At 36.8% G+C, this 576716-nt stretch overlaps 17 protein-coding genes and 1 long non-coding RNA gene across 22 annotated transcripts; 11 read left to right on the forward strand and 7 right to left on the reverse strand.

Moving 5' to 3' along the window:
- Positions 1–2355: 2355 nt before the first annotated feature.
- On the reverse strand, positions 2356–5758 carry LOC134680253 (pancreatic lipase-related protein 3-like). The gene is made up of 6 exons (XM_063539346.1): positions 5729–5758; positions 5407–5645; positions 5011–5159; positions 4393–4638; positions 3235–3571; positions 2356–2607 (listed from the first exon to the last, which is right to left on the reverse strand). Exons 1-6 carry the CDS (start codon positions 5756–5758, stop codon positions 2541–2543), a joined length of 1068 nt encoding a protein of 355 aa, XP_063395416.1. The 3' UTR covers positions 2356–2540.
- A 10819-nt stretch (positions 5759–16577) lies between these two features.
- LOC134679954 (pancreatic triacylglycerol lipase-like) lies at positions 16578–19361 on the forward strand. The gene is made up of 5 exons (XM_063538906.1): positions 16578–16657; positions 17200–17386; positions 17529–17923; positions 18055–18388; positions 19271–19361. Exons 1-5 carry the CDS (start codon positions 16621–16623, stop codon positions 19314–19316), a joined length of 999 nt encoding a protein of 332 aa, XP_063394976.1. The 5' UTR covers positions 16578–16620; the 3' UTR covers positions 19317–19361.
- A 3176-nt stretch (positions 19362–22537) lies between these two features.
- Positions 22538–24986, forward strand: LOC134679996 (endothelial lipase-like). Its single transcript, XM_063538966.1, has 5 exons — positions 22538–22720; positions 22985–23065; positions 23948–24261; positions 24344–24677; positions 24910–24986. The coding sequence occupies exons 1-5, from the start codon at positions 22611–22613 to the stop codon at positions 24953–24955; spliced, it is 885 nt and encodes a 294-aa protein (XP_063395036.1). The 5' UTR covers positions 22538–22610; the 3' UTR covers positions 24956–24986.
- A 478-nt stretch (positions 24987–25464) lies between these two features.
- LOC134679990 (pancreatic triacylglycerol lipase-like) lies at positions 25465–35674 on the reverse strand. Its single transcript, XM_063538958.1, has 6 exons — positions 35581–35674; positions 30278–30329; positions 29363–29508; positions 28538–28780; positions 25781–26135; positions 25465–25554 (listed from the first exon to the last, which is right to left on the reverse strand). Exons 1-6 carry the CDS (start codon positions 35621–35623, stop codon positions 25497–25499), a joined length of 897 nt encoding a protein of 298 aa, XP_063395028.1. The 5' UTR covers positions 35624–35674; the 3' UTR covers positions 25465–25496.
- A 557-nt stretch (positions 35675–36231) lies between these two features.
- LOC134679987 (pancreatic lipase-related protein 2-like) lies at positions 36232–54032 on the forward strand. Its single transcript, XM_063538954.1, has 7 exons — positions 36232–36320; positions 36544–36712; positions 38090–38241; positions 51703–51801; positions 52410–52556; positions 53147–53480; positions 53913–54032. The coding sequence occupies exons 1-7, from the start codon at positions 36239–36241 to the stop codon at positions 53968–53970; spliced, it is 1041 nt and encodes a 346-aa protein (XP_063395024.1). The 5' UTR covers positions 36232–36238; the 3' UTR covers positions 53971–54032.
- A 147-nt stretch (positions 54033–54179) lies between these two features.
- LOC134679991 (uncharacterized) lies at positions 54180–58471 on the reverse strand. The gene is made up of 5 exons (XM_063538959.1): positions 58285–58471; positions 56167–56313; positions 55722–55814; positions 55063–55279; positions 54180–54520 (listed from the first exon to the last, which is right to left on the reverse strand). The coding sequence occupies exons 1-5, from the start codon at positions 58352–58354 to the stop codon at positions 54262–54264; spliced, it is 786 nt and encodes a 261-aa protein (XP_063395029.1). The 5' UTR covers positions 58355–58471; the 3' UTR covers positions 54180–54261.
- A 5465-nt stretch (positions 58472–63936) lies between these two features.
- Positions 63937–67845, forward strand: LOC134679955 (uncharacterized). The gene is made up of 5 exons (XM_063538908.1): positions 63937–64042; positions 64691–64846; positions 65282–65371; positions 65662–65988; positions 66375–67845. The coding sequence occupies exons 1-5, from the start codon at positions 63970–63972 to the stop codon at positions 67700–67702; spliced, it is 1974 nt and encodes a 657-aa protein (XP_063394978.1). The 5' UTR covers positions 63937–63969; the 3' UTR covers positions 67703–67845.
- Positions 67846–68899: 1054 nt separating this feature from the next.
- LOC134680254 (uncharacterized) lies at positions 68900–74117 on the forward strand. Its single transcript, XM_063539347.1, has 7 exons — positions 68900–69149; positions 69225–69737; positions 69832–70000; positions 70215–70483; positions 72217–72585; positions 72703–72871; positions 73940–74117. Exons 1-7 carry the CDS (start codon positions 69086–69088, stop codon positions 74115–74117), a joined length of 1731 nt encoding a protein of 576 aa, XP_063395417.1. The 5' UTR covers positions 68900–69085.
- Positions 74118–74829: 712 nt separating this feature from the next.
- LOC134679956 (uncharacterized) lies at positions 74830–77813 on the forward strand. Its single transcript, XM_063538909.1, has 6 exons — positions 74830–75064; positions 75387–75487; positions 75981–76128; positions 76563–76655; positions 76924–77081; positions 77596–77813. Exons 1-6 carry the CDS (start codon positions 75013–75015, stop codon positions 77800–77802), a joined length of 759 nt encoding a protein of 252 aa, XP_063394979.1. The 5' UTR covers positions 74830–75012; the 3' UTR covers positions 77803–77813.
- Positions 77814–79089: 1276 nt separating this feature from the next.
- On the forward strand, positions 79090–92429 carry LOC134679957 (N-alpha-acetyltransferase 35, NatC auxiliary subunit). Its single transcript, XM_063538910.1, has 14 exons — positions 79090–79260; positions 80427–80509; positions 80684–80835; positions 81491–81714; positions 82268–82448; positions 83537–83723; positions 84372–84553; positions 85174–85410; positions 86441–86581; positions 87097–87260; positions 88694–88877; positions 89990–90147; positions 90857–90950; positions 91539–92429. Exons 1-14 carry the CDS (start codon positions 79226–79228, stop codon positions 91677–91679), a joined length of 2163 nt encoding a protein of 720 aa, XP_063394980.1. The 5' UTR covers positions 79090–79225; the 3' UTR covers positions 91680–92429.
- A 1686-nt stretch (positions 92430–94115) lies between these two features.
- Positions 94116–99430, reverse strand: LOC134680255 (uncharacterized). The gene is made up of 7 exons (XM_063539348.1): positions 99168–99430; positions 98536–98719; positions 98387–98455; positions 98014–98091; positions 96923–97500; positions 95577–95701; positions 94116–94201 (listed from the first exon to the last, which is right to left on the reverse strand). The coding sequence occupies exons 1-7, from the start codon at positions 99242–99244 to the stop codon at positions 94116–94118; spliced, it is 1197 nt and encodes a 398-aa protein (XP_063395418.1). The 5' UTR covers positions 99245–99430.
- A 4205-nt stretch (positions 99431–103635) lies between these two features.
- Positions 103636–107410, reverse strand: LOC134680518 (uncharacterized). Its single transcript, XM_063539641.1, has 4 exons — positions 107269–107410; positions 106232–106475; positions 105231–105369; positions 103636–103871 (listed from the first exon to the last, which is right to left on the reverse strand). Exons 2-4 carry the CDS (start codon positions 106463–106465, stop codon positions 103774–103776), a joined length of 471 nt encoding a protein of 156 aa, XP_063395711.1. The 5' UTR covers positions 106466–106475; positions 107269–107410; the 3' UTR covers positions 103636–103773.
- Positions 107411–110099: 2689 nt separating this feature from the next.
- Positions 110100–111419, forward strand: LOC134679958 (general odorant-binding protein 56a-like). The gene is made up of 2 exons (XM_063538911.1): positions 110100–110204; positions 111007–111419. The coding sequence occupies exons 1-2, from the start codon at positions 110154–110156 to the stop codon at positions 111361–111363; spliced, it is 408 nt and encodes a 135-aa protein (XP_063394981.1). The 5' UTR covers positions 110100–110153; the 3' UTR covers positions 111364–111419.
- A 1345-nt stretch (positions 111420–112764) lies between these two features.
- LOC134679993 (uncharacterized) lies at positions 112765–303954 on the forward strand. 2 transcript variants are annotated; one of them, XM_063538962.1, is made up of 3 exons: positions 112765–112905; positions 113708–114068; positions 303943–303954. In XM_063538962.1, exons 1-2 carry the CDS (start codon positions 112849–112851, stop codon positions 114059–114061), a joined length of 411 nt encoding a protein of 136 aa, XP_063395032.1. In that variant the 5' UTR covers positions 112765–112848; the 3' UTR covers positions 114062–114068; positions 303943–303954. The 2 variants fall into 2 exon arrangements, with proteins under 2 accessions (XP_063395032.1, XP_063395031.1); XM_063538961.1 differs by lacking the exon at positions 303943–303954 and having other exon boundaries at positions 113708–114218.
- On the reverse strand, positions 114234–143594 carry LOC134679973 (adenylyl cyclase X E-like). Of its 4 annotated transcripts, XM_063538933.1 has the most exons (19): positions 143475–143594; positions 135582–135764; positions 132136–132282; positions 129966–130131; positions 128988–129190; positions 126116–126265; positions 125611–125729; positions 123957–124101; positions 123418–123554; positions 122764–122913; positions 122327–122471; positions 122086–122151; positions 116859–116995; positions 116610–116780; positions 116201–116525; positions 115755–116118; positions 115210–115641; positions 114975–115099; positions 114235–114884 (listed from the first exon to the last, which is right to left on the reverse strand). In XM_063538933.1, exons 1-19 carry the CDS (start codon positions 143475–143477, stop codon positions 114399–114401), a joined length of 3654 nt encoding a protein of 1217 aa, XP_063395003.1. In that variant the 5' UTR covers positions 143478–143594; the 3' UTR covers positions 114235–114398. The 4 variants fall into 4 exon arrangements, with proteins under 4 accessions (XP_063395002.1, XP_063394999.1, XP_063395000.1 ...); XM_063538932.1 differs by lacking the exons at positions 135582–135764; positions 143475–143594 and adding an exon at positions 135172–135349 and having other exon boundaries at positions 114234–114884; positions 129966–130128; XM_063538929.1 differs by lacking the exons at positions 135582–135764; positions 143475–143594 and adding an exon at positions 135172–135349 and having other exon boundaries at positions 114234–114884.
- LOC134679959 (insulin-like growth factor-binding protein complex acid labile subunit) lies at positions 149930–217364 on the forward strand. The gene is made up of 3 exons (XM_063538912.1): positions 149930–150205; positions 194117–194207; positions 214563–217364. Exon 3 carries the CDS (start codon positions 214589–214591, stop codon positions 216317–216319), a length of 1731 nt encoding a protein of 576 aa, XP_063394982.1. The 5' UTR covers positions 149930–150205; positions 194117–194207; positions 214563–214588; the 3' UTR covers positions 216320–217364.
- Positions 303955–390786: 86832 nt separating the features above from the next.
- Positions 390787–391768, forward strand: LOC134680519 (uncharacterized). Its single transcript, XR_010100458.1, has 3 exons — positions 390787–390836; positions 390923–391130; positions 391240–391768. It is a non-coding gene; the product is annotated as an uncharacterized LOC134680519 (long non-coding RNA).
- Positions 391769–412124: 20356 nt separating this feature from the next.
- Positions 412125–415315, reverse strand: LOC134679960 (uncharacterized). The gene is made up of 4 exons (XM_063538913.1): positions 415085–415315; positions 414776–414861; positions 414013–414273; positions 412125–412749 (listed from the first exon to the last, which is right to left on the reverse strand). Exons 1-4 carry the CDS (start codon positions 415097–415099, stop codon positions 412524–412526), a joined length of 588 nt encoding a protein of 195 aa, XP_063394983.1. The 5' UTR covers positions 415100–415315; the 3' UTR covers positions 412125–412523.
- Positions 415316–576716: the final 161401 nt, after the last annotated feature.

Below are 576716 nucleotides of genomic sequence, written 5' to 3' on the forward strand. Positions count from 1 at the left end.
TAATAACGAAATGAGACAAACGAATTATTGAGATTAACGAATGATAATAATGAAATTTGGAAACTTTTATTTTATACCTGGTCAAGCAATTCTTGTCAGTAAAAAAAGGCACGAAATCCAATTGTTCTATGAACGATATCCCTTCGCCTACATTTTTCAAATTTGCCGCCTTTTTCTACTGACAAGATCTGCTTGACCAGCTATACTTCGTCGATAGTTGACTTCTTATGTATATTCTGCGATCCTAATTAGCCTCATGCATGACTTTTTTTAAATTATTTTAATCATTATTTATATCCTTTGAAAACCTTCCCATAATATTATTAAAAAATAATTATAAAATAAAAAAAAATTGGCATTGTCGGGGTTTGAACCATGTATCTTAGCTACAATCTGATTTTTTTCAAAATAGAGGCTATGGGTGCCACGAGCACATGACAGTTGATGGTCGAAAACATTAGTTGCTTCTGAATGCCTTGTAATTCTTAATCGTTGCTCAAACAAGAATTTATTATTTAATTTCCAATCTTTTTTCAACAATAAACATTTCATCCGTTGCGCCCTCTAGGTTAGTTTACTGTAACATTACGAATCTGCTGACATTTGACACTGACTTTAAGGTGACTTTAAGTACGTAAGTGTGCGTGAATGCAAGAAATTGCAATATTTTGCAGTTGGATTCCGATAATAACGAAATGAGACAATGTTGAGTTGAACATGTCTCGATTTGGATGTAGTATTTTTTATAGTTTTCGCACGTATCAACACATCTTATGAAACTTTGTATTTTGGGAGAAATAGTGAAAATCCACAATTCGTGCACAGTGACGCCATCTTTTGGCTGATAATCGGCATCCCATCCCTAGACATCCACCTTAAGGTAAATCCGCCATTGGCCTTTAAGAATACTTTTCTAGCTTCTCGGTGAAAGAAAACATCGTGAGGAAACCTGTATACATCCGCGAAGGTGTATGTGAAATTCCTAGCCCGCATTGGGCCTGCTTGGAGACTATACATAGCACAAGCCCTCTCGCGCTTGAGAGGAGGCCTGTTATTTATTTGATAATTATTTTCAGCTTTTGAACAGTCTGAATGCCGACTGTATCGTGTCGTACACTAATTGAGTAGGTACCTGCGCCATTCGTTCAAAATCTAGAACTAACCGCTCGATTCTGAAAATGTATTAGATCTCTACTAGACCTCAACAAGTTACGATATAGATAATTTAAAGATATTTGTAAGATAGATATGTCAAATTTGACGTTTCCGCGATTCTGGAGGTCCTCTTGAACGATTTCGACAAGTTATGACTTAGATATCCAAGTCACATCTAGTCGATATCTAATGTAAATCTACTTGATCTCTATATCGTTTCTAGATCTTGTGATTATCTCGTTTCCCGAATACGCGTGTATGTTTGTGCAAAACTAATAAAAAATATCTTTGCTCTTACTAGAGTAGTATTTATTAATCACGTTATAATTCAATTATTAACAATGCTCTAGTCTAGGGTCATGTGAGGTAAGAGAAACATGGTTCATTTACTCGGGGCAAGACTAACAGTATGAGTATTCCATACATGTGTTACTCTTACCCCAGTGTTTGACTTACCTCATCTGACCTTCAAGCTAAGTTAGCATTACTGGTTTAATCTGTTCTATTAGTATCATCATGTAGGTATTATTATTTCAGGGATATATTGGACTTGGACGTAATTTTACTTGCTCTTAAAACGCTAGTTTATCATATTTTTTTTGGTTTTTACCGTCGTAGGTAAGTAAAAGATAAAGAAAACACCTGTTTGAGGAATACTTATCTATACGATGATGTCTAGGTTGCGGCCGCATGTTACCAAGTAAATAATTTATTTTTAAATGCGCAATTTACATGTAAAATAGACAAAGACATATTGGGAAATATTTCATTTTCTGCTATATTTTTATTACATTTCTATCGTTCTGTCCGTGAGGGACAATACCAATGATTTTAAGTCTAAACCTAAATTAGGCTGAGGCATTGATTGTTCCCAGGAGAGAGGCTGAATTATTGCGCAAAAAATGCGCCTGCTCGTCGGTCGCCACAGACCCAGACTAGTTTGGTAGAAACTTCTTTTAAGTACTAGTTTTTTGGTGTTTCTCTGTAGTATTTCTCTTTTGTAGAATGGTGTTCAGCTATTTACATACTTATATTGTGCTTGACAATTCAATTCAAGACAAGAAGGTCAAGTACGGGTTAAATACGTAGGGAAATTAAAATTAAGAGAAAATAAAGGAAGATGGAAAGCCGCATATGCTTGTATTTTTATCTAATATCTAATCTGTGTCTTTGTTATACGTTCACCAGAAGGTCAGGGTGCAGATCCACTAAGGGTGTTACCACACCAATCGGTCGATTTGTCTAGGTAGAAACTATCTATCGACGTCGACTGTTCCATGTCGACGTCTATTCTATTCTCTTCTCTCATTTTCTTCTGGAGGCGTATTGTGCGTACACAGTAGAGGATAATTATAATGATAGGCTATTTTTACTCTAATACAATTTTAATAATGAAGTTTTATATCGATGTAAGGATAATCTGCAAGTGTGTTTATTCTATAAATTCCAAATCTGTAAATAACGAACATGGAAATAATAAATTATGATGAATAATAATTTAGAAATCCTATGATACTGCTGAACGCAACAACTTAGATACCAAAATTTTTATAATTATGAAAAAAAAGGTAAATGTAGGGTTTTAATTTAAGTAGGTAACGGTAGGTTTTTTTATTCAAAACCGAAAATTTTGTGAACCATGATAACAGGAATACTACGCAGTATGATATCCCTGTCCCTACATATTTTGAGTTCGAGATCATTCTATTAAATCTTTAAAAGTTATTTAATTCGCTTGAAAATTGATGCGTGAGAGCGCCTAAGCCAAAAAGATATGAATACATAGATGAGCTATACGCGTGCCTCCGTGAGGGACAAAACACACCTACGCAAATAGCGACAATGTTAAAAACACGTTTTAACATTCCTGACAACATACCAAAAACAGTCTACGTATTTCGGTCAGGGCATACTAAATTTTTGGTGGGGAACAAACAAAAAGTGAGACTGTGACAAGGACAAGCAATAATACCGCTTTCTCTGCTACTCCTACTGAAATTTCCATAAGTGCATCTCGTTCGGTCGTTTGGCCCCTCCCCGGTCTATGTTTTCGTACCTCTATGCATGAATACTACTTACTGTATCTTTGCGATATAGCTGTTGCCCATCAACCCTTTAATGCCAGAGCACCGATTGTGAAATGCTTCCCAAACGTTTGAACATTTCTTAGCTACAAACTTATTATGCTCAATACTGGCCGCCATATATTTGTAAGATCTAGAATGATGACAAATCAAGTCCAAAGAATGACAGCCGGGCATGAACGCGCCTCCGTTGGGGTAGTGGTCGGAATGGCCACAGGGTCTGGGGAAGCCGGCCATGTAGGCGTTCGTGTGGATGACCTCGACGTAGTGTGCGTGTCTTTTGGATAGACGGCGCCTATCACAACACCATAGAGGACCGGCTGGGTCGAGGGCTGTAAAAGAGTAAATCATCATCATCTCAGCCATAAGACGTCCACTGATGAACATAGGCCTCCCCCTTTTTTGGGGGGTGAATGCCATAATCGCCACGTTTGGCAGGCGGGTTGGCGATCGCAGTCGAGTACACCGAATTTGAGGGACGCTGCTGCCCGTCCACCGGTGGTCTTGGACGTGGTTTAAGGGCATATCCGGGTCCTGAACGTAGTTTAAGGACATACCCGGGTCCGTAAAGAGTAAATACTTAATTGAAATAAGATCGATTAAAACTAAATGTTAATAAGAAAAAATGTAAAAGTATTTTTATTTCAGCTTGAATTAATTATTTGTACCTACGTAAAGGATTTTGTGCGGAGGTTATTTGCAACGCGTTGCCTCTCTGTCATACTTACATACGAATTTACTAGTGCGACAGAGAGGCAACACGTCGAAATATACTTTAGTACGTATAATGGTCCCTACTAACGAGAAAGGCTGAAACATATACTAAATGTCTCTTCTCGGAAGCATTTAGATTGTAAAAAATTAAACGTCAGAATGTCAGAAGGGGAATATGACCCATAATAGGGGATGAGATTGGCGACAAGAATAGGGGAGACCGAGGTGAGTTGTGACAGAGGAGAGTTGTGCCATTGTCGATTTTTTGGAATCTATTAACTAAAAACTACTAGGTCGCAATGTTAGTTCAAGTTGCGAGCTAACAAACGCACACTGTTGCGAGCTCACTAACAGTTATTAGATTCCAAAAAATCGACAATGTCACAACTCTCCTCTGTCACAACTCACCTCGGTCTCCCCTACGGTAAATTTTCTTAACCTGTTATTCTCTGTGCAGCCCCTTTAAGCTCTTTTCCCGCGCTGCCAACTAAGTGGCCGCCCAGACTATGACCCACTAGGTGAATCTTCTGCAAGGACATGTGAAAGTTTTTATGTAGCCAGTAAATGAACTGCCCGTACATTCGGCCCACTTTCGGGACTGACTCCTTTGCTGTCACATATCCCATCTTGGACAGTCCACTCCAATCAAGGACTATGACGTTAACATCAGCGTCGTTAAGGAAAACTAAAACAGATAAATAATTAAATGTGTATATTTTTTTACGATAAATATTCACTTGTTTTGTAAACCTTGCAAATATGTACCTACATATTTTCCAAGAAAAATGTGTTCATTTAAATTTAAAATCTAATAACTAATAATACTATGAGCTCTTAATAATAAACAATACAAAAAAACAAATCATTAAAAAAAAAGAAACCAATAACACCTAATCAAATAAGTAATAACCCATCACGAGCAATTTCAGACGCAAAAGTTCCCAGCTAAAGAAATAGGTACGTATATTATAAAAACATACATTTCTAAATACTTACAAAAAATGTTATATTTAGGTACCTATATCGACTAAACCATAACATGGATTTGAATACCAACCTTCAGTAAGAAGTTGATTCATTTCGGTGTTACCGTCACCTAGCCATCCGTGAGATGTGAAGACGGTAGGTTTGTTCGGGTCAAAATTTGATTTTTTTACACTAGATTTATTCCCCATTATCAGAATCTGTTTTTCCTTTGGATTCGACCTGTTAGAATATATTTCTTTAAGAACGAAGACTGATTATTAACTAGGTACTACAATAAGTATATATAACTGTCATTGACCAATATGATGTGAGTGGTATGAAGGTCATCTTCTTCTCTTGGGTTTTTGTGATGACTGACTAAGACCCGCCCGCTCACTAACCAAATAGGCATACGTAACTCTCTATATTTGCTTGAAAAAGAAAACCAGGTAAGTTTTTAAAAATGGCTTTACTTAAGATATAGTACCTTGTGTACAACCAATAGCCGTTATTGACCGGGCAGCAAGTATAGTTGCGTATTGCCTCTCTATCGATTGGTTCCCAAGAATCGATTTTGTATATTTTACCATTGTCTCCGGGGAAATAGAAGATCCTGTCACCAGGCTTGTAACCCTTCCAGTTTTGAAACCTTACATGTTTGTTGTTTCGTCCAGATGGGTATGTAACCGTGATAATATCTCCTTCGATTGGTGTCCCGGACGATTCCTGTGTATTCCTGTGTATTTCCTGATTTTTGTGTATTTTGTCATCGTCCCGATCGTCCCCGGGAAAATAGAAAATCCTTATACCAGGCCCCTTCTTGTTTTTAAGCCTTCCATGTTTGTTATTTCGTCCAGATGGGGGTGTAACCGTGATAAAATCTCCATCGATTGGTGCCAAGGAATCGTTTTTGTGTATTCTATCATCGTCCCGATCGTCCTCGGGAAAATAGAAGATCCTGATACCGGGCTTGTGACTCTTCCTGTTTGCAAACCTTACATGTTTGTTGTTTCGTACAGATGGGGGTGTTACCGTGATAAAATCTCTATCTAATGGTTTCCAGGAATCGATTTTGTGTATTTCGCTATCGTCCCCGGGAAAATAGATACTGTCACCAGGCTTGTAACCCCTCCAGTTTCCAAAGCTGACATCTTTGTTGTTCTTTCCAGATGCAGCTGTAACCGTAATATGATATCGGTAATATTGTTATTCATATATAGGCAATCAGTTGATAAACACGAGAAGTCTACTACTGTAAATTTTGTAAGTAAGTAGTTATATTTTTGGGTTTCTAAATATCTTGAGGCTGCTCTTCTCAGAAGTATGTCAATGTATGATTTCTAATAAATAACTATCATATTTTTTTCTTCATTTTATACGTATTATATATAGAGTCTTGGTCGTTGCGATATCGGATATCGGATTAAGGATGAAGATGAAGAACTAAAGCTGATGTAATAGTTGCCACAGTTGTCACAAAGTTGCCACAGATAAATGGTTTAGACATGTGCTTGAGTGGCAGCTACGTACCAGAAAGATGGCTTCAAACTATTTATATGTAAGTAGGAAGACCGACGGTCCGGTTGTGCATTAACGTGTGTTGTGGGGATTCTCGAGGAAGTGCCTGTCGTGCCTGATATGATGATGGCCATGATGTATTTATACCGGGTGTGGCCTGTAACATGAACAAAAAATTAAACTATAGGCTGTACTCCTCATACTGACCAACATTTGTTCAGCGACTTTAAAAAATAACTTGTAGTTTGATTTTTAATACTCTTTAAAGTTTATTCTAAAACGCAATGTATTGCGAATTTTGTTATGTTTAAGGCGTGACAAGCAACGTCAATCACAATGATATGGCGTGGCGATGGCGTCCATTGAAGATAATATTTATTTTGTATGAAAAATAGGGAGTCTAATAACTTCATAATTTTTATAATTTGTTGAACAAAAGTGTCACCGTTTGAGGAGCACAAACTACGTTTTAATTATTTGCTCGTGTTACAGGCCACACCCGGTATGTAACAAGTAATGAAACTAATGAACGTCTCCAATATATGGTAAATCTGCTCACCTGCTAAAATTACGAATACAAGAACAGATGAGTTCATTTCCGTAATAGTGGAAAGTGTGATTTTTGTGATAATGCATATGATGCGTGGATAATATGATTAGTTACTTTATAATTAACCAATCAGTTTAATTAAAATTGCCTATTAGTGGTTTTAATTACTTTTAGGTAGCGGATTTAGACGTATGGTCGATTTTTCCTCAAGAGGGACCTCTTACGATTTTTTAAAAGTACCTAATCAACATGATATGTATCTACTTGCATTGTTAAGTACTTTAAAAAAATCATCGTATCAGATTGACATACATACATTACATGACTCTGAATTGTATTCTTGTAAAATTATAGCGGGCGCATATGTTCCCTCGTGCATGGTCGATCAGCCATACATAGCTGGCCGTAGGTATTTGCCCAAATAATCGTCGTTCCCTAAATAACTACGAAGGAGTACAGGGCGTGCACCCAGTAGATGGTCAGATGTGATACAAAATACTACCCAGACTTCGCTCTAGGCAACGATGCAGATGGCCGAAGATCGAGAGGCCTGGAGAGCAGTGTGGTAGGAAGAATAACCCATAAGAGTCACGTCCCTCAGACATGAGGTCACGACCACGAAGAAGAAATAACTGCGAGTAACGATACAGCCATCCAATACGAACCACGAGGTGATTTCTTGCTGTATGAAGTACAAAGTACCTACGTGAAGCAGGTTTTTCATTTCTTATCAACAAAATGATAAAAATTATGAGGAACCCTAATCAATTTCCTTTAAACCAAATGTTGTTGCAATACCTTGCAATTATTATGAACACGGCGATTTTTTTTGTACCTAAATAACATACATGCTCCTTCCTGTCGGACGGTGGCCTACCAACTTTCAAATTATTCAAATTAAATTCACTTAAGTATAAAAACCCCCAATAGTGAGAATAATATATTATTGTTTTACGTTTATCATTGTTTTATCATTGTTTTTCGTTTTAGATTATTGTATGTATGATTAAATAATACCTTTTCATAATTTTGCAATATGTAATAGGGTATAATTTACATGCAACCATGCCAAAGATTACCACCAGCAACTAATTTTTTCAGGCAAGAATGCAATATATTATCAATATCTTTTATTTCAATGTTATCGTACAAATCCTTTTTATCATATTTTGTTCTGTAATTAGTGGGATTAAAAAGCTAGGGACACAATTAGCCCACGTACGCAACGTATGCAATTCATTATGAAATCTGAACCCTGAAATTTGTATGCTTTTGCTTAGTAACATATTTGTCATACGTACGCAACGTAACGCTTAAGGTCGTTTCTCAAAAAGTTGGCACCGCCAGGTTAAAATTTGTTTTTCAAAAATTTTGCATTTTCGCATTTTTAGTGTTCCGTACAAACCTTTGTTTACGGAACACTTATGGGATCACTTCGGTCTTGCAAATCAGTTAAATACGTTTTTCTCAGAGACCGTTTGACATAGATACTTACCTAAAATTTGGAACAGTTATAGCAATTACCACCACTCATATTGTAAATAAGTCAAAACTGCTTATTTCTTATTAAAGGGGGAAATTTGGGGGGTTGAGAGGGGTAGGCTGAAACTTTTTTCATTTGTAAGAATCGTGTGGGGTACCATTAGAAAGCTTGCAAAAAATTGAGTCGATGGACTGATTTTGACTTCATTTTAGACTGCAATAGTTTCGTCAAAAAATGCATTTAAAGTTGCAAGTTTTCATACAAAAATTTTCACCTCTGTCCTGGCGATTTTCGCGAAAACTATAGCTAACAGGCAGCTGACCAGTCAATACCCAACTTAAAGAAGCATGGAGACGGCGGGAAAATTATAAGCTTAACTTTATCTTTATTAGTTTTTCAACTGCAGCTTGACCTTTGGTTGCTTAGCGCTAGCTAACTGATGCTTACACTGGTCAATTCATATTAGGCGAGAAACATCCTTAGTTAAGACTTTGGCATTGAAATTTATGACTTATGTCTTTGACACAAAGTTTAATTCTGCTTGCTTATTTTTGTGGGATATTTAATTTTATCTCAATAGCCTACTATAAGTATGAGAGAGATCTACAAAATACGACCTTATTATATTGCAAATAAGGTTCAATTTCGAACGGGCTTTCCAACCAATGGACTCTCAAAAACCTGAAAAATTCAAATTAAGAATTCCGTTCTTGACTGTCGTTGTGTTTTTTTTTCCACAATAGGCATGTTGTCATGAATCGCGAATATATAACATGTTACGTTTTTACCATAGCAGGGAATATTAGAATGCTGAAAATCATATTTTGCAAGTGTAAATATGCGTAATAAATTAATTAAAAATAAGCAAAAGTATTTAAAATAATGCCCAGTATCACGTGACTGCAAACGCCAATCGGGGCGCGTGACGTCATGACATGAGAATCACCACAGACTAGTCGTCAAACCTGACCGTAATCCATACGACACCGCCAAAGAGTTTGGATGTTCAAAAACTGTATGTATTTTTTATTTCGACAATAGACATTTATTACGTACAAAAAATATTATTACATGATATAAAAATATATACTTATTTGTTATTAAATAAATAAAATGTCATATAATATGATATTTCACCAAAATCTTTTTAATAATTTGGCTGAATGGAACTATCATCGCCATGTTGGCTGTCGGAAACAAAAAAAATAAAATTTAAAAAGTTATATTTGCGTTTACTATATTTGCACTCACAATTTCAGTTGTATCATAATAATTCATCTTAAATTGTAACTGTAAGTGTTTTTGTGTGAAATCAGTTATTGTGATTCATTTTTGAAATGGTTTTATCATCGCTGAACGTAATATGTATACATATAGTTCGCAAGTAACAATATCATTCAAGTGAAAATCCGTAACTGCAACGCAAGTATCATTCAACAAATATTTGTTTTATACTCTAGGGTCTTGATTGTTGTTCTTTTACATATAGGCACTGCATAAGACATGTAAAACTTGTTATTCATTATTTTAGCTTATATATTTACATAATACTGATCTTTTAGAAAGAGATATAAATTAAATACTACAGCTTTTGATCTACGCTAGGACTGACATTTTGGCAGCAGTTTGTTTATTTATCTGTTCGTGACGTCACGTGACAGCTTGGAGCGTTTAGGCTCAAACTTTAAACACTAAACTAATTAAGCTCTATTTAGTATGTAAAACTAATGAATAAAAATTTTAAATATTTTTTTTGTAATAATTACGTGTCTATCTATAAAATGAATACAGTTTTAAAAATTTGTCAACATGCCTATAGGACACATAGAGTTAGTAAGGCGTATAGAGATAATAAAGTCATTTAATATTTATGAACAGCTTTGGCCTCATGTATAGATTTTATTGAGAGTATCTGATTCGTCGAAACAATATACACAATATTCCTTTTCATTAAGTACCATTACATTTCTGTATTAATTGTATAATTATAATATCTATTAATTATATTCAGTACTTATGTATATTTTTGAACGGATCGGTGAGCAACAAGATTCAGGGCTATAACCGCGAAAATAAAAGTTCGCAAATTGCGAGCATTTTTCTCTGTCACTCTAATTACGCCTTCATTGGAGTAAAAGAGAAAATCCCCGCAAATTGCGAATTTCGGTTTTCGCGGTAGCCCCTCAGTCCTGTTACGAGAAAATAATTTTGGAAGACATTAATTGTATATGACAGTTAAATATCACAGTTTTTAGAAACAAAGGTAAAATTGACGAAATATAGCTGGTCAAGCAAATCGTGTCAGTAAAAAAAGGCGCGAAATTCAAATTTTCTATGAGACGATATCCCTTCGCGCCTACATTTTTCAAATTTGCCGCCGTTTCTACTGACAAGATCTGCTTGACCAAGTATATTTAAAGTAAGCCGATCTTGTTTTTTAGCAGTTCTAAATAATATTAAAGTCTATATATATGGCATAGAACTAGAAACAAATTCAAATAAAAAATAATAATGAGTTCTAAATTCAAATTGAAGGAGTATACATTTAAGGTATTATAGGCCAAGCGCGCACCACGATATTAATTTTTGCGACACGATTTTAGAATCGCGCTGTAATATATCTCAGAAAATTCGCGCAGTGAACTGCGATGAAAAAGTCGACGATTTGCTCATTCTCAACATGGATTTCGTACCAGTCGCTTGTCATGAAACGTGTCTTTAATATGCGATTGCTGTATGACTTTGAGCATTTATAACACAAAGGTGATCCCCGTCTATTTCCATAATTAAATGGTCAACATCTAGCGTCTCATTTTGAGACTCCATTGGAGATGCAGGGTGCCGAGATGTTGGGGTTTGGAGAGCGAAATGCCGACTGAGGTCCGGCCGGGGTGCGATTTTATTATCATAGTGCGCGCGGGGCCATACAACTCCGCATGCTGCAATTCACTTTGCGACAATCGCGTCGCGAACAATCGCGGAAAAATGTGACAAATCACAATTTTAAAATCGCTGCGATTTTTTTGTCGCATATGCGCGCACTAACATATAAACACATACGTTGCATTTCTGCGACAAAATTATCGCAGGACAAAAAATCGTGGTGCGCGCTTGGCCTTACTCTAAATTATTATAATACATCAAGCATTCGCGAGATGCTCGACTTCGGTATTCAAACACAAAGCAATAGTACAAGAATCTAACTAAATGCAAAGGCCGAAGGAGCGATTCGTAGATCCGAAGCGTCCGACAGACGCGCGCCTCCCGTAACTTTTCCAAGTATTTTTAAGTACAAGTGTCTAAGTCGCAAGATCCAAAGGCTGAAGTCGCATTGGGCCGAAAGCCCGAAGCATCCAGGAGGTCAGTTCTAAACACAGGTAATTAATACAAGTGTCTAAATGCGAAGGCCGGAGGCCGAGCTCCGCGTAGGGCCGAAGGCCCGAAGCCTGCAAGATGTCAGTGGTTAAACACAGAACTGACAGCCTGGACGCTTCGGGCCTTCGGCCCTACGCGGAGCTCGGCCTTCGGCCTTCGCATTTAGATACTTATACTATTGTTCTGTGTTTAAGTACTAACATCTTGGACGCTTCGGGCCTTCGGCCCTACGCGGAGCTCGGCCTTCAGCTTTCGCATTTAGACACTTGTACTATTGTTCTGTGTTAAAGCACTGACATCCTGGACGCTTCGGGCCTTCGGGCTACGCGGAGGACGGCCTTTAGCTTTCACATTTAGACACTTGTACTATTGCTCTGTGCTAAAGCGATTACATTTTGCTAAAGCTCGGCCTTCGGCCTTCGTACTTAGACACTTTGTACTATTGTTCTGTGTGTGTAGTTGAATACGGTATCCTAAAAACAGGGAAACAACCTCTGTAAAATGTAACGATGCGAGCGGTACGGCTACCATCAGTTTGGCATTGACATAAACGCTACCGTGGGCGTGAACGTAATTTACTTTCTATGTATCTCGCTCGTACTGACATATTAGTGCGAAAGAGATATACCTATAGGAAGTAAATTACGTTCACGATATCGTTTATGTCAATGCCAAACTGATGGTAGCCGTACGGAACACTAAATGCCTCGAGCTATCTCGGACTTGGCCAAATTATTTTTATTGGGATCGTTAAAAGGCAACTTAAAGTATTAGAAAATGTGGAAGGGAAGCAATTCCTTCGATTAGTTTAGAAGATATAGGCGTTTGAAATTCAGGTGAATGATATCAAGGACAGGTGAAAGATATTTTGTCTCCAGGTTATCGATAGTAGAAGCAGGTTATCGAGAAATAAGTACAAATTCCAATGAAAATATTGACAGGTTATCGAGAGGCGTCATTAACCTGTGTCCGTTGCCGTTAACCTGGTTTCTTGTCATCATTCACCTGTAATGAGTGTCATCCACCTGTCCACCACATCATTTAATGCCCTCTAAAAATAATCGTAAAATGTGTAATTTTCGATAAAAAAGGGACAAAGGACCTTATTGTCCACCACAATGATTAAAATTTTGGATTCTAACCCACCTCACCTTCGATTCGATTCCCAATTTAACAACAAGTTTCTGTGAATAAGTAAACATTCAATCTTGCTGTCTATTCACCCTGGCAGTACCTAGTGGAACTCAGGTTTGGTGCAACGTAGACACACGCTGTTTTGGTCATCCAACACGTCTTGATGAGCACTTGGAAGTGCAGTACCCAAGATAGAGCTGATGCTGAACCCTCGCAGCACCTAGTGGAACTCAAGTTTGGTGCAACATAGACGCACGCTGTTTTAGTCATCCAACAAGTCTTGATGAGCACTTGGAAAAGTGTTACCCAAGATAGAGCTAATGCTGAACCCTTGCAGTACCTAGTGGAACTCAGGTTTGGTGCAACATAGACACACGCTGTTTTGGTCATTCGACACGTCTTGATGAGCACTTGGGAGAGCAGTACCCAAGATAGAGCTGATGCTGAACTCTCGCAGCACCTAGTGGAACTCAGGTTTGGTGCAACATAGACACACGCTGTTTTGGTCATCCAACACGTCTTGATGAGCACTTGGAAAAGTGGTTACCAAAATATAGCTGATGCTGAACCCTCGCAGTACCTAGTGGAACTCAGGTTTGGTGCAACATATACACACGCTGTTTTGGTCATTCGACACGTCTTGATGAGCACTTGGGAGAGCAGTACCCAAGATAGAGCTGATGATGAACCCTCGCAGTACCTACTGGAACTCAGGTTTGATGCAACATAGACACATGCTGTTTTGGTCATTCGACACGTCTTGATGAGCACTTGGGAGAGCAGTACCCAAGATAGAGCTGATGCTGAACCCTCGCAGTACCTAGTGGAACTCAGGTTTGATGCAACATAGACACATGCTGTTTTGGTCATTCGACACGTCTTGATGAGCACTTGGGAGAGCAGTACCCAAGATAGAGCTGATGCTGAACCCTCGCAGTGCCTAGTGGAACTCAATTTGGTGCAGGTCAGGTCAGGTCACGTCCGGGTTCAGGTTCAGATAAGAGCCGGGATCGAAGTCCAGGTCCGACTCCGGGTTTGAGTCTAGGTCCGGGTCCGAGACACAGTCCGGGTCCGAGTCCGGGCCCGAGTCTGGGTCCGGGTCCCAGCCCCAGTCCCAATCCAAGTCGAAATCTAAATCGCCAAACGTGTACTATGCGTCGTTGAAAAGTTCTGTTCTGATCATCATCAGCAGTTCCACTTCATCAAATGCGACAGTTTTTAATGAAAATGCTTGATTTTCTGATGAAAATCCAAAAGTCACTATACGCATGCCTTTAAGATTTGAGGAGTTCCCTCGATTCCTCATGGATCCCATCATCAGAACTCGAGATTGACAAAAATGTGGCTTAAAAACTTATCTTGCTTAACAAACATAACGAAGAGGACAAATCGCCAAACGTGAACCTATGCGTCGTTGAAGAGTTCCGTTCTGATCTTCATCAGCAGTTCCACTTCATCAAATGTCACTTTTGTGAATGTATATGCTTGATTTGTAAATAAAAACACAAAAATCACTATATGTATGCCTTTAAGATTTGAGGAGTTCCCTCGATTCTTCATGGATCCCATCATCAGAACTGGGTTTTGACAAGAACGGGACCAATCTGTATGCATATACATACAATCAAAAAAATTTTTATCAAAATCGGTCAGGAAAACAAACGTTAAGCATTAAGGTTTCAGACTATCATCATCATTCGCTTGCCCTTGCCCCATTCATTTGGGGTCGACGCAGCATGTCTTTTTCTTTTCATCCATACCTCTCTCTCTCTCCCGTCATCTCATCACACAATAAACAAAATGAGCAAGTTTTCGCCTTTTTACAAAACTATTTAATATATGTCTAAAACTAAAAACCCTCATAAGGTACCCTTTCTCGTGGGACGTCACAAATCTAGTTTGAGTATATGTAACGTGGATTTTAAATAGTTATCGATCACCTGTCATATGGCAAGTGAATGACGCTTCATTCACCTGCCATTGCATCAATCACCTGACTTTTTTGGACAGGTTAACGAGACTTAAGACAAAAGTACACAAATTTCAATAATATGCAGCTTTAACAGACAGGATAGTTTTTATTCCTAAATTAACACACAAAAGCGATATAACCGCTATATAATTATATAGTTACAAGTATTAGTTGTGGTATCAGTGACATTAACCTGCCGCAAAATCTCAGCCTCCTGGCAGTTTTAGCCAGGTGGACGATATGCAGGTGATGGGGAAAATGGCAGTTATATCGCGAATACACAAAATGTATTAGCTTGATGAACTCCATACTTAGGCATATAAAACTAAACTATCGTTTACGTTACATATCTTGATAGTAATGCGATAGGTTACATAATTAGCAAGATATCGACGCCAGGATAAAGAGTACTTACCCATTACAAACTCCAATTTCCGATACTTTGTCGTTTGTGTTTTATTTGCGAAGCACAATAACCACGTCTTAGTCCTACCAGGTGATAGCTGATGAGTGACGGCTTCGGCTCGTGTGGAGTGAGACGGGAAAGGTGCGGTGGGGGTTATACAATCGTCGTGAACGTGACGCGCCAGGTGACTGTTAAGAATTGCCTTGGACAAACTTTGAAGCCGAATAACTTAAAATATAAGTATAATATTGTTATGCGATAGTAATACTTTAAAAGTTAAGGATATATGTTAATAAAATACGGTAATGACGTTAAATTAAGTTAATAATTTGTGTGGTTTTCATAGCTCGGAACATCAGTACCTCGCGTTGGGACACGGCAGGTTAACGGATAAACGTAGTTACAATATTTTTTTTTGTAATCAATATTTATTAAATCTTTTTCAAAGTATTAGTCCTCTGTGTAAAAAGTCTCTCTAAATATGTGTAAATTTTTTATATATAAAAATTATACATAATGAAAAAAAAGTTCTAACATAAACCTATTTACAGGTGGCGGTGCCAACTTTTTGAGAAACGACCTTAACAAATAATCTAAGAGCCTCTTGCACCATTCCACAGACCCGGGATTAAGCGGTTAAACCTGGAGTTGCCATGGGTAACAGTACTATTTGACACAGGGTTAACGGTTTAACCGGTTAACCCCGGGTTAGTGGGATAGTGGGATGGTGTAAGTGGCGGTAAGCATACTAATTTCAGGGTTCAGATTGTCATAATGCATTGCATACGTTGCTTACGCGGAATAAGTGTGTCCCTGCCTTAAATGTATTTATGCTCAAATTAATACAAAAGTAGGTAGGCATAGGTTTTTAGAGTTCAGTGGTCAGAGAAGAAATATTATGGGGTAAATTAAATATTGAAATATTTGTAAGTGTTCATTGTTATAAGTTCTTTAGGCCCTGGTTTCTTTTTTTGCTGCGTAGGTTAGGTTATTTTTATTAAACTATTGGAATATGAAGTGTTTCTTTGTTTGCTAATACATATAACACCTTCCAACACCACTTTGAGCTGGTTATTAGATGTTTATGCCATAAAAGGTACGGAATCCTAGCCTAGAAACAATATTGCAGCTGAGAGAAGGACACGTAGCTATTATCGATTCCAAAAACACTTAATGATGATAACTGTCGTATCTTTTTATGATAATTGAATAAAACGATTGAAAATAACAAATGACACCGAAGTTGCAAATTAGCAATAACCAATGAAGGTGTTGGTGGTGTTATCCGCCCTTGTAGCGTGTTAGTAGATTTTATACTTACGTAAACTGTTGTTGTGAAAATTTTGTCTCTGATATGATTTTTTTCGCTTTCACTTATACTCGTACTTCGTTTTTTTAACATTTAAAAAAGGTAAACAATCTTGACGTGTTTTACTTATGAAACCAAATGAATGTACCTAAATCATTATTTATGCTATATAATTGTTACATATTTATGTGTAGATATAATATAATATCTGTGTGAATAGTAAATTGTAAATTAGGTATGTAACTTATTTTTGTAGCGTTTTTTAATGAATCTTAGACACGGCAATATTGTTTACCCCTTTTTGAAGGCTTAAAAGCACGAAATATAATTACGTACAACTTTAGATTAACTAAGTAAAATTAATTACTTAATAAAAAAAAATACATAGGTATTTAGAAGGACATTCTTCTTACTGTGACAACTTGCTCCGACAAAATAAACTATATCTCTCCTACCCTTGCAGCTTTACTGTAGAATTTTGTTCGTGTACTTATAACAATTTTTCTATTGTTTTTTTTCTTTCTGATTTTTAGTGTGTGCTGGAAGTGCTGTTCCTCTGGTGCCAGGGGATAACAGCCACTATGTCGAGGGCGAAAGCCGTTTTATCTGGATGCCTGATGGCGAAGGGGTACCCCATCTAGTAGACCTGCAGGAACCAGTTGATGAAGATTTCTTGCGCAACAGAAATGGTGCCAACAATCAGTACTGGCTCTACACCAGGTCCAAATGACACTTTTAAACTTCATCGATCATTATTATAATGCATCGAATAAGTAGTTAAAATATGCATGAAAATATTTCGAAATATCATTCTTTCTCATATATTAGGGTCTCAACTAATAATGTATATTTATATTTTTAGATGGAATCCCACCAACCCGCAAGTAATTGTTCATGGTAATGCTAACACTATTTGGTCTTCCAACTACGTCGCCAGTCGCCCGCTGAAGGTTATCGTCCATGGCTGGAACAGTGACGGAAACAGTGCCATCAACCCTTTAGTCAGAGATGCTTTCTTGGCCGTTTCTGATGCCAACGTCATCGTTGTGGACTGGCGTTCTCTGGCCAACGGTCTCTACGCCACTGCCGTCGCTGGTGTTCCCAGTGTTGGACAGTTCCTGGGAAATTTCTTGGTGTGGCTGATCAATACCGCTGGTGGAAACTGGAACAATGTCCACCTGGTCGGATTCAGTCTGGGAGCTCACGTCGTCGGCACCGCTGGCCGCACGGCAGGCGGGTGGCCTGTCCGAGTGACTGGTATGTTTAAATTGGAGTTACAGCAATTATTTTATATTTATTTCCCATTAGCTGTCCTCTAATTATGCTAATAATATTTTTCTTTTCGCTATTTACACGATACATGACACTACATAAACATTTTTCCGCAGGCCTAGACCCTGCTGGTCCACTGTGGAGTGGAAACGGTAACGCCATAAATGGCAACGCTGGCACCTACGTTGAATGTATTCACACCGACGGAGGTCTCCTCGGCATCTTCAACCCCAGCGGCAACGCTGATTTCTACCCCAACGGTGGCAGAAACCCCCAGCCCGGCTGCTGGCTTAGTACCTGCTCCCACAGCCGTGCCTACGAGCTGTTCGCCGCCACTGTCCATCACAACCATCTGAACGGACGTCTATGCGGCAATATCAACCAAGCTCAAAATAACCAGTGCACGGGAGGCACCTTACTAATGGGCAACGGCAATCTTGCAAAACGAGGGTAAGTTTTTTGTTTCTAAGATGAATTAATCTACACCTGTTCGTATCGTAACATCGTATTTACATTATTTTTAATGTTAAATCAATCAAAATATACTCTCACTCGTTTACTATTCTATAGTAACTCTATTCTCGTTTTAAACTTTAAGTAACTATAATTACCGTAAAAAGACAGAAAGTTCCTTTTGAAAACAATACTTTAATATCCCATTATTAATTTATCCTCAAATGTATCATGACTATTATCAACAAGCATGTCTGCCTTCTGGCCCACCTTTTTAGGAAATATTACGATAAACAATTGAATGAGTTTTAAAACCCATGGATATTTTGCAGATTGTATATTCGTGGATCTTTTTTTACAAGCTTTTATTTAGTTTCACCTGACCGTTGTCTGTGTGTAATCAAATTTAACTTGCAAGATTTGATTACACACAGACAACGGTCAGGTGAAACTAAATAAAAGCTTGTAAAAAAGATCCAATCTTGCAAGATAAAGTACGCTTGCAAGAGAATCTTGCAAGTTAAATTTGATCCATTTCCCGGTTTCCGATTGAGCTGAAATTTTGCATACATATGTATGTCGGGTGTCAATGCAATATTATGGTGTCATCGAGCTGCTCTGATGTTGGAGACCGGAGGTGGCCATAGGAACTCTGTGATAAAACAACGAAACCTAATTTTGTTTGAGGTTCTTAGAATTGTCTCGATGAGTATTAGTTGCCTGTGGAAAAAACAGTCGGCGATAAAAGCTTGTACCAAAAATGAAATTTTTGCCAAAAACTTATTCATATATCAGATGTATTAGGTGATTAATTCGTTTCAGCACAATGTATACGTTCTGTTATTCTCTTTTAATCTTACTCTATTCGCTCTGTTACAGAAATGGAATTTACGGATTAACGACCGGCGCCTCTTGGCCTTACTAAGGATCTTGATCTAACAATCACATCAATAAATATTTTTCTCTAAAACACTTTTTTCATTATAATATTTACCCCTGGTTAACTATTAAAGTAAATACGCGCGTTTTCAATAAAAATTAAACCGTTTAATTTTTTTCGAAAATCCATGAATTTTTTGGGTTATTTATACTCAGAATCACGATTCGATCGATTTAAAAAGAAAAAAAATTGTCCCAAAATAAACCCAAAAGTTGATGGTTTTTCGAAAAAAGTAATAGGTATCATTTTTTCTGAAAACCCCTATACATGGTTATATTTTTAAGCTAAGAGTGCCCTATTGCTTTGCTACCATACGGCTAGTTAAGTATTTATAATAGTGTAGTGTGCGCTAAGCCACGCACACTCTTACGTAGCCTGCTTATTATTATATGTGTCGCTTAACTTCAAAATCGGGTAAATCCATTCGACCCTCTCAGCAAATATCTACCCTATTACCTTGTCTTAGTACCAAAATCGCATAATCTGACAGATGGATTTACCCGAGTTTGAAGTTAAGCGACTCATATATACGCTAGCACTTAGGAACATGATCCAAAATAAAGACATACTTATAACCGATTGGTTGTCTTAATTAACGTCCCACACCACATGGCGATCCTGCCAGTGCGGCCTTGTGCTGCACCCCTTCCCCACCAAAAAAATAAGCATGGTTTATGGTGGGCAATTAATAACCCGACCGAATTACGTAGATTGTTTTTGGTATGTTGTCAGGAATGTTGAAACGTATTTTTAATATTGTCGCTTTGCGTATGTTTTGTCGCTCACGGAGGCACGCGTATAGCTCATCTATGTAATACTACGTCTATGCAAATACCCTATTGCTGATACTATCACGCATCAAACCACGGTCAAACCAAAGAGTGAAGTAAGCAGGTATACTTATAAGGTAAAATTTGTGGGGTGAGATTGGTGTTTTACATGCGGAATTCATAAACTAACGACCATGTCTGGTTGCTGCTGTTAGGGCTGAACCCCTGGAGCCTGGCTCCCGCGGGCCGGACGCTTTGGGTGTCGGCGGGCCGGATTTGGCCCGCGGGCCGCGGTTTGGAGAGCCCTGGTATAAATGATAATATCTACTTCAGTTTAAAATAGAATAATGATTTATTGCCACTGACATAATCGTACACACACAAGAATATAAAACAGAAAAAGTAAATAAAAAATAAACAGTATTCCCTAAAACTAAACATGAAAATAACAAATACTTAGTGTGACAAAATTGATGTGATCTCAGCATTTCCTGGTTGCTGAAGCATTAGTTTTGCATTTGCATAAAGGATGACTCACGTTAGACCGGGCCGTGTTCGAGCCGGAGCTTCCGGAGCTTATTTTCGTATGACATGGCAGGCGATCACGTGATGCTTTCCATAAATCGATGCGTCGGAGGCTCTGCCGGCCTAGCCAAGGTTACAATCGCTATCGCTTCGACAACGAAAAGCATTATTTCTCTCTATCACTCTTCCATATTAGTGCGACAGTGATATTTGCGTCTCGATCGCTACGGAGCGTAAGCGATCGGCATCTTGGCTACGCGGCCAGGCCCGGACACGGCCCGGTCTAACGTGAGTCGGATCATCCTTAAGAGAACCCATTCAATTTATGCACTACATGGACTACATCTATACCACATTCTAGCGCAATAGGTAAATTACTGAATTCCAATGCTGCCACCGTATACGGCACCTTGGCGAACGGTGATTTTTTATTATAGTTTAGGTTTAGGGATGTCTTATTTTTATTAATTTAGGTTAGTTTTAGTTTATAAGTTCTTATACAATCTTTCATGTAATTGCAAGTTATTTTTTTTCCAATGGCACTTGATTCCAATACTGTTGCTAAGCGTGTTTGGACAGAATTAATTTACGAGATTTCAGTATTATTCTGTGCTGATTGCGAAACATAATCTGTGTCCTGTGATGGCCTGTTCTGTGACACTTTCGTAACTTTCGTTACTTGATCATCATCATCATCAACATTTATTCAGCAAATAGGCCACAAGGGCACTTTTACACGTCAACATTGAATTTACATAAAAGCAAAAATAATAACATCAACAATTTTATAAAATAAAACTAACAATTCAATCTAACGTATTACAATTACTAAGAGATGTATATGGTCTCTTAATGTCGAATTACATACAAAATACAGATAAAAAAACACACACAAAAAAAATCTATAATATTTAGAGGTGTAAATGTCTCTAGGTGTCAGAACTATAAGATTATATAGTTTATCAAGTTATCCTTAGAGATGTATAAGGTCTCCAAGAGTCAATATCCTGTATAATTAATACATTCATTAAAAGAAAAGAAACATACGAGAACAGAATGAGGCGTCTCACTGTAATTAATTAATAAAAGTTACTAAGTATAGTATATATAGCTAATAGCTCGTGTTAGCTTAACATACCAGTCTCCACAAACAGCACCCGTTCACGAGTATGACGCGTATCTCAGCCATCGCCTCCCTCAACCTTCATTCGGGAAAGTGGCGACCCGATCAACAACGCCACCGTAAGCAAAGACTTTTAAGCGAGCATGACATGTTCAAGCTACCGGCCTATATTAATATTGAAATAGTAATAACATGTAGCTGTAAGACACGGCATTTTGTGCTCATATGTTACATAAAAAGACAGTAATATAGCTTCACATAATTACTATGGACTGATGGACTGGGATAACAAAAAGAAGGTGTAAGTACTTACCTAGATGCGGACTTTTCGTCATTATATTTCAGTTTCCTGATTAAAAAAGCTTTTCTAAATAAAAAAAAAAGATAGATTTGACGATTCTAACATTATGTCTTAAACTGATCTGCCAGAAGCATTTGAGTGGCATATTTGGACTCCGGGTGCAAGTACTATTATACTAACGAATATCTTTAATCATAGACGTCATAGTCATAGGACTGTTTTGTAGCAGAAATCTGATAAAGACGATTGATTGATGTTGTGGAGCATAATTAGCGCTCAATTCTACGTTTATCAAATGTTTTTTGATAACCTTTGGATAAATACCTCAGCAGAGGATTTTACAATTTAAATTACAGGAGTAGCTATGAAGCTGCTAGTGGTTTTTATTTCCGCTGTAGCATGTGAGTTCTAAGCATAAAATAAAATTAATTAGAGCTTTAGCAATCTGTTAATATTATCAGTTAATTATTTTGTGTGTTTCAGGTTGTGCCTCAGCCAATGAAATTCCTTCGCCAGGGGATAATAGCCACTATGTTGAGGGTGAAAGCCGATATATTTGGATGCCCGACGGCGATGGTAAAAATCATCTAGTAGATTTGCAGGAGCCAGTCGATTATGCCTTACTAAATTCCAGAAACGGAGCCAACAACGCGTATTGGCTGTATACACGGTAATATGTATTAAAAGCAAATTAATTCCAGACAATTACATAAATACTTACAAAACATGTACCTACTTATATAAACAAAAAGAGTCACAATTTTTCACTGTTGATGCCATTATTCGCCGGCACTATCTAACTAATATCAAATCGTCATAATTGTTAGGGGGAGTGTGACGCATGAAAATTAGACTATAAAAGTACAACGATCATATACAGGTCTTCCCAGTTTTTGAATTGTATCCTCCGTTTAAGACTTCGATTATTTTATAGATGGAATCCTACTACTCCACAAGTCATCATCCACGGCAACGCTGACTCCTTGTGGAATTCGAACTACGTAGCCAGTCGACCATTAACCCTTAATCAAACGGAACACTTTTTATGAGATTTTTGAAAACTAAGAATGGTTTTTAGGTAATTTGGGTGCGTAGATTACGAAACAATATGTAAAAATAATTTTAGTGGGGGGAAAAGGGGGGTTTTGCGGTGGGAAATAATTTCCCGTTATCCGTAACGGAATAGCAAAATTTTAATGAAGTGGGAAATAGTTTCCCATTGTCCGTTACGGTTACGAACTTTTTACTAGTTAGTAGCTCCCCCCGGCTTTGCTTGGAATTCAAGTATGATCCTTTGACATTATCTTCAAAAATCAAAGAAATAAATAAAAGAAAAAAGAAAACAAAAACAGGCACAGATTTTTTTGTGTAACAAGCAAACGGGCATGTATTTTTATTAATGGAAACCAATTAAAATTTAGGTGGAGAACAAATAATGGGAAATAATTTCCCATTTGATAAAACCTACCAATTTTTTTTGTAAATCGTACGTTCCGGAACAAACAATGGGAAATAATTACCCACTTACTAAAACCTTAAAATCTTGGCTAAATCATATCGTTATCACAATTCTTTTCAAACAAAACACAGGGAAAATAAGTCTAGTTTATGATAGTATTCAGTTTATGCACGTACAAGATTTTTTTTTTGCACTTAACCTCAAAATACTAGAAAAATTGTCGTTATTGCAAAAAAAAATCATAACAACTGATATTGACTTTGACGTATGGTCACAAATGGCGGCCATTAGAAAAGTGTTGGCATTTTTCAAATTCAAAATGTTACTAAGATTTTAAATCTGTATGGTTGGTATCGCTGAGTGCTGCCTTTAAAAAGATAAAAAATATTTCGTAAATTAGAATGAAGTGGGAAATAATTTCCCGATATTTGATTAAGGGTTAAAAGTCATCGTTCATGGCTGGAACGGTAGCGGCAACTCTGGCGTGAATAGTCTCATTACATCTGCATTCCTCGCCGTGCAAGATGCCAACGTTATTGTATTGGACTGGCGCGCGCTTGCTAGCTCAAATTACATCACCGCAGTGCTAGGTGTTCCCAGCGTTGGGCAGGCGCTTGGTGACTTTGTAGGTTGGCTCAAAATTACTGGAGGAGGAGGTTGGACAGACGTACACTTCGTTGGATTTAGTTTAGGGGCTCATATTGTTGGAGTGGCTGGGCGCCAAGCGGGTGGACTACCTGCCAGAGTGACTGGTAAGTTGCGCATTACCAAATATTGCTTTTAAATTGCCAGGAAAAGTAATAAATTTATTGAAGTGTCTGTGTCTTCTTTCAGGGTTGGATCCAGCTGGTCCTCTTTGGCAAACTAACTCCAATGCTATAAATTCTAACTCTGGTGTTTATGTAGAAGGCATCCACACTGATGGCTATATTCTTGGCATCTTCAACCCTATTGGTGACGCCGACTTTTATCCTAACGGTGGCAGGAGCTTGCAGCCAGGATGTAGTGATAGCTCCTGTTCCCATGGACGAGCGCCCTCCTTTTTTGCGGCTAGTGTTCACTTCAACCATTTAGTTGGACGGCTCTGCGATAATCTGAGCCAGGCCCTAAACAATCAGTGTACTGGTGCGCAGTTCAACATGGGGAATAGTGACGTAAATAAACGAGGGTAAGTCAAATAAAAACTCCTATCCCATTGCATACGAGTATGTGCTTCGCAATAACCAGCAACCGATTTTTATGAGCAAGTCCTTCTTGGAAGGCAACATGTAAAATATGTACATACTCCAGACAAGTTTACAACCAAGTGTTCTGAGCGTTTGTTTCGTGCGTCGGATTTTTATATAATTTATTTGCTACTGTAGCGAATTTAAATACTAATAATAACGTTTTTTTTTCAGAAGCGGTATTTACGATCTGACAACTGGTTCTTCTTGGCCTTACTGAGTCGATAATAAACCAAAGATTTGATCTGACGAGAGAGAGAGAGAGAAAAATAAATATTTTTGCAATTAAAGTTGTAATTTATTAAACGTTCTTACTTATATCTCCTTTTTACGGCTATCGAAAATGGTTGAATTATGTCTTACTGTTATCTTAAACAAAACAACTTTAACTGCAAAACAAAATGAACGAATACCGCCTTGAAACTTCACAATTAATTAAAAATCATGTGCCATATTATATTAGTAAAGTCGGGTGCTCCATAGAGTAAAGTAGTTTGGTCTACAAAGTCTTAATTCAAACATTGCAGTCAACGATTAAAAAGACCATTTTCGATAATATTGCGAAACTATTCCAATATTATGTAAATGACCAACTATGCTCAATTTTCAGCTAAGGGATTCATAATATGAAGAGAGCATTTTGTATTATAATATCAATGTAATATCATAAAACGAAATAAAAAATAAAATAAAAATACGTCTACTTGATTTTTTTTATATATTTTTATTTTTTAACAATTTTTTTAATAATAAGTAACCTTTTAACCCTGGGCAAACGGCTGAACGGCGTTGGTGTTGAAAGTGTAGATTCCAGATTCGCTGAAACAATCACAACAGGGAGTTAAAGCACTGTAGCTGTAGCTAATCTGGTTAAGAATGACTCACGCTAACGTGATTCATCCTTTATAAAGCATTAATGATCAACGATCAATGGATTTTATGTAAATTACATTAACACTTAATTCACCTTTTTAAATTTTTTAAATTCTGATAAATAAGTAGGTTTTGCTAGGATATTTTTGGATGAAGAGAGGAAGATAGATACCTGGTTTTGACAGCAGTGCCTCCGAAAGTGACATCTCTTGCGCCAGAGCAGCTATTTGCAATAGCTTGTTCGTAGCTTTCGCAAGCAGTACCCACAAACTGGTTGTTAGTGTTTGTGTTCAACTCTGCGGCAAGAGACTCAGCATAGAACGCGTATGCGTAAATTTGACCACATGAGACGTCCGCACCGCAGCCGTTCTGGTACGTTCCACCGTTGGGGTAGAAGTCGATGGTACCCAGAGGGTAGTCGTAGCCCTGGATTCCGGCGGTGGCGTGGAGGACCTCCACTGCGCCAGCGTCGTCAGCCTTGAGGATGTCGGGATGGTGAGTCCAGCCGTGGAAGGAGGGATCGATCGCTGGAAGTCAACCAATATTTATGTATTAGCCGTTAAAACAATTGAAACGTATAATTTTACAGATAAAAAAAATTATTTGTTCAGGTGAAATAAACCCTATTTGTACAGATTTTTTTCTTCTGCCAAACTGCAGGACAGTTTGTTGATATGATTTATCTATTCTGCAAGTTTGTTGATATGGCTGCTGAAAAATCTGTTGGTCAGCAAAAGACTAATCTTACCTGACCGTTTGATTTTTTTGCTAGCCAACATACATTTTTTTGGCCAACAATTTAATTTCTTCATACATTTTACTACACATTATTCAATGTGTATAAATAAACTAGCTGTTGCCCGCGACTTCGTCCGCGTGGAATCTTATCTTCAACATTTTACATCTTTAGTACCTATAATTTTCATATCCAAGCAATGTTGAAATTAAGTAGGTACTTTTGTTTTTTAGCAAGTTGTATGAAGTTTTAAGTCAAGTGGATTTTGATGTTGGTTGCTGAAATTACTTTTCTTGTATTCTCATAATAGGTACCTATGCCCTTATACAAAGATTCAAGTTCCGCATTCCGCACTCACAAAATATCTGATCTCCATACAAACTTTCAACCCCTTTCTCACCACCTTGGGGGATGATTTTCAAAAATGCTTGAATTAGTTTTCATGTTTTTTAATTTATTACCTTTTTCCAAAAAGTTAAAGTTCCTAGCTTAAAATTAAATTTACACCCCAAGACGAATTTTCATCCCCTTTTTAGCCCCCTTAGGGATTGAATTTCCAAAAACGTTGCAATTACTTTTTTTTGTAATCGGCTATTATGTCTTTCTAAGAAGTTTCAAAGCATTTGCAATGGATTCAAACTTTGAACCCCATTTTAACCGTTAGGGGATGAATTTTACAAATCGCTGAAATCACTTTTATTGTCTTCTAATAATATATCTTTTAACGAAGTTTCAAATTCGTAGCTCAAAAGAAAACTGTAACCCCATACAAACTTTCATCCCCTTTTTAACCCTGTTAGGGGATGAATTTTACAAAACGCCGAAATTACTTTTATTGTCTTCTAATAATATCCCCAAATACAAAGATTCAAGTCCCGCGCTCGAAAAATTTTTTGGTATCCATACAAACTTTCAACCCCTTTTTCACCACCTTGGGGGATGAATTTTCTAAAACGCTGAAATTAGTTTTCTAGTATTTTAATAATATATCTTTTAACGAAGTTTCAAATTCGTAGCTCAAAAGAAAACTTTAACCCCATACAAACTTTCATCCCCTTTTTAACCCTGTTAGGGGATGAATTTTACAAAACGCCGAAATTACTTTTATTGTCTTCTAATAATATCCCCAAATACAAAGATTCAAGTCCCGCGTTCGAAAAATTTTTGGATATCCATACAAACTTTCAACCCCTTTTTCACCACCTTGGGGGATGAATTTTCTAAAACGCTGAAATTAGTTTTCTTGTATTTAAATTAGATACTTTTTTAAAAAGTTTCAAGTTCCTAGCTTAAAATAAAATTTGCACCCGAAGACGAACTTTCATCCCCTTTTTAACCCCCTTAGGGGTTGAATTTCCAAAAACGTTGCAATCACTTTTTTTTGTAATCGTCTATTATGCCTTTCTAAGAAGTTTCAAAGCATTTGTAATGGATTAAAATTTTCAACCCCTTTTTAACCCTGTTAGGGGATGAATTTTACAAAACGCTGAAATTACTTTTCCTGTCTTCTAATAATATCCCTAAATACAAAGATTCAAGTCCACCACTTGAAATTTTTTTTGATATCCATACAAACTTTCAACCCCTTTTTCACCACCTTAGGGGATGAATTTTCAAAAACGCTGAAATTAGTTTTCTTGTATTTTAATAATATATCTTATTACGAAGTTTCAAATTCCTAGCTTAAAAGAAAACTTTAACCCCATACAAACTTTCATCCCCTTTTTAACCCCCTTAGGGGTTGAATTTCTCAAAATCGTTTCTTATCTCTTGTAAACTTTATAAACGCAATCTGGTGTGCAAATTTCAACTTTCTGGCTTTTGTAGTTTCGGCTCTGCGTTGATGAATCAGTCAGTCAGTCAGTCAGTCAGTCAGTCAGTCAGTCAGGACACTTGCATTTATATATATAGAAGATTTTGTAATATTTTAAAGAGAAAACAACATTTACTTGAATGATTCAAAAATAAATTAAATAAATACATGTGGTGCTATGATAGTGTCCTACTGTGTAGGTAGCTCGACTTAAAATTAGGGAGTGCCCCCGGTACTAATTTTCTATACAAATACATTTAGACCAGAACCGCGAATTCCCAGTTCTTGCCATACCGGGAGCATTCCCTTGTTAAAATCTAGTCGTAATACATATTGCTTGACCTATGAATTCGTACTATAAAAATAACGTAGTTCCTTACCAACAATATGAGCAACATCTCCGCTGATAGCTCGTGCGGTGATACCAGCGAGATGGCCCCCGAGCCCAACTCCAACGATGGTGACCATGTTGGCCGAGTAGCCAAAATTGAGAATGAGGACGTTGATGATCTCTGCGATCATTGCTCCGGCCTGGGACGCGTTGGCCAGACCTAACGTATAGAGCAGAGAGGCGCGGCTCCAGTCTACGGCGATCACGTTAACGTCCGCAGATGTCAGTAAACCTTAGAAGATATAAAAAAATACGTTTATTACCAGAACACAAAAACAGTGCAGTAGTGGAAGGAACAGAACAGTATGGTAACTTAATGTTATGAGCTTCATGGTGTGAGAGATAAGTACATGGTTAGGATAGTAAAAACTCCAGAAGGCAATTAAATGCTGGGATCTCTAGACAATAGATATGAACATATTGTTTAGAGTGAACACTGAACAGGTAATCTCTAGTCTTCGCTATCAACAAGCATTCGTACGAGAGTTACGTGAAATTATGCGGCTGAGTGTAATGTAAGCTGCAGGGATAACTTATCTCTTCTCGGGAGGTTAGTTATCTCTCCAGTACGGATATGATGGTCGTTCTTGTCTACACGACAGCGTGATAAAACGGTGTCCGTCACTTTCTATCCCACGGTGTTAACAAGTGACAGTTATTTTATCACGTGGATAAAGCTATCTATAATACGCCGGCAGCTTACTGTACATGCAGATAACTATGCTATGCGGAACCGAAGTTAACTATGACATCTTCTCTTCTCTATTTATGTTGATAGATAGTTGGCAGGTTTATAAGTATGGGCAATACTGACCTCCAACCACAAAGGCGTTGAAGTTTCCGGCAACTCCTTCCCCATTGCTATGAATTGTAAGGAAGGTGCGGCGCGAAGGCAAGAAGTTGGTCGTTAGAAAAGAATTGAGCGACGGGGTGACAGGCTGGCTCACAGTTGGGTTAGTCCTGGAAGGAAGGATTAAAATACTAAATATTCGATTTTATGGAGATTTGGTACGACAGGCGAGTGTAAGACCTAATGTTTCTTTGAGAACTTTTAACATTAACATTAACTATAATCGACTAGCTAGTGCAAAAAACTACAAAACTTTTTTTTTTTGTCTGTTCGATTACCAGGCGATACAAGCGAATTAAAAATAAAACTGTGAATGTAGTCTGTAATGTAGGTATGTATAATTAACTATAAATAAGGGGTCATCCATTAATTACGTCACACGTTTAGGGGGAGGGAGGGGGTCAAGAAAATGTGACATATTGTATTGGGGAGGGGGGAGACACAAACTTTGTGACGTCACTTTAACTTCATCAGTAACCGAAAATTTATTTAAATTATTTAGTTCGCTGTACATTTAAATAACAAGTTTTTAAAACGAAAATAGTTTTTAATCGTTTAATTTTCTTTCCTAAGCAGTTTTGGGTTATAAAATGACTAATATTTATATCGTCAAAAATATTTTGATAAAATATTAATAATACTTAGGTACTTACTTAATTCGATTTGGCGATTTCGTAGAAAAAATGTGACGTCACACTAGGGGGGGAGGGGTTTGCCACATGTGACCAAGTGTGACAAGGGGGGGGGGGGAGGGGTCAAAAAACCTAGAAATTGGTGTGACGTAATTAATGGATGACCCCTAAATAAAATAAAATGTCATTTTATTTTACGGCTTGGGTGATATAAAGCCTGTGTTTAAATATTGTTCGGTTTACACACCTGGTGTAGAGATGGAATTCAACATCCGTCGGTCCCAAGTTGAATCCGTGAGCTGAAAATGAAAAAAATGGAATGAATACCAGCAGATAAAAGTTTATTATTTAATTTGCCCACGAAATACAAATTGTACCAAGTTAGTGATAACTAGAGATCTTTATCTATTCTCATCATAGTAGCTACACTTACACTACATGCCATTACACTACACTTACGTTACATGCCATTAGTAAGCTCCTACCCTGATAGGGTATCGCAACATATTTCTTACAGCTAACAAGGGATTGTACGAGGTTTATGCCATTATTGTTTCTTCCTATTCGCGATTCAACAACAAGTCAAAGTATCTAATAGGGTATGATAATTGGTTGTAAGGAACCGGTAACAGCTAACCGACGTCCACTGTTTGACATAGCCATCCCCTAAATGCAGTTTTTTAAAATTACAATTGATAAGAGTTGGGTGAATAGGTATTTGAACATGTACATATATTACGCGGCAATCGAAAAAGGACCCCTAATATAGGCGTATATTTCTATGATACTTATTCTAATGTAATAAGTATGCCGTACGCTATGTAGGTCATTACCTATACAGGGTGATTCATGAGACGTGAGCAGGACTAATCCTGCACACTCAGTAACTGATAATTGATCGATCACCGTCGTATTTAGGTAAAACAACCACACTTTTTCCTATTTTTCAACTTTTTGGTGAGGGCAAATTTAACTCTCTACAATCATGGACACCCTACAAGACCTAATTAATAAACATAAAACCTCTTTTACGAAGAAAATAAAATGTCAAACCTGAGTGAGATACGAGTAGAGATGGGTAGTGAGTAAATACTCACGGATAAATACCGAGTAAATACTCAGTATTTACTCAATTTACCCGTATTTACTCGTTTATACCCAAATTGGTGGGTATAAACTATTTAGAGTGCTGAAAGGGGCATATAAATTTGAAATATAGGTATATTTTGTAAGCCGTTACTGGATTACGTACTCAAAATTGTAAGAAATGTATTTTTAAGAGGGGCACTCCATACATGTAACTAATTGTCACAAAAAAAAATCTCAGAAACCACCAACATTTTGCACATCATTAAATGGGTCTTTAAAAATAACTGGAATGTTTCTAAGAACATTTTTGGATAAATTGAATATTTTTGGAAAAAAACCTTTTCGAAAGGCCAAAATAATGTTTCCCTCTCTATAACTTTAGAACCAAAGTTCAGAAAAAATATGAAAACATATCGGGAGATTAGCCGCATAATAGAGTACAAAAAGCAATATTTTGAACATCATCGGTTGAGCCATTTTTGAGTTTTCTTTAAAAAACCCTTAATAAAAGGTCGTAAGTGCCGCGTAAACACGCACTTTTGCGCGACATGCACTTATCTAGAACATCGGTAGAATTTAAGTACTCATATTTTTAAAGTAAATACCTTCTTATTTAAAACATAATTGTTAACAAAATTTTCCTCTCACTAATAATTACCTTTTTTTCCTAAATTAAGCGTCCTCTATGCTTTTTATTTTATAGATATTGTTAATACACGTTAGCACTCTTCAACAAAAGACAATTTTGTTCTTTAATCTCACTTTTTGAATATTTTATAAGCAATCGTTTTTACCCACCTAAATGAGTAAATACGGGTATTTATCGGGTGCTTTGAGTAAATACCGAGTAAATACTCAGTATTTACTCACCCCTACCCATCTCTAGATACGAGTTTTAAAAAGTAACCAGACCGTGATGACAGTGATGACATTCAATTTGACACAGAATATCGGTAGTTTAGTATTCTAATGTTAGGGTGACCATCCATGTCGTAAATAAATTAATAACTTTTTTTTTCAACACGACTAGAAAATTAACGTTATACTCACTAATACTGATAGGAAACAGTTGCTTATAATTTACGAAATGCGCAGTGTTAGTCCTGCTCACGTCTCCTGAATCATCCTGTATAATAATTATGAATTACCCTCTAGAAACCGAGAATTAGAAAAAAATGTGTGAAGTATAATGCGTGCGATTAAATTCAGTTTTGTGGATTTCATATTGAGCAGAATCGCGAAAAGACAAAAATATTATTGCGTAGAAATAATGACTGTGAAGCATTACGCATGTGATCAAACTAAGTTGTGTGGAATTCATATTGTGCAGAATCGCGAATAGGCAAAAACAATAATGGCATAAACCTCGTATAATCCCTAACAAGGATAACAAGCTTAAAAGCTGTGTTTACTACCTTAGACTAACTTAGACGGACTCTAAACAAGTGCATACGATTACATATGTGATGTTTTACTTTTGGTGTTAGGTAAGTAGCTACGTCAAAATATTTCAATGTCTTTAATTTGTTAAGCTGATACGTGTTTTAATCTATATACTTAAGTAATTAATAATAAAGATAAGAAAGAATTAACATTGAATGTGAAAGATAAAATATTTAAAATCTTTGGAGATACATTACGTTTATATTATCATTACGATTTAATACGTTTACTGATAAATAAGAGTAGGATAAAAAGTGTGCGTAAAAATTACAATAAATAAAACTTCAATAAAACTGAAGTTATTATTTACCTAATCATGAGACTTCGCGGTTACTTTTTAACCGACTTCCAAATCCCAAAGGAGGAGGTTATCAATTCGGTTGTATGTTTTTTATTTTTTTTATTTTTATTTTTATTTTTTATGTTTGTTACTCCATATCTCCGTCATTACTGGACCGATTTTAAAAAAATATTTTTTTGATTGTATGTATATGCATACAGATTGGTCCCGTTTTTGTCAAAATCCAGTTCTGATGATGGGATCCATGAGGAATCGACGGAACTCCTCAAATCTTAAAGGCATACATATGGTGATTTTTGTGTTTTTATCAACAAATCAAGCATATACATTCAAAAACGTGACATTTGATGAAGTGGAACTGCTGATGGTGATCAGAACGGAACTCTTCAACGACGCATAGTTCACCTTTGGCGATTTGTCCTCTTCGTTATGTTTGTTAAGCACGTTAAGTTTTTAAGCCACAATTTTATCAAGCTTGAGTTCTGATGATGGGATCCATGAGAAATCGAGGGAACTCCTCAAATTTTAAAGGCATGCGTATAGAGATTTTTGTATTTTCATCAGAAAATCAAGCATTTTCATTAAAAACTGTTGCATTTGATGAAGTGGAACTGCTGATGATGATCAGAACGGAACTCTTCAACGACGCATAGTTCACGTTTGGCGATTTGTCCTCTTCGTTATGTTTGTTAAGCAAGTTTAGTTTTTAAGCCACATTTCTGTCAAGCTCGAGTTCTGATGATGGGATCCATAAGGAATCGAGGGAACTCCTGAAATCTTAAAGGCATACGTATAGAATTTTTTGTATTTTCATCATAAAATCAAGCATTTACATTAAAAACTGTCGCATTTGATGAAGTGGAACTGCTGATGATGATCAGAACAGAACTCTTCAACGACGCATAGTACATGTTTGGTGATTTCGAATTTCGATTTTGACTTGGACAGGGACCCGGACTCATACCCGGATCCGGTTCGGACCCGGACTCGGACTCGGACTCGGACCCGGACTCGGACCCGGACTCGGACCCGGACTCGGACCCGGACTCGGACCCGGACTCGGACCCGGACTCGGACCCGGACTCGGACTTGGACCGGGACTCAGACCCGGACTCTGACTCAGAGACCCGGACCTTGACCCGAAAAACCCCTATGATACCTAAACTAAATAAACCGCTATGATTATTTGATTACCTACCATAAAATGTAGGCATAAAGTATGATGATGCCAAACCCCTCCCGCTCAAACCCCCGTACACCGCACCGCATGCGTCGTTAAGTGGGTTAGGTTAGGTTTGAACTGCGATCCTCACAGAACCGAACAAAAGTGGGTTAGGTTTGGTTAGAACTGCGAGCCTTACAGAAACGAAATGCTACTAGAAAAATGGGTTTGATTAGGCTCGAACTGCGATCCTCACAGAACCGAACTGCTATCAGAGAAGTGGGTTAGGTTAGGCTAGAACTACGACCCTTACGGACACGAAATGCTACTAGAAAGTACTGTTTTTACCTCCTTTTCTACATAGTGCACCATCTACCATAATCTTTCACCGGGCCCCATAGAGGTCGGTTTTTTTTTCTTAAAAATTATTGTTATTATTATTACTTACCACTATCTTCCAAGCAATAGACCAACGATTTTAAATAATTTACAAAACGTTATAGGTAAATAATTATTTGACAAATTCGATCGACAGTCGGCATTTGTTTTATCGCAGCGCGACGTTACTCTGTTGCGCTGCAATTCTGCAGTAGTAATGCTGGTGCAGTCTGAATCTAAACGTCACCTTTATCGTCTTAGCAACGTAGAGACGATTGTAACGAGCTTGATAAGTTCGCTAAGTAAGCTCGTTCTTTTATAACCACCTACAGAATTTCTATAGCCATCTTCGGTCATCGTCATTAGACTAGCTTGATGGTAACATTATCACCGAAGTTACGAAGATTTGACCTACCACATAAAACTTCTGTTCCTTATTAAACAGACCTGCTACGAAACGCCTTTTTATTTGTGACCCAAGCAGGACTTGAGCTCGCAACTTTAGCTTTAATAGAATCAATTGAAGTATGTGGCATCCCGATGTTTATTTAAATTTTATTTTATACCCCTGCTGCACCTTCCGAAGCACTAATAGCGACATCTATCTCAAGAGGCATCGAACTTCAAAATCTCAGAAATAATACTTCATTTGTCTCTTGCACTCCTTCTTTAGTCGGATACTCATTAGCGAGCCGTAACCGTAACCGTTGCATGTACTGTACCAAAAAACATATTGTGTACGTGGTTCGCAAACCTGCGTTACGGCTCGCTAATGAGTATCCGGCTTTTGGCTCAGGTGAAACTAACGCTACGTCTTACGTAGGCGAACAACGCGCGAACGCGGCGCGGCGCGGCGCGGCGCGGCGCGGCGAAAGCGGCCGCCGCCGCGCCGCGCCGCGCCGCGCCGCCTGACATTCGCGTGCAAATCGCGCCGCACCGCGTTCGCAACGAGATCGCTTACGTAGGACACTTCTATGGGCATCAAAGGATTGATTTCGCCGCGCCGCGCCGCGCCGCGTTCGCGCGTTGTTCGCCTACGTAAGACGTAGCGTAAGATTACGGGGTTGAAACCTACTTGAGTAACTTGAGTCATATTTTAGATTATTCTCACTTTAATGTAAAAAAAATGAATATAAACTTTCGTGTTGTCAGAAAAATCACTGTATTGTTTCCCTACCTGCCACAGCAGCACACAAAACCAACGCGCACTTGATGTACATGTTTATCCGAAAATAACAATATCGCTCCGAAATCCACAGGTTTTAACGTCTATTTATCGATTAATTCTAAGAACACATAATCCCATTGATAATAATTGATTTACTGCAATAAAACCGTCGGAAATTGTTACGTGTTTCCCAGTCCTACTGTTTATGATAAAGATAATAATGTGTTATTTTCCGGCTTTAGACAATTAATACCTAAGTAACTAAATGTGTAATGGGATTTTTGTTACTTTAGTGAAAACTGCACGTTGTAAATTCTAATTTATAGTTACTTTACAGGCCGTAGCCTATGGGTCGCTTGCAACAACAGCGTTGCCACTTCCCCATTTGGGCTGCTTCAGATTCGGGCGAGATGATATTGACTTGTCTCAAAATTGAGGTCTTGTAGTCATTGAGCGAACTATCATATATGTATTACATACTTATTTGAATGTCTTTTATTTCCCGATTTTACTTTGTTTTTAATGCATCAACATGTACTAATTACTCGTACTTACGCAATTCTTGATAAATTTTGTAGACAAGATCATCGATAAAAGTGATTTATGATAATTATGATGGTGAAATGGCTTATAATCTGTTAAGAATGTATTAATTATAACAATTTAGATGCTTGCACGCATTCCGTGTATGAACACAATGCTGAGACGCGCTCCTATCCTTCTCGTCTGTCTATTTGGGTTAGGCGCTGGTAATTGATATATCATTATCTATTTTATAACATATTAAAATATTATAAAGTCAATACGGGTAAGTGTAAACATGCCCTAATGTGGACCTGTCTTACCCGTATTGACTCGTATAGATATTTAGCTGATCATATCGTAAGTTACATCTAACGCTATTTTATATAACGCTATTTATATGTCTATAACGATAATTGTAGGCAAAATTTCAACCTCTTTATTTTACAGCTCTGCCGCCGAAACCTATCTTGAGGAAGTTGGATGATCTCCGGTACCAGCATGCGCGGGATTCGGCAGGAAACTACCACCTTGTGGACATGTGGATGACCCTTGATGACATTATAGATGTTGCTCGATTCGATCCTTTGGCATCCAATGTGTACCATCTATTCACCAGGTCAGTAAACTGTATAATCATAATCGCTCAACAAGAAATACGATTACTTACATTGTATTTCCGGAATAAGTCCTTTTAATTTCTGTGTTAGGTAGAGTCAGGCTAAGCTATATCTGCACCGTATTTGATGCAAGTGTTATTTTATAGAAGTTTGACGTTTAAATATGATAACACTTCCACACTCTGTGTTATCGAAATCGGCCCAGAGTTAGCTTAAACTGACTCTACCTAATTTCTCGAGAGCCTCACGCAGTTTGTTTTGTGTTCATTATACAGGGTGGAAAGATAAGTCGGGCCCTGGAGGGAAACTACCTTAAATCCTTAAGCTGCCTCATTTTACTTAAAGCAGACATTCCTTTATTTTTAAAAAGAAAGAAAACTGCATTCAAAGTATTTTTCTTTTTTTCTTCAATTTAGCTTGTCTAAAAAAATCTTAAGTACTAAATATTAGATTTTATGGATATTTTGTACGACAGACGAGTGTAAGACCAAATGTTTCTTGGAGAAATGTTATCATTAACATTAACTGTATCGACTAGTAGAATAATATTGCGAGTTTTTATTTTTTTGAATTTTTAGTCAGTTCGAGTCCCGGGCGAGGCAAACGAGTTTAAAAAAATATATGAATGCAGTTTTGTTTATTTTTAAAAATAAAGGGATGTCTCCTTTAAGTAAAATGAGCCATTTTAAGGATTTAAGGTAGTTTCCCTCCAGGGCCCGACTTATCTTTCCACCCTGTATTATAATCTTTATTCTATTGCGTGGTAAGTTTAATATATGTTTATCATCAGTGCGTTGCATTACGTTCATACAGATATGAATTTGATCTATCCTACTATAAAATTACTGTTAATGCACAATTCTCACTACCTATAAATAAGTAGGTAACTTTTTAATCCTGTAAGTCCGGCTTAACTTTGATAACGGATTATCTTTTCGTTTACGTAATCCACGTCAATAATCCTTGAATTTAAAAGGAAGAACATGTAAAAATAAGAAAATATATAAATGCGAAGGAATGAAGTTGAATGCTTATGCACAGTTTGGTGGTTCATTAGTGGCACTTTAAATTCACTAGATGGCGCTGCTGAAAAATTTAGACGTCCGAGTGTTCGCTGTCCCAGTACATGTCATTATAGGGACCGTGCACGTTGGAGGGTCTGCCATCTTGTGGCCTGAATCGGAAACATATGTGCATTTATGCACATGTACATTGCCATAGCAAGTGCTACCATCTATCGTTCTTGTAGGTACGTTTTGAGCATAGCATTGTGCATAGTCTGCCATCTTGTGGGCTACATAGGAAGCAAAAACGTCATATTTACGCCTCAGGCCAAAAATTTGACGGCTAATTAAATATTCAGTAAATATTTCCAGGGACAACCCGTCAGTGAGTCAGCCCTTGCTGATGAACAACGCGGCTCTGCTGCAGCAGACTAACTTCAGCAACGCGCGGAGGACCATCATACTTATTCATGGCTGGAGGGATGGTGACGTTGCCTCGCCTTTTGTCACCAATCTTGTACCTGGTATGTAAAAAATCTACTATAAACTGTACTACGTATGTACTCCTGCTGTTTGTACTCCATATACGTAGTAGTAGGTTCCTTACCTCAAAAGGAAAAATGGAACCCCTATAGGATCACTTTGTTTTCCACTATGCTACACTAATACTCGTAGGTAGTATAAAAATGAAAGTATTATTGGTACCTATGTAACTTACGGCTGCCCGTACTCCTAGCGAGGACCGATTGACCCTCACCAAACAGCAATATGCAAGTAAGTATATAAAAAAAACCTTACATATAAATACCAATTTATACCAATAGTTTGTTAAGATTTGTATTTGCCCGTTAAAAATATTTTTCATCTCTCCTGTTCGGAAAGTTCACCTTTCCGAACAGAAAGGTGGAATAGTAGATTGTTAACCAAGGGTTGAAAGGCACCCATTTCTGTCGAGGTAGTTTGGCGCTCGAACGCAGTGAGAGCACCAATAGTCCGAGACAGAAATGGTGCCTTTCACCCGAGTTAAACACTCTACTTTTCATATCGAATGCGAGGAAACCAAACAAGACAAGGCAATTTCGCAAAATCAGTAATGGAAGTAATTACCTAATAGATCTACGGCCATGATTTATTTTCCTTAGGACTTACTTGCAATCGGAGACTTTACGTGTGTGAAGATTAATAACCCATAGCGAAAATCGATTGCAATATTTACGAAAACACACATTTTTTAACAAACTGCAGTAATTTTAAAATGATTTGGTCATTATAGTATGAAAATTAGCGGGATTGCCTCTTACTTTTTAATTTTATACTTTTTCGTTCTAAAAGCCGCAATAGACTACCGGACCGCACCGCGACCTTGGTGCGCCTCACAACGTAATAACATAATAAAAGTATTTTAAATATTAAATAACAATTTAATTAATAATATAAGTAATTTTTATCTTGTATTTTATTTTCATGATAGTGCTAAATAACTTTAAAAATCAATTTAATATCGTACAAACGTTTAACTGTGGCTGTATAAGATTCTGCCTTTGCTCATTTACGCAAGTGTAAGGTTTAAAAAATATTTTTGGTGTATTCCTTTTGGTTCCCGCCTTTTGAAATCGAGTATAGTAGTATACCCTATAATGGACGTGGAACCAGTAATGGGACAAAAAAACATACTTCCTCTAAAATAAGTATCTAAAAGTAGTTTATAAACACTGGCTGTATATTATCATAAATAGGAGTCCTAGAGCTGTTTCAGTTTGAAATTTTAGTAAATTTGGTTGCTTTTTAAGAAATTGGCGTCAACCCAAAAGTTGTCGTGTCACTGAAAAAAAAAACCACTACGAATTCTTAACAACTTCGCTAAGAGAGGTGCGTTAATTTATTAAATTTCATTCAATTAATACTTGATGAAAACTAGAATGTGTTTTGTTAATTGCATTCACCATGAGATAAGGTATACTACACACTATGTTGTGACTCCACAGATGTAAAAAAATAGTGGTATTTGGCCCAATCCCATTATAGGGGTGTACTTTCGTTTCGGCCAAATACATTTCGCCAAATTTCACTTCCCAACAAACTTATCGCAATAGTTTCATTTCCCAAAGGAACCTTTAGCAAAGTTACACTTCGCATATAATTTATTTGGTCAAATTATCATTTGGCATGATTTTACTTTGTCAAATGTTATTAGGACAAAAACTTATTTAGCAAACGTTTTTTATTGTCTAATATTATATTCCAAAAAGATGTTTGGTCAAAATTGTCACTTCGCAAATTTGACAAATAGGCATCTCTATTGAAAGTACTTTTTGTTATGTTATAATTGGTACGTTAAATTCTACGTAATTTGGGTGGGTTGGGTTAGGTTTGAACTGCGATCCTCACAAAACGGAACCGCTATCAGAAAAGTGGGTTAGGTTAGGTTAGAACTGTCACCCTCACAGAATCGAAATGCTATTAGAAAAGTGGGTTAGGTTAAGTTAGAACTGCGGTCCTTACAGAAACGAAATTCTATGTACTAAAAAAAGGTCATCGAAGTGGATTAATTAATTTAATAGAATAACGAGATGTAAAAAAATTGCATGACATTTTAAACTAAAATGTGGTTTGAATATTGGTGGTTATTTACTATTTTTGGGTTACAATGATTACTTTGGTGTTATTTGCTTTAATAGAATAGCAAGATGTAACAAATTTGGTTGTCATTTTACATTAAAATGGAGTTTTAATTTTAGTGATCATTTACTAGATATTTTTGGCAGTAAGAATGTTTTTTTTTGACGTTACATTTTACTATGTATATGTAATGATCAGTTAAATACTAGACAAATAAAATTCTGCAGCCTCCACTTTATTGGTATGTAAATTGTATGCCATGCAATATTTTGGGACATGTAAGTTATGCTTAATGATACATTTGACTAAATAATATTTGGTAAAATGAAACTTGTCCAAGTAATTATTTGCTAAACAATAACTTGCCAAAAAAGACTATTGCTAACTGAAAATTTGCGATAAGTTGTTTTGCCAAACATTTTTTTGGGAAATGATAATTTGGGAAACATAGTTTGGGATGTGATACTTTGGGAAACGATTTTGGCCCATTCGTTAGTAAACCCATTATAGGAGCTGTAAAACTGCGTACCTCCTATGATGGGACAATTGACAGAATAATGCTTGCCGTGCCATAATTTCATGTTTAAACAATACAGAAGTAAAATGTAGTTACGAAATATGTCAATCAGGAGGTATTCTCGGACTTCGGATAAATTAATATCGTTTTTCCAAACTTTTATTTAACTTGCCCTGTTAGTTAGTGTGGGTCAAATCTTGGTAGCTGAATTTGAGCCACTTTTCGATTTCCGATTCAGTTGAAATTTTGTGTAAGTAGTACGTAATTAAGTATGCAAATCAGATGATAATGCAATATTATGATAACATGGACCTAATCTGATGATGGAGACAGGAGGTGGCCATGGGAACTTTATTGCAATAAACCCTAACTAATTGTGTTTGGGTATATTAGAATTGTCTCGATGGATCTAATACAATAATAATTGGCTGTGGAAAGAAAAATACATTCAGCGATAAAAGCTTATACCAAAAATTGATTTTTTTGCCGTAACTTATTCCCCATTTCAATATTTTATACTGATAGAGCAATGTCCATTATAGGGGGCCCATTACTGGATCAACGTCCATTACCGGGGGCCCATTACTGGAGCTTTGGTGTCCATGACTGGAGAAAAAAAGCATAGTTTTAATTTGTTAAATACACATATTTAACAAATTAAAACTATGCTTTTTTCCACAGAAGTTTCCACAGAAACTAATTGCAGTATCTTTGATACAACATGCCTAAAACATGAAAGATGGATAGGACTTTCATTTTTTAACACGCTAAGCGGTAGACCATTTACATGTATACGGGAAATATCATAAATACTCCAAATTTCCTCTTAAATGTCCCATGACTGGTGCTGTTACTACTTATAAATAGAATTCAACGAAAAAAAATCAAGAATAATTTGTTTTTAACAATTCACTTACATATTTTTTTATAAAAAAAGGATCAACGTGGGATTAGTAAAATTAAACAAATACCAATTGTTCCAGGCGAGGAAATAAAGACACTATTTTTCCATTTTGTTTCCACCCAGTTGTTCGTGAGACGGGGACGCAGAGGAGTACACCACTTTTCTGCACTAGAGCATAAACGTATCACTTTCTGCGCACCTTTTAGAACAACAACGACCCACTTTCAGAGCATGAGATATGAAAAGTTTTTTTTTTTAATTTTACTTCGAGCAACAGCATATTATTCAGTTGAAAGCTCTTATATTAGCTTCCGCATGACTGAAATTGGTGACGTTTACATTTTGATCGAAAAAAAATCGAAAACCATAGACAATCCTATCTTAAATTGGGATGTATTTGAAACGGCCTTAAAAAAGTGAAACTAAATGAATGAATGTAATGTAATTGTAGCCGAGATAAATTGAGAGCGACTTACATAAATCCAGTAGCACCTTAGCAGACCGCGTGGTGGTCTATGTATGATGATTTGGAAAGTCTCTGCTTTATCGACAGCTGCATATATCCATAGGGGGCACTGGGTCACTAATAAGTCTCTGGTTGATTTTCACTTAAATCGCAGCGACGGGACTCGGGATATGAATTATTTTAATCGGAGCGCGGCGCACTCGCGGCCATTGGGTTTAACGGCAGGAGAAGTTTTTTTTATATCCTCGCTAGGTGGCGCGGTGGTAGGTCGCGCCGGAAGTAAGGGCTTTGAGATAAATGCAGTTGCCAGTTCAAAATATCTAGCTACAAAGTACACGAAAATATATTCTTTACTAATTGTGTTGCTTTGTATGTATAAGAAAAATACCTATTTAAATATGCATAGAAATTGATTAATACTAATCTGTTCCTCTACGGAACATGCCGCTCACCTTAAAAGCACGTAGTGTCTTTTAAAAGAACACGCGAAAGCTCAACAAGATAAGAAACTTATACCTAACTTAAATGCTAACATTAAGAGTCGTAACGATTGTAGGAATTATTCTAAGGGTAAGGGACAGACCTTAACTACGGGTCTTTTGAACAAGGTGTTCCCACTTTTTAAAGTTACGACGCGAATAACTTGATCAGTGCCCGGATGGACAGCATGAACGCGCGCGAGTTTCCACTGTAGCGGCGGCAAGTGGTCATCGCATACCACAACAACAGTGCCTTCACGGATGGCGGGACCGCGATCTTGAAGCCACTTTGTACTCTGTTGCAGTTGATGGAGATATTCACGACTCCATCTACGCCAGAAATGCTGGACAGCTTGTTGTACCCAGCGCCAGCGTGTAAGACGACTAGGGTTTTTGTCGATCAAAGAAACGTCCGGTAGGGCCGTTAAGGGCTCGCCGATTAAGAAATGAGCCGGCGTAAGAGGCAACGGATCGGAAGAGTCTGAACTTAACACGCAGAGAGGACGACTGTTAAGTACCGCCTCGATTTGACAGGTCAGCGTGTGCATAGAATCATATGTTTGCGTCTGTGTACCTATTACGCGATATAAATGGGTTTTGAAACTCTTAACAGCCGCTTCGAATAGTCCACCGAAATGGCTAGCATACGGTGGCTGAAAATGCCAAGTTAATCCTTGTTTTAAGGTTTGTTGGTTGAGAGCGCTCATGACCGAATCGTTACGTAAGAACGTGTATAATTCTTTAAGATAATTATTACAACCAACAAAGTTACGTCCGCAATCGGTATATATATCTGTACAATATCCTCGGCGGGACGTGAAACGACGCAACGCAGCTAAAAAACCTTCTGTGGAAAGTTCGGAAACTAACTCAAGATGTACAGCCTTAACGCTCATACATACGAAAACTGCAACATAACATTTTATTATTTTTGCATTACGAACCTTATTAGCGCGAACGTAGAATGGCCCGCAAAAATCGCACGAAGTTTTACTAAATACGCGCGCGGGGCGCAAGCGAACCGAGGGAAGCATGCCCATGCGAGGTTGCACGCGAGGGGGGCGTGCGCGAAAACATGGAATACAACGATGCACGCGTAGACGTACAATGTCGCGACCCGAAATAATCCAATATCGCTGTAAGATCGAGTTTTGCACGCACTGCGGACCGGCATGCAATTCGTGTATGTGAGCATCGTCAATAATAAGATTTGTAAGAGGATGTCGTTTAGGTAAAATTAATTGATGTTTTGACTCATAAGGTAAAATCGATTTATGAATACGTCCGCCGACGCGTAATAATCCCTCACTATCTAGAATAGGCGCGAGACGCCGCAAACGTAACGAAGGGTATTTATTTGACGAAATATTTTTAAAGTCGTCTTCAAACACTTGTTGTTGCGTAATCATTATAAGTCGCTTTAATGCAAAGTGGTACTCTGGTACGGTGATGTACTCAGGGAGCGTTTGGTTATGTTTTCTACATTTGTTGTAAAAACGAAATATTAATGCCGTGACGCGAACTAATTTACCTAGCGACGAAAATCGCGTAATAAGAGTATCATCATCCGGGGAAGTAGGCAATGTGGACACACATGCGCAATTAATATTTGTTGATTCAATTTTATTACGTTTTTCCTCCGCTGTGTTTACTACCGGTTTTTGTATAGGCCAGGAGTCGTGACTTTGTTGGAGCCATGTGGGACCATGGAACCACAAGTCATTTTGTACGAGCGCGGCGGGCAACAGACCGCGCGACGCCGGGTCAGCGCTGTTGTCAGCTGACGGGACGTGACGCCAGCAGCTCGCCGGGACACGGGACAAAATCTCACTGGTGCGATTAGAGACAAACGTTTTCCATTCGTGCGGGGGTGACTTAAGCCACGCGAGCGCGACGGAACTATCTGACCACGCGTACACTTGATCGGGGCGAATGCGATCACCGTAAATGCGCATTACTCTTTCTATCAACTTTGACAGGATCACGCATCCCATTAATTCCATTTTCGGAATTGTAAGGCGAATGGTTGCAGCAGTTTTTTGTGACTTGTCACGTGCGTTTGATTCAGTTGATCACGGATTATTATTACATAAGTTGCAAAGGTACGGTGTACAAGGTAGTCTTCTAAATTTTATTAAATCGTTTTTGAAGGGCAGGGAACAGGTTGTGTCCGTTGATGGGGGGGCAACTAAATCTGAGATGAGGACCCTTGATGACTGTTCTGTCCCTCAGGGTTCAGCGGTTGGAAATTTCCTTTTCTTGGTGATGATTAACGACCTCATTAGTTTATTTCAAGATGGCGATTTTATAATGTTTGCTGATGATGGATGTGCCATCATTACTGGTGATACCTTCGATGAACTAAAAGAGAACATTTTATATACATTAGTAAAATTGACAAGCTGGTTCCAAGTAAATGGGTTTTTGATTAACTTAAACAAGACATCTATAATGCATTTCTGGCTAAGAGGACTATATCCGACCCCCCTTGGCATAACGGTAAATAATACTACACTGCCACAGGTGCAGAACACGCGGTTTCTTGGTTTCGTATTTGACTGTGGCTTGAAATGGGACAAACATATTGATGCACTTACCAGTAGACTTACTAAAGCGTCGTTTGCACTGTCTCGGCTTGCTCCTGCACTATCATGTAAGAATCTCCGTATGGCATATTATGCGTATGTGAACTCAATATTAGCGTACGGTATTGACCTTTGGGGGCTGGCAGCCGATAGGGACAGAGTATTTTTGCTACAAAAGAGGGCTGTTAGAATGTTATCTGGGGTGCCGCCATTTACTCCGACTAAAGAATATTTCCGCGAATTAAAAATACTAACGGTGCCCTCGTTATATATTTTAGAAGTGGCAAAGTACATGTATAAACACAAAAGTGAATATGTGATGCGTCGACCTGAACAAAGGAGAACTGATAGGGACATTAAGTCTGTCTTTGTTAGGCTTGCGAAAACATCCAACTCATTGGGGGTAGTTGGAATTAAAATCTTTAACAGCCTGAGCCGTGAGATTAAAGAGGCGGCTTCTTATGACCTGTTTGTTGAGAAGTTGAAAGCCTATTTAATTGATAAGGCATTTTTTACGGTTAAGGAATTCTACAGTAAATTTAACATTAAATAATTTCGTAAATAATGACATTTGTAATGTATAAGTTTTAATGATTTCTTCTTCTTTCCTTGATCTGGTTATGTGTGTTTATTTTAGTGTTAGTGTTTTGTAATAGTTGAGTGTTTAATGTTAGTTGTATATTTTGTAGTTCTATTGTGATTTTGTTTGACATGTGTTATTTTGACATTAAAGAAATTGAATTTGAATTTGAATTTGAATCCGAAGTGGAGCTACGCGGGTTCGAGCTATGACTAAATAAGTTTGAACCTTACCGGTATTGTCCGTAAGACGTATATAAACACATGCGGCATACGCAATTTGACTTGCATCTGCAAATCCGTGAATTTCGATTGAATCGAAGTCGTCAGTATTAAAAATATGACGAGGAAATGAAACTTGAGATAAGAGCGGGAGCTCGCTAACAAAACTCGTCCACGAGTTAACTATATCAATAGGGGCTTCTGAGTCCCAAGGAACTTTTGCTAACCATAGCAATTGAATTAAATGTTTGGCAAACAATGTCACCGGAGATAATAACCCGAGTGGGTCGTAAATTTTTGCAATTTCCGAGAGAATAGCCCGCTTCGTACAGGCCCGAGAAGTACTTTGTACTTTGAAACTAAATGAGTCTGATCCCGGATTCCATTGAAGTCCAAGGACTTTGACCCCTTTGTCATTTTCCATTTCGGCAAAATGAACATTTTCGCGCCGCTCACCATGAGAATCTGGGGATCGCGTAACAGCGAGAATAGCTGGCGAGTTACTTTGCCATTTACGTAATTCGAACCCGGCCGTGGCACAAATACCTATCAGCTCCTGCTGCAGAGCGAGGGCCTCGGCTGTGGTATCTGCACCGGTTACCACATCGTCGACAAAGACGTCAGTTAGTAACACTGGTGAGGCGCGCGGGAAACGCTCAGCTTCGTCGTGAGCTAGCTGTTTAATTGTGCGCAAGGCGAGATAAGGGGAACTACTTATACCGAATGTAACGGTACGAAGCCTATAGTCGCGCAGAGGCTCCTCGGGCGATTGGCGCCAAAGGATGCGCTGAAAATCCCTATCACTTTCACGCACAAGAATATTGCGATACATCTGTTTGATGTCGGAACAAAATGCAATGTTATGCACTCGGAATTTTAGAAGAACGTCAACAATGTCTAAGTGTAACTTAGGACCTGTTAACAAAACGTCATTTAACGAGTGTCCACTTGTCGTGCGACACCCAGCGTCGTAGACTACGTGCGTGCGTGTAGTTTCGGAAATTTTTGACACACAATGGTGAGGTAGGTAATAACTCGCGCCAGCGGGGGGGTTATCGTCCGCGAGCTCCATGTGGTTGAGATCCACGTACTCCTGGAGGCAAGCGTGGTAATCCGCCTTCAACTGGGGGTTACGTTCTAGACGGTATTCCAATTTATGGAATCGTGCTAGGGCAATTTGCCGAGACTCACCTAGCGGCGGTGCATCGGGCTTGAATGGCAGAGCGACCATGTATCGCCCTGTTTCATCACGCGTATGCGTCTTTTGGAAAAAGGATTCGCATAGCTTTTCTTCGGGAGTGTAACTCCGCATCTCTGGTACTGACTCCAGCTCCCAAAACTTCTGAAGATTGTCGTTGTCAAACGACGTAAAGCAAGTATGGCGTGGAGTCGAAACATCGAAAGTAAAGTTCACTTTACCTCCTAGCAAATAACCAAATACACTGTTAATTGCGGTGGGCGTGCCAGGTTTACCTCTGACAATGCCATCGCGAACAATATCCATGAAAATGTCCTCGCCGAGTATCATGTCGACCGGCTGAGGTTTATGAAATTCAGGGTCGGCTAAAGCGAGTCCCTGCAAATGAGGCCAATCAGCGAGAGGTGCTAGTGGTACACTAGGCATTTGACGGGTTAACTTCGCCAGAATAGACGCCTCTAACGGAATGATTGGATTTTGTTTGCCCAGTATGGTGTCGTTTATTGCACTTACGACCATGGACATATATATTACTTCGTAAGGACGCGGCTAACGAGCACTAAAAAGGGGGCCGCTACATGGGTGTGATATTTGCATTTATCACACCCCGGCGCTCAGTCGTGTGGCGAATTGCGCAGTAGAAAGTTGTCACGCAGCATAACACAAAAATGCCTTATTGCGTTGTAAAAGGGTGCAAAAACCATTATAGGAAGTATAAGAAAAAAAATGGGATCTCATATCATCGGTAAGTAATTTCCAATTAGGTTTATTTATTGCTTAAAACCAATTTTAAACGATAATTTTATTTCATTCTCACGAGCAACTGATGTTCGCTCGTACGTCATAGCGCTAATGCATTAACCTTGTAAGGACGTCATTTCTCTTTGGAAGTTATTATGAAGTAGAAATGCATACTGCGTGATTTGTATAGGTAAATCTACTTAAATATGATTAGTTGATTACCTACCGGATATAATTACCGAAATTAAAGTACCTATTGTCTGTCTTACAGAGTTTGTTCCCGTTTCTTTTACATAATTATTAAAAACATTCGAAATAACAAGATCAAGTATTTGTTATTGTTTTATTCGTTGACTTAGGTACCTAGTATATTGATTCTTGTCAGGTATAAGTTTTTAATTAACTGTAGGTAAAACTCAAAAAAAATTAACAGGTGAGCGCTAGAAACAAAGCGCGCATTTTCAAACACCGATTAATTCACATCGCTGTATTTAATACTTTCCATTACCTACTTATATTTTTGCATCATATTTGTGGACAGGTGGCACGCTCTCGTTTCGGAGGCCAAGATTCTCTTTGGATCACTGAGCCAAAATAGTTAGTTTGTATTGCTGTTTCCTTCTTTTTTACTCTACCTGTTTTGCAAGCAAGAAACTAACAGAAATAGTTGTTCGCCGCATTTTACTCGCGAAAGCTCGGGAGGTACTTATCGAACTGTACTGCTGTAGCTAGTAGCTCGGCCAAATTGTCGACCTTGACAGAGCCGGCTTACACAGGACGGCACACCGTACTGCGCGAATGTTTAAAATATTGCATTGCCGCCTGAGACGATAATGACATCACGAAATAACGTAGAAGAACGGAAACTTATAAGGATAAGTTCGCCCATTTTAATACAATAAATATGTTAACTAAAGCATTTATTACGAGAATCATAAGTAATACATAGGCAAAGGGTTAGGTTAAGACATATGTAGGTAGGGTAGAAAAGGGGTTTCAGTCGATGTGTGGAAGGGCGGCACCGTCGTCGAACCCAAGCCACCTGGCGGGGGACTTAAACCGGTGGCGTGTGCCTCGGATGCACATGGTGGTGGCACGTATAACGGCGTTACTGATCCTGCATCTCAGCCAGCCCAGTACAGTACTTAGAGATCGGTTCCAACGTTGAGATATGGTTTCTGCCATATGTTTTATAACGGAGGACATTTGGGGTGCATAGACGCTGTCAACAGATGTTACAAGTGGTGTGAAAGTTGCATGTCGCATTTCACAGGCCGTGGAATATTTTCTCTGTTTTTCGTCTTCAGCTGATTTTAGTACAGATAATATGTCACGGGTCTTGAGAGGTAAGAAGGAGCGTCAGTGTCGACGACACGGATATCAAACAACGCCAACAAATACAACAAATAATTTTGATTAACCATAAACTTAATCGACGCTCTTCTGATATAAACCGCGAATAAACTTAACAAGCCTTGTACGCCCGTACAAAGTTATCGCGAGAGTCGAGCTCACGTAGTTGTACGCAGTGTGTAACAGATGGCGCTTTTTTGCTGACATGAAGATCGCAACGGGCAATTCGTATGCATGCGCTCATCCATAGTTTATATCTATGCTTACGACACTTGAAACTGGATTTACAATTCCTTAAGTCGTGCCCGGGGCATAAACAATTGTAACATACATTGTTTATTTTCACAAATGCAAATCTATCTTTCACCGATAGGTCTAAAAATTCTAAACATTTATTAAGGGAGTGCATTCCTTTACACTTCAAGCAAGACCGAACCTTATTTGTATCGTCGTAAGGTCGACTTTGGGCTGACGCCGTACTTGTTGCAAAAACACGCTTGGGTGTTATTTGATTCGAATTTATATTTGTGTTATTTTTACTACTTAAGGAATTGTTTCGAGTGGACTGTGTATTGGAAACTGAAATCATCTGTTCCGCTGAAAGTTCGCGTTCGAGGAAAGCAATTAGGCCTTGAACTTTAGGTATTTCGCCCGGGTTGGTTAAGGAACGTTCATATTCTTTTCGCGTATTCACGGGAATCTTACGTAATAATAAATTTAACAGAACGAAGTCCCATTCCTTAACCGGAAATTCCATTACTTCCAGCGCCTTTATGTTTTCGTGATAAACATTAAACAAATTTCGCATAGCAACAGCTGATCGCGCGGAACAAATATCTATATCGAACAACTTATCCAGATGTTGTGATGCGATAATGCGTTTATTGTCATAACGGGACTTTAGAATATCGAGCGCAATTGTATAATTACTTTCCGTTATGGGAATCCATTTAATTAAATTATGTGGCTCGTTTTTGACTGAAAGGAGCAAATACCTAAACTTCTCCGCATCCGTGTAGGCATTGTTATTGTGTACCAGCGATTGAAATAAATCGAAAAAGGCAGGCCAACCAGTCGGTTCGCCGTGATATTCGGGAAGCGATAATTTAGGTAAATTTCGACGATCGGTACTAAGCGTTTCGTTGGGGGTAAGCGCGCGGCTCGCGCGACGCCTTTCTACGTCTACCTCCTTTAGGTTATTTAAATGTGTAACTATCGCGTAATACAAATCGTTAAAATCGTTACGAATCTTAATATTGGCTTCTTTGTTGAAGCTTTGCAATTTAATTAACGCTTTTTCGATTTTAGTTTGAATCTTAGTAAATTTTCGCTGATGCACTGTTAAATCTGTAGTTCTTGAACGAAATTGATCTGTATTTGTCGCTGCGAACTGTAATGTTCTCTTTAATTCGTCGATAATTAGATCTCGTTCGAATATGTCTTGTGTAATACACGATGTGTCGGCTTCAGTATTGCCGTCTGTAGGGTTAGGAACCATTTTGCGAGACAAAGATGGCGGCAATGACAATACTAAATTGAACTACAAACGTGTCTAAACGAAAAACTGGGTACGAAATACCGCAAAAATAGCAAAATACAAGAGCAACACAACCAGAGAAAGAAAAATCCGGATCGAACGGATCAAAAAATTATGTAGCCGAGATAAATTGAGAGCGACTTACATAAATCCAGTAGCACCTTAGCAGACCGCGTGGTGGTCTATGTATGATGATTTGGAAAGTCTCTGCTTTATCGACAGCTGCATATATCCATAGGGGGCACTGGGTCACTAATAAGTCTCTGGTTGATTTTCACTTAAATCGCAGCGACGGGACTCGGGATATGAATTATTTTAATCGGAGCGCGGCGCACTCGCGGCCATTGGGTTTAACGGCAGGAGAAGTTTTTTTTATATCCTCGCTAGGTGGCGCGGTGGTAGGTCGCGCCGGAAGTAAGGGCTTTGAGATAAATGCAGTTGCCAGTTCAAAATATCTAGCTACAAAGTACACGAAAATATATTCTTTACTAATTGTGTTGCTTTGTATGTATAAGAAAAATACCTATTTAAATATGCATAGAAATTGATTAATACTAATCTGTTCCTCTACGGAACAGTAATGATAATATTACCAATAATCAACATACATTTATTGTGTTTGACTTTCCTCATAGTCGAAATTAAAAGTAGAGTGTTTAACTCGGGTAAAAGTAACCATCTCACCCTCGAACTATTGGCGCTCTCTCTTCGTTCGAGCGCCAAAATATCTCGGGTGAATTGGATCACTTTCCACCCTTGATTAACAATCTACTATTGTCTTTTAGCTTTCCTCACCGCCGAGGATGTGAATGTGATCGTCGTGGACTGGAGCGCTGGCACCAGCGGTCTCTTCGCATCTGCCATCGACAACGCGATTGCCTCAGGTAAGATAAGAGCAGTTTCATTTGAATTTAAAATGCTAAATTGAGCTTTCAAGTAATATTGCAGTCATATACAGAGTGGCTTCAAATTGGTAATACAAAACACTTTGATTGCGGCTAAGTTAATGCTAAATAGCATATTACATTAACCCCGTTGTTAAAATTAGCTGTATTTAATCATCGCAAATTTTCTAATAAAACAAATAATTAAAGTCCCGAAGTGTGGCTACCCGACATCCCGACATGTTAATCTTATTTTCTTTGACAAGTGACAATTACTAATCTAAACACGTTTACTTCATAAACACTGTGGCAGGTAACCAAAGAGGACAGTGTTCATTTGTAATTCTTTAAGCTTCTTTGTTAATCATAATGTTAGGATAACCACGTAAAGCTTAAAAAATGGGATAACTTAAAATAAAAATAAAAAATATTTTTGATTATTTTAAAAGCAAGACACTTAATTGAGGGGCTTAGTTTAGGGAAGATCTGTGTAAAACATTGATTTTGTATTACCAATTTGAAGTCACCCTGTATATTTTTATATCAACATAAATGTATTAAAATTAACCTTAATACCAATGAATACAAAGTAAATTTTATATGTATAGGTCGCGCTGTAGCTGCGTTTATCAACTGGCTCAACCAGGAGACGTTCTCTAGCAATGTGCAGTACCATATCGTGGGGCATGGTATGGGCGGGCACCAGGCTGGAGTTGTTGGCAGGACTTTGGGAGGAACTGTTGCCTATGTCACTGGTTAGTAAAATTATAAAGATCACCCATTTGTAGAAGACAGTCCCTGACTTTTGTGCTTACATTATTTTAACATTCCTAAAAAAATATACTGAAAACTTTTTAACTTACGTACTTACTTACTAAAGTCATATACCGTAGCGTGTATCGAATTCCTATTTTATTTTTGTGCCAGTATGACTCACGGCAGTTCAGATATAATAACTATGGAATTTTTTGAAGTTACTGTAAATTATAAATTACACATCTCTTTTTTAACAAATCATGTTTATAATCAGCAGACATAGTACATTTTATAGCATTTTTTGCGCAGCGAAGTGGTGTTAACGGAATCGGTATAGATAATTCCAACTGAAATGGTAAATTAAGGTTAATATTAACGTAATTAATTAATCATTAGAGTTGAAATTGTTTATACAAATTCCGTTAACATCACTCCCCTGCACCGAAAATGCTATAAATTTTACGATGTCTAAAATTTATAGCATTTTCGGTGCAGATCAGTGACTCTCGCACATCGATGACAGGACCAAAACTTATTTGTCCTTCCATACAAATTATATCTCGTTAAGTAATCTATTGTCCTTTGCCAGGTCTGGATCCATCTCTCGTCGGCTGGATAAACCACCCAGACCGCTTCCAAGAAACTGATGCCATCTACACAGAAGTCATCCACACTAACTGCGGAATCAACGGCTACCTATCCAGCTTAGCTCAAGTGGACTTCTACCCTAACGGCGGCGAATCCATGCCTGGCTGCAGCTCCCATGCCTGCGACCACGAGAGAGCCATACACTACTTCGCAGAGTCCGTGGTCAGTGAAGGCTTCACTGGAAGACAATGCATCAACTACTTGGCTGCACTTTTACAACAGTGTAACTTGTTGCCTCTACGTTTACAGATGGGCGGTTTGAGGCCAAAAATTGGGTAAGGCTTAATGTTCTCCATCTTATTTCCCAAAAGTGTCCGAAATAGGAAAATGGAATTGATATTGTAACCAATAAGTCTAATTTAGAGAAATGGAACCGATTGGCCATGCTTGGAAGCATTTCGCTGGCTCAATATTGTAAAGTGTAACATGGGTTACATTTTCAAGATAATTGAAATCCGACTTACCTCTAATGTCACTATGATAATGTTCATTCAGTTCGATAATAGTGAAACATGGAACCCTGTAATATTGGGCCAGCGATTTCTAAACTCACACCTACGTATTTTGATAAAATTATTGGTGTCTACATGTTAATAGTCTGGAATGAATAGAAAATAAAAATAAATCATATGCATAATACCCGAGCATAATATGTTTAAGGGATTGTACGTACTTATATGAGTGAATAATCTCATTATTTTTTTCAGATCTACGGGTGTGTACCTGCTTGAAACGAATGCTGCTCCCCCGTTTTCTCAAGGATAAAAACAAAATTGTACGGTCAATAACCTTTTCAAAACAAATACAAATAAATACGAAACCTACAACATTTATTTTATTAATAAAACTCTTAATATTAATAGTAATAATAAATAGGAAACCTTGCAGTTCGGAAGCTTTTTTCCTTGTGCGAAAAGCGAACATCAAAAATGCTGTTTTGTACTTAGTATTAAAATAAAATAGGACTGAGTTGATAATGCATTCTTAATTAATACCCGAGCGATCGTATTTTGTTTGAAATAAACAATACGATCATTCGTTTGTCATAACTGGATATCACAGTTGGTTGGGGTGTTTTAGGTTTTTGGGGGCTCTTCTTTGAGAAGCCTCAGCAGGGCTGGTTTCTTCTGGTTTTTGAGTAGTGGTGGTAGAGGTGGTGGTAGTTCTGGTGGCGTTCAGCTTGTTGGGCAGGTCTAGGATGCTGCTAAGGAAGGCGACGCCCTGCTCAGCGGTTTGATAGACACCGAGTAGGAAGGTTTCAGCATCGAAACCGCCGGTTTCTTCGGTATTCTCTTCGGTATTTTGTTCGGTGGTCCTGGAAATGAATAAATATTTCTAAGTAAATATTATAAATTTTATATTATTCACCATGTTAATGAAAAATTATATCACCACAGGTAATTAGAACACGCGACGAACATTGTTAGAACACGTGACGCTGACATCACTTAAAATGTATTGTTGAGTCTCTTATAGGGCTTTGTTTAGAATGTCCAACTTTGACAATAATTTTTGACTTTTCGTTTAATTGAACTGAACGTAGTTGGTCCCGAACAGATTCGCAAAAAAAAATTGTATACCTAGTATAAATGAGCATTTCTCAAAAAGTTTGTACATTTCGATCAAATCTTAGATTCCTATAAAAATTGGTATGCTGGTAAAGTACATGAAGCTGAACAACTTCCACCACATAATTTCCCAAAATGTCCCAAAAGTTTATAGGAAACGGTAGTGTCAATAGTGAAGGTAATGTCAATAGGTACATTAGGTACATCATAATTTCAGTAATTGTCATTGATAAAATGAAAACATGCCATTGATTAAAGAAAAATCAACGAGCAAATTTCAAAAACTTACTCTTCGGTCTCAGCTGGCGGGTCTTCCATCTCCATTCCTCCAGCAGTAGACTTGAAGCAACCGATGGGGAACTCCAGCTGCGTCTCCCCTAACAGCCGGGGCTCTAGTTCCAAGCAGCCCCGCAGACCGTCGGCCGTGGGCGCCAGGTCACTGAACTTCGCGCAGACTTGGGCGAATTTGCCGAATACTTCCAAGCAGATTGGAGCGGGGTTAGCTCCTGAGAAATAAAAAAATATAATATAATAGTGAGGTAACGCAAAAACAATGTTTAGGAATGACCTTGCTGATGATCTTTTTCTATGTTTTTTATATTATGTAATGGCTCGTTTGTTTCTGCTTACGAAATAAATAATGATATTCTATTCTATTCTTCCACGTGCCTATTCGTTCAAAAACTGTTATTCCGTATTATTTTTAACTTTTCAACTGGCGTTAAAGATTAACGATGGTCGCCATGGTTATTACGCCCCCAGGAAAATTTCTTATACTTAGTACAAAGACAAAAAGAAAATAAAAGATGTAATAAAGTCATTTAAAAATGTTTAAGGTATTTAAAGGGACAATTTGTTTTCATTTTCCACCTAATAACAAATGTCAATCTCATCAAAAGCAACAATGATCAAGAAGAAGAAACTAATTAATGTTTCATGTTTAGGTACCTTGAATTTTCGAGCTGTGGATAAGATTTTTGCCATAAGAAACGTTGACTGAAAATCCTTCCTCTGGAGACACGTACTTCATGTGGACACACCCTGAAATTCAGAAATGATGAAAGTTATTTGCTTGCTAATATTTACTCTTATTTTTATAATTATTTGTGGCTTAGAATAACAAAATGCAGTTCAGAACTTAGAGCATTTAACCTTTTAACCGCCAGCAATTTTTGATCGAGCGTGCTCGTGTCGCCACCGACAGTAATTGTACCACGCAGAGTAAGGTTGGCATAGTTACGGGAGTTATAAATGTGCTGTAAAAACCAAATCAGATCTTTGACTTGTAATGTCTTATATATCAGACTCTGGCAGTTAAAGGGTTAATAACTGGAGTCGCCTTTAAGAGCAAAGCTTTAAAAAATCGCTGCAGTCTTGGTCTAACTCTAGGTACCTGGTCCTCCCAAGTCCACGAGAGTCATGTTGAAGTCGACGCAGCACACGCACGCCGGGCCCTTGCACATGCAGTTACGGTTCGGTTGCTCGTTGCGGACCTCGGGCGTGTCGATCAGCCTTTTAGCTACGTCTTTGTCTATGAAATCTGTTTATAAATTGAGAATGAGTTTTCATACAATATATATAGGTACAGTGGTACTACTAAACGAAATTAATTACTAGCTTAAATCTAAAGTAGGCCCCTGAGGCATTGTACCAAGGATGCTGGCGGCATTTTCCCGCTGTATCGCAATGATGATACGTTGTGCGAGGTAGCCGCCAGCTCTTCGGTCACCGCAGTTACGTCAACCAGACGCTTCGCGATTTCTGCGAACAACTTATGCGCGCTGGGACCCCATGGACTTAAAGTTTCAATATATTGATATTTCAATGAGTTTTTAATATAACACTTTAAACTCTCGCGTTTTGTACACATATTTAATTACATAAATGGGTCTACCGCGATACACTTTTATTATTTCTACATTAAATTCCGACGTTTCAGTTGAGTGCAGCAGCGCCAGCAGCTGTGGTCACGGAAAGACTGACGTCCCAGTAAAAATTTAATTTAATTTAAGGTAAAATGAAAACATATCGCGGTAGGCCCATTTGTGTAATTAAATATGAGGTTTTAATAATATTCAAAGTTAAATATTTAGGCAACCTGTTCACATTTAATACTTTCCTTTTTTAAATTTTACTTTTATCTTTTGTCAGAAGCGTCGTTAAAATTTAGACGTTATATTACTAAAATTGCTTAAATAAACTAAATGAGTTAAGAGAGTTACAGGCATCCATATGGTACGGTGACCGCTTACCATCAGGCGGGCCGTGTGCATTTTTGCTACGGATGTAGTTTAATAAGATTTTCAAAATACTTAAAGTTTAGAATACGGTTAGAACACACCTGTACGGTTTCCCTTTAGCTATTCTAAAAAAAATAGCTCATAAATTGTAGTCACGTAGTAAGCACGACTCAAAGTATCTATCAATAGACTCATAAATAAAGCACCCATTACAAACTATTTCACAATTTTGTACAATCCGTAGTTCTTACACGTCCAAAATTACTTGCATATTTAGTGGTCACTTTCACGCATGCAGTTTCTACTTTCACCCGCGCTTGGGTTTCGTTTTGTGTCTATTATGAAGGTTGATGAAAGTGGCCATTGTTTTTTGTGCGTGTTGTGATGCTGGTCATGGTGTTGTTAGTTGTGTAACAACTGTAACGATTCATATAACTGTGTAACTACCTATCCTAAAATATGTATAACGTAACTGCCTGCATAATATTTGATATTAGACTACATTATACACAAGGAATATGTAATATGTTGAATAGATTTTGCCACATGAATACATTTCATATGTGTAACTTTAGATAGCCAGACTTTATGGCGATGATCTAGAATGTTTCATTTGAATTCAATAGTAGTTATTTAGGTGTATTATATATTAATATTAACATTTAATAAATATTCACGACATTAGGTAGGTATGCTAATTAATGTTACTGTAAGGTAGGTACGCATTCGATTAATACATTACCTGTGTAAACTTGGTCTGAAAGTAATGTTTATAAAGCATGAAACTTAACGCTTTCTTAATTATATCATACGTAACATATCGGTAGGTAGTCAAGGTATATTAGGTAATTTTTTGCTGTAATTAATTTACTATATATTCATTAACCAAATAATTATAGTCAGTAGGTAAGGATGCCACGAGCATCAACTAGAAAATAAACGTTATAACATTATTTATATAATACTTAAGTTAATTAGAAAGCAGACAATATTTTGTTCAATGAAAATAGAAGGAATTGATTGCCAAACATAGCATATTAAAACGTATGTTTACCAACAAGTTCATATATATTTAGATTCACGTACAAGAAATCAAAGTCATCATCAAACCATTATTCAATAGTACGAACTCCGTTAAACTACATATGTGCATACAGAATTTCACTTCACGCTTTCTCATTAAGCATCTACTTATATGTAGTTAACTCATCGCATCATTCCGCCGACGCGTCGCGAACGCTAAGTACTTACTAATCAAACAAAGTACTCACCTAAAATGCTCGCCGAGCGTGCCACTGCGGCTATCGTTAGAACCAGCGCGAGAGTAACTTTGACCGACATATCGACTAATGTACCTAATCAGGAATTATGAATACGATTTTTTCAATCTTGCGCCTGTAAGTAGGCTTCGTGAGCGGTAGGATTGAAAGAGGCGGTCGTCGCCGACGCCGAGCGAACACTGCTTTCCTCCGATCTCGCTCCAGCCCGTTTCACCTCACAATAGAAGGTGAAATTTAAATAAAGCATAAAGCAATATATAATGACATGCACCGGTGAGATGCATCGAGAAAGCGGTCGGATTATGCCTCGTTTACGTAAATGTTTGGGTTGGTTACCCACGAGTAGGTAACTTTTAAATTACGTAATTATGTAAATAATTCTATTTTGGGGTGCTATTATGTTTTACGTTCGAGTGAACAAAGAAAATATAGATTAAGTATTTAGTGAAACTTAATAATACGGCATTTAGGGCCACGCCACGCGTATCCACTGGACTTACACAAAGTTTTAAGGGCTTTAAAGTTTAGACCCTGTTTCTGATAGAACCCTTATCCGCATAAACGTATGCTCCTTTTTTAACCTAATTAATTCACTATTTAACACATCATACATACATATTATTAACGGGAGTGAAAAAAAAATCTTTGAAGATCTGTGTAATTATTCCCTAACAGCTCATTATGGTAAAATTAGTAATTAACAAAATTAATATTTTATTAGGCGGAGGTTTACTTTAACCAACCATGGATAATAATTTTTATCAGATAAAAATTGTATAATTGTTAGAGCAATTTTATGCGATTAAACCTCATACTAACATTTACTCAGTCATTCTCTATTGATTATTCCTCCCAGCTTTCTCCTGGCCCCTTAATTAGCCACGTAGATACCATTAGTTTGAAGAAGGCCCGATTGTTTCCGAGTTGCATGCCGCTGCACGTCCAGTGCAGTACGGCCCACTGCCCCACATCGAGGTCAACGTCCGATCACTGGCCACACATAGCCATAATAGCCACCTGTGCGATAGCACAGCACAGTGTGTCTAATCGCTCGTATTATTGTAGGGTACCTACAATAACACTGTTGTTAGGTGACGATGTTTTAAACATAAATCTGCCATGACTACAAAATCAAAATTATAATCTAATTATAGTTCTCATCGGCACGCAATCAGCTTACTTCGTAGAAAAAAAATGATAATTTTATTCAAGATTTTCCAATAATTAAGCTTACATCCAAAATTATACAATTATGTATACGAGTATGTCTACTACTTTTCTTAGGCGCATGGTAAATAAAGAAGTTACGCGGTGATTTCCACATACTAGAAGGTATCTGAGTTTTGGGGCTAAAACTAGTTTATGTACGTTATTACATTTTCCTCCAACCAGTCCATAGCTAATCCTCAACAGAAGACCTATAATTTATAATTTGGATGTGTTTTTTTACAGTTCCTATATCTACATATATTTTATTGGGAGAAATCCTCAAATTAATTTCTGCATTTCTAAGGATACTGAATGTTTATTCTTCATTTCAATATTTATTACCACCTCCTCTATTAGCATGGCCTGTAATATTTTGCAGCAGTAAAATTAGCATGGTACTTGTATGTAATAGTTAGCAGTATATTTACTTGCTAACAATTTCTCCAAGCCAGTGGAATCGGTAGAACAAATAAAAACAAGTCTCGGCCGATCCTGACTACTTTCTCTTGTAGAAAGTGACCGTCGCAGCGCTGGGCGCCTGTCCTATACGCGTCATTTTGACATGGTTATGGTAGTCGTTGTATAACAAGATCCGGATAGAGGTCATATTATGGTTATTGTTACCTACCTATTGTGAAAACTGACGTCAGCTTTTCATTTAAATATAATTCACGTTTCTGTAATATAAAAGCTCCTGCACATAATATAAGAGTAGAAATTAGACATACCTATCAGCAGTCCTAATATATCTTACATCGAAATTTTAATTTTGAAATACTACCTATCATTTGTTAGATTAGACCATTATTACCAACTGAATAATCAAATTCTACAAAGTTTTTCCTCTTTCTACTTTCAACATAAACAAACTTTCGTTCGTAGAGCTTCTAGAAATTACGATAAAACTATTCCATAGTCAGCTAGCTTGCTTGCCAGCTAGCTTGATCTGCTATTTCGCTCTCTCTTAGGTACGACGGTACGAGGGTGAATGTAATATTATACCTACGATCTATATTTATTATACAATGTTGAGGCAAAAGAGCCTTTCGTTTTGACGTGAAAAGCAATTTCAATGAGTTTCAGCTATAAAGATTAAAATGAAAACAAGTTTGACTTCGATTCAAATATTACATACCTATATGGGCATAAGTAGGTACTTTATATTTTTGGCGGTTTCTCCGCTCCTATAGTGTGTGGAGTGCCTCTTTCATGTTATGACACCCTCTAGTATTTCTGTCGTTTCATATTTATATTATTGAGCTAGGTCACGGGTCTCCTCAGCTAGTTTTTTTAGGACGGTGCTGAGACATGTACCTAGTTATTTCGTAGTTGTCTCGGTTGCTCGATAAAGAATGACTCACGTTAGACCGGGCCGTGTCCGGGACGGAGCTTCCGGCGCATTGTTTTCTATGGAAAACATCACGTGATCGCCTGTCATGTCATAGAAAAGTAAGCTCCGGAGCTCCGGCCCGGACACGGCCCGGTCTAACGTGAGTCATCCTTAACTATTATCAAGTTTTGCCGGATTTTTACAACGAAAGTTAGTCGCCATATATGTACGTTCTAAACAACTTTGTAAACGATGTTTCATTTCCTGCAATGATAAAAAATTGAACAGGCTAAGCGTTACAAATTTCATAGTTTCTTCAACAGAACTAACAAAAACGCGCATAATTCATTGTTACACTATGTTTGTAACAGATTGGAACGTGAATTTATAGACAGGATTGGCAAATTAATGAGGATTGATTAATTTCGAACACTATTTAATGCTAGGGCGGGAACTGCCCCTAACCGTGTCAAGGGTTGCACTCAGAGACATCACGCGCAAGCAAGGCACTTCTTAGGACTATTGAGGGTTAACGGATGGAATTCTGGGCTATTGGGTTAAATGGATAGATTAGATACAGCACGATAAACTGCTACACCGGTTAGAAACAGGGTGTAGAGAGGTGTCATTGAACTTTAAACATATATAGGCAACTCGCCATAAGAATGTTTCCAAATCTCAAGATCTCGAGAAAACAGCTCTTGAGGCTCTACTCTGGACGGTCGGCTAAGGAAAACCAGAGTCAGAAGGCCCTGTACCATCCACCCAATGTTGGGTCATTTCCCCAGGAGCACTGGGGAACGTGGGATCGCTACTCCCCAGTAACTCGTCACAAGCTGCCTTGTGTTGTCTGATTGCACTGGGAAAACCAGTGGGTGATGAGGTCGTTACATCCCCAAATTAAGAGTTATTATTTGTTGCGCGACTATTATATCTTTTTAAAGATATCTATATCTTATAACGACGTACTAATTAAAAATTAACCGTTTTTGTGCGCAGCCAATGCGTAGCAGCTGTCGGCATTGCATTGCGTGAATCGATGAACGGCTCAGACAAGGTTGCTTTTTTAGTTTCCTTACGGTTTGCTGAAATACATGTAGTAATTAAGTTTATTTTTACATGCAGATATGAAATTTAGTAACCATAGATAACTTATTCCGTGTTTTTCAATACATATTTTCCTTTTAATTAATTTAAGTAGAATATACAATACTCTACATTACATATATTAATATTGATTCTTCAATAAAAACAACCATCGCATTTGAACCATTTCACCATGTACGACATACGGGCGTCGAGATCTTTTCCTGCATTGAATCACGTCAACAACATTGACTTGACACTAAATTCTACATACGCAACCAAGTGAGTCTTCAGTATCGCCTATCCCGTTCTATTAATTGGAGAGTGAAAGGGACGCACGATTGCCAGTTTTCCTTTCTCGGCGGGTGTTATACGTCACTGCACATTTCTCTGGGCCCGAGTTGGAGGCGGTAATATCAAATCAGTGCTGGTGTCAAGCCGGTGTCTTCTGCGTTCTTAGAATAGTATTGTGATATTCGAATTATTAATTAATTGTGGACATTAACAGTGGGAAGGCGGCTGTTTTTATTAATTGGATTTGATTTCTAGCATTAATCAAAGTATTTTTGATCCGGGTGAGTTTTAAGTTTTGTATTATTTAACTTTGTTTTGATATTTATGAATTATTTCAATCAAATTATCTCAAAAAGTTTTCACGAAATATACCAGCGACGAAGGACTGACCTTCAGTGTCATAAAAACAATTTTTATACAAAACGACGTACTTATATTGCTTTTATGTTAAAAATGTGTTTGATTAGTCTAATTTTTTTTTGTTATTGGTACTTAGAATGATAGACTTCAACGCGCGATAGGGCACATTTTACAGGTTTAAAAGTCTGCATAATTTTTTTATGGACAACGTAAATATCACACGTTTAAAAACTAATGCAGGCTTGAATTTATCCTATATTATTACACGACAGCCCAAAAAAAAAGAGTGTATTGTTAGTTGACTAATTTGTTTACAATTGTAATTTTCATGATTACTTCATTCATACAGGTACTTCCTAAACATAATATATATTGAAATTGAATTTGTAACGTTCGGTTATACTAATCAATTAAGACTGGGTTTTATAAAATTTGATTCATTTAATGATGACAATTTATTGCTATTTGTTATCAAAAAGTACATTAAAATATAAATGTATCCAAACCTCAATATTTTCTATGGAACTTTTACAAAAGAAAGACAATTTTGTAGGTACATTTTATACTTAAACAAAGAAACGCGTCACTGACGTGTTAATGACCGAAAAGTTTCGTGAAAGCGCAATCTGGGTCGCGTCCCGGAGTTACCTGGGTTGCATCAGATCCTCATAATCAATGACGCATTCGGCTTTCTATCAGCTATTTAGATTACCACACTACGTGAGATATATATCTTATGCATATGCATATGCACAATCTACAAAAATAAAACGCTTAACTGGAAATATTGCTTAGGTACAAACAGCACTCCAAGGTCCACCGATGTACAGTTAATAGTGTGGGCGATGGTACCTACCTAATCCTCATCGGCCTTTACACTACCATTCATTAAGTATTTGTCTACTCAAAATTATGAAATAATAAATTAATTTTAAATCTAGAGGTGCCCAGGACATCGTCCCCAGAACACTTGTTGCATTTCCCCGATGAATCGGAGATTAATCTTAAGAGCGAAATATTCATGAAACATTCAAGAGACATCCAGACAAGTTTATGGGAGATTTATTTTACAAATTGTTTGGTGTCTTACGACCAAGGCCCAAAGGTTTCAACTGCAAGTGCTGCAAATATGTAATTGTTTTTTTAATGCATATTTGCGGTACGGTACTTAATAAGTTAAGCGTCTCCTGCGGCCATCCCCGGTTTTCGGGCCGAGCGCTGGACGTGGGACGGAACCACTCTATTAGGTACATAAATTTAGTTACTGTATAAGGTAGTCTAAATCAATTGATCCAAAATGTACCCAAAACAACATGCATACGAAATTGTATAATTTATTAAAATGAAATTGCCTAATGGTAGTATTTTTGCTTTCAGACGGGGACTGAGTCTTTACAATGAGGCTCTCCCTGGTGTTCGAGCTTCTTCTCATATTCGTGCTCTTGGCTTTCGCCGCGTCTAAGAGTATAAGTAAGTACCTATAACGCGAATACTAATAGTAATTCATTTTCGAGGGATTAATCTGTTGTTATATATTATAAAACAATTCATGTTAGGCATTATTATTTGTTAAAAAATCAAATCAATGCATTAAATTTATTACTTCTGCGTTTGCTTTAAATGTCTTATTTACTGTCTTACTACAACTACTACTTGCGCATAGTAGCAAATGTATTGAAGTCGCACTTAACAGTAATAAGTGTGTAAATCACAGGCCTCAGTGAGTGATAAACGAAATGGTTACGCTTTGAAGTGAACGTGCATGTTGCATTTCGTTTCAGTATGCATTATTAATTAAAGAGTTGTTTATACTTTATGAACACGCAACCCGTCCTAAAAAACTAGAATAATGACAAATATTTTAGTCAAATGATGAACTTGTCAAGTGTAATAAATTTTACAAGCATTGCGAAAGCATTTTAGATAATTTACGGTTATAATCGTTTAACACGTAAAATCTTATTTTAGATTAACACTTTTAAGTTAATTTAATGCGGAAATGTTAAATTTAAATAGTGGAGGATAAAAGAAGATTAAATTATTAATATCGTGATCTCTCTAAAAACTTTTTAAAGACTAGAGAAGAAAATAGATAACGTTAATATTTTTGTTTTATAGAAAAGCAGAAGAATAGCAATAAGAGTGTCCGCATCGGAAGCGATGAGAAACAGGATGACGCAAGCAATAACATCAACAAGTACTGCAAATGCTCCGAATCTTACTGCAACTGCTGCAGAGACTTTCAGCTGCCCGTTGTCAACTTAGATGGACCAGGTAATATTTCTAAACATTCACCCCCTTATTCATAAAACTTTACGGGCCTGATTTACTTAAATTATGTTTAATCCCTTTCTTACAAATACATAAGTCAAAATGACAGATAAAGACAAACGATTATCAGCTAATCGAGGTTTGTAGCGCGTTTATGAATAAGGGGGTCAGCGTTTATTTAAACATTTAAGATATTATACCTATTAACTTCAAGAAAATAAATTCACAAAAATACGCACTGGAAACCTTAAACATAATACAGATTATCTTTTAGAATCCTCTTTTATTATCCTATTCTATTACGAGTAAGTTGATAAATAAGTTCAATTTGTAAAAAGTAGGTACCAACAAATCACATTTGTATGACTCTACTAGAGCTAATGCTTAAAGTATAGCTTATTGTTTAAAGTGTTAATTGTGAATTGGTTATATTTACAGGTTGTGCAACTCTAAGGTACCTTAATGGCGATAAAATGTCGGTTTCGCTGAGCTTCGGAAAGAAGGTCATCACCAACCGGACTCTCTCTGGTATGTAACTGCATTTTACACCTCACATGCGTATCAAACGAAGTCATATAAATGATACTTAGATGGCATAGCAAAAACAAAAAATAGGCACAGATAATAAAAACATTTTTTTAAAATTTAAGACGTGATTCCTATCGTTCTCATTTGAAGTGCCATCTACTTCTGTTTCAATTCTATTCTTAGTAATATACGGAAAAATCATAGGTAGAAGGCATCGTCTAAATTTCGCAGAAGATCCATTTAGGTTTGCAGAGAGATTACTTAATAATATGTATTTTTTTGGTTATCAGGACGCAAGCCGACCCCAGTATGCATGCCATTGCCAGGGGGCATTTCAAAATTCTGCGGAAGAGTTTACAATATTGCCCGTGCTGGTGAAGAATTCAGGGCCTGTTTAGGCCTTGAACTACAAGCTAAGAGCACTGTTGAAGCAGCCGTGAGAGTTTCCTGCTTCAAGTTCGGCCCTAGAGGAGTGACGTCAGAGGCGGCTGACCCGCTACCGTTAATTCCTCAGGATGAGAAGGCTGATGATGACGACGATGACGACGACGATGACGATGATGACGATGCTTTTGGACTTGTCGGAGACGATGACGATGATGACGACGATGACGATGGTAAGTATCATTGGAATAGTTAATATACGATTTCTACAACAAATAATTCAACTACAACAGTAAGTATTGTACATCATAATTATACCTTTCAATTAGTGACTTATCGATATAAATTATACGGAAATCGTAAAAAAAATACAAGATCTGTAAGCGCTATGGCAATGGTAAATAATAATAAAAGCCTCGAAGAACCATTTTCAGAGACAGAAGAGAATTCCATTATTAGGAGAAATATTATTAGTAACACTTTCATAATACCTCTAGTTGAAATAATACGTAAGCAGAATACGTACTACCTATAATTTAATTTTATTGTCTTAATAATACATATATTCGAAAGCGTTCCACCGACGTTCTTATAGAAATGAAAAACTCTTAATTTCCAGGTCTCGACGCTGTTAATGACGTAGATGGTGCAGACTACACGGGCTTCAGCCTCCTAGGCGACGACCTATTGGGCGACTTATTCGGCGGTTCATCTGGAGGCAAAAAGACAAAAAACAAGAATAAGATTAAGAAACAAGCTCCTACATCAACGACTACAACAACTACGACCACTAGGCGCCCTCGACCATCTCGAAGACCAACCAGAAGGCCAACGAGAACTACCACCCCCAGGCCTACTACCACCACGACTGCTAGAACGACTACCGTGAGAGTTCGCCCCGCGAGCAGAAGGCCTACTCGCAAACCAGCGAGGCGTCCGTCTCGTCCATCTAGACGGCCGCCTACTTCGACTATTGAAGTCACACCGGTTACTGAACCGGTTTCATCTATTTTATCCACGGAAACGACACCTACCATTAAAATAACAACTGCAGGACTTCCATCAACAGAAAACATTCCATTAATAAGCCCCGAAAAGGAACAAACTTTCGAGCCTGTAGTAATAGTGACACAAAAACCTATGTCCACATTAGCTGATCTAGCTGCTAAAGATGAAACGCAGTTTGGCGATCCTGGGCTTGAAATGTCATTAGCACAACTAACTGGACAATTATCTGTAATGCCTGTAACTCCTATTTTACCTACTAGTGCTAAAGTATCAAGTATGATCACTACCAACAGGGAACAAACAAATTACGAGAAAATTGAAACAATCACTCCTAAAACATCAACTACTGTTGCTTTTCGTCCTTCTTCTGCGACTGATGCTGTTAACGATGATTTGGTGCAAATAGTTCACGATTTAGATTCTCACTCAGAAGAAAGTATTTCAGAGAAACCGGTTCAATCTGCTGATGAAAGTCGGTCTCAAAATGGTCATGGCGTTCCTAATGATGTATATGAAAAATTAAAATTTGTTAAAAAAAATAAGGGGAACGATTTTGACTACAAGGATTTAGATGTTATCGGATTATCTGAAATCGGCGAGACCGTCGGAAAAGAAATTGGTTTACTGGGTAAAAAGAATGGGGGGAGCAATTTTGACTACAAGGACTTAGATGTTATCGGATTATCAGAAATCGGCGAGACCGTCGGAAAGGAAATAGGTTTATTCGGAAAAAATAAGAAACATAATCGCGATAATAAGGAAAAGGAAAACCAAAAAGTAAAAGATGGCAAAAAAGGTAACAAAGACTATGTTGATATTTTTGGACTAGATGAATTGAGTCATACATTAGGCTTTACTGGAAACGATAACCAACAAAAAAAGAAAAAGCCTAGAGGAAGGCAAAATAAAATGATGCGAGGTGATTGGGATCTAGTATGACGTTAAATAAAATTAGATCTAAGTAGGTACCTAACGTATAAGGTTATTTATTTTTCTAACTTATTGAATCGCTGTAAATAGCATTAAACATGTAAGTGATTATTTATTATTTTGACTGATTTAAAAATAAAGAACATGTTGTGTAATAATGTGTGGTTTATTATTTGTTACCTTGAACTTTGCAGTGTAGCTCATAGACTTATTGAGGTTTGGATGCATTGGATGCGTTGATTGATGCACGTCAGTATTAAGAATTTAGGACCATATTTGCGTATTTATTTACTAATATCTTATATTAAGAAAGATTTCATTAAACATCAAGTGAAACCTATATCCATTGAAAACGTTTAATTTAGAAGCAATCACTAGTTAGGCATCAAGTAAAGCTCAAAATACATTTTTCGGGTAAGGGCGCAGCTTTGAGGTGTAACGAGGTTGTAAAAAGGCTTACTCCCTATAAATCATGACTGTGATCCATAAATTTGTTGAGGCTGGGCAAATATCTTCCGGGGTTAAAATAACTTAAGTAAATACATTGAGCCCATGCTATGGTCCATACATGAGCCTGCCTGCACGCTTAGTGTTATTAAGTATTAACATACCTACATCTACATATAAACCTCTAGACACAAAATAGGGTAGCATTCCTGGTCCAATATTTATTGCCTTCGCTGGATATAAAAAAAATCTCTTAGGTATCCAAACAAGGAAGCAGGGAAATACTAAGATTCAGTTTAGTGAAATAACTAACATGATCTCAGTATTGTTTATATACTACAGAATAATACTCACAAAGAATATATGAAAAAGCATGTAGCGGATTAAGTGGGTGTATTTACCTTATTCGCCCTAGGTATATTATGAATTGCTTTTTGTGAATGTGAAGTGACAAGACTTAGCAATAATTCCAGAGTCAAAAATCAACTGTTAAAATATCATTTTGATGTTGATCGCGAAATTAATAAATATTAAAGAAATAAGTACGTATTCGCAAGTATAAAGCATAACATTTTTATAAAACCACAACGTGAGGTTCCTGGCATCGTCAATCTTTAAATTTTATCTTAAACAAACATCTCCGCCTATAAAATCTGAAGATAATTACTTAAGGAAAAAGCAAACCAAACTCTAAAACATTGGACACTCAAGTTTCCATAAATATTTTTGATCACATCCAACTTTCTCCTGTTCCGGCACTAAATATTTAAAACTTGTTTCTTGTGCTTGTAGACTGTGCATTTAAATTGAGTATTGGTTCTTAGTCACACACATCACTTAAATACTTTGTGGTGTCTCGCTTCACATATAATTTAAGCCCGTAAGCCTGCCAGGACACTCATTTATAGAAAGTGAAATTGGCAAGCCGCATAGTAAAGCAAAGCCATGATAAAATTAAACTTACTCACACTTATATATATTTATAGTAACTTATACCAAACAGGAATATGTAAGTACCTACGTAAAATTTTAGTAATAACAACAAAAATGTGTCACTTATCATAATATTATTTAATATTTTTAGGCGAAATAATTTATACTAATGATAGAAACTATGAAGTAATACATTTTCAAATTCCAAAGACCATTTGGAAGCAAGCATTAAATCCTACGCCAATTTTAAGGCAACAAGCGACTGTTGTGCTACCTATACATGTAGCAGTTGACGATATAAACGATGTGGAAGGAGACGAAGAAGATTTAGAAGTAACAGAGCCAAATATAGTGCAAGAAGCAGTCAGTGAACCAGTGGTCCAAGATGTAGTAACTGCAACCCCTGCAGTTGTACCCAACATAACAGAGGCACCTATACTCGACGAAGAAGCTTCCACGACAGTGACGCCAGATAGAGTAAACGGCTCTGTATTTCGATTCCCTTGTTCATGTGTTCGGGGGCAATGCGGGTGCTGTACGGGAACTATTATGGAAAGATTTAGGATGAAGGCATGTGGCAATATAAGCTTTGTACCTGAAGATTTTGTATTTGATGTCAGAATGAGTGTTAATAATCGGACTGTTCTTCGGCGAAGAGTTTCAGGTCAGGTCATACTCGTACTTTACCTTTACTTTTATTGTAAGAAGCATGTTTATGAGTTAACATATTTATTAAATAATAAAAATCTTTTTTGCAGCTGACAACCCACCCCCAATTTGCTTCAATCCTGGTAGAGCACCTTTCGTCCGTATCTGCGCAGAAATCTCAAATATTAGGATCCGTAATAGCAACGCGTTCGCTTGTTTGGATATCACTGCGGATATTGCTGGGTTTCAAATATATTCCGCTTCGTTTAGATGTTTCGGGTAATTTATAAAAAAAAATGATTTAATCATATATTTATACAGAAATCAGATGATATGTGTTTTGAAATTTTAAAATTTGGCAAATTCGTCAAGTTTATTTTCTTAGCTTAACTAAATATTGCTAGAAAGTGCGGTTCACCTATACGCAACAGCAGGATTTTGTTGTTTGTCCCATGAGGTGTTATGTTATCTAAAGACCTTATTTTTTTTACAGATTAGGTACAAAAGGCCTTCAAACTGGATTAAATCCAAAGCCAGTATCATCAGGTCCCGCTCCCGTAAGCCTTTTTGGTAATAATGATGACGACGACGACCGCGATGGCTTCCTCTCCAATGTTGCTGGGGGCATCTTTGGCGGAGGGGATGAAGGGGGTCTATTTGGTGGGGGTGGAGGAATCTTTGGAGGTGGTTCTGATAACGATGACGACGATGGAGGACCGCTGGATGATATAGGAGATGCCGTTGGAGATTTATTTGATGGAAGAAAATTCCCTTAATTATTTGAACAATAGAAATAAGTATTTATTTATTTATTTTTAATATAAGTGCCTATTTATTTTAAATGAATATACAACATACAAATGTTAAGGATACATCCAAATATAGGTACCCAATCTATTAATTTGTATTGTAAATAAATAAATAAAACGTGACCCATTTTTAATTTATATTTATTTCCACTAGAACTCGCTTAGTAGTAAAATGAATGTATAGGCTTGTATAGGTATATCTAGAGATGGGTAGGGGTGAGTAAATACTGAGTATTTACTCGGTATTTACTCAAAGCACCCGATAAATACCCGTATTTACTCATTTAGGTGGGTAAAAACGATTGCTTATAAAATATTCAAAAAGTGAGATTAAAGAACAAAATTGTCTTTTGTTGAAGAGTGCTAACGTGTATTAACAATATCTATAAAATAAAAAGCATAGAGGACGCTTAATTTAGGAAAAAAAGGTAATTATTAGTGAGAGGAAAATTTTGTTAACAATTATGTTTTAAATAAGAAGGTATTTACTTTAAAAATATGAGTACTTAAATTCTACCGATGTTCTAGATAAGTGCATGTCGCGCAAAAGTGCGTGTTTACGCGGCACTTACGACCTTTTATTAAGGGTTTTTTAAAGAAAACTCAAAAATGGCTCAACCGATGATGTTCAAAATATTGCTTTTTGTACTCTATTATGCGGCTAATCTCCCGATATGTTTTCATATTTTTTCTGAACTTTGGTTCTAAAGTTATAGAGAGGGAAACATTATTTTGGCCTTTCGAAAAGGTTTTTTTCCAAAAATATTCAATTTATCCAAAAATGTTCTTAGAAACATTCCAGTTATTTTTAAAGACCCATTTAATGATGTGCAAAATGTTGGTGGTTTCTGAGATTTTTTTTTGTGACAATTAGTTACATGTATGGAGTGCCCCTCTTAAAAATACATTTCTTACAATTTTGAGTACGTAATCCAGTAACGGCTTACAAAATATACCTATATTTCAAATTTATATGCCCCTTTCAGCACTCTAAATAGTTTATACCCACCAATTTGGGTATAAACGAGTAAATACGGGTAAATTGAGTAAATACTGAGTATTTACTCGGTATTTATCCGTGAGTATTTACTCACTACCCATCTCTAGGTATATCCAGAGACCACTAGTAAATATTTACCTAATAGACTCTGATTTATCCTATAATAAAAAAGAAACTATTTTATACCTTAAAGATCATTAGGAATGCTTCTGTAAATCAACTACTTAAGTGCTCTAGAATAATATACATGTTAGGTATACTTTTAAGTTATTGGAGATATTTACTCGCCCCTAACCGGTTCAAATATGCAGGCGATTGAAGCGTGGATTATTACTTCGCGAACCGTCCGCGCCGCCTCGCGTCGAAAGCTTTCTGCCATGGAGAACCTCATTGTGTTTTTAGTGTCAATTGCTTGGTTTCTATCACCAGCGTACGGAAACGGTAACTTAAACTAATGTATTTTTCTTATAGTGCATATTTACTAAAAACTGGTGTTCGGAATTAAATTTTGTTTACAAGACACGAAACAAGAACAAAAGTTCGCGCCTTAGTTATGTTACAAATAAGCGTTACATTTTTAGTAATTTAATGCCGATACTTATATCTAATAAATATGGCTTATAGTTTGCTTTTATTATTCACTTGCAATATTCAGTGTACCTATTAATGTTTTACTATTTTATCAGTTACAGTCAAAGAAAAAACCAATCTAACACGAACTGCTCTACATTTCAAAGATTTGAAAGACCTGGAAGTTCCCGATAGTGCCTTGATATTCTTAGAACGATTAAAATCTAAACGCATGAATGAATTATCGTTACGATCTCGGCAGAGTCCAGAAGTCCGGAATACAACATCTACATCAGAAGAAGAAGATGATGAACCCTCAAGGAGATGCACATGTTCATTTGGCGTGTGCAAGTGTTGTACGGGATTAGTGTTGGATTTGTTTAATCAGAAAGCTTGTATGAAGATCACTTATCATCCTGGGGATTTCGCTTTCGATGTAGCCATGTCTATGAATGACAGGGTACTTTATGAAAACTCCTTGTCAGGTAAAATATTTTGAATATTACAGAATTAAAGGACCCAAAATATATAGAATGTCCATAAAATGATATGCGTTAAAAATACACTAAAGTTACAATACAACCTATACTTTTATATTGCAGGAAAAAACCCGAAACCGATATGTATAAATCCACCAAGGCTTAGAAACTTGAAAGTATGCGCCAAATTTTACAATGTATTTTTCCCTGGAAGAAACTTTCACTTTTGCCTGGCAATGACGGGCCAATGGCGGCAGCTTGAACTTTTCAACATGGCATTTGATTGTTTAAGGTGAGCATTTAACCCCTTTACGGTAAAACTTAACGGGCCTGATTTAGTTAAATTATGTTTTATTCCTTTCATAATTATGAATATATTAGTCAAATCTAATTGAGATTTGTAGCGCGTTTATGAATAAGGGGGTAAAATGACAAAGTCAGTCACATATTTGAACTTTATTACGTTGCATTGTACTAGTGTATTGTAGTATCTTGTATGTTTAAGAATGGGTCATTAAGTGTACAGGTAATATTACTTGACCACTTTAAATATGAAAATAACACCTGTAGGTAAATTCGTAATCATATATATTAAAAGTTTGTACAAAATTAAGTCGTACCCAATTAAAGTGAAAGACATATTATTAAGTTCCTGTAGGTATTGTAATCATTTTTGATGATTAATAATACTATTCTAAATATGTCACACTAGGTAGTAGCTACATATTTGCGGCGTTTGGTTTGGAAACCTTGGGGCCGTGGGGACCTAGCGCGCGTCGTCTCTATGAGGAGTTATCAAAGCGCCTCATAGAGGCCTCCGGTGACCAGAGGGCTGGCCTATATTTTGCCCAAAGGATCAGCATTGCCATCCAGCGGGGCAATGCGGCCAGCCTTTTGGGCACCCTACCTACGGACCATGACTTAGGGCAAATTTTTTATTTATAAGATTTAGTGTTTTGTTATAAAGTTGTAAAAATGTTATTAAATAAATCTATTCTTCCTAAAATCTAAATTATAAAAAAAAAACAAATATGTAATACTTTAAAATATTATAAATAAGCATAGAAAAAGGCCTAGCCTAGGCCTAGGATAAGGGCGAGGCCTATGTTCAGCAGTGGACGTCTTATGGCTGAGATGATGATGATGATGATAGAAAAAGGCAATGAAATCTGTCACTTTAATAACAACTTAATTTATATTATTTTTTATAAAAAAATCTCGATTATACACAATCATGGTCTAATCTTCAAGTGAAGAGTTAATACTTAAATAAATAGATATTTAAGATAAGGCAAACTTCATTGCTCAGTATAAAATAAATAAATGTTGCCTATGTGAATATTAAACTGTGCCGTTTCAGAATGGGCGCAAACGGCCTGGCGATGGTAAAGCCGGAAGAAAATGGGGGGCTCCCGATACCCAACCCTGGAGGGGGAGTGGATGCTGTCATCGATTCTGGCGACGATGACATTGAAGAGTACGACGAGAATAACGTCAAGTCACTGTTTGATTTCTTTGATGATGACGATCGAAAATAGTTACTTATTGGTGATCTGATCTGTAGGAACTTATTTATTTTTATATTATAAGATTAAAAAAATTGTTAAGATTGTTAACTAATAATAAATTATTTATGTCATTATACTTAAACATTTCATTATTTTAAAGAAAAATAATAGCCCTTTACTTATTCGAGTAAATAAAAATCCAATGTGGAATAACAAAATACATTTACGATGTAGGTAGGTCATGTATCTAAATTTAAGGTGTTAATACTTGATAAGAGACGTGGTTTTCATCTAAAATAGACTTTCTAAATTTTATTTCACTTACAGTTAAAATTATTTATTACAAGGTTTAGATACCTGCCTGTCTAGGTAGAGCCCAAATACATGAACGTAATAGAAGAACTTACCATATTTCTAGCAATTACATAGGTACCTACCTACGTGGAAAAGAAGATGGCAAATTTTGGTGAATATCAAAGCAATTTCGCGCAGAAATAGGTAATTATCATGCCTACGTAGGGACGCACTTTTTTCTGTGACTACTTTAATTATTTTTAATTTGCAAGTTAATTTTGAATATTCGTTAATATTTAGGCTGATTGGTAGAGAATGGCATAGCATATCGCATAAAGTTCTCCCATTGCAGCATTGTAACTGTTTTTATTGAGCAATAACTTATGTTACAAAGACTAAACTTGATCTTACTGGAAAACACGATCATAATGGGTAGGTATTATGAGAGAGCATCAGCGTGCATTTAAAGACAGCTCTTTGCGATCGGCTGTGGACGTTTTCACTAGAAAGTACCGCAAGGCGCACGCGGCGTCTCTCGCATACTAAACGCAAATCGAACCCTAGCCGATATTACACATGTGTCTAGTTATTTGAATGGTGTCCCTTGAGGCGGTTATAAGCAAGTTTTAAAATGAGAACAGTAGTGATTTTGGTTTTGGCGGGATTTGCGAGTTTAGCTGCCGGTGAGTACGTCGAGTTTTGCGTATACCTATTTCGTCTCGTATTGCATAAAAAAGTACTTATAGACAATGATTACATTACGCAACTAAATTGCAACATTTGGTAAATAAATACTACCTACGTTTAGTAAAAAGCGTGACACAAATACCACACAATTAAGACATTGTTGCACTTATTCTCTTAATATTTTTCATGTATATGTATAAATTGTAACAGTCAATTACCTAAGTGTTTATTTATTACTTATTACATTATCAAATAGCTAGAAGTATAGGTAAAGATATGTTCAAGAAAAACTTACCGTTGTGTTATGATATGTTCTAGCATCGTCATGGAAACAGAAGAAAATTGGGAAGCATTTCTTCTCTAATGATGCCATGGACGTGACAGATTTTTCCGTGTATTACGATTTAGAAACTAACAAGGTACGGAGTGAAAACATTTTAGGTTTATACTTTATTAATTAATAACAATAAAGTTACATAATTATGAATGAAATTAAATAAAGAAAAGAGTGCCGGGCGGTTAAGAAATTAGATAGGTAACGGAATGCGTTCCGCCGCGCGTGTTTTGTTTTTTTGAAAAGCATTTTTCTTTAATTTAAAAATTAAAATGTAGGTAGGTATTCAGCCAACTATTAAAAACAAAAAATCCGCATTACATGTTTTTTTCTCTTAGCCAATCAATTAAAAAAAACTCAGATAACGATTTTTTTTTGTAGGGTGCTCTACGTTTTATGTCAGAGAGTTCGTATAAATGGTCAAGCAAATCTTGTCAGTAGAAAAAGGCGCGAAATTCAAATTTTACGACGACGATATCCGCGCCCTACACTTTTCTGCCGCCTTTTTCTACTGACAAGATTTGCTTGACTATCTTATATACATATGTAGGTACTTATAAGAATACGACTGTTTTCAGACAATAACGAGGATGATGCCCCGGCCGTGGTACAAGCCTGGCTGGATGCTGCGACTCCCGTTCACAGGAGGACCCTGCTCGTGTAAGGAACTTCGATGTACATGCTGTACCGGGATCAGGATACAGAGTCTCAACTTTGATAGAAAAAGTGAGTGAAGCACCCATCGAAATTATGTTATCTTACCAAGGTTTTTAAAGAAACGATCAGGCACCTGCTAAGCTAACTGATATAATATTGCGTAAAACATTTTATTTACTTATAGCAAATTAGCTTATGTTTTACTTAATAACTGATGCAGTGGAAGATGGCTCTGAATATTTTGCAAAACACCATTATGTGTTCAAACCTTTTAAACATAAAAGGTGTGGCTACACGGTCATCAATAAAGCTTCCTTGGTCATTGTTCCCCGACCAAAGTTAAGGTGATGTGAACCGTCGGTAGCTTGGTTGATCACCGTCACCTAGCTCACCGTAGCTTGTGGTCACTCCGTTACGGATTATCGGTGATGAAATACTTGGAATCTACCAAAATATTTGTTGTTATTTCAAACACTTAATAATTAATTTTGTTTAATCGACAGCCTGTGCAGTATTGACTTTTGACCCATCGGATTCTATGATCGAAATGGACGTACAAATGAACAACGCTACTGTATACAAGACTTCATTCTCAGGTAGGTAAATAAATGGGTACCTACAATGGGTACATATGGTCAGTAGTTGAGATCTCGAATACGGTCCCATCTAAAAATCTTATTACGATTGGGGAAGCGTAGGAACTTCTTGAACAATGAGGGGAGATCTGTGCCCATCAGTGAGGCGCACGAAGCTGATGAAAATGATGTATCAACTTTTTGCCATCCACCATAGGATTTAGCAACTCACCCAGTATTCTAAATATTTGTACGTATAAATAGCTAATGCGTTTTGTTCAACTTCCAGCTGCAAATGCTCCGCCATTCTGCATTCCCATCCCAGTTCCGTACTTGCCGCCTGGCCTCGTCGACATGTGTATACGCCTATTCGACATCACCCTCATAGACCAAGGGGTACATGTTTGCATGGACATGGACACTCGTATAGACAAAGCTCCTGTCTTGGTAAGTATATAGATGGTCAAGCAAATCTTGTCAGTAGAAAAAGGCGCAAAATTAAAATTTTGTATGAGACGCTATCCCTAGCTTCGCGCCTACATTTTTCATTTGCCGCCTTTTTCTACTGACAAGATCTGCTTGACCAAGTATATTTATCAATCTGCTGCGCCATGCAGTAGTCTTCAATTATCAACTCGTCATTTAAAACCAATTTTTAAACAAGCAGATACGTCTGCGTGCGATATTCCAAATTTTATATTAAAGGAAAAAATTGAAAAAAATTACGCTTCCGGCAGGACTTGAACCCGCTACCTCCGCAATCCGTGCGATTGCTCTAACCAATTGATTGACTTCCAGATTGATTAATTGGCTTCCGTAGCTCAAATGGATAGAGCAAACGCTCGGATTGCGGAGGTTGCGGATTTAAGTCCTGCCGGAAGCGTATTTTTTTCCATTTTTACCATATTTTTACCTTTAATATCATTCGTCATTTCATTTTAAGTTTTTAATTTGTCATCAGATTCTTCATTTCGATTGCATGGACATGGGACTGAAGGGAGTAATGCTCTCCAAACCTGGCAGTGCTACTACAATTATGCCAGTGGCCTCCGACGGAGCTAACTCTACTGCGGAACCTGAACAAATAGACAGTGATGTCTTCGACACCGTGACCGAAAGGTCGCCAACGACTGAAGCACCGACTGTCAACTTTGTTAAATATATTTAAAGTTTTACAAAGCCGTTTTATTTTAATAGCGTCATGCCGGAACGAATATCGTGTGCCAACCATTGAGACTCTTATTTTCATAGCGCATGGTGAGCGTAATCTGCAGGTAGCAGAACAGAGCCAGCCCGTAGAATTCGTATACCAGGGCAAGCTGTTTTAAAAATTGAATGTCACTGTGACCTAAGTTATTAATTACAATAGAGGCCTAAGGGTAGCAAATCCTTCAAGGTGATTTGAAGAAGGCAGCAATACAGAGAGCTTACCCCAAAAAGCGATGTTAACTGCCTCTCTATCGCTCTTCTATATTTGTGTGAGAGGCAGATAACATCATTTTGATTTTCGCGGCAGGCCCACAGCTTAGCCAACATTAAAGTCGTAACAGACTACTGAACCGCACCGCGGTGGTGCGGTGGTGTGATGTGTAAGGTGGTCACCTTACGTGCGTTAAGGACGCGGCGATAAGTTGGAGCGAGAAAGAGATATTTTGATCGCACCGGGTCGCGGTGCGATGCGGTAGGTATTCTGCTAATTAAGGCCAGTCCAGGCGTGACATTTTTCGCCCAATGTGATTGAATTTTACAATTTAATCGGGTGGTGTGGATGAATTAATTCTACCATTTCTACTCACCAATTCTACTATGACATTGTGTACGTGTGGACGCTAGTAGCTAGATAGAGTTACACCATTAAAAGTCTGCAGCGGAATTGATAGCCCACGCAGTGCAAGTGTCATACATATGATACGTCATGATTTCATAGAAGTTTGACGTTTAAAATAACACGTACACTGCGTGGGCTATCAAATCCGCTGCAGACTTTTCATGGACTGACTCTAGATGAGATTGAATGGGGTTGGCAACTGTCAAAGGTTTGCATAGATGTCGCCATCATAGCTTGCCCCTTTTTCTATGAGATTTGGCTTAAAGAGCTGGCATCCAGGGTATTAAAAAAACCAAAATTTGACACAATTCTATGGACTGACAGGGCAAGCTATGATGGCGCCATCTGCTAAAAACTTTCACCGGCCAACCCCATTGACGCCAATTTTTACTGATCACGTCTGGACTGTGGCCTATTTTATAAAGCTACAAGTTACAATTTACAAGCGGAAGTCTCTTTCTAACCCTATGTGTTAGAACGAGACTTCCGCTTGTAAATTGTAACTTGTAGCTTTATAAAATAGGCCACTGGCCTCTTTACTTAAATGACTATTTAGTCTATGGATCAATTGTGACATTTCAATGACAATAATGACAAGTGCTACATTTTATAATCTGTGGTTGTATTCTATTGCGCTTGCCGTCGGTAAAAATATCTTATTTCGGCTCGGAAAACTGTAATGTATTGATTTTCCCCGCCCGGTTTTATAGAAATTGATGGTAATTTACCTTCATCATTGCTTAGTTCATGAATTTATTGTAACATGGGTGACAGTGATGATTATTTCGATGGTGTTGGGTTAGTAAGAAATGCATGAATTTAGTGTTCCTTTATTCGTGTTGGTTGTGTATGTATTGGATTTGTATATATTATATATTGTTTAAGCATAGCTACGATGCTGTTCATGGGAGACATACATCTCATTCATTATTAATCTAAGAAGCTAAGTTAACCTTCAATAACATTGTCTCAAGCACCCCTCATCTCATCAAATTTTGCACTTTGTTGGACTATTGTATTATATCTATGTGTTTTTATGGAAAATATTTTGTCTTACATACATCATTATAATTCTCTTTTAATAGTTGAAGTTGCTACTTATATTGTTTATTATATACAGGGTGATTCAGGAGACGTGAGCAGGACTAACACTGCGCATTTCGTTAATTATAAGCAACTGTTTCGTATCAGTATTAGTGAGGTTAACGTTAATTTTCTAGTCGTGTTGAAAAAAAAAAGTTATTAATTTATTTACGACATGCATGGTCACCCTACAATTAGAATACTAAACAACCGATAATCTGTGTCAAATTGAATGTCATGAAGGTCTGGTTACTTTTGAAAACTCGTATCTCACTCAAGTTTGACATTTTATTTTCTTCGTAATCATGATTACGAAGAAAATAAAATAATGCTGTCATTGCTGTCATTACGGTTAAAGAGGTTTTATGTTTATTAATTAGGTCTTGTAGGGTGACCATGATTGTAGACAATTAAATTTGCCCTAGCCAAAAAGTTAAAAAATAGGAAAAAGTGTGGTTGTTTCACCTAAATACGACGGTGATTGATCAATTATCAGTTACTGAGCGTGCAGGATTAGTCCTGCTCACGTCTCATGAATCACCCTGTATATGTTCTTTGGGTTACTGCGAGGAATCGCTAACTATAATTACAGGCATGGACGTGTATCTCAGGACGGGCCTAGAGCCTACTAGTTCAGCGGTGTCACTCACAAATTCAAGCCAATTGTGTAGTCTAATGCAAATTCCACAACCAATCGTGCGCGTGATGCGAACTCATCAACCAATCGCATTGTAGCAGTATCAGATCACTGTACTGGCCCCGTGCAAGCATTCTTATTGTCCGTAAGGCCAGTCCTGAGATATACATCAATATTACAGGTATTAAACTATCAACTAAAGACAAGACAATATATACCATAGCAATTTCTTTCTTTCCAATAGGGCCATGGAGTCTATGCCTGATGCGCCTGAAGTCACATACAACTGGGTTGATGTCACCACTGATTTCTTCAAACATATACAAGGTAATGTATTCATATTTAAGTGGCTTTTAGACGTACAACTTACATGCTCACTATAACATTTAATAGTATAGTATTTTGACCAAAATAAAGGTGCATTTCTATAGTAGCCTGAAGAAAAAATTCAGTTGTTAGCAATAGCATACTACCTACCAAAAATTTAAATCTTTGTTACAGATTTACAATTAGGTGAACTCTTACATGATGGCCATCTATTTGGCTTGTTTGAAGCCATGTCGGCAATTGAAATGATGGACCCGAAGATGGATGCTGGGATGCTCTGTAACCGAGGCAACCCAAAACCACTCAACTTTCAGCAGGCTGTTCAGGTACTTCATATGTTTTACTCTTTGATTAAATGATAAAAAAAAAATTAAATATCATTTATTTTCATTTATAATGTTGAGGTCAATATAATCTTCACCGGAACTACCTCTATAGGTCATAAAGAGATTTAGTATCCAATTTGTCCATAAAAATTAAAAATTTTGGTGAAACAAATGTGCATAGTTTTTTTAATCTATGTTGGGATCAGTTTCAGGCGACATGCATGAGTCATTCCTAGTAATTTTGCTCCACTATCTTTAACTTTAGGGACAAAACCAAACACTTTTTTTTTGTAGTGTGTATGACCCCTATGGTCACAAAAAAAAAATCTATTAGTGTGTCCCTGCCTTAGAGGATATAACCAACGGAGATGCCATGTCTATAATTTTCGATACAAAATAGTCTGCCGTTTTTGGCGGGGGAGGGGCACATCAAATGTATACGTAACGTCAATCGTCGTCGTCATGTCAGATAAACGTTAGTCCATACATGTGTTTGACATGTGGTTGACCATTGGCCGCCTTTTTTCGACAGAGGGGAACGCCTATTAATGACCACTCCGTTTGGTTATATTCTCTAAGGTCCCAGCAGTTGGACACACTAATAGGCTAAAAAAAATTATTATATTTCATTTGCAAGTGCATCCTATGTTTTCAGGCAGGGAAACTGAAGATTGACGACCTAGAGCCAAGTGAACTGATTGGCATAATAGATGCAACAATGGCCTGCATTGTCTCATGGTTGGAAGGCCATTCCCTGGCGCAGACTGTCTTCACGAACCTGTATTTGCATCAGCCTCATTCAATAAACAACAGGACACTAAAGGCGTATTGTATTGCTGTTTATAAGCTGCTGGATTGTATAAGAGATTGTATTAACAAGTAAGTATATCTGTACTTGTTGTTAATCATTTGTTTACATTATTAATGTAAAAGAAGACTACTTGAAAATATGTAAATTTGTCATTGAATTGGTGACTCTTCTTAGTTGGATGATGAATACATATAAGATAATTTTTTATTTCATATATAAATTGTATCCTGAAATAGGGTAACTTAAGTCAAATAAAATAGTTCCCGTTTTTGGCATTCCATTAGAAAAGGGTCCTTATGCAAACGAAAGACACATTTAAATTGTCCAAATGAGGGCCAAACGCAACATTTTGCTGTTCTCTACAGGTTGCATGTCTCAACTCAACTGATTCTCTTGATATTTTATGAGTAGGTTTGATGTCCAGTAGGTACTTAATGTAAAGTATTAGCTATCAGTGGGGGCGAGTCCATAAAAGCCGATTCCCACCGGCTTGCCTGTTTTTGGACGTTTGAGCAGAGTTGTAAAGGAAATATGTAAGCTAAATAAAATTAGTCCCGGCTTGCCTATGGATATGTTTGACGCGCCACCAAACGCGCTGTTAGCTATTCCTAAATTTTTCAGAGCCCAAGTCTTTGAAGAAGAGGACTTCCAACCAATGGGCTATGGTTATCGTCTGGGCTCGAACCCGCAGACTGGCAACACTTTTGATCCCAACTTGGAGGTGCCGGAGCAGAAATGTATTGCCATGCTCCGAGAACAGGAGGAGGAGCTTAATAAGAAGGCTAGAGCTTCTGGTGAGGAGGTGAGTCCTAATTTCCTATTCATTATAAAGTGATTTTTACTAGATTCTTCTTTATATATAGTTCGTTTTTTTTAGAATTAGAAAGAACTTCAAAGAAGGTAAGCGATCTTGGTATGTCTTTTAATTGAAAAACGCTTTTTAAAAATCAGTAACTATTACTTATGAAAGCAGAAGAATATAAATGATCGTATTAGATTCGTAATTGTTACATATTTGCCGTAACTTATTTTTAAAATGTGTTTTTCAATTAAAAGACACATCAAGATTGTTTACCTAATTTCTAATGCTAAAAAAAACGAAGTATAGATGTAGTGTAGGAACGTCCGGTCGGAAGCACGCGGGCTGTCGATCTCGTGGCGCGTTCATTCAGCCCTGTTCCCTGGAGTTTTCTTTATATAAGAGCGCTCTTGTCGTTGGAGCAATCCCCAACTTGTTTAGTCCTCTGCCAACTCCTTAACCTTCTAGTATGACACAACCTGAACCTTTTATTTGGTTGAAATATTTCTTTCTCGGTCTTCCTCTTCTTCTCTTTCCCTCTATTTTTCCTTCTATGATGGTCTTAAGGAACAGGTTGTGTCGTAGCAGATGTCCAATTAGTACTCCTCTTCTATTTTCTATTGTTTTTATTATATTAATTCTTTTCTTTTTAATCCTATCTAGAACTCTAACATTTAATATTTTTTCTGTCCAACTAATACCTTCCATTCCGCTCCAACACCACATTTCGAAGCTTTCCAATCTTTCTATATCTCTTCATCTACATTCTAGAATACATTTTAGAATATGATTCAATTACACTGCAGAATTTAAAAAAACCGGACAAGTGTGAGTCGGACTCGCCCACCGAGGGTTCCGTACTTTTTAGTATTTGTTGTTATAGCGGCAACAAAAATACGTCATCTGTGAAAATTTCAACTGTCTAGCTATCACGGTTCATGAGATACAGCCTAGTGACAGACGGACGGACGGCCGGACGGACAGCGGAGTCTTAGTAATAGGGTCCCGTTTTACCATTTGGGGACCCTAGAAAAGTGAAATACACAAGGTGTCCACACTCATTCGGAATTAAAGAAAACCCACATTTCCAGGACAACGTGTGGACCGCGCTAGCCGCCCGGATCCGCTTCACCAGGATGTTCTACCAGGCCCTCCTCCTGATCACCAAGAAGGACCCTCAGTCTGGTGCCGACTGCGTGGCCCTGCTCAATGGCTGCTCCGAGATGATGAAGGTCATCATCAAGACATATGGGCTGGGGACTCAGCCTGTAGAGAATTGTGAGTTTTTCGCTATGCTATTTTCGGATATAAATAGATTTGTTTAAAATATCACATCTGAAAATGTCATTACCGGACATAGATCAAAAATATAGCTTGTGTCATGCACAGTGACGCGCAGATTTGTCAAATCTAACCTTTAATCGCATAGCAATACGAGCCAAGGCACGTGTCTTCGTGAATGAAACGATCTATATTAATCTATAATGCCCTTCATAAATATTAATTTATGGTTTACTTATTAAATCTTAATTTCATCATCTTTATTTGCGGTCTACTTCTGTTGATGATTAACCTTTTAAACGCCAAACGGCGCATCCATTTGCCGTGCCACTGACGCCACGGGATTAAAATTTGGTTTTGTGAATAAATAATGCCAACCTAAAAGTGGGATGTTTTTCAGTAGATTTTCATCAAAAAAGGATCGACGTCAAATGCCGTCTTTGACGTCGTTGTCACGATTTTGTGTTGACGTCAATTGCCGTCTGTATCGTTCAAAAGGTTAATAAATATCCGACTTTTAAGTGACTTCATAAGTTTCATAACTCAGCAAGAATGAGAGATTTTTTTTAGCCTAGGTTCTTTGGTGTCCCACTGCTGGGCAAAGGCCTCCCCTCATTTTATATGAATTATATCGCCTCTTTCCAGCGGACTCTCCAAACCCGATGGGGTTCGAGCCGATGATAAACCAGCGGTTGCTCCCGCCCACGTTCCCGCGCTACACCCGCATCAAGCCGCGAGCCGAGGCCCTGGCTTACTGCGACGAGCTCGTGTCGAGGCTGCGCCGCGCCTGGAAGATCACCTCCTGTACTAACTTCCACACGGCACTGGTATGTACGCTAACGCTGCGTCTTACGTAAGCGATTAACTCGCGAACGCGACGCGGCGCGGCGAGGCGGTCCCAAGGTGTTCGCGTTCGCAACGAGATCGCCCACGTAGGACACTTCTATAGGTATCAAAGGATTCACCCCGCGCCGCATCGCTTCGCTTCGCGTGTTGTTCGCCCACTTAGTACGCTGCGTAAGTAACACTTCGTTTTACCAAGTCGAGTGTGTGTCGGGGTTTAATTCAAAGCGACTTCAATCCCAATTTTAAATACACATGTTGACTCCTCCCACTCCCGCGTACGAAAACTATTAAGTAGACGATCGAGCTACTACTGAATTTGAAAAGTTTTTCGTATTTAAAACCACCTCCTGAACATAGTGCAGAGGCCTCCACTATTGATCGCCACAGAATGCGGTCCTCTGCAGCCCGCATCCACAGGCTTTTAACTACTATTACGATATCGTCCGATTTTATTGTCAAATCCTGCTGTGCGGAGAGCTTTCCTGTCCGCTCTAGGACTTTAATGCCTTAGTTGTTCTCCTTTCTTTAGGCTATGTGGCCTCACTTTTAGCGTAGACTTAGCTAAAACTATCACGCAACATAAAAACTTTTTATCTGACAGGACTTCTTCATGGAGTTCAGCCGGCAGCGCGCCTGCATCCTCTCCCGCTCGGCACTTCAGCTGCTGTACCTCAGCCCGTCCCCCGCCAGCACGGCCAGCATGGCCCAGAGCGCCATGAACGCGCCGCCCGGCCAGCCGAGACCGCCGCACGCCTTCGTCGAGATACTGCGAGAGTCTGTTCGAAGCTTCGTCAATCCGCCGGCGTTGACGCCCAAGTCACCTATACCTACACCACAGGTGTGACTAATGTTTTATGCGGAGGACCAATAAAATATGGCCCAGAGCGCCATGAACGCGCCGCCCGGACAGTCGAGACCGCCGCACGCCTTCGTCGAGATACTGCGAGAGTCTGTTCGAAGCTTCGTCAATCCGCCGGCGTTGACGCCCAAGTCACCTATACCTACACCACAGGTGTGACTAATGTTTTATGCGGAGGACCAATAAAATATGGCCCAGAGCGCCATGAACGCGCCGCCCGGACAGCCGAGACCGCCGCACGCCTTCGTCGAGATACTGCGAGAGTCTGTTCGAAGCTTCGTCAATCCGCCGGCGTTGACGCCCAAGTCTCCTTTACCTACTCCCCAGGTATTTATTACTAATGTTTTTAAGCGGAGAAACGATGAAATATGGCCCAGAGCGCCATGAACGCGCCGCTCGGACAGCCGAGACCGCCGCACGCCTTCGTCGAGATACTGCGAGAGTCTGTTCGAAGCTTCGCCAATCCGCCGGCGTTGACGCCCAAGTCTCCTATACCTGCAGTGCAGGTATTTAAGATTAATATACGTTTTTGTGGAAATACTATCCTCGTGCCGCCCAATGTACATTAGAATGTACAATCAGTTTCGATGGAATGTCAACCTTAATAAAAAACGAATTAGGCAGCATTTCATTTGTCTTGTAAAATTTTCGAACAAATGAAATTCAACCCAATTGAATATACAATAAGATTCTAATTTCCTTGGCAATAATTTTGTATGGTGGGCGGCACGAGGCTATACGAGTCTGTTTGGAGCTTCGTCAATCTACCGGCGTTAACTCCTAAGCTGCCCTCCTAAGCTGAAAGGCGGAATTTTAAAAACAAATGAACTTGAAAATTGAACTTTCAGATGATCTAGATTTTAAGGTGTATGTTTGCATTCAATTTTCATTGAAAAAATAGTTTTTTTTTAGCTTAGCAGGGCAGTAAATGCTATCAACACCAACGCTGCAAACGTGAATTTTCTTAATGTAATTCTGAATACCAATTTCTTAATTGCTTTTTTTGCAGGCACGCGAATTCGTAGAAAACTTCCTCGCTCGCTGCGTTCGTCCGTTCGCAGTGTTACTGCAAGTCTGCGGCCATAATCGTGCGCGCCAGCGAGACAAGTTGGCTCTACTGTTAGATGAATTCGCAGCGTTGCAAGAAGAGGTTAGTATTAGAGTAACTCAACTCTTTCACTTGGCCAAAAATTTCTTTCTTAAGATAAAAAAAAAAACATTATTTACACCTAGTGGCCACAAAATCCCCGAACACTGTTTGCCTTGAAGGACCTCTTGACCTTGACTTGATCGCCACGACAATTTGATGTAACTGGTATTAGAATGTATAGAATATTTCAATTCATTGCGTCCTTCAATTTATACTATCATTTCGGTCGGCTATGGCCCACAGTGGCGATCAAAGGGTTAACAACTAACGTCATCATCAGTAACTTAAGAGTTATTCTCTTGTCGGTGGAGTATCTTCCAGCTTTCCCTATCTTGCGCCAGCTTTTTGACTTTTTGATACGACACGACCCCTACTTTTTCTTTCATTGCTCCAAAAAGCTGCGCCTGGGTTTTCCTCTTCTCCGCATGCGTCCTATCCCTCCAGCATAGTTAAAGAAGTGGTGACAACTAACTATGTGATGTTAAAGAACTTTGATACAAATGAGTAAATTGCAGGCAGAGAGCGTGGACGCAGTAGTGAGCGGAGCGGCCGGCACGGCGCCGCGGGCGTGCTTCGGCACGTGGCTGTTATACCACGTGCTGCGCGTCATGATCGCCTACCTGCTGTCCGGGCTCGAGCTGGAGCTCTACAGCGTCCACGAGTACCACTACATATTCTGGTGAGTCTATTGACCAATGACGCTGTAGTGATGCTTCGGCACGTGGCTGTTATACCACGTGCTGCGCGTCATGATCGCCTACCTGCTGTCCGGGCTTGAACTAGAGCTCTACAGCGTCCACGAGTACCACTACATATTCTGGTGAGTCTAGTGACCAATGACGCAGTAGCGATGCTTCGGCACGTGGCTGTTATACCACGTGCTGCGCGTCATGATCGCCTACCTGCTGTCCGCGCTGGAGCTAGAGCTCTACAGCGTCCACGAGTACCACTACATATTCTGGTGAGTCTAGTGACCAATGACACAGTAGTGATGCTTCGGCACGTGGCTGTTATACCACGTGCTGCGCGTCATGATCGCCTACCTGCTGTCCGCGCTGGAGCTAGAGCTCTACAGCGTCCACGAGTACCACTACATATTCTGGTGAGTCTAGTGACCAATGACACAGTAGTGATGCTTCGGCACGTGGCTGTTATACCACGTGCTGCGCGTCATGATCGCCTACCTGCTGTCCGGGCTCGAGCTGGAGCTCTACAGCGTCCACGAGTACCACTACATATTCTGGTGAGTCTAGTGACCAATGACGCAGTAGCGATGCTTCGGCACGTGGCTGTTATACCACGTGCTGCGCGTCATGATCGCCTACCTGCTGTCCGCGCTGGAGCTAGAGCTCTACAGCGTCCACGAGTACCACTACATATTCTGGTGAGTCTAGTGACCAATGACACAGTAGTGATGCTTCGGCACGTGGCTGTTATACCACGTGCTGCGCGTCATGATCGCCTACCTGCTGTCCGGGCTCGAGCTGGAGCTCTACAGCGTCCACGAGTACCACTACATATTCTGGTGAGTCTAGTGACCAATGACGCAGTAGTGATGTTTTGGCACGTGGCTGTTATACCACGTGCTGCGCGTCATGATCGCCTATCTGCTGTCCGGGCTTGAACTAGAACTCTACAGCGTCCACGAGTATCACTACTTATTCTGGTTAGTCCTTTACTTTAGTGACCTTTTCTAGAATGTCAATGTTGTCCTCCGATTATGGTCTGTTGACTAAATCAAACGTTCAGGTTGGATTACGGAACGTTTTGATGTAGAATCTGAAATGTAGCGGGCTTGATATCTATACCTTCACCACGCCCATTACATACTCGCTTTTAAGGCGACCCGGTGTCTACCCCGGGGTTTTTAGCAGAGTGTTGACCCTAGTATTTTAGGTTTTGATATTTTCACGCTAATTGAGAAGAGTTCGAGATTTTATATTCCTCGGCTTCTAGACCACAGGATGGTTATTAAAGACAATTAACCTAAATTCTAAAAATCTACAGTATTTTTTATGCCGAAGCGATTAACCCACCCTACCCACCCTACCCCTACCCACCCTAGAGTCACATATACTATGAAAAAATCTCCAATGACATATTCCCTTCCAGGTACCTATACGAGTTCTTGTACGGCTGGCTGGTGTCGGCGCTGGGGCGCGCGGAGGGGCTGGCGGGGGAGGGGGGGCGGCGCGACGCGAGGAAGGGCGCGCGCAAGAAGAAGCGCAGCCGGCCCTACGCCCGGGAGGCGCTCATGTGCCAGGTCATGCAGAACATGTGCGGGGGATATTATAAGGTTAATGCCTGCTTTACACAACTCCTAACCTAAACTACCTACTACTACTCCCGTACTTTTATTTGTCATTTATACTTTTACTTGTCATTTGTACTTTTATTTGGTTTTGGTTGGTTTTTATTTGTCATTTGTACTTTTATTTGGTAGGGTTTGTGTTTCGTGCACACACCCTACTATATAGTTGTCAAGACAAGTCTTTAGTCTATTCCCCAAAAAAGAATTTGTGCATAGACGCAGTAGCTTTTTGGCGATTTTACGATACTTCGTGTAATGACCACTTAAAAAATATTGAATGAAATAAGTACAGTGTTGCCAATCTTATTTTAAATGTCATCTCTGACTAATAAGTGAACCATAGACATGTTTTTTTTCATTCATTCATTCATTCATTCTTTTTCCGCCCGTACCCTCCATTTTTGCTACTTCTTAAATTAAAAAGTTTTGTTAAATTTTCAATTTTATTTCAAAGTAAGTGCATGGTCGTAGAAAAAGTATTGTGTGCAATGTTGTTTAACTGAGCCAAAAAATACTCGTGGCGTCTTTATTAACAATTTTCGGCTTCGCCTCAAATTGTTACTCACGCCACTGCCACTCGCCTTTTTTGACCTCTCTTAAACAACGGTTGATTAAATACTATTAAGTCCAGAAATAAGATCTGCTATGTAATGTTTCATAATGTACGATTCCCACCGACCAGCTAGAGGCGGGCCGCGCCGGAGCGAAGTTTCTTTATTATAAATTATGTGTGGCAGAAGCGATGGCGTCCGTCCGATAGGCTTGCGGCCGTACAAAATGTCAAATGGGTTATTCCCACTAGTAACCACCAAGTTGTTACCAGTGGTAACTACTGGCAATTTTTTTGCCCACTTTCTGGTAACTACTGGGAAAAATAAATCCCAGTAGTTACCACTAACTCTGGTGATAAATACATAATAATTTTTATTCCCAGTAGTTACCACTGGTAAAAGGTGGGAATTTTTTTCCCAACAACTTAGTGGTAACTAGTAGGAATAACCCTGTCAAATGCGCGTTGACTCCGCCCGTTCGGTGGGAATCGTACTGAAGTCGCCTAGCTTCTGCGTCAGATTCCTCAATTTATCTTTTTTCCACAGGCTTTAGTAGCGTTCAAACTGCAAGGCAAGATCCGGCAGCCGCAGTCGCAGTTCGACAACGAAGCCGTGCGTTACAAGCACCGCTTCGCGCCGTTGTCCGTACTCACGCCACCGCAAGTCCACTACCACGAGTTCACGGAGATGACGCAGCCGGCACAGTAAGTTGTTACATGTTACGCCGGTACACTCGTCGAGTGACCCCGAGACAGGCCGAGAACGAGTGTGTACATGCTGCTCTATGTTCGTCTCGCACTTCTCCGAGAGGTTCTCGACGAGTACCTCAACCTCAACCTCAACCGATATTAGATGACATTGAGACCAGTGTAATGATCTGTGCGTTACAAGCATCGCTTCGTACTGTTCTCCGTACTCAAGCCACCGCAAGTCCACTACCACGAGTTCACGGAGATGACGCAGCCAGCACAGTAAGTTGTTACAAGTTTAGTAGTTATAGAAATCTCAGCGTGATGTATCGTGCGTAATAATTACAACTACCGCTTTGTACCGTGGTAAGAACTCGCATGAGTTCAGAGAGAGGACCCAGCCGGCTCAGTAAGTATAAACAATCTGTGTAAATAGTATACCTCCACCCCCGCGCAGTTACAGTAATAGGCGTAAAAAATTGCAATAAAAGACACATGCGCAGGCTAAATGAGACCAAAAGTTCGCGGTCACTATTAGTGTTTAATTGTTGTTGTTGTCCTAAGGCACCCCAGAGGTGCAAAGGGCCTTCACAAGCTTGCGCCACGCCTACAAATGCAAATGAGCTACGAGCGGTCGGGTTGAGCTGGAGCGAGGCAAGAGCGGTCGCTGAAGATAGTGTTTAATGGTTGTAGTTAATTAATAATTTGTCTTTTTTTGTTTCAGGTACGAAAATCCTGTGATACTATATTTAGGGGGATGCAAACACTTTCAGCAAGCTAGATCGCTTTTAGAAACTATCACAACTCCAGATCAAGAGGTAAGCTTGTTCCTCACTCAATATTGTATTTTATTGGTTTGCTTATAACTCTATTGTAAAATTACGACAAATGAGACACATACACAATTTCACATTAGAATAATTATATTTCTATTATGAAATGATGTGGTGTAAGTCAGGTATATGAAAACTTATTTAATCCAAAGTTAGGCTCGTCATTGCTTTAAAGGACGTACTCGTAGAATTCGTATTTTTTATTAGGTATTGTGACATTTGAGAAATACATCAATCATCGTAATTTTTTCTCTGAAATCCTAATTGAAATAGCTTGAATTACCACATTACACAGTACAAATTGTGTAATATGGTGAAACAAGCATAAACCTGACTGACAATAAGTTATTTTTAGTGTTCCGTACAAAACTTTGTTCACGGAACACTTATGGGATCACATCGGTTTTGCAAATCAGTTAAATGCGTTTTTCTCAGAGACCGTTTTTTCTTATTATTTATTGTATGTAGACTGATTTGACAAAGATTAAATGAAACTAATTCTACGAGTAGCTGTTTTTCGATAAATTCGCCAAAGATAAATTTAGTAAAGAATTTCGTTTATATTTGTTACAGATAACCGATCTTCTAAAAGTAGCAAAAACAAATTTCGTAGTATTAAAGCTGCTGGCCGGCGGTCACAGGCGGGACTCGACGACGCCGCCAGAGTTCGACTTCACTGTACATAGACATTTTCCCATTATCAAACTTGTATAATAAATAGATCTTTATAATATAGACAGAGTATTGAACAACACTCTTGCCCAGTGTATATGACTGAATGTACCCTATCTGAGTAGGTACAGTCGACGTCAAAGATATGTTTACACTTTTGAACCTTACTCCTTTGTAATAAGGCGAAAAGTGTAAACATATCTTTGACGTCGACTGTGTACGTACGAGTACTTAAAGGTCATAAGGATTATGAACGTGTAATGTTTTTATTCAGACTTTCTGCCGTTTAAGTTTATTTTAAATATTAACTCTTGTTCAGTTTATTTTTTATTTTTATCAATACGTATTTCCTTTCACCGGTTCGTTAATACAATAGAACATATCCACCGGTTATAATACCTTTATCCAATATTTTGAGGTCTATTTCTTAGAAGTTTTATTATTTGAACAAAATTGCGAAAAGGGTTTACTAAAATACGCCTACCATCATGCAAGATTAGACCAAATGTTTGATCGTGATATATTTTAATATAATTATTCGAATATCCAAGAATTATGTTAAATTTTAGGTATCACAATTCTTTACTAATGGAATAAAACTAATTTTGTGTTCTTTTGCTGAGTTAAAAATTACTGGTAAAAATTAAGACCAAAATATTGTACATAACAAAAGATGTTTATACTCGTAGGTACACATCTCCATATTGTAGTTATGTAGTTATCATATTATACCTATCTTAAAAAATAAAGGATTTGTCGCTTTATAAAGTGCAATAAAATACTTATAAAATATTTCTTGGATTACTTCATTTATCTCATGCGTTATAATAATATAAGCTTTTGTCAGTTATGATTTAGTCATATTTTTATTTTATTAAAATAGTACAACGAGACTTATCGCGTATTTAACCAAGACCAAGTGCGGGTAGTTCGAAAAACTCGCGTGGCTAGAAGAGGTCGATATCAACTTTAGCCAGTTTTCTCAGAGACTACGGGGACAACGCCGTCCTCGAAACGTCAGAGGTACTCGTATATCTTAAAACTTAAATACGCGATTAAGTCCCGCTGTACAATTTTAATAATGTGTAAAAATCGTGAAAGTATTTATTTTGTTTTGAGTTTCATACAACTCAAATTATCGTAACAACGATTTGTTAGAATCTAATAAAAGCAGGACAACATGGCTCTAAAATGAATGTGGGTAAATCATAGAGTTATATATTTGACAGAGGGAATGTCACTGAAGACAAACTGTGACACTACAATGGCGGACGGTTAGAAAGTGTGCGTGTAGACGAGTGATACCATGTAACACAAATTCTCCCCGAATGGTCGAATAATTATTTAAGTATCGTCGTTGATTTTAAATTAAAAAAAATATGACAGTTTTGCGTTGGACAATAAATATCTATATGTATCTATAAATATGTATCATCTGATTTTATAGGTCTTGAAAATGCGTAGTGTTGCACAATTAGGTACTTTGTGCAAACATTATTTTCAATACTGATATTTATTATAGTTTGTCAAAGGGCTGTCTCATAAACTGAAATAAATCTGATAATAATTTAATTTATTCAAATACTTCATAGGGCTGTTTGATTTCAAACATTGACAGAGAGAATCATACTATCTTTGTCTTAAACTAGTACGAGCCCCCAAAAGAAAAGGATACTTAAGTATAGTTTCTTAGGATTCCGTAGCCAAACGGCAAAAAACGGAGCCGTTATGGATTCGTCATGTCTGTCTGTCTGTCCGTCCGTGACAGCCCCTTTTTTCCGAAACTATAAGAACTATACTATTAAATCTTGGTAAGTAGATGTATTCTGTGAACCGCATTAAGATATTCACACAAACATAGAAAAAAAAACATTAAATTTTGGGGGTTCCCCATACTTAGATAATTTTTCTTTCATCAAACCCATACGTGTGGACCGTGGGGTATCTATGCATAGGTCTTCAAAAATGATATTGAGGTTTCTAATATGTGAAGTGGTAAAATGTGTGTTCGGGGGGAACATCCATTTTACCACTTTAACTTCTATAAAACTTAAAAAAATATATGATGTACATTACCATGCGCGGAGAATTTGAGTATGATGCTCGACGACCTCAAGCCCGCTCCACATTCGTGCGCGAATCGCGGCGCGAAGCCGCGAACGCGAGTCTGGAGTCGATTTCGCATATCAGGGAACTAGACTCCACACTCGCGTTCGCGGCTTCGCCGGGATTCACGAGCATAGTCTGGAGGGCGCTTCAGAGCTTCCGAGAGAGTTGGTCTGAGGATGAACATAGACAAGACGAAGATCACGTCAAATGCCCTTGTAGAACCAACTCCTGTTACAATTGGAGACATTACACTTGAAGTTGTAGACGATTATATATACCTAAGGACAGACTGTCCAGTTAGGTAGGTCCAACTTCAAGAAAGAGGTTAATAATCGACGAATCCGACTCGGTTGGGCAGCGTTTGGGAAGCTACGGCACATCTTTTTGTCCAATATTCCACAGTATCTCAAGACGAAAGTCTTCGACCAGTGTGTGTGTGACCAGTCCATATGGAACTGAAACGTGGCCGCTTACTGTGTGCCTCATAAGAAAGCTCAAAGCCACCCAAAGGGCAATGGAGAGGGCTATGCTTGGAGTCTCTCTGCGTGATCGCATCAGAAATGAGGCCATCCGAATCGCTAAACTTAAGTGGCAGAGGGTGGGGCACATTGCCCGTAGAACCGATGGCCGTTGGGGCGGAAAGGTTCTCGAGTGGCGACCACGTACCGGAAGGCGCAGCGTGGGTAGACCCCCCACAAGGTGAACTGATGACCTGGTGAAGGTCGCGAGAGTCCGCTGGATGCGGGTGGCGTAACACCGGTTATTGTGGCACTCTTTGGGGGCGGCCAATGTCCAGCAGTGGACGTCCTCTGGCTGATATGATGATGATGATGATGATATGACATTACCATGCAAACTTCTACCGAAAATTGATTTGAACTACTTTATTTATGTATTTTTTTAATACGTCATAAATCATAAACCGCAATTTTATTATGTTACTTGCTGCTACGGAACCCGTCATGGGCGAGTACGACTCGCACTTGGCCGCTTTTTTGTTCTTATTTACTGACAAATTTGGTTTAACCAACCATAGCATCGGAATGAAATCAGTTCGTCATGTTTTTTTTTTAATTTATAAGTACAGTTAAATTGAAACATCTGACTCTAAACAAAAAATAATTCTACCGATCCGAAAACGTGATAAACAATAACCTTATCGTAACTCATAAACATTTACTTTTATACTTATACATTTACAGAAATTATAACCACTGGACTACATTGTACATATTTATTAAAAACAAACACTCGCAGTGCCCTTCACAAGGCTTCATAAATAAAACTGGGTTTTGACAAAAACAGGACCAATCTGTATCTGTACCTATACTAGTAACCAACCAAAACCGAAAATAATTAGTGTTATATAGAGTCATACACCAGTATGCTGTATTATTTTTCTAAATTGCTGTCTTTTACCCAAAAGTGTACGCTTCATGTAGTCTAATTTTGAAATGTGGTGGAAACGAATCGACATATACTTTTCAGCAATAAATTTTATAAGGCTTATTTTGTGTTCTATTCCGGCAAATACGTGTTCTCTTTCTAAATTTTTAAATACTTTGTCACTACCAATAAATTTTTCTTGAATTTTGGTAAGAATGTATTCGTACTGCTTTTCACTGTATAGTGTGATATTTTCTTTCGAAACCTTCTTGACAACAATTTCACAAATACAGCAAATTTCGTATAAGTCTGTAGAGGGATACTGCAAACCACCTCTGTTTTTCAAGTTTATGAGCTTATGAAAATGCAGTCTCCCTTCACAAGTAAGTCTTGCGTTACATTTTTGGCACTTCAGTTTTTTTAATGCGTAATGGGCAATACTACCAGCCAGGTATCCGATAATTAGCTCTCTGAAGTTGTTCAATTCATCCACGTCTAACCTTTTGGCAAGATCTCTAGCTTCGCCGGAGATTTCTTCCATAAACTCTAGAGTGTCGTCCTTATCATCACTGTGTCGATATGTTGGCGTCGTGGTATTTATAATCTGACTGGTGGAAGTGCAGTTTAATATAGCAATTTGTTCCATGGGAACACAGTTGCCTGTGGTCAAGCAGCGGATTTCCAAATGTGCGAGGAGTTTTCTATAATTACCTTTAAACTGCTGTACATTTGGATTGTCGTTAAAGCCACCTTGCATTCTTAGAGAGGAAAAAAACATTTCCAGGTGATCCTGGCTAAGTTTATATGTGGGCAGGAAATTCAGAATTTGATGATTTTGTATTAATGTTTCATATAAATAACGCAAACTTTCTATATTTAAGATTATTCCCAGAAAACCGGTTTTACATTGAGCTGATGTTATTGGCTGGTAATAACGCGTGATCAGATACTTAGTTCTACCGTTAACTTTTACTTTCCGTTTGGTCATGTGTTTTATTTTTAATTTAAGGATGTATTCTTTCAATTGATCCAAAAATGCAAAAAAAGTATCTTTGTTTTGTGGACAAAGGGGTTTTTTGTAATCGAAATCGGACAAATTCCGGGAGTTAAAAATATCAAACATGTCGTTTATTTTTTTTATGAATGTCTCTGTAGCCTCTGAATGTTGAAAGTCATTTAGTTTGAGTATTTCTCTGCAAGCTTTAATTGCCGTTGCAACACTTGTGCTGAAAACTTGAGTGGCTAATTTCACCTTCATCTTGTTATTTTGAAAGTATATATGTCTGTTAGAAATTTTATTTGCCAAGTGTAAACCTTCCTCATTTTGTAATTTTGTTAGTTTTTCCAGGAGGTACCATTTAATTTTATTTTCATTGCCGTCCACAATTATTTGTTTTGAATGCCAAGTGTTTCTTAAAAGTTTCATAACATGGCTAGGATCCAGAAAGCATGCAACCTGAGAAGTATTGCTTGGATGAGTAAATGTTGTTTGGAATTCATTTAAGTTAAAATTACACCCAAGTAATTGTAAAGCGTTTATGTTGGTTGCGTGACCATCACATGTGAGAGAGATTACGTCGATGTTGGACTCAAAACATTTAGTAAGGCATAGTTTAATCAAATTTGATTTCTGGTCCGCTGTAAATGAATTACTTAAAAAGTATCCCAGAGGAAGTTTAAATCTGTTATTAATTCCTACAATCAGAAACACTAATGCTTGAGTCGCGAGAGGAGCCCCTTCTTTTGGGCCTGTACCCATGTCCTCCAAACCAATATTTTTTTTTCCTTGCCAAATAGGTTGAGGCCTAATCGCAACCTCATCGAAGATCAAAGAGCAGAGAGGTCTGTTTTCGCTCATTTGCGATTTTGCTTTCAAGGCTTTGAAAGATTCTTCTGTAAATCCAGGGTCTCCTTTCAAATTACCATACCATTTACTTAGAGTTTTTCTATGTGGAAGACACGTATTAAATGTATCTCTTACGTAATCGTATGCTTTCGGGGAGTAATAGTTTAACGTGAGACAAAATTTTTTTATGACGGGAGAATATTTGATGTTCTTTTTTAATTTTTTTCTATTGTAATTATTAAACAAATTTACTGCAATGATGTCTTCATTCAATTTACCAAATAAATCCGTGTCTATTAAATTATTTTCCTTTAAATTTTTGAGAATGTCCTTTAAAGATTTATTCCTAGATTGTAGTCGTTTGATATTTTGGTTGGCAGTCCTCAATTTCTTTCGTAGTTTTCTAACAAGGATTTCTTTCTTGATAAGACTTTCTTTTAAATTGCGTTTCTTGGGAGAGTATAATACTATCATAGGGTTTTCTATATTTATATCTGACGCTTCTTCACAGTCGACAGGTTTCTAAAGTATATAAAAAAAGTATAATTTAGATACTAGGTATATCCTTCCTGTAGCTACCTCGGAAACTGAAGTACACTATGTACCTACACTAAAGTTAGACCAAGAAAAGTCTGCAGCGGATTTGATAGCCCTCGTAGTGTGTTATTTATACGTCGTAATTTCATAGAACCTTGACGTTTAAAATAACACGCGCACTGCGTGGGCTATCAAATCCGCTGCAGACTTATCATGGACTGACTCTACCTACACTACGTACCTATATTTATCGTAAAAAAATATACTCGTATATGACTACTTATTAAATTAATGCTCTCACTTGTTGTAAAAGAAGCGGACTATCGAAAGAATCGCACTGTTCATCTAATTCGAATGTTAAAGGTTGTTTGTTTGCAACAGGTCCCGCAAGTGTGGATGAATTCTATAAGGGATATCAAAAATATATTTGAGAACAATAGTGTTTTATTAATGATCATTGATAAGTATATTATACAAACATTTTAGACAGGTACTTACATTTTGTATATCTATATTGATCTTTGTATTGGAATTTTCCTTTTCCTCTATTAATATACTCTCTGTCTCCAGTCTTGACTAGAAATATAAAAATAATGAATATGGGTATATAAAGCTAACGTATCATCATTAAATACAATTTACATATATATATGGTAATACTTGAGGTTCATATGCCAATTTAGGCGAAGTGTGAGTGTGTTTAGAGGCGTGAGGTTGCTCTAATTCCCCGACACTTGACTTGAATTCTGTTGTCGATACCGACGCATTCTGAAACAGTAAATTTATTTTTTATTTACTACTCAGGTATCAACGTTAATTTATATCCGCAATTTAGAAAAACATTTAAAAAATAAATAATATAAAAAGAAACCTTTTGGAAAAAGTTACAGGTATTTGTCACATTTAAGTATTGTTCTTGACGATTCGAAGGCTCCAAAAACTGAAATAACCATTGAATTAAATAACTATGTGTATATTTAGGAAATACGTAAAAATGTAATTTTATCATGTTATTTATACCTTCTTTGGTATCGCATTGCTAACAAGATAAAGACGTCCACCTTTTGAGGTATAAAAATCATTTGCATCAAAATGCACACTACAAATCACGCTTGATTTGGAAGGAATCCAATCGGTTTCATGTCTGCATTTTCTTATAATATCTACAAGACGATTTGTCCAATCTTTATTTTCTTTATTAATCCTGCAATATGTAAAATAAATATATGGACTAAATTTATAAATATGTAAGTTTTGAATTACATGCACCGCGTGCAAACACTTTAAAACCATAATATTTAAAATCAGAAGAAATCAATAGTAAATAGACATTAGAAATATCTGGTTTTAAATATAAAAAAAAACATAACAAACAAACGTTAACTATCAAACATTATTCATGTAAGCTTCTTTAATTTCCTTATTATCGGGAAATTACCATACAAACCTAGTTGGAAATGCACAATCAATAATTTAGCCATTTACCTAAATGATCTCTTATATATACATAATGATTTAATAAGAAGGGCATCAATTACCCTACTTTCGGGAAATTACCCTATTCAACTTACTGGTCACACTCCTGTTCGCTGTTTATATACAAAGAAATATCGTGATTTTACGTACTATAATGTGATAATTGATAAACTTACCTATGAAAAGTTATCCCGTCCCGTTTTTTCTTGCGATCGGTATAATTTTTGCAGCATTTTATCACGCATGTCGGCATATTTTAATATTTTTCGTCGAGACGTTTACTTGAACGACGTTTCGATCCGCCTGACAGAAAATTGGTGGATGAGGGCATAGAGATAACTGTCAATGTGTGTGTGTCACGCGTAAATACTAGGAAACTGGTGGATGATGGAATCACAGTTTTTGTCTTAGCAAAACTACGTCCGTAGTATTCTAGGTCCATGATTATAATATTTAAAGTATTCATATACACGAAGAATAATACATATTTGGTAAGGGTTCACGTCTACTCTTCGCCTTCGGCGTCCGAGTCCGCGTCCGAGACGTCTGTGAGGCAGTCCTGTTCTATAGTTTTGACCTTCAGGAAGTCCGAGACTTGAGGTCCTGTAAAAGATAACGAATTGGATTTTGCCTTGACAGTTCTTAACCCTTTATAAGGCCGCAGTTACACAGATATGCTACGTGAAAGTTAAATACACTACCAAGTTTGTAATGCACTGGGGAACACATCTACGGCAAAAAAAAACCGAAATCATTAATAAAAACATGTGGTCATTATATGCACTCTGCCCGTTAGTGCACTCGAGTTTTCAGATGATCTGTTTCCAATACACCTATTCATTGACATTGACAACAAACATAATGATGCTCTTTACAGACTGGTGTTTGACTACATAATGTTAATCGTAAATCGAATATTATTGTGTATCTAGTAGAGGGTAGGATTATTATACGAATATCACTGAAAAAATTATAACCTGTGGCCCGTTTCACGATACAATTTACAAGCGGAAGTCTCTTTCTATCAAGGAGTTAGAACGAGACTTCCGGTCGTAAATTATGTACCGTCAGGTCTCAATTGATAATAAATTAAACTTGGTTCTCATTAGATATAGCTTATATTTTACATTTTCCAATACATGTTTTTAATATACTTATCGATAAACTACAATCATACAATCCCGACTGTCCATTATCTTTTCCGCCTAATCTAACTATGTATTTAATGAAATAAATGAACTGCGTGAAGTAAATAAAAAAAAAGTTTTCCACTTCTGCTGGTAGGATTAAAACTATTTTCAGTTAAAGCCTGGAATTCTGATGAATAATTCGCCGCCACATATTCTACAATATAAATCGCATAAATATGGTTCATTTACGAAATGTCTGGAATTCTGCGAGTGACAATATTCCTCACATGTCTCTATTGGCATCATGCCTTCCTCTTGCAGGCATATTGTTTCGTGGGGTAGTGTCTCAAAGAATAAATCTAGCCATATCGTTGTCGGTAGAGCCAAGCGGTGAAACATAATTTGGATATCAAGGAGCTGTAAAAAAACAAATTAATCAGAAATTTTGTATAAATTCAAAATACATACATTTCAGTTAATCCATGGTATAAGAACATCGGTTCTTACATTTTCCAATACAGAATTTCTATAATCTTGTAAATGTTGTTGTATGTTTGAGTTCATGACATGCAACACCTTTGATAAGGCAGTTCTGTATAATGTCTTAGGACTTTTGGAAAATGTTTTTCGTAAAATTAGAGAATAATCCATTTTATTGACAATATAATTTACTGTGACGTTTATGAGTCTGTATTAAAATAAATACTTTTATCAATCAGCCAGTATTTTGTAAGGTGAACAGCATGTAGGTTTTAATCATGTTTTTGATGAAACAATTCAAAGCATGGATAAATGCAAACTGGAACACCACAATATTTACATATATAACTTGTCCGTTTCGGTGTTGTTTTTGTACTGCAAAATTTACACCTTGATGATGTTGTAGGAAACGGCATATGCAGGCCCACATTTACTAAACGAATTTCGTCGGGTATTCCGAAATTTCCACCTTTTTTATTACGTGGAAAAGATGATGCTTTCCTTTTGCGGCCATTAAAACCATTTATTAAGGCTAGACCAAGTCGGTAACGAAACTCGCGATGGCTATAAATATCCTGTCTTTTTTGCAGTATGTACGAATTGATGACTGCAGCCTCAAATATATACCAAAATATTCTGTGCCAATTCTTACGAGATCTTCGTCCAATGGTATACGTGGACTTCAGATGATCAAATCTATCGACACCTCCCATTACTTTGGTGTATTGAGAAATAGCCCTCGGACAAAACATTTCCTTCTTGGTTCCATTTTTTTGAGTTCTGTAAATAATTTCGACTTTCCTTGGATCAAAAGCATTAGTCATGATGAGGACATCTTTGGAATCGTGCCATCTTATAACGGATAACGGCGGATCGTATTCATACATGAATTCTCCAGGCTTTAGTTGTGCATGTTTTCCCTTGGGCTTTTCCTTAATTGAAAGTGGAATCCCTATGCGGTTTGCACGAAATGTGCCAACACAAAATATACCCGTTTCGTACAGGTAATCTAAGAGGGGCAAGCTCGTAAAAAAGTTGTCAATTGCTATCAAGGTGCCTGCTTCAACATCTTTACATAACGATGTTACGACTTTGTAGCCTAACCCACTGGAAGCATTTTCTTCAACATCCTCCTTTCCTGTATAGATTTGAAATTCATATAAATAACCACTCTTTGAATCGCAGCGTGCCCATACCTTATAACCGCGTTTAATGGGTTTATTTGGCATGTATTGCTTAAAAGAGCAGCGTCCTTTAAATTTAATCATGCTTTCGTCTATAGTTTGATGTTTTGACTGTGTTGCGTTTTCTGAAAATGTATGGTTCAACATGTTGACCATGTCCCGCACTTTGTTTAATTTATCCGTTTTAACTTTGGGACTGTCATCGTTGTTCGACACATGCAAATTTTCTAAGATCTTTTTAAATCTTTTGCAAGTCATTGCTTTTTTAATGACCGGGTTGCCGTAGAATTCGTCAGTGGACCAGTACAAATCGATGCTAGGTAAAGGATTACTGGAGTCAGTTACGGATCGCTGCCATATATGACCCAAATTTTTTTTATTAAGCTATGAGCTTCATCACATATGATCTCTGAGTAATTCTAAGCATTTCTAGCCTCGGAGGCGATAAGAAGCGTGCGTCTAGTCGAGGAGGGCGGGGTACAAAGATGACCGAAACCCGTCATAGACTGATTTGACAAAGATTAAATGAAACTAATTCTACGAGTAGCTGTTTTTCGATAAATTCGCCAAAGATAAATTTAGTAAAGAATTTCGTTTATATTTGTTACAGATAACCGATCTTCTAAAAGTAGCAAAAACAAATTTCGTAGTATTAAAGCTGCTGGCCGGCGGTCACAGGCGGGACTCGACGACGCCGCCAGAGTTCGACTTCACTGTACATAGACATTTTCCCATTATCAAACTTGTATAATAAATAGATCTTTATAATATAGACAGAGTATTGAACAACACTCTTGCCCAGTGTATATGACTGAATGTACCCTATCTGAGTAGGTACAGTCGACGTCAAAGATATGTTTACACTTTTGAACCTTACTCCTTTGTAATAAGGCGAAAAGTGTAAACATATCTTTGACGTCGACTGTGTACGTACGAGTACTTAAAGGTCATAAGGATTATGAACGTGTAATGTTTTTATTCAGACTTTCTGCCGTTTAAGTTTATTTTAAATATTAACTCTTGTTCAGTTTATTTTTTATTTTTATCAATACGTATTTCCTTTCACCGGTTCGTTAATACAATAGAACATATCCACCGGTTATAATACCTTTATCCAATATTTTGAGGTCTATTTCTTAGAAGTTTTATTATTTGAACAAAATTGCGAAAAGGGTTTACTAACATACGCCTACCATCATGCAAGATTAGACCAAATGTTTGATCGTGATATATTTTAATATAATTATTCGAATATCCAAGAATTATGTTAAATTTTAGGTATCACAATTCTTTACTAATGGAATAAAACTAATTTTGTGTTCTTTTGCTGAGTTAAAAATTACTGGTAAAAATTAAGACCAAAATATTGTACATAACAAAAGATGTTTATACTCGTAGGTACACATCTCCATATTGTAGTTATGTAGTTATCATATTATACCTATCTTAAAAAATAAAGGATTTGTCGCTTTATAAAGTGCAATAAAATACTTATAAAATATTTCTTGGATTACTTCATTTATCTCATGCGTTATAATAATATAAGCTTTTGTCAGTTATGATTTAGTCATATTTTTATTTTATTAAAATTGTACAACGAGACTTATCGCGTATTTAACCAAGACCAAGTGCGGTTAGTTCGAAAAACTCGCGCCGCTAGAAAATGTTGATATCAACTTCAGCCAGTTTTCTCAGAGACTACGGGGACAACGCCATCCTTGACACGTCGAAGACAAATCTTACAACTTAAATACGCGATTAAGTCCCGATTTAACTTTCTTTTGAATTTCATACAACTCAAATTATAGTAGCAACGATTTGTTAGAATTCTAATAAAAGCAGGACACAACGGCTCTAAAATGAATATGGGTAAATATAAATTATCAACAACTCATTATATTTATTGCGATAAGGTCAACATACATAATTATAATATTTAAAGTATTCATATACACGAAGAATAATACATATTTGGTAAGGGTTCACGTCTACTCTTCGCCTTCGGCGTCCGAGTCCGCGTCCGAGACGTCTGTGAGGCAGTCCTGTTCTATAGTTTTGACCTTCAGGAAGTCCGAGACTTGAGGTCCTGTAAAAGATAACGAATTGGATTTTGCCTTGACAGTTCTTAATGACCGAATGGGCACCACAGATCACCCGGGGCAGGGGCAGACCAAAAATGAGATGGCGAAACGACCTGGACTCATTCTGTGGCGACTATTGTAGGGAGCATGAACAAAGCCGTGATGAGTTGCGAAAGACAGGGGAGGCCTTTGCCCAGCAGTGGGACACAATATAGGCTATAAAAATAAATAAGTTGAGTATTTTATCTAAACTTGACGTTCAGTTCATCTTGTCGCTTAAAGTAGTAGTTGAGAAACGAACTGTTGCACCCCTTTCGTGTAACTAAAATAAGCGATCAATTATTGCTCAATCAATCAGTGCTCACGGTTCAGCTCAATAAGCGAGCGATATTTCGGAGACGCTTCCTGATATCCGCGATACACAGAATAACGATGCCGCAATGCAGGTAACCTATGGTTCCTGAACACATCACATAGGACTTATAATAGTTATAATGTGTGTGTAGATAAAGCAGTGTATGTAACTGTACATAATTTAGACAATCAAAACAACAAAATGATCATATGATAAAAGTCACTTCGATATATCATGTGGGAAGGAACGCTTCGCGGGCCGGATTTGCCCCGCGGGTCGGGGTTTGGAGAGCCAGCATAGCCAGAATGTGAAAAAATGTAACCTTCGTAGTGGAACAGAAGTTTTAATGTCATGCCCTTATGTCACAGGCATTTATCGAGTTCTCTGTCATTATTGTTAATTATGCATATGACAGTGGCAATATACGTATTAAAAAACAATCAGCGACTAAAATGGTAATTTTTCGTTGAGTAAATCTAATGAGTGCTGTGAATCATAATGTCAAAACAAAAGTTCTAAAGCAATTAAGAAAGTTTCCGCGTGTACGTTTAGTGAATGTGGTTCCTTAAGTACTCTCCGGATTCAACGCCACAGAGGGCCTACTGCGAAACACGAAAATCTAAATTTTGTTATCTGCCTCTATATCATTCTCTATAACGATAGGGAGGCAAATAACGAAATTTAGATTATTGTGTTTCGTGTATCGCCTTTGAAGACTAACAGTTGAACAGCGGTAAGTTTTTAAACCTTATGTAAATAACTGGAATAGTTCAGGCGACGCACTACTTATGCATTTGCGTGTTTTCGAACATTCTGGAGTTACAATTTCAACACATTTCCAATATGAGTTTTATCATGATAGGCGTTCCGCAGTGAAACATATTCAAACAGCTTCACTCCGCGTGGGCGCTCCATAACATTGCTAACAGGCCGCTATAGGCGCGGGTGATGGTAAACTGAGGTATTTTTTATTTAGGTCTACATATATGTATAGCAATGAAAATGTTACCTTCAGTGTAAACGACGTTGGCAGCGAAGTCCTGTATCGGCGTGGGCGTCACGGCACGGTTGATCATGGGAGCTGGGGTGCCGGGCTCGGTTTCCTCGTCACTCTCTATTACTATCTCTTCCTCTTCACACTCCTCGATCTGTCAACAAAACAATTATATATATTGAAATTTACACACACCATTTAATATACGGCTCGATTCGGGAAATGAATTGGAGACTCACTAGATATGAAATAGTAAAGATATGTGACGTTCCACTGCAAAAGGTACCCTATGGCGGCTGGCGCCGCGATTCGGGAAATGAATTAGAGATTCACTAGATATGAAATAGTGAAGATATGTGACGTTCTACGGAAAAAGGTACCTTATGGTGGCCGGCGCTTACTTCGTTTAGCGCTGCAATAATATTGGAGCGGCGTTAATAATAGGTAACTCATTTCCCGAATCGCGCCGATAGTTTCTGTCATATGTTTCATAAAGGAGGACATTTGGGGTTGTGCAAAAATCACGCGAGGTGTTTTCGGCTACTTTTTGACCCCCCTCCCCCTTGGTGATATTTGGTGTGGTTTTTGGCTACCTCCCTCCCCCCACAACACAACCTCACGTGTATTTTTTTCACTCGACCTAATTTTAAGATACGAGTAAATAGTATTGTATATGGGAAATCTTGTTTATTATTCTATTTTCGTTAAATGGACCCGCTATTTTGAAGTGCAGAGTGAAGATTTATGTTTAACGTTACCGAGAAAAAGTAGGTATCTACTCATGTGGTAGGTCGATTTTTCTTAGTTTCGTTCACTGTACAAAAATACACGTGAGGTTTCCTTATACCCCCCCCCCCTCCCTCAACGTCATCTATCGTGATTTTTTCGTGACCCCTCCTCCTATCGAACCTCGCGTGATTTGTGCACAAGACCTTTGGGGTGCATAGACGCTCTCAACAATTTTATTTGGTTTAATTTGTATTTATTTTCACTTAACGTTAGTTGAAAGTACGTACCTGTATATCAAAAGACTGCTGCTTCTTCCTAAACTCTAAAAGGGCCGAAGAAGACGTGGGCGACCTCGAGCTCGGAGCAAACTTGATGCACCCAGGAGACGGAGACGGGGTGCCGTGGCTGGGCCCCCCTTCGTTCACCTGGTAGCCCACCTCGAGGTTTAGGGGCAGGTTCGGGTTGCCCGCGGAGCGGCGTCTACGGAGCTGGCAGGAAGGTTCAGCTGAGTCTTCTGCCATATTGTCGAGTCTAGAACGATATGACGGTATGGTTTTTAGAGTCCGTCTAAATGCCAGTCCAGACGGGATAGGCAGAAAAAAAGGCGTCAATATCATCTAGCGCCCACAAGGTACACAATTTCATAGTGAAATTAACTTCCTAGGCTAAACTAGGCTTCCTAATAGGTACGTCTTATCCAAAGTAATAAATTGGACTTCGTAGGTCCTGCGCGGTCACATTTCTGCATAGTTCCACACATAGGAATTGTAGATTTAATTCGAAAATATCTGAGCCCATTAGTCATCCTCATTATCACAAATAATTAAGTGTCATAGGGACCGAATTTGACTCGAAATATTGTCAGAAGGTTACGTGGCACTCTGATGGGAGCCATATCTAACATAATTCTGCATTGATTTAACACACATTCGTTAGTTTATTGTAATTTGTAATTGTAACCAGATGCAGTTTTCATTTACTTTACGAGGTCAAGTTGCGCCTTTGACTACCGCGAAAATTTGTTGGTAGCTGTTAGTAGGTAATGTAAACACTATGTATACCAAATTTAAGTTTTTGTATCTCTAATAGTCTGATCTATCTATCCTTCATATGTTAAAGGCTATTTCTAATAGGTAGGTACCCTACTATGTCTTAGGTGTCTATCTAATTTAGTTTAATTACCAAGGTCGTTATTATAATTAACAAAATGGCTAATCGAATTATAAACAGTCAGCTGATTATACAATTAACCTCCCATGTGGATGTACACTTGTTAGGGCTGCATATAGCACTCCTTTACTTGCTATATTACACACAAACTTACTAAAATTCCTGAATTCTCGCAAGCAATCCGTCTCCAGCTGATTTGTCGTTACCTAACAATGCCTTCCTTGACCGTCTTGACGTCTCAGGCCTATTATAGCTGTGGGTGGACACTGCCAGTACTGCCGATGACACTCAGGCTACCGAAGCCGTAGAACTTAATCTGCAGGGTTTTGTGCCAGCGAGGGGAAACCTTTTTTTATCCGGTTTCTGCTGAAAGTTGGGCTATATTTTTCGATCATTTTCTTTTAGTTGCATAGCCCTTATAGACACATTTTGAAATGGAATGTTTCAGCCTAAATCAAACAGTAAAGGTGTAACAATAGGAAATCCCGTTCTTCCGCTGTACACAATACTCGACTCAGTTTCACCTAATAGGTATAAACTTACATGGATTCCGATGGAAGCATCACGCTAACTGAGTAGAGTAACAAAGACAAATAGGTTGATTTTTTTTGTCTAGTTAGCGTTGGTGACTATTCCTAGAAAGTTATTCCGTTGTATTACAGTTAATTCCGATTGATTAGAGACCGTGAAGAAACCTTGTTGACACAGAAAATGTTAATGATACTAGCCTGCTTTCCACCATTCGAGACGCCCGATTGGCAAAAACCTAAATTCCAATAAATGTCATTTCATTTTGCGATCGGTACTGGCAACGAATTTACGGCGCGATTCGGAAAATGAATTAGAGATTCACCAGATATGAAATAGTAAAGATACGTGACGTTCCACGGCAAAAGGTACCATATGGCGGCTGGCGCTTACGCTATTATTAACGCCGCTCCAATATTCAGATGGGGAAATGGTACCTATTGCCCTGGGACGTTACATATCTTTACTATTTCAATCTAGTGACTCTCCAATTCATTTCCCGAATCGCGCCGTGTCTGTTTGGAAAGAGAAGAGTCATGGAATGTGTGGGGCCCAATACAACAGACTCTATCAACATCATGGTTTAGGTAACGTGCCTACGTATCTACTAGGGAAATATTTTAGGTACTTGCCTACCTATTAGGTATTAGGTACCTATACCTAATTAGAATTACTTAGGTGTACAAAATTACAGTACCTAGGTAAACATTATTACTTAACGATAATCTGTAAACTCGATGAAAATGGCAATTTATCATTCTAAAAGGAAGGTATTACTAATTGCGCGCGTAGATAACTACATATTAGTGCCAATTTTTAAAAACGAATATGTAATGTTTTAGTATTTGAATGCCTTTTAATAGTACTATTCAAAGGCGTTGTTGTACAACAATCGAATTGAACCAACAGTTATTTCACCCTGCCCGTTATAAGGTTTCACCGTTCCACTGAATTGTTATTTTAATCTACGACTAAGCGCCAATTTTTACATGAAACTTGTCTCAGTAATTAAGTATTATTTGATTTAAATGTCCACCCACAACCACAATGCCCAACTTAAAGGCAATCGGCCGCCCGTACTCCTAGCGAGGACCGATTGACCCTCACCAAAAAGCATTAAAAAAAAAAATGCCCACAACACAAGCCTTCTTGAGCTTACTGTGCGACTTAGTCAATCTGTTTAATAATGTCCTACATATAATATTTATTTATTTTTATTTAAATGTGTAAGGTTTTCTTAAAGGATAATGCAGTTTCGTGCAAGTACATGTAAATTACTTATGCGTATACACTAAAAACAGTCTAATCGCTGTGACCCAGTTGTCCGGTTACGATCTAGTCTAGAACTTGAGTCGACGTGTCACTGCCAACCGGCCACCTTCCTTTGCAAGAAATTGCTAATTTATATACGAACCTGTTACATATTTTATTAACTGGATCAGTTCACGTAGGTCGATTAAAGGCGTGTTTGTTTAAAATCACTTTAAAATACATGAAGTGATCCCGACGACTTCCCTTTATGTGTGGGATTAAGCACCTAGGTACTTACATAATATAATGTTATTCTCAAAGCAGTTGTCCCGATTCAAAAATATAATCGTTTGTTAATAGCGATAATATGAAGGCGATACTAAAATAGTCAGAGCTTGTTAAAGGCGTAGCCAAAATTATGCACAAATGGCGCAAAACCTGCCGTAACGAAACAGGAGCAGAGGCCACCATTCATTGACCTGGTTGTGCACAAAACCCTAGAATAAAATAAAATACAAAGCGAAATATTTTGATATCAGGCATATATAGATCTGATCTTTGTTCCCATACCATCTCATTTCATCAATGAGAAAAAGAAAAACCGGGCAAGTGCGAGTCGGACTCGCGCACGAAGGGTTCCGTACCATAATGCAAAAAAAAAAACAAAAAAAGAGCAAAAAAAAAAAACGGTCACCCATCCAAATACTGACCACTCCCGACGTTGCTTAACTTTGGTAAAAATCACGTTTGTTGTATGGGAGCCCCATTTAAATCTTTATTTTATTCTGTTTTTAGTATTTGTTGTTATAGCGGCAACAGAAATACATCATCTGTGAAAATTTAAACTGTCTAGCTATCACGGTTCGTGAGATACAGCCTGGTGACAGACAGACGGACGGACGGACGGACGGACGGACAGCGAAGTCTTAGTAATAGGGTCCCGTTTTACCCTTTGGGTACGGAACCTTAAAAATGGTAAAATATATTGACTATATCGGTCGATACCCACTTGTAATGGACGTGACCTAAATTAACTAAGTACCTACATTACAGATTACAGAACTAATTTTATTGAACCTCCGGAAAGATGTCAACCCTGACATAGCGGATTAATGATTTCCATAATATGTATTTCCTCGCACCTATGTACTTATAGACCCCGACTCGATTTCCTTCGTGATCTATATAAAAGGGGTTATGGTGTGTTAAGTTCATTTAGTAACTGCTTCAGCTGCTTTGGAACATCACTACTTCGCCAAGATGAAGACCCTGCTGGTATTAGCTGCGTTTGCTGCAGTGACTTATGCTAATGTAAGTTATCTCTGTCAATTTTGTTGGGATTAAATGGCTCTATGGCCCGTATCATTGGCTAGAGTAACATTAAGGGCCCCCCCACATCTAGCGTCTTTCGAGCGTCGGCGTCTACAACTCTAAGGCTGCTGCTCGACGCAACGTCGACGCAACTGCGCAGCGACTTCATTTTCCATAGCGCTGACCAGACGCCGACGCTCGAAAGACGCTAGATGTGGGGGGGCCCTAAGGCCATCACACATACCTATATATATTGTATTGTTTCACATATTCTTGCATAAAGCTTTAGGAATAACAACAGTTTTTATGAAACAAAAATACCGTATAAATCCGTTTACTTATAGCGAAAACCTGTTTTCCCATGTTAAAACTAGTTTTCCGAAACGCCTTGGTGAAAACTAGTTTTAACGGGAAATTTTCTGTCCAAACTAGTTTTCACCAAGATACTTCAAAAAATCACAGTTAAAACTAGTTTTTACCAAGAACTGTCGGAAAACGAGTTTTCACTAAAACGGGTTTTTACGGTAACAAATACAATCGCACAAACAAAATGTTACTAAGGTGTAATTAAAATATTTAGGTAAGTACCTATAGTCAGACCGTAAAAACTCTGCAGCGATTTTGATAGCCCACGCAGTGCAAGTGTCATTTTAAACGTCAAACTTCTATGAAATAATGACGTACAAATAACACTTATTACTGCGTGGGCTATCAAATCCGCTGCAGACTTTTATTGGTGCGACTATACTTAAAAAGAACCCTGTATTTATTTTGTCTGAATTACATTTTTTTATTTTGTCAGAACGTGCATCTATCACAATCACAAAAGGACAAGGTACAACAGTACACCGTAGAATGCATGAAACAATCCGGGGTCAAACCCGAAGTTTTGGCCGAAGCGAAGAAGCAGAATTTCAAGGATGACGAAGCGTTGAAGAAGTTCATGCTGTGCTTCTTCCAAAAGTCCGGGATTATGGACCGCGATGGAAGATTGAACGTCGACGTGGCTCTATCGAAGTTGCCCCAGGGCGCGGATAAGGCTGGAGTTAAGAAGGCTCTGGAAGAATGTAGGACAAAGAAAGGCAGAGACTCCGCTGATACTGCTTTTGAAGTTTTCAAGTGTTATCATCGCGCTACTCCCACTCATGTTGTGTTTTAACAAAAATAATGATCATGTTTACATCGTACGTTTATATAATTTAAAACCTACGTTTTAAATTATATAAGTCCTATGACTAATTAATTACCTACTAAGTCTTGTCTTCTAAGTAATATCTGATAAGGCATTTTGTTGTATTTAAGGGTCAAACAGATCACTGTGTTACGTTCTTTCCTGTGGACATACACAAAGTTAAGGGCTATAAAGGTTAATCTTCTTATTTAACCCTAACCCACGTAAAAAGGTCCTCCTTTTATTTACAGAACTATGATAAAATCATTACTTACATGCCCACAAGCTGTTAACTATTGCCCACAGGGGAGAAAAATGTACAGTTCGCGCGAACACGCTAGTTTTCTCTCCTGTGGGCAATAGTTAACAGCTTGTGGGCATGTAAGTAATGATTTTATCATAGTTCTGTAAATAAAAGGAGGACCTTTTTACGTGGGTTAGGGTTAAATAAGAAGATTAACCTTTATAGCCCTTAACTTTGTGTATGTCCACAGGAAAGAACGTAACACAGTGATCTGTTTGACCCTTAATTGTAATTTATCACAACCTAATGAGAATTGTTTTTGTTGTATGCATTATTTGTTACTACTTATCGATTGTTTGTAAATAAATAAATTGGATAAAAGTTTAGGTTTTTTATTAGGACGAAAGGGGACGAAGTCCTATGACTTCACTACGTCCTTATTTTCCGCTCTAAATATAAATATGTATTATTTTTTACGCAATTTGAAGTATTAAAGCACAGTTCGTTTTTTTTTTCGATTTTTCAAATTGTTATTACAGTTAGAAGATTTAAAAAAACTTGTAGATAGATTAGTACCTGTGTAACTTGTTTTTGATCCTAATCCATGAAAAAAAAATCTAAAAAAGTCAAACCATTAACCAATGCTTCTTGGTTAATATATAATAAAACGTGTAAAAATATTTTCCATAACATCAATACATGATAGTACAAATGGCGGACTTATTTGTATTAAGGCATTCTCTACCAGTCAACCAATGAGGGGACATATTAAGTAGGTTCTTTTAAGTAAATAAAATTGTAAATAAGACCGTACCTACATAGATAAATATTAAGTTATGGTTTTTTTCTTAGCGGAGTAGTGAGGTTTGCATACAAATAGCCATATAAACATACATTTTTATTTTATTTTTCCTCAGTAGGTATTGTATAACCTCTATTATCCGTTTGTCAAATTAAGGTTACATTTGGATGACGAAGTTGTTTTGAAGTTTGAACCATAAAAGTAGATTAGGCAGTTCGTTACCATATGGAAAAATAAGGAAAAATTCATTATGACATCAGTTTTCTACCTACTAGCTTTTTATATAACCTAACGAACAGCTTGACTAAAATTATCCTCAACATGTAGGCTATATAAAAAGGATTGGAATAGACTAGACCTCACTTAGGTTTCTAAGGTCGCTGCATCAACCAACCTTGCATTTCCATCTACGACCAGTGTATCTAAAATGCGTTACATAACCGCCTTGTGCCTAATATTTGCCTTGGAGTGTACTTGTGAAGTGGTAAGCATTTTTTCTTTCTTTTTGATTCGTAAAATAAGCTTTTCGTGTGTTAGTCCCCTTAGCTTCAAAATAATACTCATCCGGATGGATGAGTATTATTTTGAAGCTAAGGGGGCCCCCTTTCCTCTTATCTGAAAAAAAATCTAAACAATATATTTTCTAAGAAAAATAACCAGTTAAAAATATTTTTAAATGTACAACCTCTTAGAAAAATCTTTGAAACTTTTAAAGGTGTTTTGATCACACTTGTTCGTAAAAGGTGTTAGGCGTACGTAGGCTTTAATGTATTTTTTCATTACAATTTCTAGGCGATGCGGTCCATGAATCGTAAAATTAGGCGGAAGTATTATTTATTTCCCTTTTTTTCTCACAAGTGAAACTTATGAAAAACATTGTGTGTTAGCACACCGCCAGGCCGGGCGGTGCATGAATTACGATCTCGTGATAATTATGTCCTCGCCCTCGTCTTCGGCTTCGGGCTTCAATGAACATTAAAACACTCATTTGTGAATTCTTGTTTAACGCCCTTAATACACAATGTACTATTACAACTATTAGAAGTGTGTAGGTATGTATATAATATTAAAGTTTCACACATTTTAGTTAAAAACTGAAAACCGCATTGGATTCGGTCAAGCAGTTAGATTGCGGGAGTTTAGTTTTATTAACATAATGGTTTATCAAGTTTATAATCAGAAATCGATTCTTTTACTTGGCTTGACAAACTATAAGTAGACTAAGCACACTATATACTTACTTGAATATATATTTTTTAATTTTGATAAAATTTTATTCTTCGAAGGTAATACAACTAGAACCAGAGAAGACGGCAAAAGTAATTGAAAGTGCTATCAAATGTACTAGTAAGCATGGTCTCAATTTAGATGCACTGGAAAGATTAAGAAGTAAAGACAAAACGAAAGACGAAAAATTCTTGAGATTTTTATACTGCACCCTTGAAGACCTTAAAGTGGTGAAGAAAAATGGACACTACATTGAGGATGAAGCCCTGAAGATTGTACCGAAACAGCATCAAGCAGTTCTCAGGAAGGCTTTAGAGGAGTGCAACAAGAAAGCGGGAAAGGATCGCATTGATGTACTGTACAATGTTTCCAGGTGTTTGAGAGATGATAGCAATATACGCGTGACAATCTAAGTTTTACGTTTAAGTAAATCGTGCAATACTTTTAAGTTTGTTTAGTATTTTTATTTAAAATAGACGTAGGTAACTAAAAGTTAGGATAGTACGCTAGAATATAGCTTATTGAAGCAGATTGACCAATAATTTAATAATAAATACTTTATTTCTATAATTTCACTAATGTTACTTATTTGCTAGTCTATAACTAATCACATAAAAGGCACTATCACTGGTTACATGAGACATTCTACTTTTCTAATCGAAGACCCGTTTTTTTCCATTTGGTATGTCCTTTCGGATCATGGACTTTAGATATTAAGACAGTACGTTTTCACGAGATTACCACAAAATATCAACAACGAGTTTCCAAAACTTCATTTTCGGAGTCTGAATATGTATCACTGTGCACTGAAGACGACATCGATATGATATCATCACTAATAGAATTGCTTGATGTTACGCCAGTTAGAATTTCGGTGTCGTTTTCGTCTTCTATATCTTCGATCATCGACGATACTTCGAAGTTGCCATCGCTATTCACCGAATTCTGTTTTTCGCTATTTACTGACAGTTGCCTTCCGCTGTTACCGGACAGCTGTCTAGTGTTATAAACAGGTAAATCAGGATCGTAGTCGGACTCCGACGAGGTGATGTTGCGCGCACTGTAGTGTCGATTTCTGGAACTTACTGTACACAAGTCCCTTTTCACTAAGTCATAATTTTCGTCAAGCGGGACGAAAAACGTTTTGATGTAGCCAGCTCCCTTGACAAATGTTTCACCGCGATACATCGTTACAATTCCACACTCGTCCAGAATCATTGCTGTTTCTTCTGTCACCTGTTGAACAAAATAGTATTTGATTATTAGAATTTATTTATTTGTATACTTATAAAATATTTATTAATTTCCTTATAATTTATTTCTTACTTGGATTTTCCCAGTTAAACCCGTAGAATCCATCCGCGAAGCCATGTTGACTGCATGTCCCCAAATATCGTACAATGGTTTAATAGAACCAACTACGCCAGCTGCAACTTCTCCGTTAGAGATACCTATAAAATACATAAAGGATAGATAATTTGATCATAATAGTGGGTTCACAAGTACATTAGACTTACTTATATACCACTCTAGTTTAGCGCGGGGGATAGAAAATGCTTACCAATGCGCAGATTTAGTCCTTCGAAACACTGGAACGATCCACGGTTAAAATTCTGTAGTTGCATCATCATTGCAGCAGCAAACTCGACCATGGTGACAACTATCGCACGGTTGTAAGGAGTGTTTTGTCGACGGTCATGATAAGAGTCGGAATCTATTGATTCTCTCCTGTTAGGATCCAAACCGCAGGCGGCCATGTACGTCCAACCAGCCATTTTAATCTTTTCCACTTTGTACACTGATGTGCCCGTCAGTAGGAGTCTATCGAAATCTGATATCACTTCATCCAATATACTTAGCATTAGTTTATCGTCCGAGTTTTCTTCAATGCCCAGTTTGTAGTCTGTCAGAGACGCAAACATTACCGCCACGTTGTCATATTTTTCGTAGTAAAGTTCGTCTATAGATCTATTTAAATCCAAGTATACTTGAACTGAAAGAAAAAAAAAATACATTAAAATTAATGAATTTTTATCTCGACTATAGGTGGGTACCGTATTGTAGAATTTAAAATGTTAACATATTTAACAACTGTCAAATACAAACCCACGTGTGCCGGCAGTATGTTTTCTAGAAGCATATTGTTAACCTTTAACATAGTTTCAGCTTCGTGTTGTTCCTCTGTAAGCTGCAACTGCCACAAGTGATCCAGTCTATTCCTATACTCAGTGGTTCTATCTATGAAATACAACGTGATGGTAATAAAAACGACGGATAGTGTGTGAGATACCCGGGGATCCAATCCCACATTAAATGTAGCATCTTCTGCGAAAAATGAGGTTTTCATTTCCCACACTACCCATAGGTAAAATGTGGTCATTCCACCAGCCACGATCCATTTAAAAATGAAGAATACTCTGCTAAACAAAAAGTTTAGTAGCAAAGCTAAGCCCCAACATTGTGTCACGTGCTGAAAGACAAACATTACAATTAGAACATTTTATTGCAATACGCAACTTAGAAGAATTACCGAAAAGTATAACAAATATTACCCACGAAGAATAACAGTTTGACAAAACGGTGACTGCTTGAACATCAGGGTCATCGGTTTTAACTTCTATGCATTCGATCACACTGACCATAGAAGTTGCAGCTAAGGAGAAACTAATAAGCAAGTATATGGCTGTCCTTAGTTTCGCTGATCTGGTAATACTCTCCGATATATCGTATATCCTCCTTAGGAAGCGATTCCGAGGTTGTTCCAGTCCTTTATATTTGTTCCAGAAAAATTGAAACCAAGTTAGCGGCTGCATGATTATAAGGCCCACTATGAGAAAAAGGACGGCGACAAATGTGTACCAGAGAAAACAGCAATACCTGAAACACAATTATATTGATACATACTAGTCGATTTCAGTACGTAACCATCTTAATCGTCACTACATCAGTTGATATACGTACCAGTCGGTAGTCAATGCATTTACGAATGCTATCAGTAAAGATATGACGAGACAGCATGTGATGTAATACTTGAAAAGTGGGTCCGGTAGTAATAAAAATGTCTTTTCAAGTTTGTAGTTTTCGAACATCAACGTAAATCTGTTCAGCGTCGATTCTTTTTTGAAATGCTCCCTAAAACGTAAAGTTAATGTTTGTATGTTTGCAAATAAATTTCACATACAAGGTATATGTGTGTTCTATTTTACTTACTTGCCACTGGTCATATCTTCGATTTCTTTTGCCATTTGAGCGTCAGCTGCTTTTAACATCTGTTGATATTCCACCAAATTTTCGTCCATAAAAGTTGTGGTTCTCCGATAATTTGATTGGTTTTTATTTTCCGACCGCTACTGGAAATACAGTGTCGAGTTATTTTATTTCGCAAATTTTATTTTGTAACAACAAAATTCTAATTCTTCATTTTTTCAATACTGTTTAGTATGTGACCTATATTCGTTCGATACCCTTAACGCCATCTAGCGAGCTCAATCGATAACAACATGGTCCGGGTTGCTAGATTAAAAAATAATTTCGGTGCCTTCCTACATTTTGTTTATTTTTTTAATCGAAAGGGGTTTGTAAATTAAAATTGTCTTCAAATATTGTTTTTTCTTTCTATTTAATATTAGTCCAAATAAGTAAAGAAGATAGGTAATGTTTTCTTTTCAAAATCACCTAGGATTGCACGAATCCAGTTCGGGCTGTGGCAACTCTGCCATTTGGTCTGTCATTATTCTTCCTGTCAAAATGAAGATCGTGGACCGTTTTCTTTTGCGGTGTTTCGCCGTATGAAAGCCGTTTAATGGCTATAATACATCCCATCGGGAGACATCTCCTTTTTAAGTGAGTATTTTGGTGATTTTTGCGACGGGTTTTGTGCATAAGATTCCATTTAATAGCGTGGTGAATTTTATTTCACAGTCCCGGATTTTTATCCTATATGGAAGTCCTGTGAGACGATGGTGTGTTGGTGGAGGCCTCATCGAGTCGACATGCTGGTCAATCCCGGCCACGTATGCCGCTTCTCCTCGATGGGTAAGTTAATTACTTGTTTTTGAATTCGTAATCCTTACGCCCATGCGGGGGTCCGCTCTTTAAATCATGAACCGATTTTTCTCCTTTGTTTAGGTTCCAGCTTGTCTAAAGTCTGTGAACCCTGTCTTACTACCTGTAACTCGTTACAGGGCCTACCACTTAGTCTACAGTTTGGCTGTAAGGCAGCCCCCAGCCAGCTTGGTGTACCGGCGGTCGGGGCCTGTTCGCTATTACTACAACTACCATGGATGCAGAGGCACTGCGACATGAGTCTCCATTAGTGTGTCGGCAGTGGTACCTTCCTTCTAATGTCACTACTTAAAAGGTCAGAGACAACCAATTTATTATATTCTCCAAGGCGCCCAACTTACTTTAAATAATTTTCCTTATTTTTTATACCACGTACCCAGAGTGCCCAACCATAAGAAATGTAGCCGCCAAACCCACATTTGCTCTCATATTTTTAATTAAGTCAGTAGTAAGCTAGCCGAGGCTATTTAATATATTATAATGTCATAAGTTAACATTTGACACTTCTAAACTTAGATATTTGTCGTTTAGTCAAATAAATGTATTATAAGTAATGTACTAGTTTCCTTTATTCCATTTTAATTAGCCCCCTAAAATAATAATGGTAACAGTGGCGCCCAACGTGGGGCCCTTCTTTTGGCGAGCACCCTTTAGTCACATATAAGTTAGCTAAAGGAACTTATGGTTGGACATCCTGTTTGCTTTATTGTACCTACCTTTGTTTACTGCAATATTCAAAATAATTAACACTATTTAATTGTGGTTAGGACAGCCACATGTTGTCAAATTTCTACTTATATACTTATGTTGTACTGTAAAGGAGTTGTAGTCTAATTACTTATTCATTTGCTGGTATTTAAAAACTCCAGATGTTATTAATTTAAAGCAATTTTAGACAATTGTCGTAAACTTGACAATTTATTTTATAAATGTATTTCCTTAGTATCTCTTAATGTTAAAAGTTTTACTTCATAAAAGACGTTGTAGTTTACCGGATAGCAGACACACTATGTTTTGACTATTGTATTTTGTTTTTGTGATTTATATCATGTTTTAGAGTCACTCACAGAAGGTTAAACCCTTACCGGGTAGTGAGGTGCTTAAGTGCTTAAACTTTAATTTATTTTTCACTTTAAATTTTTTTTTGGTGACTTGTTTTCAAGCAAAAGTTTATGATTTACTGGAGGGTTAGTAGTAAAGTGTTAAAAATTTAATACCTAATTTCCATTGTTTTTTTTATATACTTGATGTGAAGGATTAGTTACTGGTAATTGTACTACTATGGTAATCTTGTTTGGAAGGATGGACCGTCTTATTATTTTTTATTACATAATGTAAAGGGAGCAAATTTGGAGGTTATAGTGAAGTACAGTCAGCAGGAGTTTACATTTATTAAGTTTATTACGGGATGTTTGGAGTTGAAGTTTAAAATAAATAAAATTAATATTAAATAGTTTCTTGACGTGGTTGGGTACAGTCAGTCACAATTATTGTTGTTGACTTACGTTTTTTTTTTAAATAACTTACCGATATTCAAATAGCGGTTTACCTTTAAGGTCGAATCTTATTGTAGTGGTTTTTGAAAGTGGTTTCGTACGGGAGTTATGTTTATTACCTACTTTTCCTTATCTATTGTCTCGACTTCAATCGAGTTTTTTCCTTATTGTTGTTATTTTAGGTGAAGTAAATATTTACTTATTAGTTAACTATCGGTGATTGCGCGTTTTTTTTTTGTTGATGTTCGGTAGGAGTTTTTTTTTATGGTTGCGTGCAGGAGTTTTGTTTACGTATTACTTTCTTTCGATCGTGTCTGAGCAAACGTAACTCAGTCACGTGGTTTGTTTGTTGTTGGTGGGCGAAGAGGACGATTTAAAGACTCTTCGCGTGTTTTACCGGGGTGCTGGCGCTTTAAACCAGCATTCCAATCGGCACTGGCTGGTCGGGTTCTGGCGGACTTTAAACCGTCAGGCTCTTAATAGCAGTGCCGTCTTCTTTTGTTAGCGCTTTGCGGTATGACTTAAACCATATGCGTGAACGTTAATGTTGATGTTAGGGGGTTGTTATGCGGTACACGCCTTAAAGCGTCGTCCGCAAACATCGGATTTTTGTGTGTCAGACTGACAGACTTGCATTGCTTGAAATGGAGCCTGTACAGTCGACTTCCTTGTGTGTCTCGTGTTGTTTCGAACGTTACCGTCTGCCTGTCGTTCAGACACAGCTGGTCAACGTATCGTTGTGTTGTGTTTTTGTCTCGTTTCCGCGTTCAGACCTGTGTCGACTTAAGGCACGGCCTGATAAATGCGCGTTACTTGAATGGTGTAAAGTAGCAGTCACCGATCTTAGTTAGTTAAATTTTACCTGGCTATAGGCCGTCTTTCCACAGTGAGTGTTGGCAGTGCAGGGCGAAATCCCTGATTTCGCACTGCAGGGCCAGTGTTCCTGTGAGGAGTGTCGACTGCTAGCTCAGTGGCTCTTTAGCCGAGCTATCGGACACTGCCCTTGACTCACTTGGGTAATTGACTGTACTCAGTCATTACCACAGATTATTGAATAATCTGTTACCTTACGCACATTCCGCCATATAACTTGGACGTGCAGCCCGCGACCCAGGTCGCTCGCTGCGCCGCCAAGATATACAGCGATGCAGTGCGTAGGTAGGGAGCTTTGCAGCTTCGCTTATTAGCGTTAGTTTCGTTAGGTTAATATACGCTTAGGGTATCATAGTGTATATTACAGTACAGTAATATTATAGTTTGTATGTGGTAATTTGTGCACAGCTCGGCTGTGCTTATTTTTTTATTATGGTTTAGTGCGTGGGTTCGAATTGGGTGGTCGTTGCTTTCCTTCATGCCTTTGGCGTCGATTTTTTTTTATGGGACTTCGTCTAGAAAATAAGAGGGTGGTTTTGCGAGCTGGGGGCCAGCTCAAAATTTTGCCGTAGTCAAAATTTTCTTCGGGTAGGGGAGCACTGTAACAACAAAATTCTAATTCTTCATTTTTTCAATACTGTTTAGTATGTGACCTATATTCGTTCGATACCCTTAACGCCATCTAGCGAGCTCAATCGATAACAACATGGTCCGGGTTGCTAGATTAAAAAATAATTTCGGTGCCTTCCTACATTTTGTTTATTTTTTTAATCGAAAGGGGTTTGTAAATTAAAATTGTCTTCAAATATTGTTTTTTCTTTCTATTTAATATTAGTCCAAATAAGTAAAGAAGATAGGTAATGTTTTCTTTTCAAAATCACCTAGGATTGCACGAATCCAGTTCGGGCTGTGGCAACTCTGCCATTTGGTCTGTCATTATTCTTCCTGTCAAAATGAAGATCGTGGACCGTTTTCTTTTGCGGTGTTTCGCCGTATGAAAGCCGTTTAATGGCTATAATACATCCCATCGGGAGACATCTCCTTTTTAAGTGAGTATTTTGGTGATTTTTGCGACGGGTTTTGTGCATAAAATTCCATTTAATAGCGTGGTGAATTTTATTTCACAGTCCCGGATTTTTATCCTATATGGAAGTCCTGTGAGACGATGGTGTGTTGGTGGAGGCCTCATCGAGTCGACATGCTGGTCAATCCCGGCCACGTATGCCGCTTCTCCTCGATGGGTAAGTTAATTACTTGTTTTTGAATTCGTAATCCTTACGCCCATGCGGGGGTCCGCTCTTTAAATCATGAACCGATTTTTCTCCTTTGTTTAGGTTCCAGCTTGTCTAAAGTCTGTGAACCCTGTCTTACTACCTGTAACTCGTTACAGGGCCTACCACTTAGTCTACAGTTTGGCTGTAAGGCAGCCCCCAGCCAGCTTGGTGTACCGGCGGTCGGGGCCTGTTCGCTATTACTACAACTACCATGGATGCAGAGGCACTGCGACATGAGTCTCCATTAGTGTGTCGGCAGTGGTACCTTCCTTCTAATGTCACTACTTAAAAGGTCAGAGACAACCAATTTATTATATTCTCCAAGGCGCCCAACTTACTTTAAATAATTTTCCTTATTTTTTATACCACGTACCCAGAGTGCCCAACCATAAGAAATGTAGCCGCCAAACCCACATTTGCTCTCATATTTTTAATTAAGTCAGTAGTAAGCTAGCCGAGGCTATTTAATATATTATAATGTCATAAGTTAACATTTGACACTTCTAAACTTAGATATTTGTCGTTTAGTCAAATAAATGTATTATAAGTAATGTACTAGTTTCCTTTATTCCATTTTAATTAGCCCCCTAAAATAATAATGGTAACAATTTTAAACAACAATTTAAAAAGCAGAAACAAATGAAGATGTATTTTAGTTTAGTTTCAACAGCCGAGTAAGTAGGTACGCAATAAAAACTTTAGGTTATTTATTAATAGATATTGACTTACTCTCTTTTTTATCATTTTGCTGAATCCAACTGATGCTCTCCGATACGGCTTGTATTCTGTAATAGTCTGCAAATAAATTAATTTCAAAAATACATCAAGGCAGTTGTACCTACTATGTAAACATCAAAATAATTGTTTAGAATGAAAGTAAAATTATCATTCATTATTGTACATGACAAATTACTATAAAAAACTTGTAAGTATATAACTGAGATTTAATTGACGAGTATGAAGAACTTACTCTGTCTGGCCTTGAGAGTAAAAATGTTTCTAATTTATTTTCTATAATAAACGGATGATTTTGAGATTCAAAGTTAGGTTCGATTATGTATTCTCTAGCGTAGTCTATCAATAATTCCAGGGTTTGTTTGGTCACGTGAACTTTTCTGAAATAAAAACCTTCCGTTAAAACGATATAAAGTATACTTGCCTAGTACATTTAGTTATTACTAGTGACCGCCTCCGCTCCGTGACATTTTTGATTCATTATTTAAGTAAGTAATTTAATTTAGACACATATATTATATATGCTGCTGTGATAATCCGTTTTAAGAGTAAACTAAGGACGTTTTCATTAACAACGGAATTTAAGGTAATACGTATTTGAGATTTGGAAGTCGGTTAAAAAGGGAGGCATGACTGGTGTGTTCTACTAGCCACAAGTAGTTATTTCCTTACCCTGCTTTTCCTGTAGATTCCATCTTATTAGCTATAGTAGCGTCTTTGGACCATATATCGAATTGCCACTTTCTCATGCCTATTAATCCACTTAGAATCCGTCCTGAGTGAACCCCGATTCTCATGTCAATGTTCAATGACCGCTTCTCTCTGAAATTAGTTATACCAATAAATGTATTTGATGCAACCACTGATGACATATATATATATAGGATTTGCAACAAATTATTTAAAAATAACAAGTCATTTGATATAAAAATATTAATGATAATGAACTTGAATCTTTGTAGAGATATAATTTCCAATAAGATAAGATAAGCTTACCTACTTTTGTTATTTTATTAGAAATATTAGTTGAATAACATAATGAGAAAAAAAAATACACAGTAGGTAGGTAATAAAACTAATAAATTTCAAAATGATAGCCTTCGATCGATAATTGTTATAAATAATAAAGGTATTCAAAAACTATGTAAATCAAACAAAATTGTGTCTCCGATTAGTACCTACTACATTCTCACATTAAAATATGCACCTACATAAGTTACACTTCAAAATCTATTAGTAGTAAATATGTAGTAAAGAATCCCCTGTCAAAATAAAATCTATAGGTTATATATGTAAGAACTAAGTTATTTAGTTCTAATTACTTACCTAACGTCCTTAATGATGTGAATCATATCGAGGCCTAAATCTACGCAGTTCTTGGCGTGTTGGGTAGTCGGCTTCGGGATGCCACTAACGCAGTAGTAGCAGTCGCCTAAGAACTTTATGCGAAGAACATCAAACTCCTGAATTGTAATAAATAAGATTGTAAATCATGCAAATCATGATTGAACGTCAATCATGCAATAACATTTTCATCTTGAAATGGAATGGAGCAAAATATACCTAAATAACAACATTGTATACAAAAGTCGTTTGATATTTAGGTGCACCTTATGCAGTCTATATTAAAGATGTAATGCATAATTGTTTTCCATCGTACTTTCTCGGAAACTGTCGTATTCGTCATGCTACTTCAGGCCACCTCAGAACTTTTTATACCAGGACTGACAGAAATAGCAAGACACGTTCGTACACCCTGAAAATACGATGGAAAATAATTATGCACTACAATTGAACGGTGTAGGCACTTAAAGTATTATTGAAATCCAACGTTGAATTGGCAATTTCAAAAAACAATATTTTACCTCAGATGCTTCATCGAATCTGCCAAATAACTCATTCAGCAGTTCCACCATCCGCATTGGTGATAGCGTGGTCGATATCATGGTGTAATTTACGACATCCGCATAAAGAATGCTCACGTTATCATGCTCTTCCACGTACAATTGGCTGAAATTTTAAAACAATTAATGGTGAAACTCTGCTCGGTGCGGGACAGGGGCTAAAGGTGACCATGTACTTTTCTACGTGCTGAGTGGTGTCTATAAAATGCTTAAAAATACCTTAAGGCAACATTTTCCAAACTATGGGTCGCGACCTACTGGTGGGCCGAATATTGAGTGGGCCCTGGAACTACCTACCCTAGTGGGCATTTGAGCGTTATGGCGTTATTATGCCCCCTTTTTAAAAAAGACAGCCAAGAGGTGGGTCGGAGCCCAGTCAACTTTGGGAACTACTGCCTTGGATTTCTTTTGTCCGTATAAATTTTTAAATAAGAATGCAAAATAAGGGGCCCATTGATTAACAGTCCGCCGGACGGTATCGGCCTGTCAGTTGTTCGGAACTGTCAAAATTTTGTTCTAACTGACAGGCCGATACCGTCCGGCGGACTGTTAATCAGTGGGCCCCTTTAGATTTGTTTTGTGCCATTAGAGGCGTTTACTTGATAATTTCATTGAAATATTAAAAGGTTTTCAGAAGCGCGATAACATATGCATAATATGTTGATGGCACTTGTTCTTCAGTCATCACGTTATAGGACATGCAGTAGTGAGTCACTTTAAGATAATCTAGGGATTTGACTTATCGGTGACCAATCAATTATTAATTCAATCATTAAAATCATCAAATTGTTTGAAACTAAAATAAATTGAAGGGGATTACACATATGTTTGGTTTACGATTTAATTGATCGTATAACTGTAAAAAGATAAAATTAATCATAACATTCATAACTATTTTTAACGTAGATCCACTGAATCAATTTAAATTAGGGATAGGTAATCTAACATTGGACTTATCGGCAATGGATTTGCAGTTTTTGCGAATGATTTAGTTATCTTTCACCTCGGATTATAGGAAGGACGTATTTAGAACTTGACTGAGCCATTTCCAGTATTGACTGATTAGTTTCTTGTAGGTTAAATATTGGTATGATTTGTTTTACTGATGAATCTGTATTTTTTTAATAATATATATTTTTATATAATATTAAGTTAATAGTCGTTAGCTAGTTGTCTGACGGTGGCTGGACTGCTGCCTCATGCTACATTTTTAGGGTTCCGTACCAAAAGGGTAAAAACGGGACCCTATTACTAAGACCCCGCTGTCTGTCTGTCCGTCCGTCCGTCTGTCTGTCACCAGGGTGTAACTCATGAACCGTGACAGTTGAAATTGTCACAGTTTATTATTTCTGTTGCCGCTATAACAACAAATACTAAAAACAAAATAAAATAAATATTTAAGTGGGGCTCCCATACAACAAACGTATTCCTGCGCGAGTCCGACTCTCACTTGGCCGGTTTTTTTAGTTTTACTTCGTTTGCATTTCTTTGAGTGTCCTTTGTTTCATTTAAAGTTTGTTTGTGATTGTGATGGTTAAATTTAATGTTTTTATTTTTTCATGTTTAGCTGATGTTACCTACTACATTACTAAATGTACGTCATAAAAATTCTTACTTGAATGATCTCATAGTGTAGCTTAGAGTATGAGACTCTATACCAAGAAACATGGCGCGAATATCTTGACGAACTCTCGATACTATGTGCTCCGGAATGATGCTTAACATGAGGCGCTCCTGAAAATATTTGAAAGCAAATTGTTATTAAAGTACCTATTGGAAACTAACGCATAACGTTACAAAATCTATCCCTTATTGTCGCAATCATCTAACTACTGTGACAAACTTATCTGCAATTTAGTTACTTCAATAAGTAGTTATTCAAAAACATTGCAAAATAGATATTTAAGTTAAATGTAAGTCCATAGTGCTTCCACTAGCTTTCATAGGTAGTTGGTACCTACCTAGGTATATTTATACATTGCTGGGTACAGTTCTCTTATTATTGTACAAGAGGGTCTAAGATATATTATAATTTCGCACTAGCTCAATGCGGATGAGCGACTTCACAATGAATATAAGATTTTCCATGCCCATTTCTACTAGACTAATTTCGTACTTACTTCCTGATCTTTGACGAATTTCAACCGTAGCGTACTCTCAACGCAAGCCCGACGGTCCAGAAACGACCGCCTCGTCACTATCTCGTTCATAAGCCTGAAGTACACGCCCATCAGGTTCACGCCGATAAGGTACAATGTATCTGAAGCCACCTAAGACGAGGGGAATCCCATTATTTATAGGCTATCTAATATCTATTAGGTATTGGTTATCGGAGTGTAATTTAATCAATTGATATCAATTGCATTAAACAATGAATCAATAAAGCGAGTGTTAACTTTCTACTAGACCTACCGTGAGCTGACTGGTAAAGGCGAGGTGTTTAATTTCTTTTTCAGAATGAAATATGACAAGAATGTACAAATGTATAAATATTCAATTTCGTCTGCAAAGGCTTTGTCACTTTGTGTATTGATTAGGTTAGATAATATTAACTAAGACGTTTTGTTTATGTTTTGTTTTGACAAAAACTTATTGTTGTCTTTCTTACTTCTACAAATGTTTGTTGGAGTTACAGAGATTTCTTTGCACAATACTATATGCTTACGCAAGGTGTAGATTTCAATAAAGAGATAGGTGGTTAATCTGGGATCGTTTACTATTTACACTGCTGGCATACTTTCTAAAAGAAATCACTTGTCCGCGAAAACTAAAACTGGCTTATCATGACTCGATGATGGTCTCCAGTCTGACTGTGGGATATCTGGCTTTAATGTAGTGGAAAGTACCTACAGATAACTATGCAAATTCAAAATATTACTAATAGGTACATATGAAGTCAATGATCGCTACAGATTCCAGTGGATTATATAAGTAAATTAATAATATTATGTTTCATTGGTTGTTATCGATTCATGATTGATCGTGGTGTATAAAAAACTTTGTATTTAAAATTTTATCGGATTAATCAACAAATTAAGTAAATCTGTGATTGTTTTGTATGTTAGGTAACCAAAATATTTGTGACAAAGATCAACAGTGACACCCAATGTTAAAACATAAACTTATAAGATGCCCCAAGCATGCTGCTATTTAACAAAGTGTCTACGAATGTGCATCTAGAAAACATTGGTTGATGAATTCCGCTTTGAATAATAAAATATGAAACATTTTCTGTATTTTGCTAAAGTTATCGTCATGTCTCTGCACTATGTTTCTCATATAGAGGACAAATTATTACTTACAAAATTGTATAAATTAATAAATAATGTATCTAAAAAGCCTGAGGTGCGTCATTAGTAAAAAACGAAAACAATAACAGGATTACTATTTATGTAGGTACTGTCTCCTAGTCCTAAGGTTAACTAGAAGTCACGGGTGCTGAGAATAGGTGTATTACGTGTGTATATATAGCTACTTAGTTACTTTTTAGGGTTCCGTACCTCAAAAGGACAAAACGGAACCCTTATAGGATCACTCGTGCGTCTGTCTGTCCGTCCGTCTGTCACAGCCAATTTGCTCCGAAACTACTGGACCAATTAGGTTGAAATTTGGTACACATATGTAAGTCTGTGACCCAAAGACGGATATGTAACGTCAACAAATGAATTTTAAACATAAGGGCTACTTTTAGGGGGTTAAAGATAAAATTTAAAAACCTAGTTTTGCAAACTATATCGTGTTACATATCAAATGAAAGAGCTCATTGTGAGAATCTCAAATATATTTTTTTTATAAATTTATGATAAAAAGTTTAGAAGTTATTCAAGAAAATAGACAAAAAATGACCATTCCCCCCCCTCTATCTCCGAAACTACAGGGTCTAAAATTTGGAAAAAAATACACAAAATAGTCCTTTACCTAAAGATGACAGGAAAACCTATTAGAAATCTACAGTCAAGCGTGAGTCGGATTTAAGAACAAAAATGCGGTTTAGGTTTTTTAGGGACACAGCCGCAATGGTTTAAGTGAAACGTGATGTAGACAGCTATTGCGAAGGCCCTAGGCCGATATCCGCATAAGGCCGAATGCCCGAAGCGTCCCGAAGAAGCGTGCTTTTAGCTTCAAGCGTGAGTCGGAATGACGACAAGAAATGCGACTATAGGCTGTATCTGGCACACAGCCGCATTGGTACTTGTAGTACTGATTGATTAGGCTACTATTGTTACGTGTTTTAAAAAAAGCACTATACACGGTGGCCAAAAAATTAACTAAGTATATTCCCGTTGCCAACGTGCAACTCCGAAATCGCGAGGAAAAATTTGGCTGTTTCATACATTTTGGCTGGTCTGTTTTCTATGGGAAGATACACTTTTTTTTTCGCTATTTCGGGGTTGGTCCCATAGTAAAAGTTGTATAGCTCAGTATAATCCTAAAACCGCCCCGGCTACGGGAATGTACTTATTTTTTGGCCATCCTGTAGGTATTATCTCTCTTCGACCCGTCGGACGCTCTGAGCTATAGCTCCTAGGCGGAGCTCGGTCTTCAGTCTTCGCATTTGGACACTTGTACTTTGTACTACTGTTCGGCATTTAATCTTCCTGTCTAAGCTACTTTAAATCTTCTCGGGGCAGAGGTGTACGGTTGGAGCCGGTAAAGGTTTATTTGATGTTCATAAGCGCATTGTAATATGCCTACTTGAATAAACTATTTTTTATCTTTTCATCTTTATCTGTTTACTTTGCATAGTTGCAGAGATTGCCACCACGCCAGAAAACTTCATGTTACATCTGGTTTTTGATTGAGCCATTCGGGTTATTCAAGACGTTTCACTCACGTCACGTTTCATATACTTACAAAAAAAAAGTTGAAAATTGTGTGATGTACCCTTGAAACCCCGTGGAACCCTTGAAACGCGAGTCCGAACTCGCACTTGACCAGTTTTATAGTGTAGGTAACTAATAAAATAATGACTTGTAATGATAATAAACTTACCACTACCTGTATCCGTGGATCTTCAATATAAGTGATAAAGGCGAAGATAAGTATATATATCACGCTGACTAGAACGCCGAGGAGGATGGCAAGGAAGTTGTTCCTCATGGGCAGAAAGATGTATATCGAGAGGAGGGCCATAGTGGAGTAGGCAGGTCGTAGCGACATCCCTTCATAGTGGCTAAATATTGGTACTGCAATGTCTGTGAAATTAAAACGACGGTACTGTTACAGTTACGTTCCGCATCACTATTAAAATTAGTCATATTTTATGTGGCTTAAGGGGATTTATTGCAGGGGTCCTTTATTTATATTACATTTCCACTCATGTGTTACTAAGTAAGCAAATATAAAATACATTACGGTATTTTTCACAAGACGATGAAACAACAAGGCGAGATAAACAGTTTTACCTTAAGCGCGGAAAGAAAAACAAAAGAGTTTTTGTGTTTCTGCAGAATATATGAGACCTAGAGGGAGGGTGCGTCTCTATGATTAATGGTTTAGCGTTATTGGAAACGCCACAAATAAGCACCATCTTTAGTTTTTCTCACAACTGCCACGTTCGGAGATAAAATGGATTTTCAGACGAGCTCACATCCAAGCGATATGAAAGTAATTTCCACACTTCCTCATACTATGCTTATCCTGAATAAAACTACGTTATCGTGACTGACGGCGCGATTCGGGAAATTAATTAGACATTCACTAGATATGAAATAGTAACGATATGTTACGTTCCACGGTAAAAGGAACCTTATGGCCGCAATAATATTGGAGCGGCTTTAATAATAGCGTTTAAGCGCCGACCGTCATAGGGTACCTTTTTTTGGAACGTCACATATCGTTACTATTTCATATCTAGTGAATGTCTATTCCATTTCCCGGATTGCGCCGTGATTCACGATTGATTTTTGCTTTCATCTGTATCAAGTCTTAAAATGTCATATAATGACTACAATTAATCACATTCCTTACCGGTGAACACGAGGTCGAGCGTGATGACAAACGTTACAAAAATGGGTATCCAGAACCACCTTTGCTTCAACGGGTTGTAGAAGCATTTGCACAAAAACAACATTGGCACCGCAATCCGTAATATGTACATTGCAAAAGATAAATACGTCGATTTCCATAACACCTGCTAAACAAACGAAGAAAACTTTATTAATTATATCATTAACTTGTATTGTTTCATTGGAAGCACTATCGTCAAAACAACAGGAGCTTATTTTGTTAAAGACATATTGTGATGGTATCGTGACATAACGCATAGAGTCTGTGCGAAATGTCGGGGAGCCCATATATTCTGTGACGCTTCTCTTTCCGCACAGACCCCTTTGTATGTCTACTTAACACATTTTAAGTTGGTACATTACATCTTTAAAGTACAAAGAGTCAAATGAAATCTCTGGCTAACTTTGAATATCTTTAATTTGCTTTTATTTAGGTAATATTTGTAGTCTTAATAACAAAACTTCCGTGAGACACAGACATATTTTATATTTTTTTTCGACTTAAAATACGTGAGTGACCCGTTCTTAATATATTTAATATATTTTCTCAAACATGCAATGAAATATTGATGTTATGTTCCTTATAATAGGCTGCGAAGTATGACGTTTCAGGTGCGGCTAGGACAAAAGGTATTTAATGGAATTTCATACAAATCTTGCAGGCCTAGGCCGGCAAAGTCCTCTTTTTTAATTTTCATTTCACAGATATTTGTGACACAGCATCGTGGCATTCATCCATTAAAAAAAACTAGAGGCAGTATTGGCTTTATGGTTCGTAATGACACTGCCACTACGCCTATAAAAAAAAAAACAAAAAACAATGTTTGCTATAATTTGCAGTTTTATTTGTATAAAACCAACATGAACTTAATAAATAATACATTATTAACCAAATTTTATAATTTTAAATTATAAATTTAACTACACAAATAAAAACATTTAAAATATTTCATCTAACGTTAGCGGTAAAAAGGTCTACTCAAACACGCGTAGTTATTTTTTTAAAATTGTTATGGAGGTAAAGTTGAAAAATTTTCAATCTGTTTTATTGGATTTATGGTGCGTTGTTGATTTTTTTACTTTAATATGAGTTCCGACGAAATAATGAAATTAATTGTAATCGTAGGTGTTGGAATTGGCAGCGTAAGCAGAATTGATTTTAAATAACTTGCTGCCTCTGCCGCCAAGTCAAAGACGAAGTATGTATATGGTTGCTTATGGCAATTTTATTATTTGAGAAACTAAGAAAAATGGCTTACAGTTTATTAGAAACATGTTTCTGAAACTGTGGCATATTTTAAAATGAATGTAACTACAAATTCGTCAACACTGTGGAAATTATACTTATTTACTCCATGCATAAAGCAACGATGTATGTGAAACATGATATCAACATGAAAGGCTATGTAAACTTATGTGACGAAAACGACAGTCAGACGGATACAAGGCGAAAAAATCAAAGATACATGAAAATATACGGGTACCTAGTAAAAATATACGACTCGTGTAAAACATACGCGTGATAATGATATAGGTACGTGTTGGTTATATTTTGGGTGTAACTACACTTTTAGTTTTTTCTATAAATAAAACTTGGGTTTCGTGGATTTTTTATTTTATTTATTTCATTGCATGTTTGAGAAAAGCACTATACATACCTCGGCGGGAAATGGGGTTGCCCGCGCTCAGACCTATCCGGCCTCGCTTCGCTCGGCCGTCTATATGTCTTCGGCCGGCAACCCCTTTCGTCCCGGCCTCTGTAGTAATGTACTATTGTAGTCTTGTTACAAATTATAATTTCATGACAATATGTATATATTATTGTGAAAGTTTTTAACGCAATCAGCATAATTGTTATCAATGTTATCATAATGTGAAGATGATATTAAAATATTATAAGAATTCTCTCGAATGACACTGTACCCTTTTTAATAGCCACTTCAGATTATCTCAGATATATCGGAGCCGCCAAGGCGCTCACAAATATCAGTACACGGCTCTATTGTTAAGGCGTTAGAGCGCGTGTTCAGATATTGTGACCACCTTGGCCGCTGCGATCTATCTGATGGTGACAGTACATGCGTCAGAATGTCCATAAAGCCTAATTTAAAGAACGGCAACTGTTAACTTACCTCTGAGTACGTACTAATAATTACTAAACCAATGTGAGTCGTTGAAAAAAACACTAACAACGATATATAAATATAGATGAGCGATTCCCTTAATTTGTCGTCATATTTTCTATATAGGCCTTCTAAGTCTTTTTGGTCAAATTGATCCTGAAACAAGGAAAACAATATGTATATTAAATAAAAACTAAAACCAACATATTACTTTGCTAATCCGCGTAAAAAATAACATGCTAGTCAATCAGTGCTAACCCGTTATACTTACTTGCGTATTTTTTACATGCAATTAATGTTGGGGCAATGAATGTATGTATATTCCTAGAGTGTCTTTCGATTAATGTTAACACAAATTAAATATATCAAGAAAAAACAATAGAGACAATATTGATACCGCCTTTGCAAGTCCCTATATAACCACATAATACGGATGTTACTCGTACGAGATTTGCAATGTGAAGTTTTTTAAAACATTTATTGTATACCTACCTATACGTATGCACAAATTGCATTGCATTGTAGCTACATAAATAAATAATCGGTAAGTGAGACATTACATCTTTTTAAGTTGTTATGTCATCATCATCATCATCATCTCAGCCATAAGACGTCCACTGCTGAACATAGGCCTCCCCCTTTTTGGGGGGTGAATGCCATAATCGCCACGCTTGGCAGGCGAATTTGAGGGACGCTGCTGCCCGTCCACCGGTGGTCTTGGACGTAGTTTAAGGACATACCCGGGTCCCGGGTAGTTGTTAAGTATCTGCTCTAAAATTATCGATATCAAATCAGATTTTACTACTTTATCAAATTGAAATCGATAATAATGATTTATTACCTTCACGTCCTGTTGCGCCTATAAACATAAGTCTGGCTTCTAGCATGAGGCAAAATAGTTAACAACCATATTGTCCAAGTCTGATTCTGTGTCCCTAGTGAAAAAGGTATAAGTCTCGGGCAGCGCAGTTGTAAATGGGTATAAGTTCCAAGTAACACCTGTGCCCTTTTACTCCTAAGCTGCGTGAGACTTGTACCCTTTTTCACTAGGGCCACAGGATTCTTTCTTACGTTTCCATTACTTATAAGCAAAACATAGTGTAATTTTACATTAGTTACATTACACTATATTTTGCATGGACAGACGGCGTTGTTAAGGCCGCCGGAAGACGCTGGATGCGGGTCGCTTCCAACCGGTACGAATGGAGGTCCAAGGGGGAGGCCTATGTTCAGCAGTGGACGTCTTATGGCTGAGATGATGATGATGATGATATTTTGCATAGGAGTCTAGTTACAGTTTCTGATATTTTTCCTCTGTGCCATTCTTTTAAAAGTACAGAGAAACTACGTATTTTAAACTATATGAATGGCACTTACACAAACAATGAGACTATTAAAGCACTTTGTCAGTACTCATAATCGTCGTCCGATAAGAAACATAAGAAGGCACTTCCTGCTTATCAACTTTCCAATTTCAATACATTTTAATATATGTAGTAATATTAATTAAGACGATTACATATTACTTATATCTAGTGTATCGTGTGTAAAGAGGTATCTGGGGACCGATGTTTGAAATTCGACCACTCGATTTCGTGTATTTCGTTAAATGATATCTCCACTACTAGGCGTTTAAATTCTACTAATAGAATTGAAATCGAGTGGTCAATACCACTAGATTCCAAATTTCGATCGCTCGTATTTCATAAATTAGCATTTCGCCATTTTCCACCGATTTTCGAGTGACGAAATCGAGCGATCAGGATTAAAAAATCGGCCCCCTGCTCGTGACAGAAAAAATATCAACAAAGGGTCAACTGCTCATTCTGTTCAATATACAGTATGAGCATATCCTTTCTGGGATAATTTTAAACAATTTCTTATAGATTTGCAGCGGATTTGATAGCCCACGCAGTGCAAGTGTTATTTATACGTCATAATGTCATAGAAGTTTGACGTTTAAAATAACACTTGCACTGCGTGGGCTATCAAATCTGCTGCAGACTTTCCTTGGTCTGACTCTAGGCCCGATTATTACCGTATAAATAATTCTACGCTAGAGTATTGAGTGTTACCTGTAAAGAGAGAATTCTAAGAAAGCTTAGTTAGATTGAAAAATCAATCAATTCAACAAAGGGACCGATTCGGATTTTGAAATAGATATCTATTACATATCTTTTAGACATCACCAAGATACAATAACGATATGTTTAAGATCTAACCTGTCAAATTTGACATTTGCGCGATTCTGGAGATACTCTTGAACGATTTCCACAGGATATGACTTAGAGATCCAATTCACATCTAATAGATAGGTACCTTACTCTATCTAACGTAAAAGTGACATTGGTTGCCCGAATTGCGCTGCAAAAGAGAACTATGTAGTTGATATTTAAACTATAACGTATCTAGAATGGATCTAGTACGTGTCGTCTCTTGTGTATATCATCATCATCTCATCATCTCAGCCATAAGACGTCCACTGCTGAACATAGGCCTCCCCCTTTTTTGGGTCGCAGTCGAGTATACCGAATTTGAGGGACGCTGCTGCCCGTCCACCGGTGGTCTTGGACGTGGTTTAAGGACATACCCGGGATTGTGTATATCAATCAACTGGGTAATTCAAAATTCAACTTACCCTCAAGTACTTCCAGTTCCACTTGCCGCCGACCTGCTCGGCCTCCTGTACCCGGAACTCGTGGAGCGATGACAGCACGCTCGTCGCTCGTCCATTGTTCATGGAGTATCTGGCCAGCAGCTCGACTGCCCCGACCTGTAGCACCGCGGAGCCTGTGGTCCGCGACATGGAACTGTCACCCTGGGTTCAAAATTCGACTTACCGTCAAGTACTTCCAGTTCCACTGCTTGCCGCCGACCTGCACGGCCTCCTGTACCCTGAACTCGTGGAGCGACGACAGCACGCTCGTCGCTCGTCCATTGTTCATGGAGTATCTGGCCAGCAGCTCGAGTGCCCCGACCTGTAGCACCGCGGAGCCTGTGGTCCGCGTCATGGAACTTTCACCCTGGGTTCAAAATTCGACTTACCCTCAAGTACTTCCAGTTCCACTGCTTGCCGCCGACCTGCTCGGCCTCTTGTACCCTGAACTCGTGGAGCGACGACAGCACGCTCGTCGCTCGTCCATTGTTCATGGAGTATCTGGCCAGCAGCTCGAGTGCCCCGACCTGTAGCACCGCGGAGCCTGTGGTCCGCGTCATGGAACTTTCACCCTGGGTTCAAAATTCGACTTACCCTCAAGTACTTCCAGTTCCACTGCTTGCCGCCGACCTGCTCGGCCTCTTGTACCCTGAACTCGTGGAGCGACGACAGCACGCTCGTCGCTCGTCCATTGTTCATGGAGTATCTGGCCAGCAACTCGAGCGCACCCACCTGTAGCACCACGGAGCCTGTGGTCCGCAACATGGAACTTTCACTCTGGGTTCAAAATCCAACTTACCCTCAAGTACTTCCAGTTCCACTGCTTGCCACCGACCTGCTCGGCCTCTTGTACCCTGAACTCGTGGAGCGACGACAGCACGCTCGTCGCTCGTCCATTGTTCATGGAGTATCTGGCCAGCAGCTCGAGTGCCCCGACTTGTAGCACCACGGAGCCTGTGGTCCGCGACATGGAACTTTCACCCTGGGAAAAGATTGTGACCATGCTAAAAAAGCTACAATATTAAGAGCCCATCAACGTGCACACTAGCGCCACTGCTAAATAATAGTGATTATTTAAATTTAACGACAGGTATTAAAAAAGTGGGCCGCTGCGTATCTGTATTGTGTATTATGTGTACGAGTATTTAACTAGTTTTTATATTGCTGGATTCGTCGAACTAGGACCTCAAAACAATAATGGCCGATTTAACTTTGGACGCATAGATTGACGAATCCAGGATAGCAATGTACAAATTGCAGAACATTCCCAAAAAGCGGAAACGTTCTCGAGAATGTTCTCAGAACATTCCTGCAACATGGCAATTATTGTTTAAACAAGAGAATATACTTGAAATAAAGTTTAAATAGGCATAACTTAAAACTAAATGTTATTATGCATATATTATTGTCTATTACAGTTAGCTATTTTGTTGATGTGATAAATTTACCAATAAGTTGCTTAAATTCTCACTGTATATCAGAGAACATTTCAACTTTCGACAATTTTTTCCAAAATTTTTTTTTTGATTCATTAGAATCTAGAGGCCAGCCATGCCAAATCTCAGCGCGCTCGGACCAACTTGTAAAAAGTAAAAAAAAAAATCGGCCATTTTGTTTTTTTTTTAATGCAGTTTGTTTTGTCTCGGGGTCCTCTATGAAATTTGGTCGAGCACCCCCCACCAATCACGCACCGTTTAAAAGTTGCCATACAAAATAAAAGTGGCCAGATTTCCCACAATTGTAGCATTTTTCCGAAAAAAAAAAATTCATAGATATCTAGGGGACCCCGAGATTCCGTGACCAAAATTTCAGCGCGCTAGGACAAAATTAAAAAAGTAAAAAAAAAATCGGCCATATTGAAAAAAAAATGGCGGCGTCAAAAACTGCCAGGGTCCCTCTATGACATTTGGTCGAGCACCCCCCACCTAAGTCGGAATTTTCTGGGGGTAAGGACTACACCTAAACTATCGTGAATATTCATGGTATAAACTACGATAAATAAATAAATTCTCGTTCTCGAGAACATTCTCAGAAGTTACCGAGAATTTCTCATGTGGAAAGTTTCGCAACTTTGGAAAGTTCTCGTGCGTGCATTGCTAATCCAGGAACATAAAAACTAGTTTGATGTATTCAAAAGGTACTGAAATACATAATACAGTACCTACGTAGCGGCCCCCTTTTTGAAATATCTGTCGTTAAATTTAAATAATCACGATTAATTAGCAGTGGCGCTAGTGTGCACGTTGATGGGTTCTTAAAATGACCATGCAATGCAGGTTTTGAAATTTAATTTTAATTTAATTTAATTTATTCGGGGAGATCTTGGTTTATTAGTAACTATCGAGTGCTCAGTTCGATAACACAAAAAAAAACCGGCCAAGTGCAAGGACCTACGCGCCCACCATGGTGGGTTCCTCCAAATTTCATCGTCTCACGCTTCCTTAAAGATTTTCTTGTAATGTCTTTTTTTTAATTTTAATCCTAGTAATGTTTTGGCACTCTTTTAAAGTCCCTAAGGGGTCATCCATTAATTACATCACACGTTTGGGGGGAGGGAGGGGGTCAAGAAAATGTGATATATTGTGACATGGGGGAGGGGGAGACAAAAAGTGTGACGTCACTTTAACTTCATCAGTAACCGAAAATTTATTTAAATTATTTTATTCGCTGTACATTTAAATAACAAGTTTTTAAAACGATTAATCGTTTTTATTCGTTTAATTTTCTTTCCTAAGCAGTTTTGGGTTATAAAATTACTAATATTTATATAGTCAAAATTATTTTGATAAAATATTAATAATATTTAGGTACTTACTTAATTCGATTTGGCGATTTCGTAGAAAAAATGTGACGTCACACTAGGGGGGAGGGGTTTGCCAAATGTGACCAAGTGTGACAAGGAGGGGTCAAAAAACCTAGAAATTCGTGTGACGTAATTAATGGATGACCCCTAATGAGATTGATTTTTTATACCCACACGTCACAATAATAAGTCGTAATAATATAGGGTCAATTTTCAAATAGGCATTTTTTGCTGTCCCACGGCTAAAACTCGAAGTCTGGGGAACTAAAAGACTGGGTATGTATATATTTTCATTCAGTGTCTTATAAGCTTTAAAAATCATGCACAACTGTACCAAAAATATTATTTGGTCCTGACAAAATCGCATTTGAAGTTCCAAAAACGGCGAAATTTGCCGTTTTTCACGTGTCCCAGTGGCGGCATCGCGCAATAATAAAAATCATAACTTTGGATGTAGGCAACGTATTATAAACAACTTTGTATTTCTATAAAGAGCATTTTCTAGAGAATTGATTTAATCATATTGATAAATTAATGCGTTATTTAATAAAACAAGGGAAGCCTTTTTATCGCTGTCCCGTGCGGCACCTGTTTTGTTATGATTTAAATATACCCCCTATAATCTTCTTTGTCTATTGAATAACGGTTAGATTAAATTTACAACGCAATAGTGCGGTTAGTTGGGCATCGATTGACATCAAATGTAAACCCGGAAACAGTTTAATTTATTTAAAAACAGATAAAAATCTCTTTCGATATATTTTGGTACGACTACAACGACATTTGTATGGACGCTGAATACGTTGGTACATAGTTGGAATAAAAATATTTCTTTTATAATAATAGTTGCAAATATAGTGTTAAAATATATAGTAAAATAAATAAGTGAATCTGTTGTATTGTGTAGGAAATATCGCTAAAAAATATTATTGACGACATGTCGCGACATTTGTATGGCGACATTTATACGGCTATTTTGACCGTATAAATGTCGATTGTGGCATACAAATGTCGACATAGTGCCATACAGATGTCGAGAAGGTGTTATACATATGTCGTCAGGGTCTTATAAATGCAACAAAAATAATAAATAGTGGCATATACATGTTGATACTGCCATATAATGTCGAAAAAATGCCGTATACATGTCAAAAGCGCCTTACAAATGGCTATATAGTGTCATACAAATGTCGATCTTTAAACGTCCATATCTAGCTAACTATAAAAAGTACAGAGGTGCCTCCTACAGTATATTTTTTGTTCTTAAGAACCCTTCCTAAAACGATGATTATAAATCAGATTTTTCAAAAATAAAAAATTGCCATACAAATGTCGAAAAAACTCCCTCTTCAAAAATTGACCCTAATAGAGTGGTTTATTTTTTAATAAATAAACAAGAAGGTAAGAAACTAGAAATTCAGGCATGACGAAGTTAGTTAGAGAACGAATATGCCCGTTTCGCTTTAAAAAAAATGGTACCGAGAAAATATGGTTGTTATTTTAAACGTGAAACTGCTATGAAAGTATAACATTTAAAATAACACTTGCACAGTCTGTGCTATCAAACTCACTGCCAAGTTGGCTTGGTCTAATTCTACAGTTGGTGCGCCTTTGTTTGTTTTTGCTCGACTTGGCGGGGACTCTGCTGTGCCTCCAGATTGACATAAATAAAAAAGTTAAGCGAATTAGTGCTATAAGTAGCATTATCTTCGAGCACGTACCAATCTGGTTTTATTTGTCAATCAGTCAATGAATTATCATTTTATCTTGAGCCTAATAGGTATATGTTTTTTTTTATATCTTAATGAAGTGTAGGTATCGTAGAGTGACGGCACCAATCATGGACATGTTAAGCGCACTAAATTAGAATTTCGTTTAAAAATGGGATGTTTTTGACGATACAAAAATGGTGATTTTTTTTTCGGCACTTAAATACATGAAGAACATTTAAACAAAACCAAAAATTCTGTATGTTTAATACATAATTAATAAAAAATATATAAATTGAAATTTACGAAATCACCATTGATGGACATCAAAAATTCAGTAATGGACACCCAGTCATGGACATGGACCCAATTATGAACATCCATTAATGGACACTTTTGTATTGAACACATAAATGAAACAAATGATGTCACAAATCAACTTTTATTAACGCTATTTGAACTTTCATTTAGATTTCTAAGTTATACTATAAGAGTTTTAGTCCGGTTGCCGGCTGCATGAAACAAACCTGATCAAAAAATAGAATATACCTACCCTGTAGAGGTACCTGACATTTAGTACCTTCCAACTTTCAACGCACTTGGTCGGCCTAGGCTTAACCTGGCAGATTTTGTACAAATGGCAAAAACGTTGGACAAAAAAACATCAAAAAAATACCTCATCGAAAAATGGAATGAAACTTGTATGGTAGGATACCTGACCTTGGGGGCAGTAAAAAAAAAGTGGTCGGCCTCACCTTAGCCTGGCAGTTTTTGCAGTCCGACCAGATTTATTGGACCACATGACACCTACAATTTACCTCATAGCAAAATAGAATTGTTGACGTATGTCTTGGTCGGCCTCACCTTAACCTGGCAGCTTTTGCAGTCCGACCAAATTTATAAAAAAAAAACATGAAAAAGACCTATCGAAAAATCGTATGAAACTTGTATGGCACGATAGCTGCCTTTGAGGACAGTAAAAAAAAATGGTCGGCCAAATCCTGTATTGGCCGGCCGATTGGCGATTGGGTCGATCAAATTTGTGGTACCACGTGAGAGCTACAATTTACCTCATCAAGAAATAGAATTGGCAGTTTTTGCTGCCAGGCTACGAGTTTTTGCAGTCCAACCAAATTTGTGGTACCACGTGACAGCTACAATTTACCTATAGGATGAAAAAAACGGATTATAATAGCTAAAATAAACCTATTGACGTATGGCTTGGTCGGCCTCACCTTAGCCTGGCAGTTTTTGCAGTTCCACCAAATCTGTGGTACCACGTGACAGCTACAATCCCTACAATTTACCTCATCGAAAAATAGAATGAAACAAACAGATTATAATAGCTAAAATAAACCTGTTGACGTATGGCTTGGTCGGCCTCACCTTAGCCTGGCAGTTTTTGCAGTTCCACCAAATCTGTGGTACCACGTGACAGCTACAATCCCTACAATTTACCTCATCGAAAAATAGAATGAAACAAACAGATTATAATAGCTAAAATAAACCTGTTGACGTGTCTTGGTCGGCCTCACCATAACCAGTCAGTTTTTGCAGTCCGACCACAGTTATAAAAAAATCATCAAAAAAATCTTATCGAAAAATCGTATGAAACTTGTATGGTACGATAGCTGCCTTTGAGGACAGTAAAAAAAATGGTCGGCCAAATCCTGTATTGGCCGGCCGATTGGCGATTGGGTCGATCAAATTTGTGGTACCACGTGAGAGCTACAATTTACCTCATCAAGAAATAGAATTGGCAGTTTTTGCTGCCAGGCTACGAGTTTTTGCAGTCCAACCAAATTTGTGGTACCACGTGACAGCTATAATTTACCTTGTCGAAAAATAGGATGAAAAAAACGGATTATAATAGTTAAAATAAACCTGTTGACGTATGGTTTGGTCGGCCTCACCTTAGCCTGGCAGTTTTTGTAGTCCGACCAAATTTGTGGTACCGCGTGACAGCTATTATTTGCCTCATCGAAAAATAGGATGAATAAAAAACGGATTATAATAGCAAAATAAACCTGTTGACGTATGGCTTGGTCGGCCTCGCCTTAGCCTGGCAGTTTTTGCAGTCCGACCACATTTATCCATCCATCTAAGACAAAACAAAGAGCCCAATTATGGACAACTAAAAATACCCAGTTATGGACATCGTCCATTATTGGAAAATAAAGAGCAATCACAAAATCAACCCAACTCAAATGTTTAGTGCAATAAATTAAATAATTTAACACAATAAACTAAAAAAGTAATAAAAAGCTTAAGCTTGGACACTTGTCCATTACTGAATTTCATAAAATATCGAATCCAGTAATGAACAAACCCCACAAAAAACTTATTGCTGTGATTGGACATATTCAACTTAGCTCAATTTACTTGCAATATAGTATTATTCAGTAAAAATAACATTAAATCTCATTACAACATAACACAAGATAATACCATGCACAAATATGTACTCACCTCCTTAACGATTTCAACAACAATAACGGATTTTTATGACCACCGCCCGCAACGAGATTTTACTTCGCAGCCATCTTAGAACAAAACGGCTGATTTTGGTGACATGTGTCAAAATGACAGCTCAAACGTCTATTGGTTATGCTTTAGTGTTGCCAGTTGAAAAATGTTGGGACAGTTGCTTAATAAATTCGATCAACGTAAAAAATGACCATAATTGGTGCCGTGTCCATTACTGGTGCCGTCACCCTAGGTACCTATTAAATGTTATTAAAATGTCACATGTGAACATTCCAAGACAAAAAGTGTTTCATTCTTTTTTTATTACAAGCTTTTATTTACTTTCACCTGACCGTTTTCTGTCTGTCTGTCTGTAATCAAATCTTGATAGTTAAATTTGATCCACTTCCCGGTTTCCGAATGAGCTGAAATTTTGCATACATACGTAAGTCGGGTCACAATGCAATATCATGGTGTCATCGAGCTGATCTGATGATGGAGACCGGAGGTGGCCATTGGAACTCTGTGATGAAACAACGCAACCTAATTGTGTTAGGGGTTTTTAGAATTGTCTCGATGAGTATTCGTTGTCTGTCGTAAGAAAAGTACAGTCAACGATAAAAGCTTGTACCAAAAATGAAATTTATGCCAAAAACTTTTTAAGTAATAAATTGAAAAGACAAAGTACAGTCGTACATAAAGCACGAAACGCCCCTTTTTAACCGACTTCATTTACAAGAAGGAGGAGCTTCTGTATTTGATTGTGGCTATTTTATTTTTATGTATGTTCACCGATTATTCTGAGACCCGTGACCAATTTGATTTATTTTTTTGTTTGAAAGGACCTTTAAGATGGTGGGACCATTAATTTGGTTCAGATCTGATGATGGGATCTATGAGTAGTTGAGCCACTCCTCAAATTTCAAAGGAACATCTATTGAGATTTGAGTGTATTCTTAAGCAACTCAAGCATTTTCTGTCGAGAGGCATCAATTTGATGGAGTGGGTCTGATGCTGAAGACAACTACTTTAGAGATTTGAGAATTAATATTAAAAATAATAGTTACCGTTTGTAATTAGGTACAGTAAAACTGATTGGTGTTTAAACTTTCGGTTAAGTAACAGTCAGAGATGGTTAAAGGGGAATAAACACTTATCTAATCAGAAATCAGTTTTATTCCGATCGATTTCGCTAGATTCCGTTTTATGAATCAATGCGTAGTTTGATATCAAAGTCTACTAGTCAACGATATAAAACTGAATATGTATAAATGTTACCTAATTACTAAATTGGGCTGTATCATAGAGTTTTTTTTTAAATTGCTGCTAGGTGAGGAAAAAAGTTGATAAAAATTCCTTTGTATAATAATATACATACTATACAAATATATTTGTTTAGTAGTTCAAGAATTATGTTGTAGCGTTGTTTCAAATTTCTTGTTGTTTTTTATGATTTAGAAATACATACTTATTTTAATAAAAACTCACATAAAAAAACGAAATTGGCTCTTTGGTTAAATTATGATAAATATGATATTAAGTTACATATACTACACCATAGTTTCATGTTACAAAGCGTAATAACAAGAAACAGAGAAATAACATGTTTTGTTTGCTTAGGTGTCCTTATCACAACAATGCGCAGGCAGAGTCCCACACAATAAAATAAATTTTCTGTAAATCTAGGTATCTATCGATATTGTTAAAAACTTACCATTGTCAGAAGATTTTCAGTATCATTATCACACTCACAAACAAGAAAACAAACACTGTTACAGCACTCGGTTATAAGTGTTTGACGGTTGTGTCAGCGAGGAACGGGCGATGAATGAATGAGTCGCTGGCTGACGGTATCTATGATTAAGCGCCACTTAAACAGATATTACCTGATAATTAATGATAATCGAACATACCCTTAAATAATAGATTTCACCTTAATTACTGAATATATATAGACGCATATGCTTTGGCTAAATACGATAAATTAGAAGCACACATTAGATTTGCAATGATTTCGGGATTATATTAGAATTTGTTATTCTTTTATCATAGGTTTGCAATCAAAATATGAGTTTGCGATGCGGTAGTGGTCGATTACGACACCGATATTATTATGTAGATAACAGAATCATGAATTCTTGATTGGTCCCACTATGAAAATATGGTAAAATTTCGTGATTTAAGTACACCTATACTTTGTAAGTAAGTAAACCATTTATTGTGCCTAAAATGTGTGTGGTGGTGTTGTATACTTTAATTCTATGGCACTTAAAATAGCGAATTTCAAATACCCATAATATAATTCAATTTGCTTACACCATATAATATTTTTTTCTAAAATGGTTATTAAGCTACCAATGCTTGTTAAGCTACCAAATGAGGTTTAAAAAAATAAGTAAATGCTGTATAATTTCTAATAGGTAACTAAAGCATATTACTCAATTCAAGATTTTTTGTCAGACAGTGGAAACTTTATAACCTTTTGATCTGTCGGGTATTACTTTATTTTATATTTACTATAAGTTTTAGTTTTAAATGCAGGCTACATGTCTTTTGTAACTGTTATGATACATACTTATTATATGTATACATACCTGTTTTTGAAGACCTATTATTGTACCTACCTACGTTTAACAAATAATTTGGAATCATTTATAAACTAAAATTACATACTAAATTTACCTACTATCAGTAATACCTATTACAGAATAAATAATAGTACTAGGTACAGAAGACTCACTCTCTAACAAAACGCGTCTGTCACGATCAGCACAGATATGGCCGCTAGGTGACGACAGCGCCACGCGCGGCTTATGGCAAACCCCAAAATTGGGGCCGAACGGACGTACTTTTAGCTACCTGTAACAAAGCGACGAAATCGCGGAGTGAGCCACGCCTGGTAATATTTAAGTACTTAGGTACCTATTTTAATTATCAATTTGTAGTATTAGTTGGTATGTGTTACCCTTGTTAGCAAATTTAATAAAGTTCGTTTCCCCTTCGCACAGACTGGCTCATTTACTCGGTTACCAGTGTACCCGTGAGAATAACTGACGTCTTCACACATTATGGTGTCCCTTCTAATTGCTTCTGCGGCTTATTTTCATGGTTACCTTTTGTAGTACTGTTTGCATTAATTTATGTACGGTCGCGGTGCAAGTACCTAATTACTGGAATTAGTTACACTAAGTTGTGAAGGTGGCAGTAGGCGACACATCGAATGCGTGGGAACGGGTTTCGAAGTTAAGTTATAATATTCAGTGATAAAGTAATAGGTATCTTCGTGTTATATCTGAAGCTTGTTAATACTTCCTAAATGTCATTAACCTTCTGTCACCGTCTTGAGCAGTGAGCTTTTCATGAGAATGGCTAGTTTTAGAAAAGATTTCAAGTTACATTTTTATTGTAGAGTAGATGTCAAAGATATATTTACATTTTTCATCGTATTACATAGGAGTAAGGTGCAAAAGTGTAAACATATATTTGACGTCAACTGTACATGTGGCACCAGTACACCACCAGAGTTTATGGTAATTATATTCAGAGATAAGTTATGGAAGGCGGAATCTGAATAATTGAGATTTTTTAAATTATTGGAATCCGATTTTAATAAATACGTAATTATTATAAGGAAAACTCGATCGGTCCGTCTCTGTGAAAACATTGGAATTTAACAAATATTAACTAGGCGAGTCCACACTTTTCTGATTAGGTATACAAGTAGGTATATTACAAATCCTCAAAATTCCCATAGGTGCAAGCTATTTGTAGCGCCTCTATCCCAGCCCTCTACCTCTACCTCAACCCCCGTATTTAAAAAAACTAAATATAATAAAACTTTACGGGCTTGATTTAGTTACATTATGTTTTATCCCTTTCTTACAATACAAAAGTCAAAATGACAGATAAAGAAACGATTATTAGCTATTGAGGTCTGTAGCGCGTTTAATGAATAAGGGGGCAAATAGTTAAGTTATATAGGGTTTAGATACTTGTCTTACCCACTTGATAGTGATTAGATACAAATTTCCTTTACATAATTCGTCCCTTACTATGACACTCGCTTCACTGTTAACGTCAAAAGTTAAAGCACTTTACTCCAACGAAATGAAACTGTTGGAAACTACAACGTTTCATTTTAGTTAACCCTATATTAAAGTTCCTACTTCTATGCAGCACGAAGATAACGGGTAATACTAAATCTAAATAATAGTAATTCATTTCTAGGACACAAATATAGTGGCTGCCTTATGTTTCAATTAACACCTGTTTTACTAACTCCATCTGGCGAGGAAACTCAGAACCCTAAAGGACTCGTGTGTGGGTTGTGTTCATGAAAATTCCGAGAGATGGCGCGCGGTTGTGCACAGTGAGAGGAAAATGTAAATATGGAATGGGTATCAGTCCGATTTGATTGAAGTTACAAGGAGGGCACTTCAGAGTCTCTTTGTGCTTGTTAAGTAGCGTAATCCACTCTGTGTGTCAACTGTAACATTTCCCTGATAGTAATAAAACTTCTTTGGTCATAATAAATTTATGAATTTCGTCTCGTAACAGGCCACTTATATTATGCAAGAATGTTAAGCTTGATGTAGTTAACGTCGTGTTATTAAGATGTAATGCCTTGAAACTTGAGCAATACAAACATTTAATCCGATTTTATGCAAATGTAAAATAAATATGCATTCATATGTTTATGAATGAATATGTCAGTATCACGTGACATGGAGGCAACAATGACGTATTTGATCGGCCGTACGTAAATTTAACTAATTTATAGCTAAGTATTATTAAATAAAGAAGTATCTTCTTGCATTTTTGTTTAATCGTGTCAATTAATAACAATAATTATACTTATTTCTGGTAACATGTTCAAGAATCATTGTAAGGGTGGACACCTTTATTGTTTTATACTTTGCGTAAAAAAAAAAATTGTATATAGCAGATTTTTATTAACAAATTACCGAATTTTTATTTAAAATAAGGATTGTAATTAATTATTTATTACCTTATATCGTAGATCATCATCATTCATTTAAGAGTTACGCTACGTCTTACGTAGGCGAACAACGCGCGAACGCGGCGCGGCGCGGCGCGGCGAAATCAATCCTTTGATGCCCATAGAAGTGTCCTACGTAAGCGATCTCGTTGCGAACGCGGTGCGGCGCGATTTGCACGCGAATGTCAGGCGGCGCGGCGCGGCGCGGCGCGGCGGCGGCGGCCGCTTTCGCCGCGCCGCGCCGCGCCGCGTTCGCGCGTTGTTCGCCTACGTAAGACGTAGCGTTAGACTCTTGTCGGTGGAGCGATTTCCATGTATGTTGGTCCTCTGCCTTCTCCTTGACAGCCTGATACGACACGACGTTGAGCTTTTCCTTTACTTGATCTATGTACGTTGTCCTTGGTCTCCCCCTCCGTCTTGTTGCCTCAACTTTCCCTTCAATGATATTTTTGATAAATTCGTCGTGTCGTAGCAGGTGACCAAGCATTTTTCCTCTTCTGTTCTGTTCTGTTTTGTATCGTAGATAGGTAAGCAAAAACATTTTTTAGTAAAATATGATTCTATGAAACAAAGGTGCAGAGTCGAGAGAGAGAGAGAGAGAGAGAGAGAGAGCTGATGGCCAGTAAAGGGGGCCATATTCATATTCTTTATTTGTATTGATCATACATTGTCACAGAATACAGATGTGTAATCTACATTTGCATCGTGGATACCAATCCCGACTATGTTAAACTACTTAACCTAGGACCTTGGCGTTGGCACTATTGGCTGTCAATACAATAAGGCCCCATCACATTTAACAGACAGATTAACGTCAAGCAGCAGTGTAGCATGAAATTTCCCATACAAAAAAAATTGTGTACGCTTTAACACTGAATTTTGACAGACGGTTTGGCGCAACCGACCCTAAATCGTCGATTACTTACTTGCGTTTTAATGGATAATACTTAACTTGATTAGCAGGCATCCATAGCCAGAAGTGCCCGCTTATTATGCGTTTCGCACTTAAATCGTTCAATACTGGCTAGTAGGTATGGGAGAAATAATTTATATTTGAGGTGAATCACTATCACTAGTCTAGGGATCCTATTTGACTAATAAAAAACAAGAGGTGACTTGGCTGGTTTTGTCAGTTGGAATAAAATACATATACCCAATAATTTATTGTAAATTTTAGTAGGTATTCAAAGCAAGTGAATCGAATAATATCGTATTTCCCACGCATCTTGAGGCGTTAGTTTAGTTGTAGCCGTAAAAATAATCTATGGGTTAGTTTATGATCGGACCGATTTACTTTTGTTCCGGTCAAATACTATAAAAATTGACGCACCTGCCGTGTACAGTTAGGATTACTAGATACAAATTTAAAATTTCCTGCTACAATTCCTGATATCCGAAACATTTTCCTGACATTCAATTTTTGACTACGGAGGGTGGGGGGGGGGTCTAGCCGTTAGCGATATGGCCACCCGATTGAGCCGATAGCCGCATTATATTAATTTATATTTTATTAAATTTATTACTTGTATTAATTAAAGTACCTAAATAAAAAGGTACTTTATAAAAAAAATCTATCAATTCAAAAAAGCCTGACATTTTCGTGTACCGTCCCCGTTCCTGGCAAAAAGCCACAATTCCTGACATGTCAGGAAAATTCCTGTCATCTGCATGGTAATCCTATGTACAGTACACACGTATCTACGCACGATTTTCGATTAATATTTAAAATTTCGCCATTCCGCTACAAAATCATCATTAATATTAATTTGTCAATAATTAACAAGCATTGAAATATTTCTAAAGAATAAAAATAATAGTGTCCGGAATTACCCAATAGGTGGCCGGCGCATCGGAGTCAGTTGATTAGCGCGGTGCGGAGGGTATTTTCTAAATACTCTAACGCGGTCTTTTTCAAACTATGGGTCCGACCCCCTGGGGGACCGCGTAGCCTCTGCTAGCCTTAAAACAATACATAAGCGAAACATTTTGTTCATACTACCCTTAAGCCGACCACTGACTAACAGTCCGCCGGACGATATCGACCGGTCAGTTGTTCGGAACTGTCAAATTTTTGTTCTAACTGACAGGCCGATATCGTCCGGCGGCCTGTTAGTCAGTGGTCGGCTTTAGTTTCGAGTCATGAAAAAGTTTGAAAAACACTGCTCTAGCTGGATAAACACGAACATCGGGTAATTTCCAAAATTAAGTATACAATGTTTATTCCGCTCTCCCTTGATACAAAATTAATTTAACCCAATATCCTTCTGGTTGCTCAATATTATTTCCTGTTATCCCTATGCAACCACTATGGTTACGAACTAGGAAATTCAGACCTTAAACTTTGATTCTAGGGTCATTAAATGTTTACTATTGCGCATAATTACGCTACCGTAAAACTAGCTACCGTTCTGATTGAAAACGCGTTTTCCCTGGTTTAAACTAGTTTTCCGAAATGCCTAGGATGAAAACTGTTTTTTTTTTCAGTCATAACTAGATATCGCAATGTGCCTTAGTGTCAAAATTTTTAAGAGTAATTTTATTGTTACATTTTTTTTGGATAATTAGTCAAAACTAAAATTACACGACTTAGGCCCACTTGCACCATTCCACTAACCCGGGGCTAACCGGTTAAGCCTGATGGAGTTGCCATGGCTACCCATACAATTTGACACTAAGTTAACGGTTTATCCGCTTAACCTCAGGTTAGTGGGATGGTGCAAGTGTGCCTAATGGGTTTTACGGTAACATTTAATACCTACGTACAGAAAATAGTCCTAGCAAAAGTTACCTAATTACCTACTTATGTATATACTGGGCTGTTTTTTACGATTCTCCATTACCAAAACTTGTATCTAACACTAAAATTAACACGTTTAAGTAAACACCGAGTCTTTTATTTAAAAAATAAATAAATTAGTATCGAAAATAAAATATATAAATTGGTATCTTGATCATCAAATCCTAAATCATGGCTGAAAAAAAGCGGCGTTACAGGTAATTCAATTACGCGGTAAACCCTAAGCGTTTTCAGGGGGCTCCAGAAACAGCTTTTGACAGCGTGGCTTCGGAGCTTATGCGAAAATTTATGGAAAATTGCATGAAATACGCGTTGCGCCCGTAGCCCGTAGGGTGCGCGGGCACTGGGGGTGTATTCTGTACACACGACGCGAGCCGTGGACCAGTCACCGCCGAGCGCGCGTCGAGAACGCCCGCGTCACAGTCTTCCCAACACTTCGCTCGCGCCCGCTCCCGATATTATAAACGAAAGATAATTAACAAAGCTTCATTACGTGTGTTCTGTGCCCCGAACTGGATTTGGACGTGACTGTGCCATTATTAAGAGAACTTTTTTCGTTGACTTATTCTGTTTTCAGTTGTAGTGGCTGCCGTCTTTTTTGGCTGAATGGACGTTAATTGAAAAAAAAAAATTTGTACATGAATAAAAGGTATGTTATTTTAATTTAACTATCTATATGATATATATATTACATCAAGTTTTATCATATTAGAACATAGCCTTTATTTGAATAACGAAATGGTTCCTGAAAATTTGTTGGAAATGAGTACTTGTTAGTTGTCAAAAATACTTATATACTTAAATAGGCTTAATTAAGTCATATTGAGTTCTGGTAATAATTATGTCACAATAGGATCAACGAAACTAAAACGAGTTAAAATTGTCACATAATGCTAACGATCGATAAAAAGGCACTTAAAAGTTTTTGTTTGTCTTATCACTCCGGCTACTTGAAAAGATTACTCGACTTCAATGTTTATGTTGGACTTTCGAGTAAAGTTTGCTTAAGACTTTTTAACTAGGTGCGTCCCTGCCCACTTGTGTTCTTAGTCGACTACCTTTATTATATGTACATATTACAAATCAGAATTGACCGCCTTGAAATGCGATACTGTTGTAGCTCACGTATTGTTATTCAAAGTAGCCCTTTAAATATTTGAATTGTGATTTTCCAACAAAAAAAGGCGGCGGCCGGGCGTTATGATTTGTATTCGCCATCGCGAATCATGTGACGGTTAAAATATTTATTGGGCATGTTTCTCGTGTAAGATGAGTTAGATGAAATTGCCGGGCGGTGCCGGTTGGACGAGCGGTGTACGTTGAAACATGCGAGGAATTTCCACTAAACGAAACCTCGAAAAATTTTCCAGACGGTTTTGAAACGTATCAAGATATTCCCGGACTCTCCTTTTGGCAAATTGGAATAATTTTGTTAGGTAGCGTTTTGCCTTTCATTTTGATGTGATTAAGTATACCTACGGTTTAAATATTTCGAAACCTCATAAAAAACTGACAATCTACATTAATCACGCAGAGATATCCAATCGACTTCATGTTTTCGGTCCCATAAATGCAAATGCAAAAAAAATAAACAAATGGAGAAATTACAGATACTTTTTGGTTCGGAAACACAGGGACCCATTCGACTGTCGGCAAAATTGCACAACTTCAGAGATTAGAAGATGTTAAATATGCGTGTTCCGTGATCCATGCTCGTCCAATCTATCCTTACATTCCGGTGGGCAGCGCGTCTTGTTTTCTAAATTACCCACTATGCCGGTCGGCCCAATTTCACGAGGGTTTTTCGGGCAAAAAATCTTAGGAAGTTCTATTAAGTGTGCCATTGATGCATGTCTAATTCAAAACTAATAAGTATTTCTGAGGGAACTGCGACCTCAACGTGTTTATAAAAAACATGGTCTCATATCTCATATCAAATAAGGTTGACGTAGCTAAATTACAGTTAGTAGCACAAGTGAACCAATGTCAATGACTCTCATATATTTATCGTGTAAAAATTAAAGGGATAAACAGTCTCGCTTGAATACTTTTATTATAAGAAACTGTACACTATTAACTTACATTTAAGTGTAATCATTAAGTTTGAAATCACTGTAATAAACTTTTAGCTCCTCCTAGTAAGATAAACATTGAATCAGTATTGCACCATATATTTATGAGAAATTTTACACTATTAATATTTTGTCCATAGTCCTTTGGCCTTTTTTACTGCAGCCAAACGCTTACCCATGCCCTTTACTACTTTTTCACAGTACGCAGGCGACAGTAACTCCCATTGTTCTTGAACTCGAGCCCACAATATGTGTAATGACGGTGAGTCGTAGTTATTCACTAACGCTTTTTTTAACATAGACCATAGGTTTTCGATGGGGTTTAAATCGGGACTTTGAGCTGGCCATTCTAACACATGAAAACCCTGTTCAGACAACCATTTTTTAACAACTTTTGCAGTGTGTTTAGGGTCATTATCGTGTTGAAACCATATTTCGTTGACTGGGAACGGCATATTCTCCAGCGTTTCCCCTAACTGCCTCTTTAATATGTCAAGATAGATCTCTTTGTTCATTATCCCATCAATTTTAAGAACCAGGTCCAAAACAAGTCATACAGCCCCACATTTTGATGTTACCACCTCCATGTTTAACAGTTTGTATGAAATCTCGCACATTCATCCCTTCTCCTTCTCTTTTCCAATTCCATTGACGGCCGTCCGTTGAGTATCTGTTAATTTTAGTTTCATCTGAGAAAATTACCTTCGCCCAGTCTTCCTCTGTCCACGTTTCGTACTTCTTCACGAATGCTTGTCGAGCTTTTACATTTTTCTTACTAATAAGCGGTTTCTTTTTCTTCTCCACTGCTCGGAATTTTGCACCCTGAAGACTTCTTATCACTGTCCATTTACTTACGACCTTTCCTGTTTGTTTTCGTAAGAGTGAGGCGGCATGCGATGTGGATTTTGCTTCGCCAGTGACCATATAATGTACAATTCTACGCGTGTCTTGCGGGCTTAACTTTTTTGTTCGCCCCCCACTGTTCTTTTTCAAAGGTTTTGTACATTTTTGTCTTATTCTCTGCACAGCCGACTGGCTTACGGTTAATTTCTTGGCTATTTTCCTAGTCGACAGCCCTTCCTCCAACATTTTTTTAATCAAATCATTGATAGGCTTGGTAAACGGTTTCATGGCTAACGTTTTATTTTCAATTAACAACGAAGTCAATCAATTCAAGAGAAATCGTGAATGATATCATGACACATCATTAAAATAAATGCACATCGGATATAAGTTTAGTTTTAAGTCCGATTAATCAAACGGCCTGCTATCGAAAGAGGTCGGAGCAAAATTGATTCAATACTAATATGACCTTATAGAGAAAATGCATTGCTTCAATCTGTAATTATGTAATGGCAGACCATCTCTATATAGTACACTAACAGAAAATAGTGAAATATAAAATTAATTAGTTATCGTTTTTATGTAAAGTAAAGGTACATGTCAAAGTAGTGAACATTGGTTCACTTGTGCAACTAACTGTATATTAGCCGGTTTACAAAATGTTAATTGCTATAGAAATGATGACTTCCGTTGTAGAATTAGCCAAAGTGACTGAGCCATCACGGCTTGTTTATTAAAATTATTTTGAGAAATGAGGATAAATACCCTTCAGACAACGTATTTGAGTAATAAGAGTTGATTCGTTATTTTCCTTTTACCATTTTTATAACGTGAAAATTTCTCTAATGGGTAAGGTTTTTATTGGAACGAGTAATTAATGAAAGGTCAGAAGTGAATTGAACCGGTCGTCGAGAGTTAATTTAATATTGTCGACGTGACCAAGTCCTGGCCTGTAACCTCTTGGTGTTCGGTTTGTTCAAATTTGAACAGCGGTTAGATTAAGAGGGGTCACACTACTAAAACAAGAATGACTTTAATATTGAATTAACTTTCGAATAGTCGACGGGTGAACAATATTGAACTTTCATAATGGTGTTATGTGGATTTAATGTATAATGTTTTAATAAATATCTCTTCCGTAATGAGAAAATAAACTGATATAACTACTTACAGTTAGCAAAAAGAAAATTTTCCGTACGCATTATAAAAAAGTTAGGAAAAAGCATGTTTGCAAAGCAAATTCGTTTTTACCATCTGGTTCTAGTTCCCTATTACGAAATTCTAACTTTTTACGAACAGATGCCATTTCTCTTTGCAAAAACAATTTCTACTAAAGCTCCGAAGTGGATTTCGCAATGTCGCTCTCTTTCCTTATTCGGATTACTTGTAGTATTTGCGTTATACCAATTATGTTTTTATTCGCCATGTCCGATGTCCGTTTAATCCATAACAATCAAGTAGAAGTAGAATGAATCTGAGTTTTCTTTAGAGAATATTAGAAAGTTCAATGACGGAGATTATATAACTAAATGAGGTATGCAGGTACCTACCGTATGTTAGGTGTCCTGGGTAAGACGAGGCTATACTTATATTTAATACTTTATCATTTTCCATGACGATATTAAACAAAAGAAATACCTATCTAAACGTCGTGATCACCATCTAGTACACTGTTTTAGTCTATCTAGATTTTAGTCACTTCCAACTTGTACAATGTAGGTAAGTATCCACAAAAGTTTTTTCTCAAACATGCAATGAAATATTGATGTTATGTTCCTTATAATAGGCTGGGAAGTATGACGTTTCAGGTGCGGCTAGGACAAAAGGTCGTTAATGGAATTTCATACACATCTTGCAGGCCTAGGCCGGCAAAGTCCTCTTTTTTAATTTTCATTTCACAGATATTTGTGACACAGCATCGTGGCATTCATCCATTAAAAAAAACTAGAGGCAGTTATTGCTTTATGGTTCGTAATGACACTCTGCCACTACGCCTATAAAAAAAAAAACAAAAAACAATGTTTGCTATAATTTGCAGTTTTATTTGTATAAAATCAACATGAACTTAATAAATAATACATTCTATAATTTTAAATTATAAATTAACTACACAAATAAAAATCTTTAAAATATTTCATCTAAACGTTAGCGGTAAAAAGGTCTACTCAAACACGCGTAATGATTTTTTTTTATTGTTATGGAGGTAAAGTTGAAAAATATTCATTCTGTTTTATTGGATTTATGGTGCGTTGTTGATTTTTTGACTTTAATATGAGTTCCGACGAAATAATGAAATTAATATTAATTGTAATCGTATGTGTTGGAATTGGCAGCGTAAGCAGAATTGATTTTAAATAACTTGCTGCCTCTGCCGCTAAGTCAAAGACGAAGTATGTATATGGTTGCTTATGGCAATTTTATTCTTTGAGAAACTAAGAAAAATGGCTTACAGTTTATTAGAAACAGTTTTGTGGCATATTTTAAATGAATGTAACTACAAATTCGTTAACACTGTGGAAATTATACTTATTTACTCCATGCATAAAGCAACGATGTATGTGAAACATGATATCAACATGAAAGACTATGTAAACCTTTGTGACGAAAACGACAGTCAGACTGATACAAGGCGAAAAAATCAAAGATACATGAAAATATACGAGTAGTAAAAATACACGACTCGTGTAAAACATACGCGTGATAATGATATAGGTACGTGTTGGTTATATTTTGGGTGTAGTTTACTTTTAGTTTTTTCTATAAATAAAACTTGGGTTTCGTGAATTTTTTATTTTATTTATTTCATTGCATATTTGAGAAAAGCACTATACATACCTCGGCGGGAAATGGGGTTGCCCGCGCTCAGACCTATCCGGCCTCGCTTCGCTCGGCCGTCTATATGTCTTCGGCCGGCAACCCCTTTTGTCCCGGCCTCTGTAGTAATGTACTATTAAACAAGGTCCGATGATAAAAGTCTGAAACTTTTATTTGTTGGCACTTTTCAGTAAGTAGCATTTAGATAATATTAGAACAAAAAACATTTTATGTTCAAATTCAATAAAAACTTTTTTGCTGTGTTTCTAGACATAAAACATGTCAAGCCGCAGGCTAAAAGTACTTTAACATTTAAACTACTTTAGGTATGCAAAATTCTCACAATCCCAAGAGCCTATTCGAGCACGTTTTTTTCATTTGATTTATGCTTGGCCGTATTTTATAAACGACGCTAATCCTATACTTCTAGTTGATTTACTGTTTGATCGATTCGGATGGCCTAAGTATTTAAGGCAGTCAGGGAGGTCTCTCGGGCTGTGTTTACGCGGTACTGTTACTACCAATTAGTGGGTCTAAGGCGGTTTTCTTTGATAGCCGGCGGTTGTAAACAGAAAATTTATCTGACCGACCGCTGCCCGTCCCGGTTCGGCCTGTATGTATATCACCTTTCATTTGATCAATTCTACTCAACAGGCCGCAAGTAATCTGGTGGTTGAGGCCGAATTAACATATCAGATTTATGTCTTCACCCTTTTAATTAAGAGTACCTATTTTAGCAATGTTCACTTTCGTGTTAAATGTGTGTAATGCAAATGATGCTTGCTTAAACTTGAGGAATGACAAGATCGCCCGAATACCTTTATTTAAGTATAAGGTTAAGCGTTAACATATTTTACAATTAAATCCCCAATAAACGATAGCCAAGCCTGCCTTAAAATTTATAGATTCCTTTACAGTACTTCTATAATTCAACGTTCGTTATTGGGCTATATAATGGTCTGACAAGGCTGGTGTAGTGTAGGCTGATGTAGCGAGAAGCTAATCCTCCATTTGTCTCGGGGCTATATACATCGGTGGTTAAAATAAATAGCGCAATATATTTCGATAAACTGCTTTCGTTTCCAATTATTTCGATTTTTAATAGCCTGTCAGGAGCGACGTGATTGGTTTTGGTTTGTCTGTTATTATGGACCAATAAACCATTATGCTCGGCTAAATGCTTACGCAAACTTGTGCGACTTTCGTTTGTTTTCTTTCGACCGCTAGCTATTTAAACTTCCAATCAAAGGCTACGCAGACTATACCCGCAGAAATAATAGAACAGCGTTTTTTAACTCGTAATTCATGTCTGCCTTTGAACAAAAGGCGTTTTACCAGTTCGTTTTTAAAAACACATTTTTATGATTTGGGGCCGGTACCTACGCTATGCTACGCTATCTAGTACATATTTATCAATTAGGTAATTACGTGCAGTCCTATAAAAACTTTTTATATGGAAAAATATATTTAAAAGACCATAATTCATGTTAGTATTTTTGTTTAGTTCTCTATATATATTAATATGATCATAGTAACTTTGTAAAGTTAACAATTTCAAATTAACTTTAACACTGCCAAATGGATTGTGACGAATTTGTTTAGTTTAACTTTTTTCACCACGCAACGGAACTCTAGCGTCATGAAGCAAAAGGGGCTTGTTTTTAACATTAACATGTTACTTACAATGTAACGCTAATGATTTTCAAAAGCATCAGCTGTCAACTCGCTGGAATGGAAAATTAGTAGGCGTTTCGAAGATTAAGCCAGATGCAGAGTTGCGTGACCGCCGACAATTAACTAAATGCAGCTGTAAACTAAAAGCTGCGCACGCACTTCTAGATCTATCGCCGCAACCGCTTAAATCAATCATTATTACGCTAATTGTCAATCGACAATCGATTTCAAGGTTCGCTCGTATAAACAAATTAAGTTATTATCTATGACATATTTATATTTATAGTTAGATCACTTATTGATTGGAGAAACAATACGTATTTTATTGGTTAACAAACAGGTATATTTGCTAATTTATTTACACTTAGCTTATTCTGAAAGTAATTTTAATATGTTATTTGACATGTGGTTATAAATTAAACTATTATCCTCAACAAAATAACGTAAGCAGGTAAATCTACGCTACCAACACTATAAGACAATGTCAGTACTAACCTATTTAAAACAATTCCGAAGTATCTTCACGCACTCTCCCTCTTTCAAATACAATTGCCCTCATCGGCGGTTTTGAATTACAGCGGTGTGAAAAGTCCACAATTTTATTCCATTATCCGGTCTCAGCGGTTGACCTAACGCAGTTCCCGTGTAATCCGGGCTCCGCCAAGAGACGTTAAAAGTTCGCCACCGAACACAAACTTTCTTACATTCATAAACATTTTACTTTGCGAGCGCGGTTAGGGAGACACTTGATATTTTACACTTAAAACTGAAACGCGCTGACGGCTTAATATTTTATATCTTCGCGGCACATTCGTAGGTACGCTGAAGAGTACTTTATCATCGTTAAGACAGTGTCGCCCTAGCGGACATAAAGGGATTACTACTGAATACAAAACGATTCGCTACGAAAAGTTTATGTCGTACCACGGCTTGGCAATACAGAGCGGGTCGTTACTGAATCTTCATCCCGGAGCGGACTTTATAGCGCTCTCAATGGTAGAAATGGTCGAGTAAACAATAACTTGATTATAGGTTCATTGTATAAGGGAATGCGAAATATTCGAACTCACTATATACATTTTATCCTGCTGTGGACAATATTATAATGTACAAAGTATTCATGGATAAATTATTATTTCAGAAGTAAAGTCTGACAATATTCTATTTGGCCCTGAGATAGTGTCCCTACAAACAGCTTGGAATAGTTATTTACGATACAAGTGCGGAAAAGAAGAAATTCGACTAATAAATCGACACGAGTTGCGAATTACTTATTCGCAAGTGTATCGTACAACGTTTTACGGTAGATATGGCCCTTTAAACTTTTGACATACGCACGAAAAGTGATATTTTACGCACTAGTACGGGAAAATAGGATCATATGTACTGTAAATACATTGTCATTACTACCATATATACCATTACTAACATAAGTGACACCATTGAAAATAAGTCTCCTTTCGAGGATGTTACAAAAATAAGTCAAATTAAGCCCCTTATCATAATCTGCTGACGCGATTTTGAGCCGCCCAGGTAAACGAAAGGTTCACACGCCCTATAAAATTAGCACGCCGTCCGCGTTGGCAGAGATATGCTGCCGTATTCCAACTTCAAGATATTCACAAGAGACGACACGTACTAGATCCATTCTATATACATTATAGTTTAGATATCAACTAGTTCTCTTTTGCAGTGCAATTCGGGCAACCAATGTCACTTTTACGTTAGATAGGGTAAGATATATATTAGATGTGAATTGGATCTCTAAATCATATCCTGTGGAAATCGTTCAAGAGTGTCTCCAGAATCACGCAAATGTCAAATTTGACAGGTTAGATCTTAAACATATCGTTATCGTATCTTGGTGATGTCTAAAAGACATCTAATAGATATCTATTTCAAAATCCGAATCGGGCCCATGGACTTCATGAATATGTCATGTGTGCTTTGCCGTTTCGTTCGTTGCCACTACCTACATTCCGAAATCGCATGTAGTGCACATTTGTATTTCTGAATATTAAGCTATTATTATAATTAAAAAAAAAACAGCATGCTAATTTCTCATAAATTTAAAAGTTTTAAGTTGGGTACAGCAGTATGTAACAGCATAATAATAAATCGAATGTTATTGTAATTGAAAATGTTGAACTAACTACATGCCAATTAGCTATTAATTTTATCTGCTTATCTTATGTAATACTTATGTAATAATTAAATAAATAGTGATGTATGACTAGGCGTTGAGATAATTTAATTGTTATTTTTAACCGGCTTCAAAAACGGAGGGGGTTTTTAATTTGACCATTTTATAACATACTTAAAAATTTAAATCAGGCAGACTATGTAGCTAGAGCGATTATTAATAAACGACTTGAAGAAGCAATAATAGTGTTCAATCAATGATCGTTTTAGAAGCCATCAGTAGCCAATTACCCATCAAAAATCTTTATTGTATTTTTTCCGAACACAATTGAATAATCGGCAAATATCGTTTTATCGGCCCTAGAGGGCCTGTAACGACCGGCGATACATCAGGGTTAAGGGTGTGCGATCGATATTCAATATCCGGACGAAATTCGCCTCTTCCGACCGGATATACCGGCTACAGACTACTGTCCGGATTTACCGATACTTGCTTGGTTAAACTTACCACTCGTGTTTTGGCAAATATAAAAGCAATATTCCGGGCGATCGCTTATTTGAGATTGGCCCGAAAAAATATATGTGTGGGTGTACTCATATAATCTTATGCTGAGGTTGACTACATGATGCTACATGTTAGTAGGTATTTCTATGTTAGGTTTAGAATTTAGTAGCTAACCACGGGGTTCTTCGAGAAACCTGAAGGATTGGCAACCCGCATGTTACACCCCATTGTAATCGTTCTGGGGGTACGCAACTAATGTAATTAAAAATAGCTACAACCTTACAGACCTAACGGTTAAATAATTTGACCCGTTTTTATTTTATTTCAATATATTTCCTTACAATTGGTTTCGCATGTTGAAAATCTATCTATGTTTCTGAACTTTTCTTCAAACTGTTTTTTTAACTCTTCCTGTTCTTATCAATCTAAATTGTAGTCTAGTTCCTAATTTTAAAAACGTTTTTAATTCGTATTCCCCTTTATGTATTTTAGCGTATAAGTTTTCGGATTATTTATAAAGCGTACGTAGTTAAAAATAATTAGATATAAATATAAGGTTACATAAAAATAAAAGTACTTACTTACACAATTAGATAGATTTTATTTTTAGACGATTGGCCAATCGCATGTTGCGTATTGATTTAATTTACAACTGTTATATGAGTGTATGCACCTTGATAATGGTTGTATGTAAGTATTATACATCTAATAATATTTTTGGTTTGTTTCAAGTAATGAACAATTGATCTTCACTCGTCTCTTTTAAGTTGTTCCATAGGATAAAGTTATAGCAGTATCTCCAAAATAATACTCAACTCACGAATAATAGAGAATAATGTTAGGTAGGTATCGTTTTAGTTGTGACGTCAGTAAAAATCTTTAGCAAGCGGAGCTAAGAATTACATTTACGGTGACGCAACTATTCACTTTGATCTGGTACTATTAAAAGAAGTCTATTTTTCTTCACAAATAACATTTATAAACATTCTCATGTCAACGCAAAAGCATTCTTATGTAAAAGAAAATTAATCCACTCACAGCATTCAATTGCAACAAAACAGTGTGTCAATACGATACAGACTACAAATAGGAAGCTTGTGGCTTGTAAACGGTCTTGTTTAGCGAATTACAGTATATCTGTCTGACATTATCACTGTAACGCGAGAAAAACATTAGATAACTTTAGCTGGACGCAATCCCATAAAACGTTACGAGCTCTCCAGCACGCACTCGACTTAGCCATAACACTACACTAAATGCTTCGTCGTTCACTCAAGGGGCTGCTGTCATTGTTTATTCGTATGGTTCTTAAAAGATGATGCGTCATATCGTTAGTTTATTCTTTCAGTTTGTGTGACGAGATGGGAATCTTGTCAGAAAACCTGACGGGAACTTACTCATCTTTAAATAATTTTATTCTATTTATTTTCTGAAGTCGATTAAAAAATACTTTCAACTCAGGAATGACAGTACGCTTGAGCGTACGTTTTCAGTACAGTGTTAAAGTTAACTTAACTCGAACAAACTAACAATGTTGGTCAAAACTGTTCCAATTGCTGTTTCCAAGTTTTTGTTGTTTGACCGCGGTCTCATTCTAGCAAACTGTTTTAATTAAAATTAAAAATGCAACAAATGTACTGCCCCGTTGTTAAAAACTCAGATTGTCTTGTACCATTGTACAACAGTTGGTATGCCAGGTTAGTTCGCAGCGGTACACGATAAGTACTCGAGCAGGTAATTAACAGTTCGTGTTTTAAGATTACCGAGAACCTCGGCTGAATCGTTGCCGCGCGATTTCGTTATCTAAACGATCTTGAATGTGGAGCGTCTTATAGAAATGTTCTTATCCCGCCCGCGTTTCCTCACATATCACCTGCTAATTTATGTAGCATGGCGGCAGAGTTATGGGGACGGCATTATCTAGAGATACGAGTGGGTACCGCGGCTCGGGGAAGGTTCGATGTCCTTCGATCGCATCTCGCTCGGCCACGCCACCGGCTCCGCGTCCGCAGGTGTACGCGATGCACCTGTCCCGCCAACTTACCATAAAATGCGATTCAACCTTTCTCGCGTGAAACAAACCTCTGTCTCATTCCAACCCCTACACCGGACAGAGACGCAGGTACAATCACGACCCGCATTAACTCAATATACGGACAGAATGCGGCCGAACGGAATATCAGTTTTTACCGCCGCAAAAACTATCGGAATTTCTAGTCTGGGTTAGGTACGGAGCCGTAATCACTCGCCCGGGACTTATTTTTAAAACAATATCTTCCCTTTATGTGAAGCAGGTGTAATTTATTGGGATATTCTAGCTCCTTTGTTCCTTTTGAGTTTTGATTTTTCACTTGCCCTCGCCCCGGCGGATTGATCGCAGCGAGAGTTTTTTGTTTTTCTTCTGTCTACTGTCTTGAGGATCCGCGGTGTTTGCTTGTGAGTTTAGATTGGATTTTGCTTTCTCTTTTTTTAACATTCTTTTATCAGAACGAGCCGGAACAAACTCGATGTTGTTATGGTTCGATCTCGGTCGAACGGTTAACCTTTCAGTCGGTGTTACAAATAAAAAATCAATTACAAATAACAACAAAGAGAACAAGATGAAAAACCATGACGTAGCATCAGTTGTAGCATTGTTGAAGAATTAATAGGCTCAGTCTAACAGCGATATCACAACACGAAATCAAGAAGGGAACGTGCTCGCTATACTATCTACTGTTCAAAAATTAACGGTACGTGTTGTGGGTATTTATTTATCATTTTAAGCTTAGCGTCGTTCATCAGTGTAGCTCCAAACATAATCTACTTATTTATTATCAATTTATATTATTTCATTATCCTGAAAGTACGATTATTTGATATAGTATTTCTGTCACGTGTTTTAGCGTCTTAATGAGACACACTTACATTAGGTGATTTAAATTACTTATTAAAGTTGATAAAATTAAAATGGTATAGTTTTTATGTTCTAATAAAATGAAAGGTTGACATAATTTCCCGTCAAATTGTTAAATCAAATCTTGATAATAGACATGAGATTGTAACATCGTGAAAAGCATATATTTATGAAACCAACGCAATCCAAACCATATGCAAAAACCAGTTTTGTTAATCATGATTCTTTTATCCACGTCCATCAGAAAGTATGCAGCGAGCAGGTGCAGCTCGACATGGTACAAATAAGTATTCGTTTTAATTAAACAAAAAAAATGTTGGCACAGGAGCTATGGTTGTTCAGCCACGCATGCCGGGGTTGCTAGACTAGAAAAAGTATTATCTCTCGTGACACACGAACTAGTGTAGTCACGCGCGTGGTTGCGATTCGAAGATACGAAAAATGAAGTAATAACTAATTTAGCTCTTGTGTCGTAAAAAGGACGCTAATTTTGTGTTTCATAAACCTAATGCTTGCTGTTATAGCAGACTTAAAAATTTGTGAATAGTGGTGGCATTCGCTAGTGTTACCGCAGCAAATTATTTATGGCAACAATTATATCTAGATATTATGATGGGATTGGTAGAGAATTTACCGCCACGGAACACGCTAACAATAGGCCGGCCTGTGTCGGCGCATAGCATCTCCGCTGAACTGCATTCGTTTTGCTCCCACCGCGTTCCGACGGTCTAGACGTAATATTTCTAATAGAAACAATAATATAAAGCTATCTCAGTATTTAGAGATAATCTTAAACTGATTTGGCCGCAGCGAAGCCTTTTATACCAGATATTATACCCTTTGTAGTGACTTAAAATCTAATTTATTGAGCAAATGTATTTAAGAAAACGGCACATACACAATAGACACAAAGGGGGCCCAATTACGTTTAAGACAACTTTCAAATTCAAACTCAACTTTGCCTTTTGCCTGTAACGCTTGGAAATCGTTGTATTAACTGAAACTCGTTTGGTCGGGAGAACAAATCAAATAAAACCTTTTACTTTGAAGGCAAATATGTGAGTTTATTAAAACAAAACATCAGCCGCACTCATTTCCAATTCCAGCACGATTGTAGGCGCCCGCCCCGCGCCGCGGCGGCATGCGGTAGGTGTATTTAATGTGAATTATTCCTAACTGACAGAATGTCTAAGCGACACTCACAAAAACAACAAGAATAAAAGAACTTTCAAATAAAGTGAACGCCGTGTTTCGTGAGGAATATTAAAATGGCTTAGCGGTCGCGGCGGGCGCGCCTGACTCGGAATTTGCTTGACTCACTCCCGATTAAAAAGAAGCGATTTTTGACAGGATGACTGCCGTTTCGTGATACTGTACGTTAATGTTGGTTATTAAAATATGGGCGGAAATTCAAAATGCGTGATGGGAAGGGCGCGGCGCAGTCGGTGCATTTAAATTAGGGTGTGTATTTAAAAACAAATAAACCTGCAGTTTAGTCGTCATAATAGTCCTCCATTGAAATTTATAGGCTTATTAAGCCAGTGTAAATGCTCGAAGAAGTGGGACGTTGGACAAAATATTGCGAAACATGTTCCATTCCGTCTGGAGGAGTCTCGATAAATTTCTCAAGCCCACGTTTGCTGGGAGCGTAATTATCTCGAATTAAGCGAGTCATTACAGGAGCGGCGGCTAACGAAGTCCTTACGCAGTACTGGACATTAATCAGCACCTTAACTTCACATAACCTCTACTACTTATAGTACTTATGTAGGCTCGTTAAAAGTTTAAATTATCAATAGGAAACTTTTGTGATTATGATTATAGTCCATTGAAACTTTCATGCCAGTTTCAGTACCAATAGAATATGTAGCTGTAAACTTATTTACTTATCGGTACTGTACTGAGACAAGATAATAAAAGACGCATGTTTAGTAATCAGCCATTTAATAAATAGACAATTATATATGTAAAATGCATAAATCCTTCCACTAAATGATAATAAAGATGGATTTAAAAAAAATGCATTAAAATTACATATATTTATCTCGTTGTAACATTCATAATATAATTTTCGAATGTAAACATTTGGTCTTACTACTAATACCATTATCAATATTTTGTAAACTAGCTACCAAACCAGATGGCAGATAAGATTAGATGTTTTCCGATTGCTTATCTATACAAAGTCCAGGTACTGTGTTAAACTAGTTAGTTGTGGCGTGGTCCCGGCCGAGACGCCTCATAACCGGAAGGTTCAGTTTCGCCCCCGAACACCGCAATCATTAACGCAGCGCTGCCGTTAACAGAAGACAATTTTGGTGGCTTCATTTGTACTCCTACTTAATGATCATCGCTGTACATTTCAGATAACGTACTAATTTTGCGCGTGCTAGTAAATATTTTTTATAGCTGTGGTCAATGATGATGGGCGTTGGTAAATACTATTAGGTCTTCTAATACGTCACAGTGTTGTAAGACTTGCAACAATACGAGTATAGTTTAGTATCTGCAAAGGATTAGATAATTGTATAAAAATTGTTCCTCCAAAATAAATCGTTAAATTACCTTAGATCACAATGCACTCTGCATCTAAATTATACACTTGGAATTTCATCCTGGCTAGAAACGTTATCCAGTAGTAGATAAAATGATATACTGAACTATTCCTAAATATTACAGGCTTTACATTTAAGACCCAAATACAACTTACATAATATTACACACAAGACAATACAAATTACATTAACAAAAGATTAACACAATCTACATTACAATTAAATTACAAACACAAGCAATCATAAAAAAAAACACACATAAAACCAAAAAATATTTGGTGAATCTGTTGGTGCATGTAATTATTTACGAACTATTCCTGAAATCAATTTCGCATGACTATTTCGAGCCGTTTGAACATTTCCAAAGAAACAATACAGAGGGGTCAACAAGCCGCTTGTAACCAGTCCCGCCTACTGCACTAACTTGTTTATGTTTCCAATAAGCGCGCATTAAGAGCGCAGCGCGTGTGGTTGACACCTTGCGCCGTCACTAATCCAGTTCACTCGGTCTAAATTTAGACTCGAGATGAACCTCTGTAGAGCCCCGACCAGTCTCTGACTGTAACCACTTTGCGGTTGTGTTTTACACCTGGGCTATAACCGCGAAAATCGAAGTTCGCAATTGCGGGGATTTTTCTCTGTCACTCTAATTACGTCTTCATTGGAGTAAAAGAGAAAGATCCCCGCAATTTACGAATTTCGGTTTTCGCGGTAGCCCCTCTGGGCTTGCATTCTGCAAGAATTTTTTTTATCTATGTTGTGTCTATAAGAATCACCAGTGTGCGCACTCTACTTTTTCACATTTTATCATTATTGTAAACTAGTCGCACTAAATTATTTTTATACATAACTTAGACATAAAGTTGATAAGACATAAATGTTCATTCGAGAACAGCAGATTTCCACTAATTAAGTAGCAGCAGCAGATAAGTTTATTTTGTTGTATACAATTTTGCATGATACTTGTATCTTATGAAAGCATATAAAGAACAACAACAACAATTCATATACAGCAAAATAAGTACCTAGTGAGATTCTCTACTGTTAGACGTACGAAATACAAGTAGTTGTCATCAAGCCCTTTTACCCGCGGCGAGATATTATGTCGAGGGAGGGAAATTTCATTTCTTTATGTAATAAGTAGGCGGTTTACTTCGTGTCGTTGGCAATAAGGTTCCCAAGATGTTTACATAAACAGAGCGATCTGTTCCCGCCTATAAAATCGTCACGTATTGTGATCTGAGCAACGTCGACGTAATTTTTCCCGCCCTCGACAAAGACATCTGACACATTTATCTTTCTTAGCATTAACGTGGTAAAATCGCGTCGCGCTCCTGTCGCCATAAATCATTATCATCAAACAGTCCCCGTCGCCTGACGTCGGCTTTCATCGGACGTTTTCAATCTGGCTTCCTTTATCATTACAATAAAGTAATTCACTCGCCTTCCATTCAGTCACTTTTCGGTAAACATTCTTCGAAATTGGCAATAAATTCCCATCTAAAATATCGGCCTTTCGAACGCAACCTTTCGTAACAATAGACCGAGTGAGATGTAGTTTTATGAAGATGTTCACTTGGACGTTTTGTTAGATGTAACAATAGTTTTATTTAGCCGTGAGCCCACACTGCCCACGCCTGCGTTAATGGCCAGGATTGTATGAAGAAGTAAAAATGAATGGCTGAGCTTATAAAGGCTAATAATAAGTTCTCATGCGGCTGCTATCGGACCATTGTTGGGATTTTTTTCTCCCGGGGCATCGTTGGGCCGATGTATCTTTATAATGGGGTAGGTGTCAATCGTGGCCGGGCCGGGCAGGTGTAGGCAGCGGATAAAAATGCTCATAATTTCAGTCTGCAGCTGCCCGTCAAGCGAGCGTCGGTTCGAGACCGCTTCGTCCTTTTTGAGCCGGATTCCATCTCAAATTGTACGTCATAGTAATTATTATTAATTTGGGACGGTCAAGGTGCGTGCCCGACGCAAAGGTTAATTGTAAAAGATTCTACATTTAATTTAATTAACCGTGCGATGTAAATTAACGTTAACTAGTTTCAAGGGACCTTCTACGAAATAAATTGTGAAATTAAAATAATCTTAGTGAGAGTGGTTTTATTAGTGTTTTCAAGGGTGAGTGGGTGTTACGAGTATATTACGAACTATTATGTTGTTATAAATAATTGTATTTTATTTTAGAATAAAGTTGAACTATACCTAATCCAAAGTAATTTTAAACGATAAAGCCCAATTAGTAGACGCAAAACTTCCTTAGAAGTTTTTAAACCTAATAGTCCGCACATGTTAACAGACGGGGGCCAAAGGTGAAACCGATGAAAGTCACATTGTATTGTGTGCGACCTCAAAGGTTATCGCTGTATCTTGTTTGATTGCATGCATTGCGAGTCGACGACAACTTTTACTAATACAATAAGTATTCGGGAATGCAACTAAAACAAATTACAAAATTATTACAAAATTTAAATTATCCCCAACCAAAAATGTTGACAAGTTTTTCTGTAAATCAACTTTATTCACCATCGTTAACTTATCATTCAGTCTGTTTTCAATTTGGCCATTGAAATAATTAATGCTCTTTGCTTTCTCTATGTATGTATAATAACAGCAATTTGGTTTTGATATCGTGACATGGAAAGTTAAGGTCACATTTAATCATTGCTTGTATGTAGATACTAACTACTAACAGCAACAATTATCTAACTTACCTTTAATTTGAACCTTATCCCAATGCAATAAGGTTTACGATTGGTTAGTTGACAGAGCCGATGATGAATGGGCGTGGGTTAATCCTTATAGTTGACGATATTATGCATAAGGCGCATACTAATAATATTAACGCAGCTCTTTAGAAACCCTTAAATTGGGTAGGTATCTCATGACACAAAATCCATTGCAACAGTTATAATATATTAATTTATAGTGATATTATAATCTGCATAAGTATATTTATGTCTATCTTATTTTTAAATAACTCGTAAAGTAAATATGATTACATTTATTTAATTCGTGTAAATGTCGCAAGCTTCATCTACATACATAGAAGTATATCCAATTAATAATCGAATTGAAAATTACGTTTTAGAGCTTCACAACCATTAAGGTGAAATTGGTTGGTTAAACCAGCGCTACGTTAATATCCCGTCGCGTTTATTTATAATTTTTTATTTTGAATAGGTTTGAATAGTTAAGAAAAATCCTGCCAGGCACGCGGCCCGACCCACTGCTAATCTCCTCTGAATAAAACATAAGATGCTCGATAACGTACTATTAGGGTTAAGGCACATTTAATACGGCTTTCCATTACCGTGCAATATGGGGCGAGCCTCCTCGCCTCCGCTCCGTAATCTCGAACGCACGCTTCTAATGTTCCAAGCTTCCGACTTGCACTTAATTAAATACTAATAAAAATATATATGCGCTTATACATTAACAAAAAGGGGAATTAATAATGTTGTATACGGTAAGAATTTCTACGCATCTCAATATTTTACGGCAACGTTTGCTATGTAAACGCTCACGGCAGTATCGGATTTTGATGAGATTAATGTTAACGCAAATCCAGTAAATGTACGTTCAGTCTCAGCTAGTTAAGGATGATTACATTGATTTTGCAGCTTTACGCTATTATAATATGTTTGAGATAATATTGGATGGTACCTACCTGATATGTCTGCTTGTACTTGAACAATTGGATTGTTATGAACTCTGTCAGAACGATAATAGGTATAAATAATAAATATAAATGGTGTTATATCTTCAGCAACTTAAGCATTGTTGAGAGTATGTATAAAATAGATTCGTTAAGGTTTCGACTATGCTAAGCTGCTTCTTAAGTTTTAACTGTTATTTAAATCCCTAGTAGTCTTTACTCGGTGGTTTTAACGGGGTCACTCAAACCACATGCCTACCAAAAAAAGCCTACCAAATCTGTAATCGAGGAATTAAGCTATTCGACTGTTCAGTTCAATTTTATCGGTTCTGATTATGCGAAACGGCCATAAACAACGTGATATCCGGAGCATTTCATTGTACTAATAGCCTGTGTTCCGCTCGTTTATCTAAAGAATTATGCATTAGTGTTCGGAACGGAGACTTTAAATATTAATATATGTGAGGCGTCGTTCGCACAATCTCATCCTATCAATTAAACCCGCCCACGTATCTCGTAAACCTTCCTAAACTCTAGCCTATCCCCGATCAATTTGTTTTATCTATGGATAGCTGTTATCGTCGAATAAAATATTTACAGCACAATAAAAGGCGTCCCCGGAATAAAGCTAATAACAATGATAATGAAAGTTGGAGACGGCGGAGCGGTGATATTTGTTGGTCGCATTGTCAGGTTGTGTTTATGTGGTGTGTTGGTTACCGCACCGCAGCGACTTCGAGTCATACAGATGTCGTTCTTAGAATTGTGTGGTGTCAGTAAACTGTGTGTACGGTGTAATATTTGTTCAAAACTTCGAAGCTATGCCAGTTTGTTTTTTAAATTTAACTCTATTTCATTTTCATGAAAGGTACTCAATATTCTTCGATACCTTCCATATATTTCAATTCTGGGCAGTGATAGGTAGTTAAAATTATAACAAAATGAACTTAAATTTGTTAGTTTGTATAATGATATTTATGATTACTACTTAACTACTTACAAATATTACCGCCTCAATTAAACATTTACCTATTGTAAAAATCAAATGTGGGTAATTTATTTGATTTGCAAATGTATTTTTGATTGATATATTAGGATACTACGAGATAATGTATTGTTGTATATATTGTCATTAGTTGGGCCGCTTTTAGCAACGCTCAGCTGCGCAAATGTCACACCAAATCATTAGAGGACAGCTTACGGCCGTTCTGTGACACATTGTCTCATCACGTTACAACATTTGTATGTTAGGAAAATACTGTAATGATCAAACAGGAAATAATTATGCAAACCTTACCTACTGAATTATACTATGAATATAAATTATTTATCTGTAAATAGATGTTGTGGTTCCTATTTAAAAAAATATGTATGTTTTATTATATAAAAAAAAGATATATACTGTGATATACTTACTGTGCCTTATTGAACTTTGAATTGATACCAAAGAAAAAAAAATGTTTTTATCTTTAATGAACGTGTTGCCAAATAGCATATCTATTTCTTTCCATTCCTATTGGTATTCTCTGCGCGATGCGCGAGTTTGAGCGAGTGGGTATCGCAGTCGGTCCCCAGTGGTGGCTGGTGGCGAACTCACAACTTAGTTGCGCTGGGAAATGAAACGGCAAAGCATTTTTGTATGTTGATATTTTTCCGTGAATGCTCAAAGGATCTTCTTAGCCTTGTAAGATTGCACGGAGGAATTGGATGGAATTGAATATTAATGTAGTGCGTTGTAAGTCTTAACTATTGAAAATTTGTAATAATATTCACTGCATTAGCTGGCCATGCTTTTTAAATACGCTATAAAATCCTTCTATATTATTAATTTATGTGTGAACTAACGGAAAATAAGCTTCAGCACAATTTGTATAATTGTGATAGCAATATGTTAGAGTTGCCAACTTCAGTCTGGCCTTGGATACTCATACAAGCTTGTAGCACCCGATCCACCGGACGGATGCACTCCCGACATTGGCTCTATCATTGCGACTGATAATTAAATCCAAGCGATATATGTCAAGCTTATAACTAAATGTTTTACACATTATTCAAAAATAGGTATTAGGTCTTTGAAATTAGTTTGTAAGCTAGCACGCGGCCCACCGGACGGATGCACTCCTGCCATTCTCTCTATCATTGCGACTGATAATTAAATCCATGCGATATATGTGAGGGTTATAACTAATTTTTTTACATATTATTCAACTAAAGAAGGTATTAGGTCCTTTAAATTAATAAAAACGTACTTACTGACAAGGGACGCGGGCGGCTTAGATAGCGACCCATAGCGTACCTATGCAAAGCGTTTTTGTTTATTCAATAAGCGTTAATTGTTAGCCCGGGTACACCTGACTAGATATTTAATGCGATCTGATCAACCTGAACCAAATAGTGAATTCTACTAGCGATTCTGAGTCAAGTGTAGTTACATATTTAATATGTATATCATAAAGTTATTGGCTGGCCCTCTCGAACCGCGACCACACGGTCGAGGGCAGGCCGCGTCACGACGCCGTGGGCGTGCAGCCCCACACTGGGGTGGCCCACAATTCACTAAATGTGCTTTGTTTGCTCAACGTTTCCTGCGAGCAGAATCCAGTTGACAGATTAATTCTGTAAAGTGTTGCTATTGAATAAGATATTGTTTTACCTAGAAGTGTTGCACTTAAATATAGAAACGTTATTTTGAGATTATATTTACACGGGGTCCTGTTTTGAATGGTATACATTAGACATTACGATACAAGTGCGAAATGTAGGAAATTTGCAACTAGTGGCGTAAAATTTATATCGACACTAGTTGCGAATTAACTTTTCGCACGTGTATTGTACAACGTTTTACACTACATATGGCCCTTTAAATTTTTGACATAGGCACGTATTATCTTTAATGCCGCCCTATATAGGACGGTAAAGGAGCATAATATGTACTATATTTATGTAAAATATATTAACTATAGTGCATGCAGTAATGATGCAATAGCTGAACGTGGGCGGGGTAGGTCTAGGCGGAGAGGGCAAAACGTTTTTGACACCTTCCTTAATAACTGCGCGGAAGAAGAAAATCAGGAGTTATGAAGACCCCTGGGGAAAGGCCTTATTTGGGGAAAGGCCTTATTTGCACACTTAAATTAGCAAGTATAATAATAAACTAAGAAGAAACTCGTTCTCACAATCTAGTTCTAAGCCACTAAAAAATGTAAATAGCTTAATCCCTTATAAATACAACACAATGTGCGGCTAAATCGTTTATGAAACCGATCACACCGGCTTTAATGCTGAGAGGCAGTTATCGGCTGTATGTCTTAGGAAATTGTATGTAAATACGTGGACACCTGCTGAATATATTTGTATAAGCGTCAGTCCACAAGACGCGTTTGAGGCTCGGCCGAGTGCACTCCACTATGTAAACCTATTAATATGGACACACCAGCATTATGCCTTGATGTGTTATGTAAATTGCTAACTTGACAACTTATAGGGACTTTAGACGATTGTCATTATAATAACTCCGCCCACAGTTGATTCTCTATTTTGATACGCGACGCGGTATAGTATTTCGTTCATCGTGAACTGAAAGAAGATTTCTATTATTATTCAATAAAATCTGCCCACATTGTATAATAATACCAAGTATACCAAGAAGCTAAGTACATCAGAAACCGCAATATTATACAACCAGAAATATTTTGAAATATATTTACAAAATCGACAAATGGTAGTTACGAATGGGGTTATGAAGGTAGTTTTCCGGTAATCACTAACAAATGCGAAACTTCCCTCCATATCTACTTAACGCGTTTTAAAATGCCCTAATGTCTGTATTTACCAGCCTTGTTTGCATGGTCTAAATTAGGATTGAAACCATTTCTAGCATGCAACTCGACCGATACCGCAGCCAGCTTGGACGCGTAATTAAACAAGCCCGGCCTGCCTTTACAAGAACCAGTATCGTGTATTTTCAGATACATCCCTACAGACACACAAAAACCTTATAGACGAAACTAGCTATTACAATCATTAACCGGATAAGAAGCCCACAATCTCGTTAAGTAAGTCCATTTTTGATAGACGTAATAACGATATTGACAAGTTTTTTTTATCGTACGCCTCCATCTACGGCACTCGCCGCCGCTGCGCTGCGATTATCGCGCGTACAAGAAAAAAGTTTTAAGTTATCGTTGCTGTCAGTAACACTAATCTTGCATCTCACGGAATGCCCGTGCGTTTCGAAATCGTCACCAGACGAATTATTAGCCGTTAATGCTGTGTCGTAACATTTTAGTGGTTTACAACCGAGTCATTAAGGACTAAAGCTCAAATTACGTTTACTAAATCCTATTATACGGCAATTTTATTCTTATCTAAGCTATGAAACCTAATGATCCTGGTTTTACTGTTTTACCTTGCAGCTAGCCATTTAATATTAAACATTAAGGCGATCTACTTCTCATCCAACACGCTACTGTCGGCGGTCAGAGAGTGGGACGCCAGTCCGCTGCACGAGCGATGGAGGGCCTACCACAAGCCTGTCGTATCGGGGTCGGGGTGACCCGAGACTCAGGTCCTTATAATTAATTGTTGTGTACGTCTTAATTTAATTTAATTAATAATAATTGTATTTTATTATGTAATTAGTTTTAAATGTTTATAATCACATATGGATTATTTCTGGAATTAATTTTCATTCATTCATTCATTCATTCATTCATTCATTCATTCATTCATTCATTCATTAAAGTGTTCCCACTTTTACCACCTGTTACTTAATTTAGTAATACATAATATGTATCAAGCTCCCTGTCAACGAATTATATTAGCTAAAACTCTGCTTTCAATGTTATAAATAAAACAAATAAATTACGTAAGTAAATGGCCTTACTTTGTATCTAAACCACTGTTAATTCTGGCATTACTGCTCGTAAAATTCATCATTTTATAGCCGAATGTGTGTTCATAAAATAATACCCGATCAACTAATTTACAAAGGCAATCTGTCATAAATCGAACCGACTAGGCTCAACTCGCCGCCACATACCAAATTCGAGTGACGGGAGATACAATTTGTTACCGATATCAGTGAACCGACAAAATGACCGGGATTACCGTTACCAGATTCAGTTGATGTCCAGATAGTAATCTATTAATAACATTCGTCCAGCGCCGACGGACAGATCTATAAATGATGAGTTTCATTTCAGATAAGATCATATCGGATATCTCGGATGATTGATGGACTCCGTTCGATATTACTTAAGAATTCTATTACCTATCCTCTGTATTGTTTTCTAGTAGGTACATTATAATATTGCCTTATTAGCATTTTTGCTTTTATTCCTACAGATAATTTTAGAGACTTTCTTTTAGACAAGCAGTTTGGTCGGTCAATTAAATCATTCTGGTTTCTCATATTCTCCAAACAAAATTAAATGTCTATTTGTCGACTCGTATCCAACTGTATTTTGATGATTTAATTTGTAATAGGTAGAGTTTGTAAGAGGTAGATATCATTCATGTTGACTGTTTATGAAACACATTTAAACATGCATAAATACTGTACAGCCTGGCAAAAAAGAGTAGAAATTAAACGGTGGCAACACTGTAGTGTCGTCACTTTCAAATCAATTATATATAAGAGAACGGGACGACACTACAGTGTTGCCACTTTTTAATTTCTATTCTTTTTTGCCAGGCTGTAAGGCACATATATTATAAATATTGGTCAGACTAATCTTTAATTATTCTAAAACACATTTGATAATATCAAGTAAAGTTATAATTATAAGAATATTTTAACATTAAATGATAAATGACTCAGTCGAGAATGACGCTGCTTTTTTCCGTAGCAAAGTCATGAGGTATTAATTCTAAACCAACATTTAACGTTCGTCAGTCCACCAGGTGGGTAAAAGAATGGCATGAATAAACAAAAGGCAGATAATGCAAGAGATCCGCTGTTTCTGCTAAGTCATTGCGATGTATAATGTATCACATTCTTTATTATACTTCCTGTGACAAATAAATTATTTGAAATTTCGGTATCGTGTTGCATACCAAGCTAGTAGCTACTATTGTATAAACGTTAATGTTAAGATAATAATTTTTTCATCACACTTGCTCGGAAAAGATGTATTTACACGTAGGGCTTGCGGGCGGGAAATTGAAATTTTCGCCCTAGGGCGGAAAAAATCTTTTCCGAGCAAGTGTGATGAAAAACACTTATTTACACGTAGGGCTTGCGGGCGGGAAATTGAAATTTTCGCCCTAGGGCGGAAAAGTGTTTTATACAGAAGTTTGTTTTTATTAATTCTCCTTTTTTTCCTTACAAGTGTGACGAAAAACATTGTGTGTGCCACGGGCGGTAAAGAAATTCCGAACTCGTGAACATTTTAAGCCCTCGCTTCGCGTCGGGCTTAAAATTGACACTCGTTCGTAATTTCTTATTTCCCGCCCTTAATACACAATGTACTATTTCCTACTCGTCGACTATAATTCTTGAATTAAGATTTCTTATACCAAACTTCAATTGGGTATTTTTAATGTATGGGCTCCCAACTCAACTATAATATTCATATCGATACAGTTTAGTCAACTATAATGAAATTGACCAATCACAGCTCTCCGCGATCAACAGGACGAAACCAAACCAAAGCTGAAATTAATTATTTATTTTAGGTTGTATAGTAGAAACAATTGGTTCATAAATCAGAAACGCGCATGTGACACCCTTAAATTAGCAACATCCATAGACTCCGAAAACCACTTAGTGTTGCTTGTTAGTCTCCATAGGCTACGGTGGCCAAAATCGAGAAAACAACTGTCTAAAAATTTAACTTAGCGCGAAGCAAGTACCAGGGCCTCATGAGTTACGAGAAGATGTCGTTGACCAACGCGCCGGGCGCGGCGGCGGGGGCGCGTACCAGTATGAAGGTATCGCGGGGGCTTGCGTATCTTAGCTGTGTATACTTTTGGTTTGGTTTGTTTGTATGAGTCTACTAGTTTAAAGTATTATTTATGTTGGCTCGTAGAAAAAGTATTGTATACAATAGTGATATAATCAAGCTTTTCAATCTCGTACCTGACTTAGGCAACTCAGCAAGCTTCGTTGCCTAAACACGGTACTCGACTGAAAAGCTCTCTATTATATCACGATTGTATAAAATACTATTAGAACTTTGTTACTTCTTAAATCAAAACTGCCCTATATCATTTTCATAATAAGTAAGTCGATAAACCTGAAAGTAGATGAATCAAATAAGCCACAGTATCTTATAAGTTACAGCGCCGTTGTAATAACTCTCATTTGGATAATAGCTGTTAATTAATTAAAACTCTCGGATATTTCTTCCTAATGATCCAAACGACCAAAATGGCTTACAAGCGTGTAGGCCATTAATAGATAGGGATAAAATCGTTTTTTGAGAGAAAAGAAACATAAATGGAGGTATAGAGGTATCACGACTTGGGACCACACACCCGCTCGCCCGCGACATCGCTTGTTAGTGTAATGATATGCACATTTATTTGAAACATTGTATTTGCTGTTGAGATTTACATGCTGTACATACAACATCTAGATTTTTGTTCTAACGTAGTCTGCATTTAAATGATAAATGTTTAACACACAATTTGTTTGTGGCATTAAAGTTATTTATTGTGTTACATTATGCATGATGTGTATGATTTACGCTGATGGTTGTAGGTATTATTGTTGTTCGTTCTTCTTCTTCTTCAACCTAGCGTTTTCCCGGCCTAGCGCCAGGGTCCGCTTTCCTGCTCAGCTCTTTCGCTTCTCCACTTTGCCCGGTCTTTGCCCGGTCTTCGGCATCCTCAGGTGTAAAATTGTTCTCTTCCATATCCGCTGTCACGACGTCCAGTAGTTATAAAGCACAATTTATACTTCTTAAAATGTCTGAACTTTCTATAATGGTTTTTACTAATCTATGTTTAGCTCTTTTCTCTAGTAGGTACTACATACGCTAAGTTAAACAATAATAATTTTGTACATGAATTGCCAGCCGCGCTGCCCGCGGATCGGAACGCTCGGTCAGCGTATCCGTTCACTAATCTGCATATTAGATGTACCGACAACTTAACATGTACGCCCGTCAAAACAACACCACATTGAAATCTGCCCTTTATGAATTATGTTAATAAGTATCAACCATCTGGAATAATTAAGTGCTCGAACAGCAAACCGTACTTGTCTCACGTTCTCGCTTTGTTCGTGTTCATTACAAACAGTCCCAAAGCGTACTCGCATTTATAAATAAAGATACTTTAAGATACGTATTGTAATTTATGTCTAAACATTATTCAGTCGTTAAAAGATATTATCTCGTTTTGATTCTAAAAGGTTCTATTGTGTAAAAGGTTGACAAGTCAATGCAGCTTATTTATTGGTGTGATCGATTTAAGCTCTCGCCCCACAATGTTTGCAAATAATATAAAGTCTCGATTCTATTAGTCTTTCCTAGAAGCAATAATATCGACTATAATTTCTCTTTATGGGCTATGATGGATGGGTTTACCGTTCCAGGTAAACGGATGCTTGTTATTAACTTTTTTGTAGTAAAGTGAAAAAAAGCTACCTAAATATAAACAGTTCTATTATTATGAATACAATGGGCGTCCAGAACTGGCGGACCGAATTTCAATCAGTCACGGCAGTTTAACACTCTTAATCGGTACTTTTATTTTGTGAATCCATTGTCATTGACTATTTCGCCTCATTAATAGGCACTGAAGCAGAAGGCAGAGAGCACGAGTCCTCTTGTTTAATTCAATACCAAGGCGCCCATAAATAACCATTCATTATTTCATTTATTTAATATGCACCAGTAGTTCATTTAATAAAATGCCTCGAATATTGTTTCTAAATTGCTTCAGCACTATCTAAAACTACCTATTAAGTATAAGACTAGACACGTAATGACGAATTGTTTAAAGTTCTTTTTTAGGGTTCCGTAGCTGAAAAGGATAAAACGGAACCCTTATGGGATCACTCGTGCGTCTGTATGTCTGTCCTACCGTTCCCCCTTTATCTCCGAAACTACTCAGTCTAAAATTAAAAAAAAAATACACATAGTTCTTTACCTATAGATGACAGGAATACCTGTTAGAAATGTGTAGTCAAGCGTGAGTCGGACTTAATTACTTAGTTTTTGATCTGACCCCTACGGGTTTTTTAAAGATTTCATTCACGTTCCACATAAAAAAATACATTCTTAAAAATTTAGTAAACCTTTGGAACGCGAGTCCGATTTGCACTTGACAGGTTTTTAATTATTTGTATTTAATAACCTTGTGTAAAATAAAATATAATTCTGTAATTAATGTACATATTCTATTAAATTTACGTATGCATTGTTCAAATTACCTTCAATAACTTCGGCTTAGCTCCAAACTACTACATTCGAAACAAAAAAATCAATTTTTATCCACTGGTTTAAATTCTAAGCTTCAATCAGGATCTTCGTTCTAACAATGAACATTACATAAAAGGGGCTTGGAATGACTTGATTATTTTGCTAAGTTTTTTGTACCTACTAGTGGAATACGCCTACACGAATGTTACCTATTCTTTTAAAGTACTCCCATTTAGTACGAATATCTTTTAATAAATTGCCAAGACGTGTTGGTAGGGGGAAAGGCCCGGGTTTACGCAACGACGTATCAAAATAGACCTGACATGAAAATTTGATGAAATAATATCAAGCCCCATGCTCAATTCACAAACCACAAATTCCAAAACCAATTCGTAGCGTTTGGCACACAAAGGATAACGTTAATTTATTTCGACATCGAATTGCTGAGGGTACAGACCCGACGCACAAAAATTAAGTAATTCATTGGAGTTGAAAGGGTTTGTGTCTGACATAGAAAAAAGCCTGGTATAGAGCCATCAGTCGAAATGGGTGCGCTTGGCTGCTCCCAACGGGCGGGCTCCGTCAGCCGCTCCCGTCCGATGCATTCTTATTCTGATGCTTAGATAAACATTAATAAGTCCCTACGGTATCCCTTAACGTCTAAAATAGCGCGCGTTTAAGTTAAATAAATTATTTCCGGATGCACATTCCGACAGTTCAAGTCCGAACTATCTAAATGATTGTGTTTTCACTAAGCGTGACCGCTAGTTTATGTTTAGTTAAATACGTGTCAATTTGTTGCGCATGGTGCGCACCGTGCATTATTACGTACATTTATATTATTAAAATAAACTCATATAAATTCTAGTCGTAAACTTGGAGATTTATAATCATAAGTAATCAGAATTCCAGTTGAGTTGTGCGAATAAAAGAATGGTAATGAGGTTTCCCAGGTAACCCCTTGATGGAAGCCCATGAGTGCTGAGCAAGCAGGTCAAGCTCGCTGCTGGACGGTAATGAAGATATGCGAGTGTTCTCGAGCGTGTAAACAAGCGCCCCAGAGGCACTGTTTCTGTTTGCTCCCGCGGGATTAGTAATTTAAAAGTCAATGCGGACACTCGAAAGGGTCAATCGCATCGCGCGCCCTATATATTGAAAACAGATACCCTTTTCTGTATTCCGGTGGCAGCCCATGAAAGTTATAAGGGCTGAGTTGTTGAACTATGTAATTGACTTGGTTCTGCGGTCAGAGGCTTTGTTCTCTGCAGGGCGGATAATCGAAAACGCCTCTGGTTAGCCCCGAATGATGGGAGAAACAATGCGAAGTTGATATGTGGATTCGCCAGACGGTCCCTTGTTTGATTTGCAAAGAGCTATTTGCTCGTCGAAGACTGCGGCCGGAGCAGGAAATTGGACCTCGCCGCCGGTTTCTACATGGCTAACGTAACCAACACTTGTCCAATTACTTCCTTTAGGGCTGTTTAATAGTTAAGCACCTATACAAAAGAGACAGTCGTTTAAATACAACACCGCCACCGTTTAGTTAATGCGCCACAATTTGTGACAGCAATATCCGGCTGACACGAATACTTGTCAGAGCGCTAATAACGCTACACGCAGAAATGAAAACAAAAGAAAATGGGAGCGAGCCGTGACGCCAGTCATAAAATAGACAAAAGTGTAACTGCAACACGAATACTGTGCTATTTAAGTCTGGAGCGGTCCCTACACCATCAATTTTATTTTCTCGCACAAAACATGTCGGCTGTCGCTACGCATTATACCCGAAGCGCCACACGCAACATTCGAACAGCGTTTTATTTCGGGCAAACGTGGACGTTTCCCAATGATTGACTTATCCGGGGGTAATTTGAGAGGCTCTCGCAACCTGCCGGTCTGTCAGACGCTCCGAACGGCATCGTCCAACCCTGTCCGACGCCGTCGCCGTTGCACTCTAGCTCCGAGTCGCCTCAGTAATCCTACACCGATTGCTCTCACCCGGCCGAACACTTTAAAGTGCCGTGACAACTCCTTACCTAATATCATTAGCTCTCCGAAATATCCAAATGACTATACTAAACAATTGTTAAAACATTCAAGTTTGAATTTCTTCTGAAAAACATTTAATCATTACGACACTATAATAAGTAAGTATAACAATTTGAAACTTAATTGTTTTGAACTTTAGTGTCATTTATTCGCCACCGAATATCGCATTTCCACCAACTCCGTTTCAAAATGAGTGTAGCCAACGCACGCAATAAAAACAAAACCAAGCCCGGTTTGGTATCTATGGAGCATTATTTCATAGATATGTCGTGTAGCAAACGGCTCTCGTCGATAAGAGGCCGTGTAATAGTGATAGTGTAATCAAAAGACGATGCCTCCTGTGGCGCAGTTTGTCGCCTTTCTTGTTTAAATAAGCTTTTGTTGAATCATTTTCATAACCAATGTCTATTAATGAACGTTTCTCATTTACCTCAAGTCTCTCAGTATTTTTAAATTTACTTTCACGTCCAACGGTTCACAATCCTAAAAGAAAAATGTGTAATTGAATCTTGTATATCCACGTTTAAACGTCAAGTTTACTTTTTCAAGTCCCTAGCTCCTTTTAAAACGAAACACGGACAAATGGCTTTGTTTTACTTGGAAAGGAAATATTGACGGTCCCATGTGATTTCGTTCCATGTTTTAAAAGAAAACCAATACGGATGCACCATCTGCGTGTTGTCTTTTTCAAATAGCCGTGAGTACTATATGTAACTTAATACGCGCCTCGTTCGAGGGATAGCGGAACAAGAAACGTTCTTAGTGGCTCCCAATACTACAAAGACGTGACTTCGAAGAAAACATACGAAAGTAATGATACAAATGCAAAGAGCAGGCTTAGCGCGAAATGAAAAGAAAATAAAAACGCTGGAATCCAGCGGCGTTCGCTGGCTTAACGCATCACCATAATTCAATCGTGGATGGCCCGCTCTTTTGCTACCAAAAGGAGCAACGAATTTATTACAAAGCTCGTATGGTTTGGAACCCCTACCTATTATTTATGGCACTGAGTTGGTCTGTCACAAAAAACGGACGGGTGTTTCGAATATCGCAGCGGGCGACTTAGAAACATAAGCTGCAATAACACGCATTTCCTCTGCGCTTAAAAAAAAATGAGTAAATCCCAGATACACATTGAATCTATCTCTATCTGAAATTGTTAAATCTACTGACCATTTTTGTATAGCTCTCGTATAATCTCTATACATATTTTTGGGTATCAATACGTATACTATAAACGCGAACAGTAGGTAATTCATATTGAGAACAGGCTGGCGTACAAAAGACGAGTATCAATTCTGACCATGTGGTGGCAAATGTGGGAACATCGCCAAGATGTTGCCCCACTAATGACTTCGTTACTTCATTGTTGTGATATTAAAATGTAACTACCTTGGTAGATAAATTGTGCTTAGTTTAAAAGAAAACTATAGTAAATGTATTGGTAATTTACTATATAGATTAACCATGTAGCTACACATATGCTTATTGCTTCTTACTTGAAGGACCACTTTATTGCGTATGTTGAGCAATTTCTATACTTACGTCTGAACTCGTTTTTTTTATGAATGCTATTCAATTTACCCCAGGTGGTTCCACTTTTAAATCAATAGTCGATTTTCTTTTAAATCCTTGAAATTTGGAGTACGTTTTTTACCTAATCCGGATATGAATTTAGAAAACATTAGCTCCATCCAATGCAATAGAACAGCGCCATTGAAACGTGTTTAGAATTAACTGAAGATCCTTTAATTCTTTACGAGACCGGCTAAGTCCCCTTTTGTCATTCAAGAACACTCGAAAAGCAAAGCCATTATAAACCGGGTCTAAATATGTATACACGGCGCTTATGTAGGGGCCAAGAGCCTTAAACCAACTACGTTATTTACTGTAAACGCAGATTCAACAAACGGAAGACATTGGCGTTCGCAGCGATCACTTATAATCCTCAAAATGAGACAAATATCACGAACCGGGTCAACGGCTATCTTCTCACGTTTGTTGACGCTTAAAGTGTGATAATATATATTAAATGGATCACTAGAAGCGACCGACGGCGATAAATAAGCTCTTAAAACCATTACGTGTCACGCAAGATTTACTATGTATGGTAACGACAATTTTTTCCGACGCACCCGACAGCATTGTAGCTTGTAGTTTGTAGTTCTAGGAATGTCGATTCACATTTTGACAGCGATGCAATCGTGTTATTTTACATGTAATTAGTATTTATTATCAACCGGTTCTGGTACGCTCGGGGCTTATAATGAAGTCTGGGCGATCTTTCGTGTGAAAGCGAGCTTAACGTGAATTATGTGGTTACGGGACGCTAGAGTTAAGCAATTAAAGCTGTTTTTTATGTGTTTAACACTAACTCCTTAGATACGGCGTGCGATAATCATACAATTTATTACTATGCCAGTTACCACAATCCTGAGGAAGATTTGTATAATAAAATAATTTGAATGCCTCAACCACAATAAATGGGAATAAACTTTGACCTTTCAAATGTATTGGACCAAAAGGTTTCCTACAAATATTTAGCATAGTCCGAATACCGGAGCTGAGATAGCAGCCCACACAAATCGGTAGCGTGTTAACAAGACTTTTTTCAACAAAAAACCGTGCTACCGTCCTGTGAGAATTGGCTTGCCATCTGGTGGAAAGGAGATCCATCGTTGAAATTAATGCGATAGTTAACGCTTAAATAAACTGATGGGGCTCTCCGTCTCACCCCGCGCCTATTCGACCGTTCTTTCGGAATAAATCATAATGATAATTGAATCATATGCTGCGTGTCAAAAGTAATTAACAGACGCTGCGATACGCATCTCGGGCACATGTGTTTTTTTAATAACGTCGCCTCCAGTTTCCTCTTGCACACGCGACTCACGCTCGAGATAGCATCGACATAGAATATCTTTCACTCATATGGAGTTATTACTCTATCCGGCAGTGAATGAGTTTATTAAAGTCATTGTGAGAGTAAATTGATCTGTGAGCCCTCGTCGAGCGCGGGCGCAAACGCTATCGCGCTAGTGAAATGATGACATCTCGCTTCGATTACGCCTGGCTTAATCACCGGCGTGTGTCGAAATATTTTTGATAAGGTTTTTATGCCTATATCTACTTAATAACAATCAAAGGGCTCTTTATTTCTTTTAGAATGTTATCACGATTGACCTTTTGGTTTATAAATAAAAATACACACTAACGAAATTCCCTCGCCGTAAAATATACCACATTTCGGACGCACTTAATTTGAATGTATATATACATTCGGCAGTTTGTTGTTCTATAAATCTTGAGAGCCAATTTATCCGTAGGATACTTAAATTCGTTCCATTAACATCGTATCCCGTATTAAATTTGGCCGGCGGCGAAGACTGACAATGATTGGCCTAGCGCAGCCCCAAACGACCGCTGCGATGGGCTATAAAGGTGTTTCGCAGCCGTACACCAATTACCTTAATGTAACTACCATCAAAACAACCTTTTTAGCGAATCGCTTTCCCGCTCTTTCCCACGGAACGTTTGCTCCTAATGAAATTAAAGGTAAATATATTATCCGAGAAAAAATAACGTTCTAAAGAGCGTCGCGATGGACGTTTTATGAAAATGAGAGAACCCCGGCGAGATTCGTGTAACGCTAGCTGGAGTCGTTACGGGAAGTTGCGCGTTTTTCAAGCCCCTGGTAAAGATGAAGTATTAGAGGTGTCGCCGCCCCGCTGGTAATGAGACTCGCGGGAATACGAAGCAATATCTTAATACATGCCTTGGCCCGGGGTGACAAATACAAGGAATTTACACGGAAACGGTAAATAATTTATAACATAACCAACCCTCCTGTACGTTTCCAACATGGCGCTGACAAGCCGGAAGATAACGTGAAGATGCTCTTGCAAAATATACCGACGTTAAGTAAAATTATTGCTGACGAGGAGTCAAAGCACACCTCGTTATGGGTTTAGTAATTTCGCAACGCAAGCACTTCAAAGCTTCACTACTGGGGCAAACAAATTCCGCTAAAGGCATTAAACAAACTAACGCCTCACTTGTCAAGCATTCAATTTATGATGTTATTACCTGTATTGCGATTCCGAGTATTACCATATCGACAACATCAAAGGAAGCCATGACATAATAAGTCCATAAGATAGTAAGTCGAGTACTTCAAAGAACAATCGACGGCTAGCGTAAGATCACAAATTAGGCACCCGCATTCATTCATTTTATGACGCCAACCGTCTTGCTACCCTCGACTCGAGTACTGAAAGTTGAATATGAAAGGGTTCATAAAATGGCCATAAAACTGTTGAGGAGGAGCGGAGTGTGCGCTTGGAACTCTCGAGCACATTGATTTGTGTCGAGCAGCTGTCCCGAAGCGTTAATAACTTAATTCGTCAGAGACGGCGGCACGGGAAGAGGGTTTTAAAATGTCGCTACATGTGCGCAGGCGCCGAGGAAATGTTACAGCTAATGCGCGAGCGTGTCGAGAATGAAGACGTCACTCTCGACGTGCGACGCGACGCCGGAGTGCTCCTGCTGAGCGATTTGTGCCTACCGTCACCTTTACAAACCCTCTTAATCGACTGTTAAAAGTGATTACAATTCATCAAACTATCGAACCATACATCATCACTTTATAACTTTAAATGTATTTTCTCCAATATGCTCGGAAATGTTCACCTTACTGTAGCAAAAATAGTACGGGAAGTTCTTCGTTATTGTCAAACTCTAACTAAAAAACATCAAACTATCGCTGTCCTGTTCTAGCGGACGGGAAGTAAAAAAACACTACAGTAATAACTTATTACTGTAGTGTTTTTTACTTTTTAATAATAAAAAACGCAAACAGCCAATTATTATTGCCGTGAGCCGCTTCTACACGACCCGATCAGCTATCATTTCACGTGTATGATCGTGCGAATACTGCTTAATAAAATCAAAGATTATTTTTATATTTTTTTTAAATCTCATCCGTGTTCATAAAGCTTACATAGTTTGTCAAAGGACTTTCTCATTTCAAACATAGACAAAGAGAATCATACTATCTTTGTCTTACACTAGTACTAGCACCCAAAAGAAAAGGATGGGTGTAGTTTTCCTGGTTCTTACTGACTGAAAAGTTGGTTTGACAAACTATATTGCGCAATTATATTGAATGAACGAATATTGAATGGTACTGAATGGCAGAATAAGTTTGTGCCTTTAACTTTTAAAAATTAACTAAAGAGGGAAATTGTTTTTGACATTTTGGATGTGAAGGTTTGATTTGAGTGATGCTTGATGCTTAAATAATAATTATTTTAGCTTATTTCCTCGCATGTTTGGAGAAAAGCACTATATATGCCTCGGCAGGAATAGCAATTCGTGGATTCGTCTTCTTTGTCGGACTCCGCTTCGCGTCGTCCGACAAAATCGAAACTCATCCACGAATTGCCCTTTCCCGGCCTCTGCAATAATGTACTATTAATGCGACGGGAACTGTGCTAAACTGCATAACATATCGCGGGGAATATTAAATTATAGTGCGTCACCATGAAATTGAGTGACAGTTATTATTAATTCGAAGTTTAGAATTTCGAAGTCCCGCCTCCTCATCTCATCATTGAGTGTGCTTCAGTCGTTCCGGTGAGAACTGTCCTCGTAATTATTTGTACACATCCACAGTGACGCGGACTCGAGTGCGGTGAGAGATGTTCGTGTCAAAACACTACTTCAAATTTAGATACAGACTGTCAAGCCCCTCTCGTAATAATTCATATCCCGGCGCGCTTTGCTGATGTGGAAGCCACTTCACTACGTTGTTAAGTGTCACTAAGACTCACCTTAGCACTTTTATAACACTAGTCAACTAAAAATATCTACAAGAGCGCCGGAGCGCCATGTAGAAACCATCTATGTATATTCTTAGATGTAACCTTTAATTGGAGACATGCTCGCAGTTTCAAGTCGCAATCGATAAGTCGTGTTTGATTGTACGCTGGTGGAATATTCAACGACTTTGCTATTTGTCGGCGGTTTTCGCACTATACAAACATTTTCCATAACTGGTACCAGGGAGAATTTAAAAAATATCCTTATAATGCGTTCGTAAATAGATTATTTAGGTACTAAATATAGGGTTATGAGGTGATGGCGTTTGAAGCCACTTACCTATAAATAATGTTACAATTCACGGTCCAGGAACCGTGTTTGAGGGTCAAAGAAATCTAACTCCATTAAAAGTTTCCTTGTTTTCAAAGTAAATACAGCGTTTCGTCTCAAAGGAAGCCCTTAAAAATTAATGGAGACATCCTGATTACTTTAAAGATCCGTGGTATGCGTTATGTTCAGGACATTTCACTACATCTATTTTCGTGACCAAAGACAAGTTTACGGGCTTTATCTGCTTAGTGACTTTGAATTTCTTCTTTAAGCAAAGAACATAAATTCTGGTAAATATAGTGTTAATCCGGGAGCGTATAAATATCACACCGCGGGCGTGACAGCCAGTAAAGAATTGGATAAAGAAAACGCATGCGGGTAATATTGTGACTGTCGCCGCCATTGTACTGTTAATATTCGAACCGCCGGGAGAATATAGTTCTGATTCCAAAAACGAACACGAGTCGAGTGCGCGCAGCGCGCGTCAGATTATAGGCATAAATTATTGGGGACTTTTGTTCAAGTGAAAGAGCTGACTGGGGCCATTCAATTACTCGGCTGAGCCTTACAAGGAGTACCGAGACTTTTTCAGATGTTTGTGTAAGGGATTAGTTGGCGATATCTGTGCCGGTATCTTCGTGAGATAAGTACGAATATACGTCAACGTCGGACGACTAAGCCGATTATTTTAAATGTATTCACTTCCTTAATGGACGTCGTTTTTCACGTCGCGCTCCGTGACTACGCTCACTGACTTACTGAAGATTTTCGGTTATGATCCGGTCAATGACTGTTGGGGATTAAACCTCACTTGCTTTCTGACATTTATTAAATTGTTTCATAACTACCATACTTAGAATATATTAAAATTTCTTAATTACTGTGATGACTTCGTGCCGAATTAGACACAAGCAGGTAATACACAAATTAACAAAGAATGTAGTCCATTTGTATTTAGCACTTACCAATCATCCGAATATGTGGCTATAAACGAGACCACACGTGAACCTTATAACGTGTTCAGGTCGGAAAAATAAACAAACCGGGTCTCCAGACGTGCATACGTTAGTAGCCAGAATGATTATTGAAATGAGCCAAAAAATAAAGTAATAACAAGGATCATAGCTACCGCCCACCTGCGTTGGAAGGCATTGACAAATGTTGCTCTCCGGGCTCCCGGGGTGCTCGCTCAGAGGCCCAAATAATATACATATCATTATTCTACCCTGCTTTCTCATAAATATTACTTACAAATTTGCCTATCCCATGCGATGTAGGAGCTATTTTTTACCGGGAAAGAAAACTTGAAAATGGCTAAAGTGACGGACGCGTGACGTGACTGGGTCGACGGTAATTTTACAACGAGGTTAAAATTGGAGTGCATTATGGAGGTATACAAACATACATGCAAATTACTTAGAAACATTAAGAGCTTTATGCCAAAATTAGGTTAGGAGTTTCAAAATCATGCATTTATGATTAGGCTAGAAATTTGCTTTATAACTTTCCATAACAAAGGAGTTCTTGTGAGTCTGTTTGACTCAAACATACATACAAACGGGGCCGGATTATCTATACATAGGTATGTGTGTTTCTTAGGATAAAAGGAAGTTTTTTTTAACATCAGCTTCATAAATAAAACTTTCTATTAACTTTTATTACACCTCTATATAACCTTAACCAAATATGTAAATTGTCACATATTTATAGTATTAGTGAGATTAAGTACCCCTTGATTACATTATGACATCAGATGACAGTCGTGACGTGAACATTGAAGTCCATAATTTAATAATTAACGAAGTGAGTGTAACAGTTTTATTTCTACTTGCTACACACCACCTCAAATTTACACGGGGTGTTTTGCTAGGCAGGTGGTCTAATTAATTAGTAGGGCTCCCCCTCACCATCAGAGGGTTGAAATTAAATGTGTATTTTGCATTTTTTCACCCCCACGACCCCGCGTGCTGCCAGCCGCGCGTTATAATTAATAATAATCTAAAATACCTACCTAGTGTCGCGGAATGTTGGGAACGAAATTGCTTTAAGTAATTCACTTCTTGTACAAATCACTGTTCAAATTATTTCATATTTTCTAGGAATTTCTTACTTAGGTAATTATTAATAAATCAAACAATCGATTTGTTCGACAGTATTTTTTGTTTAGGTAGGTACTTTTTTCTACTGAATTTATAGTACCAACTGTAAGAAGTACTTATTATAAATATTACATATTATATATATATATAGTAAGACATACTTTTAATTGAATGTTCTTAAAACACGGTATTTTTTTGGTATTAAAAAACTTTTGTGATAAATATTATGCTTTGCTCATATAATGGTGAAAAATATCAATAATAATATAACATTTTAAGTAGCATTCATTTCTCATAGCATTTATAGCATATATATAGCATCGAAATATGCACAGATAATATGTTTAGGTATTTGTACAAATATGAAAAATAAATCCAAACTATTTAAAACAGGTACATACTTACACACACACTTACAAGAGAATACCTACACGAATTTAATTCATCGCCGCCTAGCACTTGTGTGCTAGGCGCTACTTGTCACCCGTCGCGTGCTACCTGCGAGGGTGGGGACGCTATATTACTTGTCTACATCACATTACTACGTTATTACCGCCGCTACATGTTGCGTGGGGTAGTAAAGGTTAACGCTCATCCCTTAGCTTTTTACGGCAACCCTGAGATGACGGTTTATAATTACTTTTCCCTTAAATGTGACATGTACATCTGCGAAGCCGGCATTTAAGTATGTCAAAGGTCGTTGTAGCTTTCATTACTGAAAGGTTGAGTTATATTATTAAAGGAGACGCGCGGAAAATTCATAACAAGAAGGAAATCATAATTAAATTTAAAGGGAAATTCATAATATAAATTGGTAAAAATATACGTATCATATACTTCATAAGTACCTTTTTTATTTATTTTAATAATATTGAGATTTTTGACCGCCTGTGGTTATGTACCATGCATATAAAATTTAACTCTGAGATACAAATGCAAACGTAATTTTTTACAGTTATAAATGTATATACCTACATTGTAGTTAATTGGGTAATAGATGTGAAAAGTTGTACTCACTAGAAATTTTACTGGAAATAATGATTTATGTAGGTACGTAATACGAACCAAATAATGTTTGAATTAAAATGAACGAAGCGAACACAATTCACACATCGGCAAATGAACGAGCTTTGTAATATTATGTTGTCGAAGTAAATAGCTGCTACGTTGTATGTTACATTTATGAATAAGTAAGTAATCACGATTTATGTAATTTGCGCTGAACATTTCAATACTAACTACATATATAATATGTGGGTAATCAAAATGTGATTCATTGGCAGAAATAAAGTTTGACCTAGATAAAATATTTTATACAGATTTTTTCGTAAGTTTAAATTGGAATATTATATTATTATACAAGCTTAAAATTATTATACAAGCAAAAATAATAATATCATTCGATTAATCTAGCCTCAAGTTTGCTAACCTATTATTATGAAAGTGATGAAAGGTTGTGGCTGTAGTGGCAGTTTTATGCAACTAAATAATATAATAAATATTATAGAACAATAATATACAAATACTTAAATACATAGAAAACACCCATGACTCAGGAACAAATATCTGTATCATCATACAAATAAATGCCCTTACTGGGATTCGAACCCAGGACCATCGGCTTCGCAGGCAGGGTCACTACTCAACTACTCACTAGGTCAGACCGACGACCGGTTTTTATACTAAATATGTAGTCAGTTATTCCTTGACTTTAACAAGTTCCTAATTAATCCTTAATCATAATCATTTATTTGTCACAAACCCTAGTTTGGGCCATATAGACGCTACTATCACCAATTTAGTATATTATGAAAAAAAAGTAGCACTCAAGTGAGTATTTTATCATCCTAAATTCTTCGCTAACCAATCTTGTTAAGATTCCATCTAAGTCAATATTAGCTTGCGGTTAGAAATCATACTTAATCCAATTCGGAATATGAAATAATTTTATTACATATAAAGTTACTGAAGGTCACCAGAGTGGAATCACCCTCAAGTTAAAGTCTACAAGTGTTATTAAGAACTTCAGAAGAGTAGGTACAACCCTGATACCGCACTCTGTCGCTCCAAGTTACACTTTCGTTAAGTGTCCCAATTTGCTTTTTCAATACTTAACCCCTCATATGCTTAGACACGGATCCGTGCGTGGAAAATTAAATCTATTGTTTAAATGTCAAGGTCACTTTTTCAAGGATCAAATCTGAAAAGGAGGGGTTTATTTGAGCTTTATTAGAATACGAAGGTAAACTACGAATTTCTAGCTGCAATCTGTATACTCTTTATTACATCATTAGTTTACAACCAGGTGCGTACTTTTCTCTAATGCTTGCTATTAAAGGCTGTAAGTAAGCAAAATTGCTTGATGGCATATGTTTATATTTAAAACTATGTATTAGTTAAAGTGCCTGATATCTATGTTAGCCCGACTATGAGTCTACTAGTCTACTTTTATATTAATTGAGCTATAGAAACTAAGTCCACATTGAGTACTTTATCCGTTATTTATTCAATTTAGACCACCATAAACCACGGGTCGCCTCGATAAAATCTATGAAAAACTACCTGTTCACTAAAGAAAATGCCCGGCATTCGGTCGAGAAGCTAGTAAACCACGTGAATGGGCATACAACGCCCACTCGGACCATTACTTACATGCCTACGTCTTTATACCATTCAGTAGAATAAAATGATTACGCATTGATGGAATATCGGTTTCCGTTCATTGAGACGCACGTTGCCATTCACCGTACGCATAGAAAGTTTTATGTTACAATGACATTTTTGATGAAACGAACCACTATAGCAGAGACGTTTTCCATTTAGATTTTCGTCTATTGCACGCGCATAACTATATTTCTGTCCCGCCCATGACATGATGGTTGTCAATGCCGTGCAATAGAGATAGCAAACATTCGGGTCAATGTACGAAAATCTATCTGAAAAGCATCTTTTCTTTAGGAGGGATGTGTTAGTTCTAAACATACAATTTTAAACATTGACATTCAAATGTCATTAACAAATCCAAATTGAACACCTGGAAATTTTCTCAACACGTGTATTGAACTATGAAAAATTAATATATATGTAGAAATGTTTTAAGTAGAGAGACTGGTAATTAGTATCGTGATTTAAATACCTACTTTACTGAAAACCTACTTTAATGAAATATTATCAGTATCACTGTGCTTATTAACTGTCACCGGTCATAACGAACTTGAACGTAAAATTTTCTCCTCGCTTTTTAGTTTTAAGGGTTCCTAATTCTTAAAAAGTTAAAAGCGATGCGATATTTAAAGAGTTTTCAAAGAAAATTAAGAAACCGTTCGCGACGATGAGGATTCGAAAAGCGCTCCAGCCTGGCTGCAACACAACTTTGTTAGGCACGGCGAGTTACCTCGTTACCGGTGCAGTAAAAATTACACAAGTTAAACTGGAATTAAGCTGCGATGGATTTTTTTCCAGTTATGCAGAGTAAAATTTTGCTGTACTAATGAGCTAGATTGTTAGCTCGCGCCTGGCGCCGCCTTTGTGGCAGGTGTTTCTGTTTAGCTTTGCGCTGCAAACTTCATTAATATTAAAAGTCCTAGCATTTCCGTATAGGTATAACAAGTTTCCGTTGCGCCGTCATGAATAAAAATTGGTAACAAATGCACCGAGTCGCGACAATACCGCATCTGAGTTAGTTAGCCGATAATTGGCGCGGAGTTGGCAACTGTAGCCGTTTCAGCTAAAATTCAGCTTATCACAACTATAATTAGGTGCAAAACTAATATAAACTTCCTGAATAGTGCGATGAACTTTTTACATTCAAATTGACCATTACAAGCGATTGGTCGTAAGAACAAACGTTTAGTTAATAATGCACGTATTCCCCTTCAGTTCATGATACGACTGTTATTGAGCCATAAAAACATAAAAGGTACATTATAAGACCCCACGGCGAGGTACCCCAAACAAGCGCTTATCTAACGACGATCGATCCTACAGTTGTAACAACCGCCGCACATTATTCTAACGCAATTAAACGTGTAACGTATGGGGGTGGCCGCTGAAATTTAAACCTTTGATAATGTAGGGGAATGGTCCAGGCTCGTATTCGAACGCACTGCTCCAAGACCTTCGTCTAAATATACCGCCCTGCCAATATATCAGCCACTTACTCCCATTTTAGACTGAAGGCTTTAACTGAAAACGCCTATAACTGCCACGACTGGTGCAGTGTAACAGGGTCGCCATTTACATATATCATACTCAAACGCAGCGAAGCGAAATTGGACTATCCACTTTTTAGTTTCGTACACAGATCCAACGTGCCCCTTTCAACTATAGCGTCCGTATTAAAATAGATGCCCGTCGGCCGCTCCGCTACGATACACGGCTTTAGATAAATTCCCTCCATTTTTCTCGCGCTCACGAGCCGTCGCCGTATAAATGCTCCGAGTGTCTTTTTTTGTACGAGCAACCGGAGGAATTACAACATTAATCAGCCGAAATGAACCTTTTAGCGAAATGTCAAAAGGTTTACGAAGATCTTCGCGGTAACGAGGCGCGGTTATCCATAATGAAAACAAAAGAATGCTCACTCTGTTATCCGGACATCGACGCGCGTTTTGCGCGGACGGGCCGGGCGCGCTGGCTGGTCCACCGCTTTCTCTTAGATAAGCCGAGTGCTCAGACTCTTTGTTTGAAACACTACATTAATTTGAGCTAGTGATGTAACCCCGTGGCATTGTTAAATTGATTGTAAGAGTGTTTATGCCCGGGTAATTCATAAAGATAACGCTGTTTTTTTTATCTGACTGCTGATAAACCCTTTCATTTCACAAAGGCTTTTACTTTTTTTAATTCGATTTTTCAAATAGATTCTGTAACACTTGAGTGAGTATGGAGTCGATTTGCGTTATCGCGAAGGTTGGCAGCATTTTAGTTGGTGGGTCGCTCGGTCAGCTGGCGCTGGGTCCACGTTTCCGCTTGATTAGAGGGCACTAGTTCCGCGCACACCTGTGCCGCCTGCGACCTGGCTTTTCTGCACGTTTTGTTTCGGAATTCGGGACGTTTACCGGAGAAGTTTTATCGTTAGATTCGAGCTATGCGGGCGCCGTCCGAGCTCGCTCCACGGAAACGGGAACAGAAGGAATCGCCATTTTATTCGTTTCCTAGACAATTTCATATTAAGTTATAAAAATAAGCATTTTAGAAACGTTCTCTTGCATTTTTGTTTGTGTATCATACTTGCCTTGAAATGAAAACGAATTACGAGGATGTATAAAAGAGATATTGCTTGTTTATGAAGGTCTTCTTTTATAGGCCCCTAAGGGAGAATCTCCTTTATCGATGCTTTATAATGGTAGTAACTGTTGCCCAAAGAGATAATAAAGTTTGTGAGTTTAATGCGTTACAAATGTAAGGGCATTGTATTTCATTCATTGGAACGCGGTTGGTTGAAATAAAGGTGTATAGTTAAAGGGTAAAGTGCTATAGCCTCCTACGGCCCAGCCATACAAATGAAAAATAAAATATTTGCCATAGAAATTTTAACCTTTAGTGTAGGAAATAGAGTTGATTTTGCGCTATTAAAAAACTGAACGAAACAAAGCAAAAGCAACTCTGTTCCAATCTAATATGATTTAAATTTCATTGAACTGAATAAGTAGGACCTTGGGTCTTAGGAGGATAGCGTGATTTTGTACTGCTTTGTTAAAAATGTTTTTTATTGTTTGTTTTAGGATATGCGCTGGAGATACTTTATTCGTGGCTTGCACTCATGATTCGACGTAACGGCACATCATAACAGCAAGCTGAGCTGCCTACACTTAGGTGAGTAAATACGAGTCCAATGAATGGCCAATAGGAACAGCAGCAGTAGTTGCTAAGCCGGCCAGATGTTCAAAATGATCTTGACGCGCTTGATTGTTAAGAGAATAAGAGCGTGTCAAGGTCATTTTTAACCCCTCGCCCGCTTCGCAACTTCTGCTGCTGACTTTACGAGCTGCACCTTACATCATATTGTTTTTAGAATTTAAATATGCGTAAAATTAAAATTACGTTAAAATTAACACTAAATAAAACTCGCCTATATAAACCCCCAACTATAAAAAGAACACATACTGGTACATAACAAAAATAAAGATAAAAAAATCCGTACAGAATTATATTTTTCCACTAAGATTCAATTCCAATTAGAATTATAAGTACACCAGGTATAGAATATAGAACCCCTTTACAAAGGGCTTGTAAAAGCTTGCCTAGTCGCCTAACATGGATCAACCCCCATCATCCCACCCAAAGAAAGGGGTGATTTGTATTTTTTTTCAATAAACCAACACCTGTGCCCGCACGATTTGTTCCACCATTCTAAGCTAAGCCTTGTAAATGTTCGCCCATTTGTAGTGAGATTGAAAAACTGCTTCGTATACTGACTGCAACAGTTTGTTGGATTCACTGCTCCTAATATATCACCTGGTTGGGGATGTTTACTGCACACGGAAACAAAGTTTTGTTTTGACGGGAAATGTGACGTTCTTGTCACGAATTCAGATGGTTTTTACCTTGTCTGGTCTAATATTGAAATATAATTGTGTGACATAATTACTGAATTCATTCCACCAGATACTTTATTATTATATTGTTATTTTACTAGCCGATTAGAGTGTCCTATTGATGAGCAAAGCAAATGCCTCTAAGCTCTCTCTCCTTGATTTCCACTAGTTCCGGTTTTGTGCTTCCTCCGACCAGTTGGTAAGGAAGGTATTCAGGTCTTCTCGTCAATCAATTAAGTACCTGTGACCTAATAAAATTTACTTTGTCGGTATAAGGGAGGGTTTTGGTGTTACTAAGCTATAATACAAATGCTAAAAAATAAAACTTATCTTTACATAAAAGTGTTATTAACTTAATAAGATTAACTCCCAATAAAATTCTCAAAATAGGTAATCATTTTTGGTCCACGCAGCCAGAGGTAATTGTTTTACAAAAAACATATTATGAAACCCTAATCTAATAAAATGATTGACACTTGGTAGGTACAAACATAGGTATACATTCCACGTTCCTGCGCGGTGAAATATGACCAATCATTTTTCAACGACAACCCCTTCGGACACATATGACAGATTTAAAGCGGTTGGCGTGAGTGATGCGTATATACCCCATGCGTCAATCACATTCGAGCAGTGTTGCCAACTTGGCATAAAAGATGTCAGATCTGGCATATTTTCACTCGCTTTGGCATCAAAATTTTCGATTTAGCCGCCTGTCTCGAGTTTAACATTTTTTCTCCACCTCAAAAAGTGCACAGCGCCGCTAAAGAAGTTTTCACTTCAAAAATTTGGCGCGAAGTATCATCCAATAGAAAATTTGAATTTTTGCCTTTTTCTACTGACAAAGTACGGTATTTTGATTGAATATTTTTAGACACCATATTATTATTTTAAGTCTCTATTTTCACGTTAAATTTTAGCATATTTAAAAAAAATTGGCATAGTTTTGGCATAGACATTAATCTAGCATTTTTTCGAAATCCGTCTTGGCAACACTACATGCGAGATGCCAAATAATCATGCAAGGCTTACATGCGATCGACGTGTCGAAGTCAGTTAACATTTTTTGAGGGTGAGCAAATCGAATAATGCTTAATTGACACTGTGCCGTTGAAGTGATTTCGACAGTGACGGCTTTTATGAGTGACTGCTTTTAATTTGGTATTACAATGTACATAATTATTTCTCTTGTGTCTCCTGAGTTATTAAAAATGTAATAAAGTACTTTACGCCCTATAACATGAACAAAAGGCGTAGTAAAACTGTAATAATATATGTACATACATCAAAATAATTAAAATTATACAAAGTTGGAAAAACGTGTTGCGGGTTTTAAATTATAAGCATTAAGATACTTTGTCAGAGCACGGCGGAATCTTATTTTATTTATCAACATTTCTATGCTCATGAGAAGCTATCTTTATCCATCAAAATTCTCGGTAGTTCGAGATATCTCGCTGACGGGGCGAGGATTAATCTAAATTGGCCGTTAAAGTGCCAGTATTACCGTTAATTGTATTAACATAACGCCATTGAAGCTCCAGAATGTACACAGTAATAACTAGCTACTCGATTACATAATATAAGCCAGCTTTATTATTATGAGATGCACGCTTGCCAGCACTAAGGATGTGACACATAAAAGTAACGTATCATAATTAACCAATTAACGACGTTAAACGTTAACCAGTTATGGAGTGTCGTTATTTTTTCCGCGAACTAAACCCATTACCTACGTAAGGTTGGCTAACGATAGAAAATCACCGCGGAAGCTCGGTAGCGGTGCCCAGTTTCATTATCATACAAATTTTAGTTGGGCTCTATTACTAAGCAATTTCCCTGATTAAGGGTATCGCTGTGTGCGGCGGCGACAGCCCGGCAAATAGGCCGATTGTGCCCCACAATTAATAGCTACCTTTATTTATACACACAACATACACAATTTGCTAACAATTTCCATGTGGTAAACGGATCCTGGTTGTGTGCGGATAAACAAAGGGATTCTTATCCCTGAACACGTTTAGACAGCTTTGGAGCTTACGCTGGCTTTTAAAAATTCATGCATTCCATTAGCTTGTTCGTTTGATTATTTTTCCCAAAAAATGGTATGGTTTTGGTGGCGATTTATAACGTTTTAAATTTAAAATTTTACGGTTGCTCACTCAAATGTTTTAAAAAAGGTTAGCCACTATAACAATGGTTATATTCTGTAGCGCGGGCGATCGGCTTCATGCCATCACTCGTAGTTCTACGACCTGATCTGTCGATAGGCTCATGCGGGCTCTAAATTGAGGCTTCGACGGCTGGACAGACATTATGTTCCTCTATCGACATGCTTTTGTCAGGGCGATTCAAAGGTGGTTATCCGAAAGTGGGTCAGCAGGGATTTCTGAACGTTGTGTTTAGTTTATACACACGTAGACTCCAGCACTAGTGGTCCTTTGTTCTCGTGTTTAGGTTTCGGACAACTATTTGAAGTAGGTGTTATGTGTGCTTTGTTAAAAGTCAACGGTTATATGTTGCAGTTGATTCAGGAATGTGAACAAAGGACGATACGAGAAGCGATAGTCATGGTTATCTAATATGCATAAGATCGGATGAAATATTGTGTCGCATGAGAAATATAAGGTTTGTTGGAGAAACTCAAGTTATCAAATTACGAGTGTCCTTACTGTCCTTACGTACAGGTAACATGATAATATTAGAATGTTCTTTATTGTTAAGTCAAGTATCGTATCTATAAGTAAGTAAGTAGGTAGAGCATTTGTTAGTGTATTTTAACAGGCTAAATGAAAATAATATAGAAAATTTGATATAAGAAGATGAGATGTAGGTAGGGAAAATATCATTGTTTGTCGATGAAATACATAGTTAATATCGTAAGAAATTATTTTTATGTAAGTACTGTGACATCGCATTAGTTATAATTGATTCGTTGAAAGTAAATAAAAATGCCCGCCGTCCTAGAAAATCAGCCGCCCTCCGGCTGAAATAGATAACTAATCATCAAAAAGGGCCGGCGAGAAATCTAAAGTGCTCACGGAATACGCGTCGTAAAGCATTTTCGTCGTGAAAACCTTTAGGACGGCCCGTCAAAACGAATGGGGGTGAAAAACTCGTTGTATATAAACAAAGGCTTGTTTGGTGGCTGGCTCATTTCGGCAGCGGATAAGTGTCGGTGTAATCCGTGCCGGGGTCGTGTAAATGCAAATCGTGCCATAAAGCCATCGACCTTCCCAGTTCACTTAATGAACAGGAGATCCTCGGACGTGGATCCGTCGTCTCAACAGCGGTTACGTGGCTTGTAGGTGGACGAAATTAGAGACGACCTAAATTGCTTATGCTGCAACGCTTTGGCCATAATGAATTTTGGGGCTTTGTTGCAGCCCGGTTGCATGGTTGCATTAATTAGGTTATAACTTAATTTGGTTATACACGTAATGGAATAACGATGACACAGTGGATAATGAACATAACTATCTCCAAGGAAGATAACAGTATAATTAAATGTGCTTGCTTTGTGTGAGTTTGGCTTACGGGCATTTAATTATTATAATGTATTCAGAAGAAAGATACCCTTTTACCGCTAGCGTTTCCGGTTACATACAAGTAAAGAGTAAAGCTTCAAATGCAGACTTTTATTAAGTCAGTATAATAGAACGGGTTTTATTTAAGTATAAAATACATATACATACACATTTTAAAAATACACAATATGTGCATAGTAGCATGACTTCAAATCTTTGTGTTTTCTTTGCATGACCAGAATAAAAATAAACAAGTCTCTATTTTTCTGTGTCCAATCTGCTGGTGCAGAAAAATGTTCTTATACTCGCCGATGGCAAAACTCTGCGGTTCGCTTTACGGGTGACTGAAGCGCTCGACTTGAATAAAACTATTGTTGACTTCTCCTGTTTTTTATATAACAAACGATGTATTTGACATGATTGTGAATCGTACGAGGTGTGAACAAAATAGGTACTACAAGAAGATTGTATCGGGTCCTAAGATGCATTTCTGAACCGTCTCACTAACTGTAACTTTCTTGACTGTAGGTACTCGTACATGTGTGCACTGGGCCGTTAGTGAAACAATACGTACAGTCGAACACGAGTCTCAAAACTTAGGGTTGTCAACTAAATAAATATGATAGCCAATATTTTCAAGAAAAGTTATTACCTAAGTGATATACAATTAATTAGGTATTTGATTACAAATAAGTTACTTTTAACTTATTGCCTACAAATTACTTCATTATAACAAAAGTAGGTACTATGTAGATGTCCCCGATATCTTTGTTCCCGTGGAGATTTTAGGCGCTATAATAAACAGTAGGTACCTACTTAGTATTTAATGATGAATTAGGATAAGTACTACTAAGAATTATGCAAAGTCAGCGGTCTACTGCATGAATATTCTGACTTGGTTTATGTTTAAATTAATCCTCGTTCAGTCTCTATTAAGTCGAAAGGCGTCTTCATTTTATAAAGCATCTGTAGGTAAACGAGGCGAAGTACGTAGCGTCACTTTATCAACAGCCATGGCTGAAAGTAGCTGTTCCCTGCGGACAAGCGAACTCTAACCGCGAGTCAGCCCTGCCGGAGACTCCGTGTTGAATTACAAATACGTCGACTTGACGTGAATTCGAATAGGGCGGGGTATTTGTAGCCCAGTCTCACACAGGATATAGTTTCTTTGTTATATTGTTATATCTCTATTTAGGTATGACATCAATCAATATAATATAAACTACCTACTTATTTAGGTCCGTTTGAAGTGCTTTAGAATGAGCGAATTATACATTCAGATACCGTTAACAAATTAGAAGCTCTTGCTTCTGCTAATAATAGTGATATTAATCATTGCTTAAAGCAATAATAAATGTAACGTCCGCGCTCCGACCTGAATTGATATCTAATTAATGTGTCTGTGGCAGGTATCAATGCTCGGAGATTTCAAATTGTGTTTACCATCAATGAAACGTGCGAGCCGAATATTTTGATCTGTTATAAAGCATTCACAATAGTTTTTACTACTCATAATAATAGCGTAATATCATCTAGAACCATGACGAATGCTGGGATGTGGAGTATCAATCTCCGCCGTAATTAAAATGATTGTATTGGCTCACAAGAAAAATAATTAAAGCTTTATTATGAAAGAGGCTACACTCGTGTGCGGCGGAGCGGAGCGGTGAGAACGTTTTGAATTTGGTTTAGCCTAAATTTGATATTGAACGGAACTCGGTGGTTTGAGACCGCAATATTAGCCCGTTCTTATTAGTCTTTTTACGGAGAAGAGCTTGTAAATCCACTTCTCTGTTTACCGGTTGCGGTTTGAGCCTTTATTCAACACCAATAATATTTACAATAGCTTCTTGTTCAAAAGTAATAAGAGGATATTCCAACTAAAAAGACGACATAATAATAGTGGCCATTATTTCGACATCTTGCCTCCATAAAACATCTTACCAGAGTATAGGAAGAGTGTAAAATAAATCTTCCACTAACTATGTATCACGTTTCTAAATTGGATTGATCTATGGACAGCTTTACAGTCAATATGTTTAGTTAAACTCTGATTAAAAATATTTGGTAGCGGCAGTCTTTTATCTTTGTTCATATGCCGAAGCAGTTTAATAGTTGCGGTTTTTGGTCGAAGAAACTTGTTGATCAATTTACTATTTGAATGCACTGACGACAGTTCGATACCCGATACTCGCCGCCACAAAGTTTCGGTAACTTTCTGTAACCAATACTTTGTAGTGTCATTATCGTATCAAAGACTCAGATCATTGGATAACGGGGCATTGGCCACTGAAGTAGGCGTTCGTGGGAAACTAAAGAAGTAAAGACATATTTTGTACTCGAGTTTATAGCATGGTAATTATATTGGTTTGGAGATATCAAAGCTTTACTAGCAGTAGTCACGTAACAAAGCGAAACTGATTTGACGTGAGAAGATGTTTTTAATGTTACAACTTTAACGAGCGGTGTTATTTACAAGATTTTAACAGTTTCGTGCTGTTTTTGTTCGGATCAATTTGAGATTAATTGTTCTTTTAAACGTTTAACTTGGCATTTTTCTCATGTCAATTTGTAACACTAAATCAAAAGAAGTAATTTACAATTTATAGCTATTAACGATCTAGTCATAAATATTATTTGGTTTGCTAATCAACAAGTTTTATTTATTAAGCCAATTATGTTATGAATGATATTTAAATCGGGGTAAATACGCGTTTCCGCAAACCATTTTTCTTCTCACATTATTTCAAAGCCGGATTCCGTTCGCGCACCTGTCGCCTCTCGAGTGGAAATTGTAAAAAGTCGTTTGCGCCGACGCAGCTAGGAGGTACCGTAACTCGCGTGAAGTTACGACTATCCGTTTGACAGTGACAGCTGCTTCCGCTACGGTCACTGGTCTGTTTGCGAATAGAAGCTGCGGTGTTAGATATGACATTCACTCTCGAAATGTTGGTATTAAGTTAAAATATGAGTCGCTTAACTTCAAATTCAGATAATCAAATCCATTCGACCCTTTTACTAATACTTTTTCGTAATGTCAAATTTTACATTCTCGCTGTCGGATTTATCAGAGTTTGAAGTTAAGCGACTAATAGGTATGTGACATAGGTATATTAGCATTGAATTTCTAACTTACGTCGTTTAAATAACTTATTAATATTTCCTGATTTTGTGTAAAATGAAAATACATACATTTGAAACACGTCCATTGAAATACACTTCTATAGTATCGTGGTAAACCTATCCTTCATTCAAATATGTTTGAGACAGTAGGTAATAATACTGGCTTGACGTAAGCAAAAATGACGCCTTAATAAGTAACATAGCGACCAAATATGCAGCAAAAGTGTTGTATTATTTCAAGTGTCGAAAAATCATAATAGTTAAATTTATAGTCTACAGTATAAGGACTAAGGAGTAAACTTATTTCCTCTGGAGCTAAATCTTTAAGCATGCTACAGTAAAGTATATTGCATGTGCGAAATTAAGCATCCTTTTAGGACACGTTCGCCAAAGCGTTGAGATTAGCACGTAGACTGAAACTTCCTTGTTACGTGTTCTTGATTATTTGCTGAGCCAACAGAGTACAGGCCGCCGTAATCAAACGCTCAGTCCGAGCAAATCGAGTTAAGACCCTGGCCTTTGAGAGAAATTCATTACTTAGGTATTAAGACGTAAAAGCTTACCGTTTCATTCCATTTCCGTAATTATTTTGTTGCAAAAAATTTCCATTCGAAACTTGCAGTATACTCACGAATGCTTACATATATCTTGAGTTCGGGAATTACAATAAAATATTTATCAGTTGCATCCTAACAGTTAGGCGTGTGATGAGACTTTCAAGGTAGTGGGTTCAAGCTTCATGAAACTTATATTCGAAATTCATAGAATTATTCGTGAGAAAACCAGACTAAGCCCAATAAAGGATGACTTCACGTTAGACCGGGCCGTGTCCGGCCGGAGCTTCCGGAGCTTACTTTTCTATGACATGACAGGCGATCACGTGATGCATACATAGAAATAGATGCGTCGGAAGCTCCGGCCCGGACACGGCCCGGTCTAACATGAGTCATCCTTAAGGTTTAGTTTCCCTTCTGGGTTGGATGGTTAGATGAAAGTCACTTTCGTAAAACTAGTGCCTACGCCAATTCTTGGAATTTGGTTGCCATAGCGGACCACATGCTCCTTAAGGATGCGACCGCTAAGATGAGGAGGATTATTAGGTTTTAAAGGAACCAGCGGACATGCACTCCGCTTTATGCAGAGCGTATCCGATATTATTTTATATTACTTTCACAGCGAGCGTGATTTAGAAAACTATGTACTTATACTATAAAAGCTCAGTCATGATTGTCCCATAAACCAGGTGGCATAAATACTAGTGCTCCATTTTACCATTAAGCGTCATAAACTTATTGAGTTCTTAGCAAAATTTACACATCGTAAAACTGCAGTAGAGTCGACGCACATCGCCAGCAAAATTTCAATACATTAAACTCATATTAGGAACGAGAGTTTTATTTCAGCACTTCGAGTCTTATATATCAAATTTCACGCCTCAAGCAAATAGTAGGTAGAGTAGAATTCTGAATTCGAAATTGCGGCGATAACATGATCCGGTCTTCGTTTTGTTGGCCGTCTGCGCTTTATATCCAAAACCAATGGTTAGTCGGAAGTAAAATTTTCCCATTCAACTGTTCATTCATTCATAAAACGCATTACCCTAGCCGCCGCACCCTAACCCCGTCTCGTTTCGGACGCGGAATACGTAGCCGGGAATCCCTCGCGCGTTGCACCTCCCGATGGAAACTGAAACGTAGGATTTTGTTGCAAGTTACGCTCACGGAGTGCGGCCGAGCTTAGCTCATGCGAGTGTGCTTTAGCTTTGTAACTGGCGAGACTAGGCATGAGGCCGTTTTGTATTCGCTTGTAATAAAACTGAGAGGAAGCAAACGAATATGTCAGTTAAAAGAGAACATGCGAGGATTATGTAGCGTTACTTTTTTATTTTTTATGTACTATCTGTGTATTTATTAATATGAAATACGTCGAGCTTGCTTAGCCTAACAATTTAAACTTTAAAGTAACTCATAATTATATTGGTCATGCGTTAAGAAGAGCGCTGAAACGATCTGAGGGGAAGTTTTATTCCGCCTCAAAGTGTTATTATCTGGAAAGTCATTAAATTGTCTAATTGATATTTCAGTTCCTATTCCATTAATAAATTGCGGTCGTAGTCGTAACCATCGGCTTTGGCTGAAATCGTAGTTAATAATTCGTATAGACATTCAGATTTATATTAGTTACGCTTGGAGGAGGACTGTGTATGTGTGTGTGTGTGTGTGTAGCATGATGTGAACGTAAACTTTACTGATCATAGAGGATTTAACTAATTTTTTACCTACTCAAAAGTCTATTGCCATTATTCTACTCCCATTCAGATCAATATAAACAAAAGGCTGGAAGTTGAAAACTATTCTAGTTTCGAGCTCCTTATTGGCAAACCGCCATATGAGCGCGTGGATGAGAACTCCGCCCGGTCCGCCCGCAATGAAGACAAAGTGTGAACTTCCCTAATTTATTTTATAGGCGTTCTTTATTTACCGAAAACAAGGATTTTTTCGGCCAAAGGAAGAACAAATATATTTCCCAGCTCATTTCCCTAAAACCCACTCCATTTAATAACCCTAAAAGAGCCCGCAGATACCTCATACGGAATCCGTGGGATTTTCGCCTCGGCTCGATCTCGGATCGCGTTCCAATGGCCCCCCAAGTGTCGATAGCGCCTATCCACCGTTTCAATGAGCTATTTCATTATTCAGCCTCACCGACTTCGCTAAAGATGGCAGCGATAGGATTGACTAATTTTGCAGTAGGTATATCCTAAGACGAGCTCTGCGGCGCGTCTTCATTTGGCCCGAGCCCATTTTGCGGGCTTAGCGCGCGATCCGCTCGATATCACCAACGTAAGCACGTCATTTGCAACTCCCACCACCCTTAAACAGTCTTCAGCCTCTTATACCATCCACCCAAACTTAAAGTTATGATTATGCAAACGGTAACTTTTTAATTTTGTTACCGACTCCATTTCTCAAAGGAAAAGTTTTAATAACAGGCAAACAATTCATGGCAGTTGTTCGTTTTTTCTTCGAGTTACAATCGGAAGTTTGGAAATGTGTAAACATTGAGAACCGTATACTGCGGTTTAAGACTTGCGGGTGGAATTTCCTGAAGTCACCAAGTACGTCTAACTTATAAATTGCTGAGTAAAATAGTTAATGCTATTTTTTCAGACCCTATCCTGAATTCCAGATGTACCAATCAAAGCGAAAATGTTTAACTTCCGTGTAGTTAATGTAGGTTGTTGTACCTAATAATCTGATTATAGGTTTTATTTTATAAGGCCCATTTTAAATCAGGTTAACGCCGATCGATTTAAAGCATCTAGACTAGATTAAATGAAATTAACACGCTATCGGGCCATTCAATGAGTAACTAAAAGCCGCGCAATCAGTACGACGATCTATTAGAACGTTAGCAAATCGTAAGCTGCACTTGCTTTAAATTTGTGCGCCCGCTGCTTTGGCCTGAATTCACTCATTGACTATTCAACCGTAGGCCGCATCCAATCGGGCCGAGGCGCCTAATCCTCGTTCGGCGATGAAAGTCAAAGCGAAAGCAAGTTGGTGTTTCCTAAAAGCCCTTTAGCTTGGCGAGAAGGCTCGGCGCGGCCGGCGGCGCGGCGCGTGCTGCGACTTGCAGGCAAGCTCGCTATTACGCCGCCAAGTGGCAAGTTTTGTGCTCGCCTCATGGGCGATTCATCGGCGCTTCTCGTTAGGGCGCACGGCTGAATGCCGCCTTGGCACTCCTCATTATTGCGTTTATAAAGGCGCCCATAGAGAAGCTTGATTCACTAGACCTGCTCTGTTGCTCTGAAAGAGAAAATGGTATTGTGTAGACGCTTTGTTCGGTACTTTTTTATTTCATCCCTGTAAACCTTGCTTGAAAGATATTTGTGGCAAGCTGGCAACATTCTGTATTGTGGACCTATAACGATGTGGAGTCGCTTTTGCTTTTCACATTTTATAGATACGTTTAAGTAACGAAAGCAGAAACTGGTTTCTATTGTGATTGAAAAACGGCGAGATCGATTTAGCGTTTGACTGATATTGCTAAGTATGATAATTTAATTTTTATTACCAAGATATGTTACTACATTCAAAACTAAACCGTGTCAGCGTTTCCAACCGTATAATAAATGACTAAAGCCGCTGATACTATGACTTGTATCCGACCCAGCTAATCAGTAACTCACGCTTCTCTTTAACATATGTAAATACAATGAAACGTTAGCCTGAATTAATATTTGACTCCATGCTAATTTATGACTGCTCTTTGGATAAGAGAGAATGCAAAACCATCGCCACCATGCCAAATATTCTTCTTATTTATGCACCAGTACCAGTACCACCACCAGTAGGTAATGCGTCGAAAAAAACGTTTTCAAGTAAATAAACTGTGAGCGTCTGACAAACATTGGCTTTGCAGAATGACTCGACATGGAAATCCATTTCCGAAAACCTATCGCAAACAATAAATCGATTTCCAACATCGGAAAACTATCATTGGTTTCATGTTTGTTGACTTTAATCTCACGCAACTAAAAAAAAAAGTATTTTAATAAACAAATTGCTTATTGAAAAGCTGATAAAAGTACGTATCATTTATTCTAGTATTTACTTACCTCAGGTATCCTGAGCGGCCAGCAATTAAATTGCCGAATAATAATCACGCGAAGCTCTAATCCGTCTGTGATTGCAAAATCAATAGCGGTAGCGCAACTATTTGCTGCTTTTCCCCTGTGATATTAAAATTTGCTGGCAGTAGCTAAGCCTGCAAGCTGCCGGCGAGATTTGTTTCTAAAACTAAAACAACAGAGATTTTAGAATTTACCGAATAAAAGCCGGAATAAAAATTTTACGGTGAATAAAAATTGTTATACCGGGTGTGGCCTGTAATATGAGCAAAAAAATTAACTGTAGGCTGTACTTCTCATACTGATCAACATTTTTTCAGCGACTTTTAAAAATAACTCGTAGTTTGATTTTTAATACACTTTAAAGGTTATTCAAAGACGTAATCTATTGCGAATTTTGTTATATTTAAGGCTTGACAAGCAACGTCAATCACAATGATATGGCGTGGCGATGGCGTCCATTGAAGATAATATTTATTTTGTATGAAAAATAGGGAGTCTAAATACTTCATAATTTTAAAAAGTTGTTGAACAAAATTGTCACCGTTTGAGGAGTACAATCTATGTTTTAATTATTTGTTCGTGTTACAGGCCACACCCGGTATACGTAGTGGTAAAGTTTAAGACGAAACGGGAGCTGAGCTAAAAGTCAATTTTGAGATTTCAAGCTGAATATACCCGTCGCTCTGACGGGGCGTAACCGCGGCGTGAGAGACTGTATTTGTATGTGTAATGCACGCACACAGACGCGTGCGGTGCACCCGTACTCGCGCTAGCGCGCACCTCACTGATTGCAATTTGCATTGTCACTTTTTGTTACTGCTACTACTAAGTAGGGTAATTCGCCAGTAACTGGCCACTTTTAATAACTGGTCGCCCTAAACTAAAAATGAATCCTATTCACCTATAAACAGAATTCATTTTAGTATAAGGTTTCAATAACTTCAATAAGTAACTGGCCACCTTATACTAAAATTAATTCTATTTATAGGTGAATATAATTCATTTTTGGTTTGGGATGGCCACTGACGAATTACCCTATTGCGATTGAACTTTTTTACTTACCCGGCTTATGTTTACGGAACTCGATATTGAATAGGGTAATTCGCCAGTAACTGGCCGCCCTAAACTAAAAATGAATTCTATTCACCTCTATACAGAATTCATTTTAGTAGGTATAAGGTTTCAATAACTGGCCACCTTATACGAAAATGAATTCTATTTGTAGGTGAATAGAATTCATTTTTGGTTTGGCGTGTCCAGTTACTAATACGAGTAGTGGCCTGTTACTGGCGAATTACCCTATATGTACTTAGTGGTTAATACTAGTATCAAGTAAGATTTTTTTTTTCAATAGGTAATGCTCAGAAACGAAGTATAGACATTGACACATATAAATATTAACGTCTTTGTAAGGCAGGATTGGACATTCTATAGAGTAAGAGTAAGTGTATGAAACAACCAATTCAGCTAGGACTACGGAATGCAATCTAGATCTCGCAATTTCGAGATCTCGCTAGATCTCGCACGTATTTTCGAAATTTAACCTAGTTGACAGGAAATCTCGATATATGCAATCTCGGTCGAGATCTCGATGAATATTTTCGAGATCTCGAACAAGACTGAAAGTGAAATACTTTGTTTTAAGTAATATATGACCTTAGATTCATGTTGTTCAGGCAGTGCTATTATGTGTCTGGCTTTAGCTCTATTATTGTTACGCAGTTTCTAAGTAAAGGTAAATAGTGGTTTAACATCGATAGCATTTCATAGAAGTAAAGTAAAAATTAAAATTGATTTTATGTTAAATGTCAATTTAATTTGTTATTGTTATTTTCAAAATATAACATGAGGTACCTTAAATAAGTAGTATGTCGGCGGCATATCGTAAAATCGTAACCCTAGGCGTATCATGAAACGCCACCATTTCCTGATCTAATATTAACCCAGGCATATCACGATCTTCCTTATGAAAGAGACGGCAGATCCATCAGAGCAATGCATTCTTTGATATTCCTAGCTTCATAGCGGGCGAATTGTAAAATAATTGATCGAGAAATCATATATTTTCAATGATTTTGTAAATGACTACAGTTATGACTACGGTTATTAGAAACCAATTATAGTATGTTTAATATTCTTTCTAATAGTATGCATCACCAATTGATCAGTAAAATAGAACCCGAGAAATAATGATCAGTTGAGGTCGGTCGCCCGCCATTTACGTGACGGAACAAAATTCATCATTACTTTGTTATATAATATCATACAGCAATAAAACTTATGTTTTTGGAAAGCTAATGAAATTTTTCGTATATTTTATAATAACATTAATTGCGGTAAAGTTATAATGTATTGAGTTAGACGCATGTTTTGTCAGTACTTATGCCATCCATGCACGGTAAAAAATCATGTATTTTAAATATTTTGTAAATGACTACAGTTATGACTACGGTTATTATAAAACAATAATTGCACGTTTAATACTCTTTCAAACGACATCTCATACGAACCGATCGGTCCCATAGGACTAAAGACGTGAACAAATACCTATCAATGCTGGTCGGCCGCCCACTTTTTCCTTCCTTTTTTCGACACGCCCCCCCCCCTCCATAAAATAAAAACCGGTCTATTCATATTCTGGAAACCACGAGGAACACGTCCATACCAGTTTTAGGTATTTAGAAGAGATGTCAACGAAAATCGTGAAGGAGACGACTTTTGTTTAATTTGCCTATAGACTATAGGAATATCAGAATATCACACCTTGAGGTTTGCACAAAATGGCTGGTGTTCCCTAGGCAGATCATGAAATGTCGGCGTTTCATTATATTCCTAGGAATATCTCGATACGCCCGATTTTACGATGTCTATATGTATGGAATTCTTAGAGATTTTTGATTAAAATAACACATTTTTAGTTACTTTGTCAAATTCGATCTCGTCGAGATATTAATCTCGATCCCGAAAATCTGACTGTCGAGATCTCGAAACACCCAATCTCGATTCGGAATTTTCGTGCGAGATCTCGAATCGTCAATCTTGGTGCGAGATTGCATTCCCTAGCTAGGACCTTAAATTGCTCGACAATTACGGAGCGTGACTGTACCTAAAAATTTTGTAAACCCATAACCATGCAATAAAATATTTTTGATTTTGATTTCTAATTTGAAATATTAGAATCAAAAAGTTCAAAATACATTGTACCTATGTAACTACAAAAATGTGTTCCCTCTCAACGCAAAACCCCTTGTGTCTTAGGAGGATCTAGATATTTTCACACAAGACGGTTTATCGATAACTTCTTACATCACTAGATTATCGACATTAAATGTCGACTATTGCCCATCACTTTTCTGGCTGTGTACGTATTTAGAAACTTGACTCCGCCCCTAAAATTAGTGCGATAGGGACAACTGCAGCTGAGGCGAAAAATCCTGCGTAAAAATGACTAAAATCGAGGTTTCGTACTCCTCTTTTTCCTCCTCCAAAACTTAACCAATCGTAACCAAATTTGGAAATCTAAATGATTATGAAATTATCTGTGTCGGACCGTTTTGCTTTTTTGGCTAATTGATATCAGTTTTGAATACCACGCCTCTCATTGTGGCATAGTCAATTAGGCCATTTTGGTCATTTTTGAAGGGCTCTAGCGCCTTAAAAAACAAAAATATCACAAAAAGCAAAACGGTCCGACACAGATACTGACAATATTAATCTGTGTTGAAAAAATCATTGCTCTAGCTTCAAAAACCACGGAGGAAAACGAGGACTACGTTTGTATGGAGGAATGACCACTCCTGTTGGCTCTTAAGAATATGAATGTGACCAATTTGCTTAGATTATAATAATATACACACAGCTTTATTAATATGAAGATAAGATCGTTGACTGTTAGAGAGAAAAGTAAATATCTTAAAAAACCTACCTTGGTTATTGAATCTCTGCTCATTCAGATTTCAATAGCTTAGGTCCCGATCACGCATTGTCAATTATATCATATTATTTCCAAGTCCATTTAATTAAAACACTGCAGCTGCGTCATTTACTGAGTTTGGTGAAAGTTTCAATTGTGGTTGATTTTTCTTTAGCTGCGAGATATTTAATGAAGTGCTACTATACTTCTGCAACAGAAGTATACAGAAACATTCAATATTGCGATAAGAACTTATATGTATTTTTATTATATGAATGCATATAATATTTTTTCCCGATATAGCGTCAGAGTCGTGGAAGACAAGGGGAGAGGCTTTTGCCCAGCAGTGGGACACCTTAATAGGCTAGCAAAAAAAAATATTAATGTGAACTACAATTTAGATGTTTATTAGTAAGCAAAGCGACATAATAGACATTCTTGGGTAATTATATCCACTTGGACAGCGGAAAAACTTGTAACATTTGTTAGTAGAACTGAGCGTAAAGTTTCAATCGAATCACCGCTAGTCGCTCCGCTTGGTTTTTGCCACGCTCTCGGCAACTATTGGAGCGGCAGACTTCCACCAACCGGCCAAGTTTTCTCATTATGCCCGTTAGTGCTTCCCGCCACTCTACTACTCACCGATTCACCAACCACTGACGAATCACGAGGCACGTACGCACTTCGATCGACGTCTGAAAATCGTATAAGTAGACTCATACACGTCCCAAAGATTAAGATGTCTTAAGTGATATTATAAATTAAATGTATGTTTTGAAACGGAGGGGAACTTTCCAAATAATGCACAGTCTATTTTTAAATGAACCGTACATACCTTCGTCTAAGGCGAATCATAAAATAAGCGGGAGGGGTATTTTCTCGAAGAGGGAGAGCGGTTAGCCGACTTTTACATTGGTTTTATTGTCTCAGCGCCCCTCGTAAACCGTCTTTGTGCCAGTAACGTCTCAAGTTGTATTAACACCATGATAACTTTAGTGGACCCGTTTGGCATGGGGTAGCGATCGCCCTCTTGCAATTAGGCCCAACTGTATAGTTTCCGCCATTTAAATGGAACCGATGACATTCAATGTTATAAATACGATTGTAACCTACCCCTGGATATTGAATTTAGAACAAATTACGAGGAACCCTTCGCTCTGAACTATATTACGATGTTATGATGTAATTAGAATGATAGCGCCAACCATTTCCCAGATGTCCCACTGAAATACAAATGTATCTAAAGCTTTGAAGTTCCTACTTACAGTTAGCTACATTGTAAGTTACAAACGTTACGTAATCGATTAGGACAAACATGACATTAAAAAAGTACGGCATATGTCCGCGACCTTTCAAGGCCAGGTTTATGATCAATACTTAATAAAATGCCACGGAAAGTGATCCCATATTCATACAAACACGTTTGTTGAAGATACACAAACAAGTTTATAAAAGACAATCAAAATAAATAATAATTGTAAATAGTTTTGTGATACAAAAAACAAAAATCCAAGTAAAGGAATAAAGCAAATAGGATCCTAATTTTAACGTATTTGTAAGGAAGAATACTAAATATACAAATCCATAATTAAGCCAGAAAACAACAAAAGCAGATTGAATATAAAGTTATGCATAAAATTTGCGTTCCATTAATCAAAAAAAGAATAGTCTCTAACGAAATTCTCATAACACAAGTCCGCTACACTTTATTGAAATCCCGTATTGAAATTCTATAACAGACTAACAGAACTTTTCAATAAGGGAATATTTAATTTCCATTTTACAGTAACAGCACAAACAAAACAAACTTTTAAACACATATTTATAAAAGGAAAACGAAGAGCCTCAGTTAATTCCGCTAGGGCTGATTCGAGAGTTGATTTGGGCGACACAAATTTTCCAACGAATTTAGCGGTTTCAATCGATGACGTCGTAATGGAAAAGTTCAATAGGCAACAACAAAGGCCGATACAAGTTAACGAAGCTCACGAAAGCAAAATTCACGATGGCATCGCCGCACTTCGGCGGACAGGAAATTAAAAGACAAAAGAGTGCCGGTCGGAGCTGTTTCGGCTCGGAAGTGAGGGCGAGCCCTCCCTTTTGATCGCACCTACCCATGGCTCACTTTGTACTAATGCTAAAAGATGACAGCTGACAGTCGAGTTATAATAGTCGATACAATACGATCGTTTTATGTACTAATCACGAATAACTTACCTACCAAATTCTTGCCGACCGGTCTGGCCTAGTGGGTAGTGACCCTGCCTATGAAGCAGATGGTCCCGGGTTTGAATCCTGGTAAGGGCATTCATTTGTATGATGATACAGATATTTGTTCCTGAGTCATGGTTGTTTTCTATGTATTTAAGTATTTATATATTATATATATCGTTGTTTGAGTGCCCACAACACAAGCCTTCTTGAGCTTACCGTGGGGCTTAGTCAATTTGTGTAAAAAATGTCCTATAATAATAATATAATCCTGGCTGTCGGTGGTTGGGACCGGTACGCAAATCTACTAAAGCGACTGGTACAGAACGTTTCCTTGAGATGCGAACAGTTTTCTGATAATTTATTAAAGAAAATCATGAATACCTATTTAACTATTCGTTTTTCAAAAACCCAAAAAAACAACTTAATAATAACAGCATAGGTTCCTACCTTCAGATCCACAGCGCAGGCTTCGTCATCATACAAATAGCTCATCCACCTCAGGTTTCATCAGGTTCTTTTTTCTTAAGTTACAACTGGATAATATTTAGATTTTATTAAAGCTTTCCCATACTTACAAATGCAACTGGGTCTTACAATATCATGATATTCATGATATGATTAAATTCGCAATATATTGGGTTCACGTAAGTTAGAATACATTTGTAACATTACAGAATTAATCCGTTCTTATACGGGGAGCTCTAATGTGTATCGGGTGTGCGTCTGTGTATGGTTTCTGTAATTCGGGCGAGCCGGGGTAATCCGTTCGGCGGATCTAGTTACCGAGGGAGACTTGATGCTGTCTTCTCGTGCTTTAAAACCATTTCAACCGTTCTCACTCGTATTGACGGTCTACCCGATGTATAAAAGCAGTTTCTGTATATTTAGCCTACATTTACGAGGTGATTTAATCTTTAAGTTAAACATTGTTAATGTTTGTTAAACGCTTGCTGTAATATGGCTACCGACATCTGACAAACCGTTGGATCAAGCTCAGCACTCCTAACTTTGTTTCCTAATTTAATTTGCATTCGGAATCAAAAACTTTCCGTGACACTGTTTTGCATTATTAATACTTTAGTATGGCCTGATCTCTCGGGAGGCGCACCAGAACCCATAAATTGAATTCCAACCTTCGCAATTAGTTATTCCCGCGCGTGAAAACTTTCGAGATCGTTCGCCTTCGTTAACAGATGTTACGCTGCTATTCATTATACATTCCGTCGAATTGTAAAGCCGAACATTTAATTTAAAGTACCAAACGCTCCTTTGTTAAATCGTCGAACATTTGGGAAGGTATTGTAACTAGAGGATCGCTCGGGCGGGAGGATTAGCGGCGCGGTTGCTCGCCGCTAGTATCTGTTTACGGTGTACATTCGTCTTAGACGAAACGTGCCAGTAAATACTCGTAAACTATCGCCGTGACATAATGCTACCTTAATTGCAGGCATATGTATAATGTCAAAGTATCAGTGTTTAAAAAAACTGTTGTAAGATATAGATCGGATCATCATTATCAGTGTGCGCATCAGAGGCGATATTACGGAGCAGATACCTAATGCGTTTAGAATTACATATAAGACCTATATACCTTTCAAGTTATATTAAAATACGATGATAGCCCCATAAAGCAGAAAACGCATTAAACTACATGTGCTAGTCCGTGGGATAAAATGACAAGCGTTCCTAACATATTGTCCGCGCCACGTGTCATGGCGGTATATTGAATAACAAATCATGGACATGAATAATGTCCTTCCTCAAGACTCCGTGCAATCTGCCCGCCTGCCGTACTACTTATGTCGTTCCATCTCACGGCACAACAAAAGACAAGGAAAAAACATTTTGCCGTCGTAGCATGACTCTTATCGGTCTAATTTGGATCAAACAATTTCACTCCCCTAACGCAAGTTGCGTAGAAAACACTTTGTTATCTGCATTTTTGGCAGAAATTATATTAAGATTTTGTCAAGCGATAGCGATAAAGCTGTATATTCTTACTTTGCTCTGTGGCATTGTAGGGTGATTTACCCCCGGAGAGCGGCGTATTTTTGCGATAACAATAATTTAGCAAAAATGATGTTGGTAGATTCTCATCTACGCTGATGGAATTGGCCACAGTCTAACTTTTGTATGTTCAACTACAACTTTGTGTTTTTGCATTAATAAGCTTTAGGTATATTTTGAATTACATAATCATCTTTTCTTTTTTCATTGCAGGGCCGGTGGAGTACGCATGAGATGTTATGGGCCCGCGCGGCGTAGCGAAGTGGCGTTGGTGGGTGGTGGTGGTGGCATGGGCGTGGGGCGCGGCAGCGCGCACGCTGTGCCCGGCGCGTTGCGCCTGCGACGATGCTCTGCGCACCGCCTCCTGCGCCAACGCCAGTCTCGAGATTGTTCCTATACAACTCAACCCCGAGGCTACCCACATCAACCTTACGCACAACTCCATCAACAATCTTCTTTACACCTTCGCTTTCTACACACAAATCACCATCCTAGATATCTCTTACAACAGATTACAGGACTTAGGTAGTAAGAACTTTGAAAGCAATATTGAGATGACACAACTGAATGTCAGCCATAATAGACTGAAGCGACTAGAAAGGGACACCTTCGTCGGCTTGAAAAAACTGATCGACTTGAACTTGTCAGATAATGAAATACGTAATGTACACGCACAAACATTTCAAGATTTATCTATGTTGGAAAGACTCGATTTGTCAAACAACGGACTGGAGAGTTTCGATCCGGACACTTTTGAACCCCTGTCATCGTTGAAGATCTTATCGCTCAAAAATAATTCCATATTAGACATACCATCTATCAATTTGTTCTACGTTGTTAAGTTACAATACTTAGATTTATCTGAGAACCTTATACAACAGGTGTCTAAGCATGGTATGCCATATTTAAAAGAACTGAGTCATTTAGACTTAAATAGTAACATAATTGGCAACATCGATCCATTGGGATTCCACAACTTACCCGCACTTCGCCACTTGGACCTGAGCGATAACAACATGACAACGATACCCACATCCGCTCTTTCCAAACTAGTAAACTTGTCGCATTTGTACCTCAGTGGGAACTTTTTCCAAAGCGTTCCACCCTTGTCTTTCCAAAATCTTTTCCATCTGAAACACTTACATTTGAGCAGGCTTTATGAGCTCAAAACGATTGATGCGAGGGCATTTGTTGACAACATAAATCTGCAGAAAATTTGGATGAATGAAAACGTGAAGATGAGCGAAGTCCCACCGAGATTATTTCACGGAAACCCAAAACTCACGCATGTGTATATGAAGAACAACGCCCTAGAAACACTAGAAGCATCACATTTTCCTATTGACAGGCTACAAGAACTAGAGATATCAGGAAATCTATTTGTCTGTAATTGCTCATTGTTGTGGTTGTGGAAACTAGGAACGGAGTGTGAAGTTAGTAGCAAAAAGTCGGGCAATACGAGTGCTACGCTTACGCTAGATTATGAGGACATCAAATGCGCAGGCCCGGGGCCTTTGAAGGGAGTTTTATTTGTACAAATTCCTGAATCTGAATTTGGGTGCTCAAGTGGTTGGGTGATAGTGGCAGTTGTGGTGCTGATTGTGAGTATCATTATAAGCGTCGTGGGTGGTGTTTTATACTTTTTGGGACCTTTGAAAAAGTGCAAAGGGGACAAGTCAAAGCAAGTTATGACGAGTGTTATGTTAAACGGTGATGTGTCAAAGTTAAGCAATGGACTTGGCTATTCAACGAGGAGTAGGGAACAAGAAAATAAGAGGGACACCGATCGGTATCTGATGATCGGTTCCTCAGTGACTAATAACTTTCATTCATTGAATCCACCGTGGCATAGTGTGGATAAGAATCCATATTTCCAAGAAGATAGTGAGGAGCATATTTACCAACAATTCGCCTACGAAACGATCCCCCATCACCGGACCCCCGAAAAGCCGCACATAGTGTACGTCTAACAAAAGTTTCGTGCAAAGGACAATATTATCACCAAAATATTTTCTTTGCTACGTCGAGAGGTAATTAGTGATACCGTGTATTATCGTCACGAAGACGAGAGACAATGAATTTGCAATATTGTAAATAGTGATACGACTAAAATTGTAAGATGTGATAGCTTTGTAAATAGACGTGTAAATAGTTAATTTAGCAGTGCAGATAAAGACATTACCCACGTTTTTGTACTTAACTCCTTTAATCATGTTAATCCTAAAACCCATTATGCCTACCCTAATAGAGTAAACTCTATGTCATCTTTTTGTTTTGTATGAATAGTTCCTCAGGATTGAGTACTCATTGTTAAGTGCGTTACAAATTGTTTGAGATATTCAATGCTAAATAAATATTTACTCATAATTATGTATGTAATTGTAAATTATATTAATAATAGTTATATTTTCTGAATAGAACACCAATAGGTACTTGAAACTTTGTACAAAGACGAGCAATATAGAGTAATAATAATTTCAAATAATATCAGAATAGGAATAAATTTGTTAATTTACCTTGCTACATTGTTATAGCGTATTTAGTTGTAAAATAGAGCGAGATATATTGTTCGAGTCATCCATGCGCTTAACACATACATAGCCTAAAGAAGTATATATACATACATACACTAATCAACCAACCAGCTGCTCTGATGGAAAGGGGTACAAAATAAAGATACATTTAATTGGCTATTTTTGTAAATTGATTTCATAAGACTTATTTAGTGCATTTTTTTCTCTTAATAGATCTTGAATTAATATTTTTGTACTTAGTGAATATGTCAAATGATCTAGCTGGAAGTAATATCTTTGCATTTTCATAATAATACATTATTCTATGAATTTTACAAATATTATAAACTTCATAACCGAGAAACAAAATACCTATTCAATCGATAATACCTACAGTCATATAGATAGAGTAAGGCTATTTATACATACATACGGAATACATAAAACTTTTGTTATGAAACTTATTTAAATATTATAAACAAACAAAAAATAAAAAAATAAATAAACTTCTTTGTTTTTTTGCACCTTTTTTCTAACCAGAACAGTAGATACAGCCGCCATCAGATATATCGGAGCGGCCAAGGTGCTCACAAATATCTGAACACGCCTCTACTGTCAAGGCGTTAGAGCGCGTGTTCAGATATTGTGAACACCTTGGCCGCTCCGATATATCTGATGGCGACTGTACAATTCCCCGTTCTACGATATGTACTGACAAGGGTTCAGTAAGTAGGTAGGTATGTACCTATACGTCAAAATAATGAAGAACACAATTTTAATTAGAATAAGTAATGTATTGCACAATTTCCACACTACGTACTACCTACAGTTCGCCGGGAGCTAAGCTAGGCTTAATATCTTTTCACTTCTACGATATCAATAAAAAGCTGAATATCAAAGATATTTCCATGGTGCGTAGCCAACATGCCAAATCGTTTACGCTCAGTAGCGAACGAAACGTAACTGTCACCAATTGAAGAGTGATAGAACTGATAGAGAACAATTGTCACCTTGGCTAGGGGCCCAGAAAAACCTAGGTAGGTACCTAACAGGTACCACATACACGTTTTTTAGGGTTCCGTACCCAAAGGCTAAAACGGGACCCTATTACTAAGTTTCTGCTGTCCGTCCGTCTGTCCGTCCGTCCGTCCGTCCGTCTGTCACCAGGCTGTGAAACGGGATAGCTAGACAGTTGAAATTTTCACAAATGATGTATTTCTGTTGCCGCTTTAACAACAAATACTAAAAGCAGAATAATTCCATACAACAAACGTGATTTTTGACCGAAGTTAAGCAACGGCGGGCGGGGTCAGTACTTAGATGGGTGACCGTTTTTTTATATAAATAAGATTTGTCTATAACGACAGTCTTGGTAATTCTAACTTAGAAACGTATTATATCAGAGGTACCTACCGATCAGATTTAAATACATATACATAACAGTATTAAGTCACGTAAGGCCGCAACAAGTGCGACTTTTGTATACCTACATCAAATGCAGTGCATTGTAGTATTTATACATAAGCAAAACCGGTCAAGTGCGAGTCGGACTCGCGTTCCAAGGGTTCCGTACATAAGTTCGACTCACGCTTGACTGCACATTTCTAATAGGTTTTTCTGTCATCTATAGGTAAAGTACTATTGTATGTATTTTATTTCAAAATTTTAGACCCAGTTTAGTTTCAGAGATAAAGGGGGAGGGGGATCATCGGACAGACAGACAGACGCACCAGTGATCCTATAAGGGTTCCGTTTTTTCCTTTTGAGGTACGGAACCCTAAATATTTTACATTTCTTCGAATATAAATATCATTTGTCCTTGTATGGTTAACGACGCGATCACCGAGTTTCGAGTCTGGATGCTGCTTAATTTTGGTTTTAATGTGTAAGTATTGTGCGCTGATTCATATTTTTAGTTATTCCCAGCTGTTACCGCGAATTTATTACCACTGGTAACAGCTAGATTGTTTTTCTCACTTTTTCTACTGGGAACAACTAAGAAAAAAACACATATAGGTAACCATCAATTTAGGTCCCGTAGACAATATACCAATCGCTAACGCTTCGTAGCGAGCGAAACGCAACTGTCACACTAATATGGAAGAGTGATAGAGGCACAGAAAGCGATTCGATGGCGAAGCGATATCGATTGTCACCTTGGCTAGGCCGCCAGTTTGGTGGGTTATTTAGTATTAAAAATCAAAAATGTTTTTCTGGTCACTTCTAAAATCCCAGTGATTGTTCCAACTGAAAACGTGCGAAAAAAATCAGTTGTGGCAACAACTTGGTGCTAACAGAGCTGTTAAGGAATAAGTCGCATTTATTCTAAAATTATATCACAGTATGCTAACCCTTAAAAAAGTTGATGTGATGATCATTGATTATCAGACATCGTAAATTTTATAGCATTTTCGGTGCACCGGAGTAGTGTTAACGGAATTGGTATAAACAATTTCAACCCTAATGATTAATTAGCGTTAATAACATTAATATTAACCTTAATTTACCATTTCAGTTGCAATTATCAATACCTACCAATTTCGTTAACTCCCCTCCAAAAATGCTTTAAAATTTACGTCTGTTGATTATACCGTACAAAAACTGATTATATAGCGCAAACTGTGGGCAGTTTAGGAACTAAAGTAATGCTTTCACGTCAGTAGGCACATTAACCTACGTCGCATTCATTAAATCACAAAATTTAAGTAGGCTGGACCACACACAGCACTCAAGATTTAATCGTTAATCATTATAATTAACATTGATTCGAACACCGATACCACATTTCGCCATCTCGGCAAGCAAACGTGAAAATAAATAGCAATTAAGTTTGTTAATTACTGTATTCCGGGTAAAATGAAATACAGTAATGCGTTTCAGATAATGAATTTCAGTCCTGCCAGGCAACAAGTTGATTACGATATAAAGTCGTTTGTTCGGTCGATATCGGCGTCCATTAAATGATGGCATCTGATTTTGTCGTTCAGTCTTTTTTAAAAGTATTGTGACTGATTTCTGATTAAATGTCCATTGCTGTTTTACATAGGTATGCCAGTTGTGTAAATGGGATAATGAAATTATAGCGAAACAGAAGGATTTTTTTTGGATTTAACAAGGGGTAAGGTAACTAACCGCTTACCTACTAAATGCATAAAAATGTATTATGATTTCTAACTGTCAAAGTTGGCCACATAAACCAAGGTATGTCAGTAGGTATATTATATTATATATATATATTCGTATTATTTTTGGGTTTGCTCAAGATATCTAAATTGTATGGAGATGACTGCTGTTATATGACCCAGGCTATATGAAAAGTCCTATAAGTACACAAAATCGATGCAAAATAAACGTGATGGGAAAAAAATCATATCATATATTTATGATACACTTGCACTAGCTAGGGAAATCGGGGTAAATAATAAGTTAATTTTAAATTCATATTTCATATTTATACGGAAGAGAGAATCAACAGAATTCCCGGTAAAATGTCGATATCAGCTATAAAGCCGAGGGGGCTCTACTCTCAATAAAATTGATAAACGCTTTATTTATCTATATCCTGCATGGTGTTCGGTTTGACGTTAACAAGGGGATGTAAAAAGCCCGAGGGCACAGATAAGTTATAGATCAGTTAACCCACACGGGAACAAAAACGATACAAAGTGCACCCTACGCCCTGTAATTTTAAACTTTGATACATTGACGCCGGTCGTTCGCAACACCAATATAACACGCACAAATAAACAGAATCGGTCATAATCTAGCCCGGCTAAAGTCAAACCAAAGTTGTGGGTTCACTGTAATTTTGTGGGCACTTCAGACTTGATAATCATTGTGGCCCAAGTTTTAAACAGGCTTTAAAAGTTTGACCAAGCACTTATACTACGATGGTCTCTTTAAATAATGGATCGACTAAGCTAAGGTATTTAACTATTTATGTACCTAAATATGCGGCTGAGCGAAGCAAAAGGAATAACCCAACTAGCAAAATCACGCTAACAACAGTCTCTAGACTACAATTTTGTCGCTCTTATATTGATTTTATATCATCGTATAAGCCCGGGTTTGGGCACAAAGCATAAGCGTATTTATTTTAATATCGTTCTAATATCAGTCTAATTGAATGTTGTTTGCATTCACAGTAATCTTTTTCAAAACTATATTAAGCTGCTTTAGGCTAATATCGCTTTTACGTAAGTATCTTGTAAGCCTACATAGGCTTATATTGGTCGAACGTAAGTATCTTGTAAGCCTACATAGGCTTATATTGGTTGAACGTAAGTATCTTGTAAGCCTACATAGGCTTATATTGGTCGAACGTTAGAATCTTGTAAGCCTAAATAAGCTTATTTTGGTTTGAAACATTCTATTTGTGAAGTATAAATATACGGGTGAAATTAACTGCAACGTGACAAAAACAATATTAGTGTAAGTGTTTATCAAACTTTTTATGAATTATGTTTAAATATAATAACGTGCTGTTTATCATCGTCTGTTTATGTTTCAGAGTAAGTATTCACATGGGAAAATATTATTTATTGTAAAGTAGACCCTGTTTTACACTTCAAACTTTATGCGCCTACTCAAATATGGTATTTGAATATTTTTATAATTATTTTATTTCTTTATTTTGTATTGATAGTCAGCCATTGATGTAGGTGCATTTTTCAAGCGCACTATTAGAGTATTTTAAGCATTCTGAATACAAATGATGTGGCCATGTTGAATTACTTATACTAACAATAGTGTTCCCAAAAACGATTTAAGATCAAACCATCTGATATTGATCTTCTCTATTGTGATATAAGTGTCTTGATCTTATATCACTCTAATATCTTACTAAAGTGCTGCTGTTGATCTTATTATAGCTTTAGTAAGATCAGAAAAGTACGTACTTACAGTGTTCTTATGCTATGTTAATATTAGTCTTACATTCTTACAATAGCATTTAGAAATCTAATATAAAATCAAATGAACTAAGAGAATGAGGATATAAGACCAGGTACTCTCAAGTTCAATGAGACTTCGTAAATGTTGTTGTAAGAGCAAGAGGCTTATAATAGTATTATGCTATGTTGATATTAGCCTTACATTCTTATAATAGCATTTAGAAAGTCTAATATAAGATCAAATGAACTTAGAGAATGTGGATATAAGACCAAGTACTCTCAAGTTCAATGAGACTTAGTAAATGTTATTGTAAGAGCGAGAGGCTCATAATAGTATTATACCATGTTGATATTAGTCTTACATTCTTATAATAGCATTTATAAAGTCTAATATAAGATCAAATGAACTTAGAGAATGTGGATATAAGACCACGTACTCTCAAGTTCAATGAGACTTCGTAAATGTTGTTGTAAGAGCAAGAGGCTTATAATAGTATTATGCTATGTTGATATTAGCCTTACATTCTTATAATAGCATTTAGAAAGTCTATTATAAGATCAAATGAACTTAGAGAATGTGGATATAAGACCAGGTACTCTCAAGTTCAATGAGACTTAGTAAATGTTATTGTAAGAGCGAGAGGCTTATAATGGTATTATAAAATGCTCTTATATACATATATAAGACTAGGTAATAAGACTAAACTTACTAAAGTGCGTATTAGCTTGTCTAAGACTAATATAAGAGCGATGACAAGTTCAAAACAAAAATAAGAGCGCTATAAGCTCACTACTCTTATAAAGTGCGCAATCTGAGACTTTTTTGCTAGTTGGGAAGTACAGTCGCCATCAGATATATCGGAGCTGCCAAGGTGCTCACAAATATCTAAACACGCCTCTATTGTAAAGGCGCTAGAGTGCGTTTTCAGATATTTTTGAGCATCTTGGCAGCTCCGATGGATCTGATGGCGATTGTACAGCCGTACCGGGCAAGAATCCCTCTTGGTGTAGAAACACTCGGCCCGTGGGGTCCCGGTGCTCTAAAATTTTTCGGCGCGTTAGCAAAGAGGCTGGTGGATGTAACTGGGGACCGTAGGGCTGGCAGCTTCCTCGCACAGCGCATAAGCATTGCAACTCAGCGAGGTAATGTTGCCAGCGTCTACGGCACTTTGCCGAGGGGCGATTTTTTACTGTAGTTTAGGTTTTATTTTTATTAATTTAGTATAATTTTATTTAGTTTTGTATTTTGTGGTTCCTAAATATGAATATTTAATATGTATTTAGGTACTGTAAAATGGGCCTATTTTGCTTCAAAACTTATTCCATGATTCGAAATTTACTTAATTAAAATTTTACAAATTGTCATATTTAGGTACATAATATATTTAAAGTAGACCATCACTTGTATAATTTTGTGACAGTTCAACAAAGCTACGATACCTATATAGTAAAAAAAACTTTTGCAGAACAATTACCTAATGGGAAGCACATTTTACGGTACTTAGTTACTACACGTGTTAAACTCTCAAGTTTTAGACTACTGAGAACTGGCATTTCAATTTTACGATGTTTTTATCTCTGTACGTTCAAATCTACAATTCCAAGTCACATTAATATTTGAAAATGTAAAGAGTAATGCATTATAATTACTTTTTTGAGCTTCCCACATCTTCATTTCGTTCAATAGTGAGGGGACGATCGTCACGGGACCCATTCCCGCGTCCCAAACACGACTACCTTCGCAGACCTATAATGGAGATAAATGAATGTCAAAGTACTCAAATTGCCATCCGCTGGCTGGGTTCAAAAGTAAAATTGCACGGGTTACTCCCTGTGTAATGGAGTAAACGTGTAGGGCATTTATTTCGCAATTAGCCTTCGTTTAAATGTATCATTTGTTAGCCCGATGTAATTGGCAGCGCGATGGTGAATGCTGTTTACAGTGATGTTGACTTGGTTTGTTTTCCAAACTTGAATTTCCACAATCTAGGCTAAAAAAATTACTTCTAGTAGGTTGTTAAACGAGAAATAGTGACATGCAAATAGATCATGTTGAAAAAATGTGTGATTTTTAAAAATAAGCTAGTGATATTTCTATACATTTTGCTGCGCTATAATTAGGTACTTATGGTATGAAAATTGATGCATAAAATTAATAAATAAATTGACTACAGTACTACTGACCAAAAACAAATCACTTTAAAAAATAAAAACAAAAAAATGCATGTCAAAATTTTCCACTTACAACATCATCGTCACGTGCGAATTCCCAGCGGGTGTATTCTGCGGCGGGCCTATTTGACTTTGTCCATGCACATTTATTACTCGCCACGTGATTAGAATTGCCAAAAGATCCATAAAGTTTCCTCGTACTTGGCCGGTGAAAAATATACTCCTGGCACGCTCGCGGTCGAGGGCGGGAAATCGAGAGTGATAAATGTTTTTTAGATTCGTGACCGTCGACCGTTTGGTTTAAATCCGCAAACGGATAGATGGACAGTTTTAATGGACTCGGTAAGGGAGTGAAACTGTAGCATAAATTTCGGAACCTTCTGTATACGGCGGGCAGTTCCATTTTTTTCAAAAGCTTCCTATTCGTTGTGCCAATAGACGGCACGCGTTTAATTTATTTGTCTGCCAAATTCGCAATTCCGATTTCGGTTTGTTTGACTCTTTTGACAATTCATTGAATACGAGTAAAATACTCTTTTACAAACATTTCATTTCATACGCAGTCAATTTATTTTCAATAGATTTTTAGGAGTTTCAAATTTTGTAGTTAGTGCTCAAATTATATGAATCAATTTAACTGTGCAGTCGCCATCTGATGTACCGGAACGAAAAAAGGGTTCAAAAATACCCTAAAAACTTTAAAATTAAAGTTTTGTATTCACGCTCAAATATTTTTAATACTCTGTACATATATAGAGAATAGGTATGTTTGATTATGAGATGGCGACTGTACGACTGTACGGTGTACGTGTACCACCGGTTACGCTATCGGCTGTCAAGAATGCCTACACAACACAACATTTTTTCCAAACGATGTTTTCATCGTAAAATAAAATAAACATTGAAAAACCCGAATTCAATCTCTTAATAGCTTTTAATATTTAACGCTCAGTAAACTCGAACCAATCAAAACACATCGAACATAAAGGTTCGCGGGAAAAAATAAAGACCTTTTATCCTCCTCCTGAAAGGAGGCTGAAACGGCCCGGTACAGCTGGGGTGCGAGATTTATTTCACGACACTGCTCGTTATAGGACCGAAGGGACGGTCACAGGGAATGCAGCCTACAGCCAGTAGAGCCTGATACTACAGCAGACCGCCAGATCAACAAAAATCATCACGGGTGTAAGGATGGAAGGTAAGAGGGTATTTTTTTAAATATTTAACGCGCCTCCAAAATTCCACACGCGTCCTTGAAAAATCAGGGAACACAGGTACAAAAACTAAATGTAATTAATTATACCAAGGAATAGGTAATTGTATAACCCGGGACTTGTAAAGTACTTTAATATATATCTTTCCCTTATGTAGGTTTCTTGTTAGGACTTTAGATCCCCAAACTTTCTTGATGAAATTACTTAGCGACAAAGAAACATAGTTCCTTCTGTAGTTTTTTCACTCTCACTTTGGAAAGTTCTTTGGTACTTACGTGCGTAGATACATACATATAATGTTACCGCAGATCAACAGACTATTCTGTATTCTGCGGAATTGTATGTGGGAATTGGGATGGTAGCTCCTTCTGTTCTTAATTAAATTCGATGTTTGAAAACGGCAATTTGTCATTGTAGAATAATTACTGAATGGGAAGTCGGGAAGTTGGCAGAACGCTCTACGTTCTAATCGGAAGTAAACTTTATCGCCTTGTTGGTTTGAGGCCTGATTAACATATTGAATTTGCATCTTTCATTTGTATCATTCTGAAGGCTCAGATAGTGAAAAAGAGGCGTTTTATTGACAGGTAAATTACTCTCGATGGTAACATACTTATCGATAGTGGAAATTGGTATGGAAGGGATTTTAGAGTAGGTACTCACGACAAAATGTAAGTACTCTAAATATATCCTATGATCAGTAAGTTTTATGAACAAAAAAATGTTTTCCTCATTAAATTGACAATAAATTCGTCATTTTATCATTCTGTAAGTACCCATTTTTAAATTTGCCGTGCACATTGAGTCCCTATAATACACTAGTAGATGTGTAAATAAATTTTATAGTCACAGATAAAACCCATTACGTCTGCTTTACGAGTGGAACTCCCCTAATGACGTGCAGGGGTTGGTTAAAGAAATGTTCTACGTTGTATTGAATGCAGTGCAAATGAATTTAAAAAAAGTTTTGTAAGAATTGTACAGCCGAGTTTCCACTGTTACAAACTGTATTGTGATTATTCCTTTCGTGTCCTTACTATGAATAAGTACTAGTAGGTATTTATTTAAAAAGATTATCTTTCTTTAAAATATAACCTACAATTTTATTTTAGTTGTATACTTAATAGTATTTAGCTAGTTCACATACTCGTGCAGTGCTCGTCTCAATCGGCTGGCAAAAGATCATATTCTTGGCTTTTTAGTATTGTACTAATGTATTTTTCGATAATTTCGAATCAATTTAAAACTGGAAAATTATGCAAACAATTCGCTAATAATAAAACGCAATAACACCTAAGTTCGCCAAAAAATCGCATAAATTGTATGCTCCAACAACAAAATTATCTTTTTTTACGATCAGCATACTAATGATTGCGGCCCTCTGCCGAGTCTATCCTCCGGGGTGGCCTTCGCATCAATAAAATTAACATTGTTATCCACTTTGAACAACGAAAAATTACAAAAACACCTCCAGAACCCCGAGGACGGTTAGGTATTTCGCAAAAATAGCTGGATTTTGTATAAAGAAGCAAAAACTTTAGGTCAACAGGCAAGCGTTTCCGTTGACTATACATACAAACACACACACACACATTACACACACAACATACATACATACACACATACATACATGTATACATTCTATTAGAAATGTTGATTTCAAAAATATTTCGGTTGTTACTTAATAAGGACGATTAATCAAGTTACATACAAAAAATACATAAAATTTATTTTATGTAATTTGAAACCACTAGAATAGCAGGAGTTTGTATAGATGGCTCCTCATTAAACGGATAGTACGAGTCCGCTTGTCTGTTTCGTGATGCATAAAATATCACTTAATGTGTTATAATAAATAGAACATTATATAAAAATGGTATTATAACTAATTAAAAAATAATGAATGCAATAGACAAAGTGATAAAATTTCCTCAAAAGTGATTAACCCTTAAAGCGTTTGTGTCACTTTTTTAGTACAGGTACTAAATGTGACACCAAGTTTAAACACTAAGTACAGGCTAGAAAAGGAAGGACGTTAAAGAAAGTGCAAGAATTGTACTTTTTTTCCTAGTTTAAGACAATATCAGACAAAATTCGGTTTATGTGCAGGCGGCAGTTGAAATTTGAAATTCGCTGAATTTGCGACGGAGTGTGTTCCTGACACCATAGAATATAAAGTAAATAGCCAAAGTGTTTTCTTTGCGTTGATATTATTACTAGATGAGTTAGACATTGTTATTTAATATAAAGCTCATTAAATCATAGATTAATTCTAAGTCAAAAATTGCGAAATAAATCATGTCCCATTTTTATGACATTGTCGATAGTACTGGTAACAAAGTACCATTTAGCACGTCCTAAAAAACGGACAGTGCCGGCTTGTGCGGAGACAAGATTGTGACAGAAAACGGACATTGCCATACTTAGGGTATATATATTTTTTTCATGTATCGTCGTTTTATAGGCTATGGTTGCATTGGGGTTATGTTATACATAAGTATATGTATACATTTTTTTATATTTTAGTCTCAGGTGGTTCCACAATCTGACTCAGAAGAGTGAGATGACAAAAAAGACGACGATGACGAAATTTTACTAGAGGCAGATTGTACATCTGCCTTGCCCCAGTCTGACTCTTTATCAGCCAGGTGACTTTCTTAGAGTATGTCAAATATGATGGACAAATATTATGTTTATTTACGAACACGCGTGCTTTTATTCTTATTGTCGTGCTATTAAAGTTTAGTGCGCCTCATTGTGAATGGCACTATCTGTATTTAAATATAATTTCGAACTAAATAGTCCTTGTGGGAAAAAAGTTGTTCATAATACTCGACCTGATGACCTAAACACGACCTGTCCGCTAGTACTCCATCTACAAAACTTAATTCCTCGCCATTAAATGCATAACTCGCTTCAGTATTCAAATTATTGGCACGTCTTGAGATGTCCTACGGTTAAAACCTATTTCAAGTCGATGATGAAGATGCTACTGTTCATGAGGCCTGTAAAATGTAATATTTACAAAATTCAGGAGAGTAAATAGCTAATTTCGAATCTAGTCTTTCATATATATGTCGGGCAGACGAAGCAAAGCATTTCTACTAGGGTACAAGAACATATTATTATAGCTAATTATCAAGCACCGCCAACTAAAGCTTGCGGTCTGGGAGCATGACATGAATAAGACTCTGGTTCTCGCAAAGGAGGAGCTATATATTCCCAGAATGTTGCCAGAGGCCATTGAGACTGAAAAATATCTTAACTTTTACAGAAACTACAGCTATTATCTACCACCAGCTTACGTTTCAGATAGTCCGGGTAATAAGAAAACAAGCAATACATAGAACAGTGAGACGATAGTGATAAATGGTGTGGTCATTTAAGTAAAGTAATATTACTTACAATAATTGTAATGTGTAACTAGCTTTATGAGACTATTTTGCATGTATACGTAGCTTTAAAATGTATATTTTTGTTTAATATATCTGTACGTGGGTCGTTTTACACATCAACACTAGAAGAAAATATAGTATTTTTATGTGTCCCATAAGATTTTTCTTCTTATTAATATAAATAAAAATTTTTCCAAACATTCATTAGTGTGTTATTGAAATAATTTTAAATTTTCTTGCCCTGTTATTCTTTAATAATTTTTATTTTCTTAAACTGTATAACGGCATTGTCCGTTTTTTAGGACAACCTTGGTAGCAATCAATATATAAGGTTCGTGGCAATGTCCGTTTTAACGGACGTCCTGAAAACCCTACTTTCAGAATGCTTTTAATTTTTTTTTCTTGAATATAGTACTTTTTTACTCATTACTATCCCCAAAAACATTCCACGTGATAGGTGGCTACATTATTTCATGTCTTGCCATGTTAAGGGTTAAATTAAAGAATGACAGTAACACGGCTGCGCCCAAATCTTATTAGATTCGTCCCGAACACCGACCGCTTAACTGACATTCGCGTGATATAAAATGCATTTAACAAATTCGAATTAGACGTACGCTAGATATACGTCAGTTGCAATAATGCAGGAACTTTCATAATGAGTCCCACCTCAGTTGAGGCCACAAATTGGATTATAATGTTAATATCATGATTCTCAGTGTGCTCGCTCTGCGGGGAACAATTTGGTGCTTCTTAGGGCGGCTGGGCGTCTATTATCCTCATTTCAATAAGAAATAAATTACGATTTCTTATTACGTTTTCCATTATGGGGGAAAATTCATCAAGTTTCATTCAGTGGCGCGTGTTATCAAAGATTTTAATGAATATTTTTATGATAAATGTATTCCTATTCAAGCTGTTATACTATTATTACCTACGTGTTTCAAAATCTGACACGCCGAAGGGCTCATATTTAAATGAGGCTAAAAATGTGTACCTAATATTTGATGAAGTCTACATTCTATATGAGTACCTACATTATTTTTTGTTTATTGGAACTGATATCACATTTTAGTGCATTTATCTATTGTTTTACATGACGGAGTAGGTACCTATGTATCAGACCTATGAACCACAGCAGCTGGAAATATAAGTTATTAAAGTACAATATTCCTTTTTAGGGTTCCGTACCCAAAGGGTAAAACGGGACCCTATTACTAAGACTCTGCTATCCGTCGGTCCGTCCGTCCGTCTTTCTTTCTTATACTTTATTCTTACAAAACAAAATAAAATAAAGATTTAAGTGGGGCTCCCATAAAACAAATAAGTTAAGCATCGTCGGGCGGGGTCAGTACTTGGATGGGTGACCTTTTTTTTGCCTTTTTTTGCATTATTGTACGGAACCCTTCGTGCGCTAGTCCGACTCGCACTTGCCCGGTTTTTTTCGTTAATTATGAATTATATGTATGCAGAACTTCAAAAGGGGGATAGTGATTTTTATTGCACTTATCTAGTTCTGTAATTTTTGCATCGCAAATTGAATGTTAATTATTCACCCGACGGCAGCGTTCTTTCTTTCAACCGAATTTATGAAAACATCATTATGCTTCATAAAGGTCACAAGGTAACAATGTGTAACAACTAACAAGCTTTATGATTACTAAGCGTTTGAATGTTACCCTAAGTACTACTTAAAGTGACATTCCATTTCCAACTGCAGCTGCAATACTGTTCATTTTACTATGGAAATTGACAATGACAGCGACGCGTTTCCATAGTAAAATGAACAGTATTGCAGCTGCAGTTGGAAATGGAATGTCACTCTTACTCTAATCCTCAATTGTGTCGCCGAGACATCCAACACACCTCCTACATCATAAAATGGGTAAAAAGTAGGTAATTTAACCTCATACTTCCTTAATAATTACGTGTATCGCAAAAGAATAGTTTTTTGGCTATATTTCCAACGACCTTTTAGTACAGTCATTATAGATTTTGACCCGTGAATAATTAGTTCTTGGATTTTTTTTTCGTAGGTCCCTCGGGGGGGTCACTGGGAGTGTAAATTCAAAAAGTAGGCTTAATCAGGCTCCTGCGTATATTCAAAAAATGTTTTTTTTCCAAAAAAACGGTTTTTCTTCAATAACTCGGCCATTTTTGATTTTACAGTAAAACCGTAAGGACAAAAACTGTAGGAAATTTGATTCTCTACAAGTTAGTCCAGTCATTATATCCAAAAAACCGACCCTTCCCGTGAATAATCAGTTCTTGGATTTTTTTTCGTAGGTCCCTCGGGGGAATCACTGGGAGTGTAAATTCAAAAAGTAGACTGAATCAGGGTCCTGTGTATATTCCAAAAACGGTTTTTCTTGAATAACTCGGTCATTTTTGATTTTACAGTAAAACCGTGAGGACAAAAATTTTAGAAAATTTGATTCTCTACAAGTTTGGTCCTCACAATTTTTCTTCTAGGATCGATAGTTTGGAAATAAAATTTGAAAAAAAGCGACAAATTCAAAATATTTTCAACATCTCGTTTATTTTCAACTTTACGACATAAATGAAGGGGACTAAACTTGTAGAGAATCAAATTCTGAACAATTTTGGTTCCCACCTTCTTTCCCCCAAAAACGATATTTTAGAAATTAAACCTGAAAAACGCGACAAATTCAAAATATTATCATTATCTTCTATGTTCCACGCTTTACGGCATAAATGAAGGGAAACAAAGTTGTAGAGAATCAAATTCTGAACAATTTTTGTCCTCACGGTTTTACTGTAAAATCAAAAATGGCCGAGTTATTGAAGTAAACCGTTTTTGGAATATACACAGGACCCTGATTCAGTCTACTTTTTGAATTTACACTCCCAGTGATTCCCCCGAGGGACGTACAAAAAAAAATCCAAGAACTGGTTATTCATGGGAAAGGTCGGTTTTTTTGGATATAATGACTGGACTAACTTGTAGAGAATCAAATTTCCTACAGTTTTTGTCCTTACGGTTTTACTGTAAAATCAAAAATGGCCGAGTTATTGAAGAAAAACCGTTTCTTTGGAAAAAAACCATTTTTCGAATATACGCAGGAGCCTGATTGAGCCTACTTTTTGAATTTACACTCCCAGTGACCCCCCCGAGGGACCTACGAAAAAAAAATCCAAGAACTAATTATTCACGGGTAGGGTCGGTTTTTTGGATATAATGACTGTACTTGCAAGGTTATTATTTTAATTTATTCGTATCATTATGACATAAAAATATATTATAACACAGTTAAACTGCGCGTTACTAAAAACTCAACCAAAACACCATTAGTTTTGTAGCGAAAAGTTGTAAATGAGTTTGCAGATGTCGTACATTTAGCCCATAGAAGCGAGTACACGACAGCGCGCGAGATTTATAATCTGTAGTTAATGTCCGCCAACAATGAGATACAATTTAGCTTCCGTGCAATGAAACTATATTTACAAAGCGCCCAGCATAGTTAGCCAATTTTTGGCTAACTACACCAAACTTCCATGCGTCCAAAGTTAAAACGGCCGTTTTTGTTTTGAGTTCATAGATCGACGAATCCAGCAACATAAAGACTAGTTTGATTATTCAAAAGGTACTTATATACAAAATACAGTACGTAGCGGCCCCCTTTTTAGGGTTCCGTACCTCAAAAGGAAAAAACGGAACCCTTATAGGATCACTCGTGCGTCTGTCTGTCTGTCTGTCCGTCTGTCACAGCCTATTTTCTCCGAAACTACTGGACCAATTAAGTTGAAATTTGGTACACATATGTAAGTTTGTGACCCAAAGACGGAAATGTAACGTAAATAAATGAATTTTAACCATGGGGGCCACTTTTGGGGGGGTACATGAGAAAATTAAAAAATAAAGTTTTTCAAACTATATCATGTTACATATCAAATGAAAGAGCTTAATGTGAGAATCTCAAATATATTTTTTTTATAATTTTATAATAAACAGTTTAGAAGTAATTCAAGAAAATAGGTAAAAAATGACCATTCCCCCCTTTATCTCCGAAACTACTGGGTCTAAAATTAGATCCTTACCTATAAATGACAGGAAAACCTATTAGAAATATGTAGTCAAGCGTGAGTCAGACTAATTACTTAGTTTTTGATCCGACCCCTACGGGTTTTTTAAAGGCAATTCACTCGCGTTTCACATATAAAAAATACATTGTCAAAAATGGAGTAATGTACGGAACCCTTGGAACGCGAGTCCGACTCGCACTTGACCGGTTTTTAGGGTTCCGTAGCCAAATGGCAAAAAACGGAACCCTTATAGATTCGTCATGTCTGTCTGTCTGTCTGTCTGTCTGTCTGTCTGTCCGTCCGTATGTCACAGCCACTTTGTTCTGAAACTATAAGCACTATACTGTTGAAACTTGGTAAGTAGATGTATTCTGTGAACCGCATTAAGATTTTCATACAAAAATAGAAAAAAAACAATAAATTTTTAGGGTTCCCCATACATAGAACTGAAACTCAAAAATTTTTTTTTCATCAAACCCATACGTTTGGGGTATCTATGGATAGGTCTTCAAAAATGATATTGAGGTTTCTAATATCATTTTCTTCTAAACTGAATAGTTTGCGCGAGAGACACTTCCAAAGTTGTAAAATGTGTGTCCCCCCCCTGTAACTTCTAAAATAAGAGTATGATAAAACTAAAAAAAATATATGATGTACATTACCATGCAAACTTCCACCGAAAATTGGTTTGAACAAGATTTGGTAAGTAGTTTTTTTTTAATACGTCATAAACCGTAAACAGCAATTGTATTGTGTTACTTGCTGTTACGGAACCCTTCATGGGCGAGTCCGACTCGCACTTGGCCGCTTTTTTTAAATACTTGTCGTCAAATTTAAATAATCACAATTATTTAGCAGTGGCGCTAGTATGCACGTTGATGGGCTCTTAATAACTTTATTGCTGGCAGGAATGCTGTTCGTATTTTAAAATTCATAAAATAGAAATTCCGATCGAGTATGACCCTTAAAAACGCTTGTTTTACGATTGGTCGGTATTCGTTAAAACGATTTGAGCAGCCAGATTTGATGGTTCAATATTTCAATTTTATTTCAGATATATAGTTAAACCGTCCCTCGCAATATTCTTAAGGACAGGGTCAAACAGTCACCTTTCATAAATTACTGAATTTAATATAAACCCGTCAAGATTTAAGTAAGATTTTGAGATTAAGAATCTATTCGTCAGGGCAAAGAATATTAATTGAATTGCCTTAGAAGAAAGGGGAATTATCAGGGGACTGGCCTTTTGCTACAGCAGACTGAATTGGCTATTGTTATATTGTCAAAGGAATAAATAACTACATAAATTTTAAATGAAAACAGTACAAATTCAGCTATGAAAACTAAACTGACATACCATTTATAGGTATTATTAGGTATTAGTTTAAAAAATATGATCAATGCATATTCCGAAGCACTCTCAAATACGCTTGATATCCCAACGATACTAAATAAATAGCGCTTGAGGCCTAAAATACTAATATCCTATAGAGATTTATTGATGTTACTGAACACAGCCCGTGAACATACATCGGTGTGACCATTAAATGGGTACCATCAAATCGTATTCGAATGGAAAACCTAATAAATTCGTTTCATTTCCATTCGAAAGGAGTAAATTTAAAAAAGGCTACCACAGATAAGCCGCTGTGTCAAGTCAGGTGCGATGTAAATACAACAATTTTTACTCAGCTGTCCATTCGGATAACGTACGCTTGTATTTATTGTTTACGATACCTACTAGTAAAAAAAAATACATACTTATCTCTTTTTGCGTAATCAAACCTGTGATTACCACACTCATCATCATCATCATCATCTCAGCCATAAGACGTCCACTGCTGAACATAGGCCTCCCCCTTTTTTGGGGGGTGAATGCCATAATCGCCACGCTTGGCAGGCGGGTTGGCGATCGCAGTCGAGTACACCGAATTTGAGGGACGTTGCTGCCCGTCCACCGGTGGTCTTGGACGTGGTTTAAGGACATACCCGGGTCCTTTACCACACTGCTGTCCATTTTTATTCATCATAGCTATGCCGACTGAGTGGAGTGAGTGCATGGGATCCGATCTATTTATGATATTCTTCCTCTCCTCTCTTTGTATACCTACATCCTCAAGGTTAGGTTTAAGGTTTCAGTTTTTGGGTTGGTTGGTTTCAGTTGGGATTTTTAGAATAGGCCAGTGTCACTTTTTGCATAATTTTATTTAATTTCTGGTTTTGTGGAGATCAATTGTATTGTAAATGGAATTATTTATTTTAACTGTATTTAATCAATCAAAATTATATTGATAAATGTAATTTTTTGCTCAATTTGTTCATGTTAAAAACGCATATTAAAGACATCTCAAAGAACTTATCATATTAAAGATAGAACGAAAACCAATTTTACATTGTTGATATAATAATACACGTGGTAGGTATTTTCGCAGTTCAAGCACGATCACTGTACTTTATTAGTCGATGAAAACGTGAACTCTCATTGAAACTTAATGAGAATTTTGGCATGATAATGCTGAAATCACGAGCAAGCGATGAATTTTAGTTAATAAGACAACAACTTCACATGCTCGCAAAGTCAAAGGCTATTCGAATAAGCCGCTTGAGGCAAATTTGCCGAATTTCGGCGATCGCCTAGTCATTATGACACAAACGTTGATGGAATTTCGCTGTTGCGCTTTCAATAACTAGCCAGGCTAACTAGGCCGAACAATTTTCAAATTACCTTCTATGCCAAATTAACGAGTATGACGCGTGTAGAATGTTGCGTGAAATGTAGTTAACATTCTCAACCCCTTTTTAGGCTTTTTACCTTACTCTGGACCCGCTTCACCTGCGATACGGGGTACAATCGACCCCATACAGACATGTAGCGACATGTATGGGGTCGATTAATTAATGAATTAAGATAATTGCCGCAGCGATCGTGTTAAATCTAAGTCAACCACTGTTGTGCGTAACTAACCCTAGTTTCACTAGTACCTAGGGCTGTTAAGCTCTCAATAGAGAAAATGCCATGTACTTGAAAACAATATGCAATACCTATAATCCTACATATAAGTTTACAATAGTAAGTATTAATTAAAACACTCGTAGACAGTCCCCACTGGTGCTCGAGTTGTCGCGATGCTGGAGTGGTATCAATTTGCATGCTCTCCAGTTAAGAGCTTCGAGTGTTGTCCCTTTGAACAATCGTTTTTGCCGTTTCGGGGCATTTGAATAGGAAAATAATATGAAAATATATCGTCACTACTAGATTTTTTTGCATTATTGGTTTTCCTATTAGTGTGTGAAATATGTGAAATAGAGTTACTTGATATTAAATTATTTTTAAACTTGTTTATATTTCTAGTACAGTACAATTTTACTTAAGTAATTATCTAATTATTTGCGTAATCCGTACTAATCGCAGAAACTGAAATTATATTTTAAGAAAAACTAAAAATTATGTTATAGTAGGTAGATATTATAATTTTTGTACCAATGTTAAACACGTCATTAAAGGATCATAAATAAATATAATCAATAGTGTTTGATTGATTTCTCGTGACAAGCAAATTTCAAAGCAAATACCTATTTTTTAAGATGTTTTATGTTGTTTCAAAGCAAATAAGTACCTGTTTTTTATGTTACTTGATTCGTTCGCACGATATTTCACTAATCCGACAATATGATAACTGTACCGTTATTTTCAATGAATAAATAAATATTTGAGAAATGCTTCAGCTCTGACTAAATCTGTACCCACTGGTTTAAAACAAAGAACTTAATAGGGAGTCATTGTTTCCTAAAATGCGACTAATTTACTTGTAGCATCTCCGTCATGCACTTTACGTCGCCAGCCTGCCACACGACGGAATGCAATCTACCGAGGAATGTTACCCACCAGAATTAAATTCTAGCTATTAACTCAGCCACAAGCCGTCTTTACAATTATATAGACCCCCATTTGCTCTGTTTGTCGTATTGAGCTTTATGCTTACTTTTCTGAATGGGACCAAATATTACAGTATTTTTGGTAACGAATCGTTCCTGATGGTTACTTAAATATTTAATTTCTCAGTCACTTTTAGTAATACAAAATTGAACTAATTACGATTAAAATGCGGTTGTCAAATATCACTATCAAAATAGTGCCAAACAAAGAAACTTATACCTATTAGATATTTTAAAGACATATCGCCGCCTGCCTGAAATACGGCTACATCTCAAAATATATTATTATGATTATTGGAGATTCAAACTTAATTACAAATAATAAAGTTAGTTTCCTTTAAAAACTTTGGTGCCCAAGTACGAAACGATACTATTTTAACTGATTCAAATAAATCAAAATTCTCTTGAAACGCCCGCCCCTAAAGAACTAAATAAAACACTTCTCCACCCTTCACTAATTCTATTACCGGCAGTTCCGTTGAACAAATCCAAATAGGAAAAGAGGCTTACAAGTCATAATCCCACAACCTTATACATACACACTTGAAGTTTCTTCAAGTTAGCTTCTTGCTTTGATCACTACATAAATTCATTAGAACACTCCAGTGTTATTAAGGATGATTATAACGACGGAAGAGGTCTAGGGTGGCGGAGACGACCGAGGCGGTGGCAGTTTCATTTCCCCTATTTGCAATTCAAAAATCCACTCTGCCTTCTAGCTCATTCATCTATCTTCTACCCTATACGTCTCCCTTTCACACTTTTAACAATACTATAAATACGTCCTACTCCACCGCCACTACTTTTTGTTGCAAACATTTTGCAAGTCCGCCAGACACTTTCTTGCAATAGTCATGCGTAGAAATTCCAACGGACACCGCTTCGAGCAGTTTATTTCGGAAGGATTAGCCATAAATAGTTCTTTCTCATTACATTTTCATGAAGGCTCCCTCTACTTGTGGATTTATGGCGAGAAAAGTTTGAGTTTTCCTGAATAAAAGATATCTATTTGGAAGTAGTACTGGCGTTCCGCCAGAGGACACTTCATGGTTGGTTGAAACTTGAAAACGTGTCAATTAAAACATTATACTCGCGTGTATTTAAGTTGTGTGAGTGGACTTTTATGTTAAAGTTAACTTAGTTTAAAACTACTTTTGTTTTGATACTGGCAGTTTGTGAACGTGTGAACAAGCGGAGCATGCAAAACCTATTTGAATATGTGTTCAAGCTTTTTTACCGCATCGGCATATATGTTTTAGTATTTACAAATTGAATTAACTACCTACCTAACACAGATAATGAATAAATGAATGCTTGAAACAGTGTATTCCCATTTGTCCCGCCAGGCACAGATAGGAATACTTACTACTACTACTACTTACTTTGTTGGCGCGGTGACCCAAAATGAGTCTTGGCCTCCAACACAAGAAAACGCCACTTTGGTCGGTCCAGAGCGGTATCCCGCCAGCTTTCGCCGACGCCGAGCTCACGGAGATCTGCTTCCACTCTATCTGCCCAACGGATCACTCAACGGATACTGATAGGAATAGTCGCTTCATATCATTTCCATTTGTCCCAGCTTCATGTATATTAGCGGTCACGTGGGCCTCCCCACGTACAAAATGAAATAAAAATCATAAAATACATATTTAAATATCATTGGGATTTAACACGTATGACACAAAAAAACATCACTAAAATTTACGTTTGCTTATCTCAGAGAATTTGTATACCTATATGCGCCCTTATTCGCCCAGATAATTATCGTCCCCATACAATATAATTTGTAAGCATACAGCAACGCAAACCGCGCCCGAGGCCGTATCCCTCACTAGGGTTTTTGCTCGAAGAACTCCAACACAAACGCTTATCTTATTTATGATAACTGCTGTACGGATGACATACTCTTTAGGGAAAACTTCGGGTATTTGTTATGAATATAATGTTGGAAACATTCGGGTCGCTTGAGCGATAATTAAGCCGGATAATTCTACTGGAATCTGGGTTTCAAATTTTCCTTAATTTAAAATGGTTTTCATGTAATATATTTAATAATCCGCATATTCAAAAAACATATAAAACTTAGCGACTGTTTCAACATTTACGTTATGTGATTAAGGCCAGGCCATTGCTGCTTTTATTGACTACAGTAGGCATTTAGTTCCGCTGCTGTTAAGGTGAAATTCGGATGTGTGCAGCAGTGACCATTGCTGAAGCCTTACCGTTGCAACGTCACTGCTACAGCATTGACGAGGGCGACGTCACTATTAATTTTATTGAAAAGTTGCATTGATATCTTTGCCGTATTACTGTCGCGATTAGAATATTCAGTCCGTCACTCAGTTTACGGGAGCTTGACAATGAGACCGCCTGCGTCAACGTTGCTGTAGTAACATTGAATCAATTACTTCTGTAGTTGCCATCTAAATGTCACTTTTACGCTGAAGTATTAATCGTAAAAAGCGCCAGCTACAAAAACGTTAAGGCACGCGGGGCTCGTGGAGATTGTCGGTCTTGAATATTAACTTGTCTCAAACTATGTGGTTTTTACTTAAATATGTGTCTTAGTTATTGAGTCTGGAAGGCTTACAGCTTGGCAGAAAAGAGTAGAAATTAAAAAGTGGCAACACTATAGTGTCGTCCCGTTTTCTTGTATAAATTGGTTTGAAAGGGACGCCACTAAAGTGTTGCCACTTTTTAATTTCTACTCTTTTTGCCAAGCTGTAAGCAGATGGAAGATTTAGTTCAACTTTCCTGAAAAAATGCGAAAATAAAAATACATTGGCATGCATATGCCTGAATACCTACGTTTAGCTGGATTCATGTCTCCCACCAGGGTGTCAGGGTGTCTCCCGGATTCCCCCATTCCCAAAATTTCCAAATGGCCCCACGCACCGAAAAGTGTAAGATCTTTGGACGATATCGTAATAAACTTTTAATTGGACTATATTTTACCCCATTCTATTGTGGACATGAAAGGAAAACGATAACAAATTTCTTTTCGTGTTAATTTATTTAATTATACTCCCCTTTCCCTTCATTTCGCTCGGTAGCGCAGATGCTATATAAATTAGTATTTTTAACCGACTTCCAAACCTGAAAAAGAGGAGGTTATCAATTCGGTTGTGTGTTTTTTTAAGTATTTATTTCATGCCAAAAAAATAATCTATAGGTAGTAAATGTTGACAGAGCACTGTCATTCTATAGTAGTGTGGCATACATATTTACAGTTATAATCTCGGAGTAATTAACAATGGAGCCGCCATTAACAGGCGTTCCCCTCTGTCGAAAATAGGCGGCCAATGGTCAACCACATGTCAACCATATGTATGGACTGACGTTTATCTGACATGACGTACCTATACATTTGATGTACCCCTCCCCCGCAAAAAACGGCAGACTATTTTGTACCGAAAATTTTAGACATGGCGTCTCCATTGTTAATTACTCCGAGGTTATAATAGAGGCTAGTTATAGGAATGTGAATAGTGCTGTGATGGGGATCAAACATTCAATATCTTACAAGGAGAAATTTTGACCGTACAGTCAAATATTTAAACACCAAGAAATATGTGAGTAGAAAAAACTGAGATTTGTTAAATTAGTTAGAACATTTCTTGTCGTAATTGCATGTTTGTAGAGACGGGCTTTAAAAGGTATGTCAATTTTATATAGAATGCATAAGGTCATACTGCAACAACGTGCTAGAAGAACCACAACAAAATTAAAATCGCGCTAGCAACGTGGCAAATTATTCTTGAGAGAAAAAAAATCTGAGAGAAAGCTCTTTCAATTACGAAATTATAACATTGCTAAAACCATGTCAACCGGCGCTAATTCTCCGAAGAGAATCACTTTTTATAAAGAAAATTGAGAATATTTTTACTCCTGAGGTGATATTAAACAAAAACCCTTCAGTTCGTAATTTTCTAAAAGTAGGGTGCGGTGTTATTGAAAAGCCTTTTGTACAGAATACGAATGAAATCAGGCATCAGGCTGATACTTTCAAGAAAAATAGAGGTTAAAGATTTAAAAAAAAAAATGTTTTAAATGCATGCAGTTAGGTATCAGTGTTGTTTGTTTGGGATGTAAAGGTCCAATTTAACGTTTTTCCTAAATAATTGTCGTAACGAAATGTTGCGAGGCCAGAGTTTATGAGTTATTTACGAAAAACTAAAAATCCCTCACTTTGGAATATTGTAACAGCGATACTTATGTTGCAGTCACCAACAAACACCATCCTCTTAATTTATCGTGTCTTAAATTGAAACAGTGTACTTAAGACACCAGTTTGTAAGGTAAATGCGACCGTGATGCCAATAACGCGGCAACCGCTACAGGCGTTTATCCGCTCGTGAGTAATGTTCCCATTATTCCTGCAGTGGATCTACATAAAGTGGGAATTTCATCAACATGGAATTTAAGCTTTCTTCACACATTTATACCTGTCGATAAGTTTAGTTTTAGTGAAGGCTCACATTTGCGCCAACCTGCCAATTGAATATTAATAAATTATTAAAAGTTGCACTCTGAGCGTTTTACCGACTGAACGATGAAGTCTACTCAGAAAATAAACTAGGTGTGGTATGTAAATAATATTAGCATCTTTTGTTGATTTCTTTTGGGATTATTTTGAATTCGCGATTTGTTATAAAAATTATACGGAGGTAAACGTAAATACAATGACGTGTAAATAAAATATACTAAAATTAAAATTATAATACTCAATATTAAAAATACACGTAGGTAGCTACTTTTAAAATAAAGCAGAAATATTAATAATTATATTATAAAAATACCAATATCATTTGCTAATGAAATGTTTATTATCACAAAGTCAACCCTATTGTCCTTACTTGCCAAGACTCATAAAATCACACACGACACAAGGAAGCACTGAGGCTGAAGTGAGGTGCGGAATTTCGATGTTTTAATACATGGCGCCTTAATTAAATAACGTGCGTGCCGAGGCACCGCAAATGAGCGAGGCAAGAAAGTGATTAGTTTCAACGTGCAAATTAGAAAATGTTGGTTACACCTTGGCAAAAAAGAGTAGAAATTAAAAAGTGACAACACTGTAGTGTCGTCCCTTTCAAACCAATACGTATAAGAAAACGGGACGACACTACAGTGTTGGAACTTTTTAATTTCTACTCTTTTTTTTTATGAATGGGCTTTCTTTTTTGCCAAGTTGTAAGTACTTTTATTTTAAGAGGTCAAGAGCGGCATTCTAACTTTAGAACTAACAACTTGATGTGGTTCTGATATGAATTTACTCGAGGTGTATCTGCCTCGTTATATCACCGTGATAGACCCGTTTTTAGTGGAAACACGTATTTCCAAACTTTTAAAATTAGTTTTTCGTATTGCCTCAATGAAAAGCGGAGCATGTCGAGCAATTTTCGACTTAAAATACGTGATATATCTTTTGTTGCGGAATTAAAAAAATAACAAAAGCCAAGTTTTAAACCGCCCCCATCGTCTAATTGAGTCGTTCTATAAGAAACACGCCCTCCCTTTCAGGTTTCAATGATAAAAAAAGCGCCTGGAAAGCCGGAATGTAACAAGAGTGTTAGGCGCAGTGACCGAGCAGAATCGACCCCCGAACGTTCGACCGAAATCATGGAAATAATGGACACTGGAGTAAGCGATCACGCCGCGAATAACTCACACACAATCGAATTAATTAATCATGGGAAGCGAGTTCCAGTAAAGTTAAAAAACTTGTCGGAGTTGCCGGGGAAGTTTTAAGGAGAAGCTAACGAGGAATGGGTCCGGATGAAAGTTCAGGCTCCAGGCCGTCTGAAGCGAGCGCACCAGACAAGAATAGCTGCAATTTAAAAGTCGATTAGAATTTGAGCATAGCCGCGACGCCGTAATTAAAATTTTAGTAAGATTTGTGCGGATTAAGAATTTCGATTTCATAAACAGTAGGATAAAGTTATGTTTCCCGTTTATATTATTGCCCGTTAGCAAGCTGTTTGCTGTGTTCTTAACGAACTTGTTATTACTTTTGAAAGTTTTGCTAGTTGTTGAGTTTTACAGCTGTTAAGTAATTCAGAAGTAGAAAATCTAAGCACAAATCGGTATCTGCGATATTTGCTATATTTACGAGATTCCAACTTTCCAACTCGGGCCCACTTTAGACTTACAGGGTAAAATATTTTTGAAATAAATGTTTATTCAAATGACGAAAACCAATAAAGTTACAGACAAATCTGAAACTTCAACACTCTCATTGTCTGGTACGAACGTAGTTGTAACAAAACGTTTTATGTTCTGCATATAAACGAGATATTGGAAATTCACGTAAGCGTAAAACCTTATTTTACCATAAACTGTCAAACGAGAGTGGCAGAAGTAGTCATCCTTTACGAGCTGTAAAGTAAATTGAGTCTGCGAGCGTCATGTTATTGTTGTTACTTGGTTTTGTTCTCAAAGGCGTTTAAAGTACCAATCAGATTCAGACTGCACCAGCGTTACTACATAAGGTGGCAGTCCATTTCCAACGACAGCAGCACTACCATTCATTTTACTATGGAAATTGACAATAACACCGACGCGTTCGTACTAGTAGTGCAGCTGCGGTCAAAAATGGAATGTTACCCTTATGGTAAGATATTTCTTGAAGTTCGAATACGGCAGTGGGTAGGTACCTACCGCTTTGTTAAAATTCATAGATGAAATTGGCAAATATTCGAATGTAATCGGCGTCCTGCACTGGTTGCAATTGGGTCACAATAAAAACCATTAAAAAATAACTGCGAATAGCAAACGAAATATTAAATTATTACTTATTTGACAATCAACTAACGGGGAGCAATATGGCCGCTTTGTTCTGCGCCAATCAAAATTGCAAATTTGTGCAGCACAGCTTCGTTAATACGAGTTCGAATATTACCGGAATATTGCAGCGGTTACAACGAGTTGTAAAAAACATATACACAACAAATAACCGCTTTTGATTTTTGGGTTCCGTACTCCACTAGGAACTTTTATAGTTTCGCCGTGTCTGTCTGTCTGTCCGACTACGTGTCTGTGATCGTTAGCGCTAGGCAGCTGCAATTTAGTGTGAATATACATACAAATCATATATAATCAATCATGACGAAATGGCAAAATAATAATTACAAAATAGTTTTAGGGTAGCTTCCTACACGAAAAATGGGAATTTTGTATTCCACTTAAATCTAATTTTAGAATATAAACGCTCCAAAAGTAAAAAAAAATGCAGTCGTCCCCCTCTTAACTTTTGAACCATGAGTCCAAAAAATATGTCAAAAACTGTGCAAGTCAAGTTTAGTAAGACTTTCAATGAAAACTATACCATGATCGGTTAACCTATTGTGATGGACGGGTAACTACGGAACCCTACATTGAGCATGGCCATGGGTTTTTTCTACTATTTTAGAGCATCGGCTACATACTCGTTATATTTACCTACGTAGGTACAAGTATCAAATACCTACATATCTTTTTCCAAATACTTAACAACATCCATCTCTGTATTTTTTACTTTTCGAATTACATACATACGGATCCCGCGGTTTTTACCTATTTATTTTAATTTTCCATTTAATTTTTAAAACCACGCATTCAACTCGCATTCAGTTAGTTTTCGAATCTATCAATCATTTCGGAGTCTATCAAGCACCCGTCAGGTGTCTATAGTAAGTGGTTATACATATATTGTTGTCCCTATGGAAATATCTATCACGTTTGAACACTCTTCATGGTGTAGCGTGTAGCATATGGCTACTGACGTATTTAATATAGATATATGTACCTATACACAGTTCACATGCACTTGACGTGTTAAATTACAAGTGGGCATTAAGCTAGGAAGCCTGGGGGTGGATAGTCTGAGAGCGGATGATGTAGGAGTTACTACATATGTAAAATATCAATGCCTATTTAACATTATGAGATTTGCATCAATTTGATATTGAATTTTTAATGTGATATAATTTGGCACAAAAATGTAGTACTTAATTCAAGCTTACTTTACCGTCAATAGCTATCTAATGGTTAGGAAAAAAATACAAAAAGAAGGTCAAAGGTTACGTGCGTCGGGACGAAGATTGCCAAATTGAGGTACCTATAAAACAGCTAACCACAGATTGCAATATTGAGTTAGCGCACGATGTCTCCAAATGTACCAATAAAACACCAATCGTTGCGCGCTATTTGTATTGCAATTTTGAACTGGCTTCTCAAAAACGTATGTAATCTAGGCTCTAGCTATACCCCACTAGCTGTCCCACTATACGCCTCTTTCTCTTATCACTATAATTTCATCAAGTTATCAGATCAATCCGTAAATTTTTGTATTGTCTTTGCAACAAGTTATAACTACTCAATAATAATTGTGCAAGTTTATATTTAATAACCATAATAACATTTAATTAGCAACCAGCCCCGTCAACATGTCCTGCTATTCCGATGCGTTGCGACCGCAGCCTATCGCGTCGATCTATTTTCACCACGTGTAAATTATCCTTGATAAATATCGTAATTAATTTTATGCAACGTTGCTTTTTTTCTAGCAATAAACCCTCGTAATGACTTAATACAACACGCGGTGGTCAGTTTATATGGCTGTTTATAATGAATAATGATCAATAAAATCCAACCGAACGCCGCCGCCAGTGGTCGGAACGCTTTAATAGTGCCGCAAAATGCGTCACGTGTGTTCTTTACTGGATATTAGTTTTAAAGAATATGCAATTTATTACCAGTCTACCGAGTATTTTTAAAGTATGTAATTAAATTACTGTGTCATATTAACCGCGAGTTTATTTAGACCAGACATTTAGAATATAATTTTTCTGTTTTACTTTTTGTTACTTTACTTGGAGGAACTGTAAACAAGATCTTGTAAACCAAATCTTTTGAAGCAAATCCTTGTATTTTTTCTGGATGATCATTTTATTTATTGCGAGATCATACATTGGCTACTCGCGCTTAGTGACAAATGTATGAACTCGGTATTAAAATATACATAAATAACAAGATATTTATGTATATTGACCTTGCCTATTTCATATCAAAAACCCACAAGCTTTCCAGTTTAATAAAGTCTAAATCTGAATTTTAACTCTACATTAAAACATAAACCCGAGGGCATTACTTTCTTATGCCCACGTTTGATCTTAGTATATATGATATAGTCCCTAAATATGAAATAATATTTAGGAAAATGGACTCACCAAGGGGACCGTAATTAATTAAATTAAGTTTGGAATACGCTAGGAACAAAGTTAGATGCGGTGGCTACTTGTTAATAGTATGGGGAGATGATCCCTCGTAGACCTTTCCCTTGGTCCCAAGAGGCCAGGCCTGGAACCCGCATGCTAATAGCCAATCATATTCTGTTTACATTCCATCGCCGAGTATGAATAATTTGTTATTGTCTCTGCAAACACTGCGTTGCGTCACGGTCAGTATTGTCTGCTGGATTAATTTGCGCGCCACCGAGTTCTCCACAAGGACATAAGTAAATTTACACGCTAGAGCTTTTATAGCATTTTTAGTATGCACAAGGGGCTGTCGGCACGCAAGCCGGCCAGGTCGATGGCAGAATGGAGGACGATTGTTAAAAATGTATATAGAAATTTCAATTCAATTTTGGATGCCTTCAAATCCATTGTGACTGAAAACGTTATTGACACACCTCTCACCGATTTAAAAAGTATATTATTTTAAAGTTTTATTGTCTCACACTAATTAAGGGAACAATATTAATACAGTGTTAACGTGTAGGCGTCTTCTGTTAGCTTTAGTACACAACTTTAATTGCTAAGTAGAGGCTACACGATACTAATATTATACCTTAGCAAGAGTAATATTATTCATTTGAAGAGCCCGACAATGGGAAAGCACCATGCACGTTCCTAGTGTGGGAGTTAATTTATGTGCAAATATTTAATGAAACGCTATTACAGCTGTCATTTATTTAAAAATCCTAATGCACACGAGTGGTAAGATTTCAGACGGATTTATAAAGCTTCGGGCTATTGATTTTGCGAGTGTTTTGCGGGCTTTAGGGAATACTAAAAAAGGCTGCATCAATTTTATTAAACTAAAATAAATGGCGCCGAATAAACTGTGTGGATTTGAAAAAGCGTACATTCAAGAGCTCCTTAATGTATTTGATGTGCTAAACGTCTGCGCCATATATTTTCACAGCATAGCCTGAGGCTTGAAAACGTAATATAATTTCTTGAAAGTCTTGGAACCACTGTTCAAAAGCTTTAAATATCATAAGTTAAATGAAAAATATAAAGAAGAATATGGAGCAAAAAGCACTACTTTGTGACATACTAAAACCATATATTTTTTTATACATATGTATATTACACACGTTTAGCGGTGTAAAAGTTTCGTATTATGAGTGGATATGTCCACGTTACAGTTTTGGTTCTTTCCTTGTTTCACATCGTCTGTCATTCGCCGTTAACTGGCATACGGACCTATATTGTTTCACTGGCAGCCAGCACTGACTTCGTTTAAACCTAGCTTTAGCAACCATGTAAGTTGAATGTGGATGTAGTTAACGATTATACATATAGATATGAACATGAGAGATTTATTAGAATGATCGATTTATCAAATGAATAACAAGATTTTTTTTTCTTTAAGTAATGACTGTTGACTCTTCACCCCAGTGTACATTTATTCCAACAAAACAACAGAATCGTAGCACGTCTTGCTGAGTTTAGCGACCAGCGCTTCGTCGCAATCAATTTTGGTTGGACAATATTGGATTTTAATTAACTGTATCGCAGCCCGAAGCCCGGCTAATAGATGAGTCGTCGTTGTCATCGGTTTCGTGGTCACGATTAGATTATTATTGTGCTTCTATTTACTCATTACAGTAGCTTGGGTAACATATCGTACTAGTATGCTTTTGTTGAAATAATAAAATGACAATGAGATCAGTACCTATATTTTTTCTACTTATTCATTTATCTACCTAAGTTAGTTTAGATTGACAGTGTTAACAAACTACATAAATTTGAAAAATGGCAATTTTATTTAGATAATTATTGGAAAACCTGGTGTTTGTTCTCATGTTTGTTTACATGTTGTTATTTTAATTTTGGCTTAGCAAACCTTAATGAAAATTCATTATAACCTTACCTACTTACTTATTATTCATTATTACCTATTTCACCTAAATACATTGCATAAACTCAGTACAGTTGCATTGGGTACCTAACGTTTTTTATACGTATTTCAAACAGATATGTAATTTGATGTGTATATATCAACAACAAAACAGACAATAAATAATTCTTAATAATATCTGTTGTTTCATATAATGAATACTTCATTTATTAGTATTGAAGTGATGACTATAAATTTAATATGAATTCAAAGCAAATTAGTTTGGGTACGCTTTACGGGCACGATTTTAAATCAATTCGGCCCTGGTAATTCTCCAGCGAGTGCGCCTGTACCCTGGCAACCCATTTATCAATTATGAATAAATTAACTATTTTTATTGACATAAGATAAAGAATATTATATCCATTAATCATGTTTAGGGTTACTAAATAATATTTGATATATGCAGTAGTGTAATGAATTCAGCATTGCTTTAGGTCGATAATTAAAAAAAATGGGTTCCTAATTATAATGGAGACCCTGTCAACAAAGCACCTTCCTCCCGGGTTCAAATCCTGGTATTATGGGCATATATGTATAATGAGTGTTTACTTATACTTATATGATATCTGTCTAGGTATATATCGTCTAGTAATAGGTATATAGCCATAAGCCATAACACAAGCCCTATTGAGCCTACTATGGGATTAGGTATTTAGGAAATTGCCCCAAAATATTTTTTTTAAATAGAAAATTAAATATTTTTATATAAAATAGAACAATTATTTTAAAATTCCTTAAATTAATTAAAGAATTTAATACTACATATTGCACTTCTTGAAGAAAAATACTTACATTTGAAACGCCTAATACTTATTGACCTACAGGTTTGGAAGCAGAAGATGGTAAGAGTTGTCCAACTGCACCAATGCACATAAGTATCGTGTTCATCCTCTTAGATCGGACAGTCTGGTGAGTCATGTTGCTCGGAGCAGTGTCTGCGTCAGTACGCATTGTATTTCGCGGGCTTATCACCGCCAATGATACATGTTGCACTCTGTAACAAAAACATGTACGTTAAAGTTTAGGTACTATTTACATCTAATTTCACACAAAGGAATTCACTTATGATATTATTACCTTACATTACTGCAAGACTTAGTTCAGTCAATGTCATTCTTGACTTGACTTGTGGAATTTTTTGCAGTTTATTTTGGACACAAACGCAAGTTGAATGATTTTGCCCATCTGAAAAAAGAGATAAATAATATCCATTACCATGATTCCTTTATTGAAAGGTAATATAAATATACATACTTAGGTAATTATAAATAGCTGCAACTAGATGTTGGTATTTAACTGGTCGTTGGATAGTAAGTTATAATAGTTGTTTCAATATTCCAATACCGTACCTATATTGTTATTGATTTTACTAAAAAATGTCCGAGAGCTGTATGAAATAGCGTTATGCCAAATAAAACGACGGCAGTCGATCGTGCACCGGCGATGAAATAAAACTGGCATGTTCGTATGAGTTTGACGGCAAAACTGAAATATTGTTAAACTTGCAAAACGACCGAGTGGTTGTGTGGAAACCGTAATTTTTGTGCACATGTGCCTTTGTTGATGGATATGTTCCGGCCAGCTTTAACACCATTTTTAACGAATATGTTTTGAATATCAGATTTTACGTGTGCCAATAGTTAAATGTTTCTAAATTAATAATTAGTTTTATTTGCAGGCTTGCACGTCACGTCACTCTTAAGTCAGTTAGACTTGGCCAGTCAGAACAAATTTTGACAGTTCCGAACAACTGACAGACCGATGCCGTCCGGCGGACTGTTAATCAGTGGGCCCCTTTAGGCTATTCCAGTATTTGTGATCGTTCGAACTACATAGTTGTAGGTGGTGTAAGTTCTTGTATCTAAGAATTGTTTGAACTTACATGTGATTTTGAGAAAACTTTAGATCAAATATTAATAATGAACATAAAATCACATTGCATTGAAAAGTAGATTGTGTAATATTTGTAGCTGATGCTGGTTTTATATATCTTTTTTTTATTATTTAAACGCTGACAACACTTATGTGATAAATACACTATTTCACTTTACAATGGGTATAGCAAATTCGAATACACCTACAGCTGATTTTATATTCAAGTCGTAAAAAGAACATTGTGAGAAAATCCTACGGGAGAGGTGATGTTCGATCACATAAAAATGATATTACGATTTTATCAGAGCGACGAATAACGAAGACTTGTTTATGAATGAAATCTTCTTAGAAGTGTAAATGTTGAAACATTTTAGGTTTACCGGGACATTTACAGACGAGTGGTAAGTGGAGAGTGAGATGTTACGACTTTAACTTTATTAGAACCTATAAGGCGGTTGCTACGTGCACATTGTGTGCTATAAAGTCTCGTGTAACAACTTATTGAGAGGTTTGTTTAGAAATAAATTTATACATACTTATGAGTACATTTGCCTTTAGATAAATAACTTGCTTAAAAGCAACGACCTAGGACGAAACCTAAAATTCGTAAATGTGTATTGTGTACTTAATAACTCGGTAAAAACAAAAGACTATTTGAAATCAACTGTGTGTGGTTTGACGTCACCGGCACTAATATTTATAATCCTATAATGAAACCAGACGTTACTCCAGCATTAAAATTAAACTTCAAAAAGCTAGACCCTTTCATCAAAGGCTCCTAATCAATGTAAAGTGTTATAGCGCCGCTTTGCATTTTTAAAACGGCAACACTCATATGTGGGTGCAATGCAGGTAGCGCACGCAAGCAATCGAAATTGCAAATTTGTGCAGGGGCCGCTCCGGTTCGTTAGCGACTTGTGTTTACGCGTTACCAACTAGGGCTGGCAACCACTAATTGCGTGGTTTATTTTGTACGTTATTTGATTTTAAGCCAATTAGATATAAACTAGAGTGCCGCGTTAATGGATTGTTATCTACTAATTGTATAATTTACCTACATATTATGTAATAGCTGAGGGCCGATTTTTTTGAATTTAGATCGCTCAATTTCTTCAACGAAAATCGGTGGAAATTAGCGAAATGCAAATTTTTGAAATACTAGCGATAGTAATTGGGAATCTAGTGGTATTGACAACTCGTTTTCAATTCTATTAGTAGAATTTAAATGCGTAGTCGTGGAGATATTCTTGAATGAAAAAATACACTAAATGGAGCAGTCGTAATTCAAAATTAGGGCCCCTGTATGTAATTATTAGGTACTGAATTCAAACGAATATTATAATTTGCGTAATTTATCAGTGAAACGGAATGAATTATTAAACAGTATATAATACTCGTAATAATAAGCTATCAAATAAACCCAGTTATACAAATTATTAACTATTTAATTTAGAATTTAAAATATAATTAATTAATTATACAATATGCGATATTCTAGTTAATATCATGAGCGAAAAATAAATCAATTATTATACAAGCATTACATGCTTTATTTTGACTCTGACTTCAGTTCTATCACAGTTAAGTTGTGTAGCCATACTGAAAGTTTCTGGATTCTGATATATGAGAAGACGTTTTTTAGGGTTCCGTAGCCAAATGGCAAAAAACGGAACCCTTATAGATTCGTCATGTCTGTCTGTCTGTCTGTCCGTCCGTCCATATGTCACAGCCACTTTTTTCCGAAACTATAAGCACTATACTGTTGAAACTTGGTAAGTAGATGTATTCTGTGAACCGCATTAAGATTTTCATACAAAAATAGAAAAAAAACAATAAATTTTTAGGGTTCCCCATACATAGAACTGAAACTCAAATTTTTTTTTTATCAAACCCATACGTGTGGGCCCACCCGGTATCTATGGATAGGTCTTTAAAAAATGATATTGTGGTTTCTAACATCATTTTCTTCTAAACTAGATAGTTTGCGCGAGAGACACTTCCAAAGTGGTAAAATGTGTGTCCCCCCCCCTTCAACTTCTAAAATAAGAGAATGCTCAAACTAAAAAAAATATATGATGTAGATTACCATGCAAACTTCCTCCGAAAATTGGTTTTAGCAAGATTTGGTGAGTAGTTTCTTTTAATACGTCATAAACCGTAAACCGCAATTTTATTATGTTACTTGCTGTTACGGAACCCTTCATGGGCGAGTCCGACTCGCACTTGGCCGCTTTTTTTCTAAGAGGCCAGTCCAGGAATTTTCAGTATGCCCTAATTACAACACCAAATGTCTGACTTTTTTTCCATAGGTATGTTTAAAGTGTTTTTAAAGAGCTTCGAAAAGTAGGGGAGCTAGAACCATACTTACGAGTACCTACCTTACGATGGATTATTTAAATAAAATAAACGGAAAGTTTTCAACCCTACAGAATACTTCAGCATAACGGTCCTTATGGAACTTTTACATTTTAATAATGGCGAAATATTACGATTTGCATACTGTTGTAGCAATCCATTACTCGTGTTGGCCGTGTGGATTGTGTATTAGGTGATGGCTTATTTACATAACGTGTGTGTAATTCAGCTTTTATGACCTGAAACGTATACGTAACCGTATAACTTTCAATCACCTACTGGCGCGCCATAAATTTAATTAAAGAGATTGCCTGGAAAATGTTCGTTTCATTCTTTCTTTACAACTATTTAAAGTTTTTAAAAGGATCAATCATTAGCTTACCAAGCCAAAAATTCTTTCAGCAGTTTTAAAATTATAAAAACTTTCCTTATTGTCTTACCTACTTTGTTAAGCAATTTGAAGATTATTCATTAGTATAATGGAATTTAATAGATAACTAATATTTCAGCACAGAATAAATAATAAGTAGTACTAGGTACAGAAGACTCACTCTCTAACAAAACGCGTCTGTCACGATCAGCACAGATATGGCCGCTAGGTGGCGAAAGCGCCACGCGCGGCTTATGGCAAACCCCAAAATTGGGGTCGAACGGATGTACTTTTTTAGCTACCTGCAGCAAAGCGACCAAATCGCGGAGTGAGCCACGCCTGATTTCAGCTAAAAGCAATCACTGCTAAACAAAGTTTTTTACCAAGGAGCACCATAACGACCGAGTATCCATGGGACCTTTCCACGCTCCGTCTTCCGGTACGTGGTCTCCACGCAAGAACTTTTCGGCCCCATCAGCCATCAGTTTTAATATTATTAGAATATAACATTCTTATGAAGGCAATAAATTAATGATATAGGTCAGTAAAAGTGATGTGACTTTCGGGTAGGTATCATTAAGCATTAGCATAGGTACGAGATATTCCAAATTCCAAATTCCAAATTATTTATTTGTTAAACATAGGTACAACAGTTCTTAAATGTATAATAAAGTATCACTATGCTTCGCCATATGGCATACAAATATAGAAGACATGTATGACACATTTTAAACTAAAACTTAATAAGTAATTAAAATAATTCACGTTAAATTAATAGGTTACAAAATTTCCAGAGTCTGACAAAAAATCTTGAATTGAGTAGTATGCCTTAGTTATTAGGAAATTATACAGCATTTTTTTAAATTCGTTTAAATCATTCTGTTTTAAAATCTCTATTGGTAGTTTGTTATAAATTTTTGGTGCCATTCCAAAAAAGCTTTTCGCTAGTAATGCAGTTTTACATGACCTAGAGTTTATTTTATGTTTTTGACGATAACTATTGAAATAGGAGAATTGGTCAGGATTAGACTTAATTATTGCCTGTTAGGTGAGTATTTTTCTAATACAGGTCCGTATATTCTCCCAAACTATATTCTAAAAGTAAAAACATCTGGTGATAGCCAAGCTTACAGAATCGTGTGCACGTTTTGTAGTTACGATTCGCGTACTGCGAATAACATACAAGTTTTATTCGTTGGATTCAAGGCGTTGGACATAAAATGAATCCGATGATGCTTTCCAGCTAGATTACAGTATAATAACGTTGTTTATACATGTTATTCTCGAGAACACGTGTTAGAAATGAACACGAACACTTAATCGACATCATTGCCTTAGATATACGAAGCTATTTTCTGTGTAAATGTTTTTATTTTAGCTCAAATTTCAGTTGGAAGCGCGCCATGCCAATATGTAGTTGTTACGTAATATTCGTTCATTATTATGTAGTTACACTGATTTTATTCGTTTGTGATTGTTTTAAGGTAATAAAATCGTAGTTTGACGACCGAATTTTAAACTTATTTCAACATGCTTGCACCAAAAGACAAGGGATTTTTATGTACGAACTAAAATATAATTTTATATTATAAACTAGCTGTTGCCCGCGACTTCGTCCGCGTGGAATCTTATATCTTCAACATTTTACATCTTTAGTACCTATAATTTTCATATCCAAGCAATTTTGAAATTACTTTTCTTTTTTAGCAAGTTTTAAGAGTCAAGTGGATTTTGATGTTGGTTGCTGAAATTACTTTCATTGTCTTAATACAAAGATTCAAGTCCCGCGCTCGAAAAAATGTTTGATATCCATACAAACTTTCAACCCCATTTTCACCACCTTAGGGGATGAGTTTTCTAAAATGCTGAAATTAGTTTTCTTGTATTTTAATAATATATCTTTTTACAAAGTTTCAAATTCATAGCTTAAAAAAAAACTTTAACCCATACAAACTTTCATCCCCATTTTAACCCTGCTAGGGGATGAATTTTTCAAAACGCTGAAATTACTTTTATTCTCTTCTAATAGTATCCCCAAATACAAAGATTCAAGTCCCGCGCTCGAAAATTTTTTGATATCCATACAAACTTTCAACCCCTTTTTCACCACCTTAGGGGATGAATTTTTAAAAACGCTGAAATTAGTTTTCTTGTATTTTAATAATATATCTTTTTACGAAGTTTCAAATTCATAGCTTAAAAGAAAACTTTAACCCCATACAAACTTTCAACCCCTTTTTCACCACCTTAGGGGATGAATTTTCCAAAACGCTGAAATTAGTTTTCTTGTATTTGAATTTAATACCTTTTAACAAAGTTTCAAGTTCTTAGCTTAAAATAAAATTTGCACCCGAAGACGAACTTTCATCCCCTTTTTTATCCCCTTAGGGGTTGAATTTCCAAAAATGTTTCTATTACTTCTTTTTTGTAATCGGCTATTATGCCTTTCTAAGAAGTTTCAAAGCATTTGTATTTGATTCAAAATTTCAACCCCTTGTTAACCCTGTTAGGGGATGAAATTTACGAAACGCTGAAATTACTTTTTTAATACAGTTGCTCAAAAAGTGCTACTTTACGTAGCTGTTTAGCGTGCGGAAAGTTGGTTATCTCGAACTAGTGCTTTTTACTTTTCCAATTTTTTTAAAATTAAACTTGTTCCAATTCACGACTACTTATTGATGAGTGTTAATATTAGTTTCCTTTAAACGTCGTAATCAGCATAAAAACCTACCGTTAATGTAAGAATACGAAAAATATTATATAATTCATATTTAATTACTTACCTCTTCATCAATATAACACGTTTATTTTTTAATATTCAATATTGAAAATTCCGTTCTTAATAAGTTGACTGAATGGAACGGAATAGCTGCCAAACGCCCATAGATATAATATACTTAAAGACGACGTCTAACCGAGCTGTCACTGTTACCACTTTTGTTTAGTGTACGATTAACAATGTTTTTCTTATTTTTTCGCAACTGTATTAAAAAACGTCGTTCGATACACGTGCGGAAATGTCATTCTTCACTCGTCCCGAGTCTTGCCACTCGCCTGCGGCTCGTGGCAAGATATCTCGGTACTCGTGAAGTAATGACATACCTTCCGCACTAGCATCGAAATGTACTATTCCTGTCTTCTAATAATATCCCCAAATACAAAATTCAAGTCCTACGTTCGAAAAAAAATTTGATATCCATACAAACTTTCAACCCCCTTTTCATCACCTTAGGGGATGAAATTTAAGAAACGCTGAAATTAGTTTTCTTGTATTTTAATAATATATCTTTTTACGAAGTTTCAAATTCCTAGCTTAAAATAAAACTTGAACCCCATACAAACGTTCATCCCCTTTTTAACCCCCTTAGGGGTTGAATTTCTCAAAATCGCTTCTTATCTCTTGTACACTTTATAAATGCAATCTGGTGTGCAAATTTCAACTTTCTGGCTTTTGTAGTTTCGGCTCTGCGTTGATGAATCAGTCAGTCAGTCAGTCCGTCAGTCAGGACACTTGCATTTATATATATAGATTATTCTACCTAAAAGCTCTCTATTCTCTGTTCTATTCTCTTCTGTAAATATGTATATGTTTCTGTTTAACCATCATAAAATTATACGATACAATCCCGGTATTATAAAAAATAAATATTCGAACTTTCTAATATATTACCTACGACTATCTATGACTGTGTAACAAAAACATTTATGTTACTTACCTATTACTTTAGGAATTATACATTTGGCCTAGATGTAGTTTTAAAAATCATGACACGAGAAAATAAATCAGACTTACTATTATTTTACCATGGAGCTGACGAACAAAGACATTCTTGAAAAGGAAAAAAAGGGAACTTAATTTGCAAAAAATTACAAGCTGATGCGATGGGAAAGTTCCGACAGTTCCACTAATTTTCTCGGAATTCTTTCAAGATGGCCAAAGAATACAATGCAATGGACAAAAACTAACAAGTGGAGTGCGAACTTATTAATAGTTATCTAGTGTTAGAGCATTGGCACTCTAGGTAACTATTGTGGGGCGATATTATAGTAACTAGCGGCTACATCATCAATCAATAGTCACTATTATGTTTTTATTTTCTGAAGTGTACCTACGCGCGGGATGAAACTGTTAAGGGTTCCGTAGTATAATAAAAAACAGTGGAAATTCAGCTAGTAAACATAGAATCATGTTATCTATATGTGTATTATGCTATATAATAAATCTACGTAGCTACGTCTCGCACTAATTGATATTGAGCGAAAGAGAGTCGTAATATGAGTTCGATTTCTAGATTTATTATGGATATGATGTGTCAAAATAAAAAGTAGCATTTCTTCAATGAGATATCGACTTATGAATCTCAGCTCGATGCCCTAAGATCGATTTTAACATGTAAGTAATCATGCTTTTAAAATTTGAATACGCTTCGTGAGTGAGTAGGGTTTTTACTAGAGATACCCCGAATGCCGAATATTCGGCCCCAGCTCTCGGCTGAATACCGAATATTCGGCATGAAATGCGTACATTTTGAGTCACAATTATTATGAAAACTGTTCGCCAACAAATCACAACGTTTGCTAACATATATTTTTATGTTGAACATAATAAATTAATGTAGTTAGAGTCAATCAAATCAGACCCATGATAAAAATAAAATATTCTGTAATCAACAAATGCTCAAAAACGTACCATGGTATTTAACTAACTTTCCGAGAATACATTATATACCTAGTTTTTGGTTATTTTTTTGTGTAATTTTTCTTTTTAGGTAGGTGCAACAGGTATTCGGTATTCGGCCGAATAGTAGGCAACATTCGGCCGAATACCGAATATTCGGCAAAGTGGTCAAAAAGGCCGAATACCGAATAGTTGCCGAATATTCGTGACTTTTTACTTAACACATTCATTACCACTAAGTGCTACGGGTTACGCTCGTAGTGCGTAGCCACGGTTTCGCCGTATGTAGCGCGTAGTCGCTACGAACAGTGTACCCGACAGTCGGGTTCTTGGTGTTGAATGTGTTAACATATAATAAACTTATCTAGTGAGAACTTTAAAACCAAGAGTATTACTCGTAGTGTATTAAATAAATCACATTGTTTTGTACATGAGACTCCTTGTCTTTTTTTCTAAAAGGATCTTCACAAAGGTTACGATCGTTTTTACACATTTGTAGGTACCGATATGGACAATCTTCTTGGATACCCTGGGACACGGTTCTGAATAATGAATTAATGATAGTATCTTATGAAACATGAAACTCTCACACCCGACTTTAAAATAATTTACAACATTAATATTGACACTAAGTTATTTATGTATAAAGCTTTGTTAGTAGGCAAATACGAGGAATATATCATTGTTCTAACATTGGTAGCTTGTTAAAGTTATCAAGGTTACTCGGGGGAATATAAATTCCGATACTCACTTCTTACTGTCCGCAGCTCTTATGTCATATCAACATGAACTTTTAAAATCAATCTTATGTCCAAATAAATAAAGCTCGATTTTCCAATGAGCTTGTCTAAAGAATGAGGTTGAGACAGTAAGCAGTAGATATTGTTCGGAGACAATCTAGATACGTCCGGTTTGAACTAGTTCTGTTTGCACAATAGAAAGGGCAATGCAGGGTGACTGCAGTACAGGCGAGGAGTCGAATACAGATGTTTCATTGAAAAATGCGGACGCGAGGAATTGCTTGCAGTGCCAACATGGTACGGACAATTCAGGTGTAATTGCCGAGTCCAATCGATGCTGGACAGTCTCTTTTGTTGTTCATTGGGATCTACGTAGGCGCTTCTAAATAAATCTGCTAAAATTCTAAAGAAGTGGTATTAAAAGTAAGGAAATCAATGATGATTCGGTTAAGGAGCATGCTGGTCGAGAGCGGCACGGGATTGAGTAGCATTAGGAGAAACCTATTCACAGGTGTCTTTGTCCGTTATGATGATCATAACGTGTACAGTTTCCAAACTCAACATCGTGGGTTAGACCCCAACTTGTACAGCCCGCACCCACAGAGAGCGGTCCGGAGTTCTAAGTTCTATGTAATGTGGGTAGCTCGTCACTATAACGCACTTAGGAGGCATTGAGACCGCGGGGGTCAGACAGAACACCGGCGGTCAAGAGTTCTATTCCCGCCGAGACACAGAACGCCAATCCGTAGCAATGTGACGGCCATAGATATAGAAAAAATATTTATTAATAATCAATTACTAAACACTAAACTATGTGAGGTGTGCAATAAAGAGTATTGTATTACTTGAAACTTATATTTTATATACGATATATCGTTTGACCACAACACTGGCAATGGCTCTTTAGTAAGGACTGTTTCCCCTTTCGGTTGGATGGTCAGATATTATTGCTTCCGTATACACAAAGCCAAATGTTTGGATTAGGTTGCCAAAAACGGACTTTGAGCTCCAGGATTCTTGAGACCCTAGCAATTGAACGCAAAATCATGAGCATGAAGAAGTAATAAGATGATAGCTTATGAATCCGGCTAGGGAACGCTTTTAGCTAACCTTCACTGTACAAAACTCTATTCATTGCTCTCGAAACAAAAACATACGCCGGCAAAGATATAATTTCGGTTTTCTTCCGCACAAGCTTGTGTAACTAGCTAGTCTATGCAACTGCACTGTGGCGCCAAGGGGCTGCGATCTCATAACAAACACAAATAAGCCGACGTGATCCGCTTACTTCCATAGATTAGGTACCTAGAGGCAACTGAGAAAATATTCCTGTACTTCGCAGCGACGTCAGAGTGGAATAATTCATGATTCCGCACAACATTATCTTATCGCGATGAGCAATAGTTTACATGGAGAAGCGAACATGGCCGCTACTTGGCGCGAGTGGTCCGCACGAAGCTAGGCTGGCTATAGACATGAGTTGCGTGCACTCAACAGGTTGTCCCATGTCATTTTTAAAGACAAGAATGGAAGGAAAAATAAAAATAGTTAAATGCACTCGAACCATAAATTGTTTATGTGCTTATAGGGCTGCTTTATCAAATAAAGTAACTGTCTTTCGTTGGTTTTTTACCTGAACAATACTTATTACAGCTACAGGATTATCTATAAGTAGTTTATGTAGATAGTAGCTCACAGAACTTATTTATAAATAAGCATTACCTTTCTTCATGCTTCAGGGATGCTTAAGTACCTATTTGTGGTATAGTTACACTACACGTTAGTATATCTCTATCATTAAGTAACGTGCAAGACGGGGTTGTGTTCAATTTTTGTAAACTTTTTTTAAATATAGGTATCATAATTTAATATTTATAAGTAGTTCCTAGAAGTTATAATGATTTTGTTATAAATAAAGGGTTAGTGTGGTTAAAAAAATTATATAATGCGTAATAATTAAGTTATGCGTATAATAGCATAATATCATTTTCGACGAATGCTAAATGAAAGTAGTACACGTTTAAAAATTAATTCGCCCACCGCAAACTGGCGTGCCATGGTCGTTTTTCACTCGTTTCAGTTTAATTAAAATTAAAATGTTTGTACAAATAGCATACAACTAATAAGGTAATATATTTATTTAATTCCGCCAGCTAAGTCTTCTGCTAGCTTAAGGTCAAAATGTTTAGTAACGTGACGCATTAATATCATAGTTCTAGGTGAATGGGAAGTACCCTATACATTTTGATTCCCTTGAGAGTGTCGATATATACCTTTTTAAATCGGTAATAACATTTAATCGGACGTATTTTTTTTCTTTAACTTAGAAGTTTCATTTATTCAACTCGATACGTCCACGCATTCCCGATATAAAGGTTCTTGACAGATAGACAGACAGGCGGACGGACGCACGAACGGACGGACGGACAACAAAGCGATCTTATAAGGGTTCCATTTTTTCCTTTTGAGGTACGGAACCCTAAAAAGGACACCCTATAGGCTTTTTTAGGGTTCCGTATCGTAGTTGGAGTTAAATAAAGCCGGTTAAAAATATTATGTCAGGAGCACAAAACGACGTAGCCTTAAACAAAATTAATTTAAGGCTCGATTCCACGTCGGTTCATGCAACAAATATCTTCATATAAACCATTATGATGCGTGATCCGCACACTGAAACTCCCGGGCCTCATGCTCCAAATAATATAGTTTATAAGTACTATTATTTACTAAAATGCGACCTATTCAAATCTTGTTTGGTTGTCCTCGCCCGAATTATTTATCTCAAGGCCGAGCCCTGGACGGAATCATAATGTAAATGCCTTTGGGTAGACTGTTTACTTGTTTATGAGGGTACTAAGAACGTTCTTACGGAGTTAAGTAGGTACTCACAATTTTCGAGTGCTAAGTACTTACGTAATCTAATTAACTGACGGATAGTTAAGTATTCGTAAAGTTTAAGGCCACTTCCAAGTCTCAACTGATGGCACCTGTATTTTTAAGACGAGTATTTAGCTAATTGAAAGCGTGGAAAGATAAATTCAAAAGAAAACTTAAAAGGTAGGTAAGTCTAGGGTGACTTGTATAATTTTGTAAGTTGTACTTATGCATAAAAAATCTACTATAACTTTTATTTGCAATTCAGAAAGACAAGATTCACAATTTATCCGAAAATTCTCCTAGACTAATTTCGGGGAACATCTAGCAACATCACTAAGTACCTAGTTGCTGCGATTCATTTATTTACAAAAAAGATATATTTATACAGTGGTATTACCTTCTTGTTTTAAAAACGTTGGCTCTACATTATTAAATTCTTGCTTGCTAATTATTGTACTAGTTTATTATAATTGATTTTAATTCTTAAAGAATATATGCTCATGCTGTATTTTGTTCAACTTTTTGAGCAGACTGAAAGTAATTTAATTACCACTCAATATAACTATTTAGACCTGCAACTAGCAACATCACTAAGAAGAAGTTACTGTGAATCATTTATTTACAAGCAAGCAGTGGCATTTTTAAATTGTTGCTTGCTATAGAAAGCCTTAGCGCAAGTGCATCTCACAACAAAACAAGAAACGCGTTTCTCATATCATTCCACAAAATCTTACTTGTTGTATCCAAGATTTACTATAATATGGCACAGATCGAGTCAGTTGCGTGGTAGTAGTGATTGGTTAGTGTCGCGTCGGCGGACACTATCGGCAAAGCTCGCTTTCAAACTAGTCTATTATTCAGAGTTTATTCAAATAAACTGTTTACAATACCCGGCCTGTCTCACTTGCATATGACTGCGGACACCCTGTTACTGTATAGGGGAATAGATTGATATCGTAATTTTCTCCTGTCTCATAAAGCGCCAACTTTACTAGGCTGCAGAATGTTTTCTTGAGCAAACTTGGTTTGTTTCCAATGGGTATTGTTGACGGAAAGATACTAACTTTAGATTGTACATATATTTATTAACTATCTTTTACCAATCACCTGTTGGACAATAATCCATCTTAAACCATTAATTTAGTGTTAGAGTGACATTCCATTTCCAACTGCAGCTGCAATACTGTTCATTTTACTATGGAAACGCGTCGCTGTCATTGTCAATTTCCATAGAAAATGAACAGTATTGCAGCTGCAGTTGGAAATGGAATGTCACTTTTAGTAAGGCCCACTTGCACCATTCCACTAACCCGGGGTTAACCGGTTAAACCTGGAGTTGCCATGGTTACAAGTACAATTTGACACTGCACCTCTAGCACAACTGGCCGCGACAGGCGCGAGAAGTGACAGATCGGCGCGACTTGGCGGCTTGTCGTGTGTTGGCAGCACAACTCACGCGCGAGAGCCGCGACAAACTCGCGATCAGGTGTCACTGTCAGAAAATGACAACGATCGCGACTTTGAACTAAAATCCGTAGCACAACTGCCTATTTTGAGACAAAATATTCTCTCGTCTTTATGTCAATCCGCGAGTCGAAGTCTACGCGACTTTATAACGCGACTCGCTCTCGCGGGTGGTTTGCTTGTACTTTTTTAACTAAACTCATGATAATTATAACTTAAAAACAAGTTTCATATATTATGTAATAATATAATTTATATAATTACTTATTGCCCTAAGGAATAAGGAAGTATGGAACAATCACTAAATGCGCTTTACGCACTCTTATATCGATTATGCACGGTGATACCTACAAGTACCACAACACACCCATCATGTTTACAACTTTAATTTCAAACAGCTAGCTTGTAGGTACTCAATTAAGTAAATAGGCACATATATGTAGGATCTTTAAATTTCAATTCAGGTTCGTAAGTTTGTGAAAGTAATCCTAAGACTTCCTTACTCAAAAATTTCATCAACCTAACAACGGAGCCCGCTTGCTTATATATAAACGAAGCCGATGAGGTGGGTAGGTACAAAACAAACTATCCAACTTATTAAGTAAGCCAGTCATAGTAGTAATATTTAGGATCACGGTTAGATGTCTAATTTCAACAATCTCTTACTATTTAGGTACCGTTTGGAACCTTCCTCGACTTCAACAAAACGTACCTACATGTGGCCTGTGCCCGCTGCATCGTACTGTAACAGAATGATGTAATACGTGCCTATAACAGGATCATGTCCGGCTCAAAATCATGCTTTGTATGTAATATTATCAGTCATCACCCACTAAACCATTCCATCCTCTGCCAACACCATACCGTGACGTGACTGGACCGAGCCGACCAACAATATTTTGAAGGAGTCGTTACGCTCATGTCATAGTCTGCGTAGCATAGGTACGGTTATCATATGGTCTACCATATTGAAACTCCTCTAGATCATACCCGTGTTCTAGATGTTTCACTTCATGTTTGACAGGGTCTGATACGATCATGCTATGATACGTTGCGTTGCTGTCAGCATTAGGTATGAAGTGGGCCTTGGGGAGCTAATCATGGCTTCTAGGAGTTCTAGGTACCTACCTACTTTATTTTTGTTTCTTTTCAGGTAAAAATACGGGAGAGAAAAAAAAACAATATTTAAATTAATAGTACATATATTGCTTTGCCTTATATATTCTTGTAATATTCGACTTCTAATTATTAAACCTAATATATATTGACATCTAGAACCACAATAGAGAAATTGTAAGAATCTTCTTTATTACCCTTGAAAAGCATTTTCTCTCTTCCCTTTTTCTTCGACATGCGGCGTAGGACAATTAAATATCACCCTGGAAAGAAAATTGGTTTGTAAACAAAACAATAAAATGTGGTCATGACTTCATCGAGGACTATGAAATAAGCTTTTCATATCAATTTGTCAAATCATAAACAGTTACACAGTACACACACATGCCATCCATTATTGGCACAAGAAAAACTATATGAAACTTATTTGAGAGTTACTGTGGCACCTTAGATAGGTACGCCATAACCATTAGGGTTATTATTAATAGTTCACTTCCTCGGTGGTGTTCTAAAAGCTAAAGCGCTTCTCACATCTTAGTTAATTTAGAAAAGGGGACAGCTCCGCGTTTGAAACCTACAAGCTTGCCTAGTGTGTTTCTTTTCCTGACTCTCCACTTCGGGTCCCGTTGGCACGTTCCTGTTAACAATATTTTCCTTTGGGTGCTGGGATATCAATCGTGTCTAGGATAATGCTGAACTTATTCTGAAAAAAAAAACACTATGTACAACAGGAATATGAGAACAAAACCAATAATAGTAATTCCATTAGTTATAGTTACTTACAAAAATATTTTATATAAAAGGTTTATTAAACAGAAATGTTTAAACAATATATATTTTAAGGAATATTATCAATATTAAGTATATAAGGCTATTACTTACATTATTTCATATTTTTTCCCGTAATTAAATATTGACAAAATTTGAAAGTTCCTTGACTTTGACAGGAAAAACTTAACCATCGACAAATAACTAGATTTTTTACCACCAAAGAACGAATGATTTAGCGCATCCCTGGTTTCCGATTCAGTGTTGCCACTTGCAAATATCGATTTGTTTAGACTTTGATTTCGCTGGGTAACACTGACGAGTCGCGCCGCGACTTTGAGTTCTCTACGCGGCTGTTGCAGTCGCGGGTACAAGTTATGCTACGGAAATCGACAGATTTGACAGCCGCGGGAATGGCGACTCGAGTCGCGGTCTAAGTCGCGGATGCAAGATGTGCTAGAGGTGCTGGATTTACGGTTTAACCGCTTAACCCCGGGTTAGTGGGATGGTGCAAGTGGGCCTAAGAGTATTCACATAAGTACCTAAAGCAGGATAAGTAAATTTTTTACATATATGTACCTATATATTTACTATGTACTTTTTGTGGTTATACCTACTTAAATTCGTTTTCCCCAAGACCCAAGACGTGTTTAATGAGTTAAATTCGATGGACTTGCAATGTTTTTATTAGGTACTTTATAAGTTTCTTTAATCACCTTCCTACTCAAACAGATCAGCTTCATCTTAGCATATTATTAATATGTATTATTACATTATCACGAATCAGAAATTAATGAGGTACTTATATTAAATTTCAGTTAAATCGGACACTAAGAAATGGTAAAAATATCGTTAACAGGATTTGAATAACAAAGCTACCCCCTTATTCATAAAGGGACCCACTGATTATCAGTCCGCCGGACGGTATCGGCCTGACAGTTAGAACAAAATTTTGACAGCTCCGAACAACTGACAGGCCGATACCGTCCGGCGGACTGATAATCAGTGGGTCCCTTAAGTTTACTAAAGTTGACAAACCGATAATAGTCGTTTATCCCTTTCCGATGTATTGGGATGATGGAAAGGGACAAACGATTATTATCGGCTTATCAACTTTAGTAAATGTCTATGAATAAGGGGGTGTATATGATACAGTCATAATTTTATTACTTGGTAAGGTACATGTACACATAAAGGGGTTAATATTTATTACAATAAATAAATATGTAAATAACTAAAGTTACGATGTTTCAGTGGTGCGAGAGAGTAAAAAGTGTTCGCGTAGGTACATTACCTATGAATAATAAAATCGGAGCAGCTTTGATATAAAACAGGCACTCGAAAACAAATCTCAAAAAAGAAATATACATCAAGCAAAGCAAAACCTGAGCTACTCTTTCTAATAAAAAAACAAATGCGATGCTACGTTAAACGTATAAAAGCAACGTACACAAATTGGGTTATTACCGAGAAGAAAACTTTTCTGCCTTATATCCAATTTATATGGTAAAGAATAAACTTACCTATGTTATTGTTTCGACAAAAACTGTTATCATCCCTGTTTGGCGGTTTGTCTACCGCGGAAGAAGGCGCGGTATAGAAGGCGGTAGAAAAAAAGTAATGGAAGATCGCGTCGCCTTGGGCCACAGGCAAAATCAATTTCTGCACGATTCTCATTTTCTCGATACTTTCATTTATCCAATGGTGGCATTTCGGCGGATAAGGTTCAGGAAAAGCAAGAAATGCATCGCTTTTCTTACAGTACCGATTTGGGATACCCTCAGAAGCGTGGTACTCGTATGTGGCACACCTGCACTACGTCTAAGAATCCTACTTCCCTAATGTCCAGTAAAATTTTACTAAAAGATTATGTTCCATTTTATATTATTTTCCACTGTTTCTTTATACTCCTAATGAATTCCATAGCGCCATTCATGCCTTGTCATTCAACGTTTTATTATTATGAAAAGTAGAAAATTACTCAATGTAGGTACATTATAATAGCTACCAATGACTTGTAAAAAACGAGTCGATTCTGAAATTGGAACTTGCTACTCATTGCTGAATTGGAACTCTAAAACTCTAAACTGTCAACTTTAGTTAGGAGACCTTAAAAATAGTTACCTATTTCAAATTGAGATTTTAAACGGGAACTTTAATGAAGTAAATAACGATAAAAACGCGTTGCGTTAATTTTCGTAGGTATCCAAAATATATGTAATGTGTCAGATAATACTACGACCTAAGCAGTGTTAAACTTTGAATGTTTATACCTACTAGCAATGATTTTCAGCCTCTGTACTTACAAATCAAAACACGTTTAAAGATAAGGATAATCCAAAGTGCTTTTTACGCGGGGAAAGAAGGTTGAGATAACGGGCCAAATGCTAAATGTAACTTCTGATAAAAACGTAATTTCCTCGTGTAGGCGCCAGAAACACAGGTTTATATTCGACAAAAATATTGTGCTTCGGGGCAGCGTTCCCCCATTGTACAACTGTCACGGAATCCAACAATCGTCTGAGGGCACATTCAAATGATAATCTGGCCATACGCTTTGCGATTTCGCGTAGTAAGAACGCGGTAGGCCGACGCCAAAAACGTCACATTAGCTTGATTTAAACGTATTACATGGCATTTTCCTTTTTAGAGGTGCGAGCTTTGTGATTTAGGTGATGAAACTTTGTCACATCACTGTGAAATTACATTTCTTAGCATGGCTGCTAAAGATAAGCTGGCCATTCTAAATAAGTAAGGTAATTGTCTCCGAGTTTTTACTCTCCTTGGTTCATAAAATTACCTACCTTCATTTTATGTTGAGAGCGAATCGAAATAAAGCGAAGCGGATGTCGAAGACAATAATACAGTTCGCCGAGTTGTTAGTTCTCAAAGGAGCTTGGCGAAAGAGGATTTTAGTTCCATCACGTCCTTTTGAAGCGCCGTGACAGACAAGTGCTTGTCGGTGTCGAGGGTCAGACAAGCAAGTAGATGTTACCTAATTACATGGTTGCCACAAATGGCTCTTGTAATTTACTGTTCAAACTTCCCTACTAAGTATACGTTTTCAGTTACCATTATCGGGTTTAATATAGTTGCATAATTTGTCATCTATGGACCTAGATAGATTAAAATGCCAATGAAGTGTTTTAGAATAAATAAATTTTGTGCTTTACTACATAATTAACGTGTGACAGTACCTATATAAAAATGTTAGTAGGTAATTTTAAGATAGTAAAAAGTTGTTGAGGAAAATAGAAAAAAACTGGCAATACTGCTTTGACAAATACACCTAGCAATTTCTATCATTAAATAACCTTCCTCATATACCAATCTAAAGTTACACATTCCATAAATCACGTTCCAGCCATCGACGTAATTTAAACCGTTTCTCTTCAATTCCTATCGAATTCTGCCGTCATCAATTCTCACGTGCGTAGGTACACGCTGTCTCGAAAAATAATTTCGCGGCGCGGAGATACAAGTGCGAATCCCTATTAGAGCGTCTATGGTACGCCATTAAATAAACATCTCGGGCAGGGAGCTAGTTATTAGCGCAGCCTCCCCATCCACTTGAGCCCCGGTGATACGGCACGCAACTGCGGGGGCGAAATCAATTTCATTTTTCAACACGTGCATTAATGTTATGGCCATCGGAACAGCGTAGCGGTTATCGGTTTATTGGTTTTTAACTATGTTTTTGTAGAGGTCTCGGAAGGTGCAAGTAACACAGCACAACTTTGAGTAGGTCCCGACCTATTTTAACCTGTCTGGAGATTAAAATGAAGACTGAATACAATTTTGTAACTGTATTCCGTCTCCGTTTCGTTCCGTTTGTGATTAATTATATACTAGAAAATTTACTTATGACTTAAATTTTATCGTTTTACGACTAGGTACTCAAATCATACATGGCAAATAAATTTGAATTTTAACCTATACGGCCCCGACACTATCATTAGCAATGACATGAAATTTCATGACGCTCCAGCGTTTGATCCAGTCAGGTTACACTCTCTCACAATCTCCCCACACACTTATCAGTATTTCTATCAGTATTTTCATCATTACTTGTCACGGGGAATTTTAAGTTATTATTTTCCTAACCGTTCTTAGTTATGTTGTAGTGTACGTTTTGAAGAACACAAAACCAAGACATTATTCAAGCATCGATTCAAATATTTCTAATCTGTCGTAACTATACTATGTACTGTGGCAACTCTATACCCGATGAGCCAGAAAAATGCAGAAAAAGTAATAAGTAACTAAAAAGAATATTATTTGTTTCAACCTTTTCGTGCGTGCGTGCGTCATGACTGTGTGAAAGATTGGTAGTTAAAAAATGTATACAAATATATTTTTTTATTCTTACCACGAACCGGGAATCAAACTATTCTTAAAGTACGATCAGCATCATATACACTCTAAAAAAATTTGGTTGACCCTATCAATATCTTGATGTTCGTAATCAAGCATCTTGATTCCATACGAGCCTAACAAGAACTTAGATACATCAAACAAGGTAATTCTGATTGCTATTACTATTATTATGTAACTGAACCAATTAAGATGTTGTTCAATATTTACACGAAAAATAATTATACTAACTAATTGATCTTAGCAAGATCAACTAAGGGCTTGATAATTATTATCATGATACTTAACTGTACCAATTAAAACAAACAAGTTACTTTAACTAAGATGTAAATCAATGTTAACATGAAGAATTACTGTATTAACTATTTGACCCAAATAAGTTCTACTAAGAACATGATTACACCGACTTATGCACCTTATTAGCCTGAACTAATATATTGGTCAATTTGAATCTTAATTGTTTAATCATTTCAACTAAGATGTAAATCAATGTTAACATGAAAAATTACTGTATTAACTATTTGACCCGAATAAGTTCAACTAAGAACATGATTACACCGACTTATGCATCTTAGTAGCCTGAACTAAGATATTGTTCAATTAGAATCTTAATTGTTTAATCATTTCAACTATGAAGCTTGTTTAGTACAATACCATTCTTGTTCAATTTGTACTTACTTTGTCTCATTTAATTCAATAAGTAGTTAATAAAATATAACAACAAAGAAAGAGATAAAACATAATTAAACTAAATCAGGCCCGTAAAGTTTTATAAATAGGGGATAAATGAATAAAACAAAAAAATATTACAATAAGATAAGACGTTATTTATTCATATAAACAGTTCGCTTTCAGCGTTACCACTGGACGCATTCACACTCGTTGGTCCAATCGCGTTCACACTTGTTGGTCTATCCAAGTACACTACACTCACAGTATCACTACGCGAGTTTGGTTCAGATGTCACTGGTTATTTTTTAGACAAACAAATCACAGTATTCCACACAGTTTAAAAACCCATCTTCACGATAAAATTTTTTGTTTTTGTGAATTTTAATGGCTTCTCTTACCAATCTTGGTATATAGTGGCGTTCTGTCGAAATGACCTTGGGACTATGCAACTCGATCCAGCAGTGATTTGTACCCGACCCAAGGAGACGCTGAGCAATAGCTGACTTGCGTTATTGTTCTTGACCGCAGCGATATGTTCTTTAATTCTACAGGCAATAGTGCGTTTGGTCTGCCCAATGTGCGAACTACCACAACTGCACTCAACTTTGTTTACACCAGGTTTTTCCAGAGGAACAATTAACTGAATGAGCTTAACGCAACTGCATGCTACTGAGACTGACTGTCGCACGGTCGCATGCGCCCTGAGAGGAGCGCGGGCGGGGCGAAGAGCGGGTACTTACTTATCTCTTGATTGATCGGATCAACGGATTATTTAATTTAATTATTAAGAAAATTGATTTAGCAAATAATTCTTAGTAGAATGGAATATTAGTTTCGTAATTAATACAATAACTTGATCATAATAGGATTGAATGTTTTATCTTCGTTGTTCTAAATATTATATGTTTAGTTGATTGAACTACCAAATCTTATGTAAATCAACAAAGACAAAATAGTCCAATGAACTATTAAAATATTCATAACTATTAACATATTTATCTGTTCTTATTAATTTGTCAAGGATTGAATTAACCTACGTTACATAATTATGCCAACAAGTTAATAATAGATGCAAAGTATACAATTGTTAGGATTAATAACATACCTACTTTATTATTTCAATCACAGACACACTTATTGTTTTAAGTAATCAGCTTTCTTTGATTTATATAAGATCGTTATTGTTGTAATTAACTTAACGGCAACTAAGAGAAAACTGCTCTTAGTTGGTCTTCATTTTTTAGAGTGTAGTAGGTAGCATCCAAAGTACCTATCCAAATAGTTCGGTACGCCATACATACCTATTATTATATGGTGTACCGAACTATTTGAATACTTTGGATGCTACCTACTATACCGACCGACGACCGGTCTGGCCTAGTGGGTAGTGACCATGCCTGCGAAGCCGATGGTCCTGGGTTCGAATCCCAGTAAGGGCATTTATTTGTATGATGATTCAGATATTTGTTCCTGAGTCATGGGTGTTTTCTATGTATTTAAGTGTTTGTATATTATATATATCGTTGTCTGAGTACCCACAACATAAGCCTTCTTGAGCTTACTGTGGGACTTAGTCAATCTGTGTAAGATTGTCCTATAATATTTATTTATTTATTTATTTATACGACGCTGACTGTACCTACTGGATTCTTCTTTTATGTAAGAATGTATACGTTTTTGGTTAAGAAAAAAGGTACCTGATATGTAACCTAGTTAACTTACCTATAATAAAAATACTTTGTTTTTATTTGGTTAGTAAAATAAAAACGGCTATGGCAGAAATTTAATTGATGTTTTGAAGAAAACTGAATGCAATTTATTTCGTCTTAAAGATCTATATTGTGTTCCTTCGAAATTTATCTGAGTATCTCTTTTCGTTTCAGATCCTTATGAAAAAGTCTTTAGTACCGCATTTTTCTGTCGCATTCTATATATTATGCTGAGGGAAGGACCTTTAAGACACAGGTTTTTGGGGTATCCGAAATACTAATACTTGTACATAATTATTAAAAAAGTGGTTAGGATTTTGCTGATTAAAAATAGTCGGGGTTTCTGCGGTTGACCTGACGTTTAGTAAAAACAATATCTGTGGAGGTTCGAAGTAAGGAGGTATAATCGAACGGGATAGTCTTATATGGAACATTCAACCATAAACACTAACTATTCATCCTCAATTAGTCATAAAACTTTTTAAGCTTTACAGGTCTGATTTAGTTAATATGTTTTATCCCTTTCTTACAAATACATAAGTCAAAATGAGAGATAAAGACCAAAACGAGAAGATCAAAACTATTCATAGTTAATTCTGGCCAGTAACGCGTTTATGAATAATGCCATAAACCAGAGAGTTTACTTATAGGATAGGTGCATACTTACAACATGTTATTATATAAGGCCATATACAGAATATACGAAATAGGGATGTTGACCATATTTAAAAAAAATATATTGAACTCCATGCACGAAATAAAACGCAAAAGGGAATATTACGCAAAAGTCGGCGTACGGTCCACTAGCAAATTCAGAGGGTCTACTTCGAAATCCGAAAATCTAAATTTCGTTATCAGTCTCTAACGCTCGAATACGCAAGAGTGATAAAGAGGCAGAAAACGAAATTACGCGGTAAGCCCTCAGTATGTGCTAGAGGCAGAGTATTGCGTAATATTATTCTATTTCCCCGAATAGGGAATATTACTCGAAACTCTGCGTAGAGGGCGCCACTACCACAATCCATCACAATCTGGGGCTCTACCGCGAAACACGTAATTTCGTTATCTAACCTCTCTATCACTTTTCATCATCATCATCCTCACTTTTGCATATTCGAACGATAAAGAGGCAGATAACTAAATTTCGATTTTCGCGTTTCCCGGTAAAAATATAATTAAATTGTTGTAAACAACTTAAAATAAAAGGTTTTTAATTTTTATTTCATGTATGGAAAATTTTTAGAAAGGGACAGAGATTTTCTTTATGCATCGTATTCTGCATGTTTTCCTTTTTTCTTGAGAGTCAAGTGAAAATAAACTTTAGAGCAATGATAATAGAGTAGGTATACTTCACTTATTGATTTAAATGCCAGTAATGACTCTTGTTAGTATAAAACCTTCTTCTAAAGTACTTTAAATGACGGAATGAGGGATTAGAGTGATGCGCTCCACTCACTATCAGTATAATGTCATTATTTTGACATTTCTTCAAAAATATTAAAAATGTTTAATAACTTCATTATCGTCCATCATTCTTTCTGTCATTTCTGATTCCATCATTCTAACCAATTCACTGTCAGTATAATGTCATTTCTAGTATCATTACTTTGACATAACTCCAATACTGACGGAAATTATTAAAATAAACTTCATTACTTGCCTTCATTCCTTCATGTCACTCCCTACACTATCACTAAAAACGTCATTCCGTCAAAGTAATGTCAGTATCCTATCCATGATAGTGTCGGGGCCGTACTAAAGACCGCAGTGAAGAGGACAGTTATCTTTTTTAATATTTGGTAAATCAGTTATATTTATAAATAGTTTTTATTAAAATGTTTGGTAGATAATTGTATAAATATTTCTTCAAAATACACAACAAACATCGAACTAAATAGCTAAATACTATCCGACCTCTACGTAGATAATTTAGCTATACAGAGAGAATAGATGCTGCCGCTTTTCACTAAAGTTCATTCGTTTCGTGTCTTTACAGCAAAGCGAAAAGATTATACACTTTGACCGCTTCTTTTCTAGGGGCACAAAAGAAAAAGCATACTGTGACCACGACCTACGGTCTGAAATCGGATAAATGTTCTTATCAAGACGGCGAGTGTCGCGGGCCGCCGTCCCGTGTTTTACTGCGATTGATTCCGTCCACAGTACGGGCCGGACGGAACGGGACTATCCTGTACTTATCTAATTTTATTGTCACTCGCCATCGTCGAACCCTCTGTTCGGACCGCTTCGAAGGAAACTAGAAAATTCTTTCGTCCCCTTCGGATATTTTTATCTAAAAAGGACATCTTTATTCGCAAGCAGTTAAACTCATTTCAACATCTAACGGCCGTGAGATAAACGGGCTCGCTGAACTTTAAGCCTGGGCGAGATATAAAAAAGCTTGTCTTCAAATATCGATAGCGTTAATGCTACGCTTAAGGGACAACGTTAGGTACTTACCTACTTAATATTTCTATATAGAACCGCAGCAGGAGTTATTTCGGTTTCATTTTTTTCAATGTCATGATCCAACATAACGGCCAGAGTTCATGTACATGGTGGATAATTGGATGGTGTTTAGCAAAAATGAGTCATCCCACATCCATTTTACAATAAAATGTCAACTTTAAGCGTAAATTTATAGAGTTCACATCTTATTGAAAAATTAATGTGGGTTGACACATTATTGCTTAACAGCATCCAATTGGTGTATAGCTCTAAAAAGACAATAACAACGCTTTCAAACTAATCCAATGGTAAAGAACAAGGATAAAATGCTATGCATTTTATATAGAATTATTATGGCGATGCTGATAGTGGCAGACTGGCTCTCTTTGGTCGGTCCCTCATGTCTGAGGATCGTGGTCAGTATCAGGGTTGCATCTGGAGCGGATGAACTGTGTCCAACGCGTCTCGACTTCCGTCAAAACATTACACAGGAATATTACGATCTGCCTGATTTTTAGATCGGCCGCCGACATAGATACATTTGTAAATAATAAGCCTTTCCCATCGTATTTCCTCGAAAACGTTGAGTGTTTGTGATGGTACTTTATTCAGAACTATTTTGTACTGAGACTGAAGTAGCATGACAAATACGAACGTTTCCGAGAAAATACGAGTACGATGGGAACTGATTACTATACATCTATACTTATTTAGTTTACTGTTATAGAGTGTTTTATACGCGTAAACCGTCAGTTTTAACGGCTGCATATCTCTGCAAACATATTAAACAGCCATCAAAAACACAGGCACACTTCATACCCAGAGTTACGCGAAGACCGCGTTTCCATGTTCGGCACATTAGATATGATAATTGGTACATTTGCGTTGCGGACGGGATGACATCGCGTCACAACGCTACTGCTCATTGGAGAGAGGCAAATAATGGCATATGAAACTCATATACTTATACTGCCTTTTTAAATTAGGACGGGGAACGTGCGAGCCCCAACTCCGGCTGCGTGTTGCTCCCATAATGTAATTTACCGCGAGTTAGGATGCCTTGCGAGACCGCGGGGTAATTATAACTAGAACTAGTTTAGAATTTATGTTGATGCACTGAGTGTGTTAGTTTACCGAATTATATCAAGTGGCACTAGCTCCTGTTTGGGTAGCCATATAGTGTTAACATATTTTTACAAATTCAAATTAATCATTATGTTTTAAGAGCCAACAGGAGTGGTCATTTCTCCATACAAACGTACTCGACTGTTTCCTCCGTGGGTTTTGATGCTAGAGCAATGATTTTTTCAACACAGATTAATATTGGCAATATCTGTGTCGGGCCGTTTTGCTTTTTTTGATATTTTTGTTTTTTAAGGCGCTAGAGCCCTTCAAAAATGGCCAAAATGGTCTAATTGACTATGCCGCAATGAGAGGCTTAGTGTTCAAAACTGATAGGTATCAATTAGCCATAAAAGCAAAACGGTTCGACACAGATAATTTCATAATCATAAAAGTTTGGTTAGGATTGGTTAAGTTTTGGAGGAGGAAACAGTCGAGTACGAAACCTCGATTTTTGAGATTTTTACGCAGGATTTTTCACCTTGTCCTTATCAAACTAGTATTAGGAGCCGCTTCCGTTAGAGAGACGGGTATACTGCCTTTTAAAATTAGGACGGGGAACGTGCGAGCCCCAACTCCGGCTGCGTGTTGCTCCCAATGTAATTTACCGCGAGTTAGGATGCCTTGCGAGACCGCGGGGTAATTATAACTACATAGTTTAGAATTTATGTTGATGCACTGAGTGTGTTAGTTTACCGAATTGTATCAAGTGGCACTGGCTCCTGTTTGGGTATCCTTCTAGTGTTAACATATTTTTACAAATTCAAATTAATAATTATGTTTTAAGAGCCAACATGAGTGGTCATTTCTCCATACAAATGTACTCGACTGTTTCCTCCGTGGGTTTTGATGCTAGAGCAATGTTTTTTTCAACACAGATTAATATTGGCAGTATCTGTGTCGGGCCGTTTTGCTTTTTTTTGATATTTTTGTTTTTTAAGGCGCTAGAGCCCTTCAAAAATGGCCAAAATGGTCTAATTGACTATGCCGCAATGAGAGGCGTAGTGTTCAAAACTGATAGGTATCAATTAGCCAAAAAAGCAAAACGGTTCGACACAGATAATTTCATAATCATAAAAGTTTGGCTAGGATTGGTTACGTTTTGGAGGAGGAAACAGTCGAGTACGAAACCTCGATTTTTGAGATTTTTACGCAGGATTTTTCACCTTGTCCTTATCAAACTAGTATGTATTAGGAGCCGCTTCCGTTAGCGAGACGGGTATATTTACCTAAAATATTTGCAATTCAGCTCCTGTTTCGTCTTAAAATGTACTTGTATTATATAAGAACAATTGTAATTAATTTTAAACGAACAAACGATTATGTCAAAATGTCAGTACAATTTGACATATTAAACCTCTCAAATTGTATACACAATTAATCAATAACAATCGTTTATAGTGGTTATTAAAAATAAAAGTTGGTCTTAGAACAGAAAAATTGCGACCATTATCATCCGTCTCGTGGTCCTGCGAACTCACTTTTTCAATGCAACTAGGCAACTAAGTATACCTATGTTCTGTGACATGGCACTTGGCGCGGTACTAAAGTGCCAGGGACTGGACTTGTAACGGATGAGTCGCGCCGCTGACATATTACGGCTAGGGAGCATTCTACGACTAAAATAACAGAGAATAAAAGGTTAAAACGTTACAATATTACACGTATTCTTAAAAATATATAAATAAGTAATGGTATTATTTTTAATAGTATTAAAAACCTAAAAATACCTACGTTATAATATCTCATAAAACAAAGTCCCCCGCTGCGTCTGTCTGATTGTACACTGAGAGAAAAGTACAACAAAAACACACTTAGAATTACAAAAATAAACTTAATCCGGGGACAAGGAGAGTTAACTAATAGGAACAAATTGACTTTTGCAATTTTTATGTTCTTGCAATTTCTATTATCTGTTTGTTGAAATTATATTTGGGATTACTGAGCTGTTTGTAGAAATAAATAAACTTTACAGAAATAGTGAAACGTCCATAATTATTACTAAAACTTAATTTTTTCCCCCAGTACAGAACTGTTTTTAGGGTTCCGTACCCAAAGGGTAAAACGGGACCCTCCCAACAAACAATTAAGCGACACTTAGCACTTATTTTATCACCTAAAGACATAGAACGGCTGTAGAATAGCTACATATTCTAAGCTTACAGGCTCTGGTGACATCAAGGTCTTTAAGAGGTCCATGTATAGCTTTAAGATCCACAGTAGCCGTTTTGGCCGCTATAATGCATCTTAAGCAGCTAGTGTTATAGCTCAAAGTGAATTCTACCACCTTAATATCTAGATGAGTAATAAGCAGCTGCAATTTTCACTTAAGGTTCTAAACAGGCGATAAAAAGTCTTTTATAGCTCCCTGTATCATAATCGCTACTTAACTCTCTTGTATCACTTACAGTCGAAAAGAGAAGTTATCAGTCACCATTATCGATCATGTAGTCGCAGACGAGCGTTATTCAATACCTTAGTACATCTTTTACTGTTATTAGAGTCTTACTTAGAACCTAAGCCTATAGCGCCATGTTAAGATGACCGATGAATCAATAAGCAAAACAAAAACTATTAATTAGAACGTAAATACTTCATAAAAATCGATACTTTTACTCAATATTGACCTAATGTTAGTATTGTTATATTTAAAACCGGACTTCACGTATATTGAGTAATTTTTCGAAAATTAAATACGGTGGACCACAAATAAAAAAATATTATATTCAGATAAATATGCAAAGGATCAGAGGCCCATTAAAATTTTGTTAGTAATACATATACCTAGTTTTTGACAGTGTAATTAATTTCGCCATCATAAATCCGCAGATAACTCCTGCATCAGTGAACTAAAATAATTATTTGCTTTTAATTATCCGCCATTACATTTCACTTCAAGCTGTCACAGAGCAAGCTTACGAATAATAATACAAAATGGAAACATCTGCTACCAAAGCAGATAGGGTTAAGGAAAAAATGTGCAATTACGTTCTTGAGTGTTACAAATATTGACTTAAAATGCTAATATACCATCTAAAGCTGAAAGTATCATCTATATGACCCTACACTACTACTCAAATAGTTAGTATTCGCTTATTTGGCACCCTTTTAAATCCTAAGTACTTAATCAACGCTATTACAACACTACTTTAGCGCTCTTCTACTACAACAGTTTGTAGTCACCTATATGCAACCCATCTAGCTCCTAAAGAATTAATTAACACTATTGTAGCTCCACTATACCGCTCTTATGTCTCTTTTTAGGGTTCCGTACCCAAAGGGTAAAACGGGACCCTATTACTAAGACTTCGCTGTCCGTCCGTCCGTCCGTCTGTCACCAGGCTGTATCTCACGAACCGTGATAGCTAGACAGTTGAAATTTTCACAGATGATGTATTTCTGTTGCCGCTATAACAACAAATACTAAAAACAGAATAAAATAAAGATTTAAATGGGGCTCCCATACAACAAACGTGATTTTTGACCAAAGTTAAGCAACGTCGGGAGGGGTCAGTACTTGGATGGGTGACCGTTTTCTTTTTGCTTTTTTTTTTTGCATTATGGTACGGAACCCTTCGTGCGCGAGTCCGACTCACACTTGCCCGGTTTTTTTATCCGCTAACCCTACTGTAGCACTGTTATAAATCTTATGGTGATAAAATTTGTGCCCAATCCGGGGTTAAAACGGGGTTATAGCCGGCTATAACTCCTATTTTTAGAGTACTAACAACACCTAAAGAGTAAATAGGCGCTTATATAAATCTCTTCTAACCCTTAAATTTAGCGCCTAATGTTAGTTGGGCTATTACTAAGACTTCGCTGTCCGTCCGTCCGTCCGTCCGTCCGTCTGTCACCAGGCTGTATCTCACGAACCGTGATAGCTAGACAGTTGAAATTTTCACAGATGATGTATTTCTGTTGCCGCTATAACAACAAATAGTAAAAACAGAATAAAATAAAGATTTAAATGGGGCTCCCATACAACAAACGTGATTTTTGACCAAAGTTAAGCAACGTCGGGAGTGGTCAGTACTTGGATGGGTGACCGTTTTTTTTTTTTTGTTTTTTTTTTGTTTTTTTTTTTGCATTATGGTACGGAACCCTTCGTGCGCGAGTCCCACTCGCACTTGCCCGGTTTTTTTTTAATTCCTGGTGATGATTTTTCTCTCAGTGTATGTTCGGCATGAACTCAAAATCAAGATTGAGGAAGGTTTAAGTGAATACTTTGTTAAGATTTACCCGTGCGAGCCAGGGCGGATCGATAGGCAAATATAAATTAACGCGAACTTAGTAAAACTTTAACATCGCAGTCACTTTGTAACAAAAAATAAACTAGTCCATTTACGAAGGAATTTGACTAGAGTAACGGCAGTACTTTGCATAACCCATCGTTTCAGATAGACTGTGAATAGGCGGAACATTCTTGAGTACATTCATGCTAAGGAATAATAGATTTAACAACAATAGAAAATTATTGTAACTTAGAACGTGAACAGCGTAACTAATGAAATGCTTTCAAAATACCAACGAAACGGTAACGAATATTGTTAATAGTCAATTTGGCTGAAAGTCGTCAGCAATCTGCGCGAGAACTCGTTTTATTGCATAGCGTGGTTTTATCCGATTCCAAATTCAAATCCTTTGACAGTGCGGAGGATGATAAACGAGATAGAGAAACGAAATGCGGAGAACTATAAATTCATAAAGTAAAAGTGCATTGAGGGCTACAATCCCCTGTGTCTGTGCGACCGAGTGGCAGCCACTCCGCTTGACTGATGACCCGTTGCCCGCCCGAGAAAATGCCACGATTGTTCTCGACGAAGCGGACGAAAAAAGGGATAAGTGAAATGTTTTAATTTGCTATTGCTCTTAGGGGTGGCAGTTGGCAAGTGCTTTAAAATAAACATTTAGGATGGTTGGGATTTATTACTCACATATTATACTAATTGGTGTTGAAGCTACTTACGGCAATTACTTATAAAATCTAATGAAGTGACTTACATATGTTACAAGTTGTAGGTACGTACTTACATAATTAGGCAGATGGTTTTAACTCTGAATAAGTTATTTCCAATTCGCCATTTCTCAAGCAATTTAAATGTTAACAGATCGGGAAAGACCGGGCAATTTGAGGTAAAATCACACACTTAAACATATTTATATTTAAGAAATGGCTAACATGGTTTATATACTTTATATGTATGTATATGTATTACTAAATATGTGTGCCACAATATTATGCTAAGCTTAAAAGTAAAATACCATTCTTCCGTTTAAAATTTAAATGAACCTAAGACAAGGTTGTTTAACGTGAACTTAGAGATTACAAGAGTAACAAGACCTCGGAAGTTGGTGTAAATTACAAGAAGGGGAACCATTCTGGCTGATGCAAATGTTGTGAATACTTATTAAGAACTTCCACACACAGCTACTAATCATTCTCGTCATCTAACGAAGGCACGCAGGCCAAGCTTCTAAAACATAAATGGGCGTAAGTTCTTTATCACTTGCTCTTGAAAATGAGTTTTTTGCTACTTTGGAACTCAATTTAGCAAAGCAGTAGGTTGAATATCCTTAGACCTCAACATATCACGTTTCACTGTTGTGTTGTTCGAACTCTGACGGAGTAGTCGGGAGCCACAACATGCTAATAATTTGATCAGACGCCCGCACGCGTAACTTTATGCCAATTGAAAAGTTTCACTGCACTGAAATATGTTGAAACAACAGTTGAGTGACGTTGGCTTGCGTCATTTTTCCGTTTTATTTGAGCCAATCGTGGTGAAATGAGAATTATTGCGAGTGCCTTAGAATTCAATTTGAATATCTATATACATAGCTGGCAACACAGGTAACCCAAAATGTAAACTTTAGTTCTCCAAGCAACTTCATCGGTAATAAAATCGATGAACTTCAACAAGTGTTCCAGAGAGCAACGTAAAATAAAAATGCAATTTCACTATCAAAGATCTGCAACCATGTTTAACACAACTTTGTCTCACGTTCGTTGCAAAGCTTTGTACGTGTATCATGAAAGTGTCTGGATTCAAATGAAGTAGGCAAGCAGACAGAGCCCGAGGCGCCTGGAGTCTCGCCTGCCGCTGCGGGTGTCGGGGTGCGTCTGCGCTCTGCGCTACTTAGTATTGTTCTGACAAAGAGCCCTACATGTCCTCGGGTAGGGAAAGGGCTATTTTTTAAAATAATTGGCCACGGTTAGGATGGAAAGAATTTTTTTTCATTAGAAAGGGAATCTTGCTTTACTCGTACGCCTAAGGCTGAGTGAGTGGGTTTTATTAATGTAAGGTTTAGAAATAATCTAACGAACTAGAGGGTAATATTTAATTCTAAGACTTTGTTAAATTTGCTTTTAATAATAAATATATTAAGTTTACAACTAAGCCAATTTAATTCTCTCTTTTTTAAGAAAATTATAAAACATTTTTCTTCGTCTTAAGTCATAAGAAATGTGCAGCTAAATAGAAACTAACTAAATTACTCTGATATTACTTTGTTGCGAATTGTACAGCTTTCTGTGTTCAACTCGGAGACGTTTTAAAGGAGACGTATTTCAAGCATTGCCTTCACGTACCCGAATAACGTAGTTGATACTTTACGGAAATGAAATTCTACGAACGTGAAACAAAAACTCTTAGTTCAAGGTGCTGCATTTGAAGAGCAAATTGCAATCTAGAAACTACAGTGACGATACAGTTAGAAGTTGGAACTTTTGAGAAACAGCAAACATAATACCTTATTTTAGAGCGTATAAGCAATTGAGCATATTATGAAATGTAGTAAAACATATTCTTAAAAACCTACTTCATCGTACCCAAACAATTTATACAGTATTAAATAATTAAAAGCCTAGGTAAACTTGTGCAGTTTAAGCCAAATCCGGTAGCAATATTCAATAACGCTATTGTATAAATTAAACACGACGATGATCCTTTATAGGTACCTATGTTGGACTCAAAACTAACGATCTAAGTAGAGGGAATTACCTTAACTTCGGTCCGTCCCTCGCACCTTGTTACCAACAATGTCTATCTAACAAGATTACTTATTACAGGACTTGTTTCAACTGTAAAGGGCTCACCGATTGTTAATTTGCTGGGCAAATTGCTCCATTGTTAAAAGTAGCGCTAGCTCTTTTTTAATTCGTACTCAGTATAAAAAAACGATGGATGGATAGTGTGAAAGAGGATATGAGAAAGAAAGGAGTGAGTGCTGAGGTGATCAAAGACAGAGGAGAATGGAAGAGAAAAACTTGGTGTGCCGACCCCACATAACGTGGGATAAGAGCAGGGAAAAGAAGAAGAAAAGAAGGAGTTAAAAAAAGATTAACCATATGTATATCTGCTGCTTAATCTAGTTGCAACGCGATAAAAAAAAGGAAAGTATAGACGTAACCGAAATAATTTAAATCCTTGAATAAATAAGTACTGGTAGGTTATTATTATTCAGTTTTTGGTTCGGTTGTTTAGAAAAATGGTGAGATGCAATTTATTAAAATTTTTATTTTTTATGTTAATTTCATTTTAAGTTTATTTGCCTAAGCAATATAAATCATCTATTAACAGAGGGGTCTGTTATAGAAAACTAACAACCGAAACCAAGTTTTGATGAATCAGAATTTAGATCGGAAACAAACAGATCTACAACTGCAAACAAGACCCCGTATTCGGTACACTAATGATCAAAATTTTAATGGAAACGAGAACATTCACCAAGTTAGGTACTAATTCCATCAAACTAAATGGAAGTTGGAAGTTAAGGAAGACTATGATTGATTCGGCAAGTGACTGTCTAGAATATTCTTGAAATATACATATAAGACATTACTAAATTACGTCTAAAATAATTCTAGGCAAGATAGCACATCGATGTAATATTGAATTATGTGGTCTAAGTTCTGGTTAATTAATTATTTCTTACATGTAATTCTTAACATAGATACAAAAGGTAATTATGATAGAGTTAGACCAAGAAAAGTCTGCAGCAATTGTGATAGCCCACGCAGTGCACGTGTTATTTTAAATATCAAACTTGTATGAAATTATGACGCATAAATAACACTTGCACTGCGTGGGCTATCAAAATCGTTGTAGACTTTTCTTGGTCTAACCTTAACATTTAAGTAACATACGAAACACAATACTTAAATGTATTTTTTTTACCTACTTACATGTCAAAACAAATATGTCAATACAGACTTAAATGTTATTTCAAACGAATTTAACCTTACCGTTTCTTCAATAAACTTCCTAAAAGTCTATAATTGTATCAAACTATGTTTTGTTTGTATTTTGTACTTCAAACATATTTGTATGTAATTCAAACGAATTTAACCTTATCGTTTCTTCAATAAACTTCCTGAAAGTCTATAATTGTATCAAACTATGTTTTGTTTGTATTTTGTACTTCAAACGTATTTGTATGTAATTCAAACGAATTTAACCTTATCGTTTCTTCAATAAACTTCCTAAAAGTCTATAATTGTATCAAACTATGTTTTGTTTGTATTTTGTACTTCAAACGTATTTGTATGTAATTCAAACGAATTTAACCTTATCGTTTCTTCAATAAACTTCCTAAAAGTCTATAATTTTATCAAACTATGTTTTGTTTGTATTTTGTACTTCAAACGTATTTGTATGTATTTCAAACGAATTTAACCTTATCGTTTCTTCAATAAACTTCCTAAAAGTCAATAATTGTATCAAACTATGTTTTGTTTGTATTTGAAATAAATCTTAAGTATATTAGTCGTTTTTACCCTGAATATTAAAACTGTTCGGGATTAATGTCGGCCCTACCCAAACAGGCCTAAGTAAATTTCATATCTACATCGTGTTGTGTTGTTTCAGGACTTCAAGCCTACATTATGTTGAGAGTCGATGGCACATGTTTAGATTGGTTTATCTGTTGTATGGTTCTATACTTATATGAACATCATGTACATATCATATACCGGGTGTGGCCTTTAAAGGTGACAGTCCATTTCCAACGACAGCTGCATTACTGTTCATTTTACTATGGAAATTGACAGTGACAGCGGCGCGTTCAGTACCGGTAGCGCAGCTGCGGTTAGAAATGGAATGTTAGCATAATACGATCAAAAAATTAAACTGCAGGATGTACCCCTCATACTGACCAACATTTGTTCAGTGACTATTAAAAATAACTTGTGGTTTGATTTTTAATACACTTTGAAGTTTAGTCTAAGACGCAATGTATTGCGAATTTTGTTATGTTTAAGGCGTGACAAGTACCGTCAATCACAATAATATGGCGAAGCGATGGCGTCCATTGAAGATAATATTTATTTTGTATGAAAAATAGGGAGTCCAAATACTTCATATTTTTTAAAAGTTGTCAAAAGTGTCACCGTTTGAGGAGTACAATCTATGTTTTAATTCTTAATGCTCATGTTACAGGCCACACCTGGTATATCACAACCCAAATTTCCACGTTCGAGAATTGATAAAATTTAAATAAATAAAATACCAATACAAAGATAAATTGCAGGACTCCAAAATCAAAACTCTCGCTCTCGATATTTAGATAAATAGGTAATATATAAGGCCCCCCCCACATCTGGCGTCTTTCGAGCGTCGGCGTCTACAATGCTATGGCCGACGTCGACGCAACGTCGACGCAGCGTCGACGCAACTGCGCAGCGACGTCATTTTCCATAGTGCTGACCAGACGCCGACAGACGCCGACGCTCGAAAGACGCTAGATGTGGGGGGGCCCTAAGGTGGTAGTACTGGTGCTCGACGCGGTCCCAGTACATGTCATCTTGAAACTTAAGTCATTGTCGATAGAGGTGACAGCAAGGTGTCATCTAATGGGTATTAGCATGTCGATCACTAGTACCACCACCTTATGTATGTATTATATGTACCTATATATTTGCGAACAGGGTGACCTAAACATGCTAAAGTGAAATAGCTCCGCGATATTATACGTACACATTTTACGTAATTTTCCCTAACGAGAGTGTAGCGAGTCTCGTCTTCCAATCAATTAAGGCGATTGGGAATGTTAATGCCAAATACGTATATTTCGATGCTGCGGTTCGACTGCAAGCGAATCAGAGGGGCTACCGCGAAAACCGAAATTCGCAAATTGCGGGGATCTTTCTCTTTTACTCCTATGAAGGCGTAATAAGAGTGACAGAGAAAAATGCCCGCAATTTGCGAACTTCGATTTTCGCGGTTATAGCCCAGGTTTATGGTAACTGCTTCTGTCCAATGTAATTCCCCATTTTAGAGCGTTTTTAGAGTTGGACCAAGAAAAGTTTGCAGCGATTTTGATAGCCGACGCAGTGCAAGTGACATAATACGTCATAATTTCATAGAACTTTGACGTTTAAAATAACACTTGCACTGCACGGGCTATCAAAATCGCTGCATCTTCTTGGTCTAACTCTATGCTGAAAGAGTAACTTAAATCTAAAAATAATCTTATACCACTTTGTTTCGGTAAGGTTAGAAACAATAGTTTTAGTAGCGATGGCACCCCACACACTAGCTAATATATAATGGTATCATTCCATTTCTAACCGCAGCTGCAGTACCGGTACTGGACGCGTCGCTGTCATTGTCAATTTCCATAGTAAAATGAACAGTAATGCAGCTGTCGTTTGTCACCTTAAAAGTGACATTCCATTTCCAACTGCAGCTGCAATACTGTTCATTTTACTATGGAAATTGACAATGACAGCGACGCGTTTCCATAGTAAAATGAACAGTATTTGCAGCTGCAGTTGGAAATGGAATGTCACCTTAAGTATTAAATATTTAGAAAGAGTTACAAGTACATTAATGCATGGGATCACTTAAAATGTGACATGTGAATGTAACTTACAATCCCGCTCTGAGTGCTGACCCATCCCAGCCGACTGTTCACTTGTCATTGTCAATCGGAATCAGCACACTGCGTAAAGCGTACAACTCAATTTGCGCGTCACCGCGCCGGCATGTATCGTCGGATGTCACCGACACTTACGGCGAACATGGACGCTGCCGGCGAATGACGGGCAATGAGATAATGTGATATTTTCGCTTGGTTATGTAAGAGGGGAGTCATGGCTTTATCCTGCAGAAAATAACTAAAATTCTGAGATGTTATTACATACAGTGTGGGATTATGAACCACTAGGTCACTAACATAAACCAGCTTTATCGTTTTTAATGGTAAGAATGCTGTTAGCACTATTGCCAAACTATAGTAGGTATATTTAAAATGTGTATTCGTATTTAAATCTTATGATTTCCCTAAATCCGAATATCCCTAATTAAAATAACATCACGCAATTGTACTAGAAAATCACAGAAATTTATTTGTCTTCAATTACATAGTAACTTATGCGTTTTTATATTAGGTAGTCTATTGTTGTAAGCTAGTTAACCGGAACTAAAACTTAGTAGGTACTGGATTTGCAAAACAACCTAATATAATAAGCACAGTCGGCGTCAAAGTAGCGCATCAGACTACGTGTCAAAAGTATTATCTAATAACTTTTTTTTTTTAATTATGAATGGGCTTACTCATGGCCACAGACTAGCCGAGGCGTAGACGTGGCCTACGATGGACCGAGCTCGCCCAGAAGGTGCCTGTTCACTCTTGATTTGAACTTGCTTAACACAAAGAGATATAGGTATAGGGGTACCTACAAATGTAGAATATTAGATTGTGATATAATATTAGTACTTTTGAACGCTAACTGATAGAGATATATATCGTATATTAAAAAGTATTCCAGGGTGACAGATATTTTTGGCGCGTTCTTCGACTACTATTGATTTTGACTGTACGTAACGAATACCATTGTTCATTTGTTTCAATAGTGATACCTATCCCGCATCTAATATTATCCAATATGATGAATAGGATACTTAATTGATATAGATTAATATTGATTATACACGTCTATTATTGGGAATCACATATAGAGAATTCTTGAAGAAATTCATGTCACCAGCATGATTGAACCTACTTAAAGATATAAATTAATTAAATTGTTTCTAAGTAGGTACCGTGAACATCAGTATATAATATGTGAATATTATCATACTTTATTATGGTAACTAAATTGTGTTAGGTACAGTCAGCCAAGAAAGTGGTCTACCACTTTTCGATTGATTGATAGAGTCGAAAAGTGGTAGGCCACTTTCTTGGCTGACCGTACCTACGATTATATTTGGCCATTTTACCAGTTACTATCTATTTGATGCTGACTGTACATACCTACAAATAAACTTATAATGATGGACTTGTTATGTCTCATTGTCCACCCAAACTTCAATCCATAGACCGGCATACTGTTCACTTTTTCTACAATAGTCTCTGCCTGCTGAGACCGGTTCATGGGTGTCTATTGTTGCGCCTGTGAACGAGTTCCACCAGGCGTTCTACGTGACATTAAGGCCCCCCCACATCTAGCGTCTTTCGAGCGTCGGCGTCTGTCGGCGTCTAGTCAGCGCAATGACGCAGCGCAGCTGGAAAATGACGTCGCTGCGCAGTTGCGTCGACGCTGCGTCGACGTTGCGTCGACGTCGGCCATAGAATTGTAGACGCCGACGCTCGAAAGACGCCAGATGTGGGGGGGGGGGGGCCTAAAGCTCTCCAGAGGGCCTCTACGTACTGAATCTATATTCCCACGCAAGCCTATCAAAAGACCGGGATTTGTAGGCTCGTGAAATCTAAATGAGGTAAATACGGGTCTCTATTATTTCCCAAATAGTTTTAAGTCATGATGTATTGTTTGTCCGAATTTTCGTTAGTCATAATTGGTTTTTCTCAGAAACGCGTAACTTTTAAGGAATAGAATAACCTTACGAAAATCCTGAAAAGTTAATGGTTTCAGTTTTATGACTAACGATAATTTAACAAACAATACATTATGACTAAAAACTTTATGAGAAACAACTGGACCCCAAATAATACTTGTGTTTAAATTATTACTATTGCAGCAATATAAGTCAGTTATGATAAATTAAGCAAATTAACTCAGAAGCTAAATCTGATTTGCTTAATGAGCCGCAACTAAATCAACATTAAATAGGTACGTTCCATTATTGATATTGAGTTTTGGTCTCGCCATATTTAAAATTACCTAAACAAGGTTACTGTAGCAATTTAGAGCACTGGTAAGTAAGATAATAACGCTCCCCTCGCCATCCATTATTTAGGGGCATAAGGAAATTGACCGTCCCCGCCAAATATCAGATTTCACGTTGATCTGACTAACACTGATCAAATCTGGCTGGTGAGAATTGAATTATATCCGTCTGGTTTATGCGATTTTTGTCATATTTCAGTGTGCGCCCACCCTTGCTGGGCGCAGAGAGAAATTATAGCACCAGATACGGTTAATTGGTTTGGCGTTGTGGTCGTATGACATTTTCAGCGCATAGCCTTTGTCATCGGTTTTAAAATCTCGTGAAACTGTTTTTGTGGAATAAACACAGCGAAAATGGCTTTAATTTTTAATCTGTTGTGAACTGAAAACAGCTGTTGTGTTTCTCTTTCGCAATCACCTTTGCGTTGTTCTTTCTGTTGTTTTTTTAGCCAGTCTGGGATTAAACGAATGCGTCTAGTTGTGATTTAAATACTTAACTGCCTAAAAGTTAAAAGTTCAAGTAATCAGGCTTTGGTGGTGCGATTCGTCCATAAGCTGCGATATTTATAGGTAGGTATGTATTGTATATCTTGGTAATTACAGATCATTCAAATCTGTATACAGTAGATATTAAAAATAAAAAAAAATATGGCAGTACCTATAGGTACTGTAGATAGAAAAAAAAGGATTCATCAATTTAGATAAAGTTTGCTCAATTTCAGCGACATAAATTTTATAAAATTACCAAGAAAAAATCTTCTCCACCTCTTTTAATCAACCGAAGGTCATATACGCTGTTTGCTGTCTTAGTATTTGAATCTTTAATACCGCAGTGCGACCTAAGGCGCTGTTTAAAAAACTTCTGAACAAAAATAAATTACTTATTCGGATGATCTGAAAAATTACTGAATTAAAATTAGCCAAGTTTAACCTTAAAGTTTTAGGTACTTATTTATACTTCGATTTTTTTTTGCGTTAGGAAAAGCCCTTAAAAACAATAGTAACTTAATAGGTACTTATATGAAACCAGAAGAATGTTGATCATAATAAAATTATATACTTTTTACGTATTTGTTGTGACTTATTTTTCAAAAGTGTTTTTCAATAAGAAGACACGTCATGTTATTTTATCCTTTTTCTTTCATTTTTGCACAAAATCTATTAACATGCAATTGTTTCTCACTATTAAGTAAATATAAAACATTAAATTAGCTTACAAATAATAATACAAACTATCTCTAAACTAAATAAACTTAAAATAAAAAGCCTATAAATAAAAAACGTCCCCCAAGTCACTGCCGATGGGCAGTGTGCCCAGAAGGCTGGCCGCATTGCCACGTTGTATAGCAATACTTATGCGTTGAGCAAAATACTGGCCAGCCCTCTGATCTCCTGCGGCATCTATAAGGCGCTCCGCTAAGGCCCTGTATATACGGCGCGCGCTTGGCCCCCACGGCCCCAGCGTTTCGACCCCAAACGCCTCAAAAATATAACTACTACCAAGGGTGGCATATTTGCGGCGTTTGAGGTCTTCTGCCATGGACGCGGCATGACCAGCATCTCTGCTGGTGCCTGGAAGGTGGGACGGCGCGAGGGTGTCAACACATGTGGCATCCCAGACTAGAGGCCGTCCCATCTTCCAAGGCACCAACGTCATACCGTCGGGCCTCTTGCCATCGTCCCTAGCCAAACCGACGGGCTCGAGTATGGCCGGGACTTTGACGCTGACAAAGGCCCTTCGGATGACGTCGTTGATGCTGGCGTGTCTGGGTATGCGTCCGGCGCTTCTGCCGCAGGAAAGTCCATGATGTCCAAATTTGTCCACCATGGCACCACAACAGCAGTGATGGGGGACGTTTGTTACAGTCCCTATGCGCAAACAAGTCGCCAGTCTGAAGGTGGTGTTGTCCAATAGGGTCCCTATGGATGGAGAGGGTAGGGCTTGTAGCCACAGACCCGACTCCCACTCCGCAGTGGCAAGGAGACGAGCTCGCTCCGCCGTACTAGTTGACGTATCAACGAGATTATTCCGTACTAGACGGCAGAGCGGCTCGTCCCATTGCCTCTGCGAGCAAGGATTGGCAGGCGGGTCCGTATTGCTGCAGGTTAGTGACCAAACATTCTTGGCCTCGGTGCAATCCTCCGTCCTTTTTCTAATGCTAAAAAACTATATATAGAATATATTTAGGTACGCTTAGACATCCAAACCCATCGTCATTCTCAGTCAATAAGCTACCCACTTCATAAATAACTCCAGCGAGATTATAACCCACAAAGTCACGTTGTTGTTCCACAATGAATATTAACACTCGCATAACGTGGCTCGCAATAGTCTTGGAAGATAAATTTATCCGCGCTTCGGGAAATGGACCATTTTTCACGGCACCTAACGCTAGGTGTCACATGCGAGAAGCGGAGACGCCGTTACTTACGGGTTACGTGTGCGGAATGTAACACGTGCCGGGCTGAATTAGCTTCTGTTTCTTCCACGTATTGTTTGTTTCATTATATTTCGATGTTGAATCAACAGGCCTTGGATGGTATAGGTACGTGCCGCTTGAGCAATATCGCTTCTATGACAAGCATTTCTGAGACGTGGAAAAATATGAAGTTATGGTTGATTTCATTACCTGTAGTATTTTTCAAACAGCTTGGGTACGTTGAATGTTATAAATTGTATGGCGATGATATCTGTCACCGTACGCAAGTGGGCTGAATAATAGGTATTACAGTCAAATAAAAATAAAAAAGATGACGGAGCGCTGTTCGTTAAGTTGAAGTGCTCCCGGTTTGATCCCGATCGGGCGGACTTCATGTTACATTAAATAATACCTACCGTTATTTCTAAACCTAAACATGCAAATTTTAATTCTAACTTTGAATAGATTACACGATATTTCAATTATAACTTTAATTCCAACTTCTATAATGAAATACACGAGTTCAATGGGTAGGGGAGCCGGGGGCTTAATGTAACAGGGGTAAGTAGTAACGCTCAATTTTGACGGGGAATTAAAAACATTTTAATTTTTTTGCTGTATGACTTTCTTATAACTCGAGGAATAACGTAAACAGCGAGTGGATGTGCATACGAGCTCTACTTCGACCAGGTATTGTAAAAACTTAGGGGGTAAGTTGTAATAACTCCAGTTTTGCAAAAAGTGTCTGGGGTTAATGATGCGTAAACATTTAAAATTATTTTGTAATCGGAATTAATGCTTAGATAAATACTTTACAGACCCTCATACTCAGAATCATAAAATTTTAGACAATACAGGCCTTTTTCCTAAAACTGTTACAACAAGCCCCCCGCTACCCTACCTAGAGTTTCGCTTCAATTAAAAAAAACCTTCATTTAAATGAAGCCTTAAGAGGAAATCTTTTCGCGGAAGAGTAGGTAAATACAAAACCACAAATAAACGAATATTCTCAATGCGTCGTCCAAAATTGAATATTTAATAAACATAAATTGGCTCGAAATCAATGATTCACTGAGTTATTGGGCTTGCGCTGGCAGATGTCACCGGCATACGACGATTATTGACCAATGAATGATGCGGTGCATTAAGACAGAACTCACACTGGATGAGTCCAAAATAACTTACCCGAATATTATGAAAGCTTAATCAAACGTTGTGAAGGTAATAAACATGAGGACGTAGTTACTAGTTACCTCATACATTTATAATCTTTTCTTAATATAATTCAAAAGGTAATCTTATCCCAAAAATTGGCGTAGGTTTTTACGTAGGCGACAGCTACTGGATCTATTGACCCAGTGAGGAAACTAGGCCTTATTTGGATTAGCCCGGTCTCTTCGCGATTTTATATCACGATAAAGTGACTGGTAGATTATAAAACTGAAATTGCTTAGGTACTTAGTAAGTTTCTACATACTTAAGTAAGTTTCAAGACACTCTCTGATAGGAGCCTTCTTTTCGACCCTACCACCCCTGCGGTTTGACAGTCGCAAGTCTCAACGCTGCGATGTATAAGTAGAGGAATGTATGTACCTACCTTTAGGTACTACTAGTTATTCGGGACACAGGTATATACAAGGTAATAGGTAATAATAATTGTATGTACTCCAAACTTTATGAAAAAGGGCGTTCTTTACCAATGAAGGATTGACCATGAAAATAAACAACCAGTTACAAATAAAGCCAATATATTAAAAATAATTCCCAAACCTTATATACAATCCCCATAAACATTTCAATAGCGCGATGTAGAAATCGCCACATACGGTACAGCGCCATCTCGCATGATATTCGGTAAATATCTTTGTATGAAACCTATTCTATAGACGTACGGATGCGAAATAATAAATAAATATAGCATTTTCAGATTCCCTAAAGGCATCCGTTCGCTTTTGATCTTGCAATTTTGTCTTTACAATAGTTAATTATTTAAATTATTGTATCTATAGGTACCTTGGGGGTAAGGTGTTCAATAAAATGTTGTCCGCTAATATTACAAATTAGGTAGTTTCAAATAATATAATTTATGTTCTTATTATATCTTACCTTTAAGAACAATAAACAACTCTACATTTACCTTTATTTATTTATTTAGTTGAGTTTAGCTTCCAGTCTTCCATACATACTCCGCAGCGAAATTATCTAGCCACGCGAGTGGACTAAAGCACTACACGCAAAGTAAATAGCATTATGTCCCATGCTTTCAGCTGTGTTATTACAGGTTCACTGCGAGCGGAGGGCGATGATCCACTGCACCTTTGCTAGGATGGCGATTGTATTAAATATAACCTTCCAAATGTACTTACTGCCTAATAACTACCTATTGCCTTGCGAACTTCCAAGAAAAAGAAAGTTCGTGAGTTTATATTATTTATGTATATATCTACTTTCACACTTGAAAAAAGTTAGAAGGTGGAAAGATTTAAAGACTAGTTCTTGTTAATAAAAATCAAAGCATCTCATTGCGGTTGTGCTTTTAGAATCAATTTGACAAGAACGATGAGAACTGTATAGATGTCTTAATTAACCTTTTCGCCGCCATGTCAATGAAGTAATAAAGTGTCATCAACGCCACGTTAAAAATTGCACGTATACAAACCTGACCAAAACCACGACTTGATATGAAGTCGTGGTGTGTGGGGCACGAAATGTACTGACTTTACATCAAGTCAATGGCGACGAAAAGGTTAAGTAAGAAACCGCAGTCGGCATTTGCATAAAACTACAAAATTTTCATACAATTAGGTAGCTATCACGACCCTATGTTTGTAATAGGTAATTGTAACATAACGGTAATATTTAGGTACTTTGTTACGATTAACTGCTTGCACTGAAACTAGCTATATTTCAATGGACAGTGCCCTTAAACGAACAAAATGCGAGATCGTCGGGATATCACTAAACTGTGGTTCCAGGCGCCGTGTGAAATAATATGATTTAAATAGCCTCATTTAATATTTTAACGCGTTTACTTGCAGCCAATGTTTTTGTGCGTAATTTATCGCTTATTTTTCGCTAATTAATGTTTTATGGAAATATTTTGCGGAGCGCGGTATCTGGCAGTGAAACATTTGGCAGATGACAGGCATTTAGTGGTTTATTTTTATTACATACATACTGAGTTCGAAGTGGAAAAATCTTTAATTTTTTTTTATTAGTTAGTATGATATTTTTTCGGATCAATATTAAAATTTGTGGAATAATATATTTTATGGCAACATAGGTAACGTCAACCGGGGTCAATAGGGATGGCGGGGTGAATAGAGATAAAAACCGGGGATCACATTTTTGCTACCTGATTTTTATAAACTACCCGCATAAATATCAAGCAAATACTACTATTATTTTCAATCGCATTGACGTAATTGACGGTATTGATTTTACTTATTAATCAGAGTAAGTAAGCATATGATCCACATTGATGAAACAAAATGCAGTCTGCGAATTTTCTTTCTCCTACATTATTTATTATTGATTGCATAAAATGTACATAGGCAGGTATATACTAGTATTTTATACAATCGTGATATAATAGAGAGCTTTTCAGTCGAGTACCGTGTTTAGGCAACGAAGCTTGCTGAGTTGCCTAAGTTAGGTACGAAATTGAAAAGCTTGATTATATCACTATTGTATACAATACTTTATCTACGAGCCAAAAAAAATAATACTTTAAACTAGTAGAATCATACAAACAAATCAAACCAAAAGTATTCACAGCTAAGATACGCAAGCAGCCGCGATACCTTAATACTGGTACGCGCCCCCGGCGCTGCGCCCGGCGCGTTGGTCAACGACACCTTCTCGTAACTCATGAGGCCCTGGTACTTGCTCCGCGCTAAATTCAATTTTTAGACAGTTGTTTTCTCGATTTTGGCCACCGTAGCCTATGGAGACTAACAAGCAACACTAAGTGGTTTTCGTAGTCTATGGATGTTGCTATTTTAAGGGTGTCACATGCTCGCTTCTGACTTATGAACCAATTGTTTCTACTATACAACCTAAAATAAATAATTAATTTGAGCTATGCTTTTGTTTCGTCCTGTTGATCGCGGAGAGCTGTGATTGGTCAATTTCATTATAGTTGACTAAACTGTATCGTAATGAATATTATAGTTGAGTTGGGAGCCCACACATTAAAAATACCCAATTGAAGTTTGGTATATGAAATCTTAATTCAAGAATTATAGTCGACGAGTAGATAAAATTATTTATTCCCTCAACGTCTGCTCGGGTCGCTTGAGCTTGTTTAGCAAATCTGTCCGGTTCCCTTGTTGATTTAGACTACACAAGGGGCTACTGACTGTCGTGGTGCAATTGTCTCGAATCAACAAACTTCGGATACGTAAAGGTCGTTTCTCAAAAAGTTGGCACCGCCAGGTTAAAATTTTTGTTTTTCAAAAATTTTGCATTTTCGCATTTTTTTTTATTGGGGTCGTTAAAGGCAACTTAAACTATTAGAAAATGTGGAAGGGAAGCAATTCCTTCAATTAGTTTAGAAGATATAGGCGTTTGAAATTCAGGTGAATGATATCAAGGACAGGTGAAAGATATTTTGTCTCCAGGTTATCGATAGTAGAAGCAGGTTATCGAGAAATAAGTACAAATTCCAATGAAAATATTGACAGGTTATCGAGAGCCGTCATTAACCTGTGTCCGTTGCCGTTAACCTGGTTTCTTGTCATCATTCACCTGTAATGAGTGTCATCCACCTGTCCACCACATCATTTTCAATGCCTTCTAAAAATAATCGAAAAATGTGTCATCTTCGATAAAAAGGGACCTTACTGTCCACCACGATGATTAAAATTTTGGATTCTGACCCACTTCACCTTCGATTCGATTCCCAATTTAACCAACAAGTTTCTGTGAATAAGTAAACATTCAATCTTGCTGTCCATTCACCCTGGCAGTACCTAGTAGAACTTAAGTTTGGTGCAACTTAGACACACGCTGTTTTGGTCATCCAGCACGTCTTGATGAGCACTTGGAAGTGCAGTACCAAATGTTAAAATATATCTAAAATAATCTAAGTGTAACTACTAGCGCCATCTGTTATACTTGATATGTAAACTGTTCATGTGTCATTGTCTGTGACATTTAAAAAATAAATTAGTCTTATTGCAACTGCTATTCTACTCGTTTCATTTTAGGTTATGGGCAATCATTGTTTCTTAGTAGTTTGTTAAAGTATTTCGTGTGTGATTAGCAAAATGTCGACATCAAGTTACATAGTGAATGTTCCTAAACTCAAAGGACGTGAAAACTATGATGATTGGGCGTTTGCGGTAAAAAACTTTATGCTGTTGGAGGGCATTGATATTGACGCCATAAGTGCAACTATGAGTGATCAAGATCAGAAAAAAGCTAAGGCCAAGCTAGTGATGACAATAGATCCTTCCTTATATGTGCATATCAAGAACGAGAACACTGTCAGTGCTTTGTGGGAAAAGTTGAAGACATTGTTCGATGACAAGGGATATACAAGGAAGATCAGTTTACTTCGGACTTTAATATCTATTCGTCTTGAAAATTGCGATTCCATGACAAGTTATGTGACTCAAGTGGTGGATACAGCGCAACGATTAAAAGGAACGGGCTTTGAAATCGACGACGAATGGATCGGTTCATTACTTTTGGCCGGTCTACCCGAAAAGTTCGCGCCAATGATAATGGCAATCGAACATTCTGGTTTGACAATTAGTGCAGACGTCATTAAAACGAAGTTGCTCGATATGACATCTGAATCTGAAGTTGGCAGCAGTGGAGCAGAAGCAGCTTTCTACTCGAGTGCTCGACAGAAAACTGGCCACACTAGCCATCATAAGTCAAAACAAACGTCAATGTCATCATCGTCAACTAACAAAACGTCAGGTGTCAAACAAATAAAATGTTACCAGTGTCAAAAGACGGGTCATTATAAAAATCAGTGTCCAGAAACGAAAAAGAAGGTAGCCGGTGCATTTAGTGCTGTATTTCTAAACGGCGACTTTAGTACAGAAGATTGGTACGTGGACTCGGGGTCCAGTTTTCACATTACGGCGAATAAAGAAAGTTTATTGCAAACACGACAAGCACACGATATAGGAGATATAGTTGTTGCAAATAAAACGACCATGCCAGTTGTATGTGCCGGTGAAACGCAAGTGACAACAACAGTAAATGAATTTCAGTTTGACATTCCTGTACGAAATGTTTTGTGCGTTCCAGACCTCACTACAAATCTACTATCCGTTAGCAAGTTGATAGAAAGCGGAAACACAGTTTCATTTGGAATAAGGGCGTGTTATATCCGTAATCAACAGAATGTGTTAATTGGCATAGCAAGTTTAGAAAATGGTGTATATAGGTTAAATACTGTGAAGCCAGAGAAGGTGCTAGCAGCGGCAGCTATACATACAGCGGATTCAAGGCAGTGGCATAAGCGAATGGGCCATATTAATTCAAATGACCTAGAAAAGATGAAAAATGGAGCAGTGGATGGTGTTTTTTACAAAGATAAACCAGAATTGCAAAAGTCTAACTGCGAGGTGTGTTGCGAAGGGAAACAGGCTAGATTACCTTTTCCATCAGCTAACCATAGGTCTGAAAAATTATTGGAGGTGGTACATTCGGATGTGGCGGGGCCAATGGAGACCAAGTCTATTGGTCAGGCAAGATACTTTGTACTGTTTATAGATGATGCAAGCCGTATGTGCTTTGTATATTTCTTAAAAGAAAAGAACCAAGTTCTCCAGTGTTTCAAGGAGTTTCGGAGTATGGCAGAGAACCAAACCGGAAATAAAATTAAAACACTTCGGACAGACAATGGGGGAGAATATTGTTCGCAGGAGATGCAAAGTTATCTGAAGACGGCAGGTATTATTCATCAGAGAACTAATCCCTATACGCCACAACAAAACGCGATCTCGGAGAGATATGTGAGATCGGCTACTGAAAAGGCAAGATGTTTACTTTTTGAGGCTAAACTGGAAAAGAAATTCTGGGCCGAGGCAGTGAACACGGCAGTGTACTTGAAAAACAGGTCGCCGGCCTCAGGTCTAGGAAACATGACACCATTTGAAAGATGGACGGGAAGAAAACCAGATCTGAGTCATGTCAGGGTCTTCGGTAGTCAGGTGATGGTGCATGTACCCAAAGAAAAAAGATTAAAATGGGATAAGAAAGCTGAGAAATATATTTTACTTGGTTTCCCAGAAAATGTTAAGGGTTACAGAATTTATAACCCAAAAACACAGCAGATTACTACGAGCAGAGATGTTTTTATCATGGAAAAAGAGACAGATACAGCCACAGTGGTAGTGCAGGAAAGCGTGAAGGAACCAGAGCCACAGCCAGTGGAGGAAGAATCAGAAGATGAAAGTACCTTCCTGGACCCAAATGATTCTACCTATGTAGGTGAATCATTAGCTTCAGATGTGACATCAGATGACTCAGATTTCACCTTATGTCAAGATGAGAGTGATGTTTCACAGTCAGCAGAAGACATTCCTACAGTAAATAGCAAGCGAGTCAGAAAACCAGTAGACAGATATGGTTTCTCAAACCTGTGTGTGGTAGACGAAGCTTGTGGTGAAGAAATCACCTATGAGGAAGCGATAAATGGTCCGGAGATGGAGATGTGGCAGCAGGCTATGCAAGAAGAGCTGAAGGCTTTTGAAGATAATCAAGCATGGGAAGTTGTTGATGTCAAGGAAGCCGATAGAGTGATACAGTGTAAGTGGGTGTTTAAGAAAAAATTTGAAAGTGATAACAAAGTGAGATTTAGGGCTCGTTTAGTGGCTAAGGGTTTTACCCAGAAAGAAGGCGTGGACTATAAAGAAACATACTCACCAGTCCTAAGGTATTCAACACTAAGACTGTTATTTGCTTTAAGTGTAAAATTAAATTTTAAAATTACCCATCTTGATGTAACAACAGCTTTTTTGAATGGCTATCTCGATGAAAATGTATACATGCAAGTGCCACCAGAATTAAATTGTAATTCTAATTCAGTGCTTAAATTAAAGCGAGCTATATATGGCTTAAAACAATCTGCCAGAGCTTGGAATAAGAGAGTAGATGATTGTTTATTGAGCTTGGGATATGTAAAGTCAAAACTTGAACCCTGTTTGTATAGTAAGCGCGTAAAAAATGAGCAGATTATTATTACTGTATTTGTAGATGATTTTTTCATATTCTCAAATAGTAAAGCTATGACAGATGATTTAAAAAAGAATTTAATGTCAAAGTTTAAAACTAAGGATTTGGGTCAGGTGAAAAAATGTTTAGGTATGAGGGTGAAAATGTATGAAAATGGCAGTATTTCTTTAGATCAAGAGCAATTTGTAAATCAGATTTTGATGAAGTTTAATATGTCAAATTGTAATTCTGTAGATACCCCAATAGAAAGTAATTTGAAATTGGAGAAATCTGAAGAAGTATGTAAACAATATCCTTATCAACAGCTGATAGGAAGTCTAATGTACCTAGCTGTACTTACGCGTCCAGATATTAGTTACAGTGTCAGTTATTTGAGCCAGTTCAACAATAGTTTTTCAGCAGTTCATTGGTCACATGCAAAAAGAATATTAAAATATTTGCAGAAAACTAAATCTTTTGGTTTGATATATAAAAATGATAATAATAATCTGGAAGGTTTTGTTGATGCTGATTGGGCTTCAAATAATATTGACAGAAAGTCATACACTGGTTTCTGCTTTAAATTGTCAGGCTCTGTGATTTCTTATGAATGTAAAAAGCAGCAAACAGTGGCCTTGAGCTCAGTTGAATCTGAGTATATGGCAATTTCTGAAGCGGTCAAGGAGGCAATTTATTTAAAAAATTTGCTTTCAGAAATTGTTGTATGCGACTATAAAATTGTCTTATACAACGATAACCAAGGTGCTCAGAAATTGACTGAAAATCCTTTGTTCCATAAGAGAACAAAACATATAGATGTTCGTCATCATTTTGTTAGGGAAGCTGTCGCTAACAATCTTGTAAAAATTGTTTATTTGTCAACATCTGAAATGCCCGCAGACCTTTTGACTAAAGGTTTAAGTAGTGTAAAGCACAATTATTTTGTTAGAAAAATGGGCATTCAGAGTATTGTTTAGCATAGTTAGATTTAATTGTTATTTTTTTTTTTGGAAACTGTGCTTAGATTATTTTGATAAGTGGAGGTGTTAAAATATATCTAAAATAATCTAAGTGTAACTACTAGCGCCATCTGTTATACTTGATATGTAAACTGTTCATGTGTCATTGTCTGTGACATTTAAAAAATAAATTAGTCTTATTGCAACTGCTATTCTACTCGTTTCATTTTACCAAAGATAGAGCTGATGCTGAACCCTCGCAGTACCTACTGGAACTCAGGTTTGATGCAACATAGACACACGCTGTTTTGGTCAATCGACACGTCTTGATGAGCACTTGGGAGAGCAGTACCCAACATAGAGCTGATGCTGAACCCTCGCAACACCTAGTGGAACTCAGGTTTGGTGCAACATAGACACACGCTGTTTTGGTCATCCAACACGACTTGATGAGCACTTGGAAAAATAGTACCCAAGATAGAGTTGATGATGAACCCTCGCAGTACCTAGTGGAACTCAGGTTTGGTGGAACATAGAGACATGCTGTTTTGGTCATTCGACACGTCTTGATGAGCACTTGGGAGAGCAGTACCCAAGATAGAGCTGATGCTGAACCCTCGCAGTACCTAGTGGAACTCAGGTTTGGTGCAAGGTCAGGTCAGGTCAGGTCCGGGTTCAGGTTCAGATAAGAGCCGGGATCCAAGTCCAGGTCCGACTCTGGGTTTGAGTCATGGTCCGGGTCCGAGTCACAGTCCCGGTCCGAGTCCGGGCCCGAGTCTGGTTCCGGGTCCCAGCCCCAGTCCCAATCCAAGTCGAAATCTAAATCGCCAAACGTGTACTATGCGTTGTTGAAGAGTTCTGTTCTGATCATCATCAGCAGTTCCACTTCATCAAATGCGACAGTTTTTAATGAAAATGCTTGATTTTCTGATGAAAATCCAAAAGTCACTATACGAATGCCTTTAAGATTTGAGGAGTTCCCTCGATTCCTCATGGATCCCATCATCAGAACTCGAGATTGACAAAAATGTGGCTTAAAAACTTAACTTGCTTAACAAACATAACGAAGAGGACAAATCGCCAAACGTGAACTATGCGTCGTTGATGAGTTCCGTTCTGATCTTCATCAGCAGTTCCACTTCATCAAATGTCACTTTTGTGTATATGCTTGATTTGTAAATAAAAACACAAAAATCACTATATATATGCCTTTAAGATTTGAGGAGTTCCCTCGATTCTTCATGAATCCCATCATCAGAACTGGGTTTTGACAAAAATGGGACCAATCTGTATGCATATACATACAATGAAAAAAAAATTTCTAAATCGGTCAGGTAAACAAACGTTAAGGTTTCAGATTATCATCATCATTCGCTTGCCCTTGCCCCATTCATTTGGGGTCGACGCAGCATGTCTTTTTCTTTTCATCCATACCTCTCTCTCTCGCCCGTCATCTCATCACATAATAAACAAAATGAGCATGTTTTCACCTTTTTACAAAACATTTTAATATATGTCTAAAACTAAAAACCCTCATAAGGTACCTTTTCCCGTGGGACGTCACAAATCTAGTTTGAGTATATGTAACGTGGATTTTAAATAGTTATCGATCACCTGTCATATGGCAGGTGAATGACGCTTCATTCACCTGCCATTGCATCGTTCACCTGACTTTTTTGGACAGGTTAACGAGACTTGAGACAAAAGTACACACATTTCAATAATATGCAGCTTTAACGGACAGGATAGTTTTTATTCCTAAATTAACACACAAAAGCGATATAACCGTTATATAATTATATAGTTACGAGTATTAGTTGTGGTATCAGTGACATTAACCTGCCGCAAAATCTCATCCACCTGGCAGTTTTAGCCAGGTGGACGATATGCAGGTGATGGGGAAAATGGCAGTTATATCGCGAATACACAAAATGTATTAGCTTGATAAACTCCATACTTAGGCATATAAAACTAAACTATTGTTTACGTTACATATCTTAATAGTAATGCGATAGGTTACATAATTAGCAAGATATCGACGCCAGGATAAAGAGTACTTACCCATTACAAACTCCAATTTACGATGCTTTGTCGTTTGTGTTTTATTTGTGAAGCACAATAACCACGTCTTCGTCCTATCAGGTGATAGCTGATGAGTGACGGCTTCGGCTCGTGTGGAGTGAGACGGGATAAGTGCGGTGGGGGTTATACAATCGTCGTGAACGTGACGCGCCAGGTGACTGTTAAGAATTGCCTTGGACAAACTTTGAAGCCGAATAACTTAAAATATAAGTATAATATTGTTATGCGATAGTAATACTTTAAAAGTTAAGGATATATGTTAATAAAATACGGTAATAAAGTTAAATTAAGTTAATCATTTATGTGGTTTTCATAGCTCGGAACATCAGTACCTCGCGTTGGGACACGGCAGGTTAACGGATAAACGTAGTTACAATATTTTTTTTTGTAATCAATGTTTATTAAATCTTTTTCAAAGTATTAGGCCTCTGTGTAAAAAGTCTCTCTAAATATGTGTTAAAATTTTATATATAAAAATTATACATAATGAAAAAAAAGTTCTAACATAAACCTATTTACAGGTGGCGGTGCCAACTTTTTGAGAAACGACCTAAAAGCATTGATTGTACTCAAACAATACAGTACGCAGATTGCACGGATTTTAAAACAACAGTTAAATATGTTAGAGGAAGTGCAATGTGAACGTGACTTTCGGCGCGATTCGGGAAATGAATTAGAGATTCACTAGATATGAAATACTAAAGATATGTGACGTTCCACGCCAAAAGGTACCTTTATGGCGGCTGGCGCTTACGCTATTATTAACGCCGCTCCAATATTCAGCCGTGGCAATGGTACCTTTTCTGTGGAACGTCACATACCTTTGCTTTTTCATATCTAGTGAATCTCTAATTAATTTCCCGAATCGCGCCGTTTGTGTGAACTAGAAAAACAAGCTAATAATGTAATATCTCTGTATGGGTGACGGACAGTATGTACAGTCAAGGAATTTAAATTCCGACCCATTTCGTACTTTGTCACAGTGACAACCGTATGAGGTCTCTAGCGGCTTTCATATTGATTGTCACTGTGACAAAGTACGAAATGGGTCGGAATTTAAATTCCTTGACTGTACCAAACTACCAATCTGCGTCAAGGTAGGTACCTAGAGCTTGTTCCAATGTGCACTATGAACGTGTTAATATCCAAATTTGACGAAAAAATTATCGCTGACGTAAGTGCCAGTTGGTTATGATCAAATTTGTGAAAATGAAAATATAGTCTGAGCAATCCATACAACAAGTATGTTCGTATTGAAAAAATAATCTCTTTATGACCCAAGTTATGGTAAATAATAGTGGTTATTAACTACCTAGACAACAACGGTAATTATGATTGTCAATCGAATTTCATCTATAAGGAATAACGTAATGAGCTAGCTGTGTGAACATGATTTTATAGAAATGATATCGCTAAAAAATAAGAGGGAAAAGAACGAGCTCGCTCCATCGTAGGCCACGTCTACGCCTCGGCTAGTCTGTGGCCATGAGTAAGCCCATTCATAATTTAAAAAAAAAACGGTTTGTAATTTTGGGAGATGACTATAAAGTTGGTGCAGTTTCAATGTACGCAGCCCAAGAAAATATAACATTATTGTTTACTGGATATCTGCGATCACTGTGCAGCCTAGGTGTAGACTAGATAACCACAGTGCGAATAGTTCCGTGTAAATAGTTCACGTTGATAAATGATGCTTTCAGGAAGGTGTTGCGGCTGCCGCAACATTAGCTTTATCGGGATATTTTCGCAAATAAAATTCATTCATTCATTCAAAAAACATCATTCATTCATTCAATTATTCGCAGAGTCAAAAGTGGACGGTTTCCACGCGACACTTCGCAAGCGTTTGTGCCGCGGTGCTCAGCCGGCTGCTCGACAGCTGTCACAACCTTCTTGTTCGTCGTAAGAAGGCAGAGGCTTACTATTAGCAGTGGCCCTGTTACATTTAACTTACTTAAAACGTACCCATTAAACCTATGTGCTGGATATCCATAATTAGCCTCACCTATGAACTTTTACTAGAATCAAACTATTTAATTAATTAGGTCATCTCAACTTTCCACTCTATCTATATGTCGGAACAAGTTTTGCGTGTTGTTATTTTACTTTATTTTACTGTATCTACTTTAAGGCCAAGATAAAAGTTTAATTTACAAGTTTACACTTTACAGCTAACGTAGAGGGTCTAAGTTTTTACTGTAGCGAAACTTGAAGAACATATAAAAACAGAAAAGCTGCGAAGATTTTTAACGACTTTAAAAACTGAATCTTCGAAAATATTTTATGTACTAGTGAATCACTGAAATAGTGGACTTAATAATTGATCACATTGAAAAATATTCAATTTAAAAAATAAAACGAATATAAGATGGATAGGTAGAACGTAATTAATTAATGTATCGAATAGCATTTTTTTTAATAAGAAATTTATTAATTCCATAAAGATTTAAACTGAAGGTCTAAAGAGATTGTGTGCAAAAGAGCAGTGAGAGTGCCTTTGTTTACGGTTATGAATGGCGGCCGACACGAAAAGTGGACGTACAGAAAATGCACATGACGAAAGCGAGGATGCCTCGTTGGTCTGGTAAAGTCACCCATTTAGATAAAGTAAACGAATCCTGGAAAGTTTCAGGCTAGCAAATGTTCCAGACAAAAAGGATGAAGCCCGCCTGCGTCTGTGTGGTCAAGTCATAAAACCAGCGAATAACCATAATATATGAGATAGGTACTTTCCATAGATGACGAAAAACAAGACCAGACTACGACCTAAAAACTGCTCATGCAGAATCAGAGACCCACAACCTATACTAGGATATGTCTGACCTCTAGTAAAATTGATTAAAAACCAACACTAAGCAGAAGAGAAGAAGGATCATTTTATAAAGACAAATAAATAGTACGTATATTTTACCAAACAAGTTTTAAATTGTGATGTCATGTACAAATTGTAATAAGTAGGGTTGTCGTCTTTAGCGAGCAGATAACAAACGTGACAGTTAGCAACTTCGCTCGAACTTGCCAACGCCCTCCGGCGGCGCGGAACTACACTTATCTCGGGCAAAGGGTTCCCATGTTGAATGTTACGTTTCTTGTGTCACATGATTTTTTATTAGTAGTCAAACTAATTCCTGGAGCAAAATTTTCAAAGCGGGTGTTAGTAGGTTTGATTAATTAGTTAAAAATAAAGAAACATAAATACGAGTATAGGATTATAGGAAGTACATAACTTTACATATGTTAAATGATAAAATATTATTTTTTATATAATAGTTAAGTATGCGACTTTTCAAAATAAAATAAAAATATACTGCAAGTAGGCCTAAAACGGGCTCTTCTGCAATATTCTGCATGTCTATTCAACGTTTATGGGTCAAACAGATCACTGTATTACGTTCTTTCCTGTGGACATACACAAAGTTAAGGGCTATAAAGATTAATTTTCTTATTTAACCCTTATCCATGTAAAAAGGTCCTCCTTTTATTTACAGAACTATGATAAAATCATTACTTACATGCCCACAAGCTGTTAACTATTGCCCACAGGAGAGAAAACTAGCGTGTTCGCGCGAACTGTACATTTTTCTCTCCTGTGGGCAATAGTTAACAGCTTGTGGGCATGTAAGTAATGATTTTATCATAGTTCTGTAAATAAAAGGAGGACCTTTTTACATGGATAAGGGTTAAATAAGAAAATTAATCTTTATAGCCCTTAACTTTGTGTATGTCCACAGGAAAGAACGTAACACAGTGATCTGTTTGACCCTTAAATATTGTCAAAAAAAACATAGCAACAATCATAAATGCAACTGCCAGTACTTACTTGTGCACGGGCGAGTTCGTCTACCTAGGCCCTGGAAAAACATTAAGTAAAGAAGCAAAAAAATAATCTTGAAATAAATTACTAGTACAATATAACAGAGATGTATAGTAAATTTAATTTTATTAATATTTAAATTAAATTTGAAGATGTAAAATGTAATATCAATGTCAGAGAAAACACTAACATTAATAAGATTTGGAATTGAAAAGGCTCTCCAAGTGTCAAAATGAAATTATACGAAATAAGTGTTTCGCATCACGAGACTGTTAAGCTAAGATTTTGTTAAATTTTGCTACCAGTACTGAATCCAAGAGTTTAAAAATCTGTCATAATATTTTACAATAACAACTGTGCGCTACAATTATTAGGCGCCTATGATAATGCACCTTACTTACACATATGTAAAAATCAAAAATATACATTTGTTGGGGTTTGTTGGGGTCCCTATTGTTTCCCATAAAGTTTTAAGTCATAATGTATTGATTGTCATATTATCGTTAGTCATAAAACTGAAACCGTTAACTTTTCAGGATTTTCGTAAGGTTATTCTGTAGATAGGTTAGGTTAGGTTTGTTTTATGGCAATCCTGAAAAGTTACGCGTTTCTGAGAAAAACCAATTTTGACTTACGAAAATTCGGACAAACAATACATTATGACTTAAAACTATTTGGGAAACAATAGAGACCCACATTTGTTACTAGGTACCTATATACAAAAATTTCATCCTTCTCCGCTAGTCCAGTAAGTTAATTCTCCTCTCTAACAAAGTAGCATCTAAACAAATTATCAACCAAACAAATGTAACTAGTTCACACTGCTCGCAATCCATTCTACTAGTGCGGTTTCCCACTTTAAAGTTGCATCTTTAATCACGTCGTTTTATTTATCAACCCTCGCGTCGCTGCGGCGGGCTGATAACCGCGCCCGTCACCTGCACGTCATTTGTCACGCTTCCTGTTGTTCTTTCACGCGAACTTGTTTGCCTTTGTCCCGCCACATCTTCCCGCCGTTTTCACGCCAAATTGGTTTGCAATTTGATCAGATTGGACGGTTTTATGCAAGGGTTTTAAAGTGTGTTCGGCCGTATAAAAATTGATGATCGATCACGTCGGTGTTTTGTTCTTGTGGTGTGTTGGTTTTACGGCTACAGAGAACAACCAGTGTGTATTATTAGTACAGTGAAACCTGGATAAGTGAGATCTCAAGGGGCGAGCAAATTTGTCTCACTTAAAGAGGTTTTCCACTTACCCAGGCTCCCAGTTAGCCAGGTACAAATAAATTTCTGTCTCATTTACAGAGGGTTCCATTAATAGAGGTGAGAATAGAGTATATTTCAGTTATAGAGGTGGTTAATAGGGTATTTAGTAATTATCTTTAAAAATAAATAAGGTAAAATAATCCTTGTCCCTAAATATTTTTTAGTCTGTTTAAATATTTCTTTGTATTAATTTTGAATGATTCTCCAAAGGATAGATATTTCAAAATTAAATTAAATTTGATATGGACTTCAATGCGTATTAGAAATTTAATAAATGAAAATTTATTTTTTCGTGTTACTTATCAAAATTTCAGCTTTCGTTTCGATAGTTTTAACTACTTAAATAAATTAACTAAATTAAACTTGAAGTTGTTTAGACACAATTAGACAAATGCGGAATTTGTGGATTGACTAAGAGTTAGTAAGAATACGGAAATTGTTCAATGAAGTCCAAGTTAGAGAGGTCATAGATTGACGTTATCTCAGATACAGAAGTCAATTCCCTATAAAATTCCAAAAAACAATTAGGAAAATGTAATCTTATAAATATAGTCTCAGTAAAAGAGGTAAAATACACTCTCTGTCTCAGTTATAGAGGTAAATGTGACTATAAAATCACAATAACGAATCCCAGTTATAGAGGTTAGTTTTTTCTCAGTAACAGAGGTAATTCAGTGCTAAAGTGTCGGGACCGCACCATGAGTCCCAGCTATAGAGGTTTCTCACTTATCCAGGTCCCACTTAACCAGGTTTCACTGTATAATAATAAAAATGTAATCTTACTTGTCACAAACGAATTTACATCAACCTTTAAGACCGTGTTAAAAGCTTCTGTTAATAATGATAGGTAACTAATAAGATTTGTCACAATTTTTTTATGGAAGCAGGTTAACGTTAAATACTTATTTGGTAAACGACTTTTTTCTAAAAAGAAATAGTAATTTATAAAGACAAACATTGAAATTTTGAAAACAATCTCTCTTTCAAAATCTTTAAAATATCGTTAATATTTTAAAGATTTTGAAAGATATATTTTGTAGAGAAGACAAGACATTGCAAGACAGGATCGATTCAACATACATGCTACGTGATAACCCTTACAAATCTTTGACATGTCGACGGATTACATAAACCAAAACAAGTTGTGTTTATGTTAAAGTCACTGTTTGTGACGAAGGTAGCACAGTCCGTGTATGATATACGTAATCTAAATAACAACATTAGTGATGTAAACAGCCTAATCCATAGCGATGTTTCTGACGTCCCCCTCATCACTCGTCCCTAGTCCAATAGCTAAGCACACTCTGGTTTGTACAAAAATATTATATTATATGAAAAACGTGGTCGCTCAAGCCCTTTTCGTGCGAGAATACGGTATTGAATGTCATGCCCGTTTGAACTTGGACAACACTCAATTTGATCGAACGGCAGATGGCTTGATTTTATTATCAAGTTTATTTTATTTTGCAAAGGATTTGAAAACTTATCTAAGTAATGTTGGTTTTGCTAACTGATACAGCATTAATATTCATGATAGCGCAACTTTAAAACTTTACATTAGTTAATAAAAGACTTATTTTATTAAAGCGTGGTGACAAAATTGACAAAATGTTAATGATGTACTGATAACGTATAAATGAACAATTAGTGCTTTTGCACGTTTGATGAGAAGTTTTGTGCCAAGTATGACCCAGAATAAGACACAAAGATTTGATTCGAATTTCATCATTTAAGTGAATTTATGAATCGACTGCGATCGCCAACCCGCCTGCCAAGCGTGGCGATTATGGCATTCACCCCCCAAAAAAGGGGGAGGCCTATGTTCAGCAGTGGACGTCTTATGGTTGAGATGATGATGATGAAGTGAATTTAACTCGGCCGAAATATTTTCAGAGGTCAGCCGTTCAAGTTTAGTTAGAAACCCAAAGAAGAGCCCTTGAGGCCTTCTGTCCTTGTTTACGTAGTTCTAAATAAAATTTACTTATCTGAAATATTAGAACCCGACTACAACCGATCAATTAATTAATCATAAAATTCACGTAAAAATGAGAATATTTAACGTCGACTTCACTAAAGAAGCATATTCACCATACATCTATAATTTTAATGCACGAGGCACCACTTAAGTATGTTTAGGTAATCTGGGGGCACGACAGTGCCCCGCCAAGTTGAACAAAACAAAGAGGCACGGCCATACCATCCTTCACTCGAAGCCATTCAGGCCATTTTCAACCTCCTGTAATTTTGGGGCTCGCTAAAGCAAATAAGTATAATGACTTGGCAATCGCACATGCTAAACTCGTACTCGTATGTGTATTGCTCACACTGCATGTCATTACTGTCATTAGGGTTAGCGATATGTTAAATTAGGATTTTAAATACCTAGTTGACGATTATTCTTGTTATTATGTAGCCGTGCGATGGTTAAGCAATTATCATGTAGGAATTAAAAAAATAAATATACCTACTCGTATCTAATACTGATACGGTTTTAAAATAGGCAAATCGATAGAAATCCAGTTCTATGGACACACCCCGGTGCTGACTAAAATAACGGACTACATATAACATTACATTAAAAAATGTAGTAAAAGAACTGCTTTGCGAGACATGCATGTTATTTCACGTAATATTTTTCATGGAATTATAACTATAAATAATTAAAATTAAATTACATAACATAATATAATATTTTACCACCATTACGATGCATCAAGAGAAGTTAGGCGGGCGACACATATTCTGAAAGTTCACCGGCTCAAGTTTGCTGGAACTAGGCTATCGGCAGTGCATGCGCTCGATCTAACTAGGAGTCTCTACAAAGGCACGCCAACAAACTTCTCTAATGAGATGAATAATTAAAGCCTGATATGTAAGGCGTGCATTACTTTTATCGACCTGAAGATGGGGGTATTTCACATCAAAGTACGTAATTATAGGGAAATAAACGGTAACTTTGACTACTAAAAACTGACTTTTAGTTGAATTTAAACTATTGTGAGACGTACTAACATTGAATAATTTTACATGTCGCGCGAGTGACTAAAAACAAGAAAGTCAAAAGCGTAAAATTATTCAATGACTTTTAGTTTATATTTTTGTAAACCGACTTTTTACCAGTAACTACGCGTACTTTATGTGTTTGTAGGTCTACTTTATCTATAGGCAGCTGTTATTATATGGTCTGTTATCTTAAACCTCAGATTTTCTATTCTCTAGATTTAATTTTGGCTTCTCTTTCGCTATTTAGCATGTGTCTAATATGAGCTTAATAATGAAATCAAATAAACATAAAATTACTCAATAAAGTACGAGTATAAATACTCAATAAAGTACGAGTACTCAATAAAGTATCACTCATTCTAAGATCTCTCAAAGCGTATTTCACCTTACTTAGATGAACTTTAGTTAAATATAAGAGAAACGTTTAATATCTTTTGTAACTGTAACAGATTACCAACAAGCTCATCGAGTGGTCCATTATTAACCGGCGTGACAAATTGCTCTCGATAAAACTGCGATATTGAAGCAAGACTGGCGTAATCGTAACAAGTTCATGAATTAAAGTACTAAATCATGTCACGCCGCTTCCAACTGATTTAGAGAGTATTCTTCAATAGACTAAGGAGATTGGAACAATGCGGCCCGATTCGAACTTTAAGATACGTCAAATAATAGATCTAGAAACGATAATGTACGAATCGGGCAAAATATTACTGAAAGTTTGTATTTGAAAAAAAAAACCTGACAAATTTTACTTTGGTAAAAATAAACTACTTGTAAGTTACAAAGTCAATTGTAAGTGTTCAAGGTGATAATATATTGTGTGCGTTTCAAAGAATAATTACAAGATTTGTATATTATGTCAAAGCTTTAAGAAATAATTACTGTTGTGTAAATTGTATAGCTGTATTTAAGCAAATTATCGTGTGATGACAAAAATCAACTCAAAGCCAAAACTCACAATATTACTTTAAGATTAGAAGGGAATTAATTAAATAAAATCCAAACCAATGAACAAAGAGGCTAATCCAATGCATCAATAGCTATGTTTCAATATATTTTTCATTTAAATTTATAAATAAGAGAAATAATTACTCTTGCAACATGCAATTTAATACAATTGTAAATTATAAGCAGATAATTTATAGTCAAAAAGGACGGTTGCAGAACGTTGGCTGGATGTCGCCTCTGTTTATAAAATGCTTTGGGTCCGCAAAGGCTAATTAGAACGGATTTAACTGTCTTAAACCTAGACATAATTCAGGCTTTAATCACAATTATTCTGGCTTTTGTTTTATTTTTATTTTACGCTTCATTTGTTAGAGTTTACGACTGTAATGCCGGTTTGCTTTAGTAGTTGGACCATTAAGTGCCGCTGTTACGTAAGTAGTAAAATATGAAGGCCGCGCGATTTAAAATAGTTCGCAAGATCGTAAAATGTTAAGAGCTCAGAAACTATTATATGGAAGCGAACTTAAACTACAAATAGTTGTAGGGAATGTAGGGTAGTAGGTCACCCCTCTTTTTAAATTCTTACATAAATTATAAAGCATCATTTCGCATAAAAGCACCCATACTTGTAGCCTTTGCATGATTTGGATCTAGGTAGATTTGTGTACCTGACTAAAATTGTCTCCAAATATTTAAGTTATTTATTTATTCCATTAGCTAAATTTTTTTATGGTCAAGTTTAACTATCTAACCAAGTTTGAAGTATATTACTGCATTAAACAATTTTCAATACATTTATACATACCTATGTGTTACATAATATTATTATTCTTATTTCATAAACTACACGATCGAATGTTACACTACACTTGAGTGCGAGTGGGAAGCTTGCATTATATATTGTGGAAATAACTACACCTCCGAAACTATTCATTACACGTTATCTTGTCTGAATAATACTTACATTATTCGCTTTACATTATTTGCGGCGACATTCAGTAATGTTATCGGAGGTGTGGAGTGTAGACTGTAACTTTTCGTGATGAGGGGTTCGTTGGGTGAAGCGTAGAAACTCGCCGCTGGAACGCGCTGGCCGTCGTGCTGTCTCGAAGTCCGCTATACCTCCATTTACCGGAATATGTGTTGTGTGAAATAAAAACACATATGTCTGAGTTTATTTACTGGAGAGTGTTCAGGCAAGTGATAGAGTTAAGCTCTCTGAGTTCTCTGAATATGCTACAAATGGCGCGGGTTTATATAGGAATGGCCGGGCGATTTGTATCTCTGAACTAGTGGGCATTATATGCAGAGTGAGTTTTATTTATTTCTGTCAATCTCGTTAATTATAAGCACGTATGAAAGGAGCACGAATCCTAGACTTATAAATAGGTACAATATTAAGCACGTATGAAAGGAGCATGAATCCTAGACTTATAACTAGATATAAAACATTCCACGCAATTCATTTGACATAATATGTGAGCACAAAGTAAAACATGATATAAAAAAGTAAAAATAGTAACCTAAACGTAAAGACTAATCTAACACATGCATGACCCTAATAGCTATTTACGACAGTCTCCCCCACGTGTGTTAACACCGTCTTCATGCTCGGAGTAAATGGGGATGAGTCTGGAAACTGGGCGGCGGACGTCACCTGCGCGTGTGCGAACAATGGCCACTCTCACATGACCATCTGGGCCAGGAAATAGCTGGGCGATTACGCCTCTGGGCCACGTTCCTCGTGGCATGGAGCTATCCGCAATAATGACTACGTCACCTTCATGCAGTCTCTTCACGTTTTGATGAGCACCGGGCCTGGGGAGGAGGCTGGGTCGGTATTCCCGCTGCCAGCGCCTCCAAAATTGGTCGGCTAGCGTTTGCGCTGTTCTCCACGAGGAGAGCGACATAGTTGCGTCTGTGAAGACACCCAGTGGCGACATAGCACTTGATCGACCGATTAGAAAGTGGTTCGGCGTCAAGGCTTCAATGTCTAAATCTGGATTCACTGGTGTCAGCGGTCTGGAATTGACTATGTGCTCTGATTCTAGCAGTAAAGTATGTAGAACCTCTTCGTGGGGTGCTCTTTCTTTCAGTACTACTTTTAATGCCGTTTTAACGCTGCCTACGAGCCGTTCCCAGGCACCGCCAGCGGAGGGGTTGCCGGGTGGAATTTTTTTCCATTTTATGGCTCGCTCAGTCAAGAAGGGCTTGAGACTGTCGGGCAGCGTGTTTTTGGCCTCTGCCAGTTCTCTTTCAGCGCCGCAGAAGTTGGTGGCGTTGTCTGAATAGAGAACTGTAGGCGTGCCGCGTCGCGCTATCATTCGGCGTAGCGACAGTATCATGGAGGATGCCGAAAGTGAGGCGGCAAGCTCCAGATGTACAGCGCGAGTCGTGAGGCATGTGTATAGTACACCCCACCTTTTCTCGCGGCGGCGGCCTATAGTTATGTGCATGGGGCCAAACAGGTCTACGGCTGCAGCGGTAAACGGCGGCTGATTCGCTTTTAGCCTTTCTGGTGGCAAGTCACCTATGGGTACTTTGATTGGCATTCCCCTATAGGTTCTGCACCATTGGCATTTATTCGTTATGTAGCGAATGCTACCGCGCAGCCCGATAATGTAGTACCTTTGTTTCAACTCGTTGATGACGGTCGCGTGGTTGCCGTGATTGTAGAGTGCATGAAAATGCTGTATCAACAACTTGACGAAATCTTCTTTCGCATGTAAAACAGGCATGTGCGTGTTTTTATCGATTCTAGCATTCAGCACGATGATTCCGTTTTTGTCAAGTTGTACAGCGATTTTGTATAGCGGAGATTTCTTCAGGAGTGGCCGCCCAGTTTCCAGAAGCTTCATTTCTTCCGGAAATGCAGCATGTTGACTCCTTCGGATTAGCAACATCTCGGCTAAATCTACATGCCCCTTGTTAATCTCTGTATCTGTTTTCTTAGCGAACAATGCGGCTTTGAAAACCTCGGCGGCAACTAGAATACTAGCGGTGGCGCGAACTAATCGCACGAATTTCGAGAACCTACAGACCTCCGGCAGGTACTCAAACCTATTCTCCGCAACGCCTACCGAACATACAAGTTTATTGACGCGTTCCTCGCCCGTATCGGCGACGGGCGTAGGCACTTTTTCGATCGGCCAATGCTCCCTGGATTTACGTATAAAATCGGGCCCTACGAACCATCGGTGGTTCACTCCAAATTGCGCAGGTATTCCGCGGGTCGCGTCGTCCGCCACGTTAGCCGCACTAGGCACCCAGCGCCAGTTGGCGGGGGTGGTAGTGTTCTCGATTTCTGCTAACCTATGTGCTACGAACGTTTTATACCTACGTGGGTCCGCACGTATCCACGTGAGCGCCGTTTTAGAGTCAGACCAAAAAAACCTTTCCTTTATTACGTAATCTGACTCCTTGACGATGGTTTCCGCTAATCTAGTAGCTAGTACGCAGCTCTGTAATTCCATCCTCGGAATGCTAACTACCCGGAGAGGCGAAACGCGGGCCTTAGCGGCCACTAACGCGGAGGTTCTAGTCCCCTCGGGGTTGACGCTAACTAAATACACGGCCGCGGCATATATTTTTTCGCTCGCGTCGCAAAAAACATGCATATATGCCTCCCTATTAAATGCGGGCACGTGTCGCGGAATTTCCAAGTCTCGTAATTGTTGTACGTTATCAATGAACGATCGCCACGCGGGTGCGAGTGAGACGGGTATAGGCGAGTCCCAATCGATTCCTGTCCTCCATATCTCTTGCATTAACGCCTTACCTAAGACGGATATGGGGCTCACATAACCGATCGGATCAAATATCGACATCGCGCTACTTGTTACCTGTCGTTTCGTAGGTAATTTCTGACCGTTAAGTACGTCTTCGGGCGTATTACGAAAGTTTACGTTAAAACCTAAGGTGTCACGTTTGTGATTCCATTTCAAACCTAAGGTACGCTCGCTCTCGTTCGCGCCTAACAGCGACGTTTCCTGATTGCTATTAACTACGTCAGCAATTACCGCAGGATGGTTCGATGCGAACCCGCGAAGTTCGAATGACGCGCGCATATTTAGCTCGTAAACTTCGTTTATAGTAGAAGAGCCGGCCGCAAATTTTCTAACCGACTTGATACCACGATGAAATGCACAATGGTTTCCCATAAAAGTGATGCTAAGTCCGAATTCGATAGTCTGCCACGGCGGAACTTGCCGAAAGTACGAAAAAGAAGGCCACTTCCGGTGCGAAAAAAGGGGGCTGATTTAACCCATCTGATACCGAAATAATAGTTATGGCAGCAGTTAGAAATTTACATGTAGACACATAAAAGCGAAGTCTGCCAGTATTTATTTTGCCGGAAGTGCTTGGCAGACGCTCTCAAAGGTGGCCAACGGGACCCCTAATTTAACCCATCTGATACCACCATGAAACCAACTCCAGTCGGTAGGTATGAACCCTCATGTCAGGAATATATAAGTCTGCCAAGGCTTTTCCTGCCGAAACACCTTGGCAGACGAGATTATGTAAGCAAGGTCGGCATCGGTTACCCTACACTAACCCATCTGATACCACCATGAAACCAATTCCAGTCGGTAGGTACGAACCCCCATTTTAGGAATATATAAGTCTGCCAAGGTTTTTCCTGCCGAAACACCTTGGCAGACGAGATTATAAACAAGATGACCATCGGTTACCGTACACTAACCCATCTGATACCGCCATGAAACCAATTCCAGTCGGTAGGTATGAACCCTCATTTCAAGAATATATAAGTCTGCCAAGGCTTTTCCTGCCGTAACACCATGGCAGACGAGATTATGTAAGCAAGGTCGGCATCGGTTACCCTACACTAACCCATCTGATACCACCATGAAACCAATTCCAGTCGGTAGGTATGAACCCCCATTTTAGAAATATATAAGTGTGCCAAGGTTTTTCCTGCCGAAACACCTTGGCAGACGAGATTATAAGCAAGATGACCATCGGTTACCGTACACTAACCCATCTGATACCACCATGAAACCAATTCTAGTCGGTAGGTATGAACCCTCATTTCAGGAATTTATAAGTCTGCCAAGGCCTTTCCTGCCGAAACACCTTGACAGACGAGATTATGTAAGCAGCATCCACATACGAGGAATCCGTATTTTGGGATTATACAGATTACGGACATTATTAATAGCTGTAGGCTTATTTATTACTTATGCTATATATTTGTATATAATTAGGTTACTAATAAAATATAATATATTTTATAATATAAATATTATTTATAATTTATTAAACCTAAACTTAATACATTGGGAATTCATTACCTGCTTACGGCAGTAGTAGGGATAAGTGGGTGAGTTCTGGCTCACTGAGCCAGGCCAACAGTCCCTCCCCCTTTTTTCCCTTGTTGAGGCCCTGCAACCTTGCCTTGAACCCAAACTAATGTAATTGTAGCTCGAATCTAACCTAATCTATTTTTATTGCTTTTAGAATATTTCAATTATCTACTTTTGCAAAGTTAAAGGTTGAAATCTCTATTTCGCAAAATGGAATTTTAATGTGACTTTAACGTATGTGCAGTCTACTTAGTAATTGGGTTTAAAGATATAAAAACACACATTTTATTTCCTATCCTAAGTATCCTATCCTAAGTTTATTCAAATAATATTCTGAATATATATAGTAATTAGACTGGTCATATTTTTCATAAAATCGATTTCGACTGGCAAAGCATATTACTTTTTGGTAACCGGGTTTTTTAACCTAATTAGACCCCGCTGAATCCGAATTTGCCGGTTGCTCGATCGAAATCTTGACCGGAAGTGAGATATTTCACATTAAAGGTCCCTTTTTTTCGTTTTTCGTAAATAACTCTTAAACGGTGGCACATAGCAAAAAATGTTCTATTACATAAGTATTCTGCATAAAATTGCCTACAAGAAAGATTCAGTACAATTTTTCGCTAGGATCAATATCCAAAGAGATTTTAACGCGGGAAATTTAATTATAATCACTTCTAAGGTCCCGTTTTTTAGGGTTTCGTAAATAACTCATAAACGGTGGCCAATATCAAAAATGTTGTTAGACGTTAATAATCTACACAAAATTTTGAACGAAAAGATTCAGTACACTTTTTGCAGGGATCAATATTTATAAAGATAATAAAGAGGGAAAGTTAATTATAATAAATTCTAAGGTTCCTTGTTTTTATTTTTTCGTTAATAATTTGAAAAGTATGATTCATAGCAAAAAAAATCTTATACACAAATAATAAACGTAAAATTTCCTACAAGAAACATGCAGAAGACTTTTCGCTAGGATCAATATTTAATTAATTAATTAATTATAATCAATTTTAAAGTCCCTTTTTAGTTTTTTGTAAATAACTCGTAAACGGTGTCCCATAGCGAAATAGGTTTTTAAGAATAAATTATCTACATAAAATTTCCTCCAAAAAACATCTAGAACACTTTTCTCTAGGATCAATATTTCAAGGGATATTAAAGGAAGAAAGTTAATTACAATCAGTTCACAGGTCACTTTTTTTTAGTTTTTCGTAAATAACTCGTAAACGGTGGCCCGTTGCAAAACAATATTCTACATAAATATTAAACATAAAATTGTCCACAAAAAAGGTTCTGTACACTTTTTCGCTACGATCAATATTTAAAGAGATATTAAAGGGGGTAAGTTAATTATAATCAATTTCCAGGTCCCTATTTTTAGGATTTCGCAAATGACTCGTAAAATAAGGCTCATAGCAAAGTAAGTTCTTAATGTTCTTGTAAATAAATAATCGATATAAAATTTTCTACGAAAGACATATGGAACACTTTTCTCTTTTTAGGGTTCCGTACCTCAAAATGAATAAAAACCGGCCAAGCGCGAGTCGGACTCGCGTTGCAAGGGTTCCGTACACTACCCAATTTTTAACAGTGTATTTTATATATGTGAAACGCGAGTGAATTGCCTTTAAAAAACCTGTAGGGATCGGTTCAAAAACTATAAGTAATGTCCGACTCGCGCTTGACTGCATAATTCTAATAGGTTTTCCTGTCATCTATAGATTCTATTCTGTGTATCTTTTCAAAATTTTAGACCCAGTAGTTTCGGAGACAAAGCCCCCTTCCCCAAAATAAAACATTAAAATACAAAAAAATACTACCCCCCCCCCCCTTTATCTCCGAAACTACTGGGTCTAAATTTTGAAAATAAAATAAAATAAAACAGTTCTTTACCTATATAGACGTAAACCTAAAAATAGAGATCTGGAAATTGATTATAATTAATACCCCCCCCCCCCCCTTACCCCCTTTAATACCTCTTTAAATATTGATCGTAGCGAAAAAGTGTACAGAACCTTTTTTGTGGACAATTTTATGTTTAATATTTATGTAGAATATTGTTTTGCAACGGGCCACCGTTTACGAGTTATTTACGAAAAACTAAAAAAAAGTGACCTGTGAACTGATTGTAATTTAACTTTCTTCCTTTAATATCGCTTGAAATATTGATCCTAGAGAATAGTGTTCGAGATGTTTTTTAGAGGAAATTTTATGTAGATAATTTATTCTTAAAAACCTATTTCGCTATTGGACACCGTTTACGAGTTATTTACAAAAAACTAAAAAGGGACTTTAAAATTGATTATAATTAATTAATTAATTAAATATTGATCCTAGCGAAAAGTGTTCTGCATGTTTCTTGTAGGAAATTTTACGTTTATTATTTATGTGTAAGATTTTTTTTGCTATGAATCATACTTTTCAAATTATTAACGAAAAAATAAAAACAAGGAACCTTAGAATTTAGTATAATTAACTTTCCCTCTATATTATCTTTTTAAATATTGATCCCTGCAAAAAGTGTACTGAATCTTTTTTGTTCAAAATTTTGTGTAGATTATAAACGTCTAATAACATTTTTTGATATTGGCCACCGTTTATGAGTTATTTACGAAAACCTAAAAAACGGGACCTTAGAAGTGATTATAATTAAATTTCCCGCGTTAAAATCTCTTTTAATATTGATCCTAGCGAAAAATTGTACTGAATCTTTCTTGTAGGCAATTTTATGCATATTACTTATGTAATAGAACATTTTTTGCTATGCACCACCGTTTAAGAGTTATTTACGAAAAACGAAAAAAACGGACCTTTAATGTCAAATATCTCACTTCCGGTCAAGATTTCGATCGAGCAAATGGCAAATTCGGATTCAGCGGGGTCTAATTAGGTTAAAAAACCCGGTTGCCAAATAGTAATATGATTTGCCAGTCGCATCAAGAAGGAGAGCGATTTTGAATTTTTTTGTCTAGTCTAAATATCATTACTTATTCTGTGTACAGTGGAGAAAACGAATGAAATCATGTATGTAATTTGATTTTGCTATTTTTTAAATAAAGAGTAACTAAACAGTATTTTCCACAGTTGTTGGTAATGATACCATCTCTTACAATTTCTCTCCATGAACATTTTATGATACCTAACCTTCCAGTTTTCGCCCGAATTATTCAAAAAATTCACCAACTCCATTTACACCAACCAAATAGAAAACGGGTCCGTGTCCGAATTCGCGATCTCGAGTCCGGGTCCGCGTCCGGGTCCAGGTTCAGGTAGAAGTCGAATTCAAAATCTTGCTTGTTTTGCCAGTGGGGTAACTTGCTTAACAATCAATTAGAATAAGACAAGTCGTCGAGTAGTTCCGTTCTGATCACCATCAGCAATACCACTTCATCAAACGCCACTGTTCTTAATGTAAATCCTTGTTTGCCTGATGAAAATACAAGAGTCGCTATACAATGCCATTAAGATTTGTGGAGTTCCCTCGATTCCTTATGGATCCCATCATCAGAACTTGAGCTTCACGATAATATGACTTAAAAATCTAACGTGCTTAACAAACATAACGAAGAGGACAAATCCCCAAACATGAGCTATGCGTCGTTGAAGAGTTCCATTCTGACCATCATCAGCAGTTTCACTTCATCAAATGTCACAATTCTGAATGTAAATGCTTAGTTTGTTTAAAATACACCAGTATCACTATATGTTAGGGTGGTTCAAAAAACATTTTTTTTTTTCCTAAGGGGCACCCCCTTTATTTTGTTACACTTATTATGTTGATAAAATACACCAAGTTTCTTAATTTATCTCAACTATACTTCGTTTTTTTAGCATTAGAAATTAGGTAAACAATCTTGATGTGTCTTTTAATTGAAAAACACATTTTGAAAATAAGTTACAGCAAATACACTCGCGTGCAAAAGTATTGCATCACTTTGCATTTTTTCGTCCGCACCCAATATCTTTGTAATTCTAGAGCCGATTCTGAAAATTTTGGTATCAACTGAAAGCTTATAATCTAACGCATTAGAAAATTTAAATTTAATGAAATTTCAAATCTGAAGACTAAAAAAAATCAGAAACTGAAAGTAGCGACATAATGGTCGAGAATTAAATTTAGGAAAGTTAAGAATAAAAGTCATTTATTTAATACAAAATAAATTATTATTATTAAATTAATACCTGGTGTTGCCACCCCTAGCCCTCCTCACACAAATCAAGTGGTTTTTCATAGACCTAATTAATTTTCTAATGAAATCTTGTGGAATAGCGTCCCACTCCTCCAGCAAGGCTCCCTTCAGCTCCTCAACATTGGCCGGGGCAGGATTCCGCTTCCGAATCCTCCTTTTCAGGTAGTCCCACACGTGTTCAATGGGGTTAAGGTCATCGCTGGCCAGTCCATGGTGTCGATGCCCACTTCGAGAAGGTAGGCTGCGGTGGCCCTAGCGGTATGACACGGGCATTATCCTGCATTAGGATGAACCCCTCATCAAAAATACCGGCATAAGGAACAACATGTTCCTCCAGGATGTCAGTAATGTATTTTGCAGCGGTCAATCCACCGCCACGGCCCCCGCCAGGCACGAAAACCAGCTCTGTTCGCACGTCGTAGGAAACGCCGCCCCAGAACATCACGGATCCACCGCCATAGGCGACCCTTTCGGAGAAGCAACATTGGGCGAACCGTTCTTCTGGCCTTCTGTATACTCTTCCTCTTCGGTCACATCCATTCAAACATATTCTGCACTCGTCCGAGAAGAGAACTGGGGTCCATTGCTCAATGGTCCAGTCCATATGATTTTCTGCAAACTATCTTCGGGCTGTACGGTGTCGCAGGCCTTTTGCAGGCCTCCTGGGTGTGAAGTTCGCTTTCTTGAGTCTTCTTCTTATTGTCCACTCACTGGCAGCCACTCCTCGTATCTCACGCAGACGCTGCTGGATGGCAACGCTTGTCAGGTGTCGATCTCGGAGAGATGTTGTGACAATGAAGCGGTCGTCCCTCTCTGATGTACACTTTTTGCGGCCGCTTCTTGGTCTTGAAGTAAAGGATCCAGTCCGTTGGAACCTCTGGTAAACTCTGCAAACTGTAGATTGACTTAAATTCAGCGTGGCAGCTACTGAACGTTGGCTACGCCCCTCTTGCAGGAGCTGGACGACTTGGCGGACTTCAGCTTCAGTGGTTTCCATTTTTCACAGGTCTTCTTCACGGGAAAATATGCGGAGATGTGTACCGGTCAACTTTTGATAAGTGACTGGTAACAACCCCTCCCCGACCCCCCGTTTTATAGGGGTCAAGGGTAGCGCAACTCGTGCGCGTGATAACGCGAAACCGCTCACAAATCGGCAAAATGTTCGTAAAGCTAAAACTTCAAGGGACATGATCCCATTAAAATAATTAATGGAAAATAGCCGGTTTACAAAATTATTGGGTGCAGTTGAAAAAATGCAAAGTGATGCAATACTTTTGCACGCGAGTGTATGTAACAATTATTAATCTAGTACGATCATTTATATTCGTCTGCTTTCATAAGTAATAGTTTTTGAATTTTGAAAAGCGTTTTTAAATTTAAAGACATGCTAAGATCGCTTACCTTCTTGCAAGTTCTTTCTAATGCTAAAAAAAACGAACTATACAACCCCGCTTAATCACGTTGAAATTTTGTATGTTGTTTGAAACCCAACAAAAAGAGTATTTATGATTCAGAATTTTATTTAAATATCTGGTTTCACACTATTTGCACATGTGATGTATAAGTTTTGAAGTAGAAAAACATTTTCTTTCAAAATAATATCTTTTAAATCACACTTTCAAATAATGTGAAAACTACTACTTACATAAAAATCAAAAAAATAGCAACTTATTTTTTTTTATTTCATACAATTTGAAAAATTTCAAAGTGTTTGAGCACCCCCTTGTAGTTAAGATTGTAAGATTACAAACTTGGCGTATTTTGTCAACATAATAAGTGTAACAAAATGAGGGGGTGCCGCTTCTTCTAGCTAGAGTTTGAATTTTTCCCATACAAACGTGAACCACCCTTACAAGATTTGAAGAGTGCCCTCGATTCCTCATAAATCTCACCATCAGAACTGGGTTTTGACAAGGACGGAACCAATCTGTATGTATATACTTACAAGTTACAACTCAAATAAAAAAATAATTTTCAAAATCTATCCCGAAATGACGGAGATATCAAACATTAAAAAACCGAATTAATACCTCCTTTTTAGGGTTCCGTAGCCAAATGGCAAAAAACGGAACCCTTATAGATTCGTCATGTCTGTCTGTCTGTCCGTCCGTATGTCACAGCCACTTTTTTCCGAAACTATAAGAACTGTTGAAACTTGGTAAGTAGATGTATTCTGTGAACCGCATTAAGATTTCAACACAAAAATAGAAAAAAAAACAATAAATTTTGGGGGTCCCCCATACTTAGAACTGAAACTTAAAATGTCTTTTTCATTAAACCCATACGTGTGGGGTATCTATGGATAGGTTTTCAAAAATGATACAATACAATACAATACAATACAACACAATACAATACAATACTCTTTATTGCACGCCTCACATACACTTAGTTTACAATAAATGGACAATAACATAAACAAAGACAATAGAGGTAACAACAGGCGATCTTATCGCTTATGATATTGAGGTTTCTAATATCATTTATTTCTAAACTGAATAGTTTGCGCGAGAGACACTTCTAAAGTGGTAAAATGTGTGCACCCTCTCCCTTTAACTTCTAAAATAAATTTAACTTCGCACTGAATGATGACATCGTACGGGGCTTAAAGCCCCCGTAACGCAGTGAACGTGTTAAAGTCGCATTAAAATTCCATTTTTCGAAATAGAGATTTCAACATTTAACTCTGCAAAAGTAGATAATTGAAATATTCTAAAAGCAATAAAAATAAATTAGGTTAGATTCGAGCTACAATGACATTAGTTTGGGTTCAAGGCAAGGTTGCAGGGCCTCAACAAGGGAAAAAAGGGGGAGGGACTGTTGGCTGGCTCAGTGAGCCAGAACTCACCCACTTATCCCTACTACTGCCGTAAGCAGGTAATGAATTCCCAATGTATTAAGTTTAGGTTTAATAAATTATAAATATATTTTATTAATAACATAATAATATACAAACATGTATAAGCATAAAGTAATAAATAAGCCTACAGCTATTAATAATGTCCGTAATCTGTATAATCCCAAAATACGGATCCCTCGTATGTGGATGCTGCTTACATAATCTCGTCTGTCAAGGTGTTTCGGCAGGAAAGGCCTTGGCAGACTTATAAATTCCTGAAATGAGGGTTCATACCTACCGACTAGAATTGGTTTCATGGTGGTATCAGATGGGTTAGTGTACGGTAACCGATGGTCATCTTGCTTATAATCTCGTCTGCCAAGGTGTTTCGGCAGGAAAAACCTTGGCAGACTTATATATTTCTAAAATGGGGATTCATACCTACCGACTGGAATTGGTTTCATGGTGGTATCAGATGGGTTAGTGTAGGGTAACCGATGCCGTTGCTTACATAATCTCGTCTGCCATGGTGTTACGGCAGGAAAAGCCTTGGCAGACTTATATATTCTTGAAATGAGGGTCCATACCTACCGACTGGAATTGGTTTCATGGCGGTATCAGATGGGTTAGTGTACGGTAACCGATGGTCATCTTGTTTATAATCTCGTCTGCCAAGGTGTTTCGGCAGGAAAAACCTTGGCAGACTTATATATTCCTAAAATGGGGGTTCGTACCTACCGACTGGAATTGGTTTCATGGTGGTATCAGATGGGTTAGTGTAGGGTAACCGATGCCGACCTTGCTTACATAATCTCGTCTGCCAAGGTGTTTCGGCAGGAAAAGCCTTGGCAGACTTATATATTCCTGACATGAGGGTTCATACCTACCGACTGGAATTGGTTTCATGGTGGTATCAGATGGGTTAAATTAGGGGTCCCGTTGGCCACCTTTGAGAGCGTCTGCCAAGCACTTCCGGCAAAAAAAATACTGGCAGACTTCGATTTTATGTGTCTACATGTAAATTTCTAACTGCTGCCATAACTATTATTTCGGTATCAGATGGGTTAAATCAGCCCCCTTTTTTCGCACCGGAAGTGGCCTTCTTTTTCGTACTTTCGGCAAGTTCCGCCGTGGCAGACTATCGAATTCGGACTTAGCATCACTTTTATGGGAAACCATTGTGCATTTCATCGTGGTATCAAGTCGGTTAGAAAATTTGCGGCCGGCTCTTCTACTATTACTACGCGTCTCGCGTCCTCTTCAGACGTATCGAGGGCGATCAACATGTCGTCCATGTACGTATTCTTTATCGTTTTTTCCGCTGCGATCGGAAATTCTTTACTATGCGATTTTGCGTTTTCGTTTTTGACGTATAGCGCGGTTGTCGGCGACGCTGCCGAACCAAATATTAGCCGCTTCATCCTATATTCTTGCGGTTGGGAGGTACGGTCCTCTCCCCTCCAAACGAAACGTAACGCATCGCGGTCTTGCTCAATTATTTCGATCTGTAAAAACATCTCTTTGACGTCCGCTATTACCGCGATTTTACCCTCGCGGAAACGCACTAGCACGCCGAAAAGTGATTCTAACAGGTCGGGGCCAGCCAACAGCGCGCTATTGAGCGAACGTCCGTAAGCTGTGGCGGCCGCGTCCCAAACTAATCGCATTTTCCCGCGTTGCGGGTGGAAAGTTGGGAAGTGGGCTAGATACCAAGTCCGGGGTGCCTCAGGGGGCGGTCGCGAGTCCATTTTCTCCGCGTAACCTTTGTCGAGCAAGTTGTTCATATGCTTCGCATATTCGGCCTTAAGTTTCGCATCGCGGTCTAGCTTTCGTTCTAGACTGTACAGCCGTTTCAATGCTTGCTCTCGGTTATCGGGGAGTTTCTCGTCATCTGACCGCCAAAGTAAGCCCGAGCGATACCTTTGCTCCCCCGGTATCTTTTCGCAGGTGGCTTCTAACAAATCTAGCGCACGTTGGTCGGGATCGGCCCGAGGTAATTTTTGCGAAACGCCTAATGACTCTATATCAAAATGCCGTTTCATCAATTGTAAGGCCTCGTCATCCGCGGTATTAGGCCTTGCGTGCCCAACAAATTGTACCGCGGCGCGACGCGTACGGTCTGGTCCATGCAAAACCCATCCTAGCCTGGTTAAACTCGCGACTGGGAGGTTAGGCGGACCGTCTATAATTTGCCGACTAATGATGAGATGCCAGTTATCTTGGCCTATCACGATAGTAGGTACTGCGGTACTGCGGTACTAAGTCTCCATTAATTCCATATGTCGGCTACAAAAACCCCGTATTGCGACTCGTAACGCATACGAATCTGGGTCCCGTACTACACCGCCTATGCCTTCTATCTCTAATGTTTCACCGCGCACACGAGGTGCGATTCTATCCGCAGTTTCATGTAACATCAACGTCATTGCCGCGCCCTCATCGAGTAGCGCGAGGGTTTGGACGGTACCTAACGGTCCCGATACCTCTACTGGCATGATTTTGAGATACGTCTGCGGCAGTTTAACATTGAGTATTGCTTTACGTGCTGCCGGCGCACTATTACCGTTCGCGGACCCGGCCGCGCTTAAACCGTGTAATAGCCTATTATGCCCGGCTTCGCACTGATTCATGCCACACGCGACATATTTACATCCAAAAAATTTACGGTGATTCGCGCCTAGACACCTAAAGCACAATTTAGCTCCCTTTGCCAAGTCCCAGCGCTCAGATACAGTCGCGGCTAGAAATTTCGAACACTCCTTAACTTCGTGTTCTTTGCCGTTGTTGCATATGGCGCACGCTTCGCGCGAGAAAGAGACAGACGATATCTGTCGCTTGGGCTTAGCTCCGGTGGACGCTGGCTTTTTCTTTAAATTGCCATCGCGGTGCTTTACTTGAGCTACGGTCGATTTATTAGAACGCGATCTATTTCCCGTATCACGTGTGTATGACTCGTGGTAATCTGATTCCGATTCCGAACTATAGTCGCGAAGGGACGCGGGGGCGCGGGGGCCAGCGAGAGCGTGGCTCGATCGTCTGGGCTCGCGCACAGAGGAAACCGCATTTCGTTCATTTCGCGAACTATCATACGTATCACGGTAGAACGCGGGGTCGCGAGATCTAGAGAGAGCTTGGCTCGATCTTTCGGGTTCGCGCGCAGAGGAAACCGCGTTCACTGCATTCCGTGATCGGTTGGACGGCTTAAGTCGGTTTATGCGCTTGGCCGCAGTGCTAATTTCGTTTAGAAACTCGGAAATCGCTACTAACCCGGGTGATTCTACGTTAGACTGCCTGTATTTGGCCCATTCATAGCGCACTATCAGATTCAATTTATCCACGATTTTATTCACGAGCTCAGGCGCGTGCAAGTATTTCTCTTGACGCAAGGATCTAATGGTGGCGACGGCATTCGCTACATGCGCGGCGAATGAGGTTATATTCGAATTGTCTTCGGATAAACGCGGCATGCGTTTAACGTTATGAATTTCCGTAAGAACAATCTCCTCAGGGTCGCCGAACTGCCGTTCCAACGCTTCCATTATCTCGTACGGATCCTGAACCGTGTACATTATTGATTTTACGGCCGTCCGAGCTTCGCCCTTAAGTGCGCGCCTAATCCGACTGACGTTATTGACGGCACTAAACATGGGCGACGTATCTTCGAACTCTGCCCTAAATGATATCCATTCGGAGATATCTCCGCCGAATGCAGGTAATTCCGGCGGTTTATGGTACATTGGCGCGTAGGTACCGTGCGGTACCTCTAAAGTGCGCGGGGTTGGTTTGCTAGTACGTTCGACGGCTGCCCGCGGCGGCGGTGGCGCGGTCTGTTTCGGCGGCGGGATTTTAACGTTTTCCTGTGCGATCTCGTGCTGTAACCTCGCTTGTCGTTCTACCCAACTTCTGGTACGTTCTTCGACGGTCGCGTCACTGCTGCCGACAGACTGCGCCTTCAGTTGCGCAACCTGCAGCCGTAAATTTGCAGTTTCGGACTCTGTCTTAGCAACGACCAGACGGGCTTTATGAACCTCGAGCTCGGCCATTAGCACGGCCAATTGTTTATCGCGTTCCCTAACCGATTTGCGACTTTTATGTGAATCGCGATTAGACGGCGCCCGCGACGGCGACGGCGGCGCATCGGCGTCTTTATTCACTAGCGTACCTGACCTACTACGATTTACTACCGTGGCATCTAACGTTTCCGAGTGTACCGACTCGTTTCCACCGGTAGTATTCGGGTTGCCACTGGTGCCCTTGCTCCACGTATTTGTCTCGCCGGACGTAGTCTTACCGGACGAGGGGGTAGGGGTGTCCATGCTGGCTGCGGGCGCAGGCGGGCCCTTGGTGCGTGGTCGTAGGCTCCTTGCTTCCTTTTCGGACATCTTTCTGGCTAGAACCACTTCACTTCACTTAACACACGCGGGGGTCCCTAACTTGACCTGCCTATATCTATGACTGACCGTTACCGAGCGTAACGCCAGGCCCTAGGCGTAGCGTGGATCCCTCGTGGCACTGAATCTCCCGCAATGGCAAAGTGCAATGCCTAGAACGTTCGAAAGCAGTGTGTGGGTATCAACCATGTGACACATGCAACGAAAGTTGCCAGGACACGTGAGCGGAGGACGACCTACACGCTGCACGGTCCGACCGGCAAGCCGGTAAATGGGTACGGAAAGGTATTGGGGTTGGGTCTGAGCCGAAGCGAACCTCTAGGCCCAGCGCGTTCTTTATTCAGTCTTGCCGTCTGAGTCAAGCAATGTCGCTTAAAACTCAGCGCGTACTTGTTTCTTTTTTGCCGTCTGAGTTAAGCAATGTCGCTTGAAACTCAGCGCGTACGTGTTTCTTTCTTGATTCTGAATTAAGCTATGTCGCTTGAAACTCAGCGCGTACGTTTTTCTATCTTCATCCGGCTTCAAAAGGACCAAACTGTGGAGTGTAGACTGTAACTTTTCGTGATGAGGGGTTCGTTGGGTGAAGCGTAGAAACTCGCCGCTGGAACGCGCTGGCCGTCGTGCTGTCTCGAAGTCCGCTATACCTCCATTTACCGGAATATGTGTTGTGTGAAATAAAAACACATATGTCTGAGTTTATTTACTGGAGAGTGTTCAGGCAAGTGATAGAGTTAAGCTCTCTGAGTTCTCTGAATATGCTACAAATGGCGCGGGTTTATATAGGAATGGCCGGGCGATTTGTATCTCTGAACTAGTGGGCATTATATGCAGAGTGAGTTTTATTTATTTCTGTCAATCTCGTTAATTATAAGCACGTATGAAAGGAGCACGAATCCTAGACTTATAAATAGGTACAATATTAAGCACGTATGAAAGGAGCATGAATCCTAGACTTATAACTAGATATAAAACATTCCACGCAATTCATTTGACATAATATGTGAGCACAAAGTAAAACATGATATAAAAAAGTAAAAATAGTAACCTAAACGTAAAGACTAATCTAACACATGCATGACCCTAATAGCTATTTACGACAGGAGGGAAGTGAATAATTCAAACAAATAGTCGCCTATTACATTGGGTGCGTATGAAACTTTGCCTCCGATAAAGTTTATCACGGCGCGGGGTCTAAAATAATGTAAACACACGCAACACGATCCTCATATTTTGTGAACGGACGATAATAGTTCTTCAGTATTTATACATATACGTACATATTTTCTTTAAGCAAAAAATTAATCTTTCAACATATATGGTCGCACGAATATGACCTACCTACACTCTTTTCGAAATCTACCTACCTATTATAGTATATTTAAATAAATGAATTAAAAGCTAACCCAAAATCAAATTTCTCAAAGTAGTCCCACTCTATAAACTTCGAAGCTCTCGTACTCGCGACTTACCTCTCTTGAATATCAAATGCCGTAATAAGAATCAAGGAACTTGTTACCGTCCATAAGGAACAGTGAGAAACTCGTGATATCTTGAGAGCATATTCACCACTTTCCGTATCGTAAGAACGTCACTCAAATATTCATGAGTAGTGCACATAAGGGCCAAGGTTTGCTTCACTTACTGAACAAACGAATACAAAAAGAGGTGTCCATTGGAAGCCCTTACCCCACTGCAATAAAGACTATGTTAAGTCAGTTAATTGAGACGATGGTACGAAGGACACCTTACAAGGGGAGTATGACTAATGCATCCACTTTTTCTATTTCCCGCAAACAAACATCACAGAACTTTCAACTTTGAATGGTAATTCAATTTCACATTTCATCTTTTATCTGCGAACACTTTAGAAAAAGATTTTGGATGGCTCATATTCTTTTATACGGAGGTAACATAGAAAAGTTTCAACTTGTTTTAAAGGTCGCACAAGTTTATAACCTATTTGAACCATGCGAAATAATAAAACTGAAATGAAACTTAGAAATAGAATTAATTATCTTTTAAAAGACACGCAAGTCCGGCACTATTATCGAGGTGACATTTGGATGGTGCATGGAGCTGCAGTATTTTACGGCGCTGTAATCGAAATACTACCTTTACATTAGCAGTTTGATTAATAAGAGATAAATTATCAAATAACAAAAAAACAACAAAACGCCAACTTGTACAGCGGCCTGACAATACCTCTAGTTGGGGTGAACCGCATGAGATGTCGCTAGAGGTGTTTTTTACTACAATTTACGCGGCCTACCATATTGCATGTGACATATAATCAGGCACGTCACCCCACATCGCAGGGGCTTGCGGGAAGTTGTCTCTTCAAGATTCAGCCCGGCGGCTACGTCTCAGGTGTTGGATTACTTCGTTGCAACTCCCTCGGGAGGTTCGGAACGCGGATCACCGCTGGTAGAGGCTGGTACTATTTTATAGGTAAGCTCTAGAATGTTCATGCTTAAGCAGTAGTTAGGGTTTTGGTATTAGAATGATACATGAATAGATTTATGGCTTATTATTATTACGAGTACTAAGGGTGAACCATTATTTAAGGCAAGAATATCAGAGTGCCGTGTTCAGAGAGGAAAGTCAGTGATTAGAGGAACTAAAGTACCATCGATCTGATTCCCATATTCAGTACCTATGTTCATCAAAAATGGGATATATTATTGTAATATTTTTCACAAAAATCTATATTTTAGTTTTAGAACCATTTAATAGGTTTGTGATTTATTTAACCCCTTTGCCCGTTTTTTTTTCTACAAATTTCTGCAAGGCCAAGCTGAAAGTACTCGTAAATAGCTGTCAAAAAAATCGTTATAAACTTGTACGGAACCCTCGGTCGAGTTAGACTCGCACGTTTTCATTTATTATTATAACTGAATATTAAAATGTTTTCATATAAATATATCGTGCTGCAGTGCACATGGCAGGCTCTTATTTTGATTACTTATGAAAAATTAACTTTTAAAACAAATAGAATTAATCTTTACAACGGAAGCCTTACGTAGAGTATATTAAAATTTAAAAGCCGCAAATGAAACCAACAACAGACTCGTTTTGAGAGTAAATCCTATGAAATAAAATGAAAGCAACGTTATCCCCATATAACATAAAAGAAACAATACATAAGTTCTCTTTTTTGCAGATGGTATCTAGAATTCCAGGTGTATTTTAATGGTGGTGCGCCCGCAGCAGCAAAATCCGTTTTAAGCCAACTTAGCCCACATTCGTTCCACAGGCAACAATACTATAAGGATTTAATTGTTGTCAAACTGTTTTAAAGTAACAATGGCGGGATTAGCAAATGTCCGCTGTTCGCTGAATGGCTTTAGTTGAGTGTGCAGTGCTGTCGCAGTTGATGCGTCTGGCCGTGTTTGAATGAGTCTAAATGTGATTGCGGCTGCGTGGATTAATATTAAAGCCATAATTATTGCAGGGTATGCAATATTATGTCACAGGTGAATTGCGTAAATATAGGTACAAAATATGTATGTTGTTTTGTAAACCTGTGGTTGTTTGATCATAATATTAGAGTTAAAATATTTGATACAATAGCGACACGCGTGGCACAAACCAACTTCCAGTGATTGATAAGCACGGTAGGTAGGTGGCTGAAATGTTCATTTTGAGCCCAAACATTTTCCAAGTACATACAACTCGGCGGTATCGCACGCGAATCATCTGAGTACACGGCAGTGTGTCTGCCCAAGTTCGAACAAACACCGAGGTGAAGGGAATGGATGGACACTGTTACAGCGTCAACGCCTTAAGTCCTCGCTCCTTTAATTAGCCATTAGTACTTTTTTCTCTTTGCACCTTTTTTAGGTTTCCGTACCTCAAAAGGAAAAAAACGGAACCCTTATAGGATCACTCGTGCGTCTATCTGTCTGTCCGTCTGTCACAGCCTATTTTTTCGGAAACTACTGGACCAATTAAGTTGAAATTTGGTACACATATGTAAATTAGTGACCTAAACATGGACATGTTTTTTTATAATTTTGAAATACATAGGTTCGAAGTTATTTAAGAAATTAGCCAAAAAATTACCATTCCCATATTCCCTTCCCCCCTTTATCTCCAAAACTAATGGGTCCAAAATTTTGAAAAAAAAATACACAAAATAGTTCTTTACATATAGATGTCAGGAAAACCTTTTAGAAATGTGCAGTCAAGCGCGAGTCGGACTTATGTAAGGAGCCCTGGAAGTGCGAGTCCGACTCGCACTTGGTCGGTTTTTACATGTCTCTGTTTATCTACCAGTCCGATGGTTGACTGGTAGACAATGTCCTTAGGCACTAAGTCCACTAATTTTACATTATTTTTGGTTTTTGTGCAATAAAGTTTAATTAAATATTTTTTTTTATACTCATTTTTTTTCTATCTTCCAGTTCAGGGTTAAAAGACGAGGGTAATTCTTTGCTACTAAGCGCTCCTGGTACCATTCCACTAACCTGGGGTTAGCCGGTTAAACCTGGAGTTACCATAGTTACCAGTACAATTTGATACTTAATCCTGTCTGGCGACTTTTGGAAAGGGATAGAGATATTTTTTACACTTCGTTATGTCGTGTGTATTTCATCAATTGCGACACTGAGTTAACGGTTTAACCGGTTAACTTCGGGTTAGTGGGATGGTGCAAGTGGCCCTTAATATTAAAAATTAAAATTCCAGTTATAACTAGATTTATGCTTCCTAGCATTTCATGAATCAAGCCTATATGAAACCTGTCCCAAAACGCACTTTGTCCAAACTGGGTTATTTTAAAACCGCGGAGAACTTGGCCTGTTTTACGCATTTATGTTTTTGTGGGACTCAGATTACGGTAGGTACCGGATAGATATTGCTCGGCGAGATTTTCGGTACCGCACCGGTGTGAATTTGCGCACATTCATTCCGACCGGGAACCCGTTGTATTGCATTGCATTGTTGCTACGGTTGCAAACAGATAATAAATTCGGGATTTGGCACCATCTGGCCGCCTGTTGGTGCTGAAAAGTGATCCGAACGTGGCCTAGCTGACATCCTTTGTGAATTACGGCATTTTATTTAAAACTGGTTTTTATCTCAAACGATAAACTCGGATTGGACTGAACGAAATGCACCTGTTATTTTTCGGTTGGTATATCAGTGTTGGCTTCAATGTTTAGTTTTTATTGGGTTATTCCACGATAAGAGTAACGCTATCGAAATGTTATGTATTTTTATGTCAGTTTTAATGTTGTATATTAATATGTAAAAGAGCTCTAAAATTTAATAGTATTGGACTGTAGGCCATACTTACTAGAGAATAAAATTTTTAATTTTGGTTTTCATTTAAAATAGGTTTTGATTTGGTACGGCAGTCGATCTTTCCGTTTCATTACCTAAACAAGAATATACAGTTAAGTAAGAATCTCGCGTCTTACATTGCCCGTTTCTTTTGTTAATATGTACTTGTAAGCATTTGATTACTGATACTTTTAAATATATCAATGTTATGTTATGCGTTGTTAATTAGCCGTTATACAAGTTCATTACGCATAAGTTTAAGAAAAAAATCTAAATAAAAAATGTATTATTTACTAGAAAAACATTAGGTACCTATGTTTTATGCATACAAGCACGAAACACTGTGACTTTTTACGACGCTAACAATTTTAAAGTTAAATAAAATCTACATTTCAGCGGTACAGTTGACAACCCTCGACGTGAATCACCTTGCATCTAAAGTAGGTTTTATCACCCCCCTTGAGTCATGACGCTGAGACGTCCACTGACGCAAACATCAAATAAAGTTGTTTCACTCAGTTATCTAAATGTGTGGGGCTAGGGTGCATTAATGATCTTCCTTGCCCGCAGCAAACACTTGTACGCACTCTGGCGGTTTTCCTCGTACAACTTTTGTTCGTAATGGTGTTTGGTTTCAAAACTTCTTGTGATGACATTTTTGGATGATTGGGTTCTGTAGATGATCTTACATGGGGAGTGAAGTATTGCATTAGGCTTTTGCTACCCACGACCCACGGACACTTAAGTTTATTACAATATGTATACCTACATAATACCTCTACAAAACAAAATATGTTTATGTGTTGTCTGTTCTAATAGATTTCCACACACAATTGAAATAAAATAGGCTGTGACAGACGGACAGACTGTGATCCTATAAGGATTCCGTTTTTTTCCTTTTGGGACACGGAAAACGGAACCCTAAAAAGAGATTGCACTAGACTAATAGGATCACTATCATTAGATGATTCAAAACTGGAATAAAAGCATTTGGATACGACCTCGGAGCGTACAACGGAGCGTTCGGCGGAGCGTGCAACTTGGCGTCAAGCTTCCAAGGAATTTGACCAGCGTGAGACCGCTGGTATACGTTTGCATTTGTTTAACGTAGATGCCGCGCTACACGCCCCACTGGACGCTCGTCGCGCCGCTCGAGCATCCACTCAGAGCAACCAACAGTCATCATCATCATCATCAGGCTATAGTAGGCCACTGCTGGACATAAGCGCTCTCCTTAAAGCGCCATAGCGCTCTGTCTTCAGCTTGCCGCATCCAGCATCTGCCTGCAGTCTTTCGCAGATCGTCATCCCACCTGGTTGGAGGGCGTCCTACACTACGTTTGCCGAGTCGCGGTCTCCACTCAAGAATGTACGTTTACCCCAGCGGTTATCAGTTCTTCGTGCGATACGGCCGGCCCACTGCCACTTTAGCTTGCTAATTCTTTGAGCTATGTCGATAACATTGGTTCTCTGTCGAATGTATTCGTTGCGAATCCTATCCTTCAGAGAAACTCCGAACCAACCAACCAACAGTATCTACTCAGAATGCCAGCTAATAGCCATGTTATTTAATAACATTGTTTCAGAGTATATAGCTTCACATTCTCTGTAGTATCCTCGAAAAGAGCCTTTTTCTGCTTTCCTAAAGATTTCTTTGTTTTAATATACCTATATTTTTCCTCGAACTTTAACATAGCCGCCGTAATAAATAATTGGATTACACGCCGCAAAACTTCATACTATTCGCAGGCAGTTCGAGTTGAGATAATGTCGTGATAAACGCGTGTAAAGCGACTGCGGTCAGGCCGGCCACAGAGTTCGGACCTGCTGGTCTACCACGAAAATCGACATTCGTAACTTGCGGGCATCTTTCTCTGTCACTCTAATTATGCCTTCATTCGAGCAAAAGAGAAAGATCCCCGCAATTTGCGGATTTAGGTTTTCGCGGTAGCCCCTCTGTGCGAAAGGCGTGACGGACTGCACCTGAGGATCATTTAGCACCCGCACAACTAAATGTGGGAGGATTTAGGTTTTGAAGGTTTTTTGAGGTAACTTAAATTTCAAGTCTTCAACGCTTTTGTAGCACCTGACTTGAACATGCACTGAACGAGTGATAGTGATGCCTCGCGCAGCAATCTACTAAGTCTACCAAAAATACTTTTATAGGGTAAGTTACTGTGTATGTTAATACAATAAAATATGATTTAGAAATTACTATCCTGGAAAAGCATCCTGGCATATCGACAATCTTTGTTGAGAGCAGTCGTAAATTCACTACGGCAGAAGATGTCACTGTCACCGCAAGAAATACCTAATATTTAAAACTTAATTCGCTTGACTGCGTATATCCATTTTATAATCGTTATTGAGCGTTTCGTTAATTGTCGTATTGAGGTACATCAAATCGTTTAAAGGTTGAACATGTATAATGAACAAGCAGGGCATTACAAGCCTCAACTTAATGCAAAAATGAGGTAAAAAGACCGCACTTATCCCAACAAAGTTCTGCACATAACTCCGGCGCATAATGCCGCTCTTCAGCTGCAAATGCATCGCGCTCGATAGCCTATTTCCATCCAAACCCGACCATTCTGCATACAGACAATTGTTCTTAAAGCACCCAGTCACTTAAAACGTCCCACTTTGTGCACAAAGGGACTTTTACCAGCAAACTTTGAATATGTTGCGGCATTTTTTACAGTTTGATGTAAATGCGGTCTTATGTTTTAAATTGGTCAGTTTTAGGTGTTCGAAACGAAAATCGTTTATTATGGAGGTTATGTGTTTAGTTTATTGTGACAGTATTCATTACTCATGACATTTATATATTATTGTAACCACAGTAGGTAGGTTGTAGTTACTGTACTTACTAACATTTCAAGCATCATTAATAATGAAATAAAAATATAAGTAAAATATATATTTTACCTCGTTATTGCATTATGACAACATAAAATTTACTGAATAACACTTAGGCAATATACATACATATATACATACAATTAATTATACATACCTTAATCAATAGTCACGTTTACGCAGGTTTGTGTATTATTCAATAATTTATTATCTGATAAGTTATATTATTCAGATTGAATATTATATAAAAAAAATGTATGGAGCTATTTTTGCCTCAACCTCTGTTCGCTAGCATACTATATTTAGTTGCCATAGGGATTCATGTTGGTGTCGGTCGGGTTGCGGGTTGCCAAAAGCATTGTTACAGCCGGTTCCTATTCACGCCAGTCAGCAAACGGATCGCGTAAAAACATTCAAATTAGACCATTGTGACGAGTTTTTCCTCGGAAACGTTGGCTTGAATGATAAATAGGATTACAGAACGGTCAAGGTTGGAATAAGAGAATGCTGCTTATTTGTCTTTCATTTATAATATATACATTACGAGTAATATTGAAATCAATAGATACTGAGATTAATAAGTAAATAGGCTATTTGTCCATCTCACTAGAGTGATAGGTCGTAACGCACTGTGGAACGATGCCATACTTGATGTGGTTGGACATGAGAATTTTCGGTATGTCCACGATAACTTTAATAGGTAGCCTAATAAAAATTTATGAAAATTTTGTAAGAATCTTAGGAATTGGTTTAGGTCTTTCCCTCTAAAAGTTTACGATTCTTTGTCAATATCATCGAAATACAAGAAGAATACCATCGGTGAAGTTATCAATGTTATCATCGAAAAATTTTCATGTCCAAGACAAGTATGGTATTGTCCCATGTGACTAGGTACTGTATAACCATGCATTTGAGTGTAAATTTACAAACAAGACTTGAACAGTTATGTCTCTCTTTTGACTTTGGAGTTTTTTAGTATAAAATTAGCATAATAAGAATTTGAGAAGCTTGTTACGTCATGGTTGGTTACATTAAAGCCCAAATCAAGAAAGAGCAAAGGACGAGAGACTTATTAAGTCATGTGGAGCAACGTCTCTCACTCTTATAAATCGATAATAAGAGCAAGGTCTCGGAAACCTGTTCTAGAACCCGATTTTGATTTTAAATGCTTGTTTTGAAACAAGATTTGATTTGCCAGCTGTCAAAAGTGACATTTCTGGACCACAAATAAAGTAAGATCAAGAAAAATCTACAGCGTTTTTGATAGCCAACGCAGTGCAAGTGTTATTTTAAACATCAAACTTCTATTAAATTATGACTTATAAATAACACTTGCACTGCGTGGGCTATCAAAATCGCTGCAGAATTTTCTTGGTCTAACTCCAACACTGTTGACAGTTGAAAGATCAAATCCATAACAATTTCAGAACAAGAAATTAAAGCCAGAATAGAGTTCCTAGATAAATTCAAAGAAAGGTAGGTAATGTAAACAACTTGCTTAATACAAACAGACCACAAATAGAATGTGGTGCAGCATCTACTTTTCTTCCGAGACTTTTTCACAACTTAACATTACAGACAGAAGAAATTCATTGCTTATTTACAAGTGGTCCATTGAACAAGTCGCTTGCATTTTCCGACTTAATGCGGGGGCGGTGCATTAGCTCTCAACGGGTACGTACGGGCATGTAATCGTATTTGCATTATAAATTTGTTCCTACACCTAATGGCATTCTACAACCACGGATAAAATGCCGTGTAGACCGCAACACGATCGAGTGGCAAGGGCAAGACGCGAGACACCTATCCGTAAATTTGTTCAGGTAATGAAAAAGTAGGTACGTAGGTAGAGAAAGATCCACTGCCCTACCAAATCAATACTTGAAATGTGATGATGAAATTTTACTTACTTTACTCATTATCCCCAGAGTTTACCGGAGTTCTTCATGAAAGTAGTGTACCTACCAGTGTTTAAAGGGCATGTAACACCTATGATGGATTTGCAGGCGTATTATGCTTATTTGCCACATAAAATATATACATAAAACATTTCTTGTTACGTTGTAAACCATAACAAATTAAGCCATCTACAAGCACTTCTTTAAAAACTTGTGTTCGTTTCGAATTTTATCCCATAAATATTTTTTGGACGTCAACATATGGAGAAACGTTTATTTTATCAAGCTTAAGATTTCCATTGTAGGCTGTGTTGTCAACTATGAGACATTAGATTACAAATAAATAGAAAATTACAAAGAAATATCCAATAAATAGTAAATCTCTATCGGGGTGGTGGTAGGGATCGGTGGAACAGGGGATAGTTTTTGATAACCATATATGTTATCAACAAGCCTTTAACACGACTATTTGGTTTGTCGCACAACAAAGGCTTCAATAGTAGTGTGAAACCAGGCTTTAAATCGCCCAACCGGCCACCTATCGACACCAATCTGCGTGGCAATTACCTGGCAACCGGGCTTGTGTGGCACTGCTATAAAACCGTTTTACTGCTTAAGTGGCCGGCTTCAATATAACACGGGATTTTCAGGTATTCTTTGAGCAATTACGCAGTAATCATTAAAGGGTAAGCTTTTTACATTTGCAAACGTTTATGGCGCCCTGTAATTATTCCGTGGAACGAGCCTCGTAAATAAGCCGGGATGAGCGTGGCCTGTATAAATCATTCGCCGCGAATCCAGCTTAATTCGTGGATAGAAGAACAAAGCCCACAGAAATAAATATACATGGAGGCAGCAGTGGAAAATTAGAAGCTTCCGCGCCGAAACAGTTATTTTCCATTTGCGGCGATAAATTATCGAATTCTTTAAGCGTTTTATTTGGCCGGGTCAGGACCTAAATATGGTTAAGTAAATTAATCAACGCCGACATGTACTCGCATTTATTGTTCAACCAAAAAAAGAAGGTCCGCAAACAATTCATGAACTCCTGATGGTAAAATTTACGGCTCTTACTAAATCAGCGTTATTTTATTTTACAGTTCATATACTATTACTAGAATATAAATCAAAATCTTTTTGTTGGAAAAAAATTACTTTGTGCTAACTAGTAACACTACTAAGTATGTTATGTATGTCATACACGAAAGAAAAAATTGATCAAGGCCTCCGGTGCCCACTTATATATATCAAAATAAATCAATAACTTAGATTTTGGTCAGGTGGGTATTACTTTTTTTCATTACAATATCTCGGTAATGTTACTGTTGTTCAGCTACGCAAATACTTGTTTAAAAGACAGGAAAGACGAACTTCCTTTTAATGTCACCGTTTAGTTTGGAAGAGGACCCGATTTAAGTGGCCGGATCCATAGTGAATGTTCACCGGACTGCTAAAATCAATGGTTCTTGTATGAAAAAGGGCTCAATCAGCAGGGCTCGACAGCCCGTTTGATATTCCCGAATCGTAGGCATTTGCACAAAAGAAAATTGGTCAAGCATTATATGTCCACTACGCTGAGTTGTCCCATTGTTCAATAGAAGCAAGCTTTGCTCAAAGATATGTACACTTCGGTACGCTCGAAGATTTCTTCTGAAACCCTTTAGCAGCACAAAAGTTCGAGTCGAGGCGCTGATTGAATTATTTCCCTTCATATGCTTGGTTGGGCAATAATGCGGAGGATCAAAATTGGTTTAGGCACTCAGTAGCCTTTTACATTAGGTCTCATGAATTATTAAAAATGGTAAGATATTTAAGTAGCTGATGTAGTTTATCATAGAGTATTTTACTATGAATTCCATCATATAAAATAAATAAATAAATATTATAGGACATTCTTACACAGATTGACTAAGTCCCACAGTAAGCTCAAGAAGGCTTGTGTTGTGGGTACTCAGACAACGATATATATATAATATACAAATACTTAAATACATAGAAAACACCCATGACTCAGGAACAAACAGGAGGAAGGATATTTTAAGAATATATATATATATATATTTTAAAGTGCTATGAAATTATTTATGGGTGGGTTATTTGTGGAACAATCGAATTTATACTCGTATGAGTAATTTTATTTTTTGTCATAATTATGATATAGATGATCTTTAATTTGCTGTAAAATCTGCCTCAATAATGTAGCCGGCCGATAGGTATACTCGTACCAGTTACAACATTTTCTATAATATGAATCACAACCCTAAAAAATTATTTTATATTTAATGTTTCAATGCATAAATAAATAGTTACCAATTCCATAATTCAATTTTGATGTAAGTAAATATACCTATTGCTACGCATACAAAAAAAACGTCTTCTTTTTTTAACTCACAATTGACAAACTACAACATTCACAGAATAATTAATTAACCGTACCTTAATAACCTGCGTATATGCCAATTTTTAAATACACAGCACAACAATAGATAATGAATAGCTTCAATTGTGCCTGAACCATATTGTCGCTGTATTTTCTGAAAAACTATCAAAGCTCCACGGCTTAACAAAGGGCAAGAAAGGTTAACCCTCAGCTTACCACACACATAAAAGAAAATTAATAATGTGGAAGTGCAAACCATATTTACTAGCTTCGTAGTAGGTTGTTCGTGATCAGAATGACTCCCCAAAATAAGTGAAAACGAATTGAACACTGAAAATACGCCATCTAAAAGTCTACCTGTAATGCATACCATCCGATTCATCTTGATACTTTGGTATTTTTTAACATGAAAGATGAAAGATACAATCAAACCAGTATTATGTAGTTGAAAAAATACAGTTATGTGGTCAGTAGTTGTTCTATTATTTGAAAAGCAAATTAGTTGTAAATATTTTTTCATAGTGTTACCATCATGTAGGTAGGCTTATAGCTTGTAAGTAAGACTCTAAGAACAATATAAGATATACTAAGGTATTGAATAATGTTCGTCTGCGACTTCATGATCTATTATAGCGACTCTAAGTTATACAAGGGAGTTAGGTAACGTTTGTGATGCAAGGAACTTTAAAATTCTTCGATCACCTGTTTAGAATCTTAAGTGCTAATTGCAGCTGCCTATAACTCATAAAGATGTTATGAGCATCAAATCATTTTGAGCTATAACACTAGCTGCAAAACATGCATTTTAGCAGCCAAAACAGCTACTATGGATCTTAAAGCTATACCTGAACCTCTTATACGCTTATGTCCCCCCTCTTATACGCTTATGTTTCATATGCTTGTCGGATACCGAGGGTCCTAAAGGCGGTGGGCGCGTGGGGTAGCATCTCGATGTATTACTTCACAGCTAAATCAATACCTGCCATTGCTACCAGTGCATGAAATAAACATTCGGACTCGTTAACCATACTAGTGCCTACCATATTTCAGTACTTAATGTAAAAAAAAGAAGTAATTGCTATTAGAAGGTTAACTGATTAAACATCAAAAAAGATCACATGAAACCGTTTAAATCTTTATTCAGCTCAAACTAGGCCGGCTACAACCCTAGACACCTGACCTTAGAAGATTTAGCCCTATATGGGACCGGCAACAAACTCAGAGGGACAAATCTTTTCAAAACAAGTTAAAACAACACATAACACATCCTTTCTTTATTTCACAAAAGTAAGCTACTAATGAAACATAAGAAACCAAAATAACACTTGAAATAAAACACTTAGCTAAATGGTTAAACAACGCTAGATTCTATAAGCTATCAGAATAATCCTTCAGGTATAAGCCTTCAGGAACGTAGCGAGTTAGGCACGAGGTTGGCTAACGAGTACGTCCGATCTCTAGCGCGGTCCGATCAAGAAGAACTACCAGCGGCGGAGCCACCCTGCTCCCGCTTCAAGTCAAGTTGGCAAACCTGCTCAACCAGTCTACCAACATACCGACAAAAATGCCACTCGTGCCTACGCTCACTCGAGAAAAACCTCTCGACGTTCCAAAGCCTTCTACCTGTCATCTTAGTTCAACAATACGCCGATAGATGGCGTTACTCTCTACGTGACTTTATTTCCACAATGCGCCAATAGACGGCGTTACTCTCTACACAACTTTATTTATTTTGTTACAACCAAATAATACGTAGCTCAACATTGCTATTTAAAATCGATTAGCCCTATACAGTATGGTACAGGCGTCTAAAATAATGAACTATAACGCTGCAATACGTCTTTCTGGTGTCAGGCTCCGACACGGCCGTCCTGCGCTACACACGTCCTCGTGTGTGGGTGTATGCATTTGATTCTGTAACAAAATACTCAGCACAGTATCTCATCGCTCGGTCATTCCTGACCCACAATTTCGGTCTCACTCAAATTACTATTAAAATCAAACTGTTATCAATCAAACCAGAAAAAAATAATTGTTCAAAATTACTTTAACAATCCTCAATTCTCTAGTCAAAAATAGTCAATCGAGCAACGACTAAAAATAAAAATAATCATCAGTAATCATCGCCGCTATCTAGCGGATACACTCCAATAATCATCGCCTCCATCTGGCGGATACTCTCAAATCTACGTGAAAACAGAACAATCTCAAACAACACTAACACTAATCGCAACAGCTCTAATTCACTGCTCGGTAGTAGACGCTCGACAGTATCACTGCTATTGTCATCAATATCAATTTACGGGAGAAATTATCTGGCATTAAAAAAAAATATTTGGTCAAATGTGATAATAATCATTGTAGAAAATCTTAAAATAAATAGCACTCTGACTTAATAATGCCAATTTTACTCATATGAACACACTACATCAACGGGAATTCATTTTTAACAAAACAACACCAGTCCTTCGGTGCATTGCCAGTCCATCGGCAGATACCAGACCCTCGTCAGAAGTAACCATCTCAGCCGCGTAAGTGCTACTCCTCGCAAAGAGCATTCTGCACATAAAAAGCAGACCACTTGCACCTCTTACATGCTCCGGCACTTCTGATGCGGTCACTAAACACTACCCAGTCCATCGGGCGTGCCTTCAGTCCATCGAAAGCAAAACAGTATTGCCCAGTCCATCGGGCTTGCCTTCAGTCCATCGAAAGCAAAACAGTAGTGCCCAGTCTATCGGGCTTGCCTTCAGTCCATCGAAAGCAAAACAGTAGTGCCCAGTCCATTGGGCGTGCTTTCAGTCCTTCGAAAGTACAAGCTTTCAGTCCGTCGAAAGCAGAAACAATGTTAAGAGTGAATTCCAAAAAGAAAATAAAAACAGGCTTTTAAATCATGTTACTCTGAACCATTGGTACTATCAGCGTCAACTGATCGACTGAAAATGAACATTACTGATCAAAATCACTAAAGGTCGCTTTCTACTTTAGCTTTTAACAACAGAAACTCGCTCAACACTTCTATACAGAAGTAAAACATCTCAAAAGAATCCCAACGAAATGGGAACTGCTCACCAGATTAATATAGCATGATGCACGCGACCAAGTCAAAGGTGGTGGTGGTGAAGTCCGACTCAAGCACGAAGGCCGATTCTTTCAGACTTGCATTTGCTGCGGCAGATCGCAAGATGCACGATGTAGTTTAACATAGCTGGTTGTTACTGAAATCATCATTTGCACGGCATCAGGTTTATCATGTAAGCAGGCTAAACTCAAAGGTTTATGAAATGCAATGTGTGGCAGACACAAAAAACATGTTTCCAATGTATACGGGACTTCAAAAATCTCAGAATATAATTTAAACTTCAATGAGTGCGTTTTATTTCATTCTATGAACAAACAAACACGTGTTCCAAAAATAAGTAACACGGTAAAATGGGCCAATACGAAAAGTGACAGCTAATTAGTTACGTTAGACTGTTATGCTTCGCCATTACACTCAAAATAAAATTCACTAATAAACAATTAGAACGAAACCTGTCCTTTTATTTCCAAATCTCCAGCACAGATGATACTGCACAGCTGCTTCTGTGTCACAGGCGTAATGGTGTCTGTAAGTTGGCTCGGCTCGGGCTGCAGGACACTGTAACATTAATTTTCATATGCGTAGCTAATGTTTCCATAGTCTGCACGATTTGTAAACTATCACGCCATTACGGGCAATAATTTGTTGTAATTTTATTAACTGCTAAACGTTGCCACCCTAAGGATTGCATAATCCTGTGCATTAGCAAATCAGCAGGATCAATTTCTAACGGTGCATTGATTTTCATAAAAAAAATAATTTTTGAGGGTAGATGCACAAGTGAGCGATGAAATAATATCACTTCGCGACAGCCAATATCTGATTTAAATTAACAATATGGATTTCACATCAAAATAATCCAAGATCACTTAGATTTCAATGGATTATAAAAATTAATTGTATTTTCATGAAAAATCATTTATCGAGGGTAGATTCGCAAGTGAGCTATGAAATAATATCACGTCGTGATAGCCGATATTTGGTTGTAATTAACAAGATGGATTTCACATCAAAATAACTTAAGAACACTTTGATTGAAATGGATTATAAAAATTAATTTTATTTTTATCAAAAATCAATTATTGAGGGTAAATTTACAAGTGCGCGATGAAATAATATCACGTTGTAATAGCTAATACTTGGTTTTAATTAACAGTATGGATTTCAAATCAAAATAACTCAAGATTGCTTCGATTTAAATGGATTACAAAAATTAATTACAAAGAAACTTAACGATCCCAGAGATGACGTCACGTAACGACCGCTATGCTCGACTGCCTCAATCATAATTTTATTCACAATTTCACAATAATTCTCACCAAATAACAATGAATTACACTCACCTTTCAATTAAGGCTAGACGCGTGAGCTTACCGTTACCACGTGTCCAGATTATGGAATGTAGGTCACCAGAAATACACCACGCTCCCAGGTGGCTGTGTGAGCAATACATGATACCTTAACATCCCACTTGCTGATGTCGGATACCGAGGGTCCTAAAGGCGGTGGGCGCGTGGGGTAGCATCTCGATGTATTACTTCACAGCTAAATCAATACCTGCCATTGCTACCAGTGCATGAAATAAACATTCGGACTCGTTAACCATACTAGTGCCTACCATATTTCAGTACTTAATGTAAAAAAAAGAAGTAATTGCTATTAGAAGGTTAACTGATTAAACATCAAAAAAGATCACATGAAACCGTTTAAATCTTTATTCAGCTCAAACTAGGCCGGCTACAACCCTAGACACCTGACCTAAGAAGATTTAGCCCTATATGGGACCGGCAACAAACTCAGAGGGACAAATCTTTTCAAAACAAGTTAAAACAACACATAACACATCCTTTCTTTATTTCACAAAAGTAAGCTACTAATGAAACATAAGAAACCAAAATAACACTTGAAATAAAACACTTAGCTAAATGGTTAAACAACGCTAGATTCTATAAGCTATCAGAATAATCCTTCAGGTATAAGCCTTCAGGAACGTAGCGAGTTAGGCACGAGGTTGGCTAACGAGTACGTCCGATCTCTAGCGCGGTCCGATCAAGAAGAACTACCAGCGGCGGAGCCACCCTGCTCCCGCTTCAAGTCAAGTTGGCAAACCTGCTCAACCAGTCTACCAACATACCGACAAAAATGCCACTCGTGCCTACGCTCACTCGAGAAAAACCTCTCGACGTTCCAAAGCCTTCTACCTGTCATCTTAGTTCAACAATACGCCGATAGATGGCGTTACTCTCTACGTGACTTTATTTCCACAATGCGCCAATAGACGGCGTTACTCTCTACACAACTTTATTTATTTTGTTAAAACCAAATAATACGTAGCTCAACATTGCTATTTAAAATCGATTAGCCCTATACAGTATGGTACAGGCGTCTAAAATAATGAACTATAACGCTGCAATACGTCTTTCTGGTGTCAGGCTCCGACATGCTTATGGCTAAGCCTATGAAACTACTCTAGAGCCGTTCTATGTCTATATCTAGGTAATAAATAGATGCCAAGTGTCGCCTAATTCTTTGTTGGGTACACAACACAGTTATGAAAGAATGCACTACTTTCCAATCATGAATGATAATATACATTTCTTCATTTCATTTTAAGTTTTCTGATTGACCCAATGGTTGACTGGTAGAGAATGCCTCTAGGCATTAAGTCCGCCATTTGTACATATTGTTATCGTGCAATAAAGTTTAAATAAATAAATAGATAATACATTTTTAATTAAAATTTATCAAAAGTATCAAGACACTTATATCGTAACATGATCTGGTGCAAGACTGCCCTGAATCCTGACAGGGGATTTCATTAGATGCAGCTTAGTCGGAGAGTGTAAACATCGGGGACGGAATCTCAGATATTTTCTTTCTGAGGGATTTTTTCGGCGTGTGCAAGGAATATTTTATCACATAGGTAAGTATAACATGTAGACGTTTCTTTTATTACGTTTCGTTTTAGACGTAATTTTTTGAATGTCTTTTCGGGAATTATTCCAATAATGTACTTATCGGGGTTTTAGTAAAATAACGTAATGTAATAAATAGTCATGATTTAATGATATTTTTGACAACACATCAAGTTCTATCTAAAATATTCGCTAAGACAGTCAGCAAATCAGGACAAACTATATCTTCTAAACTACACGGAAGCTTAAAAGATCAAAGTAGCGTCTGTCATTGCCGTTGGAATTAAAGCAATTATCACTTAATGCTCTCTTGCGTGAGAGTTCCATTAGACAACACAATTATGTTTTATTTGCTCATGTGAGGCTGCGACTGTCTTAAGATATAGATACTACATACAGGACGCATTTCGTAATGCGACATGTGTCAGAAGACTGTAGCTTATTTCACGGTGGAAAATGCTTCTGTTAGTACTATACTCTGTACGTATTTGTACATTTTTGTGTTATTATATAACATTTATTGGCCGACCAAATACAAAACTTTGTTTCGTCACTGAACGACCTGACTTTGACCTACATTAATTGATCATTTAATGTTTTCATCTACCCTCAACTGGCCTAAGGAGCCATTTGAGGGTAGATTTTGTTTACTTTTATTTAAATACCTAAAGATACAGAGTATAGACTTAAGAATAGAATAGAATAGAAAAACGTTTATTGCAAAAACCATCTACATACAGCACCACACATATAAATTTAAAAAAAACTGGTCAAGTGCGAGTTCGGACTCGCGTTTCAAGGGTTCCGTACATCACACAATTTTCAACATTTTTTTTTGTACATGAAACGTGACGTGAGTGAAACGTCTTGAAAAACCCGAATGGGTCAATCAAAAACCAGATGTATTCGTAACATGAAGTTTTCTGGCGTGGTGGCTTATATCTGTGCAACTATGCAAAGTAGCTTAGATAGGAAGATTAAATGCCGAACAGTAGTAGAAGTGTCCAAATGCGAAGACTGAAGACCGAGCTCCGCAATAGGGCTGATAGCTCGGAGGCTGGAGCGTCCGACGGGTCGTGCTTCCTACAACTTCCGCAAGTGAGCTTTACAACTTTTACTATGGGACCAACCCCGAAATCGCGAAAAAAAATGTATCCTCCCATAGAAAACGGACCAGCCAAAATGTATGAAACAGCCAAATTTTTCCTCGCGATTTCGGGGTTGCACTTTGGCAACGGGAATACACTTAGTTAATTTTTTGGCTACCCTATATAGTGCTTTTTAAAACGCGTAACAATAGTAACCTAATCAATCAGTACTACACTTGTACCAATACAGCCTATAGGCACACCAATAAAAGTCTGCAGCGGATTTGATAGCCCACGCAGTGTAAGTGTTATTAATACGTCATAATTTCATAGAAGTTTGACGTTTAATATGACACTTGCACTGCGTGGGCTATCAAAATCGCTGCAGACTTTTTACTGTCTAACTATAGTCGCATTTTTTGTCGTCATTCCGACTCACGCTTGAAGTTAGCTGCAAGCGTGAGTCGGAATGGCACGCCTCTTCGGGACGCTTCGGGCCTTCGGCCTTATGCGGATATCGGCCTAGGGCCTTCGCAATAGCTGTCTACATCACGTTTCACTTAAACCATTCCCACAAACAAACTTAAACATTCTGTGTCCCTAAAAAACCTAAACCGCATTTTTGTTTTTAAATCCGACTCACGCTTGACTGTAGATTTCTAATAGGTTTTCCTGTCATCTTTAGGTAAAGGACTGTTTTGTGTATTTTTTTCAGAATTTTAGACCCTGTAGTTTCGGAGATAGAGGGGGGGGAATGGTCATTTTTTGTCTATTTTCTGGAATAACTTCTAAACTTTTTATCGTAAATTTATAAAAAAAATATATTTGAGATTCTCACTATGAGCTCTTTCGTTTGATATGTAACACGATATAGTTTGCAAAACTTTGTTTTTAAATTTTATCTTTTACCCCCCAAAAGTAGCCCCTATGTTTAAAATTCATTTGTTTTTATTACATGTCCGTCTTTGGGTCAGAGACTTCCATATGTGTACCAAATTTCAACTTAATTGGTCTAGTAGTTTTGGAGCAAATAGGCTGTGACAGACGGACAGACGGACAGACAGACGCACGAGTGATCCTATAAGGGTTCCGTTTTTTCCTTTTGAGTTACGGAACCCTAAAAAAGAGGATCTTATACACTAAACAGTTAAAACTATTAGTAGCTTAACTAACATGCAATAATAGTTAGTCGTAGTCTTGATGCTGCTATAGAGGCTACAAATGGACACCACTCAGCATATGCTCTAACATAATATATATGCTACAGCGCTGGTCTTCCGTGGAGCCCAGGGCAAGAAGATAGCTCAGAACAGTAAAGGCAGTGCAAAATGTGATTCAGTACTTAATATTAAACATAAATTAGAAACTTATACAAGAAGAAAAAGAAAAAAAAGAAAAAAACAAATTTGATATGGAAGTATGGAAGTGAAGTGGAAGGTTGGGAATATGTAAATATAATACTCTCGCATATAACTCTCGCATGCTGTAGGTCAGAGGTTCTCAATCTTTTTTTTGACGGAACCCTTTTGGAAAGCGAAATACTTGATGGAACCCTAGAACCCTACATTGTACATAAAATTTAACCTAACCCTACATAAATTTTTTCGAGGCGACTAAAGCATAGTGTTCTAAATTCTTGCGGAACCCCTAGGGTTCCGCGGACCACACTTAGAGAATGGCTGCTGTAGGTACTATACTCCCCGAGTCTTTATGACGACAATAGGCGTAAAACGCGTAGCTGCCTTGATACCTGCGTTGTCTTACAACCTGAGGTTAGTATTTGCGATGTCGTTACTACTTTTACGACTACAGACCTCGATTTTGAGTTCGTAAACAGTAGCAGTAGTTACGTGGGTAGCTATATACACGAAGTTATACAATTTATATAACTTATTCAGGTAGCCATGTTAGACAAGATGACCATTTATTGCGTAAAAACTAAAGCAGGGGTCACCAAATAGCGGCAGAACCGGCGCCTATATTATTATTTGTGTATTAAACAAACATTCGGGCCGCCAGATGGGAAGCAGTCTCCGTAGCCTATGTACACCTGTAACTTCATAGGAGTTACACATGCGCGTTGCCGACCGTTACCGTTACCGACCTCTGGCAACCTTACACACCGGCAGGAACACGACAATAATAAGATCTATGAGTAAGATTTAGTGTTATTTGGCTTTTCTGTAAAGTGGAAGTACCTACTTCCCCAGTTGGGCTCTGCTCTAGATCTGGAATGACTGTGCCCTACCACACAAAGTTAGATGACATTCACACTGCCCATACCTCTCTTTTGAAAGTAGCTTAAGGACATATCCGGTTCCATACTAATATCCTAGGACTCCTAGGATCATTCGTCATAAATATAACAGAAGTGATCGTTACCCCTTTCTTTCTGCACTATCAATCAGATAAAGACAATTGTTAAATTGAAAACACTTATCGCCACCCCCGTTCGCGCGAATCGGTCGCATTTGTTTTATATGACAATGAAAAATGATGCTGGCCTTAGAACAATAACTTCAGTGGATACGAGGCAGTCCTTACATGTGTGCGTTATCACTTGAGTTAACTTTGAACTTTGTGAGGTGGTTTATAGAGCTTTATTTACCGCGCGTAAGATATTTTCTTTTCCATATGAATTTGTGTCTCATATCAAGACTATCAAAGTTCAAATTGAATCAGCACTAACGTCAGTAAAACTCCAGTTTTGTCAAGGTGTAGCAGTAAAGAGTGAAACCAATCTCGCGAAAGCGTAGGGGACGTCAAACAATGAAAGGAACCGAACTTTCCCGAAATGTGACAACAATTCTTTGATTTATGCATGATTGAACAACATAAAAGTAAAGTGAATTTATGACAATTATGTTTGAAATTGCGTTGTTCATGACTCATGATCGTATACGATTGTGTATTAATTTAATATTACAGTAAAATATAGCTATTAGCGCACCGCTTGTAGTTAAAATTTGTCGTCGTATGTAAAAACAATAACTTTAAGTGTATTTATTCATAGTACCTTTTAGTATATAAACGTGAAACAGTGGCACCAATGACCGACAGAAACCAATAGCCGACACTTTTATACCTTATCTCAAAAAATAAGGGTTAGAAACCGATTTCTTAATGTCAACTACGTTATGTACCTAAATTTGTGGTATCTCATTAATTCATTAAAAACAGTCAATGAAGTTATGACTCGATTTTTTCTTGGTTCTCACGGTACCTAATATTGTAAAAGTTTAGTGGAAACTAAATATTATGGATTTGGATTTTACAGACCTACTTACATTATATTCGCCAAAGTGCAATCAATAACTATAATATAAAATTTAAATTTCCAAATAATGAAAAAGGCTTTTATTTTAAACTTTAATTCCAGTTCTTACGCGCGATGCAAACATTTTAAACGGATTGGAGCTTTCATTTCACACATTCAATTTCTGTAATATTTTATTGCTGAATCTGAAAACTTGATTATCTTTGAAGCGATCTGACAGGATCCAATTAGCGATACATTTGCGGTACCGACGGCGGTGGTTAACGAAAACAAGGGAATATTATTATCGGAAGCTTCTGCCAAAACCGTCGAGTTGGCGCCCTCGTTCTTAGCCGGAACAATGACTACTTTGTGGGGTCTAAAATAAGAGCGGATGCCATATTAGAATTTTCTTCTGTCAACAACATATTTTTTCCCGGATCCAGGTATTTTTAATTTAAATTTGACTAGTCGAAGTTACAAAGATCTTGTTTCGCGATATAAAAATGCGATAGTAACTGAACCGATTAACACGAAATTTGGTATGGAGATTTGGTATTGAGACCCGGGAAAGGACATAGATTAGTTTTTATCAGTCATCATTATTATTCCACGCAGTCGCAGGACTACCTTTAGGATGACTCACGTTAGACCGGGCCGTGTCCGGACCGGAGCTTCCGGTTTTACTTGTCTATGACATGAAAGGCGATCACGTGATGCTTTCCATAGAAAACGATGCTCCGGAAGCTCCGGCCCGGACACGCCCCGGTCTAACGTGAATCTTCCTTTATTCGGATTAGCAAATATATACATATTACGTAATTCACAGGAAAAAACATCGTATGATCTATTTGCATATTGAACAAATCAGTAAATATTTGTCTCGGTATTTTATATACAAAATTACAACATGAGGAGGGTTTCATTTCGTAGAATTAATTGTACTCCTTTCGGGTTTCAGGTGAACCTCGGAATTAAAGTTAAGAATAAGCTAAAACTCGTATACACCTTTATTACGAGTTGTAGTCAAGGGTTCATTTAGAAGATGCGAGAACTCGCATGCCAATTTCATTACATTGCGGTTTTGGATCGGTTGGCTGGCCGAATTGGACGTAACCAACAGTCCGAAATGTAACTAAAATCGCATGCGAGTTTGCGCGCCGTCTAAATCAGACCTTGTGAAAGCATACGCGTTTGTTTTGTACCACACTGTCGCCCAAAACAATGATTGCTAGGGGAGGAAATAAAAGGAGGAAACGGATGCATAGTCTTGTATTGTCTTACTGAATTTGCTGATGTCATTTATTAGCCACTAACATAAAACATTTTTATGGCAACTGATACAGTCGGGCACCCCGATATAGTTGCCTCTCCGCTCTTTGCTGGAATAAGAGCTCGCAATTTATGGTTGCATATGAAATTTGCTTGTCTGACTCATATTTGCTTTTTCAACCAATAAAAATATAGTGTTAAAATAATAATTAATAATTATAGACGTTATTAATTCATACAAAATAAACCCATCTTAAAAAAATACCTTGGTCTATTAAAGTTCGTTTTTGAGACACGTGTATTAAATTAAGTACCTATAGCAGCTAATGACTGCTAAAAAGAATTATATTCATGAATGTCTTTGTTAAAGTTAAATGAAATAGTTATTTTCAAGTGCATATAAATTATGATTTTGTTCACAGAGTCAATTGTAGCTATTTCCTTGCATGTCAGGTATATCTCGTATCTATAGGTCTAGACTCATATTTATTATTACAAAGTAAACTGTCTTAGCATTAATTATTTATATTAATAAATTCCTTTTTATATTACTACCATTTCAATCAGGAAATGGTAACATAACACCTCGAGGCTATTTAATCTCCTCACTACACGCAGTTTCCATCCAATTAGTCGCTAGTGTAAGGGATGATATTCCGAAAGCGGTGGAAACTATAGCGTTTCGACGGTATAGTGAAAAGTCGACGTCGCGTGCGACAAGTGACAAGACGGCGACGTGCGCGGATAAGCAAGCAACCGCGACTGTGCCCCTTCCTCTACTAGGCATCAAATGTTTTGATACTTGGCGCCCTAAAGTATCTCCGTCTCTAGTAAAGATTTTAGAGTCGGATTGGGAATAGAACGGAATAAGTTCATTTCAAATATTGTTTTATTAACCATTTATTCAACTACCTATAAGTCACACGTATAAATAATGATTCAAAATAATTAAATATAAAATTAAAGTAAAACAGAGTATCTAAAAACTAAATCTAAATCACAACAAGAACGTCCTTATGTTGACTGAAAGTATTTTTTTCACTGATTGTATCAATAGTTACATTGACACTACCTGTACTAAAACTTGTATTCTCTAATTGAGTATACACTATATACCACGCGTAACAGACATAAGAGCCATTATGTTATACTGAGAAATTCATAGAATTGTTTACCATATTTTCGAGAAATAAATTCCATATTCAAACTGGTGATATGTGTGATAGGGCAGTATCACCATACCTAAGTATACTTATATCTAAGTACCTATATAAGTTGCGCTATATAAGTCGCGGCCAATCATATATGTAATTTGATAATTAATCACGCCATGATAATATGGTTAGGTTACGTTTGACTTTTTCATGATGTGGCCAACCGATCGTTTCATGAAATGATTGCCACTTCATGAAATGATCAATGTTAAGATCTGGCCACGACATATACGATAGAAACAGATAAAGCTCGGCTAGGCGTGGCTCACTCCGCGATTTCGTCGCTTTGCTACAGGTAGCTAAAAGTACATTCGTTCGACCCCAATTTTGGGGTTTGCCATAAGCCGCGCGTGGCGCTGTCGCCACCTAGCGGCCATATCTGTCCTGATCGTAACAGACGCATTTTGTTAGAGAGTGAGTCTTCTGTACCTAGTACTATTGTTTATTTTGTGGCTCGGCCTAAACCGTTAAAGGTAAAGTTTCAATTCAAATGTTGTAGAGTTCCGCTAAAAAAGGATCTTTGACTCCTGAAGCGTAGAAAATGGAGCCAAAATTATTTAACAAATTCTAAATACTAGGGAGTTATAATAATAATAAGTCATTCATTTTTCGAATGATTTATTTATTTCTCAATCCAGTCAAATAAATTAATCAAACTTTAATACCTTTAGTAGTTTTTATCGTTGTGTTTATCTCCTCTAGCCCCCCATACGTCAAAACCTTGCCAAGCAAAATGAAATTTTATTTTATCCCCAGACATTTAAAATTAGAATGGAACAGGAGACCTTTTTATAGGTCTCTGGGCGGCTAGAGGATAAGTAACTTACATATGGCTAGGTTTCATATTACCCAAATAATTTTATAGGTCGTGTAAAATTGTACGAATGAAATAAATGGGTGCAAAATAATTTAATTTTTATTTATTGCGTACGCATGGTGTGGGGGCATACAGCAATTCTAGTCCTTTACAAATATAATTAAAAAGACGATAAAATAAAATTAAAACATTCTTTACGTTGGGTTCGCCCTTACAACATCAACACAGTAAACAATTTATTGCATGTTCGCGAGAAATTATACGCAAATGAAAATATTATGAAGTTACCGTGTTAAAAGCACATAACCACGAAATGTTTGCAAACAAGGGAAATTAAGATAATTATAATACTCGCTTGACCAGTGATTTTATGTTGGAATATAAGTAGTTATTCATTGTTGACGTATAAATTGCTCAATATAAAAATGTTTGCATGTCGATAATTGTCAAGTTATTTCATGTACAATACTTGTTTATTCATAAAGCCCGTAAAATAAAATGACCTGTGACATTCATTTTATTCTGGTAACATATTATTAAATACTGTTCGAAGTTTTAGGTTATCCAAACATGATTAGTGCTTTTTAAAGTAGATTTGATACGTGGTGATTCTATATGTTGAAATGATTTTTTATTTGTTTCCTGTTATAACATTTATAACTGGTTTCCAAGAGTCTTAATAACTATATCATTGAGAATCAACTGGTTTGTTGCATACCTACATCAGGATATGGTTAGTATAAAGTATCAAGACTGTCTACTCACGGTGTCGGAGTATTTTTACTTGCGCTGCCGCTTGACGCCCCGACACGACAGTGCGTTTTCATTATATGCAGCTTAGTGACGAGAAGTAAATAAGACCCATATTGCCGACTCAGTTCTTCTCACGAATTCTATACGCGAGAGCTCACTCCGTATAATCCGCTTTTTACGATTCTAGACGTCTGCAAAGAATTTGAAATGAGAAAAATATAGTCAAATTCTTTGCCAATGCGTGTTATGAATGCACTGTGAGTAACACATAGACTCAACACGCCATAGGGTGTTTAATTATTTTGTATTTTATTTGTTGATTGAAAGTTCCACTAATTTATGATTATTTAGACACGTAATATTTTAAGTATCTTTTTTTTATTGATTTAATTATTTTATTATTAATTCTCGTTATCTCAAATATTATGATGAAATGATTAATATTCATAGAACCCATAATCAATTTGAGTTTTCCCACGTTTCCCAGTTTGATAATGACATATCTCCCTACAACGGATTAGGTTTGTGTAACAACCGGCTTTCAAAATTATCTATTTACTTACGGATATAAATTTACATAAATGTAACTCCACTATTCCACAAACACCACTGATATACAAATCATGATCACACTCTGTACGCTACTGGCCCATAAATAAAGATTATCCGGACCTACACAAAAGTACCAACATAATTGAACTGATAACATAGATTTGCACTCACCTAGATTTTCAGCTGCAACAACCATAATAGGCCAGGTAATAAAAGGGGCTGTAAGCCAGTAAGCTATGTTGTCATAGCTATTCTGGCCCTACTTATTTCCTCTGGGACCTCCACCTTATGGAACGGGGACGCACCTATCACAAACCTGAACTTTAATAAAGAAAACGATTTTAGCTTCCATAAACAGGATTCTATTCGGGCCCCTTTGTGGCAGTTGTGGTGAGTTATGGTTAGAGCAGAAAGAGGATAAGTATTTTATTTGTTCAGATAGATCATTCTTGGAAACAATACCATCTCCAAATATATCTAGCGCTAAAATTGGTTATGCATACTAGGTACTTTAAAAAAAGAATTCCGTCTCCTCATAAATATCATGATATTCATGATAGGCGGACGGGCCACAATCAACGCAATGTCACATAATGCAAATATTTTTTTTTACTCATTCTTTCAGTAAGTACGAGTATAGAGGACTCTGATTACGTTTTCAGTTCTTAGTACCAACAATCGTGTAGGTCTTTTGCTATATAGTGCTTAAAGAAGTACCTAGAAGTTATTTCTGAATGTCAATCTAATGTGAGTCAATAAACTGGCATGTGACTGTGTTATAATCGCAATAAGTTCTTAACACCTCCGAGCTTAGTAAACCCACAGAATAAGATATGTCGGCACTGCACTCTCGTGTAAACCGTAATTACTCAAGATATACCGTATAAGCGCTCGCAGTCATCAATCAAAACGACTGCTGCAGCGACGGTTTCATAAAGTTCACGGAAATATTTAGGTCGGAGTTAACAGTCGCTTTAACGGTTGGTTTTTATACGGCAAATGAAAGAGTATATCTCTCGTTTAAGCAAAAAACATTATGATTTTTAGGGTAGGGTAATAAGGTTAATGAAACCCCCTTTCAGAGTGATAATTGCCGAAAATTGTAACTTGAAAACAGTGTTTCTGAAAGTCTCCTATTCGTTTTGAAAGACCTATCCAACTAGACCTCGCACCATAGGTTCTACTTCTAAGAGAGAAAAAACATCCTACTTTACGTGAGACCCTAAAAGATTCATGTTCTAGTTTTTTTTTAACAATTTTGTTGGCGTGAGAGTTATTATATACCCATGCCAAATCGCAGCTTTCTAGCCCTAACGGTCAGAGAACAACGTCGAGGACGGACAAACAGACGGACATGGCTTAACCATAAGGGTTCCTTTCCTAGTTGACTACGGAACTCTCGTATCATATCAAAAAATAATGTCTGGGTGACCGAGCTGGCGAGCTTTATTTATTTATTTAAACTTTATTGCACAAAAGAAAACTTATCGTACAAAAGGCTTTGAGCTTTGCTCGGAAACATATAAAATCTGAATAATGCGCGTTTTCCCAGAGATAAAACCTAGCTAGATCGATTTATCAACCCCGAATACCCCCATATTATATACCCACATAGCAAATTTCCTCGAAATCGTTAGAGCCGTTTCCGAGATCCCCGAAATATATAGTATATAAATAAACAAGAATTGCTTGTTTAAAGGTATTAGATATAATATATGTAATTCAGCTGAATAAGTAGAATCAGTCATTGCATTTAGATTCCTATAGTGAGAGGCACCTGGTATAAGTATGGTGCATCGGTATCGGCACCCTCGCCGATCATTTGTTACAGTCACGGCGCGGGATGAAAGCCGCGACACAGAACGTCTCGCTTCACGACTCACTAGCCAGGGGTATGGACAGCCCGCTCCAGTTTGTGTACACTAGGCGCGTTATTTTATGGCTACATGATATTTAGAACATGCTTCAAGTTATATTATATGATTTAGTTTGACTTACGCTAAAGACAGGGTACATGTGTTTTATTTGTAACCTACTTAGTTAAAAATTACTTATAACAAAACAATAAATTATAAGGTGACGTGCGGATCGCAACTGCAGCGAGCGCGTCAAGGTCGCAGCAACAGCAACAGCAATGCAGGTAAAGTTACACATCCGAACGTCATCTTTACACGAATCTTGAGCCAGCCGCCACGTGACTGTTGTGTGTGTGTTGTTGTGACGAATACTTGGCGCATATCTGACACTTCTATATTAGCCCGATGTGAATGAACTTGAAGTGGACATGTTTCCGTAATATGTCCGTCTGGCTGTCACCAGGATGTATCTCATGAACCGTGATAGCTAGACAATTGAAATTCTCACAGATGATTTATTTCTGTTGCCGCTATAACAACAACTACGGAACCCTCGGTGGACGAGTCCGACTCGCACTTGTCTGGTTTTCCTATCGCCTTACAGATACGACACTTATTTGCTCTCAGTACATCATCGATTTCATGTATATATAACCGTATCGGAAATTCTTCGCATTTCTTTGGTGATTGTCCCCACGGCTTTATCAGGACGTCGGCGATATCCGTTCCATTATGGCGCGGATAAAACTTTGATTTGATTCCGAACAACTTGTGTGGTATAACAAAAGACTAGATTTGCAACTTTCAATCGCCATCTTTTCTTTTAGCGAGTTCCCGAACTGAGATGATGAAGTCATTCTTTTTACTTTGGGAATATTTAACTCGTAGCTAGAAACTTTCTCTTAATATAAGGTGGCGGTAAATTTTGTGTAATGAAACGTTAATGAATGGATTTATGTTTAGAAAAGTTGCTATATTGGAAACAAAAATAGCTGGTAGGTATGGGATAACAACGGAAAGTTCTCTTTTTCTATTAATTTGTGCACAAATCAGTTCTGTATGGAACAAATACTTCTCAATGTAAATATGGATGGCCTCAGTGTGAGTTTTCAATAACATTAATAAAATGATTGGATTAGAAATGCAACCTGTAGTATGGCAACTGCAGCTGTACTTGAAAAAATTGAGAGTTGCCATCCGAATGTCATTTTTTTTTTTTATTAACTATCGATTTATAAAAAAGTTACATATCTAAAGAGAAAATAAATAAGGTTCTTATGCAAGTTGGTAATTTTTAGGGTTCCGTACCCAAAGGTTAAAAACGGATTTATTACTAAGACTCCTCTGTCCATCTGTCTGTTTGTCACCAGGCTGTATTTCATGAACCGTGATGGCTAGATGGATGAAATTTTCATAGATGATGTATTTCTATTGCCGCTATAACAACAAATACTAAAAAGTATGGAACCCTCGGTAGGCGAGTCCGACTCGCACTTGATCAGCTTTTTTAATATGGCTATTTCTATTAGATATTTATACCTGCAGATGCAGCTATTTTATCTTTTGCTTTGCTCACCTCTTGTTTGTCATCCAAGTCTGCAAAGTTTTTCGCCGTTCACATCCCGATATCTGAACTAGTATGTTCGTCGTACGTTGCTATTTTATTAGCTGCTCCCCTCCTAGGATTCAATTTAGATCCTCCCTTAAGATAAACCTGACGGAAGTTGCAGGGGAGCCGAGGAATAAGTTAATGTGAGTTCACAACTAGCTTAATTATCAGATCAATAGGCAATTTGTTATATTTATTTCATTCCTCATTGTTGTTAAGGCAAGTCTTGTAAATGGACTATTGTTGTATTCACTTGACTCGTCGCATGATTAGAAAAGAAAGTTTAATATTGTTGTTATATTTAAAGGTCACTTTTGTGGACAATACAATAATTTAACCATTCTGGTAGGTAGGTACATATTATTATGCATCCCGTTATTGTATTTGCGTCTCAAGTAGGTACTGAAAAATGTATCTCGCCTGTAAGGAAGCAGCGTATTAAGAATTAGTTTTAACTTCCTTATCTTTGCGATGTACTTATACAAGAAAGGCGCGCACGAGTTAAACATACTTTTAAAATGTGTATAACCCAGTTATTTATCTCGGTTAGGTAACTGATATTTCCGTTTTAATTTCAGTCCTTATTTAGTTACAAGAACGGATAGAAAATATCGCGTCTCGCTACCATGCAATTAAAATGCATTTTAGTGCACTCTAAATGGCGACTCCAAATTAGGTAATCTTAAATTATCATTGCCGTGTTTGGTTACTCCACACTGCATCTTAACGAGACACGTTACCCCTAAATAATTCTGCTAAAACACACTGCAACCCTCCCAAACAGCGGCCATTCTATTACGCGAACGACACCATATTACGTTTACCTACCACAATCTTTATAACTCCGCTGCTAACAACGCGCCGTTTAATCAGCCCGGCTCCTCTGGTGGCTGTTAGTTGTTTTATATAGTTACCTCACCTTGTGCGGATTGTGTTTGTGCTGGTTGTTTGTTGAATATAAACGCTGTTGTTTGCGTTAAAATAAGTCGCTTGATTAAGCTAACGAACACAGACGGAATATATTTGCCAGAGAAAAACTCTTTTAATTTGACACTACCTATTCAACTATAGTCTGACATTCTGGCTCTGCAACCATCAAAGTAAACTTATACTTAATGTGAATTATTTAGGTCATCTTTTGCCCTAAGTAGATTTACAAAAATGTGAATGGGGTCAGTTCAGCGGTGTGACATCGCTACAACACGATTGGTTGATGGGTTCACATCACGCGTGCGATTGGTCGCAACTCGTTGCGTTAAGCCCGATTTAGACGATGCGAGAACTCGCATGCGAGTTTCATACCATTGCGGGTTTTGATTGGTCGGTTGAATTGGACGTAATCCACAGTCCGCAATGTAACTAAAATCGAATTCGTGAGTGACACTGAACTTGTACCATATTTAGCGCCCGTAAGGCCAGTCCTTAGATATAATACTTCAATGTGTGTGACGATAATAATCAATTTATAAATAAGTGGGTACGTGATGTTTTTGCAGCCCGTCGCTTCGCCACTTACAAAGTGATCGAATTTTGCATCAAGCACAGAATTCACTTACTACCAACACGACCCTTATATCGCGAATGGAGCGAGATTGATGTGTGAAAAAAGCTTCAGAAATTGCTAAAAAGGGAAAGCTAAGTGTTGAGGGTGATCGAAAAACGACGGCAATGGCGTTCAGCACCCGCAATTTCGTCACGCGTTTTTCTGAACAAATGTTCCCTTAAGATTCGGCTTAACATATGCGGGACACGTTTTATTGGAGGTTAAAAACGCTCCTAGCCGCTATGTGTCGAGTTTTATATGCGTCCTACAGGTGTAAGCCGTTAATGGTGCGTGTATATATTGTTTGTAAAGTTTGTTTTCTTTGCGCTGAGTAAAACGAAATGTGTGTAGATATAAAGATATTGTGAGATACTCTATTCTACGTGTCTTACTATATAAATTTTGAAGTAATTAAAGGAGTCGTTTGGCTACTTATTACATTTATATTTTATCTTGAGAAAAGTTTAGGTAAAATTTCTTAAGGATAGATAGTTATTTTTTATAAATAGTATTAGTGCCCTATAAGAAGCGTTCTATTACTCAACACGCTGTCAGAAGAATATTTGAAATAAATTTGGTCCATATTATTGATAATTTTGCTGACCACAGCCTCCAAACCACTGTGCAAACGATTATTTCATTTCAGACGTGCAAATCAGTAGCAATCCACATCCCACCCGTGATTTAGTTATTAGTTTTACTTGATTTTTTTGCTAAAATATAAATTACAGCACATAGAAAAATCCTATACCACAATAATTCCCAACATTTCCACACATCTGACGGAAACGGAAGCAATCCCGCCAATTTTCTTTAGTCCAGGGTCCAGTTTTTTTTGTCAGCACCTATTGCCCTAACCGCGGCATTAGGTGATCACCGGGGGAAGAGTAATGATCGCAAATGGGAGGAAATTACCGGGGCACCTTATCGTCCGATTCAATAAGCCGAGGGGGCATAATAGAAGTGCAGCTACAGCTATTCGCTTCAGAACTGTCAATGGGTGTAATTGCCTCGTTCGGACTAGACGTTGTCGCTATTCATCTGTTTCTAGCTTTTAGATCGACTGTCACTTAATCTACTTTTGCTTCATGCTCCGGAAATTTGTCATTACTTACTAAACTTATCTTTGCCTGTGGAATCACATGTTCAGTGCCACTGGCGTAACGCCTAAGCGCCTTAGGTCATTATTTAAAAATAATCCTTCGATCTTTTTCTCTCATGATGATATTCGGTCAAATGCCCTTATATTAGATAAAAGTACCTTAAAATTTTATTAGAAATATGTAACTATATGATATTTATATGTGATATTTGTTCCTGAGTCATGGTTGTTTTCTATGCATTTAAGTATTTATATATTATATATGTATATCGTTTTCTGAGTACCCACAACACAAGCCTTCTTGAGCTTACCGTGGGGCTCAGTCAATTTGTGTAAAAATGTCCTATAATATTTATTTATTTAACTATATTTGTATTAAATTTACTAAGTTTGTCTTAAACCTCAAAAATAAATGCACGCTATTAATTTAGTATGCTAGCCTAAGTACATACTACGTCATATGTTTGCATAATAAATGAAAAACTTATTGCCTCTGTTAAAGATTTGCCTGCAACGAGTACCTAAATGCATAGCAGACTTTGTGTAATTATTTTGATGTATAATAATAGGTATTAGCATTTTTGTACGATTGTGGGCGCAGATATAAATACCTACTATTACAGGTACATAAATCAAAAGTTTCGGTACTTTCATAATTTTATAATATCAACCTTGAAATTTTTTAAATGTTTTTTGAGGTTATGGATGGTTAATTTAAGGGTTCAGTTTGAACTCAAATAGGTAACAGATTGAATTTAAAAAGAAATTAATTTTATACAAATTGATATATTTCGCATCGCACTTCTAAACAATGAAAAAGGGAATGATTCACTAACCATAACTTCCAAGGAAAAATCTTAAGGGGAGGTTTTAAATGGCATCATAATTCAAGTGTAACAACCGTTCGCTTGCACCAACAAACTATGAATAAAATTAAACTTAACCAACAAGGGAGCTAAGCATAGAGGATCGATTAATGGTCTGTAATTACGCAATTTCTGGCAATCTCTAATTGTGGTGCACGGCAGTATATTCTGCGTGACACTACGTTATTTCCCCCGAGGGCTGTAAAGATAGCATAGTATTCGTTGAGACAAAAAGGTTGCTAGAATCGACGCGTTTTAAGCGGTAATATTTGCACTCGTTGTACAAAGCCCAATTAGAGTGTGAAAGGGTTTGAGATTACAGTAATTTTTATTAACTTATATGATAATAAACGCAAACAAAAACGTGTTTAAATATTTAAAGTTATGAACCCGTGGCTGTCTGGCTGTGTGTTAATTACTTTCACCAACAGAGTAAACTCTTTCATTATAAATGTTGATGACTCTTTAAATCTAATTTAATTTTATAATTATATTAGTTATTTAAATAATTAATTTAACGATGACCATAATTTCAATGTTTCTCATCCATCAAACACTAACCTAGATATTTCGGTTTAGTCCATGGTTGACTGGTAGAGAATGCCTTCTGGCATTAAGTCTGCCATTTGTACACTTCATTTGTTGTGCAATAAAGTTTAAATAAACAAATAAACCATTGCAAGCAGTGGTATAGGTATCACTAAATTGTTCGGGCAGGCATGTTTAACTCGGGACTGCTCTGAGTAGTTACCCCGTGATAATTATGTACGTAAGTAGTGTAAGTACTTTTAGATATATCTTCTGTAGCGCAGGCATGCAACCAGAGGGCCAACCGCGAACCTTCTACGTGTCGCCTCTCTGTTGCACTTGTAAATTCGTACGTAAGTGTGACAGGAAGGCAACACGTCGAACGTGGTTCGCGGTAGACCCACAGTTCTGTCATATTCTGCACTTTTTATGCTCGATAAAATAACTCAGTGCTTTATATCTTTGATCGCGCCTAGAGCTGCGGCGCGCGGCTAAAATTATTCACCGACTCGTCGGCCATTGTTCTCTGATACTTTATTTGTCTCGAGTACAGTCGCACTCCTAATTCGCTTTTTGGTTCGATGCGTGTCATTTAGCGGCGTGTGGCTCTTTGAGGCCGTAATTTGTGATTTCAAATAAAAAGAGAGCATCAAAGAGGCGGGCTTCAAGTATATGTGGAATTTATTCTGAGACTGAGCTTGCAAGTATGTGCTCTAATTTAAGAAGACATTGAGAGCTCTTGTGGAAATTAATAAAACATGCGTCTGGTGTTACTGATATGATAATATTTATTTATTTAAATAAGCACTTTCAAGTACAAGTGGCAGATTTAATACCTAATAGGAACCAATTAATACCAACAATCGAGCTATACAGAAAATTTAAAGGGTGCAAATATTTAAAAAAAACACATAATTAACTTAAAACAGGCACTATAGCAATAAATAATATATGCAACGAATACTCATACTCATACCCATACTTATTCATTAATAATATAATTTATTAGTGCATACGTACTTAATATACATACTTAAAAAATACATAATTAAATAACTAACCTACAAAACTTAAACTATATCTAAAAATAAATAAATTAAACTTAAAATATAATTACATGTTACATACAGCTGTCTGCATACAAGTTTACGAGTGGATCTGATATGTAGGTACCTGTATAGTACATCTGTCTTTGCGAAAAATCTGAATTTTACCGACTAGAGGCTGTGGTAGCCTAGCAAGTTAGATATGGGACTATTAAACCGATGTAGCCAATAAATTTCTCGAAGCTTTTGTACGGTGGGTACGGAATTCAACTAGCTTTTAGGAATATTTGGGATTCGGAATCTTTGTCGTGTGGAAAACGGCCTAATTCCAATAAGTCCTGGTTTCCCCTTTACCTACTTAGAAGGTCAGGGGCCTAGACAATATGACAGTTAATAGAAGCTGGCATTTTTTATAAAACATAAATGATATTATGGAAATAATCACGTGAGTTTTCGAATCATTGGTCAAGCTGATAAAATTTTTTTCGTTTGGCGTTTGTCCGTGTTCGATTGTCATCCCCGCTAATAGCAATAATTTAAAGTAAAATTATCTTAATAAAACACGGTGTACGTTTTTCTATCTAGACCTTGTAGTTTTTTACTTCATTACTCAAAGTTTGGGCGGCGGCCACAGACCAACAGCCCCATATGGCGGGTAGATCAGGTCAAAACATTCTCCCAGCTAATTTGAAATCTAACAAATCGGTAAGGATAGTCAACACAGTGTTGAAATTTTTGTTCAAAATGCAATAAAAAAAAACATGATATATATGTATTAACAAAAATTTAACGCTTATGCCACGGCGTCGGCACACGGCGCTAATATTACTTGGTCTATTGTTGGCTAGACGCGTGGCTTGCGTGCGGCCGGATTTATTGGCTAAAACTGTTTGTTCTAGCCCGCTGTGGCCGGCGGTATAAAACCAATATCATGCAGTTTTGATTCCATTATAAATGTACGATGTCGATACTTCATATAATAACAAGGTTTCATAACAAAAGCTAGAGTTTTTGTTGTTGATATAATATGAATTAGGGGTTTGGTCATTGGGAGGGCCAAGTGATGCTCATGCGTGGTTCTATAATGACACTGACTGCCCTGTGCCTTGTTTGTTTTTATTTTTACACGACTGCTCAAAAAAAGGAGTGTATTGTTATTTATACTTCATTTTATTTGGTAGTTTTCCATGAATCTATTAAGATTATTTTGAAAGCCCCTTGTGCCTAACATAACGTGGATACTTGGATAGGCAAGATGAATTTTTATTTTTATTTATTAACATTTTTCACAATTCTGCCCAATTAACATAGTAGGTAGTTATAGTAAAGTTATACCAAGCTTTTTGTAGTTTGTTCTAGTGCTTCGATTGTTCTTTTAATGTTTTTGTCTCTAACAACGTAGCTCTCTGAAGCTCTTAGATAGATAATTATTATAATATAATATATAACCTAAGGTGACACAATTGAGTGTTCTTAGTTCTATTATTTATTCAAGAAAATCTGTTGAACCGAGTCGAAAGTGTCTGAAGTTATGAATTGCTCACTCTATTGAGGTGTACGCCCCATGCATTGTGTGCAGTCAAAAGAGCCAATATTATTATTTGAAATATGTGAATATTAATATTTGTATCGCAGAAAAATATATATTAGACGTTGCTAAATAACTGACTATTAATATTAAAAGTAAAAAAAAAACATTTAAATTTTTAATCCCCTACGTCGAAAAACAGTCATTATGTTGTATAGTGTTTGTGTTTTTTTGGAGTACCTAAATAATTCCTAAACATATAAAAAACAATACGATACATTTTAAAAATTTTGTTCTCAATCATGGACTAAAATTTAGAAGGGGTAGGTAAGGTCGTAACACTAATATCTACTGAACCAGGCACTTCATACTTTGGCAATACATACGCTACTGCAATGCTTACCAACGCATGTTGCTTACTGTTTCTTCAGTGGAAAACCCTTCTACTTTTAGTAGAAATGTATTTGTAATTATTCAAAATTATCCCGCATTCGAAGTTAGCCCAATGCACTTTACTTATTTAATTAATAGTACCTAAGTATAATACTTATTAATTCAGCACAACAAGAGTCAGTCAAGAGTCAGAAAAATGCATATTATTGAATAATTTACTAATTTTACCAAATTGTGAGCGCATGCGATGTTGTAACATATATTATAATATATGTAAAGCTATCTACTTATTAAGTAGATAGCTTAATATATATTTATCTAATTTCAATTGTTTGTGATAAATTCAATTGTAAAATAGTAAGTAAGTTTATTTAGTATAATATGGTACCTACTCTACATTCCAAATTTAATTTAATCAATCAACACGTTAAAAGCACTCAAAATATCATTATTCGCTAATAAATTAAGCACAGCAGTGAAGCAGGCTTTACAGAGATTTCCGGCAACCTTGATAATTGCCACTTAAGAGACGACAGCCGGATCTAACCTCATGTCGCTGTAAAACTACGGTTCTTTTATCGTTCACGTAAATTCCCGGATCCCCGGATCGTAATAAATAGCTGAAATCCGGAACTTCAACTACTGACACCGACAAGCCTGATACGACTTAGTTGTGGCTTCCCTCCCTTTTTACTTCTCGCACTTTTCTTATTTCAGAACTAGATTAAACTGGTATTTTCTCAACTCAGAATTGGGATCAGTGATGACTAGCGGGTGTTTTGTGTTTCTTTTCTATGTGCATTAGCGGAAAGTATTCGTGAGAAAACATTATTTTATTAAAAGTACAAGCTCCTTCGGGATCAAAATGAAGATAACTGCAAAATTATTGAGTTCATTTATACAATGCAGTTTAAAAAACATTTGGTGGCACTAGAATTAATTTTTACATGCGTAATAGGTAATATACGAGTAGGTATACCTACATAAACAACCTTAAATACGGCTGTTGGCGGCATTTTAAAACTCTGGCCATAAACTCGAGAACTTTCTCTCAATCATACGTATAATTTGACGGTCCTTTATTACTTTTAATTAAGATCCTTAGCATTTTTGAATTTAAAAGTTTGTTAAGTATCTTTGAAAGTTATGGACATAAGGCTGCTGTTCAGCCCTTGTCAGACCTCTGTTGATAACTGAACTGTGAAATTTGACTTCCTAAGTTGTTTTAATTCGTTACCGCCCAAATTAACTTATAAGCCAACTTTAAATAATCTGTCCATGGATCGTTCGAAAAGTTACAAAGCTCTTTGTAACATGTAGGTATTTACTAATTTTAATGCGAACATTGATTAGTGCACGTTATCCATGTGCTATGAGAAGTATTAGAACAAAATGAAACTCAGGTTGTCCATGCGATTATAACCTGAACAATCATTTAATTTAAAATGGATTTTATTTAGTATGATTTTAATAAGACTAAATAGGTACGAGTAAGTACCTAATGTAACATGAAAATCATGAACTATACCTACACCTAAGTTTACAATAACGTAAATGCAAAAACATTTTTTTCGCAGCGAATCGTTTCCTAGTCCCATACAAAAAATTACGATGCCAATATAATTAAAAAGTGTCACGAATCACGTTACTTTAGTAAGTACTTAAGTAGTTACTTCGTATAAATAAAATACTTATTGATGCTAGCTTGATTTAAAAACTTTTGTGTAATTAAAAGATATAAACAACCACCCAAGTTTAAATTTAATATTAACTACATTAGAATCGGTTAAGCGTCATTAATAATCGTGTTTAGTTTGGTGGATGACACTAATAATTATTATGTTAATTGTCTCGAGTGGTATCAATTACTCCCACATTCTAATTAAGTATCTGATTTGTGCGCATTAAGGGATATTTCATGTACTTACCTATATACCGGGTGTGGCCTGTAACATGAGCAAATAATAAAACATAAATTGTACTCCTCAAACGGTGACACTTTTATTGTACAACTTTTAAAAATTATGAAGTATTTTGACTCTCTATTTTTCATACAAAATAAATATTATCTTCATTGGACGCCATCGCCACGCCATATCATTGTGATTGACGTTGCTTGTCATGCCTTAAACATAACAAAATTCGCAATACATTGCGTCTTAGAATAAACTTTAAAGTGTATTAAAAATCAAACCACAAGTTATTTTTAAAAGTAGCTGAACAAATGTTGGTCAGTATGAGGAGTACAGCCTACAGTTTAATTTTTTGCTCATATTACAGGCCACACCCGGTATATGTTAGTTATGTTAGTGTAATTAAAATTTGTGTAACTAACGTACCGTAAACAGTAACGCAGAATTACTGTACTTACATATATGTTCCTTAACAGCTCAGTTATAAAGCCTCATATTTTAATATCGTCTATCAAATACAACACTTTAAGACTCTATAAAAAAATATTATGAGATAAGTGATAAATCTGGATCTGCGATCTAGAGGACGTTTTCTATTTATATTTTAAGTTTTATTAATTTTAAGTATATTCATAGTCTAATTTTATCCTCTTTGTGTCCTTAACGAATGTACTTAGTTAATGTATGTGAAATAAATTAGAAAAGTAATATAAATTGACATAGTTCCGCAGTGAATTAAAAAAACGGGGTTTTGCTCGATATCGCTAAAATATAGGCCCCTTGGCGTGGAAATGGCATTTATTACAAATAAAAATTACAAAAGTACATACCTTTGTAAGCTATAACATTATTTAAATATTTAATTGTAAATTAATCCATAATAAGCTCAGTTAAACATACGATGATTTGCAAGCATAAAATGTCACTCTTAATAATTAGTAGAGATCTAGAAAATTTACTTAGATTACGTTATCAAGAACATAATGAAGAACTAGCAAAGTGTATAAAACATTACGGCCAAGGTTACAATCGCTATCGCTTCGACAACGAAAAGCTTTATGTCTCTCTTTCACTCTTCCATATTAGTGCGACAGTGACAGTTGCGTTTCGATCGCTACGGAGCGTGAGCGATTGGCATCTTGGCTACGCGGCCTGAAACGTTCAAGTATTCGTACATAATGTATTAATTATAAACAGCGCTAAGTGCTCATTAGTTTACGAGTATTCAAGATTGTTATCGTACTAAATTGCCAGACTTGTAACCTACTTTATCCACTCGCTTTATTTTTCTAACAAGCTTCATAACAAGCAGAAGTCACGATTCGCGCTGTGCCACCTTGCAGCGGCCATCGCATGTCGGACTCGGAACCAGACGTTATTGCTTACCTACGGCCTTCAGCCGGCGTATTATGGATAGCTTTATCCACGTGATAAAATAACTGTCACTTTTTAACACTGTGGGATAGAGAGTGACGGACACAGTTTTATCCCGCTGTCACGTAGACAAGAACGACCATCATATCCGTACAGGACTACTGCTGAGGTACAAGCTGAAAAGGACAAAATAAAATGCAATGCTGCAATTGTCCTTAGTACAAATTGTGACGTTAATACTAAGTAAGTATTTACTAGTAGGTACCTATACGGCTACCATCAGTTCATAAACGCTATCGTGAACGTAATTTACTTTCTATGCATCTCGCTCGTACTGACATATTAGTGCGAAAGAGATAAGTATATAGAAAGTAAATTACGTACGTGATAGCGTTTATGTCAATGATAAACTGATGGTAGCCGTACTAGTACCTCCTTATGATTAAAATGTGAAAATGAGTAGCCCTAACCTTAAGCTTTTCTATCATGATAGCATTTGTGCATAAAAAGCATTTCGAAGTTAAAAATCCCAGCTTTATTGATATAGTACGTTAATAACATGATGTAACATGACACGACTAGCAGTAATTTGATATACTGCGTGTGAAATTCGTATCTAACATATCGAGTTGTGATTCTTAACTACTAACGTGAGTCATCCTTTATACGCAACCAAACGCCTATAATAACTGTACGAGCAAGTACCTATTGTAAACACGGTCGTATTAGCGTAATGCGGTGTCAAGAAAAAGTTACCTTACAGAAATCACACAGCAGCATTGTCCTGATGAGCTTGTTCGCTCTCTCAGGTATAAGTAACGTAAAAATTACGTACACCTTTAGTTCAGATAATGTGATATTGGGATAGGGGATGAATTTTTTTTGGATACGTATGTACGTTACGAGTAAAGATATTTTTGACCCAATATTATCAATCTTTAGAATTTTTCATGGATAGGTACGCCGACTGCCTAACTAAACTGTTCAATTCTTACGAATTTCGTATTCGTATCAATTACTCCCACATTCTAATTAAGTATCTGATTTGTGCGCATTAAGGGATATTTCATGTACTTACCTATATACCGGGTGTGGCCTGTAACATGAGCAAATAATAAAACATAAATTGTACTCCTCAAACGGTGACACTTTTATTGTACAACTTTTAAAAATTATGAAGTATTTTGACTCTCTATTTTTCATACAAAATAAATATTATCTTCATTGGACGCCATCGCCACGCCATATCATTGTGATTGACGTTGCTTGTCATGCCTTAAACATAACAAAATTCGCAATACATTGCGTCTTAGAATAAACTTTAAAGTGTATTAAAAATCAAACCACAAGTTATTTTTAAAAGTAGCTGAACAAATGTTGGTCAGTATGAGGAGTACAGCCTACAGTTTAATTTTTTGCTCATATTACAGGCCACACCCGGTATATGTTAGTTATGTTAGTGTAATTAAAATTTGTGTAACTAACGTACCGTAAACAGTAACGCAGAATTACTGTACTTACATATATGTTCCTTAACAGCTCAGTTATAAAGCCTCATATTTTAATATCGTCTATCAAATACAACACTTTAAGACTCTATAAAAAAATATTATGAGATAAGTGATAAATCTGGATCTGCGATCTAGAGGACGTTTTCTATTTATATTTTAAGTTTTATTAATTTTAAGTATATTCATAGTCTAATTTTATCCTCTTTGTGTCCTTAACGAATATACTTAGTTAATGTATGTGAAATAAATTAGAAAAGTAATATAAATTGACATAGTTCCGCAGTGAATTAAAAAAACGGGGTTTTGCTCGATATCGCTAAAATATAGGCCCCTTGGCGTGGAAATGGCATTTATTACAAATAAAAATTACAAAAGTACATACCTTTGTAAGCTATAACATTATTTAAATATTTAATTGTAAATTAATCCATAATAAGCTCAGTTAAACATACGATGATTTGCAAGCATAAAATGTCACTCTTAATAATTAGTAGAGATCTAGAAAATTTACTTAGATTACGTTATCAAGAACATAATGAAGAACTAGCAAAGTGTATAAAACATTACGGCCAAGGTTACAATCGCTATCGCTTCGACAACGAAAAGCTTTATGTCTCTCTTTCACTCTTCCATATTAGTGCGACAGTGACAGTTGCGTTTCGATCGCTACGGAGCGTGAGCGATTGGCATCTTGGCTACGCGGCCTGAAACGTTCAAGTATTCGTACATAATGTATTAATTATAAACAGCGCTAAGTGCTCATTAGTTTACGAGTATTCAAGATTGTTATCGTACTAAATTGCCAGACTTGTAACCTACTTTATCCACTCGCTTTATTTTTCTAACAAGCTTCATAACAAGCAGAAGTCACGATTCGCGCTGTGCCACCTTGCAGCGGCCATCGCATGTCGGACTCGGAACCGGACGTTATTGCTTACCTACGGCCTTCAGCCGGCGTATTATGGATAGCTTTATCCACGTGATAAAATAACTGTCACTTTTTAACACTGTGGGATAGAGAGTGACGGACACAGTTTTATCCCGCTGTCACGTAGACAAGAACGACCATCATATCCGTACAGGACTACTGCTGAGGTACAAGCTGAAAAGGACAAAATAAAATGCAATGCTGCAATTGTCCTTAGTACAAATTGTGACGTTAATACTAAGTAAGTATTTACTAGTAGGTACCTATACGGCTACCATCAGTTCATAAACGCTATCGTGAACGTAATTTACTTTCTATGCATCTCGCTCGTACTGACATATTAGTGCGAAAGAGATAAGTATATAGAAAGTAAATTACGTACGTGATAGCGTTTATGTCAATGATAAACTGATGGTAGCCGTACTAGTACCTCCTTATGATTAAAATGTGAAAATGAGTAGCCCTAACCTTAAGCTTTTCTATCATGATAGCATTTGTGCATAAAAAGCATTTCGAAGTTAAAAATCCCAGCTTTATTGATATAGTACGTTAATAACATGATGTAACATGACACGACTAGCAGTAATTTGATATACTGCGTGTGAAATTCGTATCTAACATATCGAGTTGTGATTCTTAACTACTAACGTGAGTCATCCTTTATACGCAACCAAACGCCTATAATAACTGTACGAGCAAGTACCTATTGTAAACACGGTCGTATTAGCGTAATGCGGTGTCAAGAAAAAGTTACCTTACAGAAATCACACAGCAGCATTGTCCTGATGAGCTTGTTCGCTCTCTCAGGTATAAGTAACGTAAAAATTACGTACACCTTTAGTTCAGATAATGTGATATTGGGATAGGGGATGAATTTTTTTTGGATACGTATGTACGTTACGAGTAAAGATATTTTTGACCCAATATTATCAATCTTTAGAATTTTTCATGGATAGGTACGCCGACTGCCTAACTAAACTGTTCAATTCTTACGAATTTCGTATTCGTATCAATTACTCCCACATTCTAATTAAGTATCTGATTTGTGCGCATTAAGGGATATTTCATGTACTTACCTATATACCGGGTGTGGCCTGTAACATGAGCAAATAATAAAACATAAATTGTACTCCTCAAACGGTGACACTTTTATTGTACAACTTTTAAAAATTATGAAGTATTTTGACTCTCTATTTTTCATACAAAATAAATATTATCTTCATTGGACGCCATCGCCACGCCATATCATTGTGATTGACGTTGCTTGTCATGCCTTAAACATAACAAAATTCGCAATACATTGCGTCTTAGAATAAACTTTAAAGTGTATTAAAAATCAAACCACAAGTTATTTTTAAAAGTAGCTGAACAAATGTTGGTCAGTATGAGGAGTACAGCCTACAGTTTAATTTTTTGCTCATATTACAGGCCACACCCGGTATATGTTAGTTATGTTAGTGTAATTAAAATTTGTGTAACTAACGTACCGTAAACAGTAACGCAGAATTACTGTACTTACATATATGTTCCTTAACAGCTCAGTTATAAAGCCTCATATTTTAATATCGTCTATCAAATACAACACTTTAAGACTCTATAAAAAAATATTATGAGATAAGTGATAAATCTGGATCTGCGATCTAGAGGACGTTTTCTATTTATATTTTAAGTTTTATTAATTTTAAGTATATTCATAGTCTAATTTTATCCTCTTTGTGTCCTTAACGAATGTACTTAGTTAATGTATGTGAAATAAATTAGAAAAGTAATATAAATTGACATAGTTCCGCAGTGAATTAAAAAAACGGGGTTTTGCTCGATATCGCTAAAATATAGGCCCCTTGGCGTGGAAATGGCATTTATTACAAATAAAAATTACAAAAGTACATACCTTTGTAAGCTATAACATTATTTAAATATTTAATTGTAAATTAATCCATAATAAGCTCAGTTAAACATACGATGATTTGCAAGCATAAAATGTCACTCTTAATAATTAGTAGAGATCTAGAAAATTTACTTAGATTACGTTATCAAGAACATAATGAAGAACTAGCAAAGTGTATAAAACATTACGGCCAAGGTTACAATCGCTATCGCTTCGACAACGAAAAGCTTTATGTCTCTCTTTCACTCTTCCATATTAGTGCGACAGTGACAGTTGCGTTTCGATCGCTACGGAGCGTGAGCGATTGGCATCTTGGCTACGCGGCCTGAAACGTTCAAGTATTCGTACATAATGTATTAATTATAAACAGCGCTAAGTGCTCATTAGTTTACGAGTATTCAAGATTGTTATCGTACTAAATTGCCAGACTTGTAACCTACTTTATCCACTCGCTTTATTTTTCTAACAAGCTTCATAACAAGCAGAAGTCACGATTCGCGCTGTGCCACCTTGCAGCGGCCATCGCATGTCGGACTCGGAACCAGACGTTATTGCTTACCTACGGCCTTCAGCCGGCGTATTATGGATAGCTTTATCCACGTGATAAAATAACTGTCACTTTTTAACACTGTGGGATAGAGAGTGACGGACACAGTTTTATCCCGCTGTCACGTAGACAAGAACGACCATCATATCCGTACAGGACTACTGCTGAGGTACAAGCTGAAAAGGACAAAATAAAATGCAATGCTGCAATTGTCCTTAGTACAAATTGTGACGTTAATACTAAGTAAGTATTTACTAGTAGGTACCTATACGGCTACCATCAGTTCATAAACGCTATCGTGAACGTAATTTACTTTCTATGCATCTCGCTCGTACTGACATATTAGTGCGAAAGAGATAAGTATATAGAAAGTAAATTACGTACGTGATAGCGTTTATGTCAATGATAAACTGATGGTAGCCGTACTAGTACCTCCTTATGATTAAAATGTGAAAATGAGTAGCCCTAACCTTAAGCTTTTCTATCATGATAGCATTTGTGCATAAAAAGCATTTCGAAGTTAAAAATCCCAGCTTTATTGATATAGTACGTTAATAACATGATGTAACATGACACGACTAGCAGTAATTTGATATACTGCGTGTGAAATTCGTATCTAACATATCGAGTTGTGATTCTTAACTACTAACGTGAGTCATCCTTTATACGCAACCAAACGCCTATAATAACTGTACGAGCAAGTACCTATTGTAAACACGGTCGTATTAGCGTAATGCGGTGTCAAGAAAAAGTTACCTTACAGAAATCACACAGCAGCATTGTCCTGATGAGCTTGTTCGCTCTCTCAGGTATAAGTAACGTAAAAATTACGTACACCTTTAGTTCAGATAATGTGATATTGGGATAGGGGATGAATTTTTTTTGGATACGTATGTACGTTACGAGTAAAGATATTTTTGACCCAATATTATCAATCTTTAGAATTTTTCATGGATAGGTACGCCGACTGCCTAACTAAACTGTTCAATTCTTACGAATTTCGTATTCTTGTCATACGGGCCTAGGCACAACAGTGATTTAACGAACCACGAGGGCAAACCATATTATTACTGTGACTTACATCCATATAGATAATATACTGCTGGATCTATCATTAAATTGTATCTCGTTGGTTAAATACCGGTAATTCGTTAAAAATAGCATTCATTAAAATTTATAAAATAAAGTATACGTTCCAGGTACTTGACAAGATAAATTAAATGCCTATTTGACATTTTGTATACTTATCACCTTTATTGCTTGGAATTAGTATTAAACGAGGAAGCTATTGGGACAGTGTCAAACACTTGCACATTTACATCAATATAATGTCTGCTATACCTACGAATTTAAAGGCTTTAAAAAGCAAGTATTCCAAAATGCTATTGATGGATATTGTTAGCTACCTATTTAGATGTTTTCAGTTGGCCCTATTAAAGCTAAATATTTCTTTCCTTTCTACTTGGACGTAAATATACCATCAAAGCTCTTACCACTTCCCATTATAATGCTTCTTAGTTATTTAACGCACCATTTATAAAGAGGTTTAAGGAATTTGTTAAAATTTACGCAGCACTTTCCGTGGAATGCGCGATAAAACACGCCGATGTTCTATGAGTTTCAAAAATGTCTAATCTTTAGAGCAAGACAGCTGTCTCGACTATTTAGATACACGACAAACGCGCCTCCACTTTCAGAGTAAAATATCGTTTTAAATACCGACTGACAGATGACACATTTCGACATTCTTCAACTTGTCGGTTCTGAAATACGCGCGCTCGTTTCTCCCTTTTATTTATTTTGGCCCTCGTTGGAAGGAACAGACGTAAACTTTATTCATTATACAATGCATTTTGTATCGTATTACGATGTCACTACAGATTATTTTTAAACATCATTATTATACTCTTTTGTCATTATTCCTCGACATAAGCCAATTTAATAAGAACAGACAAAAAGTCAGTGTAAAGATATGCCGTCTAATGTCACCTATACGGGTTAACCAACCAATTAGTATAAGTGTACAAATATAAAAATAACACCAGATTCATTGTTAATAACAATAACAAATTGTCTAATTGTCTGTATCAAAATGATTTAAGTAATATTTATGGCAGTACCTCATGAATCTAAAGTGACATAAAATTTATAGATACCCATTATACACGACAGTAGGAGAGCATAAATATGTTGTCAGTGTATTAATACCCGTGGTACCGGAGTTATTAAAGACACGTGTTTGACAATACGATATGTATTTTTTGTCGACTCAGCATTCGTCATAAACTTATGTTAATCCCTTAGTATAATGATCGTAATATAAAAATAGATCGTGAACGGATTCCCCGAGAACGGCAATAAGTAATGCTTAGCACAGATACAGCTTGAAATCTCTAGATGAATTCGTGTCGAGTCGGCAAAATAATTGAGCCATTCATAAGGCTTGTGATAGCAGGCTCGAGCCCCTTTCGAGCACAATGACTAATAAGAAGTTAATCCGCAAATAAAAGTGGAATTGAAACAGAAGTGGAACGCCTTCGCGCCGTGTGGGTAGGCTAATGTCGATTTGTCTTTGTCGGCGTCACTGAACTCGTCAGAAATAGATTAAGCGCTCTCACTCCATCTAATGGCGCCTCATTTGTTTGGCTTTAAGAGAAAAATTGCTCTTAAACTCTGCACGATAGAATCTTGTCGATGAGTTTCGTTTGTTTGACTCAATTTGCGCTCGTCCGCCCCGCGTTACCTCACACTTTCAAATCCACTTAACACTTTCGAGTGGAGCCTCAGCAAATTGTTTAAGTTGTTGTGCTCCTGTTTACTGCTCACCTGAAAAACGCAATTTGTGTTTTGGCCACGAGTTGTTCAGCTTGTTACAAACCTCATTTACTGTCAAGTGTTTCGCTTGAAATTGTTTACGTCCTTTCGCATGCAAAATTCGCATTGCAATTTACGTTTAAAGTAATTCGCCTGCAACTGTGATGCGTATTTTTTGTACCAAAAAATTTTTTCTCTCGTATAAAATGCACATCGATTCAAAGAATGTTTAAATTGCGGTTTAATAATAAAGTCAGAAACTATTTCATGAAGCTGCGCTGTGATTCGTATTTCGTATTCACGAAGCGCCGGATTTAAATTCAAAAGAAGAGAAAGAAATTAAAAATCCGCAGCGGAATAAACTACTGAGAATCCGGTGGATGCGTACTAACCAGATGAAAGCAAGAACTTAATTTTTAGATACAGTGCCTGAAATCCCGGTAAGTGCCAGTCTTTTGTTTCAAGCTAGCTCTTCTTTGCTACTACATTTTTAAAGAATCTTGTTATTTAATTAAAATGTCTACGTTAGCTTAGTATTCCAGAAGCACCACTTGACACGTTTTAATTATAACAAAGGTATATCGCGAGCAATATGTCCACTTGTAAAAATACCTTTTTTTTCACTATATAACTACTATGTATACTACATTCATATTTGTCAGTGTTCTTAGTACCTAACACTAATTTTATCTTTTGTGTGATGTTAACATTCTCGATCTAGGTTAAACGTTTTCTAAAGCTCGATTTCTCGATATTTCACCATTAATGTAATCGCATTAGGTACTCGGCTCGGTAAATCTACGATTATTGCGATAATGCGCAAAGTGCGATAAATTACGCATTTAAAGGAAATACTAAGAGACATGTGGTCGAGAAAACCGAAATCGATCTGTCCGTTGACGCTCTATGCGTTTGTGTGCACTTGCCTTGCGAAATTAAGTGATTTATATTCACTGGAAGTGTCATCATCATCATCATCTCAGCCATAAGCCGTCCACTGCTGAACATAGGCCTCCCCCTTGGACCTCCATACGTGCCGGTTGGAAGCGACCCGCATCCAGCGTCTTCCGGTGACCTTAACAAGGTCGTCTTGCGGGTGGACGTCCTACGCTGCGCTTGCTAGTCCGTGGTCTCCACTCGAGCACTTTCTCACTTGAAGTGTACATGTTTTTAATTCGATAAGACCATAATTTTAATTAAAATAACCTTTGATAAAACTTGCGGCTGACAATTTTTTTTCGACACACCCTGGTGTATGCTTTTCGCTGATGACATTGTGCTTGTGGGTGAAGTCGGACTCGAGGTACAGAGCAGACTTGAGAAATGGCGGCATAAGCTGGAGAATGTTGGCCTGAAGATCAGCAGATCTAAAACTGAGCATATGTTCTGCGATATCGGCGGTATCTCCAGTTTCGCTGCCATGGAACTCGATGGCGTTACGTTGCCGGTCTGCTCCGACTTCAAGTACCTCGGTTCGCTGGTACAGTGCGATGGCGATATTGATGAGATGACGGGCGAGAGAGAGGTATGGAAGAAAAAGACATGCTGCGCCGACCTCAAATGAATGGGATAAGGGCAAGCGAATGATGACACACACAACATTATTGTGTTCCTCTTTAATATAGGTTAGAAGAAGACATGTCGCTAAAGGCATACATTAAATAATTTCCCTTGGTGTGCCGTTTTAAATGTGTAGCATTAAATTAAATCTTTGAATCTTTGAATCTTTAAATGTGGTGTCTGTCATCTTTGGTAATACGTCCAATAGGGATGTTTCCTCTACTTAAAATAAATGATTTTACACCTTGCACGAAATAAAGCACCAGATAATTATTAGAAAAACATAGACATCAGTTATTTTTAATAACAATTTCTATTTAATACCTTCGATTGAAATATAAAAAGTACGTGAGTTGACCGCGACGTCACTATATTCGTTTTTATATAAATTCCATATTAGCAAATCGTTTTTAATGTTAATATTGTAGTGAAAATTATAATTTATTAGTTATTTAGATTATTATTGTGAGATAAATGAATAAAACGCTAATTAAATAAAAAAAAAATCGTTTTGATAGTTCTAAAAAAGAAGCTGATTTGACTTGTAGGAAAGTAGCCTATTGTTTATTTAACACTAGCGACCCGCCCCGGCTTCGCACGGGTTAACACATCCGCATACATTATACATCTAAACCTTCCTCAAGGATCACTCTACTGATAGGTGACAACCGCATTTAAATCCGTTCAGTAGCTTTTTTAAGTTAATCGCTAACATACAGACAGACGTGTAGCCCTATTTAATTGGGTACGCTATAGGGGATACCTACTGCCGTATTCGAACTTCAAGATATTCACAAGAGACGACATGTACTAGATCCATTCAATTCGGGCAACCAATGTCACTTTTACGTTAGATAGAGTAAAATATCTGTTAGATGTGAATTGGATCTCTAAGTCATATCCTGTGGAAATCGTTCAAGAGTATCTCCAGAATCGCGCAAATGTCAAATTTGACAGGTTAGATCTTAAACATATCGTTATCGTATCTTGGTGATGTCTAAAAGATATCTAATAGATATCTATTTCAAAATCCGAAATGGGCCCCTACTTTGTTTCATAATGTGTAAATGTATTGAGAAAACAATAAGATGACGTTTTATCGAATACGAATTGGTTATGAGAACATAACTCTTTTCATCTTGGTTAAAATTTCGCCATAACTCAATGAGCATTACTTAATGAAAACTTACCATTCACATGCTGTCACGCCACAGCTCTATAAAAAGCTTAAGGTAGGTATTCATTTTTGCCACCGTATTACAATCCTATTTCCGTGTTTACAAGTTTAATTTTATTTGTAGTACATCGCACCGTGAAATAAGCGTGAAGGCGTCTGCCGACCACCCAGTGCGACGCTGACTGCTTAACGCGCGCGGCGTCATTTCTTCTGATTTATTGAAACGCAGAGCCGACGGCGAACCCCTTGAGTGCACTGCGTTGCAACAAAAGTGTACGCTAGAAAAAACCCCGTAAAGTTAAAATAAATTTAAAAAATTTACTGATTACATTATCGTCATTGTGTACCTAAAGATTGATAATTTCTTAACTACTTTGAAATTTTCTAAGTAAATCCCTGTCGCCAAAAATATGTACAGAGACAATTTTATATAGGTACCCATATTACTCCCACAACTAAGACAAATTTAACAATATCTAATAAAATAAACACATATCTAAAAAGCTTTTCGTCCAATAAGTAAATAATGATACCAAAAGCATGATTTCACAAAGCCTATTTTAAAATAACAATTAGGTAACTATGCAAATATATTCATACGGTGCACATTCCCTCGCTATTTTAAAGCAATCTTTTATAACTGTTATAAAATTCTAAATAAGAGCTAGACAAACTTGCCAAAGCTCTCACTCGATTGACCCATGAAACTCGCAAAGGAAAATAGATTTTGTTTCACCATGTTTCACTCGCCGCAAAGTAAAAGCACGCCGGAAATTTACATTCCCATTTTCTATTTATGCCAATCGGCTAGGGGGTGAGCTTTGATAGCGAAAAGGGATTAGATACTTTCACTTTACGCGCCATATTTTCGGATTCAGAATTCATTATTCGTTTCCATCAATTTACATAAGAAATAAAAGAAAATACACAATTTATCTTCATAAAAAGTATTCGCAGAGTGATCGTTTTAAAGCAGATTGGTCCTAATTGTATTAACAAAGTTAAAATTACATTTAATATCTCGCGATCTACTAGAACCGTGTCTCAGGGTCTACAAAACCAAATTTGGTCCGACCAGCCGCATTAAGGCACAATCAAGAAAAAAAAATGAACCGCGTGCTTGCAGTGTATGAGGTACGTCCACGCACGATCTAATAAAATTATGAAACTGTATCATCTAATTGTTTTGTCTCGTAGTGTACACCTACACTGGTTTAAATTAATTCAAAATAATGCTTTGAACTTAGTTTTCTCACGCAACCTATAGAGTGGATCACAGAAAACCTCTTCGTAACTAATTCAAACACATTGAAAGAGGAATTTCAATTTAGGGCTTCATAAATATCGAGTCATTGACTAAAATTATTTCTTAGTTTGTTCATTTCACTGTTTCACTAACATACCTACACTAAATTATAAAACTCGTACCCTGTTCTTATGGAAACCTTTTTATTAATTACATTTGATATATTGTCTTATAAATACATATTCAGTTAATGAGTTGACCAAATAAGATAGGTACACTCGAGCGCTAGGGTTGTTATAACTAAATATCAATTGTGCCTTTCAACCGAATCCCTCCGTTTGATATAATTATTGAAAGTCACAAAGTAGGTATTGATTGTCAGAATATAATTGGTCATAATTCTGAAACCGTTAACTTTTCAGGAGTTTGGTAAGGTTTTTCTATACATATGATAGGCTAGCTAAGTTTTGGTTTATTGGCAATCCTGAAAAGTTACGCATTTCTAAGAAAAAACAAATTATGACTAACGAAAGTGCGGACAAACAATAAATACATTATGACTTAAAACTTTATGGCAAAAACAATAGAGACCCCTTTACAACATATCTAATATAGAAGTATGCAAACAAGAAGTGGATAAACAACATTATTGATGAATTCAGTGGTTACTTTGAGAAAGTTGATGTATTGAAACTCTGTATAGCCAAAAATCACATCATAACCTTTGTCTTAATTTTATGTCCTTTGTCTTAATATTTCACACGCCCACCTTTCTCATTATGACGAACGGCCCAATTCGAACAATACTTATAAGATATCACAGTGATACGAAACTGAGAGCTCAGTATCGTATCGCTGTGACATCTTATACGAGCAAGCATCGTTCGAATTGGATCGGAACAGGTAGAAGGATTTTACGACCGTTTTAAAACCGAGGACAGTGGATCATGGTACTCTGCGACTCTATCGCAAAGGAGAACTGGATAACGGTGACGATTGGCCCACACAGACTTGGAAACCGGAACGAGAGTGGCACTCGCCTTTTTCAATTTGCCTTTGGGCAAAACTTAAATAATCTGTAATACATTCTTTCACAAAAAGCCACACCGTCTTTGGACATTGGTTGCACCTGCCTGTATACATTTTCCCGTGTGGTCGGCTACGCTCGTCTCGTAGCGCGTAGGTCGCTCTGGTGGTGAGTGTTACTGCCGTATTCGAACTTCAATATATTCATCATTATAAAGCTTTAAGTTGCCAACGCACACTAAGCTCAAAGTTCATTGCTAAATAAAAAAAAAACGTACCTATGTAAGAATGGAACTGGAAACCACCTTGTACGGGTAGGCTGCGGTCACCGCACCCGGTGTCATTTCCAGCTTTCGAGAGGGGGATCCGGAGCCCCGCAAACGAACCGCTTTTTAAATAGTCACGGGCAAAAACATTCTTGCATTTCATTATAAAACACATCGGGTCGGGCTGCTACTCTTTTTAATTTTTAATTAACTATTAGAAAATTTCACAACTTGTTTATTGAACTTGGTACTGTATCGAAGTGGAATACTAAAGGGTTAACAGATTGCGTGTCAGGCTGTTAACTAAATAACAAGCACGTGATACATCTCGGTGTTATCCATGGACCTGTTAAAATAAACATCTAGATAACATAACAACTGTCAGTTTCTCGAATAAAGGCAATCATATCACTGCACCTTATACGAGTAAAACAAAGTCCCCCGCCGCCGCCGCGTCTGTCTGTTTGTGTGTATGTATGTCTGCGATAAACTCAAAAACAACTGAACAGATTTTCATGCGGTTTTCACTTGTCACTAGGGAAATTCTTGAGGAAGGTTAAGGTGTACAATTTGCTAAGGTTTTGTGTAACCCATGCGAAGCCGGGGCGGGTCGCTAGTTCATAATGAAATTATGAACTATCGATAGTAGGTATTCGAAAAGCGTTACGTATCTCACACTGATTAATATAAGTTTTTAAGTACAAATTCAAATCACCCAATTATGAAAATAACACATTCTGAAAAGGCGCGAGGGCAGAACCAGTCGTGTTTTAGCAAAACATTATTGTATCACAGCTGTGCTGTTGCCGCGTGCCTCCTCTAGGCGCTTTAAATTCGTACACTGTACGGGGGGTTATTCGCAACTAAACTATGAAGTTGAACGAACTAATCTACTGTATGTCATTGAGCTTGAGATAGGTTTGATATGCAGATATTTCAATATTAAAAAAAGGTTATGGTATTTTAAAGCTAAATTGTTAGGTATTACACTAACAGCTTAAATAAATTTGCCTGTGTAAACCACAGGTTGACTTATGTATGTATGTAATGTATAAACTCTTTATCGCACAAAACACAAATCACAAATTTATGGTACAGGATAGGCAGTACAAAGGCAAACTTATCCCTTTAAGGGATATGTTAATTTATTATTGACAAATTGTTATATGTTTAGGCATAAGTATAATAGCTAGGTACTGTAGGTATTTTCAAATGGAGCATCTACAAAATGAATGTAACCATTGCTTCAACCCAGAAATTAAATTAATACATTTAGCCAAGCACATCTAGCTTTACTTTTCGTACAATAAAATCGTCTTCTAATTCTTTATTCCTTCAAGCCCGCGTCTGCCGATTCAATCACCTAATCATGAACAAAATGTTGAACTAAATTACTCGCTGAACGTAATTTCTTTATCAAATAAAATCAGTCAGTACATGTACATTCCTAAATGATAGAATGAATTTCATCATTTCATTAATTTGATTATTTCCATTTCGTATCTATGCCAGATAACCAAATTATTCGCAAATTGAACGTAATTAGGTACTAGGCTTTTATTAAGCCTAAAACGTTTAGGTATGTGTTTTATGTTTTTAGATTTCACAAAATAATGATGAATTAATGAGTAATAACCGTTTGATTCTTAAATGAAAAGTGACTTTAAAAACTGCATGCAGTATATTACTTAGAAACTTGTAGCAAAAAGGTACGCTTAAGAAAGGACAAGTGAAATTTAAAAAACAGAGTATTCTGAGAATATACCCTCTCACATCTGGTAACTATTCGCTGCACTCTCGCGCCTTGCACTTTACTCAGAGCAACATGTCTTCCCACATAAACTTTACTATGCTTTTATTGCGAAACTCTTTAGTATCGCGAATAAAACATTATTAGCTCGAATACATTTTGTTGTAGGTGATTTACAAAGAATTTTCAAAGTCTGATACTTTTTATTTTAATACGCGAAATTATGAATAGGTTTTATAATAAGTAGGTACCTATTTAACTAAGTATATTATAACTAGGTATTAACAATACTTAAACAATTACATTCAGTTCAGTTCGTTAATATTATCATTACTATTAGGTGGTAGAGAAAATTTTCTTTATACTTTGTAAAGTATTAGGTTTATTTATTAAAAAAAACTAGTTTTAAATAGTTTAAGAACGAAAAGAAAGTTGAACAAAAGAGAGACTATAGTCAAGAAAATGTAGACAAATTTTACAAGTACATTTCATGCCTTTCTTTCAACCAAGTTTTTGAGGCATTGGATCTCAATATTGCATTTGAAGAGTTTCATGACTTAATCATCTTGTTTTTCAACTTATGCTTTCCAATTATAAATAAAGTAGTAAAAAATAAACCTATAAAAAATAAATGGATTACGAAAGGGCTAAAGCAATCATGTGTTAAAAAAAGAAATTTATACTTTAAATACCATAAAGAGCACACAAACAAAAAGTATAACAAACACAAATATTTAGCATTATCGAAGTTACTAAAAAAGTGCATTCACAAGGCCCAGCAACTTAATAATATTTCTTATATAAATAACTCCAAAAATAAGGGTAAAGCAGCATGGAATATAATAAAAGATAATCTTAACTTAAATATTAACAAATCTGACATTATAAACATTAAAATTGATGACAAAGTATTAGATGACCCTTTGGAAATGTGTGAGATATTTAACGACTTTTACATCAATAATTCCTATGTAAATGCAAATACTTATAACGAAATTCTAGACATAAAAACTGTTAATAATAGCATTTTTCTTTCTCCCTTAGATCAGTATGACGTAATAAAAATTATTAAATCTTTAAATGACACTAACTCAACCGGTTATGATGAAATTCCAACTAAGTTATTAAAACAATGTGCAGTCCAAATAGCATCACCTCTCAGCTACTTGATTAACTTATCTTTTGAGCAAGGCTGCTTTCCTGATCGCTTAAAATTAACCATTATAAAACCCCTTTTCAAAAAGGGTGACCCGAGTCTGATAAATAACTATCGCCCAATCGCACTAATACCGGTACTATCTAAGGTCTTCGAAAAAGCTTTGTACAATAAAATTAATAATTTCTTCGACAGGGCTAATGTTATCCATCCAAATCAGTTTGGCTTTAGAAGGGGTACTTCTACATCTCATGCTTGCTTTGCTTTAGTTAGACATATTACCCAATCGCTTAATGACAACCAACCTATTTTAGCAGTTTTCCTAGATATGAGCAAAGCCTTCGATAGCGTCTGCCACAAAATTCTATTAACTAAACTAGAAAAATATGGCATTAGGGGAAAGGCTAATGACTGGCTCAAAAGCTATCTGTCTGAGCGAAAACAATACACAGAAATTACTAAAATAGTCCAGAAAAAGAAAATTACCTACAAGTCTTTATCAAAAACAAGTAATTGTGGCGTCCCACAGGGAAGCATACTCGGTCCTCTGTTATTTTTAACATATATTAATGACCTGCCAAACATACTAAAACATACATGTATTTTGTTTGCTGATGATGCTACCCTAATCATAAAGTCTAGCAATAATAGTGACCTAGAAAACGAAGCAATTAATGAACTGCATAATACGACTAGATGGTTGGAAAATAATTGTCTTAAATTAAATTTGGCTAAGACTAAAATTATTAAGTTTAAAACTCGTAACTCTACTAATACTAACCTAAATGTTAACTGTAACAATTCTAATGTAGAACTTGTTGATTCAACCACGTTTCTTGGTATTACTCTAGATGAAAATTTAAATTGGAAAGCACACGTTGAAAATGTGTGTTCCAGATTGGATAGATTTGTTTTTGCATTGCGGCGGCTTAGATCTATAGCATCAAGAGAAACTGCAATGTCGGCCTATCATGGTTATGTCGCCTCAATCTTGCGTTACGGGCTTATCATTTGGGGTAATAGTACGGATATCCAAAGAGCATTTGTGACCCAAAAAGCTTGCATCAGAGCTGTAAGCGGAAGTGAATATCTCGCCCACTGTAAACCAATATTTCAAGAACTTAAAATTCTACCATTGCCTTGTCAGTACATTTTAGAAATTACTAAATTTGTCAAAAAACAGCCTCAGCTTTTTCCACTTCACGATGAAGTGGTCAATAAGCAAAGGCCTAGCAGGAAGCCACTGCAGCTACATCAACCTGCGCAGAAGCTGAAAGTGTCCCAATCAAATGTGTGTAAGTAATATACTGGAGTCAGTTACGGATCGCTGCCATATATGACCCAAAAATGTTTTATTAAGCTATGAGCTTTATCACATATGATCTCTGAGTAATTCTAAGCATTTCTAGCCTCGGAGGCGATAAGAAGCGTGCGTCTAGTCGAGGAGGGAGGAGTACAAAGATGGCCGCCACCCCTCATCATTCAAAAAAATCTGTTCTGGTCTTGGTGGCTACTAGGGCAAGTTTGGTATCATTTTCGTATAAACCGAAGACGTGGAATTCATTGCTGATATTTGTTTTTTTCAGTTTCATAGTAATTTTGCAAGAAAAACGTAAAAAGATAAAAATTTGGGATGGAGGTTTTTGCTTTGAGAGCTAATAACTTTTGTATAGTGGCCAAAAGTATCATACAAAAAATACTATAATAAAGCGCAATTCATGCAGCTTCTAAACATATACATGTTTAGTAATATCCTACTGCAAAAAGATGGTGAAAAAATTATTAAATGACCGCAGCGCGGGTAGTTGAGTACGAGTATCTACGTAGGTATGCTTACTTTGCTAGATTTTATGAATACGAATAAAATACTTTCATCCAGACATAATTCATCATACAGACATAATTTTATGCACTTTAATTTTAATGCAGTTGTAACGATTTGGCCCCACGGCCTAGTGTTATTTGACCGGGGTTTTCTGTAAGGTGGAGGTACGTAGATACTTCCCCAGTTGGGCTCTGCTCGGATAGATCTGGAATGACATCCGCTGTGCTGTGCCCTACCACACAAAGTGAGATGACATTTACAGTGCCCATACCTCTCTTCTGAACGTAGTTTAAGGATATTCCCGGATCCAAAATTGGGTCCGAAAAATAACTATTATAACTGAATTTATTCTAATAAAATAGCGCTCTTCTTTTTGCTGATAATATTAAAACACTATTTACTACTTAGGAAGAGGTAAAATATTTATTTTCACGATAATTTTCATGCTATAACTCTCTTTAAATAATTTTATAGGTACTTACTTGTTGTTTTTAATAAATAACTTCAACCTTCACCTTTTTACCCTATTCTGCATGTAAAGAAAAAAATGAATATGGTAGCATCTTGTCAATAGTTTTTGTTTTTTGGTTTAATGTCATTAGTAAAAAAAATGGCACACGAAACAGTGAACTTAAAAAGAAAGAAACCCAATGATGATAAACTTTGTCGCGATACCCGTCGATGTTTCAGAAAAACTGAAGGTAGGTAATATTTGACAAATTATGATTATGGTTAATTGTTTGATGTGCGGTCAGAAATCTAAAAATAAAATCAAATATAGCTTCACTAGGTTAAAGGGTTATTTTACACTGTGTCTTGCCTGGGTAGGGCCACCACTAGAGGGGCGCCTCCGTATATATGTGACAGAATCTTTCAGCGTAATTTTCATGAATGTTGCACAGAAGTCAAGGGCCGATGATAGTACAATATAATAGCGAGTTTTTTATTTATTTTTTACTGGAACTAGATTATTGCACTATAACATGTATGTGGTTAAATTAAACTTACTTGCCTAATGCTTTTTCTCTTCAGACATTTCAAAGACGTCAGAAACTAGTCTCGAATCTCTCGAATCTACTACGCACATCAATTTCAGCTTGTGCGTTCTTTGCCAAGAAGAAAAGAAAGAAAGATTACTAAATTAATGTAATGCTAGGAGTGGTTTGTCCGGTGTTGGTTATGAAACTCTATCATCTAATATACAAGAGTTTAACAAGATTTCTGCTTTGCCTATGAAACTGCACGAGTCCCTTCTTTTATATTCAAATAGCGTAGATCTTAAAAATCTACTCGCAACATATAAGGCTTTGTGGCATAAGTCGTGTTACCAAAAGTTTAACAACACTGAGCTAGAAAGAACAAAATTACGAATTGCCAATTCTAAAGATACTAGTCAAGAACCGAGTAGTTCATATTTTACACGTAATTCAGCAGACACATGTTTGTTTTGTGCAAGGCCAAGTACAAAGTTAGAATCATTAAGCGCAGTGACCAAGAAATCATGCAATGATACTATACTTGACTGTGCGAAAAAACTGAATGACATATTAATTTTAAGTAAAGTTACAGAAATATTCGATTTGATAGCTCTAAAAGTTAAATACCACAACAAGTGCTATACTACATATAAAAATCGCGCGCACCAGCTTGAAAAACAGGAAAGCTCGGAATCATCACTAAACACTCAAGTTTATTCCATAGCTTTTGCACAGCTAGTATCACATATTAATGAATCGAAAAATATCAGTGAAGAAGAACACGCTATATTCAGCGTAGGAGAGCTTGCTGATATGTTAGAAAAATCTCTAAAGGATCTTGGAGTTGTCAAAGAAATTAATAGAGTAAAACTTAAAGAAGAATTGTTAGATAAGTGTCCAGAACTAACTAGTATTAATAAGCCCGGTATGCCAACACTCATCACATTCAAAGATACTCTGGAAACTTCAGTTAGATCCCTAAAAAACCGAAATTTTTACAATGAAGGGATCGCTTTGTGCCAAGCTGCAAAAATTGTGAGATCAGACATTAATAGTATTTGTGATGAAAGTGAGATAAAAACAGCGCCAACGTCTCTTATTGCGCTTATTGGCATGATAATTTATGGCCCGTCTTCAGCGACATCATCGTCAACTCACATGGATGAAATTACCAAAAATTTAGCAGAGCTCGTGACTTTTCACGTCAAAAGTAGTGCTAGGAAAAGTTCACACCGAAAACAGCACAAGAACAAAGAAACGACGGTCCCCGTATATGTGGCAGCAAAATTATATGCTGCGACACGCAAAAAAAATCTAATCGACTGCACTTTTCAACTGGGAATGAGCATTTCGTATAATAGGTTACAAGAAATCATTTCAGAAAAGGCTAACGCCGTTTGTCACGTATACCACGTTCAGAATGTTGTGTGTCCCCCTAAGCTGACAAAAGGATTATTTACGACGGCATCCGTTGACAATATAGATCATAATCCAACATCGACTTTTGCGGCTTCTGCTTTTCACGGGACTGCTATTACCTTGATGCAACATAAGATGCAAGGTGAAGGAGGCAAGTATGAGTTCTAACAAAGTGGTTTAAGTACTAACAGGAAACTATGATTTTAGAATATCTATAATACTTACTTCATGTTTCAGGTATACCACGAGAAACAGAAGACACTTTCATTCAAACCACATCCTCAGACGAGTCCAATAGTTATAAAGTGAAGGAGTTACCATCAGATTACGCCATCGTCCCACCTTGTTTTGTGGATGCTAAAAAAGCTAAATGCACCACATCAACCCTCTGCCATCCTGCTCCACCCGACAGCCATCCTTTCTTTGGAGAAAAAGGCTGGTTAGAGTCTACTACAGAGTCGCCAAAGACATGGAAATCATATCACTCTTCAACACCTTCAAATTGTCAGCACACAACTAACATAGAGTTGTTGCCAATCTTTAGAGAGCATTCGAATACAGCAGCAATGATGATGCACACATTTGATGTAGTTTCAAAAGCTACTAACTACATTAACCCGGGTCAAAATCCAGTGATAGTCGGTGATCAGCCTTTGTATGCTCTGTTAAAACAGTTACAATATTTGTTTCCCGACAGACAAAATGTTTTCGTGATGATGGGTGGCCTCCATATAGAAATGGCTGTATTAAAACTGATTGGACAGTTATTAAATGGAAGTGGCTGGGTACAAGCATTGGTTCTATCAAATATAACAACACAGGGCAGATCAGAAGCAATGCTGTCGGCATCGAATATTACCAGGACAAGATATGCACATCAGGTGATTTCTCGAAATGAAACAAAAAAAATACTATTAAAATATGTGGGTATAAACTTGTAGGAAAATTTGAAATGTTTTTTAACTGTACTGTTTTTTAAGGTCACGGCTGCAGTATTGTACTCCTTACAACTGAAAGCATATCAAGCCGAAAACCCTTCGGATGAAAAACAAGAGCCAAAGAGATCATTCGAAGACTGGAAATCATCAAAACTCTTAAACATACCCCAATTCAAGTACTGGGATATGATACTCCAATTAGAGTTGTGCATGCTACAATTCATCAGAAGTATTAGAACGGGAAATTTCAACTTATACAAAAATTCCTTGAGACAACTCATACCTTGGTTCTTTGCATTAGACCACATCAATTATGCCAGATGGTTATCTGTACACATCCGCGATCTGATCAATATGGAACAGACTCATCCAAACCTGCTTCCCCATTTCAATACTGGGAAATTTGTGGCGAATAAATCAAATCGAGCCTTTTCAGGAATTGCTTTGGACCAAGCCCATGAACAAATTAATGCTCTTATGAAAGGAGACGGTGGTAAGCCAGAACTTGTGTGTAATCAAAATAATATATTTTGTGTCTAATTTACATTAATTTATGATATTATTCGTATTCTTTTAGGTATGATTGGCATTACCGAAGACCCAAACACACTACGTAAATGGCTTATCGGTGGACCAGAATTGGCTGCAATGATTGAAGATTTTAAAAAAAATTGTGAGTCAGAAGTTGACACGAATTCTCATAACTTAAAACATCATCTCGACACAGAATCCCACAAGAAAAAGTTTTCTCAGGACGCGTCTTCCCTCGAGACTACTTTCGTTGAATTAGGTAACCCATTCCTTGAAGATTCCGGTGACTTGTATGACATTGATAGCAAAATAGTCGCGTCCGCTGATGTCATTAATTCAATCCAGAGTATTGAAAAAATTGGTGAAGAGCAATACATTACCTTTTCCCGAGAACGACTTCGTGAAGGGAAGCCATTACAGGATCCGATCAAACTCAACAAGTTGCCTTTGTTTTCCAGTCCAAAAACAAAATCAACTAAAAATAAGGATAAACACAAAATTGCAACGTTGAAAAATGATTGCCATCTTTTTAGCAAGTTATACATTGCTACTTCAGAGCACAGAGCTGGTGATCTAGACCAATTTTTCAGTCATGAAAATCAGTCTACTCCACCAGCTTTAGCTGTGGCCGGAACGATGCGGTCAGGAACTAAGTCTGATCTACTAAGATGCCTAACAGATATCCATAGTGAAAGCATGACTAATGCCCCTAGAGTAACCGTGAAAATCCTAGACGGACCGGCTATTGTACATATGCTGAACCCAGGCTTATCACAAACGTTTTGCGAATATGCCGACACAATTTTTGTCAATTTTATAAAACGTGAATTAGCCACTATTTCGCGTTTAGACTTAGTTTGGGATAACTACGAGCCCAGTAGCTTAAAAAATTCCACACGCCAAAAACGAGGATCTGGGCAAAGGACTAAAGTTGATCTTAATACTAGGGTTCCAAAAAGCTGGGCCAATTTCCTTCGTGTGGAATTAAATAAAGAAGAGCTTTTTGACCTGCTTTCGGTCCGATGTCTCTCAATGGATTTAACTGAAGATAAGGAGTTCAACGTTACTACAAAAAAATCTGTTTTGAGTAATTTCAGTCGGGACAGAAGAATGATTGAGCCATGCAACCACGAAGAGGCCGATACTAGAATGGTACTTCATGTTGCTGACGCTGTAGACCAAGGACATACAAAAGTTATGATTCGTACTGTAGATACAGACGTGGTAGTCGTAGCAGTCTCGTGTATTCAAAAGCTGCCGGAATTAGATGAGTTGTGGATCCACATGGGTACAGGAAAAAACCATACTTATATCCCATGCCACTCTATTGCCAATGCACTCGGTACGTGTTTGCTCTACCCTTAGTAATGAAAATGTGTAAATTTCCGTAGTAAATGCATGCTAACAATGTATTCTTATATATTACAGGACCAGAAAGAGCCGAAGTACTGCCAATTTTCCATGCCTTGACAGGATGCGACACAGTGTCTTCTTTTAATGGGAGGGGAAAAAAGAGTGCATTTGATGCCTGGAATGCCTACCCTGATGCAACTTGCGGATTCAAGGCATTGTTGGATGCAAAATTAGAAGAAGCGGACACTTTTATTCAAAAATTTATTATAACAATGTACGACCGGTAAGTATAAACTAGTTTGATACAATTTCAGTGTACCTGTTTTAATACAAAATAGTTACAATCTATTTTGTAGCGAATGACGTAAGAATGACTACATTTTATTTTTCAGCTCAAGCCCTTGCACGACAGTCAACGAGTGCAGAAAATATTTATTTACGAAGAGGGACAGACAGCTAGAAAATATCCCTCCAACGGAAGCCGCTCTTCGCCAGCACACACTTCGGGCAATATACCAAGGAGTTCATGTCTGGGGACAGGCCTTAGTGCCTCTCCAAAAGCTTCCGAGTCCTTCTTCTTGGGGCTGGAGAATGGAAGACAGTGAATGGACTCCTGTTTGGTCAGACTTATCCGATGTTGCAAGTGTGTGCCTGGAACTCACTCGTTGCCGGTGCAAGGCAGGTTGCAAAAATCGTTGCAACTGCATAAAAAGAAAATTAAAGTGCACAGAATTATGTCTGTGTACTGGAAACTGCGGACATTAAATATACAGAAAGCATTTTATTCGTCATCATAAAATCTAGCAAAGTAAGCATACCTACGTAGATACTCGTACTCGACCATTTTGTAAGATAAACGCCGCCTAGCGAGAGTCCAACTACCCGCGCTGCGGTCATTTAATAATTTTTTCACCATCTTTTTGCAATAGGATATTACTAAACGGGTATATGTTTAGAATCTGCATAAATTGCGCTTTATTATAGTATTTTTTGTATGGTATTTTTGGCCACTATACAAAAGTTATTAGCTCTAAAAAAAAAATCTCCATCCTAAATTTTCATCTTTTTACGTTTTTCTTGTAAAATTACTAAGAAACTGAAAAAAATAAATATCAGCAATGAATTCTACGTCTTCGGTTTATACGAAAATGATACCAAACTTGCCCTAGTAGCCACCAGGACCAGAACAGATTTTTTTGAATGATGACGGGTGGCGGCCATCTTTGTTTCCCCCCTCCCCTTATTGCCTCCCAGGCTTGAAATGCTTAGAATTACTCAATGATCATATGTGATGAAGCTCATAGCTTAATAAAAAAATTTTGGGTCAACTTCATAACTGACTCCGCTAATATGGCTGTAAAAATATTTAATAGAGTGCCAGATGACCTCAAAACTCTACCGATATGTAAATTTGAAAAAAAAATGTTTCAGTGGTTACTTGGGAAATGTTTTTACTCTGTAGATGAATTTTTTAAATGACATTTATTATAATTTGTTAATTAATTTTGCTTATCTTATACTGACTGAATTTTAATTTTAATATTTAATTTTACTCCCCATGTACATAGCTATGTAAATATTTCTACGCCGATGCATGCCGGCAGAATATGCTGACCTAACACCTTTTACTAACCAACATTGTATGTACCATATTCTTGGAAATAAAGTATTGAATTGAATTGAATAAGTTTTATGATACGATTCAAAAAGTCATTATTGATGACATCTGTCACCTTTCGAATTTAAGTTTTAATACGCCCCTATATTGTAAATCGAAATCTCTGGAGCTGGAGTTTTTGAGAAATTATTAAAAAAATATGCAAATGTATCTGAAAATATATAAGTACTTAATAGATTATTTGCCGATACTGTACTTGTCATTCACACGGAGATAAGTATTTAGCTAGTTAAAATGATTCTAAAATTATTAAGAAAATTATTTAATATCAAAGTCAAACATTTTTACGTCAACAAAAACATTCTGAAAATGTTTGTTCATAATAAGGAAAGAGTTCATGTCAACTCTTTAGTCGACACTGCGTTGCGGTCCGCCGGCAAGCAGCCCCGCCCCGTCCCGGCGCGGCCGCAGTTGTCGTCACTACCCTGCACTCGTTTGTCATTTCTTACCCCGCCTCTCATATAAATACAAACAACCGAGGCGGAAGCCGTGAAATTTAGAAATTCCTTTGTGTCGACGCGTCGGCGCCACTTCGCCTTTATGCCTTCAGATCTACAAATTTTCAGATTTATTCTTTGAATAAATTTTGTGGTAGACGCTTGTCAGCTTTGAAATTCAATTGGCTCGGGGTCGAGCCATCGCTGACGAGTTCGTTTCCCTTTCTTTTATTTAGGATTTTGGGCTTTTTGTCTTTAAAAGGCAGCGAGCCTTTGAAACACTCAGATTTTTTATTTACAAACAGGAAACCTGCTCTAAATCCTGTAACTGAAGTTTTATTACGACTCAGTAAAATATGTTGCTGAAAAGGATGATCTTTCCCTAATCTCTACAAATAGAAGTAAAATGGTCTTTAAAAACTGTTTTCAGGTTGGGGTTTATTTTTAATGTGAAATAAATTGTACCAGTAAAATAATAGCCAAATTAAATAAAATACTTGTACTATGAATAACTTATACTGGGATATATATTTAGACCCAGATATTTTAGACCCAGTAGTAGTTTCAGAGAGAAAGGGGGGGGGGGGCGGGGAATGGTCATTTTTTGCATATTTTCTTGAATTACATCTAAACTGTGTATTCTAAAATTTTAAAAAAATTTGTTTGTAATTCCCACAGTTTTAAATACTTTATTTTCTTATTTACCCCTCCCCCCCCCCAAGTGGCCTTCATGCTTAAAAGTCATTTGTTTACGTTACATGTCCGTCTTTGGGTCACAAACTTACATATGTGTACCAAATTTCAACTTAACTGGTCCAGTAGTTTCGAAGAAAATAGGCTGTGACAGACGGACAGACAGACAGACAGACGCACGAGTGATCCTATAAGTGTTTCGTTTTTAGGGTTCCGTACCCAAAGGGTAAAACGGGACCCTATTACTAAGACTTCGCTGTCCGTCCGTCTGTCACCAGGCTGTATCTCACGAACCGTGATAGCTAGACAGTTGAAATTTTCACAGATGATGTATTTCTGTTGCCGCTATAACAACAAATACTAAAAACAGAATAAAATAAAGATTTAAATGGGGCTCCCATACAACAAACGTGATTTTTGACCGAAGTTAAGCAACGTCGGGAGGGGTCAGTACTTGGATGGGTGACCGTTTTTTTTGCTTTTTTTTTTTTTTTTTTGCATTATGGTACGGAACCCTTCGTGCGCGAGTCCGACTCGCACTTGCCCGGTTTTTTCTTTTTGAGGTACGGAACCCTAAAAAAGAAATAATAACCGGCATGAGGATAAGCTGCAGCCATCCAATTACAAATCCAATAGTATCATAACACAACTGCCGGTTCTTACCTACTAACGTAAATTTACTGTACAGTCGCCATCAGATATATCGGAGTGGCCAAGGTGTTCACAATATCTGAACACGCACTCTAACGCTTTGACAATAGAAGCGTGTTCAGATATTTGTGACCACCTTGGCCGCTCCGATATATCTGATGGCCACTGTACTTAACAGTTAGTAGGTTAATGAAAAAATATACCTCACAGCCATTACTATGTAGTATTGGCAATTCATACGAGTCACTCGAATAAGCAATGTTATTATAGTAATTAGTACCCATCAAAAACATAAATGTAAAAAAGGAGAGCCAAGTTCAATACAAAAGTTATGCTTGGCTGTGGGGTTCGCCGCAAAAAGAATGGAGATTTAAATGAGTGCCAAGTTCTATGCAAAATCCAAATATGTATTTATAGGAACAAAATAACATTATAAACAAGTATTAAACTCTATTTCTTTGCTTTATTGGATACCTATAACAATTGCTGTTATTTAAAAAAAATGCGAGATCTTAAAGCAGGTTAGATTTGACTTGGCCAGTTTTCATTACATCAGTCATTTTATAAAGTTATTCAACATATATATTTTGTAATTCTGATAAAAACTGGCCAAGCCAAATCTAACCTACTTTAAGATCTCACATTTTTTTTTAAATAACAGCAATTGTTATAGGTATCCAATAAAGCAAAGAAATAGAGTTTAATACTTGTTTATAATGTTATTTTATTCCTATAAATACATATTTGGATTTTGCATAGAACTTGGCACTCATTTAAATCTCCATTCTTTTTGCGGCGAACCCCACAGCCAAGCATAATTTTTGTATTGAACTTGGCTCTCCTTTTTTACATTTATGTTTTTGATGGGATATCAATACTTTTCGTAAAGAAAACTAGGCAGGTATTGAGATTTAATGTTTTTTCTTGTGTTTCCGCTGCATGTTTTTTACTTCTGTTCTTTGTATTAATTATGTGGTGCCGCGCGCCGCCAACGACACACCGTTGGCCGGTTGTTTAGCGCGTATTACAGGTTTTTTGTATGGGGACCCCCCCTATTTTTTAACTTTTTTTATTTTTAGATTTTTTCCTACGCTTACACACAATTACCGAGCTGGATTCCAAATTTCATCCTTCTAGGTCATCTGGAAGTAGGTTAGGTTTAGGTACTATATGTCAGTCACAATAAAAAAGAAATTTGTATGGGAACCCCCCCTATTTATTAACTTTTTTTTGTTTTTAGATTTTTTCCTACGCTTACACACAATAACCGAGCTGGATTCCAAATTTCATCCTTCTAGGTCATCTGGAAGTAGGTTAGGTTTAGGTACTTATATGTCAGTCACAATAAAAAATGGTTTTTTTGTATGGGGACCCCCCCTATTTTATAACTTTTTTTAATTTTTAGTTTTTTTCCTACGCTTTCACACAATAACTGAGCTGGATTCCAAATTTCATCCTTCTAGGTCATCTGGAAGTAGGTTAGGTTTAGGTACTTATATGTCAGTCACAATAAAAAATGGTTTTTTTTGTATGGGGACCCCCCCTATTTTATAACTTTTTTTAATTTTTAGATTTTTTCCTACGCTTTCACACAATAACTGAGCTGGATTCCAAATTTCATCCTTCTAGGTCATCTGGAAGTAGGTTAGGTTTAGGTACTATAGGTATGTCAGTCAGTCTTAAAATTTACGACTTTTTGACCTTCATATCTTTATAACCGTTTGAGCTAGCTTCATGAAATTTGGGCTTCTAGATGTCCTTATGGATATAATTAAACACACGTAGTTTTATGTGTTTACGTTAAAGATGTTTTGAGTTATAGAAGGGTCAAAAGTGGCACCAAGTGGTTCGTGTAATATTACACTTGGCGCTGGCTAGCCAGTTCCTTTGCTTGAACTTGGCTTGACACGCTGCCGCGTGTCTAGATAATTAGTTGGAGGTACTTTTTCAGTTTGGCTGCTGGATTCTTCGAGATGATACTTCGCTGTTCACTACTTCTTGTCTTGACAAAATTACTCCAAGTTTCTCCTAGTAATTCTACTGACCCATTTCAATATATTATAAGCACATAACTGCATGTATAAAAAGTAAATATTATGTTCGAGTAGTAAGACCGAGTTCAAATATTTGTAATTGATTTAACTTCTACCTACATCAGTTGCAGGCAAGTCTGCAATTTAATTAAGTATAGAAACAATTGACGAACTTCCCCGCAACCGTCTGTAGGTAAAAAGCCACACAGAGCAATAATGTTAAATATCGAAATAGTTTCCCAACGTCGCCGTTTTTTACTGGAGAAGCTGAGATCCACCCTCGAACTCTCGTATGGCGGAAAAGTAATCATTCGTTTTCCGAAGGAAGTCCCCAGGTAATTGAGTGATTTACTTTCTTGCAACTGTTATCTATCTTACTGTCTATGATCTGTGTCTATGATACTGTCGATTTAGTTTAAATGTGTGCTTATTCGATATTGAAATCTTTCTCAGGCACCATAGTTAAACAATGTTTTTTTTACAGTTTGCTAGTTAATGTGCACTTCATAAAAAATTTAGATCCTAATATATTACAATATTTATAATATCAATCATAAACTAACCTGTATAGTCATTGTTTGACCGTTTTCGGTTTTCAATTGCGTAAGCCTAATAAAAGTTTTCACTTTTTGTTCAAAAATATCAAAAAGTATGTATTTGTTTATAAAATATTAAGAGCCCGTGTAAAAATAACACAGAGTGACAATAAGTAAGTATGTACCTATATACATATATTCAGAAGACCTGGCACTTAACTAGGTGTTCATAGTGAATCAAATCTATCTCTGGCCATAATCTTAAACTTAAAAAGTCGTAAACGATTGGAGGTTTTTGATATGAAAATAAATAAATAGGGTCCACATTGGGTCGTATAATAATTGATTGTCCTAATGTAATTGTTACGCATAAAACTCATTTCGCATAATTGTTATTGTGCTGGAAATATTAACATTTCTGAAAAATTATAACACAAACCTAACCTAACCTACCCTATTCTACACAACGTATGTAAAATATTTTCGAAAATACTTTCTGTTTCAGCTGGAGAAAAAATATGCGAAAAGAGATTTATGCGTAACATAACATTATGACAATCAATTATTATGCGATGAGATAGGATCCCAAATAAATAATATATATATTTATATTATTATAACTTCTGTGCAAGCTTCAAAAACGGTTAATCGCGGATCAGATTTGCATAAATACATCACAGCCTAGCCCAAGGGAAAAGGTGGGACATAATTCAATCACTCCCACAATTCGGTCTTTTGTCGGTAAAGACCGCATCCGGGAAGGGGCCCATTCTCGGCCGCTCTTTATACTGCTAACTCTACAGTAAGCTTGTTACGACGCTTTCATTGTGAGAACTATTCATGTATCTAACAAGGGTCCGTTATTATGGCTAGTCGAAAAAAATACGAAGAATTCTATACGTACTTATTTTAGATAATGTAGATGTATTTAATTTAAATGCAACAGGGAAATCAAGGTTTAAAATAGAAATAAGAAAAACTACTTACCTTGAAGTATCTAAGATATAAATTTTAATAGCCATTTAGTAATCAAAATTTTCCTTACTGTCCCAGTTACTTATGAAAGAAAATGTACACCTATCACATAAGGATTATAATCTGAAGTAAGTAACAGCACAATTAAAGTGACAAAAAAGTGTTTAGTCAATTCTAGCATATTTCCCACAATACAGTAGATACTACTCAGGTAGTAACGTATCCACTTTATACATCGCAATACGTGCGCGATAGTGTTACAATAAGAATTTTAAGTTTATATAAAATTAAGGTAGTAAGCCCCCTCGGTGGCAATTAGGTGTTTTAAGCTCTTCACAAAAATTGGAAAAAATTGCGTACAAATTTGACCTACAAAATAAACTTGTTCACAAAACAAACTTCCCGGTCCCAAACAGAGGCAGCATTAACACAGACACCGCCATGTCATCTGGTTGAAGTCAATAATTCTTCGGTCCGTTCGTTTTCTTTTTAATTAATTTTGACAAATTACCCAACCTTCTCAGTTTCTCTCTGCTTTCGTTTAATTAAATACTGAAGTGACACTCTGGATGTCCGAGGAGGAGGAATGTTAAAACGTACCTTGTTTCGTATTTTGTTTACGAGAATAGATGCTTCTAGTTACGTACAGTCAGCACTCAGCAGCAATAGATGCTAAGCGGGGAGGTGTTCAAAATGATCTTGACGCTTTATTGTTAAGAGAATAAGAGTGCGTCAAGGTAATTTTAAACACCACTGACTGTACTTACTTTTATCTTCGTTAGAGATACACTTGAAATAAATGGCTAACTCTTGGTTGTTTTGAGACTAGCCTCCATAATATTTCTTGCAGTTTTCTTTACAGAGGCTGAATGAATAATAAATAGTATATTTTTAAATTATTGTGAATTAATATATGTGAAAATTTACATTATCAATATGATATAAAAATCATAAAGTTTGTGGAAGACGTTTGGTTCACCCATAAGGCATTTAAATCGCATCGCTAAAGGCGAATTTAAAAAGGTTATGGCTAGCAGACAAAACTTAATTTAAAGGATGTGTGCGGTATTGTAGTTTTTGTATATATGTAATATGTATTATAGAATATATATGTATTTAGTTGTGTACATATGTATTTAGTTGTGTATTAGGGTGGGCCGATTTTGTATGGAAGAAAATAAATATTCAAAACTCATATCGTAATAGGTATCAAAAGTTGCGTAATAATGCGTAGATTACAGTTCTAGCAAAAATAATCAAAATAGGTATTATTTTTAGCCCTCTACCAGCCGACGAAGAAAAAAAAATAGGGCAAAATTTAAAAAAAATTAAAAATATTGGATGGCTCTTATTTATTAAAATTATTATAATATAACATAAATAGACCATTAACTAACCTAATTCAGTAGTATTTAGCTCTTAATTTTCACTAAAATCATATAATATAACACCCCAACAGTTCATATAAAATACAATTATCACTTTATCGCATGAAATACGAGAAGGGTCGTTAATATATACAATAAATTTTTAGTTTATATTGAATATGAAAGTAGAACTGCTTAAATACTTATGATAAAAACAGTTTTTGGCATTTTTATTATGCATTTTTACAATTATTCCTATTTTTGTAAACTTAGGCAAAAGTTGCGTTTTATGCCAATTCAGGCATATTACGATGTGCTTTTTCTCATTGGTTTGCTATAAACAGTATATATTTTTATGATCTATTTTATTTAATTGTTCACTAATGGGCCTAGAATAGGATTCAAATACAAATTTGGGCGTCTGCCATATATTAAAAAGTTTTTTTCCGAAAAACGCAATTTATGAGTACTTTTTCGACTTCAGAAAAAAATGTTTAGGAGTGTTATTGACGAACGTTAAAATCATGTCGGATGCTTAAGGCATTGCTTTCTTCAAACAAAAAATAAAAATGGAAAAAATTATAATGAAATTTTATAAAAAAAAATATATTTAATTTTTACACTTGATCGTTGGTAGAGGGCTCAAAGTAAATAGCTAGATTTTTTAAATTATTTTTCTCGTTATCTACATAAAATTACGCATCCTTTAGGTGGTATTACATTGCTTATTTCCAATATTTACTCAAACGGCCCACCCTATTGTGTATATATGTATATATTTGCTGTAGGTAAGTTGCTAATATTATAAGTAACTAAGAAACGTTTCGTTTTATTATCATTATAATTTTCTTTTCTTGTTCTTTTATTTACGCTGTTGGTAAAGTACGGATGTCTACCGTCTCCAATTCTTTCTCAATTGCTCAAAGGTTAACTGGAAGAGATCCCTTAAAGGGATAAGTTCACCTGTGTACTAATAACGAATGTTATTTTTCCTGTTTTGTTTTGTTTTTTGTACAATAAAGTGTTTTACTACTACTTAAATCACGAGTTGAATTTAAGTAGGGGACTTCTAAATTCAACCTTCAAGAGGGAAGTATAGATAGACAAACATCTTCAGTACGCACCGTATCAGCTCCGCCGTTTCATCGATGATGTTTGCCGGAGACTTAATAACATTCACCCCATTTCTGTTAAAGATTTATGACACACGTTATCATATTTACGAAGTACGCAGGAAAATTTACCTTATTGCTTATAATATAGCTTGTTGGTTATCTCCGTGCGTTGCCATCTTCTCCCTAACGTAAACAAAACGAAACGCAATTTTCGTGTTCAAGTCAATAGCTTAGAATAATAAGTGATAGTAAGTAATATTAAGGAAATCCACATAAGAGTCCCCTTTCCTTCTGCGGTGTTACTATTGTTCTCAGCGTGCATTTATTTGATACACAATTCAATTCACTTAATTGTTATTTACCAAATTTTTTTTAATATTACTTATATGACATTTTGTACGTATATAAAATTCTTGATGCGTATTTTTGAGTAAAGTACTAAGTAAGTAATGTACATTTACTTTTCCCGTAGTTTTTGTCGAAGAATTTATTTCAGCATTGTGAAGCTGTAGAGACACTGTATAACCATTACCTACCAAATTTTTTTATAATGATATATCTACTAAGTGGACATCTAGGTAAGACACGGTGTGACATTTGTGTACATGTTATTATTAGCTAGGTATTTACAATGAATGAGAGAAAAGAAAAGTAGTTATAAATGTTCTATGTCAATTTACATATTTAAGACCTTAACTACCTACTTATTCTATTTTATTTTATTTTAAAAACTGTTACAATATATGTTCCGTGACCTAACCATCTCCATAACAAATATTATCTAATCGAGTTCAGAGGTTTAGCGTGAAGAAATAACGAAAATACAGATTGCCTTCCGCAGTTTATAATATTCAGCAGGGGATGATGGCGTTCAAAAGTGCATATGCACTTTCCATCTATCCAGATGTCGACCGTAATATAATGCCTTAATATTACGGTTGAAACATCTGCATGCACTTTTAAACGTCAGTGTACCTCCGATCTGGACGAAATTTAAAGTCTCCATCGACTTCAACCTATAGTAGTACCTCAAGAGGAATATGGAGAGCAATTCCGGGTGCTCGGTAGCTGGCTTACTTCACGAACCATTAAATTTTCCTGTTTGCATTTTTTAGCATACGTTAGGTATCTGCGCGCAAGACGGGAACCGTCTTTACGATTGTAGTTTTAGGGGTTTGGGCGACACACTCGTACTGTTTAGTTTTATTAATGCACTTTAGGAAATTGTAGTGGTTTTTATATTGGATTTTGGTTTCCTAGTGATGGCTTATTGTACGATAGCTGAAGTGATTAGATCGATCAGTCATTAATGAAAATTAATGTAATGTAACTTTTATACGACTTGCTTAATAAGGTCTCAAAAAGGTAATATTATCAATTAGTTAGTATCCTAGTAGGTATGAATATAATTATTTTGAATTATATTCGTACATTCAGTGTATGAATATAATTATTTTGAATTAAGTAGATTATTATTTCTGAATATATTGGGGTTTCTAGCCTCCTGGAATTTATAGAACATTACGAGTAGGTCTTTCACCATTTTATGTTTTATGGTACACGTGTTTATTATCCGAAAAGACAAACATAAAAAAGAGTTAGCAACACAGGCCTCGTGGCAATTAAATATTAAAATTAATTATCAGGCAATTATTCAACTTTCTCATAACTCCATGTAAACATGCGCCTTTGTTTAAATATGAAATTCAAAGCATAAAATAATTTAGCAAAAGTACGGTTACTCAAGCTATAGAACGGTAGCTCTATTCGCGATGACTAAAATCACGACAGCCAATTAATCACGTATGTCTGACAGTTTTATTAACGATTGATCATTAAACATTTCGATTATAAACTTTCATGCTATTTAAGACTCCGTTGGTACAAAGGATTACCGTTTTAGGTATCCTCAATTTATTGCACTAGTCACTGCTGTGAGCCTATACAAATGAAAAGTGACGTAAGTACTTTCGCAAAATAAAATCAACAGTATTCCATCGCTCAAATGTACACAAAAATTTCCTTGATAGTGTGGCAAGAGATTCGCTTGCACCACTACGCTGTACAAATTAAGAGGACGAGTTAAAACCATTGGAATTGGAACTGCATTTATCACTATTTCCTATTGAAAGTCACGTCAGCACTAATGGCTTTTAAATATAACTTTCTGACTGTATATATTATTCAAAATATTTTAATGGACAAATATCTCTCTATCAGGTAAACCCATTTAAATATCAGTCGAAACGTTTTATTTTTGCATTTCGTGATTTTATCTCACCGTTGCCACGTTTGTAGAGTTTAGCATGATACAGTTTATCGGCAGCAATAAATCATTTTGTATTTTTTTTGCATACAGGGTGGATTTTTAAATGGAGCATTATGGGAAGCTACTTATCGACTGCCGATTAGATTACATAACTTGAAAAGTTAACAATGAAGGTCCTCTCGGGCAATTTTTGCGAGCAAATAGTATGTATATAGTTCGTTTTTTAGCATTAAAAAGAAGCGCTTTTTACGTGTCTTTTTATTAAAAAACACTTTTGATAAATAAATCGCAATCTCACAGCAAATATGTAATGATTATAGATCATATACGATCATTGACATTTTTTTGCTTTCATAATTAATATTAAAATAATTTAAAAAAAGGCGCATTTCAATAACTTTCAAGACGTCTAAATTGTTTACCCTTTTTCTAATGCTAAAAAAACGTACTATATTATAAATATTGTTATAAAGATATCGCCAAATTAATTAATAAAAATGGACAGACTCAGTTCGAGTATTGGCTACCTATCGAATCTATCTATGAATCTTGATTAGTTTGATTACCCTCAATCTCAAGGATTGGCGGCGGCCCTCGCCACCGTTTTTACGACGCAAGGAAATATAATATATTATGTATATAGAGCTGCAGCTAGTAAAAATAAATGATAATATTGACTGTTTCCCTAACGCCGTGGCGCCGAACCAAATGTTTGGTCATTGTAGCTATGAAAAATAAGGGCGTACACTGAGAGAAAAGTACAACAAAAATACACTTAGAAATACAAAAATAAACTTAATCCGGGGACAAGGAGAGTTTACTAATAGGAACAAATTGACTTTTGCAATTTCTATTAGTTCTTGCAATTTCTATTATCTGTTTGTTGAAATTATATTTGGGATTACTGAGCTGTTTGTAGAAATAAATAAACATTACAGAAATAGTGAAACGTCCATAATTATTACTAAAACTTCATTTTTTCCCCCAGTACAGAACTGTTTTTTAATTCCTGGTGATGATTTTTCTCTCAGTATATAAATGCTATTTCCAACTGTTTTATTTTCCTGTAGTGTTAATCTAAAACAGTGGGCTCGTAGGGGGGATGCATTAGTATAAAAAGTTTAGAGCCGCCTTAGAGTCCCGAAATTTATATTAAACACGCACGTAGGTATTGAATTTAAACTAACTAAATAGGTAAAACTTCAGGTAACTTTGTTTATAGGTAACTTTATATTTAATACTAATAAAATAGCTATCGGAACCTATTAAGTAGCACTTCTAAGTTTGTTTTTTAATTACCACGTCGGTGTCAAAAAGCATATTATAGCCAGAATATTATACAGTATAAATTGTATCTGTATAGCAATCTCAATGGATCCATTTTTTTCAACAAACTCCGATAATCACCAAGCGAATTCAATCCATTTGCCATAAAACTCGGATCCTAGTTACTGCGGAAGCGTGCAGTTTGCCGACGGCCAATCTTTTTGCTGATAAAACAAAGGATTTTGAACTTAATAACATTGTCGTACAAGGTTTAATAATAAGAAAATAAAATTGGCAGGATACTGTTGCCCCAGGCGGATGTCACCGGCAGTCACCTTATTTGGAAATGGTCCAGGATGGCGGACAAAGTTTTATGTTTTTCAATGTGGTTAAAGTGAAGGAATCTAGTTGTGACCGCTTTTATAGCAGATGCGATAAACATTTAACTTTTTGCGAGGACACGAGGATGTTGTGTAAAATTATTCAGCATCTGTTTATATTAAACTAATAAAAGCATACCCGTCCGTGGAAACACTGGCTGTTGGTGTATTGAGAATTAGATAAGACAAGTGGACAGAGTAAAACCATTTAATAATTATTAGTTATTGTGGGAGATAACAAAGTTGTAGATGAAACAAGTAACATTCAGAAAATATAACTAAACCTTTTCTTTCATCCAACTAATCTATCATTTAGTATAGAATTGTTACAAGAGCAGTATTATGATTAGATAGTAAACTCATAAACTGGCCTATGATATCAAAAATGTTATTATGTGATTTCACCAAAAAGGTGCGACATTGCTCAGTAAGAACAATTTCTAATAGGTAACTGTACAATTTATTATACCAGTAGCGGTTTAATGACATCCGTTCAGCCATTTTACTCAAAGACACGAGGCTTGTTAATAAAAGCTACAACTGAAAGGACATCTAAAATTATTTAGAAGGAAATACTACCGAAATTGTTATTGATTCTCTATCCTTTTAGCTTCATCACGTTCGCGCGGTTTCTTTTTGGCGGAGTTGGTGGGCAGCCAATTAAGCAAGTAGCACATCGCAAATAATGCAGAGGATAGGTTCGACCTCATAAAATTATTTCTAAGTAAAAATTATATCTAAAGGGTAGATTTATTTGCATACATTGTTGTAATCTAGCCATCGAAACTCTGTGATAAAATAATGCAACCTTTTGTATTTAGGTTTGTTAGAATAGTCTCGATGAGTATTAAAGAAAATTACAGTCAGCGATAAAAGCTTTTAGTAGTATAATAGTGTACAAAAATGAAAAAAAAAAACAACAGTCGTCATGAAATGACAAATAAACTTTTTTTCAAGTACGACCACGCTCTGCGATTGTTATGCTATTTACGGTCCTATCTAAATTGGTTCTTCAACAGTTCCATACTTACGTTATGGAGTGTCCAATTTGGCTAGAACCCTAAATGGCGTAACATTCTCGTGCGGTGACTGTACAAACAATTCATAAATATCAATTTTATAATTTAACCCCTAACATGGAGTAGATCCTCTGTATCATTATTTTGTGTGGGAGGCGCCGGCGCCCGCCCTTCTTCCGGCCGAGACCATGGCTATTTTATCATCGCTTACAAAGGCAATTGCATCCACATAACCAGTTAAAGTATGGCCTCTGATTACATAAATGTATTTATTTATCGATATGTCATATTTAAGGACGACTCACATGACAGGCGATCACGTGATGCTTTCCATCGAAAACGATGCGCCGCAAGCTCCGGGTCGGACACGGCCTGGTCTAACGTGAGTCATCCTTTACACAGGTTCGTCAATGGGCTGATTTATATTTTATTGTAATTTTTTTACGTCAGATATAAAATTTGGTTAATTTGAAGTGCTCCTCGTTTTCGGCAAAATAGACATGAAATCCCAATTTGGGACAAAAAACAGTATGTAATTATTCGTTGTTACGCAAATGGTGTACGTTTTCGTAACTCCAAGGATGATTTTCTAGTACCGTACCTACAATGAAATTGCTATACTACTCGTACTATACAGAATATTATACAGAACTCCAAGTATTCACCAAATCCTTAACCTGATGAAAAAAAGATAAATACATAAAAATACTCTGCCAAGCTTTTGGAGTAACAGCTTAAATCGGCCACAGCGATGCCGCTAAGTATTGCGTGCTCTATTTTCGGGCTTTCGTTGTTAGTTACTTATTAGATTACTATCGCAGAGTTAAACGTAGCCTCTAAGTGATTGGTATGACGATTGGAGGCCTAATTTTTATTTGTTAAGAGGTCTAACAATACGGATCTCTGAATCAGTTTTTAGAAATTACACGTAGTCGGGACAAACGGGTATCTAGATTATTTATTTTCTAACGGTTGCACTTTTAAAATAAATAGGTATGTTATAATCTAACCCCACCGAATCCCACAATAGTTATAATCTTACACAAACCCACCGAATCCCACAATAAGATAAGTAGCAACATATTTAAAACCGGGTATATCGCCAATTTAATTTATACTCGTAAAAATAAAGGTGTCAAAATAAATTCGCGACAGGACCCGGTTTTAAATATGTTTTAATAAGTATGTAATTTTACACAATGCCACAAGGGCCTATTTTAGATTTCAGCTAGTTATTAATTTCATTTAGTAATACCACTGTATATATCTTGTATGTAAATAAATGATTTTCCGCAAACATTCCATGACCTAAATAATCATGTAAAATTGTGAAATTTGTATTTTTAATATATTTTTGATATTTAATCTTGTTCGTACAACGTTAAGTATTTAATAAAAGTTTATGTAGCTATCAAAAACCTTATTAAGAGCTTTTAAAATGTTGCCTAAATCAGAAGTCATTATCGACATAATTGAACGCCCACTGATGGTCCGACAAAGTTAATATACTTAAATAAAATGAGGGTATTAACTTAACACAAATTTCTGTTGATTTTTATCTTTTTGACTTCCTAAATCGTATCGGTATCCGCCCATTAGTATGTCTGTTCAATACATAAACTATTAAATATTTCACGTTTTATTTAATTAAAATTCCTTTGAACAATGCTAAATCTAACCTTGTGAAACATGCAATTAAAATACATACCTTCCTACATTAATTCAGTATGGTACGCTGATTAGCGATAGAATGCTCCGAATCATATTAATCAAACCGTTTTTTTTTCTTTTAGTAACAATGGAGTCAAGTCCTAATTTGTAATAAAGGTACACATTTTCTAGATATGCATTCAGCGTATTAGCATCGCTATACAGCGGGGAAATACGGCCAGCCTTCTGGGCACCTTGCCTGTTGACGGCGATCTGGGGCAAATTTTTTATCTATAGTTTTGTAAGTTTTATTGCGTTTGTTTATTTCTTTCTTTGTTTTTATCAATAAAGTTATTTCAAGTTTTTTCTAGATAATTTTTGGAAAATTGTACGACTAATTATATAAGTTTAAGCATATTGCACGCCAAGAAATACGGAACCACACATCTTATATCCGCCTCTGTAGGCCCTGCATTTTTATCACATCTCAGAAGTAGTATTTCATGTCGCGTAACGAAGTAGCAATTTCACGTCTTGCTACAGGCGATACGGCAATCGAACCTAAACTTGTTTAAATAAATAAAATAAACGTTTACGATTATTCCCTGATGGTATTTGGGGCGCCGTAAATTTTCATCACGGACGCTTATAAAAGTTCTGTAACGACTGGCATCGAACGTTTTTAAATATTTGTATGCGAAAGTATGTGCTGAAGTTATTTTACTGTAAATATATTAAATATATTTGATTGGGATGTAAAAAATACTCAAGTACTTGTATCATTGGCAAAACGCCAAGATGTAAAACTTATAATAAGTTTTAAAAAGCCATTCAGTTTTATTCCTTACTTTTTATCATCGGTATAGTACCTAATTAAGTCCTGCGTGCGAAGTAAGGAGACGGTTTTGTTTTAAACCCTGGTAATAATTAATGGTTCGTGTGATTAACACAAGTAGGTAGATATGTGTTCTAATGATATCCTTTTACAACTTTTGATTGCTTTTTGATATTTTAAATATTACGGTGAATTAACTATTTACACATTATATGATTGTAGTACCTAGTGTTTTTTTTTTATTTTGTATTTAATCATATTTTAGTAGATTAAGCCCAGCAAAATAAGTGAAGCCTACTTAATATAAACTATAATAATTAACATTTCGTCTTTGATATCAAATAAATAAATTATATATGCAGCTGTAAATCTTATGACGCTAATGTAATTTATGCAAAGGAAATTCTTGTGTGTTAAAACAGTAACAAATTATTATAGTGGCTAAACAAATTCCCTGGTGATACGTCGTGAAACTAACGACAGCGACAGGGACAAAATTAACAAAGTTTATTTCGATACAAAGCTTTGTTATGATCTATTTCAGAATACATATTTTCTAAAATATAACATATGTAATATTTTACTACATTTATTCAAGCGTGGACCTTGAATAAACAAGCGAGTCTCTTTTTAATTAACGCAGAGAAAAAAAGGACATATTTATATTGCGATCACGAGGACTGACTCGATTAGTATATCTAAAACTACATTATTTATAATTACTTAAGCAATATTTTTTTGATATTGCTTTATTTAGCCTTACTGTGGGATTTATTCGATTTTTATAAGAATATATTTATGTCATTCTGATAACGCGTATAATTTTATTTAACAATGGAACAAAACTGAAAATCACAATGCCTATTTTTACTTAGGCACCCTTTTTTATGGACGTTTTTGGCCCTTAGCGTTTTTAAGTAAATTTTTATTGTGGAGTGTCCATCAAAATGAAAGTTTCCTTACGCTTAAAAAATGTTATTGTATATTTAATAATTGTGTAATATTGATATTGGAAACCGAGGGTTGTCTGAAGCTGCTCATATAAAACTTTTTTGTTAGTTTCTATCATTGACCGCACAACGTCGAAGTTTTGTTGGGACACACCTCTTTCATGATCGTTCGAAAGAGAAATACGAAATAATACATACATTTGTCTTTTCGAAGAACATTCAGTGCATGCAGTATTTGTAAATCCATGAAAATTTCAAATAGGTCGTCAATGGATTTAAAGGGCCAAATTAGTCTAAATAGCTAACGAAATAATTATCCTAGTAAGTAGACCTACTGATACCCCCCACTAATCCCTACACTAACTGTCAAAAGTAACTGTCTGTCTCTTCCCTTTTCAGGTTTAAACTGCTGAACCGATTAAGATTACATTTGAAAAAGAATTTAATTTAAATGATTAAATTTGCTATGGAGATAGTTCCCAACAAACAATTAAGCGACACTTAGCACTTATTTTATCACCTTAAGACATAGAACGGCTGTAAAATAGCTACATATTCTAAGCTTACAGGCTCTGGTGACATCAAGGTCTTTAAGAGGTCCACAGTAGCCGTTTTGGCCGCTATAATGCATCTTAAGCCGCTAGTGTTATAGCTTAAAGTGAATTCTACCACCTTAATATCTATATGAGTAATAAGCAGCTGCAATTTTCACTTAAGGTTCTAAACAGGCGATAAAAAGTCTTTTATAGCTCCGTGTATCATAATCGCTACTTAACTCTCTTGTATCACTTACAGTCGAAAAGAGAAGTTATGAGTCACCGTTATCGATCATGTAGTCGCAGACGAGCGTTATTCAATACCTTAGTACATCTTATACTGTTATTAGAGTCTTAGAACCTAAGCCTATAGCGCCATGTTAAGATGACCGATGAATCAATAAGCAAAACAAAAACTATTAATTAGAACGTAAATACTTCATAAAAATCGATACTTTTACTCAATATTGACCTAATGTTAGTATTGTTATATTTAAAACCGGACTTCACGTATATTGAGTAATTTTTCGATAATTAGATACGGTGGACCACAAATAAAAAAATATTATGTTCAGATAAATATGCAAAGGATCAGAGGCCCATTAAAATTTTGTTAGTAATACATATAGTTTTTGACAGTGTAATTAATTTCGCCATCATAAATCCGCAGATAACTCCTGCATCAGTGAACTAAAATAATTATTTGCTTTTATTTATCCGCCATTACATTTCACTTCAAGCTGTCACAGAGCAAGCTTACGAATAATAATACAAAATGGAAACATCTGCAATCAAAGCAGATAGGGCTAAGGAAAAAATGTGCAATTACCTTCTTGAGTGTTACAAATATTGACTTTAAATGCTAATATACCATCTAAAGCTGAAAGTATCATCTATATAGCTCTACACTACTACTCAAACAGTTAGTAGTCGCTTATTTGGCACCCTTTTAAATCCTAAGTTGTTAATCAACGCTATTACAGCACTACTTTAGCGCTCTTCTACTACAACAGTTTGTAGTCACCTATATGCAAACCATATAGCTCCTAAAGAATTAATTAACACTATTGTAGCTCCACTATACCGCTCTTATGTCTCTTTTTTTATCCGCTAACCCTACTGTAGCACTGTTATAAATCTTATGGTGATAAAATTTGTGCCCAATCCGGGGTTAAAAGGGGGTTATAGCCGGCTATAACTCCTATTTTTAGAGCACGAACAACACCTAAATAATTTAGCACAGACATACAATTCATTATAGTTCAGTGTAACTAAGATCAGTGATAGTATGGGGGATTTAACGGCGATCCGATTTTAGTACTTATAATAAACCAGGTTTTATTGGGTGCTAGTGTGTGTAGGTAACTTGAATCTTCAGGAAAAATAATAACGTAATAAAATTGGGTTATAGTGCCGGGCGCAAATCCGACTAACAGTTAATTGTTAGGTACCAATTCTTTAATGTGTTTCTATTTGTGCCCACCACCTTACTTCTCTATGCTCCCGCGGTCAAGGTGGTAGAGTCATGAACTCTAGCTTACGTAGAAGCCTTGAACGTCCTTGATACCTCTTGTCTGTTCGATCGACCTTATTTGGGGAAACTTGCCAAGAAATGCAGTCGAGCTTATACATAAATGATGTTGAATTAATGTAAATAAACACTATTTGTGATAAAACCAAAACTAGATCTGCAAATAAATAAACACAACAATAGAAAAAACAAATTCTGTCGCTAAATTCTTATGTTTGAAATATTTATTTTATTTCGCATTTAATTGTAAGATTTGCGCAAGTTGGAAGGATAAATCAATTAGAGTTAAGCGTTGTTTTAAAATTGTGAAGACAAATTCTGGAGCGCCACGGGTTCCGGCCGCCGTCCAAACGGGAATGTATCGTTGGTATAATAAATAATTTCGTTAGAGAAGGAGAGATAAGAGTGCGCAGTGCAGCTGTGATCGCACTGCGTCTGAAGCGGGCAGAGCGGCGCCGGCCACTTGGCACCGCTCTCGGTCAACGTCCCCGCGCCTCCATAAAAGCCTCCACAGGCTTGAGCCAAAACAATTTCGACAAATTCCTTCGGCAGTGCCTTAACACGCATGACTTTACGATCCTTCCGCTCTATACCCCGCGAACTCTCGTTTATTTTTGGCGACGCTCGCTCGAAATATTTTTATTGATATTCGAGGCTGCTTGGTATTTTTTTATCGCGTTACCAGATCAAATATTGCCCCTAAGCGCCAGGTTATTGCTGAAGGTGCCGGGTCGGAGCTTCGAGGAATGTCCCCAATTTGACAAACTGAAGCAGCACTACTTGCCTAAATAGTTTATTAAAATCAGATTACGTTTTTATTGTCGGTTTGGCAGATAATTGGTCGTGTATCTTAAAATCCTTAAGACCTTGTAAATTATTAACACACTTGTTAAAACGAAGCGTTTTCAAATGTATAAAATCATGTATAAAAAGTAGGCTTAAGCCCTATTATATAGACATTATTTCTCATTAGATAAGCTTTTCTCATTAGAGCCATTGCTCTAATCTCTTCTTATATGTACGTGGCAAGGTTGCGTGTTTGATATTAATACTTAGCTTACATAGTTTTAATATTTAGTATAAATTCCACGCCTCGACAATAATTTTACTGCCAAAATGTGTCATGAATGAAATAACTTCTGTCACGAATTTTGTTCTAACTTGAGTGTTCGAAATATGGTCAAAGACGTGAAAAAATGTTGCAAACCTGTATACTTACCTATGTATGTGTATTAATAATAAACCTATACCTATGTATTTCCGAACACATGTTTAAAATAATGAAAGCCAGCAAATTTCAAAAAAGGGGGTGTCAATTTTTTGGATATTATACATAAAACTAAAACAAAAAACATCTTTCATTAAGTATTATAATTTATTATCACAATTATAACATTTCTAGGTATCTATAACTAAATATAAATAAAATAAACTAGTCTAACTCGATAAAAGAGAACGCCGAACTAAAGAAGCTTTTGTACTTTAACTTTAATCTGGTACTTAACTCGCTACGGAAGTACTCGTATGATATGGAAATATCGCTGCGGTGGATCTCAAAAGATTCAATAATGTCGGGCAAAACCAAAATCTAAATGTCAAGTTCATGAAACAGATCGTGATCTATGAAATGGCAGATAGTTATATAAATCGCAGGCGTGCACTAAAGAAATAATTGTTGCCTACTTATTTACAATACTGATTTATGAGTGATTTGTTTGTTTGGTTTTTGGTATGTACATGTATGAATTGATTTGTCTAGTTGTTAACTTTTTCTCGTATCCACTTGCCGGAGTAGGGGGTCTCTAGCCGCTTCACCTTGGGCCTGAAGCCCTTCTCATCGGCAGTGTAGTCGACGCGGTACATGAAACCATCGGGCCCTATGTACTCGTAGAAACCTTCCGAGGCTATGCCCTCGTCGATCGAGTTCGGGTTCTTCAGAATGGCTTTTTCTTCGGCGCGAATCTTGTTCTCGGTCTCAAAACTGCAAAGAAAAATATAATGTTAGTTACACGAGTTCTGGTGAAGCTCTCGATACCGACCACACATCGGAAGCTATAAATCATCATTTCATGATAATTGAAGGCAAGGCCACTTTTATAAGCTTTCTTATATGGTTCTTAAATGCGAATTTATTGGAACTTTACAATACAAAACTTATTAATCATTCTTTCATCTGTCGGATTATGATGCGCACCATCATTTGACTCAAAATTTACAATGTTAAACGACGATTTCACCTTCGCTATAAGTGCATAATAAGCCAATCACAACGAGGCCGCTTTATCAGAAGACATTTTACAATAATTTTCTAATGAATTAGTAATTTTACATTTTAAATTCCATTTTCATATTTTTAATATATTTTGACACCTTTTTAGCAACTCAAAATCTTATAAAGTCGATTTGTTAAAAATTACGTTTGTAAACAAATACTACACCATAATTGAATTCCAAACGTCCAAACAGGTTTTTATCGTTGTATAATTTTGCACAATAGATATTAAAAATAATTTGAATACTTTGTCAAGGCTTCTCTTTGAATATATGACTTTAGTATCTGTAGGTACTCGTCCTCAATGCAGTTATGATTTACAAATGTCAAGATTACCTACAAAATAATTATAATTGATAAATATCGTTTCCGATTCGCAACTTCAATCGGACTGAATTAAACGAAGCAATCAGTCATTCATGTCCGGCTAAACAGTAAAATATTCAACGAGCTAATTTTGTAAAACGAGTTGATTAATTCCTTTATCGTAACGATATATCACGGAGCTATTTTTCTATGCTAATGACAATGATAAGCTTGACATTAAGTAAGTAAGGCCAAGTTCGTTCAATCGGTAAAATAAATCTTGCATGTTACATGCCTAATTTGAAAGTAAAATTAGAAATTAATTTTGAATAAAAACGGTAATATAACTTTCTTTATCTATTGTTATATTTATGTTATGATATACCACCTTTATATTTTTTTCACAAATTATACCGAAACGCTCAGATTATTTAAGTATGAATGTTTTCTAGTTCGTTGATCTGTAAGTAACTGCACCAAAGTAGGCCTAGTGATTTATTTATCATTTTTTATCGAACCTCGATGTTGAAATTAATGTGCAAGAACATTATTGAAAAAAAAGACTGAGTGTTTAATTCATATGGTAAGATTATGTCCACCTTTTTACGTGTCATGATGCCAATTTCCCCAACAATTAAGAATAGCAATGCTTGCACGTTTACTTACTCAAAATCGTATTTGTCCTCATGGTAGTTGTGATTCTGGCTAATGATCTTAATTCCATTGTTCCTATAGTAGCCTTCCTTATAGTAGGGATTGTCATCGCCAGGATGGAGCACTAATCTGTACTGGTCGACGGATTCTGCGCCTTCGTATGGTTCGTACTGGTGCGCATACGGTCCGTAGCCGCCGTCGTACGGATTGTCGATGTGTATGTAAGGGTTGGGTATGTGCACGTATTTGCCCTCGTCTCTCGGTCTGTTGTACCTGTGAAGGAATGGTATGCTTGAATCAAATTATGATAGATTTATTGTTTAAATAACATGCTAGTTACAAAGAGAACTTTCGTGAGTTAATTTTTTTGGTAGATGCTTATTAAATCTATAATAGATGTATAAGTTTGTATATACAAACGTAAAACTGCTAAATGCTACTAGACTTGGAGTACCTACAAAATTTCTCAAACTATAAATAATGACCCTGTAGAGCTCAAATTGGTGAAGTTTACTTGTATAAAAAATATTACTAATTTCAATTTCAATAAAAATACTTTATAGATATCGTCAATCTACAAGTTCTCAACAGAATGTTCGTTAAAATGTCAATGCTGATCTAAGGCACTGCTAAATTCATAACGTGATATTTGATGCCTAACCAAATATGTTCCTAAGCACTAAATTAACATTTTAAGCATCCAGCCTACTTAGTAAAATGTTAGATGAATATTAATATACGTTATATAACATACGTTAGAAACATTGGTATTTACCTGCCGGATTCACCATACTTCTCGGGAATCCATTTGCCGTTGCTAACCGGCGAAGCCACAGCGGCTGTGCTGATTATAACCACACACTGTAAAAAAAAGATTACATGAAGACCCTTGATTGACCCTAGAATAAATTTACTATTACGTATACCTACCAAATTAAAAAATTAAAATTTCATTTTAATTTATAACAGTTAAATATACTCGTACTTATTATTAATTACCAGTATAGTAAGTAATCTAAGCTTATAATATTATTGACTGCAGTTAGTTAAATATCTTAATTTAAACCAAAAAAATCTAATTTACCACTAAACGGAGCATCCTTGAAACTCCAATAGTCCTTGTAAAAATAACACTGCACGTTACAGTTCTTTCAAAGATCACTTATTCACTGCCGTACTCGTGTGCACGATGCGGAAACTTGTGCGCTCCGTATGTACACTCCTTAGAGAATTTCAAATCGTTGTGTTGATTTCGAAATCGACGCTTCGCTTTTTATACATTTGCAACATCAACTCATCTTCGCAGAAGCACCACCACACGCGCGCGGCGCCTACGTCACCCCGCATACAAACCCGTAACATACATGACACTACATATTTTTTTGTCTCTGCATACCATTGTTAATCCCAGTCACTTTATTGGGGTATCCGTGTTACAAAAATCACATTCCAAAAAGCTATAAAATATTTTTTCTAACAAATCGCGGAAGAGCGTGAATAATAACTGTGTTAAAAGCATTGTTTGCGCGTTTTCAATTGGGGTTGCTATTGGCCGTTTTCGTGACTCAATTGCTGGAAAGGGCAATAATTACTACACGATTCACATTGAAAGAACAGATTTTTGGTTATCGTATCGAATGATGTTGCTATATTTGGTAGGCCCATTGCAATAACATTAAAATGTTCCATTTAATTATATTGCAACGCAATTGGAATTTAATTTAAGATGTTAACATTAAAGGAATATATTTCACTACACAAGCACAGTATTTATGTAATTTGATTTACATGAATACAATAAAGTAGTAAAAATTTAGTAAAACCGACATTCAATTAAGTAATGTAGTCCAAAATTACAAGGGTAACTGCGGAACAAAGTAATTTTTGTTTATCTAAGAATCACTCCTTCAAAATCAATCAGTGCAATATTTTAGATAAGTAAATGAGATAAAATCTACTTTCACTGCATTTCTCTTATTGCGACCTTGTAAATGTTGTTGATACATTAGTGATTAGCATACACGGGTGGTTGTATTAATCTTAATGGGTGGACTTTACGCTGAACATGACATAAACATGTTTTTGACATTTCTAAAGAATGACGAAGCAAGAAACTCACATTTTCTTTGGTTTTCCAATATTATTGATGTTGTTGAGATAAATAACCCCTGTGCGGATATTCAATTATTTCGCTAATAATAAATATGTGGTATATAATAAATATAGGTAAGTACTATTTGATATCTTAAAGCTGCTTATTGCCGATTCATTATACTTCCTTTCTACCTCGTTTTCTATCTATACCATGGTTTTTATTTTTCTTGGGATCTGCTTTCCTACTTATTTTATATTACTTCATTTTCGTACTGTGCATGGACATAGATCATTTTTAGGTATTAAAATTGTACTTCAAAATAACATGACTTGATAGTTTCTAAATTTCTTTCGTGAATCAGCACAATTTACAAGGAAAAATCAAATAAAATGAGAATTAAAGTTGATAACGTAGATGAAAATTTCGCCTCCATTCCTTGCCTCTCCATTTTTATTTTCCATCATAGTTAAGTCATGTTTCCTTTTTAGAAAATATTTTCAATCCTATTTTTGACAACAACATGATATCATCAAGTTCAAAGCGTAGTAGCCACCATAATTTTTTCCACGCCCCTAAATGGTTTTATTATTCGGATCATTTCATAAATTCTTTCGTGTTTACGTCTCCGTTCAAAGTTGACAAAAATATTGACGCTTTTCCAAGAAATATGTATAACAATTATTTGTCATCAAATTTTGTTGAAATAGTTGAATACGAATGTTTCCGTTAAGAGTCGTGTGACGCAGATGCTACGGGTCTCTTGGCGCCATGCTGCGCTAGCGCCGATAGTAGATAAATAAACATGATTAAGATATTAACTATGGAGTTTATCGTATGTTTATTTGCGTAACTAGTAGCGCTAATAATTTAATATTAATGTATTGTATCTATAATAAATATATAATAAATAGGTATTAATGTAATTATGGATCACGTATCTGAAATAAATGAGTTTAATTTTATTATTATTATAAAATAAGTATTTAATTGAGTACATTATCAAAAGGACAATGGACGACTGTTTCTCCATAGAAACGTAGTCACTTTTTCCTCCCTGGATACCGATTGTATGGAAAATACGTTGTTTTGTGGACACTATTTAGTATGGATATAGGTATTGACCCTTTATTTGACCTGTAGCGAAACCAGTTCCATATATTTTTAAAAGCAATCTCATAAGAATTAAAAACCGGCCAAGTGCGAGTCGGACTCTAGCACGAAGGGTTGCGTACCATTGCGCAAAAGAAATACATAATCTGTGAAAATTTAAACTGTCTAGCGGTCTCACGGTTCATGAGATACTGGTGACAGACAGATAGACAGACAGTCTTAGTAATAGGGTCTATTTTTTACCTTTTGGGCACGGAATCCTAAAAATTGAAAAAAAAATCAGTAGGGGCATATAAATTGCGTAATAATAGTCTCTATCATATTAATATTCAGAGTGGAAAATGGACACTAAATTTGTTTGGCAAAGCAGTCATGTGTCGTCGTTCTTTTTCGTCTTAATGTTCTCATGGATACATAATTGATTCATTTATGAATACACTTAACTGATAAGGTAAAGGCATACTTATGTAACTAAAGTGTAATTAAAAACATTTAAAATGGGTCGCGTATAGAAGCGTATGTTGACTATAGTAAAAACGGATCGAAACATGTCGAGCGACAATCAACCAATATTACGTGAGTGACCCTTATAGAGTTTTTTTGTAGGTATGTCTTGATCTCAGAAGAGAACATAATTATAGAAATTCACTTTTCCGGCTATGTAAAAAAATAGCAAACGTTTGTAAATTATGTCCCTTTCTTACAAACACAATCTGTCCGATTCGAACTTCAAGATACGTCAATTATCGTGTCGTTTTTTCAGACATAAGCTTCACTTTTGACACTGACACATGTCATATCATTTCTAGATATATTAACTGACGTATCTTAAAACGACGGCTACAAGATAAACAATTATCCAAGCCTTGTTAAACTTTACAGGTGTTTACATTACAGGCCATTAGAAATAACAATAATTCCACTCGATGACTTTTCTAAATATAAGTAAATAATTTGATATTACCGACCTAAGAGTAATTTAATTTGATGTGATATTTATTTCAAAATACCAAATTTACCACTGATTCCGACGAACTACATTTTCTCATTTCATAATAATCAGCTACGCGCTCATCTCTTGCATTAGACAATCTCGGTGTTTATTTTTTAGAAACAGGGAAAAGAATTGTAAATTCTGTAATTAATATTCAATAAATAAGAACAGAGTAAGGTAAGGTAGGGTTTATTTTAAGGTAAGTAAAGGATGACTCACATAAGACCGGGCCGTGTCCGGGCCGGAGCTTAATATAGTGCATCGTTTTCTGTGGAAAGCATCACGCGATCGCCTGTCATGTCATAAAAGTAAGCGTCTGAAGCTCCGGCCCAGACACGGCCCGGTCTAACAAGAGTCATCCTTAATGAGGTGTAAAATAAAGAGTATTGTATTATATTATTTGATACACTAGCAGCTCTTAGAGCTGATGCGTGTATATCGAAGCACTTGTATTTTATTTTTCACTTATTTGTATTGTATTGTAATGAATTATAGCTACACATAAAATTACAAGTGACCAAAAATAGGACATTACTTCAAGTTCACTAATAAAAATCAACAAACTTTCATAGATAAGTAAACCAATGTAACATTATCTGCTAATAAATCTTTCAGCCCTCTATCTTAACGTTTAACATTCTACACGCAACAGCAGATGCAGGATAAAGATCGGTCCCAGCAGGAAATAAAATTGTGAGTAGCACCGGAAGATAAAAATTGCGTCGCTATCGGAAATGTTAGCTTGAGTGGAAACAGAATAGCCCATGTGACGTCTCTTTTAAATAATTTTACTACAGATGGTCAAGCAAATCTTGTCAGTAAAAAAGGCGTGAAATTAAAATTTTCTATGAGACGATATCCCTTCGTGCCTACATTTTTCAAATTTGCCGCCTTTTTCTACTGACAAGATGTGCTTGACCAAGTTTAGTATAATACTGCTTTGGTTATTGACCGAAGCGTTAGCGAAGGTCTCAGTTCCAGCTTGGGCAAAAATGCTGTCGAATGTCCGGATGTTCTCTTCTACCTACAGGTCGCAGTTCTAAAACGAATCTCGTGAAATCTTGTGAGCAGGTTCGATGATTAAATATAATCACTTTATTTATTTAATCATAAGATTTAATCTTTTAACATTAGCAAAGACATATGTAACTTCGTATAAGAAAAAAACGTGCCTCGGAAATCAAGAAAAAGTCATTCTCTGATAGATGGCGCACACACCTTTAGCCTATTCTCGGTTAGACGACGTGACGACACCGTTTCATATTTAACAATTTTAACACATAGATATCAGTGAATGAACATGGGTCAAAGTGATATAAAAATAATAAAATCATTTATCCATATATATTCATTTTTTTGATAATTTTATACGTGTTTATTTTGAGTTATAGTCGTGTGTCGATAAATGGCAGTAAATTTACAGTGACTACAACATTTACTATGACAGGACCCCTCTATACTATCTATTCTTTTTGACATTGGGTATAGATTAATAATTATAATTGTAAGTACCAGACCTATTAGTCGACATCAAGCCTATTGACACGATATGATGAACAATAGAGCATCACGTCCTATATTATTTTTCAAACAGCTTTGATACGGAGAAAGACGTCATCTTCATACCATTTATAACCTTCAAACGCAAAATTTTCTAAAATTGTATTGACGTGACATCTGTAACCGTATCCAAGCTGTTTGAAAAATGCCATAATAGATATAAATGGAAGTTATTGTTAGCACTAAATTATTGCCATGGTAGCAATTTAGGTATTTACTCTAATTAATAACTGTAAAATTCCATGAATTAATTAAACCGTTCGAACAATAAACTAGAAATCATAATTAGTAATTTGTTATTTCCTTTTCAGACTTGCGTATAAAACGGTTTATAGGTATTGTTTACCGCTGGTTATTATTATTATTTCATCTGCCGGATGTTTAGTGATTCAGCCAATATTAATTCATACCGAACTCATGACCTTTGACAGACTAACTCTGGGAATTAAAATCAATTTCTGACCACAAAAACCCAACTTCTAATAACAAATAATGTCTGGGCCATTTTATTGGTAAAGCCCCTAGTAATCACGTGTCTTCTGAGAAACAGTTATTGTAACCCAAAGAAGCGGAAATCACTTTCTAATGAAAGGATTTAAGAAAAAGTTGATTGAAACGGGCCTCTGAACATGTTTACTGATTTGATATTAATATATTACCTGCTCGAATACTTACATTGATGCGAAAGACACGTAATAAGATCGATTTCATGTTTAAATATTATCAGGACTTCTAGTTGGCTGATATGGCTGGAGGGATGGAGGTACAATTAGAAAACCACATTTAACTAATTAAATCAAACCAAATCTACCAAGAGCAAACCAAAGGTTGTCTGGAAGAGATCGCTGTTAAGCGATAAGACCGCCTGTTGTTACCTCAATTGTCTTTGTTTATGTTAATGTACATTTATTGTAAACTACGTGTATGTGAGGTGTGCAATAAAAGTATTGTATTGTAATCTAATTCACCCAATTAACCAAAAGTATTAGTGATAGCTTATGAAGTTGTCCATGTCCTTGCACTTGCAGATTACGTTCAAAAGTAAATTAAAAAAAAAACAGAATTGAAATGAACTAGAGTGTAAGGGTAACATTCCATTTCTAATGACAGCTGCACTACTGTCAATTTTACTATGGAAATTGACAATGACAGCGACGCGTTCAGTACCGGTAGTGCAGCTGCGGTTATAAATGGAATGTTACCATAACGTTCAAGGGCACACTGAACATAAAAGAAAACGTTAGCCCGAGGAAATGTCGCGCTATCACATATTTCACGTGCCAGAATAGCAAAAAAATAGCAGCGTCGTAATGAATAAACAATACCGGGACAAAAGAATGCCGAGCGACATCGAAACCTTTACAAGGAGGTATCGGCTCTTACAGACACACTTCAAGTCAGAACCCTGACTCGCACAATCCTTATATTATCATCTTATTTTTTAGGGTTGCGTACCTCGAAAGGCTCGTGCGTCTGTCTGTTTGTCCGACCGTTCCCCTCCTTTATCTCTGAAACTACTGGGCCTAAAATTTTGAAAAAAATACACATAATAGTACTTTACCTATAGATGACAGGAAAACCTATTAGAAATGTGCAATCAAGCGTGAGTCGGACTTATGTACAGAACCCTTGGAACGCGAGTCCGACTCGCACTTGACCGGTTTTTATAGCTCACCCACGGTTTACTGTAAAACTTTAAAGTAAAATCTTAGCATCCAAAACCTAAATACCTTAATGGGTGAATCGTAAAGTGTCTGAGTCAGGCTGACTCGAACAGTAAAACGACGAAATATCGGTAAAAAGTAATAAAACCTTAAATAATCGCATTAAAATACTTCATAAAGCCATTTCGCATCGGCTCATACAAATCAGAATCGTTTTAAATCGTTGGGGCTTAAGGTTTGGGTCCCAGAACTTGGTAGGTAGCGAAGTTATTGTTGATGTTTTAATGGCATTTGAAGAGGCTACCAATTAGATCATACTTTTAAAGGACTTTTAAGGACTATAAAAAATGAAACATCAGGATGGTCTTTATATATATTTCAGGTTTCTTTCACAATTTTATTGATAACTCTATGGAAAGGAAATTAGTCATATATTTATAATTATGTAACACAATGAAATACACTGAGTGATTTGAGTAACGTGTTCTAGTTATTTTAGTTACGTTAGATTGATTTCTCCATAATATGTATATGTAGTTGTACTCACGATATACAGTTCAGTTTAAATAAACCTCATTCTTTCTAATAATAGCACTTTGTCTTCACGGCTCTACGCCATGTTATTGCTAACAAAGTGGGAAACACCTGCTACGTGCTACGAGTTAAAAAAAAACCATTGTACCAAAAAGAAGAAACTGAAATAATATTAATAAATGCGTTAGTAAAAGCTAGTTTCTAAAGCCAATTTTATTCAATTAATATTTCATATACTTATTATATTTATTTATGTGATTTCCTTTTACCGCATAATATTTGTAATAAATAATAAATTTTTATGTTATTCATATTGAAAACGAATTTAAGCCTGTTTTGGTAAAAGTAAATAAAAATAGAAAACTACGGTATCTATAAAGTTTGTTGGGGCAGTAAAAAAAAAGGAATATGGAAGCATGACATCATATTATTATTTCTTATCATCGAATAGGAACACTTGCCCCGACTTTATAAATTTAATTAACTAGTAAGCTACTCGTACACCTAAGTACCTGTAATATTAAATGATCACTTAAGACGAAACAGGAGCTGAGTTTTTAATATTTTAGGTGAATATACCCGTGTCGCTTACGGAGGCGGCTCCTAAAACTAGTGCGAAAAATCCTGCGTAAAAATCTCAAAAATCGAGGTTTCCTACTCGACCTCCTCCAAAAATTTACCAATCGTAACCAAATTTGGAAATCTAAATGATTATGAAATCATCTGTGTCGGACCGTTTTTGGCTAATTGATATCTGTGTTTAATACTACGCCTCTCATTGCGACATAGTCAATGTGGCCATTTTGGCCATTTTTGAGAACTCTAGCGCCTTAAGAAACAAAAATATCAAAAAAAGCAAGACGGTCCGACACAGATATTGACAATATTAATCTGTGTTGAAAAAATCATTGCTCTAGCATCAAACCCCACCCCTCCGGAAACAGTCGAGTACCGTAAACCGGGGATATTTTGATCAATTTTAGAGTTTGACACCATTTTTTGACCATCCTAATATACGTAAAAATATGAAATAAAAATATAATAATCGTTTTTTTCTCTTCTTTCTGCCCGCCAAATAATAAAAAATGAGGACTTATAATTTTTTCAGAAATAAATAAAAACAACGCGATCAAAGTTATATTGAGAATGGGGTTACTTTGACACCACTTATTTTTTTGCTAACAATCTAAAGTAGACCCGCTAAAAAGCCCGTAAAAAATAAAAAAATAAAAATCGGTTAAGTACTTTTTAAGTTATTTATATTTTTAAGGTGTGGGGTTACTTTGATATCATACAAAATGATACAAATTGGAAAAATTAAGCGTTTATTTACTATAAATAACGTAGGAATTTAACTTATCATCGCACTTAGCTACAGATTTTTGAATTGCAAGCTTTTCCGTTTCAGTAAATTTGGTCTGTGCACCCGGGTTTTTGATATGTTACCTTTATACTTATTGTATAAAGTTCTATAAAAAATATTGTGTGCTTTCGATGCGGCACGAATAAATTTTGTGCCAATATATGCAAATGCATCATTAAGTTGTTCTTCTTGGTATTTTTTGTAGTCTCGTTACCCGATATTTTTTTTGTAATCTATGGCATTATTTCTATAAAAAAACAATGCATATTTATTTATTGTAGAATTAATGCCCTGGTGGGCTGCTGGCCTTACGCACGTGTAATAAAACAGCTAAAGCAAAGCCGCAGGATAAAATGTAGCCAAATTCCACCCAGAAACTTAATTCCATACGACAACGGTATGGAAGAAACAGGTAAAAGAATATTTATAATCAGATAAGCAGTTCCAGAGATCAACTACTAGATACAAATTTATAATTCTACGACCTCTAACTCTTCCACTGGCTCAAACGATGCCTATTTATTACATTACTATTGAAAAAAATACATAAAAAAATCGTAAGCTGCCAAAATAATTCATGGTGTTATCATTATCTTTTGATCAATTTCACCACGTATAAGTGATCAAAGACACCCCGACCCATGGATTCCCTACGCTACGTGCGCATGTGGAGGTTGTCGAATTCAGGATTTTTTTTATAAACTCGCGAATCAACACTGATTAACGTAAGACACTATAAAATTACATGTATTAATTATTGACACAAATACAGTCAAAGTTTTTCAACCAATAAAATCAGGAAGAAAAGCGTACCCGCCATTAATATTTTTTTTCTAGGCGAAATAATAATATTACACTCGCATCCGCTTACTGCGCGGTGAAACAACTATCAGAGTTGCCAATAAAGAAAAAATTACTGCGAAGTTTTTGTTCAACTCGTTAAAACAAGGACTTTAGTAGCGGAGAGAAGTTGCTATCAAAGTCGACCCGCAAATCAAAGTAACCCCGGTTTACGGTACGTTTGTATGGAGAAATGATCACTCCTGTTGGCTCTAGGAGAAAATATGTTGATAATATTTACGAAGCCTTGGGATGAAAATTTGCAGGAGACTAATTCGAGTGTAATTATTTGACGTCATCCCAACATCTGGCGCCGGAAACTACCGTCACGCGCTTCTGACGCTCCGGCCCCTACTTGACTCGCGCAAAGCTATATTATGACCATTTTGTCTACTTTTTTGTACCGAATATTAGGCAAAATCAAAGCAATACTCTTATTGTTGCTCTTCGATGAAGCGGAAGCCGGTAGTATCGGAAAAACCGAAAAATACAATTACAATGTTGACTTAAAGCTTAAAAGGTCTTAGATAACCATTTTAATTAGTTGCTTGTTTGCGTTCGTCTTCATGTAGTATAGTTGAAGTTTGTGAATGGATTAAAATAAATATCGTACAATCGATACTCAATGTCAAAGACATATATTTTGTTATAATTTTTATTCTTATTAAAAAGGAGGAAGGTACAAAAGTAATCATATATTATTTTTGACGTTAACTATACCTATTTTCCGCCTACCACTTTCTGTTCTTTACTTTTTATAGTCTTAGTATTACTTATAATTACCTTTCTTTTATATTTTACAGACGGGTCTATCGCGAATTTATTTTATTACACTTTTCGTCGTATAGTTGCACAAATCTCTGTTTTGACATTTTGCCGGGACATCAGTTAGCCTCGACCACGACCAGTGAAACCTGTGTCGAAACGTCGGTATTGAAATAAATTCACGATAAATGTGAGTGAATATATTTGTTTCCTGTCTCCTAATGAAATTTAAGACAAGAAATGTACAGCTGACGGACTAGTTCTGCTAGTCAACCAACAGATAAGTACGCATAAAATTGCCTCGTTTAAACACAACCCACACGTATTGAAGACGAAAATGCATTATTATCGATTACAACGACGAAAGCGAATAATCAAAAAAAGAAAGCCAAGTCCTTGATACTTTTTGCAACCAAATAAATAAGGCTAAGTACTTTTTTCTGTAAGTAAAAGATTCACGTTCACAAGATGCCTTCAAGAATTATAGTGCCAAGTGTGTGAATCTGTTTATATCCCTTATAAATTGTATGGGCGCCACATAAATTGAAGAATACGGTCAAAGAAACATACAAACGTTATTTCATTACGTTTGATTGCCTTTCACTTCGCCATAAAATATTATAAAGATTTGGGTTTTCAATCTAAATTTACACTCTTGTAAGTAACATTTCATGTGAAATATCATACTCAGCTATTAAAAAAATAGCATGGATTTATAGTATGTTCTGCTCGTACTTGCTTCAAAATATTAAACTAAAAATATTTTAATCCGTAGGTAGGTAACAAAAAAAATCGCAATGGACTGTGTAGTGAATGTAGTGATAGTAGGTATGTGTTCAAAACGCGAACGTTTTAAATGTTGTAAAAGTTTTTAATGTATATATATATATATATATACCTATCGTGAGGAAACCTACATACATCTGCGAAGAAATTCAAAGGTGTATGTGAAGTCCCCAATCCGCATTGGGCTAGCGTGGGGACTATAGTCCAATGAGAGGAGGCTTGTGCCCTGCAGTGGGACGTATATAGGGTGAAATTATTATTACTATTTATAGCTGTACCTTTCACGTACCTTTAGCTACCACGTATTCAAATAAAGAAGAAAAGAGTATATAAGTAGATATTCATATTGATATTTGTTCAAATATTGCAAATAATTATTTAATTGATTTGTACTCGTAAGTAGATATCTAAGTATCTAATAATACCTTTAAACGAGCAATTCTTGTTTATTTATTTATACATATATATTTGTTTATACCTATATATATTTCGGAGATCTCGGAAACGGCTCTAACGATTTAGATGAAATTTGCTATATGGGGGTTTTCGGGGGCGATAAATCGATCTAGCTAGGTCTTATCTCTGAGAAAACGTGCATTTTCGAGTTTTTATGTTTTCCGAGCAAAGTCCGGTCTCCCAGATATTCTAAATTTTATATCAGACATTCTGAGAGAGTTTATAAGCGTTTTCTTAGGATATGATATTTTATTGTACCTGTCATGTATGAGTTTTGTTTTGGTTTCAACTGTTTTAGAAAGGAACACTAGTTCTTAATTTAAAATAAAGAACACGTTACCCTCCTCTCAAAATAAGTAAGAGTACAAAATAATAGCAGAGTTTCAAAGAAACCATTAGGCATCGATTCTCATGTCAATGTTTCTACGTAGCCTAATTATTACTAAGATTTATTTTAATTTGCAAGTCTTATTATCATTCTAAAGAATGTTAATGGCGTCAAATGTATATACTTCGTTCGTATTAAGTGTAAATTTATTTAAATAGCATTTGGAGTGATTATTGTTAAGGCGTCAAAAAAACAACGTTATTAGGAAAACTTGAATAATTTATTCAGTCCCCATAATATTGATAAAGTGGTTGGGTTTTTGAATAATAAGTAAATAGGTGTAATAATACGTTATGGTGTGAAAAATATAACGTAATATTTGAATTCTGTGCCCAGAGGTGCAGTAAGTTCAGCCAGTAGAGTTTTTCAATAATCGTAGCGCTTTATTACATCACAATGCGGTTGCTAAAAATTTTATTAGCAATGTTATGGCCTTTAACTAGTAACTTCTGCGATTCGAAACATTCGCTCGATAGGAAAAAAACCACTAACATAGTTCTAAAACGCACTTTAAAAATAAGTAAGAAATTTGCAAAATACATATGAAAAAGGCTTCATAAAATGCGAAATTTTATTTAAGATTGAACGCATGGATTATTGATATTTGTTAAAATATAACCTTAAATATTACATTCTTCACATTTAATTATAAAATAAATGTATATATTTTTTATGTCTATATTTTATTATAAAATGTAGGTATTAACAATATAAAACAGGTGTATCAGGTATAAGTAGATAGCATGGATGGCAGGAACATCATCAGGATGCAACCAAAAGCATGGCATAAAAAGGGTTGGCATGGCATAAAAACGAACTTTTACCAATACCTACCTAATTATGTAGACCAAGAAATAAGAAGTTATAGAGGGAAATGCTAGGAACACAATTTTTGACTCCGTAACTTTGTTTGAACTAGTTAGGAGGTGAACATATCAAAAGTCCCCGGCCGTAGCCCCGGTGCTGGGGAGGAGAGGGGGGAAAGAAGGTCTCATTTTTCGGTTTTTCAGTAATATCTTGGAAACTTTGCGTCTTAGCGACATGACTACTGAGACAAACCAAAAGCTGATAAAATTTGTTACAAGTTTTATTCAGTTAAGTTTTTCGATATCTTGAATAGTTTTTGAGATATCCGCTCTTGAAAGTTTATTTAGGGCTTTCAATTTTATCTTGATATTTTCATTAATGAAGCTGCTAGGCCGTGTTTGGTATCATTTTCGTATAAATCGGGGGTGCTGAATTCATTTTACCATATCACATTGACACCATTCCTTAGAAAAAACATATAAACTTTAAACAAATACCTTTTTTTTTAATTCCTCTTCATGCTTATACCGCTCAACCGATTTAATTGTAATTTGGTATACAGATATTTCGAGTCCCAAGACAGGACATAAGATACTTTTTATCTCAATAATCATCCTTTAAAGTTGTGAAATGGAGTATGGGGGGAATTCAACTTCGTCGACGAAACTGAATTCCTGAGGTAAATACTGCTTAAGGTAAAGTTTGAAGTCATGTTAGGTATCATTTTCATCTAAATCACAGACGTATACCATCCTAAATTTCACCTAAATCGGTTCAGCGGTTATTGACTCCTCATACAAACTTCCACCCCACTTTTCACATCCTCAAAAGATGCTTTTGGTTATAAAAACCATCCTATGTCCTGTGTCGAGACTGAAACTATTTCTATACCAAATTTCAACGAAATGGGTTCAGCGGTTTAAGCGTGAAAAGGGATTTTTAAAAATATATTTTTTTTAATTTAGGTTTTACTTCGGAATAGTGTCAATGTGATACCATAAATGAATTCAGCGCCCCCGATTTATACGAAAATGATACTAAACATGGCCTAACAGCATCACTGATGTAGATATCAAGATAAAATTAAAATGCCGGAGGGGAAAAACTTGACTAGATAAAACTTGTAACTAATTTTATGAGCTTTCGGTTTGTCTTAGCAGTCATGTCGCTAAGATGCAAAGTTTCCAAGATATCAATGAAAAACCGAAAAATTCGACCTTCTTACCCCCCTCTGCCCCGCAGCACCGGGGCTACAGCCGGGGACTTTTGATATGTTCACCTCCTAACTAGTCTAAACAAAGTTACGGAGTCAAAAATTGTGTTCCTAGCCTTTCCCTCTACAACGTTTTTTGAGCATTCATTTCCTGGTGTAAAATCCTCGAACAGAAAAAATGTTAACAGTTTACTCAAATGTTGACCCGCCGGAATGCGACCTTCACGCCGTCCTCGAGAACATGCAGCCGCGTGGCTGGCCTGCCTCCCTCGTACAAAATATCTTTAAATATATACATACAGGGTGTTTGGTACATCGTTTGCCAAATTAAAACGGCAGATAGGTTGAGTCATTTGCTATCTTCTCAGAAATTTCCTAGAAATTTTTAATTTGGCGCCTTTTTTTTTCCTTTGTATGTCAGTTTTTCGTAAATTTAATTTTTTTACTTGCGTAGTAGTAAAAAAACCATGGCCAATTTTGTTTTTTTAGGCATGAGAAGATAGAAAATGACTCAACCTATCTGCGGTTTTAATTTGGCAAACGATGTACCTAACACCCTGTATACTTTCAATGTGCATCGTCTCATTTCAGCTAAATAAAGTAAGTAGCACATTATAGCACATTAAACGGTAAACTTAGAAGAAGTCAATTTTACCTACTATTTACTGTTTTTCTAGATTCATTTGCAGGAATAGCGAGACAAGATAATGACGGCTTAACAAAATTTAAAAAGGTTTTAGTTAAAGATGTTTTTAGGGTTTGGTAGCCAATATGTGTATTTTATTCTGTAACTGTAAAGCATATTTTAATAAAATTTCAACAGTGTATTTTGGAAACCTAAAAGGCTATAACTTGTGTATGTGTACGTGCGTTCTGTGTGCTGCTACTATGACAAAAAACCTCTCAAATTACAAATCACATCGCTAATTGTAATTAAAGTGCTAAAAAATGTAAATATGCACTTAGCCGATTTCGCATAACATTAAATATTGTCTTACATAACATTCTTATATTCCTTATGTATGCCGCTAAGTTGATTGTATCTCGGTCGACATTTTGCACCTATCAATATGGGCGTTAGTTGTAAATGTTATGATATATACAATACTGACATGACTTGTTCAAAACGGAACACTTGATCGAGGTCATAGAACTTTTCAAATGCTTCTACAGTTCTTCCTATAACTTCAATGTTAGTAAGTAATTCATAGATCACAATAACGGACGACCTCAGTAAAGAATTTTAATGCCAGTATAATCGTTTTTCAATAATAGTTGGATTAGGTAGTATCGAATTTGTGTATTGTGAAACGACACGTGTAATTATTTTGTTATTTAGGTATTTATTGATTTTTGTTTACGTATTAGATTTGAACAGGAACTTACTGATTGGTAATCATAAATATAGTATTATACAAAGCGATGCTATTGAAATAGAAGTAACCGAGAAGAATTTGTGCAGTAAAAATAAAAAACAGAACTGCTTCGAATACTTGTTACCCTACGGCCGTTGACTCCAGTGACAAAAACATATAAAAGCAAGAACGCGTAACAGGTTTGGGAATCACGACATCTTTTTTCCATTTTCCTGTATCCAACACCTTTCATTAGTTCGCAGTATCGGGATAGAGAGAAATAAAATGTGTCAGGTAAATCTTTTAATCAAGGCGTTCCTGTCCGTCGGCTGATTGGCGACGAACCCGCGTAACTGATAAAGAAGCCGCTGAATGTTGAAAGTCTTAATTTAGAAGAATCTAAATATGTAGGCACCTGATGCATTATGGGACCTAACTACGTATACCTACCTAACTCGTATGCATACCAAATACTTGACGCTTGCAAGTTACTTATAAGAGTGACATTACATTTCCAACTGCAGCTGCAATACTGTTCATTTTACTATGGAAACGCGTCGCTGTCATTGTCAATTGCCATAGAAAATGAACAGTATTGCAGCTGCAGTTGGAAATGGAATGTCACTTTAATACGATGGAGGAACGGAATTTAAACAAAATTATTTTTAAAAGTTTTACCATACACGCTAAACATGTAGGTAGAAGAGCTGATCTCGAAAATCACATAATTAAGGGTCGAATCCCCAAATCGGATCTAAGGAAAGTATGTGAATTAATATAAAGAATATTAGAAATCAAATCTTATAAGTCAACTTTCTCAAATGATGTTAAACTGGGAATCAAATCCCGGACCTCTTAAGCGAAAAGGTCATCTCCCACTCGGTTGCTATTGTATTTAAATAACAAATAAACGTCACGAGCGCCCTTTACCCTCCCGTATAAGACTTAATGCGATTCGGTGACAGTGCAAAGAAACCTACAACAATGAGAGATAATCGCGAATGCGAAACGAATTATTTTTAAAAAGGTCAGGTTTTTGTCAAGTAATGTTTTTCATTCGCCCTACGACATTTTACATGTACCTACCTACTTCCTTGACGTTAATATGACGGTAATTAACAAAGTGAATATTGTGCTTATGAGCTTTTACAGTGGTTGTTGAGATCCTTTAACTTAATTTTCCAAATAACATTTTTTTGCATAGTCATTTATAGAGCGCCTAGAGTTAGACCAAGAAAAGTCTGCAGAGATATTGACAGCACACGCAGTGCTAGTGTTATTGATACGTCATAATTTCATAGAAGTTTAACGTTTTAAATAACACCTGCACTGCGTGTGCTGTCAAAATCTCTGCAGACTTTTCTTAGTTTAACTTTAGCATGATTGGCAATAAACTTTATAAACCAATTTGAAAGTTAACCTACTTACTTAGATAGGTAGTGCCTATGTAATTAAGGGCCCGATTTGGATTACGAAATAGACATCTATTAGACATCTTTAAGACATCACCAAGATACGATAACGATATGTTTAAGATCTAACCTGTCAAATTTGACATTTGCGCGATTCTCGAGATACTCTTGAAAGATTTCCACAGGATATGACTTAAAGATCTAATTCGTATCTAATAGATATCAGTAGTGTGTTTGTGCCGCTTTTGGACCAGAACTTTTCCGCCAGAGGGCGCCAGTATGTATGCGCAAGGTAGTGACAATTTAGTTCGCTCTACTCCCCGCTAGATGGCGCCACTGTGTATGCGCAGCGTTAGTTCCAAAGGTCGCCGCTAGATGGCGCCACTGGTTAGTTCACCCTACTCCCCGCTAGAGGCGCCACTGTCTATGCGCAACGTTAGTTCCGAAAATATCCGCCAGCCCCGCCGGAGGGCGACAGTATGTATGCGCCGCTGGTTAGTTCACTCTACTCCCCGCTAGAGGCGCCACTGTGTATGCGTAACGTTAGTTCTAAAAATCCCCACCAGCCCTGCCTGGGGGCGACAGTATGTATGCGCAAGGTTAGTTCCAAAAATCCCCGCCAGCCCTGCCTGGGGGCGACAGTATGTATGCGCAAGGTTAGTTCTAAAAATCCCCCGCCAGAGGGCGACAGTATGTATGCGCAACGTTAGTTCTAAAAATCCCCACCAGCCCTGCCTGGGGGCGACAGTATGTATGCGCAAGGTTAGTTCCAAAAATCCCCGCCAGCCCTGCCTGGGGGCGACAGTATGTATGCGCAACGTTAGTTCCAAAAATCCCCACCAGCCCTGCCTGAGGGCGACAGTATGTATGCGCAACGTTAGTTCTAAAATTCTCCTGCCAGAGGGCGACAGTATGTATGCGCAACGTTAGTTCCAAAACCATCCGCTATGAAATGTTTAGATGTCTCCACTTTGTATGTGAGTTGTTGAATCGCTTAAATGAATAGATATCGCTAGTGGCGCCTTCGTCGGTGGACACCGCTAGTTAATTCCAAAAATCCCCGCCAGCCCCGCCAGAGGGCGACAGTATGTATGCGCAATGTTAATTCCAAAAATCCCCGCCAGCCCCGCCCAAGGGCTACAGTATGTATGCGCAACGTTAGTTCTAAACTTTCCCCGCCAGAGGGCGACTGTATGTATGCGCAACGTTAGTTCTAAAACCATCCGCTATGATATGTATAGATGAGCAGCCGTCTGAGTATTTCTAAAAAAGTCCGCAGAGTCAGAGGGGGTTCATGGTAAGTTAATTAATCTTGGTCAAGCAAATCTAGTCAGTAGAAAAAGGCGGCAAATTTGAAAAATCGTGGGCTAGCAACACTACGTTTGAATAGTTCGAAAATCGTGTGTCATTTATATCTTATCTGTGGAACTGTTTTGTTTACATTTCATCGCTGTTCGATGTACATTCCTGCCTTTTGTTCGTTTCCTAGGGATACCATACTTTAGTTTGCTTTACATTGCTTCTGACATATCCGGCTTGACAGACTATCGATTCGCTTAACAATATAGATGTCGCTAGTGGCGCCTCGTCAGTGGACACCGCTAGTTAGTTCCAAAAACATCCGCTATGAAATTGCAAAAAGGCCCATCATGTTTGTTTTAAAATATGAGACATATATCGGCGTTTTTTTTAATACCACGTCAGTGGCAAACAAGCAGACGACCCCACCTGACAGTAAGCAGTCACCGTAGCCCATGGACGCCTGCGAATTCAATAGTTTACACGGATGCACTTTTATTTGCGGTTGGTTTTGTCGCTTGTGCTTATCAAATGTATGGAGTTTGTAGTTTACCAACCGTAAAGGGGTTTTTCTTTTATTATACCACATTGGTGGCAAATAAGCATACAGTCCGTCTGATGGTAAGTTGTTACCGTAGCCTTTGGACGCCTGCAACTCCAGGGTGGATACAAGCGCGCTGCCGACTGCCCAAAGATTCAATAACTTTGTTTTAAAATATGAGGCTTATATCGGCGTTTTTTTAATACCACGTCGGTGGCAAATAAGCAGACGACCTCGCCTGACAGTAAGCAGTCACCGTAGCCCATGGACGCCTGCGAATTCTATTGTTACCACGGATGCATTTTTATTTGCGGTTGGTTTTGTCGCTTGTGCTTATCAAATGTATGGAGTTTGTAGTTTACCAACCGTAAAGGGGTTTTTTTTTTATATACTACGTCGGTGGCAAACAAGCATCCGGCTCACCTGATGGTAAGCAGCCACCGTAGCCTTTGGACGCTTGCAAGTTCAGACTTTTGAAACCTATACATCATCATCATCATCATCATCATTATTATCATTAGACCCTCAGGAAAACCTCGACAGGGGACACCTCCGGCCCCCCTGCTCATGTAGTATTTAGGGTTTCTAGCACACTTATTTACGGTTGATTTTGTCTCTTTTGGTTATCAAATGTAGTTTGTAGTTTGCAGACTGCAAAAAGGCCCAGATTTTTTTTTATTTTATAATACGTCGGTGGCAAACAAGCATCCGGCTCACATGATGGTAAGCAGTCAACGTAGCCTATGGATGCCTGCAACTTTAGAGTTGTTACATGCGCGTTGCCGACTGCAAAAAGGTTCAATAAGTTTTTTTCTTTTTTTATATACCACGTCGGTGGCAAACAAGCACACGGCCCGTCTGGTAGTGAGCAGTCACCGTAGCCTATGGACGCCTGCAATTTCGAGATGTTACATGCGCGTTGCCGATCGTTGAGATGTAGACCGTGACGTTCGAAAACAAAAAGTCGTATGTGACTGTAAACTTCCATTCACCGTAGAATTTGACAGATAGAGAGAGTTTGATGTATTTGTATGAAATTATAAGCAAATATCAGCCGTCATGAATTAAGTATTGTAACCTTAGTCAGATAATGAAGCTTATTTGAAAGATTATTAACTCTAAGTACTAGAAATAAAGTAGATTTTACTAATGCTGTAATTCTGTAATGCGACATGGTCATGAAACTCGTGCGATGTTGGGGGTATACTCTTCAATCTTTTCAATCGGAATGGTCAGAGGTCAGAGTTCAGAGGTCAGAAAGTCCGTGAGGGACAGAACATACGCAAAGTGACGAAATTGAAAACACGTTTTAATATACCTGACAACATATCAAGCATAACCTACGTAACTTGGTCGGGTTATTTGTTACCTAACATAAACCATACTAAATTCACTGTGGGGAATTAAAAAAAAATGTGAGAATGTGACAAGGACAAACAATAATAACGCTTTCTCTGCTACTCCTACTGAAAGATTACATAAGACTATCTCGTTTGGTCATTTCCCCCTCCCCCTCCCCCTCCCCCCACCAGTTCCAATTATAATATCATAAATGAGATCACAATACCTGCAACCTGTAACTGACGCATACGCTTTCTAAAATTAATTAAAAAATCAGAAAATAACAATGGAGTACGTCATTGAACTCGTTGCGAGGCTGTGGTTTAGTAACAAGGGGTTAGGGTACAATTATAAATGTGGAGATAACGAAGAAACAAATATTGCATTCATCTCATCAATCGAGGCGCTGGCACCTGACGTGGACATTTACAAGTGGGAGGCGGCCCGGATCGATCTCAAGAAGCTGATCAAAGAACTTCTGGAGGAGAGGAGCATCCTTCAGTTACACTCGGGATACCATGCGGAGGGGCTTTTGCTGGAGGTGCTAAGAAAACACAACATTAGATCATTCCTCTCCGTGCCTCTTAAACAGAAAACTTTAATCTGGAAAGACGCGGGGGTGTGGTTCGTAGAGGTGACCAACCCGAAAATCATCAAGAGAACTTATGTGTTTTTTGACTTCGAATAAGTGTACGTCTGTGTATGTCTGAAATAAAAAAATGTTTAAAAGTGAATGACTATTTATTTATTTACCAATCATTTAGATATTTTATAATGTTCCCAATGCGAGTACAAAAAAGAAATGCAAAAGCTGGTTTTTCAAAATTCGTTGTTAAGGGGCTCCTTGGCGCTAATGATATTCGATCTGAATCCTTTAGTTTTCTAATGTTTTTAAAGTGAGAACTTCTTTAGCGGCGTTGGGCACTTTCTGAGACAGCGATCACGTGATCGTAACGTTTAGATGGCCACTCAAATAGATGGCAATTAAATCAATAAAGAAAAACTCAATGACATTACATGAAAAAGGTTCTAATCTTGTACGGGTTGAAATACGAGGATCTCACAGTTACATTCAAACTTTATATCACTCAAATATAATTCAATAAAGCTACATCTTGATGAAATCGCTAATAAAAGTGAACTCTAGTAATGGTGAATAAAACTCAAAATATCATGATCAAATATATTTAGATGCGAGATCTGCAAGGTAACTTTACAATTTCTATTCGAATTTTAAAGAATTAACTGTACAAATTTGAATTTTAAACAAGCTCACTGACCAGCAATTTCGGACTAAAGTTTTTCAATAGAAAGGAGGATACATAGTGCTGCAGACATTTTGGCCTAGTCATTGAGTTTTCACTTCTGTCGGCACTCCCGGAGTGCAATCCGCTGTTTTTTTGTAGCTATAATAGCAACGACTTTTAGCAATATAAGTAGTATGCCATATTTACTTCAAAGTTCATTGTCTTCGAGATATTCGACATCAAGTTGAACAATTTTTAGGCCAACAACCTGGTTTTCAGGCCATAGCTTTTGTGTTAATTATTTTAAAATTTACATCTCTGACCAGTTTTTAGAGACGTCAAAGACAAACCCAAATATGCAGATTTCGTACATGTAAGATCCTTCACAGCAATCCAGCTACGAAAAAAGTGTTATTTTTAGACAATGTTTAAAAAAATCATAAAAAATAAGTATTCATTAGTTTCAAAATCCGGTAGACAAGAATGGAGATTAAAGATTGAAGAATCGGTAGCCATTTGTCTTATAATTCTATCTGAAGTGTAAATGTAGAAGTAACGGCTCAAACCTTGTCAAATATCGATGAAAACCGCGGGGAGCCCCTTAAGGTGAGGTTGTGTAGAGCAATGTTTCAGAGTTACTAAGCGTGTGTCATCATCGTCGTTAAAAATATATCAAGTTCGATTTCAAACAAAAACAAGACCTAACCTAATCAAAGCAAGTGCTATACCATCTACATATTATGCATAGTAGGTTCTGCCATCTTGTGGGTCCCATTGGAAGTATAAACGTCACATTTACGTCTCGCGCCAAAAATCAGATGGCTCCTATACTGTATAGTTCATGCATGCTCCCTATTGTCAGTTCAGTACGGTGGCGCTTAAGCAATGTCAATGTGAAAACAAATCCGTTTAAAATTACAAGGAGGGATTTCATATCATCGCTAAGTAGGCGAAAGTGTGTCTGTCTGTCTGTTTGTCTGTTACCTCTTCACGCTTAAGCCGCTGAACCGCTTTAGTTGAAATTTGGTATAGAGATAGTTCGAGTCCTGGGGAAAATCAGGGATATCATTCCTGAAGAGAGTGCAAAGGCGGGTGGAATTGAAAGGTTTAATGGCATTGCCTAATAATTGAAGTAAGCAATGAGCATATTGAATGATTGCTATTAGCATTATCCAGGCGCTATACCTACTTTAGCTGCTGTCACTAATTCCACGCAGACGAAGTCGCGGGCAAAAGCTAGTATTTCAATATTTTCGCTAGGATTTTTTGATTGTTTAGTACAAAAATCAACTTTACTTAAATGTAATAAGGTTGACATCTGTTGCGGGGTAGCAGAACTTCTGTGATTGTAGCTCAACTATGCGACGCTAGATGGGCTACTCGTATCTTCAAAAATAAAAATCGTAGATGCAATTTCGACATAATTTCCTTTACTGTAAAGTTCAAATTATTGTAATGGGCTAGGGCTCATAGGATAATCTCTTTCGAAATAAGAAAATATGGTCAATCATCCTTTAGATAACGTTGCGTTTGTAGTAGTGTGCATGTTGACGACATAGGTTTCCAGACCGCAGGGAAGCATCATATATTTGTTAATGCCTGGAAGATTGAGGCCTGTCTGCCCATGCTGATGCTAGCTCTGAGCTTATTGAATTGCCTTTCTTGGAACTCTTCAACGTACTTTCGGTCATTGGTTCATTTGTCTTAGAGTTTGGTAAAATGACATTCGGTGTATATGTTCAGTGGGCATGCTAAGGGTTATATTTGCAAAAACCCAGGTGTTGAGTTTGGTTAATGCTTTTTTTTTTTTTATAAAGGTAAAGGAAATTTTTTTTTATAATGCTTGAGAGCTCCATGTGCATTTGGCCTGTTTAGTGTCCATATTATGCAGACGCACTGCTTGCCACCATTTGAATATTGTCTTTAGAGCTCTTTGCATTAGGTTGGATATCGTGTGGAAGAAGAAGTTTTGGGTAGAAACGATGTTGGACTAATAATGGACTGACGGATATAGGCTGTCAGTAGTCCTTTTTCCCTGCTTTTGCTATGAAGTTTACCTTGACCCGAGTCCAATTATCTGGTACGATTCACCACGCGAAACTTGCTCTGAATATTATGGCCAGATGCAGATTGCTGTAAAAGCGCCGCTGATTTAAATCAAAAAGTTTGGTCTAAAGATGTTTCTTGCTATATTCCAGTCGATATTGCGTGCCACTGTGGATTCGAGGATTCCTATGGGCGCAAAGCTGTGTTTATTACTGGTTGAGTATGAACCGGGGAAGTGGGTGTCTCTGAGCAAGTTCCTCTTCCGTGTTCATAAATGTGCCATCTAGTGTTTAAGGAGACCGAGATAGTTGGTTGGTGTCTTGGAGAGTATTATGTAAGTTCATGCTCCTTTATGAGTTTGGGCAATATCAGGAGGCACCCCGTACGATTGCCCTGTCTAGACGGAACCTTCTCCATTATCTTATTTTTGCCTCCCATATTTGTTTATTATATTCAGTAAATGCTCTATGATACGCGTAGTACCATACCCATTCTGTTAACAATTAAAACAGATCAATTCCAAAACCTGTTCTGTTGTGATCTGTTCTGTTCTATCTTGTTCTGTTCTGTTCTATCTTTTTCTGTTCTAACCTGTTCTGTTGAGAGCTGTTCTGTTGTGATCTGTTCTGTTCTAACCTGATCTGTTATGATCTGTTCTGTTGTGACCTGTTCTGTTGTGACTTGTTCTTTTGCCGCGCGCACCCGAGTTGCATACATTGCCATTGTTAGTAGCTCGGTACCACTTACAGGGCTAGCGGGTCTTATTTGAAATGTTCTTTGTCTTATGAGCAGTTGTGTTAAAGTCTGTCACAACCCTACTGTGTTCTTATGCGGTGTCTGCATTAACGCATATATCAAAGGCGTCGGTTCACTGTTACTTTTTATACTGTGGTTCCGTCTAGACAGGGCAATCGTACGGGGTGCCTCCTGATATTGCCCAAACTCATAAAGGAGCATGAACTTACATAATACTCTCCAAGACACCAACCAACTATCTCGGTCTCCTTAAACACTAGATGGCACATTTATGAACACGGAAGAGGAACTTGCTCAGAGACACCCACTTCCCCGGTTCATACTCAACCAGTAATAAACACAGCTTTGCGCCCATAGGAATCCTCGAATCCACAGTGGCACGCAATATCGACTGGAATATAGCAAGAAACATCTTTAGACCAAACTTTTTGATTTAAATCAGCGGCGCTTTTACAGCAATCTGCATCTGGCCATAATATTCAGAGCAAGTTTCGCGTGGTGAATCGTACCAGATAATTGGACTCGGGTCAAGGTAAACTTCATAGCAAAAGCAGGGAAAAAGGACTACTGACAGCCTATATCCGTCAGTCCATTATTAGTCCAACATCGTTTCTACCCAAAACTTCTTCTTCCACACGATATCCAACCTAATGCAAAGAGCTCTAAAGACAATATTCAAATGGTGGCAAGCAGTGCGTCTGCATAATATGGACACTAAACAGGCCAAATGCACATGGAGCTCTCAAGCATTATAAAAAAAAATTTCCTTTACCTTTATAAAAAAAAAAAAAAAGCATTAACCAAACTCAACACCTGGGTTTTTGCAAATATAACCCTTAGCATGCCCACTGAACATATACACCGAATGTCATTTTACCAAACTCTAAGACAAATGAACCAATGACCGAAAGTACGTTGAAGAGTTCCAAGAAAGGCAATTCAATAAGCTCAGAGCTAGCATCAGCATGGGCAGACAGGCCTCAATCTTCCAGGCATTAACAAATATATGATGCTTCCCTGCGGTCTGGAAACCTATGTCGTCAACATGCACACTACTACAAACGCAACGTTATCTAAAGGATGATTGACCATATTTTCTTATTTCGAAAGAGATTATCCTATGAGCCCTAGCCCATTACAATAATTTGAACTTTACAGTAAAGGAAATTATGTCGAAATTGCATCTACGATTTTTATTTTTGAAGATACGAGTAGCCCATCTAGCGTCGCATAGTTGAGCTACAATCACAGAAGTTCTGCTACCCCGCAACAGATGTCAACCTTATTACATTTAAGTAAAGTTGATTTTTGTACTAAACAATCAAAAAATCCTAGCGAAAATATTGAAATACTAGCTTTTGCCCGCGACTTCGTCTGCGTGGAATTAGTGACAGCAGCTAAAGTAGGTATAGCGCCTGGATAATGCTAATAGCAATCATTCAATATGCTCATTGCTTACTTCAATTATTAGGCAATGCCATTAAACCTTTCAATTCCACCCGCCTTTGCACTCTCTTCAGGAATGATATCCCTGATTTTCCCCAGGACTCGAACTATCTCTATACCAAATTTCAACTAAAGCGGTTCAGCGGCTTAAGCGTGAAGAGGTAACAGACAAACAGACAGACAGACACACTTTCGCCTACTTAGCGATGATATGAAATCCCTCCTTGTAATTTTAAACGGATTTGTTTTCACATTGACATTGCTTAAGCGCCACCGTACTGAACTGACAATAGGGAGCATGCATGAACTATACAGTATAGGAGCCATCTGATTTTTGGCGCGAGACGTAAATGTGACGTTTATACTTCCAATGGGACCCACAAGATGGCAGAACCTACTATGCATAATATGTAGATGGTATAGCACTTGCTTTGATTAGGTTAGGTCTTGTTTTTGTTTGAAATCGAACTTGATATATTTTTAACGACGATGATGACACACGCTTAGTAACTCTGAAACATTGCTCTACACAACCTCACCTTAAGGGGCTCCCCGCGGTTTTCATCGATATTTGACAAGGTTTGAGCCGTTACTTCTACATTTACACTTCAGATAGAATTATAAGACAAATGGCTACCGATTCTTCAATCTTTAATCTCCATTCTTGTCTACCGGATTTTGAAACTAATGAATACTTATTTTTTATGATTTTTTTAAACATTGTCTAAAAATAACACTTTTTTCGTAGCTGGATTGCTGTGAAGGATCTTACATGTACGAAATCTGCATATTTGGGTTTGTCTTTGACGTCTCTAAAAACTGGTCAGAGATGTAAATTTTAAAATAATTAACACAAAAGCTATGGCCTGAAAACCAGGTTGTTGGCCTAAAAATTGTTCAACTTGATGTCGAATATCTCGAAGACAATGAACTTTGAAGTAAATATGGCATACTACTTATATTGCTAAAAGTCGTTGCTATTATAGCTACAAAAAAACAGCGGATTGCACTCCGGGAGTGCCGACAGAAGTGAAAACTCAATGACTAGGCCAAAATGTCTGCAGCACTATGTATCCTCCTTTCTATTGAAAAACTTTAGTCCGAAATTGCTGGTCAGTGAGCTTGTTTAAAATTCAAATTTGTACAGTTAATTCTTTAAAATTCGAATAGAAATTGTAAAGTTACCTTGCAGATCTCGCATCTAAATATATTTGATCATGATATTTTGAGTTTTATTCACCATTACTAGAGTTCACTTTTATTAGCGATTTCATCAAGATGTAGCTTTATTGAATTATAGTTGAGTGATATAAAGTTTGAATGTAACTGTGAGATCCTCGTATTTCAACCCGTACAAGATTAGAACCTTTTTCATGTAATGTCATTGAGTTTTTCTTTATTGATTTAATTGCCATCTATTTGAGTGGCCATCTAAACGTTACGATCACGTGATCGCTGTCTCAGAAAGTGCCCAACGCCGCTAAAGAAGTTCTCACTTTAAAAACATTAGAAAACTAAAGGATTCAGATCGAATGTCATTAGCGCCAAGGAGCCCCCTTAACAACGAATTTTGAAAAACCAGCTTTTGCATTTTTTTTGTACTCGCATTGGGAACATTATAAAATACCTAAATGATTGGTAAATAAATAAATAGTCATTCACTTTTAAACATTTTTTTATTTCAGACATACACAGACGTACACTTATTCGAAGTCAAAAAACACATAAGTTCTCTTGATGATTTTCGGGTTGGTCACCTCTACGAACCACACCCCCGCGTCTTTCCAGATTAAAGTTTTCTGTTTAAGAGGCACGGAGAGGAATGATCTAATGTTGTGTTTTCTTAGCACCTCCAGCAAAAGCCCCTCCGCATGGTATCCCGAGTGTAACTGAAGGATGCTCCTCTCCTCCAGAAGTTCTTTGATCAGCTTCTTGAGATCGATCCGGGCCGCCTCCCACTTGTAAATGTCCACGTCAGGTGCCAGCGCCTCGATTGATGAGATGAATGCAATATTTGTTTCGTCGCTATCTCCACATTTATAATTGTACCCTAACCCCTTGTTACTAAACCACAGCCTCGCAACGAGTTCAATGACGTACTCCATTGTTATTTTCTGATTTTTTAATTAATTTTAGAAAGTGTATGCGTCAGTTACAGGTTGCAGGTATTGTGATCTCATTTATGATATTATAATTGGAACTGGTGGGGGGAGGGACTGGGAGGGGGAAATGACCAAACGAGATAGTCTTATGTAATCTTTCAGTAGGAGTAGCAGAGAAAGCGTTATTATTGTTTGTCCTTGTCACACACTCACATTTTTTTTAAATTCCCCACAGTGAATTTAGTATGGTTTATGTTAGGTAACAAATAACCCGACCAAGTTACGTAGGTTATGCTTGATATGTCGTCAGGTATATTAAAACGTGTTTTCAATTTCTTCACTTTGCGTATGTTCTGTCCCTCACGGACTTTCTGACCTCTGAACTCTGACCTCTGACCATTCCGATTGAAAAGATTGAAGAGTATACCCCCAACATCGCATGAGTTTCATGACCATGTCGCATTACAGAATTACAGCATTAGTAAAATCTACTTTATTTCTAGTACTTAGAGTTAATAATCTTTCAAATAAGCTTCATTATCTGACTAAGGTTACAATACTTAATTCAAACTCTCTCTATCTGTCAAATTCTACGGTGAATGGAAGTTTACAGTCACATACGACTTTTTGTTTTCGAACGTCACGGTCTACATCTCAACGATCGGCAACGCGCATGTAACATCTCGAAATTGCAGGCGTCCATAGGCTACGGTGACTGCTCACTACCAGACGGGCCGTGTGCTTGTTTGCCACCGACGTGGTATATAAAAAAGAAAAAAACTTATTGAACCTTTTTGCAGTCGGCAACGCGCATGTAACAACTCTAAAGTTGCAGGCATCCATAGGCTACGTTGACTGCTTACCATCATGTGAGCCGGATGCTTGTTTGCCACCGACGTATTATTAAAAAAAAAAAAAAAAAGTCTGGGCCTTTTTGCAGTCTGCAAACTACAAACTACATTTGATAACCAAAAGAGACAAAATCAACCGTAAATAAGTGTGCTAGAAACCCTAAATACTACATGAGCAGGGGGGCCGGAGGTGTCCCATGTCGAGGTTTTCCTGAGGGTCTAATGATAATAATGATGATGATGATGATGATGATGTATAGGTTTCAAAAGTCTGAACTTGCAAGCGTCCAAAGGCTACGGTGGCTGCTTACCATCAGGTGAGCCGGATGCTTGTTTGCCACCGACGTAGTATATAAAAAAAAAATCTGGATCTTTTTGCGGTCGGTAAACTACAAACTCCATACATTTGATAAGCACAAGCGACAAAACCAACCGCAAATAAAAATGCATCCGTGGTAACAATAGAATTCGCAGGCGTCCATGGGCTACGGTGACTGCTTACTGTCAGGCGAGGTCGTCTGCTTGTTTGCCACTGACGTGGTATTAAAAAAAACGCCGATATAAGCCTCATATTTTAAAACAAAGTTATTGAATCTTTGGGCAGTCGGCAGCGCGCTTGTATCCACCCTGGAGTTGCAGGCGTCCAAAGGCTACGGTAACAACTTACCATCAGACGGACTGTATGCTTATTTGCCACCAATGTGGTATAATAAAAGAAAAACCCCTTTACGGTTGGTAAACTACAAACTCCATACATTTGATAAGCACAAGCGACAAAACCAACCGCAAATAAAAGTGCATCCGTGTAAACTATTGAATTCGCAGGCGTCCATGGGCTACGGTGACTGCTTACTGCCAGGCGGGGTCGTCTGCTTGTTTGCCACTGACGTGGTATTAAAAAAAACGCCGATATAAGCCTCATATTTTAAAACAAAGTTATTGAATCTTTGGGCAGTCGGCAGCGCGCTTGTATCCACCCTGGAGTTGCAGGCGTCCAAAGGCTACGGTAACAACTTACCATCAGACGGACTGTATGCTTATTTGCCACCAATGTGGTATAATAAAAGAAAAACCCCTTTACGGTTGGTAAACTACAAACTCCATACATTTGATAAGCACAAGCGACAAAACCAACCGCAAATAAAAGTGCATCCGTGTAAACTATAGAATTCGCAGGCGTTCATAGGCTACGGTGACTGCTTACTGCCAGGCGGGGTCGTCTGCTTGTTTGCCACTGACGTGGTATTAACAAAAAACGCCGATATATGTCTCATATTTTAAAACAAACATGATGGGCCTTTTTGCAATTTCATAGCGGATGTTTTTGGAACTAACTAGCGGTGTCCACTGACGAGGCGCCACTAGCGACATCTATATTGTTAAGCGAATCGATAGTCTGTCAAGCCGGATATGTCAGAAGCAATGTAAAGCAAAATAAAGTATGGTAACCCTAGGAAACGAACAAAAGGCAGGAATGTACATCGAACAGCGATGAAATGTAAACAAAACAGTTCCACAGATAAGATATAAATGACACACGATTTTCGAACTATGTAGCCCACGATTTTTCAAATTTGCCGCCTTTTTCTACTGACTAGATTTGCTTGACCAAGATTAATTAACTTACCATGAACCCCCTCTGACTCTGCGGACTTTTTTAGAAATACTCAGACGGCTGCTCATCTATACATATCATAGCGGATGGTTTTAGAACTAACGTTGCGCATACATACAGTCGCCCTCTGGCGGGGAAAGTTTAGAACTAACGTTGCGCATACATACTGTCGCCCTCAGGCGGGGCTAGCGGGGATTTTTGGAACTAACGTTGCGCATACATACTGTCGCCCTCTGGCGGGCCTGGCGGGGATTTTTGGAACTAACTAGCGGTGTCCACCGACGAAGGCGCCACTAGGGATATCTATTCATTTAAGCGATTCAACAACTCACATACAAAGTGGAGACATCTATTCATTTCATAGCGGATGGTTTTGAAACTAACGTTGCGCATACATACTGTCGCCCTCTGGCAGGAGAATTTTAGAACTAACGTTGCGCATACATACTGTCGCCCTCTGGCAGGAGAATTTTAGAACTAACGTTGCGCATACATACTGTCGCCCTCAGGCAGGGCTGGCGGAAATTTTTGGAACTAATGTTGCGCATACATACTGTCGCCCTCAGCCGGGGATTTTTGGAACTAACGTTGCGCATACATACTGTCGCCCCCAGGCAGGGCTGGTGGGGATTTTAGGAACTAACGTTGCGCATACATACTGTCGCCCCCAGGCGGGGCTGGTGGGGATTTTTAGAACTAACGTTGCGCATACATACTGTCGCCCCCAGGCAGGGCTGGCGGATAATTTTGGAACTAACGTTACGCATACATACTGTCGCCCCCAGGCAGGGCTGGTGGGGATTTTTAGAACTAACCTTGCGCATACATACTGTCGCCCCCAGGCAGGGCTGGTGGGGATTTTTGGAACTAACGTTGCGCATACATACTGTCGCCCTCTGGCGGGAGAATTTTAGAACTAACGTTGCGCATACATACTGTCGCCCCCACGCAGGGCTGGTGGTCATTTTTGGAACTAACGTTGCGCATACATACTGTCGCCCCCACGCAGGGCTGGTGGGGATTTTTGGAACTAACGTTGCGCATACATACTGTCGCCCCCAGGCAGGGCTGGCGGGGATTTTTAGAACTAACGTTGCGCATACATACTGTCGCCCCCAGGCAGGGCTGGCGGATATTTTTGGAACTAACGTTGCGCATACATACTGTCGCCCCCAGGCAGGGCTGGCGGGGATTTTTAGAACTAACCTTGCGCATACATACTGTCGCCCCCAGGCAGGGCTGGCGGATAATTTTGGAACTAACGTTACGCATACATACTGTCGCCCCCAGGCAGGGCTGGCGGGGATTTTTGGAACTAACCTTGCGCATACATACTGTCGCCCTCCGGCGGGGCTGGCGGATATTTTTAGAACTAACCTTGCGCATAGACAGTGGCGCCTCTAGCGGGGAGTAGAGTGAACTAACCAGCGGCGCATACATACCGTCGCCCTCCGGCGGGGCTGGCGGATATTTTCGGAACTAACGTTGCGCATAGACAGTGGCGCCATCTAGCGGGGAGTAGGGTGAACTAACCAGTGGCGCCATCTAGCGGAGACCTTTGGAACTAACGTTGCGCATAGACAGTGGCGCCATCTAGCGGGGAGTAGGGTGAACTAAATTGTCACTACCTTACGCATACATACTGGCGCCCTCTGGCGGAAAAGTTCTGGTCCAAAACCGGTACAAACACACTACTGATATCTTACTCTATCTAACGTAAAAGTGACATTGGGTGCCCGAATTGCGCTGCAAAAGAAAACTAGTTGATATCTAAACTATAACGTATCTAGAACGTATCGTCTCTTGTGAATATCTTGAAGTTCGAATACGGCAGTAAACATTACTACATCCTGGTCAGACCTTTTACGAGTAAGTACAATAGAGATCTTCATTTACGTATGAGGTAGCGATATCACAATCCTCAGAGACAAATATTTTCATGTTATCGTACCTACACTTTTTGAAACTTTTTTATTACATTACCGTATGAAGTAGGACATTACCCGTCAAATGATAGAGAACAGTAATAAGGGTATTGGAATTTTTATAAGAATAAATGAAATTCACTACTATTACATATTTTTCAATCTACATCAAAATTGTGATGGAATTGGTTAAGCTTAGAGGCTCCTCTTCACGTTGGGCCAACGCCAACGCCAACGAGGGACGCAGCCATGCGGTAGAATGAGATAGCAATATCACTTGCTCCCTCTAACGAATAAATGCGTCCCTCGTTGGCGTTGGCGTTGGCCCAACGTGAAGAGGAGCCTTAAAACGTTGGAATCATTTTTATGGCTCCTTATTTTATGTATGTACGAGTATTTCACCTATGTCTTGAAGCCAGGTCTAACTTGAAAAATGGCACAGTTATTACGTTCGTAATAGTAGGCCCCGGTCAGTTAGGTACTTGTCCGTCTCGGTACTGACTTGCTTCTAATGGGTGGTAGGAGCACTAGCATTGCTAGACAGTTGGTTCCGTTAATAACTTCACCTGCTATCAAGAAAACCAACAAACCATGTCAATTTCGAGAACTGAGACATCAGCGCGCCGCTCTCCCACCTTCATCACCGGGCACGGCATTCTCCTGCCAGCTATGCGGTCGCGGCTGCCGCTCTCGCATTGGGCTTAATAGTCATTTGCGGAAGTGCCGCACTCTTAATATAGACGCTGTTTAAACCATCATCTTATTGATGTAACAGGCCAATGATGATGAATAGTAGGCTGCAACACATAGTCTTGCGCGCAAAGATTTCTAAAGTAAAGATAGGCCCGTTCATATAAGGCCGAGCGAACATGCGCACAACGAAATTGTGCACCAACGCCATTTGTGCACCATCGAACTCTAGTCCACTTCCTAGTGCCCGTAAGGCTCGTATTAACAAAGTACCTATAATATATAAGGCAATTGAGTTGCCCGTAATAACGCGAACCGCGCCGGCATTGAATTTTCACACACATTTGACAGCCTAGGCCGGCAAAATGACCTTGGTTACGCGTCACGCGTCACGCGACGTACGTTACATTTAACTTTTAGAGATTAGTGCTTGTATTATATATTTTTTAGAAAAGCACTATACTATACATACCTCAGCCGGGATAGTTTTTAGCTGACCCTGTGTTCCTCTCTTCGCTCTTCCTTCTATATCACACCCGGCCGGCACGTCCCTATTACCTAGGCCAAGTTATAAGGAATTTCGTCTTCAAATACCATATTTGGTGAGTTGGAACTGGCGATGAAGACAATATACTTACCCCCTTATCCATGAAACTCTACGGACCTGATTTAGTTAAATTATGTTTTATCCCTTTCTTACAAATACATTAAGTCAAAATGACAGATAAAGACAAACGATTAATATCTAATTGAGGTTTGTAGCGCGTGTGAAGTTGTTCATTTTGTATGTTTTTTAAAGGTTATTTTTCATACGAATATTATCACATCTAAACACATAAAAGGATGATGCTTGCTCTAAAAACATAACAACACGCGACAATTTAAACATTCCACTGTATAAATTATAAGTGTCGCCAGACCGTAACTAATCTACATACTATAACAATAATACTTGTTTACTGAGACATAATGCGTAAAAGACGCCCAACAAACAGTCCAGAAATATTTCTTAAACACGTGTTATTATCACTATCACATTCTTAATAGATGGTGTAAGTAAACTTGTAAATTATGCTTCCTTTATGCAAACATTGAAAATGTAACTTCTTTATTAGGGTTATTCGCGGTCGGTTTAGAACACAAAATGACTACCTAGTGTAACATTTTGCCTATATCGCTCTTAGTCTACATCGCGAACGGTCCAGAACGCAAAATTCCTACATCATTTTCCGTTCGTTTTATATTTACGTTAGCGATGTCGACGAAGCCCCGCTCCCGCGGGGCTCCTATGCTGTGCGATTTGGCCTTCGGCCATTTGAAGATAACTAACGAACCTAACCTACCTGTGTGATATAAAAAAGTGGTCATTTTGCGTTCTAGACCGTCCGCGACTACACCCCTTATTTGTCCACTTGCGACGCTAAGTGAAATGACTAACCAGCTAACTGGAATTGTCATCCAAATGTATTTTTAAATGTTTGTCTTAAGGTTGATCATGAATCTCCCTATATTTGGGCGGTGTAGGTGGCAAGCACGGCGCGGCTAAGGGCGGCCACAGACAAGCCGCGGTTGCGGCCGCGTGCGGCCAGCTTGTGGCCGCAGCGTTATGGCGCAAATAGCTCGTGTATACGCCGTTATTTAGAGGACACAGGGAGGCCAATACTGCGATATAGTAAATACATGTCGATTTATAAGGGCTGGTCCAAAATTTGTACAGTTTGTGGGCAGAACTCTAGTGGTCTCGGTCGAAACATATAACCATACTATACTAACGTATAACCCTGGTAACCATGACACGTACCTACTTGGATAATTTTATACATATAGTAATATCAGTCTCTTCACAGTTATACTTTTCGTATTTCGTAAATCAACGAACCCAATAGAATTTAATAGTGTCCTCTTAAAATTACACTTAAGCAAATTCACAGACATCCATCAATAACCCCTAAATTAATTAATTTAAATTATTCAAAGTAGGTATTTATTATTAAACAGTTCAGTTAATTGATTAAAATCTAAGTTTTAATAAGTATAATTAATTGAAGTAGGCCACAAATTGCAAGATTACTACATATTTGAAGCGTATCAAATCAACACTTATTGATGTAGGAACATAGTTCAGAGGCGCTACCGCGAAAACCAAAATTCGCAAATTGCGGGGATCTTTCGCTTTTACTCCAATGAAGGCGTAATTAGAGTGACAGAGAAAAATGCCCGCAATTTGCGAAGTTCGATTTTCGCGGTTATTGCCCAGGGTTCTTAGATAAGAAACGTCTTCTGGTAGTAACATTTTTCAGTCATGGATCGACTTAGCAATTAATTATATATTCATGTTTTTTGAAGTCTTTTAGTAGGTAATGAGAATGACTACCAAACCAAGAGACCACCACCACCAACCTATCGATTACCAAAATGTTTTACTTTGGGTTTATTGGTAAGCGCATATACTTACATCATTGATAGGTATAATTAAGATACACTAATTTACGTGTAGTTGACCTGCTACTGGATCTTCATAGGTCCCTAAATCATGAACTTTACGTACGACACTTGTACGGTATACGTGTGATATGTTTAAGTATTATGGGGTTAGTGACCTACTAACTATTTGTATCGTTCTGCGTGTATTTATCTACCCACGCCGCAACATTTTCGCTCAAACCCAACCAAATTGCAACAGCCCGCTGCAGCGCTCATGTAACACGGCTTTCAAAGTGATATTTAAGCGCACGCGCCGAGCTCCGCGCCGGCGCCTACGTATGACGCCAGCATTCTCCCCGGACCCAAAAAGTCGTATGTTCGCACTGAATATTAAGTAGTTGAGTTGTTTTGACCGAAACTGATAAAAATCGCGACACAACATCCGCCATACAATTAATATCTGGTACATTCCTCGCATTCTTACGTATTCCTGTTTTCGGTAATGGTCTACATCGATTCAGTTATCGAGAACGGCGCCAGCGCCTGTTAAACGGTATCGGTATTGCCGGCGCCTGCGCCGCGGTGAAGAAAAACGGTGCAGGTGAATTACGATCATCCGTAATGTATATTGTAATGTAAGCGTGTAAGGGAGATGTGATAAAAGGTGGTGGTTTTTGTTTGAAGCTTATAAAATAATAAGCCACTGATTTGCTCACATTTTGAGACGATCATAAAATTACTATATATATTAGCATCGACGAGGCATCCATAGAACTTAATTCACATCATCGCACTGGCTTGTTTACTTTTCAGGGAGCTGAATTCCATTAAGGGAGCATTCTTCCTACAGGTCCGGCTTTCATTTTTATTTTTAACACGCCGTCACTGATGTATTCATTAAGCAGATAATGATGACTTTCTTTATGAGAATAAATTGACTAAGTATGACATGATACAGTCAAGAACTTTAAAAAGGGAAAGAATAAGTCCATTAGCTCTTAAACTTTTGTAAAAGCTACACAACTTTACCAAACTGTTGACCAAAATGCTGACAGCTCTTTCGTTTCGACCAGTGAATAAATACCTAATATACTATGTATACTACGGGTTGTTGCCAGAATTTTCAAAATAGTGACAAGTGAGTCCATTTTTTACAAATATTTAAATTGAAATAGGTAAATATGTACTTCCTACTTGTAACTAATCTAAGTTAACTTTAGTAACGATACTTAATGTAAAATATACCGATGCTAAAAATACTGATGTATATACTTACTTTCTCTTGAAGCATAAATTTTGTAACGTTGTAATAATTAATAGGTATTTTTTTTGTAAATCATCGTCGCTAAATATAGACTTCTGAGACAAAATAAACACATAAGATAAGAATACGAGTATACCTTTCCGAGTAAGTAGATTATTTTTAGAGACAAAAAGTGAAAGGACTGAAGTAGGCACTAACTGATAAACTCAGTTATTTTAGGAGTTCAGGTGCAGCATATGTTATGTAAGTCAGAATATCTTGTCAACTGTGGAAAGGCATTCAAACATGGCAAGTAAAATAATTTACTAACAGACGCCATACTTGTTACTCGTGCCTAATACTATATGCTCGTTATCAAATACGTACAAATATTATTAACATTTTCTTCTATAATATCTTGGAAAACCTCTTTACAGACAAAGCCACTTAAAATTAAATATAAAACATTTAACATCCTCTTGGAGAAAACGAACCAAAATCGTGATAAAGTAGGCGGACTCGAGAGTCCTCGAAACAACTCATACTTAAGTATGTAACGGTGTGAACATCGCTATCAGTGTCAAGACGAACAATATTCACCCATTTTGAATGACAATATTAATGCTCACTCATTTTAAACCACTAATAGAATCATCAATAACAATATTCAAGTGCTTTTCAAAAAATGTACCGATTCATTGTAATTATTCGTATAGCCTTTTTCAAATATTAACAATCCTCACTAACGGTCTATTGACCGACATGTAATTATCAATCATACGACTCATAAGCTCTTTGCGTTTGAATGAATAATTATTAAGGGTTACGAAAGTAACGGAGAAATAATTAAACTCAACAAATTGGAAAGTAAAGACATCAATAATGAAATCTATGCCAACACTTAAGATCTAGGAATAGAAATAAAAATATTTTCAAAGAATTAAAAGGAATTACTACCTACTTAATTTTGCCGTTATAATATATTGACGGTGACCATAAAATAACCAAAATGTAACTTACTGAAGCACTTTGCAATTAAGTAGGCGTGACTTTGACTAATGATTTGACCTCTAGCAATAAATTTTCTAACTTACATTGATAAGTCAAATTAAAACCTTAATTATATGACAAGATATAATTTACAGTTTTTAATCGATGTAGTTAATAACAATGGAAGTTTTGTAACAAAACAATATTATTATCAAAACAAGCGTGCTCTAATATTTATCATATTAGATCATTGGACCAGTTTCCTACAACGCAAAAAATGGCATTCTTAAAGTTCTGTTAATGAAAAATTAACCTTATGGAATGTGATTAAGGTTTAAATTGGAACGGTGGTGTTTAATTCATAATCCGGATTGCAAGGCTCGTGCTCGAAATGTCGCAGGTCGGCGTGTCATCTTGGTCGGCGACCGCGCAAGGCCGCAGAAATCCGATGACCTCAGCTGCCATGAAACTACAAAAGTTAGTACGCACAAACCTTTTGAAATGTTTCAATTTCGCTGATCTGTAAAATTATCTTTATAAAGTGAAATGAACGAAAAATTTAAGCAGTGTCCAAATACGCTCAACAATTTAAACTGTTGATATTGGTCAATCCCTACGTTTCGGGTCTTTGCCAAAAAGGCTGAGAAACAATATCAAATAATCTCCGCTAAAATGACACTTTAAATAAATAACCCACATAAAAATAATAATCAACGCTGGTTCTACATGACATGCGGACTGATAAAAGTACACAATACAAACATGCCTAAGGACGGCGTCCAGAAAGAGGAGTCTTAATCTCTATCTAAAGTTCTACTTATTCAAAATCATTTGAGTACTTACCTAGTTTTTCCGTGAAAAGTCACTTACAAACATACAGACAGACAAATGTTGTTTTCCCATTTAGATATACCTAATGAATAATTAGTGTGGACTAGTGCAAGTAAACAAAATTAACTCTAAGTTTTCTTTTATGGTTGAATTTGATTCTTCGTTTGCCTGGGTGCATACCAAATAAATATTCGTACCAATAATGTACTCAAGTTCATAAATGTCAACCCAACCCATTTTCCATTTAAGATTTGATGCGCATCACTGACAGACAAGTATAAAGCAAATACTACACTATCATAATTAGATGATTTATTCCGAATTTCATGTTTCTATCGTCAGTGGTTTAGGATGCGAGTTATCTGCCAGTGACGTGGAAGACGATACTTACCTACTGTATTATTTGTCGCTTCGTAGTAAAATTGGTTTTCTATTTACAAAAGTCACATTTGATATTTTCTCTATTAATAGAAAAATGCATTATTCTTATTACCATATACATATTAAAATACTAGCTGTTGCCCGCGACTTCGTCCGCGTGGAATCTTATCTTCAACATTTTACATCTTTAGTACGTATAATTTTCATAAAGTTATAAGTTGTATGAAGTTTTAAGTCAAGTGGATTTTGATGTTGGTTGCTGAAATTACTTTTCTTGTATTCTCATAATAGGTAACTATGCCCTTATACAAAGATTCAAGTTCCGTACTCACAAAATATCTGATCTCCATACAAACTTTCAATCCCTTTCTCACCACCTTGGGGGATGATTTTCAAAAATGCTTGAATTAGTTTTCATGTTTTTGTTAATTTAATACCTTTTTTTGCAAAAAGTTGAAGTTCCTAGCTTAAAATTAAATTTACACCCTAAGACGAAATTTCATTCCCTTTTTAACCCCCTTAGGGGTTGAATTTCCAAAAACGTTGCAATTACTTTTTTTTGTAATCTGTTCATTTTTGTGTAATCATTAGTAAAGGATTCAAACTTTGAACCCTATTTTAATCCTGTTAGGGGATGAATTTTACAAATCGCTGAAATCACTTTTATTGTTTTCTAATAATATCCCCAAATACAAAGATTCAAATCCCGCGCTCGAAAAAATGTATGATAACCATACAAACTTTCAACCCCGTTTTCACCACCATATGGGATGAATTTTCAAAAACGTTGAAATAAGTTTTCTTGTATTTAATTTAATACCTTTTTACAAAGTTTTAAGTTCCTAGCTTCAAATAAAATTTGCACCTGATGACGAACTTTCATCCCCTTTTTAACCCCCTTAGGGGTTGAAATTCCAAAAACGTTGCAATAATTTTTTTTTGTAATCGGCTATTATGCCTTTATAAGAATTTTCAAAGCATTAGTAATGGATTCAAATTTTGAAACCCATTTTAACCCTGTTAGGGGATGAATTTTACAAAACGCTAAAATCACTTTTATTGTCTTTTAATAGTATCCTCAAATACAAAGATTCAAGTCCCGCGCTCGAAAACATGTTTGATATCCATACAAACTTTCAACCCCTTTTTCACCACCTTAGGGGATGAATTTTCAAAAACGCTGAAATTAGTTTTCTTGTATTTTAATATATCTTTTAATATATCCTAGCTCAGAAAACTTTAACCCCATACAAACTTTCATCCCCTTTTTAACCCTGTTAGGGGATGAATTTTACAAAACGCTTATATTTTTTTTATTGTCTTCTAATAATATCCTCAAATACAAAGAGTCAAGTCCCGCGCTCGAAAAAAATTTTGATATCCATACAAACTTTCAACCCCTTTTTCACCACCTTAGGGGTTGAATTTCAAAAACCGTTGCAATTACTATTTTTGTAATCGGCGATTATGCCTTTCTAAGAAGTTTCAAAGCATTTGAAATGGATTAAAATTTTCAACCCCTTTTGAACCCTGTTAGGGGAAGAATTTTACAAAACGCTGAAATTACTTTTCCTGTCTTCTAATAATATCCCTAAATACAAAGATTCAAGTCCACCACTCGAAAAATTTTTTGATTTGCATACAAACTTTCAACCCCTTTTTCACCACCTTAGGGGATGAATTTTCAAAAACGCTGAAATTAGTTTTCTTGTATTTTAATAATATGTCTTTTCGCGAAGTTTTAAATTCCTAGCTTAAAAAAAACTTTAACCTCATACAAACTTTCATCCCCTTTTTAACCCCCTTAGGGGTTGAATTTCTCAAAATCGCTTCTTATCTCTTATACACTTTATAAATTCAATCTGGTGTGCAAATTTCAACTTTCTGGCTTTTGTAGTTTCGGCTCTGCGTTGATGAATCAGTCAGTCAGTCAGTCAGTCAGGACACTTGCATTTATATATATAGATTTTGAAGCTGTGAATACCTACGTGTTATTTCTTATCGTCTTGCTTATCAACATAACAATCCTGTAATTTGAATTAAAATGTTTTTTACGTTTGCGAAATCACAAGCAAGTTTTCCATTAGCAAGAAGACAAGGACTAAGTTTTGTAAGAAGACAGCTGGAATTGTCTGCCCGACCCCGGGGTGACGTTAATGACGATTAAGAATGGCAATCCATTAAAATGAGATCAATTCATTTAATTAATGCAGATTATTCATTTTAGTTTAAGCTTATAGTTAACATAACTTAGAAAAACCTCTAGTTATTAAATTTAAGCAATATTCATGATAGAAAACGAGATGGGTAGCGAAAAATTAGGTAATTTTTATGCAAAGACACCATTTTTTTGATAAAATAATTGCTGTATCTCTAATAAAATACTGTTATCGAAATTGGCAGGGATGTCATCATCATAAATAAAATATATAGTTAAGTTCTATAAAGGCCGATTTTTAATTCGAGGTATTTCTCCAAGAAGCTAATCCCTATTATAAGCAATAAGAAAACGGTAAAAAATAAATCTTCAGATTATTTTCTCTTACTTTCTGACATGCTTAGTCTCTAAATGTTAATCTCCAGCAAAAAAGTCTGAACGGACAATACTTAAGTAACTTTGATAATTGCTCCCAATACAGATGTGACAATAAAAAAAAATACATTTATCGTACAAACCTCGGTAGGCACCGTATAATTATAAGCTATCTAAAAAAAATGTAATTAGTATCTGATAAATAAAACAAAACAAAACAGATTGTACTCCTCAAACGTTGACACTTATGTTCAACAACTTTAAAAAATTATGAAGTATTTAGACTCCCTATTTTTCATACAAAATAAATATTATCTTCAATGGACGCCATCGCCATGCCATATCATTGTGATTGACGTTGCTTGTCACGCCTTAAACATAACAAAATTCGCAATACATTGCGTCTTAGAATAAACTTTAAAGTGTATTAAAAATCAACCCACAAGTACCCGCATCTACCAATCAGCCACATCGCTGTCAATGTGGCACCACGGTGGACATTCTTGGCCACCATGGCCTCTCATGTGTTCGAAGCGCTGGCAGGATCCCCCGCCATGCCAGCATAAATGATGTCCTCCGTCGGGCTCTTGTTAGTGCCAAAGTACCTGCAGTCCTCGAGCCCAGCGGTCTGGCCAGGGATGACGGCAAGAGGCCCGACGGAATGACACTGGTGCCTTGGAGCATGGGTCGGCCGCTAGTTTGGGACGCTACCTGCGTTGATACCCTGGCACCGTCCCATGTTCCAAGCACCAAGGATTCTGCTGGCGCTGCGGCTTCCTCAGCCGAAAGCCTCAAGCGCCGCAAATATGCCGCTCTGGGAAGCAGCTACATATTTGCGGCGTTTGGTGTCGAAACTTTGGGGCCGTGGGGGCCAAGTGCGCGTCGACTGTACAAAGACTTGTCGGCGCGCTTAATAGAGGCTTCTGGTGACCAGAGGGCTGGCCACTATTTCGCCCAGCGTATTAGCATCGCTATACAGCGGGGAAATACGGCCAGCCTTCTGGGCACCTTGCCCGTTGACGGCGATCTGGGGCAAATTTTTTACCTATAGTTTTTGTAAGTTTTATTATGTTTGTTAATTTATTTCTTTGTTTCTATCAATAAAGACACCCACAAGTTATTTTTAAAAGTTGCTGAAGAAATGTTGGTCAGTCAGTATGAGGAGTACAGCCTACAGTTTAATTTTTTGCTCGTATTACAGGCCACACCCGGTAAAGTCAAAGTGAAGGAAAAGCGAAATAATAATTTAAGTTCGTTTGAAGTTTTCTATCAATGGTTACGTGGTTAGGCCCGCTGCTGCTGGTCTACGTCGAGGAATTCCTAGTTCCACAGATTGAACCGTTCTGTTCTTGCTCTTAAACTGTTCGTTTGGAAAGTATAAAAAGCCTAGGCAAAATATGGAAAAAATATGTGTGACGTTCCACGACAAAAGAAACCTTATGGCGGCTGGCGCTTAGGTACGTCGCACAGCGCCGCAATAATATTGGAGCGGCGTTAATAATAGCGTAAGCGCCAACCGCCATAAGGTACCTTTACCCATGGGACGTCACATATTTTATAATATGAAACAGCAGCTAATATAATAAATTATTAAAAAGCATTACGTGGAAATCGTGTCAGGTGTTTACTTATTTAAATAATATATTAAAAGCTTGGAGACGTTAAAGACAAAACGATAAGATTTACTTTTCTGACCTGCTATTTTATTAATTAGCTTAACATGTGAGATCAAACAAAATTGATTAAATATTCAAGTTTAATATTCAGTAGTTGAAAGTTGGAACATTTCACTATTCATTTTGATTTAAAATTAAGTACCTACTGTATCTTCTAAAAAAAATTAAAACCGGGCAAGTGCGAGTCGGACTCGCGCACGAAGGGTTCCGTACCATAATGCAAAAAAAAAAAACAAAAAAAGCAAAAAGAAAACGGTCACCCATCCAAGTACTGACCCCTCCCGACGTTGCTTAACTTTGGTCAAAAATCACGTTTGTTGTATGGGAGCCCCATTTAAATCTTTATTTTATTCTGTTTTTAGTATTTGTTGTTATAGCGGCAACAGAAATACATCATCTGTGAAAATTTCAACTGTCTACCTATCACGGTTCGTGAGATACAGCCTGGTGACAGACGGACGGACGGACGGACGGACGGACGGACAGCGAAGTCTTAGTAATAGGGTCCCGTTTTACCCTTTGGGTACGGAACCCTAAAAATATATTAAGTTTTTCATTAATGATGTGGATTTCTGTTTTTACGTGGTTTTATAAATATCATAATAATATATTTTTGGGTTGTATTCGAAATCTAATACGACAAATTTTAATTAAACAAAGACATAAAATATTAATACAACAAATAAAAACGCTAAACAAATAAATTTATAAGGATATTCAAAACTGGATCAGTTACTTTAAGCTATGCAGCGTGGGCGTAAGATTTGAGCGGTAAACAACCCAAAATCTGGTGTTAATATTTTCATATGGATCTGGATTTATTATAATTGCCTCTCGGTATGCAGCTGTTTTCCTGCCCAAGTAAGGATTGAGCGAGTCCCGAAATCTTTTATTTGGCCAAGGCCATAAGCGGGCACGAGAATTGTCCGTAAATGGGCATCCTCAGATTAAAAGAGTTACAGACGTAATGAAAGTTTTTAGTGCTGAATCAGCTATGGTAAATTGAAATTAATAGGTTTAGATGCGATCGCCACAGATTGTGGTATTACAGGGTTGTCCAAAAATACGTTGTAAGTAAATTATTTTACTGGAATACCTATGTTGTTGATAATTTTAAGAAGCGTTTGTTAATCAAAGCTAATGGAGAATATTTTGAAGAATCTTGATTTTCTACAGCCTGTTTAATTTCCTGTAATCTAAGTTTTATTAACTGTTTAATTTCCTGTTTGCTTATTGGGTTAACATTACGTCACATACCCATTAATATTTCAAAAATCGGTCCGTTTCAAGTCTTAATGTATTTACTAGGTATAATAATTAGTCAAGGAAGCAATAACCTTTTGACAGATGTCTTATAAACGTCAGGCCGTCTTCGACATCGATAAAAACGTCAAGTGAATGATCTAAACTCCCATTAATTACACACATATATTTGTTTAAAACGTTATTTTATTGTTGCAGCTAGTTGACAAATGACAAATTATAAGATACTGATTCATACAATCTTAAGACAAATCAGTGCGGACTGTTCTATAGTGAGAAGAAGATGAAGAGAAGAGTAAGAAGTGTTCTATAGTGTTCCCATTGACCATTCTACGCATTATCTGGGCCAAATATATGCCATGAAAGGAAATCACACGAAAACTAGGCTATATTTTCACTACTTAGACGCCAAAGAAAAACTTTACAAGGTTAAAGTCGGCTAGATGATATAAAAAAACTGGTCAAGTGCGAGTCGGACTCGCGTTTCAAGGGTTCCGTACATCACTCAATTTTCAAAATATTTTTGTACGTGAAACGTGACGTGAGTGAAATGTCTTGAAAAACCCGAATGGGTCAATCAAAAACCAGATGTAACATGAAGTTTTCTGGCGTGGTGGCATATCTCTACATCTCTGAAGATTAAATGCCGAACAATAGTACCTACAAGTGTCCAAATGCGTAGAGCTGAAAACTCGAGCGTCCGACGGGTCGCGCTTCCTACAACTTCCGAAAGTGTTTTAAAAGCGAAGGCCGAAGAGAGATAATACCTACAGGGCGACCAAAAAATAAGTGTATTCCCGTAGCCAAGGAGGTTTTGGGATTATACTGAGCAACTTTTAGTATGGGACCAACCCCGAAATCGCGAAAATAGAAGTATCCTCCCATAGAAAACGGACCAGCCAAAATGTATGAAACAGTCAAATTTTTCTTCGCGATTTCAAGGTTGCACGTTGGCAACGGGAATACACTTAGTATATTTTTTAGCCACCCTGTATACCTACTGCTTTTTAAAACACGTAACAATAGTAACCCAATCAATCAGTACAGTCAGCAGCAGAAGTTGCTAGGCGGGAGAGTGGTTTAAAATGATCTGGACGCGACTTTATAGTTAAGACAATAAGAGCATGTCAGGGTAATTTTGAACACCTCGGCCGCTTAGCAACTTCTGCTGTTGACTGTACTACAAGTACCATTGCGACTATGTGCCAGATACAGCCTAGTCGCATTTTTTGTCTTCAGTCCGACTCTCGCTTGAAGCTAAAGGCACGCCTCTTTGGGGAGCTTCGGGCCTTCGGCCTTATGCGGATATCGGCCTAGGGCCTTCGCAATAGCTGTCTACATCACGTTTCACTTAAACCATTGCGGCTGTGTCCCTAAAAAAACGTTAACCGCATTTTTGTTCTTAAATCCGACTCACGCTTGACTCTAGATTTCTGATAGGTTTTCCTGACATCTTTAGGTAAAGGACTATTTTGTGTATTTTTTTCAGAATTTTAGACCCAGTAGTTTCGGAGATAGAGGGGGGGGAATGGTCATTTTTTGTCTATTTTCTTGAATAACTTCTAAACGTTTTATCGTAAATTTATAAGAAAAATATATTTGAGATTCTCAAAATGAGCTCTTTCGTTTGATATGTAACACGATATAGTTTTCAAAACTTTGTTTTTTAATTTTATCGTTTACCCCCCAAAAGTAGCCCCTATGTTTAAAATTCATTTGTTGACGTTACATATCCGTCTTTGGGTCACAGACTTACATATGTGTACCAAATTTCAACTTAATTGGTCCGGTAGTTTCGGAGCAAATTGGCTGTGACAGACGGACAGACGGACAGACAGACGCACGAGTGATCCTATAAGGGTTCCGTTTTTTCCTTTTGAGGTACGGAACCCTAAAAATCACGAAAACGTCTCATTTTCATACATTTTATATCGTTACTCTGCATAACATATTAGGAGTACTTACCTATAATTTTACTTCGGTATAAAATATTTACAGTCGAGAGAGTCAATAGGTATACCCGAGAGACAAGCAAAATTTTAAATAGAGGTATATTTTTTTAGAGTAAGTAGTTGTGATAGAAGTTAAAAAAACACACGCTACGACCATATCTCCCATCACGCGCCATATCTTTTATTTCTTTCTAATTTCGTAGGTTTAAGCTCCGTCTAAAATGTATCCACACAAGCTCCTAAAACGATGTGAGAGATCCTGCAATAAAATATACAATGAATAATGGAATATACCTACATATATGTAGTTTATTTCGGGGAAATATAGGCTGACAATAATGATGTTTACAGTACCTAGGACAGTAAAGTTTCTCATTGACAAGGAACTAAAGGACCATATAATAAAAACGTAAATCAACCCAGAACAATCAATAACTGCGTTAGACGAAGCTTCAAGTTACTAATTGATTCGAATAAGCCATTAAGCCCAGATGATGGATGCCTTCGGAGCATTAATGCCTCGAAATGTACATATTAAAACAACACACATTATCTAACTTCCAGTAATATTAATATTAATTGTTAGTTCAATGAAGACTAATTCACTTCTGTCTTAAATATCTGTCTACTTTAAAAGAGGGTATTCCTGTTGTAGGTTATTAGTCTTACATATATGTGCCTACATAGTTATATAAGTAATTACTTAGTGTGTGCTCATGTGTTAGATTTATACCATAAAGTAAGAGATGATAAAGATAGACATTTTGCAGACGCAAGTGGTCCAGCAACATAAAGATTAGGGTAGTAACACATGTGGTAGTAATACACCACGTATCATAAATACGTAATCTGGTTGGCTAAGTCTGCCAATTTATAAAAGTATTTTCAAAAGCTTTACTCATCTTATTTTTGATAGACAATAACTAGCGTAAGAACTCTTTATTTTTCTTTTCAAGTTATCTTTGCCTATGCTCCAGTAGAAACCATGTCTCATGTACCTATTACGTCATCTCTCTTGTCAGTTAACTAAGCAAACGTGCAGTTACATTTTGAATAACTGGGCCTTAATACAGTCATGTGCAATACTAAACTGGGATCGGATTAGAGACAATTGAATCACGTTAAGTGCTGCACAAATCCAAGATGATCACCGCAGCACGGCTCGAGGGATTTGCGTTCCTCAATAGACCAGCTAAGTAACACTCGGACAATGCCTGCTGATTTAGTGTTCAAATTGCATTTATCATTACTACTCTCAAACGCTTCTGTGTTCGAAATACATGCGCGTCCTTTCGCGTCCAATGACGGTCCTAGTACAGTTTCTTCAAAATAAATTTGGTTATGTTTTGGTTATATGCATAAGATTGGCCACCTGTTTCGTATTTTGCATGAATTAAATCAACGATAAATTTGCTGAAGCGGTTCCACGAATATCTAACCAAGATTATTGCAATAGGCTACATTTCTACTAGTCAAATCAGCTTCTTTTTTAGAACTGTCAAAACGATTTGCTAATATGGAATTTATATGAAAACGAATGTAGTGACGTCACGGTAAACTCACCTACTTTTTATATTTCAATCCGATTTATTAAATACAAATTGTGTTTAAAAATAGCTGCTATCTATGTTTTTCTAATAATTATCTAGTGCTATATTTCGTGCACGCTTTGAAATAATTTATTTTAAGTACAGGAAACATCCCTATTGGGTTCTTTCCTGTACATAAAATAATTTATTTCACACTGTACACGTAATAAAGTACCAGATAATTATTAGAAAAACATAGATAGCAGTTATTTTTGAACACAATTTCTATTTAATAAATCGAATTTAAATATATAATCTGTCAAGCCACTTTCGACAGTAGTACAAAGCGGCAAATTTAAAAAATGTAGGCGCTAAGTGTAATCTTCCCATAGAAAAATTGAATTTCGCGCCTTTATCTAATGACAAAGTTGTTTAACCGGCTATAAAAAGTAGGTGAGTTGACTGTGACATCCCTATAGATATTCGTTTTCATATAAATTCCATATTAGCAAATCGTTTTGACAGTTCTAAAAAAGTAGCTGATTTGACTAGTAGGAAAGTAGCCAATTTTGGTATTCTCCTCACACTTTTACCCCCGACATCCTGTACCGACCTTTACACAGAATCTCCCCCAATATTTATCAACATGTTACCGAAAACCGCCGGCACGGCATAGCGTTCGCGCTGCAAATAACAGATAAGCACGTACCCTGGCCGCAGATCCGTGCCTCACGAAATAAATGCGTGATTTATAGTTTCAGTGTATAAATAGACCAATCAACTAAGAATTTTTACCGCTAAGATGGCAAATAAAAACACAGCTTTATTTATCATACGTTATGATACATCAGAAACAGCTGAAAAAACGGTAACTCGATAATACCTAAGAGCAAACCAATCAATGCAAATTTATTGCACATGAAATATTAAAGTTACTTGCCATTTATAATAAAATTATCGGTAGAAACTAAAAAGCCATAAATAAGGTGACAAACATTTCATTTAATACTCTCATCAAGTCATCATTAACATATCGAATTGATGTCTTATAATATAATATAGTTTTATTTAATTTGAAAAAAGTTGTATTTAATGTTAAGTTAGTTGATTAAGTACTAAGTTATTTCTTTTTTATAAGCTAGTTCATTTATTTATTTTTCTTCTTAGGCTGGGTCATTTATAACATGAATATAAAAGTAAAATACAAAAACACATAAAAAACAATAAAAAATAAGTATAAACACATTATAAAAAACCTAACCTAGGGTGCCGCCAGCCTTATAAGTATTATTATTTTTGAATTTATATGTTTATTTAATAAAAGCATTATTTACTAATATATAAAAAATAATACTTTGAACAATTTTATACAAATGGTGAAAAACAAAAACAATAAACGGGTTTTCTCATGAGAAATTCTCTTTGAAATTCGATTTACAACCCTCACTCGCGAAACCCGCATCGTGAACAAACTCGCAAGACGGAATTAGATTGTATTCCGATAAAAGTAGTTTCTGATATTCTGATACCTACTCGCTTACCGCAGTAGGTAATCAACTCATTGATTGGACTAAAAACCAACGCGGAACCATCGCCGAGTTAGCAATGTCAGCCAGGAATCCAGACCGAAGGATAGTGGAGAAACAATGTCGTTTGTAGGACGAAGCATTAGAGGGTCCATCGTGACCTGTTGTGATAACATCCTCTTACATCAACACATACCTACATAATTATCGTCGCTATTTGGAATCTCGAGGGCTATTCAATAATGCTTTAGATAAGAGCGTTCGATACCATCGTATAATCATACCATTTTACCAATACCAAGATTTGTTGCAATAATTTGACTATTTTTTACAAATTAATCGTATTTTAAATAGCCCCGTACGATTATCCGTTTTTGTAATTTACTGTTATAATAAAAAGTTAGGTACCTACCTATCGAAAAAATTATATTTTTTTCAACTAAGTACGAGTATGTGTGGATATCTACATGAAACTTAAGCGCGTGAATAAAGCATATAAACATAAAGACGCCATTCATGGAAATAATAACACAATTCTAGTTGAACTAGTGATGATTCACAACAGGAATTTAATCATTTTGCATACAAACTTCCTATTATATGGACCATTATCATCATTCATTACCTACTGGATTACATGTACAACTTAGCACAATGCTAATACATATTAATAATTACAGAGAGCGAAATAAATAGGTACCTACTTTAGTTCACATAATGGACATGATATAAAAAAAACCGGGCAAGTGCGAGTCGGACTCGCGCACGAAGGGTTCCGTACCATAATGCAAAAAAAGGCAAAAAAAAACGGTCACCCATCCAAGTACTGACCACGCCCGAAGTTGCTTAACTTTGGTCAAAAATCACGTTTGCTGTATGGGAGCCCCACTTAAATCTTTATTTTATTCTGTTTTTAGTATTTGTTGTTATAGCGGCAACAGAAGTACATCATCTGTGAAAATTTCAACTGTCTAGCTATCACGGTTCGTGAGATACAGCCTGGTGACAGACAGACGGACGGACAGACGGACGGACGGACGGATGGACGGACGGACGGACGGACGGACGGACGGACGGACGGACGGACAGCGAAGTCTTAGTAATAGGGTCCCGTTTTACCCTTTGGGTACGGAACCCTAAAAATATCTTGAATTATGTTTTGAATTAATCGTTCGCACTTAATCATTCGTAGAGAATTGATTAATATCTTATGGCTTAAAGATAGGGAATAACGCTACTGGTTTTTTCTATTTGTACGCTAGAGCTTAAATCTTTACAAAAGCTAGGTGTTTATTTAAGTATGTTTCGAGGTAATGAGGTATTGGTGCTAATGCTAATACAATCACTCAATTGATCATTTCCGTTTGACTTCAAAAGGTAGAAAGTAAATGAAGACTAATATCTAAGTGTCTATCAAACTTGTTAGTTCTTCTTTACTTATATTGGTTTTCTTTAAAAGAAAGTCAAGCGCTCCTTTTAGCAACTAAAAGAGGACCAAAACAAACCATACATGTATTCACCGGTAGAACCTGCACATGTATCTAGTCGCAAATGTTTGCTCGATCTCGGGAGCACATACAGAAACCACTTAGCTAAATGGCTCGTCATTCTATAAGAATAATATTCATGATTTTCCCTAAAATATTAAGTTTTGTATTTCCACAACGTCTGTCGGTGGCATTACCATCAATCATTTTGCAGTCAACTCTTAAACAGCAGAATTACTTTTGAGCATTTCTGATGCTTTTGTGTGATAAGGTTGAGAAATGATCTCACTCCTCGAAATGTAAAACATCTCACCTCGTAAACTTTGCGCTTTGATATATCAATAAATGAGATCTTAATTAAAGTACGCGAGTTCAGCTCAGTATAATTTGCATAGGATTGATGTGTCGGCACTTCATCTATCAGCTAAGTAGCTGAAAAAAAACTAGTCTACAATAGTTCAAAGGAAAATTGAGAAAATAATTATAGATGGTTAGATAGGAGTTAGAACAAGAAAAGTCTGCAGCGATTTTGACAGCCCTGGCAGTGCCAGTGTTATTTTAAACGTCAAACTTCTATGAAATTATGATGTATAAATAACACTAGCACTGCGTGGGCTCTCGAAATCGTTGCAGACTTTTCTTGGTCTAAGTAACTCTAGTGCTGCTATGTTATATTTAGTTAAGATGTGTCACATAAATTAAGAATTAAATAGTTCATAAAATACCCATAAAAAGATTCTTCGTTAGTTACTCGTGATATACCTAGCGGTAAATCGGGAGAAATCAACTCATATCATTGCACCCTTAAATCTAACCCCACAATAACCTATATGTTAACCCCCGTACAATCTCGATGTCACTACCGCCAGCCGCATCCAGACGAGTTTCCTAATATATAATTAATGTCTTGTAAGCACAACTATCTCGGGGCGAGAAAGCCAGTGGCGTCTGACATATCCAATTAACATGGCTTCCGGTTGCTGGTGGGTTCCAGCCAGTGCCAACTGCGAGTCTATTTGACGTTTCCTTTTAGCGCCAGTTCTGATTTGGTTAAGGATTCACACATGCTTATTACTAATTCAGGACTAATATGGAGCACAAATAATTAATCATTCATAAATTAAGGTTTACGCTTTGATATGTAGGTAATTGTTCATTACATATTCGGAAACGCGGCGTGGCGCAAAAACAAAGTCAACAGAAATGAATATTAACAACAAAGTATCTCGCTGATTATGGCAATGTCCTGTATGAGTACCTAATGGCCAAAATAATCGAATATATACGCAGAAATAAAATCTGATGATTTCATCGAAATTATCGCACGAAAGCAAATAACTGATTTAGGCAAGTAGCACTGGCTACGCGACAAAACTATGTATAGGCATGTCGCAGCGAATAATTTGCCTTTCCTTTTTCTTCACATGCAGACGTGTAGACTCAACCCCGTCAGTCCCGGAAAGCCTATTTTATATATTCCACAATTTTCATCCTGGTTTATCTAAGTAACTACAAGCAGTTTCTATAGAATTAATAATACTTACGTCACCATAGATTAGACAATATTTTAAAAAAGTTTGTTTTATTATATTGAGTAGCAAAATCAATCAATAAATATATATTCGGTAGTTCATCATATTTCTATTAAATATTTAATATCACGCTGTTTTATGACACCTGATTGACATCTATTGACCATTAGAACGACTTACTATCCTTTGAATCCATTTAAAATAGATTTAATTATGAAAATGTATGTTTAAACATAATCTTATGTTTAGCAAAGTAGATTTAACAGGACTACAAATTAGATAATTAAATAAAATGATGAAATTGATAGAGAGACATCTGACTTCAAAAACAGTTAAATATATTAAAACAAGATTCCTAAGTGATTGCATATTTCGTAAACAATTAAGCTCGAAATGCAACACAGTTCTTGAAACAGTCCAAATGTAAATAGTCCAGCTTACCTAAAGTTGGGTTGTTTGACTGCGCCACCACTGGACGTTGGCCAGCTATAATTATGTTCATTTATCTTAAAAAATTGCATTACCTACTGTCATTTCACCTCACCGGCTCTTTACATTAATTTGTTTCAATTAAAACATTAAACACTTACTTATATACTTAAATAAATTAACATATAAGATAACTAAATGAAACAATTTCACTCAAATACTCGGATACTTATAGGGTATGTGACCAAGTAACAGAAAGAGCCTAATATTAATTCACCTACACGTTACATTACACAGTTATTCGATTTTGTATTGCTAAGTTAAGTTGTAGTCATCCTTCTTACTACATACATAGCGCTTTTACGGTTGCATCTTAACAGGGTCTGCTCTTGGTTAAGTTATGAAGTAGTCCATAACCTCTTTCACAGAATAGTCTTATAATATTATTAGCACGAACACCTACAGAATTATAGAATATAGGTAGCTAACTTTATCAAGGACAGAAACCTCCACCTTACTCTAATTAAATCGCATGTGTCAAGGATATGCTTATGTTACAGCCCGTTTACTTAAGTTTTGCATACGAAATTAGATTGTACAAGTCATATGTACTTGGGTATACCAGTAATGTTAGTATTACAGGTATGGCGTACGATAACTATGCATATTGTATGTTAAAGTGTATACATATTCTGTATATTCTGCCCACTATGCAATGGCGATCATTACATTTCATTCATTCATTCATTCATTACAACGGCATTAATTTTTCATTTCATGGAAATAGAGTGAAAAACCTTAAAAATTATTGAGGCAGTCAGCTATGCACCAATAGTGAGCCTTTCTTCCCTATTTTACCCTTAAAAAGTTTTAATGTGGCTGGCCACTGGAAGAAGAGATCGTGGAACTCAGCACAGTCACTAAATGTGATGGCTGGACAATGAATACTTGGCTGACAATCAGTAACAAAGGGGCCGCGGTTAATGAAAAAATAAATATTTATTATTACATTTTATTCTTCACAAAAATTAATCTGAACTAAAATTTGTACAGTAATATCATAAATTGGTCAATTTATGGGCAAAGTAGACGATTTTGAACACAGAAATGTCATTTAGAGGCTGACTACTGAAGCCTTTAGAGCACCAAGCTAAGTTGACAGCGATTTCAATAGCACAGACTGTGCAAGCAGCAACAGCAAAGTCAAAATATGAAATTATGACGTTCACAATAAGACTTGTGTGTTTTTTTTCTATACTTACCTCTTTTGTTGTCGTCGTAAGGTATGTAATTTGTCTGCGTTTTAATCTGTCGCCTTTAACGGTATTATCATTGCGACTTGTTCTCAGCCTTCCCGACAAAATATATTCAGTAATCAGTTAGTTTCAAAATAACTTTAACTTTAATAGTTTTACCTATTGAAATGGTCGCTCGTGTACCTAGCAGACTATGTCTAGGCACCGGACAGTAGCCGCTCCACCACTGTCGGTAAATTATTTATGCACTCATCACCATAAAGCTGGTTATGATGTAACATTCCGGCTGATGCATAATGGTTTATGACGCGGCGGTTGTCTATGCCCTAATGGAGAATGCATAGAGATTACACTACATTTCAAATTCGTTTATAAACCCAAAATGTATTGTTTCTTTAAAATTTAATTTATATGTATAATGGTCTTAACGCCTCAAGCCATTATACCATTCAACCATTATTGGGCTAAACAAAAGCAATTTGGCGCTGGAATGTAGAGAGTGGGCATGGCAATATCATAAATGTACCAAATCTTCCCTTCCAACCAGTGTAATGATTTCTAGCCTTTGTACATATCTTTAATAGAAATCGTTGGAGAGTGTTTTGAGAACTTACTAATCCCACCAAAAACATAAATGTAAAAAAGGAGAGCCAAGTTCAATACAAAAATTATGCTTGGCTGTGGGGCTCGCCGCAAAAAGAATGGAGATCTAAATGAGTGCCACTGCCAAGTTCTATGCAAAATCCAAATATGTATTTATAGGAACAAAATAACATTATAAACAAGTATTAAACTCTATTTCTTTGCTTTATTGGATACCTATAACAATTGCTGTTATTTAAATAAATGTGAGATCTTAAAGTAGGTTAGATTTGACTTGGCCAGTTTTCATTATATCAATCATTTTATATATATTGTAATTCTGATAAAACCTGGCCAAGCCAAATCTAACCTACTTTAAGATCTCACATTTTTTTAAATAACAGCAATTGTTATAGGTATCCAATAAAGCAAAGAAATAGAGTTTAATACTTGTTTATAATGTTATTTTGTTCCTATAAATACATATTTGGATTTTGCATAGAACTTGGCAGTGGCACTCATTTAGATCTCCATTCTTTTTGCGGCGAGCCCCACAGCCAAGCATAATTTTTGTATTGAACTTGGCTCTCCTTTTTTACATTTATGTTTTTGGTGGGATATCAATACTTTTTGTAAAGAAAACTAGGCAGGTATTGAGATTTAATGTTTTTTCTTGTGTTTCCGCTGTATGGGTTTTACTTCTGTTCTTTGTTTAATTATGTGGTACCGCGCGCCGCCGACGACACACCGTTGGCCGGTTGTTTAGAGCGTATTAAAAGTTTTTTGTATGGGGACACCACTTATTTTTTTGACTAAACATTATTTTAATATAGCAAATATAATAATACACATATTGGGGTAGTTTCAAATATCTGCTTGTAACGGTTCCAACGCTACAATAAAAAAATATTTTTTTGTATGGGGACCCCCCCTATTTTTTAACTTTTTTTTATTTTTTGATTTTTTCCTACGCTTACACACAATAACCGAGCTGGATTCCAAATTTCATCCTTCTAGGTCATCTGGAAGTAGGTTAGGTTTAGGTACTTATATCAGTCCCAATAAAAAATGGTTTTTTTGTATGGGGACCCCCCCTATTTTCAAACTTTATTTTATTTTTAGATTTTTTCCTACGGTTACACACAATAACCGACCTGGATTCCAAATTTCATCCTTCTAGGTCATCTGGAAGTAGGTTAGGTTTAGGTACTATAAGTCATAAGTCAGTCTTAAAATTTACGACTTTTTGACCTTCATACCTTTATAACCGTTTGAGCTAGCTTCATGAAATTTGGGCTTCTAGATATCCTTATGGATATAACTAAACACACGTAGTTTTATGTGTTTACGTCAAAGATGTTTTGAGTTATAGAAGGGTCAAAAGTGGCACCAAGTGGTTCGTGTAATATTACACTCGGCGCTGGCTAGCCAGTTCCTTTGCTTGAACTTGGCTTGACACGCTGCCGCGTGTCTAGATTAAAACAATTTATAGTAAGGAACGCATCGATTATGCGTAAGATGAATTAGTAGGAGCCCGATTCATTTTTTAAATACCATGTTTTTTTTTTCAAATTACTTAGTTAAACACAATAAAATAAAATAAGGCAAGAAAACAAAATTCAATTCAACTGTACCTTAAACATTTTGGTCATTTTGATCTCTTGATATCATTTGCCCGTGAACCTCGCTGGATAGTGGATACTAATATTATGTATATATGTATTTGTGCGAGCATGTTCGAATTTCGTTCCAGTTAATCACATGCTAGCTAATGACAATGACAGCCTTCACGGTCAATTTTGACGTAAGTCTCTGTAGAGGTCATATTCGGAAGGCGACTGCAGCAACGTTATTGCTGCACCGTTGACGCGGGCGGTGATACACCTTGGTCCTCCAGCCGAGACTCAGCCAGACAACATACTCGATGCAACGCAATTCGAATTTGGTACTAAAAAAACCTAGTTAACCGCTAAAAGTTAAATAATTTACAGGCACATTGTCTTTAGGTACCAGCCCAAAATGTAAGTTGAGAAAGAGTACTGAAACATATATGTAAAGTTACCTATCCGATAGCTTAAGTCTCAAACCTTTTAACTCAAGTGAGGAGTGTCTTTTCAAAAGGACCTATTTTTATATGGCGTTCATAGAAAAATAAGCCTTTTTCAAAAGACTCTCCTCAAGTGTAGAGTTAAGAGAGTTAATTTCTTAAGCACCATGTTGTCAACTAAACTAAAATTTAAATTCATTATTAATTTTGCCTGACAACGGGTCTACTCTCAACATTACCGCCTTTATAACAAACAAAACCGTGTTCCAAGTAAACAGGGGCTTAATTTAATTTAAGCACATCACGTAACATCGAACGTATTTAATAGGTGTTACGTAATTATCGACGAAGGCAGATAGAATTCGGGATAAAGACATAAATCAAAGAATGGTAAACAGGCGGAAACCCAAAGGGTATTCCATATTAATTAACGTCGGGCGCGGCGGCGACGAAGACAAATGCCAGAAGCTTCCGTAATGTATTTTTCCGGGCCGGTCGGGTCGGGAACAAATGATAATCGGCAAAGAATGAAGTCAACATTAATGAGTTTCGATTAATTATAGTTCCTGAACTGCCTCGCTAATGGGTCGCGTAATGTGATAGTGACATCGGCTGGCGCTGATGGTTTGTAGATACTGTGTGGACAGTTTATTCCGTGGATTTGTCAAGATGGCATCCCAAATTTTTCTTGCAAATCCAACGAGAGGTTCTGAAATAATGCCCATTACTACAAATAAATCCATCTCAGCCAAAAAGTATTTTAGAGACGGTTGCTGATAGTGTAACATCTAGGTACTTTTTATAGTTTCAATAGGTTTATACGATCAGTTAGTTCGGGATCTTGTTAAGGAAGACACAAAATATCCATATTATATTTTAATATACCAAAATATAGTTCACTCAAAATATTATTCGTGATGTTAGGGTACTTGGGGTAAAAACACTTAATACAGAATTGCCTACAACACCACTGACCTATTAGGTTCGTTATCAGTATTGCTTTAAAATAGGGTTGAACGTGACAAGAATCAGTCGCGAGGGTGAATGCTGACTATTGGGTTATCACATCTACCTCGCGGCGAGGCGTAGGCCGCAAGAAACGACAAATTGAATTATTAGAGCGAAAAATTCTATAATAACGTAAAACAATAACCTGATTGATGACACGATCATTCCTTCATCTCTTTCTTACAATAGGTAAATGAAATGCCAAAGACACTGTTGTATTATTAATCTAGAATAGCAGGATTATAATTTGAAATATCTAATCTGTGGTGCAAAGTTTAGCATAGACAGACAGTCGGGCGTGATGGATGGCCGGGGGGAATGCGGATGACGCGGACTTTCCCGCACTCCAGAGGGAACAATCCAACCGCTTACCACGGGCGAGTCGAGGAGTTTAGACGACCCAATATATGAATAATCTTTGATTAAGCTGGGTTGTTATAGAACCCGAGTTCGTGATACACTAGTTCGTGCGAGAACTCAAATCAACTGCACATGCGGAACGGAAACAAACAAACCATTGGTTGATCAGTTAACTGGACCTGTTTCCGAAGATAGTGTCTGAAAACGTTTGTAATATTAAGTGGTACTTCCAAGGTAGTCAGTATTACTGCCACTTTTATCTTATTGTCTACTATCTTAGCGCTTCCCCGATTTCAGGATCCACTTCGCAATCCTAAACCTGTCCCAAGATTGCGTGAACGCAGTAGTTTTTACTGAAACTATACTCTCTAAACTTAAAAATTAAAAACGTTTCTTGTAGCTATAATGGGGCTATTCATAAATTACGTCATTTCAAATTAGGGGGGGGTCTGGATGTGTCTTGAAGCTTGATTTTTGGATGATTATAGGGGGGGGGGGGGGTCAAAAATCGTCAAAAATCGATGACGTAATTTATGGACAGCCCCGATGTTAGACTATATGAAAATGAAAAAAAAAGTATTCAATTAGTAGGTAAGTAGAGTTAGACCAAGATAAGTCTGCAACGAATTTGATTGCACACGCAGTGCAAGTGTTATTTTAAACGTCAAACTTCTATGAAATTATGATAACACTTGCACTGCGTATGCTATCAAAATCGTTGCAGACTTTTCTTGGTCTAACTCTGTAAGAAATTATGTATCAACAACATGATGAATGCATGGATCGAACTATTGTAAATTAAATGACGTAGCTATCACACAAGAAGTCAAACCTTCAGAAGAAGAGCAGTCAAACCTTCTCATATTCTACCAAGTCCCTAACGCTGCTGCAGTCGCAGCTCAATTTAATTGTAACTTCAACTCAACTTCAAGCCACTAAAACTTTTGTCTACGGGCCAGACTTAGTTGTACTGTACTCAATTTATTAATTCGATAAAAATGATGTCCCACTTTTATAGATCGCTGTGTTTTATGATCTCTGTGCTCATATCACTCGTATCATACGATTTTTGTTACATTGCCGACCATTGAGGTTACATCAATTCAGCCGACCGATCAAATAACGCAATGTAATGAAACTCGCATGCGAGTTCTCGCAACGTCTAAATGAACCCTTAGGATATAGTGTACAACAAGGTGTGTAAAAAGTTGCCATGCCCTGTATTATGAGAACATGTACAGGAATGAGTTTTCGAATGCACCTCCAGTGGATAAGCTAAACGCGCTATTGTGCTGTTGAAAATTTTTGCATGATATGAACATGCAATAGCGAGTGATGGATGACCGAAGAAATGTGCATGACGTGGAGTTTCTCACAGCCTTCAGTTGAGCTACAGAAACTAAACAGTCCAATATTGGATTCACACCGACTCTATATTTGTTAAGTTTCATTTTCAAAAAAAATAATAATTTAAGTAAGTACCTTCGAGGAGCTGAGAACAAGGCGAAGCTTTTTTACACGTTTTAGTACCTACCTACCTACCTTAGTACCTGTTTCGTATGTTTATAAGTAAATTTTAAGAGAATAGTGTGACATACCTGTGGTCAAAATAAATACAGAAAATTGTGTGAAAATATGTTCTATTACGTCAATATCTAAAAAGGAATATGGGAACTACGCTTGTAGGTACGGAGAAGGGGTCGTCCGTTCCTTTTAAGCAAAATTCTTGGTCTGAAACAAACTCGCTTTAAAAGAAAATGTGTAAAACAAATATATGAGAGCGCGATGAACTGATAACATATCAATTATATTCAATGAAATACAAATTGAATAGCCGAATGTGAGGCCCTGATTCTGAATGATTTCATTTTTACTGTGGTCCAATTTAAGCCAGTAAAGACAAATGGAACGCTGCCAGTGCATTGTTTAGGACAGTATCTTGGATTGACAAATTAAATTTATCAGAAAATATAAAGCAATATTTTGAAACTTTGTTCATTTCGTGACACAAATTGATTAATTGAATACAACCGGTTTACACTGTTGTCTTGGTTTACGTTTATTAACGACATTAACGTAAAACTTTGCTTAATTGTCGCCCTAGTTAGATACAATATTTTCTAGGCTCTTAGTAATTTTCTGGGTTCCATACCCAGGATTGAAAAGACAAGAGAAGAAGGGAGACCTAGAATCACTTATCTCAGCCAAATAAAAAATAATGCGTCGTATGTGGAAATTAAAAGACTGGCACAAGAAAGAAATGATTGGCGATTGCTCCACCGACAAGAGCAAAGCTCTTAAGTTATGATGATGACATACCCATAGGACGCCAACTAGAACCCTAGATAATAACTTAAGTCTCCGCTGTTCGTCTCTCATAAACCAATAGACAAATCAAAGTTTTGCGGGTCGTCTACCTAACTTAATTTATTTATTAATTTCAAAAACTAATCAATGGACGTGATTTTTTTCAGCGTCTGTTTTCGTGTTTTATAAATAAATAAAATAAAATAAATATTATAGGACATTCTTACACAGATTGACTAAGTCCCACAGTAAGCTCAAGAAGGCTTGTGTTGTGAGTACTCAGACAACGATATATATAATATACAAATACATACTTAAATACATAGAAAACACCCATGACTCAGGAACAAACATCTGTATCATCATACAAATAAATGCCCTTACTGGGATTCGAACCCAGGACCATCGGCTTCGCAGGCAGGGTCACTACCCACTAGGCCAGACCGGTCGTCGGTTTTATGAAACTACGAAACCCTTCATTTGACATGGTCTGAAGTAAAAAGTACCATTTGATGAGGTGGGACAGGTGATGATGACTAGAACGGAACGCCTTAGCGAACCATATCACGCATATTATGTCACGTTTGGCGATAATGTCTACTTCTTTAATAAATAATAATTTTGTTACTTTTTGTCAAGATCCAATTCTGATGATGAGTTCCATGAAGAATTCTTATAAGCATATAGCGGTTATTGTATTTCTATCGAGGTTTATTTAATAACAACAAAAATGTAAACTACATTTCTATCTACAAATACAATGCTATTTGATGAACTTGTGACTTGTAATAATTAAGTAAAGTATAGATGACCATGATCGTGGGTGTATACCTAATTCTAATGGTTTCACATCATGAAGTCATTTTTTTAAGATTATACTGTACACTTACGAATAGTTAACTAACTTTAACTTTTTTTTTAAACTGTAAGTATCAACAATTGTACATTAACAGAATTTTACCAATACAGGATGTAACTCAACCCCATTTATACCAATTTTGGTATCCCATTAAACATTTGTAAAATACAATTATAATTAAATATTCTATTTCTAGTTATTCCTTCACAAATATTACCAAAGCGGTTCTCATTGCAAAGCAATTTCATTGAAATCTGACATCCTATTATATCAATAAGTCATAAACAGAGATCCCGAATCGCAGTCGCCATAATCGGCTTACTAAAGTGCCTATTAAGTATTAATAGCACTGCGCCGTGTTTGTTGTTCTGCTGCTATAATAGCCGCTATAAAATATTACCTAAATCGTAATCAGGATACTAAGAAAATATAATTTATTAATAGGCACTTCTTTTAACGTTATTTTTTTATTTTTAGGTAATGATCTCGCCCTCGGGTAATGAGATAATATTAGACTTGTGCCTAACACCTAATATTTTTAATTAAACACAAAAATAGCAACTTGTATTAACTACGGCAAGATTAGGTTTCGTTTAAATAAAAAAATGATTGTAGACATTTATAAAGTTCTTTTTATAGTTTTGTGGACCTTTTTACTTAACTGGGTAATTCTTATTCTTATGCATTTTTTGTGTAACACGTAAGAATAGCATGTATTTTTGTGAAAATAGGTAAACTCTATATCAATATACTTAGCAATTTACCTCTAGTTTTAGGTCAACCTAAATGTATTGTCCTAAGAGTATTAGAAACATAAAAAAATAATTACAAGTGCGAAATGTCACACACCGTGTAGTGTGACTTCCCCAGATTTTGTGATATTAGATTTTTTTTTGAAAAAATATAAAGTGATTTTGAAATAATTTATATCAAATATAAAACACTAATCCTTGTTCTACAACACTGTTTAAAAGTTGTATGGATTTATAACGATTTTATATAATTCTAAACAACATACATTTTGTGATTAGTTTTCGCGTCACCACCGCGCGTGGTAATATAAACATGCGGTACTCGGTAGGAAATTATCTTTACTACTGGCAGCCTTATTTAAGTTTTTTTAGAACAACAACACTGTATTGTTGTCAGGTTTACAAATGTCTGAAGGGAGAAGTTTTGTCGAAAATGATTTATTTGTGTTCATTTGAAAAAACGGTCAACCTTAACGCGTCACCGCCGTGTTAGAGTTTTAAAAGTAAGTTGCAGTTTCACGTTATTGTTTGTAACGTAAGATATACCTCATACATTGCAGTTAACATTTGGAAAATCAAAGGAAATGTTAATGTATTATCGAACATGTTCCAAATTATCACTACCGTGGCCTCAAAAATCTGTCACCAAATTTCTTTTGGACACAATTTAAGAATCACCCAACTACAGTTATATTTGAATCAAAGTGTTAATCTGTCGACCCGAAGCTCATCTGTCCGTTTAAGTAAGATACTAACTTGGATAACATCCTTTGATCTGCTGTCACCTGGCAGCAGTTTGTCAATTCGTCTATATAAGTAAATAAATATACACAATAAACTTTGGGTACATAATACACGGTGTCTTCAATAATGAGGTTACGAATGCCAGGATCGAAGTTAAAACTCTTGCTAGAAAGGTACGTTACAATAAACTACACATTAATTTCCTTTTTTGTTTCCCGATTTAGTTTTGCATTATGTTAGCTCTAATAAAATAAAGGTGCGGCGTGTATTTCGAGGTTCACATAAAATAATCCTTTACATTAAAGCTTAGTCCTTCCGCTAAGCTCCTGAGTAATGTTTATTTTTTTTAAGTTTCCGCAACAGCCAAGGCTCTCACGTGAACGAACCAAAACAAGACTTTGTTTTCCCAAGTCCCAGTCGTTAATTTCCTAATTACTGTTTCAAAATAAAAGCCTGTTTTTGCTGTCCCATTCGTCCCTTCCGCGCGAAGCTGGGCACAATCCGGACCGGAAGGTTAATGGAAGAAAAATTACGCTGTACAAATTTGCATAACATTTTTCTCTGTCTCTCGCCGAAATTAAGTCCTCTGGCCCTGCATTCACGGCTTTGTTTAAATTACTGGAGTGAATTCCGTGATTCCTCTTGTAATATTCAATTTTGCCGCTTCTCGCTTGGCGCGTTCGTGTTCTTCCTTATTAGTTCTGTATTTAACTTTTTGTATATTATTGTGCAGCTTCATGAATTCTCGTTACGTATTAATAATAATAACAGGGTATGACGAAAAATTGGTGGAACATAAACGACTTTTGTGGTAAGTTGAAAGAATAAGTGCAAGTGAAATAAGTAGGTAAGTACTTCAGCCAGCCAGTAAGTTATTGTAAATTCTAACTTTCCTGTATACCTATTACGTTATTTAAATTATAGTTTGTGCCTATACGTTTGTTTTTAGCTGTCTTTTAATAAGTTTTACATTGAAATAGGCAGTGATAATAAATATCCGAGAGAATTTCACAGGAAGTTATCGATATAGTCGACCGAGTTGAAACTGGCGTAGGTCCGTGGGGAAATTTACAATCTTGGCCTCCGCTAACAAAGTTTTCAACTAAAATCCTATTGTGCTCCGTGACATGGGAAACCGAGGCACTTGATAATTCCGACGTTACCTTGTCGTTAACCGCAACCATTTCAATCGAGTGCTGCATTAAAATAATTATTTACTTACCTACCAAGTAAATAGTTAATGTTAAACTTTTATGGGCTCATTGTAGTGTGGTGGTACAGACAGTCAAGAATGTTAATAATTTGTTATTGTCTCTTAAAGTTGTTTTTGTCATAGGCATATTAATTAGTAGTAGGCTGCAGCGAAACTGGGCGTAAAGACTAGGCTGTATTCTCACCTTCTCAGGATTATAGAGTTTTTCGGTTATAGCCTGGTAAGCGCTGCTTGTCACATTACACGCCTGCAAGAACAGACACAAGTGACGATTCTGCAGGAGAGTTTCGGCCCTTAGTGATCATAAAAACGACGTATAAACTGTACTAAAAGTTAAAAACTCGCTGCTAAAAAGTAAGCAGTTTCCATGCTACTACCTACATACATACCCACCTGTAGAGACGAAAATGAAGAACCGAAAAAAAGCCCATACCAATATGATGAAGATTGAGTTTTACCAGACAGTACCTACTTATTGACTTTAAATATTTTGATAGCAGTCATTTTTTTGTTTAAGAGATCAAAAAAAAATACTTAACTGATTATATTAATTGCAACAAACGAGAATGATAACAAAATATCTCAAGCAATGATATTCATCGGGTAACGCAACACAACAAATTCGCATTGAAATTTCTTCAAAGCGTTTTGTCGCCGTGGTAATCTCGGAGGCGAACTGTCAAGCGCTAAGCACATAAACACTGAAGACAAAGCCGCCAGAAACTAAACTGCGAAAGAACAAAGCAGAAATTGTAACAAATGTAAACGAGTTTATTTTACCAAGGGCTGTGCAGATAAGAGCTTTTTAAGCAATGGATGTAAAGAGAACTAAATCTGTCTATTTGTTCTTGAAATTTTGGGCATGGAAACAACATCACCGCGGGGGAAACGGATTTAAGAATTTAAATATTAAAATAATAATATTGGGATTTACAAACCCGACGTGTTCTATTTTATTTCCTTTGTTCTGTAATATAACTCATTCGATATGAAGTATCTGCGTATACTAACAATATTAAATTACTATGAAGATTTAACATTCATATTATATGTTCCTATCAACTTTGACTGTGTTAACAACCCTTTGATCAATTTTATAAAAAGTCTTGTTAAATAAGCTTGTAAAATTTTGCACCCTTCAATTAGACAACATTAAAGTAGATCGGTATTTAAACCAAAAAAAAACTCATACATAAAACAAAAACCTTGAAATGTCTCTTCCAGTATTAAAAATGATGGTAGCGTTTAGGAGCGGGCATACGATAAGCCACGCGCCGATAGGATCTTGCCAAATCAAACACTCCCCCGACGGTGGATAAGGCAAGGGGGGCTCGTGGGAACGAGCCGTGAAGGAATGACAGACGACGAAACAAATTGTATACTTTGCTTCGTTATTTGACGGTTGGTTCGTCATAAGTGAAGTTTTCTCACTGTGTTCCCTGATGAATTAGTCTTATGGCAGTAAACAGTTTCATTTCGTAGATGTACATTATTTATAATAATATTTATTAGTAGAACGTACTTGGAAGAAAACTTTTATTAGAAAACAAGCATACACTTTTTGGCCTGCAAATGTAGGTATTAATTTTCATTTATTGTACAAGTTGGCCTGAGCTTTCACCGGTTTCTTAACATAATTTTTCATAATGTGATGTGATTTTTGTTATACTGTGTAGGTATCACGCACCGCGATTGTTGCGCCATTTAGGGTGCTAGCTAAATTGGTTGTTCAATACTTACGCTATAGAATTTCCAATTTAGCAATAACCCTAAATGGCATAACAGTCCCGTGTGGTGACTGTACATAGACCGTCGCCGTCGGCGAACCTTTATGGTTTAAAAAATGTATGGTTGTAAAATGACTATTCGGTAGAATGACAAGTTCCCATTAGCAGTTTCTAATTATTTTATTTAACATTAAAACCATAATTACAGAAATATATAAGTAGTAGTGATGTACCGACTATTGATTTGGCCGACTAGCCGACTAGCCGACTAATCGGCGCTCGAAAGGCCGATTAGTCGGCCGACTAGTCGGCTAGTCGGCCAGATCATTTAGTTTCGTATAAGTTCTGGTGAAAAACAATAGTTTTGCTCCTTTGATTGCGCTATTCATCATATTATGTAGCTTGACTAAAAGGTGTTCTCTACAGGTTCAAAGACCTATCACAAGAATCCTCGTTCAATTTCTGTCTTTCTTTTATTTTGCGAACCTGAGCAGACCGTCAGTACAGCTTGTAGGAGTATTTCCAAGGCTATATTTCCCGTACGTACTCGCCAGTTAAGAAACTATCCCCTGTGGTCAGCGTCTTTGCGAGCAACGTGCCCTGTCTAAGTCTCTATATTTTGCAATTACATTGTAATAGTTCCCCATGGCTCCACCATAAAAAAAACAAAAACTGATTAATAATAAAATTATTTTACTATCGAACTTGCCCATGAAATTACACGAGAATCAGTTGAGTTCGACCTGTAGAGGAAAAAACCAGCCCACCAACATACGATAACGATCAAACGGTCAATTATTTATGGACAAAAGTTTTCGTTTGCAGCTTGAATAGGTATTTTAGTAAAATAGACATAAAACATGTGGTAAATATTGACTGCTGATTTCTTTTTTCTCTGTTTTTCTGTAACTAATAAAGTGCCGACTAATCGGCCATTTTTGCCGACTAGTCGCCGACTAATCGCCGACTACAAATGTGGCCGGATAGTCGGCTTTCCCGACTAGTCGGCGACTAGTCGGTACATCCCTAATAAGTAGTCAAGTTACATGGACAAAGTATACATATATATAACACAGAAACTCGGTCATTGATCGTCAAGGAAATTTACTACAAGACCAAAGCAGCTTTGGTTTGCTTCAATGGTCATTGAAACTGGCTGCATTGAGACACAAGTGCACTGAGTGCACTGAGACATGTGCGTTGCTCAACTGTCTGCCACTGTATATGTATAACTAACTAGCATCTACTTTGGGAAACTATGCAGCTGAGTCAGTAAATTTGGCTGTTGAGACCTTATGAACGAAAGGCTTGCGGGCCTAGTCAAGATAATAAGGTACATCGACAAACGCCTAACGAATAGAAAAATGTATTAGAATGACATGCTACGAAAAGTCACGTAAGTAAATCCGACACAAGAGCAGCCGATGCAACGGAGCCACGCCGTTTTGTCGACTAAATAGTGTTTAGTTTTAAGTTTATAAAATACATTATGTATGTTAGTCTGTAAGGTATTTGTAATATGGGCCTTGTTGCTTGAATTAAATTTCTAAATTTCTAAATAAATAAATAAATAAATCCATCTCATGATTTTTAGTACCTATTTAATTTATTTATTATAAAACTTAAAACGGGGTAATTATTAACCATGTAAAATTGTTGTTTGGGTTTCCTAATATTTAAATAGGTTGACCATCGTCACAGAGTAACTGATGTATAAGCATTAGTGTTACGAGTATTACAGATATAGATATATTAAATAACATATTGTTTGTAAAAGATAGTTGCGGTTTCAACATACTTACTTACTCAAATACCTCCTTCCCCGTATACTCTTAGCGAATATATTAAATCAGATCGGCTTACATACTTATAGTACCTACTCGTAAATCTTGTAGGTACGCTGCATGAATATCCATTCAAACTACCTATTGTTTTAACCGCAAAGGGAACTCAGAATAATATTCATATATGGGAAATATTTTAGTTTTGAAGTGCCAGATAGACCGTTTATTACATGGGAAATATTGCATAGATACGGTCGTTTTCTCTTACTTAATGTTTCACTTTAACAGCACAACTCATTTTAATGACACGTATGCAGAACACATTTCAAACAAGTACGTGCAAACTTTACGAAGTCCAGTTTTTTTTTTACTTTGAAAGGGAACAGAATTAGAATTTTGTTGAGGTTTTCTGGGACTATAATGATTAATTATTTCACAATTTTTCCATTAAAGTCTGAAAATGTGCTGCACATTTATATTAAAATAGACTCATTAGTGATTATTGAAACATTATTTTACCGTTCATCAAATACAAAGAACTTAATAACCTCCAACATACACTTTGTGTAATTATTATACAATATTATGTTTATATACTTTGTGTGAAACATTCTACTACGAACTTCCAAGTATTTATATTGGCATCATAAATTTATTAAGAGTGGGGGATGCCAACACGCACTTGACTTCCTTGCAAGAGAATAATTAATGACTCCGAATATTTTGAATTCCCGTACACCTTGTGCATTTGACGAGGAACTGCCATATTCGAACTTCAAAATATTCACAAGAGACGACACGTACTAGATCCATTTTAGATACGTTATAGTTTAGATATCAACTAGTACTCTTTTGCAGCGCAATTCGGACAACCAATGTCACTTTTACGTTAGATAGAGTAAGATACCTATCAGATGTGAATTAGATCTCTAAGTCATATCCTGTGGAAATCGTTCAAGAGTATCTCCAGAATCGCGCAAATGTCAAATTTGACAGGTTAGATCTTAAACATATCGTTATCGTATCTTGGTGATGTCTAAAAGATGTCTAATAGATGTCTATTTCATAATCCGAATCGGGCCCGAAGTTGTTTGATGTGGAAGTTTGAAAGTTGCACGGCCTGTACGGCGTAACACAAACATGAAATTTATTATAGTTTGCTATTACAGTGCGCCATTTATTAGTTTAAGATGACAAGATGACTCAGCTGCCGGCGTATTATGAATGGTTTTATCCACGTGATAAAATAACTGTCACCTTTTAACACCGGGGGATAGAAAGTGACGGACACCGTTTTATCACGCTGTCACGTAGACAAGACCGACCATCATATCCGTACTATTCGAATTAGTTACTTTACGTTTAAAATAACGTAAACATACTTACCTACTTAAGTTGCATTTTTAATGGTTTTTGAACTAATTCCGGGGAGTACTTAGTAAATAACTTTTGTGCGTATTAAAACTGTTACATTATGCTATTTATTTAAAGAAAGAAAATTGGTATTTGCCTAAGAAACACTTTAACCACAATGCTTAGTGCAGTAAAAGCATTTTAGAGAGCTCATTAGATAACGCTAATAAATAAGAAAACTTTTTATCAAAACCTTAACAAACTGTAAAATCTGACTACCGCTCCTGCTCGGAAGTAATAAAGGATTTTCCTTTTTGATATATAGCCCTTCCAAGGCTTCTTCTGTTTAGTTTTGTACTATATAGTTCACTGTATACCACAAAAACATAGGTAATTGATATTTAGCAAAAATATAGTAAGTAATAGTGTGTTCCACCCAACATAACTAGCTATCGTGATAGTAACTAAAATATCTGAAAGTGAAAAAGTTCTTTGCACTGAGGAATTTCATTAAAAAAATAACTCTAGTCTAGAGAGATCTAAAAATCTACCTACTATGTTCGTTTTGTTTTACCTTATTAAATATAATCTAAAAACGAATATGAAAATTGGCTCTTTGAAAAATTAGGTTGGCATAAAAGAAAAAATAAACTTTAATTAACAACCTAAAATTTTGAAGAAAAGACGGTATCATCTCTTTGAAATGACCGAGTTAATTTAAAAATCTTATTAAATAACAAAGTAAATTCTTAAGAAAAAAATATTATACAAGGTAACAAAAAACAAAGAAAACACTATATGAGAATTTTTATTTATTAATCACAATAATTGCACATCAAAAAATATATTATTCAATTCTAATTTTCTTGCACATCAATAAAGGTACAAATGGTGGTCTTAATGCCTCATGGCATTCTCTACCAGTCAACCATATGGCAACTGCTGCTGTATTAGTTACTGTCGCGACATTACTGCTGGTGCTGCGGCCTTGTCGCGGGCACTGTATCTGTCAATAATAATAAGAGGGGTGACTTTCGCCGCCGCCGCGTCACTGCGTGATTAGGTATAACGTTCAATCCGTCCAAGGACAATAATTAATTAAAAACTTTGCTAAAAACAAGTCAGAACTACCGTTTGACCATCTACTTTAAAGCAATGGAAGGCAGGGAGTATTAAGACCGTCCTGTTAACTGCTAATTAGTATGAGCTTGTCTCGACTATGCTATATTTACATATACAACGGGCTATTACAGTTAAAGTCGTTAGCCCAAATGTTCTAACTATATTATAACAAACACGAAGGTATTGAGAACATGTATCTCGAGAATGAAAGACAAGCCTCCAAGGAAATAAGATGCCTACCTGTCCTTCTGTGTCTTATAAAGTGACAAAAAAATAGTATTAAAATACATAGTATTTATCTGATACCTATAAGTCTCTTCGTACCCACTATCTTACTTATTCTGCTTCATAAAGTGTGATATCTTCATCTACTAGTGTCTTTTAGACCGTTGAGCAATATATTATCCATTTTCGGCAATATATTCCATCAACGTAATTTTATTCAGAAATTCGCAAATACGAGGATTTTCTCACATAAAAACTTGTTACACGTTCAAGTAATATCCACGCATGTAGGCACTAACTACAACGTAAGACAAACTTTAAGGTAACTAAGTTGGCAACTTTGCAACGGGGACTTATTAAAGGGTAAGTCTCATAGGCTACGTGGTCTGGCTATGAGAGCTTAGGCCGAAAACAGTACCTACAAGACTAATTTATTGGCCGGGGAAATGTACAGAAAAGTTTCTTATATCAACGTTAAATCAGGCCAACACGCCCGAATTCTTTTATTCTGTTTTCTTCTCAGACAAAACATAAAAGATTTCGAAATGTCGAAGGCGATGGCGATACTTAATACCACCGTGTGACCCGTTTTAATTTGATGGCGCCTCTACTAGCGCCGTCTGTTGCACAGCGCTGATTAACTTCCTGTTTTCAATTTCTATTAAATGTCCTTTTGTTCGGCGAGTTGTCTTCAGAACTTGTTAGCTGTGAAATTTCGAACGGAGAAATTTATTTGAGCAACGTGTTTTTAAATGTTTAATGGGTATCGAAAATTTTGCACATAAGTACAAAGCTTTTTTCTTAGACTATTATTTGGTAAACATGCAGACATTGTAACATGTAATGATGTAAAAATTATAAAAATACCTGCCTTAGAAAATCTACGAAAAATAAAATAAGCTTACCTAAGTATATATATATAATATATATATATTATTAATTAACCAACAGCTTTGTTGATCGTATATTATATTACTACAATATATTACCACAGAAATTGAGTTAAAGTAATTTTGCACTAACTATATTTCACATTAAAACTTTAATACGCACAATCATTTCGCTACGAGCTCAGCTGATCTAGCATAAAAAGGGTCATCTATCAAAATGCGCTATTACGCAGGGCTCCCGTCAGCTTACTCAGCACTAAATTAAACCCATAAAGTTTTATTATTATTAGTTATTTGTAACACTTTACGGCGGAATACTGCGTAAAAAACTAGTTACGTACTCGCCCTCGGACCCCTTCGGGCGAAAGTGAATGATCTAAAAAGTTTGTTACGAACATATTGAACGGGCTCATTGGCGTTTGTTCGGAACTCGGTAACGAGTTCAGCGGTTCGCTGATTGATGAATGTAGGTACAAACGCGACGTGCGCGGCAAACTGGTACGCATTGATAGTGTCACGCATTTGATTATTTTGCGTCCGAAACGAAACGGACGTTTCCCTAAACGCTGTCCGTTTGGAAACATACGATTCGGATTTTTTGTATACGCTGCATGTGAGCGATTTAATGGTGAATTTGGCTGAAAGTGATAGTAGGTAGATCGTATTTGTATAACCCCTGAAAAGTTTAAAAATATCTGTCAAAATACCTGGAATGCAAACTAATTTGTTTTCTATGTACAGTTTTACACATTCTATCAGGTGGTACTATTTCTCGATGTTGATAATCGGTATATTAAAAAATATTGTTTATTGTATAACAAATGAATTTAGTCTTCTGGGCAGACCAAACACCACGCGAGCTGTGAGGCCTTTATACACCTAATTATTATGTTTTAGAAAGTGGTAGCAAACCCAAGGTTCTGACGAAAACAACCTATTGATTCATCCATATATTTACCTAATCGAATAAAATGGTAAATGGATACGGAATGTTCCTTGTCCGTCTAATGGCTATATAGAAAATAAAAGAAAATTGAATATAAAGTCCAACGTCTCACTAATTAATTCGTCCTGGTTTCCAACGGACTGTTTTTTTCAACCTGCCATCCCTGATTTTCAATTTCAGTAGCGAAAGATTAATGGGGAGCGACAGGTCCCTTCCTTAGAGTTTTATCTACATTTTATAATTACTCACAGTATTTTTAAAGTTGTTTTTGTGGGATAATTAAATCGGTTTTTGCTCAGGAGTGCTTTTATCTTGCCTATATAGGGGTCCATTTTCCTCTCGCTTTGAATAACAGCTTTTTGGAAGACATTGGGCTGTGAATAGGTATTTACAACTTGCTCGGCTCTACCTCATTTTCACAAGTAAATAATCAATAGGGTCGGAATCATAAACATATTTCATAGTTTTCTACTTTTACACATTGAGTGCTGGGAACTCTGATCGCAGTTGCTTTCGTCTCTGTGTTTCCTCTACAAAGCGAGAAATGCTGGAAATCTAGGAAAACGTTGGCAGTGAATGCGTTGTTTATAAAGTGTATAGTTTCGTTACTGACGCCAGCTAGATAAGTACCTAGTGTAAGAAAGGATCACAGATGCTATACATATAGTGGTGGTTTATTGCTTATACTATACATACATTACCATCTATACACACTTATAAAATACACGTCAATTAAAAAAATACTAATAAATTAATAATATACCTTAGCTATACCATACTTACAAAAGTAAGCCCTATGGTGCCTATATTAGTAGCTAAGGTTGCAATTAGATATATTAACTGTATCATATTGAGACATTATTATCGTTAAGATAAAGTTTACGAGTATCAAACTCTCTGTAGGCTCGTTTGAAATACTTTACACCTTTCAAGATAGCCGTGGACGATTATTCCATATTTGCCACGGATAGTAGACTGAGATCCCACTACATATTGATGTACCAAGCAACAAAAAAGTAGGTATTTAATGTAATAACACCATCTTACTAATAAAAAAAATATGTATGAATATTGCTTAAATATTTATTACCTAGATAAAAATAACAATTGCCTGACACGAATATCTTGTGAACTCTCTCTGATTGGTTTCAAAATAGTTTATAGTAGAGGTAATCATTAATAATTATTATATGTGATAGTAATGAGCCCAGTACCTACAATTTTACATTTTAAACGCACACATGGCAAATACCGCCACATTGCAACTACAGGCTACTTATAATATGACAAGTTTTTATTAGATGTATCAGTCGATCAGGTTTGGTTTGTTTGAGGACCAAAATGTCTATGGAACCTATTGCAAAGTCAAAAATGACAGTCAAAGACTGACAATCGTACTCTATTCACTAAACACCCCTAACAAAACGGTAAACGATCGTGATGTCACGATCACTGAGAAGCCGTCCTGAAGTATGGAAAACGAGAAAATTACGATTTTGACAGTGAAATATTCCGGTTATGTATACAGTTGATATGCTGACTAACTAGCCTCTCTGCAACACATACTTTTTAAATATTTACAAAAAGATTAAAACGGATATGTTTCATAAACATTATAAATCAAAATTGACGATATGTAAAACACCAATGAGGTTTGCTATCATCAATTGGATCTCCGGCTACTAGTATCGCGATGGCGGCCGCGATCAGGCCGCGAGTAAATCAACCGCCCCCACTGATAACGATACCACAGTAAATCATAAGGTTTGTTTTCGTATGCTGGTAGGTAAACGGTCGGAATGATGTTTCCACTGATTTTGTTATCTGGACTTGTAACAGCATCATGATTGGAGTTGTTTATTTCCACTGACTCGGTCGGGGTATAACCAGGTTCGGAGATATCCTGTTGTAAAAAATGTGCCATCGAGTAAGCTGACATTAATAAAACACCAGTACATGAAGCCTAAGACTTTCAAACCGAAGGTTGTGGATTCGAATCCTAAGAATGTCATTTGTTCCAGTTAGGATTCCTAACTGGAACAAATGATTTTATTGGAATAATTTTTGATGCTACCTATGTAGGTTTGATACCCATCTTTTTGATGTAAGAAAATATAGTTAGAAGACCCTAATAATTATTCCGAGTTTCTTCAATGGGCCTAAACGCCAGATATCATTGACTGTGACGTACTAGTACCAGTGACTACGACGATTTTGAACAAAGCGGACCTTATTTTTTTAGTTTGATACCCTGAAAGCGCTAAGATTAGGTACAGCACGAGAAGATAACAAACAAACCAATTTTGTTGCCAATGCAAATTTATACAAAGCAGTCAAGTGTATTGAAAGTTAGGCATTAACATAAGTTACAAGTAATAGTTAGCAAGTATCTGGCGGTGGTGCGGCACGTCAAACGCACGAACACAAACTTGGCATGACTTGATACTAAGTTTATAAGATAGGTATTAGAGCATAAATGTATTTAAAGTTTAACACAATAACAGCAGTAAGCACCAATAAGTAGTAAGTAGTAGTAGTAATAAAAAAAGTTGTGAAGTTGCTTTGGTTCTCGCCTATCTCGGGCGACTACTCGATCTCGCGATTCTGGGATACCATCGCTCTGCCAACTTTACTGAGCTACCGAGACTTACCCAAACACAGCAAATATTCATGTTAATCCGTCATATGCGCCTTAGGTATGCACCTAGCGACATCTACCGTAAGAGTATTACACTTTTAGAATAGAATAGAATAGAATTCTTTATTGCGAAACCATGGTACATTTTGTTGTTACAGTAAGAGGTTGTGAGAACACATGGCACCCTGTTAGGGCATTGCAAATAAAATCTTACATCTAGGTAGTTTATAAGCATTAGGACTATGCCTAATTTAAAATTAAATTAAAACATTTTCTACTTACAATTAAATAGTTGTACCTACTTAACTACATTATTATTTACACAGGGGGTTAGTATTAGTACCTGGTAGTTACAAAAGAAAGTTATCTTCCATGAACTCTTGGACGGAATAGTATGCCTTCTCTATTAATACGAATTTTAATTTTGATGTGAATGAATTTAAGTTTTCTATGTTTCTGATATTGTTAGGCAGTTTATTGTAAATCTGGATGGCCCTGAAATAAGGGCCTTTTTTGTAGATGTCTAAAATTGGTTCCGGAGGGACGAGCTTATTATTTCTACGTGCGCTTTTACAATATTCAAATAATTTTATATTCTTTCTGACAAAAATTGAAATTTCTAGAATGTACAGAGAGTGGAGAGTCAGAATTTGGAGGTTGGTGAAATGTTTCTTGCAACTGTCGATTTGTTGTATATTAGTAAGTATGCGGACACATTTTTTTTGGGCTATAAAGAGATCATGAACGTCACTGCTATGACCCCATAATATAATACCGTAACGAAGCCAAGCTTGAGCGTATGAGTGGTATGCGGACAAGGCGCACTCAGTATGTGTGTTTGCCTTTAGGATGCTCAGGGCAAAAAGGAAAGAACATAATTTAGATTTTACTTTTGATATGTGTTTTTTCCAGTTGATATGGGTGTCAAGAGTTATCCCTAATAGAGTGCAGTCTTTGTCTTCTTTTATTTTTAGATCCTTCAACAGCGGTGTTAAATCGGTAGGTTTTTTCTGGTAGGGCCTGAATTGTATTAACTTTGTTTTATTTGTATTTATTACTAAATTGTGATCCTGTAACCAGTCAGAGATATTTGTGAATGTTTCTTTAATGTGCGAGTAGTCATTGGAGTCGTTGTCATGTCTAAACAGGAGGGTAACGTCGTCAGCAAATATGATAGATTTGTGGTTGGTAATTTTAGAGAGGTCGTTAATGTAAATTAGGAATAGCAAACATCCTAATACACTACCTTGGGGAATAGAGCTATTAATAGTGTGCCAGTTAGATTGCGGTTTTATTAGTTTGTCGGAGTCTTTACAGTGGTGGTCTATTTGTACGTACTGTTGTCTATTGTTCAGATATGATTTTAGCCAATTATGAGCATTTCCGCGAATTCCTATTTCATACAGTTTGGTGAGTAATATGGGGTGAGAGACCCTGTCGTAGGCCTTGGACATGTCCAACATAAGACCAATTGCGTAGTTTTTAGTTTTAAGGTGTTCCAGTATTCCTTGGATAAATGTGTAGACTGCTAAGGTGGTTGATCGATTTTGGCGGAAGGCAAATTGGTTCTCTTCTAATAGGTTGAACTTTTCGAGAAAGTTATAAATTCGGTCTGCCATACATCTTTCAAATATTTTTGAGATTGTGGGTAGGAGAGCGATTGGTCTGTAGTCAGCAAGATTATGCTGGTTTCCGCCCTTTTTTAAAATTGGTTTTATAGCTGTAATTTTTAACTTGTCAGGAAAACAACATTCATGGAAGGACTGGTTAATTAATAATGTGATCGGTGGTGTTAGTTCGTTGTTACATGCTTTTATTAAAATTGGGGGTATCTCGTCAAAGCCGCAAGTGTATTTGTTGGGTAGGTTATTTATTACTTTTTGCACTTCTAATTCTGTCACGGGCTGAAGGAATATTGATTTGATGGACGGGGAAGGACAAGGGCGACCACGGGGCTGATTTATGTCGCTTTGGCCTACAGAGGTAAAGTAATCATTAAATGCATTGGCGATGATCTGAGGATTATCAGTTGTAGTGTTATCGATTGTTAGTTCTATATTTTTGTGTTGTTTACTGGTATTTTTTCCTGTTACCCTTTTTATTACTTGCCACATAGTTTTAGTTTTGTTAGTTGATTTTTTCATGTCCTTGATGTAACTAAGCTTTTTCGATTTTTTAATGCATTTTTGTAAGATTTTAGAGTATGATTTATAATGCTTCTTTAGAACATCGTTGTCATTATTATTAACTATAGTTCTTAATAATCTCTTGTGGAGGCATGATTTTTTAAGGCCCTCTGTTAGCCAAGGTTTAGGTTTACTTTTATTAACCCTAATATTTTTTTGCGGAATTATCTCATTTAGTAGTTTCTGTAAATGACAATGAAATATATTATAATTAGTGTTAATGTTATTGTGTTTATCTAAAATGTTGTTCCATATGATATCATTTAGGGCTGCTTTAAATCTCTGTACATTGTTATTATTAAAATTTCTTTTGAGGGTGAACATGTTATTCAACAAATTTACATTCTGCTTAAAGTTGTACGTTAAAGATTTGTGATCGGAGAGTCCCTCATCTTCTACTTTCACCTCAAAGTTTCTATAGTTAGAGAATATGAGGTCAATACAGGTGGCTGAATTACTTGTTTCTCTGGTAGGTGCATTAACAATTTGGTGGAGATTAAGCTCAAGCATTGTATTGATTAGTCTTTGGTAGTGCACAGAGTTCTGGAACTTGTTAAGATTGAAGTCGCCTGCTATAATGACATGCTTATGGCTTTTTACTTTTAATTTACACATAAGCTGTTCTAAAACTTCAAAAAATGATTCTATGTTACGGTCAGGTCTGTAGATAGTTACTAACAATATATCTGGCTTAATTTCTACACTACAACACTCTATAACAGATTCTAGAGAAAGTTCAGCTATATCGGGTCTCTCCTTGTATTCGATACCATCTTTTAGCAAGATCGATGTGCCTCCTCCTCTGTGTTCAGATCGCCCAAAGTTAGCAGCAAGGTGATAGCCAGGTATGTTAATGTAATCCTTGTGGTCCTTTTTAATCCAGGTTTCTGTCAGACAAATTGCTTCGTACTGTTTTTCACTTAAGAAACTTTCTAATGTGTGCATTTTGTTTTTTAAACTTTGTACATTTTGTATAAAAATCGAAAAGTCAGTTCCGAAAGGAATGATTTCGTTGATTGTTTGTTTGGTAGTCTGTGATTACTTTAGTTTCTTGGGTAGGCGGAGGCGGTGTAGTATTCTGAGGTATACTTGAATGGTCTTGTCCTTGATGTGGTAAGTTTTGTTGTTTGTTGGGTTCATAGACTTTACCGTTTATCAATAATTGGTTGTTTGTGATTACTGCATGGTGTCCTGCACGCCTAGCTTCCTGTAAAATCTTTGTTAGTTGTCTTCTTGTGTTGAGAGAAATATCATCTAGATACTCTGTGATTGCAAGACCGGTATTTCGGAAAAGGTGTCTATGTTGTAGTATCTGTTTTATCATTTTTTTACTGAGAAGTTCTATTGCCAAAGGTCTCGAGTGTTTTCTCTTACCAATACGTCGAGTTTCTTCAATGTAATTTTCTATATTGATATTCATTAGGTCGCGGAATATATATGTAACCTTTTGGTGAACGTCTCCCTCTGTTTCTCCATGTTGTTCGTGTAGACCATGTAGTACCAAGGTTTTATTGTATGTTGTTGAGCCCGTTTGTGAGGTATGTTCTTTTATCCTGTCTTCTTTTTAAACATGTTCCGGCTATAATAACCTAAACTTAAGTTAAGCATTGAGGGAAAAGGTTTGTAATTTTATCGGAATATTTTAGTTTATATTCGTATCATTGAAGTTTCTTTCAATTCGACCTATGTAAAAATAATGTTCATTAAGTTAAAGTTAATTACAGAAGTATTTTACTATTTACTGGCTAAATCAGAAACCTGCTAACACCTAATGTAAAACATCCGGCAACTTGGAGCTGTAGCGTACCTACATGCATATTGAACGTATGCATGCATGCTGGCTTGCATTGCTAATCTATCACATGCAGCTAAGAGTGATGTTTAAAGCTTTAGCTTACTCTCATCTTTGTTTTTATTACAAATGCCATACTTCCAGTAAATTAAAAAAAAACAGGTCAAGTGCGAGTTTGTTTAACTCGCGTACCAAGACTAAGTACCATACTTAACCCATTATGACCTGAATTATTTTAGGATCCCAGAAAGTGCTGATTTTTGGATATATTGTTGTTATATATCCCCTTAGTCATTTTTGATCATTAAAAGTTGAATTGATTTACTACTGCTGGAAAAAACAATGGGTGCCATATGGCACCGCTAGGCTAATATATAAGTAGTCTGAACCGGTTAGCGCCTGAATTATTTTATATTCTCAGAATTGGATATTTTTTTAATATATTAATAATAACTTCGAGCAACACCGGCTTCCGACACGTCGGAAGGGAGGGGCCCAAGCGATATCTCACCGTACAAATCATTCTGCCATTTTTCGCGGGGGGAAGGTGCACACAGTCGCACTTCTCACACACTTACATACAAAATTCAATCAAAGGCCCTACCGCGAACCACGTTCGACGTGTTGCCTCTCTATGGCACTTGTAAATTCATACGTAAGTGTGACAGGGAGGCAACACGTCGAACGTGGTTTGCGGTAGGCCCTCTGTAATGACGACACAAATACATAGAAAATGACACACGTCAAAGACAAATCTTGCAAACCTCGATCTCTTTTTTTGTACGGACGAGTGACTAGTGTCACAACACGTACACTAACACATTTTCTTTGAAGTATGTCATTGTATTCTGAGAGATGAGAAGTCGGATTTGTCGCTCGACCGATCCGCAATTTGTACTGAGCGAGTAAAATCGATAAATCCAACAATTACTTGAGATTAAAATATAATAATTGTATTTAAATGTAATTAAACGTATGATATGTAAAAAAAAATATTACATGTGAAATGTAACACTTTCTTTTTGTAAATTTGATGTCCCCGACCTCTTTTTATAACAAAAAACCGAGCAAACAGGCATTTTTGTGCAGCAGTGTTCACGCGCGCGTCTGGACTCAGTCTAGTGAAAAATCCAAGTGCAACTACTTAGTTTTATTACCCGCGCTAGATTTTATTGACGCGCTAATCTTGTACCTCGGCAGAGGGGAAATAGTGTGAATGCCGCCTGCCTTCCGTGTTGCTCGAAGAATAATAATGACTCTAGAACACATTTTAATTAAGTTTTAGTGAAATTTATACTTTTGGAAAAAAACTGGTGATGCATAACGGCACTATTAGGTGTTAACATTGTATTTTCAAATTATGTATGTTGCATGTAATATTTTTTTATTTTCTCGTGTTTACTGATGTTATTCCTTGATTTTAGAACTATATTATGTTATTTAATAACAACCAGCAATGTTACTAATGAAGAGACACCCAACAAAGTGGGTGGATAAACCTTGATAAATTGTATGGACTAGAGGTTCATCATTACAACAAAACTCAAAATTCTTACTTGTTTAACAGTAATTGTACTTGAGATATTTAAATAACCCTATAAAATTCCAATTATCGTGATAAAAACGCTAAGAAGTACGGGAAAATCAGACATAGTATATGTAACACATGTCATCTCATAAGACTACATAAGCGCCTAGGGGTGCCGTACGGCACCCACAACTTTTCTTGTGCCATGTACAAAACCTGAATTCATAATTTAATAGTCCATTTGAATCATTGGATTAACCATATGTACCAAATCCTAATAAAATATATTTCATGAATATTTTACTACAATAAAAACGATTTCTGACCCGTTTACTTAGAATGCAAGCTAAAAATTTGCATTTATTTTCAAGCCTCATTTTTGGGTACGTGTGCCAGTAGCAACAATCCAAGCTACTTAAAAATATGTGATTATAGTGATAACTGGTACCCTTGACCGTCTAATTAAACACAAATCTCTTTAATTTTCCGCTTATTGTAACCTTAGAGAGCGAAAAACTAAGCACAGACAAAGCGCTAGGTCATAATGGGTTAACTAATATGCGCGACCCAATTTATGTTGGTTTTTCAGGGATAATGTGATCCTTTTTTTTATTTCTTTTAAATATGTGAAAGAAGGTATTTAAAAAACATGGTTTGCAATTTCATATTGCCAACGACAACAAACAAACACTCGTACCTACATATGTACGTAAAACTCAAAATGTCCGTGCTTGCAACAGAAATTAAAATGGATGAAGGTACATTTTACTTAACACATTTTTGCGAAAGGTAGTGGAACGCAAGCTGTTCATGATCAAAAGTTATATATTTCCGATGCGAGTTCCTTTGTTGCCATCTTAAGTCAAGTTAGTACTTTTGAACTGAGCTTTTATATCGCTTTGCTAGTTCATTTGTCCATTAGCCGCAGCCACTCCTGAGATACAGACCTCTGACGTTATCGCTGGCGTTAAATCCGCTTCGCACCTCCATCCATCATTCTGGCGCGTGTCTGGACGAGACCAGACACTCCAGACCGCATTTATATGAGACGACTTAACTCGATTTAGATAAAACATAAACAGATCTGGTTACGCAGAGTAGGTTACGCTTGCTAACAGGTAACTTGCTTACTTAGATAAAAATCACTTAGCTATTTTGGTCCAGATATCCACGTTCACAGGCAGGAGAGGCGCAGTACTATGGGGCCTTTATAACATCGTAGCAATTTTTAATGCATAGAGAAGGTCCTGTAAGATACATACATATTAAGTATTATAATGACCTGTTATTAGGAAAATTTATCAGATACACAAAATGTAGCATCGTGAATTGTAAATGGATTTTTATTCGAAGTAATACAATGTCAACTTAATTTATTTATGTTTGATTATTTCTTAACATTACCAGTGCGTTGATAAAGCAATACAATACTTTGTTTTTCTTTAACTTCCCAAATACCTTATAGTAGACACGAAAGTTGGAACAAATGTTACTGTTGTTTCTTTACAAACTTGACCCCTTGAGAAATCGAAAGCGTCAAATATAGCAAGTTAGGCAAATTTTTAGCTCTTACGTACCTATAATCGTGTACTGCTACTCTTATTTGGAACGGGCGTAAATTATAATTTTGTATACGATTACAAAGCGTTTTAACTAATTTTTTTTGCTAATTTGAACATCTCGCTCTCTCTCATCAGAGCGTTAATCGCGCTTGAGTCCTGCTGTTTTGGATCCCAGGGTCCCCATTCCTACTTATGCTCCTCTACTTCACACGGTTCTCTTACACATTTGTACATATAACCATGTATTTAGGCGACAGATGCCCACACAACGGTTTTTTAGGGTTCCGTACCCAAAGGGTAAAACGGGACCCTATTACTAAGACTTCGCTGTCCGTCCGTCCGTCCGTCTGTCCGTCTGTCTGTCACCAGGATTGTATCTCACGAACCGTGATAGCTGAAATTTTCACAGATGATGTATTTCTGTTGCCGCTAATACAAATACTAAAAACAGAATAAAATAAAGATTTAAGTGGGGCTCCCATACAGCAAACGTGATTTTTGACCAAAGTTAAGCAACGTCGGGCGTGGTCAGTACTTGGAAGGGTGGGGGATAAATAAAAACCGGGCAAGTGCGAGTCCGACTCGCACTTGCCCGGTTTTTATTTATAATAAACTACCGGTCTTGCATACATTGTCAACCATGCAAGATATAAACCGGTAGGTAAAGATTACAACTTTACAACAAACATGGTTATTACCTTAACACTATTATAGTTATGTACATGTATGTTACATGTAGTTCAGTAAACAAGCATTATCGTCCATTATCACAGTTTTAGACTAGCTTGTTGCTCAAAAACTCTAAATATTTAAGTACCATTACCACGTATATGCGGATGCTTAAAACTTCGCACTCGCGAACTGTTTCATATTCACTAGTGAAGTTTGAATACAGCGAACGTGGCAAAGATATCTACTTTTATAAACTCAGTTGTGGTGGGAACCAGTTTCCTTGTTCGAGTCTACTTTATTTTCTTGGCAAATCGTGGAAGCGATCATGTGGCAAAACGCTCTTATGGATTTGGCCTCGGGGAACTTTGACTTGGAAGTTGGCTACTACGTTCTAGTCGTGGAACGTTTTGTTCCTTCAAACACATGCCTCGTGTTTGAGAGCGAAACGATGTTCCAACGTTGCTAAGATGTGGATGCGGATAAATGTTCACCGAAACTCGAGGCTTTGTACTTCGCGTCTCGAACAAGGATCTATGAAAGCAATTAAATACACTTCAGTTGATAGAAGAATACATTTGGTTACGTTGTTTTGATTTGCTATCTAAAAGTATCTTCTTTAACTTATTAAAAGTGCCCCTTCCTATGACTTTGTCAGTCGCGCTCTTAGTCTTCCTTGCTTTTTAGGGTTCCGTACCTAAAGGGTAAAAAAGGGACCCTATCACTAAGACTCCACTGTCCATCCGTCTGTCTGGCACCGGCTACCTAGCCGGTGATAGCTAGACAATATAAATTTTCACATATGATGTATTTCTGTCGCCGCGCCGCTATAACAACAAATACTAAAAAGTACAGAGCCCTTGGTGGGCGAGTACAACTCGCACTTGGTCGGTATTTATTCTCATTTTGTGTTATGTAGTCTGTATATTTCCACCATATTAATAGAGCATATCAAATACCGAAGTATAGCAGCATTATTTTAATTTAGAGATTCCAAGAAGTATGATGCTACCATATGCGCTCAATTACATTCGCACTGCATGACCACTCTGTCCTCGTATTTTGTGTCAAAAATTAAACTTTTAATTTCCTATCAAAAAGTTTTTAAATAATGATCATTGACCTGATTTATATAAAAAGCCGTGTTCAAAGAAACGGTCAGGGAGGGAAGAGCGAACACCCACGTTATCCGCGCTTCTAATGGGCTCACGAAATTTTCCGCTCAATAACTTTGCTCCCCGATTTAATTATATAATTATTACCTCGCCGTTACAATATACACACTTCATTCTAAAAATAGATTAATTATTAAGGAGACTCGTTAGGGAACGGAAAATAATAAAAATACCATATTATTATAAATAGGGCTGCCTAGTAGATTAATTTACATTTTGCCGTAACTTTGGATCTCATAGTTAAGTGACCTTCCGGGCAACTCGAACACTGATACCTAAACAATATCATTTAGTTATCGTGCGTCTCGCTCTTGTCAAGACATGAATTGAATTTGCCCGTCTATATTTGATAATATAACACTATAGAAAAAATGTAATAAATTTTGTAACAATAAAATTTTGTTCTATAAAATAATAAGATTTAAGTATCTGCTCTAGTAGCCAAAGGCTCTGTTTTAATATAGGGTGTTTTATGGAAACCCTTAGGCATATTGCTTGATTTCTTTTTTATTGTTTTCTACTCGTAGACTTTAATCTGTGAATTAAAACTTCATTTCTATATTATTTAACCTAGGTACGTAACTAAAAACCTGTCCAATGGAATAAGGCTGAGTCTATCACATGGGTACTTGTCAAAAGAACATAGTTGAAGGGCTCAATCATACGAGACAAGTTTTTTAATCAACCGCCTCTCAACTCTACTGCGGATTTAAACGAAAAAATGTCCGCTCCGCAATATGTGAGTGAGCATTTAACGACGTCAGCATAAAGATAATAGGAAAAAGTTAAATTATGTCGATGCGGCGTCTCAGGGTAGCTCCCGACCGCGACCGAGCAGTTACTCCGCCGCCGGTTATAAAAGTTGAATTTATGACTCGAATTATTCCACTCTCTTTCCTAATTTCGCTACTTTTCCATTCTGTGTCCAGGTGCATGGTATGAAGTTAAGTTTAAAATTGACTTGCAGGGGTATGTTGAAGACATTCCTGGTAAGTTTTATTTTATTGTCTTCCCTGATTCGTTGAGGGTGGCGTAAAAGTTTTGGATTTGAATTACATCTCGTTAAAAATACATTATATTTAACTGCAACGGTACGGTGTATTTTTTAGATACGTATTATTACTCGTATACTCGTATACATACCATTGAGATTTAGTAGATAAGAATTTATTTTTCATATTGAATCACTTTTTTTTATTCAAACCAAGAACCAATCCCAAGAATTTTTATGTAAACTGTAATTACCAGCAGTGATCGTACATTTTCCAGCATTTTTGGTGAAGCGGAGTGGTGTTGGAAAATGTACGATGTCTGGTAAGTACCTAATTACTCGACAATAGAGTATTGAATGCTGTAAAAAAAATTTAGCGCTAAATATTCATGAGGGTATACGGACGATGAACTTGCCAAGCTATTTTCAACCCTTACCTTGACACATAAAAAAACTGTAAGCCTCACGTATTGCGCCCAGTAGAGCAAATAGAATTAACTACGAGGAAATTACAAAGATAGGGTAAAACATGATCGTAAGATACATTGCCATGTAAAGGATCAAAAGAGTCTTACTCTGTAGGTAATGTAGGCTAAGGCTATATTACACATATGTAAACATGTTGAAATTTTACAGAACTAAAATACCCTACCGTTACCAATACAGTTCTTCCGCACGGTCAGCATATATTATGGCAAATACATTTTATTGACGACCTTACAAGCACTACATTTTAACGGTCACTTTATTTATTTACTGGATTTATTTTCACAGACAGTTAAGTACACAATAACAATCAAGCCACTATAATTGATATGCTAAGTTTTAGACATATTAGTTTAGTAAGTATCATAACATTACGACAATCCTTGTTCCAAATCTGAGATTACTGAAACGGCATCAAACTGCCATCCCAACAGCTTAGTTCCGACAACTACCGAACAGCTAAACACGTCGACCGTAAGGTTTGCGGTTGGAACATTGACTCAATACCAGGCCACATATTCCCATTACTATGCATAGGCAAATCGTTTTTGGGGAGAACCAGTCTAAAGTGACCTCGAGATCCTGAACAACAATGCGTAAATTGAAGAACGAAATAGTATTTATATGATTTGAGTGATCTACACATCAGCGCTCTGCAGGCATTTGGAATGATGAACTAGATCGGATTATGCCATCAGAAATGCTCGCTTTGGTTTCTGATTTATCAACGGCATACATCGATGGTCGAAATCGTCTTTTTAGGGATGAGTGGAACGGCTCAAATGTTTGTTTGTAAAAGACAGCCAAACAGCAGTGAATATTGTTTAAACGAGAAAATCGTACATACGTAGGTATTTTACCGAAACTCGTATAACATATAAGTACCACGAATGGCCTGAAAAACTTCTGACCATCTAGTGTTTACATACCAAGATGAAAAGGGCCAAGGAAAAAATGTTCACGGCTAACACATTAAACAATGTACAGGATTAGATGGGAGCGACCACACACTCGCTAAGGCCTTAAATTTAAACCCGTGTTTCTTAATATGTGCCAGGTCACGACGGACAGTGACGAAGTGTGGGTTGGCCGGATTACTCTATCAGGGCATTAGGCCTCCACGGTAAAAAATTGGAAACAGTAACAAAACTTCTCAACTAGTAATGAAAGCCATTCGTTTAAGCTGGAGTAGCAAAGAGTAGGTATTTAGTGCCCTTGCCTAGAGCACCATTCCGTTACCTTTTCACAGCCATTGACAGGTACACATCGTCACTACTTTTAAAAAATCTCGTATCTGATTTTTTCCTTTTTTTCGTTTATTTTCGCATTAAACTAATAAAAATACACCTCGTATGATGCACAAACTCCAACGACGATAAATCGTCATTATAGTAAGTATACGTTAGTTTAAAATAATCGTATCTAAACAAATTATAGTCACTACTTTGAAAAAAACTCGTATCTGATTTATTTTTCCTTTTTCCTTTCTTTCCTTTTTTATTTGGGTACCTACTTACGAAGGAAATGAGGATGAAGAGACATACAGACAACACATAATTATTATCAAAGGATTTAACACGTGAGGAAAAAGATACCGATAAACTCTCAGCTTTAAGTGGACTCTGTAACATGTTTACTGTTGATGTGCAAGCTGTTCAACTAGTGCCTTTTTCAGCAGCAGGAGCTTTATATTTCAAATTAAAGTTAGCTTGCTATCAGTTTACTATTTATAACTTGGCAACAATTATTTAATTATTTATTGGCCTTTATGTTTGGCATGAAGGCGACGGTGAAATGAATGCAAATATGTTTTCTTCTTGCATTATTGATTATCTGGTCAATCATGTATCAGATAAGTCTATACCATCTATTATCTACAGTGGTGGTTGTACAGCCCAAAATAGAAATGTTATTCTATCAAATACGCTACAGGACTTTTGTAATTCTAATAATTGTACTGTGTATCAAAAATATCTTATTAAGGGCCACACACAGATGAATGTGACACTGTGCATTCTCATATAGAGAAAAGTAAAAAAAACAGAGAACTTCATGTACCTGCCGATTTTATAAAAGTAATAACAGCGGCATCTTTGACTAAAAAGTACAATGTAAAATATTTACACTGGATTTTTTGAAAAAACTATGCCACACTTAAGCACTACACATCTATAAGACCTGGAAAGAGAGCAGGTGACCCATGTGTGGTAGATTTGACGGCTTTAAGTAAAATATACACCTCACAGTCCGATTGAGTTTAAATTTCGCTTTAGTTATAGTTATAGTTAATTTATTTATTTCGCTTTGATGACATCTGGACTGTTCTACCTCAAAGATTCCATGATATTTCCGAAGATCAAGCGATTCCTCAGCTATATTCCGGACCCGTCCCCATTAAAAAACGAAAGTATGATGATTTGCAATCTCTAAAGCCGATTTTGCCAAAAGACTTTCATGCATTTTACGATAGTTTATTGCATGTATAGTAGAGAAAAAATAATTCGACCCGATCTTTTTTTACGTAGGCACGTTGTTATTTAAGTTCGTCTATTGTTACTCGAAGAGAGTTTACTTAGTTAATTTAATAAACATAAAAACAAACATTTCGTTTCATTTTGTAGTATAAAATTCAAAGCAAAATTATCGTAACTTAACAACTTTCAGTCAATACTAAAACAAAAATCTTGTATCTTACGAATAACTGTAAATTTTATAAAAAAATGTTTGAGTGAGTTATTCGAATATTTGTGAAATTAATGACTGGCTATCAAAGTATCTCATGAAACTAACAAGAACTTTTTTGATCAACCGCAATAATTTACAGAATGTTTATTGTTCCTCCTAGAAACTTGATGATTTTCAGATACGAGTTTTTTTTAAAGTAGTGACGACATACTCTTAGGGATTTAGAAGCAAGATATCAGCACAGGACTGCCGCAAAAATGAAGCGCACTTAAGAAACATCAGACGTTTCTTAAATTACACAAACAAACATATAAACAGTTATTTATTTGAAACCATGTGCATCATCATCATCATAACTTAAAGAGCTTTGCTCTTGCCGGTGGAGTAATTGCCATACCTTTCTTTTCTGGGCCAGTCTTTTGATTTGCTCGTACGATGTATTATTTTATAAGTACCTACTTGGCAAAAACCATGAAATAATTTGCAACAAAAATAATATAAATTGGCTTTACAGCTCGAAATAATCGTCGTCGAAAATACATTTATTTGAGAGGCTGATTACTGTTTTTACATTACCTAATGTAACTGAAATAGCCCTTGTAACTTTATTAAGATAAATAAAGGGAATTTCTTATTCAGCCCCATGGAAAACACGGTCTACTTGGTGTAAATTGAAAGTGATAGAGACTTTTGCTATTTTTAACGGAGCAAAGTTAATAAGATCTACCGTCAGGGTATTAAAGTAACACTATAGCGACGACCGCTTTACCGATTCAGCGTCACAACCACAAAATTACTCACCTTACAGTACTCAATAAGGCCTAGTTTACCCTCTGGGTTGGAAGGTCAGATGGCAGTCGCTTTCGTAAAAACTAGTGCCTACGTCAAATCATGGGATTAGTTGTCAAGCGGACCCCAGGCTCTCATGAGCCGTGGCGAAATGCCGGGATAACGCGAGGAAGAAGAAGACTCACCTTACAGTACTGATGTGTTAAAATCCTTCCGTCTTCATTCAGCCCAATTTTTAAACTGATAGGGATTCTCTGTAGGTACTACATTCTTCTCAATGGTTTATTCGTCATACAGTCGCGTTAATAATTATGTTTTTTTTCATCTCATGCAATGGATTAAGGTGAAGAGATGTGTACATATTTATGAACTCCACTGTACAATTTGTTCGAGAGATCGGGAAACTATACTGACATTGTTGTGGCACTTTTTCTTTTTTTAGATACTTGCTGTTAACGTAACTAATTAGATTTTTACTGGACTATAAAGATACCGAAAACAAATCATTAAAATTATACATATATTATGGCCTTTAATAGCAGGTTCCTATATAAATCGTTGCAAAGTAGAATGAATTTATATTACAATCTTGATTATAAAATAATGACTTCGTAACATTTTCATATAATTTCCCACTCATAATCAAACTTTTAGATGTAAGTAATTAATTCGCGTCCCGAGGACCGAGAGAGAGTTATTTGTTAATATTGTCTTATTTCGCGACTCCGAAACTCTTAATTGCTCACGATGGTGGTCCGCAAACATTCGTCTCGTTACAATACGTAGGCTTTATTATTTACTTGTACTTGGGCCACAGTTTACAAAATTACCGTCAAACATTTTTTTTATTATTTAGCCTATGTGTGTGTCCCACTGCTGGGCAAAGGCCTCCCCTCTTCCTTTCCAATTCTCCCTGTGCTGTGCTGTGGTGTATGCTGTGTCGAGGCAGAGGCAGACCGAGAAAGAGATGGCGGGACGACCTGGATGCATTCCAGCGGGATTGGCGTCAAACATTTATTCCAGAAAATTACATATGGACATAAAAATACATACTGTACATACATTAGATATTTATATAAAACATATGCATGTTTAAATTTTACAGAACTATGTACAATACCCTCTCCTTACACACAGTAATACTATTCCAACGATCACATTATTTAAGTACCTACTGATTCATTTTTACAAACAAATAAGAACAGACAGTACAATAATTAATAATCAGCTAATCTACCCTTCCTTTCTTCGTCATTCAAAATTTACAAAATTTAATGAGTGTCACTCTTATACAGCTGACCTACTGTCACTTCTACCACTGCAACCACAGGTTGCCTCTCTTAAGCCGACCACTAACTAACAGGCCGCCGGACGATATCGACCTGTCAGTTAGAACAAAAATTTGACAGTTCCGAACAACTGACCGCCCGATATCGTCCGGCGGACTGTTAGTCAGTGGTCGGCTTTAGCAAATATTTACTTCCTTTCTTCGACATTCAAAATTAAATGAGTGTCACTCTTATACAGCTGACCTACTGTCACTTCTACCACTGCAACCACGGGTTGCCTCTCTTAGCAAATATTTACCTCTTAACGAGAAACCTGACTTCACCCGCGGCGGCTGTAATAAACTTTTCTATTGTGAGCCGCGGTGTATTTACCTTGCAGGGTAATCGCTGCATTGTCTACTCAATTACGCTGGTTCTAATTAATATTTGCCATAAAACCGCATTTGACTTTGCAATATCAAGGGCCACTTTTAATTGAGTCATTGAAGACAGTTTTTTCAGAATTATCGCTTTATGTTTTCAAAACACTGATAATTTAAAAAAAAGTTACGTCACAATCCGACAACTCCCAGAATGAGGGGTACACGTATTTACAAGAGACGTAAAAGAAAGAAAACTTTAAATAAACCTAATGCTATATCTTTTCACGTTTCGTTACAAGAAATACCTAAGCCAATAAACGTTTGCAATCTGGCGTCACATTCACTTAACACGACCTCATTTTCTTTTTAATCTGCAGTCTTGAGCCAGACCCGTGCTCGGTCTAAATCTGCTCCAGCTCAAAGTGTCTTTAGGCTTTGATTACAAACTGTTAGAAGTAACGCTAGCATGCCAAGGAAATTTTAAAAATCGAAGTAACTTTTGAATAGTACAGTTAGCTGCAGAGAAAAGGTACCACCCCAATTTGCAGCTGACTGTGTACATGTAGTTGTTTAGGAAGCTTGATTCTTATATTTCTTATCTACCAAAATAAACAGATGAGTTACGTTCACCAGTCCGCTGCGGTTGATGAAAAAGTATGTAAGCCGATGAGGTGTTTAAAATGGTCTGCACACACTCTTATTCACTTAATAATAAGGTTGTATTTCATTCATTTGGTCTATTTTGAACACGTGTTCAAACTGATTGAAAGGCACAGGCGGGGCGCTTAGCTACTTCTGCTGCTGACAGAAAAGATACGATGAAGAAAGGCGCTTTTAACTATAGGTAGTAAGCATGAAATTAAATTTACGGTTTTATATTTCACATTTTTGGAGTTTGCCTATCAACGGCTACATGTATACACTTTATTTATTAAATGTCAACAAATTAAAACAATCAATTTGCGGAGATTTGATCTTATCTAAATTTTAATTATAATGTATTTTTCCTACTCGTCGACTATAATTCTCGAATTAAGATTTCTTATACCGAACTTCAATTGGGTATTTTTAATGTATGGGCTCTCAACTCAACTATAATATTAATTACGATACAGTTTAGTCAACTATAATGAAATTGACCAATCACAGCCCTCCGCGATCAACAGGACAAAACAAAACCAAAGTTCAAATTAATTATTTATTTTAGGTTGTATAGTAGAAACATAAGTCAGAAACGTGCATGTGACACCCTTAAAATAGCAACATCCATTGACTACGAAAACCACTTAGTATTGCTTGTTAGTCTCCATAGGCTACGGTGGCCAAAATCGAGAAAACAACTGTCTAAAAATTTAAGTTAGCGCGGAGCAAGTACCAGGGTCTCATGAGTTACGAGAAGGTGTCGTTGACCAACGCGCCGGACGCGGCGGCGGGGGCGCGTACCAGTATGAAGGTATCGCGGCTGCTTGCGTATCTTAGCTGTGTATACTTTTGGTTTGGTTTGTTTGTATGATTCTTATTTAAAGTATTATTTTTGTTGGCTCGTAGAAAAAGTATTGTATACAATAGTCATATAATCAAGCTTTCCAATCTCGTACCTGACTTAGGCAACTCAGCAAGCTTCGTTGCCTAAACACGGTACTCGACTGAAAAGCTCTTTATTATATCACGATTGTATAAAATACTATTATAATATTTATAATCTTTCGTAAGGAGTAAACTCTGGTCGTTCATCGGAGCTGACACATACACACTTTATTTAGTTTAATTATGTTAAAATGTCATCGTTTACTTTTAAATGTAGTAAATCTATTTCACTTCTGTGACCTTTGGCCGCTGGCGTTGTGCTAGACCTGCAGCGAAGTTCAAAAGCTTGAACTGGGCGATAACGAGTGCATATTCAGGCACTGGTCCCACGGCGAGCTAGTAAGCTATGAGCTATCGGCTATAAACACGAACAAAAGATAAGCACTCCCGTGTAAATAAAAGAGACACGGCGATATTCATAGTTACTCGCCCAGCGGTGAGCTATAAATATCGCCGTGTCTCTTTTATTTACACGGGAGTGCTTATCTTTTGTTCGTGTTTATAGCCGATAGCTCATAGCTTACTAGCTCGCGGTGGGACCAGTGCCTCATGTCATTAACCTGGAATTCAGAGACTATTATGTGTTAAGGTTGACTCACGCTAGATCGGGCCGTGCCCGGACCGAGGCATCCGACATGTCATTTTCTATGACGGCTGATCGGTGATGTCGTGGTACTTTCCATAGAAAACGAAGCTCTTGAAGCTCCGGCCCAGCCACGGCCCGGTCTAACGTGAGTCATCCTTTAAGGCTTCATTCGTGAGTCTTAGAACATTACAAGACAATTGATACTTAGGTAATCCATCACAGAACGTTTCGGTCTTAGAAGCTATTTGCACTAGTAGTAGTAGTAAAGTAGCAGTTTAATACATGCTTCGTCCTCAAACAAGCTTGGAGTTAACTAAATTTAATAAACCGCGTTTTGGAGTAAAGTTTAAGCGAGAGTAAAGTTACAGCGAGTGTTGAACGGTGTTTTATGGAAGAAATATTATCAAATCAGTTTCAAAAGCATACTAAATTAATATAATAATTAGAGGTAACTTCGAATTGAATTAACGTGCAAAATACTTTGAAACAAAGTGGGACGTTTGTTATAAAGGCCGATAAAACAAGAAGTGTTTTAATAAACCAAATTAATTATATACTGAACTGTTGAAGATTGTTTATTAAATTACTTGTCGACACAATAACGCGATAGTTAAGTATTAACACATTCATTGCCACTAAGTGCTACGGGTTACGCTCGTAGCGCGTAGCCACGGTTTCGCCGTATGTAGCGCGTAGTCGCTACGAACAGTGTACCCGACAGTCGGGTTCTTGGTGTTGAATGTGTTTACCTAAGTTATAATGATGAAAATGAAATGGAGGACAGTATGTACTTCAATTCGAATTTATTTGATAAATATATTGCCGTATCAATAAAACATATTTGAGAGCAGTGAAAACGTGTCAACTTTGACACGTTTTCACTCACTCAAATTTAGAGTTACGAATCTTAAATTCGGTAATTTGACAAACGTTCAGGTTGCCGAGTAATTGGGATATTGCCTATGTAGCCAAGGGCTGAAATTGCCAACTAGTAAAAGCATTTGGGTTTTTGTATAACCCATATTTGTTCAACATAAAGAAAACTCAAGATTGTAAACATTATTATGTTTGTACTGTTGGCTTATTCAATGTATGTATGAAATAATCATAATTCTATTTGCATAACCAACCCATAACTATGAAATACGTTTCTACCAACACACAACCCTAAAAAACGGTACATCAAATCGCAAAGGAAATGGAACAGAAGAGAAATAGATTTCCTAACTGCATGTCTCTTGGCAGGGGCCAGTGAGCGATGACCTTTAATGGCGGACGTTGACAAAGCAGCCCCGGCTCCCATGAAAACGTTCAAATACATCATCGTTGCTGACAGTACGGTTCCTACTACTATGAATTGCTATATTTTATTTCTGCTACGCTTGCGTTATACTTGATAAATGATTGGAGAAAAACGAAATCCGTAATGATTAAATGAGGTTTTGGACAGCTGGTTTTATTTTAAAAGTTTAAATTCTTTGGTTTACAACATCTGAATTTATACGCCTAAACACGTCAAACCAAGCGTAATAAAATTTAAGCTGAAAGTAATTTGTGAATAATACCCGTAAGAAAACTATATAAAATAAAATCAGCGTAAAAGTCTGTAACAGCTGCTGTAGGTATCAAATAAGAATGAATTGTAATTTAATTGCAATGAAATTGATTACAATCATAATCTTAGAATGTGTCAATGCACTAACTTTAAAAGTAAATTTAACATTTAATTCATAAATTGTGTACCTACCTATTTTGTTTTTAGAAATACTCGACTAATGACTTAAATTTCTAGCCATAAATCTAGTTGTACATACAACCAAAGATAACAATATACCAGTTTGTTCTCGTCGACCATTCTAATAACAGAAATCCAGTATCACAAAACACAATAATTTCTGACTATACCAGTTCAGCCGTAACTGGCGAGCGTCGAGCGCTAAACGGGACGGTTATCGTTCATTAAAAAAAAAAACGCGTTTTTTTTTAAGCATAGACAAAGGCTAGTTGCGGATGTTATACGTCGAGCCATCTCTCAAAGCGGCAGCGTGTGTTTACTGACAATAGAAATTATTTCCCGCTAAGTATTGTGAGGATGCAAAAATACACGTCGAGCTGTGACGTTGAGTGATGCGTTCCCGCGCGTCTGGCATTGTCTGCCGGCTGAAAGAGATTGCACAATATGAAATACTTCAGTTTGAATCGCGAGTGCCTCATTGAATACGGGAAACGCGACTGAGCCGCGCTATTCTCGAACTAAAATATTCATATATCGCTCCCGGCGTAAAGCTAACGCGTTTCAATCCGCATTTCCGCGATATAAAATATTGGTAGACACCGACGGACTGACAGCCAACGAAGGTAGGAACAGCGTAAAACCAATACGAGTAAATGTGGAGGCCAATGGACGGAAAGACAGACAGTAGTCCCATAAGAGTTCCATAAACATATAATCAAATAAATACGAAAACTTAGCATCTACCCCTCGTCTACTCAGTTGTGGGCAGAATAGACATGAAATTACATCAGTGTATTTTATAAAACACATACGATACGGTACGTCACTTACTTTACTATTTATTGTATTATAGCAATGTAACTGAGTTGATTGCTTCGAATTAGCGTAAAACAGTAAATTACTAGAAGTTAAAACCAACCAAGATTATTTTCTGGACCGTAAAATTCAGTTCTTATTTCCATTGATACCCGTAAATACACTTAAAAACCTACGTGATATGCTGTAGTCTAAATTGGCCTTTGGCGTATACTGTATCAGTGTGAAAGGCTGCCGGAGTCCCGTGATCCGCTATTATGATAACGAATACACGCCTGCAAACATTGAAATTAAAACGACACAGCAGACTCTCTTTGACGCTGGTAAAACGAGACCGTAGGTAATATTTACATAATACGTACAAGTAGGTAACGTATGTGATCCGGAATGAGTAAAAAGCGTAGTAGGTAGATTAAAATCAAATAAAGTATTGTTGAATAAATCAAATCTAGTTTCAACATAAAACTAAATAAAGTAATCATAAAAATCGTATGTACCTATAAGCAAACGACTACATCACTTTAAGAAGCCTTAAATTTCTTAAATAGCATTCTTAAAACGAACTACGAGTAGCCTAGTTTCAAGAAGTCAGAGATGGCAACGTTTATTAGCGTCATAAAATTGGAATATGCTCCACTAGAATATTCTCTAGCCAAAATGTTAATAAGGTTTTCGTAGTTTTCACTATTTTCACGTTGTTAGAGTTGTTGTTTGTTATTGTTGAATATAATTTAACTGTATCTGTGTTTAGGAAAACTTAAGGAGTAATGTTGTTCTATGAAAGCTGAAATATTTTTTTAGATTGTCTCTATATTTACTGTATTTTTTAAATCAATGAAGTCAAATTGGAACCGCTTTTGGGAGCACGATGACAATGCAATAATACAGCCATGCATTAAATGTTTTACAAAATAATTTAAAATAAATGACATTTATTTCGATCGCAAAGTCATCTTCATAGTCTGCTGCATTTAAACACCTATACCTACTACTATACAACTACAACAACAACTACTATACTACTATACTACTATACTATTATACTACTATACTACTATACTATATAATATATACTATTCTTAAAGATACGCCTGTTTAACAAAACTTTTTATTAGTTATTTAAAATCTACAATTATTATTTATACATCTGCCGAAAGCAATTTAAATTACCCCGTTCCTTCAACCCCACATCTGAAGGCTTGCTGTGTAAATACCCACATGCTGTGACCGAGAATCAGTCGAGAATTCACTATCTGTACCAAGTATTGGGAGTGGAAATCGCGCCGAGGAGTTTATTACGTTCGCAATATCGCGAACGATTCGATTCCACAGTGCGGTACAAATTGATTTCTTTATAATTTGTCCGTACTGTGGTACAGACGGGTTTTTATGTGAATTGAAATATAGGAGCTATAGACGAATGCAATGTCTGGATATCTTAGACGTGTAAAGTACTATTGATACTTAAATAAAGATACTGTCTGTAAGACGTATAGGTTACTGAAAACAGTGTAATTACTTAGAAAAATGCTTACAATTTTCTCTGTAGGTTTCTATTGCAGTAGATACTAATTTCAACGCTATCAACCGTCAGAAATGGAGAGACATCGCAAGAGAAAGTTAGATGTTCACCAACATAACCGGAAATGAAGACCAGCCATGTGCGTCATCCCAAACTACCACCATACTGACAAGTGTGCACGACTGAGAAGAAGATACTATCTAATTTAAACTGTTACTTTTACCAGCGATTCCATCTTACAAAATAAATAATCTCATTATTTAGTGAAAATGATACATTATAGACGATTTTTGCAATACATATATTTGTGGTTACAAAATGATGTCCAATATTTTCGCGGTTCACCGAAAACATTCAATAAATCTCAATAAACGTCGATATTCGTACATCAAAATAGCTTGTAAATCTTTGCCTATCATACACCATAAATCTAGTCATCGAAACGGGACAATTGATGAGGTTGCAGTGGTTTTGACATTGCCATGGCGTCACTCACATAATTAACGTGTTCTCTACACAACGGGCCAGCGTGTAAAGGCCCACGTTTCAACTGAAACCCTATTGGTCGGAAGTGCTAAACGATCAAACAATACATGCCACCAAATGGTTTTGAAGCGCAATGTGTGCCTACACAATCGAGAGATAACATGTCAGTGCCCGAACATGACTCGCTAAGTGCCTATTGATAAATAAAGGGGAGAAAATACGGTACCCTTGTTGGGTACAAGACAAAGTATAGTTCGAAGTCAAAATTTGTTTATTACTATAAAATATCAATAGCTAATTCAACGATAAACAGTTAAGCACGATACGTTTTTTTTTCATAAAACTATATAGATAGACTAGTAAACAATAAATATTCAGACCACATATTCTCCTAAATTATTTATCTCTCTTGTTATACGACATCTAAGTAACCCATCCTAAGAACTTTCTGTTTTACGTATGTATAAGCACTCGCGGGAAACAATAAACATAAACACCATCGTCACCCACTTGCATAACAAATCAGAAACTTCAGAAAGCTTTTCAATTTTATCCTTCTGAGGTCCAATACAAGTTAAAAATAATCATTTTAATAATACTCATATAGCTATTTGTAGGTGCAGAGTTATGTACAAAGACACTCACGAAACTTTAAAATATATAAATGATACAACATTCAACATCAGCATTTATACCTGTTTTTTTAAATTCATGCGCTTTGAATCAAAAAGCGTCAGCGTAATAATATTAATTTAGGTACTATATAAATTGACACTCGCGTATTATATCTACCTACTTATATATAGAAACGTTTCAACGGTCCATTAATTAAACCATTAAAAATTAAAACTGACAGAAGACAAAATAGGCACGCACCCATCAGATGCGAAAAAAATTATCGTCACAAATTGACATAGCTGTAGGGCCCTTTCATCGCTTGGCGGGTATTTCCTTTTGTGCATGTGTGTAATTTTAATGAGTTTCGCAGCTGCGGACAACACACAGGCAGGGGACAGGACAGCAATGTTAATGGGATTCTTAGTAGAATGTGGCTAGATTTAGCAAGTACACAAGTGTACCTATAAGCCCGTGTGTGGATGCCTCTGAAGTCCTCCTCCTTATCTTAGCGCTTTTCCAGTTGCGGTTACGTGATCCCAATAATTGGTGCTGGAAATGGTTGCCGAAAGTGACTGCCATTTCACCGTCCAACCCAACGGGGAAATTAGGCGTTACTGTGATTAGATAGGTTTCCTCACGATATTTTCCTTCATGAAAGTATAACCTAATAAAAATGTAGCTCAAACTGAAATTTAAAATATACATCATTTCTTAAAGAGTGCCTTGTTTAGATATTATGTCTTCCACGGACCTCAAGATCGGAAGCGACTTTCTTTCTTGTAATCACTCTCCGTATGTGTACATACCTAAATCAAGATTTTTATCAAAATTCTTGCAATTTAGTGACAAAATTTCTCCAAATAAATATTAAACATCAGTTAGCCATGTATCTTTACTTTTAGGTAAGGTACTTAAAAAACCTAACGTTATGACATTGGGCCCGATTGGGATTTTGAAATAGATATCTATTAGATATCTTTTAGACATCACCAAGATACGATAACGATATGTTTAAGATCTAAACTGTCAAATTTGACATTTGCGCGATTCTGGAGATACTCTTGAACGATTTCCACAGGATATGACTTAGAGATCCAATTCGCATCTAATAGATATCTTACTCTATCTAACGTAAAAGTGACATTGGTTGCCCGAATTGCGCTGCAAAAGAGAACTACTTGATATCTAAACTATAACGTATCTAGAATGGATCTAGTACGTGTCGTCTCTTGTGAATATCTTGAAGTTCGAATGCGGCAGATTGTCACCGTTAAGTGTATTGCTCTAAATCGGGTGGTGTGTAGAGTGGGTCTGCCATAGCCCCGGGCTTAGACCGGGGAGGGCGCGATATTAGCGAAGCTTAGGAGCCGGAAGCCCGCCTGCACTCAAAGAACGCTTAGTGATGGAATGATGCCTTCAAACGCGTTACTATCTTTCCACGCTATTAAAAAACTGATTTTCGCCAATATAATAAAAATAAGTGTAAAGGTCACTTTACACACAGACACACACACAACATTGCAATGAATGCCTACGCAAAAATGTGACCCGAAAATTATTTCTTCTTCCCTAAAAAAATAATGTTTTTAATACGACATATTTTATTGTTATCCTTTTTTAGTTACTGAACGTTTAAAATTTGAAGTGTTTGATTGAAAGTTTTCCTAATTTCCTAAACTAGGTTAGGTAGGTTCGGTTGCCTAACATGTAATACTATGTTTGTTGTGTGCCTCTATCTTTGATTACTTGTTTTTCTTTATTTTACTGAGGTGTGCCAATAAAGAGGATTCTCTCTATTTATGTATACTGTAGCAACAAAAAATAATTTCCATACTCTAATCGTCAATTTACTTCTACTATAAGTATCTTAATAGTATGACGAACAAACGCCCAAATTTAAATTACTGTATTTTCAACGCTTTTCCTCGAAACTGTCCCAGCAGCACCTCCCTAGCACCGCTATTAATTTCGTCAGCCATAAGCGCGGCGGCTGTTATTAGTCGACCCTTTAATGCGTAATAATTTACTGCAGTGAGCATTAAACAAAACAGAATTAAAACTTAGTAATACACATAAAGGGAATGCGAGTGTTAAGGCTCCGCCATGCAGGGCGGGTTATTAAAATTTGGCTTAACTAATTGATATATATGGAAAGAGGGGTATTTCAGTTCTGCCAGCTACAATTACTATATCGCTGAAATAGAACGTAGGCATATATCGTGGTGCTTGCTATCGAGACACACCACACTTTCTGCTTTATTAAAATAAATTACAAAATAAAGAAGGTAAGGCAGAGCTTTTTATCAGTACTCATAACAGAAGGTACATATTGTTATCAAAAATCTCGCTCGGTCACAACTAACAATTAGGCAACAGGTGCTTAAACCTTTTCTTACTCGCCAATATACGACTGAAAACTACTCAACTCAATAAAGTTCGATGGTTACTATCTCGATTTATCTAAAACGTGATTAGAGCGCGTCACCAGCTTTCACATAAAAACTGCCTATTTGTGACTATTATCTTTAATGGAACGCACGTTAATATGCTGGAGTAGCACTTTAGAAGACGGCTTTATTTCCTTTCTCAAATAAAGCTGTTTGCATTGAGGAAATAATGTGACTTTACTTGAGACAGCTAGGATGTTATCAATTTGAAAGATAGGTGCATAAAAAGACAACAGTAAATAATTTAATAATATTTTAATAACGATTGTCACCGTCTGCCGGAAATAAAATTGTGTACCGTTATATTAAGCAGGCGTCCGGTTTTTTATCCCATAGCGTAGCCCAGTATTAGTCCACAGCTTTCATCTCAATACTCCTTACATCCTGGCGGGTGCTGCCTCTGCGTACGTCCCATGACAGGGGCAAGGGCAGCATCCGCTCGGTGTACCCTTACATTTCATAAAAGTGTCAATCCCTCTACGTGTTGGCTTCTGCTCCGCGCACGCCTCACAAATGTCCAGGACACCATTGTTCAGTGATGTGAAAGGCGTTTTTTACACTTTTAATAATGGTTGCAACATTAAAGGCTAGGCCGAAATAGGTATACTAAACTTTATATACCTAATACCATGACTTTAAATATAATATCCTGCAACGTATCCTCAAAAGACACAATATAGATAAGAAATATGTATCTTAAAGTCCAAGATCCCGCTACACGGCGCATTCAATTCTGCGTCCATTCAACTGAATGCCAAAGTAGTCTGCTTTAAAATGCCGAGATAGGGAGTAAAAGAATATAAAGGCAAGTGAATTGGCTCAGTAGATGGAGGGGGCGGTCAATCGAAGCATTGAGACGAGTCATTACGGGCTCACACAGTCGGTATCACGCGGACGAGCGCCAAAGAAAACTTCTTAGCTTTGGAACACTTTGTGAGGTGTAATTTTAAACTATTTCCAACTTCTGGAAAAGATTTGTTGGAGTATGAAAATGAACGTTTCATTGGCCAGTCGAGCAAAATAACAGATGTTTATTTCTTAGATGAAATAAATGGCCTATTTTATATTTTTCTTTTTAATTAGTTATGATAAAGAAACTTAGCTATTCAGAACTCACAATGGAATGCTAATTATTCTAATTAGTCTTTAACAAAATGATAGACATTATAGTGAAAGCAAAAATGATTTTTCTAGATTCACTGAAAGGTCCTCCTTTTTATAATATCTTAAAATATTTTTATCAATGGAATGTTAAAATGAAATTTATTTTACATATATAATAAAAGATAACCAAGGCGGAAGCTTACATAGAACACATGCATTCTAACGTAGATTTTACAGAACAAAGCAAAGCTACAGTATAATAATAAAATACTTTAGTCCATGGTGGATTTCACAAAGTCGTTAAAGCCAGGATAAGTCAAATACCTAGTTCAATTGGAATGGTAGTAGTTTCAAGTTTTTGTGAAGCAGCACAAGATTCGACCACTCTATCGCTTCCGTACTGTTCCGTACGCTCTAGTGATACTTTTAATGACTTAGGTATCTTTAGTTATGAGATAAAGTTTTGGAGACTCTTCCTGGAAGCCTTTTCTTCTTGTCGTTTCAGTTTAGACACAAGGGCCACTTGCGCCATACACTAACACGGAGTTAACCAGTTAAACCTAAAGTTACCATGGTTATCAGTGCCATTTGACACTGGGTTAACGGTTTAACCGGCTAAACAAGGGTTAGTGGGATGGTGCAAGACCACGCTTGACATGGTTTACATATAAAAATAGAACACTCAACAGTATAACAAAATAGTTATTTAATAAGAAATTAAGTATTTTGATTCACCACATTAATTAGTATTTAGGCAGTCAGTCAATCTGTTTGTTCCTTCTTTCAGCGTATATACATGTTACGGTGTCCCACTTCTGGCCGTCTCTCATGAGAGATAATAATATTCTAACACACGCGAGAGATTGTCACACGCTAGCTAAAAGCGAGTTACTTCACATAGCTCTTTAGCGGAATTGACAATTTTTATACAGGTCGATTATATTTTAAATCATACACAGGCGAAATATTTCATGTCGACAACATTTTATTTTACAAAGTACTCGCCTTAATTTTAATAGTACATTTCGATGCTAGTGCGGAAGGTATGTCATTACTTCACGAGTACCGAGATATATTGCCACGAGCCGCAGGCGAGTGGCAAGACTCGGGACGAGTGAAGAATGACATTTCCGCACGTGTATCGAACGACGTTTTTTAATACAGTTGCGAAAAAATAAGAAAAACATTGTTAATCGTACACTAAACAAAAGTGGTAACAGTGACAGCTCGGTTAGACGTCGTCTTTAAGTATATTATATCTATGGGCGTTTGGCAGCTATTCCGTTCCATTCAGTCAACTTATTAAGAACGGAATTTTCAATATTGAATATTAAAAAATAAACGTGTTATAATGATGAAGAGGTAAGTAATTAAATATGAAATATGTAATATTTTTCGTATTCTTACATTAACGGTAGGTTTTTATGCTGATTACGACGTTTAAAGGAAACTAATATTAACATTCATCAATAAGTAGTCGTGAATTGGAACAAGTATAAATTTTAAAAAATTGGAAAAGTAAAAAGCACTAGTTCGAGATAACCAACTTTCCGCACGCTAAACAGCTACGTAAAGTAGCACTTTTTGAGCAACTGTATTAAAATAGTACATTTCGATGCTAGTGCGGAAGGTATGTCATTACCTCACGAGTACCGAGATATCTTGCCACGAGCCGCAGGCGAGTGGCAAGACTCGGGACGAGTGAAGAATGACATTTCCGCACGTGTATCGAACGACGTTTTTTAATACAGTTGCGAAAAAATAAGAAAAACATTGTTAATCGTACACTAAACAAAAGTGGTAACAGTGACAGCTCGGTTAGACGTCGTCTTTAAGTATATTATATCTATGGGCGTTTGGCAGCTATTCCGTTCCATTCAGTCAACTTCCCATATAACCATTCCAGTCGCAGAATCATCAAAGTGGTAACTAAATGTCAGATGTGTCGTAACAGAGTCCACACAATGTGTCTAGAATTGTTTCGAAACAAAGTGTCGTCGCCGTGTCTACACTTTTCCGTAACAAGGTGTCGACACATTTGTGTGCACTTTGCGTGCGGTTTGCGACTAAATCTGACAGCAAATTTGTGACAGCAAATGTCAATATAAAATACCTCTTGAAAACCAAGGTTTGTCAAACTACTATTAGTGTCTCGTGTGCTCGTAATTCTAGTAAGTCATCATGGGCGATGCGAATGATAAAAATCGACCAAAACCATATAAACACCCAACACCCGTCAACCTTTTACAGAAAAGTTTTTAAAGAAATGCAATACGCTACTAGGTCAGGCAACGAATGCTCAATAAAGTTGTAGAGGGAAATGCTCAGAACACAATTTTTGGCTCCTTAACTTGGTTTGGACAAGTTAGGAGGTGAACATATCAAAAGTCCTCGGCCGTAGCCTTTGAGCGGGGGGGAGAGAGGGGGCTTTGAAGGTCCCATTTTCCGGTTTTTCGATTATATCTCGGAAACTATGCATCGTAGCGACATGGCCACTTATAGAAAATGAAAGTTAATTTAATTTGTTACAAGTTTATTTAGTAAATTTTTTCCATATATTGAATAGTTTTTGAGATATCCGCTCTTGAAACTTTATTTAGGGCTCTCAATTTTATCTTGATCTCTACATCAGTGAAGGTGCTAGGCCGTGTTCCACAAAATTTAAAAACAATTTTTTTAGGATTCCGTACCTCAAAAGGAAAAAATTGAACCCTTATAGGATCACTCGTGCGTCTGTATGTCTGTCCGTCTGTCACAGCCTATTTTCTCGGAAACTACTGGACCAATTAAGTTGAAATTTGGTACATATATGTAAATTAGAGACCCTAAGACGGACATATAACGTAAACAAATTGATTTTATACCCAAAAAATGACCATTGCCCCCCCCCCCCTTTATCTCCGAAACTACTAGGTCATAAATTTTGAAAAAAATACACAAAATAGTCCTTTACCTATCACGATTATTAAGATGACAGGAAAACCTATTAGAAATGTGCAGCCAAGCGCGAGGCGGACTTAATGTACGGAACCCTTAATACGCGAGTCCGGCTCGCACTTGGCCGGTATTTTTTAAACTCCTCTTGACGCTTAACCGCTGAACCGATTTCGTTGAAATTTGGTATAGAAATAGTTTGCGTCCCGGAACAGGACATAGGATAGATCTTATAACCAAAATCATCTTTTGAAGGTGTGAAAAGTGGCGTGAAATTTTGTACGGACAATCAATAACCGCTGAACCGATTTATATGAAATTTGGGATGGTCTACAATTCTACATCTTTGATTTAGTTGAAAATGATAAAAAACATGACTTCAAACCTAAACTTAAACAGTAAGTATTAACTTCAAGAATTCAATTCTGAATTCCGCCCTGCACCACATTTCACACCTTTAAAGGATGATTTTTGACATAGCTTATCATGTCCTGTCTCGGGACTCAAAATATATGTGTACCTTTAAATTAAAACTGTTCAGCACTTTAAGCGTGAAGAGGAGTTTAAAAGAAAGTATTTTAATAAGTTTATATGTTTTTACTTCGGAATGGTGTCAATGTGATACCATAACTAAATTTGGTACTGTGAATTTATACGAAAACGATACCAAACATGGCCTCGTAGCTTTACTGATGTAGAAGTCAAGATAAAATTGAGAGCCCTAAATTCTTATTACTTGGCCTAACTTGTGTAGAAGGAAAAGGAAAAATAAAAGTCTTCGGCAGGAATATAAGACACAAATATAATTTTTAGAGTTACTATTTCAACCATCAAACATAAACATACCTTGATTATATTATTCTAGTGAGATAAGCATTTATAAACAAAAACATTAAAAAAATTACAAGGTCGAAATGTCACGGAGCTTGTGTGAGTTATATGTGTAAAATAAAAACTTTTATGACAAGAAAATCTGGACACAATTTAAGAATCATCCAATTGCGTCGAGGAATCATCAGTATTTTTGCTTGTTTCATTACCTCCTTGCTTCTTTTTTTGTCCTTTGTGTTCTGTAGCAATTGGTTAGATCTGAAAATAAAGATAACTTGCGTCGTCACGGATGTCGATTTATAGGTTTTAGGGAGTGCAGAATTTGAAAATGATGACCATTTTATAATCCAAGATGGCGGCTACGCATGTTGTCATAAAAGTCGTCATGAATATTGTTTTATAGGTTTTAGGAGGGAACACCCAAATATTCCGAAATACGTTTTTCCGACTTTCATAACCTCGATTTTCATAATCCCGATTTTTTACATGACCGAAATATCGAAATTACGACTTTGAAAACCACGAAAGAACAAAATCACGACTGTGTTATTTCCGAAAACTAAAAATCCGATTTTCATATGGACGAAAGCTTAAAATTCCGATTTAGAAAAAATCCGAAAATATTTTTCCCGAATTTGTCTATTCCGAAAAATCATTGACCGATCGGAAATAAAGTAATTCGATATTCAGAAATTCGATCTTTTGTGAATTCGGAATAATGAAATTCGTGATTTTCAAAATAAGATTTAAACGCACTTTTTTAAGTCTCACTAACCAAAATCCGAATCGGAACACCCCACTATCCACGTCGTCTTGTCTGTCCTACCCCTAGAGTGTATGTAAAAAGCCAGAGGCGCGGAGGGTAAAGTGGGTTAGGTTAGGTTAGAACTGCAACCCCCAAGAAAACGAACTGTTGCCAGAAAAGTGGGTTAGGTTAGGTTAGAACTGCGACCTTTACAGAAACCAACTGCTACTGGAAAAGTGGGTTAGGTTAGGTTAGAACTGCGACATTTACAGAAACCAACTACTACTAGAAAAATGGGTAAGTTTAGAACTGCGACCTTTACAGAAACCAACTGCTACTGGAAAAGTGGGTTAGGTTAGGTTTGAACTGCGACCCTTACAGAAACGAAATGCTACTAGAAAAGTGGGTTAGGTTAGGTTAGAACTGCGACCTTCACGGAAGCCAACTGCTACTAGATAAATGGGTTAGGTTAGGTTAGAACTGTGACCTTTACAGAAACCAACTGTTGCTAGAAAAGTGAGTTAGGTTAGGTTAGAACTGTGACCTTTACAGAAACCAGCTGCTACTAGAAAAATGGATTAGGTTAGGTTTAAACTGCGACCCTTGTAGAAAAAAATGCTACTAGAAAAGTAGGTCAGGTTAGGTTTGAACTGCGACCTTTACAGAAACCAACTGTTGCTAGAAAAGTGGGTTAGGTTAGGTTAGAACTGCGACTTTCACAGAAACTAACTGGTACTTGAAAAGTGGGTTAGGTTATGTTAGAACTGTGACCTTTACAGAAACCAGCTGCTACAAGAAAAATGGGTTAGGTTAGGTTTGAACTGCGACCCTTGCAGAAAAAAAATGCTACTAGAAAAGTGGGTTAGGTTAGGTTTGAACTGCGACCTTCACAGAAACTAACTGCTACTTGAAAAATGAGTTAGGTTAGGTTAGAACTGCGACCTTCACAGAAACCAACTGCTACTAGAAAAATGGGTTAGGTTAGGTTAGAATTGCGACCTTTACCAACTGCTACTAGAAAAATGGGTTGGGGTTATGTCAGAACTGCGACCTTTACAGGAACTAACCGCTACTAGAAAAGCGGGTTAGGTTAGGTTAGAACTGTAACCCCCCACAGAAAAGAAGTGTTTTTAGAAACAGAACGAACTACATACAAAATTATGTAGAAACATACATAATACATAATTATGTTGAAAAATTGTGCTTGTGAGTAACTCTTATAATATTATGTAAAATAGGAAATTTTAACAGGCATTTCTGCTTACTTTAACGACGTAGGTATCATTATTTATTATGAACAAATTCGGAATTTCGTTATTCGGAATTTAAAAAATCGGAATCACGTCAAATCGGAATTCAAAATTTCGGAATAATGACAATTCGGAATTCGTGGTTTCAACATTCGTAAATGTTAAATTCGGTATTTTTCACTATCGGAATTGTAATATTCGGAATTATGTGGTTCGGAATTTTAAAAAATCGGCGGTTTTGCTATTCGGAAATATAAAACTTCGTGATTTTCATCGTTCGGTAATTACGACATTCGGAATTATGATGGGTCGGGCATTTAAAAATCGGAATAATAAAATTCATTATTCTAAAATTCGGCATATAATATTTCGGAATTATGTAGTGTACCCGTTTTAGGACGTGACAGGTCCAACAATAGGGTATATTACTGCAATGTTCTGCCGCCAGAGTGCAGCACTACCGACTCAGTAAATTCATAGACTAACTTATACATACTGTGCCTTAAACTGTTTTTTGACAAGTTTTCAAAGACAATAAAATATGACATTGATGCATCAAGGCGGTTTGTTAACAAGTGCCTACCGGTAAACGCGAAAATCGAAATTTAGTTATCCGCCTCTTTATCGCTCGAATATGCGAGAGTGATAGAGAGGCAGAAACCGAACCCTCCATTGTCGTGTTTCACGATAGGCGATATGTGAGTGACGTAGTGACGCATGTTTGTTTACTGTATGTGTACTACTAGTGCCACCTACGCAGAGCTTTGCCTAATATTCCCTATTGTCTACATCACTGTAATTGAAGTCACAGGCCTCAATGGGCTACGGTAAACGCTTACCATCAGACGGGCGGTGTGGTTGTTTGCCACCAACATGTTAATTAAAAAAAAACTCCACCATATCGCCAGTTAATAAGTACTTATTTTGCGAAGCTAATGACATTTGTCACAAGAAATACGACAATTGTCACGAAATTCCGACACAGAACTCAAGAATTACCGAAAGTTCTTTGAAATCTTGTGACAATTTCCATCATTATCATCATAAACATCGCAAAAGAAATACATGTTTTTGCCGATATAATAAAGTTTTTAAAAATAATACAATGATGGTGACAAACAGGAATACGGCCCGCCCGATGGTAAGCGATAACCGTAGCCCATGGATGCCTGTGACGTCAGCAACAATGAGACTTGTCGAAATGTCGCACCTGTCACGTTACGTCACATTGTCACGCCAGGGAGTACATCTGAAAATTGTGTGTTCCCATTTGTCCCCATACCGATAAGGTGGGAAAAAATGGGAAATATTTACATGCAAATCCTATTCCATCTGTTCCCTACGGAGATAAATGGGAATACATCCGAAAATTGTGTGTTCCCATTTGTCCCCACCCCGATAAGGTGGAAAAAATGGAAAATATTTACATGCAAATTCTATTCCATCTGTTCCCTGCGAGGATAAATGGGATTACATCCGAAAATTGTGTGTTCCCATTTGTCCCCACCCCGATAAGGTGGGAAAAAATGGGAAATATTTACATGCAAATACTATTCCATCTGTTCCCTGCGGGGATAAATGGGATTACATCTGAAAATTGTGTGTTCCCATTTGTCCCCACCCCGAAAAGGTGGGAAAATTGGGAAATATTTACATGCAAATCCTATTCCATCTGTTCCCTACGGGGATAAATGGGAATACATCTGAAAATTGTGTGTTCCCATTTGTCCCCACCCCGATAAGGTGGAATAAATGGGAAATATTTACATGCAAATCTTATTCCATCTGTTTCCTGCGAGGATAAATGATAAATGGGATTACATCCGAAAATTGTGTGTTCCCATTTGTCCCCGCCCCGAAAAGGTGGGAAATATTTACATGCAAATCCTATTCCATTTACGTACAAAAATGTCCCCCTGTCAACTTTCAATCGAGATTTAATCGATAATTTATTCGATTAATATTCAGATTAATGCAATTTCAATCTATGTTAGGTCGACTAAATTAATCGCGATTAAAATATGAGGATTAACTTTTTTTTATTCCACGGCACGGCATGGCTCTTACACTTTGAGAATATCTGAAAACGAATGAACACAAGGAGCCATTTTGCAAATCCAGTAACTTTGTTATTACTTTTGACAGCGCGTGTCATGTGTCAACACAGAGTCGACACAAAGTCGAAACATTTGCGACTACTTTGTGACTGCAATATTTCTCAGCCTTAAACCATTTATACATCATAATTAACAAGTTTCGTAGTATGTAAAGCGTTATTTCTGTTATTTAACCCTTAATCAAATATCGGGAAATTATTTCCCACTTCATTCTAATTTACGAAATATTTTTTATCTTTTTAAAGGCAGCACTCAGCGATACCAACCATACAGATTTAAAATCTTAGTAACATTTTGAATTTGAAAAATGCCAACACTTTTCTAATGGCCGCCATTTGTGACCATACGTCAAAGTCAATATCAGTTGTTATGATTTTTTTTTGCAATAACGACAATTTTTCTAGTATTTTGAGGTTAAGTGCAAAAAAAAAATCTTGTACGTGCATAAACTGAATACTATCATAAACTAGACTTATTTTCCCTGTGTTTTGCTTGAAAAGAATTGTGGTAACGATATGATTTAGCCAAGATTTTAAGGTTTTAGTAAGTGGGTAATTATTTCCCATTGTTTGTTCCGGAACGTACGATTTACAAAAAAAATTGGTAGGTTTTATCAAATGGGAAATTATTTCCCATTATTTGTTCTCCACCTAAATTTTAATTGGTTTCCATTAATAAAAATACATGCCCGTTTGCTTGTTACACAAAAAAATCTGTGCCTGTTTTTGTTTTCTTTTTTCTTTTATTTATTTCTTTGATTTTTGAAGATAATGTCAAAGGATCATACTTGAATTCCAAGCAAAGCCGGGGGGAGCTACTAACTAGTAAAAAGTTCGTAACCGTAACGGACAATGGGAAACTATTTCCCACTTCATTAAAATTTTGCTATTCCGTTACGGATAACGGGAAATTATTTCCCACCGCAAAACCCCCCTTTTCCCCCCACTAAAATTATTTTTACATATTGTTTCGTAATCTACGCACCCAAATTACCTAAAAACCATTCTTAGTTTTCAAAAATCTCATAAAAAGTGTTCCGTTTGATTAAGGGTTAAGTATAGTATACGCATCGAAGTACTAAAAATGCATCAAATAATATAGTTATGAACACAGGCACTGAGAAGTAAACAATTTCATTTCCGGCTAAACTAAAACAATGTGGTGGCGCGTTGATTATATTACACTTAGTTTATCAAATCACTCGAGCAGTTTAATTCCCCATAATAATTTAAGTCCTATTGTAATATAAATGCAAACAATATGTAATTACGTCTTGTAATCCGTTTTAGAGATGGCGTATTAATGTCACTTATTTTTATTTAAGCATTTTTCGATCTGACAGTTTCCATTTGACAGGAACGAAATGAACGAATGAACGAATGATTTTGGCATAAAGTAGTCGCAAACCCGAAACAATGTGTGCACACGGCGACCACACTTTATGTCACTTTGTGTCATGTGTCGACCCTTCCCCATTTCTGGTAACTGTGTCGACACGGCGACGACTCTGCGACTGGAATTGTGACCGAAACAGACGGTGTCGACACAAGATGTGTCAACACCGCGTCGTAACGGCGACTAGAAATGGTTGTATGGGTTATTAAGAACGGAACTTTCAATATTGAATATTATAAAATAAACGTGTTATAATGATGAAGAGGTAAGTAATTAAATATGAAATATGTAATATTTTTCGTATTCTTACATTAACGGTAGGTTTTTATGCTGATTACGACGTTTAAAGGAAACTAATATTAACACTCATCAATAAGTAGTCGTGAATTGGAACAAGTATAAATTTAAAAAAATTGGAAAAGTAAAAAGCACTAGTTCGAGATAACCAACTTTCCGCACGCTAAACAGCTACGTAAAGTAGCACTTTTTGAGCAACTGTACCTATTAAAAAAGATTTTGTTTACTTACCTAGTTTACAACAACAGTCGTGGGCAAATTAGGTTGAAAATTACCACAGGGTGTTACAATTATTATTTGCATAATATTTTAATTAGTACAATTAGGTGTCCATGAAATTTTGCAGCTAGCTGTACAATGAATCAAACTTGAATTATAATTAAAACCAACAGAAGCACATTACCCCAACATTTAATTCGAAACGCGTGCCGCCAGCAAAAATCTCTAAAATCCAATCAAAACGCTTGGCTCTACAATGCCACCCTTTTATTGAATATGATGAAATAACAGACTGTAGCAAAACATACACAGTCGAAGCAATCTATACATTTCCATCATGGGTTTACAAATACGTGGTGTTATTGTATGAAATTGGCTGAGACCGGACGCAGGAAGGGATTGTTGGAACACACCAGACAGATTAATTTTGTCGTTGGTTTTGATTGGCGGACGTATAAAACCATGAATTTAAATGTAGCTAAATGGACATTTTCACTTTACATTTGTTGGCCTTGTTCTGACTGAGCATTACAATATGTTTATTGGAATTTCCGGCATGCTTTTATTTGATGAATGTTATGGATTGAGTTTGATTGGTTTCGCTTTGCGTTCCTATTAAAAGATTTTATCCATAGCGAGAAGTACATACGAGTATGTATATTATGTACAATCAGTACAGATTTTCTAATAACTTAACAAAAAGAGATAAGTAAGTATGTAGAACAGTTAATAGGCTGTGACACTTGGGTACTTTTGAACATACACTGCAGAAATAATTATTTTATAAGAGATATATCAGAGATATAAATTGTCGGGATGTGTTTGATTCCGTGGAGTATGGGGCGGGTGCTAGTTTGGGATGCAACCTGCGTAGATACGCTGGCCCCGTCACATCTCCACGGAACCTGTGCGAGGGCGGCAGCTGCTGCAGAGGCGGCCGAAAACGCAAAGGATGGAAAGAATCGCGGTCTCGGCGTCGAGACCCTGGGTCCGTGGAGTCCTGGCGCGCTATAGTAATTATTGTCGAGGCTCGGAAGTAGCTACTTGCAGGCTGAGGATTCGTTTTAAACGAACGACCTTGGGAGTCCGTTTAATTGAATCCGAAGCCAGCAAGTAGCCTTCCAGCCGAGTCATATATAGTGCTTTTCTCAAAAATGGTGCAAGAAATATAAATATCATAGAAATATTTTACAAAAGCAACGTTCTTACATATATATTTTGACAGAAAAAAGCCCTTGCCGCCATTTTATTTTTTTTAATAAAAAAATAGAAGTGTATTTTTCTGCCAAAAATACGCCAACCTATTTGAGACATCTAAATAGTCGCGGTACTAATCATCTGTTTGGCTGTTTAATGGGCCTGTGCCTTCATTTGATATGGTCATTTCAACTTTTAAAAAGTTTGGAACTCGACAAATAATGGAATTTGTATGCAACATTGCAGTCCCAAAATCGAGACTGCAATGTTTTTAACTTTTTAATTTTTGACTGACCATAAACTACGCACTTCGCGACCTATTTTTTAGACGGCAAAGTCGACTTTGCCGTCCATTTTTGAGAAAAGTCTCTTTGGAGACCATTCAAAGAGACGCAGGGAGGCAACTGGGGACCCAAGAGCTTTCATTTACCTCGCTCAACGCTTCAGTCTGGCAGTTCAGCGGGGTAACGCCGCCAGCATCTTGGGGACCTCGCCACAGGGGCCTTTTTATTAGATTAGTTTTATTTTATTTTAGAATAGTTCGTATTTAGTTTAATTTTAAGTTATTTTTATTTATTGTTTTTTGACTTGTTTTTGTACAATATATATAAATAAAGTTTTTAATAGCTTAATTGTAGAATAAATATTATGGTATAAATCTCTTACATCTTTCATTAGAAGTAGATATATTTAGAACAGTATTCCAGGGTGGCAGATACATTTGGTGCGTTGTTTCATACGCCATTATTATTATTGCTGGTTCCGCAACGTACAACTTTTGTCCTGAGATTAACCTGGCAAGAACTTCTACGTGTATTTTGTTTTAGAGCAGCATTTTAGAATGAAACACTATCGGCTACTAAAGCCAATTGTCGGCTTTGTGTTAATCAAGATAATACTCGTAAGCTCGTCTATTTAAGACTAATCTCTTCTTCTTCAACCCAGCGTTTTCCCGGCCCAGTGCGAAGGTCCGCTTTCCTGCCGAATTTCTCCACTTTGCCCGGTCTTCGGCATCCTCGGGTGTAAGATTTTTCTCTTCCATGTCCGCTGTCTCGACGTCCAGCCAGCGCTTCTTAGGCCTACCGCGGCTGCGTGATCTATTTAAGACTAATACTCCTCAACCAATATTACCAAATTCCCTTACATCGGTATTAACGTAACGGCAATTGTTTAAGAGGAAAATGGTCCCCCCAGAATAGCCATAAGATGAGTAAGAATAATGTGTTTCACGTGTCAACGGTAATGGTTTCGAGATTAATTTAGTCAAGTGGTTTCGTCAAGTATAATCCGCTTAAAAAGGGGTAACATGGAAAGGCATTTCGTGTCTCGTTAAACGTCGAAATGTTTGAAACTTTGTTTTATTATCAGAGTTTGACCACAGCGTTACAGTCACCTACAAAAATGTTTCTCTTCGAAGGTCGCAAAAAAAGATTTTCTTCGAGGGACTACAATATGCGGTTCTTCAAAAAAGGATTGTAAGTACCTACCTAAAGGTTTTTAAAGGGTCGGCAACGGCAACTGGCATGTAACATCTAGAGTTGCAGGCGTCAATGGACTAAGGCAACAGCTTATCATCAGGGGGCCTCATTATTGTTTGCCACCGATGTGGTATGTAAAAAAGTAAGTGTTTATTAAATATTAGGTGTGAGACGTTACTATACTCACAGGAAACGTAACAGACCTCTTGTCGCAGCTAGCGATTTTGGAAGTTAATTCTAAAACCCAAAGTTAATACACTTTACACAGAACTTCAGTAATTCCCTTGCCATAACTAATTAGATAGAACAACGTCCTGGGGTCTCCGTCCGTGTGAGATTGTAAACCGTTAGGCAATATTTTTTTATAACTTAAACGCATTCCATCACATAACTTAAACATATTTTTTATCTTAACTTCACACGTAATATTTAAGTTTTTATTATATGTTAAGCAGAAAGAAACTATCTACCTACTAAGACCATGTACCTATTTATTAAAGACCTATCTAACGGCAATGTAAAAACAAAGGAAAAGTTTCATCCGCACGTTACACCATGTACGCACACGGACAGATATGGCAAAACTCTAAAAAGTTACTTGTTAAATGCGGAACCCAAAAAATCCGTTTTTATGAAAGATAACATTAAAACGGTAACTGCCATTTTATTTAGTCAATTTATCTATGGCTTAAGCAACAAAGTTTTAAACAAATTTCTGCAAAAAACTAGTAAAAACTGTCGAAATATCTGCACCCGCGATCCCTAAATCGGGAAAATGACGAAGTAATAGAGTTCCCAAGGAAATGTCAACCCGATGGCTAGATTGGCTGGGTATTTTAAAATATGTGTGGGCAATTTCACGGCTGGAGCCCGCAGTCGGCGCCCAAGAGCCGAGTGAAATATCGCTGATTATCGCTAATTCTGCTTCGTTGCTTTTCTTGGGAATACTGTTATCGTTACGACGATAATAAGACAGACTTTGCAGTAAAAACAAGCACGTATTTTATTTACAAGGTGATGTAAGGATTAGTTTCATATAGACGCGAATCAATAAGGAACTACTACATTCTGTGTCAATCATATAAAGTGGATTGAATATAGGGAAACATGCACTGTAAAAAGTAAGCCCAAAGCATGTTTATCTACTCAATACCTGAGCGTTTGATGTATTGTATTATCAATACTGCAATTTTTCCATTCACTGCCGAAGATAACACGGGTAATGCATAAATTAACACTATCGTTTTACACATAGGTATAATCCTTGCTCGCCAAGTTTGGGAGTAACAATAAGGTAAAGTAAAATAAACTTTATCCATTCTTTTCTCGTGTCTATTATCACACTCAGAAAAAAATGTGCATTATTAACTCCAACTATACTCCAGTGATAGCATACCAGAGCCGTACTATTTGCTTTCTTAAAGAACCTTTTTTGAATAAGTAATGTACAAATTCATATTGTTGTTCCTAACTAAATATTTGTGTTCCATTCGAAACATAACTCAAATAAGCCAGCATAAACATTTAGCATTCTTCCTTCACAAAAATTTCTTTAAAATAAGGAAAAAGAGAATGTAAATATGCACTAGTCACTGTAGCGGAAAATAAACTAGTCTGCCAGCATACAGGTTGAAACATTAGTTAGGTGTGTTGTTCAAAACATTAGGAATACTAGGATGCCACTTTCCTTTTAAAAAGTTTTTATTTTAACTCACAATGTGTGTTTTTGCTAAGTTTCGTTTGCTATATTTTAGTTCAAAAGAACGGCCAAAGTTACTATGATAAGTATTAGAACAAATTAAATTATAGCATTTTATAAATGCCAACGTTCTTTTGAACCCAGTTTAATTACTAGCCTAGGCCTAGCCCATTACTTACTAGGTAATCTTATTTTTTCAGAATCCGAGAAAATTGTTAATACAAATTTTATGTAGGGTTCGCACATGTTCTTGATTATATGTAATATTTAATAAATAAATTTTATGTAATCATCAATAGAAAATATATTTTTTACTTCATTTATACAATTAAGTTTACTTAAAATAAGTGATCTTTATTTATAGATAACCCTGTTAATTCTGAAGAACTCGGTATTCTCAAATATTAAATGAGCACCGTAGTTGTTTCTAATCATCCTCTAAAACAAAGTACACTAACGTTGCACCCTGTATTGTTGAACGGGGTCGTTACCCCCGGTAGGGCGCGAACGCCTTACAACGTTGCAGTCTATTATTAATGACAAGCCCTTACCCCGCCCTGCTGGTAAGCACGACTATAATGCAAATTATTGCACAATATTTTGTTTGCTAACTTCGTGTACAATACAAACGACGTGAATTAGGGATGGAACACTTAATCAAGATGATTTAGTACAATGAAATAAACTAGAAAAAGAGGATGCATGCCACCACCGCTTATGTTAGAGTTAATTACCTACCTACCAAATTTTTGATATCCTAAAAAATACAAGATATGTACCTTTATGCAAGATATAGTGGATGACACTATTTATTGTATTAGCAAATACGAATTGATAGTAATGTTTAATTTAGGTAGTCAGCAGCAGAATTTGCTAAGCGCGCGAGGTGTTCTAAATTACCTTCACACGCTCTTATTATCTTCAACAATAAAGTCACACATCAGGATCATTTTGACCAGTTCGCCCGCTTAGAAACTTCTGCTGCTGACTGTAAGTACTTAAAAAAAAATACAAAACAACACAGCAAATATGTTTGATTCAAATCGCATCTCTTCTTTGTAGCTTTACTTTTGTTACAAAATAAAATAACACATGGTAAAAGTTTATATATGTGGCAACCCTAGACGTACTCGTTTTAATGAAACTCACACGCGAAGCAAGTGAACTATTATGGCTTATTATTATTACCCATAGCCGGGCGATGAAGAGATTTGCATATGTTCCCTGTAAGTAATATTTCGCAACTAAAATTACAATTAATAAAAAACTAGAGCCCAGAATTTTAAAACATAGTTGCTTGAGTTGCTAGTTACGTTGGCAGCTGTTTTTGCATAATTGTGACGTTTTCAAAAGGTACCACATTTTCGGTTGTCGATAAGGTTGATTTCAAATAGAAGTATGAAAATAGTGACTTATTGACAGCCGACAATAAGTACCGTGTTGCTGTTGGCACAGCCGATTTAACAAATTCTATTGGAAGGCATTAAGCGTTAAAAAAAACCTAAACTAAACACAGAAGACGTAGTGCAATTTCGCAGCAGATTGACATTTGTATTCTATACAATCTATGTACGTATAAAACATTCCAAACAAGTACCTAGAAACCATAAATAGAAAATAATTCAAACAATTTTTCCCGTATTCTGTTCGAGTTTGAAAACATGGAAATTAGCTTCTTTTAGTTTATTTTAATCCCATTTTAAGTGACAAGTCGACAGCTTGCGTGTCTTTGAAGGGTTCCGCCGTGGGGTGCATTTAGCTCTATTATTTTTCAATTATGTATGATTAATCTAAAGCCCCAAGTGTATTTAGCGATTTTGCTCCTTCAGGAGAGTTCACTTAGCGTCAAATGATACGCCTTAATGCCTAACAGTAAGGACTGTTTTACTAATTGATCTGAGCTAGAATCATTAATAAATGTATGAAAGGTGTGTTTCATATGTAATCATATTAATTTACATTTCGTGCAGCAAATCACCATGAGCACGCTGCCTCTTCACACCACCATATAATAACAGTGAGTGATTTTAGTAACATTACTAGATTTGGGTAAAACGAAAGGTGCGCTTTGACGTTAATTAATGTCATTTACTTATTAAGACATTTTTGTTTAAATGGACGGAATGGTTGATTTTGCCGGTTTGAAATTAAGAGGCAAAGTGCATAATTTATGGTCAGTAAAAAATTTAGAAACATTGTAGTTACGATTCCAAACTTTCTAACACGTTACAGAACTCCCTTATAAAAATCAATGAGTACCTGTTGGTATTGTAGGGAATAGTAACTTAACTGTAGGGTGACTATGCATGTGGTAATCACTTAAAAACTTTTTTCTGAACAATGAAAAAATATTGAATAATTTTACGGTTTATTCAATGTTAGTATGTCTCACAACAGTTTTAATTCAATGAAAAAATAATTAATACTCTCACTAATAAGTACCAGAGTAGCTTATCGTCTACTGAACGCTCACTGAATCACCCCGTTCAATCAATTACTACGAGTATTAACAAAAGACTGATTACAAAGAGACTAAGCCTTGTAAAGACTATTCTTAATTATTTTTCTAGTAAACATCGGCGGCGTTTTGCAAACGATGGCTACCCATTAAAAACAGTTTTCATTTACTACGTATAAATATTAAATTAGGATTAATTCCTAAACTGTAAATTGCGTATACCTACATTTTCATATAGTCAACATATCTTTACATCATCGTCATCGTGACATGACTTTAAATTGTCGCTTAAAACAAGCTTCCATAACTCCCAAAAATTTCCAGTGGCTTGTTAAAAACTTTGTCGTTTCGTTTACTTTTATTTCGAATTTCGAAGAATAAGAACGTCAATTCCATCGTTCGAAACTCAATCAAGACGGAGCAATGAGATTTGTTCAGTTTACGACATGACGCTCGGCGCCGGGGCGGCCAGTGGCCAATACTTCCAATGTATCTCTGCTATTGGCTAACAACCGCTAGTTCAATACGTCGATCGATACGAAGAACGCAAACAATAAATGAAATAAGTACACTATCCTATCCTAGGAACTGATTTCAAGCAACGATATTAATAATAGTCTTACTTACTTATACTTAGAATTACTTATATTTATATTATACAATGAAGTATTTGAACAAATTAAATTATTTTCCAGGAAATATTTTAATTTGTTTTTATCAAGTAGAAACACTACTATATAAATTATAAACTGAAATAAATGTCATATACTAAGAAAAAATGACCAAGGCCTCCAGTGCTCCAGGCTGGAATCGAACCAGCGTCCTCTGCTATCGCGGCAGGTGCCTGAACCACTCGGCCACCGGGTCACAGAGACATTAGTCAAATTTTCCAAGTATATGCTCTTTTTACTGAAGGCCTTGGTCATTTTTTCTTAGTATATGACATTTATTTCAGTTTATAATTTATATTATGTTCAAAAATTAATTAGGTACGTAATTCAAAATCAGAAAACCTGAATTACTTTGCTATTACTCGTATTTTAGCTTCCCTAAAACAGGAGGCTGTCGTTCCCGCTCTCGTGTAACAAAATACAACTAACGGCGTGATTCGAACGTCACTTTTGGACACTGGCAGCTCGGTATCGTACGGTCGAAAGTATTAATTTAATGACCCATTTCGTACCTTGTCACAGTGACAATCAATATGAAAGTCGCTAGAGACCTCATACTATTGTCACTGTGACAAGGTACAAAATTGGTCATAAATTAAAACTTTCGACTGTACCGCTGTTCGGTCAGGTCAATCAAGCCGTTAATGATAATTTGATAATTAGATGACTACTGAGAACGACCAAATAGTAACAGCTTTATAATAATACATTTCCGATTTTTTCAAACACCGTAAATATTAATGTTTGTTTATTTACTAAACATAAAAACCATTTTTATTAAAGACCTGTTCGAATGATCTGCCAACTGTGATATTTGCTGTGTGAAAATTATCGTAAAAAAATAGTAATTCAGCATGCATTTAACAAGGTAAATTTAGGATTAAGGGTATAAGTACAGTCAGTTTATTTACTTAATTTGCAAGATCTGTATTCACTATGCTGTGCCCTGTAGCTCGTCATCTGTGCAGCACTATTGAAAATGTAATAAAAGCCCAGTTGCAATCCGTGGCCTGCTACGTTTCTCAGTTTCGTTGCTTTTATAGTTTATATTTATAGTAACATTAAATTGTGAACAAATGCCAAGTTACTTTGACCACTGACTCTGGTACAAATGCAAATGCATCGTCTTAAAAAATGGAGAAGTGCCAAAATCCGACAACTTTTTAAAAACATTATTCCACGCAACATTCCGAGTAGAACTCTATATTGAGCAAAAAAACAATGCAAACAGTCGCACAAATTAGGTTACCTAACCTTTTTATGTATTTTTTATTTGCTGACTGAAAATGTTTTCGTATTAAGTAAATAGGTACGTACTTGGAATGATATTTGGAATCGAAACAATTATGAGAATGATATTCAATAACTTATTTCATACAAATATTTAATCTTCTTCTAAATAATAATGACATTAAATGTATCATCCTTAATGAGGATTCATTGTCGTCATTCTAAAAATTGAGATGTGATTCTGTGGAAACAATACAATTCGAATAATAATAGATTCAGCCTCATGCTTAGGTATAGGCACCTACATAATTGATAACGCAGCGCAAGCCTGTACTTACCTTACTTAATCGTTTGTTTGTCTAGTTCATATCATCATATATATTTGAAAAAAATACATAAAACATAAATTAACTATATAATGGAGGCTTGTATAGTTCTATGAATAAGGTTGTTACTTATTAACTAATGCCTCGTACTTAGTGGTTCTTATTTTTGATAGCTAATACAACTCAAATAGGATTGGTTGTAAACAATCTTTTCCTTAGTGCGACATGCCCTTACAGGATGGATTCCTATGGAGTATGAAGTACAAGAAAGGGTGCGCGCGAACCAATTACCCAATCCAACTCTAATATGAACATCGAATTCCAATGCGGAAAACCAGCTGAATAAAATAGGCATAAACGACTCATACCGGACGATTCATATAACAATTAATATCAATCGCAATCAAAGCTCCCACTGATTCCAAAAATAATTTTGAACAAACTTGATATTGCAAAGAAATTGCCGCTCCGGAACGAGCCATATCGCTCCAATAAAGGATACCTACTAAAATCAAAAAGGCGTAAGTCACTTTGGAACTATTATAGACATGGGTTTTTTTGCGGTAGTGTGGCACGGGTGCAGCCGCTTGTGCGGAACGCTCCACAACTAGATTTGAAAATGACTTTGATATGTACCCAGTCACTGCGGTTTGGTATTCTGTGTGCAATTTGAGGTCTAAGCGGGATAAGCGGTTCGAAGTCAAGTGTTTTGGGCTAGGATATTTTTGTCGTGCTATGTGTCGTGGCCAGCTATTTCAGTGGCATATGGCATCACCGGTGTCAAGTATGATCACTACACTACATTGATCAGACTAAAAATTTACCTAATAGGCTTAATAGCTGCACGGGATCTGGTAGCAGCCCTCAGTGGCCCATTAATTTACCTACTCACTGGCATAGTACCTACCAATCATTTTATTCGTATCACATGTAATGGCATGATATATGTATAAGTATAGTCGCACTAATACTCGTAAAAGTCTGCAGCGGATTTGAAAGCCCACGCAGTGTAAGTGTTATGTATACGTCATAATTTCATAGAAATTTGACGTTTAAAATGACACTTGCACTGCGTGGGCTGCCAAAATCGCTGCAGACTTTTTACGGTCTAACTCTATTTAGCTGTAAGATTAGTTTTAGTATTAACATTGTACTCCGCATCGCGGTTGATTGTGATGATTGTACCTTAACATAATTTTAAAATCATTATAACTCACAATATGACAATAAAGATTTCAGTTTCAATTCCAATTAAAGAAAACAACCTGTAGGTATATCAATTAATTTTTCGGTAATTTACTATTCACTCACTTTTATATAAAGTGTACTACAAACAGTAGTCTATTTCAGCCATTAACCTCTGTTTCGCCCATATAGATATAAATCTATGTACCTACACTCAGATAGCGGTGTAGCGACCATTTCTCACGGCTTAGCGGAGCCACGATTAATTGATATATCGGTCAATGTGACACTGATACGCCATTCTTTGTCACTATCGACAACAAGGAATTAATGGCTAGTCACATCAAGTTGTCGTCTTTAAAAGTACGAAGTTAGTAAGCTACATAACAAATGCAATACGATTAAAAATAAAATCGTGATTTATCAGTTTAGTTACTGCACTAAGACAAGCATTAGGTACTGCAATTATTCAGTAATCAATTTCAAACTTTTCAAAGTTTGAATATCACTGCTTTTAGTAGCTGTCTTACACATGGGCAGTTCGGCTGCCCTAAGCAGAAAACAAGTATCTCGGAAATTTTCAAAAACGGGTTTTTTGGATTTTCGGAATCTACAATTTTAGGCGCATCTTTCACCAAAAAAATAAATGTAAAATAATGCGTAGTTTTTAAAATATTCATGTTTTTAAAATCCAAGTATCTTTTTTTGACCCTGTATTCTACGCTGAATTCAAGTATATGTCCCATTTCTACGCTAAATTCAAGTAACTAAACAGAGATACTTGTAATTCATATAGATGACCGAGATACTTGAGTTTAGGGTAGATGTTCGTAACTGCGAATCAGTTTATTACAATGGTAAAACAAGTATCTCCCAACACAATCTGCAATTTAGGTAAGAAATTAGTTACATAGTTATACAGAAGGTACCTTGTTTAAACATATACTGACGAGTACATAGAGAACAAATTTGCTTAGCAATATTCGTGTCAAACGCTAACACGTGAAGAGTCTGTGAGATTTAAGTATAAAGAAAAAGTGTTGTTAAAACAATTAAAATTATCTGTATTGTCTACATTAATGAAAACAGAACACTAGAATGCATGAGATAGACGCCTACGCCAAAGAAAGAGGAAATCATAATCATGCCGTATCCATGCCAAAGGTTTTGGAAAAAAATAGAAACAAACAATAACTGACTGGATTCAATTGACCAAAAGGGAAATATTTATTTTAATCCAGAAATTGAATTTTTATAAAGAAATATATTATGTGGTGTAGTGAATCATCTGAGATCAATTTCGAGGAGGCTATTAGTAGAGTTAGACCAAGAAAAGTCTGTAGAGATGTTGAGAGCACACTCAGTACCAGTGTTATTTATATCATAATTTCATAGAAGTTTGACGTTTAAAATAACACCTGCACTGCGTGTGCTGTCAAAATCTCTGCAGTTTTTGGTTTAACTCTAGCCACTAAAGAGAACCACCAATTACTTACCATATTAATAGGTAACATAGCCAAGAATCTATATTGATTTATAAGAAATAGGGAAAACTGACTTGAAGGACTTAATTCGATTTTTACTTAGTTACATAAGTAAAGTTAAATAGTAAATAAAGTAACTATGTACACCTAAGTATTTATCTATGCAAGTATGTATATCGTCGGCATCGTCACCTAGTACTCATAGTACAAACTTTGCTTAATTTGGGGCTAGGTCAACAGGTGAAAGATTGTCCCCAAATATTGATTTTTATGGACTCACCAGCTCTCACCATATCATGCACCAGCCTCATTCCTATCAAAGACATATGTCAAATAGGACTATAAAAAATGCAAGCGCAAGTCGAACTTGCCCACCTTACAAATTTAAATTATTTCTTTTTTAGTAGGTACTTTATAGTTTTCAGATTATTCCCATACTTATAGTGTAAGACAATATTACTTGCCACATTTCATAGTTCTAGGTCAAAGGGACTTCCTTAAGCTACCTACTACCTACCAGTTTTAAATTTTGATTCATTTGAGACTGTCGAATACTTACGTATTTTGACATAAACAACCGTATCTTTTTTTACGTTAATTTAGAAGTTTGAAACCACCCACCCACGAAGACAGAGGGTTTGTTGAAGGAATGGGATATTGCATCACAAAATAATCGCTGGCAATAAATAAAATCGATGAAATAGCTACCAATAACCATGTGTCAGAAGGTCTGAGGATGGCAACATCAATTACTAATAAAAAAAAAGTATAATTTCCAAGAGAAAATGAGTTTAAAATATATATAAAAAAAATATAATTCTTTCAAGCGTTTTATTATGTAACAGAAATTTTGAAGTCGACAAACCAGAAAGAAACAAAAATGAGTTATCGGTAGCTTATATCATTAGCTTTCATTTGATACCATTTCCTTCAGAATTACATGAAAATTTGAAAAGTTATTGAGCGGAGAGCCAAATATGTTTAGTATTTAAGAAGCTAAAGTGCTTGCTATTTCAAAGCTAAACACGAGATACTTGAATTTGTGTAGAATGGTTCTGAGATTTTCGGGCAGTAAACTACACAGAAAACATTTTATGCCTGTACAAAGTTTTATATACAAGAATATAAAAAAATAAAGTCTGTATAAGCTTAATTTTATCGCCCTTAACATAATGGTATAAAAAATGTTATATTTTAGACCAAATACCTAACAAAACAGACAAATTACGTTTTTTTGCTCTCCTCAAAAATTTGTCAAAACTGAGTTACTTGTTTTCTGCTTAGGGCAGCCGAGTTGCCGCTATAACTTTCATCAACTGTACCCACAATGATGTCGACTGTCCGCTCACTTGATAACGAAGCTACGTCTAGGTCTACAACAATGCGTATTTCGTAGCACTGCTACAGAACAGACTAAAGTATCTTCAATATAATTTATTAACTGCTAAGCTCGGTATCATAGTTTCAAAAGCAACTATGTATCGAAGCGAACATGCAGATGTGTCGTCGTGAATAACTGGGTAGTGGTAACTTGATTTGATATTGATTTGTCATAATGTCGGAAAGTCAGCGTCAGTTTGCGACCCCAATATAGGGCATTGCCATGTGTATTTTGATTGAAAACGCTTCTTATTGTCCCGTTATTGTCTTCCCTTAAATTAGCAGGCTTAAAGAACCTAGACACATTGACGAATCGATGTAAATTACATCAATAACACTTCTAGCAAGCTTGTCAATAACATAAAATAACGTACGTCTGCCTGACAAGCGCGCTTGATCGTCTCGGGACCACTTTCGATGTCGAGAAAAAGTAGCAGTGTTGTGATATCCAATATGTATCGTAACGGAATATTGTTGTTTGAATACACGTATAAACACATTCATACAGGGTGCTTCCGGTAACGGAGCAATAAATTAAACTAAAGGCTGTACTCCTCAAACTGACCAACATTTGTTCAGCAACTTTTAAAGATGATGAATCCTTTAGACTTCTTCTTTATCATACAAAATAAATATTGCCTTCAATGTATGCTGACATCAGTGTGTTTGACATTACTTGTCACGCTTTTAACATAACATAATTTGCAATACATTGCGTCTTAGAATAAATTTTAAAGTGTAATAAAAATCAAACCATGAGCTATTTTCAAAAGTTGCTGAACAAACGTTGGTCAGTTTGAGGAGTACAGCCTACAGTTTAATTTATTGCTCCTGTTACAGAAAACACACTGTATATTGACTGACCTTAATGTATGTTTCCAAGATATGATGAGCCCGAAAATAAATGGACCCTTAATGTGGCTAGTCGCCACTATGAATAAACCATATGAGAATAATCTGACCGAAACGAGACGCGGATGAGATATCATAAAACTACGTAGGTATACACTATTTTACTTACACAATGTTGTGATCTTTCGATTTATTTTCTTCTACTTTTGACAACCTGAATTAGGTTTTAGTCTTCGATAAAATTCTCAACTGCGAATGAACTATCGTTATCGCTTAGATATACCTATGTATAATTGTATATTTAAGCAGTAAGCATCCCGAATAAAATAAATAAATAAATAATGTGTGGGAGATGAAGGTGAGTATACAGACTAAAATTAGCGATTTTCAAAATTGTGTAGTACAGAAAATAATTGTAACGAGATTGATTAAAATTATTCCACTATTGAAGCTCATCTGAAATCAACCGAATCACCGCGAGCGATTTATGTTTCGCTGACATTTACTGCATTGTAAAACCAATGAAAATTGTATTAATCGATTTCATTTCATATCACTTGTTTCCGTTAGAAATTGTTCAACATGCGGCTATTAGTGATGTTTGTTTTATTAATTTCATTCCATAAATGGAGATCTCGTCATGGAAACATTTGTGACGCATCGCTGCTTCTGCAAAGCTAATACAATATGCAAGAGCATATTTTCCTGAATATTTTATTGGTTGATTTTACCTATAAATTTCAATAAGATTGCGTCATTTAACTCATGCTCATGACGCAGGATTAAATAGTTAGGTATATTTTGGCTTTGTAATTGTGGAGTTTAAAGTATTACCTATGACTTTAAGACGCTTTTATTGACTTCACTATAGTATTTTTCGAACTCGATGGGTAGGGTGACAGGTGTCATCTCCATAGGTATAATTTAAAACCTAAGAACGTTAAATCTCGCAAAATTGTATTGAAATGATACCTGTCACCGGCCAGGGTACGCACCCTTCGAGTTATGTGTTTTTGTTACAGTTACCTGATTTATTTTAAAGCGTAAAGTTATCGTGTGAATGTAATAAAGTAATGCAGGGAATACTAACGTCAGTATTGAAGTGTTCTCCACATAATAGCAGCGCAGCGTTTATTGCCCATTGCACAGCGGTCGATCAGCGCCATCTGTGGTCGGCAGGATTATCGCGCAGATCACTGGCACACTTATTAGATGACACGTTTTTTGTTACACGCTCCACAGAGCAAAGCACTGCCTATCCTTCCTATTCTAAACGTACAATGCGATATCTACATCGCTTTGTTTCATTCTATCCCCCTCTGACACATCTATGGATATAAAGGAAAGTGCAAAATTGTAAATGATATAACAAACAGAGGCCCTATTACGATTTCAGGACGTTGACCGGTCTGATTGATACTTATTTACAAAGCGAAGGGTTCATTGAACGGGAAACAAGATATTTACATTAGTTGGAAAACTGTATCCTACGGGTTTGCTCAGCTTGAGAGAAATGTACCAACAGACTTGTGTAGTAAATACTGTGAATATCGAATTTCATTGAATACCTTCATTATCCACGATTGATGGTTCCAATTTGTTGCTTTCAACAAAATACTTTTCCCGACATAGAAAAACCATTCATTTTTATAATGGCTATACACAGTTTTGGAATGTTGTCTCAGAAAAGTAAACATATTATTTTGAAAACGACACTGTAATAACAGTTATTTGTTTGTTAGTTCCCAACTTAATTATATAAGTAATAAAAAGTACGTGTGGGCAGAGTAGTTGTACCACATAATTTTATGGTAGTATTTGTTGAGGAGTGTATTTTCGTACTAATAATATATTCGCTTAAATTAACGTCGCCCGGCACTCACGCATTTTTCGTAATGATGAAGAAGCTTAAAATAACCAACCTAAAGGTCTGGAAATAACCTTTCAAGATCTTTGTCAATTGGATTAATTCTGTTAAGCAAACGTTGAGAAGCGGGCGCGCAGGTATAGTCAGATAAGGGCCCCGGAAATTGCCTTAGCAGTGCCCCCAGAATCGAGTGGCCAGTGCCACAGGCCTGGTGATGGATCGCCTGATCGCATGACCAAGTAATTGTTACTTCAGCTTCGTTTGGCACTCGCGTGCAGGCTTTGTACGTGGCTATATGTAGCGGCTGTCAGTGATGTTTGGTTGGAAGGAAGGTGTTAGATTTGGGTGATTATTTTGTTCGCGCGCTGGAAGATTGGTTAGAGTTGTTTTAATTCAATTGGTACAGTTAACGTTTGCTGCTTTTTAAGAATTTTCAGTGAAATATTTTAGGTAATATGGTTAGAGTTCAGTCTATACCGCGTTACAAAGAGCGTCAACTTCACAATACGAGTAATATGACGGTAAATTAAGTCACGTGGCGTTCATAAATAGTTTGAGGCACAAGTAGGTATAATTCATAGGTACTTGGTTTAAATTCTCCCTAAATGAGTGTGTCCGTCTGCATTTAAGCCTTTTACAGTATACCAGATTTCATCAATATTGGTACAGTTTTATAGCCGTAAAAGGTATCATATTTAGAATAGAATAGAATAGAAATAATTTTAAAAGCCAAACAGCATTTGTAATAAAATTAGTATAGATTTAGTCCATTATTTGTCCATACTGTATTAGTACTTAGTTAATAATACCATGTTTATTTCATATTATAAAAGTAACGAGCACTAGAACTAATTTGCGACATTTAGTTCGCTGAGGCCGCGCAGCACAGTGAGCATAATTCTTAACACATAATAAGCTTTTTGATATAGTGCGACATCGTCCATATTTCCAGCACAATTTATAGCAAGTTTTGAGCATGCGACCGGCCGGTCGTTTAATTATTTTCTCTTGTTTACAGAAGATTAAGATTGCTTGAGGCATAAACGTACGATTAATGGGAATTTTCAGTCAGCACGCGAATGATTGCGCATTATTGTTAATTGTTGCTTGCTAAAACGTAAGTATATTAATTGCGAAATAGTTTCAAATATTAAGTACTTCATTTAACCCTAAAACCCAAAAAAAAACATCACATTTCAGTACAGCTTGCGTGTTTTTTGTTACTGTCTTAATTGAGTTTGACTGATGTGTTTTTAACTGAGGCACAATTAATGTATTTGATATGTTAGTGGGTAAGTTGATCTAATATTTATGTTGATTTAAAGTAGACCATCACTACCTATCATTTTGTAATTAACACCTAAATGAGCTTGTGATATTGTTTTCATATATTTGTATAAAACTGTTGGAGTACAATCACCCAGTACAAACTATAATTTCAACTTAAGCGAATCGCAATCCGTCAACTGAAGACAAGAAAATACATTTGTTAGATACAGTAGGTAAATTAGACTTTACAATATTCCTTCAATAAGAAGACCATTAGTCACCAACTTCAAATTCTTCAAACATAACCTTTAAACTCGCTAAGTACAAAATACTTATCCTTAAAATACTTTGGACAACAAATATCATTAATATTTGTAAAGCTAAAACGGCCTCCTCAAAGCAGTCGCTTGAAAGCTCCATTAAACAGAGCCATCTCGAGTTTTATGCGTTTCCGAAGCTAAACGTTATGACATCGCGACGAAGTTTCACTCCCGTTTGTCCCTTGATGCGGAAACATACGGAGACGTCGATTAAGCTCAGAATGTAGCGTTTCATTTATTTTATTACAAAACAACAATTATAATTCAACCTTTCGACGCCGTGTCAAACACAAAAGATGGCGTCTGAGTGCCATGTCACCGAAGTGTCAAAACTGAAATTGAACTTTATGCATATTCACGTAGGACACGTAGGTCTATGTTGCTCTGTGGTATGTGACCGATTAATTTGTCTTGAGCGTTGGACCTGCGGATATATTGGTCATTAGCGTTCAAAAGGTTAAAATCATGTTCCTTATTATTAATTTCCTAGTTTCATTAAAAGTGAAATTCGACTGGCGACCGCAACAGTGTTATCGTTCAGTATACCGTTACTGATGCAGCGATGATGCGAAATATGTCAATCTCCTTGATAAAAGTAACAACGGATTGAAGAAAGATCGCGACAGCAGTACGGGAACAGGGGGAGTAGCCAAGATGACAATCGTACATAGAACGCCAAACGAAAGGAAAAAATGTATCGGGACGACAAATGCTACGAAAAGTCACGTGGCTATTTTCGGACATTATTTAAGTTGCGACTGGAATTTCTGTCAACGATTATCAATATTATCATCTAGGCCTCTAAGAACGTCATCAACGCAATTAATAATAGCCGAATAAGATCTACGCCATTTTACCGTTCTAATTACCTATATAATAAGAAGCTATCCTGACACACCAGAGAGAGGAAAACCTACAAAAAACTAATCATATTATCATAATCTCATCACGTTTTGTGTGGTTACATAGTTTTGGGTGTATGTGACATATGAAAAAGGGATAAAGGATGACTCACGTTAGGGCCACCCCACATCTGGCGTCTTTCGAGCGTCGGCGTCTACAATTCTATGGCCGCTGCTCGACGCAACGTCGACGCAACTGCGCAGCCACGTCATTTTCCATAGCGCTGACCAGACGCCGACGCTCGAGGGACGCTAGATGTGGAGTGGCCCTTAAACCGGGCCGTGTCCAGGCCGGAGCTTCCGGATACGGAAAAGTAAGCCCCGGAAGCTCCGGCCCGGACACGGCCCGGTCTAACGTGAGTCATCCTTAAAACTCCCTGATAGCACCCGCGCGTCGCAGCCTTCATTAACCGCCCTTGTATCACCGGCCCTTACCATTGAACTTCGGTAATCGAAAACAATAACAAACGCAAACGACTTCGGAACATTCATTGAAAAGGAAAGTTTTACCCATATCGGCGGAAGGTGGCAGGTGCTTACACGAGCATGGGATGGTACGAATGGCATTGTGCAAATGTTTTGTAGCTAGGTACCTAAACTACCTAATACGATTTAGACCTTACAAGCACTCAAGAAGATCATGTAGCATCAGATGACATTTTGTTCTTATTGCATTACATAGGGTGGTTTTGCTGAAATAGTCAGTAATTATTATTATTGATCAATAAAGAGCTAAATTTAATTAAGCCACTATTGCGTTACATGATTATTAGATATATCACTTATATTAAATACGTATATTGAGACAAGATTATTATATTATTTGATTAAATTATTACCTACGATAAACCGACTGTTAAAAGGTAGCTAAAGTGAGTTAAGCGTATCTTATCATTATCCTATATAATATGCCAAGCCAATACAACTTTAATTTTACTTGTAAAGTGATTAATTTATAATTAATAGCAGTTTAATGATTACAATATTAATTACTGTTACTTAGCTTTTCACAACCTATACGAAAAAATAAATATATATCCAATGATTCCAACTCTCATATGAGAATAAAAAGCTCTTTGTTCATAACAGATGAACGTCTTGAGCGTTATCGTACAAAACGTTGAATATTATAAAATGTCGCAATAAAGTAAATAAGGAGACAAATGTACGTACTCAGAAAGGCTACTTCACGTACACTTAAATTTGAAGCTTGAGATCGTAAAGTGAAGGTTGTTTGTTGTCTGCGCCTCGTGAACACATAAGGCTAGAGCGGTGCTCGTGAGAAATATTATGAAAACAAATTCGCGTTGAGCACGTTCGCTGTGCAAGTAATAAATAAGAGAGCAAAAGTAGGTGGTGTGAGGAAGCGAGCCGCAAAATGGCATTGTTTGAAATTACATTACTGAGTTAGCCAGCGGAATGGCGTTCATCTATTACGGACTTGTAGCCTGTCGCGACTGGATTAGACGGTGCTGGGATTTATATGACCACATATCTAATAACGGTCATATTTCAGCTTTTCTCTTTTAAAATGGTGTGATATCTCGTGGAATTGCCGCGCTAGTTGTGGATAATGGATAAGTAGTGAGAAAGAAGGACTTGGTCAACGAGGTTGTTTGTTTATTGGATTTGGCACACGGTTCCTTTTATATCTGGCTTTAAAATTAATAACATTTGGTTAATTATGAATAACTGTCACTTGAGTGCGTAACATAATTCATAGTGCAACGCGGAAAATAAAGGTAACATTCGACATGAGACTGCACTAACGTAAGGCACTGGTCCCACCGCGAGCTAGTAATTCAGAACATTTGCATATGTTTTGATAGAATCTCGATGTCCTGCACAATGGAGTCGGCCAGAATGTGACAATGCAACGATGCAGCACAAACGCCGGATCCGAATATAACCTTAAGAGCCAACAGGAGTGGTCATTCCTCCATACAAACGTACTCGACTGTTTCCTCCGTGGGTTTTGACGCTAGAGCAATGATTTTTTCAACACAGATTAATATTGTCAATATCTGTGTCGGGCCCGTTTTGCTTTTTTTGATATTTTTGTTTTTTAAGGCGCTAGAGCCCTTCAAAAATGGCCAAAATGGCCTAATTGACTATGCCGCTGCGCAATGAGGGGCGTAGTATTCAAAACTGATATCAATTAGCCAAAAAAGCAAAACGGTCTGATACAGATAATTTCATAATGATTTTGATTTCAATGTTTGGTTAGGACTAGCTGTTGCCCGCGACTTCGTCCGCGTGGAATCTTATCTTCAACATTTTACATCTTTAGTACCTATAATTTTCATATCCAAGCAATGTTGAAATTAAGTACTTTTCTTTTTTAGCAAGTTGTATGAAGTTTTAAGTCAAGTGGATTTTAATGTTGGTTGCTGAAATTTCTTTTCTTGTATTCTCATAATAGGTACCTATGCCCTTATACAAAGATTCAAGTTCCGCACTCACAAAATATCTGATCTCCATACAAACTTTCAACCCCTTTCTCACCACCTTGGGGGGTGATTTAAAAAAATGCTTGAATTAGTTTTCATGTTTTTGAATTTAAAACCTTTTTTTTTGTAAAAAGTTCAAGTTCCTAGCTTAAAATTAAATTTACACTCCAAGACGAACTTTCATCCCTTTTTTACCCCCTTAGGGGTTGAATTTCCAAACACGTTGCAATTACTTTTTTTTTGTGATCGGCTATTATGTCTTTCTAAGAAGTTTCAAAGCATTTGTAATGGATTCAAACTTTGAACCCCATTTTAACCCTGTTAGGGGATGAATTTTACAAATCGCTGAAATCATTTTTATTGTCTTCTAATAATATCGCCAAATACAAAGATTCAAATCCCGCGCTTGAAAAAATGTATGATATCCATACAAACTTTCAACCCCGTTTTCACCACCACAGGGGATGAATTTTCAAAAACGCTGAAATGTGTTTTCTTGTATTTTAATTTAATACCTTTTTACAAAGTTTCAAGTTCCTAGCTACAAATAAAATTTGCACATGAAAACGAACTTTCATCCCCTTTTTAACCCCCTGTTGTGAAATAAAACATGGAAATCACTTTTGATACATGTATTATCATAGAAACACAATTTATTTGCAGCCGTACAACATGCGATGGCCATGATTGTTTGAGAAGGACGTTAAAGAAAAAAAGTGTTGCCAGGACAGTTTGGCCATAGACAAAATAAAATTAAATCTTTATGTTTTGTTCGTGAACACCCCCTTAGGGGTTGAATTTCCAAGAACGTTTCAATTATATTTTTTTTGTAATCGGCTATTATGCATTTCTAAGAATTTTCAAAGCATTAGTATTGAATTCAAACTTTGAAACCCATTTTAACCCTGTTAGGGGATGAATTATTATTGCCCTTTAATAGTATCCCCAAATACAAAGATTCAAGTCCCGCGCTCGAAAAAATGTTTCATATCCATACAAACTTTCAACCCCTTTTTCACCACCTTAGGGGATGAATTTTCAAAAACGCTGAAATTAGTTTTCTTGTATTTTAATTTAAAACGTTTTTACTAAGTTTCCAGTTCCCTGCTTAAAATAAAATTTGCACCCGCAGACGAAATTTCATCTCCTTTTTAACCCCCTTAGGGGTTGAAATTCCAAAAACGTTGCAATCACTTTTTTTTGATATCGGCTATTATGCCTTTCTAAGAAGTTTCAAAACCATTTGTAATGGATTCAAACTTTCAACCCCTTTTTAACCCTGTTAGGGGATGAATTTTACAAAACGCTGAAATTACTTTTCCTGCCTTCAAATAATATCCCTAATACAAAGATTCAAGTCCACCACTCAAATTTTTTTTTGATATCCATACAAACTTTCAACCCCTTTTTCACCACCTTAGGGGATGAATTTTCAAAAACGCTGAAATTAGTTTTCTTGTATTTTAATAATATATTTTTTTGCGAAGTTTCAAATTCCTAGCTCAAAAGAAAACTTTAACCCCATACAAACTTTCATCCCCTTTTTAACCCTGTTAGGGGATGAATTTTACAAAACGCCGAAATTACTTTTCCTGTCTTCTAATAATATCCCTAAATACAAAGATTCAAGTCCACCACTCGATTTTTTTTTTGATATCCATACAAACTTTCAACCCCTTTTTCGCCACCTTAGGGGATGAAGTTTCAAAAACGCTGAAATTAGTTTTCTTGTATTTTAATAATATATCTTTTTACGAAGTTTCAAATTCCTAGCTCAAAAGAAAACTTTAACCCCATACAAATTTTCATCCCCTTTTTAACCCTGTTAGGGGATGAATTTTACAAAACGCTGAAATTACTTTTCCTGTCTTCTAATAATATCCCTAAATACAAAGATTCAAGTCCACCACTCGATTTTTTTTTGATATCCATACAAACTTTCAACCCCTTTTTCACCACCTTAGGGGATGAATTTTCAAAAACGCTGAAATTAGTTTTCTTGTATAATAATAATATATCTTTTTACGAAGTTTCAAATTCCTAGCTCAAAAGAAAACTTTAACCCCATACAAACTTTCATCCCCTTTTTAACCCTGTTAGGGGATGAATTTTACAAAACGCTGAAATTACTTTTCCTGTCTTCTAATAATATCCCTAAATACAAAGATTCAAGTCCAGAACTCGAAATTATTTTTTGATATCCATACAAACTTTCAACCCCTTTTTCACCACCTTAGGGGATGAATTTTCAAAAACGCTGAAATTAGTTTTCTTGTATTTGAATTTAATACTTTTTCACGAAGTTTCAAGTTCCTAGCTTTAAATAAAATTTGCACCTGAAGACGAACTTTCATCCCCTTTTTAACCCCCTTAGGGGTTAAATTTCCAAAAACGTTGCAATCACTTTTTTCTTAATCTGCTATTATGCCTTTCTAAGAAGTTTCAAAGCATTTGTAATGGATTTAAATTTTCAACCCCTTTTTAACCCTGTTAGGGGATGAATTTTACAAAACGCTGAAATTACTTTTCCTGTCTTCTAATAATATTCCTAAATACAAAGATTCAAGTCCACCACTCGAAAAACATTTTGATATCCATACAAACTTTCAACCCCTTTTTCACCACCTTAGGGGATGAATTTTCAAAAACGCTGAAATTAGTTTTCTTGTATTTTAAAAATATATCTTTTTACAAAGTTTCAAATTCCTAGCTTAAAAGAAAACTTTAACCCCATACAAATTTTCATCCCCTTTTTAACCCCCTTAGGGGTTGAATTTCTCAAAATCGCTTCTTATCTCTTGTACACTTTATAAATGCTATCTGGTGTGCAAATTTCAACTTTCTGGCTTTTGTAGTTTCGGCTCTGCGTTGATGAATCAGTCAGTCAGTCAGTCAGTCAGGACACTTGCATTTATATATATAGATTGGTAAAGTTTTGGAGGAGGAAACAGTCGAGTACGAAACCTCGATTTTTGAGATTTTTACGCGGGAGTTTTCACCTTGTCCTTATCGCACTAGTTTTAGGAGCCGCTTCCGTTAGCGAAACGGGTATATTTACCTAAAATATTTAAAACTCGGCTCCTGTTTCGTCTTAAAAGTAATCTTGCAAACGATACTAAGTTGCGCCAGACTAGAGATTGTAATATGTATTACATATACTACATGAGTAATGAAACTGAACGGATATATTTATTTATTATACAAAATGTTAATGGTATTCAATAAAAACACGGTGTATAAATAATCATACAAAAGTAACTTAAATAAATATACTTAACTATTAAAATATTTTAATCTAAAAGACCTCCGCGGGCTGTACCGGGTGCAAAGGTGCCCATGATACTTGCCACGTAATTGAGTTTGTGTACGTATTACAATTTATAATTGACATGCTAATAATTTTTGACTCAGGGAAAAGCAGATTTGCTTCACTGGTGTTTAAAGTTTACCAACACTTATTGACTATAACCTGCATTCTTTTTACACTTGTATCGTAAATCTATATATATGTATAAATGCAAGTGTCCTGACTGACTGACTGACTGACTGACTGACTGATTCATCAACGCAGAGCCGAAACTACAAAAGCCAGAAAGTTGAAATTTGCACACCAGGTTGCATTTATAAAGTGTACAAGACATAAGAAGCGATTTTGAGAAATTCAACCCCTAAGGGGGTTAAAAAGGGGATGAAAGTTTGTATGGGGTTAAAGTTTTCTTTTAAGCGAGGAATTTGAAACTTCGTAAAAAGATATATTTTTAAAATACAAGAAAACTAATTTCAGCGTTTTTGAAAATTCATCCCCTAAGGTGGTGAAAAAGGGGTTGAAAGTTTGTATGGATATCAAAAGTTTTTTCGAGTGATGGAGTTGAATCTTTATATTTAGGGATATTATTAGAAGAGAGGAAAAGTAATTTCAGCGTTTTGTAAAATTCATCCCCTAACAGGGTTAAAAAGGGGTTGAAAATTTTAAACCATTACAAATGCTTTCAAACTTCTTAGAAAAGCATAATAGTCGATTACAAAAATAAGTAATTTCAACGTTTTTGGAAATTCAACCCCTAAGGGGGTTAAAAAGGGGATGAAAGTTCGTCTTCGGGTGCAAATTTTATTTTAAGCTAGGAACTTGAAACTTTGTAAAAAAGTATCAAATTCAAATACAAGAAAACTAATTTCAGCGTTTTAGAAGATTCATCCCCCAAAGTGGTGAAAAAGGGGTTGAAAGTTTGTATGGATATCAAAATTTTTTTCGAGCGCGGTACTTGAATCTTTGTATTTGGGGATATTATTAGAAGACAATAAAAGTAATTTCAGCGTTTTGTAAAATTGATCCCCTAACAGGGTTAAAAAGGGGATGAAAATTTGTATGGGGTTAAAGTTTTCTTTTGAGCTAGGAATTTGAAACTTCGTTAAAAAATATATAATTAAAATACAAGAAAAATAATTTCAGCGTTTTTGAAAATTCATCCCTTAAGGTGGTGAAAAAGGGGTTGAAAGTTTGTATGGATATCAAACTTTTTTTCGAGTGTGGGACTTAAATCTTTGTATTTAGGGATATTATTAGAAGACAGGAAAAGTAATTTCAGCGTTTTGTAAAATTCATCCCCTAACAAGGTTAAAAAGGGGTTGAAAATTTTAATCCATTACAAATGCTTTCAAACTTCTTAGAAAAGCATAATAGTCGATTACAAAAATACGTAATTTCAACGTTTTTGGAAATTCAACCCCTAAGGGGGTTAAAAAGGGGATGAAAGTTCGTCTTCGGGTGCAAATTTTATTTTAAGCTAGGAACTTGAAACTTTGTAAAAAAGTATCAAATTCAAATACAAGAAAACTAATTTCAGCGTTTTTGAAAATTCATCCCCCAAGGTGGTGAAAAAGGGGTTGAAAGTTTGTATGGATATCAAAATTTTTTTCGAGCGCGGGACTTGAATCTTTGTATTTGGAGATATTATTAGAAGACAATAAAAGTAATTTCAGCGTTTTATAAAATTCATCCCCTAACAGGGTTAAAAAGGGGATAAAAATTTGTATGGGGTTAAAGTTTTCTTTTGAGCCAGGAATTTGAAACTTCGTTAAAAAATATATAATTAAAATACAAGAAAAATAATTTCAGCGTTTTTGAAAATTCATCCCCTAAGGTGGTGAAAAAGGGGTTGAAAGTTTGTATGGATATCAAACTTTTTTTCGAGTGTGGGACTTGAATCTTTGTATTTAGGGATATTATTAGAAGACAGGAAAAGTAATTTCAGCGTTTTGTAAAATTCATCCCGTAACAGGGTTAAAAAGAGGTTGAAAGTTTGAATCCATTACAAATAGCTTTGAAACTTTTTAGAAAGGCATAATAGCCGATTACAAAAAAAAGTAATTGCAATGTTTTTGGAATTTCAATCCCTAGGGGGGTTAAAAGGGGGATGAAAGTTCGTCTGCGGGTGCAAATTTTATTTTAAGCAAGGAACTTGAAACTTTGTAAAAACGTTTTAAATTAAAATACAAGAAAACTGTTTTCAGCGTTTTTGAAAATTCATCCCCTAAGGTGGTGAAAAAGTGGTTGAAATTTTGTATGGATATCAAACATTTTTTCGAGCGCGGGACTTGAATCTTTGTATTTGGGGATATTATTAGAAGACAATAAAAGTGATTTCAGCGATTTGTAAATTTCATCCCCTAACAGGGTTAAAATGGGGTTCAAAGTTTGAATCCATTACAAATGCTTTGAAACTTCTTAGAAAGACATAATAGCCGATTACAAAAAAAAAGTAATTGCAACGTTTTTGGAAATTCAACCCCTAAGGGGGTTAAAAAGGAGATAAAAGTTCGTCTTGGGGTATAAATTTAATTTTAAGCTAGGAACTTGAACTTTTTGCAAAAAAAAGGTATTAAATTAAAAAACATGAAAACTAATTCAATCATTTTTGAAAATCATCACCAAAGGTGGTGAGAAAGGGATTGAAAGTTTGTATGGAGATCAGATATTTTGTGAGTGCGGAACTTGAATCTTTGTATAAGGGCATAGAGGTACCTATTATGAGAATACAAGAAAAGTAATTTCAGCAACCAACATCAAAATTAATCCACTTGACTTAAAACTTCATACAACTTGCTAAAAAAGAAAAGTACTTTTAATTTCAACATTGCTTGGATATGAAAATTATAGGTACTAAAGATGTAAAATGTTGAAGATAAGATTCCTCGCGGACGAAGTCGCGGGCAACAGCTAGTAACTATATATATAGTTATTAACGATACAAGGATAAAGATTGGACTGAGAAATGCTCCATATGTTTATGCGGATAGCTTTGTTCACTAGTTCGCTAGCTAAATACATATATGTATCTGTATAATTTCTCAGTCCAATCTTTATCACTGGACTCAAACACATTTCATTAAATATTTGTAAGAGAATAGCAGCAAACAAACAAAACTACCCACGCTGAAGCGAAACTTAAATTAGCCTATCGATATTCAATAGCAGAACTGTACCTATTCCAATTTTTATTCTCATATTTGTTATGAATAAATTTAGATTCAATTTGGATTCATCGTGTTTTGTTTATTTATGTTTCAATAAATAAAAGATAGGACTATTTGTTATTTATTAGGTTAATAATTGAATGTTAAATATTTATTTTTCCATATTATCAATTGTGATTTTTCGTACAACCAGAAGGTAGATTTGAGTTCACAAACATCTTTACAAACCATCGTTCCAAAAATATCTACACGTCTCTAAGACAATAAGTTAAGTAAATATTTTTTTTGAACGTTGGCTTGTAAAAATATTTGTGAACTCAAATCTACCTTCTAGTTATAAGAAAAATCATAATTGATAATACCGAAAAATAAATATTTAACAAATTTATGGAACCGTAAAAGTGTAGGGCCACTTATATGGATGGGATGGGCCTATCCCAGCGTGACACTTAAACCAGTCATTTGCAGTTCGCACGAATACGAGATAATTCATAAGTTCCTTAATACTAAAAACAAATTACGATTCACAGGCGTGAATCACAAAGCACGTTGTAACATAGACATGTAGGCACTATAACCACTCACATGATTCATGCAACTGTGGTTGCGAGCTGTCACCCTTATTTTCACATAATAATAGAGGTCACTGAAAAATATCAATCATGTGAGTGGATAACTGAGCCCGAAAATGAAAAGAAGCGCAAGTTCAAGAGCACGATTGTAAGTACATACATTACAATAAACATACGACCCGGTGTTTGTCGCTCGAAAACAATGCTCCCGTTGATCCTCACCTGTATGATGGAACAAAATTCGCGAAAACATTTCGGCGACGTAACATGAATGTGTTACGACTATGGGGGCGATTCTTAGAACGTGAGGAATACTTGCCCTGAAAAAGATGTAGAAGTTTATCGCAGATAACACATCGAGCCCAGCATCAGATATAATCTCTAACTCTGATATATAATCTTTATATCAGATATAACACACATGGCAGATTTTCTAATTTTCCTTAACAGCTCTCATAGGTCTCCTCATATTAATTTATTCTACAAGGTATTTTCTCTTTACTGGTAGCGCAAGATTGGCCTAGTACATAATTTTTAGCGTCGAAAATATCTTTAAAAATCGTGGTTGACATTTTGGAAATTAATTCGATGTTTTCTATATTTTTCGTCTTATTTGAATGGCCTCCTAGCCTGATCCTGCCTACAAAGCCGGATGTCCTGGGGTCGAATCTCCGTAAGGGTAGGTTATTGATTTCTTAATAACGAATATTTTTTCCTTGAGTTATGTTTTATATTTATATACCTAAGTATGTATTTTTTTTAATTATGTATGTCGTCGTTAAGTACCAATCGTACAAGCTTTGCTTAGTTTGATGGGGATAAGTCGATCTGTGTAAGATTGCCCCTAAATAGTAAAAAAAAATATCGAATGGTTTAAGGATAATAGTCCGGGCACCTCGTCAGGTGCTCCTGATTCGCGCGAATTGCTTGTTTAACATATTTTTTCGTTTCTGTCTCGTTTACGTTTAACGTAACGACTTGGTACGCGGTATGTTTTTGAATGCCATCGACTCGTGCATTTTCTTACGGAGATAAACATTGCTTAGTGTCAATGTTAGCCGTGCCCACGATATTTAATGACGTCCCTAAACTAAAATACATTATTAATGTTATCATTCTAGTAGGTACCAAAGTTATGTGTCATGGGAATAGAATCTTTATTTTCTGTAAAGTAATGTATTGTTATTATTACATTCTTTTATACACTTAATAGCAAAGGACACGGGTCGGGTTCTGTGAAAATTTCCACATAATGTGCTGGGCCGTTTTCTTTGCACTTAATTTATTCTTGTTCCTTTGACGATACGATACCATAAAATACGAGGTACAAATGAAATTTCCGCGTGTGTAGGTATATTATTTACATAGAAACTGCATAGTTGTACTAATAGTAAGGACTTATAAGTAACATAAAAGTTTAAATTGGCTTTAAAAAGATGTTCCGTTTTATTCATAACAATCATACCTTTTAGTCTGACATTAAAATATCACTAGTGACAATAAACTGTCAGCGAGAATTGTTATAGTAGGTAATCAACATGATATATAATTACAACTGTTATATCAACAATATTACTCAAAGTGTACTAGTTTATTATTAACAATATTATGTTTAGATACCTACCTAATCTTAGACATAACATAACACACACTAATTGTGCTGAAATACAATAATGACATCTAATTGAAACCTAATATCGCCTTTCATTTGCCGTAATAGACTGGCCTGAACACATCAAAGGCTTTTAATAACTCCCATGTTGAAATGTCAACTACTATAAGGTCACGGTGCGGCTAATGGTATTTAATTAAAAAGGGAATTTACACTAATGAAAGAGGCACAGTGTTTCAAGGACACAATGGCGTCGGCAATTTTTTTTTTTGAGTTTTTTTACACTTATATCTAGCTAATTCTGAAGCACAATGTAGTTTGGGCAATAATATGTTCTAGAATATTTTTTCGATTTATCAATCGTTGATACTTTTGAATATGGTTTCCAAAAACATTGAAAATCAGGCCAAAAATACGTATAACAGCCTGTCTTTAAATTAATTAATAACAAAGTTTTTTAGAAACATCAAAGAACTTCGGTAAAACTCGGTACCTAAACAAGAAGCGCTATACAGTACATTTGTTTTTCGTTGTGCTGAAAAAATAGCAACATTTATTTAACGAAGGTCCGTTGCCCGTCTGTCAAAAGCACGACATGTCAGACTGTCGGGAGGGCTGTCTTGTCGACTGCTCGGGGCACTTCATTAATAGTTGGTGGTTGGTGGATACCTTAGGATAAATGACGTACAAAATGTACAATTTTTACAACATTTACAATAAATGTAAATACACTACGATCAGATGTAATTAGCGTTGTATCGTTTGGTGAAGTAAATATCGGAGAGAAAATTGCGAATTATTGTACTGAATTCTCTAGTTCTAGGCTACAAATTTTACTATACTGACGAATGCTGATCGTCACGCCCTAAAAATGTTCTAGATATTGGCCTCAATTTGACTTACGGGCCACCACAAAATTTAAAAAAGATCTAGATTGTGGCTCTTTGCTACTCGAGTGATGCATATAATATAACACATATGTCATATATTAAGTATACCTAGACATGCCCCTATTTCAGACGTATCAAAATTACATAGTCATATTTTCAACATGACTCATAATTAAATACTGTAGACGTAGTTTCTTTATGCTTTTATTTATGGTATAAATAATTCACCCATTTTCTTTGAAATGTTATCGAAGAAAATGAGCCTTACTGCAAACCTAGTTAACCCTTAATCAAACGGAACACTTTTTATGAGATTTTTGAAAACTAAGAATGGTTTTTAGGTAATTTGGGTGCGTAGATTACGAAACAATATGTAAAAATAATTTTAGTGGGGGGAAAAGGGGGGTTTTGCGGTGGGAAATAATTTCCCGTTATCCGTAACGGAATAGCAAAATTTTAATGAAGTGGGAAATAGTTTCCCATTGTCCGTTACGGTTACGAACTTTTTACTAGTTAGTAGCTCCCCCCGGCTTTGCTTGGAATTCAAGTATGATCCTTTGACATTATCTTCAAAAATCAAAGAAATAAATAAAAGAAAAAATAAAACAAAAACAGGCACAGATTTTTTTGTGTAACAAGCAAACGGGCATGTATTTTTATTAATGGAAACCAATTAAAATTTAGGTGGAGAACAAATAATGGGAAATAATTTCCCATTTGATAAAACCTACCAATTTTTTTTGTAAATCGTACGTTCCGGAACAAACAATGGGAAATAATTACCCACTTACTAAAACCTTAAAATCTTGGCTAAATCATATCGTTATCACAATTCTTTTCAAGCAAAACACAGGGAAAATAAGTCTAGTTTATGATAGTATTCAGTTTATGCACGTACAAGATTTTTTTTTTGCACTTAACCTCAAAATACTAGAAAAATTGTCGTTATTGCAAAAAAAAATCATAACAACTGATATTGACTTTGACGTATGGTCACAAATGGCGGCCATTAGAAAAGTGTTGGCATTTTTCAAATTCAAAATGTTACTAAGATTTTAAATCTGTATGGTTGGTATCGCTGAGTGCTGCCTTTAAAAAGATAAAAAATATTTCGTAAATTAGAATGAAGTGGGAAATAATTTCCCGATATTTGATTAAGGGTTAAGTCTCATCACAAGATAAGTATCTCAGTAATGCTGGCAATAAATAAAAAGCTGTGTCGTGATTGATATCACCCTGGGGTAATCATTCTGCAGCTAACTAGAAGAAATATACGTTGAGGATATATCACTGGCGCAGGACGTAAGATAGCAGTAACTAAAAGAAACATTTTCCGTGGTACTTTCGAAGCTTTAGAATAAAAATAAAATATTATTTTACCAATACTTATTTATACAAATGAAGTGTTGCCAATTCAGCATTAGTCAACAGCGTCGATTATTTTTCGGCTCTAATTTTATATGTTTCTGATACTTTCAGTTCAGGTTAGTTTAGATATATAGGTACAAAAACTATTAAAATATTTTTAAACACATTTTTTAACTTAGGTAATTCAAATTACGTGATGTTGTTTCTATTGGAATCAGATTTAAAGGTTGATTTTTAATTTGGATACTACATCCTTTTAGTTTCTTGAAAAATTTCATAAATTGACAGGGAAGTAAATTAAATGCCTACCCATAACTCCACGATAACAATTAATCATAACATTGTTCGTTTATTGCTCGCATTCGCTGGATATTGCCATGACAAGTGACAAAATAATTAATTAATCGCGCTGACTGCGTTAATATCGTAAGAAAGTGTCTTGTCGCGCAGACGTCGCTACAAGCTGACCAGTCGACTTGAAGTACCTATGTGTCATATTATTTTAATTAATATTTTGGTTCTATTTTATCCGACAACAAATAAAAAAGAGAGGTAGGTAGTTAAAATAAGACACGTTTTCACTAAATTGTGGTTGGTTTAATAATAGAAATTAATTTATTTAGCAAATGGCAAACGTGGAAATCGATCGATTGTATATCTCTTAGCCTAGTTTGGAGTCTGATGGACATATATTATCTCTGCACATATATACATACAAACTTTTTTGATAATAAATAATTTATATTTGTAAATCTAATAATTTGAAGGAGTCAGTGAAGCTTGCCCATCTGGAAGACTTGAAACATTTTTTAAAGTGCCAAAATCATATAATACGTCACGCGGGGTCCTCTACACAAAATGATAGGTACATTGTGTAGTGTGTACGTTGACATTCTAAACAAAATGAACCCATTTTAATTTGGCCAGTTATCTCCCATAGCATATAATATTGTGCTGCCACAAGTTGTGGGCTGGAGCGGTGGAACTTAGCATTAACAAAATACGTGTACCTACACCTATTTCCTAACACGGCCAGAAATTTTAGAAAACATGTTTGTCAATAAGATCTTTTTCGTGAACGTGTGATGAAAATACTGTAGATAAAATCATCCACTAGTGACATAGAGGTACCTAATCATAATCATACACCGTAGCACATATTTTTTTTGAAATACATAATCTATGAATATCCTATCCAGATATGTAATAGTAACTGTATACATATAGCAAAACTGACCGCTCCACTTAATGTAGGTACGCTTCAAGAAACTACATATTATTTTGAAATAATTGTGCGTGAGAGAGACCCAAAACGCTTCTACGCTTATCGTTTTGCGGCCGGGCAATCGTACTAGGTACATACCTAGTCCCACTGAATAAAAATTAACTTTTCAAAGCCGCAACTCTTTTTCCTCGCACTACTGCCGCGGCTGTAGACGGCCGTAAAGCCACATGGTGCAACCCCTTCGTCCCTTCCAATTTTTCCGACAAACTTCTCAACTATATGTGCGTTTTGGATAAGGGTCGTACCTGCATCAGCGCCACCTAATGGCACATTAAGGTAGACAGTTTCAGGCGGGTTATTCTAATTGCCACGACACCGTCACAGTTTAAACCAGTTTAAGCGCGATCGCCGATTATGCTTGTTGTTACAGACTTCGAGGCTATGCTTGTATCGGTATTGTTTGAGTCGATCAATCGTCTCTGCTTGGTGGGGAATAAAGGTACACAGTAAAGCCGGCATGCCAGATGTCGTCCATACGAGGGTACAGTCAAAGTTGAATGAACTCTGGTTTCCAATTAATGGTACCTTTGGGCGGCTTAGTGTTTCTACGTGTAATTGAAAGTTCTGTCAGGACTGTTCCTTATGATGTGGCTAAGTAAAGTGTGTAAGTGTGTAGGTACGTATAAAGTCATCCTGTTGTTATGAACTAGAATTTTGTGAGTGTTACTGAGGTGTATCAAAATAGTTGCGCTTTTTGCTGCACATATTTATCATTATTAAGTATAATACCTACTATAAATATTCGCTTTTAATATGAATACATCTGCATAAAAGGAACTAGAAAAGCTTATTTTACTTACTTTCGAGAATCGAACTTTCTCCATAGTAAATCTTTTTAGTAAAATTAATTTTGTATAGAATTTCGTAATCGGTAACGAACTTCTTAAATAATTAAATTTATAAAATATACCGAAGATTCCATTCACCACATATTAACAACAAAAACATGTGTATTTAACATAAATCGACTTGATTTCAGAATTAAATTACTTATAAGAAAATAAATAACGGTCTATTTAGCATAACAGTTCTATTTACTAACGTTTGTGTTCAGACAATTGCAAATTTCTGTACACGCGTTGGTACGTTGGTAGCAGGTGTTTCCGACAATGGGTTCTAATGTGTCAGGTTTATGTTAAGTCGCCCCTCATCACGTGACGTCACAACACGTTGTCAATCTGTCCGCTCGTGTAAGGGACCATCTCGAAATCACTATTATACCAGTGATTTGTGAATACACGGAATATACCCACATCTGACATAGATACCAACATAATCAATGATTATAGTTTAAATATTAGATTCAATAAAATAGCCAGATTGATTGATAATCATAAGCATAGTACGTAGTCTACCAGTCATCGTAGAGAATGCCTTAAGGCATTATGTCCGCCATTTGTACCTTCATGTATTGTGGCAATCAAGTTAATATTACAAGTTAGCATTTAAGATGAAAAACTTGAAATTGATAACTTACTCAGTAAGAATAGTCGCGCGCCATAACGGTATTTTTTCCCTTTTAACTATATTTTTTTGTTGTCTTGTGTTCCCGTATAATGCTATGTTTAGGTCAGTTTAAAGATACCGTTCGGATTCAGACTGCTCCAGGTTTGCAGCGCGATATTACTGCCAACTACATTGCTGCCGCAAATGTCACTATAACATTATGTATTTATAGAGATTACAAATGGATCAGTGCCAATAATATACTTACTATACTCTTTCGTGCCATATTACTAAAATTAGGCTGTCAAACACTAAGGAGTTTACATAATTATAGAGTTAGACCAAGAAAAGCCTGCAGAGATTTTGATAGCCCACGCAGTGCAAGTGTTATTTTAAACGTCAAACCTATATGAAATTATGACGTATAAATAACACTTGCACTGCGTGGGCAGTCTAAATCGCTGCAGACTTTTCTTGGTCTAACTCTATGAATAACCTTCCATCGTTAAATATAATCTGACGCGGGTTCAAACCCCGACTCGTACCAATGAGTTTTTCGGAACTTATGTACGAAATATCATTTGATATTTGCCAGTCGCTTTTCGGTGAAGGAAAACATCGTGAGGAAACCGGACTAATCCCAATAAGGCCTAGTTTCCCCTCTGGGTTGGAAGGTCAGATGGCACTCGCTTTCGTAAAAACTAGTGCCTACGTCAAATCATGGGATTAGTTGTCAAGCGGACCCCATCAGGCTCCCATGAGCCGTGGCAAAATGCCGGGATAACGCCAGGAAGAAGAGTTAAATATAATCTGACATCAAACGATCATTAATAAGGCCGCTACAGAGCTATAGGTGATGTCGTTAACGTAAAGGCATTACTCAGTGGTGGCAGCCTCGGAAATCGACAGGACGCGCCGATATCTGGGGCATCAATTCCAGGATACTCGGGTTAGGCAGCCATTGTGTATGGGGGCATCATATTAAATAACTTACCGAGCACGGGAGGACCAGTGTAAAGCGTTTCCCGATTGGGTACGTACTTAACAGATTTTAAAGTCTGAATACCGCTTCTTGAGTTGTGTATCGGTGTGAGCGAGATGCACTGAGAGTTTAAAAATTTTTGGAATTCGTGCACCATTGCCGTATAGAGGTGTTATGCTTCATTTTTTTTAAAGATCCGCAGTTCTGCAGAAGTATGCATGAGGCTCTAAAATCAGGCACCGTTTGCGATAAAACTCTGAAGTAAGTAAATAGAAAGTTACACTTAATAATCATGCTACCTGCAGAGGTTATTTTATATTATACTTTTCCAGAGAGTTTTTCAGGCGGGAAATATACCATATTGCGGGACTGCATATCCTTTTTTATCGGACTTTGGGATTCCGTAAATTAAACAGAGTAAAATAGTGTTTTCTTAAAAATGATAGAACACCGAACTTATCATTAATTGAACTCGAACAGTTTATAGGTTTCTTATCTCCCCTCCCTAACAACTTATCAGTTAAGATGCTGATGTTGGCTAACTCATTTCCTTTAAATCGTTAATTTATAAATGCAGAAAAATCATTTATTTACAAACAAGATATATACAGAGGTATTACTAAAATAAATTAATAACTAGCTTAAATCTAAATTGGGCCTTGAGGTTGGGCCTTGAGGCATTGTACCAAGGATGCTGGCGGCATTCCTCGCTGTATCGCAATGCTGATACGTTGTCCGCCAGCTTTTCGGTCACCAGTTATTTCAATTTTATTTATATTTCTTTCGCTCCATGTAACATAATTTTCATTTTTAGGGTTCCGTACCCAAAGGGTAAAACGGGACCCTATTACTAAGACTTCGCTGTCCGTCCGTCCGTCCGTCCGTCCGTCTGTCACCAGGCTGTATCTCACGAACCGTGATAGCTAGACAGTTCAAATTTTCACAGATGATGTATTTCTGTTGCCGCTATAACAACAAATACTAAAAACAGAATAAAATAAAGATTTAAATGGGGCTCCCATACAACAAACGTGATTTATGACCAAAGTTAAGCAACGTCGGGAGTGGTCAGTACTTGGATGGGTGACCGTTTTTTTTTTTGCTTTTTTTTGCATTATGGTACGGAACCCTTCGTGCGCGAGTCTGACTCGCACTTGCCCGGTTTTTACTTATATTTAATACGGTTCTACGTCACGTCATATGGGTTAAGGGTTTGCTCGACGTACATATGGACTAGCCCGTGATCGAGCAAGCAATTCTAATACAATACCGGGACCGATTGTTGCTCGCTCACAACTGCATTTGTCGGTTATGTTTGAATCATGACTTGCTGACTTCGCGTCCAGGACTATACTATTTGCGATTTGCCTAAATAGTTTTACTAAGGATCGCATGTATGCTACATAAATTATACCCTTTCTTAGGTGGTTTTTTAATACCCCAGAAGAGGATGAGTAGATTTAATTTTTGATTGAACTTTAACTGACAGGATTACACAGCCAATTTTTCAATAAACGCCAGTATATAGGTAAGTAGTTGAATTACGAGTATAGCCCATCCCAAAAATCAAAATCATACAACGAAATCGAGAAATCAGTAGTAGAATTAATATATAACATGTATGTGCCTATATGTGAAAAGAATTAACATTTTAATTAGTATTATTTAGTAAGCTAATTACTTGTAGATTTAGCATTAATTACCTACAAAGCTTAAATAATCGTGGCTTGACGCGATATTGTAACTTTCTCTACAAAGCGTTAATACGGTACCTGCTACGAGTACCTACTCTACGCATCAACGCCGTAGCGCTACGACTTGAGTCGCCCCTAAGAACGATAACTTCAGTGGCAGAACGTCCAAAGAACGATTCCCAGATTTTTTTAGACATTTAGCAGATGAAATGTATAGCCTAAATAGGACAGTGATGTGTCTCGCTATCCTAAGGAAATCCGATGGTAAATTAGCTTTGTTAGGTAGGTACTTGGACAAATTTTCTCAAAAAAATTATGCCGGTAACAAGTTTTTAGAAGGTATGCAGCGCCACTGCTGAAATGCCACTGTTTAAAGGATGTCGTCCCAATGACCACGCTCATTACTGAACAGATGGTCATTTTTGAAATTTCATCACGGTGAAACGACCGGCTAAGCGTCCGACATGCCGGTGTTAGATGTATTGGAATAGCCCGCCGGTCGTTACGGTCGTTACGGGGAACTTTGCGAGACTTCGGTGCCTACATGACAGTCTACTTCATTCACAAAATAGAAAACATTAAAGTTGTACTGACTACACATACTCAAGAGCAATGAAAAGTGATTAAATTATATGGAATTTCAATGCTATCGAGGAGATGAGGATAACAAAGACTTAGTGCCAGTTGCACCAATCACAATAAAATTGAAGGATTAATCAGAGGCAATCAGCAGATAACTATTTTTAAACTGAAATCTTGTAATCCAAATCTTGAACAATATGGTATCCTACTCTTAAAAATATGATATGGTGATCGTAGAGCTGGCAGCTTCCTCGCCCAAAGAATAAGTGTTGCGATACAGTGGGGAAATCTTGCCAGCATCTACGGCACCATTCCGCAGGATAGTTTGTAATTATTTATTTTTAGATTAGTTTTATTTATTTTTAGATTTAGTTTTTAAGTTTTGTAGGTTAGTTATTTAATTATGTTTTAGGTATGGTATTATTTTGTTTCTAGGTATTAAGTTTGTATGCACTAATAAATAAAATATGAAATTGTCATCATACAGTATATTATCAAACATATTTTCAATTTCAGTAATCCTTTTACGTACTAAAAATACAATATAATTATCTAGAATTGCTCATTGACATGTATAAAGCAATTCGTAACTACAAAAGGTTCTTCATTATCTCGTATATACGCGGGCACACAAGCGTTGTAATTAAAGGACATCAAAGTCTACACTGAGATTGATAATATATCAATAAAAAAAGTTTCGTAATGGGTTTCTCTGTTCTCTGATCCAGGATGAGATTACATTGTTTCTGAAGGCGTCCGAACTTGCCGTCTGCTTTGTTAAGATAATCTTGGTGTGGCTCCCAGGAGACGTCAACAAAGGAAATTGGATGGGCAGTGAGCCAATACCTTTTAATCCTCTATTCTTTTTGATCTTGCTTATCTGCTTGTATGGCGCGTAATATGGGTGTGTCGTAGTAGGTGCCATTATAGCTTACGAGACGTGTTAAGTACGAATAAGCGCTGCTCCTGGTTGGTGCGCAAGTGAATACCGTGTTAACCTTACAGATTTCATTATACATAGTGAAAGCAAAGTTGTCCTCCCAGGTACTTGGTACTTATAGGTATACTTATAACCGCAATAGTATCTGCATGGAGTCTTACTAGCTGGAAAACTCAATATTATTGTAAATCGCCTAGCTAGAAGCATTCTACGGGCTCCAGTACAAACGCATTTTATTCCTGTGTTTAAAACCAATGGTTATGTTTCTGGGCATATTTTGAACATTAATCACCTGCAAATCTTCAGATAATTTGCTTTCCTACGGGTCGACCGGAGACAATTTCATAGAATCCTCCAAATCACAAAATTATTTTTCAGTTCTTGTTAACATTTATTTCACGTTAAAACATACATGGGTCTTGGCTTAAAACATTGTACCTATGTTTAAATATTTTATAAAAATTGTAATGAGTTGTAGATTAGACAAAACTTGAACCAGGTAAATTAACAATCATTATGAAGAACTTGGGCTTACGCAATTACGCATACTTCATTATTATATTCATTTGGTATAGAATTAAGCTGAGTAGAAATCCGCATGCATAAATATATAATGATTACTAATTATTACTGGTTTGTGTCGATTCGTGTATCATATTAACCTCATCATCCCAAATTCGCTTTTCATTTCACAATCGGCCACAAATCTTCCAAATCTGAACATGAAATCAAATTAATATCACACATTCCTGCTAAATTGAAATCGCTTTGCTAAATTGTTCTCCCACCTACAAACAGCTCCTAAATAGGAGCGATACGTCGCGCCATAACTTTAGGTAACTGCCAAACTGGCATTACATTAGAGGGCAATAAATGTCGCCAGAGAAGATCGTGAGTGCACGCCTTATCTCTGCCGGGCGTCGAATTGATGCGTTTAATATCGGAAACGCTTCTAAAATAGACTCAAGAACACTGGATGTGGCTGAATTGATCAAACAATGAAATGTTATAAGAGTTGGATGCAACTTACTTTTAAGGACAAGTAAGCTCGCATATTGTCTAAGCGTTGACAGCTTTATTGTTACACTTATGGACTATGGTGTTACTTTTTATAAATATTTCGAATCTCGCGAACTAAAGTGTGAATTAAAAAAAATTAAGTACTGTGGTTTCAAAGTATTTAACTCATTTCATTGTGCTTTAGTTTACATGTTTATTGTTTCAATTTTTCAGGCATAAAAGAGTCAATTAAGATTAACTTAAAACTTGAACTTTGGAAATAAAATATCCTCACAATTCTTCTTCCATCCACTAAGAGAGCGAAGTTAACTTCGGAAAGTTTGAACCATATTGACATTTGTCCTAAATCTAGGTCGCATTGATCTTGCGGGGTTAATAAATCAATTAAAAGTTGGTCCCAGAGTCCCAGTCTAGGATTGTATTTCTTTGGACATCTAGCATCCAACTCTATTAGAATGCCTGCGGGGACGTAACAGTCGTCGAAGCGCTTCTTTAATGTCCTCGCCACCGTTTATGTCAGTCGTTCAACGATTCCATCTAAATCAAGAGTTATGATGGCTACAAATAGAAGTGCGTCAATCCGTCGTCAGTCAGTTTGTAAAAAACGATATCTTATATTAACTTATAAGTACGTACTAATTACGTACAAAGACTTACGATAACGATTACATGATTCACATATAATTCTGATGTCAGTGTACTCGTACGTTCGAATTCAAATTGACCTCTAAGAGTGCTCTTAGTTATTCTGTACTCTAAGTCTTGAAGGCAGTCTGAACTCAATACACCTAAAAACGTGAAAACCTGTGGACGTTCCAAGTTTCTATTCTTCTGTTCCAATAACTTTTCCCACTTTGTTTACGCCGGCCAGTATTTAAACGCTCATTTCGATTCTTTGACTTCCCGAGCTTTGTTCAGCGGCTCTTTTTTCCAAAAGGATGTTCGGTGAATTGCAAATCTGTTCGGTTCACTCGGCTTCAAGGGAGTGCCTTGGCCTGACTCTGTAAATATTTAATGCATATTTCATGGAGTCTCGACGTTTACTTTGTAAGAGATCAGATAAGATTTCTCCTGTAGGTAATCCCGGTATTAAGCGCTAGTGATTTCTTTGGTCCTTGACGGAATTTATGTGGACATCACAGAAACAGTTTCTTTCGCTACCGAGTGTTCGAATATAAAAAAATAAAAAGAATTGAAAGTTTTCAGGCCTACATAGATAAGGTAAAGAAAACCAAGAACTGAATCCGCAGCTCCAATTTGTTTTTCTTTATTCGGGTAAACAAACTTTGGCTCAATTGCAGTTTTCCTTTGTTGAAAGCTAATGCCGGTTAAAAGAGATTTGAACAAGATTAGTTCATACTTTTTAACGTTTACTATCTTTTCACCTACTCCATACTTACTCGCTCTATAAAACATAAATATATTATAGGCCGCCCAATGCACTGTTTGCACCCTCACCTCTCTGTTAATTCCCGTTATGAAACTGACCGTATTTCCGAGGATCCGCGCATTCTTAATAAACTGCAGTCGAGGTATGCATACAAATTCACCGGCAATGAATTAAATTTTTCGCATAGCCTACGCAAGGAAACGAATCCACCGCATGGTTGTCTTCTTTTGCATAAATGTCTGACGCTGTGTTTTATTTCTGCTTTTTCTGAATGGAAGAATAATTATTACTTTATTTAAATAAGGAATTCAAAATGAATAATTAATTTTAAGTACTTTTACTTTTTCCTCTTACTGTCTAATACGTTTGATACCACTTTATCATTGAAAAATAAATTTGAACAACTCACAAGGTGCCGATAACATGTACAGGTACCTACAGTAAACTAAAACTAGAATTACCAATATGTAAATGTAAACAATTCCCGTACATGTCAAAGTTAAAAAAATAAATAAAATCCTTTTCGTATGTTGCGATTCTGGTATTATTGTAAAATTCCGAATATAAATTGATGTAACAACTTCTACCGAGCGCTCATTTATTTAATCCTTATCTACTCGAGCATTAATATGAAAAATTAATCGGCCCTTTAATCGGCGTGCGCTCTAGAAAAATGCGCCCGCTTTAATCAAGTCGTTAAAAAATGTTATTTTCAAAATAATCGCGCAACGTTACTGCGCAGAAAGTTAACGAGAGCTATTTAAGCTGAGTGAGACCGCTCGTTTTCCGGAAAAATTGTTCCGCTTTGAAAAATTTAACCAAATGACGTGAAACTCATATGTGAGAGAGTCGGACGTTGAATAAATACCCTTCAGTCCTAGCTTTATTAAGCGCCTGCATTAGTCTGCAATGTCGGGTAAAATCGAGTAAACTCAGGCAAAATCGAGTAACTCGGGCAAACCCGAGTAATTGCGGCGCATTACGTTTGGTTTCATCAGCGACTGTCGCTGGTTTGGCAAAAGTCGGCAAATAACGGGCCGTAATACGAGTAGACAATGTTAACTACCACATACTTATGCACTTTTTACGGACAGTCAGCATCAATAGTAGATACGTGTGATGTGCTAACTGTACATATGGTTGTTGCTCTAACGAGGGATGCACTGTCAGATTACAGTATGTTTATCAATTGGTCATCTTCACGTTATGCATACGAGTGTGGTAAAAAGATGCAATAAAAAAACGAGAATTATCCTGTAAACAAAACATTACCTGCTTCGAACAAATCTGTACAATTTAAACATAACATAAACCAGATCCCTCACGTCCTATTTCGCTGAATAAAATATTCGATTTGACCATACTATTTCTTTTTATCCGCACTCAGGAATTACGACTAAACACAGCACTAAATCTAAATTTGGACAGAAGTGTGGGGAATAAATCTATAAGATGTTAAGCGTGACTCGCGGTGGTGCCTTTATGTGCAATTTATTGCTGGGGAAAAGGGAAAACCTATATTACAGGAGCGGTCAGAAATAAAACAAATGTTGGTAACCGATTTTTTATTCCTTTTCGTTATTATTTCATATGAAGCACGCGATAACCGATTAGTCTGGAAAAAATCTATTAAGTGCCGTTTATTCGCTCGTTATTTTTATTCTAAATATTTATCAACCCAATATTGACAGATTAGGTTTGATTTTTGAAAATTTTTGTTGCGCCATTTGTACATTTTGTAATCTTCTAGAACTGTTACATATACAAAGTTTCATGCAAACATATTCAGCTCAAGTGATGTAACATAAGCCAACTCGTTTTGATCAACATGGCACTACCGGCCACAAGTTAAGGCTCAGCACTTCACGTCCTTAACTTAAACGGATAGTCAGCCTAACAGAATTCACTAACGACTTGGCTCTAACATCTTCCCGGGATAATGTCCGTAACATGCCAAAACCTCGGCCAGAGTAGAGTTTAATGAAGTGATCCATCTTAAAGCAAAAACAATTGTGCCACCGACATGCAAAAGACAAGTGACGAATAAAACTACAAGGGCACAACTAACCTCAATTAACCAAAAATAGCTACAAGCAGTCATTGCCTTCAAGACTTGAACGTTGATTTGAATTTGTAATGTTTAAAGATAGAATTCTGTATTTGGTCCGTATACTGTGGCATAGCCGCGACCGTAACCCGAAAATGCATTGAGATTTTGTGCAAATTCGCCGTAACCACCATTTACTACATATGCATAAATAAAACGTATATGCTCTGTGGGCTTAGCCAATCTACCTAATTAAACTGGCTGTGAAATAAAGCGCTAACTAAGTTGCGGCGCGTGTGTTTGTTTACTTGTGATTGGCAAATACGTGACTGAGTCTGATGCTGTTGTGGATGTTTGAGTTTAGTAAGCTTCATATGTTCTTGCTGGTTAAATATATAAATATAAGAGTAAATAAACATGGTTTAAAGACGCATGTTATAAGCTTAATATCTGGGAGATCGAGCTTTGCTCGGAAAACATATAAAAACTCAAAAATACGCATTTTCCCAGAGATAAGACCTAGCCAGATCGATTTATCGGCCCCGAAAACCCCCATATAGCAAATTTCATCAAAATCATTGGAGCCGTCTCCGAGATCCCCAAAATAGATAGATATATATATATAAATAAATAGGGTATTAGATAGATTAGATAAGGTGGTGGTGACGCATGATATATACATGACATTGAATGTATAATCGCATCAGCACTGAATTGAAAGCTAAATGCCATCAAAACAGCTTAAATTAAGTACGAGCTGATCCTACTTAAGTAACTATCAAATGAAATTTCATAAATAAGATCCAAAAGAAAATAATTTATATAAAACAAAATTCGAATAAAATAACACACCATCTCCACATTTCTGAAAAAGCACGCTTGAAATACTAGGTAAGCACTGCTAAGAAACAGCTATGAAACGTAGCTACTCCTTCTTCAAAGTAAATGTGATTGCAATTTTGTAAATTGGTTGACACGAGCGTTTATAAATCTTTCAACTCCGCTCAAGATTCCAAAGAAACGAACATTTAATCTCAAACTTTCATACAACATCCAGGCGTTTATGGACCGAAAAAAGTTTCTTTCACGAGCCCATTCGAAGTTGGCTTTTGTTGTGCGAGAATGTCTCCCCGGCTACATCAGGTGTGCACTGGAAACAATCGCGCTTCATTAGGGCAAACAAATCAGAGAGTTTTTCTCATTTTGCGCCTAACAATACTGAGCGGAAAAACGTTCCGCTTTAGTATTCTGTCGAGAATGCAAAAATAAGGCGGGTGGAATTGTAAAAGCAGGTAGATAGTTTCAAGTAAATTTTATTACTTTTCAAAGTCAAGAAATCAAAGCTTTTAAATTCGTTTATGTAAATTGATAAAAATGTCATATACATAGGTACTAAGAAAAAGTGACCAAGGCCTCCAGTGCCTCAGGCTGGCCAGGTTGGTTTTCTTAGTATATGACATTTATTTCAGTTTATAATTATATAGTACAGTATAGTTTCTACTCGAAATAAAAACAAATTTAAATAGTTTCCAATAGTTTCGTTCATACAGTTCTTTGTTAGCATTGAATGTATTTTTGCGCGACGACTCCAGCGGCATAGATACCGCATTTGAAAGTTGAGTACAAGGGTAACAGACACTTAACCCCTTGAGAGCGCTATCGCGTACAAAATTACAATACCAAATTCAATTCTAAATATAAAATCTAGAGCCCTAGAAAATTTAGAACCCCAGGACTCCGATTCTAGACGTTAAATATGTGATCAGTAAGTACCTACAACTTACTATAAAAATATACTAAATTATGGGATAATTTCCAAAATAATAAGATCAATTTATAACGACAGTGGATCGTATTTATAAATAACCTACTGACGGTAACTTTTAATTTCTTCCGTAATGAAACCAAAATCCAATTCAAAATCATTGTCTGACTGTTATAATGCGTTTATTGTGCCACAACGACTCATTATTAAACTGGGATTCATTTTAATTGCATTCCGATTCCATTGACGACTGCAATTATAACTGGTCAGCCTACTAAAATATAAAATTGTCTGTACACGCTAAACCGCAGCTTTTATTCATAGTGCAATGTTGTATTTTATTATTTCTCATGCTCTGAGTTTTACTTTCCAAGTAGGAACCTTTTTTTATTTTTACGATTAGCAAAATTCCTTGTAGCAATGCAAATTCGGTTCTAAATGGGCTTGTAAAATTTCCACTCTGCTGATTAACTCCCGTTTCCTTAAATAACGATATTTTCTCCTATAGGCACCCATTCTGACTCGGACTATTGGCTGGGTCCGAACTCCAAAATATTTTGTCAAAATCGGGTGATTTTCAATCCTTCATTTTATCAATCTACTATTCCTAAAGCAGGCCACTGATGAGCCTTTCAAATGGATGCAGTTAAAATGGATTCATCCAAATGGACGGCATCCTAATATTAAAGATTGCGCGTTTTTGACATTAACGGACCGATTTAGGATTGCAGCCACGCTATTTGGACTGTTGGAAGGCTCGTCAGTGGCCACCTTAACCCCTTAAATTTCATTTTTATTGCAGAACTACGCAGCAATAAGCATGATATATACATATACATGCTTAATCATTGCATAATCTAATAACGAACTATACATCAATACATAAAGCAACCTAGCAACCGCAGTGACTTTTTTATGCGTAGGTTTTTTTCGTTGCATATTCTCGGGAGCTATACCGCAAACTCCGAATGTCGAAGTTTTGTCTATTTGCCTTTATGCCACTTGCATATTCGAGCGATTGGGAGGCAAATAGATGAGCACACGAAGTAGTTAGTAGTTATAGCCGCGTCAACGATTTTTCAGTACTAAAGGGATAAAACCCCGCCGCCGTCGCCGTTTTGTCGACTAAATAGTGCTTAATTTTAAGTTTATAAAATACATTATGTATGTTAGTCTGTAAGGTATTTGTAATATGTATGGGCCTTGTTGCCTGAATTAAATTTCTAAATAAAATAAATAAATAAATAAATTATATCCCCACAACCCGCATTTCCGTTAAAGTTACGACTATACATATATAACGTAAAGTTGGAATCGCATACCTATAACAACTAGCAACTGACGGATCACTCCCTTGGGTAACGGGCCCGTGTCGCCCGGTTCACAGGAAAACTACTGACCGGACTAAGTTACGGAGTGTATGATACTCGTATACTAAGCATATAACTAGACGTAGCTATATCCAAAAAGATATAGCCAATCAAAACACTTGAAGTAAGTGATTTTTTGACGTACGAATTTCATACTATGCCTACCTTTTATTTCTCTCTTTAGTTCTGAATAATTGCAACTCAGTCATTTCCACCTATTTTGTTAATAACATAAATATGTAAGTACATGTATGAACGTTATACTTTATAATAATGGTCCCCCTGCAAAATGTTCCGATTTATTCAGAGTCCATTTAATACTAACTTTGTTGCCTACTTATTTACATTGTTTTATACACATTTTATTATTACAGTAAAAGCCCGTTGTTCGAATATTTAGAGCCGTGAAAAGGAATATAATAACGGTCATAAAGCAACAAAAGAGTACCGTAAATAGGTAACACATTTTCCTGAAATATAAATGTTAGTCACGGCTGTAAGAAAAGTAAATGCTTTAGCATTGTCACGAAATGGAGATTTCCTTATACTAAATTAATTGTAAAGACGAAGCGAAAGGAATCACCAAAGTAAATAGACATTTAGTGATGTGAAGCTAAAGTCGACATTCATTTGGTGAGATTGACCTGAAATATTTAGTCCCTTTTTGTTCGGGGTGCAGTTACGTAGTGAATGCTAATAATGTGAGGGAAAGGGCTGGCCGCTTGTTTTAAATTTATCGGATAATTAAAGTTAATTCCTCTAGCTAAATTACGCTATGGAAATATAAATGTTTCAAGCACTTAAGGTATTTGATAATGGTTTAAAATAAACAATTGTGAGATACCATTATTTATATAGCCCAGAAGGTCGGATTGAATTATTTCTATTGGTTGTTTAAGTAGGTATTTAAACATACCTATAGGTATTCTTAATTTTACAACATACACACAATGCCATTGCAAATTACTTAGGTAAAGTAAGGAGAGAGTGCGTGATACGGCCCGATTCTAACTTTAAGATACGTCAATTCATAGATCTAGAAACGATATGGATTAGATATGTCAGTGTCAAACGAGTGTCAAAATTGACGTTTCTTCAAACAAAAACGTCACTTTTGACACTTGTTTGACACTGACATATCCAATCCATATCGTTTCAATATCTAGTACTTGACGTATCTCATTTTTCGAATACGGCTGTTAGTCAGGAATGGACTTTATGGTCAAGCAGGCTATAGACGTTACTTTTTCATATACCTAACCCACTCTCTACCTCAAGATGATGAGCGCACTACCTGCATGAGGTAATTTTGGCGATCGTGTCGGAAGATGCTGGCCAGCATCGAATGTTGCTTTAATGCATTTTCAATTCACTAGCAATGTATCAATGCATCAACAGTTCCTCTAGAGTCCAAGTGAGACCGCAGGCGTACTCGCAGATTGAAAGGGGAACGCTGTATGTCGCGCCGCAGAATGTTTGAACTGTCGTTGAAAACTTTTAGTCTTACCAGACAGTTAACATTCTACATCAGTAATCACAGTCACACACTTCTACTCGTAATTGCATTACGTATTTAACAAATGATGTATTTAGTTTATACCCTGGCTAGGCTGACTTGGCAGTAAAGCTATATTTCTTAATTTTTAGGGTTCCGTACCTCAAAAGGAAAAAACGGAACCCTTATTAGGATCACTCGTGCGTCTGTCTGTCTGTCTGTCCGTCTGTCACAGCCGATTTTCTCCGGAACTACTGGACCAATTAAGTTGAAATTTGGTACACATATGTAAGTTTGTGACCCAAATACGGACATGTAACGTAAACTAATTAATTTTAAACATGGGGGCCACTTTTGGGGGATAAATGAGAAAATTAAAAAATAAAGTTTTTCAAACTATATCATGCTACATATCAAATGAAAGAGCTTATTGTAAGGATCTCAAATATCTTTTTTTATAATTTTCGAATAAATAGTTTAGAAGCAATTCAAGAAAATAGGCAAAAAATGACCATTCCCCCCCCCCCCCCTTTATCTCCGAAACTACTGGGTCTAAAATTTTGAATAAAATACATCAAATAGGTCTATACCTATAGATGACAGGAAAACCTATTAGAAATGTACAGTCAAGCGTGAGTCGGACTTAATTACTTAGTTTTTGATCCGACCCCTATGGATTTTTTAAAGAGATTTCACTCACGTTTCACATAAAAAATACATTTTTAAAAATTGTGTTGTACGGAACCCTTGGAACGCGGGTCCGACTCGCACTTGGCCGGTTTTTTTTCATGAGACGTACCAACTAACTTATATGTAATTAATTACCTATTTCAGAAAGTTGGAGGCACGGGAGAATTACAAGCTCACTAAGTAACTTTAACTTCGGTGCCCATTATTTATTTGAACTTTATTGCTCACAACAAAAGGTACTAAAGGCAGACTTAATGCCTCATGGCACACACATATATGATACACATATACATAGAATAACGGTCGATGAATATGCGCAATCAATAAATTAGATCATTAACTCTTGAAAAGAAATTTAAAAAACTATATATAAAAACAAAAGTACCCAATACTACTGTTTTTCAACTGGTAAATGTGGTGTGAGCGACTCTATTCGGGTTTTCTTCAACCGTAAGTATAGCTGGTCAAGCAAATCTTGTCAGTAAAAAAAGGCGCGAAATTCAAATTTTCTATGGGACGATAACCCATCGCGCCTACATTTTTCAAATTTGCCGCCTTTTTCTACTGACAAGATCTGCTTGACCAAGTATAGCATCAAGAGTCTGCGTCGTGTTTAAAACATCAGCCAAATGGTCTAGTTAGGCTACTTCTACACGAGTATTGTAAGTAAGTAAGTAATCATTTATTGTCAGATTATGCAATGTCAGTATACAGATGTTACAATATTATTTGATTAGAGAGTGTCACAATCAACCGGTTTACGGTATACAATGTCCTTATTCCTAAAATACATGTAATACAATTCAAATAACCTTAAGATTAAACAAAAAAAAATGTCTAAGGTACAATATACATATAAAAAAAAAAAAACTATTCTACCCTACGATCATAATATTATAAAGCAACATTATTGTTTATTACCTACTAGCTATATTATTCATTACTATGTCAATTCAATATTATTATAATTTAAGTCAATATTCATTAAATAGGTATCAGTCACATGTCAAGCGTTAGAATTGTTCTATCTTGAGAAAAAAATCATTGATATTGTAAAAACATTCAGTTAGGAGAAAGGATCTTAACTTGGAGAAGAATTTGTTGCTTGGCAACTCTGTCCATGACATAGGAAGTGCATTGTAAATACGAACAGCCATATAGTAGCAATTATAATGTAATGTATAATGTAATGTAATTTTTATAATTTGTTGTTTTTTTTCCCTTATATAAAACAACTCACTTAACAGACAAATATATTTCAAAACGAGTTGAAAGGGTAGATAAGTAAATCATTTAATCAAACCTAATGACTTATTTTTGTTATGTTGCGACGTCGAAAATAAACGTAAAACAATAGGGATGTTTCCTGTATTTAAAATAAATTATTTCACATCATGCACGAAATAAAGCACCAGAAAAATGTTAGAAAAACCTAGACCGCAGTTATTTTCAGACACAATTTTACAGTCCGAACAAAAGAAACTGGTTTGACTAAGCAGTCGACTACCCTATGAATGATACAATTTTACGCTGACATAAAAATGATTTTTAGGGTTCCGTACCCAAAGGGTAAAAACGGGACCCTATTACTAAGACTCCGCTGTCCGTCCGTCCGTCCGTCCGTCCGTCCGTCCGTCCGTCTGTCACCAGGCTGTATCTCATGATCTGTGATAACTAGACAGCTGAAATTTTCACAGATGATGTATTTCTGTTGCCGCTATAACAACAAATACTAAAAACAGAATAAAATAAAGATTTAGGTGGGGCTCCCATACAAAAAACGTGATTTTTGACCGAACTTAAGCAACGTCGGGCGGGGTCAGTACTTGGATGGGTGACCGTTTTTTATAGATAATGGTACGGAACCCTTCGTTTGCGAGTCCGACTCGCACTTGGACGGTTTTTTCTAATTGTGTTCTCATGTCAGCCATGAACTCATGACCATCTTAGAACCAGCCTTGATAAATAAATAATAAATTTTGAGTTCGCTACTTCTATAAACGTATCATAACATTCATAACTTAATTCTTACCTATATTATTTAATACGAACAAGTAAACTTATTTAAAATACAAGCAAGCATAACATTGAACTTTGTTAAAGAAGTTGTCACATTGAAGATATTAATTAACACTTCAATCCAATGAACATATTCTTACAATCAATTCAAGCCCATCCCGTAAATAGAAAACTAGTGGCAACTATCCCACAGCGTCAGCTTTCGGTCAGCGTCTACTCGTAGTGATAGCAAATACACTTGACACAAAGTTGAAGCGACGCTCTCGGTGATGTAACCAAAGCTGAAGAGTTAAGTACTGATAAACATGGAAACTGGTTAAACTACTCTACTAGTACTACTCTAATTAAAGCGTAGTTCAATAGAAATAGCAAATAATGTCAAACAAACCATTTTGCCATCATTATTTCGTAAAACTAGCACTTTTTGAGGACAACCATTATCTGTTCAACAGTTTATTTAATCGGTCTATAAGTTCTGTCACAACGGTTTTGGCTGATAAAATGTAATACAAAGTTTTTAATAAAATAATGTAGATATTTCAGAAAAATATGACAGGGTGTAGAAATAAATAGAACGCAATAGAAGCCAGCCGAGCTGTTACTGTGGTCAAACTTGCTCAAACCAAAAAAAAACGAATGTTACCGATTTTCAAGACCGAAGTGATCCCATAAGTGCTACGTGAAAAAAGTTTTGCACGGAGCCAGTAAAAATGTAACCGGTACAATATTTATGCAGATAACTGAGCTAGCTAACTTTAAGTACCAGAGTTTTCACAGCAACACGCTTAGCAAAATGCATTACTGGCTATCTTAAAGTGGGGCCTAACAGATGCTATCCATTGACCGGAGTGAACACCACAACAAGCACGACTGTAGTGCATAGGTTAGAAATAGTCATGAGTATTGTCATAGCTCTAGCTAAGATGATTTTTTCCCAACATATGCAATATTTAAAAAATAAGGCTTAAATAAGTAAAAAGGTTGCCAATTCATTCTCGCCATCAGCAGCAGGAGTCAGCACTGGGCGCGTGACCGCAGCACTGCGCTACTAATCAGTGTTTGCCAATCGGCACATGAGTTGCTTTGAGTGCACAATTACGATCCACTATTTAACTTCCGAGTGGTTTAGACGACTTGTTTAGTTTGATGCTGAGTGTTGCCTGATCAGCGTTTACACAACCAATATCATCCAAGTTTCTTATTATATCAATACCAATTAAATGTTACAATTACAATACGAGTATATATTTGAACATAAACATAAATATAACCCTAAGAAACTATAAACTACTTA

This window comes from Cydia fagiglandana, chromosome 3 (assembly GCF_963556715.1).
Source record: "Cydia fagiglandana chromosome 3, ilCydFagi1.1, whole genome shotgun sequence".
NCBI lineage: Eukaryota > Metazoa > Arthropoda > Insecta > Lepidoptera > Tortricidae > Cydia > Cydia fagiglandana.

Excerpts from the sequence above, each read along its gene's own strand:
- LOC134680253 (XM_063539346.1), bottom strand. The coding sequence starts at position 5,758 with ATGGAAGGCTTAAAAACAAGAAGGGGCCTG. Across the intron at positions 5,646-5,728 it reads TAAAAACAAGAAGGGGCCTG|GAATCGTCCGGGACACCAAT; the intron begins GTATAAGGATTT and ends AGGAATACACAG. Across the intron at positions 2,608-3,234 it reads AGCTATATCGCAAAGATACA|ATTTGGAATTTATAGAATAA; the intron begins GTAAGTAGTATT and ends CGTTATTTACAG.
- LOC134679954 (XM_063538906.1), top strand. The coding sequence starts at position 16,621 with ATGAAGGTGTTGGTGGTGTTATCCGCCCTTGTAGCGT. Across the intron at positions 17,924-18,054 it reads GTGGCCTGTCCGAGTGACTG|GCCTAGACCCTGCTGGTCCA; the intron begins GTATGTTTAAAT and ends ATTTTTCCGCAG. Across the intron at positions 18,389-19,270 it reads GGCAATCTTGCAAAACGAGG|AAATGGAATTTACGGATTAA; the intron begins GTAAGTTTTTTG and ends GCTCTGTTACAG.
- LOC134679996 (XM_063538966.1), top strand. The coding sequence starts at position 22,611 with ATGCCCGACGGCGATGGTAAAAATCATCTAGTAGATTTGCAGGAGCCA. Across the intron at positions 24,262-24,343 it reads ACTACCTGCCAGAGTGACTG|GGTTGGATCCAGCTGGTCCT; the intron begins GTAAGTTGCGCA and ends GTCTTCTTTCAG. Across the intron at positions 24,678-24,909 it reads AGTGACGTAAATAAACGAGG|AAGCGGTATTTACGATCTGA; the intron begins GTAAGTCAAATA and ends TTTTTTTTTCAG.
- LOC134679990 (XM_063538958.1), bottom strand. The coding sequence starts at position 35,623 with ATGTACATCAAGTGCGCGTTGGTTTTGTGTGCTGCTGTGGCAG. Across the intron at positions 29,509-30,277 it reads GAATTCCATCTCTACACCAG|GACTAACCCAACTGTGAGCC; the intron begins GTGTGTAAACCG and ends CCTTCCTTCCAG. Across the intron at positions 26,136-28,537 it reads AGATGTTGCTCATATTGTTG|CGATCGATCCCTCCTTCCAC; the intron begins GTAAGGAACTAC and ends GTTGACTTCCAG.
- LOC134679987 (XM_063538954.1), top strand. The coding sequence starts at position 36,239 with ATGCTTGCACGCATTCCGTGTATGAACACAATGCTGAGACGCGCTCCT. Across the intron at positions 51,802-52,409 it reads CGACAACGCGATTGCCTCAG|GTCGCGCTGTAGCTGCGTTT; the intron begins GTAAGATAAGAG and ends TTATATGTATAG. Across the intron at positions 52,557-53,146 it reads AACTGTTGCCTATGTCACTG|GTCTGGATCCATCTCTCGTC; the intron begins GTTAGTAAAATT and ends GTCCTTTGCCAG.
- LOC134679991 (XM_063538959.1), bottom strand. The coding sequence starts at position 58,354 with ATGTCGGTCAAAGTTACTCTCGCGCTGGTTCTAACGATAGCCGCAGTG. Across the intron at positions 56,314-58,284 it reads ACGCTCGGCGAGCATTTTAG|ATTTCATAGACAAAGACGTA; the intron begins GTGAGTACTTTG and ends ATTTATAAACAG. Across the intron at positions 55,280-55,721 it reads CCACAGCTCGAAAATTCAAG|GAGCTAACCCCGCTCCAATC; the intron begins GTACCTAAACAT and ends TTTATTTCTCAG.
- LOC134679955 (XM_063538908.1), top strand. The coding sequence starts at position 63,970 with ATGAGGCTCTCCCTGGTGTTCGAGCTTCTTCTCATATTCGTGCTCTTG. Across the intron at positions 64,847-65,281 it reads TGTCAACTTAGATGGACCAG|GTTGTGCAACTCTAAGGTAC; the intron begins GTAATATTTCTA and ends TTATATTTACAG. Across the intron at positions 65,372-65,661 it reads CACCAACCGGACTCTCTCTG|GACGCAAGCCGACCCCAGTA; the intron begins GTATGTAACTGC and ends TTTGGTTATCAG.
- LOC134680254 (XM_063539347.1), top strand. The coding sequence starts at position 69,086 with ATGATAAAATTAAACTTACTCACACTTATATATATTTATAGTAACTTA. Across the intron at positions 69,150-69,224 it reads CTTATACCAAACAGGAATAT|GCGAAATAATTTATACTAAT; the intron begins GTAAGTACCTAC and ends TAATATTTTTAG. Across the intron at positions 69,738-69,831 it reads TCTTCGGCGAAGAGTTTCAG|CTGACAACCCACCCCCAATT; the intron begins GTCAGGTCATAC and ends TCTTTTTTGCAG.
- LOC134679956 (XM_063538909.1), top strand. The coding sequence starts at position 75,013 with ATGAGAACAGTAGTGATTTTGGTTTTGGCGGGATTTGCGAGTTTAGCT. Across the intron at positions 76,129-76,562 it reads TCTCAACTTTGATAGAAAAA|CCTGTGCAGTATTGACTTTT; the intron begins GTGAGTGAAGCA and ends TTTAATCGACAG. Across the intron at positions 76,656-76,923 it reads ATACAAGACTTCATTCTCAG|CTGCAAATGCTCCGCCATTC; the intron begins GTAGGTAAATAA and ends TTCAACTTCCAG.
- LOC134679957 (XM_063538910.1), top strand. The coding sequence starts at position 79,226 with ATGGGTGACAGTGATGATTATTTCGATGGTGTTGG. Across the intron at positions 82,449-83,536 it reads CTAGAGCTTCTGGTGAGGAG|GACAACGTGTGGACCGCGCT; the intron begins GTGAGTCCTAAT and ends CCACATTTCCAG. Across the intron at positions 87,261-88,693 it reads GAGTACCACTACATATTCTG|GTACCTATACGAGTTCTTGT; the intron begins GTGAGTCTATTG and ends ATTCCCTTCCAG.
- LOC134680255 (XM_063539348.1), bottom strand. The coding sequence starts at position 99,244 with ATGCCGACATGCGTGATAAAATGCTGCAAAAATTATACCGATCGCAAG. Across the intron at positions 97,501-98,013 it reads TCAATATAGATATACAAAAT|AAACCTGTCGACTGTGAAGA; the intron begins GTAAGTACCTGT and ends TATATACTTTAG. Across the intron at positions 95,702-96,922 it reads ATTAGGCCTCAACCTATTTG|TGATGATAAGGACGACACTC; the intron begins GCAAGGAAAAAA and ends ATATCGACACAG.
- LOC134680518 (XM_063539641.1), bottom strand. The coding sequence starts at position 106,465 with ATGGCAGAAGACTCAGCTGAACCTTCCTGCCAGCTCCGTAGACGCCGC. Across the intron at positions 105,370-106,231 it reads AGCAGTCTTTTGATATACAG|ATCGAGGAGTGTGAAGAGGA; the intron begins GTACGTACTTTC and ends TTTTGTTGACAG. Across the intron at positions 103,872-105,230 it reads CAACGTCGTTTACACTGAAG|GACCTCAAGTCTCGGACTTC; the intron begins GTAACATTTTCA and ends TATCTTTTACAG.
- LOC134679958 (XM_063538911.1), top strand. The coding sequence starts at position 110,154 with ATGAAGACCCTGCTGGTATTAGCTGCGTTTGCTGCAGTGACTTATGCT. Across the intron at positions 110,205-111,006 it reads CTGCAGTGACTTATGCTAAT|AACGTGCATCTATCACAATC; the intron begins GTAAGTTATCTC and ends TTATTTTGTCAG.
- LOC134679993 (XM_063538962.1), top strand. The coding sequence starts at position 112,849 with ATGCGTTACATAACCGCCTTGTGCCTAATATTTGCCTTGGAGTGTACT. Across the intron at positions 112,906-113,707 it reads TGGAGTGTACTTGTGAAGTG|GTAATACAACTAGAACCAGA; the intron begins GTAAGCATTTTT and ends TATTCTTCGAAG.
- LOC134679973 (XM_063538933.1), bottom strand. Across the intron at positions 132,283-135,581 it reads GGAACTGGAAGTACTTGAGG|GATCAATTTGACCAAAAAGA; the intron begins GTAAGTTGGATT and ends TCCTTGTTTCAG. Across the intron at positions 130,132-132,135 it reads TTATTAGTACGTACTCAGAG|CAGGTGTTATGGAAATCGAC; the intron begins GTAAGTTAACAG and ends TCGTTTGTTTAG.
- LOC134679959 (XM_063538912.1), top strand. The coding sequence starts at position 214,589 with ATGGGCCCGCGCGGCGTAGCGAAGTGGCGTTGGTGGGTGGTGGTGGTG.
- LOC134679960 (XM_063538913.1), bottom strand. Across the intron at positions 414,274-414,775 it reads AAGTATGGTGAATCCGGCAG|GTACAACAGACCGAGAGACG; the intron begins GTAAATACCAAT and ends ATTCCTTCACAG. Across the intron at positions 412,750-414,012 it reads GAGGACAAATACGATTTTGA|TTTTGAGACCGAGAACAAGA; the intron begins GTAAGTAAACGT and ends TTTTCTTTGCAG.